This window comes from Aulonocara stuartgranti (genome assembly GCF_965226115.1).
Source record: "Aulonocara stuartgranti genome assembly, chromosome: 9".
In the NCBI taxonomy this organism is placed as follows: domain Eukaryota; kingdom Metazoa; phylum Chordata; class Actinopteri; order Cichliformes; family Cichlidae; genus Aulonocara; species Aulonocara stuartgranti.
Genome location: NC_138960.1, coordinates 8,429,365 through 9,006,080, shown reverse-complemented (window position 1 = coordinate 9,006,080; position 576,716 = coordinate 8,429,365). Strand labels below are relative to the sequence as shown.

At 42.0% G+C, this 576,716-nt stretch overlaps 5 protein-coding genes, 4 long non-coding RNA genes and 1 pseudogene across 14 annotated transcripts; 5 read left to right on the top strand and 5 right to left on the bottom strand.

Annotated features, from left to right (window-relative positions):
* The first annotated feature begins 63,610 nt into the window (after positions 1–63,610).
* Positions 63,611–64,989, top strand: LOC309714776. 2 transcript variants are annotated; one of them, XR_014279020.1, is made up of 3 exons: positions 63,611–63,644; positions 63,981–64,139; positions 64,463–64,954. It is a non-coding gene; the product is annotated as an uncharacterized lncRNA (long non-coding RNA). The 2 variants fall into 2 exon arrangements; XR_014279019.1 differs by lacking the exon at positions 63,611–63,644 and adding an exon at positions 64,969–64,989 and having other exon boundaries at positions 63,651–64,139; positions 64,463–64,558.
* A 27,325-nt stretch (positions 64,990–92,314) lies between these two features.
* LOC309714867 lies at positions 92,315–93,096 on the bottom strand. The gene is made up of 2 exons (XR_014279064.1): positions 93,044–93,096; positions 92,315–92,568 (listed from the first exon to the last, which is right to left on the bottom strand). It is a non-coding gene; the product is annotated as an uncharacterized lncRNA (long non-coding RNA).
* A 454-nt stretch (positions 93,097–93,550) lies between these two features.
* LOC309714337 lies at positions 93,551–103,325 on the bottom strand. The gene is made up of 3 exons (XR_014278905.1): positions 103,271–103,325; positions 102,873–102,951; positions 93,551–93,668 (listed from the first exon to the last, which is right to left on the bottom strand). It is a non-coding gene; the product is annotated as an uncharacterized lncRNA (long non-coding RNA).
* A 393-nt stretch (positions 103,326–103,718) lies between these two features.
* On the top strand, positions 103,719–106,647 carry fzd8a (frizzled class receptor 8a). The gene has a single exon (XM_082546674.1). The coding sequence runs from the start codon at positions 104,272–104,274 to the stop codon at positions 106,015–106,017; it is 1,746 nt and encodes a 581-aa protein (XP_082402800.1). The 5' UTR covers positions 103,719–104,271; the 3' UTR covers positions 106,018–106,647.
* Positions 106,648–116,423: 9,776 nt separating this feature from the next.
* Positions 116,424–117,916, bottom strand: gjd4 (gap junction protein delta 4; the record flags this gene model as incomplete). The annotated part of the gene is made up of 2 exons (XM_082547561.1): positions 117,760–117,916; positions 116,424–117,616 (listed from the first exon to the last, which is right to left on the bottom strand). Exons 1-2 carry the CDS (start codon positions 117,821–117,823, stop codon positions 116,424–116,426), a joined length of 1,257 nt encoding a protein of 418 aa, XP_082403687.1. The 5' UTR covers positions 117,824–117,916.
* A 3,772-nt stretch (positions 117,917–121,688) lies between these two features.
* On the bottom strand, positions 121,689–167,591 carry ccny (cyclin Y). 2 transcript variants are annotated; one of them, XM_082546005.1, is made up of 11 exons: positions 166,886–167,591; positions 138,132–138,206; positions 137,119–137,139; positions 135,652–135,686; positions 134,816–134,916; positions 134,679–134,714; positions 134,094–134,151; positions 133,619–133,738; positions 130,383–130,549; positions 126,257–126,419; positions 121,689–125,389 (listed from the first exon to the last, which is right to left on the bottom strand). In XM_082546005.1, the coding sequence occupies exons 1-11, from the start codon at positions 167,037–167,039 to the stop codon at positions 125,273–125,275; spliced, it is 1,047 nt and encodes a 348-aa protein (XP_082402131.1). In that variant the 5' UTR covers positions 167,040–167,591; the 3' UTR covers positions 121,689–125,272. The 2 variants fall into 2 exon arrangements, with proteins under 2 accessions (XP_082402131.1, XP_082402132.1); XM_082546006.1 differs by lacking the exon at positions 137,119–137,139.
* A 1,959-nt stretch (positions 167,592–169,550) lies between these two features.
* LOC309713679 (cAMP-responsive element modulator-like) lies at positions 169,551–178,216 on the bottom strand. The gene is made up of 6 exons (XM_082545481.1): positions 177,731–178,216; positions 176,133–176,249; positions 175,806–175,979; positions 175,511–175,600; positions 171,314–171,458; positions 169,551–170,562 (listed from the first exon to the last, which is right to left on the bottom strand). Exons 2-6 carry the CDS (start codon positions 176,200–176,202, stop codon positions 170,418–170,420), a joined length of 624 nt encoding a protein of 207 aa, XP_082401607.1. The 5' UTR covers positions 176,203–176,249; positions 177,731–178,216; the 3' UTR covers positions 169,551–170,417.
* An 88-nt stretch (positions 178,217–178,304) lies between these two features.
* On the top strand, positions 178,305–192,619 carry cul2 (cullin 2). Its single transcript, XM_082545985.1, has 21 exons — positions 178,305–178,532; positions 179,494–179,632; positions 179,987–180,089; positions 180,174–180,268; positions 182,707–182,812; positions 183,041–183,123; positions 184,805–184,901; positions 185,156–185,266; positions 186,129–186,291; positions 186,440–186,564; positions 188,081–188,188; positions 188,299–188,358; positions 188,454–188,582; positions 188,754–188,840; positions 188,950–189,102; positions 189,193–189,270; positions 189,359–189,425; positions 191,049–191,251; positions 191,356–191,457; positions 191,573–191,689; positions 191,921–192,619. Exons 2-21 carry the CDS (start codon positions 179,514–179,516, stop codon positions 192,050–192,052), a joined length of 2,238 nt encoding a protein of 745 aa, XP_082402111.1. The 5' UTR covers positions 178,305–178,532; positions 179,494–179,513; the 3' UTR covers positions 192,053–192,619.
* Positions 192,620–199,899: 7,280 nt separating this feature from the next.
* On the top strand, positions 199,900–560,611 carry LOC309713985 (partitioning defective 3 homolog; annotated as a pseudogene). The gene is made up of 24 exons (XR_014280682.1): positions 199,900–200,525; positions 237,075–237,176; positions 310,074–310,248; positions 335,905–336,089; positions 339,694–339,832; positions 360,795–360,901; positions 361,545–361,628; positions 366,251–366,376; positions 368,780–369,010; positions 369,596–369,783; positions 374,432–374,571; positions 375,034–375,162; positions 387,922–388,107; positions 388,704–388,874; positions 402,228–402,375; positions 414,709–414,895; positions 427,868–428,016; positions 437,348–437,581; positions 441,690–441,897; positions 464,058–464,186; positions 474,779–475,084; positions 528,919–529,039; positions 540,115–540,242; positions 556,886–560,611. The product of XR_014280682.1 is annotated as a partitioning defective 3 homolog (transcript).
* On the top strand, positions 544,660–548,163 carry LOC309713986. Of its 3 annotated transcripts, XR_014278771.1 has the most exons (4): positions 544,660–544,696; positions 544,818–545,433; positions 546,216–546,368; positions 546,735–546,794. It is a non-coding gene; the product is annotated as an uncharacterized lncRNA (long non-coding RNA). The 3 variants fall into 3 exon arrangements; XR_014278770.1 differs by lacking the exon at positions 546,735–546,794 and adding an exon at positions 547,412–548,163 and having other exon boundaries at positions 544,665–545,433; XR_014278772.1 differs by having other exon boundaries at positions 544,665–545,433.
* Positions 560,612–576,716: the final 16,105 nt, after the last annotated feature.

Here is a 576,716-nt window from a genome sequence, read left to right as displayed (position 1 = left end):
CGCGCACATTTAGTTTACTTATGTATTCATACTACTTCATTTCTTTGCTTTCTGACTAACCTTTGTTTTTTTTATTTCTTACCTGCCATCATCCCTGGGAGTTGCTGGACAAAAGATGGTAGCCAGGGTTTGAAACCATTAAATATGAAGAAAGATAATTGGACCACACCACCACTTCCTGCTGAAGGGGGGAATGTGTGTTTTCTTTACTTTAAAAACAAAGTATTTGTATTTAATTAAATATTTGAGTTTAGGGTTTAATGGGGTTTTGATTTTCTTCTTTAGTGTTTAGTTTATTAACAAACTAGATTGTACTGCATCGTTTGTGATTTATGATTGTGTTTTGTTTGTTACCCCTGATGTGTCACAATGGTCTGATCAGCCATTATATATACCCTTGTATGTCATTTCATGTTTAGGTCAATTATGTATGTTTGGGCAGTCATTTGGTTTGTTAAGGTTGCAGTCTTTGCCTGAGTTCAGTTTTGTTTCTTTGACCTCTTTTATGAGCTCAACATTTATTAGTCTTGTAAATATAATTTTTGGGGGTTAAATAAATGGAAACTATATTTTTCTAATAATTCCTGGGCTCCTCCTGTTTTTCAACTCGGTCCATCACACAGAATAACAGTTCCTATCTACTTGTTTTTATTTTCTGACTGCTAATCAGAATTTGCATGATTGCTGCAAAATTGTTTTGCGTGTGACCTTCCGTTGGTGCTTCGAGCAAGACTAAAAACATGTGTTCCTGCCTTGACCTTGGCTCATTATCGTTTTCATACAACAGCTCTGATGGCGATCAGCATTTCAGTTATATCTTTGTGAATATTTAATTTTGCATGATGGTCAAAACAACCCACTTTATCTCCCTTTAGAAAGAGTTAAGTTTCAAAATCAGCTCAGAGAAACTCGGTTGTTTCTCATTATTCCCCATGATGATAAAACTTTATGCTACTCTGTGTCTGTGTGTGTGCGTGTGTGTGTGTGTGTGTGTGTGTGTGTGTGTGTGTGTGTGTGTGTGTGTGTGTGTGTGGGTGGGTGGGCGGAGATACCAGATACTGCTTAAATTGATTCTTCTGCCAATTGATGCTGAAATGAAGATGGGGATAATCTCTGTCTCACAACTGAGCTTTTTCTCTCTCTTTTTTTTTGATGGTGTGTGACTGTCACTCATTGATTGGAATACAGAGTACTATTATGTGTGAACTGATGCTACATGTGAGTTCAAAGAGTGATGAATTTGCAGAAGCAGGGGGTTTATCTGGCATGCGTTGAAGTATTGTTGGGCCGATAACGGCATCAGAAACCCCCGCTGTCATCCCACCTCTGAGGGATCTCGAATCCTGCAGCTGAAAATCAGCGCGACGATGTCAGATGTAGCCTTAAAGAAGTTTTGCTGATGTTATAAAAAAAAAAACAAGGCCTTGGGGGGAAAATTCACAACAATAATCACATTAGAATATGAGTGTTATATGTCAGCAAAGTATCTGGAGATTGCTGCTGTTTTTCTCTGCACGTATTTATTTGTTTTCTTCTTTCTCTCACCGAAAATCATCACCTTGACTATTTCCACTGTCTTCTTCAGATCAGCCTTTATACAGTCACAGAATAAATTTGGATTAATTGCTGCCCCGGTGCCAGCCAGCTACTCCTTTTCTGCTCAGCGACTGCTGGGATGGGAGCGGAGAAATCATCTGCCACCTCTTCCCTTGCACCATATATCCCTTGTCATTGCACCGCAGAAGTCTTGCCCGCTAAAACAGAGGTAATTAAATCTCCCCGCTCTCATTAAAAATACAGCTGTCTACCAGCGAGCACCACGGCTCCACTAAGCGAATGTAAATTTTCATTTCATGGTGCTGAGAGAGGAAGGCAACCACTGTGCCCCTGCCAGCGCTGTGCGGAATAACTACTCCCTTCAAATAACTGTCCTTTTGTTTCCTACAGAATTACATAGGGAAATGGCCCGTGTGTTATATAATTTGTGGATTAGGTGCAGTCATGGGTCTCTCGGTGAACAGTGAGGCTATTCAGGTATCTTTTTTCACACACAAAAAAAAGAAAAGAAAAAGGGAAAAAGGTATATGTTAGGATTCAGAGATGTTAACTGATTTTTAATTGGCTTTTCCTATTAAAAAAGCTCAGATGCTCTTCCAAGATTAACACTGGGAAACTTCTGTGAGGTTAAACACTAGTTGACATGCCGTGCACATTTCCTCTCCATTAAGTAGAAGAATGGTTTTGCTGATTTTTAAAGATTTGGCTAAATTAAATAATGTACGCCCTGCGGAAGTATGATGCGCTTAGTGAGGGAGGAAGTCACGCACTTGGATTGACTGAACTTTAATGATGAACACTCTTTACAAGGCTCTGCACAGCTGTTGTAGCTAGAATACTAAGCACATGGATCTTAGAGGCACGGACTCGAAGCCACAGACTCAAAGTATATTTGCTATAGTGCACACTGTGATGACCCTTCTTTTGTCACTTCTCATTTTTGCCCTTGTCTTGTTAGTTCTTTTCTCTTCCCTCGAATTACATGGACTGAATTTTATATCTCAGAACATACAGTACATCAACAGTAAGGATTTCAATGGAAAGCAGAGCTGGGACAGAGGGTAGGGGTAAGAGACAAGTCCACCTGGGGATTACACAGTCCCGAATGAATGCTGAGTCCCGGTTTTTAATTTATGCTTTTGGTACATTATCACTGTAAATATTAAAAGTTATGATAATAAATACAAATACTGATAATATTTTTAAAATTAGAAGGTAATGTGGTCAGACTGTGGTTCCCATGTGAGTCAAAAACAAGTCCAAAATATGCTTTACAAATAAAAATACAGAAAGTGCAACTGTGAAATTATTACTGATACAACATTTAAAAAGACCTGATAATATCTCATGAGCTTTTTGGTGGAAATAAAAGAAGACAACAGTGACTAAAGTGGAAAGCAGGAAAAAGAATCTGAATTTAGTGAAAGGGAAAAAGTGAAGATGGTGTCATTTCACTGAAGAATATGCGGATCCAGATGAAGAGTGAATAAAGTGTTCTCGCATTTTGCCAGACAACTTTTCCAAGTTCAGCTGTTTCTTGACTCCACCGGATAACCATCCCCATGCCAACATGGATGATACAAAGCACTCAAATATCCGCAGCATGTTGCCATAGAGTCAAAAGAGAGGAGGGCGGCTACAAATGCAGCAGCCCACGTTTGAGTCCACCCCAAGGCCCATTGCAGTGTGTCTTCCCCCAATCTCTCTCCTTGCTTTCCGGTCTAATTTTCACTTTGTGTCATTTCATAACGTTGAAAAATCTCAAAAATCAATTTGAAAAATAAGAGGGGAAAAACAGGTCACTCAACCGGAGCCAGGGCAGCACTGAGGAGCAGAGACCCAGACATCTTTCAGGAAACAACTTAAAGTCAAGGTGCAAATATGTGCTGTGACTGTGGCTGAGATGGAAGAAGTGTCCCTAGAGACAGTGCCAAGCCAGTGTGGCAGCACAGCATGTTCCTCAACAACAGCAAAGCTTCTCCACACATCACTGTGAGATGCCAGAGGTGAGGATTGAGAGGGAGAGAGAGCCAGCCAATGCAGCACTCTAGTAAGCCTGAGAAAAACAATAAGTTACAGGGTAGCATGTAGCTGAATTCCTATACGTAAGGGTTTGCCACAGATAACACAACCCAGTGGCAAAATGGACTGAGCAGAAAAACAGGAGCAAGGGAAATGCACCACTTCTATACTTGACATTATTAAATACAGTACTGTGTATAAGTCTTGAGTCATTCATTATTTCTTTGTATTTTGCTAGAAAAAATAGGAAGTAGGTGCAGTGATTTATTAAAACATGGAAACATATATAGAAATACAATAAAAACAGTTTGTTCTAAAGAGCTTGAAAGTCAATATTTGGTGTGGCCGCTGTTATCCTTCAACACAGGCTAAACGCTCTTGGGCAGCTTTTTATCTTTTTCTTTAAGGAGTCTTCAGGAATAGTTTATCAGGCCTCTTGAAGCATATTCAAAGCTTTTTTTTGGATGCTGGTTGCTTTTTTGGCGTTCTCTGATCCCACACTGCTTCAAAAATGTTGTGGTGCAGTCTGTGGGGAGCCCAATCCATGACTGGTTGTGTTCTGTCGTGCATTTTTCTACACAACTTTACTCACTTCCTATGTAATCATGTTCTCGACAGCCACCTCTCCAATGACAGCATCTCTGATGAGGCTTGATAGATTAACTGAAGGTCCAGATGTATCTGTATCTTGTATCAGGTCTTTGCTGCATTTTTATTTCTTAGGGACAAGATGTTCAGCTGCTGCAGACATCTTTTTCAGGTCTTCCACTTCTTCCAGATTCTTCCAAAAGAGCACACTGCCCACTATGCTGAGCTTATTCACTTCAATTCAATTTCATTTTCACAGCTATATAGGTAACAAAAACAGTTACCTCAAGGCACCTTGTATTGTAAGGTAAAGACCCTAGGAAAATAGCGAGAAAACCCCAACAATCTGATGACCCCCTTTTGAGGAAACACTTGGTGACAGTGGGAAGGAAAAACTCCCTTTAAGAGGACGTAACCTCCAACAGCTTCTGTCTTACTGAGGGGCAGCAATGAGCTGGAGGTGGTTGGATATGAATAGAAGTGGAAGAAAGATATTGCAACAGGACATGTTCTTGCAACATGCTGCTAGTAACAATGTATCTAAAGCTAAAGATGCTTCTTTGTTGTTATCATGTGTAGACCCAACACTGGTTCATCTTTGAGTTAGGCTCCTTTTATGCTTGAATGATTCATAGAAGATGGTCAATTACAAGGACTGGACTGAAACTAACTGAAAATGTAGACAGTGTCCAAAAAACGTAAGAAGAACCTCCAGAAAGCCTGGAAGAGTATTGCAATAACATTTTTTTTAATTACAAAAAAAATGGTTCTTTGGAAGCAAAATATAAAGAAATGAGAAGTGAATCAAGACTTTTGAACAGTACTGTACAAGACTGTCCTATCCTATTTGCTTTGATAATATTACACGTACAAGCTGAATCTAACTGCATAACAGCTATTTATATACACTGATTCATTGCAACCGGAGGCTATTCATATTACATGAAACAGATTTTTTTTTATTTGGGTGTGAATCTTTCTGCATCTACATCTGTCAGATTTGACTCGTGCTAAGAGTTAGAATAAATTCATAAATATTATAGCAAAAATTGCTTGACTTTATGTACAATCCATTCAACTGCCAGGAACTAGCTAGGCCAACAAATGACTACTGAAAACAAACTGATTCAGCCCAATGGCTCAGACTACCATGTTCCTATTTGCAAACGCACAGTGTGGTGATTTTGTTGGTCATTACAATGCAACAGGTGACTGGAAACCTCACACAAAAAGGCTAGTCATGCATCATGCACTGAGAAACAGACCACAGTTTGTTGTGATCTGATTCACATCATGCATAGGATCTGATTCTCAAAGCTGAAGAAAGAAACCTTAGTTTTCCTCAAATAAAACTTCTGTATACTAAAATCTATTCAAAATAGCCTCACATTGATTATCATGCATCTAGTGAGGAATAAATAAATTGGTCCCTTCTAAAAACAAGCTTTTTAGCGTTTTCCTGACAGCGATCTTTTGTCGTTCTCTGGCTAATATCTTTTGTCTCCCATGCAATGGTGGAGAAAGTTATCAGCTACTGCAAACCCTTCCAATGTGTTTTCAGGCGGAATGCAAAGAGAATGTGAGGCAGTGCGATTCTATACAAAGTCAATGGAAAGACATGATTAGACATGAATTTGCTTGAGGCAAATCCCACAGCGTTAGCTATCTACTTAATAAATTTACAGAGATTAGAGGGGAAAGGAGCCAGAATGAAGAGAAATAGCAGCAAACAGCTGTTTCTGGATAGTTCTAAGTCACACACACACACCTATACCCACAACACAAATGATACATGTCTTGCTAGCTTGGTTATGAATAAGCTGTGTGAATGATGCAACCTGAATGTTCATTTTAGGTACGTGTCACTGCAATGTGGACAACTGTGAAAGGTCCGTTTGACTGTAAACAAAATTTAATTGTAGATTGTTTGTTATCCTAATGCTAATGCAATAGCTAATATTTTTATGAGTCTCTTGTTCACAATGTATTAGCTCATTCATTTATTCACTTATCTGTTTAGTGGGGTGCTATTTTTTACAAGAGTTTATTTTGTTGACTTTTGTCCTGTTTTCTTCCCTTCGCAGTCACGGTAGACGGTTGCCCCTGCCTGAAACTGGTTCTGTCAGAGGTGTCGTCCCATTAAAAGGGAGATTTTCCTTCCCATTGTTGCCAAGTGCTTGCTCTTGTGGGGTTGTTTAATGGTTGGAGTTTTCTTTGTATTATTTTAGGGTCTTTACGTTATAATATAAAAAGCCTCAAGAAGACTGCTGTTGTGATTTGGAGCTATATCATTAAAATTGAATTGAATTGTTTTACTTTACTTTTTGACTTTCTATTTGCACTCTGTTTAGTTTGGTCTGGGCAACTAAATTACTTGATCAAGTACAGTGTAGAGTTTTTTTGATAGGGTTCTCAATCGTCCCTATTTTTCACACATATTTAACACCCCTAAAAATAACTATAGAAATTGCAGTAACAATAATGCTTTTTAGTATTGGTTTATGACATTGCCTTATAATGTTTTATTCTGCTAACTCGTCCTTTCAAGACACTATGAAACAAGTTTCAATGTCTCTGTGAAAGTTCTCAGTCATCTAGGTCATGGTAATCTAAGGAGCTTGGAAAGAAGAGCGACTGGACTTCTTTAAGTTTCTTTAAGACATTTCACCTCTCATCTGAGAAGCATCTTCAGCTCTAAAACCAAATCGTGGTGAGTCCCAGGTATTTAAGCCCTAGGACTTTAACTTACTTTAACTTACTTTTAAAGGTTCTGGTCAGCGTGACTGAGCCTTTGCCTTGGATTTGATAACTAAAGGATCTACCCTGAAACTGGTGTATTAAACCCAGTTTCAGGGTAGATCCTGTGTATCCAGAAGAAGACTGTATACATGACATGAATGGGGGGTAAGTTCCCCTAAACGTTTTAAAGAAGATATCACCCCTGATTCTGTAGAGGAAAACAGCACCATTTGGGTTGAAACACTAGCTCACCACATGTTCAAACATTTTTCTAGCTGGAGCTTCTTCTCCACTTTCCACCTCACCAAGGATGTTTCTTGCAACACTGAAGAAACCAACAGAGAACACTTGGCTTCAGTCTTATCCAGTCACTTTCCCACACCGGGGTAGCATTTTATTCGTCTTTAGCATTTGTTATTCTAGACAGCCCATTTTTAATTAGATACTGTCATTGTGTCTGAGAAGGATTTGATAAGAAAATGCATTTTCATTGTAAATAAATACTGAAATGTAACTTGAAAGGGGATGTATTTACTCAAGATATGGGAAAAAATTTAGACTGCATGAAAAATTGTGAGTGCGGCACTTAAAGACATACACAACATGCAGTGAATGACAGTTATGCATGTTATGCAAGAGCACAGCCAGGACCTTTTCCCACGAGTGTGGCGGTTTATAAGGAAAAACAATTATTATTGCATCTCTCTATGGTCAAATAAGGAGATTTCATTGCCTATCGCAGGCATTGAGTCAGAAACTGAGATGCTGAGAGTTGCTGAGCTCTTGCGGTAAATTTTGAAATTTCATTTCACTTTCATGGCAGGGGAATGGGGTCTGAAGATGTACCTACCCCTTCTGTCAATCATCCAAGCAAAAACACCAGAGCAGATCTATAATTCAACTACAGGAAGGCTCATAAAATTCATAGGGGCAGATGTTTTCTTCTTTTTTTCTTCTCCCCCCCCCCTTTATTTATTTATTTATTTTGGTATCTTACCTCCTCAGTGTTGGACCATGTTGCATTTACTCTTTAATTTCACAGCCAAGGACTGCCTTGACACCCCATCTCTACACTTTCTTGAACCAAAGAGCGGCATAGATTGTAGCAATAATACATTTTAATTATCTTACTGGTTAATCAAGGAGGTGTGTGTGTTTTGTGGATGGGTGGGTGGGGGGTTAAGGACACATGGTGGAAAACTGCTCATTTGTTCATTCAGCTGTCCTCAATTTGTCCTGTCCTCGCTCTGTTTCCACTCATTTGAAAGGTTGAGAAGGCGTTCCAAAAACATCAAGTCCCTCAACAGATTTCCCCATTTAAACCTGTCAGCAGACTCAGTGTTGATGGTGGTGCCCTAGTGTTGAACACAAAGACTCTTCATCTTTAAAGAACACTGTAAGCAAAGTCAAATGTAAAGAAGGAGGATCAGCATAAGACAATATGTAAATTTGCAAAAGCAGACGCTTTCTCAGGTGATTCACACCACAGAGCGTCAGCATTTCTGAGGTGCAAAGCACAACAGGAAATGAGCCGGAACATTATGTAAGCATTTCTAGGTGTCAGCATTTGGATGACTCTCAACGAAAGTGGGGAACATTAACTTGAGGCTAACCTTTCTCATTTCTTTTTCCTAAAACTGTTTTTTTGTTGCCTTCAAAGTAGAGAGCATGAAGAGGTTTTTTTTTTCCCTGTTGAGTCTTCTTGTATGGCTTTCATCAGGGTAATGCTGGCTAGGTGAGACAACACCATGGCCACACACTTCGTTTTCCAAACAGTGGGTATCTTTTTCTCCCTCTTCTCTCTCCCTCTCTCTGTCCCGCTGAGCATAGAACATGGAAAGCTCCCAGCTAAATTACAGGAAAATGCCTCCAACTACCTACCACAGACGGGCTATTTTTAAGGTTTAAAAACCAATATTCTAATGTCATTGCATTCAACCATAACAGGAAAAACAGCCACCAGAGCAAGGCCTGTGGAAAAGGTTGGAAACCTTCAGGCTGTTAAAGGAAGATGACTAAAATTGAACACACATTCACTATGTCAGTATTAGTTTAAAACCGACTCTTTCTTAGCCCACTTACTCCACATGGGATCTGTGATATGGTGGTTGTGTATGACTATTCTGCTGTGCATAGGACGTGTAACTCTCAAATATCCAGTAGTATAAGCTATTTAATGCTGAAAAGGGTCATTCTGAATAATGAGAACTTTTATTTTAGCTACTTTAAATAGCTAATGCAAAGCGCTGTACTATTATCCAGGTTGGATTATTATGTTTACTTAAAGTTAAAGTGTGTAAAATTTCACAGATATAAGTTGATGAAGCAGTGAATCTCACCTCTGATGACGGCGATAATGAGGCGAGTTGTGGAGGATGTCCTGAGTATTTCTGTTGGTTAGCGTTGGTGTTAGCCAGCGCTAACTGCTGTTAGCAAAAATTTATTTGAAGCGGATCTAACACAGTTGGTCTCTGACACTTAGCAAATAATTCTCATACGATGTGAGAAAGTAATCAAACTGTTTATCAGAGGATGAATGTGGTTTTGATGACACTCATGCCTAACATTAGCTGGAACAGGGTTAGCAAAAAGCTGTTGCTGTTGTTGCTCGTTCACTGCTGTCTGTAGGGTCGTATGTTAAATCTGCTGGGAGTAAGTTATTGGGATGACAATGGAAATAACGCGCAGGTACAACTTAAAATTTGCCTTCACAGCATGCAAATGACTCTGATGTACTATGTATGTGGACAGTCTCTAGCTACATACATAAAACAAGATTAGGAGGAAGGGCAATGTACTTCAAAGTTTATGAGAACACGTCAACATTGTTGGATGTTACACTAATGATGTATATTGTAATATTTATCAGTACAATATTCTTAATTCTATTAAATTAATTCAAACAGCTGACTGTACCTTTAAGTGAAGCGCTTATATTTCGTCTTCTTTTGCCACTTTTATGCCTTCTCTTATGCACCGCAGGGATGTGCAGTTTTCTACACTGTATTTATTTCTGAGCCTATATTTAGATTTCCTTTGCCCCCCCTGTCTGGTTCTTGGTCGCCCCTCATGCCACCTCATCGAAAACAGCTAGAAGCTAGCCATGTCAACCCAGCTGAGATGCTGCCTTTTCTAACCAAAATTCTTCAGTAATCAAAGTGAGTTCTGTGCTGAACAAGCGAAGAGTCCCATGCAGGTACATACAAGCTTAATCATTAAGCATTTGATCACATCGCACAGCAGCTTTGTCAGATGTGGGTCTCTTTTGAACTCTTATTTTTTGGGTTGGTGGGTGAGTGGCTGGCTGTAGCACATAGAGATCTGAAACTTTGGCTTAATGTTTTGCATAGTTTGTGGTGATCTTGCATAGTTTGTGGTTGATCTATACATGGCATGCACAATTGCCTTTCAATTACCATTGCGAGGGCATGATGATATCTAGACCGGAGACACCCCGCTGAGGCGCCTGCGACTCGTCCGGGCATCAAAGTTTGATGACAGAGCATTTTGATTAATCAGCAGAGACACGTGGGGATACTCCCAGACAGTAAAGAGTAACCAGGGAGGCATCTTGAAAGGCAAGTGGTTTCACTTCAATGCCTCCAACTTCTGTCTAAAGAGAAGGGACAATCAGCACTTTATCTCATATTTAAACCCAGCTTCCGCTTGTAGAGGAAAGAAAGCAGGTGCCAGGTGTTCAGAAAGCCCGAGCGATACAGACATGACGCTGCAGAGTTGACCCTGCTGAACTCTGTCTTTATGAAAAGCCAAGGAAAGCTTCCTTTATGATCACCGCACACGGGGGAGAGGCGACGGGGGTGAGTGCTTTGAAGGCCCTCTCAGTCTGCTGCTGTCGGAAGCTTGCAGGTATGTTTTAATAATAATTTCCTAATTCAAACAACAGACCATATTGCGAGGTTGTCGCAACAATTTGTTTAGCTGAGGTATGCACTAAACTTTCTTTGTTTGCTCAGCTCCATAAGGCTGTTCCAGAAACACCACGCAGCTTCAGAAAGTTGCGTTTACTTTCAGGGGGATATATTTTAACTCCACCACGACTCCAGGCAGCATATCACTCTTCAAGGTGGACCTTTTCAACATGTGGGGGCTTAGTTTGGTTTTCTCCCCCCTCTTTTTTTTTCATCCCTGTGCAGTTTCAAAGAAAAACAGCCCCAGCATTTGAACAAGCAAAAACAAGTGGCTATACTTTGGAAAACCACGTAATCTCAGAACGTATTTTTCCAAACAAAGCCCAGTCCAATACCAGCCCGCTGCGGCTTCTCAATGGTTTCTGCATCATCCACCTCAATCCCTACAATAACACTGGGAGCCTTGGGGCTATTTTCAGATTTCCCAGATTTCCTTGCAGGGATACAACACTTAGTGGTTGAGTCCTTCTCACTCAGCTGTGTTTGTTTGTGCAGGTAACATCTGCACCAGTGCTGCTGTGTGATAGCCGAAATTAGACATGGAGCACAGAGTAAATTTGTAGTTTTTACCCACTGCAAGATTGTGGTTTATAGGGGGAAGATAAACCAGTGTTCAGTTTCATCATGTCTTAAGTTTTTTGTGCAGAACCCAACCGAGTGGCTCCACCAATCAAGCCACAGTGTAATTCAGACTCTGGCTGGTTACACACTGGATGTTACTTAGACATCTGGTGATTTTTCCTAATTGAAATCTACAGGAATTATAATCATAATTTAACAGCACACGATAATTTAGACAAGTCCGAATAGAGCTGCAGTTAAAGGGAAATTCAACCAGTTTAAACGTCAAAGTCAATTTACCAGTCTCAGAGTGCACGGCTCCCTGTATAATCTGTGGTGTGTCATCTTCTGTGGCTTTAATTAAACCAAACAATTTCATGGACGCCACCAGGGACTAACTACGGGGAACTCCATCATGAATGACATACATTCAAGCGACTTTCATCTGTTTGCATTTACAAGTTGGTCACAAATACGATACAAGGTAGAGGATCTTGTTGAAAATACATGGATTTAGCAAGAAAAAAAATTAAGCCCACAGGCTACATCTGGCCTGAGGGGAAGTTGGTTAGCAATTTATTATATAGTGCTATGTGCTATAACACTGATACACTATTACACACGTGTATGTATCACAGGGAGAACAGCAGGATTACCTCTATCACATACACATACACATCCATACACATCCTGGTGCAGCCACAACAACCTGGTGCTGAATGCCCAGAAGACAGTGGAGATCATTGTGGACTTCAGGAAGAACACAGCCCCACTCCCCCCCATCATCCTGACTGACACCCCCATCACCTCTGTGGACTCATTCCGCTTCCTGGGTACCACCATCACCCAGGACCTGAAGTGGGAGCCCACCATCACCTCCGTCATCAAGAAAGCCCAGCAGAGGATGTACTTCCTGAGGCAGCTGAAGAAATTCAACCTGCCAACACGGACGATGATGCAGTTCTACACTGCAATCATCGAGTCCATCCTCACCTCCTCCATCACAGTGTGGTACGCTGGAGCCACTATCAGGGACAAACAGAGACTGCAGCGTGTTGTGCGCTCTGCTGAGAAGGTGATTGGCTGCAGACTCCCATCTCTGCAGGACCTGCACACCTCCAGGACATTGCGGCGTGCAGCTCGGATCTCAGCTGACCCTTCTCACCCTGGACACAGTCTGTTTGACCTGCTCCCCTCAGGCAGGAGGCTCCGGTCCATTCGCACCAGAACCTCTCGCCATAAGAACAGCTTCTTCCCCTCTGCTGTTGGACACATGAACAATAACCATATGACTGTTCCCGCCACTAACACATGACCCTACGCTGTGTTCACTGCATCATTCCGTGTTTAGCACTGATCACCACCTGCACTCATGTATATATCTTTCTACGCAGCACTCTTAATTCTTATTCTCATGTATATATCTCATGTATATATCTCATGTATATCTCATGCACATATCTTTCTACGTAGCACTTTTAATTCTTATTCTTACTTTTATTTTTTAATTTTATTTTTTCATGTCTATTTAAGCGCAATTTATGACACTATGTTTGCACTGAAGCACCGCAGCAATTTCCTAATGTTGTAAACCTGCTCAACATTTGGCAATAAACCCCCTTTCTGATTCTGATTCTGATTCTGATTAATTCATTTTGCCCAGACAGGTAGAAAGTGGTCGGCATATTGGTAGATAGATATTTTTTTCCCTCTGTTTCACAACTTTTCACTTTATGCATTTTAAGCATTTATATTGTAATGTATTTGTAAAGTTAAAGAACCAAATAATGCAGAACAGTCACATGATACAATATTACTGTCATGGTCCCTGTGCCCCGCTGGTCAATCCTCTATTGGGCAATATGTTTGTGGTTTGTTTGCTCTCTCGCCCTCTCTCTCTCACTCTCTCTCTCTCTCGCCACGGCGATGCTCACTGCGGGCTCCCGCTGCTGGCCCACACACCTGCTCATCACCACACCGGCTGCTGATCCCAGCTGATTACTGCACTACTTAGATGGCGAGTCTGCACTAGTCTTCGCTGGATCGTTGAGCTATCAGTGTCAGTTAGATTTGTGTTTCGGCTAACCTTCACCTTGAGAATTTCTTATTATTATCCTGCTAACCCGACGTTTTGTGTGTAGATCGTTTTTGGAACCCGATGCGGAGAGGAGTGATTGAAGGGGGAACGTTTTGTACAGAAAGTGTGGAACACCCTTCTCCCAACCCTGTTTCCCACGGACCCTGGCGACCTGGACCCGTTTCCCCTGCACGTTGTATATAGCCACTTGGTGTATGTGTTCACTGTAAATAAACGCACTGTCCTTCGCCTAAAGGAAAACCCTGGCCTGCGCCTGAGTCTCTTTCGGAACCCCTAACAATTACACTTGTTAGTAGTGTTGACAGGCTTAATTATAGCCAGCCTGCATCATTATAAGGCTCAGTACGTTTGGTGACAGATTCCTGACTCTTTCCCCTTTGCTGAGTGTAAAGTAACTGACAAGCTATTTAATTTCCTCACTCATATAAACTATTTCAAAAACATACTGTAACGCATTAATTTGCATATGTTTGTGTCTTTAAAAATATTCAAATCTCTGTGAGATATTAGTTCCTTACCCAAAGATCTTTAGCGTGATTGCTTTTATGATCAATCTGCCACTGATCTAAGGACAGAAGCAGCAATCTGTGGAAACTGTGGATTCGTCCTCAGTTGAGAATGAAAGCTCTTACACTGTCAGAAACATTTAGTATACATCGCTACAGAAACCACTGTTTAACTGCTCTGTATGAAGATTTAGACGCATAACAGACTGATTAATAATCAGTCATAAATCAGTCAGAGGATGATTCCAGATGTAGATGAAACCACTTTAAGATTGTAAAACTGAACCGAATTTAGACTGAGAACGAGTTTCTAAGCTGCTGATAGATGTAACCTGTTTTTCAGCATTTCGTGTCACAATATTTACATATGTAAAAATTTCATATGACTAAAATCACCATTACTGGATCAGACTATGATTGTATAATCAGCAGTCCATAAATCAACTTTATCTTATCTAAAAGGCCCAATTTTTCATTGACCTTTTGTCCTAATAAGGTAAATATTTGTATTTATTTTATGTAATATTCACAGGATTGCAGCTTTATCACCCATCTGGACAAATTCAAGTCAGGTAAATGATGCTTAAACCCCTTTGAGCGTGAACATGGCAACAGTGGGAATAAAAAGCTCCATTTTAACAGGAAGAAACTTCTGACAAAACCAGTTTCAGAGAGGCTGTGGTTAGGGGTGACAAGACAGGACAAAAATATATAATGGAATAAAATTTACTAGTGTTAATTTGTTGAGATGTTCTGCACTTTTCAACATCAGTGTCAAGGATTCATATTTCTGACTCCGCTAGAGTAATATGGAGGCTGTTAGCTTTGTTTACCTTTTTCCCGGGTTCATACTGGTTTGTTTGATTGTTACTGACTGTTTGTGCAGACTCTTGCACATGAATTATACTTTTGCGCCAGATCTACTTTGTAACTTACGCCATATCCAGAACCCTATTTTAACCCTACGCCACAACCTGCTACATAACCTGACGTGCACCTTTGGAGAAACGTAACTAAACGTCGGAGTTGAGTTGAGTTTCCTGGTATTTTGACATTAATTGTTTTTGTTAAGTTCATTTAGTTATTAGCTTTTAGGTTGCTCAGTTTTAGGTCTTTGTTTATTAGATCCCTTTGTGTCAACACCCACTGTGTTTAACCTCCTAAGACCCGAACTCTTCCACAGCATGCATTTTTAATTTCTCTTAGATATTTGGGCATACTGGGGCCCAATGAATGTAAAAACAAAGAATTACCAGATTTTTTTTTTTTACCTGATTTGTCTTTTTATGAAAAATCAGCGCCACATATGAGGATATTCATTTAAAATTTTTATAGAACAGTAGCAGTATGATGTCCTCGTAAATGGATATCAGGCCCTGGTAGATCACAATTGAGTATTTTGGTCTAAATAACCCAAAATGTGATGTCCACATATGTGGACGGCAGGTCCTAGGAGGTTAAGTCTCTTTTATTGGCTCACGTGTCTAACCTGTCTTGTTTCATGTTTGTGTGTTTCACGTTAAGCTCATGTCATGCTTCCAGTTTTATTTTGAAAGTCTTGTTTCTATGTTCGATGTGTTTCCACTTCCCCTGATCACCTCCTGTGTGTATTTAGTCTGTGTGTGTCATTCAGTCTTTGTCAGATTGTCTGTGTATTTACCCTCCACGTCACGCCAGGATTAAACTTTTTAAGATTCTGCTCAGGTTATGTTCGTGTTCATATTTTCGGTCCACGTTGACGATTCACAGTTTCTTGCATACTCCTGTGCAGAATCGTTTTCATGTCACAGTTACATAGACTGTCATAGATTCTTCCAGTTTAGGCTTTTGTTTAGTTTTTCCCCGTTCACTTTACCTTGCTTTGGTTACCCCTGTAACCAGCCACGAATAAAGGCTCGCTTTCTGTTAACCCAATTTGCCTTCCACGTCCATTGTTGTCTGCTTTTGAGTCCATCATTGACGCAACAAACAGTCAGCTCCCGCTGGCTGTGACAAAAAGACGTTTTTGGTTACTACATAAGTTAGGATATAAATTTCTTGCAGAAGTCTAATTCAAGGTTTACCTCAGGGTGAATAGACAATACTCAAACTTAAACTCAATCTGCCGATCAGCTGTTCAAAAGCTAAAAACACAGAGATTTCCAACTCAGAGTCCGTAAACTTAGTGTGAAAGTTTCACGTCTGAATTTCTACCTTGAGCCTATTTTCTGAAACAAACCACAGCTGCCATCCTGTACTTCAAGCCCCCACTGGCAGCAACTTCAGCCAAAGCCATAAAGGATGTGTTGTGGTTTTATTATGCCAGCATCAAGTCAGGGAGAACAGTAGAACATAGTCAAGAGCAGTAAACATATTTATTCCACATCTGTGTCTTTGCCATCATTTCTATATTCTTGAGGTGGGTCAGATAGAATAACGGCCTTCTGCCTTCCTCCTCTCCCCGTGCTGCAGGGGGGAGGGAGGTGCTTTATTGCACTATTGCAACTCGGGACAAAACTTGAAATGGAATCTTGTAGCTCTGTCAAGGCTCCATCACCCAGGTGTGCCAACAAAAGCTCCAGCAGATCCAACCAGTGACCCTTGGGAAAGGTCATGTAAGACTCCAATCTAAATTCCTGTCTGACAAAACCCTTAAAAAGCTGCCTGAATAGGCTGTCCATCCACAATACAGCACCCTCAAAAGACTATTCACCGGGCTTCAGTTGAGACATTTTGAATGTCTCATTCTTTGGAAAAGGTGGAGCTAATGTTGGTTAAAGTTTCAAAATTAACTGCGGCCCCAAACTACCATAGGTAACTAACTGGCTTTGCTAACTGGCTTTGCATGGCACTACCGTCAAGGCCTGCCAGAGAAAGCCCAGAGGAAGGGTATTATTCCGGGCTACGCTCTGGCTCAGAGGTGCCCACAGCCTGTCCCTCACAATTATTCAAAGTGTGACAGCGTGGTAGGGTTTGGTATCAGTGAAATGCAGACTCCCTTCTCGTTGGCCTTGTCCCTCTCGCATCCTCCGAGCCTCTCTCTCCCACCCTCTCTGTTGCCTTTAGCAGTTTCACCACATGCAGAATGGAAGAGCTAGCCAGAAGGTGTTTCAAGGGCTTGAGCCCTTTCAGCCTTTGACAACCATGGCTGTGCAAATGCAGAGCTGTGACCTTGGCAACAGCTCTTATCCCGCTCCATTTCAAGTCACAGGAGGAGGGGATGCTGTTCCTGATCTGTGTTGGCGCTTACACTCCGTGTGTCTCGCTGGCACTTTTAATTCCTCAAATGAAAGCTTAAAATGATGAGATAAGAAGATAACAGCATCCCATAAGACATCATTATTGTTTGAGTGAAATGAGAGAAAAAGAGGGGTGAGAATGATTGAGGGCTAAGTGAGTTCTGACAGTAGAATGCAGTGTGTCATGCATTTCTGCAGGTCAGGACTCTCAGATCCTCTGCAGAGGTATATTACTCTTAAAATGGACTTGTACCACTGATCAATAGAGTATGTGCTCATAGATCTTTGGAATGAATGGTGGTGTGCATGTTGAGTAACATGGAGCTGCTTTCTTAGCAGCTAGGTCTGAATAAAAGGGAGCAAAACAGAGCTGACAGTGTCTCTCTTTTACCGCAGAATTGAGTTGCACTGGCATAAGCAGACAAGGCTCTCCCTCTCACCCTCCCTTACTCTATTGACTCTATGGATAATCTTGACTCCCCAGAAAAATCCTTAAGCAGCTGGCCACAAACCTTGCGCTTGAGTGCACATGCATACAATATCTCCCTCAAGCCCTGGGGCTGTTTTTCCCCCTCTCTCTTTCTGCCTTCCTCTTTTCCTTCTTCCCCAGTTTTCCATTGAGATCTTGAGCCAACATGCCTGGAAAAAAAGGCAGGGTTTGTTGGTTGGTTCTGGGAGTGAGTGCCAAGATCAACATCGCTCTTATCCTCAGGGAAACCTGCAGCAAATTGGACTGGAGCTGGGTTTCACTTTCTTGGGCCTGTATGAGGCTGCGGGCTTCCACTGCCGAGCCCAGCAGTGAAACCAGAGATGCTCGTGTCCATTTTTGTTTGAAAAAATACCAGCAAGCCACAAGTAAAGCAGTGTAGCGGATTGTACATAGTTCAAATAGATTGATTTCCTGTGTAAACAGGTAGGCCATCAGAGAGTTAGTTTTGATTTGTGGCCATGCTCGGGCTCTATTAGTGGTTTCCTTCAATTTGGCCCGCAGGTATGGCAGCCAAATAGCAACCAAGTCTACATCTGTGAACACTAAAATTGCAGTCTTAAGTATGGACTCCTAACTATGGCACTGGCAAGCAATGGATTCATCTGGATGAGAAAGACACACAAATTATGAATCATGAATGAAAAGACAGAGCAGGGTGGTGTACACTGTCAGTTTCTATTTGATTTGCTACCAGATATTGTGAAAAATCAGAGGAGGTGGCGGGCAATCTTAGCTTCAGCACATCCTTTGTATTATTACACCTCCTCACATCAAACCCAACTGGACAGCTGCAGGTGACACCTTGTTTGAAGAGTTTGACGTTTGATCGAGGATGTGTTTGATGCAGGAGGAATAAAAAGTAACACCTTCGCTTTTCAAACTTGGGTGCTGCTGTTTGAAGTGTGAGGGCAGCACAGGGAAGTCCAGGTATGTTCTGATCAATTGCTATTGACTTTTCGGGAGGGGAAACGTGCGATTCAACAGCATGTTGAGGCTAAACCGGAAAGTAAAACTTTACCTGGAAACAGCCTAAAAAAACAGCCTAAAAAAACAATGGGACTAAAAAAGTATTTTCACGAATCAAAACGAGGTGTATTGATATAAATTGATGCCACATACTTTTGGTAATATTTGCTTGCTGTTTTGTGAAATTATAACATAAACATATACTCCAAAAGTAAAAAGGTTTTGAACATTTTAACATTTAAATATCCACATTATCGTTTAATGATGTGGACTTTTTCCAACTACATTTCACTGTCTGTTAAATACGTCAAATGAAAAGCTACGCTACTATTTTTGCATATTATACACCTTTTTACCACTTTGTCACAGAAAAACGACTTTAAATAAAAACTATTTGGTTCATTTCTCCAGAGAGCATAGACAGAAGCAGTCTTTTTTGCCACCAGCTGTTATTTTCTTACTAAAATGCCACACTTATTGTTACTTTAGTAAACCGGCTGCTTTTTTTGCCATCTTATTTAAGAAATTTTAATGTTTGGATACATTTTAAAACACTGAAAGATTAAGTTATAAATGTATTTTACTCTACTTGCTGTTATGCTACATTTTTAACAAGTCACTTATTGAGATTTTGCAGTCACATGACATGTCAGCTTCTCTGCCATTTGCTGGGGAAAAACTCTTTGCGATTGTGCTGGTTTGTAGCAGGTTGCCGTGGTCTCGCAACTGGTGGCTGTATCATGTCCAATAAGGTGGACGGTTACCCATCATTTGTGCATGATGTCACAGTTGAATAGTTTTATAGCCTAGTTAATAGTCATGAGAACATATTCATAAACTGAGAGGTAAAGATTACCCTCAGACTTTGCCTCAGCCATGGTCTACTAAAGAGGGCAAACAGAGTCTGACCATGTGAAAGCTAAAAATTCATTTTTACTACACTCAAGTATCATTTGGGATATAAAGAAAAGCTAAAAATAAATACAACTTTGGAATGGCCATCTGTTTTAGCACTGAGGGCATGATTGGAATTTTGTTTGACATAAAGATTACCAGTTACTTTTTGTCATATTCAAAGAGCGTGAAGAATGCTAAATTTTAAAAAAGCATTTTTTCAATTAAACGCATTTTACTTTAAGGAACACGTGTTGGAAAAGACAAAGATCATCTTAAAATCATCATCATCACATATTAATTCCTCAAGAGTGTCAGCAGTGGTTCCATTGTCTAGACTGATCACAGACTGTGTGTTTGCCCTCTGATAGTTGTTTTTCTATCAATAACAGTCTAAATAAGTAAATAATTTATTCATATATATATCTATATATATATATATATATATATATATATATATATATAGATAGATAGATAGATAGATAGATAGATAGATAGATAGATAGATATTACGTGCTTTTCAAAGACAAACAGTCTGTACACAGAAAGAGTAAACAAAATAGGAACATTATGTGCCATAAAAGTCACTTAAAAAAAATCAATGCAATAAAATAAACAGGTAGTTTTAGAATAAACAATTAAATAAAATTTAGCCTATTTAAATAAAAACGTTTTGCCTGCTAGTTGTAATGATAAACTGATCCACAGCCTCGGTGCCTCTTTCCCCCTTGAATCTGGGCCATTTAGTGTTCTGTACAAGAATTTCAAAAAGAATCCTAAAATCTATTGGGAGCCAATGCCAAGAGTATAAAATAGGAGTCATGTGATTTAGTAATCTAGGAGTAGTACTTTCACGTCAGTCAGATTACTTATGTAAGTTTTGCAGTAGCTCACAGGTGATTTGGTGGCAGAAAGTTGTACAAATGAAACAAATGTATTTTAAAAAGACTTTATCGCTATTGTTATCATGGGAATGCTAGTTTCCCCTGGTGAAATGTGACCTGGATGAAGGAGGACTTTTGGTCGGTTTCCACTTAGAGTAGATGAACCTAGAGATGTTTTCTACCTGATTTATTTCTGTTTATATTGTTTTCACTCTTTCCCTACAGTGCTGCGTTTAGGATATCGAGTTCTTTGCATACATTTAAATGTAACAGACATCATCTATAGATTACTGTCGCTGCTCTTCTATGGAAGATGCAGTATTCAGAAACAAATGTTCCCACATCCTGAATCTGCTCTCGCTTCTTCTCTCCCAGTGCTTCAAAGAGCAGGTATCCACAACCCCCCGGGGCCCAGTGATTGAGTGCTCTGAAGGAAGGACTGAGCGCCAAAGTCTTATAAAGAATGCAACAAAAGTATACATATTATTAAGGATAACATGCTAATGCTACCGGTGTGTCGACACAAATATGATCCAAAAGTAAGTTCTTATTTAAAAATTGCACAGATAATTACGCGCAAATTGAGGTGCGGGGTGGGCAGTCCTGTGCTCAACTCATTAACTCATGGGCAGATTAAAATCTGAGAATTTGATTTGACAAAAGCCTGGATTTTTCTCTTTGACCAAGAGATGTCATGTCACGAGTGTTATGGCAGGAGAGAGAAATCAGCCCTCCTCCGTTTTAATGGTTTTCATCTCTGTGGATTAGGTGTGACCACTTCAAAAATTCTCGAAATCTTAGCGTAGAAAACTTGTGCAATTTGCCCTCCACTGGGAGGCTTCCAGAAGTCAGAGCACCAAGCGATTAGCATGGCCTCAACATTAAGAGGAGGGGAAAACTCGGATACAAACATATTCATAAACCTCTCTCCCTGCAGGCCTCGGGCCACCCTGCTGCTGCTGCTGCGCAATCCGCTCTTTGCATGGCTGTAAAAATCGGTTTCCTCTGCCTCTGTGCCATCTCAGCAACTGTCTCTCTACATAATCAACTCCTATCAAAATGCCTCTCCAGCTAGACGGGCCCCCACAGCGCCACAGGCCAAACTCTCAACTGGAGGCTTGGTGTCACGCCACAAACAAAACAACCACCATTTCAGGCAAAGTAAAAGACTTTTTTTTTAAATACTTACCTTTTACCAAAAGGAAAAAGACTCCTTGAAATAATAATTTCAAAAAGTTTGTTTGCTGAGGTATCATTAACCCCTTATTTTTGTAGTGGAGTAGGGGTGCAGCTGCACAAAATGAATTTGTCATCAGCTTTAAAGCTTTTTTGGCAGGCTATCCCAGAGCCAGCCAAGGTCCTTGAAGTAGGAAAGGCTTTCCCGCTGCTTGGCTCCTCAGCATCCCAGCAGGTCTGAGGATTAAATTTACGCCTGCTGTCAAAGTGTCTGACAGGCCTTAAAGGGAGAGCACTGCTTCTTCAGCTCCCCGAGATATTATTCCCATAGGACAGGGAGATGAGGCCTTTTTACTGGCAACGGTGGAGCAAGTGGTGTCCCGGGGAGCTGGTATAATGTGACTCCAGGCTTAGAAGAATGCACGCCACTCTTCACTGTGTCTCTTTCTATCTGCCTTTTCTTTCACCCCCGAGTCATATCGCACAAGCATCGCCACCCTCACGCGTCTTCGCTTTGGTTTTATGTATTTAAATCAGGCTGTATGCATTACCTGCAAGTCAGTCTTCTTCTACTACTTTTTTTTTCGGTGAAAGTCATTTAAAACAGTCCACAACTTCTCTCACTTACACTCTGGTTTAAATTCAAGCTTCACCTCGGATGTGCAGTTTTAATCTCAGGTTTCTTATTCACAGCACAATGTTTTGACTCAGCACATCGTACAACTGCTTCATAAGGAGAAAAAAGGAGTCATGTGATTTACATCATCATCTTTAAGGACATACAAGAAAATCAAAGTTGCCTGCACTTCAAGTCTCTGACGTCAACGAGGAGAGTGTCTGAAGCTGACGATAGAAATAGCAGTTTTGTGAGGAAGTGTAAACTATAAATCGTAAAACATCTGTTCTTCTTCTTTTTTTCAGTTTTTCAAGAAAGGTAAGAAAAATCCATCATGAAGTTGTTGTTTTTTTTGCCTTTTACGGTAGGCTCGTTGTGTTTTAAAAATTTAATTTAAAAATGTATCAATTTTATAGAAAGCAGGAAAGCTATCATGGGTGTGGTAGTGATACCCACACACGTGATATTTCATCAACCAAGTCATGTCATGTGAAAGGTCTGGAGGAGAGGTTGAAATATTTGCAGTTCTAGATAAACAAGTTTAGCATAAAGCACCTGCTTTGGCTCATGCTAGGTTTTAATCAAAGCTCTGTTAGCTTGCTTTGTTGTTGCTAGGAAGATTGCACCAGCAAAGATACAAGCATGCAGATACAGGCACCAGAATTCACTGCAAAGCCTTAAAGGAAAGCATATATGTGAACTAATACAGTGTTTTTAATAGAAAGAAAGTGTGTACTTTATTGGTCCCCGTGGGGAAAATCCCTCTCTGCATTTAACCCATTCACTCAGTGAAGCAGTGGGCAGCCATTGGGCGCCCGGGGAGCAGTGTGTAGGGACGGTACCTTGCTCAGGGGTACCTCAGGGTAGCTGTTCAGGGGAATCGAACCCCCGACCTTCCGATCATGGGGCCACCACTCTACCTACTGAGCTATCCCTGCCCATAATAATGTTAGTCTCCAAGACTTTGTACTATTTCTGTCACCAGTAGGCTGCTGATAGTGTAGAACAGAACCAGTATATCCTACTTAAACACAACGTGATAATTCGTCTTTAAATATGTGCTGTTTTTCCAGCAAAAGATTATTTTTAATTTTATTTACATAACTAAAGATCCAAATCCATGTTCTCCTTTCTTAGGTCAGTCTCTCACCTTAGGGTCCTTTGCAGTTTTTCTAAAATCTACTTTCTTAAGAGCAGCCTCCTGTTGCTTTGCAGAGCCACTCCAATTATGTATAAATTCAAGGATTATCATGAAGTGCTTCGAGATCACTGCCTACCGCTCCTTCGACTGGCCCTGCAAACAAATCTTGGGAGAGTGTTTGTGGGAGGGTTAATGAATTTAGATCAGTGTTTGCTGCAAACACAGCCTCACCATCCGTCGCGGTGGCCTTGAAGTCGTCAGACTCGAGGTCAGATCTGGGTCGTCTCCGAGACAATGCAGCTGATTGGGATGGCAAACACCACAGACTGTGAGTCTCAAAGTCAGACGCTGGCTAAAAGCTAAACTACAATCCACGATATTAAAGCTGCGAGGCACTGGTGAAACCTAGAAATACACATGTAGACGTGACGGTGTGTTGAAACTTTATTACAACTAAAGGGAGAATTGATTCCTGCTAAAGTATGAAAAGAGACAACGTTGGGCTTTTAAAATTCAACAGAATTAGATGTGGTGATGTAAATTTTAACATCATCATCTTCACCCTGGGTAGTCATTTAGTTAATTATTGTCAGCTTACAGGATACATCACTATATAAAAACAGCCTGCAGTGATCTGTGCTGACATAAAAGCTACATGACGATGGTTGTGACAAATTTAAATCCCATTGTTATTCCCAAACAGGCGCCTCATACGAGATTTCATGGTTCCATTTTAATTTATTCAGTCCCTGGAGGAAAAGCCCATCTGACTCTCAAAAATGTGAGTTTGTAGTATTCACGGTATGCATTAATAAATCATACAAAGTTGAGCTGTTGCTAAGAAGCAAAGAGACTTTCTGGCGGACACCCAGGTGACTGAAAGACCAATCTAACGTAATGTAACAGTTTGGTTTTTTTCTTTCTTTTCTTTTTTCTTTTCTGGAGTGACATAAAAATGAAAAACATCTACTCTATATGGCCTATTCTGGAGGTTTGTATTAATATGATAAACATTTTATTTTGCAAAGTCAGTGTCATTGGATTTGAATAATTCCTTTACTAGTTACCAGTCAAAATTTCATATTGGAAGTTATACCTGGCTTAGAGAGCAGTCTGCTACACTGCAAAAACTCAAAATCTTACCAAGTATATTTGTCTAATTTCTAGTCAGAAATATCTCATCACACTTAAAATAAGACACAATCAGCTACAGAGTAACATTTCAGTGAGATATATGAACTTGTTTTTAGACAGTGCATCTTGGATCTTGATCATTTTCACTTGTTCCATTGGCAGATTTTTCACTTGATACATGTTTTTGCTTGAAATAGTCAAAGGGAAAGTTCTCCAGAGATTGCAGCAGTTTGCAAGTGTTAGCTTCAGACAAGTTAGCTTCATCCATGCAAATACACCCAACTCCTCACTAAGTGGTTGTGAATCTGTATAGATTGTGATGCAACCAATGCAATCACAAGGTGCAGCAATTTCATCTAAGGACTAGGGATGGGCAGAGGTGGGACCAAGTCATTGTTTTGCAAGTCTCAAGTAAGTCTCAAGTCTTTATCCTCAAGTCTCAAGTCAAGTCTCAAGTAATGTCAGGCAAGTCAGAGTCGAGTCTCAAGTCACTGGTGTAAAAGTCCAAGTAAAGTCACAAGTCTGAAACTTTGAATTTCAAGTCCTTTCGAGTCTTTAAAAAAAAACAACGAAAAAAAGCATGTTGCAGTTATATGCTAAATGTAAATATTAGACCATGTAATTTTTAAATCTGTGTTTTTCTCAACACATGACAAAATAGTGAACTTAGAAAATATACACAAATTGTGAAATTGCACCTCTTTAAAATGCAGCTCAATTAAACCTAGCTCCAAGAATAATTTTCACCGACAGTTCTGAGATAAGCTGCATGTTATTCTTGGATGCGGTTGTAGGACTGGCTTTAAAATCGCATGACAAAAATATCATACATAAATAAATGATTTTTTTTTTTTAAATATCATTTAAAAAAAAAAAACTGCATCACCAACGTAGCCTGGAAAACATTTGCTAGTTAGATGAAGTCAGCTATCTCATCGTAGCATATTTATATGCATATTTATAATTATAGCTTCTTGGAGTGAGTGCACACACTCGTGAAGTTTAGTAACTTCCGGTCACTGCAACAAGCCCAGGTACAGTTTACCGATGGATGGGTGCAGGACCTTGAAATGCACCGTGTAGAACGAAAGACCATCGTACGTATCATAAGTTTACCAGTCTCACAAATCGTCGTCATAAATACACATTCCTTAACCGTTTATTAATAGGACCTTTGAGCTCAATGGTAATTAATTAGCAGTGGAAATTATTTCTGGTAGCATCACAGAAATGTAGCAGTGACAACAATACTGTATGCTGTAATCGTACTGGGCAATTAGTGATACAAAACAACTGTTTTATCCTGTGAATAAAAGTATATGTTTTTGTCAATGTACCATAATAACAGAAGCGAAACGCAATATTGTGTCAGGACAATTCACTATTTATGCACAACAAACAAAGGAGCGACAATTTCTGTTCAGCGCCAGACTTGCTTGTAACCTATATCACCAATTATGTTATGAAAATGATGTATTAACTACTAAAAAACACTGACCTTCGTGTAAATGCTTGGAGCAGACTAACCTGTGAGCTGGAGTGTTCTGGGACGTTATATTTGGTCTTTGAATGGCTGCAATCCAGGCCATCCGTCGCCTCTTTTTACTTCGGAAACATGGTTTGAACAATTTCTCTTCAACGACGTAATCCGATAACAACCGATCTCTTTACCCGTCGGCTTTCCGTGGCTGTCATGCGACCGGCTATTGCAGTTAATAATACAACGGCTTCTTGACATTTTTGTGTTTCTTTTTATCACTGTATAACTGATTTTAATTGAAAGCCTGCGTGCGCTAGTACCGCTTGCCACGAGTTCCCAGAATCCTTTGCGGTTCTACCCGTGAATGACGTCACATTTTCAATCTCTATATAATATGCATGTTAAATTTTATATTTGGGGTGAAATATCAAGTCTTTTCAAGTAAACCGGTTCAAGTCCAATTCAAGTCCCAAGTCATTGGTGTAAAAGTCCAAGTCAAGTCACAAGTCTTAGAACATTTTTTCAAGTCAAGTCTAAAGTCATAAAATTAATGACTCGAGTCTGACTCGAGTCCAAGTCATGTGACTCGAGTCCACACCTCTGGGGATGGGTACCGGTATCCAGTGTCATAATGGCACCGGTTCTGACATAAACGGTAGTAACCAGACCGAAAAGCAGCGCACATTTCGGTGCTTTATTTCGGTGCTTTTTTTTCCTGAAATGTCATACACTTTGGATTCCAGGCAATCATTTTACCTTTGCAAGCGTAGTAGGCGGGCCCAGGTACGTACGTTCTTTTAGAGCAGAGCTACAGATTAAAAATGCCCAAGGCAAAGCGGTCAAAAGTCTGGCTGTACTTCACAGCAAAAGATGCAAACTCAGCAGCCTGCAACAAGTGCTTTAAGGTGATACTGTGCAAAGGAGGTAACACCTCGAATCTGATGAAACACCTGGCGACGAATAGCATTTTGTTAAAAGCCGAGAAATGCACCGTATTTGATAGCTTGCTGCGAGACCTCACATCGAGCACGTCTACTGCGGGTGCCTGTTATCGGACCCGGAGTTAGCAACATCCCCCAAAAACCCGAAGAGCAGAGTCCTGGCCCCTAGCCCTGCCAGTGTAGCAGAAATGATGACGGATGATGATGGCAGCAGCAGCCGTTCTTCTCTGGGTCAGTAGCTTAATGTTGTCCGTGTGTAATTTACGTTGAGTAGGCTAACCACATTATTACATTAATGCACGTAAGGTGAACTAGCAAACATCATCATAGCTACATGCGGCTGTCTTCTTGTTTGATGGCAGATACCCCCTTCCCCCTGGCCAAAAGTTAGTGTTTTTTTCCCCAATTGTTTAAGCACTGCTTCCAGCCAAGAGTGATGCCATAAATCCCCTATAGCTGCAGAAAAGGCTAACATTGTTATCTTTTTACAAAAAAACAGCTGAACATGAGAGGTTTTTGGACCAATTTTGTGTTCTCCATTCTTTAAGCACCAGTTTGAGCACCGTTTAAGCACCGGCACCGTTTCAAAAGTACCAGTTTGGCACCGGTATCGGATAAAACCTAAACGATATCCATCCCTACTAAGGACAGCAAGAAACCTCTCACAAGCACTCACCAACTGGTTGAAGAACAAATATTTTTCCTTAGTGACTGATTGCCAGGTAGTTGCCATCCAATTTCTAGGGTTGTTGGGGCCTTAAGCAACTAATGTAGGTATGTTAGACCTTTATGTAGCGCATACTGTAACATTGGAATAAAAGTTGTTTTTATGGCTGTAGCACTGACTGGGATGAAAGTGAGAATGCATTTTTACACATGCACATCCATTTGAGGGTGTTGATGCAGGATGTAACGATGATAGTGACTGACTTCCTTATACACTGAGCAGAGCCAGCTATTTGCAACACATTGCAGCACATAAATCATCTGAAGGGTTACACCAGGGTCGTCAACCTCTGAACTATTTTTACCCCCAAATAAATCTGTAAAGAGATGCAACACTTAATTTACCTTCATACAGAAAGAGACAAAGAGTCTTTATTTTCTATTAACATTACTATTAGGCCTAAATAATAAAAAAAAAACATGACTCCTTGGTAGGGGTGTCAGGGTGATAGACCTATTAATAATTCTTTTTTGCATTTGATGCATAGGCTAAACATTTTTACAGCTGATGAATGTAAAGAGTCGCTGGTAGCGATGATAAAAATAACTTCTATGCATTTATGTATATTCTTTATTCATATTCATCTTGATGTTTTTTGTCATTGCCAAAGGGAGCCACTGGAGATGCCGGTTTATGACCCCTGGGTTAAACTTCTCCCTGTCAGCTTGTGTTTCACAGCTGAGAATCCGGACAATGATGTTAGACACTGTTCTGGCAGAGAGGAAGGACTTTAAAACACGCTGGCCCATAAAGACAACCAAATGCGATAAATCAGAACTACATGCAGTCTGTTTTGGGACCAAAACTTCATTATTTCCTTCCGCTCTTGGATACCTCTGTGTGGCTGTTAGAGACTTACTTGTCATGCACAGGGCTGTCCATGTTCAGAGCAGATTCACTTCACATTTACACATGGATAAATAGCATTTTCTGTGGAAGAAGCCAGCTCTTATTGGGGAAGCAGGGATGGCAATTTGTGCCCATCATGCAACACTAATTTATAATGACACCCCTGGAAATGCTGCTTCTAGTTTCATTTGCAATGCTAACTTGCCTCCAGACCATGCTAACATGGCTCAACAGTCCAATTCGGAGGGGGCTAATTGCACTGAGGTGGCCGGTAGCAACATGAGAGCCTATAATTGGAGGACACGCTCAGTGTGTGTGAAGAACCATTTGCATATCACTTCCACTGTCTCTGTGAGGTGATGGAACATTATTAGCTGGAACACTTGCAGTGTCCTCAGTCAACACTTTCTGCATGTATTTATCTCTGCCTTACATTTCCTGTGCCTGTTTGCTTGGCTAGATCGCGCTGTTAAACCTGATGATTCTGCCTCTAAACTCAAGATCGTATTCATTTTTTTAAAATTATTAACTTTAGATTAACAAAAGCAAAGAAACAGAAAAGGAGGTGAAAATCCAAAAATGCAATAAAATAAAAGGCATGACAGAAGAAGGTGTAAAAAAAACAACCCTCAAGACTAAGAAATATGGAATATGCAAAGTAAAGTATCAATAAAGTATATTTTATTGTTAAAATAAGAGAGGTTCTTGTTTTTCAGCCTTATAACACTATAATAGCGTAATATCTGAAACTGCATTGCTACTGAGTGCTGTGTGTAAAGTGCAGCGATGTGCTGTCTATGTGTGAGTACGTGTGTCAGAGGCAGGCAACACACCATTTGGGTTTATTGTTTGTAAGCCTAATTGCCTGGTGCAAAAAAGCTGTTCCAGAGCCTCCAGGTCCCAGCTTTGAGGCTGCGATGCCGATTGCCAGACGGCAGCATCTGACACATTCCACAGTTGCGGTGTCTAGGGTCTCCTTGGTAATCTTACCGACACACCGTCCAGTGTGTTGCGCTCATACAGTAGTGTTAATCTGTGGTTTCTGGGTTTTGTGGGCACAATGTCCTCTTCACAGTGTCCACATGAATCCTGTCACTGCTTCCGTGCATTCATCAATGTCACGATTTCACGGATATTGGAACATCTCCCAGCCTAGGACGGCCCTGTAACACAACCTCAAATTGATCCTTCCAGCAGTGGAAGAAGAAAGTGGAGAAACAGCCTCCTTTAGAGTTGAGAAACTCTAAATTATCAGGGAAAATTGCACTCTTGGCACTGAGAGAAACAGATTTAGAGTATTATTATAATAATACTTAATTCATGCAAAATAATTCATGCAAAATAATTCATGCAAAACTCCCCTGCATCTTTATTCTATATAGAATAAAGATGCAGGGGAGTTTTGCATGAAATTTTGCACCATGACCTATAATGAAGGAATTCTTCCTCATAGTTGTCAGAAAAACAACTCTTAAGTTGAGCAACTACTCTCTAAAATTTTCCCAGAACCATTCTTCTTTATAATGTCTGTTGTGTCTCATACACAGAGGGGGCAGAATTTTCTTTTCTGAAAAACAGCCAAATTCATGCAAATATTAATAGTGGAAAGCAATTTTGTGGATAACAAAATTAGCAGTTGGAAAAGCACACGTCTGTGTCTGAGTGCATGCATGTTGCACTTAAGGGAGCAAAAGGAGCAGCCTCATTACTTGGCTTTTAAAAAGTAGGAGACTAACTTTCCCCACTCCGTTTGAGCAGTCGCCTTTTTAGACCTTATGAGGCTTGTTAGTGGAGACAATGCACCTAGGAGCAGCAGAGCTGTCCAAGCCTCCTCCCCACAGAACAATGAGCCTGTTGTGCTTTCCTCAGGAGTGAGGAGAAGTCCTGGGAGACTGCAGAGGCAGCTGTGGTGGGATCCTGGGACAAGGGCGAGGACTCGAGAAGGAGGAGCGCAGCTCAGGGTTTGTTTTTTTTGTGTTTTTTTTTTCTGGGGAGGGTTGGGAGGTTATGGAGTGTAGAGGGCCTGTGTGTTGTGGGAACCCCAGATCTCCCTCGTTCAATCCCACCTCCCCCCTCCAATCTTTTCTGACTCCAGAAAAGGCCAAAGCAACAGAACTGCCATTTGCAATGCAGATCATGTCCATGAGGAAGGAAAAAAGAAGTCGGGAATCAATGGTCCTGTATCAATCTGCTGACTGCTAATGTCCTCCACATTCTGATTCTTGACCCCTTCCCTGCCGTTCCCCAGGCAAACCGCCATTGTCCCTCTCGGGCCCCACCTTTTCTCACTCCTCTCCACACTGGTGCTCAGGCAAAGATGCCACATTAGGCGAGGAAAATCCACAACTCAAGGTTTCTTTGATGCGATACGCCGTTAAGTGTCATTTAGAAATGCGTTTAGCAGGTTCGGGGCCCCAACATAATGGGGCGAAAGAAGAAAAGAGTGGAGGAGGGGGTCGGGGAAAGGGTGGAAAAGTGGGTGAACCAGTCAGTATTTGTTGAACACAACATTTAACCCTTGCGGTCATTGTGACAATATCCCAATTTGTGTCACAAATCTGGTTGAAGTGATATGGTAAATCAGCAAAAGAAAAGGAGAGTGTCAGGTGACAGCGCTCAGCGACAAAGAGGAGGACGTCTGATCCACGCCCGTGCACTCATCACACCTGAGCGGTGCTTGATGGGAAAACTGCCTCGTTATTTTTACATGAAGCTGAACCAACAGCTTCATCAGTGGTGTAAATAAAAATTTAAAAAACACCAATTAACAAATCTCAACAACCTCTATCTCTCATCAACACTCATCAAAGCACTGCAGTCCTCTTATGCTTAGCATGGTATTTCACTTGATTACAGCAGATTCAGATTTTAAATTGCAACCGTTTCTTTTTTGACTGCAATAAATTATATGCAACTAAATTTTATTTATATAGCACCAAGGTGCTGATATTGTAAAGGTTAACCCCCTCCAAAGATAAGGAGAAAACCCCCAAGATCAGACGACCCTCTATGAGCAAGCACTTGGTGACTGTGTGAAGGAAAACTCCCTTTTAAAAGGAAGAAACCTTCAGCAGAACCAGGCTCAGGGAGGAATGGCCATCTCTCGCCTCCGACTGAGGGTGAGGGGACGGAGACAGGACAAACGATTAAATGCGATGATTAAATGCAATTCCATCTTGGTAGATGTGACAAAATGACGCTTTGACTCATGCAGAAAAAATATGAACTTACTATTCAATAAGCCCTGCTTATTCCCTAATGCAACCAGATGCTAACAAGCAAACTCGACATACAGCAGAGCATCACTCTCAGCTGTTCCAGAGAAATGAATAAAATTAGCCGACCTGCAATCTTTATGGTAAACTTCCCAGCTGTTTCTAGCCATTAGTGATTTGGTTTGAAGCAGAAAACAGCTTCCAAGCTCTTGACCTTAAAGTAGGGGGAGAAGGGGTGTGTGTGACTAGTGAGGGAGTAAATTGGCTGAGATATGATTCAGGAGCCAAGAGTTCAGCACGTACAGGGCAGTTGGCCTCAGACTATTCATTATGCCGTGAGATTGAGATGGAGGGTCGTCCTATGGCACCTTGGCTCTCATTTGGAGGAGCACAGCTGAGGAAAAAAAGAAAAGAAAAAAGGAACACATGTGGATGCTCTGACCCTTCAACCCGCTCAGGGACTTAAAATCATAATATCGCCTCAAGGTAATGAGAGAACCTGGACCATTTTGTTGTTGTGCTGTGCTTTTGTGTCAACTGCACATGTGGATGACATTTTATTTACTGGGAAAGGTTGCATGGCACAGTTTGAAGTGCACACGCTCATTTGTATTCCCACTCTGTTCAGTTTGGGGGGGGGGGGGGTTAACAGCACAAAGTTGCTTGTGTGTGTGTGTGTGTGTGTTGTAAGGGCATGCTCTACTCATAAGAAGTACTTTTCCCATCTACTTTTACACACCCTCTCCAGTCCATAGTGCATATGCATGACTTCCAAAACAGGTTACTCCTGCATAAAAATGCTATACAGTGGATTATCTACCACTGAATGGTATGATTTGAAAGCCAATCTGTCAGTTCTCCCTGTCTATGAAAAGCCTGTTCAGTCCTGTTGCCTGCTGTTTATTTATGAGCAGCTCTAGGCCCAGCGCTTTTAATCATTCATGAAACTTCGACGGGCCGCAAAAGAAGTCAACACCACGCTGGATCCTTATCCCAACCGATAGCAGGGGGAAAAAATATCCAATTTTCTCGGAGACTGTAACGTGAAAATAAAATGAAAAATATGGGAGGATTTCGAAGGAAATCTATAAGCAACAGCCATGGATTCATGCTGAGCCATTACTGTTTGTGCCTTGTTTTGTTTGGCTTCATTATTTCACTCATAAAATAATATATATCCTATATATCCAATGTGGGATCATTCGACCTTCAAGTATTACTCAATTCAGCATGACTTGGTGTTTTGGGTTTTTTTTCCCCCTTCGACATAACACAATTCATAACTAACAGAGACGGTGCCATTCACAAACTTTATTCTAATTTTAGTGAAACTAAACTCCAACACGGAGAAGCTCAAATTGAAATGACCAATAAAAAATAAATACCAGAGGACAGAAGCAGTCAGATACTAAGGTGTCAACAAGACCTTAATTCACAGGAAATAATTTGATTTCAATTGTATTAGCTTTTGGCAAATAGAGGCTTGTAGGAGGGAAGAAGGGGCAGTGTTAAGAATTGTGTGTGTGTGTGTGTGTGTGTGTGTGTGTGTGTGTGTGTGTGTGTGTGTGTGTGTGTGTGTGTGTGTGTATCTGCAGTGGGGTCAGCTAAGCTCTCCTGGGTCAGTTTGATCTGTGTGAAGATCATAAACCGAGTCAATTAGCCTCAATTAAACCACCTAATAAATCAGCTTCTTTAGCAACGGCTCAAGTCAGCGTTTGGACTGGAATCGTGTCAACATCTTTCCTTTCTCTCACTTACAACTGAGGTGCTTTTTTCCTGTTTTTTATGGGTTTGTTTCATTTCTGTTCCTTGTGGCTAAAAACAGCTAAACCAAAGTAAAATAAGTCACAATTCTGTTGAGAAAAGTGATCTTATTTAGAGCCAAGAGTCTAAATTTATGCTAAATAATGTACTAAACTGGGAGCTGGAAAGCAAAAGGCTAACATGTTCACAGTTTAAAATGTAAACATACTGAGCTTTTGCTTAGCCTGTTAGCATATTTACACTTGCTAATTGGATAAATGCAAAGGCCAGTAGGAATCTGATTAGTTTTACTGGTTTGGGTACAGAAACTAAAATTAAAACAGATAAATGCTCTTAATTATTTTTATTTTTCTGATATTTTCACACTTCTTTTCTTTTACATCATTATTACGCGTTATTAGAAGTTCCAAATCAACAGCCGTAAAGTGTTGAGCTTCATGACGGTCCATCCATTGAGTGGAGGCTTGACCCGCACACACACAGACAGACATAGCCGCACTTTCAACAACACCACTAATCTTACTAAAATACTGTGAGCACAGCTGGGATGACGGGATCCCAGAGTAGCTTCCTGTAACTAGCTGAAGGTGGCTAAGATGTATCCGTAGTCTTATGGTGGAAGACTCAGTTCTGCAAATTCAGGCACATTCTTTATTGTAACCATCTGCTTATTTGATATTGAGAAACTATTAAGACAGAGTCGGGGCTTTGTAGTGAGAAGCATCTTGGTCTTATTTTCTCTGGAAGGATTATGATAACCAAGGGAAATAAAAGCTTAAAGGAAAATTTAAAGTACTGCCATCACCTGTACAAACAGAAGGAAAGTAATGAATACCCACAAAAAAAAACCAGTCAAACCGATTAATAGCTTTTTGAGTTTTATAATAATGTGTTTTTCCCTCCTTCATTACATTAATTGTTGTGCATGCCTGTTAGCAAATACGCATTGCCAGAAACACAGGTGTGCTTCTTCGTTCTCGTTTGGTCCCCCCCCCGTGTTCCCCGCTGCCTTGCTTCACCTCGTGCCTTCTGTGCTTGCTTTGTCCGTCTGTCTGATTCATTATGCAAACCTAGGCCCGGGGCACACCTGTGTACGATGATTATATCACTGAACGGCTGCGGCCACGCTGACATTGTTCCTGCCACGGTGCGGCTACGTTACCATAAAAGTTTTTAATTACTTAATGCCCCTGGTGTGATGACTAATATAACTATCTGTCTTTTTATCTTCTTCACATGGCACAGGAAACATGAGTGACACTCCAAAGTTCTAGGCGAGGCAGCCCACAGTATGTCTGCTAGGAAGTCAACCGGAGCGCTGCAGCAGTCAGTCTCCGGAGCTGCTCTGACCTGCACACCAAAATTTAATTTCATATTATTTATATAGAACCAAACCACATCAACAGTCGGCTCGAGGTGCTTTATACTGTAAGATAAGTAAGTAAGTAGTAAGTAAAATTTATTTATATAGCACATTTCACAGATAAAAATCACAAAGTGCTTTACAGTAAGATCAGACATACAAGTAAAAATTAATTTAATTAATTAAAAGCCCGTTTGTATAAAAATGTCTTCAGCTGCTTTTTAAAGGAGTCAGTAGAGTCTAGACAGCGTAAAGACAACGGCAGAGAGTTCCACAGCCTCGGTGCCAGTGCCTGAAAAGCCCGATCCCCACGTGTTTTAAACCTAGTACGTGGGACCACCAGTAGCCTCTGACCTGAAGACCTAAGTGCTCGGGATGAAGCATGAGGTTTCAACAGGTCAGAGATATACTGGGGAGCTTCACCGTGCAGAGCTCTAAAAGTTACAACTAAAATTTTAAAATGAACCCTAAAATTTACAGGCAACCAATGAAGAGAAGCCAGAACTGGAGTAATGTGTGACCTCTTGTTTGTACCAGTTAAAAGTCTTGCCGCTGCATTCTGTAAAGACTGAAGGCGATCCAGAGCTGATTTGTTAAGACACGTAAAAAGACCGTTACAATAATCCAAACGAGAAGAGATAAAAGCATGAATAATCATCTCAAGTTCTGCCTTTGACACCAGTAGTCTGAGTTTAGAAATGTTTCTTAGATGATAAAAACAGTTCCGGACAAGTTGTTTAGAGTGTTTCTCAAGAGACATCGAACTGTCAAATATAACACCTAAGTTTCTGAGACTCGACTGAAATGAAGGGTCTAAAAAACTGATATGCTGCCTAATTTCTGAGAGCATGTGATCAGGTGCAATAATCAAAGTTTCTGTTTTATCTGCATTTAACTGAAGGAAATTGTTATTTAACCATTGTTTGATTTCTGACAGACAATTATTTAAACAAGACAATTTATACAACTCAGAAGCTTTGAAAGAACAGTACAACTGAATGTCATCAGCATAGAGATGATAAGAAATATTATTGTAACGTCTGATAATGTGGCCTAGAGGGAGGATATACAGCAAAAAGAGAATAGGACCTAAAACAGATCCTTGAGGTACCCCAGAAGACAGAACTGATGTTTCCGACAGCACATGATTTATACAGACAGTAAAGGATCTCTCAGATAGATACGACATAAACCATTTTAAAACAACGCCAGTAATCCCAAACAAGTCCTTCAGCCTATTTATCATGATGCTGTGATCAACAGTATCAAAAGCAGAGCTGAGATCCAACATAACCAGAACAGTGTACTCTCCAGAGTCTGCTGCCATCAGAATGTCACTAGACACTTTAAGCAAAGCGGTTTCAGTGGAGTGCAATTTGCGGAAACCAGACTGGAAAATGTCCAGAACATTGTTCTTTTCCAAAAAGTTGTTAAGTTGTTCTGCAACTGTTTTTTCCAAGATCTTTGACACCAATGGTAGTTTTGATATTGGCCTGTAACTGCTTGGAAGAGATGGGTCCAAATTTGGTTTCTTTAATATTGGTTCAACAATAGCTTGTTTAAAATAGCTGGGAACTGAGCCAGTATAAAGAGAAGTATTAATTATTTCCAGAATACAGGGGCCAATAGAATCAAACACACTAAAGAAAAATGATGGAGGAAGTACATCAAGGTGGCTTGAAGTCAGTTTCATTCGACCAAGCAGAGCACTGATGTCCTGTAAGGTAACAGGAGTAAAGGAAGACCAGGTATCAGAGGTAAGCAACGTGTCAGTGTGATACTGAGAGGATGATGGAGAAATATTAGACCTGACAGCAGCGACCTTATTAACAAAATAGTTTAAAAAGTCATTACAATCAGATTTAGTATAGACTGGTACATGAGGAATATCAGGAGAGACAATGTTTTTAATTGTATCAAACAATACTCTGGGATTTTTCTTTTTTGAAGCTATTAGATTAGCAAAATATTCCGTTCTGGCATTTTTTATCATGTCGTTAAGTGAGAAAATTGATTCCTTGAGATGTACCCTATAGACCTCAAGCTTGGAAGCCTTCCATAAACGTTCTAATTTGCGACAATATCTCCTAAAATTTCGAATACTTTCATTTATCCAAGGACAGGAATTTGAAGAATGGACAACATTTCGTTTCAGAGGTGCCACCGTATCTAAAATAGATTTACATTGATTGTTAAAAGACAAAATAAGTGAATCCATATCATTTTGAGTCATGCGAGGGACAAACATGGCAGAAAACCTTCTAGCAGCATCCTGGTTTATAATCCGCCTTTGGATCATCAATTTAGGAGGTGAAGGATCCACGTAAAATGACAAATTAAAGAATATACAACTATGGTCACTCACATGGACATCTTCCACATATACATCATGTATATTTAAACCCAGGGAGAAAACAAGATCAAGAGTGTGGCCCTTCGTATGTGTGGGGCCAGAAACATGCTGCTTAAAGTTAAAAGACTCAGTGATAGTGATGAGCTCAGCAGCAGTGTTACAGGAAGCGTCATCAATATGAAGGTTTAAGTCTCCCAATATTACAACCTTCTCCAGTTTAATGATCGATGTCAGAAGGTCGTTAAATTCAGTTAGAAAGACCCCAGCAGGTCCAGGAGGTCGATAGATTAAAATACAATAAAAGGTTTTCAGAGAACCGACCTTCATCATCTGTGACTCAAATGAAGAGAAAAAGTCAGAAGTCACCAGTTTGCATATGAGTCTGTCCTGGTAAACAGCAGCAAGTCCTCCACCACGTCCTAAAAGACGCGGAGTTCCAATGACAGAACAGCCAGACGGGCAGATTTCATTCAAGTGGACATAATCCTTATTTTGCTGCCACGTCTCAGTCAGACACATAAAATCTAGAGACTCTTTGATAAAAAGATCATTTAAAATAAATGATTTGTTCGTTATAGAGCGAACGTTAAGCAGGGCGAACCGAATTGATGACGGTTTATCTGTGGAATCTACAGCCGACTGCAGCGGTACTTGAATTAAACACCTGTGCAAACCTGTGGACCTGCCGGGCAGGGCAGCGACTCCAGAGTTGGGAAAAACCTTGATCGATGAGCAGACGTAGCTGTCACCAGCAAAACGGGAAATGGATGACGGACACAGAGTGAGCAAACTGCTTTCGAGCCATGGGGCTCGGGTCCCAGGCGGCGGCGTAACATCCCCAGCAAACGACAGGAGAGGAACTGGTCGCAGACACCGAGAGTCACCCCACAGCAAAGCAGCTAGCCTCCGGTACCTTCTCCGTTTCACCTGGACGCCGGCCCTCGTTCCGACTGGTTAGGGGTGAGGTTCAGGACAAATAACACACTGAGGAAGCGAGCCAAAGACTAATAACAACTAATGATTAAATGCGAAGTGGTGTTTAAACAAAGGGAATGAAAAGGGATGACTGAAAAAGAAACACTCAGTGAATCATAGGAAGGCACCTCGTACTGAGGCACCTGATCCAGAAACTTCTATTTATCTAAAACTAAAGCTTTAAGTCTGATTTTAAGGGTACAGAGGGTGTCTGTCTCCTGAATGCAAACTGAGCCATGGGGTCTACTGTCAAATATCCTAGAAACCACAAATAAGCCTGCAGTTGAAGATTTAAGTGCTCAATGAATGAGTACTGCTTACCCTACCACACAGGTAGGCTAAGCAGTGTGCCTTGTGCTTTCTTGTGTCTTCTCATCCTGTGACCTGAAAATCTCTTCCCCTCCATCAACATGGAGATCTCAGTTTCCATCCACTAGTCATTATATATCAGGTCAATGAATTCTAAATGGTAATCAGTGATAGATGACGATTAGCCAGTGTGTTTTTCTTGCACGCAGTTAAAGCCTGCTCAAATATGATTGGTCAGCAGCACTTGGACTATAAGCTGTCTACAAATTCAAGACTCTGTCATACAGATTACCAGTTCTTAATTGCACCTATGAGAGGAATGAGGAGAGAGGAAGCACAGGTGTATCCTACAACATCTTTTATCAAGTGGCATGACATGTTTATTTGGCTGGCCTGCTTCCTGGTATGCTGTGTATAGGCCCCGCTTTCCTGATCTCACTGTCACAGCATGTGCGGGGATGTGTACAAGCATGTGTGCATGCGCACGCGAGTCCCTGCTTGTGTGCAATGTAATCTTGAGCAAATTTTTCAGCCTCGTTTCCGGCACTTGATGACAAGGTATGACAAATGTTGAGGCACAGCTGCACACAGAAGTGCTGCACCTCTGGTTGGAAATATTTCTGCTGCAACTCTGCCAGCATCCAGGGATTAGACCTAAAGAAAGCTGCATTGCATTGTGGAGATGGAACATCTGTGTTTCTGAAGGGCAATACACAAGACACCCACTGGTCTTGGAGATCAAGTCCAGTACTAGCCATTTCAAAAGGTTAGCCAATTTGCCTTAAACCAAATGGAGCTGATAGCATCATGCTGCAGAGTCACTTTGTATTCACCAAAATCCACCAACTGAAAAGACACAAAAAAGCATTCATGCACTGATGTTATAATTCCTGCAAATGTAAGGTTGCTAAGTAATTTTACTTAATAAAATTGAATGTAGTAAAATGCACTGTTACTAATAGCCTTTGATAATGCAACAGCTGATTGCATTATATGAGAGTTTGTTAAAATTTTCCTAGTAGGTTTTTTGTTTTAAACCTTTTTGTATCTGTGAATTCCATATTACAGTTATGTGGATACCACTCATTTTCTACATTTTGTGCAAACTGTGTGCACCATAAAGCCTAGCCTTGTTTGGAGAAGCTCTGGGGTTTGCAGCAAAAACTTTATTTAAACCACTGGAGACATAACAGCTTCCCAAACCTTCCTCTTCACTCTCCAGACTTTTGTATGGCTTTAGATTTCTATAGACATTTATATGAGTGAAAAAATGTAAGCTACAGACTATTTTTCCACTTATTTTGGCAGCAAAATAATGGATGGTGGTCCTGAGAAGTCAAATGCACTGGAATTTGAGGGGAAAAAACATTCAACAAAAGATGGAAGTGTTTTTGGGGAGGCACTTAAAAGAAGCAGAGGATTCATGGGTGTTGTGAGGGAGAAAAACATGCAGGTAATGTGTGATTTAACTGCAGGATTCATGCAATACGGTAAATGCATGTTTGCTATTAGCCATTTACCACTAACTTATCACTTCTGCTGCTGGTCTGTCACATTATTGTCTCCCCCAAAAACACTCCATTGCATTTTGTGAGTTGTTTAAATTTATGTTGTGTTTTATTTAACTTACATGCTTTTGCAGTGTTTTTCTATATGCTGGTGTTTTCTGAAGTTGCAGTGCGTTTGACCTCTCTGGGCCACCGAACAAATTAGCCCAAATGTACAAATGTTCTTTATCAGGCACACATATAATGAACGATTTGATCAGTTTGCTCACAGGACCAACTTACTACGTGTTAATGTTAATTTAGCACTGAATTAGTGTGAGTGATGTAGTCAGTTAGTTCAGTACATCTTTGCCAATGTAGAGTTTACAATGAATTAAAAAGTGAAGTTTACACTTCCACACATGAAATCAGTATCAAATGTTTTCAGCATTTTGAATCCAATTAAATATTTTGGGTTTTTTTATCACATTATTCCACATTATTGTTTTATAGTTGTCAAGCAGTGACGGAAAAATATGCAACAATGAATCCCTGTACATTAAAAGCTTTGGGAGACATTGATGCACATGTATGAAGTCAACACAAAAGCTGGATGAAATATAACATTTAGAAAAGTGTACATTTGCATTTCAAGAGGTATCAAAATGAGCGTGTACGACAGCATCCAAACATCAGTGAAAACGCCTTGATCTTCCTGAGACAACAAGCACCCAACAGGAGAAAAGATGGATTGGGGACTCAGAGGGTCACCACTGTTTGTGTGTTTGCTTTTGGTGTTTGCAGAAAAGGCCTCTTTTTCTTTTTTTTGTTTGTTTTTTTTACGATGCCATCTGCACCACAGCAAGAAAGGCCCGCATTGTCTGTACATGCAAGCCCCTTGTGAATGATCACTGTGTTGAGGCGTTAATGACAATACCATTTGAACTTCCCACACTGCTTTTCTTTCATGGTTTAAAGTTCTAGTCCGTGCGCCAAGGAAAACAAGAACGTAATGGACATTTTCTGGCTGAGCAATTATGTGAAACGAGACTGCCCTCGGATTTTGTTTGTGATGGTTTGTGGCGGAGCAAAACTCTGGCTGGGCCAACGAAAGTGCAAAAGTTCAGCGGACTGAACTGGACCTCAGTACACTGATATTTACATGACGTGTTTTTAGAGAGTCGTTTAATGGCACGACCTCCCATTAGTCACAACTAAAGAATTCACAAGACATTTTTTTTTAGCTCACAGATATCTTATAAGTAAACTAAAAGAGAGCTCTCTATCTAATATTTACGATAGACATCATTTGTCCTTTGAGTTAGCGTCAGGAATCCATATCCTATCTTTCAATATCTTTAGGATTTGGTATAATCCATATAGCACTTTTTGGCAGATGAACAATCAAAGACTGTTCAACCCTGTAATGGATCATTATTCTCACAGAGATTGATTTACAGTAGAGGATGTCAAGCAAATCCCCTGTGCACAAGAACCAACCGGATCCAATGTCATCTATGGACAGCTTTATGTTACGCTGCACTGCAGAAATTAGACACTAAACAACAAGGACAGCAAGAGGGGAAAAAGTCAAGAGAAAAAACTTTCATTCTGAGGTCAAGCACAGCTCATCAGCAGCTGACATCTCAACATATCTATCTCCAAGTCTGCAGCTGCATGCTCTCTGCCTGCCTGCAAACTCCAAATGTGCTTGCTCTGCATCCAGCCTCTCACACAGTAACTGTCATTCCCACTGGTTAATCACATCAATTTGTGTTGCCTTGGCTGTAGAGTAGTAGTTGTTGTTGTTGTTTTTACTGTTTCGGAGCATGCCCAGAGGAGCTGTTCTCTCGAGCAGCTACGTACAGGGGTCCTTTCTTTTCTGCAGGCTTGATTCAGGCAGCTCATTAGCTGCCTCTCTCCTCATCCCTAAACAGCTTGGTTTGCATATTGAAGCAAATGGAAAGTGAAGGTGTTCTAGGCTAGAAATGGATGATGGGATTCCAACATACCTTCTGATTGGCATTTTTCTGCCAGGGCCTCCTGTAAATAGGGAAAATAACCCCACATCACCACCAAGCCCTCTGCCAAGAAATATGTGTCTGTCTACAGTGTTTAAGCCCAGGATACGACTAAAACACACTTGCCATATTCTCTTCTGCTCTTTCTGTTGCAATTGTTGTAACATTTTTTTTACGCTACATTCACACACAGCTTCTGCTTTTTATAACGGGATTTTGGAATAATTGACTGGTTATCAAACGCCTCTTTAAGACATGAAAGGCACAGAATCCATCCATTGCTGGCTTGATGGACTGATCCTTATATATCGCTTTTCTACACTCCCAAAGCACTCTATACAACATGACACATTAACACAAGCACTTTCTTCTAAGCTTTTAGTGCTTCCAAACTAATATTCATACTCTGATGAATACATCGGAGTATCTTGCCAAAGGATACTTGGCATGCCCACTGGAGGAGCCAGGGACCAAATCACTAACCTTCCAATCAGTAGATGACCTCCTCTACCTCCTGAGCTACAGCCACCCTGAGATTAAAACATAAATGTTGTTGGATCTGACTTTGCATACTAACATGTTTAACTATATGTCATCAGATTAAAGGAAAGGCAGGCGTGTCTGAAATCAGGTGAAGTTTTAGAAAACACAGAAGAAAGGAAAATGTTGTGTATTGTGTAAACTGGACCTATGACAAATTAGATTAGCATAGCTAACAGATGAACAGCAGGGTAGATTAAGCTAACACTGATATAAAGGCTCTATGCTCCCTCCTTTAAGACAACAAACCTGATACCAACAGTCTTTTGTCTTCACTCCAGAGAAGTAAAATATTGCACCAAGGATGGGAAGGATTGGCTTAAAATCCACTGCAGACCTTTAATTTTTTCCATAAGTCACAGCAACATTTTTCATCCATCAAATGTTCCTCTACTGAAACCACAAATTGACTTTTTTCAAATAAAGTTTGTTTTAATATTCTCTCTACATGAGTTTCTAACTGATATATTAAAGTATTTTCAACACTGCTATAAAATGAGATCGACATAATCTTTGCCATTAATCTATTCAAACAAGTATATTGCACAAGAGAGGTTATCATGCAACAGCACTAGATGTATTCATGATGCCATCATTCTAATGTGCCACCATGTCAAACAGTCTTCATGAATCTTAGACTGAATAATGCTATTAACATAGAATCAGCGTAAATGAATGAATGCAGTGACAAATAAGCACAACATTGTGACATGTTAATGTTTTAATGAGCAGCAAGTTTGAGAACTTGATATGAAACAGTCTATAAATAATACTGTACTGCCCAGAACAAGAAAGCACCATGAAACTCTTTTCCATAGTCCAAGCACTGAAGATGAAGCCATGAGGAAAATTTATTTAATTCTGTTTTATTTGGTTTTGTTTATACATCCCTAAGTCACAACAGCTGCCATCCCTTTATATTGTAAGGTAAAGACCCAACAAATATATAGAGAAAACCGCAACAATCAGATGACCCACTACGAGCAGGCACTGGGAAGGAAAAACTCCCTTTTAACAGGAAGAAACTTCCAGCAGAGCCAGGCTCAGGAAGGAGCAGTTCGCAGTGAGGGGAGGAAGACAGGACAAAAGATCCACTATCGAGGAGAACGAGAGATTAATGCTAACTAAAGATTAAATGCAGAGGAGGTGTACAAACACAAAGAGAGTGAAAAGGGGTGAATGAAAAAGAAAGACATAACTAGCATAAATAAGGGAGGATTCGGGGTCACATGATCCAGCTGTAACTATCAACTTTATCAAAAATAGTAAAAGTAAAGAGGGTGTCCATGTCCTGATAACAGGATACTGTTCATTAATCTGTTGCAATGAATGTGTTACCCATGTCTGAACGACACAAAGCAAAATAAATTATTGACTTTAAATATGTCAAAAAATCTTCCTATAACGAAATTTCAAAAGCGCTTCAATTTCTATGTCAAGATACGATTTGCCTTCAGTCAACGGACTCACCAGTTTTCTTCGGAACATGTGCTATTTGACCTTCAAAAATATGCTTTTTTTTTCTTTTGCAAATTTCTAGGACTCAAGCTCGTCTCCAGGACCAGAGAAGCTCAGTGCTGTTGGAGAGGGAGTTGTTGAGTAGCAGTAAATTCGCATGAGGCTCCATCAGAGTCAGAGAGCAAGCTTGGTATGGCTTTCCGACAGACGTAATGAGCTCGGAGGATCTCCTGGGCTGCGACCGGCCTTTGGTTGGCAAAAGTAGAGGCAATGGAATTCCGGGTCTGGAAAAAAAGTCATACCTCCACATTACATGGGAATGTATGGATCCTTTACAGTTCTGAGAGACTTTCCAAAAGTAAACAAGGCCACTGTGGCTGCTTTGTCCAATTTTCCGAGCAGCTTTCGAAGGCCTGTATAAATTAAACTGCATTTTAAAGGGTTTTTTCTTTCAACCTACCCAGGTAACATGAGAACCCTCTACTTGTGTCAGCATGAGTAATTATCTGGCTCGAGATGACACGGATGCAGTTTTGTTACCACGTCCTCCTCTTTTTAACACATCTACAACTAATATTGAATTTAGCTGAACACATATTCCTATGTAATCTTTACTAAATGGACATAAAGAAATCAGGCACTAAGTGAAGGAAACAAACATTTTTTTAAAGATAATCTTGCAAGAAGGACGTCAAAGATGTGTCGCCACAAGACCCCAGGCGACACCAGAAACGTCTTTTAATCTGCGCTGGGGACATGTAAACAGTCATTAAGACGGTGGGAACCCTATTCATGCCTTTCAGCTGCTTGATAGATGTGGGACGCCTTGCCAATGTCTACACAAGCGGCGCACCAATGTAAAGCCGTCAACACTTTCAAGGAAGAAAAAAAAACGAATTAAAAAAACCAAACTGGGAGCTCATGTGAATAACTTTGTGCGCACCTTTGCGACTGAGATGCATACACACAACAACACACACATCTATTCAGGTTGTGTGCAAAGCGAAGGGATCCACTCACGCTCGCGATAATGCAGTTTTTCTTCTCTGGAGTTTCTATGGCAGATGTGCTAGCGCTGTAAAAGCGGAAGGGATGCATTGGGGGCTTGTTAATTAGCAGAGTGTTTTGAAAGGCCTCGCGTCCCGCCTTGGCTGGCAGGTTGGCAGCACCTGATTAGTGGGGAATAGCGAAGAGCTGAGACGACGCTCTAGTTCCCCAAAATAAAGAGGAAAAAATTCTCTTCCCCTCGCTCCCTTCGTCTCTCTCTATCTCACAGACACACACACACACTCACTCGGGGGGGCCCATATGCTGGCCTCATTTTTTCCTCATCTTCACCTGACAAATTGCATTCACGATGTAAAAAAGAAGCACCGACCCTGGAGAGGGAATACATGTGTCTAAAGCTTCTCTTTGAACTGGAGATGGCGAGGAGATCATTAGACATACAACATTGTTTTCTGACATGAAACATGTTCCATTTAAAGGGCTGCAAATGACTTCATGCAACGACGACAGAACCAGATATGAAGTTTGCAGAGTTTCAGAAGTTGTCGGTCTGCCTGAATTGACGTGTCATTTGGTCTTTGCGACCTTTACTCCTGCACTTCTTACGCACGCGTTAGTCCTGAGTGGCTGCCTTTTTATGCCTCTGAAACAGACGCGTGCGTATCAGCAGACAGACGAATTGAAGGTTCTGTGCTCGTGATGCTCATAGAAGTGGGTGAACCCTACAATCGCCCAATGACAGCATTTCAGCGAAAGGCAGAAATTACAGCTTTGGGAAGATTCACGTCTCTGTGGACCCATTCAGCGAGAGAGAGATGTTATGGGTAACTGTAGGTTGCAGAAGCTATGCACACACACACACACACACACCCCTTCCAAAAATCACAAAAACATATCATACAGTCCTGTGTGGCAAAACATGCTGAATCCCAAATTTCCATCTGGAGGTGATTTTGAGGGGAAAAAAGGCAAATTATATTCAAGTTATGTATAAGTCTAAACTAAGCTATAAAAGCAGACACACCTACTGTCAGGTTCAACATGGTGGGATCAACTACTAGTACTATTCTAAATTATACTCCTTTTGATAGATATTTGTTTCTATTGTGTCACAATCAGAATACTTTTTAATCCCAGAAGAAATTATGTGGCTACAGTTGCTCCAAGACCGTAAGAACAGTAACTAACTAAACTAAATTAAATAATACAATGTATTACAAAGTTACAAAATATAACAAAGTAGCTCTAATAAATACAAATAGCTCTAAATATTAATATCCCAGTGTATCCTGTCTTTAAGTCTGACATCATTAGTCGTTTCCAGGTCCAAACTCCGCTTCAGGTCCCAAAGTCAAAAGAACTTTGTGGCATCACTGAGAGTTACAAACTGTCTAAATTCTTTCATCTGTAATAAAATGATCAGTGTTGCTGCTCTACCAGGTGTAACAATTAAGTCTAACATCCAGGCATCCATGAAAACCGAATTGATGAAATTTAACAGACTTAGAAGTTAGAAGTTGCCTCTTCTGGTTCATTCATGATTCCATCTTTTCTGGAAAAGCACGACTGCAGAAGCTTTTTTGGAGTACGTGCTGTGGCTGGTCTCAGTATTTGTTAGCTTGATGTGGAAAACTAACAAATATGGCCAAGTTGGAACGATTCCTGTATAGCGGAGGCTCTTCTAAGAAACCGCTGAAACTTTACAATCATTTTATTTTATCATATAGTGTGTGGATGTGGCAGTGGACCCAAAATGCAGACCAGGGCAGGCGGGTGGAAATGAAAACTCAAAATCTACTTATAATGAAAATCCCAGGTACAGTCCAAAAGTAACAAAGTCCAACAGGTGACAAAATCAAAGTATGGGGAAACTGTATGAGCAGAAACATAAACCAAGAAGAAACATGTCAGGAAGAGTTACCTACTGCACTGACAGAAACAGGAAGGAGGTCATAACAGCTGCAGGAAACACAGGTGCAGACAACTTGGGGAACAGGACTGGAGAAAAAAAGTGAATACTAAACACATGAGACAAAAGATTAATAAAATAAAACAGGAAGTAACATAACGGGAACACCTACTATCCCTCAAGATTAACAGGTGAGTAAAACCAAGGAAACTATAGACAATAAGACAACATGCCAAAGTTCAAGACACCGTGCAAAGGAAATACAACTCAATAAGGTCCAAGACACAGGACCACCACATTTGGAGGGATTCAACAGAATGCAGAACAGTTACCTATTAGGAGGTTACCCATACAGACGAATAGCACTGCAGTCTCGTGGTGACTGGTGCCTGGAATTCACAGGGTCCTGGGACAGTTATGTGTGGACTTTGCATGTTGTCCCTGCAGTCCAATGACATGCATGCGGTTAGGTTAATTGGCCAGTCTAAATTGGCCGTGTGAACGAGAATGGTCATATGTCTGTCTGTGTTAGTTCTGCAATAGACTGGCGACCTTCCAGGGCATACCTCTTCTTTCTCTCAATGACAGCTGGTAATGGGCTCCAGCCCCCACGTGACCCTGTAGTGGATAAGCAGAAGAAAATAGATGGATGCATGGACCTATACAGGCAGCAACACAACAAAAAGAAGAGATTTGGTGTTTCTTGGTTGGGCTTAACATCCTGGACATGAAGCTTAATCTGTAAGAAGGGCCACCATGCATCCAGCCAGATGGGGACACCAGATCCAGGGTGGTACAGGTTACCAGGACCTCCCTTTCGCTGGTCCCGGGTTCAGCTAATGGACATCTGTCACAGTCCCATGACACTAGAGCCAGCCACTGTCAGAGCCATAATGAAATATGTATGAAACAAGAATGTTTAGCAGTGGGCCTGCCGCTGCTAATCAATGATTCGATCCACCGGCGCCCAATGTGGAATACATTTATTATACATTATCTTTTCATGCAGTCAATTTTATGCATTCCGATTCCACCTCCAGCCGCACTGCATTGAAATGAGGCAAAGATGAAATTGTGTTTAAAATTTAAAGTGGTTCCTTTGCCCCAAGCTACATGCCCTCCTCACTGTCGTGCACACAAGACTGTTGAAAAAGTGAGACATTTTCTTCCTCCTCTCGCCGAGCATCTGCCCTAACAATTGCACAGCCAGTGCGTTCCTCAAACGGCAGCAAACATTTCTTTGTGACACAAAGTGGTGTCAATTAAACTCCTCTTTCTAATTATGCTACAAAACAGGGAAAAAAATACGTGTCCTGTGTGGCAGGCCAGAGCTAAGTGACCTGAACAGGAGTTAGCAGTGGCAGCCAAGGGCAAAGCTGGCTAATGTAAACCAAATCCTGTACCTGGGGAGCACAGCCTATTCAGGCTAATCCACTAGCCTGGAGGCTGCTGCTTTAATAGGGGCACTGTGGACCTAGTCATTGTCCTCTCTGCTCAAGGAGTCCAATGCAACATGTTAGCCCCACGAGCTGCACAGCCCCTCCACCCACTGCTGCCTGAATGTTTATCTGAGGCACATAGGAGGAGGAAGCTGGAGGAGAAACAAAGTGAGACTGTGTATTTGCCCATATATGTGTGTGTGTGTGTGTCTGTGTGTTACTTTGGTGTTGCACAGCTGATGATATGCTATTTTTAAAGGCAACAACTCTCAGCCCACAAAAAGAAACAAAGTGCATTTCCCATGTAAGCTTGTAAAACAGCCTGAGATGCTTTGACTCGAGGTTAGCGTAGACAACAACGCATAAAAGAGGGGTGGGGGAAGAAATATAAATAGACCGAAGGGAACGAGGATCTGCTGGATTGTAGTGGATGTGTTATCAGATGCGCCCTTCTCCGTAGGCCTGTCATTTGGCACCAGCCACCGAGGGAGCAATAGCAGCTGTCAGCAGCAGCCCTTTACATATCTATCCTCCCAATACATCTCATTGGATTTGATTCATTTTACCTGAGGCATTTTTGTCAATCCTCCTCTCAGATTCTTCCTGTGTGTGTGTGTGTGTGTGTGTGTGTGTGTGTGTGTGTGTGTGTGTGTGTGTGTGTGTGTGTGTGAGTGTGAGAGAGAGCCACGTGCACATAGCTGCATTCTGTTTGTAAGTTTTTCTCCGCTAACGTGTGCACGCGTGTGCGAGACTGTGCAGAGCAAAGGAGTATTTACACACATGTTTACCTCTGCTGCCATGGGAGCCCGGAGTACGCCAGGGGCTGCCGGGGTTACACAGCAGGGGAGGAAGCCTGTGAAGGGCTGCCTCGGTAAACCCACTGATTATCTGTACCATTAATTCACAACTCCTTGACCTTGCTGCTTAATCTATATTCCAGTACCAGTCTCAAGTGGCACAGTGGAGGCGGCCAGGCTCATACATCCTGATCCGGAGCTCTCTCAGGACACAGAACCAATGCATGTGTGTGTGTGTTTTCTTTTTTCTATTCTTTTTTTTTTAAAGCAAACAGCAATCTTCAAAGCTGAAAAAGAAAGCAAACAAGTCAAGCACAAAAACTGCAGTTCCTCCAATGGTCATTTGAGGCCAGCGCCACAAGTTATATATTTCCCATAGACTTCCATCCATTCCTTCCATTAACATTTTAACAGCCTGCAAAGAGTGTTCTTGTTTATAGAGCTAATTAGCATCATTGTGGCACTAAGGCACATCGCTTAGCCCGTGTCGCATGGCAGCACACGTCAAAAATGATGTCACATCCACTGGCACACTTTTTGTAGCCAGGTGAGTTGCACCGCTGCTGCCACAGTACAGAAGCTCAAAGTCACACATTATACATGGGGATGATGCTGCAACAGTTTGAAAAAACATGAGAGTTTGTGGGGGAGAAAAAACACTCTGCAATGTCTTTGTTATATGAATGATGTGGCGCTGTGGCCTGACTGGTGACACCTATTGTTCAGGACAATACTGCAGCGGCTGTCTGTGCATAAAAAGAAATGTCTGCGTGATGATGTAAATACTGGCGCATTAAACAGTTTGGATTTTGTTAAAGTGTAAAAGCAGCTGTCTGCGGAGGCTTCACTAATTCGCTAATTTGCATCAACGACTTGGACTTCGCTACCATTTTCTTAATTTAAAGAATATTTATAGGAATTATCTGATGAAAAATACAGCTTACTGTGTGATATTGCTGGTCAAAGAAGCATGTATTCCAGCTTTGGTGAAGGAAAAATTAATATTTCATGGTCCTGTTAGCAGGTAGGTGTATCTGTGCTTGAGTGATGAGTATCCCATGAGCCCATATGCAGTGCTGCCAACTCCTCAGTAAGGAAAATCGCTATTGGCTGTCCTAAAAGTCGCTTAGAATTCACTAAATGGCGTCATCGCCTAATTTGCATAATTGGTCATGCTTATGTAATTATGTAATTGTAAAGAGCAATACGTGCTTTCACGTCAAAAAGTCATCATAAGTCTCCAATAACACCAGAAAAAGTTGCCAGATTTGTCGCTAGTTGCGTTTTAGAATAAAGTCGCTAAGGGGGTCTAAAAACTCGCTAACACTGCCCATAAGTCTACCTTCTCATCTAAATGTCTTAACCTCAGTTTTTCCCCAATCATGAGTCCAGAACTCTAACCCCAATGGGTGACATCACCAGCGGCTATCTCCATCTTTTATTTACAGTCTGTCATTTAGCAGCTGGAACGGTTGTCTTTGGACACCAGAAGCAGTAGCTGACACAGAAGAACATCCAGTGGCATTTATGCACCAGATGTGGCATTTGAATTTTGCACTGTTTAATTTGGAAATAACATTTCTTGTAGAAGCGAGTGAAAAAGAGTATTTTTACCCCTTAATGCTTTGGGGTTGTCGTGGGGGGTTTTAATCACTCTAAATGTAAATTAAGATTTGCTAAAATGTAAGCAACTTTTTTTCCAGCGCCTTTGTAAGATTAAAAAAAAAAACTCCCCAGGATCTGCACACCCGTCTGCAGCCATGGCTGGAATATGGAGGTCAGTTTCATAATTAACCCCTTACACAATGTAAGGGAAGGCATGGGTTGAGGGGGGACATCAGCTGCTAATGTACATTACTTCAGGAGCGATATTTTCCTTACAACTTTACTCCTGACTCTGGGGGAAACGATTAAAACTGCATCTGAATTCCACGCCCTATACTTTACTTTGTCATGGCACAGCGACGCTGTACTTCAAACTAAGTTGTGTGTGTATCCAACTACAAGCGACTCATGTCCCAACATTTTGAAGCTGTTCTTGCCGCTCATCATCATCAGAGCGACATCACTCTTTGATAGCTCCATTAACCTCGGGGGGAAAAGGTTAACTGCTAGTATTGTGCTTTATTACTTCCCATCTACTTTGATCCATCGCCACCTTTTCACCTTTCGGCTGACAGGAAAACCCTTTTTTGGCTGTAAGTCATAATTTGAGCGAGGTTGTAGCAACGTCATTGTCAGTCCAGCATCTCTCCCCCCCCCCTCCCTACCCTACTTCTCGCAGCGTCGTGCCCTGCCGAGGTGGACGACAAGCTCTTGGTGGGTGATGAAAATGCATTCTCCTGGTTTAATTGAAAGTAGAGCTGTCATGTTCCACGCAGACAGCCACATGTAATTATTCCAGTCTGCCAGGATTCAGTTTGCCTGTCAGCTACCTGCCTGGGCTGCCTGCTGCTGCTGCTAGAGGGTGTATGGAGACAGAAAGCGAGGGAGGGGTGGTAGATAGAGGAGGAGAGAAATGAAGAAGTGTATGTGTGTGTGTGTGCGCATGCATTCGGCCTGGCTGGGGAGTTTCACTGGAGGGGTGCATAAAAAGCAGTGATCTTCCAATTTGTCTCTGCTGCTCGTCCTTTCTCCCCCCTCCTCCGCCCCAGCCCCCATCTTTAACTCTCTCTTTCTACCTACTTTTCTCTTGTGCCGGCACCCTCCAGTCAATCTCTCCGTTTCTGTCTCCATATTTCCTTCTTCACAAAAAAGAAAAAAGAAACGGGAGTAAAGAGAGAGGAAGAGTGAGCGACAGTAAATGTAGGCCCTCCACAGATAGCCCAGGCCGCTAAACATAGCCCGCTTGGTTCGACATCGACTTCAATTTCGAGAACCTCAGAGTATTTTGTTCCTCCATGTGGCAATTAGGATGTCAAATCAAACTTGGGAAGGCAAACAGCAGAGCAAGCCTCCTCGCTGCTATTTCCAGACACCACATCTCTGTCTCAAGCACACGCACACACACACAGATACAAGCTGCTTTTCCTCACACAGCTACCCATATCTCTTAAGGATTACACAAACTCTGTAGCTGCTCAGAGAGCGCTTCCTTGTCCCTGACATGGACACTGAAACACACACACACACACACACACACACTGACAGTGTTATGGAAATGATCACATCCCCTAACAATGTTCCTGACCCGGCGGTCAGAGAAGCCATAAATCGGGGTGTTTTAGCGGAGGCCTGACCTTTGACCCCTCCAACACCGGGCCTGTCCTTACTGTCAGTCAGGCCTTTATCCTCCTCTGACCTTTAGACATTACCCAGACAACAACGGGGCCAAGCCAGAGCCCTCACCCAAACTCGTACAGCTTTTTTCCCCTGCGTCTCACACCATGACATCAGTGCGTGCTCCCTACTCCAGGACAAGTCACGTCCAGCTTTAGTAATGCTTCGGATGTTTTAGTCTGAAGCATTCAAAGCCAACAAATACTTGTAAATGAGGCCTAAATGATTCTGCTTTGTAATCTAATTTTTTATTGATCAAACAGAGAATTTTTCATGCCATCATTTTCAGAGTAAGTATAAGTAAAAATATGTAGCGTTGACACTTAAAGTGCTTTTAAGGTTAAATTGTGTTCTCTCTTCCTAGTTCGTCATGGCTTTTTTCCTAAAATGGTGAACAATGTGACTGCAGATCATTCCCCATCTAGCACGGACCTCCCTAAATTCCACAGTGTTCCAGATATTCCATGACCAGTGTATGCAGGATGTAAATATTTCATTCCTGCATGGATTTTGTATTCAACTCAATGCAGACTACGATGAGGCCTCTCTGGTTTACGGGGGTTTTCAAAGGGTCGACCACATGAAGGCACTGCCTGCTTTGCTCCACTGTTTCCTTTCCTCTTCATTTTCTCTTTTAACCATCAAGCACTGTAAATTATAATTGCTCTGATCCCATTCAAATGCATTTAATGACAGACCAATGGGGTAAATGATAGCTTTTGAAAACACTTTGTGAATCACTAGCCTAAAACCTCAGTCTATGTGTTTGTGATTGCAGGAAAGTGTTGCTCTGTGCCAACCTGGGTCAGCATTTCTAAGAAGGCTTTAAATGAAACGCGGACCCCGCTGTTCATCTGCACGGGAGGCTATCCGAAGGCCCGAGACACTCAGGAATTTGGGGCTTTGTGGGGCAGGGGCTGCTGGGAGGGGGGTACTAGGGACTCGATCTGGGTCACTGCTTTTGAGCCCCCCAAACCTCATTCAACATATAACATGTCATACGCATCAAAAGAAGGCAAACAAACTCCAGTTCAGCAAGTAATTTATTCTAACTCTGACCAGGGCAAATATTGTTTTTAGAAAGTGAAATATCATTAGTCATTTAGCCATTTCTGTGTGAGTTTGCATGTTCTCCACGTGTCTGTGTGGGTTCTCTCTGGGTACTCCTGCTTCCTCCCACAGTCCACAGACACGCAGTTACTGTTAGTTAGCTTAACTGGTGCGTCTAAATTGTTCAAAGGCGTAAATGTGACTGTCTCTCTGTGTTAGCCCTGAGAAATCACGGCAACCTGTCTAGGGTGTACCCGCCTCTTGACCTATCAGAGCTGGGATCGCGTATACCTGAATTGAAAGATAACGGACGGACGGAAATATTCTTAGTGTTATTTGTAATTTTTTTTATAATAGAATGATCAATCAAACATTTTCTCAGATTTTCTTTAAATGTTGAAATTGAAAGTTTAACTCAGGGTCAGCGTTTTTGTCTCATTAAGTGGAATAGGGAGAGGTGGATGTTTCATCAGTCAGGTGTCCCAACATATCGACAGAACAAACTTCCTGCACATTGATCTCCACATGTCCCCGCTACTTTGCCACTCAAACTTCCTCAGTGGCATGCCTTGAAATCTGGATCAGTGAAGGTTTGAAATATTCTGCTGTGTTTCATGCCACACAAACTATTCACTTTAAATGAAACAACCGGAGTGATAATAAGGGCTGAGTGATAATAGGCATGTATCTTTAATAACCTTCAAAAAATATTCATTGTAGGTTGCTAACACTCAATAAAAAAGGACCAACTGTTTCACAATAAATCTGAAAACAAGTTAAAGCTAAAGGGGATGGTGGGGTCAACCCACATCCTTCCAGCAAACATCCACCCACCCCACAGCAAAGTGACAGGCACTGCTGGGCTCAGCCTTCATTTAAACCAGAATGTACCATCCGCCAACAGGGGTGAAATAAAATAAGGTGCATATCCAAGCTTAGCATTTGCTGCGATCAAGCAGTGATTTCTTTATTTAATATTTAGTAATAGTATCTAAAGCCTTTTTTTATTTTTAAATGATTTGATGTGGAAACAAATACTTTAATTCTACTTTCATTTAAGATGTTGGACTTGAAGTTGCAGCTCGGCCTCTTCTCTCTGTGTCTCTGGTGGAGTGGAGTGTTTTCTACTGATTACAGGGCGGTTGCTGTCGGAGGACATTACCCACCTCCCAGCAGCCTCCTCCCAATGTGATGACAAGCTCTGAAGAAATCCTTCACACAGCTGGAAGCTCAGGGGCCCCAGACTTCAGAGGCGTGCGCCCGGCCCCCTTGACACGAACCACACCGATGTGTACAGTATTGTCTCTTTACTTCTCTCCCTCCCATTCCCTCCCTCTTCCCCTCCTTTCTCGCTCTGCCTCTGTTTTTTTCCCCCGCTGCACTTTGACACGCCCTCTCTCGCTCTGTCAGAGTCTTTAGCAGTTCATTTGAAGTCTGGTTTCACAGCGGGCAAACACAGTTAATTAAGGGAGTTGAAAATATGGCAGATATTTTCTTTGTGCACTTCAACGGGAGTTGTTTTTTTTTTTTCCTTTTAATACATGCATGAGAGATGCAAACATTTATTGGTACCTTTATGCCTCATTACTTCTAGGGCTGATTAAATGGGCGTATTAGCAGTTTTTGGCCATGCTACAAGCTTGTTTTGAGGCACGTCAGTGGCTCGGTCAAGAGCGAAATAGCCCATCTAGGGATGTCCAATGCAAGTGAAGCTTGTGCTATAAGTGCTGTCACTGTGGTAGTGAAATAAAAACATTTTAAAAACACAACAAAATAAAAACCAAAAATGATTTTTTTTTATTTATATTAAATCCCTTCCTTGTAATTTCAGTTTCTCCAGGTAAGTTTTCTGTGTGATTTTGTCCACTCCAGGTTAACATGTGCCATAACTGGTGTAACATTCCAGACAGTTGTAGCTCCACTGCCACCTTATTTTCCATTTTAATGAAATGGGAACATTAGTCAGGCTCTGAATCGTTTATTCTCAGGCCAGCTTGGGGTGCCGAAACTGAGCGCCTACGAATGGAACAAAAGTCACTTCTTTCCTGCGAATAAGTTGCAAATCTGGGCCAGCCACTGCTGAGACCCACCGTGGCCCTTGGGCTCACTTAAGGAAGGGCTGTAAAAACCCTGACTGATTTACATCAGTGCTGCCCGGGCTTCCGCAGAGCAGCGCCGCCTCCCCTGTTCCACTGTTCCACTGTGGGTGCTTCAGAGACCCACAGAGGGCTGGGCTCAGAGAGTGCAAGAGGTGTAGAGTGGGGGAGAAGAGAGAGAGAGAACGAGAGGGGCGAGGACCGAATAGGAGAGCAGGAAAAAGAAAGAAGGAGAGAAAAGAGAGCGAAAGAGTGAACGGGTGAGGGGTGGGCGAGGGAGAGGTCACAGGTCACAGGGGCAGAGCAGGGCACTCCCAATCAGCACTGTGTAAACAGGCCTCCTCCTGGAGTGGACAGGTTGGGGGGGGGGGGCTGGGGTAAGTCCTCCACGGGCCACTGAGGCTGTCAGCAGAGCAGATAACTGATGGCAGGAATGTGGCATTTGTTCTTAAAAAGAGAGAGAGAGGGAGGAAGAAAAGGAGGGGAGGAGGAGGAGTTCAACTAGTGGCAGAAAGTGGGGGCCGCCAATTAACATCTACTTGATGCATTCATACAGCCGGGCCTCTGGCTCCTTAAGCCCTGCAGCTGCATTTGTGCTGGCAGGCAGCTCCCTGCTTCCCCGGCCTCGAACGCTCACACGGAGATCTCCTTAACGACACAACAGTCTCGGGTCCACCAGGCTTACATTGTCAGACTGTTCAGTCATTACTCCGTAGGCTGCTGGTCAGGGGCTGAAATATGTGAAGAAGTTTATTTGCTTCGGAATCGGTGGGCCAGTTTTCCTCGTAAACAAAGAGCCAATTGGCAGCGTACTCGAGCTCCCAGATAAAACCTCTACCCGCCTAATCTTTTAATCTCTTATTACACTATATCACCACAGATTCTGTCAACTTCCTGAACACCACCTCGTGCCTGTCTCATCTCGATGTCCTCCATTTACATAAAGATTGCGGTTAGGAAGACTGACACCAATTTAGGAGTTAAGCTGCACCGACGGGATTAATGTGATCCTCAAGTCCTGTCTGCAGCCTCTGCGTGTGTCCTGTCTGCCTGCAGACAGGCATTCATCTTCCTCTGATCCCAAAACAGTTATTAGCCTGTCCTCCCATCGGGAGAATACGGAATCGAGGTCGGAGTCTGCTGACCTGGTGACTGTGCTCAAAAGAGAGACACGGTTCTCCCTGCGTGCCTTCGCTCAGCAAATGGAGCCATGATCCCCGTCATTGACCCTCCCTCTACCACCACCCGTCGTGGTGGCCTTTGAGGCCAAGTGAGGTGTAAACAAATCCAATATACACTGCATTGTATGGCACCCCAAGGGTCCCGGTGAAGTTACTCTAGAGGTACAAATCACTTCGGGTCACGGTTTGCTTGCTTTTTCTTGCTCTATTTCCCAGAGGGTTGCAGTTCCCCACACAGGGAACGCTACCCAGCCACCCACCGCTACCATCATACAGGTTTATTTACATTTCCAAGTCCGAGATTGATTGAATGGGCCCCTTTTTGGAAGTGTACCTCCACGGGCCTGCTTAGTGTTCAAGCTGGAGACCACCGTGCAGAGAGGGGAAAGGTCCATACAGTCGGCTTCCTATATCACCATGTCATCCAACTCTACAGACAGTGAGGATTTCTGTCCTTAAGCTACCATATATCAGCGTTATCGGTTTGACTCGCATCTTATTGATGTTTCTCTGGGCCTGCTGACCTTGCTTGAAATTTAAAATGAGAATTCCCCCAAGTTTTATGTAAATGCTGTTTTCGACCTGTGGCAGCAAAACTTTGTTCTTGCACAACAACTCGGTCTGAGAAAAATGCAGCTCATGGAGAGCTGGATGCTTTTCCACCGTGAGTCATTTATTTAGAAAAAGGACAGGTTGAACTGGGAAGGCACCATTAACAGTGATTGGTGCTATTTACTTAACAAACAAAGAAAATCTGATGAAAAAAGATGTGAAGGCTGTCTTTGGGAATGTCATCTCCATCTTACCCCTAACCAGCTCCTTTCTTGCTAATGATTATTTAATGTTAGCCACATAACTCCTTGTTTTGCATTCCTATCATGTAATTTTTGTAAATTGGCCCAGATTCCTGGCACTTTTTCTTCATTGCTTCACTTCAGTCAAGGACATGCAGCTGAGCACAGTGTTGTGTAAATAGGGGTGTACAAACAGCACTGCGGGTCAGCAGGGCAGAGGACAACTATCCGTTTCCTGGAGAACATCCTCTCCTAAACGTAGCGGACAGTTATCAGGTCACTGTGGGTTCAGCCTCAGGGCGGGGGCTGCTGCCGGTCTGCATACTACTTCTACATTATTAGAGAAGTGCAAAGGAATGTGCGACAATCCGGTGCGTGGGAAAAGCACACTATTACTGACCAGTAAGCACAGAGCTTTCTGGTGGTATCTGGTTACTGACACAGGTTTTTGCATGTTATCGAGCCTCTAATGTTTTGTGCAGAGGTAGGCGGACTGATTGAAATATCAAAGTATCAATACCAACGCTGGTATTGGAACCATACTAGAACAATATGATCAATGCTTTGATCCTATTTACTTCTATGCTCTCCCAAAAAAACATTTCAAAATACATGACAAGATGAAAAGTGGGTTTTATTTTGTTAATTCATTATTGTAGAAAATAAAATAATTTTAATGATCTTGTTCAGACTTTATTCATTTCCTTTGGAAGTTGAAAGTAGTGGTATCGGTAATACTGGTCCTGTATTTACATGGTACCAAAACAAGATTTGCAGCATAAGATTTTGCATAAGCCTACAAATTAAACATATAAATTGTAGGCTCAAGCAACCAACATTAATCATGGTGAGGCTTACACCTATAAAAGGAATGACAGAGGCAGTTTCAGCATCCCTGGATGCCAACAAAAGCTCCTTTGTGCCCACTTATGTCACTGCGAGGTGCTGCGAGGGCGTTTTGGAGGAGTCCTCACTTGCATTAAGGACCTGTCGGAGGTTGCACAGTTCAGTGGAGCAGCAGCGAGTCTATTTGTCTGCGTGAGAGCTACGAGCACCTGCCTGCGTCTGAACACATGAATAAGAGATTGCATTACGGGCCAGTGAATCAATTCACATAATATGATGTAGTGCAGTCAAAAGATGGCAGTTGCTCCAGATGCATATCACTTAAGTTCACTTTTTGGCTAATTGGATGCGACATGCCTGCGAGGCTGTGCAACCAAACTAATGTGAGCAGCAATGCAGCCTGACTTGTCAATTGGGGCTGACGCTGTCGAGTCAAGTCACAGCCAGCAAATATTCTCCTTCAACTACAAGTTGCATCTTTTGTTTTACTTTGTTTTACCCAGCTGAACACATGCATGTGGATGTTAACAGACTTTTTAACTAGGTGTTATTTATATTTTTAAAATGTCACTGAAGCTTCTGCATTAGGTTTCTAGTAAAGCTGTGCATTTGTACTACCCTTTGCTGTGTAAGTTGCATGTTTTAGGCTAACAATTTCATCTATCATCAGGTCATTTTTAGCTGTTAAATTATGTATTGTAAACATTTAACATTTAGTGATTAAAGTATTCTTTAAAATCAATGCACTGATACTGTTGCAGGCTCTGTCCAATGAGTGATTTGTTTGTTTTTTACTCTTCTCTACATTCTTCAATGCAAGGTCTCTTTTCCTAGCTTCCACACATGTTTAATTTGTCCCAGTATTCACCATTATAGTTTTCTGGGGAAAGCTCTTGATAGCTATCAGCTAAAAAAAAAAAAAAAGTAATATTCTCTTCTTGTTTTGGTGCTATAGGCTAGACACAGCTTCCAGACCTGAAAATTAAAGCCAACATTTTAATTACCACCAGGGGGCAGTACCTGTGGTTGCAAATAGACTTGACAGACAGCAGTTTAGAAGTTTATGAGAAAATAATGTTGTTAGATCTGACCAATGTAAATAGTTTCCTGAAAGTTTATGGGCTCAGGGTGTCATTTCAGCAAGGTTGGATATTCCGGGATATGCTTACTAGCTAACAACTTGAGACTGACAAGTCGTTAGCCAATTAATGCGTTCCAGATCAAGTTGGAAATCGGATTTTCTGAATTCCCAGTCAGAATTTTTTTTATTTTAAACTAAGAAAATCGGAGCAGCCACACAAACCCCGAGTTAACAATCAAAGATGGCAGCAGCAGTTGACCTTTTAATCTACTCTGCCACTGTTGTGTATTTGAGACTCACTAAATTAGCCAATGCAGAGAACTGAACAGGCTCTATCCACGAATGTGCTGCAGCTGTGTTTCTGAGTGCAAAAAAACTAGTATGGTGCTGTGTTGTTAGTACTGCATGAATTGTTTTACGTTACCAACAAGCCAAACAAATCCTGTTTTTCAAGCTTTTCCAACTTTACTAATGAAACGCTCTAACTGTAACGTCACTCCCGAATTACCGTCATCCGACTTCCAAGGTAAATGGATTGCACCACATGCACACATCTGGCTTCAAAGCACAAATATAGCAACAACATTTATACTCTCAGGCTTCAGAACAGGACTCCATAAAACAGTGGGTAATGCCACAGGACTATGCATACAGCTTTTATGCTATGTGCTTAAAGGCAACACCAATGGTTAACACCAATAGGTTCATTCTACAGCATTCTGTACTTACTTTGTAAAGCAAAAGACTTGCTCATTCCCTTTTTAAAGAGTTTAATCATTTATCCTCATATATCTTGCACGTTAGCTAGCATTTTTGAACTCCATGTTGCGGCCCATTGCACGTTTGGATATATTTACATTAAATACATTTTTGGCTACCTACCCCAAAAATGCCAACCCTGGCTGGGAATCATTTACATTCAGTGTCTCTCAGTGATAACTTGATACCAAAATATAAACCTTGTCTTTTTTATCTGAGACTGAATACATTCTTTACTCTCTGGCTCATCATCTTTTTTGGCCTAACCACCGAATATGCGAGGCAGAGGAGATTTAATTAAGCTAGTCTTGGGAGAATAATAAGCTCTACACAATTAAGCAATGTTCTGTAACTGCTTTTCCCACATCTAGCTGGGCTACTGCAGGATAGGTGGGTCTGAGCAGCACATCCTGAGGCTAGCTAGCTAGTGCAATTACAGTGCTGTCTCACAGTATTAGGTAATTTTAAATATAAAGAGTTTGGCCTGGTTTCTCTTTGCCCCAGTTAAAATTCCCTTTCTGCTCTGCCTAATTAGACAAAAACAGCTCCATCCTGTACTGTAAGTCTTAACAACCTAACATCACCAAGGTTTCGCTGATGTTTTAAACAGATGGACACAGAGCATGTACAATTGGATGAAACCGTTCTGTCTGTTTAACGCAGATAAAGACGACAGTGCAACACCTGCGCCTTTATTACTGATCAAAGTTGCACATTTTAAAGAGTAGCGACCGCATCCAGCATTGCCAAAAGGGACCTGAGCGATTCAACAGATGCGGCTTCGTTCGTTATCTGTGGAGGAATGTCAAGATTCAGATGTGTGAAACGCCATTCACCGAACACCGTCAGACGCTCCTGCACACTCGGCAAACCAATTAAACCAAACTGACAGGACACACAGATGCTCTACGTGGGATTATTTTACACGTGTTTAGATTATTCCAAATGCACGAGTGTTGGGATTTTGTCTGGAAGCCACACTGTAAAAACGATAACTAGCAATTGTTGATTTCACTAAAGTTTTTAAATTAAACTGACTTAGAAATAAAACTTTCCATTTACAACCTAAAAAAGCTTGTCTACCCAACAAATTTCTTTCATTGTTGTCCTAACTAAGATTTTCTAGACAGCATAACAAAGATTATCAACTTTTGAGCAGAGTTTCTGAGTCAAGTTGGGAACCAGTGGGAAACCCCGTAGATGACTGGCACATGTGGTCTGAACAAGTTTGAACTAAACCAAACGGACTTTCAACTGAGCCTGAGCAGACCTGAGCTGTGTGATAGTGGTTTACCATGTGTTCTAGACTAAAAACCTCCTAAGAAAATTTGAACCATCGTGGCTAGATTTGGATGTAAAATTCAATTTTTCGACCATTGAGGATTTTCACTTCTGCAGTTTTGGACAGGTGCTGGAGCTGCCGACCATTTACCCTAGCAGGTAAGCTAACTACATGTGTTATTAAGATTTTCTACAAGCGCCTAGGCTGCATCCTCCTGAGGACCCGGGAGGATGGAACTAGTAAAACACTGAAAAAGGCCAACTATAGCATTTTTAAGTTATCTAAGTGACTTAATTGACCCCCCCCCCTCCCTTGGCTAGCTATCGAGCTGGTGGGTAACAGACGTCTCCGAAAGCGTCGGAGCACTTTTGCAAGTATATGTTGTCTTAATAAACTGAACAGATATTAGCAATTTACACAGCTACATTAACGCCTGAAAATATCTTAAAAGTTTATTTTGTGACCCAGAAAGAGTAATATTAAAACTAATTCCACAGATAGAATTTGCACATGCGCAATAAGGATCGGGGAGTCCGATCCGTAACTTTTTTCTCTCGTTTTTTTTTCTACATTATATTGAAATGTTTCAATATTGCAAACATTTTAAGAGATGCTTATTATAAGGAGGACGTATTTCTCGGACGCATTTAGAGGAGTCCACTATGAATTTGGGCAGCCTTCGTCGCGCCGCTGTGTCGTAATCGGGCTACAAGCAGCCTCTGAAGGTTTTAGCTCAGAGAAAGACTTCAGTAGATTCATTGCTGGACATCTCTATAATGACTTTACTGTGAAATGGGAAAATGTTGTATTTTGTTTCTTTCGAAGGCAAAAAAAAGAAGATGTTTACTTTATAATAAACTTATTAGTTATCTTAGCTAAATTTTATTTTCACAAATGCAAATACAGTAACAAAAAACCTAATTTTAAACATTACTATAATGATGTTTTATGTTACATAAAATTGATTAGTGGATCACTTAACAAAAAGGCTATGAAAACTATTACCATTTGTAGTAATTACAAATTATTTGAATGTATGTAATTCTTTGTATTACACCCCCTGGCATATGTTAATTTTGTTCTGATTGTATACATGTTCTGTATACTGTTTCTTAATAAAGTTTAATATTTTAAAAAAAAAAAGGTTTTAGCTCAGAGTAGTGGCCAGCGCAAAAAGTAATGTTTAATGTTAAACACTCTGAAATTCAGACAGACATCACTAAATGACGGTATCTCACACTGGCTTTTTACAGCACTTCTGCCATGGTAAAACTTATTAGCTTATTACCCGTTTTGTAACCAGTTTCAATGTTATCTTTGCATGAAAACGTTATGTTAACCTTGACAACAAACTGGGCCAAGCACGCGTTGTCATGGAGACTCTTTCATGGGTCGGTGTAGGATATGTGCGCCAATTATATGACAGTGATATAAGTAACTTGCATATTGTCTAATATTTGTCTAATATTGTTTTTTCACTTTTTCAATAGTCACCGTTTATCCGGTGCAGCACTGTTACTTTAAAGTAATGTTTAAAGCTGACTTGACAGTTTGTCAGCTGGTGTAAGATTGCCTAATGTACTGTAAGTTAATGTCACACGCAAATTAAAGTTGTACTTCATGCTCTATATTATAAGATTGCTACATTTTCAGAGCTTTTTACATAATGGGGAAGGAGACAATATTAAAGGAATGATTGTGTGTTGTTGATGTATACTGTGTTACAGATAGTATTAATTTTTCTATAGTTATTGCATTTTTTTATCATAGTAACAAAAAAATGTTTGAATTCAAGCTTGCATTTATGTTACATGTCATGTATGTTATCAATCATATACTTGATATAGTAGACAAGTGGTCATATGTAAGTTAATATGATTCCTTACATATTTTTTTCATGATGTCTCTGGTTTTGGCTTGTTGATGTATTCAGCTCCTGCATCTATGGATTCCTTCTGTGTGTTAGATATGGATGTTTTATCCCATTGCAAAAGTGCTTTTGGCAAAATTGACTATGTCTCTTGTGTTTCAGGGGTGGAGTTCATGCAATGCCGATTTTGCAAATTCACAAGCTCCAGTCAAGAAACTCTTTTGAAACATTTCCGCCTTCATCACGGACAAGGTGCACATTGGCCATGCATTCACACAGACTTTGTATGTGTATTTAAAACACCTGGAGCATTACGATCACACCTCTCAAGGTCACACTCAATAGTAAAAATCCACAAAAATTCCACATTTCAGTGTGAACATAATATATATTTGCATATTGATACTGTTTTTTGTGGAGGGTGTTTCTATTCCTGTGCAAAATGTGTATTCATGAGAGATTTTTGAAGTAGGTTTTGCGGTTGATAACACAGTCAGGCATATAACATGGTGCAGACTGTACAAGGCAGCTACCCAGAAATTTTCTGTGCTGAATAAATGGCAATATTTTGGTTATTGTCTTGTTTAGATATCTGAAGAATTTCATCGGATCACAAGCAAAGACCTCCTGGGGACGTTCAATGCATCCCTGGACAAATTTGTGCCTGGCCTGCTGAAACTATACCGGTCTAAGAAGGGAGCTCTTGGTGAGGAGATGGAAGACATCTTGGATAAACTTGATGAACAGGTAAGTGCTCCTTTACCTGACATTTTTAGAAGAGAGTATACCTTTGTCATAACAGAAAAAAATGTTGGCTTCAGCCAAAACACATCAATGGAAATGAATGTCATCAGTCATTACTTTGTTTTTATTTGGCGGTATTTTATTTAATTTGTAAAAAGAAAGTAAAATTGTTAAAATGGTGTTTTGTTTTTTTAAGTTTTACATGTTGCTGGGCCTGATCTGTATTTTATTTTCATTACTATAAGAGTTCTGATTTTGCATTGTGTGTAGGTACACCACGTTACTATACTAATTTAAATGTCTGTTTTCCACTGAATACTCTTTAGACATCTGACATTGTGTCCCACCAAAAGACAGCAGCACTGAGAGGCCTGCCCATTTTCCTCGGAGAGGATGCAACACAGGTTTTCCTGAAGTGCTTAGTAAGTACAAAAAAGTAATGCAAGAAAAACTAGTTGCTATGAGATGTTTTTAAAAGATGATTTAATCCAAAATGGAAATGTACACTTCCTCAGTGCAGTCCAGATAATTTTATGGTGAGGATTGCAGTTGTCATAACTCTCGCTGCTTTTTTTTCTGCTGAGGAGCACCTGGGCATTGTTAGCGGGTGTTCAACAGCAGAAAATATTTTTGTACAAAACTCATCACAAGGTTGGTTGGTGAAAGATATTGTGCCGTTAATTAAAGGAAAATAAGCTTTTTCTTTTTAAAACCTCCATGAGTCAAATGAGCATCATGGTATAGAGGTTAAAGTTAAGATCTTTAGAAATGTATTTTGTCTTTAATTTTTCTTAGCTTTCAATAATTCATATTTTACTTTTCTTCTCTTCAGGACACTGACATTTTGGAACCCGTGTTGAACGGTGCATCAGTTGCCATCCTCACCATCCTGCAAGATGACGATGCCGATACGTCTGTGCGAGAACATGCTGTTGTGTTGGAAGGGGACATCGTGCTACATAACATTCCAGACCTCTCTACTGCCTTGGCATACCTCTTTGGCCTTCTGTATGCCCTCAACATTGATTATCCACAGCAGATGAGTTTACCTTTGAAGCAATTCAGGGCATCTTTTTTGAACTCGGTGGCTCTCGATGCTCACAGCGCATAAGGTCTCTAAAAACAAAGCTTTTGCTGTGACTGTTAACGGGGAAGCCAGACATGAGTTTAACTTGTTCTTAAACATGTTCAAGTGCATTGTAGAGTCATGTAAAAAAACAAAACAAAACCCAGTAGTTCAACCTCTATATAATCGTTCATTTTACCTGATAGTTCACTGTTCATTGATGGTAACATTTCTAATAACTTTTGACTTCTGTAGTTCATCATAGTGAGCCCATGTAAAATGTCAATGTCTGGGTACAAAGGCAATTGTTTGTTGCACTACCCTATTTAGTGTGCAATAGTTAAGTTAAGCTTTTACAGGACAGTCAGGGTGTGAACGTGAATGACTAAGCTGCTGGACACTTTTCTTTTTTTCTGGACTCTGGAATTTTAATGTCTCTGCTGGGGTGCTCAAAGCACCCTAAAGAAACTGGCAACACGTTTTTTTCTGTTTGTTTGCTTTTTTACAGAAATTCACCCCACTGCCCATGACCTTCTGAAATATACTGAAAGCACTGTTGAAAAAAATAAATACGTTTTTACATAACATTCAGTTGTGCTTTGTTTTATTCTATATCTGTTTGAGTGTTTTTTCAAGTACGATAACAGCATACATTTTTCTTTATTAATATTGGTAAATTTTCAACTCACTGGAGTAAGAATTGTATGATTATTCAACAAGAATATCTGTGTTTGGTGAATTTAGGAATACATGGCCTTGGAGGGAATGATTGTATGTTAATTCAACAGGAATATCTTTGTTTGGTGAAGGCAGAAATACATGGCATTGAAACCAGAATTTCTTTGTTAGACTTACAGGATTATCCTAATTAGGTGAACAAGTAGATCCAAGTTGGCAGAACATGAAAATATTAGTTAAGTCAACTACAGTTGGCAGAAGTTGAGAAAACTCAAAAATCTCTTGCATCATGTTGCCTTGAAATTTTAAGTTTTCTCAACTTTTTCTTTTTTACAGTGCACTGATATTAACTATGGTGAGAGAAGAATGCATTTGTCAAAGCTTAGCTGTGGTTTGGAACAGAGAAAGAATATCTGACTTGAATCTACAGGCTAGTAGTTTTCCTTTTAACAGCGGCACAGCTACGTTTTCACTCATCTTAGCATGATGATATTGAAATAACCTTAAAGCACCATACGAATCAGTTAAATGTCAGACATTTATCAGAGCAGCCATATTTGGTTCAATGATAACTCAGTCAAATGCTTCTATTGGGAGCATGCATTTTTAAAAGTGTGCCAGTGCTCATTGGTTTTTTATACCGTTTACAGACCCACTGGGGTGCAAATGAACTTTCCAAATGAAACTTGCTTTCTGGGTTTTTGGTTGTGAATATAGTGTGTTACATATTAAGAATGCCGTTGGATCTCCTTGCTGACAGGGCCTAAAGAGATTATTTTTCCAAGAGCGCAACCTCAGGGTGAGATGTTTATTGAAAATTCAATGAAAAAGGACCCGCGCTTATGGAGTCAAAACAGCCTCCAACACATTATGAATTAAGCAGATACTGATATGAATCTACTGTTGCACTCAGGAGGGGTTTTGCGCACATATATATATATTTTCACTAAAGAACGGTCTGCTTTCCTTACAGGGGGGGAAATAAAAATTGTGAAATGGCTAAAAAGCTCTACTCAGACAAGGCTAGTCAAACAAAGATGTATTACTCCATGACCCTTTGCAAATATTTATGACGTGATAAAAAGAATTCAACAGCAATATTTCAATGCCAGTCAACTTTTTTTTGTTTTTTTTCCAGAGTCCCACAAGACTAATCCCTGTGCATCCACTCACAAAGTAACATCAGCGTCTACCTCACAGATGCTGGATTTCAGCTGCGGTCAGCTGTGTTTTCCACCACGTTTCTATCTGCAGCAACTAATAAGAGTATTTCAGCCTTCTACCTGCAACTGATGGCTGAGATGCACTCCTCAATAATGCATTAGACAGGCAGGCTAGCACCCCTGGGTCCCTTCTCTCTCTCTCTCTCTCTCTCCCTCCCTCCTCCTGCATGTACAGTACAGCCAAATACAGTGATGATGTTGCCTCTGCAGCCTGACTCAAAGGTGAGTAAGGCCTATTGATCTGTGGACAGAAAACACCACTTCTCATCTTCTCTGAGCCCAGCTGCAAAATGGATTGGGGAGGACTGTAGAGGTGGTGAATGTAATACACACACACACACACACACACACACACACACAATGTGTGTGCAGAGGGGTGGGGGAGGGTAAGGGGTGCTCGATGAAGACAGAAAGGGAGAAACAAACTGGAAAAGTAAGAAAGGCGCCAGCGCTTTGGTACTTTCTCAGCTTTCGGTGACATCACTGTGCATTTTCCCCTCTAGGAAGGAGCTTGGGTGGTGGGGGGGAGTGGTGTGGCAGCGGGAGAGTTGAGGCCAGGAGAAAAGTGGCAGCTACTTTTAGTGGTCAACTTTAACCTCATGGGCATTTTGAAAAACTGAAAAACTTCACGACAATATGAACTACAGCGCATCCACGAATCTCAGAGCACCACCGTCAACCTGCGAGTCTGCAGAGAAAAGTGTTTTTCTGTCCTCCAATAACCCAAGGTGTGCCTGAGAGCTCAGCTCGGTGCACTTTTACACAAATACACGCTTGCAAAGGAAACACCTCGCCCAGTTCTACCCAGCTGGAGATGCAAATCTCACCAATTGCTACCCTTCGGCGGTGAATGCCTTATAATAAAGGCACGCTGTAGATTTTAAACTACAGCCTTTACCGTGTCACAGCTATTGGTAAAACGTCAGAGCTGTAAACTACATTTCCAATTGGTTGATCTGCCTGTCAGCCTGGCCTGAGAAGTAAAATTTACTCTACTTGTGCAAGATTGCCTGATAAACAGTCATTCCGCTGAAGTTAACCAGAGCAGAGCCAAGATAAAGAGCATTGTCTTCCCTATTTGTCTCTGTCCACTAGTGGCTCCCTAAGTGGACTCTCCATTGATAATTACACAATGCTTCCCTTCCCGCACAACAAAAGCTTCCTCAAGCAGATGGCAAATTAGTGCCAATTGTTCAAAAACAATGCAGAGGGCTGATGACAGACGCTCAGGGTGCGCGGCGGAGACAGCAGCGGGCCGTTGTTTGGACAGAAGTTTTTTCCATTCAGAGTTCCCCGGTGCTGCGATCCCATACCAAGCAAAAGGGGAGACTGGGAATCATTATTTAGTACTCCGGGGGCCCATCCGTTTAACACACATCCGCCAAGTTCAGTCTGCCCCGGTAGACACATGGACTTGTTATTTCTCTCTCAGCATGTTAGTGGAAAACAGATGAGGTGCTGCTGATGCACTCGCTCAGGCACAGCTTTGACAGCAAGCTCTTCATTTTTTATTTTTCAAACATATAATCTGTCCGCGCTCGGGGTCGTTAAAGTAGCACCAACTTCAGAGCGCCACTTTATTAGGCTGACAGCTGAAGGTATTAGCTAGCTCTTCGCTCTATCGCAGCTTTTCACCAGTTTGAGCGCGTATGCGTGTGAAGCTGTTCTCCAAGTTCGGGCATTTCTTCCCGGCTGTCCTCGCTTCATCTACACAACGTGAAGTACTTACAGCATTTCACAGGAATGAAACAATATGTGTTGTTTCTGGCCAGTTGCAGAGGTTTACTCGGTGTTAATGACTTCAGCAACGGAGCTAGTGACACACTCTGCTGACACACTGGACAATTCCAGCATTTGTATGAGCCGAGGACAAGTTGGCAGAGGCAGATTTCTGTGATAAATTGCAGCACTTGCTCTGTAGCGTCTGGCTTTGAGAAAATAAAAATAAAAAATAAAAAAAATCAGCCAGTTATTAATGTCCCGTAGAAATTTCCAGGGTCGTTTTTTTCCCCCATCTTGTAGATGAAAATATAAAAATGTATGTGTTTTGGTTGGTCACTTATTACAACGGCACACAGAGAGAGATGAGGTAGTGGTGTTGGGGGGGTTCTATTTAAAGGAACGAGAGAAAAAACTGGAGCTCTGCTGAAAACCACGAAATGAAGAGGCCACAGCTTCTGTTCAAACAAGCATAACAAACCGAGACTTATTTTAGCCCCTGCTGGTGAGCGGTCCAGAGGGCACACACTTCTGAGCGGACAACTGCGGTGTTCAGCAAAACCCACAATCAATTACCATTAGATAATAAATCAAAAATACTAGACAATGCCAAGAATAACAGCTATAAAATAGAAAAAACCCACCCCATTAAAACATCACTCACTCTAAGACTATGCAATTATTACTTTTTTATTTTATATGGCATGTTTTTCAGGCACTGGAACCAAAAGGAGGTTGAGGCAATATAGTAGAAACAGCCCATTAGAGAGATGTTCAGTCATGGAGCTTTATAAATTATGGGGTGTGCCCTACCCAGTGTCCTATTAGCATCTGAGTCACCCTCTTCTACAAGTAGTAATGTAAATGCACTGCTGCTTTTTAGCAGGAGAAAGTAGTCTTGTTTTTGTTTCTTGTCTTATGCGAGGTTACCGAGTCATCAGGACTAGGTCTACATTTATGCTAGCAACTCTGTGAGCACAGACTCACAGCATTCCTGCAGTGAAAGGACTTTAACAATCTCACTCTGAGAGAGTCAGAAGGAGTTTCTACCCACAGGCAATCAAACTGTTGAATAACCAGTCCTAACTGGTTATTATCTGTTGTTCTCCTCCACTGCACTTTATCGCTGCAATGTCTCCTTTTCGGCTATGCTGCAAGTACATTTACAAAGTCTTTATTTTTGTTCGTGTATGTTTTTTTATTTTTAAGATCACTTAAAGTAGAGCTTAAAGTTTCTGTGGGATGATTGCTTGCATTAATAACACAGCTATAGTTTTTTAATTATATCGATTTTATACTGTTGTGCTGTGTGTGTGCGCGTTTGTGGGAAATAATTATTTGATCCTTTGCTCACTTAAAAAACATCTAAATGATTCAGAGAAGGCTTGGGACAAAGTGTGGTGAAACCAAAATCGAGCTCTTGGGCATCAACTTGACCCACCGTGGTTAGAGCTGTAAACATTATGTTTTGCACGGGACAATTTCACCACATAAAGGGGCCGATGGATGGGGTAGTTTACCGTAAAATCCTGGACAACAGCCTCTTTCCCTCAGCCAGAACACTGAAGATGGGTCGTATATGGGTGTTGCAGTATTGCATTGACTCAAAACACACTGCCAACACATTAAGGTCATGGAGTGACCTCACTAGTCTCATGCAGAAGTTGAGTTTCTGGCAGCCAAGACACCTAAAGCAGCGGTCCCCAACCTTTTTTGTGCCACGGACAGGTTTATGTCCAACAATATATAGGTGTCACGTATAAATACAACAAAATAAAATCAGTACCGGTACTAAAAAAAGAAGATTTATTCATAACACACGGGAAAAGACCCAGGGAAACAGAGTTAACAATACAAACGATTCAAAAAATAACGATAAAAACTGATAAAAACCCCGAAAACCATAAATTTCCCACTTGAGCCTCAACTCTCACGGCCCGGTGCCGGTCCGTGGCCCGAGGGCTGGGGACCGCTGACTTAAATATTTAGATTTAGGCCAGCTTCAATTCAGTTCAATTACAATTCATTTTTATAGCATCAAATGACAACTGCAGTCGTCTCAAGATGCTTTATATTGTAAGGTGATAGGAAAAGAGAAAACCTCAACAATCAGATGACCCCCTGTCAGCAAGCACTTGGAGAAAGGGGGAAGGAAAAACTCCTTGTCAACAGGAAGAAACCTCAGACAAAAGCAGGCTTTCAGAATTCAAACTGGGATCTGTTTCTGTGGAAGAGCCTGAAACCTGAAGCCTCTGCCTCCCATTCTACTTTCAAATATCCTAGGAGCCACAAGTAACCCTGCAGTCTGAGAGTGAAGAAATCTGTTGAGCTTCATAGTAGTAAAGAAAAACATTAAGTTGCGTCTGTCAATGACTAAACTCAGTTACTCTGAGCCTTAAAAATGCAACGATGCAAAATTTTCAAAGGCCAAATCAACTCCCTCTTCCCTCCATCTCTTCTTTTTAAAACATTGATTTACAGCCATTGACTTCATATAAAATTTGATGAATAGGCAGGTTGTGGCCACAGAGAGATTGAGTGTTTCCCGTCTCCATCGACGGTGGGAAAAAAAAAGCTAACCTCCCGGGGAACAGAAGGAGTGACATGTTCGTGCATGTCAACTTAAAAGCAGGTATGAGAAGCCCCTCAGCACATCCTGGCTCTCCAGTTCCTGCTGTTTGTTCCCCTGGAGTAAGAAAGAAACTGAGCTGAAACCACAGGATGCTGGAGGAAAACAGCTCACCTTGTTTTGGAGACTTTTGCAATTGCTGGGGGAACCTATGAAGTTATCTTGTCTTCTTCCCAATCCTCTGTTTCCTGTGTTTCACTGACTTTACCTTTCTCGGAGCTTACTGTATTTCCTCGTGATTACACTTGTTGAGAAAAGGGAGCGTGTCCATGTGAGACTCCCACCCTAACTGCGGCCTCTTCTTCTCTTTCTCTCACTTTGCCGCAGATCATCATTTGGAAAGGTACCCCACAATTAAGTCATTTTTCAGGAATTTGGCTCCCCAGTGGTGAAACACTATACGGAGCCGGTCTGATTGGGCCGCTCAAAGCCATAGCTGGAGTGTATTAACTCTCCTCTTTCTCCAAAAGTGTCATTTGTCATGTTCTTGGCAGAAAAATAGAGCTCTAGAGGAGACAAGTGAAGGTGTCCTCAATACAAAACAGCTATCATCGTCATCGGGGGCAGCAGCGGTGTGAAGAAATCTCACCTGTTCCATTAAACTGCAATAATCCCCCCACTCGAAGCAAGCAGCGGCGATTGGTTTACCAATAGCATCAGCCCGCACTCATCATTCTGCCTGACATTTGTAATGATAGCCGAGTTAATGCTAAAGCCTCCCCGCCTCATATCCCTCGCTCTCTTTACGCACAGATTAATTTCAGCTTCGAGCTTGACAGACAGACACATCATCAAAACCTGCCCTGCAATACGGGGTTACTGAGCCAAAGCTGGCATCAGGAATGTGTATGCACCTGCATGTGTGTTTACATGTATGTGCGCTTCTCACTGCCCGCCTTCTGCACGCTGCCTGCCAAAGCCACTTCCTTAAACATGCCAGACTTAATCCTGACATTGCTGAAGGGGAAACAGTGCAAGCAAGCTGCCGAGTGAGTAGACGGAAAGATGATAAATAGTCCAGGTTATGTGCCCAGGTGTGGCTGTTTACGCCACACACCTGTACCAAAGCTGTATTTAGAAATAAGCTCAATTATCCTCTGCAATCTCTGTGTCTGCAACCATTTTTGGCACACATACAGCAGTATTTTTGAGAACACAAAGCCACAGTAGCAGAGGGTAGTGGCTGTGGGTTTGAGGTGTTCTTAGCTTCTTTTTTTCCTTTTTTTGGCAGCATTTTGCTTTAAGAGAAGAAAAAAGCCCACAAATGTCAACACGTCCTCTTTGGAAACCTACACCCTGCTCTGTTTCCTCAGCCACGTTGGTAACAACTTCAGGGCCAGGCTCGGCCATATATGCATCACAGCTGTTTATGCCATTGCAAAGCACAATGAGTCTTTACAATACTTTGCAATTACGGTGAACGTGTGACTAAAACAGGTCATGCATGAACACTAATTGCAACATATTGTGAAGACTCGTGAAGCTTTATGCTTTTTCTCCACTTTCCTGTTTTCTTTGGGGGCACATGACCTAAGAAATCAGAGTAAATGGATTGTCCTAATCTCAAACTATGGTTAGCTACAGTAGATTAACATAACATCTTATGTGAAGTATGACTAGGTCTTTTTAAATTGTGAAAATCAGGTCCCAAAGTCAAACAAACACTGAGAGTTAAAAACTGCCTAAATTCTTTAATCTTTAATAAAATGATCAGCGTTGCTGCTTTACCAGGAGTAACAATTAAGTTTAACATCCAGGCATCCATGACAACAGAATTTATTAAATATAATGGAGTTAGAAGTTAGCAGGAAGTTAGCTCGCTAGTTTCCACCTAAACATGATATAGCAGAGACCTTCCCAAAATGTGGGGCCCGCCCTTTGCGGGGGGGGAAACCCCCCCAAAAAAACAACGCTTGGACACTGCTAGCACGGGGCGCCCACAGAAACGCGAAGCAGGAGATGAAGCATCACTGAATATGTTTCCAAACCAACTTTATTCTAAGCTAAAGACTAGAAAATATGGTGAAGCAAATCTGCTCTTTGGTTTCACCTGCACAAGTGCCAAGGTAGGACTCCCCTGCAGAATTGGGTTTCCCTTCATCAGGAGCAGCGCTGGGCTCTTCAAATCACAGACAAACAGTATCCCACATTCTTAAGTTTTAGTTCACAAACACTTGTTTTAATGACTAACTACTCCTGACATTTTGGAGATGTTAGCTCTTTATACAGTAAAGTTACAGTGGGATACAAATAATATCAGGCTGATCCTGCCATGCTTTATTCCCCCGGTTCAAATCACGGACAAACAGTGTCCCACAGCTGTTTATTATTATTATATTATTACACAGGAAAAAAACAACTACATGTAAAATTATTACACCGTGATGCCTCTGCCTTTCTAAATAGAGGGACAGTAACTGCGTGTGTGTATGTAAGCGTGTAAAACCTGCAGATAGTCAGATTAACAGTATTTCTGCAATTCATCTCATGTAAACAATAACGTGGAGCACAGCGTTACGTGAAAAAAGGCACATCCCTTTGACGTTGCGTGACGAACTCTGTATTTCTCGTCCACACGTAAACGCAAAGAAGGAGTTTTAAAAAATCTCAGTTTTCGGTGATTCGAAACGCCGTTTGCATGTGGACGAAACAGCTGCGTTTTCATAAATACCCGTGTAGGTGCGGACGTAGCGTAAAAGAGTCAGTAGTTTATTTTATTACTACCTGTAATTTATTGCAGATTACTTGCATTTGCTTAATTGTTTACTAAATGTTTGAGGTGTGAAAGAAATCGCAATGGAGCAAAATATGGGTGTGTGTGGTTGGAGGATGTGTTTGTGTGTGTGCGCTGACGGATTTCTGAAAAAATTAAAACGTACAGCTCTGCTACCACTTCCAACATAAATGAGGACAGAAAACTAAACAGCAGTGACGTTTGTAGGGTTACTGAAGGTGGGCTAGCTGGAATATAATGATGTGCTACGTGACCGCTAGCGACACAGCCATGTTAGTATAACATAAACACAGTGAAGCTGGAGGATGAACGCTAACTATTTTCCACTCAATAAAAGTTCACATGAAGGTTCCTGATGGTTAGGGACAAATACAGTCGCATGGCAGGATTCTGTAAACGGACCAAACTTCAGTCAGGAGAACAACTGAGATAATCCATCCACAATACGAGGTTAGTCATTAATATACTGCAACAACATGGGAATAGAGCAGCTGCGAGAGGATTCAACATTAATGAATCGATGGTACGGAAGTGGAGGAAGCAAGAAGAATGAGTTGAGTAAAGTTTGACTTATCTGTTTTGTTTCGCTTAGTGTGCCGTATAATCCGGTGCGCCTTATGGTCCAAAAAATACGGTAATACTTTCATCCTCCAGGAACTGGCTGCATGCTCTCGCCACTTGATGCTGGGTGTGGAACCCAAGGATTTCATCCTGATACTTAATGGCAGTCAGGGTCCTGTTGCCTTTCAGTGTGTCCCTGTATGGACATGCCTCCCCAGACCATCACTGACCCGCCACCAAACCCGTCATGCTGAACGATGTTACAGGCAGCTTAACATCCTCCACAGCTTCTTCAGACCCTTTCACGTCTATCACATGTGCTCAGGGTGAACTTACTGCCATCTGTGAAAATCACAGGGCACCAGTGGTGGAGCTGCTAATTCTGGTGTTCTATCTACGGGCAGACACTCCAGTGTCAATCGAGCTCCACGGTGCCGGGCAGTGAGCACAGGGCCCACTAGAAAACACCCGGTACTCAGGCCACACTCATGAAGGCTGTTTCTGTGTTTGGACTGACACATTCACACCAGTGTCCTGTTGGAGGTCATTTTGTAACTCTGGCAGAGATCATCCTGTTCCTCCTTGTACAACGGAGCAGATACCGGTCCTGCTGATGGGTTAAGAAATTTTTCTGTAGCCCTGTCCAGCTCTCCTAGAGTAACAGTCTCCTGGAATCTGCTACATGTTTTTAGAGACTGTGCTGGGAGACAGAGCAAACCATCCTGGAGGAGCTGGACTACCTGTGCAACCTCTGTAGGATCCTGGTATCGACTCATGCTGCCAGTCGTGACACTGACCCTAGACAAATGTAAAACTAGTGCAAAAAACAGTTAAAAAAAGATGAGGAGGTGGTCTGCACCTGTGAAACCATTCCCGTTTTCCTGAAGGAATCAGTTGGAACTGATTTTGAAAAAAACCCTCTGACACTGACAGAGTTTTAATTGACCTGGTCATCTCTGTATCAGAGTCTGACCTTTCTCTTTCCCTACCTTTAATCCATCTGTCCATGTCACCTGCCCACTGGGACCAATCACAGAGAGGATTGATGTGCAATGTGGATTTTAGAAAACTGACAAAACAGACCTGCCACCTCTTGCAAAAAAGTATACATGATGAAGATAGATATAACAAACTGAGCGTACCACAATGACAGTTGTGTTGAACGCATGTTTACAGTTGGCACTGGATTTACTGGTAGCATTTAGCATAGATTAGTGTTTATTCAATGGTAGCACTGGCACCTCCAGCATTATTTTACATGTAACAACAGGCATCTCTGTTTCCTGGCAGCATCAGCATCAGTTCAAAGGTAGCATTACAATTTTATTAGCAGTTGACAGTTTTTGTCCTCAGTTAGCATATCTGTGGTACTCATTTCTCCACCTTTTCCTACATTATAGACTCTTGCTGTTTTAAAACTGTTTTTATGTTGCTACTGTTCATTTTTCATGTGCTTCTGCTTCGTGCATTAAAATAAGTTTGTCCAATATATGAACATTAGCATGAACTTAAGAAGGGTTTATGTCAAAGAACGTTCTCTAAAAACTCTAATGGATATACCCACCATCGTCTCCGGTATCTCCAAAACCGCTATGAGCCTGCAAACCTGTGCCTTGGATAGTTATTGAGCACATGGAACGCGAACATAATCCACTGGTTTTGTCTATCATTGCCTTGCTTTCAATATGTGCACAGTAAACATATATCACTCTTCCTAGCAGTGGCACAAAGAGCCACTGAGAGAAGAGGGAAGTGGAAGAGGAAGAGATAGAAGATACTGTCCTTAAAATACAGAAGTCAGGCCTCTCCATTCCATCTGTCACCGACTCCAACCTGCCGTCTCCTCAGCCTCAGATTGTCTTGGCAGCCTTTTCCTTCCTCTGTTCATGTGAGTGAGGATTTTTTGTTTTTTTGTTGGTTTTTTTTGGGCTGACATGCATTAGCTGAATTTAAACTAAGGAGCACATAAAGTAATTCAGAGTATACTGGGTTGTTTTTGTAGTGAGAGGCGGTACACAGGAAACTCTGAGGTGCTGTTTTACAAAGAGGGGGAAAATACAAAGCGACGCGAGACATGCAGGTTGAGCTTCTGGCATCAGTTTTACATGTTTACATGCAGGATTGTGCTCATTTACAATGATTACGCCTGAATGTCAACATCAACATGAGCCCATCATAAATCAAGGGTTTTCAAATTGTTAGGTGTGCCTCTCCCGCAGTGAGACGAGAGCGAAGCAAAGATGCTGCTTAAGGAGAAAGGGACAGATGTATGGAGGATCAAAGGTGGGAAATTATATGCCAATAAATAAATAATCCTTTAAATACAACTAATATAGGTAGTAACGTTTGATAAAAGGTAAAAAAGGATATTTATTTTTCACGTTATTTATTTACTACTTTATTACATATATGTCCTAACATTTCTATTTACTTCATAAATTGTAATTTTTGTCGTAATAAAAATAGGGGAATGGAATGAAATACATTGAAAAATAAATATCAGTTAATTAAAAACCATCTAAAAGAAATATAAAACTTACAAAATATGTCATAAATATATAAAATATAAAACAGTATAGTTTTTGTTCTCCTGCTTGACGAAGTGGAGGAAAGCCTTCCGCCTCTTCTTGCCATGCAGCTGTAGTCCAACATTAACAAAACCTAGCATATATCACCCTGCCGTGTAATTCAATCTTTCCCAGAGGTTCAAAAAGCAAACCGTATTCCTCCAACCGAGGCTTGAAGTAGCATCTGTCAATAAAGTAGAAATGAAGGGCTTGATTATACAGGTGGTTGGCCGGGAGCCATCTCCCCCAAGACAGGAGAGGAGGAAGAGTGAAAGAAAAGAGGACGAAATGTAAGAATTTGGTTGTTTTACTTCGGCCCGGGCCCTTCCTCGCCCGTCCCATGCAACAGCTGCAAATGCACCAGTCAAAACAAATCTGGGATGCCAAGGGCTGTTTTGCTTTCTGCACACACGCCTCAGACTCACCTGTACACACAAACACAAACCTGCGCTGCGCTTCTTCGCTGATTTCGTCGCTCCTGTGCGCCGGCTCGGTGAGTTCTCGCTCAATAAGCCTCTCTCTGCGTTCTTTTACGTCAAAAATAAAAATCGCTGTCTTCCCTGTGTATGAAAGTCACTTTGGGCTAACAGCACACTGTACGCCTCCTCAGTCAATAAGTTTTTGAACAAAATGGCAACAAGACATGACGCGTAAAGAAGAGCTCGCTGGGAAAAATGTGTAAAAATTCAGAAATATACACAAAGAGCTTAAGAAGGAGACGAGACAGGTATGGCTTTGTGCTGAAACGCCTCTTTTTGTCTTCTCGTGGGTGTGACTAGAGGACAGGCCAAAAGAGAAGGGCTGTGCATAAGCGCATATATGTGTGTGTGTGTGTGTGTGTGTGTGTGTGTGTGTGTGTGTGTGTGTGTGTGTGTGTGTGTGTGTGTGTGTGTGAAATATCCACAGCTCCTCGCCCAGTAGAGCCAACTGTTCAAGCTGCATGAAGAGCTCCAATATTGCACCTAGCCAAATAAACCAGACGATTGAAAAACAACACGCAGGCCCAGCTCCACTCACAGTATACACCTAAACTTTTCCAGTGCTGCTCAACCCTTTTCAACCCGTCCACCGCCTCCCAACCAAAGCCCCTTTCCTCCCTCCTCCTATCCGACTCCTTTCTTCTTTTTTCACATGCTTTTACAGTGAGGTACGCTGAAAGCTCTCTTTGTTGCCACGGTCTGTGGCGTTTGAATGGTACCAAACAAGTGCCCAAGTGCACCGAGCCCCCAAGACGGCCACTGAAAAGAATTCTTCTCCTGACTTCTCTCTGGCCGAGCGACAATGAGTGGGACCACTCCTTTCTAGTCAAGCCCGCACTAATGGCTAAGACAATATTTGCAGGAATGAGGGGGATTTAATTTGCATTCAGGCTGTCTCCATTCCTTTTCAGAGGACTTGGGCCTGCTCAGTTCAACTGTGCCGCGGCCTCTGAAAGTACGCATTCTGCCGATTTCGCTTTGATTTTTTTTTCTTACCTCCCTCCACCACCGCTAAAACCCCCCAACTCTGTCTTTTTTTTTCAAGGGAAGGGGTAGGGGGGTCTTTCAAACACCATTTGCTGTCTTGTGCTTGGATTCCCTAATTCAGAACTAGGGGGAGAAAAAAGTGGGATAAGGGGAGCTAGGGAAAGAACAGGTGTTGTCAGAAAAGGAGAGAACAGTGAGGTTTCAAGGATGTTTACTGGGATATTGTGGCTAACGTGTTTTTTTTCTTGCATATCATACTCATCCTCGCTTTGTGCTCAATCACGCTAATTGCATTGGTTTTCAGATTATCCTCAGGTGCAATACAAATACATCAGAGCGCTCGCGATCTTGAAGGGTCCACATGAAAGTGCAACTCGAAATGTGTAGATAGAACAGCCTCCAGGATTAGCTATAAAAGCTTTTTATCTTAAACTGATATTCCAAAAGCTATTGTTACAGGTTCAAAATTAGCTCCGGGCTACGAAAATAATTCCTCGGCCGGCACCCGATTAAATAAAGTAATTAGCAGAGTCGTTTTTAAAAAGGAGGGTGCTTTAGATTACAAAAGAAAAATACAACAGGCAAAAAACAGTCCCTAATGCTGACTGACAGCAGAGAGAGTGGTGAGATGTCGTATAACACCAAACTGTGTTTTTTCCTTTAGGCTTTTTTGAAGTCCTTTAAAGCAGGTTCCACACTCATACACACACAAATTAAGCAGCTCACACAGCGCTAATTATCACGGCTATGTGTTGTTTTTTTTTGTTGGCTTTTTTTTCCCCATTTGATGCTGGAAATGAAAATGTTCCTGAGGATTGTTACCATAGAAATCGCCTCGCTAAATGCCTGTCGCATCAATTGCCGCCGTATAACTGACTTTTTTGTTTTTCTTGGCTGACGAGAGGCTCGGTGCAATGCAGTAACAAAAGGAGCGAGGCGTCAATTTGAGTATTAAAATGAGAGAACCTGGAAAGCAGCCATGAGCCGTCCATCTACAGGCAGACACTCAGTTCGTTTGCATACTTATAGATGACAGTGAAATCTATATTTGGGATGTTTTGCTCTGAAGCAGTGATCTGCTGTGTATTTACTCTGCTTACTGAGAGCAGGAGCAACACATGAGCTGGCATCTGAGCCAGGAATATTCTCACACAGTCACCTGAAAAATCATCACTTCCTGTGTAATTTGAGCTTAAATGAATACAATGCAGATTTGAGACATATATTATTATATATTTGCTTTTTCCAGCGATAGATAAGAAGATATACACCACATCTGACAGCCTCAAAAGTGATTACTTAGGCTTCAGTCACACGGGCCTAGAGACCAGTCGATGACCTCCTAACAACCTACAGTCGCTAGCAAGAAATTTGAGTGATTGGCAGCAGTTGCTTCAGGTCACCAGGTGAAATCAGTTGCAAAAACAGGTACTACACGAACTGTCTTTGTGATTCCTTTGGTGTGAAGCAGACATTCTTTTCTATTAATATTTTTAAACTTTTTCAAGATGAAAAAGAACATCGCAAACATTCACCTTCAAAATAAAAGCCGATGGCAACCTGCTAGCTGCTAAAGCAATTGCAAGGAGGTTTTTGATTTAGCACCGTGAAGCTCTCACTGACCAGTTTCACGTTAGCAGCCAGCTGGTCTCTAGTACCTCATCGGGACCTGACCTTAACATACAAATAAAGCTGATGTGGTTCTTTTGTGTCCAAATATATTTGAAGTTTCAACGTTACATACTAAACTGTATTTTTACTCAATTTGCATTGTTTTGTTTCTTGTTGGTCTTGTTTTTTCTGTCTTTTCCTGCTCTGATTTATGCCTCTAAGGTGTACTTTAGTCAACCTTTGATGTTTTAAAATGTACTTATGAATAAATTGGCTTGACTAGACAATACCTATATCAACAGTAACTTTGGCAGGAAAGCAACTAAGTTTAAAATGTCTACTTTTTCTTGTACTCTGACCTTTTTGGAGCAGCTGAATGTAGAGAGACAGATGTAGCCATTATGACCCACGATCACTCACACAGGACCCGGTGAGTAACGGCCCTTTGCATAAAATCCAGTCAATGCATAATTACTCAGGATGAATTTGAGTCATTTAGTTTTTCAAACCAAGCTTGATGTTTCTGATGTTTCAGCTCAGAATAAACAAATCTGAACAATCAGATTATTGCATATGGCAACAATTGCACTCATAGCTCAAATCAGGCACTTGTCCTGAATATGCAATGACATGAAAATCATAAAATAAATACAGTTTTACCTCAGACACACAGCTGAACACTAATCCGTCTCTGTGAAATGATTTCCTTACCTCCTCACGTGTGGTTCCAACTCTGCTAACAAGAGTTCAAAGTGCCCCACTGACATCCTGAAACATGTACAAGAGCGGCTGTGATACAGCTTCCACTCCTAGATCACACCATGAAATTCTCCCTGCTGCTGCCTTCTCGTGAGAACTGGATGATCTGTGTTTCTTTCTCGTTTGTCCGTATGTATGTAGGTTACACGGCAAGTTGGGATCCGTAAAATTCACAAATTTGTGTTGTTTTTATGCAGGGCGTCCAGTCATAAGTGGCCTACAAAACACTAGAATTTCCCTGTAGCAGAGACATCTTTTACAGGGTTTTAGCATTCAGAGACTTGTATTAAAAATGCAATTAACAGCAGTTCAATAAGGGGAGATCATTAGAAGAACTGAACATGATTTATTGATGTACAGAATTCAATATGAGGTATTTGGCGGTTAGACTCCGATGGCCATTCACAGCAGAACGTAATCCCAGCGGTGACAGGGATTAGGCAGGACCCCCCCGGAGTCTAGACGCTGGTGGTGGAGATGGAGGCGTGAGTGATGATGGGGAGGAGGTAGGTTGCACAAAGGCGTCTGCAAGGAAGAATGAGAGATGATCAGTGAGATTTGAAGGCTGATTGGCCTGAAGAAGGCCAGCAGAAAGATGATTGGGCTTGACCAGTGATGTCACAGTCAGTTTGACATCTTTGGGAAATGGAAGTGATGTAACGCCGATTAGGCACCGGTACCTTGGAAGCAGACAGATGTGTGGCTACACATCTGTATTGTTAGTATCCACTTGCAGAGATCAAACATCAGGAGGTAGACTGGGTCTTCCTCTAATCTGATGTCTGTATGTCAAAGTGGGGGAAATACTAACCCCATGTGTATCATTGTTTTCAGTGATACATGTGGGTAGGATAGGAAAAGCATATATAGTATAAAAAGTCCTAAATAAGTATGTCTTCAAGAGTAATGGGCTATTATTCAATAAGCCTCAAGAACTTAACAAATGCAGTCCATTTACAAAATGTTACAAAATCTTCAGCCATTAAACATTTAAACCCAGCTCTGCAGCTGTTTTCTACAATTTTGTTTTGAAGCACACACAGACACACACGTGCGTGCTTTATCTCACACAGCGCATGCTACGCTGACTGTAATTTGTCCTCTGAGGTTGTAACACTGACATAATACCCATCTTTAAAGCGACAGCACAGCGCTGTTGTTTTAAAGACATCTTTCAGCAGGAAAAATAGATGTAGCCTGTGTCGAGAGGTTTGTGGCTCTGGGAACACAAGATGGTAAACAGACGTTTGACAGAGCTGTTCACGCACACAAACACACACACTGCAATAAAGCGGTCTGTGTTCGCGTATTCTCTTTGAGATGTGTTTGGCGGGGATCAACGTGGGGAGCTTCGGCACCGCTTTGCTTGAAATGTGTGTTTTTAGTCATAAATATTCAGCTGACAAAATGAATAATAATAATAGTGGCAGGCACACAAAACAGGATTCTGGGATTCTGTGTGACTCAGAGGGTGACCCTTTCAAAATAAAGCCTGATGCTTTTTAATAATTGAGGAGCGCTCACCGGTAGTGAAAGGAATAAAATCACTTCTTTTGTTTCGGCCTGTTTAATTCTACGTTTTAGTGTCATTTAGCTTCGCCGATGTCACTTCAGACTCACTTGCTCCGTGTAATTTTTCGTGGAGGAGGGGTGGAGAGGGTCGGGATGGAGGGAACAGAGAGGCACATAACAACCACCAAACTCCAGTCGATAAAAGGAAACTTTCCACCAGAATCCACCTCTTTTCCAACCTTTTCCATACACTGGTCTGCAAGGTCAGCAGAGAAGGGAAACAGAGGGTGCATCTGCTGTCAAATCAAATCTGGTTGTCAAAATGTTGTGTCCCCCCCCCCCCCCCCCCCCCCCCCCCCCACACACACACACACACACACACGCGCACCTTCACTGCTCAATTTCACAAGAAAAATAAATAAATAAAAAAATTATGTACAACTTGCAACAAAAACAAGGAGATGTTGAGCATGAGCCAGAGAGTGGAGTTGGTGGAGAGGAAGGGAAGAGCTGAACGAAAGTAGCGGGGGCGGTGGAAGGGGGGGTGACAGGGGGCTGACTGCAAGCAAGTTTTGAAGCGTGCATTTGGTTTGTGTGAGGGCAAGAGGGGGGAGTGGGGAAGCACACTCATATTGAATGAGCACCCGTGCCAGGTCTCAGATTGAGGGGGACCAGCTCTAACCACCCTTTTTTGCCCGCGGTCATATTGACTCCAGCCAGGCTGTTGGGTGTGATATGACCGCAGGCTATGTGTGGGCCCTGGCTGCCAAGCTGGTTTCTCCGTGTACTGGGGAAGGTGGGAGGGGGTGGGTGAGAGAAACCCTGCGAGTGTGTTTAGTTTTCCACAGGGCAAATACCCGCGCTCCCATCTACCAAATTAACGAGATGAAGTCCCGACGATAACGATTCTGACAGCTTGTCTGTCTGCTGTGTGCCTTTGCCGGAGCGAGGCGGAGGCGCTCCTCTCTATATGGCGTGGAATTCCAATGAGCCCAGTCGGCGGACTGTTTGCATTGGTAATTGCATTCCCAGAAGCAATTTTAATGAATCTAAATAGCTAAAATCTCTATTCCTGTTCCACAAATCATGACAAGCTGAAATACTAGCTGGGCACTGCTCCATTATACTCAAGCATCATAGAAGGAGAAGTTTAAAAAACGTAATAATAACTTTACCCAAAACACTGAAAAGTAAAAACAGTCGTCAGAATAGATTAGAAAAAGAAAGTCTTCACATTCCTTTTCCTTCCTATATTATTATGGAGAGCTTGTCACAGGTAAAGCCTTGCTCATGAATGACAGGTGTCCACCCTCTATGTTGTAAAATTCTGCAAGATCTCATTGCAACATGATTCATGGTTCTGCTCCAGGAATGTGCTCAACTGCTTTGCTGCTTCCTGTCAGCTAAAATTCGGAGATGAATTATGGTGACAGATCTTTAAAAAGCAAAGGCCCTGCGCCTGCTGTTCTCATCTCACACAACCGTGTTTTGTTTTGGGGGGGGGGTTCTCTTTTAAAAGAGAACGTGATTTATTTTTAAGGGCTTTTACTGTACGGGAAATACTCACATACACACTTTATCCAGGTTTCAGTGAGCAAATGTTAACTGGATGTTTAGAAATGCAAATGGTGCTTTAGGTATTTCAAAGGAAGTCTGTGATTGCTTGCATCATGTTCCAAAGCGAGCAAGTGGCCAATCAGATAGGGACCAACTGCCCCCCCAGAAAATGAAGGAAGTATTAGTAATATAATTCCCTGGGTACCAGAGGCTGGCCTCATGCCTGCAGACAAACAGCTTTTATCTGTTTTTGTCCCTTCTACTGTACATATGAATCAGTTTAGGAGCCCCCTGTGTCCTCACGATCGATGACGAGTCAACGTGTCACCTCTGCTGGGGCAAAACGGACCACTTAGATATTTTTGACAATAGTTTCTTCAAATTATTTATTCTTTTTTTTCTTTGAATTTGCTTCCACTTGAAATAATATTCAATCGGCTTAGCCTGTAAGTTAATTCTTGGTGACAGTAGTTGCAAAAATAATCTTATCTCAGGGCCTATTTAGTAGCTATTCTGCTTTTGATCTTATCTCCTCCCTCGACAAACAGATTATATCTAGCTGCCATGAAATTTGGAAAATTTCAATTTTTTCGAGCAGATTAAAAGTTCTCATCATGGTTGGATTAATATTAAATGGCGGAACAAATATTTAAAGAGGACCAATTCCATTTTTCTATTCTTGGACTCTACTAAAGTAGCTCTCCGTTATTCACAGTTCAAACGGATCTTGTTTTATTCTAAGTCCTCAGACGAGCTGTTTTAGCGCCCCTCATTTATCGAAGCCAGCAGTTTTCTGATTGGCTGCTCCTTTCAAACAGACAGAGCATTTGCTGACCTCATCATTTTAATTTGGACACATTTAAATGTGCACATCCAGCACTGTAAGCACTTTACATCCACCCTAAATTAAATTATTGCTCATTATATAAAATGTAAGCTCTTTAACCAAAATGTTTTTGATGCTAAAAAATTATTATTGTCATTTTCTATTAGTATTAAAAAAATAGTGAAACACATCATTATGTTTTGATTAAGATGCCAAATTACAGAACTATTACTTGCACTCCTGAACAGGCTTTGGTTGGATTTTATGCTTGATTAAGTCCACTAAAATTTGGGTATGAAAATGTGAGTTTGTTTTTTCATTTTAGTTTTAAGCAACAAAATATTTTGACACATTTCCAAAGTATTTGTGTTTCCTTGTTTTTATAACAGGTGATCTAATAAATTTGTCATGAACTGTACATGACAGAAAAATAAGGCAACGCTTAACAGGTTTCCCTTTCAGTATGTGTAACGGTCATAAACAAACACACAAACGGTAAAAATAGCTGTAGATCTGAATGCTGTCTAATTCAACAGCAGTAAGTCATATGTGATGTTTATGTCTTTGGCATGGAACTGTGACAGACAGGACTCGATGTCATTTAGCTGCATTCACTTTAAAGGCTTTTTTTATACTACGGTTGTGTTAGACATACAGTGCAGGAAATGAGACGCTAGGGAAACACTGAAGTGTATTTTTTCTTTTTTCTGTCTTTCTTTCTTTTTGAAAAACAGCCCCAGAGCATAACTGTTACACCTTCTGTGTCTGATTGTGTGGATGTTGTTCTCTGGGTCATACTCAGCGTTTCTTTTCTTCCAAACATACCGGGTCGGGTTGATGCCAAAGAGTTTGATTTTGATTTCCTCTGATCACGGCACTTTCTCCCAAACCTTCTCTGAATCATTTCAGTGTTCACTGGCAAACCTAAGACGGGCCTGTACATGTGCCTCCTTGAGCAGGGGGACCTTGCGGGCGCTGCAGGATTTCAGGCCATTACACTGTAGTGTGTTGTTATTAATGGTGTTCTTGCTGACTGTGGTCCCAACTGGCCTTCAGATCATTAACAAGCTCCACCTGTAGCTCTCTGTAGTTTTGGGCTGAGCCACCACCTTTCTCACAATCATCCTGACTGCATGAGACAAGATCTTGCACATAGCTCCAGAGTGAGAGTGATCGATGGGCATTTTATTGTTCTTCCATTTCTGAATGAACAACACCAGCAGTTGTCACCTTCTCACCAAACGTCTTACTGATGGTCTTGCAGCTCAGTCCAACCTGTGCACATCTACAGTCTTCTCCCTGACGTCCATTGACAGCTCTTTGCTCCCGTCCATGGTGGTGGAGAGGCTGAAATGGAAGAAAGCGATTCTGTGCATAGATGTGCTTTAGACAAATAATGAGCTGAAATCAGGAGGATCTCTAATTGATATATTGATTGTAATCTGTGCGCCACATGGACACACAGCTAACTCTGGCTTAATTGTGAGGGATCGAATCCTTATTTCAGTCAGTGACATGCAAATCATGCTTTTATGTACGGTAATATGTGGGGTTTTCCTGGCTTCTTGGTTGATATTCTGTGTCTCTCCATTAAAATGAAACCACCATAAAAATAATTTCTTTGTAAGTGAGCAAACTTAGAACGTCAGCAGGGGATCACTGTAATTATGCTGTATTTTAACAGTTGTGGCTTGTTTGGTTAGTCTTGTTTTTAATGGTGAACACATTAAGGAAGACTAAAGTTTCCAATGATGAGGTCAGAGTAGCAACAAGGTAGTTAGCGACAGCAGTACCCCTGATATACACTAGACATCTCAGGCAAACGGACCCTGTGAGCACATAAGTCCTACTACTAAATTTGTGTATATGAGACACACATATACACAAACGACACACACACCAACAGAGAATCTGAACTTGGAATCATGTAAAGCCACTCTAGTAGATTCACCCAGAGCAACAATAAAATACTAAAAGCAAAGCACACATCATTAAGATTCAGGAAGTGTGTTTATGGTAGTGGTGTTGGTGAAGTTGTTATGGTAATAGGCCAGCCTTTATAATTAACAGAATAGTGACTTTATGTTGTGCGTTTTTTGTGATGTTTTTTGTGCTATTTTAAGCCATGTGATTAACAATATTATAAATCATGTTTTTACATTTTGTAGTCTTGTAATGTGTTGACCGAGAGGTTACCAGTGTGTGAGAGTAAGTGGAGTCTTTGCTCAGGGTGGGCTAAGCCCCGAGATAACGCCTCAATAACCCTGACATTGTTAGCAGTTTTCTAAGAAGGCTTCTTTTGTAAGAATTACCCTCTCACGCAGCCCCTTCCACACCGTCAAACCACCATGAATACATCTCCATTGTTGCACCGTGTAATGCAACAATCTCATTATTACTTGATTGCAGGAGTTTGTCTCACTAACTAAATCTTGGCGAGGAGGCTGCGATGTTCACGCAGGGAGGAGAAAGACATCCAGGGGCGTGAGGATGCAGCGGTGGCCGGAGTCAGCGCAGGTTACCTCTGAAGGCTGTTCTATCAGCCTCCAATTAGATCTAATTGGATTGCCAGTCACCCCTTAAATTAGCTTGCCTAATAAGGTTTCCTGCTGTCGGATAACTGTGTGCAAAATAATGAATAAACGCTGCATTTGAGGTGTGGCGCTCTGTTGTTTCACACTCGGAAAAGCTCAACAGAAATACCAATTAAGAGGAAGCCCGGGCATCAGAGTCAACAGGGGAGGAAAAAGAAGAAGGAGGAGGAAAGAAAGGGAGGGAGGGAGGGAGGGAGGAAGCAAGAAGACAAAGTTACGACTAAAGGTAAAGGAATGTTACATTTGTTTTCCGGAGACTGAATATTTAACAGTGTGGTTAAAAAGTAACACAATACCCAGGCACTGGCATTCCTATTAATTTTTAACCAGCTGAGCAGAGAATTTAGAGGTGTGCTCTCTGTAATCCCCTTTGCATGTAGAATCAGGATCCGACATGAAAGAAAGGAATTTAGAAACTAATCATTCATACAAGTAGAAATCAACCAACATGCAACATGCATGTGTGTGTGTGTGTGTGTGTGTGGGTGGGGGGGGGGGGGGTGCGTGCGTGCGTGCGTGCGTGTGTGTGTAACCCCAAGAGGCCAAAGAACGAGATGTTATCCTGCTGACCTCCAGTCCTCTCCAGTTGGACAGTTTGTTTTCACGTTTCGTTACGCGTACGAGTAAAATGTCGCAATAAGCTACAAAGGGACCAGCCTGCCATCGAAAAAGCAACGAAGCTTCACCTTTTTTTTCTCATTTCAAAAATTCAATCTATGTTTAATTTTGTTGGACTTTTTCAGGGCACTTCTGCAGCCATTGTGCGAAAGTTTCTCACAATTCTATGCAGCAATAATTCAGAGAAAGAGGAAAAAATAGTCATGCATTTAACAACTATTGTGCACGGACACAGAGGCTTAATGTACGAGCTGCAGAAGCCCCCCCGGAGCCTGCCAGGACGTGCCATGCAAGCACAGCCTTTTCAATCAAATCAAATCTCCACGCGCCATAGCTGGAAACTTTGGCCTTCACCATGGAGGGAAAATGTCTTATCCTGATAATTACATTGGGATATAGAGATTGCATTGCCACAGGGTATGAAATACTCCCATTGCTAAAGCTTCTTAGCGCTGCTGCACTAGACTGGATGAGCCTAGCAATGCAGCTACGGTCCGACCGTGTTTGATCCTTGTAAAATGGGAGAAAATCAAGCACAGGCATGAAGTGCTGAAGTCCTACAAGATTTCATTGCTAAGGAGCAGGGATGAACGTGTGTACATAGTAGTGCATTAGTGGGAGCAGCTTTGATTTTATTAAAAGAAAAGTGTAAAAACCACTCAAACTAAGGGGGAGGGGGTCCAATTGTTTTTTGCTAGAAAAATTAGAAATATGTTCAGGAATTAATTGGAAAATGTGTAAACATACATTGCAATACAGTATATAAGGTAGAAAGAGAGTTTTAGTTTGAAAATCAACATTTTAGTATGATCACCTTCATTCCTCAACACAACCTGAACTCTCGTACTTTGCCTCTCGTTTTGAGTTCTTCTCGTCAGATACCAGTGCTGATTTAGTCTCGTCTGAGTTGCAAAAACTAATGTTTTAACTATGATAATACTGGAGTAGCTACCAGCACCTTAACAGCAAGCTTTGGCAAGATTTAGCTTTGTAATGGTGTTACTGGCAGGGCGCAAAGTGACCAATGCAGTGGTATAAAGGGCCTTTAAACCTCTTCTTTGGATGTTTGTTGCCCATTGTCCTGTTCTCTGTTAAGACGATCTCACATTACATTGGTAAAGTATTGGTCCAGGCTCCGGGAGGCCAGTCCATTACTGATAGTGTTTCACTGTATTTTTTTCTATCAGGGAATGTTTTTACTGAACAGTGTGTTTACAATGATCATCATGGTGAAAATCAAGCCATTTCCTATCACACACTATCGATGGTATTGCTTGGTGGGTCCCGAACACCACTGCCTGCAATGGAGCTCCAAACCATGACAGCGCTTCCACAGTGTTTTACATTTCTGTCGTACCTCTTCTTTATATATTGAAGGTTTATTTGATCAAAAAGAAATCCACTCAGACCATTTTCAGAACAAGATTTCAGATACTGTTCATCTGCTGTAGATAGGTTTTTTCAGTCCTGTCACTTTGGTTTTCTGTCCTCTGCTTGTCCAGTTTCCTCAGATTTTGTAAGGACACACTGCACACCGTGCCAATATGTAAAGGTTTCAGCTAAATATCCCTTTAGGAGTCATCTTGTTGGTGTAAAAATACTATTTATATGCCAAGCTGTGTTATTTAAAGAAACTTAAATTAAAGCACACAGGATTTTAAATGATTAAATTCTGCATGGGGTCTTTTCTAACATAAAAATATCTGAATAGACTGGTGTAGGAGGGGTTGTGGCTCCCACTGTGAGACAACAACTTTTCACACGTTTTTAAGAATCAAGAATATTTTCCACAGACACCCTTACATGTAGCACACACCAGGATATAAGCTGCATTCACTCTAATGGACATATGGTTTAAGTAAGGGTGCAGTGGAAGCTGCAGGGAGGACCTGCTAGCTGCAAATTCACCGGAACTGGTTTTGTTTTGTTGTATTTATCTGCGACACCTTAGAGGCTGGTCCATGAAAATACTTTCGGACATAAACCAGTCCGTGGCGCAAAAAAGGTTGGGAACCGCTCCATTAAAACAAGCTTTGGATTGTTTTCTGTGGAGGGGCTAAATTCTTCATGTAGCCACTTTGTACTGGGCAGTGACATTAGCAAGTCCTCCTAATCACTTGTTTGCACAAGCATTCAAAGAGGGAGGGGTGACAAGGTGAGGGTGTGACTCTTTCCGTCTTAAATCTTAAAATCAGCTTACTTTGATCTTATTTGTTTTTGTTCTCCTACATTCACTCCCACTAGACAGTGTAATTTCAATTTCACAGTGTATAAATAGCATCTGATTTTAGTATTAAAAACTGGGAACTTAATTCCCACTTTTTTGTTTTTATGTGTTTTTTGTGGTTTTGATCACCTGTACGTCTATCCGTGTAATGTAGCCATACATACTCATTCAGATGAGGCTGTAATATTCAATTTAAAAAAATAAAAACACTTTTCAACATGCTCTAGTTTGCTCCAGACAAAGTGATTAAGGGGTCTCCTTTCCTCATGCTGTCCACTTTCAAGGCCACCAAACCTTTTTCGCTGCCAATTATTGCTTTTGCAGGGGAAAAAAATATTATTCACTGTTTGACACAGCTGGAAAACTTAAAGTGAGACCTCACGACTTGCGGTCTGGTTTTTCATTAGGACACAGTGTAAAGGCAGCGCCTGTCTGCCACCCAGGGAAGTGTTCATGTGGGATGAGGCTGCCTAATGAGGCGTGGAGGCCACAGGTTATGGGAACCGGGGCTGCGATCACACCCTGGAACTACAGACAAACAGGAAGACAAATACAACAGGTGAGATCTGATAGTCGCTGCATGCTTCGTGTGAAAGGCCAGGAGAGAAAAAGCTGCAGAGGCATAGAAACCTGACCAAGTTTGACCCTGATGTCACTTCCTCCCTGCTTAAAAGTTCAAATTACCCTTACTTCCTATGTAAACCTTAAGTAGCCTCTGCTCTAGAATGATCAGACCCAAACCATTACAGCCTACTGTGTATCTTTTGGTTTCCTGAGAGTGGGGCTTACCCTTCCTGCCATGCCTCGCTTTCCCAAAATAAACACCCAAGAAGGAGGGAAAGAAAATATCGCAGCTTAGAAGGCGGCTAATATCGCCATTCACTTAAGCAAAAACCACATCTTCTGTCAGTTTACTCTCCGTCTGCCGCTCTGCCTGCTCCAGATCCCTGCCTCGGTGTGTCAGATTAGTCGAGAGTTGTTCATGAATATACAGCTGGTTACCCTCATTTCATAACATTAGTCCCCGTTTGGCTTAGAGCCATTACAGTAGGGGTAAATAGAGCAAATACAGACAGGCCTTGCAGATGCTAATGTACTTAGCGTTAGCGGTAAACAAAATGAGATTACCGAGGAAGGGAAGGCAAACTGTGAATTTGATTTACCCAGGCTTAGCGTAAACAGCTTGTCAAACTCCTGCTCTGCTGCTATGAAAAGGCGGCAGAATGTGTATTTGACTAACAAGCACAGTAAGTGTTTCTTGCTATTCATGAAATTACGAAGGCAATTGTCACTGTAATTGGAAGCGAGTGCCAAAGGAGAGCTAGTAGGCGCATCGCCCCCAAAATATTGTTTACTTTTTTTTTTCTTTCTTTAACTGGTTGTGTTTTGAGTGATGGGGGATTACAGCGAAGAGGGACCAAACTGGTTGGTTAATATAAACGTGATTTACTCAACGCTAAGGGAGCAAGAGCGCCACACGGGAATGTACAGCTGCGAGAGATCACCTAACGTTAGCGCGTCCGTGTGCCTCCCCGACATTAACATAATCCACATAATCCAGAGGTGGCGGCGGCACAGGCCCCCTCGATAACGAGGCACCGCTCCTTATGGGAATAAAACTCAGCTAAATGAGATGGAAACACACTTTGCGCTCTTATTATGTGATAAATGGGATTTTCACGTGTTATATCTTTTTCTACAAAAAATATTTTTAATTGTATTTTTTTTTTTTTTTAGTTCTGATGATTACAGCAGTCATATAATTTCTCCCCTTTTGCTGGGGGGGAAAGTTTTCAGTCTCTCCTGACAAAAAAAAAGGCAGGCTAATTGCATGTCAATAATTCAATGCTTAATTTTAATGACCAGGATAGTTCATTTATTCTCCGTCTAGCCCGCCTGACGATGTGATTAATAGGGATGAAAGATAAAGCTCGCAGAGGGGGGAGAGAGGAGAAGGAGAAAGGCGAGCAGGGAGATAATGTTGGGGATCTGCTATTCTCTTCCTTCCTCGACCCTTCCCGGATGGCAGGAAGGTCTTGCAGACTCCTGAGTCGACAGTTTGGGGGAACGCTGCTGGGCCACATACTGAAGAGGAAGAGGAGAGCAGTGAGAGCGGTCAAATTGACATATTCTCAATAAAAAAAATTTGAGCCCTTTATGTGGATCCTACGGAGCAGTTGGCCCAATGAAATTTTGAGGAAATATCGACAAGTTTTGTTTTGTTACATCCAGCAAATCCACTGTTGATCCCAAATAATCCAAAGCAGGATGCAAGTTTTTCTTATGCTCAAAAGTAGTATACTTTTTTTATGAACTGACCAGCAAAGGTTTAGAAGTGGAAGAACCCCACTGAGGATTCTTCCCCACCCGCACTGGAGGGAGATGAAGGCATCACAGACCACTCCTCACAATGAAAACACTTCCTCCAGGCCTAATGGCCTCTGAGCCACAGCTTTTGTCCCCTGATTAGCCAACCTATTCAGGGCTCAGCCCCCTAATTGCGTAGCCTGTTTAGCTACCCAGTATTACAGTAAGAATTAATGAGACACAATTACCGCACCCAGGAAATCTCCCGTCCCAGCGACCACTCCGATTTGCAGAGGAACCTCGCTGAATAAAACCTCCTTGAGCTGAGAATTCAACCTACTGTCAAAAAAGAGGGAAAAAAAAAGAAAAATGTGGAGCACAAGGATTTTTCACCCTCGCAGGAGAAGAGATACATGTATTTATTCGAAGCTATCTCATAATTAGGCCCTAGAGTGAATGAGTGAGTGAGGGAGAGCAGGGGAGGAGATGGGAGAAGGAGAGCAGAGAGGGTGTGGGGGTGGGAGAGAAAGCAGCGTTCAATAGCAAAAAGGCCCACAGATACAAAAGGCAGAAGAATGACAGGCACAAGAGTGAAACCTGCTCAGAGAAACGAGGAGGAGGAAGAGGAGGAGGAGGGAGATGGAAAAGATGGACGAGAGGGTGAGGGGGTGGGGGGAGTCAAACGCAGATTCAAACCTACAGTTTAGCTGCAGATAGCGTTTCATCACTGTGGCTTTGTGGGAAGAAGCCCGGGGTGAGCAGCTCAGTCAAGGCTAATGGTCCATGGTGACACTTTAAAGAACCTTTGAGATGGGATGGGACAGTGGGCTCCCTTTCAGTCGGGAGCCGAATATTATTGCTCAGAGCCAGCACACGATCTGTGGGCACAAACAAACAGACAACTTTCTGCAGTCATCTCCTTTTTTTTTTGGGAAGTTTGGGTTAAGGTTAGTGAAAATAATCAGCATACAGTAGAATCAGCATTTGCAGTGTCCTCAGTGGATGGTTTATGCCATCCATGTTTCTACTACCTGAGCTCGAGAGAATTTGACTTTCTTTGCATAAGGAGAACACGGATGAAGCGTGACTCCAAGCAGGCAGCAGTATGAAATAAAAACAAAACTTTTTGAGGTTAGAGTAAATATGAGAAATGTATGTTAAGCTAACGATAGCTACAAAGTGTTCAAACTTCAAACCAGTTGCTTTAGTTTTGTAAAAGGAATAGTTTAACATGCTGGGAAATTCTTTAGTTGCTCAAGATTGATAAATGAAGTCAACAACGAAGTGCCAAAAAAATCCATCATGTGTATTTTGACTTAAGCTAAGTTATCGTCCCTTTCAACAGAACTAGCATACACGACTAGCATATGCGACTAGCATACATGCATATCACCAAAACCTGACATTTGTGTCTATTAGGATGGAAAGAAACCAGAACAAATTCAGGGCGAGCACACTAAGTGAAGACACAAAGGCTTCTTTTTTCCATGATTGCTTTGTAACCCAAGAGCTTTTCTTGTTGTAAGACAGCATTGCTAAGTGTCTCCGCTTTTAGAGTCATCTGCTGTATCAGTGTAACTATCAGCTGTGTCTGCTGTAGCCATGAGTCCTCGAACATGAGCGGGCTAGTCAGGTAGATAAGGGTTGAAATATTCCTGCTGCAATGAACATGTACATCAGAGCCACTAATCAGCTTTCTGTCTAGAGCACTTTGCTGAAGAACTAATCAAACACAAAGCGTATTGATTCGGTGAAACGGTGCTGTTAGGGAGTGAGCGAATGTAAGGAGGGCTTTCCAAGTCCTCTTATGTGGTTTGTAAGTTCTGAATTTGCCCAAGATTAGCTTCCATGAAGAGGATTAGTACTTTTCTATGGAATATTTTCAGCACCAGCATAGTAATTTCAGGAATGTTCAGTGGGGCTTTCACAGTATTGTGTTTACTCACCTGTCAGTCTGTTTTACCCTTTCAACACACACACACACACACACACAAACACACTTAAAACAACCCTTCCTAAGTGCTCACTGAGGCTGAGAGTTCATCCACTCTAATACCCACCTTGGTAGAAAATCTGTAACTTTTAAGAGATTTTTGGAAACACTGCTCGTGCATTTTTATATATTAACACTGAACAGACAGTGCTGTGTCATTGCTTTAGGAAACAATGACACAGACACCGCCTCCGCTGGGTTATTCATATGCGTGTTTTAGACAATGAGAAGAAATTACATACATTGTCATTTAGTTGGGACTTGCTAGCTAAATGTAGTCAGAGTTGCATGCTCTAAAATGACAACACATCAGGTTGGATGTGCTCTCAGTGTTATCTGGACTGGGAGCCTGGCTGTCTCAGGCCAGCTCAGAGTAGATTACCTGAATGGCCTTTGTCTCCCCGTGACCCCCCCTCCCCTTAGAGCAGGTCGCAGCCTGAAGCCATTTCAGCCTGGCCCTCCTCAGGTTACCCCTCTCTCAGATGATAGAGGGGGAAAAAGAGAAAGGAGAAGAGCCACGGAGAAGTGTAAAGAGAGAGGTCAGAGGCTCAGGTGAGCTTAGCGTGTAGGCTGTCAATCAGACATCACACGGTATATCTCGAGGGAGGTTCTCCCTTCCACTCCGCTGCTCTCCCCTCTCCTCAACCTTTGGTGCTCGCTTCACCTTCGTGTCTCTCACGATACGTTCGAATGATTCAGATTCATCCAGAGTTTTGCTTGTTAACATTTCTATTGGGGTTGGCAGATGTTACAGCTGTTATTGTCTAGCCAGGTGGGCTACGCGGTCCAGAAGTATGCTGAGTATGACTCAAGTCGTATATCAGACATTCTCCACGTGTTTGCAGTCTGTGACAATTAACTTTGGCGATATCTGCATGTCAAATATACCACAATAACTGACAGTGTAGTATCTTTCCAAATGTGTTTAAAAAAATCACCACTAATTAGTTTGAATAGCTAGCAGGTTACACAAAATAAGCCACACTGTAATATGCACTAAAAGCCTGGTAAGAATGTGGTCTCAGCCCTCATGTTTATCCTGCCTGATAGCGTAATTAGTTAAACACCCCAGTAAGCACACTCACGTCGTCTGAAGATGCCAATCTCAATGGTGTCACAGGCTGATAAATACGTCCTCAGCCAGCACAAGGTGAGATAACATCAACCGACTGGAGTCGAAGCAATTATTACGCTGCGCCTTACCTGTCTGATGCAATCTGTGCAAATAAAACAAAAGTGCCCTTAACCAGGAACTCGATTCACTCCAGTAACCTAATTTCAGCAACACCATCATTTCAGTTGATCCAATTACTCGTTGCTGGAGCGGCGGCCCTCGTAATGTTAGAGGTGAAAGAGAGTGTCAGGAGGGCGCTTTAATCTGTTGCTGCTGTTGCATGTTGCACAGTGGAGATGAGCGCGACCCTTAGAGCAGTGTGGATGCTCTTCCCTGGATGAAATGTAGTCAGTCAGCGTTCCTGCTGGTGTACTTTACACCCACTGTGAAACAAAGCCAGTGACTGTGACTGTTTGAGCACAAAACTGTTTTCATTATTAATTCATATTAATTATTTAGCCAGAAATTATATGCCTGTCAGTGCTTATATCATGGGGGTGGGTAAAGCTTGTCGGGATGAGGGGGCGATCCTCTCCACAGAGAGATGGAGAGGCGGGGAGCTTGTAGCAGATAAGGTCATCAGTGTCCTACTGTCTGGCCTTGGGGAGTCTGAGTTTTCTCTCACCGACACACATTTGCACAAACACCACCCACCCGAGAGTCGGTCGTGCCCCCAGCTTGTCGCGGATGTTTGTCAGAGAGCTTCAAATAGTAATATTCGTTCTGCCAGGAGCTGTCTCCCAAATAAAATCTGTCTCGCAGTATCCAATGTAAGCCCAGCACAAAGGTTAGATTACTACTGTAAATAAAGCCCACGTCTACATAAATAAACACGTCTTAATCAGACTGCTAATGAGCAGGATGGGATGCCCAGGATAGCTCGCTAAGGGGCACCGTTCGGCCTCTGATGTGCACAGCGAGAGAGATCAGGGGGGTTTGATCGGAGCTCGCCAGGACCGAGTCGCAAAACTCTGCAAGGTCATTTGTGTTTTACACATCTGCTACCTCACTGCTTCTCCGTCTCTCACCTTCTGGATACGGTTTCCCGCTTCCCTACCTTGTCGTTTTTCTGCCTCTCACTCTCTCCCTCCTTCTGTCTGGCGGTCATCCTTGCCCTCGCCATCTGTTTCTTGGTATGCCACACATGGAGACGGAGGGAGGTGGGGACGTGGTGCTACAGAGACGAAAAGTGAGGAAGGAAAATGCCGTGCGAGCATCCACGGATATTTGAAGAGCCTTTGGAGCTATGCTCTGGGACTGCTTTCACAGAAAACTGCATATTGAAGTCTAAGCTGGAAATATTAAATTATTCCAAACTAACATGTAAGTATGACAGTTTGCTCATACCAGCCACTTCAGCTGATAGCTATCTAGGCAAAAGCTTATCTGCACACGCTAAAGAGATAAATATATAATATATAAATATGCTAAGTTGTGTGTGGGCATGCCATTACCAGCAAATAAAGATTTACTTTATTTCTAAGTTTAAAGATTATTACTTTTGTCCAGGCTGGATGTTCTCTGATGGATTTTCAAGAACCCATGCACACTTTCTGCCCTAATGGGACACCAGCAGCTCTTCAGGAGGTAACAAGGAACACAAATCAGTCCTGTGCATTTTACTTTCAACTGTGCACATGTTAAAAATCCTTCAATTGATCCAAAATGCTGCAATAAGAGTACTGACAGGGACTAGAAAGAGAGAGCATATTTCTCCCACATTGGCCTCTCCTTGCTGGCTCCCAGAATCTAATCTAAAATCCTTCTTTTCACATACAAGGGCCCATCTTATCTGAAAGATCTCATAGTACCATGTCACCTTAACAAAGCACTTCACTCTCAGACTGCAGGCTTATTTGTGGATGCTAGGGTATTATAAAGTAGAATGGGAGGCAGAGCCTTCAGCTTTCGGGCCCGTCTTCTGTGGAACCAGCTCCCAATTTGGATTCAAACTCTACTTTTAAAATTAGGCTTAAAATTGTCCTTTTTGATAAAGCTTTTAGTTAGGGCTGGATCAGGTAACCCTGAATCCTCCCTTAGTTTTGCTGCAATAGGCTTAGCCTGCTGGGTACTTCCCATAATGCACAGATGAGTCACGTGTTTCTTCTTCATTCAGCTCTTTTCTCTCCTTGTGTGTTTATACCCCACTACTGAATTGAATCATTACTAATTATTAAACACTGGCTCTCTTCCACAGCATGTGTTTTTTTCCTGTCTCCCTCCCCTCACCCCAAACCGGTCACAGCACATGGCTGCCTGGTTCTGCTGCAGGTTTCTTCCTGTTAAAAAGGAGTTTTTCCTTCCCACTGTTGCCAAATGCTTGCTCATAGGGGGACATCTGATTGTTGGGGTATTCTCTGTATTACTGTAGGGTCTTTACATTACAAAGCAAATACCTTGAGGTTTCTGCTGTTGTGATTTAGTGCTATACAAATAAAACTGAATTGAATTTGCTAAATTCACCTCCGATATTTGAAGTACGGCATCGTGCGCTTGTGCAAGAATCAGGCAAAATTAGCTCTGTTCAGTAATGTCAGGCTTCTGTGCCTGGTGATAGAGCTCAACATGACATCCTGAGATTGTCCACAGACAATGCTTTATTAGCTTATAGCAGCTGACATGAAGACGCACTCAAACTTTGAGCTGAGGTTAAAGGGCCGCAGGTAGAGGTATACCAGGACGTACTCAAAGACTGCATGAATATTAATGAGACAAGTTAACTAGCAGGAAGCGCTTCGTCTTCCCTCCCCGTAGAATTGAAGGCAGACACACTGTGACCCCTGCGACCCCCCCTGCAGCGCGGTCAGAATCGGCCCCGAAGCAACCGGGCCGCTGGTCTGCTGCGTGTTACTACTAGAACAACAACAGCGACAGGACACAGACCACAGAAAAATTTAATTATCACCTCCAGGAACCACATACAAGTGTTCCACCCCGCGTGCTGGAACCAGATGGCAAGTCTACCTGCTTAAGTGTCACCCATGTGTCGTCCCCGGCGCGCAGGCCTCATCTCTGGTTACACCCAGGGTTTAAAAAAAACATCCCCTCCCACTATTATATAGGCTTGTGTGTGTGTGTGTGTGTGTGTGTGTGTGTGTGTGTGTGTGTGTGTGTGTGTGTGTGTGTGTGTTGCCAGAGTAGGCGAATTCTCTGTGGGCTCACTTACCTTTCTGGATGGAAAGAGCAAGTCACAGGCTGTTTTACAAGAGGGGAGATAAATCTAACAGGAGTGTCAAGTATCAGGTGTGACAGCAGCCAGCAGCAGACCTCTGCTGGCTGGCCAGACTCTCGTTGCATGGGATGGCTTAGAACAGCAAACAATAACTAACACACACTCACTTGGCTGAGGGACAGAAGCCTAACAAGTTCTTTGGCTGGAGGGGAATGGTACAGAGCCATCTCACAGAGACAACGCTGGACTTTTAATTAGCTGAGGAAGGGGAGAAATCTGTTTTACCTCCGAATTTTACAGTTTTACCGATCTACGCAACAAGATTTACAACCTTGTACTCAATTTCACTTTCTGGGTCAAAGAATAGCAACTGTGTTGGATCAGACTATAGTTTAGGATGGTTACAGATGCCCCAAGCACATAACCATTTACCCATCACTGACATTTATACTACAGCAGGTTTGTGTACCATTTTTAAATATTATAGAAGGTGCAATAAATTCAACTGTTATTAGGTACTAAACTACTTTCCACTTTTTTAAAATCATAGAGATATTTTAGCCAAATAGTATTTACTAATTTTAATCTTCCGAGATGAGAAAAATCCCTTAGGTTGCTGTGTGTGATTATAATGTCACTGTCCTGTGAGAGATATGTCACACATCAAAGACATCAAAGACTTTCTCGTGAAGGATGGAGGTAGGGGAATGCTAATGCAAGTTTTAAGATGTGGTTTGCTTTGGACATCAACCAAATGTGGTTAGGCTAAAAATAAACGCTAATGTTTTCTAATAGGCCATCGTGTCTGCAGATGTAAATGTTAATGTCTTTAATCATTTCAAAAAAAAAAAGAGGGGGGGTTTATTTGTCCAGTCTGCTGTTTTACATGTTAAAAATGTTACTACACAATCTGGCAACCCAAAAAGCTGTAGTTATGTATTATAAATCATTTATAATGCAGTGTGTGTGCATGTGTGTGTGTGTGTGTGTGCGTGTGTGTGTGTGTGTGTGTGTGTGTGTGTGTGTGTGTGTGTGTGTGTGTGTGTGTGTGTGTGTGTCATCATTCTGTCTGTAAACACAACAGCTCAAAAGGTTTTGTATAAATTCTGATAAAACATTTTTTTTTAGGGGTGTAGAGGGGGATCCATTCAAATTTGACTCACATTCAAAAAGGTCTTGAAGTCTGCAAGTGTGCTGTGTGTTGTCAACATATAGAAAGTACTGTATAAAGATTTAAATATATCTCATTTGACCTCTATAATAACATGGGTTTCTACATAACAAAAGCCTGCACTTGTTTTTACTGCAGTACAAACCTGAAGTATGCTGCACAAGCTGTCAGACTGTACAATCAAAACTGCTCCCAGCAAACATAGAGGTTTACATCAGCGCTGTAACTTGCACTATTTTATCAACCGATTCACACTATAACCAGGGTTTGCCTCTTAACTTCATTTAATATTATTTAATTTAATAACGGTACACTACTCTGTTTTTGGTAACCATTGATTATTCTATTCCAATATAAACTGAGCTGCCTTGGTGGAGATTTCCTCTCTCTGAATGCTTCTTGTTAGGAAATGAGTTTTGTTTATGGGGTTAAAAGCTTTAAACGTGCATATATACAGCAGGATCTCTTTCCACTCTACCAAAAGCTTTCACTGGAACTATTTGTCCCTGCAGAGTGCGACTCCTGCCTTTAAAGTGCAGACATCCTTTGGCTCTTTTGCGTCGTTGCCTCTTGTCTTTCACCAAAATCACATCGCAGGCTGTCGGGGCGTATAAATATAATTGAACTATAGCAGGAAATGAAGTTTCAAAGTTTCCTTGTGGTGTCTTGTTAATACAAGTTGTGATTCTCTCACTTATTTGATAGTTTTCACCCTTCAGGGGCCATAGGGAAGGATTTACAGGGGCCTTCTGTCCTCCCAGCAGTAGGTTGATTAGAGGGGCCGGCTGTGTTTGTTAAGATAATGGGCCCTAGGTGAGTTAATTCACAGGGTACACGTTGCACACTCTGTCACCTCAGGAGTGCCCCGGTGGAAACTGGGGGGGGGGGGGTTCAGTGGCAGGGGCTAGGAGCATGGTGTCCAGCTCTCTCCAAAATCCCCTCACTCAGCCTCGCTCCGTCTCCTCCAGCTCCACCTGAAAGTGATTACCAGGCCAGCCATGAGCAAACAAGCCCCATATGGAGGGGCTAGAGTGGGGCCGGAGCTGGAGCCTGGGGAGCCCTCCTCCACCTCTTTGGAAAGAAGAGGCCTGAGCAAACACAGCTAATGAAGTCTTAACAAGCAGCCCGGGGTTAGCGCGAGCCCGCTAAATGCCACCGAGGCTCTTGGAATTGTGTCCAGCAGATTGGCTAAATCTGCTCGAAGCTTTCCTTTACAAGATAAAGTTGCATTAGCATATCTCCGTCTCACCATCTCTGAGGTAAGTCCAGGATTTGGCAAGCAGTCGCACTCGATGGGCTCCCTTTCTTCAGCGGCAGCACTTGACACTGACGGACAGAGCGAGGCTTTAAACTGCACGCATTAACTCTGGATCTTGACATGATTGTGGATTTTATTCATTGGTCACAGAGTGTTTTTTCAAGGCTTCGGTGTGGCGGCGGGGAGATTTTCTCACAGCATGCATTGCAAACAGGACACAAGTGCACTTCCTTCAGAGTAAATCATTATCTCTGTCCACAACGCCCTCTCTCACCCTCATCTATCCTCCCTCTGCTCCCTCCATCATTCTCCCACACTGTGACCAGCACCTTACCCTCACTCCCTTTTTTTTATTACGTGCCCATTTTCTTTTTTTCTTTCTCCAAAGTTTATTATTGGGAAAATATCACACCGTCCATCGTGTGCACAAACGTACACTTGCATACCTCTGCAGAGCTGCCAGCTCAACTCTTGTTTCCTAATCAAAAGCAAACAGCCATTAACAGAGCTCCTTCCTTGTTATCTCACACCGGCGACTCACTTAATCAGTCTGTGTTCTCCTGATGCTCAGCTCACCCAGGCTTGTGTTATCCTTTCAGTGAGTCGAGTCCATGTGTGTGCGTGTATATTTTTTTAAAAGTTGCCTCAAATGATAAAGACCTGGCTCCACTCCAAACACAATAAACTCCAACACCATGACCACCACACACCAGTCCCAGCACACACACACAATGCTGCATTATACTGGGATGGGAAACTGGGAAGATGATGCTTTAAGAAAAAAAAAAGAGTGAGACCACACATTCACTTTTTAACACTCAAACTCTTGCTGGAAGTGTGTGTGTGACAAAAATGCCAACTCAAAAGCACATCTCCCTTGTTTGTGAGATGGAGATCAAGTTTCGAGCAGATGTGCCGATCACATGTCTAGCCTTGCCTGCCTCTTTGGGGGTTTTTTCTTTTTTAACAGAAGCTGTGCGGTTTTCCATCTTCTAGACAGTCGGTTAGAATGATGCCACGGTTAAATTAAACTGCACATCAGCGGAAGTCACAGGAATGTAAAAAACAGCTTCCTAAATGTTACAGAGGTCTTCGCCTTGTGGTGCATTTGAGAGTAAAGTCATCAGATGGGGGATTCCAACATTTATCTCCTGCAAGAACATCCGGAACCTGCCCTAGCTAGCTTTAAATCCAACATATCTAACATTTAATCTTGATGCTGTCATGTTAAATGTCGATTTTTGTTCATATTTTGCAAATATATTTGGTATTTATTTGGACACAATTTCAGCGCTCGCAGGAGGTTGTGCTCTGACATGAAGGAGCTTCTTCCATTCATGCACTGATGTGTGAGGGAGCATTAAGTTTGCCTACCTTGTATACAGTTGAGCACTCTCCTCTGTGCAGTGCATTTGATTTGATGTGGAGCAAGTCTTTAGAGAAGTAACAGAAACTGTGTGCGGAGAGAGAGAAAAAAGAAAAAAAAGATTCACTACAATGAGATTAGCGTCACATTACTACAGAGACACCCCCCCCCCCCCCCCCTTCTCCAGACAGGCTCGACAATCATGTTAACACTGATATGAGGGCTCTGCCACTGTCTCAGCGTGCTCATGCCGCCCGGTCTTTGCCTCGCGCAATTACGCCTCCCGCGGAGCTCTGTGCGAGCCGTTAAACGAAACATTAGCACCTCATTTAAAAAATAAAACAGCTTTTCACAAGGACAGACAGCTCCCTGGGTAGTCTTATCATGCGCAAATTAGCCAATTTACCGAACCGGCCCCTCTCTGGCAGACACAATCATCTGCAGCCAGAGGCATCCTCCCCGCGCCTGGTGTGCGTGTTAACTGTTGTTGTGACGCTATCAAAGCTGGTGTGTTGAAGGAAAGTTACACGACAGTGAACGCTGGAGTGATTTTTGAAATGTGTGTTAACGCTCTTGTTTTGTGCTTGTTGTGGAATTCTTTTGACTTTACTGCGTAGACAGAGTTTGTTTGGAGAGCACTAGCAGCTCTGGGAAGTTCATAAAAATGATAAATACAGGACACAAGGTGCACAACTGTGTCACGCAGGTGGCTTCATTCATTTTTAAAATATGTCTGTTTGGTCTCAGTGTCCGAGGATCCACGGCTCTCGGTAACTTCGAGTATCACTGTCCTGAACCCGGAGTCACAAAACAACTGGCGACACTTCTCTGATTATGAGCTATATAAGACTTTAGGTAAGGAAGCTTGAGTGATAGCTGGGAAGCCCCGCCCCTGTCTCTCTGTGATAGGAGCAGGGGCTCCGGGGGTGTGTTCAGCCGGGCTCTTGTATATATCGGCACCGCTTCGCCCACAAGCTGATGTTTTGTATGGGAACCAGGAGAGAGGTGGGACAAGCCGACTGAATGTGGTCGCTGTGTTTTGGAGAAAGAAAGGAGGCCCACGTTCCCCCCGCGTGCAACGATCGGACATTACTTGGGGTTTTTCTTTTCTTTTTTCCTCTTTGGATACTGACAGCAGCTTCCAGAAGAAGAAGCTGGATTCTCCTCTCAGCCATCTTGAGCTCCGCTCTCCGCCCTGTAGGCTCCTTTCTCTCCTCCTCCTGCTCCTCCTCAGCCTAAAGTAAACAAGGCTTGCACATTGCTCGCAACTCCGTGCAAGATCCCGAGAGAAGCGAGATGGGATCGCCGCGCAGCATCTAACCGGGCTGGAGGCGAAAGCAGACGCCTGAGAGGATTTATCGCCGTTTGCGCCAGAGCAGAAAGAGAAGGACGCGACGCGCCGGAGAGATGGACCTGTTTGGGATTTATCTGCTCCTCTCGCTCGTTCTCTTTCCGCGATCCAGCTGCACCACAGCCAAGGAAATCACCTGCCAGGAGATAGCCGTGCCTCTGTGCAAGGGAATCGGCTACAACTACACGTACATGCCCAACCAGTTTAACCACGACACGCAGGACGAGGCGGGACTGGAGGTGCACCAGTTCTGGCCTCTGGTTGAGATCCAGTGCTCGCCGGACCTGAAGTTCTTCCTCTGCAGCATGTACACGCCGATCTGCCTGGAGGACTACAAAAAACCTCTCCCCCCGTGCCGGAGCGTGTGTGAGAGAGCTCGGGCCGGCTGTGCGCCTCTCATGAGGCAGTATGGATTTCCCTGGCCGGACAGGATGAGGTGCGACCTGCTGCCGGTGCAGGGCAACCCAGACACGCTGTGCATGGACTACAACAGAACCGATTCAACTACAGCGTCCCCGGTACTCTCCAAACCCACCAACCACCCAGGTAAGGGTTACAATCCGCCGAAAAATAAGCCCGGCAGACCCGGCACGCCGGGGAAATACAAGCCGCCCGCCGCTCCGTGCGAGCCGGGATGCACATGTTTGGAGCCCATGGTGCCGGTGAACACGGAACGCCACCCGCTGTACAACCGGGTCAAGACGGGGCAGATCACCAACTGCGCCATGCCGTGCCACAATCCCTATTTTACGCACGACGAAAGAGCGTTCACCGCTTTTTGGATCGGACTTTGGTCAGTGCTGTGCTTTGTGTCCACCTTCGCCACCGTGGCTACTTTCCTCATCGACATGGAGCGCTTCAAGTACCCAGAGAGACCCATCATCTTCCTCTCGGCGTGTTACATGTTCGTGTCGGTCGGCTACATCGTCAGGCTAATCGCCGGGCACGAAAAAGTGGCGTGCAACCGGGAGTTCGACGTGGAGCACATCCACTACGAGACGACCGGCCCCGCGCTCTGCACCGTGGTCTTCCTCCTTATTTACTTTTTCGGCATGGCCAGCTCCATTTGGTGGGTCATCCTCTCCCTGACCTGGTTCCTGGCGGCGGGGATGAAGTGGGGCAACGAGGCGATCGCCAGCTACTCTCAGTACTTCCACCTGGCCGCTTGGCTTATCCCCAGCATGAAGTCCATCGCGGTCCTGGCGCTGAGCTCCGTGGATGGAGACTCGGTGGCTGGCATCTGTTACGTGGGGAACCAGAACCTGGACAACCTGCGGGGCTTCGTCCTCGCGCCTTTGGTGATTTATTTATTCATAGGGACGATGTTCCTGCTGGCTGGATTTGTGTCGCTGTTCAGGATCCGCAGCGTCATCAAGCAGGGCGGCACCAAAACTGACAAACTCGAGAAGCTGATGATCAGAATAGGCATCTTCACGGTGCTCTACACGGTGCCCGCCACTATCATAGTGGCCTGTTACTTTTATGAGCAGCACAACAGACAGAGCTGGGAGGTCACGCACAACTGCTTTAACTGTTTATTAGAGCGGGACCGCAGGACTCCGGACTATGCTGTTTTTATGCTGAAATACTTTATGTGCCTTCTAGTGGGCATCACGTCCGGGGTGTGGATCTGGTCTGGGAAAACTTTGGACTCTTGGAGAACTTTTTGCACCAGGTGCTGCTGGGGCAGCAAAGGCACCAGCGGCTCCATGTACAGCGACGTGAGCACCGGACTGACGTGGAGGTCGGGCACAGCCAGCTCTGTGTCTTGCCCCAAGCAGATGCCACTGTCCCAGGTTTGAATTGGAGTGGGTGGGTGGGTGGGTTCACTAAAAGCAGCTTATGGGAACTGCTAATTGTTTTGGGAGATAACCCATCACTCCAGGTGTCGAGCAATTTGCATCGTAATGAACTGAGAATTGGTTGAAACAATGTACCTGGCATTCACACAGGTTAAGCCCCACACACGCCCCCTTTCCTGTTTATATGTATTAGAGGTACAGAATGAGGCTTTTTACACAATGTGGCCATTACCTGCTGGGGGCAGAGGTTTTAGTTTCTAACCAGCTTCACACAAAGAGCATTTTTGGGGGGATTTTTATTGCTATTTTCTCTACACAGTGCTAGATAACGTTGTATAATCTCCAATCTCGTCAAAGATGGTTTAAATTAAGCCTTAACAGTGCCCAATAGTTTTGTTGTTGTTTTTTTTAAATGGGTCGTTGATTTTGTAATTAAAAATGTATTTATATAAAAGTTCTGTAAAAACAACAACGGAGAGAAAGCGTGTACATATGTGTATAAAAGAAAAGTTTATAAGATATTGTAAATTTGTATAAAGTGTAGATGTTTCTTTTGTGAAGAAAGCAAATATGACCTTTATTTTGACAATAAAACCATTTGACAAATCTCAATATCTGTGCAGTGCTTTTGAGGATTTCTGTGTGCCAGTCTGGGCAGCCTCATATCTTTTTTTATTTTATTTTTTTTGTTTTTCGTGGTTCCTTATGGTCACCATGTTGATGATGGCAGCTTTTGAGAGTCCCGGGTAAAAAGGAAGCCCTTTTAACCATCAGAGACCGGTAATTAGAGGCAGGGGTTGAGTTGGAGCATCTCCATAATTGTTAAAAGTCCTCTTCACATGCCTGCCGAAGCCTGCTTTCTTAATTTGGTAAAAGAGGGAGTGGGTGAATGGGGGGGTATAAATGCAGGGAACGGACCCTTTTCATCTGGAGAAACTTTGATCTTTCTTTCTTTTTTTTAACAGCCTAGAATAAAGGTGGTGTGTATTACGAGTGTCTGTCTGATGTGCCAAGGTTCCCCCTAAACGTCCCCATTTGGATGCTTTGATGGACGGCCTACAATTGAAAGAGCATTTTGGGACCCCCTTGCTTTTTTGGGAGGGGTTGTCAGAGCTGAAACCTGCCAGAGCCCCTGCGTCTTGTGTTTGGCTTTTTTTTTTTTTTTTTTTTTTGCAGAGGTTTCAATTGAAGCATCTTCTCCCTCAGCTCAAGCTGTGTCAGTGAGTGCAGGGGCCTTGACATGAATGATATTGAAATCTCAATGAAAGCCCCACAGGTGGTCTGTTCACATGATCTCACATCTTAAAGCCCCTTAATCGAGGCTTTTTTTTCTTCTTCTTCTTCTTCTTTTTTTGCTACAAATGTATCTATCTGGTTTGGTCCCAATTAACCCAGTGCGCTGGCATAAGATGATACACTGTAACCCAGCATAGACATGCCTTTGATTTGCTGGTCAATGGTGACAGTAGGCTTTGTAGTGACTGCTTTGTTCCTGCTTTATTCCTCTACACTCACACTGTAAATGCAGCATGGACATGCATCTGCTGGCAGTGTAAGTCAGCTTTATAAATCCTGCATCACTGCCAGCCTAATGATCCCTGCTCTCAGCGAAGAACAAGATAATAAAGTTTGAAGTTGAAAGTAACTTTTTTCAAGATGGGCAGTGGTCTCTTTACATTGTGGTCATTTTCTACAAAACTGGCATAGCTCTGAGTAGTGTTAATGTTTGTGTGGAGGCATTAACTGTCACATTTGGTGGTATAGTTAAGTTTGAAAAAGTTTATTTCACATGTAAACACAGCGTCCCTCCATCTCACATTTCAGTTTAATGCTCCAAATCGTTTGTTGTTTTATTTTCATGAATAATCACGGTTGCTTTCAGTCTTTCAGTCTGGTTCTCTGGTGTTTATCTTATCCAAACAGTGTTGAGCTGCAGCTCTCTCAGCCTGCCAGCATCACAGCAATGGACCGGATCTGCAGCCCCATCTAGTGGTTAAAACAGCACGGCGCAGTTCTACATACAGCATCTGTATTTGTGGTGTCATCGTTTGCTACTCATTTTGGAATAAAGATGAGATGTTTCAACAATTAGTGCTCACAGTCAGATGAAAGAGGTTCATCTTCATCACCAGTGACACATTTGAACATAGATCTGGGTTCCATAAATATCATTATTTCTCAGTTAAATTAATAGCTTATTCCATTTCACAGCTTTTCATGTCATTATGTCATCCAGTTTCACATGTTGATCTGTTTTGTCTGGCTAACATCTTCATTTTTACTTGTAGTTCATCATTTTCAACGGTTCCAGTTATTCAAACATTATCTTGCTATTTCAGCTGTTAGCCGGTAATGTTACTTAACAGTTTGACTGCTAGGATAGCCATACTTTTAGCATTATTTACAACCATTTAATGTAAAGTTTTTATTCTTAATTTTAGCAAATTATGGTATTTCAGCTGTCGATACATCATGTTTAGCTAACAGTTGAATTTGTCCCCACTGTAAGCTAATCATGTCAACTGTTAGCCACATTTAGCGAGTTATAACTTCTTCTTTTACTATCTTTTTGCGACTTTTTTCGCTAGTGGTCTATTTTTCATTTACTTTAATTAGCTTAGGGTTAGGGTCTGCTAAGTCTTTTTGATATTTGATAACTAATAGTTGTGTTAATCTTTCCACATACCCCTGATAGCTGGTTGTGAGTCACTGCTTAAATGTTTTCAGAGCTAATCAACATTATTAATCCGAGAACCAGACAAGGCTTATCCTAATACTCATGTAAATTACGCACTGCCAAATTATTATCTATTTATAGGGGAGACCGGGGATAGTTGTAACATTTTTGACATTTCTGTCTGTAAATTGAAGCTCTTTTAAGGTAGTGGATTCAAAATGTAATGCAAAGTATTTACATGTCTCTGCTATTAAATAGTGCAGCTATTTTCTCTGCAGCACAATTACCCATTGCATGGTGTGGTCTCAAACACAAAGAGTGAAATGTTACAATTAACCCCATAGTCTGGGTTAGTTGTAACATATCCTGGGGTGAAATGTAACACAATGAAATAAGGGTACTAACAAAACATTAACATGTAATCTTTGTTTATTCAACACATGAATGCACTTAGAGCCATTTATGTAGCTGTGTGTGTGTGTGTGTGTGTGTGTGTGTGTGTGTGTGTGTGTGTGTGACAGAATGCAGAAATCTAGCTTTTGAACATATTCCAACCCCCCAAAAAAGACAAATTATGGAATTTTCTGCAACTGAATATTTCATTAATTTTGGTTGGTCTTCCTTGAGTTTGGCCTCATTGGCTCAGTGGGCATTATAACCTACAACTCTTGCACCAATTTTGAACATAACAATGAAGCTGGAAAAATGTAGTTGTTCACCAGCATCGCAATTCCATTACTTTTTATCATGGCTTACCTTGGTGTGGTTTGCAAAGTGCTTCAGAAAGATGAGGAAATCTGTTTCTTGCACCCATCCTGATTTATTTCCACTACCAGTACTTCCTACTGGTCCATCTCTGACACAGTGGTCTGCATAATGTATGTGTGGGAACACAAACAGTGGAGGAATTGTGTTGCCAATGGCATTAACCGCATATACAAATGCGACCAGTGAACCTCTCTCTGCTGATGTCGTTGCCCCAACTTGTTTAATATAAGTTAAAGTAAAAGTGTGGTAAGTTGCAACATCTGCATTATTGTTACAACTAACCCAGACTGTTGCTGTTACAACTGACCCAGACTCCTATAGCCATGAACTAGCTAACATTACAGCCAACGGCTAAAACATTAGCACTAAAGACCTACACAGAATATATCCCCATAGACATACAAATAACATCATTTAAGTTTGATGAGTTTAACTGAAAAGCAAATAATGCTATTAGAAATTGAAATAAAGTAGAAAAACTTACTTTTTGCCATACAAATTACTTTTTTTCATGTTAAATTGTCTGTGTGTGACAAAATGTGCTGATTTTTCACATGTGATAGCAGAACTGAACTGGGCATGCACAAGATGAGTCACATCATTTGAAACTTAGCCCTGATTGAAGAAATTGGAAGTGTTACAACTGACCCACGTTACAACTATCCCCGGTCTCCCCTACATAGTTTTTGCAAGCCACTGCATTTTAACTGTTTATTCATCATAAGTTATAACTTTGCAGCTTTAACTGGACTTTTACCAAACAATCTAAGAATTTGGCTTCATTCAGAATGTTAGCTTATCCATTTCAACGGTTAATAATTTCAAACTTCAGCAATTTTAACTACTAGCCATACATTTTGCAAACTGGTCACAATTTGTTATTCATAATTTTAGCAAACTATAGTATTTCAGCAGTTGATACATCATGTTTAGCTAAGTTTAATTTGTCCAGCTTAGGATTTCAAACATATTTTGCAAGTTATGACGATTTAATTATTTTCATGTTTCAATTTTTTTCCACAAGTGGCGTACTTACTTTACTTTACTTTTAATGAACCTTTCTCTTGAGTTTTCATCAGGACCACATAGTTTTAACTTTAATAACTGTAATAGCTGTGCATATTTTTCCACATACACCTCAGCTTCTGTAGTCCTAATCACTCACTAGCACTTACCTGAAACGTCTAATATACAAGTTAATGTTAGACCATTTTTATTTATACCTCTCCTCTCAAACCTGGTACCATACACCATTAAACAACATCCCCACATATTTGCCTTCACAATCCAGCCATCCAGGTGCTTAAGGAAGCAGGTTTTGGCTTGGCTGTTATATACACATTGTTATTATCATGTTGTAGCCTGTTTCCTGCACAGAATGTCTTTTAGGTGCATTCATCGTATGGTAAGGTATGGAGGAGGATACAGTGCAGGTCGTGTCTGAGTTAAATGTGTATTTTCAGCTGTTCGAGGCTACCTATTTGTTCTTTTCGGGGCTCTTTATTCTCAGTGCATCCCTGAGCTCCACTGGAGCAGAATGGTAGCAAACTTAAATCTGATAAGAATCAAATCCCTCAAACGGTGAGGAAATCCAATCATTCACTCTCGCTCCCCCTGATTGAATTGTCTTGTTTCCTGATCACTCTCTGCAGCCAGGAGGAACATTCTGACTTGCTGCTTATCAAATATTAATGGCAGCATTTGATGAAAGGCAGACAGAGGAGAGCGGAGGGGTGCTGGGCAGGTCATGCTTTTTAATACCATCGATCCTGCCGGTACACTTGGGTAAAGATTTTATGTTTAATCTCAGCGCAGTGAGAGGACACGCCGCAGCTGTGGACAGCATCTTGTGATCTGTATTGGCTGTTTTCGACAGACAAATCAGCCCAGTATTATCTATTGTTAGATTTACATTAAAAATGTCTTTTCTTAAGCACTAACACATGTGATCCCACTTGGATTTTGTAAATATAAGCCCAGCAACTATTGTTTTTCCTTAAAAAAAATCCTGGTTATATTTGCCAGTGAATGTTGAACAATAGCAATTAAACTCCAGAGTTTCCTTGGGTGTATCCTTCTATGCATAAAGAATAACAGTGACCTCAGGTTTCTGGGACCCGTTAAGATTAATGTTAAAGCTGCTGACCTTCCACCCTGTCCTTCTCTCTCAAACACACTGCAGGAGCAGAACTCTGTGTTCCCCTCAGCGCTTCACATCTTTCATCCCAAGGACCGACGGTTTTTCCAGATACATTCTGGGTACGGGCACAGCAGGGGCGAACCTTCAGCCCAGCCAAAGGCACTCAGCACCAGTGATAACTGTAACAAAGATTTAGGGGACACAGTATCTGTCAGTATATATGCTGTGATCAGCAGAAATTCTAGTCATTATGTTCCATATGCTTCAATTTTGTTACTTTTTAATGTAATACCCATCTGTGTACACTTGAGGGAGCCATCAGCTAGGAGTACTCTTTTGTCCTCTTTTGTAAGTACATTTAAATAGTTTGTAAGTAATCTTAAATACTGCATAAACTTCATGTATTGTACAGGAAATAAATAAATACATTGTATGTATATTTAATCAGTGCATAAGTCATTTGAAGTGGTGCCTAAATTCTGCTATTCTGCTGTACTTTTCAAGGCACAGGCCATATTATCTTACTGCCAGGTGACTTTACAGAAAATGTGAAACTCTGTGCACTCTTTTCGAAAGTTGTGTTGAACAGTGATTGTTAAAGTTAGACTTGGCCGCATCATTTATGATGTAAGATGAGGAAATATTGCTCATGTTCACTGCAAAACTACCACAAAACTGCACACTACTTGAAATTACTTCACAGTATTTAAATTTACTTAAAGTATAAATATTTCTTATTACGCATTATTACACTTTATTATTCAAGTGTGCCCATCTTTAAGTATTTGTAGGTAAATTAATTATATTGTAATTTCAAATGAAATATGTTAAAATTCCATTTAATTACAGTTTAATTATGCTCTTGATCAGTGGCTGTATTATAAAGTGTTACCTTAATTTATCCCAAAAAACATGAATAAGTTGCCTCTTAAATTTTTAGCAATAAATTGAACATGTAGCATCCTTTGCTACAAATGTAGCAAAGGATGTAGCAAAAAAACAAATGCTACAAATTGAACAAACTGTTATTTAATTAATTTTTTTTTTTTTTGTCCAAAGGTTCAATAAACGCTCCAGCTTTAAACAAATAGTTGGGTTTTATGCGTCATCATGGTAGGGGAAATGAGAGAACATACACATTTGTTTTTCATCAATTTTTTTTCCAGTTTCTGTTTACTACAGTGCATGTAAGCCATGCTCTTTTCTGTCTTGATCCCTCTTTTCCAACAGCTGAATGTGCGTCAGACAGTTAGCGGGACAGTGAAGCTGCTTTTACTTTGTGTTTGTGTCTCACAGGGAACAGGAGAGCAGTGAGTAAGGTGTTGGGTGTAGTCTCAGCGCACAAGGTGAAGATGAGCTGACCTCCCAAAAACAGGAGCCATCATTGTCTCGCTGGAGACAGAGGGGCATATTGTTCTGATTGTGTAAAATCTCACGGCTGCCTGGGGACTGGTCTCTTTGTGCTCTGTACTCACAACAGGCGTAAGGCTTTTGTAAGTCAGAGATGCTTTATAATAACAAATATTTGGAAGTGCTACAGTGGACACGCCCAATCAAATGTTCTTAAAGACCTAAACGAAGAACAGTGGGAGGTTTCCAAGCTAAGTTTTTCTCAAGTTCAGAGTTCAGATTTCCAGTGGAAAAGGAAAAGGGTCCATTTGCAGTCCTAAAGTTTTCTTTTAAACTCCAAATAACCACATTGACGAAATGATTAATAGAGTCATCATGAATACCAAATGAAACCCATCGAAGGCTTCACTGTGAAACAAAACCCACAGACTCACGGCTGTACCTGCGGCAGATTTAACACCAGCATATTTGACTCACTGCTGTGGAACAGAACATTTCATAATAAACAGTCTGCTAGCAGCGCCTACTGTAAGGAGGAGCTGCAGTACATGCACCCACAGATAGCATGCCATTGCACTTTCCCAGTGTTTCCATTGTGCACTTTATTTCTCCCAGAATCCTCTGCAGGGACTGCTTCCCCCAACCTAAAATTCCTCATCAGACAGTCTTTCCAGCCAGCACCAGTATCTGCCACTTTACATGGCTAAAGGCTTATTATTTACACGCTGGTGAAATGTTTGAAATCAAGAAATCTTTTTAGGTGATTCCTTTGATTAGCTTTTTATTTTTCGAGACAACAGCAGTAGCAAACGAAAAGAAGAAAAAGCCACTTTCACATTTCAATGTTTCATTGCAGCAGATGTTACTAAATGCTCACAGTAGCACAAAAAGGCACAAAAGGGGACATCATGATAATACACACGTTTCACAGCAAGTCTAATGGTCCAGTGTGGTGTACGGTATTTTCAGGTAGGGAGTAGTTTTAGTAGCTATTAGTTTTTTGTCTTTCAAAATAAATATATCTGTAAAACAAGCTATTTTGGGATAATCAGTGAAAACAGAAGTAATTAATTTTTTCCTTTTCTTTCAGTACAATAACGTGGTTTTATAACTGAAAATGAACAGCATGCCTACAGCTCTGGGAATTCGGGGGAAAAACATGCACATTTCACGTTTCCAGAGAGCAGCTGATTCAGTTGAAGGCAGCACTTTACATTCGGCGTCACTGGAGGGCAGCAAGACTTCAGAGTACAGTGCTGGTGCAGACAATACAGCACAGCGGGAAGGAGGAACAATACAGTGCTGAGAAAAGTTTGCTTTCAGCGTCATCACCATTTTAATAGAAAATCAGAACTGCTAATGAACGAGTGCATAAAAATCTAAGAAAAGCTTAAAGCACAAACATGAATTCTCACTTGAAAAAAAAAATCCACACTGACTGGATATTAATTCATTTGATATTATAAAGGTTAAAAAAAAAAGGCAGTAATTGCAATCAATTTTTATGTTACCGTGCATCCGGAAAGTGTTCACAGAGCTTCACTTCTTCCACATTTTGTCATGTCACCTAAAAAGTCTACACACAATTCCCCATAATGACAAAGTAAAAGAAACGTTTGCTTGAAATTCTTAAATATTTATTAAAACTAAAAGACAAAAACATGACATGTATATAAGGATTGGCAGCCTTTGCTCGATACTTTGTTGAAGTATCTTTGGAAGCAATCACAGCTCCCTTAGGTTGGAGCGGTGCACAGCTGTTCTCATAACTCTCCAGAGATGAGAGTTTGGGCTCTGGCTGGGCAGAGTGGTCCCGAAGCCACTCCTGTGTTGTCTTGGCTGTGTGCTTGCAGTTGCTGTCCTGTTTGAAGATTAACCTTCGCCCCAGTCTGAGGTCCAGAGCGCTCAGGAGCAGGTTATCGTCAAGGCAGCATTCATCTTTACCTGATTAGTCTCCCAGTTCCTGCTGTCAAAAAACATCCTCACAGCATGTGGGGGTGGCATTGATCGACTGATGTCCAGCTCTTGGTTCAGTCTTTGTTTCATCGCACCATCCTTCAGGTGCCTTTTGGCAAACTGCAGGCAGGCTGTCATGTGCCACACAAGCCTGACTGGTGGAGTGCCGCAGAAATGCTTGTCCAGAGCAATGCTCGAGTGACCATCTGGTTTTTGGACACCTCCCTGACTAAGGCCCTTTTATCCCAATCGCTCAGATGTTGGAACAAATACGGAAAAAGTGAAGCACTGTGAATACTTTCCAGACACACTATGTAAACACAACATTGTAATGTGAATTATTTGAACTGTAGGATTCAGAATGCATCATTTTACATTAAGAGTTAAGAATCCCTTTGATGTTGGTCTGATGAACCCTCCCCTCCCCGTGGTCGCAGTCAGGGTGCGGTACTCTGTAGCTAGGTGAGATATGAGGCTCGGAGCTCTTGTTGTCATCATCAAAAAAACCACAAGAGGACGAAGATCAAGAGCTATCCATTTCCACAAAGGCTGGCCCCTCAGCGACAGCGACACATAATCAAGAGCAACGCAGCTGATTTACTGTAGGAGACTCTTGACCTCCACGTGAATTCACCTGGGGAGTTGAAAAAAAAAGGGTCACATTTCATGTTATCATAATTTCTGTGATTGATATGTGTCGGAGCAGTTTGCTAGTTTCTGGCACACGTTAACCTGAGCTTTGATCAAAGGGAAACCAAAGCTGAGCGCAGATAACCTGAAGGGCAGCACACAGTCCTCCTTTGCAGGGCTCCGCTGTGCTCTATTTCTAGTGTCAGCCCATGTTAAGGTTTATATTCCTTCTAAGCTCTGCGAGGCCCTGAAATAGAATGACAAGCTGTCTCCATAAATACAGAGCCCCTATGGGAGAACATAATTGCTTTGTGATCTTATATCGGCCTTCACGGTGTCCTTCACTGCTGTGGAGGAATCCTTTTCTGTCGTCTACGTGTGGTAACAGCGACTTAGTGAGATTACTGCCTTTCATTTAGGCCCGACTCTCTTGTTCAAAAAGGTCGCCCAGAGGCTGCTCGTGTCTGCTTTGACCCCGGGGACCCTGACACAGTAAATAAAGTCAGTCAGGTGGGGTGGGGCCTGCCTTTGTTTATAAAAGGGGTAAAAGCATCATGGGGAGAAAGAAAAAAACAAACAACAGGTGGGCTGCCCTCTTTTAGATTGTTTCAGGGATTGGATTTGCTCAAAGACAGTTAGGGCTTGAGTTCACTGTCATTCCTGACTTGCTAAATTCAGAGATTTGCTGAATTCTTGTCAGTTTGCAACACCGGACCAGTGCTGCAAAGGAGATGCGGCTTGATGGTATGATTAAAAAAATCATGGCAAATAAGAGTCTAAGGTGTCCGGTGAATGTAATGCCATTATAGATTCTTCTCAGGGTGACAGGGCAGTCACGTGGTAAAATATCAACCCAAGCAGTTGTTGCTTCTAACAGTATTAAAGTCAGACCCACTCGGATCTTTTCTCCTGCCCATCGTCGCCCGTCTGCAGCTCTGCGCTGCAGCCAACCTCAACAAGTGTATACTGGCCCACCTTTCTGGTACATATTGCTGTTGCTGTGGAAATATCTCCCACTGGGGCACATGGCCCCACAGAGGGAAAACCAAGGTCACGTCTGGGTGGGGGTGGAGGTTTGAGTCGGCCCCGTTTGCTAACACGAATAGATCTGGGCGTCCCCATGGGCTCCAAGGGACAGAGAGCCACCTCGCTGCCGGCCCTTTCTGGAGCCTCCTCCTGGGAGACCGAGTCGGCATTGTTACCGTTGGTGGTGCAGCCCATCGGGCCGAGAGAACGAGGAAGAGAGTAGCGCTCCATGGAGGGAGGTTCTTGAGCTAAATCACGTTTCCCTACTCCACAAGACCCCTTGCTGCCTCTCCTCTTCAGGAAACCCCCCTTTTGCCCGTCTTGTGCTTCCTGCTCTTGGTCGTTGCCCCTGGACGCTCCTCCCGCTGAAAGGAAGCATTGCTCCTCTTCTAGTATTTTCTCAACCATCATCTTCCTCTTGCTCTTCTGTCTCACCAAGCGCTTGACGGTGCAGATAAAATCCAGCACATTCAGGAAAAAGGACAGAGCGGCCACGCCGAGCATAAAGTTGAGCATCACAGTCTTCTCAGTGGGCCTGGAGATGTAGCAGTCCACCTGAGTAGTGCACGGAGCATGCTGGCAAAGAAACCTCCTGGGGATGTAGAAACCAAACAGATAGTAGTGAGCTGCTCCAAAGCCTGCTTCCAGCAGAGTCCTGAACATCAGATGGAGGATGTAGGCTCCACTGAAGGACCGGGCCCACCCTCGCTGCTCTACCGCGAGAGGCAACTTGTTGGACGGCTCCTGTCGGATTCTGAACAGCTGAAAGGCTTTGGTTTGTTTCTGGGAGTTCAGCTCCACCGTGAGGGCGTTGGACACCTTATGGACCACGTAGATGACAAAGAGGATGTAAGGGATGCACACGGTGACAAGCTGCACCAGCCAGAAGCGGAAGAGTGAAACAGGAGAAAACAGATCGTAGCACACGTTGGCGCAGCCAGGCTGGATGGTGTTGCACACAAATCTCTCCTGCTCATCCTGGTAGAGAGGATAACCGGCGAAGAGGAGGATCAGGACACGGAGGAAGATCATCACGACGAGCCACACCTTTCCTGTGGGGAAGAAAAGGAAAACAAATTAATGTGATTATTCAATCAGCCTAAAAAAAACTGAGATTACCCCTCATGATCTTTAGTTTAACTGCAATATCTAAAGCCATAAATAACAATTTAAAACAAAACTAGAGGCAACTCACCCATTAAACTGATGCTGTGATTGACAGAGATAAAAAGCACCTCTGAGGCACTTGATCCCGCCATGTCTGTTATGCTCAAGGGCCTCCAAAATCGTCAGGTCCTCCAGTTTCGGACCAAAGGCTAAAATCATTAAGCCAGCACTCCACTTCCTATCCACTTCTTGTCTCTCCTCTAGCCTTTCCACAAAGGATCACGTAGGCTCCCAGGTGGGCAGCATGACACTCCAATTCTCTCACCCAGTCCCTGCGGGTAAAACTGTATCAGATTCATCTGAATCACCCAAGCTTCTGAAAGGCTGAGTGAAGTTAGCACACCACCTTACCTCTTCCTCCGTCCCCTGCAGACAACCGTCTGTCCTCAGACAACAGAAGACAGGCGTGAGCCCCATTGTCGATCTATTCTTAACCCACTCGCAAAAGCTCACCGCTGTCCTGGCATTGCAAAGATATTTTGGTGCTGTTGGTTGTCTTTACAGGAGAGGAACAAGCCTCCCGGCTTACTCATGCTAAACTACTGTATTAGGTTCTTCACCACAATGGTAGGCATGCTCGAACAGGCCGCTCCATAAAAATATAAGAAGCTACTGAGGCATTTTACAATGACAAATAAAGATAACGTGCAGATATGCAGACAGTGGATTTGCTCTCGTGAAACATAAGGAGGTTGTAAACTGCATTTTCCCACAGCTGATAGCAGTTTATGGCTGTTAAGGATTTACTGGAAGCTCGCATAATACGGCTAGGAAATACAGCCATGTTTAATCATTTGTCTTAAAGACAGCACAGGTGTATGTATGCTATATATGTATATACACACATATATATGTATATAGACCATGAGAGAGAGAGACTGACTCTCTCCTGTACAGAGCACAGATTCCCCATGACGTTAGTTTGCTGAGGGCACACATGGGTAAAGACAGTTGGCTTGGCTCATAATTACTACAGATCAGTGATCATTAGCACGTCCACGCTTGCCCACACACACAAAAAATCCCACTCAGAAGTCTGTTATGACTGATTTTATTTTGCCCGTGATGACCTTTTCAAGACAGCATAAGAAATTTGTGCAGCTGCTCCGGTTGAGTTCAAAGCAACAGCTAACGGCACAGTTTTAGCAGTAAAAGAGCCTCAACTGCTACCCTCTCTCTCCCTCCCAGAGGAGTGGCGTGGACCACAATCTGTATTTGATTTAAAGTAGAATGTGGCATCCACTCTGATTGGTTTCTATAAAAGGGGTAACCCAGGGGTAGGCAACTCCAGGCCTCGAGTGCCGGCATCCTCACTCACGTGATATCTAAAACCTGCAGGACACCGGCACTCGAGGCCTGGAGTTGCCTACCCCTGCTTTAGAAGAAAGAATGACAGGCAAAACATTTTTAAAGTCATTTCATAGTTTGATTTAAAACAAACAAACAAAAAAAAGCTAACGCTTTTCACATCAAACTCTCAAACTCACTACATTAAAATATGAGGCCATAATGGCATAATATCCCCAGGAAAGCTTTCCATCCTCCCCATTAGACTGTGGCTTTGGTAGATGCATTTTCCATTCAAGCCAACAATCGTTTTCGTTTCAAACTTGGCTGCTCCTCACTTATCTAATTACTTGGAAAAGTTCCCACCTAAATAATTACCTGAACATCCACCTGATCCACAGCCGTCTCCCATCTCCTAGGAAATGATGCATGAGACGTTTGTGTTTGCTTCCAATGAACACGAGTGACAAACTTTCCAAAAGATTATAAAAAGGCTTGGGATATAGCATTGAATATGAACATACAGGGTGAGAAATTTCTAATTTGATAAAACACGTAATGCTTGTCCTGTGGGATCAGTGTCTTCATCTTAAAGCTGTTTTTATATTGACAAAAGATCAAATGTCACTGTGAAACGTTTAACCCTTGTATGGTGTTCGGGTCTGTGAGACCCGTGTTCAGTTTTTTTCAAAAGAAAAATTAAACAATTAATTATTTTTTCACGTGTAAATGTGTTGTGTCTTTCCACTCACTCCACTTGATTATAACTGATTTATTTATAACATTTTATATAAAAGAAAAACGAGAAGCACATTAATTCATAAATGTGATCTAACAAAGGTAAAGGGAAAAAATTAACCATGTTTGCTGTTCATATGTCTCGTAATTGGGATGAAGTAAACATCTGTTGAGTAATTTAACATAAAATTGTTTGATAGTGTTAATTTGGAAAGCCAAAACTCTAGCGGGTCCACCAGACCCATGAACACTGGCTGAGTAACAAAAATACGAACACCACACAAGGGTTAAGTAGCGATGAACCCTACTGAGAATTCTTTCAGCACCTTTAATGATATTGTCTAATGATGTCACTCCTCATTGCAGATCAGAGCAAATTTTACATCTCCATTCCGGACAAAGTTTAGCTTTTCTGACTCTTCATTCAAAGTATTTGACCAAACTTTAATCCAAATGATCTGAAATGTTTGAGCAGTTTGCAAAAAGGCAGCAGAGACACCAGGAAGAACACTGCAAGCTCCAGAAACACCCCTGCTAGGTTTGAGGTGGATCAGATGAACAGGAGTCGAGATAGCAGAGGAAAAGGCAAACAGATGGACGTACAGAGATTTCTCTAATTATTAGCAAGATCTAACTGGCTTGGGGAACATTAAAACTATTGGTAACACTGTAACAGGACTAATCTATCCTGTTGTACCAAATTTTACAGTTGCTTCAGTTCATCAACGTTTTCCGGCATTAATTTATCCCCCGCTCTCTTGTGTGTGATTCCTGTTTCAGTCAGGCTGACGACTTTGAATCTTTTCTTTTTCAGCTATTCTGTCTCGATTTAGTGCTGTGCATGGGATCGTTGTCCTGTTCCAGGAGCCAATTTGGGCCAAGCTTTACCTGTCAGATAAATGGCTCACATTTGACTCTAGAATACTTTGGTACACAGAGGAGTTTGTGGTCGACTCAATGAAGTACCCAGGTCCAAAATCATCACATCACCATGGTGTTTGACCGTTATTAGGCATTTGTCTTGATATGCCATGCTTAGTTTTCACCAAAAGTTGAGCTCTCTATTAGGAGAAAAACATCTCCAGTTCGAGGTTTGTTCAGATGTAACTTTGCAACTCAAACCTGTGTTGCCACGGTCTTTTCAGGGAGACGTTTTCTCCTTCCATACAAAATGTACTTTTTCTTTCTCTAGTTGTACAAGTGCACTAGAGTTCAACATGTTTCTCTGTGCATCACATGGTCTGGCCTTGGGGTGATTTTGTTGGAACGCCTCTCATGGGAAGGTTGAGGCATTGTGTAGATGTTTCAGACCAGCAAACTGCCAAAACTTCTGCTTGTGTACTTGAGTTTTTCACAGACTCCTGTTTTTTATAGAACTTTCTCAACTTGTAAAGTGATGTTGTTCCTATTCACTTATTACTTCAGCTTGATGGTGTTCACAACAGCGGTTCGAACAGTGCTTTTAATAAAAGCTAACAGCACTTCTTCATTGAAATGACCTGGATAGTTACCAGAGCAGCAATTAAAACACAAATCTTTTGACTTTTGTTGCCATGATGCCAGGTCTCTCTTGGAAATGAGATTTTTAATCTCAATGAGATTTTTACCTGGATAAATAAAGGACTAATAAAATAATAAAATAAAAACAAATCGAGGCCAGTATGAAGGACTGAATGTGTCCCTCAGTGACTGAATGGCAGAATGTAATCTTTGTATTAGCACTTGCTGTAAGCCATTTAAATGGTACACTGTGTGAGCGCAACACACATCACTTGTACATTATAGTACATATCAAAATATTGTCTTATTGTGAAAAACACTTGAGTTAACAAGGTGAAAGAGAAGGAGGTCTAAGATCTTGGAGTGTGTTTCTTTCACTGATTATTAAATCGATTATGATGAAGCGAGACAAAGAAAAAACACACCATGAACTGCAAGGTTGGAAATTTTAATTCTTGCAAAGTTTTTTTCCTAAAATGGGAGCAGGTTTGTTTTTTTTGTTTTTAAATCATAGTTGAAAACATACAGAGAAAAGTTTGGCAACTCAGAACAGGAACAAATGAGTGACTCAATGAAGAGGAAATAATACACTGACATTTACAACAGAATACAGTACAAGTTGTTGAAATTATCCATCAACAAGAAGAACAAAAGTGTCACAGCTGCAGCAGTTTACTGCCATCATGATCAAAGCTGTATTTGTCAAATTTGAAAAATGTCATATTGGAGAGGAAGAAAAAACATTAGAGAAAAAAGTAAAACTCTATGCAGAGGTAGAGCTCAGTGCACAAGGCTATGACACACACACACACACGCACACAAACACACAAAACCGGTCTTTGCTATCAGAGGGAGGGGGTACGTTCTCCACATCAGGATTCACCACTGTCAGCCACGCGGCTTCTTTCTGCGTGCAGAGAAAACCACACTGGGCGGTATGTACACACACATACAATAAATAGGATATACAATCTTTCAATATCTCACAACAGCTACTCCAGCATCGTAACTTCCCCCAAAGATGCATTTTGCACTTTTTATTTACCAATCATTCAAAGCGCCACATGCACACACAAAAAAAGCACTTCTCTAAGATCAGACACCACATCAGAGCTTCCTTCATTTTTTCCTCCATGACTTTGGTACAGTTCTGCCGCTCTGCACGCCTGCAGGCCAGACTGATTTTCTGGTAGCTTAGAAAAGCAAAGTAACATAAATCACACTCCTGGAGGCTACCGATGAAATGCACAAGAACAAACAGATGTCACATTTGAAATCAGAACGCGTTTTCCCCCGATCTTTTTATTTCATTAAAAAGAAATAAAAGTAAGTCCTTAGATTTTTTTTAGATTACATCAAGGTTGTGTCTATTCACCGATTTAGATTTAGAGTCTGGTTGATTGTAAGGCCGGTCACATGAAGTTCATTTTTATCCTATCCTCATACACCCAGAACAGCAACTGAACTCAAATCTGTAGACTGGCCTTTTTTCTGTTTTTAAAGGAAAAAACTCAAGGGAGGAGGAGGAGGAATCAGGAAGGGAGCCGTTTATGAAAATACTGTTTATGACAGTTTTACTAATGTTTCTGTGAGGCTGGCAAAATGCTGCAAAAGGTTATCAGATGACTGTTGATGTAAGCGAATAATATTGTATAAAAAAGACATTTTGAACGCCAGTGCTTAACACCACCAATCAGTCGTAAAAGAAAAACGTGCTTCCATTTATTCGTTAGATGGACAGCGTGCCCAATCAGGACCCAAAATAAACTTTTTAACTCACCAGCTACGAGTGAGAAGTGGAAAAGTCGTCAAGAGGGAATTTTCTCACAGAATCGCCAATTAGTTGGTGTAGACATGAAAAGTGTTACAACTTGGAGTTGAGTATTTGGACTGACACCAACTTCCTTTTCCCCATACACTTCTGTGCAACTGGACTCCTTTTTGCTACCAGACGAAATGCCCCCTGCTGGCTATGAGATAAAATGCAGGTTTAAGGCACAAAGTCCATCTTTTAAATACAGTCTGAATAAATCTTTTTTTGTGGGTTTAACTTTTTTAAATCTTTAAGTCCAATTTAAAAAAAACAAATTCATGTGGAAATTGATACAAATTAAATTTGAGCCAAAGACAACAGGAGGGTTAGTGATGCGTGTTAACAGAATAAGTCTGCCAAATATGAATTCTCAGTTCAGACATTATTATTATTTAACGACATACTGAGTGATATTTTTGACTCACCTGATGACCTTTTACAACATCTTGCCAATTTTACAGCATCAGAGGAAACAAACATCCTTATTTTATCAAAAACACATGAGTAGGGTAACGTTTCACAGAGAAGACTTACAAACACAAAAAAATCATAATAATAATAATGATAAAATGAAATTGAATTGTCATGTGTTATCTCCATACCACACACATTATGTCACATTAAAAAAAATGGCATTTTCAGCATTGTGAAATTGTTGACAAGAGACCAAAAAATCTTAAGTGGTGTTTCCTATTTAAATCGTAAAACTTGACTCTCTTCTTTGCTTGATTTGTCATAGAAACACATATTTAGACATATTTGCCCCTCCCCATTTACAGTATAAACTGACCCATATAAATATTCTAACCTTATTCTTTTTGTATTTTTTTTAACATTATGACCTCAGTTTACAGATTTTTGCACACGACGGTGCTGTATTTACACTGTACAAAGACAATTTAGCAAAATGTATACAATCTATCATTTTGTAAGCAGTGTTTCAATCATCGCTCGAAGCTTTTTCATTCGTTTCAGTCTGTGACGACCCTGAAGGTTCATGCTTTTAGTTGGCATTTTAATGTCAATGTTTTCGCTTGTGCTGTTACTTTGTAAGTTGGAAGAACCGTACAAAACGCTAGAGGAAAAAAAAATACTTCAGACTTATTTGTTCTTTTTTTTTCTCCAGCAGAGAGGGGAGAAGTGTTTAACTAGCTTATTACAGGCACCACAGGTCAGGGCAATGGCAGTGAATAAAGTACAACAGAAGCTCCACAGTATGTCTCGTTTCTGTCTTCCAGTAAATCTCCTCCCATGTGTGCGTGCTTTGTTATATTTAATCACAACAACAAAGCGATGCATGAATATTGCTTTATCTGAATGGTTGCTGGGTGGCCGTACTGTCAGAGATACTATTCTGCAACTGGATGCCTACAAGGTGAATAAGTGCCCTTGAGCTAAAAACGGACTTGTCTCGTTGAATGTCAGTTATCCTGATGAAAACTTCAGTCAAATGGTCCCCATCTGAGACAATGCTCAGCGGATTCTGTTTGTCAAGGAGGGCTGAGGATATGTAGTCCACGTATCAACTGTACTGCTAAGCTAACTGTGAAATGTCTTTCTTTTGTATGCGCTTGTCTCTGCAAACAGAGGGAGCTGCTGTGTGGGAATGGAAAAGAACAAAAACACCCAACAAAACACGAACTAACTGAGAAATTGAAGTAAAGTCTGAAATGTGTCTATAAGCTGTCAAATGATCATCTCATGCTTCAGCTAACGTACTGACTGAACCAGAAGATTAAAATCAAAGGAATGTACACGGCGTCCCCTCCAGCAGCTGTACAAGCACTTGAGCATTGGAGGGAATTATGAAGCGCCGCTGCCGCTGTTACGTCCTGTATTCTGCTTTTTAAGCGTGTTCCTATTTTCATTTCTGGACTTCACACAAGTCTCTCCACTTCTGTATTTCCACCTGGCTGCTTATCTTCTGAAGTTAGGTGGTCTTCATTCCAACAGCGTTCAGTTTGGTTCAGCTTAGCTCCGTTTGGTTCGGTGCAGGCAGGAAACAGGACTTCTTTTATGTACAACAACCAGTCTGGATGCAATAACATTTGTAATAGTGCCAGATTGTTGAAGGGGCGTGTGTATGTGTGAGGAGATTCCAGACTGACACTGATCCACACGACTGCTGCCCACCTGGTCTGCCTGCATACTAGGCAGAAATACAGTACAGGTCTATGATGCATTCCTCTGCAGACAGCCAGTGTTAGGAAATGATGGCCGGACACCACCGCACCACTGTTAGGTTGTCTGCGCTCACCGAGCGCTTCTTGGCTAGTTTCCTCAAGTCTTTGTACTTGTCATCACACAGCCGTGAGATGGCCTGCAAGTCAAACAAAAGAGCAAGTGAGATGGAGCCGGGGGTGCCTTCCTATGTTTTAGTTGGAGTGACTACAGAACATCTTTGCCTGTGTGTGTGTACCAAACACATAGTGTGTTATGTGTAAGTAGTGGTTACGACACCACAAGTCTGAGATGGGCTCACACACCAAACGCGCTTAGAAACATTTCATTTAAACTGTGCTTTGTGCAGTTCAGGTGAGAAAGTGACAATAATGACCTCTCGATCACACCAGAGTTTCTCTCTTATTGTCCTGCTCAACTCAGGTGGGAATGGGAATTTTTTCAAAATCACAAAGACACGTGGGTTCACTTTTAGCAGTCTTTTAAGTAAACTGCTTTTTCTTTTGGGGGTTATTTTTGGACATTAAATAACTAGATTAATGTTGAGGAATGGTCTCATCTCCAAATAAATTAATCAACCAATTCCACTCGTCACATGGAGACGTCTCACCTTCAGCCAGCTTGATGTTTAAAACTCTAAAACTAAATGGAATGCAGCCGTTATTAACACTGGTATACCTGCTGTAAAAAGTTTGTTTTGCTCCAACAGATCAAGCAATGGCATCAATGAATGAAACACTAACAGCAGTAAGGCTGCAGGACAGGAAGGAAGAGAGCGAAGCTACCTGCACAGCAGCACGTCCCTGCATCCTGTCCTTCACCCGGCAGGAGATCAACATTTATGTTTTTGTAATGATCAGAAGCTCGTCAAAATACCAACTACCCAAATTACCTTGGTTTTTCTATTCCAGGCTGAAATAAATTGATATTTTTCCTCTTTTTTTTCTTGTTTTACCTGAGCTCCAAAAACATAAACCTATCTCTAGTACTTCAGCGCGCTTCTCACCTCTAGTTTTTGCGCCTTGTCCCTGCTGAGAGGCTCCAGGGGGAAGCTGAGGTTATTGGCCTCAGCAAGCGAGCGCAGGTCAAAGTAATACTTGGCGTAGACGCTGGACGGCACGTTGATGTTGAACTGCAGCAATTCCAGGAACTGACGCTCCAGCTCATTCCTTTTTCCATAAAAAAGAAAGAGAAAACGTGTGAGTTAGTTAATTAGTCTTATGCTATTTAAATAAAGGTTAGTTTGATTGGTAAAGCCAACATCTCACAGAGTGGCGTAGGCTGCACTGAGCCTACGCCACCAAACATAAGCCTCTTCTTTATGATAAAAGGGAATGCTATCTAAGCAAGGAACACTGAGCGTTATGTGTAAGAAAGAATTAATCCCACATGAAAGTGCTATTGTCATGCAGTGCCTGTGCTCAGCAGCTCTGTGATCCTCGGTGCAGCGTGATGACAGACGCTTTCATCTGTTACTCTTCAGTTGTGACCAAATCCTTCTGCACTGTAACCACTAGCCATCTCTTCTTCCTACCCTTTGTTGCTCACACACATATTTTCACAGCCACGCAGCAACAGACGGGCTAAATTTAGGCTCTGCTGTAGCCAAACTCTGCCTAATAGTGCTGCTTTTTCCTCATCTTTCCTCATTCAGCCTGTTTTCATCTGTTTCTTTTTGTGTTGCTCTGCTCCTCAGTGTTCTCCCAAGACGTTTCTACTGTTCAGTCAGTGGGTGGAACGTGAAATTTAGCAGGCTAGGTTCCAGAACATGGCTTTGAACGGACTCAAATTGACCTTCTGAGGAAATCTCTGGTCAAATCAAGAGCCACAGTCCGGTAAATTGCCATATGGGAGCACAGCAGATGTGCATACTGTGCTGCACTCACTGGAGAGAATCCTGAACAGGTGGATTACGCTCATTGCCCTGTGAATCTGAGCTCAAGGACAAGAATAGACATCCACTGATGCAGAAAAGTGTGAAAGCAGGAGGGGTGAGAGGTGGCGTCTACAGCACCGAGTCCCTCCTCAGAATAATCCACACAAGTGGATTTGAGGTTGACGTGGTAAATAAGACTGAGTTTTCTGACCTCATGCTTCAGAGGCATCTTCCCCGTTTTGCTCCAAATGCACCACAATCTAAGATTAAGCATTAAAATGAAGCTGACATTTTTGTCCTGCAAACCCAGAAAACTGTGAATCTCTCACTGTCAACTAGTTAGAAACTAACAAACCATAATGTTTTTAAGGCTTAATGACGTGATACCATTACAGGGAGTGCAGAATTATTAGGCAAGTTGTATTTTTGAGGAATAATTTTATTATTGAACAACAACCATGTTCTCAATGAACCCAAAAAACTCATTAATATCAAAGCTGAATGTTTTTGGAAGTAGTTTTTAGTTTGTTTTTAGTTTTAGCTATTTTAGGGGGATATCTGTGTGTGCAGGTGACTATTACTGTGCATAATTATTAGGCAACTTAACAAAAAACAAATATATACCCATTTCAATTATTTATTTTTACCAGTGAAACCAATAGAACATCTCCACATTCACAAATATACATTTCTGACATTCAAAAACAAAACAAAAACAAATCAGCGACCAATATAGCCACCTTTCTTTGCAAGGACACTCAAAAGCCTGCCATCCATGGATTCTGTCAGTGTTTTGATCTGTTCACCATCAACATTGCGTGCAGCAGCAACCACAGCCTCCCAGACACTGTTCAGAGAGGTGTACTGTTTTCCCTCCTTGTAAATCTCACATTTGATGATGGACCACAGGTTTTCAATGGGGTTCAGATCAGGTGAACAAGGTGGCCATGTCATTAGTTTTTCTTCTTTTATACCCTTTCTTGCCAGCCACGCTGTGGAGTACTTGGACGCGTGTGATGGAGCATTGTCCTGCATGAAAATCATGTTTTTCTTGAAGGATGCAGACTGCTTGAAGAAGGTGTCTTCCAGAAACTGGCAGTAGGACTGGGAGTTGAGCTTGACTCCATCCTCAACCCGAAAAGGCCCCACAAGCTCATCTTTGATGATACCAGCCCAAACCAGTACTGCACCTCCACCTTGCTGGCGTCTGAGTCGGACTGGAGCTCTCTGCCCTTTACCAATCCAGCCACGGGCCCATCCATCTGGCCCATCAAGACTCACTCTCATTTCATCGGTCCATAAAACCTTAGAAAAACCAGTCTTGAGATATTTCTTGGCCCAGTCTTGACGTTTCAGCTTGTGTGTCTTGTTCAGTGGTGGTCGTCTTTCAGCCTTTCTTACCTTGGCCATGTCTCTGAGTATTGCACACCTTGTGCTTTTGGGCACTCCAGTGATGTTGCAGCTCTGAAATATGGCCAAACTGGTGGCAAGTGGCATCTTGGCAGCTGCACGCTTGACTTTTCTCAGTTCATGGGCAGTTATTTTGGGCCTTGGTTTTTCCACACGCTTCTTGCGACCCTGTTGACTATTTTGAATGAAACGCTTGATTGTTCGATGATCACGCTTCAGAAGCTTTGCAATTTTGAGACTGCTGCATCCCTCTGCAAGATATCTCACTATTTTTGACTTTTCTGAGCCTGTCAAGTCCTTCTTTTGACCCATTTTGCCAAAGGAAAGGACGTTGCCTAATAATTATGCACACCTGATATAGGGTGTTGATGTCATTAGACCACACCCCTTCTCATTACAGAGATGCACGTCACCTAATATGCTTAATTGGTAGTAGGCTTTCGAGCCTATACAGCTTGGAGTAAGACAACATGCATGAAGAGGATGATGTGGACAAAATACTCATTTGCCTAATAATTCTGCACTCCCTGTATTACCATTTTATGGGGAAAGAGACAAGAGGAACTAATGTAATCTGAAGTCCCTCAGACACTCTAAGCTCAAGAACAAAATAAAATAATAATAATAATAATGTATACTTCATCGTCACAAGAAATTCTTCTCTGCATTTAACCCATTCACTCAGTGAAGCAGTGGGCAGCCACCAATCTAGCGCCTGGGGAGCAGTGTGTGGGGACGGTATCTTGCTCAGGGGTACCTCAGGGTAGCCGTTAAGTGGATTCCAACCCCTGACCTTCCAATCATGGGGCGACCACTCTACCTACTGAGCTATCCCTGCTCAGATCAAAGGCATTAGACGAAATGGTCAGAGACTCTCCCGTCAAAGACTCTTAGCAGCTCTTGAAAACAGGCTGACCACACAAAGCCCGACTATTCTCAGGACAGAAAGACAAGTGCTGCTGTATCTGCCATCACCCCACTCAGCAACCATGAGTCAAAGAGGAAGCATTTATTTACATGGCTGACACTCTGCCAGGGTCATGGCTGTGTGGCATTTTAGGAGCCAGCAAACAGCTGATGGCACCAACCTTTGAGAATTGTGGCTCTGAGGAAGAAAGATGGGGGGGGGGGAGTGCTGCGATAATAAATTTTTAGCTGCTACTTTAGTAAATTCTTGACAAATTCTGGATGATTTTTTCTGCTGATTGCTGCATTGATTAATCAGTAAAACAATCTGCAGCATTATCGGTGATAAAAATAACTGGTAGTCCTCGTTTCAGGGCCATTGTGCTCCAAAGATGTGACCTAAACCTAAACATGCGCCTGACGTACAGACTCCTGCTGGAAATGTTTCACACTGAACATTCGGAGGAATATGCTACAGTATGTTCTGAAATGCTAATGTTATTGAAATCATCATATGGTATAGTCAGTCATGTGATTCTGCACCTCCCACACAAGGACACTGGTTTCTCTTTGAGAGAAGCTGTTGTCATGGAAATAGTCCAGACATTTCCCAGTCATAAGATCACAGAGAAGAACAGCGTCCGGGGAAAACAAAAAGGACTAAATAGCTTTGATTTCAGCTGCTGCCATCAGTTAATAATGTTTTATTTCTCTTAGTAACAAATCAAGTGTTTTAGCTGATTTATTCCATGCAAATGGTTAAACAATAAACTGTTTCTATGTTCTTAAACAACCATGTAATGAAAATAAAATGCCAGGCTTTAGCTTCTATCGCCAATTCAGCTGTTTTAGTGCAGAAATAACAGCAGACGTCTTCTGCAACTGACCTGAGTCTATAGGGATATAGCTCTACGCTGCTGATGTCAATAAACTGACTCACATGTCCTCCACAGTGATATCCTTGAGAATTTGGCAGTAGTCGACGTTCCAAACCGCCTGGTCGTCCCAGACTTTGGAAGCCAGGAGGATGGCTCCCAACACGATCCGCTTCCAATTGGCCGGGCAAATGTCGATCTCTGCGTAGGTCAGGAGCCTCTCCAAATACACCTTAGACAAAGGGATTTGTCACAAGTAAGCATCTTGAAATAAAACAGTTATTTTAGCACAAAAACAAAACTGAAAAACTCTCAATTTTGCCTTTTGTTTAACAGCTGGCATCGACTAGCATTAACAGCATCAAGTCAGTTTCACACGACTAAAACATCCTACACGCAGGGTCAAAAGAGTCAGATTGCTAAACTGCTATCGCTCTGTGTTTTCCTTCACCCACGGTGTAACGCTAACATAAGGTACAAAACATAAGCAAGTAAACACCACGTTAATAATCATATCGAGCCTTTGTGTCCTCGGGGTTTCCTGTGTTTAATTACCCTCTGTTCTCCCTGCCTCTGTTTATCTGAAGGGTTAGTTTGCTGCTTTACAGTTTTGCAGTCTCCTGCCTACTCCACCTCCATGATGTCAGAGGCTGATGAAATCCAGCTTCCCCGGAGCTCCCTCGTGAAATATTCATGCCAATCGAACCCCTGCACCGTCTCCTTCTCTCTCCTTCGAAATAATTCCCACAGTCTACACGGCAGAAAGCGCACAGAACACACAGACACCTGATCCTCACAAGCCAAAGCATTTGTGCAGATGTTAAATCTTCTGATCCACTCATCATCATTTTGTTACAGTACAAGAGAGAAGGTCTTCTGTTAGATTCATGGACTGAACTGTGAAAGCTCGAACAGTTAGTGCACAAAGCCCACATTCAGCTCCCTTTTAAAAATGATGTAAAGTGAAAGATTTAAAAGTACACAAGCTTAGATTTGTCACTTCTTACTTACTTTCTTTGCATTTTAATAGCCATACCATTTTCAGGATGTATACCCTGAGGTCCATCGTAATAAATATTTCAGTTTTCAGACTAACAAGGATGGCAGGTTGTGAAATGGAAATTAATAAGTTCTTTTATGCCACTTTGCAGCCCAGTTTGTCACAGCTCAGGTGGTTAATTAGACAAGTCGTGCTCAGTGGGGCGTCCTTCCTGAAGACAATACCAGCCTGTTTCTGCTGTGGCCCAAAACTGGCAGCAGGTGACAAACATCGAGAAATGAAAGAAGACTACATCCTGGCATAGCTGCTTCAATTTCAGGAGGCTTATCTGATAATAAAACACAGTAACTTCATCTACTACAATAAGTTTGTCTGGTTTTTCTGTCCCTCAACAGGAAATCTGATTCGTCTTCCCAGAGGATGACATGCTCACTCTCTGGGTCTCTTTCTTTTCCATCCTCTCTCTCCTCACCTGTGATGTAATAACTTGGGGAAAGCAAGACGCCCAGCTTTCATCTCAACTCCCCTGTCTAAATTTAGCTGTGTCAGCTAAGCTACACCAATAACCACCAGCCAACAGCCCCATTCAATTACTGACAGCATGGCAGAGTTTACACTGGAGAGCTGCAGGAGGCACGCCGTGTGCCAGGCTCTGTATGCAACTATCGCTCTCGTCCACCTGAACATGGACAAAGACGTAGACGCAGCACGTCACAGTGACTGCTTTCCAGTTACTCTCTGGAAAAGCAGAAACACCCACACAGTTAACACATTTGTCCATCTGTCAGGAAGCAGAGAAACCTAATACCAGGCCCCTGGGCTAGCCACATTAACAATGCACTTTGCTGGCCTCTAGAGACCCACGTGTTAGCCAGAGTGACAAAGTGTAGAAAGAAATGTTTCTGGGCAGATGAGCGGAGCAGGGAGATGGCACTAACTGTGCCATCAAATCAAACATAAGGATAAACTATTGAACTGCTTAAGGCTTTAGTACAGAGAGAGAAAAAGAGATGATGTGATATGATATGTGAGGACAGAGAAGAAACGAAAAGCACAGGTGAGCACACAGGATGTCATAAGTCACGGGGAGAGAGCCCACTGTATGCCAAAGCACCAATTATATTCTAATTATACACTTGCTACAGGCGCAGGCAGACCTCATACTGAAGTAATTCTGAGTGGAGACTAAACGGATTAAACCGCCACAAATCTGTTACTGAACTTTCAGCTCTGTCTCGTGGCTTCGTTTGTGCAACATTCTCCAGAAGGACAAACAGGCTGTTTCATATCACACAAAGAAGAAGAGTAAAAAATAAAGAGAGCCAACAATCTAAGGACAGCAGAAAACAAGACAAGCAGAAGCAATACTCCCTCCTAGTGTCAGCACTGAATTACTAGGACTCACAGTCCTAATTCTCCTAATTCCTATCTGTCTCCCACGCTCTCGCGCTCCTTGATGATGTTAACTCTGTGTGGAGTCATGCTTCGAGTTGCTGAAGGGTCTCTTAATTAGGTTGTAACCGCGAGCTCTGGACACCCTTGTCTTCCTCCAATACAAACAGGAACTTCTAATCACTTGAAAGTATATTTTTTTCCTTCCTTGCTGTTGTTTTTTTCTTTAAAGAAAACAAAAAGTTTGCATTTCATTTTGTTTATAACTGCATCAATGCAGAAATAATCACATTCACAGAGTGTGGCTGTACTCAGTGGTGGGAAGGCTTTTATAATCCACTTCCACTCAGGGCCAGCTGGATTGGAAAAGCTCTTAATGTGATCGTCCCTCCAAGCAAACATGTAAATGGAGTCAAAAAGCCCTTTTCCATTAGTACCTGCTCAGGTTGGCTCGGCACAGCTCAATGCAACTTTTAGCGTTTTCCCGTAGTACCTGATACCAGGTGCTCTTTTATTACCTACTCGGCCACAGTTCCAAGCGATCCAAAAATGTGACATGCATGCCACCAACTGGCTACTCAGTCTCCTTTACAAAATCAAAACCGCCATTCTTGAAACCTGGCAACAAGGGAAATGACTGCACAAAAACAACACCACGGTCCCCGAGTCTGACCGAGCAGCAGGTGTAACATCGCCCCGACGTCCTCCTTTATTGTGGCGTTTGTGTCACATCCAAATGATGTCACGGGACGTTCTGTCGCGTTGCTGTAATGACCCAACCCACATTAGGTGCTTGTAATGGAAAACGAGTCGAAGCGAGTCGTGCGTCCAGCCGATCTGAGTAAGTGCGAATAGAAAAGGGCTAAAAGTGTGCAGGGACTGCGTTTCACGGCTGAACTGTTTACTCACCAAAGTGACGATGGCACACTCGGCAGTGAGCTGCGCGGCACTGAACAGCGTCCTGACGAAGCGGTAGATCTGCTTCTGCTCAGGGTCGTGTTTGTCATAATCAGCAGGAACCTCGGACTTCTGCGACAAACACCAGAAAAGATAAGAATGAAATGAAATCAGATCGTTTCCCAAAGTGGAATCACAAACTGCTGCTCGATACATCAGCTTATGAATGCAGAGGTTTAGTGGTGTTGGACATGGGGCGTAAAACAAAGGGGTTATGTAAAATCTGAGACTGAAATTGTTGAGCAAATATTCATTTTAAAACACGTCTGAATGATCCAGATGGCTCCTGAGATTACACATCTCGCCACTGTGTGATCCATGTGTGCTTATGCGCCGTTTATCAGCTCATGCAATTAGTCTTCCTGATGAATCCTGACAGCTCTATAGTTTGTGTGTAATGGAAATTCATCTTCGGCTGCGGCCTTACTGAGAGTGGGTGAAGCTTCTCATCGAAAATATCTAACAACATTCTTCCGTCGATGTCTCTGGAATTAAAAAGAGGAAAAGAAATCAAAAATAGATGCATCATTTCATTGATAAGTCATTTATATGAATGAATCTGCACTTCAACCAGCTGCCCTATATGGGATTCTTACCACTTTCAGTTTATAGAAACACGTTTTATCCTAAAGCTTCCGTGTTTTTTTAAAAATATGAGATCTGTCAAGTCATGTCAATCCAACAAATTCTATTAACAACACAAAAATGTGTTCCAGGCTGCATCTTTGCGAGCAGAAATGTGAGTCACTTAAGCTGCTACATAAAACAGCCTGTTCTTCTCTGCTTTGTGGTTTATTTAAAAATGTCTCCATGCAAGCGTTATTTAGTGTCTCCACAGCCTTTAGTAAGAACACATCCCTTTGCAAAAGGATGTCAAGCTTAGCTGGATATCAAAGTATCTAAAGAGTAAAGAATTTAATCTAATCTTTCTGGGTCAGAATGAAGCAGGATGTTGCAGGGCTTTTGTATTTTGTGGAATTTTGATGCAAAAGAAATAAAAGGTTAATCTTACCTGTTCTTTATATGATAATATATTGCAAGGGCTACGCTGCAAGCACAAAAAGGTAAATAAAAATGAGTGTAAGAGGACAATAAGGGAAAAATCTTTCAATATTAGATAAAGCTGTGAATCGCTCAGATGGGGGTTACCATTTGATGGTGTATTTCAGGTTGGGTTGACTGACAGTGCTGTCATCGAGGAATATGGTGGAACAGGAGCTGTATTTCCGTCTCACTGGGCCTGGATAATGCTGGAGTTCAAACACGTCCGTACCAAAAAACAGAGACACACACGTCAATCTCTATTTCTGTCATACTTGGACGCGCCAAAGGCCTGGTATGAGGATGGAAAGTAGGGCACCTGTGAGCCCACAAGCTAATCTGTGGGTCTGTCAGCGTCTCACTTTGTTGCATGCAGGAATGGTATTTATGGTGGAGTGCATCTTTAGAGAAACATCAAAAACTTGATGAATAGCAAGTTCATCACCTTGAGTAATGGCCTTTCTATTCATCGTCCATTCATTTCATTCAAAATTATTTTTAACTGGTGCACACTAAACAGGTTTATGACTTAAACAAGACGATGTTTTCTCATTTGGCCCTGCAGGAACTGATTAATGCAAATTTTGTTCAAACAAAAAAGCACATTTGCACATTTAGCTAGTCCTGTCTTTCAGGTCTCAGGGAGTGTGGACAAAGATGACCTGCACCATAACACCACGCTTCTTCTACATTTGTACTACATCTAAAGCTTTTTAAACACTAAGACTATAATTGGAGTCTGGAGTGTGGGATAAAAAAAAAAAAAAACGGGAGGAACAATGGAAACGGGTTTGGGTTACTTTGAGGGTCATTCGGAGGACTTTACCTTGTTCTCCGAAATGTGTGTTAACTTGCAAAAAATACAAGACATTAAAATTACTAACTGCACAGCAATCATAACAGCAAACGTATTACACACAGTGGCTAATGATTCAGTTACTTACGTGGTTGATGTAAAGGCTCTTCCGTTTTTCTCGAACTGAAAAAAAAGACGAGAGAGCGCTTCAAGAATCTTTGTGTGAGTGTAGTACACAACCCTCACAGACAGGGAGCAGCATATAACCAGGCTTCAGAGCTGCCCTATTAATATAGACTTTCCCCCTGTGTATAATTATTATAAACCACATACAACAAAGCAAAGCAGCTTCAGCAAAAAACAGTTTTTACATTAAAAAACTGAGAAATTTCAAAGCCTGTGAGTATTTTCTCCCCTGCGATTGCACTGGCAAATGTGTGTTAATATGTGGGAATGAGTGTGACCTTATCAATTAATCCGTTCATCATTTAGACATACATGTCTTAATTCATGCTCAGTCATCCAGGTAAGGAAATCTTCAGACACTGAAGAATTCACTTGGATGAGTGATGAAACGTTTCTCCCACACTACGTCCACATGAACAGAATTAACTTCCTGTGATTGGACGTACATGAGTCCAAATTAAATCAGGCATAGTGACTGGTTTATTCAAGTGCAGCCAATCATCTGAGCTCATCTCTTTTCTTTTTCTTTCTGTTCATACAAATCTGGTATTTTGCTACCTTACTTCTGTTTAACGGATGTGATGATTTGTTGGTTCTATAAAGCAGAGCTTTATCGCAGTTACGGCACACGCAACAGTGCAGCAGCGCTGCGTGCGTGTCTGTGTGCATCAGTATATGTGCTCACTGTTGTAACAGAGCACGCAAAGGGAAAAGGGCTGCTAGCAAAGCAAACTGGAGCAGATGGAGAGCGCAGAGCACACAGAGACACCTTGTACGTCTCATCCCATACTGTCTGTGTCTTACCTCTCTGGCACAAAGGTGCACACACTCACACTGCAAAGCACGCTGAGCTTTTTCCACTGAGCAAATGTATGTGTGTGTGTGTGTGTGTGTGTGTGTGTGTGTGTGTGTGTGTGTGTGTGTGTGTGTGTGTGTGTGTGTATTTAGCAAAGAACAGCAGTCTTTGACACCATCAAACAGCTGCACAGCTTAGTCAAAAAAAACAGTAACAAAAAAACCACAAACTTAACCACAGTGATTTCTGAATAGTCATGAAACATGTGACACAAATCACAGCTTTATACTCGAGGCTGATTTCTAACTTTATCAACCATTTACATATGAAAATTGAAATATCCAGTAATTAGAGGTGTGTCATTTTAGTAACTAAATTGCAATTTCTTTGGCCAAGGCTGTGCAGTCCTGTTCCTACATCTCATGGACGGACATGTGCAATGGAAGAAATGCACGCACGCACACAGACGATATCAGCAGCTAAGCAGCAGAGACAAGTCACCTGCTAACAGAGTACGAGGATACGATGCAGTTTGAGACCACACAGAGGGACTGTTCCCTTAAAGGGTCCAGCCCGAACACACAGTAAGCATAGTGTTACCTGCCTACCAAGCACAGACGTATACATGCTTACCTCTTTTGTTGGGCACAGCAACTGAAAAACAAATGTCCAAGTTGTCTCCATGTTTATGACACAGATACTCACAACAGGCATTATTATTAAGTGCGTCAGTAATTCATTTATAGCTGCTGGGAGTGATGAACACAGCAGCTCTCACATATGTTAGGACCACAATGCTGTGTATTGATATTTAATAACAGTATGAGAACAAAGGCCAGCTGACTTTCACATAAGAGCCTGACGATGCTAATACAACACTATCAGCACCTAACACCGGATCTATATAACAGCCTTCAGGCGACAGACTGCTCAGCTGAATCAAAAGCTTATCATCAAAGCAAAGAGATTATGTCTAAACTGGGAAATAATCTAAAAAGCTTCACATTTCAGTTGATAATAAGACATTCCTGTCATTCTAGAGGCACCCGACTGCTACAAGATCAATCTTTGTGCCTGCTAAGGAAGATCAAAACACCCCAGTGCGTCTTCAAAAATCTGACATGAAAGCAGACGGAACAGGGCTCCATCTAGAGCTTTTATGTTGGATAAAAGCTTGCTGGTCAGTGGTACTTGTGCTGATATCTGAAGTTCCACCTTCAATAAAAACAGCTTGCTATCTCAAAAAGTGGGCATATGCTACAGTCACCTCTTTGCTTGGTTGTCCATGATCCACCTGCAGTGGCTTTGCACCTACCACTGCACAGCTCACTGACTTTGCACAGAAACTCCAAGCATGTCCACAAGCTGCTTCCTCATTTTCAAACAAACCGGAAGACATTATCCTTTACCCACAAATGTAACCCTGCATTATGCTATCCTGGCTTCATCCAAGTAGATCAGGTGTACACCTAATGGTGCGTCACTGATTACGAAAACACATTTATTAAATTTAGCTCTTCTTCATTGTAGATTAATAACAATCATGACACTCCAAATACTCTTTTCCCTCATTTAAAAGTCAGTGAAGAAATTTCAGAGAGATCTGAGATTATTAAAATGTGACAAAAGAAGAGAGCACAACTCACCATCAGTTTGTGACTTGCTGAGGAAAATGGTGCTGGCGCGGGGATGATCTGAGGGATTGTACTCCATGGGAAGATCTAAATACAGAGGAAGGAAAACATAAGCCTCAAAGAAAAGCAGCATTTAAACTGATTCAAATGATTTAATCCCAAATGCAGCTGAAAAATAAATGCTGTCAGGAAAAACAAATTGTTTAAGCTGTTAGAGAACTTGTGATGTTCTTTTGATAAAACTATATTCAATATCATATAATCATCAGGATGACGGGTACAACTTAAACACGCTGCCGGATACAACCTTTAATTTTGAGGTTATAAATGTGGGACTGGCTTCACGAGTTAACCACCTCTCGTCTAATGGTCTGAGCTAAATGAAAAACATATCTGTCAGCTGACAGTTTGCTGCACCAGCACTGTGTAAACGGTGGTTTGTAAATCAATGCACTAAGCAAACACAGCAGAAGGCTATAGATTTGTACTGAATCATCTTCTGTGCGCGCACACACACACACACACACACACACACACACACCACCTAGAACCCAAAGATCTGAGAGGAGCTGGCAAGAAAAACTGCAATAAATGACGAGCACAATATCATTCAGCACTGTACAGCTGATAAAAATCAGCTGCTGAAACCTGCTTTGTACAACATTCATCCTTTGGGTATGACACTAAGTGCTTTGTACACTTATCCATCAGAGGGTGTCTGAATGTTTCAATGAGGCTTTTTTATACAAGGATCAAAAGAAACAGTCCTAACTCTGAAATATGCTTACTTGTTACATTTGTTTTAATGGAAAGTAGCCCAGGTATTTATTTCTGGCAACCCATTACAAATAATGTGTTTTAATAGAGGACATGATGGAAAATAATCTCAGGCTACTGGGAAATGTAAAAAAAAAAAAAAAACCAAACCCAAAAGACACCGATAAACAGATGAGTAAAGTTGGCATTTAGAATACAACCTGATTTCATTTCTAATTTTTTATGTATTTGTACTTGATTTGCTTTTATGTGTTGCTGTAAATATACTGCCTTCCCTTGCCAGATGTGTCTGTTTAAATCCAGTAGCAGCTACAGAGCCTAGCATATGGCTGTTATGCACAGCTACTGAATGAATATATCAGTATCAATTTAGTGTCCTAGTTCCTTGTCCCAATTACATCCCATAGTCCCAGACATGCTGAAACGTGACATTTTACTGCTGAATTATAAACAGGAAATGTAGAATTCGGAGCCTGCAGACATAATAGTTTCTGTGGTTAGTGCAACAGAGAGCCACTGTTGTTTGAACAGCAGACTTTTATTTGATCTAAGGTTGATTTAATGGTGGAATTTTCTGGTGACCTGTAATATCCGGCACTAGCTTAGATGAAACCATTTGTTGACATGACTTCAGAATCTTTATTGTGCTCTGGTCTAGGTTAAACATTTACTCTCAAATGTTACAATAGCCTGAGGAAAAATTAATGATAATGTCACACTAACATTACATCGACACTGCCACGCATTAAACTCTGAACCAGAAAAGAAACAAAACTAAAATTCAATGCAAACTAGCAGCGTGGGGTGGTTAGCCAACGAGCGGCTTCCTGGCCTCCTGGATGATGTCAGTGCAACAGGAAGGGTCACAAAGAACCAACACCCAGACAGACAAACGCAGAGAAAGAGAAACTGATGTCAAGAGACAGGCAAAGAGTGAGAAGCTGATAATGAGAGAGGAAAGGGCAACGAGGGCAAGAGAGCAGAAAAATGAAGGGATGAAGATGACAGATTTGAAACATGATTGACAGAGAGAGAGAGAAACAGTAGTAGAGAAAATATAACGAGTGAAGGTGATGACAGGGGAAGCATTAGTGGAAAGAAAGTGAAAGGTGAGGGAGAAGAGTTTTGCTTGCAACCAGGGGTCTGTTCTTCGTACCTCGCTTACTACATCCAAGATCAAATCATCGCGCCAACTTTGAGCTTGCTATTCCGGTTCTCCGAACACACCTGTTGTTGACGATTAGTATAGCTGGATGAAGTAATGTGAGATCACTGGGTGGCTTAACAGGGGCTACGCATCGATAGTAGAAACACTGATCGGCAACCCTTTGATTGGTCGGCGAAAATGTCGAAGGAGCGCGCTCAGTATTTTTCGGCAGCAGAGCAAGAACTCTTGATTGAGGATTTCAGGAGTTTCAGAGTTTAATTAAAACGCAAGGGAACACTGCAAAGGCTGCAAAAGCAAGGAGAGAGGGCTGGCAGAAAGTTGCTGACAAATCAAACTCGTAAGTAATTTAATAATTACTTAATTTATAATGGATTGGATTTATATAGCGCTTTTCAAGGCACCCAAAGCGCTTTACAATGCCACTATTCATTCACTCTCACATTCACACACTGGTGGAGGCAGCTACGGTTGTAGCCACAGCTGCCCTGGGGCAGACTGACAGAAGCCAGGCTGCCATATCGCACCATCGGCCCCTCTGGCCAACACCAGTAGGCGGTAGGGTAAATTTATTATATTACACTATATTATATTATATTATATTATATTATATCCTCTTTCACATTAGAGCCACAACAGGACCCACTAGAACATGGGAACAAGTAAAAGTGAAATATAATAATATTCTACAGAATGGTAATATTTATCACTTATATTGCTTTTAGTCTCTTGGAAAGAGACCCTGAAATAATCTGTTTGTTTATAACAGCAACCAAGAAAAGGGCAGAGCAAAAAAAGACAGGTGGTGGTCCTGCACCCCCTCGTCAACAAGTTGGTTAAGTAAATAATATCCTCACGGGAAAATCGATATCTCTCTATGAGCACACTGTCGCGCTGAGCTAAAGGATCCTGTCTGTCCCGCAATATACGCTGGATTCTGAGGACTCTCCTTATCAATCTTGCACCTTCCGCAATGGGTGGCTCGCGTATACGGACAGGACACGGCTGCGACAGACTTCCCAAATCCACCTTCGCTTTTATAGCCGTGGTCTCTCATCTTGATTACACGAAGTAATTTACTATTACTACTCTAAAATATGAATTACATCTGAAATAATCAAATACATGAAATAGAATGATTAATAGTACATTTCCCTTTTTTTTGGGAAATGACCTGTATGTATCTGTATGAAATCAATAAAAGAATCAAGTACTGCATTATCTTTAGTTATATTGATAATATTTATGGACAAACAGTGGTAAAATATCGCTGTTGCTTTTGTATAAATGAAGTGGACATACCTGCGTGGCCGCGATCTAATCCTGTTTACATAAAGTAAACCTGCTCCCGAGCAGGTTTACGCTTACGGATCTGTTGCTATGACAGCAAGTCCCGGATGAGCTTCGGAGAACCGAACAATCCAAGATCACGCGAAATCGTCAACAATCAAATCCAGCTAACCTACTTAGCCAGGTACGAAGAACGGACCCCAGATCTCGCTGAGTCTTGTTGGTGTAAAGCTTTGGTTTAGTGTGCCATTAAAAACACCATGCAGTGATAAGTACAGCTGAGATCACAGAGGCTCTCTGCACAGCAGCTTACACATGCAAGCCGCTGCTATTGTCTACAAACTCCTTTGAACTTTGTGTTGGAGAGCCACTTAAAGAGCCTCAAAGGACACACACACACACACTTATATATACACACATTCATACATATATGTGTATATACACACACACACACACACACACCACCATGATGTAGGAGGTAGTGACAAGCGATGCTGAATAAAAGATGGGTGTGTGGGAAGAAGCAGCACTGGAGGAGAACTTAAGGTAGGTTAATGATGATGCACAGTGTCTGAACGTTAGTGATGGAGAAAGTAAGCATGGAAATCACAGCTTAATGACACAGTATGATCGTGACAAAATGCCCAAATGCTCTAAATCTCTGTAGATTTAGATTTAATTTGTGGCGAGGGTCATACACCATTTCTTTTATAAATTATTACATAATGCAATTTATAAATATCTCCCCTGGAAACATTTTATTTGCCATCTACTTTGTGAAGGATAGCCATGCAATATATTCAGCTGCCTCATACTGCAGATAAACTCAAAGCAGCACTATCAAGTACTCCAGTGAGCATGCCCTGGAAGGGAAAACATACAGGAAGGCATAGAGCTTGCTGGTCAGCAGTGGTTGAACATTCAAACTAAGAGTGCAACACAAACTGGAAACAGAGACCATTCACCTTTAAAACAAAAGGTGTGACTATTACATGGTGTTGGTTTTAGATGTAAGGCACAAGGTTTACCCAATGAAACCCATCACTATTATTTCCTTTGGTGAACGACAGATGATAGGGGGTCACGAACCTGTCTTTAGGCCTGTGCAGCCGACAGTTGTTTGCTATTCTGCAGGTGCCTATGTAGATCGGAGATTTATTAACCTGTGATGCATCATTTGTACTCATTGATAATTGCATACCTGCTAGGCATGCAACAATTACTTGTACTTTGTACTTGCACTTTTTATATTTCTGCTGTATAGAACTTTGGTCAGGCATGTGTTGTTTAATAAGTGCTATATAAATAAATTATGGCCTCAAATTTAAAAAAAAGTTTAGTTGGAATCCACCCACTTTGTGTTGCCAGCACTTATTTAAGTTGTCTCTGTTTTAATAATGTGTCAGTTCAAGCCTTTCCTCTCTAATTAGCTGTTGTGATTCAGGGTATATGACATTTTCTGTTGTTTCTGTTTTTGTTTGTATTTTGCAGCTGTTTCCTTTGCCCTCATTCACTTGCTAAGCCTCATTACCAGGAGTCACGAAGGAGGAAATCTCATAGGTCCAGTTAGTGTATGAACATTTGGCACCATTTTTTTAAGGATGGATCACAGTGGAAGCAATATAATATCACACACTTTGATCATCTAAAACACCTCAGTTACTGAAGTTATGCGTGCTGCAGTAAGAGGTGTTGTTTTTGTTTTTTAAAAAAAGAAGGAAAAAAAAATCAGAGCCAGGGTGTGTCCCCCTCAATGTGTGGTCATTGACCCCTGGCGTGAGTCCACCCTATTTAAGTTCTCTCCCCCCATTTCTCCAACCTGGGGGAGACAAAAGCAACCCGGCTTCCTGCGTTTCAGGAAGTTGAGAGGAAATGAAGCAAGGGGGTGGCGGTTACTCATTGTTAGCAATGCAGCTGAACAAAGAATGGTGAGAAGGTCAGCGTGTGGATTTAAGCCATGCATGTATGAAGCTATACCCTTACATTGTACAGAATACTGATGGAACACAACTAACATGGAAAGATGAACACAAGAAGAAAAAGGGCACCAACAAAGTCGCGCCTACTGCCCCTCCCATTTCCCATTTGATAACTGAATACACTTCTACAAGTTAAAGTGTGGTCATATTAGTATATGACTGGCTGATTTTATGCTACATACCTACTGGATATAGTATTGACTCTGAGAAATAAAGTTTCCATAGTCTAGCACGTATAGTAAATTAAAGCTGTCTTATTATATTGTCTATCATATATTAATACCTGTATGAATTTTTATAAAAGCATCATATAATGATATCAATGATATCATGCACAACAATCAAAACTGTCTAAACATGCTGACAGTGAGAGCCACATGTCGGCCACCAAAGACAATTTAACAAGAGAGCTATTTCAATAACTTCTATAAAAGCACAAATCTTTGCAAAATATACAAGAAAACTGTTCTGCTAAAGTCAGAAACAACAAACTTGTTCACTTGAGGCAAAAAACCCAGCTTTGAGTATAACCAAGGTATTACCATACGTGAGGTGGAGATGGATGGTGGAGAAACAAATGACTCAACCAAGCATCACTGGAGGACTCGCTAGTTGTACTCGACATGACAGGAAGAACAAATGATGGATAATTTGGAATTACTGATTTGGTTACATGGTGGAAAATCAGAAGCCTGACCCAAGAAAGAGCAGAGTTCCAAGATAAGTTACTTTAGTTATTACTTAGGGAAAACACTGCATAGGCTACTTTTGTGATTACAGTTGACTTATGCTGTCTAATTGGTATTCATAGTTTTCAATCGTGTGACCATTCACTGCCACTCAGCAAAACTACTAGTCTGTCAAAGCGGCTAGTAGTGGAGAGTCTTTAGTACTTCAGGAAAAAGAGGGATTTTTTTGTTTGCTTGGTTTTCCTCCCTGTCTTGAGCAAAGACTACTTTAATCATCATTTAATCTTGATGCGTAAATAACGCTGCTGTGGGAGGTGAAGAACAAGAAATTGTTCATTGTTAAAGCAAAAGTAAGTGTTACCAGTCTAGCTTAAACAAACTACCAAACGTAAATGTTATATTTTGTTTACTTGGGAGGGGGTTAATTTAAAGACCATAACACATGCGCTTTCTTTTAATAATAAAATAAATACTCACTAATTCAAGGCTGTGCTAATAAACTGATCAGGAAGGCTAGCTCTGTGGTCGGCATGAAGCTGGACACTCTGGTGACAGTGGCAGAGAAAAGGACATTAAAGAAACTGCTGGACATTATGAACAATGCTGGGCATCCTCTGCACACGGCCATAAACAATCAGAAGAGTCTGTTCAGTGACAGGTTGCTTCTCCCCAAGACAAGAACTAACAGACTTAAAAACTCCTTTGTCCCACACGCCATCAGACTGTTTAACTCCTCTCTGGAGGGGAGAGGGAGGGGAAACAGGAGGACAAAGGAGGGGGGAACAACTAAGCTGTAGTGCCTCTTCACCTCACTGTACAATACCTTGTGCAATACTTTTTGTAAATAGTCAACAGTGCAATAGACTCAATACTTGAAATGTGCAATTCACTTGTATTTTTATTTTTTATTCCTATTTATTCTATTTATCCCCTTTGTATATTTTATTTATACTTGTCTCTGTATTTATATGTGTGTGTGTGTGTGTGTGATATATATATATATATATATATATATATATATATATATATAACAATTCTGTAACTGTAACTTCGGTCGTTGCTGTGCTTTTTGGAAGTCGAATTTCCCAGAGGAACCCACCCGAGGGATTAATAAAGTTCTATCTTACCTTATCTTATCTTCCTCTTAATTCGGAACCAAATTTATTGTTTTGCAGGATATTCAGAATGTTTTTATGCCGTGAGCAAGATGATCTGTATATACTGTGCACTAGTACACTATTCTCACTACATGCTCCCCAGAGTGGTCACGAGGAAGGCTCCATCCCCTTTGCTGGTTTTTGGTTGCCCAGCTCCAGATGGTGCAGCGTGGTACAGACCAGAGAAGACACAGTGTCAAAAAGAATCCAAATGATGAACTGAATGATGATGACTGCAGCATAAATAACAGTTTGTGAATTGAAGGAAACCACTTGACTCCTACTTTGTGGGGTGGCTGTAGCTCAGGAGGTAGAGCAGGTCACCCACTGATCGGAAGCAGTGGCGTGTCTAGAAAATTTTTGTTGGGGGGGCCAGGTAGGGGCACAGATTTGGAGAAGGGTGGCAGATGTAATTGGCAGATAATGTTAAAAACAATTCTATTAACCATAATTCAATAACCCTGTAAACCTAATAACCGAATGCGCTTTTAACTCTTATTAGAATGAGATTTTAACCACTACGGTGCAAAGTTTTTAGATACTGCGTTGCTAAAGGACAAGAGATACAATCAGTGTTTTGTCAGTGTTTACTCAGCATTCAAGGACAGCAATATTTGCATAGTATTTTTACTGACATATAGTACACATATGTTTTGGGCAAAAACATTTTTTAATATTAAAATATGAACATTTGTAACAAACAATTGACAAATTAGCCAATGCAAAACTTTATCTGCCTGTTAAAAAAAGAAGATAATCTTCTCACAAACTGGTGTTTGATTGTGAAACAGGAAAAAAGTGGGGAAACAACTGAAAAGACTAACATTTGAATAAAACCTAAAGGCAAGTAAATACTTTCTATGCTGCCTTATGGTAAACTTTGGTAATATTGATAAAGAACCACACTGGCTGATGATGAAATCCAGTCAGCTGGCATGGTGACACTGCCAGTATTAACCTGCAGGGCTGGACTGGGACAGAAAATCGGGCATTTTGACTAGAGACCGGCCCCCCAGGTATTAAAGCCATAAAGCCTTTGACTGAAAACAAATGCTGTTGTGACAGTGATGTACACTGTCTTGTTGGTATATGTATGATTTCTATACATTTTACGTCAGATAAAAACTTTGGTTGTAAGATTTAGATAATTATTTAATAAAAGCTAGATATTTAAATTGAGAATAAGAAAGAAAAGTATTTCTTTGTGCCCCACCTTTCCCTGTTAATGCCCTACCTGCCCCCTGGCAACACTTTGCTAGACCTGCCCCTGCACAGTTACCAGCTGTCAGCTGCTTAGAAAAGGATGCTGGTGTTATTTGTCTCTCAGAAACAGTTCATAACTTCCCTTCAACTCATTCATGTCACCTAAAAGGTAAACCTGTTTCTCCATCACCTGTTCAGCTCTGATGATTCAGTAAGGACATCTCCTGGTTTCATCTTCATGTTTCCCTCTCACCACATATCCAAACCGACATCATGACCAGCAGCTTTTACTGCTGTGGCTCCAGCAAACATCAGCTGATACTAGAAATTAATATTAAATACATTCTAACAACAGCTGATCAAGTTTAAACGTGCTGCTGTTGTTTAGCGCGACATCTGCTGGTTTCCTCTTTCTGGCACAAAGTGGGCGATAAATAAACAAGAGAGACGATCAGCTGATCATTGATCAGTTTCATGATTGAAGTAGCAACAGGAGAGGGAGGGGGGAGAATGAGAGAAGAAGAAGCAGCTGTGCAGCGTAAACACAGAATAAATCCAGCTTTGTGTCTTTTTCCATTCTAGCTAAAGTTCGGGACAAACTGCGTCTCTTCTCAGCTCGATACGAAACGTGTAATATTTTCTCTGATTGAGGGACCATTCCATTTTTTTAAGGAGCCGTTGGCAACTCTACTAACTAACCTTATGAATAAAATAAAGTTCACTATCAGTAACATCATAGCACCCACCCACCTAAAAACTCCGTCAAGCTGGCTAGAACGCAGTACGAGTTATTGCAACTGAGGGTAAAAAGTCAGCACAACGAAAATAAACTCCACCTAAACTTGGTTTATATCTGACCCAGATAGACTGCAGGTCATAACTTCTTACCTGAAGTTCAGTTCACCTGACACTCGGACTGGCGGCTGCCTCGGGGCTCTCCTCCTGCCTCCCCTTCCCTCATCCACCTGCTGGCCTCTGTGGAAGCCCCGCCATAGCCACCACCAAACAACTGAGTCATTTTTACACATCGACCTGCATCTGGCCAATCCACCACCTCTCATTGTTCATGCCATTACAAAAAAAAATAAAAAATAAGTCACCGGGCACATGCCCGGTATGCCCGATGGCCAGTCCAGCTATGTTAACCTGCAACCAAATCTGCAGCTCCATACAGCAATGTTACGACTTAGATTATATCTTATAACTCATAACTCTTATGTTAGCTGCCCTCAGTAGCATACTGTCTGAAATATTCGAGGGCTGCAATAATTCTTTAAGTGTTATTTTTTCCTTGGGATTCTAATTTCACCGAAGTTTACTAAACTCAACAAACTTAATATTACTTACCGGGACATTTATTTCAACGATCATTAAAAATGACTGAGCCGATTATTAGCCCCTCCCTCGTGCTTTACTCTCGTGCTGCTCCGTGTGGCAAATCGAGCGCACCTCTCTGCATTTCGAACACGTGTCACAACAATTAAGAGCAGCGCCACGGACCGGTTTATGCCCGACAATATTTTCATGGACCGGCCTTTAAGGTGTCGCGGATAAATACAACAAAATAAAACTAGTACCGGTACCGAAAAAAAGAAAATTTATTCATAACACACCTGAAAATACCAAGGAAAACCGAGTAAACGATAAAAACGATAACAAAATAACGCTGAAAACCGATAAAAACCCTGAAAACTATACATTTCACGAGAGCCTCAACTCTCGCGGCCCGGTACCAAATGACTCACGGACCAGTACCGGTCCGAGGCCCGGGGGTTGGGGACCGCTGATTAAGAGGACCCGAGGGAAGTTCGGAAAGCTAAGCAGAAGTTATTTGGAGAGGAGAGTGACTGCCGTTGGTTGAAAAGAGAGGTAAAAAAACTTCAGTGGTGTGGAAACATTATGGGTTCGCGGAGTCAGACGTGGATCAAGTAGACACAGTGTGTAAACTTTGCTACGGTGTCGTAGCTGCACCACAGAGCAACACTGCAAAGTTCACTAAACATAGATGTTTACATTTTTCATTTATTTTTTATATTGCAAACATTTGCACTGTTATCAGTATTTGCACACTATTTTATATTATTTTTTGACAATCTTTAAAGTCATTATTCAATACATTGTTATTGTTAAATAAATATAGTCAAATAATCGAGATCTCAATTTCAGTGAAAATAATTGTGATTATCATTTTTGCCATAATCGAGCAGCCCTACTAGAAAGCACTCAGTATAGAGGTAGTGCTTGTGAGAATGGGTGTGACTGGGTGAATGTGGCGTGTTGTATACAGCACTTTGAGTACTCCGGGAGAGTAGAAAAGCGCTAGATAAGAATCAGTCCATTTACTCCTGTTTAACCTTAATTTACGTCAATTTACGTAACCTTAATTTTAAGCGATGTTTGCAAAGGCATCCGCGAGCTACCATGCCTGACTTTGCCCTGATAACAGAGAGATGGAGAAATCCACGAGGAGGACAGACTTACTCACACATTCACTGGACGCAGTTAGTGAATAAAGGCTTTGACGGCACATCTTAACAACACTCCTATTTTGATAAGAAAACACTGCAGACTGCAGAGAAGACATGGACTGTACGTTGTCATGAGCTCCGTTGTGGTTTTAATCTGCACCTTTGAGAAAGCATGTTATCTGTTTTGTAACATTTGGAACCCTATCAGCCTATGATATGGCAATTGTGTACTTTTAGCTCTACACTACAGGAGATAAGCTGAACAGGTCAGAGTTACAGCTGCTTTATTTTCTTTTTCTTTTCCTTTCTTTTTAAGGGAACTATCTAACTAGTGTTATCCCATCTTGACACAGTTCAGTGTCTATCATGGTTACCATCAGGAATTCCTCCAAACAAACTACAATTTACTATTTAAACACTTGACACACACTGAAAATTGTTTGGTTTAATATGCAGTTACATTTCTGGGCATCAAATTGGCCAACTCTAATATTAAAAAATTGAGGTTAAAGGTCATGAGGGTGACTAAATGGCTGAAAATCCAAGTGAATGAATAACTAATGATGAACCCATATTTTTAATTTTACCACACACACACACGCACACACACACACGCACACACACACACGCACACAAACCCTCAGCAGTGCCATCGCAGCTCTTTCTAACAGCTTAAATCACCCCTCAGCCTGTATCATCGATCCCCGACAGCTACCAACCTCTGTGCAGTGATGCAGACTCATCAAAGTAAAAAGAGCTGAGCTTTTATCAAAGAAAAGCCAACAGGGACAAGAAGATGAAGCAGGAAGAGTTGGGAAAATTGCACCAGAACACACCAGAAAACAGCTCTCATTTGCATGATTACAGAAAGAAAATCAATTAAAAAAAGGCTTGTAAACACGCGTCTACTCCAAGATGAGACATGTGTATACAATGTTACAAGCATTTAAAAGCGGTCAGCAGTAAGTCAAAGCTGCAGTGGCCTGATGATAAATGTAGGAAGTGTTGCCCAGCCACATGAGTGAATTACTTTGTGGAAAACAAATGCTAAGAAACAGGCTTCTTATTTCTCTTGCATGACTGTGTGAGAGTGTTAGAGAACAGTGTGTCAAGCCAGTCAAGAAGCAGTGAAAAGTATTGCTAAGCAGAATAAAAATAAACTGAGAGAAGAGAAGTGCCAAGAAAGTTGTTAAAATGATGAATTTGATGAGTTTTCACATTTAATGAGTTTAGTGCATATCTCCATTGGATTAAGAGCCCATAGCTAAACAGCAAACTGCTTTGTCAAACATAGACACAGATGTACTCTGAGCTACATGCTAATGCTATCATGCAGATGCAGTTTTACCAAGCTCGTCGTCCGAGTTGAGCTTGTTAGCATGCTGGAAGATGCAGATTAGAACTCAACGCAGGGGCAGATGAGGCTGATAGGATTGTCATTAGTTTAATAGGAACTTGTGTATGAAGCATTGGTTAAAATGATATGTAATGTACCATTGGGTTCATAGTGAATAGATTAGCAAAATGTTACAGGCTGTGGAGGAGCGGTCAAGAATGTCACCAAATACCATCACAGTCAATATTGACAATTGTCAACAAGAAATCGAAGTTAAAGCAACAATAACCGCCATGTCACAAGGACTTTATACTGAGGAGCTGGCAGGTTAAAGATCATTTAACAGCATTTAATGTTGGGGTTGTTCTCACATACGGCTCAGGCAGGTAATGCCTAATTCATGGCACTGGATTTCTAAATATGGCTATGAATACAGTGCCAGCTATACAAAAAAAAAAAAAAAACATACCTCAAGTCTGTCTACAGATCTACATCCTGCCTTGTGGCGTTAATACATCCTGGACTGACTAACAGGAGTTAAAAGACCTTGTAAGGAATTACAAAGAAACAGAGCCTTGGAGCTCCAAGTTTGAAGACTCCATTAAGGCTGAAAGTGTACCGACATACAGATGTAGAGCGCTGCCGTTGAAGAATGGTTGTAATTAGTAAAAGCTTAAATGAAACAACCCAGGGAAGGAACAAAGAAATTGAAAAAGTGTTCCTAAAAAAAGACAACAGCACTGCAAACTCTGCAGCAAAAGTCCCAGTTTCTTTGAAAATCGCTCAATAGACGCTAGAAAGCATTTTAAATATACCAAGGACTGCAGAGACAGACAGATGGAGATTGAAACAAATATCGCAGAGGCAAAGAGCGGGTGGCTACACTCCAAATTGTTATCGACATTGCATTTAGGACGGCAAGTGACTCATATTTTCCCAGACACTCAAATCTAACAATCACATTTAATGCAATGGCAAAGCAACATCAGCTGTTTTCTGCCTATGTGTTAATTAAGAACAGGAATAAAAGCTGGAGAATCTTTGATTACATCAACATTCTGTTAAAACACTGCTGCCTACGTGATGAATAAAAGCCGTTTTTGAGCAACCCAAGCTGCTAAAGCTGCTAAAATTGCATGAAATGCTGCCAGGTGTGACTCAAACTCACATGCTCTGCCCTTTAGTTAAAAATCTAATCACAGAGATGCAATCCCCATGTCGATCACTTTCCTGCGTTGTTGTTCAATAATCAGAGAAATGTAGTTATTTAATGGCATGCTGTCATATTACACATCTAATACAGAATTTACAACCACAAGCTTCACATTTTCTAAGATGACCTGGCATTTTTCCACCCAACCTCAAAGACTGTGTGGAAAGTGGGAGATTTATTTTTATTTTTCAATGTGTTTGTTCTGTGTGTATGTAAAAGGAATAACAAGTGAGATATACAAGCACATGAGGGATATTAGGGGCTGAAGGGAACAATGGGCAGGGAGGGGACTCATTTACTCTGCACCCAGCTGAGCACTATAAACCCACCCTCCCTCTTTCTTTCCCCTCCCAACCTTTGCATCCTCTGCTCGCTGTAACTAGGCAACACTAGCTTGAAACGATTCGGATGGTAGAGGCAGGCCCATCAAAGGCAAAGACAGACAGGCGGGCTTGCTGCCTTTTTCTTCCCTTCCTGTCTTTCTCTTTGCCTTTACCACCTGCTTATACTGTACTAATTGCTGCAGACCATTACACTGCTTGCTGATGCGGTAATACAGTGCAACACAGGATGAAATCCGCAGTATGAGATCCACAGCATCGTCTTTAAGTGCAATGCAAAACTTCATATGCCTGCTGCATCCACAGAAAAACAGCAATTGGATCTCATCTCAGAAGTTCAGTTTAACTAGGTGTTTTGGGGAAGTCAGGCACTGGTCTGAAGACAGTGTCTGGGTTGAAAGCAGCAGTTGATAAAACAGTAGGAAAGAAAATCAAGCGCACAGGGCTGACAGCAAAGAACTGACAAATAAGGAAATAGAAACAATAGTTGAGGATTAAAATAATCTTTATAAGCACACATAAACGCACACACACAGATCAGAGGTGTGGCTGTACTGAAGCACCATCTCTGCTGACACATAGGACAGATATGGCCAATTAGTGGTAACAGGATTGAAGCAGTCTAAATAAACAGCAGTCTGGGGGGACATAATGCAGATTTGAAAAAGCAATCCAAGCTAAAGTTTCTCTCTCGGTATAGACAAACTAGGAAAAACTATCTGAATGGACAATCCGGTAAATATGATACTGCACTGTAATGCTAGTGGGGTTCTAAGTATATATGTCAATTTAAGAACAAGGAATTAAAACAGTGGAAGGAAACTACTGAGCAGCTAGTACTTATCTTGTTCTTTTATTCTAAAAGCACAATGACGCTGATTTGAGATGTAACAATAGTGTGGATATGCTTTTGGCCTGTGTTTGCTGGACCTGTGAAAGCTGCTCAAGTGTGATGCATTAGCCCTGCCGCTCTATGCTCCTCAACTAATCCAAGCCACTCTCTCCCTCTCTCTGTGAGCTTTATCTAGTGTCAAGCTGTGGAAGGAGCCGGGGATGACAGGAAAGCCATCTGTGCCAAGCTCCATCACACTCTGCCCGTGCTGACATTTCCACAACGCGCATGCACGCTGGAACATGTTGGAATCAAAATCCACACATACCCACGTACGACATTTGTACACAAGCATGCAACCAAAACAAACACAGCAGAGTAACTATGGCTTTCCAGTGATGCACAAAGTTAGTGGTAAACACTCGCATGTGTAGCGTGACAGGGAACCATGAACTGAAGAAGCAGTTTAGAAAATGGGCGATGAAATAAATGATAGGCAAAAATGAAAATGAGCCGACGTCAAATTAGCTGAACCACCCCACTGCAATGACCCATAACTCGCATCTGAGTGGTATATTGTCGACTGTGGTGCCTGTCAGGTGTTGGCGACATGTTGGCAGCCAAGCTCGGTTTCCAAAAGCCAATCAGCAGCATGTAATTACCTCCACACCTGCTCACACCGTAACCAACAACTCCACTGGTCCCATCTGATGATGTGATGGCTGCGAGCGCAGCTTATCTGGGCAAATCAGCCCCGATGCCACGAGGGTCACCACAATCAACAACAGCTTCATTCACTACTCTACCCTCAGAATGATCCCACGTCACGTTTCCTTCATAGGGCAGCATCATCTGACTGCAATTACTCTTACTGTCAAGTCCCATGAACACCTACTTTTCATTCTCAAGAAGGTGTCTGAAAATAATATGCTACACTGACGACACTGATGTGAAAGTATGAGCTAGACAGATGATGCAAGAGAAAAATCTGCTGATAATGACAGCTCTTCCTGTTTCTCAATTTGAGTCTTGCCTCTGTGAATAATTTAGCAAATGTGTTTTCACTCGCAACTTCTAGTTTGTTCAAGTTCTCACTTTATTTAAAAAGACGGGTATTTATTTTGAGATTAATTTAAAATATGTAATACTGTACTAACCTGCAGAGGAGGTCGACCAATTTAACTTGTGAAATGAACCAAGGGAGTCGCTTTTCTTTTAATGCCTCATAAAGAACATCTAACAGCAGCAGCAGGTGTTGAAGTCAGGCAAAGTCAATTTATTTATACAGCACATTTATACACAACACAGCTGGAAGGCTGATCTAATGTGTTATGAACAAACATCTGAATTTGTGTATTTCCTCCTGCTTGGATTCCATTTCAGTCATGCGGCTGGTTAAAACTGGAAAAAAAAAAAACAGGCTGATTTTCTTTCTAAAAATGTTTAACCACGGGTGTCAAACATAAGGCCTGGGGGCCACAATCGGCCTAACAAAGATAGAAAATCTGAGGAAGTGCATAGATTTTTTAGGTTTTACAGTTTCTTTTACAGGTAACCTTAAAATCAAAGCGAGCTATATGTGGCCCACGATGTAAAACGACTTTGACACACCTGTGTTAAACCATGTACATATGCCCGTTATCACTTTTTGTGCTACAGAAGCACTTTGGGGGGTTAAGTGCCTTGCTCAAGGACATTTAAAACAAATAAAGAGGAAGATTAAAAAAGGCTTGAGGTTAATTTTAGGTCTTTTTTATTATAGAATATAAAGAATGATGTAAAGATTCTTGCTGTTGATGCGCTCTTTCTTTAAATCAACACAAACAGACACTGTTTTGTGTTCACAGCTTTTCTAATAATTCAAGTGGCCTGTTGACAGCTATCCCCAAAAGATCTCTTAAGCCGCCGAAACACCACATCTAATGTCGCTGCGTGGTAAAAGCAGCAGTTACACCAAGCAAGCAGACACACAGCATTATTCAAGCTGATTCCTGATTCTAACATTCAAAATAACTGGTAGGGATCTACAGAGACACCGGCCACAGGCAGTTCATCTTGTTTGGTCATCCTGCTTGCAAGAGCCACACACTCTTGACAAGCTGGACGTGTAGAATACACTCCAGAATACAGAATGAGGACCTGGATCACAAAGGTTACCGGCATTCCCACGCCTCACTACCCAGCCCTCTTCCAAAAGCCCCTGCTTAACATTTTGACAGCAAAGACGGAAAAAGACAGAAAAAAAAAACCAGCATTTAGGCCAAAATTGCAGCTTAATTGTTGAGTTTATTTTTCTCTCAATCAACACCAAGTTGGTCAGATCAAAATATTCAGGCCCAGTGGAGCATCAGGGCTGCCTTCGAGCAGACCTATTTAAAACTCTGCGCGCACATGGTTGAACCATGAGTGCTATTTTAACAGGTCTTCTGCCCACTGGCCTTTATAAATGATGATTTCACATACACATCTGGCATTTCCTTTGTCACTTTTTTTTTTTCTTTCCATTAGATATAAATGATTTCACTAACCTCAGGCTCAAACAAACTACGGATAATTTTTACATTTACAAAATGTTGCTGTAAATTTAAAGAAATTCCTTACTTTTTGTTATAAAAAGCGCACTTGTGAAATTAAGCAAAGCACTTTTTTTCTTTTTCCAATATCTGGTAAAGAAGGAAAGTCCAGAGAAAACCAGAGTTAAGTAATATGACCTTTGAATCTAACAGTATTTAACCGACTAAACAAATACCTCAAATTATTTCATGTACAGCAGCACCGAAAGTCCAGCGAGATCCATGAAGAGACACGTTCTCGTATTTTAATGAGTGCTCCTTATCAGAGATCCAGAATCTTGCTCCCTTCCCTTCATCAGAAGTGGCAGAAAGCCATTACAATGTGAATCTCTCTGGGGACTGCAGTGACTAGTTCATTTGTGGACAGTAAATGTGTCTTCCCACTAGAAAGCCAAATCAAGCCAACCGGGACACCAGAATGAGATTGTCACAGACAATTGGATTTTCATTAACAATCTGTGAATCAGTTAATTTGTTTCTAAAATAGAAATTAAGTCCCTCTGAAATGATTTGTTAGTCCTTTAGGGAAATCACTGGCTTGTGCCCGCAAAAACAAGAAGTTGTCAAGCAAATGAAGAGTTTCTTGCAGGCTGTAATTGTCAGTGTCTTAAAGCAGACATGATTCAAACCATCCCCACCAACAACAGCCACTCAACAGCTGATGCAGCTTCTTTGCTTCATCAAAAGCACATTTCACGTCTGGCTCCTATCTAAAAAGCTGAGGCTGTCCTGTTAGTGCAGCAGTGTGCCTAAACACAAGTAACTAACAACAATACAGAATTCCTCCCGAGATATGGTCCAAAAACAGACACTACAACACCGATGAACACGGCCTTTAACATGCCGGTTCCCAAGTACAAAGCTGTGTGAAGTCTGACTGTGACAATTTGCACCAATGTGAGAAAACCCCAGGTAACAGAGAGATGAAATCACAGCTAGCGAGTGTTTGTTCTGTGTGCTGCCTAATGCACAGTCTGCCCAAACAGCACCATCACCTAAACAAAACAGCGAGAATGACCAAATGTAGCTGCGTGCTGCATGTTGCATTTGACTAAACCAGTTTCCTTTTGTAACTGTGCTGACTGGTGATTAGGGAAAGAGAAATCAATACTGACATTAAACAACTGGCAGAAAACGACTTTAAGAGGTAGCAAAATATTATTTACACTGCCAATTACTGACCCACTGTGGCATATATTTCATGAAAAAGGTCCTATGAAAACTTAATTTCAGAAATGAAAATGGATAATTGCTAAAACTGGATTCTAACAGTTGTGATTATTCTAAATTAAAACAGAGTGCTATAATACAGTGTGGGATCAGTTCGTTCCAGAGATTTCTGTTGGGCCTAATTACTTAAAATGTTGAATTGTACAATGAGAATGTGATTAAACGTTAGAGCTACTCATCAGAGAAGATGAGAATTACACAATATTGATGCTTGCTGTAAGGAATCAGTTCGGTAAGGAGTGGGTAATATTGATCAAGACAACATCGTTTAACACATTTTCAAGTTTCACTAGCTTTGGTCTCACTGTACATTTCAAAACAAGCCTAACTAATACCTAACTCTCCATCTAGTTGAACTCTTTTAGACACAGGCTAAGGTGCTTGGAAAGAAAGCGACTGGACTTTAAGTTTCATGAAGATGTTTCACCTCATCTGAGAGTTCCAGGTATTTAAACCACAGAGGGTCACTGATCACACCTCCTCACATGAGTCAACCTGTGAAAAGGAGTGGGTCATTATCACCAGAGACTTCCAAGTGAAACCATTATAACACCTTGCCTCACCATATCATGTGACCTATTAAGGTCACCTGTAGATGTGAGTGGAGGTTGAGGCGCCTGGGAAGGGATCTCAAAACTGCATTTTAGGGGGCAGACAGTTGGTGTCGTAACCACGCCCTCTGTTCAAAGATGGTGACAGGACGTGGTGTTTAAAAGTAAGGAAAATGCAAACCTGTCAAGTTAAAGGGAAGTTAGTAAGTCATTGTGGTGCTGGCATGAATGTTGCACTTCTTAAGTCAGTTTGTGTGTTTTTTCTGAGCTATATGTGAAGATCAAGACGATTTTGAACACTTAACTATTTAAAGGCTTCCTGTTTGGGAGTTGTTGTGTGGCTAACATGGAGCCAAAGATGACTATAAAGTCTCTTGACTTCCTAATGGAGGAAATTTCTACTATCAGGTTGCAGGAGAAAAGCATGCTTGATATTGTGGAGGTGGTAAAGCTCCTCTGCATCCAAAATGCAGAGTAAGGTTGCAGACCTGGAACAATACTCCAGCAGGAAAGAGGTAATGTAAAGTACTTAAATGACAAACTGTAAAATATTCATTAAACTAAACTGATCGCTGGAGGAAGCTAAAGTACTTCCTCCAGCAGGCCATCAAAAATATGGTGGATCTGCAGTTTATATCAGTAAGGAAGCTAAATAAATATTAACTGATAAATATTAACTTACGGTGAAGGGGTCAGATTAAATCAGCACTCCTTTTCGATACGTAACTGAATCAGAACAGATGACGTGACACTGAAATATATTTTGCTTTATTTTGTGCAGCATTTTTTCCTTTTCTTTGCCAAATGAACTTCTGTATATTCATAAACAAACAAGTCCAGTCGCTTTCTTTCCAAGCTCCTTAGACTACCGTGACCTGGATGACTAAGACCTCACACAGACATATAATTTAGACACATGGAAAATCAAAGGTTCAACTTGAACACTGATTTTCCAGCTACCACGATGGAAATGGACCGACAGACTAATCCACATTCAAAGTAGCTGTAAAACCCTCACACCTGTGACCGCATTACATCCGACCGCTCTGCATCGGACAACAATGCCCCTTAGCCGTTTCAAACTCATGCTCAACCACAGCCTCTTTCACACTCTTATGCATCCTACTCCTAAAATCAGTGCTGAACCTGCTTTCTCCACTTAAACTTTTGTTAATGTCCTACATTTACTAAAGTGCATTTTAACAACCCACCCAGTTTGCACGAGAAACCACTTTCAATATGGGTGGAGAGGGTAACAGTGACAGCCCTGATGCTACAGAATTTAAATTTGCTTAACAAAACAAGACAAAGTGAAAGTCACATACAGCCTATCGGCCATTGTCTGTTCTTCTTTTAGTTAACTAAAAGACTGCGTAGTTATTTTGTTAGTTCTTTCATCAGGTAATTTTGTTTTTTCTGTTTAATAACAAAGGAGTGGGAGAGATGTCAAAAGGCTGCTACACCATCCACCATTATGTCCTCTTTAGCTGAATGGTCAGACAGCTCAATGTGCTTTGTGAGTTATAAAAAAGAAAAAGACACAATGTTTTTCTTTAATTAAGAAGAAGATTAACATACTTTCAGGGACTGCAAATCTGGCATTTTTTTTAGTTTTTAAGCCAAAATACAAAATTTTGTAGCTTCCTACAGCAAAGGATTCAGAGGTTGTTTTATAATCAGGGTTCATACATATTTTTCAGGGTCACATTCAAGCACTTTTTACATAGAAAAATGCACCACAGACAAATACTGGAAAAGGACATTGTACACTATACGCATATTGCACCAACTCAGAAAACACATTTCTCTTAAAAATTAAGATTTGCAAATGTGAACAAATCAGCCTGTTAGAGATATTCATCTCCAAGGCCAAATTAATAAGTCTTCGCATGAGGTATGGATGCTTCTTTCCTATGCGACAAAAAAATAGGAGACAGATTTTTTTTTTTTTAACTAGTTAAGCACCCACGCACCCAAAAATGGGGGCAAAAGGGAGGAGATCACGTTTAATCGGTTATAACACGAAGTCAGAAATGTAAGTGCCGACATGAGTAGTGTCCACAGAAACCTCTGAATCGCAGCTAAAATCTCATATAAACCATTTCTACAGACACCAAACAAAGCAAAGACACCAAAAAGTTTAAAGAGCAAATGCATCACCATGAATTTGTGGACAGATAATATCCATATTTTGATTTATGATTTTCTGGAGTTAAATGTGAACCGAAGCATATTTTCAAAGGTGTTATATACTGTAAAATACTTTTAAACATTAGGTGAGGGTTATAAAAAGATCTAATTTTTTTTATGTTTGAGTCACAGCAACTTTGACATAGTAACATCTGCAGTAATATGTATACATCTGATGACATCTCACAAGTGTTAGCTTTATTTGATACCAAAACTGTTTACACAGAGTTTTTAATTGCAGAGAAAATTTATTTTGGTCATTTCATTTTTGAACAGAAAGCTCAGAAAACCCCTGGAGGTCTAACAGGTTGAAGTTAATTCCCAATAAAAACCAACTGTGAGATGTTTGACTACATTGCTGTCTGTATTATTGTCATAGTCATAAATGATCACCTTTAAAGTGTTTGTGCTAATAACACCATGTACAGTAAGACAGGCATGGAAAACAGCACTGACTGGAGAGGCTTTGAACAGATGACACACTCAGTTTAATTCAATATACAAGACTTTAAGAATGCACAAGCATCTACCTAAAATCTATTTATTTAGTCTATCATCTGTGATATTTTTAGGTACAATTATAATGTACCTTAAATAAACAGGCAACCTTAAAGTATGAAATATTAAAACACTTAAATTTGTATGTTGTCTCAGTGGCTGATAGTGCCACACAGGCCTCAATGTGAGTTGAAGCCATTTATAATTTATAAAAATAAACAGATTTTGAATGAAAGCACAAAAAAGTGGCTATTCTTTGTGCCCATATGGATCAGTCCCTCTTATTACCATTATTTCCTTAAGCCATAAGTTGGTTAGTTAAGTGTCAGATTAACGTTTAAAGCTTTTACTTGAGTGAAGTAACTCACATTACTGCTACTGCTAAGTAATGTTAGCTAAATTCACAGCATATTCAATAAATCCCCATGCCATAACTAAGTGCTATAATAAGGCTGCCATACTCCATCACACGCATTTCAATCATTTCTAAAGCAAGTTTAGTGCACTCATCCCCTGTTTTTTTTAGACTTTGCGACTTGTGTTATTTCTCTACCTGATAAGAAAACTATTCGGTCAGATAGTTATTTGTGGTGAATGAAATACAATTTCAAGCACTTTTAAGCACCACATCTGAAATTTAAGCACTTTTCAAACCTTGAAAAGACAATATTACAATTCAAGCATTTTCAAGGTTTTCAAGCACCTGTACGAACCCTCTATAATGTAAGACTGTCCCAATTGTCTTTGAATCAAATCAATTAATATTTTCTGGTCAGATATTTGTTTTGATCATTATAATGCAAAACTCTTAGTTTCCTTATATGTTGCTTCCAAGGTGCCAGACATTCTCGTGATGTTGAGCAATAGTTCTCCAGACTTTACAGCTACTCTAAAGACTCTAAAACCCTTTCAAATTCTTTCTTTGGACATGAGCTGCTTTTTTCGCTGATTTTCAGTGCATTCTTGTACCTTTTCTGTTTGTTAAGTCAATTAAAACTGACCTGTGAATCATTCAATCATCCAACAGCTATCTAGGTCAAGGGACGAGGCAGTGTTACAAAAAAGACAAATTCTGTCTTTTTTCTTTAGGCACTCTGTTTTTAGCAGCCTGTCAAATAAACACATCACTTCTTCCCTATTTCTCAGTTGAATGCATGAAAAATGCCAAAGATAACACAATAGGTGATTCCCATAGAGACGAAAATGTGGCCCATCTCAGCATGATGTGCAGTGTGTCCTTAAAAAAATTTAAGGATACTGCACAGCAGAGGACAAAAGAAGAAGTGGCAGCTACGTGGCTGCGTTGTCACAAACTTGGGTGTCCACACCAACCACGTGCCCATCCAGCGGGGTGATGACATTACCTCTCAGCCTATTATGGCTAAGAGGTATAAATCTACAGCTAGAGCTGGGCGATAGAACGATAACGATATGTATCGCGATATAACTTTTTCTCGATAGAAAAATTCAACTATCGCGATAGACCTCGCCGCTCTTGTCCTCTTAAAAAAAAAAAAAAAAAGAACAGCCAATCCAATCCAGAGCTGAACCAATCACAGCCGCAGCGTCACGTCACGTGACTTGTTACGTACAGCACAAGTGCCAAGCCGCACATGTGTATTTGTTTGGGAAGCAGCCAGCCACCGTACCACCCGGGTAATGGAGGAAATGAGTGTGCCGACTAGAAAAATCAACCGAGCGTGACCGAAGAGAAAACAGATGATGGTTCCAACACCGGAGAGATTGTCGAACGGAAGAGCCATAGAAGTTTCGTAGTGTGAAGGTATTTCGGCTATTTCAAGTCTGACAAAAAACAGAGTAGCGTGCACTGTAAATTGTGCCGAAAGCAAGTCTGGAAATACAATAAACTGGTGCATGCGCTACGTCCACACGTACCCCGGTATTTTTGAAAACGCAGATTTTTCTATGCGTTTGCACCTTTCGTCCACACGTAAACGGCGTTTTTGGTCACTGAAAACGAAGATTTTTGAAAACTCCGTTTTTGCATTTACGTGTGGACGAGAAAAACAGAGAAAACGCAGCGTCAAAGGTGTGCGCATTTTTTGACATCACACTGTGCGCCACGTTATTGTTTCAGTGAAATGAATTTCTACAATACTGTTAATTCTACTCTCTGCAGTGTTTAAATGCTTACATATACACACAGTTACTGTCCGTCCACACATACGACTCGGGTCTGCTTCTATGCCCCAGCTTTGTTTACTTTTTCCCACCGAGGCTTCTAGACTTCTGATTGGCCAACATTTCTGCACGGTTAGGAATCTAGCGCCACCTGCTGCTTTGGCATGTTCATAGCAGCGTTTTCCTTCATTTCTGCCTTTATGTGTGGACGGGATTATTTTTTAAAACGAAAACTGAAAATCTCCGTTTTCAAAAATACCCGTGTACGTGTGGACGTAGCCTCAGTCTCTGACTGGAAGCGCTAATTCGTCATTTGGCTTTTGTCAGACTAAAGTAACTGTTAAAACTGTTTGAAAAGCTAAGCTATACAACAAGGAGAGATTGAGAATTTCCTTTTAGTTCTCAGTTTATTTGATATTGACAAAAGTTAGTCAGTTTTGTCTGTTCTTCTGTAAAACAAGCTAAGATTTATTTTTAGAATTAATATTTTGTTTCTAAGTGGAATTGACAATTTAGTTTGTTTCGTTTGTTCTATTTTGAAACTTAAACGCTTTAGCGGCAGCCTTTTGTGTAGTTTGCAATATTTGCCTTTATTTATCTGAAAAAGTCTCATGTTCCTTAAGTACATCTACCCTGTTGAACTTATTATGGGAAATAAATATTTAAAAACAAGCTGCTGATTATTTCACATTTTACTTGTGAGCAACGGCACATTTAAATCTTACAAATATAGTTATTTGGCTTATATCGTGATAGATATCGTTATCGCCTGAAATGAAAAAAACATATCGTGATATGAAAAAATCTTATATCGCCCAGCTCTATCTACAGCACATGAACAGCATCTAAAGTCACATCCTCGAGAAACATGAAAACATCCAGCAAAGCTCTGCGACAGGTTGGCTCAAGATTTGATTTGCAACATCTTAAAGCTTTGACGTGCAGTTTTTAATTATGTCAATTTTCAAATATGAATTTCTGCAATTCTGCACTTGGCATGGTTCACATGGGTATGGGTAAAATCCCTACTTAAAGTAAATCTAACATCTATATACTTACAAAAGACATTTAACAAATCAGGTTTTTAGGAATATTTTCACCTCACACACACTCAAAATAAAATAGTATCATACACCATAGATGTAGGTCAACTTGTCTGGAAATCATAGTTAGGAGACTCCCCGGGCTCATCAACCAGGCATGAATAATCCATGTCCAGATTTCAATTAGCCTGCAAGCAAGACTCATCAGTGTGTGTGTGTGTGTGTGTGTGTGTGTGTGTGTGTGTGTGTGTGTGTGTGTGCATGCTCCAGAAATAACTAATTTTAACACTGATGAGATGGACAAATGCTGGGCCTGAAGCCATTGCTCATTTACAGATGTCTGTGGTAAGTAAAATCCAAACAGGGTGAGGGATCCATCTGTTTAATCACCTTTCACATTTCTTTGAATTCTAAGAGAGAGCAAGAGGTTTAGTTTTACCGTTACTTGGTGCTGCTGAGCTGCGGTTCAACATTACAAAGGTCTCTGATCAAATTAGGCTAAAAATAGATCTGCTGTTGATTTGGAGATCCCGCTCACTATTCTGTGCAGCAATGAAAGTAAAGAAGCACATAGAGGTCTAATCATTATCTCTGTTCAAATCATGTCCTCTGTTTCCCTCTCATTTTCTTCTACAGGGAGTGTTAAGAATAACTTTTAAAAAATCTAGCTCTCAGCCAGTAACAGACTTTCCATTCAGAAGAGAGGAGAAACTCATGCGTTCACCTTCTTAATTCAAAATAAATAAATAATCAGAAATATTACCTGTGGAAATGTGTGTGATGACAGACAAACTCAAGGTATTTAAAAAATATATATTTATGGTGTTTAGTCATGCTAATAAACCCTTTATACACACACACCAATGCTGCATTGAAAAAGCCACCTTTTACAGATTTTTAGAAACACATCTTTACATAACTAGTCGTGAATTTTTTATATCAAATGCATTTAAAATAGAAACCATCTCGACTGTGTAATCTGCTCAGTAACCACACAGGCCACCAGTCTAACAACACCGGAGAGAAAGCACAAGTATTTTAACAGCAATATCCTCTCATTTGGAACCAGCTGCTTAATTACATATTACGAACTTGACCCTGACAAATCTCTGCATGGGCATTGCTATACATAATCTGCAAAACAGCCATAACAGGGCAGACTGAACATAGACAGTCTATACAGTATGATTACAAAAACCCAGCAACAGAGCCTTTCATACTTCTAAGTAAGATGTGCACTGAGGTGGTTTGTTTGCACACACAAACACACAAGAGTGTGGTCATGTGTTGTCACCACTGTCAGCAGTTTTTTTTTTAAATAAATCACGAGCTCTGTGTAGCCAGGGTAACGTAAATAATAATACACAATACAAAGGGGCAGAGATGCACTTTGTACAGCTAAAGTCATATTATATCGAATGTATATATGTACCCGTTTCCCTGGACAAAGCTGTGATCCTGTGCAGGATACACAGATGAGTCTTGTGCCTATGGAATGCTATTATAGTTCCAGTGAGAGGGTGAAGGGGTCACTACCTAATCACTAGTGTAAATAGCCTGGGACAAACACAAATAACCAGCATGGAGTCTGCCCTTGTGTCCTGCTTTCTATCTATTGTAAACGGCACAATGCTGAGCTTTGTTTCTGGATTTGTTGGTTTGTTGGTTACTTTGAGCTCTTGTCCAGTGACTCTGTGAAATAAAACAGTTTACTTAACTTAATAATCTATCTACTGAAGGTCTAAACAACCAAAAGCATTTATTTATCCAGGTAAAGGTTTATGGTAGCATTATATGTTTAAATGCTAGATTTGTCATACTCACTGTACTTCTTATACTTGTACTCCTGTTAGAATGCCGCGGTCACTGACTGATGAAATCAAACTGCAGGTACAAGCTGCCAAACATGTGTTTCCCTTGAAAGCTGTCTGGGCGCGTGGATAAATCTGCTCTTTATTAGGACTGACCTCACACAACTTCTTGTGAAAGTGTTATAACCATAATGAGAGGTGTGACTGCTTGATAACAGCAATTATCACTACTACTACTGATCTGACTTTACATATATCACGCATCTACTAGATTTGAATAATAAACGTGTCTGTTTAAAAGTGGACTGCACTGAGTTTACCTCAAAACCCAGTAAACACATGGAAAATAAACAAGCTGGAGCAGGACTGAGGCACAGGGCTGTGTAATCAGGAGCCGGGCTGTGACTAAAGGGTGTTTTTAACCGTGAAGCCCATCTCACAACTGGCGCTCCTCATCAGACACAGCCTCTATCACGGGAGATCTGTGGGTCCAGATGAGGCAACGGGAGGCCCAGGCAGGCCCCTCCTTGCAATGCCTTTGAATCCCCAAGAGGACCTGAAAGAACTAGGTAGAAAGGATTTCTGTGCTACTTTGCTTAGCCTGTTGGTATCCAAACCCACATCTGAAATATCAATATCAGTGGTTAGCAACTAAGAAATCCTTTGCAGCGTAAACATCCAAATACTTATTAAAAGCCACGCAGGCCAACACTCACATGACCCACTCCACGACTGATCCATTATTTAGAAAGCTGCTGAAGAAACAGTTCAGAGCTTGTATTCAAAGCACATCATGTGAGCCCCTCTTTCAGACATGCATCGGTCGGCTTCATGTTCAAATGTGCACCCTTGTCACTTGTCTTGTCTGTAACACTCATGACATCAACCATAACAGGTCAGACCTTGTAAAGTTTGTGTTGCTTTACACGTTAACAGACAGGCAGGGGTACGACTGCACGTCCCTAATTACAGTGCGAGTTGTGCAGCTCACAAAAAAATGCAACCACTTTGGAGAAAGTCATAAATAGCACTGAAAGAGAAACAAAAATGAACACATTTCGGTCTTTCCACCATGTTTTATTAAGAAAACTCGTATTGCGCAATGTCATGTTCGTAGGAAATATTAGGTACACAATGGTACACATCTCCTGCCTGGAAAAAGGCATTAGACTGAGAGCAGTACACTGTAGCTTTGGCGGTGGTGGTGGTTGGAGGGGACCAAAAAAAACAAAAAAACACTGCCACAGTTGAGAAACTGTGATAAGTCCGCTTCAGCAACCAGCATTGGGGCTGGTTCCTGCTAATGTTTCACAGTTACTGCACATCTCTTCAAGCATTACTGGTAATTTCCTTACTGCTATGGCATGCTGGTATGACTTCCTTTCCCCCCATTCACTCCCTCTCCCTCGTATTTCCTTAGAGTTTCTGCAGGGTTTCTTTGATTTTCAAGGATACACAAACAGGGACACTTAAGGCCTGGCTCGAATCGGATGAAGTCACTGACCCTAAATAAATTTGTTTCAGTCAGACTGAAATACTACTGATACTCAAATGCTACATGTCTCCAACGTCTGTGTTAATGTTTAGAGGCCAAAAGCAGTGTCACTTGACTTTTATCTGTGTGTGTGCGTGAGAGTGTGAATGTGCTGGTGTAAATGAAAGTTTAAACTGGTTACACATCTCCTACTTAAAAGGGAAGTGAGTGGACACCCTGTCCAGCACCATCACCTCCCACCAGAACAGCGACCCGCACTCAAACTGCCCTGCCTTATGCATTCTTTCACACGCAGACGCTTAACAAAAATCGTACAAGACAAAGGTCCACCCTGAAGACATCGGACTCATTCAACCTGCCCACTGTTGTTTTTCTATGGCAGTGTCATAGGAATGAAAGGTATCAGTGAAATTGTTCTTTTTTTTATCTTTTTATCTTTTTTTGAGGAAAACTATCCTCATGTTGCAGCCATCCAAGCTTGGAAACATGAAATATGGCAGATTTACAAGCTAGGAGTCCAAAGAAGATGAAGCCCACAGTTACCGCAGTTATTGGTATTATGGGAGGGTGGGTCCTTCGCACAGACATTGCAAGGTCGCATTACCTGTTTAATCGCCTATTTCTGCAGAAGCGTGAGCATATTGGAGTAATAAATCACAATATATGAAATACTAAACGATTTGCAACACTATTATAAAATAATATCAATAATATCTTGAGGAAAAAAACTTGTAGTTTCTTATTTTTATTTAAATGCCATAAAGAAGCCAGTCTGCATCTTACCATCTATATTTTCTCTGTCGCTGATGTGCTGGAGGTTGCAACCCGTGTCTTCGCGACTCAGCTCCGGCTCGGGCCGGTAGGGCTCCAGCCTGGAGTGGTTGCTTCTCCGGTGTTTGGGGCTCGACGACACGCAGCAGGAGGTTGTATTGCCCATGTTTGCGAAAGCAGCTTTCGGTTGTATTCCTCAAGCCCAACTCCACCCGGCAGGCTTTCTCCCTGCTGTTGCTGCTAGCCTTACTACAAGAGGAAAAAACGGGGCGGTAACGCGGAGACGGGACCCCGGTGCAAACGAGCTTTGCCCTGGTACAATTTGCGTTACACGCCCTTCTCTCGCGTCCACGGCACGCTTAGTTAAACAAATGGAGCCATTGGGAGCTACTAGAAAAAACAGAAAAAGAGAAAAAACGCCAAGGTTGGCTAATGAAAAAGAAAACCAGCTAAATGTCCACTTCCAAACCTCCAGGTGAGGGGAGGTGGTGCCCCTGGATAGCAGGCTTCGGTATCGCTGTCGACTCCCTCGCCCTGTAATTCCTCTCCGAGCGTGCGTTTACTCTCTGAGACACATTTTCCGAGCACTGTTACTTTATAACGATACGGATATAAGAACATGGCACTTGAGCTGGTCGGAGAGGAAGATGTTTTTGCTCTCAGCGCTACATGGTTGCCAGAGTACTGTAGACTGCTGCTGCTGCTACATCCGCTGCCGTGTTGCTTTCAGGTACTACAAGTACAGTCAGATTTTCGACAACCAAAGTTGCTTAAGCAGTTTCGAATTAGGGGCCGTTAATGGCCAGAAAAGAAAGCATTTGTGATTATAAATAAATTGAGGGATAAAAGTAACTCCCGAGGTAGAAGTGCGCTTTGATTTTTATTTAAAGTTCCTTTAAAAAAATGTAGCTCAACATATAAATTGCAAAGACTATTACTCTTATTAAAAATTCCACGCTCCCTGCCGCTCATAAACATATCTTTAAAAAAAAAAAACCACTGCGCTGTGGCTGTGATGGAAAAGGTTCCGGTTCAAGTGGGTAGTTACAACCGTGTAATAAATGCTCAATTATAATACCGTCTACAGGATACAACCAAGGAAACTAAGGAATGTAATACAACGTAATGACGCTACGTTTCGTTACCCCATTTTTTAACCGATATTTTTATGCAGTTGTTGGTGTATCTGTAAACTTAAAATAGAAAGCCGTTCATTTTGCTTGAAAAGGTGAATGAACTGTGCTGTTTCCCTGGTTATGACTTGTTATGGGCACAAACACAGACGCCTGTCCACACCCGTGTTTGTGTACAGTAAATTACTTGATCTTGACTAATGACTGGCAAACCCATACGGGGCTTTCCTTTGCATGTGAAAAAATCTTTGATTTTTGTAGTATTAACTGGATTTTTTTCTGGTTGGGGTTTGGGAATGCAAACAAAGTGAAGCCCTGAAGAATAATAGCCAGTTCAATCAGGACGTTTCTTCAAATGTACGACAATGTGTATTTGTAAACCGAGGCTGGAAAAATGAGAAAAAAAATCCTGTTTGCAGGATTGTATAGACTGAGATGACCAGGCATGATGCTGTAGTGCAGCCTGCTGGTACTGTACCTGCACTGCATTTTATGACAAGCTTATCTAAATTTTTAAAAACATGTATTTTGTAATTTGATCTTTTTTTCCATTTCTTTTCCCCCCTACCAGTTACCAAGATTACAGACTGTGCTGTGCTTTTTATTCTATGAATGCAGTGTGGAAGCATTCATGGCAGGATTTTGGATGATTAGTCACTTCAATAAAGCCCATGGTATGTTTTAATTAGGATGTAAGATGTACCTGCACAAAGCATTTGATCTGATAGCATAGGTCAGGTATGCAAATGCAGCATTTAAACTCAAAACAGCTGTATTATACTGTTCCCAAATAGTGGATTCTTTTCTCTCTGACGATGGAAGTGTTTAGAGACTGGACAGGAATAAGGTTTCACAATAGGCCCAGGTGCAAGGCTGGTCTCAGTGATACTGGATTCTTTCCTTTGTTGCTTTGTTACTAGGTCTCTGAGGCAAATTACACATAGGAGTGACACAAGCACTGCACAATCAAGATCCCTCATTGCTATCCACGAGTCCCTTTTTTCTCCTTCCATCCTGTGAGCTGGTTAAATATCAAGCACAGATTCTTAATATTTTCCTTTTTAGAGCAACAATTTCTCAATTTGCTAAGCATGAGAATAGCGCTACTAAAGAGAGCAGGAAAATATTTCCTTTCCGTTGGCACATCTGTGTTCCACTGGTTGTGGTTTAAGAAAATGTGCTTAAGAGCACTCTCTAATCTTCCATTCGTCCATTAAAAGTGCAGCTCTTCCACAAAATGTCTGTCACCTGCAAAAATGAAACAAAAGAGAGGAAATGACTGTGCTTTACTAGTGACAGTCTCAGTATCAAGGTGAGCCATCACCATCAGTGAAGAACGGAACGTCATGTTCCAAGCAGAAACCCAAGGCTGAGACTCAGAGTGGCAGCGTCTGCTTTAATGGAACTTTAGCTTATAAGGTCCGTGAGGCCTTTCGTCTTATCTCTCTAAGCCCAAACTAATAGCAAATGAACTCCCGTTGACTAGTTTTAAGTCATATGCACGTCTTTAACATTTACTGCATGTGAGAAGAAAGACACAGAGAGGCTGAACGAGAATTTTATTGAAGTGAAAACATTCCAAAAGGCCTTCACATGGGTTCTGACGATTCTTAACGTGCTGCAGAGGAGAAATGATACACCAAGAATCCAGCAGCTAATATGTCATTAAAAACAAATGAGCAACTGTCTCACGACTAGAGTGTTAAATTTAATCACAGATACAGATGCAAAGGGAACAAAAAAAGGAAACGACAAGTTAATGCAAATGTATCAAAAACAGATATTTTTTCTAAACATACACTCAACTCTGCTGCAATATCCCAAAAATATAGAACAATGTGCAGCAAAACCTGCCCGAATAAATAATAATGCCACTGGTTAGAGGCATCGGACCTTCTAAAATCAAACAAAATTTAAAAAACCCCCACAAACTTTGTGAAGCCCTGAAGATCACATGAACCCTGATATTTGAAAATTTGGCTTCTGGCAGCATTTTTCTCCCTGAACAGTCCTCCAAACAAAGCCATCACAAAGACTACCAATTAATGGAGTATTTGAACAGACCCACATCATAATATTGTAAAGCAATGCGGTTAAGGTAACGCAAAGCCATTGCTGACACGTTCAGGTTTAACCTCCGCTGTTGGACATTCTGATCCACATAGGGCCTACTTCCTCTAGAAGCCTGGCTCACAAATACTCACTGATATCTCCTGAAACAAGCTGCATATTTCAGCTGCTGCTGGTGCATGGATAATTCAGAGCCTGAAACACCGACATCATTGTGTAAACACATTTAATTAGCAACTACAAAGGGTGTGTGTTCGTTGGAGTGCGTGTATATGTACACAGAGTCCTCAAGATAGGCCACAGAAACAAACCGACACAGTCCACACAATCCCGATTCCCCATCACTCCACTTTGTGACGATAGATGTCTTTTAAGGCTCTAAGCTCTTCTATCAGAGTCTTATTTTGATTTTCCAGCACGGCCACGCGATTCTCAAGGCACCTGACATATTCCTTCTTCTTCCGCCGACACTCACGGGCAGCTTCCCTGGAAGCAGTGGACAACAGAGGACTCATTAAAGCTGTTAATCTGAGAACAACACATACAAAAAGCCTACCACGAAAGGTTAAGATGATTATCTTTTTGAAGGCGTTACCATTCAAAAACCTCCAGGCTAGGTCTTTTACATCACAGCCAACCAAAGGAGGATCTTACAAAGTAAACAACGATTCACTGATAAATAGCCGATCATAGTAAAATCACAGTGTAGGGAAGAAATGCAGGAAAAAAGACAACCAAGAAAAGCTGGCATTGGAAACAGCTGTTTACAGCAAGCACATAGTCAACGCACAATGTAGAGTACTCTGTTTGCTCACCGGCAAATCACTATTATCCACATAAACGCGTATACGTATATATGCGCACAAAATTTGACATTTTAACCTCCATGTGAGACAACTCACTCCACACACCAAACACAGGACGCAGAGAAGGTAACGTGAGGACAAATAAGAATTAGAAGATAAAGAGTGTGGATGAAGGGGAATTATGTGGTGAACTAATGACGTGCTATAAAACTTATTATTACATGGACATGTCATGTATTATCATGCAGATGATTGTATATTATACAACAGACACAGCAGGAATGAGAGAAGATATATTCCCCAAGGATATACTTTGAATCTATCCAGCTGACACTGGATTATTTAAATTGTTGTTGTTACTGTGTTGGCACGAATGCCTTATTATCTGGGTTATATTGTCCAAGAGAATGAATGTAAGCACTCCTCTATACCTGTTCTTCATCAAGCGCAGCTCCCTCTTCTGTAAGGCATCCTCTATAAGTTTCTGGGAGCTGTGAGCACTGGGCCCTGCGACACCCTGAGGGAGGCTGGAGGTGGGGTTACGCAGCTGGCAGCCAGTCAGGTCACCAGGGGTACCTAGGGAGACGCAAAACAACACATCAGACTCAGAGCTTTGGTCATACGTTTTAGGCTAATAGTTTACATCCTTAATAGACAGAATGTTTATTAATGAAACTGTATTTTGCAGTTTTTCATGTAAAATAAAAGTTCAGTATGACACTTGATTGAGTAGCTTTGCAGAACCACTTTTAGCAGCAAGAACTTTAAGTAATCATTGCCTGACTTTATCTGCCTGTTACATCATTTGATTAGCAGCAGCTTACTGCTACTTACCCTCTTAATTCCTATGGACACAGTAAGGCAACACAGTAAGGCTGTACTCATGAAAGATGACATTTACTGATGGCAGGAATCAGCTGTTATGTAATGTAAATTTTTCGCTTGCTTAAATTATTAAATCAAAAGCCGGAAGACTTTTGTTGCAGTTGGTTGAGTAGCTACAGTTGCTATCAGAGCTACTGGAGTTAGAGATCCAGTAACAAGCAACATCTTTAACTCTTTTCCCCATAAAGACAGCATTTCACGACCTGTACCCTTAGTGATGACTTTTGACACCTCAGTATATGTCAATAAAGACCAGCAGGCATTCAAAGGGGTAAAGAGTTAAAACTGGTAGTGTGGAACAGCCTCTTTCAAACCCAAAATCATAATCTAATTTTCACATTTTTATTCAACATCAACATGCTATCTATTTATTTTAGATCGACAAAAATAAAGCACAGCGTGAATAATCCTGGAACGCGTTGTAACTGCAAGTTCCCATTAAACAGAATTCAGATTTTAAATGGTTTTATCACACGCTCACCCAGTATGTTGCTTAACGCTATAATAAGAAACAGAAATAATTAGAGCATGAGTGACTCGGTTGTATGTATTCTGACAAAATCTTATCGAATCAAGCCAGCGTGTGATGCTGCGAGAGAAACAGACACTGAGAGACGGTGCCATTCCTGTCCACTTCTCCTTCTGTTCATTGTTTGGTCAGCACCAGTAGGACTCATTAATTCTCTGACATGTTGGAACTGCGAAAAGAGCCGTATGTAATCACAGTGTGGCCAGCAGCTGACGTCAGTGTGCATCTTATTCATTGGGTGCATGTGCATGTCGCTGCTGGGGGGCTTGTTCCAGGAAGAGCAGTGACGTCAGCTGGTGCTGCTATGTGCTCTGAGTGGGCAGAGCGCTGAAGCATTTCACAAAGAGAGAGAGAGGCAGAGAAACAGAGAGACACAGGCAGATCCTGTGAAAATGTTTCCTCCGGAGCAATCTTGATGCAGCTGACCGTGGAAAACGAGGATAATCTCTATTTCTTTCAGATCATCCGGTACTTTTCTCAGAGGACCCTACTTGTGACGTTATTTTGAGGAAGTTACTGATCTTAACTGAGCTGGTTTGGGGAAAAACTGACTGAAAACATATAAAGAAGAAAAAAGCAAGCATCACAATAATCTTTTTTTTTTCAGTCTAAAAGCTTCTAACTTATTTTAACTGTGAATTTTCCCACTCACCATAAACTCACGAATCTCACTAACTCTTAAAGAGACAGTCCAACAAAACAACAATCTGAAAACGCACTCTCACAAAGATCCGGTAATAAAAGAGACATACCTGTTTCTGTCTCATCCCCAGTCACAGCCATACTGTATACGCTCCCAGCTTTTCCAAGAGAAACTGCCCCTTTCAGAGTCTTCTCTCTCACTGAAACATTACCACGGCCAACAGTGGAGCTGTGTGTGTGCAATTTACAATTAGAGGCATTGACATCACCATGACATCACTGGCCTCCTGATGTCAACAGTATGGTTTGCTCTCTCCCGACACAGCGCTATGAGTCAGGGGCTCTGCTGTTTGTCTTTGGAGAGGAATTTTTTATCAGCTAGACTGAAGCGCCTCTTCAGCTCCGAAGCAAACAGCCAGCTGAAAGCACAAAGTATGACTGCAATACTGAAAACCTGCTTTCTCAAAGCAGAACAAAAAGTCACCAGTGTGTGATAGGAACTCTTATTTTATGTCAAATCTTCACATTTGTACTTTTATTCAAATTAGATCTATACAGTAAATAGACAGGCTACTGATATCGATAAAGTTATCGATTGAACAAATATAAATAGCTCTCCTCCTTCTGCCACAGCACCTTCCATACCCCAAGCTAAAGGAGTTGGCTCCCCCTGCAGGCATCACAGAGGTATGATCTAAGTAATTGGAATGATGTAAAAGCTTGATGACGTCTGTACGTGTGCATTTCTCCCAAATTTCTGTTACTTTCTCAGTCATTTGAGTTGGCGGGGAGTTACTGGTGGAGGAAGCACTTAGATCCTTGACTTAAGTTGAATTTGCAACCTCACTGTAAAAACACACAGTGAGAGAAGTGAAAGCTAAAGTGTTAAGTATTCAAATGGACTTTTACACTGTCCAACTTTGGATCATTATGTGATTAACACACAGAGAGATGTACATAAACATGCTTCGGCTCGAGGTGGAGTTTGTTCTTTCTTTTTATGCTCTTTTGGAAATGCATCATATTTCAAGATCATCGCAAATTTTGCAGGGTGGTAAGTCATCAGTAGCGCGGAGAATAAAGAGTGAATAGAGAATCGGAGAAACAGGCTGAAAATTTGAATACTGTATAAGTTGGTATGGAGGCCAAATATAGACTATGAATAATGAAACCTATCTGCTGGACTTTGAATCTCATCTATCTTTCAGATGATTTAAGATAAAAACGTAAATATAAAGACACTGATCTATCTGATTTTCTCTTATTGGTGTTGTTCCTGCATCATCATAATAATGCTGGTCCAGTATCAACATGGAAACTGACCAATCACATTGCTGTGTGATAGCTTTGGAATGCGGTGGAAAATGGAAAAAAAGCTTTTGCTTATATAAAACTCTCTTCTGAAACAAATGGTAAGGATTTCAAGTGTTTTCTTTATTGAACATAATAATAGTGCATTATCAAATTCAGTTTTCTGCTAGTCAAATTTGGTCAATTGTGTTGGTTTGCTTGTGATAGTTTTTATAGCATTAGCTAACTTCTTGGCTTATGCTAACTGAATACTCAGACAACCTGATTGGTCAGTTGATGGACTGGCGAGGTGTCTGCAGTAGTGCGGATGCTCTACCTGTGGTGAAAAGAGAGCTAAGCATGAAAGCAAAGCTGTCAATATACAGGTTGGTCTACATTCCAACCCTTGCCTATGGTGACGAGTTGTGGCTAGTGATCAAAAGAATGAGATCACAGATACAAGCAGTGGAAATTTCCTCAGGAGAGTGGCCGGGCTCAGCCTTAGCAATAGCAGCTCGGTCATTTTTGAGGAACTCAGAGTAGAGCTGCTACTCGTCCACACTGAAATAAGGCAGTTATGGTGGTTCAACATCTTACTGAGATGCTTCTTAGCCACAATCTACGTGAGGTTTTCCAGCCATCATAGTGGGACGAGTCATGGGGGCAGAGCCACAACATGCTGGGGAGATTACATTCCTCAGCTGGCTTAGGAAAGCCTTGATCTCCCCAGAAGAGCTGGAGGAGGTAGCTTGGGAGAAGGATGTCTGACTGTTGCTCTTCCTACCTGGACCTGGATAAGTGTCAGAAAGTGCATAGATGGATGGAAGATATAAAACTGAGTGAAAAAGGTAGCTTTCCTCACTCTGAAAAGTGTAGACAATGCCGGTTACAAAGGCTGGTTACAGAAAAGGTGATGGGACAACTTCCTTTGGCTTCCCCAGTAAACACTTTCCTGATGAGTTTATGCTCCCAATCCCTAGTGAGCATAGAGTATGCAAATCTACCAACAGAAAGGATACAATATTATCAGATAGTCAATTCTGATGTGTCTCATAGATGGTAACTACATACAAGGGCCTTATATTGAGTATAACAAACAGTGTGTGGTTTTCCTGGAGCTTAATATTGTCCTCTGGCATTTATACAGTTCGTGTAGGAAATGCCTGTTTTTGCTTCTACAGTTCTTAGTCACCCAGTGTAGCAACTCAGCAGCAGCACAAGGGCAATCAGCTGCTACCTAGAAGTGATAGCATATCATTGAGAGCATCTCTGCTGTACTCACAGGTTTCTGGTGGAGGACTTGGTGTGCATGTGCTGGCCTTGGCAATTGATGCCAGCATCTGTGAACGGATTTGGAAGTTGACCGGAGTGCCTGTTAAAAAATAAAAGCTGAGGTTTAATGCATCACTGCTTTGTTTATCAGTTGCAGCACGAACATTCCCCCTCTTTAATATCTGTTTCTTGTTATAACAGAGATGTAAAAAAACTGCAGGAATCCAGAGGAAGCAGCACCATCCTGTCACTACTTTTGCTTTTGACACAAAAACACTCACATGAATCTGGAAATAAGGGGTTACCTGGTAAGGAATACGCAGTATAGGGGTGCAGTGCCCAATTCTGGATCCCTCCACAGCACTGAAGAGAAGTGCTTAATGGATACTGGAGTGCTTGTGTCCTAGTCATAGCCATCGATGGCAGGTTCTCTACCTTATTAGGCATTATCGTGGCAGGAACTCTTTGAAAAAGCCCATCTGGGATAGTAAAAAAGCCCATTACATATTAGCAGTTTGAGATGTCACAGGTTCAAATTATCTGCTCTAATTGTACTGAACTCATGTGATGGTAATGTTGTTTAGCTGGAGTGTGATAGTGATTTGTAAACTGTGTGATCGCGGCATGCTTACTGTTCTGTTTGCAGCGCTTTTGCTGGTCAACAGGCAGCTGATATTTCTCATCTGTCTTCATTTGATTCATTCTGAGAGGCACTGGTTCAATCGTAAATCACCTGTTTGTGCTAGTTCCTGGGGTAAACAGAAGAAGGTAACGTTACTCACATTAAGAAAATGAAATGAGAGTTGCATCTATGAGGAAACCATTGCCACATTGGCACCTCTTAGATGTACTTAGATTCTAGAGATATTGCACTTTAGTAAAATATGACGTGACGGTTTAGTCAAGCCCCCAGAAGAGATGACTCAACCAGTTCCTGGAGTTTATGAACCACTTCTCTATTTAGCCTCAGTGTTCAGCTTTGCATTATGCAAATCGGGGGTTTGAAGTATAGCGTGTGGTTTGCAGTAAGATATCCAGTACTGTGAAAATCAAGTCTTGAGCCACACCTCATTTCTTTGTATTTTTCTTGGAAAACAGGGAATGGCTGCAGTGATTTACTGAAACGTGTCTAAACATGCATGGAAATACAGTATATAAGCAAAATTAAAAAAGAAAAAAGTTATTTTCACGAACAGGCTTCTTAAAGGATATTCAAAGCTTGTCTTTTTATTTTTCTCTCTTTTTGTTCCCTTCCCTGTCAAGATGCTTCTTCCATAATGTCCAGGTCCAGCCTTTGGGGAGGCCAATCCATGACTGTTAGTGTTGCATTGTGTTTTTCAATCCAGGTATGCTTTTAATGTCACAGTCCAGTTATTATGTAATTTGGCAAACCTTTCTTATCTTAAGAATGGCTTTTTGACAGTCACCCTTCCACTTCTTCTTCTGTTTGCTATTTTGCAGTATCATTTTTTTAAAGACTGCAAGCACCATGCTGAGCTATGCTAAGCAATGCTAAATTTTCAGCTAATAGCTCTTTAGCTCTTTTCCAAAAATGCTATTTTATTCCTGTCAAGCTGTGTTATATCTGTATTTTGGATTTTGTTTTTTTCTCATAAATGGGACCAATTTACATGTTATTATACATGTTATAAATTACTGGAGTGCAAATAAAAAAGTGTCTAAATATCTAGTTTCAAATTGTTTTTTTTTTTTTGTTGCTGTTTTCACCTCTTCATCATTCATAGGTTAAAAAAATCCTCTGAAAATTATCAGGTTAATTATCAGACTAAATTGAAAATGAATTCAAAAAGCAACCAAAGAAACACTTTGAAAGACCCTTATTGGAAGTAAAATATAAAGAAAAGAGGGATACCTAAAGACTTTTGCACTGCCCTGTAAGTAACATGTGCCAGATTTTGGTTAACAAAAATGGAACAAAAAGTGGACGACAGACACTGGCTCAGTTGAGATTTTGTTTCATATCAATAACCTTTTGCTGCGATCAGCTGCCACATATTTGGTAACCAATGTAAAAAGATGTTAAATGGTCATGTAAAAAACAATATCATGTTGGTCAAGCGTCCTGGCAACTAACTGATGTTTTAGCACATGTAAAGCATTTAGCTAGAACTAGAACTTGTTAGTAAACAAATATATTGTGCCGACATTGTACGGCCTGTATGTACACAATGCTGTATTTGTGTGAATGAGTCTTAAAAGAAACTCTTACCTTAGTAGATGATGATGATTAACTGACGGAGTTATTTTATTTATTTATTTATTTATTTTTGGCGTGTGTGTGTATCGGTGAGCCCGTTAGGCAGTGTGTTTTTTCTCTTGCCCATTCTGATTGGTTGATTGGCTCAGTACGAACTGAAATTGTTATTATTCGAATACTGAGCTGTTAGTATCGTAAACCTATCAAGTGCAAGAGAACGCCATTTTCAAACAGTTTACAAGTTTTATTTGATTAATTTTCTTCCACAATTATCAGGTTTGTGTCGGCTTTTACTGTGAGAATTGATTGATTGATCATACTTTATTCATCTCGAGGGAAATTGGAGCTTGGCTCTTGAGCTGCCTGGTAAAGGTGCTGCATATTTGTGAGACCTAAGGTAAACAAACAAACAAACAAACAAACAAAAAAACACGTTTTCTAATACCAAAACATTTCCGATGATAACCCAGAGAATATGAAGAATATGACATTTTTGATGGTCAATCCCTAAGCAGTCGCCGTAGTTTGGGCGATACCATTTTAAATGGGTGTTCTCGTGATGTTGATTTAAGGGGTTTATTTTTATTACAAACAGATTTGGAATAAATTATTTAAAGTATTAAACTATTATTCAATACAAGTAACCACAGGGAATGGTAACAGTATATTTTATGACTATCACCCATCTTGATAATACATCGGCATCTAACAAAATGGTATAATCCAAGAGGTAGGGAAGACCTGTAAGTGAGACAAATCAAGCCTGTGACAGCGGAGAAATCGGAGTTTTATAACAAGTAATTACTGTACAGAGGTAAGTACTATCCAGGAGTCCTCGCTCGACCTTAGTGAACTGTTTTGTTTAACAGCAGCACCGTGTTCTGCCGAGCTGTCAGTGTAAATGTGGGAAAATTGTGAAGAAGATGACAGTTTTGCTAGCGATAGCTGAGCTACTGTTAGCTTGCTGCTAGCCGACTGCTAGCTGATTCACCAAAACTGTGCGGACTTGAGCAGGAAGAAGTTAGCTTGCTAGAAGCTAGTTAGCCTTTTAGCTCGCCATCCTATTTTGGGATTGGCATTCCGCTAGCTAGTAACCTTAACTTAGCTACGTTAAGCGCGACTACGAGAGGAATGTTTATTAATAATGCTTCGTTTTGTATGTCGGACATCTGTAAATGTGAAGTGGCTGATGATGTAGTAGTGTTTTCTGTGACGTGAAATTAAGTGATATGAATGACAAGAAATAACACTGGGCCCAGTTTCACCTTCTGGTCATGTAATCTGTGATGGTACCGGCGCACACCCTAGAAGCTGGTACTAATATTGCTAGGTAACGTGCTTAAGGATGTCTGCTACGTGATGCTGACACCAGTGCGTACCAAGTTTGACCGCTAATAATGACACAGTGAACTTGTCTATTCTGTTGATTTCATCTGTTGCTGCCAAACTGATCTGAACAGGCTGATGGTGTTGCACTCATTTTTGTTTGTCTACATATAAATTTTGCCCTAAGAGTAATGCTGTTTTCGTATTTGTATTATGGTTCATGTGAAAGTAAAAATAAACAGTCGAGAGAATACACCTTGCCATGATTTCTTTTATGTTGCCATTGCTACTGAGGCTGAGTTGACTGTTACTGTCATATATAAAGCAAAGTACACAGTTGCATCATTAATGAAGAAACGAAAGCCAGGAACTAAGCCTCTTATTTCTTCCTTTTTAAAATCTCTTTGTACACTCCTCTTTTCATGTGCTTTTTTCTGTCGTTCTCTTAGGCTAAAAGAGAAACTGTACAATGTCCTTAAAGCCACGGATGGTAAATTTTGACGAGACATGGAACAAGTTACTGACAACAATCAAGGCTGTGGTGATGCTCGACTATGTGGAAAGAGCCACTTGGAATGATAGGTTCTCGTATCCTTTATCAAATCAAATCAATTTTATTGTCACATCACATGTGCAGGTACACTGATACAGTACATGTGAGTGAAATTCTTGTGTGCGAGCTTCACAAGCAACAGAGTTGTGCAAAATATAAGAATGGCTAAATCTGAGACTAATGTGAGACTTTACCAGCTCGCTTCATGTTTAACCAATTTAGCCTGCAACATGAGATTTTTTTAAAAAGTTTCAGCACTGGGTTTGAGTGTAAATACAGATTTGCCAAAGCATTGTTGTCATTGTAAAATACATTTGTGTTTATTCATTTTTAATAGCAAATGTGTGTATATTTACATCCCTCACATTCTTCCTGAACATTGTCACCAGTGACATCTATGCCCTGTGTGTTGCATACCCAGAGCCTTTAGGTGAAAAGTTATACACAGAGACCAAAATCTTTCTTGAGAACCATGTTCGTCAGTTGTACAAGGTAAGCAAAAGTTCTTCTGTGCTTTTTCTTTGCTTATCACATCGCATTTCCTCTAAAGCTGCCACGCTTATGTGTGTATTTCAGAAAGTTCTGGAATCAGAGGAGAAGGTTTTAGTGATGTACCACAGATACTGGGATGAGTACAGTAAAGGAGCCGACTACATGGACTGCTTGTACAGGTAACATTTCTGCTTTTTTGTGTGTCTGTAATTTCAGTGTTTCAATTTGATATCAGTGAGTCACAGAGTTGATTTACACAATTTACTCCAGCCTTTTTTTCTTTTTATCTATAAACAAAATGTTTGTATAGCCTCTGTTGTTTGAGGTTGCCTGATTCAAACCATAAGCATGTCTGTAGTCGGTGTTTCACATTCACTTTTAACTGAAGGCATGAGTTCACCCAGGCTTCTGTGTTTGTCAAGTCCACTTGTTTGTTTAGCGTTCCTTAATGCAAAGTGTACTAATTCTGTTCCTTTACAAGGCTCAGTATTCCTGCCTTTAGTTTGTCCCTTAAAATATTACTTTGAATGTCGTTGTGTGAGGTGCCAAGAGGCTTTCGGTGTGTCTTTATTCACTCTAAATCAATATTCCCTTGTAGAGCTCTTAGATCTATTTTTATGCGTGCTACCCACCAGACTCCCTGTGCATACATATGCTTTTGTAATTTATGTCGGTCCAAGCAAGAGAGAAGAAAGTAAGGCGCTTGGCTTTAGTAGTGAATTTCTTCAGTTGTTAGCATCGAAGAGAGATGCGTATTATTCTTAACACATCAATTTGTGAAATACATGTGTAGTTGCGTTCAGTTTGGACTGAATCAGAACAGACTTTGTTAACTTGTAAGTTTAGCTTGCTGGATTGAGCAGGCGACTGATGAGCTGTAAGACTGCTGCAGAGTTCTGGGTTCAAATCCACCTCAGGCCATTTGCTGTGCGTCTTCTTATCCTCTCTCTCTTTCTCAGCTTTCCTGGCAATTCTGAACTATCCTGTTATAATCAAAGGAACAAAAAATGCCCCAAAATATATATAAAAAAAGAACAACAACAGCAATAATGACTATTTTATTTCTACAGTTCTGCTCTCCAGCAGTTACTGGTACTCAACACTAGCTGGTATATTGGCAGGTTGACTTACAGTCAGAGTGAATGAGAGAAAACAGGCTGAATGTCACAGGCAGGCTGCACAGCTGTGAAATATAATATAATAGCTGTGCGCTATTTAAGGTGGACTAAATTAGCCATCATGGATTAGAGCTTGAAAGCAGTTGTCAGTTTGTCTGGAAGTTGTCCTGCTGTGCTAACTCAGTTTTTGCTTTGTTTGTCAAATACTAAGGATTCATTCATTTGTACGCAACTCAGGCTACAATCCTCCTTCCTCCCATTCAGCTTCCTGACTGACTTGTGGCTTCACTAGTGCTGAAATGTTAATTAAAGTTCAGCACTTCAAGTGCTTGTGGCCAGCTAGTCAAATCATTTTGAGTAATGAAAGAGTGTTGTAGCTGCTTGTCCAGCTTATCGATTTACATCAAAATTAATAAGAAATGAACATTATGGTGAGTAATTTCCCTGAAGCAGCGTATACATATGAATCCTCCCTAATAGCAAATGCATTCAGAATTTGATTATCTGTCATATAAATTAGTTGTACTACAAACTGAGACGTCCTTGTAGCAGTGTTTGGTACTACTTGGTAAATAAATAAAACTTTTCCACTGATGTAAGTGTTAACTCTGGACTATTACTGACTCATTTACTGTTATCTTGTTCTTCTCATAGACATTACAGAACACAAGGGCAAACTCATTTTTGCTCAGTACTCAAATGTATCTGTTATAAACTGCTACCAGTAAGAGTAGATGATACAGTTGGGTATTGAAAATGTGAATAGGCACATTAAAAAGACCAACGCTTTGTTAATATTTTAACATTCCCCCAAAACAATTTTGAACAAATTGTGGAAAAATTCAAAAACTTTTGACTACACAAAGTACTATTGCTGCTTTGATTGTAGTTTAATTACTTAATCTACAGTTTTTCAGTTCTTTTCTTTGTTTTTTTTTTGTGTTTTTCAGTCAGAGCAAATTGGCTGAACAAGTAAATGAAGCTCAGCTTCAGTTTCTGCAATGTAAAGGGCAGTGGACACTGCCAGAGGATCTGGATTTCTTAAACTTCATCACTGTGAATGTTGGTTAACAGATCCAAAGATAAACAAATCTTTCTGAGCATATCCTGTTATGTGAGACCACCAAGCATTATTAATGTGTTTGACTAGTGTTGATAACCTTTTTAAAATCATTTTCTTGTCATTATTTTCGTAAATAATAAATAATGAAAGTGCAACTAGACTAAAAAAAGCTTTTACAAAATATAATGGGAGCATTGATTACTGTCTGGATATTGTGTTTCACTCATTAATTTTGAGATAAATAACCACAGAGTGAGCAACCAAGAGGTTAACCAAACGATACCAGTAACACACAGCGTCTATGAGTGAATGAAAACAGGATGCATTTGTCAGCAGCATTTTAGTGTTTCTTCAGAAAACATGAGGCCTGTGTTTATTCCTCCTTCCAATCTTTGCGATGCTTTAAACATCTTGAATATCTCCCCACATTGTTCAGGTACCTCAACACTCAGTTCATCAAGAAGAACAAACTAACAGAAGCTGACCTGCAGTATGGCTACGGGGGAGTGGACATGAATGAGCCGCTTATGGAGATCGGAGAGGTACTAAGCATTGGCATAAAAACCTTTGCTGCACATCTATTTTTCAATGGGCGCTGGGATTATATTAGATGGAGATAAGGGGAGTGCTTATAATGGACAGATTGGCAGGATTCAGTATCAGTGTTCTGTTGCATAGGCCTACATTTCTCCTTTCACTACCCTTCTAGATGTAGGATTTGTCTGTGCTGAAGCAGAACTAATATGCTGTCTTTTTGTTTTTCTTTGCAGTTGGCATTAGATATGTGGAGGAAGCTAATGATCGAGCCTCTTCAGGCTGTCCTCATCCGGATGTTGCTAAATGAAATCAAAAAGTATGTTTATTCTAATTTCTTTTCTAAAAATTTCTTTTCTTTTCTTTTTTTGCCAAAAACAGTCTGTTGTAAATATTTTTGCTGTCATCTATTCCATCATTTGGCCTTGAGTTCAGTTACTGTAGTGGCTGTCTTCCAGTCCCTATATAGAGTAACTGTCTTTTGGGGAAGTTTGTAAAATGTGTCAGCACAATATGCCTGAGAAGATTTAAGTGCGAATCTTTAATGACAGTCTTTTATTGAAGCATTGTAAGGCATACATGTTTACTGACTTATAAAACCAATAAGAACTGGGTGCACTAGTTTGATTTTATTTAGGATTTTCTCCAAAATATACCTGCAGGCTGAAATACACAAACCTGCACTAATATTAGGTAAATGTCCCTCAGCAAGTTGCACCTCAGCCAGATGCTTTTGGTAGCTGTCAGCAACATTACCAAGCTTCTGACGTGATTCTGGCTGGATTCTGATCACTCTCTTTGGCAGAATTCAGAGAGTTCATTTCAGTTTGTTTGTTTCCTGGCACAGTCCCGGCTTTTTATTTCATATCAGTTCAATTATATTCCTCTGGTGCCTCAGTGCCCTTTATGTTGTAAGGTAAAGATCTACAATAATACAGTGAAAACCCTCAACAGTGGGAAATGGAGAAACTCTCTTTTAACTGGAAGAAACTTAAGACAGAACCAAGCTCAGGGAGGGGCAGCCATCTGCCATGACTAGTTGGGGGTAAAGGGAGGGAGATGGGACAAAAGACAGGCAGAGTGGTGCATAAACACATGGAAAATGAAAAGATTTGAGTGAAGAAGAAATGCAGTGCATCATGGGAAGCCTCAAGCATCTAAGGGAGGGTTCAGGGTCACCTTATCCAGCCCTAACTGTAAGCATTATCAAAACAGAAAGTTTTAAGTTTAATTTTAAAAGCAAAGGGAGTGTCTGTCTCCCGAATTCAAACTGGGAGCTGGTTCCACAGAAGAGGGAAGACTCTGCCTCTCATTCTACTTTTAAATACCCGAGGAACCAAAAATAAGCCAGCAGTCTGAGAAAGAAAGAAGGAAAAACGACACGTTCTAGTCAGTTGTACTCAATCGCTAACTAGAAAGCACGGCACCATTAAATGAAAGATTTAAGTGAATGTGTGGATATTTTCCACCATGTGTGAATTAGAGAAAATCCCAAATTAATCCAAACTTGTGCAACTCTTAGTTTTGAAAGTCATTAAAGATGTACAGTCATTCCATCCTGGAAAATGAACTCTTCGAAGAAATCATTAAAAGCCCCAAATTGCCATGACATTCATGCTCATGGTGAGTGTAGGTAAACTTCTGGCCACAGCTGCATGAGTCAGTTGCTTTCACATAGTTTTGTTAGTGTTGTAATACTTGTTCCGTGTTTCATAAGTCTTTCCCCTTAAAAATACCCTCCATGTTTTAACGATTAAACAGATGACTAAAACTAACATGGACACTAAACATTTCAATAATAATATAAACTAAACTGAAATGAGCAACTCTACCTCACTAAGAAAAGAAAAAAACTCAAGTACTGGATTGGCATCCTTAGTCTGGATCCATGATCTTTATGAACTATTTACCATATGCTAAGGGAAAAAAATGAGATCTGCTAATTTTAGCTCAAGGCAATTTAGTTAAACATTTCAAAAAACCTTCTCCTTCTCTGACAGTGATCGTTGTGGTGAGAATCCCAACCAGAAAGTAATCCATGGGGTCATCAACTCCTTTGTTCATGTTGAACAGTACAAGAAGAAGTTTCCACTAAAGGTGAGGCAACAAATAACAGCTCAGCCATCCAATTCCTACAGTTTTGTTTTGGGATTTTTTTGTTTGTTTGTTTTTGTGGGGGGTTTTTAGGATTCATATTTTCTGCGCCATACGAACAATGTAGCCAACTTTCACAGCCATGAATACCACTAGTTTTGTGTTTCATGGAGTACGAAGCAGCCTTTTACATAGACCAGTGTATACATATTAAACGATAACTCCTGTGCATGCCACGTTCTCTTCCTATGCTGCAGTTTTATCAGGAAATCTTTGAAGGGCCATTTCTGACCAAAACAGGAGAGTATTACAAACAGGAAGCCTCCAATCTACTGCAGGAATCCAACTGTTCACAGTATATGGAGAAGGTAAGCTAAGATGGACAACAGATAGTAAAAGTATGTGAACGCTGGATGTGTTCCAGGATGAACATGAGCGAACAAGCTCCTGTAGTTGAGCATCGCTTTAAACGTCTTGATATTGTTGAGCTTTCTTGTGTTTAAGAAGTCAAAATGAAGCTCAGTTGGTTTGGTTTTAGTCACTCTTGGATTTCTAATGACTATCACTGCATCTTTCTGTGAATGATTGCGTGTATGTGTGTGCACCACCATCCACAGGTTATTCATATCAACTCATCAGTTCCTGTCAGTGTGGTGACATAAGAGTTTTAATGTGAATATTAGCTATATCATTAAATCGCTAAAGCTGATAACAGGATTTCCTGGGCCATGTCTGCTACCATGACACCATTTCTCTGTCACTTAGTCACTGCAGTAATCACATTTATGCTGTACGTTTGTCCCTTGAGCCTGTAAACAGGGTCATCATCAAGGTCAAGCATTCCCATTTGATAGATCAATATATGATATGACTGCGAAAGAGCAGCAGCAGACTCTATAGTACTATAGTGTTCTTGTGCTTCCTTATCTGACCCAGTTTACAACTATGTGTAGGAAAAAGTATTGTTTGTCCTTCTTTGTTATCGGCTACGTGTTTCCTGAAAGAGCTTTATAACGTCTTTTAAGGAGTGTTTCAGATTAAGATGTTTGTTTTGCCATTAAGTGTATAGGTGTATATTTATTTTTTCCTGTAAAATATAACGGTGTACAGGTATAAAACCCATCTCCTTTTTTAAAGTGCTGATAATCATGGACCTACAAATGATTTCTTCTGTATTTGATTTGAAACCAAGCTACCTGCCCTTTTGATCACATCTTTCTTTTGTGGCAGGTGTTAGCACGGTTGAAAGATGAAGAAGTGAGATGTCGGAAGTACCTGCACCCCAGCTCCTACGCCAAAGTCATCCATGAATGCCAGCAGAGGATGGTGGCAGATCATCTGCAGTTCCTACACGGGGAGTGCCAGAACATCATTCGGCAGGAGAAGAAAGATGGTTCGTCCGCTTGTGGTTTTTTTTGTTTGTTTTGTTTTATGGCTCGAAGACAGTGTTTATCACCAAATTAATTATATACACTCTCACAAAGTACGCACTTCTAATGTGAAAATCTGTGTAATGTGAAACGTTGTGTCATTTTGTCCAGACATGGCCAACATGTACACCCTGTTACGGGCCGTGTCTAATGGGTTGCCGCATATGATCCAGGAGTTGCAAGTCCATATCCACAATGAGGGTATCCGAGGAACCAGTAACCTCTCTCAGGAAAATGTTAGTATTACACCTGTCTACATTCGTATGCCTGTCTCTACTTGTACATACAACACACCTAAGCAATTGCCAATGACAGCAAAGAGGGAGTTGATTGACATGTAAAAAAAAAAAATTGGAAAGTGCATCAGAGGAAAACTAGTCTGGAATACCTGGTAGTGGTCAACCATCTCTTCCTCTGTGGATGTACCTTTAGATGTTTCTTTAGGAATTAGGAATTACCTTAACCAATGGCAAATTACCAGATCACCAAGGACTGTTGCATTATTTATGAGGTAAAGAATCAAGTATATAAACAAAACTAAAACCCTCAAACTGAAAACTACACATGCTGAGGTTGAAGCGTGTTATGCAAATGAAAGCTGAAGCGCTGTAATTAGCTAAGACATTCCAATGAGAAACTGCATGCTTAAAAATGCTTTGGTTTAAAGTACAGTAAGCTCGTCGCCTTAAAGTTCAGTTAAATTGTATATCTGACTTGTTAGTAACCAGATTGTCACTAATATGTACGATGGCATAAGTGTTTTACAATACTAGGATTTCAATCTCCATACCAGTACCAGTTTGAACATTCTGTAAAAGTGAGCTTTGAATAAAGTGTGATCTTTGTTATGATAAAACAACGAAGAATTTTAAAGCTGGCTACAAAAACATAAGAAACACATTTTAATAAATTATTGTGAAAGTAGAAAAGTTCAAGTTTGTCATCTTGTCAGTATCTGACTGTAAGTTCTCTGTTCACACTGCTCCACCTCAGTCCACAGCTCTTTACATCCTCAGCTCTGCTCTTTAGCACTGAAACCATCCGATTTGGCTGCCCTGCTCCGGTTTCTCTCTTTATTTGCTCGGATTAGTTCTCCACACTCTGGGCTCTCTGCTCAGTTCAGCTACAGTTGCCCCGCTGCTCTGCACAGCCAGCAACCCGCCTGGTTCTTAATGTGTCTGTAATCCTTTCTGTCACAGCTCAATATTCAATCTTTGACCCCTTCAACCTGCAATGATTATTTATCTTGTATCTAACTGTGGTCTATTTGTTTCTACGTTAATGATAACAAGTGGCTAACGTGACTGTCAAGTAATTAGTAATAGTTAAATGGCTAATTTTAACATGTGAGCTGGCCAAGTTAACATTTGTGCTAACTATTTAACTAACTGTTAACTAATTCAGTGTTGTCGAAACAGGAGCTTTACAGACCTCTGGAACTGTCGATCAGTGTTTTTTGAATTTTAACTACTTTAGCTGTTAGTGAGCGGAGGATCTGTGCCTGACTGTAGCAGTGCTGTGTGAAGTTGTGCTGGAAGAGGCTAAGATGGCACTGTTGGTATCAATATTATTGCAAATGATGATAATTTGATAAGTTGACATACATGATCCCACTTTTTCCCTCAAATAATTTAATTACGTTTACATTTTTAGCTGTCCATTGTTTTTAGCATTTTTTGTTTGTTTTTTCTCTATCGTTAAAAATGTCTGTTACTTATACTGCTTTGTCTTTCTCCTGCTACCCCTCCCTAGATGCCAACCCTGTTTGTGGAGTCAGTGCTAGAAGTTCACAGTAAATTTGTTCAGCTCATTAACACAGTTCTAAATGGAGATCAGCACTTCATGAGTGCCCTCGATAAGGTATCAAACTCCTCACGGTCTTATTGAATGTACAAGTGTGTGTTTATTTTCATTTCTCTCACAATTCAAGTCATTTGACAGCCAGTGTTTATTTGATGTCTCTTTCTCAGGCTTTGACGTCTGTGGTTAACTTCAGGGAGCCCAAGTCCATCTGCAAAGCCCCTGAACTCGTGAGTACGCACACAGACACACACACACAGAGCATCACGCAGTGCTGTACCCCATGCCTTGACCAGGTCATGTCCCTCCTTGTGTTTCTGTCCAGCTGGCGAAATACTGTGACAATCTACTGAAAAAGTCTGCTAAAGGAATGACAGAAAATGAAGTGGAGGACAAGCTGACCAGCTTCATCACAGTGTTCAAGTACATAGATGACAAGGACATTTTTCAAAAGGTAACAAGAAGGCGTATTAGAAAAGGAGAAAAAAACTGTTGTCACATTTTGACATAACAACTCAGCCCTGAAGTTTGATTTTGAGCTGAAAATAGTGGTGTTCATTTTAATATCTTCAGTTGTCCCAAAATATACATTGTTTGTCTCTCTTTTTTTTTTCCTTTTCTACAGTTTTACGCTAGAATGCTAGCAAAGCGGTTAATACATGGTTTATCGTTGTCAATGGATTCAGAAGAAGCCATGATCAACAAACTTAAGGTAAATCCACAGCTGGACTTGTGATGTATGAGACACCTAAGGTTCTCTGTTTTGCTTCTCATTTACCTTCTTTACTGCACCTCTGCTCATACTACTTCTTACCCTGCAGCAAGCTTGTGGCTATGAGTTCACCAGCAAACTCCACAGAATGTACACAGACATGAGCGTGAGTGCTGACCTCAACAACAAGTTCAACAATTTCATCAAGACACAGGAGACAGTGGTGGACCTGGGAATCAGCTTCCAGATCTATGTATTACAGGTCAGTAAACACAAATGCTTCACAATGAAACTTTAGCCTGTGTCCCACATTTTAATCTGTAATGTTGTGGTGTATGCTCTCGCTTGGCAGGCTGGAGCCTGGCCTCTCACACACGTCCCCTCCTCCACATTTGCCATCCCTCAAGAACTAGAGAAGAGCGTGCAGATGGTGAGGAGCGCTGCATAATACTCAAAGAGTGATGCTGATCAAAGGAGCACATTGTTGGACTAACCTTGTTTTCACCTTCCCTTTTCAGTTTGAGTTGTTCTATAATCAGCACTTCAGTGGGAGAAAGTTGACCTGGCTGCACTATCTCTGCACAGGTAACACAAATACACAAGAATTATGCAAGATGCGAGTATAACAAGGCACCATTTTCAGCACAAACAGGAAGCGTAACAGAAACGGGAGTACTGTTATGAAGGACCAAACTATATGTTTTTGTATGTCAGAGATTTGTTTCCCTGGAAGTGGGACATGCATGTGTGAAAATGATGCATACATCATTAGGATCGTGCACGGAATCTGTAACTTTACTTTCTTTTTCAATCCATTAAAGTGATTCCGTCAAACATGAGTCACTGTTACATGAAAACATCCCTTTAACCTTTGCAGAACAAGCCACAGTTGTCACATAGCAGTGATTTGATTGTACATTAGGTGACAAATAATCCTTGAAGCCAGAGTTTAGTGAATTGGCTCCTATATTTTGACAGGTAATATAAAGTAAAGTTACGTCCTGTGTACGCTCATCAGGCACAACATTATGCTCACCTGCCTAATATTGTGTCACCTTAGTCCCCTTTTTGATGCAAAAACAGCTCTAACCTATCGAGACATAGACTCTACTAGATCCCTGAAGGTGTGCTGTGGTATCTGCACCAAGATGTTAGCAACAGATCCTTTAAGTCCTGTAAGTTGTGAGGTGGGGCCTCATTGAATCTGACTTGTTTGTCCAGCACATCCCGCGAATGCTCGATTGGATTGAGATCTGGGCCAAGCCAACATCTCAAACTCGTTGTTGTGCTCCACAAACCATTCTTGAACTGATAATTTGAGCGACAGTAGCTCATCTATTGGATCGGACCACACAACCAGCCTTGGCTCACCACTTGCATCAATGAGCCTTGGCCACCCTTGATTCTGTCTCTGGTTCACTATTGTTTATTCCTTGGACCACTTGTAAAACATCAACCCTGAGGACAAAATGTTCACTTGTTTCCTAATATACCCCACCCACTAGCAGGTGCTATGATGAAGAGAAAATCAGTGTTACTCACCTCACCTATTAGTGCTCATAATGTTATGCCTGATTGCTGTATAGTCACAGGAACACACCCATACAGACATCAGTAAACAGATTTATCAGTTATTCAACAAGAGTTCACTTCAGACAGGTTCCATATGCTCTCAGACCATGACCCATTCTGGGTCAAGATGATGGATAATCATTTTAAAGTTATCACTCTCCACTTGAGAGACGTTTGTGGTATGTAATAATCTCTGAAGAACATATTAAACCTTACACATCAAATTTTACACATCAAACTTTAGCTCTTCTTAGCATTTTGAGATTAAAGTTGAATCCCATAAGTCTGGTTCTGCACTCACTGTAAGGTCGACGGACCTGTGTTTGTGCTGAGGACGTGTTTCGGTTTTGTCCAGTGTGCAGTTAAAAAGCCCGTTTAACACATGTAGACTTTATTTTCATCATTTGTGGTACCATGAGATCAGTTTGAGCAGACTAAGATGGGACCTGCAAATGGGTGTCTCATGCCAGAAGTTGCATGATTATGGTTTGGCGAAATCTTCGAAACAAACTTCTAGTGAGATAAGCAGTTGAGGATGCAGGACAAGCATGCACGGAGGTGAATGAAGGTAGTAACAAGCAGCGAGCTGGACTCATGCTAACTGACAAATGCAAATGTAATTTGTTTCCTGCACAGGTGAAGTAAAGATGAACTATCTATCCAAGCCCTACGTTGCCATGGTGACCACCTACCAGATGGCTGTGCTGCTGGCCTTCAACAACAGCCAAACAGTGACCTATAAGGAGCTGCAGGATGGCACGCAGATGAATGAGAAGGAGCTACAGAAAACAATAAAGTCCCTGCTGGACGTCAAAATGCTCAACCACGACTCACAAAAGGTGTCAGCTTTCATGTGGGATCACGTGGATCCCAAAGCTCAGCTAATATTCCATTAAGCACCAAAGAGTGTTTTAAATTCAGAATCCTTTCCCTCTTCTCACAGGAGGAGATTGAAACCGAGTCGACGTTTTCACTAAATATGAGTTTCACTAGTAAAAGGACTAAGTTCAAGATCACAACGTCAATGCAGAAAGACACACCACAGGTCAGGCAAATAGATTTTGATCTGTCTCTGTGCTTTGTTATAAGATAACTGAGCAGTGTATATACATGTGTGTTTGACATTTAAAAACGTGCCCCCTGAATTGTCTCATGTTTAGGAGATGGAGCAGACGAGGAGCGCTGTCGACGAGGACCGCAAAATGTATTTACAAGCTGCTATAGTGAGAATCATGAAAGCCCGCAAGGTGCTCCGGCACAATGCCCTCATCCAGGAGGTGAGCAGAAGCTTTTGTCTCAAATAGGTTGATAGAAAGAAACGTACGTGCCAACAAGTCTTTGAGGTCAATGTCAGAGGGATTTACTTGGATTGAATGAATTGATGCTCGCAATGAAGGGCTGTTGGAAGCCCGAGGAGTAAATTTAGCATGTGCATAAGTGTTTTTAAATGGTTACCTGTTATGAGATCATCTATATTTCTGCTTACATATGAAACTTCATGTGTCCAGGTCATTAATCAGTCCAAAGCCAGGTTCAACCCCAGTATCAGCATGATCAAGAAGTGCATCGAGGTGCTCATCGACAAGCAGTACATCGAGCGAAGCCAGACCTCGGCAGATGAGTACAGCTACGTTGCATAAGCAGAAGAGTCGAGCCACAGAAACACCCGCCCCTGTGACTGACTGACTGACTGATAACAGGTTTAAAACACGAAACGGATTCCTTCATTCATTTGGTTTTGGACTGTCTGCTCCGATCCCCGTGCAGCAAAATAAAGCGAAACCGGTGCCTCCATCTTTGAAAAGAAGAAAAGTCATCGTGTCACGTCATCATCACTCATAAGGCTCTCCTCCCGAACCCTGCCCACTTTCTGATTTTTAAGCTGTTTACAACATCACCAGTGCCACGCACGTGTGCGTCAAAGAGAATGCCTGTAGCTGTTTGAGAGCGGAGAGCTGATAAACTACAACAGAAAATAAAGGAAAAAAGAAAAAATTGGAGACACTTTTAAAAGAAAATGCTTTCTTTTCTCACATTTGCCGTTGTTGTGTGTTTATTTTTTTTCTTTGTTAAATGTATTAAAGTTAGGAAAACATTGTAATAAAATGTTATACTGATTATTGTATCTACTTTCAAATATAAAGACAAACATGATCCTGCTGCTTGTCAAATAAATGAATAAAAAAACACAGATGGGTTTATGTAAAGGTTTGTGTAGTGTTTCCATTTCAGTGAGGGGGATAGATATAATCATTACAGGTAATGTTTTCTTGTTGTAGTTGTGTACACACTGTAAACACACTATTCGGATCAGCTGCCAGAAATATGCAGATCATCAATATATCACAAAAACACTGGAAAGGAAGCCTGCCATGTTTCTTATCTGTGTGTCAAGCAGCTGCGAGTAGTGATTTGACATTAATATGATGAACTGATAAGGGTTGAAAGGTGGCAATCAGATGAAAAGTGAGGATAGGATCACGAGGATAGGAGCTGGAAACAGAGCTTTCCCATATGAGACAGGTGGCTTGTACAGACAGGAACAGACCTTTTCTGTGTTTATAATCGCAAAAGAGATTCTTAATCTCAAGAGTTTCACTTCCTAACTAAATAAAGGGAAAAAGAAAAGAACACAAGCAAGTTATCACTTGCAGTATTAACAATAGCCCAGAAAACCACGTGTTGGCATGTAAAATGCTGGGAACCTGAAATAGATTCTTTTCATTAATCGCACCTGTGGAATTGATTGATTGATTGATTGAAACTTTATTTTGAACATGTTGAAAAAGTACAACAAAATAGAATTAAAAGAGACAAATGAACAAAGCAAAACAAAAGGAAAACGAGCAACCACAACTCCAAATAACGTTCATGTTCAAAAAGGAGCAGGAAGAAGCATAAGCTTATTTAATCCCACCCCTTTTCCACTATCTAGTATCAATAGACTACAGAAATACCTCCTTGCAATTACATTATATGTTATGTGTAATTTTTTTTATTTTTTTTTATATATATACATATATGTTTCTATCTATCCATACATACGTATATACACATACGCACATATACACATTTACAATAACCCCATTAACACCTCAAGGATACACAACCTACAAATATATATATATACCCATACCAAGATACCCGTGCACCCGCACACACATGAAAATATTAGACAAGAACACCCTATCAAATCTCTACCTTTTCCCTGTACCCTGTAAAAACCATATCCTTAAACCGCTTTTTAAACTGCGCCATGCTTGGACATTGCTTCATATCTTTACTTAGTCTGTTCCACAGCTTCACTCCACACACAGAGATGCAAAAACTTTTTAATGTTGTACGGATACGAGGATGTTTTAAATTTAATTCCCCCCTCAAATTGTATCCCCGTTCCCTTTTAGAAAATTTTTTTAGAATATTGTCAGGAAGCAGGTTATTTATTGCTTTATATATAATTTGTGCTGTGAGAAAATGAACCAGATCTGTGAATTTTAGAATTTTTGATTTTAAGAATGATCGAAATCGTTTAAATGTAACTCGCGCATGCGCGTTCATCACGCCCATATTTTTTTAACGACTACCGCACGCGAGGTGCGGTCGCTGTGGTAACAGCTGTCCATGGTGCTGACGCAGGCTTTAATGACAGAAATTGGAATTTGTCAGTAAAGCAGCAGCGGTGTCCGTAGAGGCGCCTGTAATGCGCCTGTTATTCAGCTGCCCCGCGTGTTCTGCGTGTGAGTGAAGCGTTCACACAAGTCAGGTGTTTGCGCCTATATTTCATAATATTTTAAATAAAAATGCTAGTATGATCCACACGAACATATAGGACTTTGTAGTTGGCTTTTCATAGTGGTGACAGTGTAGAAGACCTCGTGGCGCAACGGTAGCGCGTCTGACTCCAGATCAGAAGGTTGCGTGTTCAAATCACGTCGGGGTCATAGCTTTTTCAAAATCGTGACTCTCACACGTCATGAATAAATGCTAAGAAAATTCAACTACAACAGCAGCAAGGAAAGTCAAAGGGAAATCGATGTTTGCCTTGTCGGCGTTACATGTCTAACAATAACTTCATCTCGGGGCTCTCTACCCTCTGAGGTTGGTCTGCATAAGAGCAAGCAAGGCAAACAGTTTACAACAAACAGAGGTGAACATGTAAATGGGCACACGGCGTTTATAAACAGGTCAAAGTGCTTTTCAGGTAAAAACAGTCAAGAACAACAAATACGGAGTTTTTTTTAACAATAGCGGCATTTTTGTTAGCTCTTGATGTGAAGAAGCAGTCTGTTGAAGACTGGTTTAGCAGCTAGTCTACTGTACAGGGCTACTCTGCAGGAGGGTTCAATCTGGCACAACACCCTGCACTTAAAAAAGATGAAGAACTGGGTCAAAACAGTTCTTATGAGGGACATATTCAGATTTAATGAATATGACAAGTCACCCAGCCCCAGTCGTTAACTTTGTTACCATAAACTGTGTTTATCTCAGAGCAGGTCCTTCGGTGCCGAAGCATTGTCTCCCTTGACACTGTTATTCATGAGAGAGCGCTAAATCTTTGAAGAAAAAATGGTGTGTTTTACCTACAAAACAAAGCAAAAAAAACATTCCCACTCGCTACCTCCATCTTTTTGTTTGACTTGTAGGTCTTGTTTAAATGTTCCATTCAGGCCCTTTTGAATGATCAGCGCAACATGTGCAAATAAACACATTTGATTTCAGAGATCAAGTTACAATGTGCTCTGACAGGCTCTGGAAAATCCCATAAACAAAAATAAAAAATCCGCAAGTGTAACACAGCGAAAGGCAGCATTTATAATCCATGAAATCACACTTAGCACGCTAACACCATTCTCAGTGTTCGTAGGCCCACCCCACAAACACAGCAATTAAAGGCTCGAGGCTTAATCCAAACAAGGCTTGACGGGGAAAGATGTAATATTTCTAAGAGCCTGCAGATGGGGCTATTTCAGCTTTCAGAAACACGCAGAGCTGCAGGTTAAAGAATGCATTTCACTGTGAATCTGAAAGGCAAATTTTGTAAGAAAAAAACATGCAAAAATGTTATTTATATGTGTTGCATTTTACAAAGGACAAGAGGGCCGTGCATGGTTAGTCTGAGGTTAATTTGTTTAAATGTTTTGCTGCATTAGTCATAGATGGGGTTTCAGTGTAGCCCTGAGCTATTAATGAACTAAAGGAAAGTGTAATTAGCCCCACTACTGGAGAAATAACACATGCCTCGGCATGCAACACACTCTGAACATTAACAGGACTTGTATTAGGTGATGTTAGACAACACTGAGTGTGATATAAATATCAAAACAGCAGTTAGTTTTTAATTAGAATTGCATCAACATGCAAGTGAGGCAAAAGGCCAATGTCTAATAACTTTAAAACTGTATAGAGGAAAATTTAACTGCATAGTTTCATTGAGTAGATGCCCATATAACCCAAAAGTTCCTGAGGGGATTTGAACAACACTATTCTTCAGGCTTTACACTGCACTTTAAGTACAGACATTCTTTACTTAAGTAGAAGTACAGATACTTGGGTAAAAATACATAAATACACACACCCACACCTAAGCAGAAACATATTACAGTCAGGGGTTAAAGTGGGATTTGGCAGGCAGGGGAACCCTAAGATCTGTTGTAGTGGCTCAGCGTGAGAAAAAGAATCACAGCAGATTTTCTTTGTGTACAGGCTGTGATCAGCTGACCTGTGCTGCTACTCTGAGGTTTACTGCTGTTTATGGGTTTACACAACTGAATTCAACAAGATGTAAGTGGACCATTCACAAGCTAACTTCATTGATTTCGATCCGCTACACTGACAGTATACTGTTTATGCTCCCTTTGTACTAGACTGTATACAGTTAGTAAAAGGGTGGAATTGAATGATGCAACCTTTCAGCACCTTAGTTTGTTTTGAAGAATGTTTCACAATTTGAAAAACTTCCCATCATATAACTTACATGTAAGTTTAGCTTTCCAGTTGATGTCACTGAGCATCCTTACCTTTAAATATAACCTCTCTTTTTCTTCTCCTGTCTTGTCTTTCGTACGTCTTTTACTTTTTCTTCATCTCTGAGTGAACTTCTTTCCAAAACAGCAGCTGGACCTTTAGCTAGCAGACACACTGTGCAACAGACTTGCCACTGTAGTTTGCGTGGTTGCTGATGTTTGTTAAGCTGATAGAAATGTTTCATTTAAAATGACCTGCCACTTAAAAAAACGTTACTCCCGTTATACTCGCTCCTCTTCTGCAGCAGTAGCTTGATGGTGAAATACTGCGACTGCAACTTACGGATATCTGCAACAAAAATGCCATTCTGGAAAATTCTGGCCCACTTTAAACCTTGAACATTGCGTTATTTACTATATGTCTTGCCTCTGTGAGCCCTTTGAGTTTGATAAGCCCTGCTGATGGTTACACCAATAGGATTGATGCATGCTCAATTGTCCAAGCTTTCCCCTAACTTATAAACAGTAAATTTGCATAATGACTGAAACTAGCACCACTGATGAAAATGGGATGTGAGTTCGGTTTCTTGATCATTGATATGCAAATTGTCATGACCATTTATCAACAACCACTGATCAATGGCCATGAGTACGTTATCAAACCAGCTTTGACAAATGTCTAGCTGGGATAACCACATTTACTCACAGCCTTCTTCTTGATATGATGTTCCTCTGCTTCCCTGGCCACTGTACCTGTGGGGAGGGTGTTCACTCTGTGTTGTAGCACCTGACGACACCCCGTTTGTGCTCCAGTGGATGATGAGAGTCAGACCTTAAATACAGATCCGGATGCGATGGTTTACGATACACAGCGACTTTTAAATGCTGATGGAAATCTCACCCTCTAACAAGGCTAACCTGCCACTTTTCATATCCTCCCTGGTGAACTTGATGTGCTTGTCCACAGTCTTATATGTATCATGGTTTCCTTCATTTAGGCTCCTATTGTCTGGGAAATAAAAAAGATCCCTTGCTTTAAACCTTAAGTAAGGAGCCTGTTTTGAAAATGTAAGGAGTAGAAAGTAAAGATGTTTGTGTTAAACTGTAGGGTGTAAAAGTAAAAAGTTGCCTTCTCTGTTCTCACATCGAACATTTAAAATGAATGTTCATGTGAGATCCAGGGATGAGTGATTTCCCCCTCTGAGCTTTTACTCCACTCTACAAGTTTAGCAATAACAGCGATGTTATTAATAGAGAATACATGTCATATTAGAATGTTTTGGTGAGTGTGGAGGAAGGATGTAGTAAATTCCACATGCATGAGCGAGCCTGTTTGATGTCATCTTGTGGTGGTGAGCGAATATGTCAGGACTCAGGTATGACCTCTGCTCCTGTGACCATGTCAGAGCACGCCTTGTGCCTGCTTTTATTTACGATGTCCCCTTTGTAGAAGGCAAGTCTGAAAATGTGTGAGTGAAGAATGTGGATTATCCTAGGTTCAGCAACCAATGGAAGTGTGTGGTGGTGGTGGTTTGTGTATTTGGGATAAATGGACTCAGGATTCATCAGACTGTAGATTTTGAGTATGACTAGACTTCACTGTCTTCCAAACGTTTGCTGCACCACAGAGCATTGAAGCAGCAGCATGAATCATGTTAATCACACTATTTTTAGTGCTAGAAACATATTTATGAACCCTCCGTACATATGCTTGTGTTACATTTCTTTCTGAATTGTTGTATATAATCATGTTTTCAGTTAGGCAGCTGGGAACAGCTGCTTCTGTGTGATGATTATCAGCAAGGAATATGAAACCCAGGGACAGCGCTGGGTTTTCCTGAGTGTCCTGCCCCCCTTCCCCCTGCATTCCTGATGTGCAGTGGACAAACTGCAAACCAGCCTCTGAACTTATCTTACTATGGCAGTTGAGGTAAGCAAATGAGCTTGATTAATGGGGGGAAGAACTGACATGCTCACTGATGTTCCCTGCAGCAATCTCTCATGCAGACAGTCACAGTGGATTTTATGGGCACAACTTGATCTTCTTTCATATGTAAAGAAATGCAGTTGATATTAAGCCGTATTGATTAAACAACAACAATGTGGGGCTGCAGGCACAATTACTTTGCGATTTTGTATCCATGCTGTTAAGTGAGTTCCAATTTTTGTTGCTAGCTTGCCAGCACCACTGAACTCACAAATCTGAGTCTTATCAATGCACACTTGAATAAAGAACTCAGTTTGCTTCATCAAACTGGTCCCAGTTTTATGTACTTGAATTTTTTTTTGTACACCACTCTACACCACTAGATGGAGTATTTGTAGCATTTGTTAAAACGGAGCCCAGCTTGTCCAAGTATGTTCGCTTTAAGTTTTTTTTGCATCTGTTTTGCAGTGTGTATGAACTTCACTGGAAGCTGAAGCTGTTATTGCTTCTGTTCTGGTGTCAGACAAGTTTCCATTGCTCCAAAAAGTCAGAATAGAAACAGTTAATGGATTGGTATTGCATGGATAGTGCATGTCAACATGTCTAACCCTGGATTGATGAATATAAAAAAAAAAAATGCATGCAGCAGTGGCGTTAGACATGTGTGGTGAGACATCAAAGGACAAACACTATTATAGTAACATATCAAAGCAGGTTTCAAACCCTGAAGTTCACTTTAGATCTTGCACCAATCACAGAATCATACAGTGTTAGGACAAAGGAGGTGGGGGGCAGATGCATCTCGTGCAGCCGTGTTCATCGTGTGCACTCATTTGGACCACATTGGACCAACAAGAGTAGGAGCTGCAGGGATAGAGAGGATCTCTGCAGAAAGGTTGCAGCTATTATCAGTGAATTGGGTCATACTTTCTATCCAGCCTTGGGCTGATTTTTCTCATCCTGCACTGCAGGTCAATAATTTATTACATTAATATATTCTTTGCAATCAGCATAGTCAAATACAAATGAGACTTTGTTCTATGCAACTCTGTCTGATAGCATTCTGCCTTTCATTTTGCATTATTTATTAAAAATGAAATTCAGCATCCATCACCACATTCATCAGATCGAAGCGCGGTGATGCACGAGCACTGCTTACTCCAATATGCCTGCCCTCCAAGCTTGAGCCCACAGGAGGCCATTGGCTTGCGGTGACTCCCACACTCGTGGATCTCAGTTCGATATTACCCACAGGAATGGCCTGTAGGATAGTCAGAACATCTGTACTTAAATATTTCTAGCATGAAAAGTGAATCCAAAATAAACCTTGGCTCATGCCTTAAACAACACAAACTTGCCTGGAAAACTACCCAAGGCCTCCAGACCCCCGCCGCCCCCCTTCATAGTTTGTATGGAGCCCACAGGTCATTTTTTTACCCTGTTACCCTCTAGTGACTTAATCCAGCCCTGCCCCCCATCGTTTCAAAGACCACAGCATTATAACTACTAATCACATGGGGGGAGGGGGGTTACCCCTTTAAGTTATATTTTAGTTATACTGATTACTCGCCACTGTGATCATAGGTCAGAAAAAATACGGGTTTTGTTGGATAAAATGTTCCATTACCCTATCAGTCCTCACCACTCTCTGCTGATAACCACCTGCCAGCGCAAGTTTTTATTTAGTTTTTCAAATTTATGTATTATATGATAAAAACGCAGGGAAATGTAAAGTGAACTGAGATGGATCAGCCCGCGCTGGGAACATTCTTCGTGCCTGCTCTGACATGTGGGCGCACACGCAGTGTCGGTTGTCAGCTGTCCAGTTGTGCGCTCTCGCTGGGGAGGCTTTTTCTGCTGGGAACTTTCTGTAAGTGAGTCAACACCGCACAGGGAGGACGCCACCCAGCCCTGCCGCTGGATCTTATGCTGGGCTTCTCTCTTCTCCTTCGAGGACGCAGGGCACAAAGACGAATCCGCTTGGGTCGACAGGCTGGGGGTTTCGGTGTTTTCTGCTCCCACGCAGCGCCGGGGATGGTTATTGTCGCTTTGACGCGGCTTTTTCCTCTTTGGAATTAACGCGGCGGAGGAAAAAAAAGGAAAATGAAAGTGACGGTGTGCTTCGGGAGGACCCGGGTGGTCGTTCCGTGTGGAGATGGGAATGTAAAAGTCCAGAGTCTTATCGAACAAGCGGCCATGAGGTACAAAAAGGCGATCGCAAAGGTAAGTCCCCGGCAACACACACCTCAGCCCCGGGGTGATTTCTGTAAACGCTCCGCGGAGCAGCGTGCCGAGTCCACACTGAAGCCTCAACATGGCGCTTTTTTCGGGAAAGAGGGAGAGAGACAGCCGAGAACCCCAGGGGCCCCCGACGCATGGGGTATGGGAGTCCAGGGGTGCGCAAACGAGGGGGGGAGGGGGGCTTTTCATTGTTATCATAGGTGTGTCGCTTGTGTGTATCTGCTTTTTAGTCTCCACCAAAAAGTTGGGACACTGAAAGTGTTCAGGTTTGTGCAGTAGAGGCAGAAAAGTGTGCAAAAGTGCATGGAGTTCAAACCGGATCAGCCAGCAGTGAAGGAGGGTAACTGTCAAATGCATGTGTGCAGCCTGGTGTAAGAACACACACACACACACACACACACACACACACACACACACACACACACACACACACACACACACTCTTATATCACAATTAGGCTGCTTCACTGTAATGTAAGAGTCTAGACAATATAGGATCATCCTTAATCTACTATAATGTCTTCATAATACAACATAAAGAGCAGAGCTTGTTGGCTTTATGAGAGCTCGTCCAACTACATGTTTAAAGAAAAGCCTTCATGTGTTGAATGATGGAACACATGGCCGTGTGAAGCCCCTGTGCCAAACAGGAATGAGCACACTGATTGCTTTTCCCTTTTGTGGGTTTTTGTGGGCCGAGCTTTAAAGCCCATTAAATGACTAATGAATGAATTAGAGTTTGGTACTGTTGCCATGGCTAGCAGTGACAGCACTTTCTCCTCTTTGCCAGTGGGTGCTATTACAATTGGAGTCACGTTAACACTGGAGCAGGATGGAATACCTTGGCAAAACCATGCTGTTTTTTTCCCCTTCTTCCAGTGTTCCTGTTTTCTGTTCTTGGAGAGAAGACATTACAGCCAAGATTTAGCCAGGCTTACAGTGGTGGCATGGATAGAACAATCAGCACAATCCCAGACACGCAGTGCTTCGTTTACAGCCTCTCCGATCACCTTCTTGGTGACAGATAAAACACTTTCAACCTCGCTGCTAGAATTTAGCAGCAGATTCTTCCTGCTGTAGGCAAACGTGGATGATATGGGTCAACATTTACTCACATGAAGATCACTTCCTTCTTAGACACACATCAGCAATCGTACGTACATACCCACACACACATGCGTTCACTCCTCTGTTTACCAGTGCTTGATGGTTTTCCATGGTTCAGCAGAATGGAGGCGACTGCTCCATTGATCCATGCAGCTGTGCTGTAAACGTAGAAGTGTGCATTCCCTGTGGAGATCACTTGGCTTCGGCTCAACAAAAACTACTGTGCCATGCGCCAGAAGACCTTTGGACTACAGGAAGGCATAATGACACATAGAGCAGCTGAAAGCAATGCATGAATGCCCAACCCTTGAACCATAAGTTTGTTTGGCTTGTTTGTTTTTAGTAGCTACCCTTAAGGTTTCTTGGCATGCCGACATTATAATGTCATTTTTATCCGAGTCATAAAATCTTAGTTTATTATGCATAAAATACATTTTTGACAAATTGAGCTTTTTGATAATTTGATTGAGCTTTAACAGGGAGAGCCGAGAACCTGATGTTTCAGACGCCAAATGCCTGCTCTCACGGAAACATATCGACAAAGTTTGGCAGGTGTTTAATCTGATGGCTCATAAAAGGGATCTAAAGCAGGGTAGAGGTTCCTCAGACAACTTCACCTACTTCCAGGACACATGGAGGAGAGGAGGAAGCCTGAAAAGGTCAAAAACCCAGCAACACTTGGGCCTATAAATGACGCCTAGTAACAGTTTGAGGTGTTCACTGTCATAAACTCTTCCATGCTTTCACATACTCAAAGAAGATCCAAAAGTTTTGGCATTCCGGTGTGATTTCTTAATGGTGTGCTATAGATTCATATTCGACTCTTACGCTGGGGTCCACTTGGTTCTGATTGATCAGATGGCGAGCGTGAGGCTCTGCTTGGCTGCAGATTTATTGGTTTACAGCACAGTCTCGTCATGGAGGCTCTACAATGCACCAGTTATGCATGTGCCCTTCAGGCGGACTTGACTTGAAAGAACTCTAACATGAATGACTTCGTGTCCACAGCTGTCTGTGTCTGCAGCAGAGTAGAATCTCAACCACAGGTCACTTTCACTGCTGCGACTTATTCATTTGGTTCTCACCCTTGGAAACAATTATGCACTTTTTGCCATTTAATCTTGTTGTTCACAGTGGATCAGTCAGTTATGGCAGCTGCCATCCGATGAGCCTATATTTTAAAGTTGCTCTGACTCCACTTACCTTCTGCCTGACCGTAATGTCCTTATTTAACTCTTTTATACGTGAACCATTTTCAATTCTAATGGCTTTTTTTGCAAGCAGTGCTTAACTTGCCCTGGTAATGCTGTGCTCTTTTCATCTTTGCTCTTACATTTATGTGTTTGAGGTTCGCCATTAGCTGTATTAAAGTCGCCAAGCTCAGTCAGGCAGTCAGTCAGACAACATCACATGCTGTACTGGCATACCTGATCTTCTCCAGAGACTCTTGAAGGCTTTGTCACAGGCTCAGTGGGACCTGAAAGAGCAGACTCCCACTCAAGCACCATTAACTTTAGAGTCAGTCTGGTCTACATTATGCACAGCCTTGAAGGGTTCATGCTAAATGGTATTTTGGGCTTCTTCTTCCGCTTTTCTCTTTTCAAGCTGTTATTTTTAGTACTAGTAATATTGGTGTATTCACCAAATTTTTAGTCAGCTAAGCAGGAGCAATATGAGGGTTTTATTTTGCGGCCTATCCAGTGGAACACAAAACCCTGCATGGATGTGACGGAGAGGTCTGGCGCTCAATGCTTCCCCTTGTACTCTGGTTTCACCCGTATCTGCTGCAGCATCGTACATTTAAATAAATGACTACTGGATCCACAGGTTGTGGCTCTAAATCTTTGAAGAACTGAATTATTTAATCCTACTTGTCTGTAATGCCTGCCCTAAATGTGTTGTAGAGCCTCATAAGCTCATAATGACTCTTTATTTTTCCCCAAATTACGCAAATGCAGACTTGAGGCATGTTGCAGCATAGCCAAATTGTTTAAATACACCAAAGAAGAAGATGAAGAAGAAGAAGTAGGAATGTCCTTACAGGCAAAACAACATTGCAGATTTTCATATTATGCTTTTAGCTTTAATATACATTATATCTGCAGCATAAGATGGTATCATCATATAATAACACTGTGTATTAATCTACTGTAGAAACCCTGGAACTCATACTTGCACTCAAATCAGTGATCTTGCATTGTTCAGAGAATTGTTGTGAGCTGCTGACTGTCTTGATTACCATGTGGATGCAAAATAACAGTCCTTCCCATGCCGTGATAGGGAAGAAATATTCAGGTTCTCGTGCTGACTCTGTTCTCCCCATGCTTTGAGCTGCTCTAAAATACAGGCTTTGTGAGAACAACACTAGAATTTGGCAAGGTTAAATCATCTGTTTTCAACAAAGTTCTGAAAGCTCAGCCAGAAGAAAACGGTGGTGAAAGGTCACACATTCTGCTTGACATTTTGCTTACACAGGCTTTTACGTGAGCAGCTGTCATAGGGGGAGAGGCGGGCACGCCCTAGACAGGTCGGCAGTCTATCGCGGGGCTCCTGGCTTTATAGTTGACAGTGAGAGCAGTCATCGTAGTTGTAAGAAGACACATTTGTTTATCAGAGTCTGTCAAGCAAATGTTAAAGCTACATCTTGTTTGCTACATCAGATTCACCTGGCTCTTCTGGGAATTGTTTGCTGTTAGTAAAAGTTCTGCATAGCTTTATAATCCTCATCTGCTCTCAGGTAAGGGGCTAATATTACCCTGCGCTGGGGCAGCTGTGCAGGAAGAAGCCACAGCGGGAAAGTGGGAAGTGTCTTTGAAAGGGTTGTCAGTGCCTGTTAGCTCACTTCATTCAGTGATTACGTAATAGAGAGAAGCTGCAGTCTGTGAATAGGATTATGGAAGTTAGTTGAAACTTGCTGGGGGGGGGCTTCATCTCGTGAGTTGAGTGGAGAAGGCCGGCCAGGATGATGGGATGCAATGTGATGGCTTGTAACTGAGTACAAGAAGTTCTATGGTTCAACTGTGGTCAGGAGGCAGCGCTTGAATTCTACCACAGCAGGGAACAGAGTAGCACACTAAAAAAAGTGTGGCCTCACTAACCTTTCATCCTCTTTTTTTTGTTTTCTCTTCTGGCTTTTCTTGAGTTTCCTTTTTGTTTTTCATCTTTTCTTAGATCCCAGTTTCTCTTTTGTCTCTTTTTCTCTCTCAAGCTGGTCAACACAGTGTCATTTTCCAGCTGACTGAGGACTGTCCCTGCTTCCATACTCAGTCTTGACAGCCACTATTAGCTACTAGTCTTTGAGTAAAACAGTCACAATCCAAATGTTGGTTTGCTCAGTTGTCCAGAAAGTGCAGGAAGGGCGATCGTGGCTCAAGAGTTGGCAGTTCGCCTTGTAATCAGAAGGTTGCCGGTTCAAGCCCCGACTCGGACAGTCTCGGTCGTTGTGTCCTTGGGCAAGACACTTCCCCTACCGCCTACTGGTGATGGTCAGAGGAGCCGATGGTGCAATATGGCAGCTTCGCCTCTGTCCTAGGGCAGCTGTGGCTACAACTGTAGCTTGCCTTGTGAATGTGAGAGTGAATGAATAGTGGAATTTTAAAGCGCTTTGAGGGTCTCGAAAAGCACTATATAAATGCAATCCATTATTGTTATTTAAACCAACTGTTAACTGTATATTTCTGTACATTTAAGTATTATTATTAATATTGCCGCATTCATTCACCTTGTTTATAGGTAATTTCATTGTTTAATCACATTAAAATGTTCCTAATTTAATGTTTAAAAGCACTTGAAAAGGGCAAAATCCCATGTAAAATTAGGGCAACAAACTGTATTGTCATTACTGAAAATATTTTTATGAGAAAGTTATTTTCTGGTATTTTCTGGTATTGTTTTGGCGCCCCAGCTGCTGGAATATTACTGTTTTTTTTAGGATTGTTTTTTTTTTTTTACAGTGTAACACAGCCAACATAGCACAACACAAACGTTCCCTGTGCCATGCAAAGACCAGCACTGTATTCTACACATTTATGCAGCTTTGGATATGGTTAGATTTTAAGCAGAATTTGAGACTAGTGATTCAATGACTGTCTGGCAAGTTTCCCTGCTTGTGTGGACGGCATCAAGGACAATGACACCACACTCTGGGACGTTTTATCTAACCCAAACAATGCCTCTGTTCAGGGTCAAGATAAGCAGACATTAGGGCTTTCCTGCTGAGGAGAACGCCTCTCAGGTGTACACACAGGTGCTGATATGTTATGCACATGGTAAGGGGGTGGAGTGCATGCATGCAAAGCCAAAAGAGAGCAAAACATTTGTAACCGGGAAAGCTGAATTTAAAGCCATTAGCTTATGTGTTTCAGACAAAGCTGAGTGGAATTCCTGGCAATAACTGCGTAACGCAGCAATGAAAGCGGGCTATGTTTTCAAGCCACGCCAAGCCATTGGATGACTTCTTTTCCAGCTTCATATATCCTGTGTTAGCTCATTCAATGTGAAGGTCAGCTTCTGTTGTAGTTTTACAGGTTTTTTTGCTATGTTTTGCTATGTTTATTCGTTGTCCTTGGAGCTAAACAACATGAATTCTTTTTGGTTTATTGGGAGTTTTTCTCACCTCTGTTCAGATTTACATCAGTGTGACTGAGCCAAAATATTAAACACCAACTAGCTTTCCTTCCCGTAGCCGGAGCTAAAAATAAAATTGCCCAACAGGAGGAAAATGACATGCACAGTGGCCCGAGTGTTGTTTCTGGGCTGCCACGAGGAGTCAGCTTAACCAGAAAAAAACAAATAAGTTGACACCGCGGCCAGAATCCAGGCATCGGAGTTGAACCAGTCGCTGCCGTGTGAGCAGCACAGATGCACATATGGGCCTATGTACCACTCTCAGCTAGGCAGCCAATGAATTCATCTTTATCTCTACTGATAACATTAATGCAAACTGGCAAGAAAAATGGATGATCAAAAGGAAAAGGAAAAAAGAGCAAAGAGAAGAAAAACGAGAAGACTCTTGCCCACAGGGTCAGACATCAGTGAAAAACACGCTAAATCGCACACTTTCCTCTTTTTGTTTTGTGTGTCACTCCTGCAGAGGCTTGTCTAAATCAATACCTTTTTTGCACAGTGAAAGTATTAATATGAGATCTCAAACAGAGATATAATCTGATACAAAAACAAAGATTAACCCAGTTTATTCTGTTAATTGAAAAGCTGGCTTCAGCTCCATCATGAAGGTGACACACTGTGCACATTAAAAACAACTGACCGGTAACTGATGGTTTAGTGAGCTTAATAAAATCATGCATGTGACTGTGAAATTGTGCATATTGGGCACTTTCATTTTAATAAAAATGTTCTGTTTTTGTTTAAGTAGGATTTGAATATAACATTTGTACATGTTACTTGAGTTATTTAACACTGTCTTGTACGGTGGCCTGAGTATTCAAATGCACTGCATCTTAAAAAATTGCTAGCAAACAGAAGAATGCTTTAAAAGCACAGAAAAAACAATTGAAGTTGAATATAACACAATGGGACTACAACCCCCCCAACACATCTGAAGAAGGAACCCAAACCCAGAAAGCATCTAAATGTTGATCTAAATACTTGGCTGTAGGTCAGCAGGTGGGGCAGGTCGTCTGGAAGGTTGGTGGTGCGATCCCTGGTTGCTCCCATGATTGTCACATAGAATGTTTTTAGGTGAAAAACAAAATGCTTGTCTGAGTGAGTGAATGAGGCATGTTGTATAAAGTCCTTTAAGTGCTCAAGTAGAGTAGAGAAGCGCTATAGAAGAACAACCAACAACTTACACAATATGAAATCAATTCTTACTCTCGCACGGTGCCACTGTTCCATCCGGTAGAGCAGACGGCGTGTGCACAATAGCCTAAAACTTGAGCCCAGTCTGCTCTCACTGTTAGGTATGGCCCTGCTAGCTTATGATGGTGGGGAGTTACTGTTTGTTATCTTAGCCTGCTAGTTTAGATAATCCAGTTAAACATTAGCCTGAACTGTTAGAAGCAGGAAACTAGAACCATCCCACTGCATGACTCAAAAGAAAACCCTGGACCCTTCGACCCCTACAGTGAGGACATCTGGTGGTTCTGGACCTCTGAGGTTTTCATATATTTCTGTGTCTATTCAAAGAGAACCTGTGCTACAACATATTTAGCTGTCCTGGCACAGATTATGTGGTCAACTGACAGAATAGTGTAAGTCGGTGATGTTTAACAGCTGCTCTAAGTAATGGATTAAAAACTCACATTTTGTCATGGGTGTTGTTTTATCTCTCTCACTAGGGGTCTTGCACACATTAAAGAGGATGCATCTTAAAACTCTGACCCCGACGTGATTTGAACACGCAACCTTCTGATCTGGAGTCAGACGCGCTACCGTTGCGCCACGAGGTCCTGAATGCACTCTGACCAACCAACATTCATGATCCTGCTCTCTCGGTCTCTCTCCCTCTCTCTGCCCTTCCATAAATGGAGCATTTTATCCAGTACTTAATGATGCCCTGACAATAGCTTACGCGTGATTAGATGCCATAATTTGATCTTTGCGATCTTTAATCAGTCGTTCTATTGCATCACATGTTTTCTGTCTCGCTCCTGCGTGTCCTGCCGCTCCTCTCTTCGTCTAGTTCCATATTCACCTGACACACTTCCATTTGTTATCGCAGATTAGTCACCAGAAGATAATAGGGCTGCTCTTTGAAAGCTTACCATTAAGCTCCTTTCATGTTGTAATTCTGCTGATCTAACTGGTAGCTAAACGGCGATGTTGGGGAGTCAAAGGAATGAGCTTCGTGGCAGACGGCTGAAACACAGTAGAACATGTGGAATTAGTAGCGGTCTTTTGTTAACCAGAACCCTCCTGTAGCTTGTGGTTTTAGCAAAGCCATCCTCTGACGTCCTCTTTCATTAACCAAGTTATTTCCTTTACCCTTTACTTCATGTTTTTTTTCTTTGTCTTCTCTTCTCTTTTCTTTTTTTTTTGTTCAGTACGTGAAAATATTCTGTCTTTTACTCTGTTTTGTCAGGCAAGTCAATGCAGGAATGTTGGTAGAGTTCAACAAAATCAAATCAAGCTTTTCCAGAAACGTCAAAACACCATCACGCAGTTCTGATGTCGTGCAGGGGCCCGGTATATAACAGAAAAGATTAACACATCATTCAGCTGCCGTTCTGGTCGGAGGATGGACTGCTTAACCTCTGTTTGGGCTATTTTTAAATGGAAAACTTGAGCAAGGTGACAAGCTGTTGAATTAAATGTATTTTAGGCAGAAAGGCCAGATATTATGTTTGCCAGTCCTGCTCAGATGGAAAAATCCTTTCAGCTTTCACAGAGTAGTCTTAAAGGCTGCTTTGACAGCTTCCCATTGTTTACTCTTTGCACGTCTTGACACGGAGGTTCCTTCTTTCCCCCCTTCTAAAACACACGCATGACGTTTCCATATAGGCTGCCGTGCCTCCGCTTCAGAGTCAAGAGATGCTCCTAAATCAAGCTCTCGCAGCTTTTAAAGATTCCACTTATAGTTATACAATCATTTCTTAGAGGCAGAGCTGCTCTGAAGGCAGAAATAATCTCTTTGGTTCACTTAAACTTCAGTGGGAGCAGCCAAGGAAACAGCTCTGTAGACGGGCACAATGGAACAGTTTGAAAAATGTGAATATAAAACGGATTTTGGAGGTCAGTTTGGGTAAAGACGTCTGCTTAGAGGAAAGAAGAAACAAACGGAGCAACCAGGCTGTTAAAATGTTTCCAGTCGACTCTAGTTTCAGATGTTCAGGGCAGTGATTGGTTGTTGATGTGATTTACTTGACTGAATGAGTGGCTCACCCTGCCCTGGCTGGTGGGATGAACCGAACGTAAAGCTGACCGCAGGGTCAAGTAAGTCAAGTGGTCTCAATTAGCAGCTCATTAACAGCTTTGGTGCGGAGAACCATGCTTATCCATAAAAACATTCAAAGCGTACTTTTAAGGGCAGAAAGTAAATCTGTGGATTTATTACATTCACAGTTTTGGGATTTTGGTATTTCCTTTTGTTTTGGGTACAGTAGCCATCTGAAGAATGTCTATCTTGTTTTTCTAATCAAACGTCTCCGTGAGATGACAATTCCTGCCTCAAGCTGGATTCAGCTAAGAGCAAGTTGTTGCAAAGGCCAAATATGCAGTTTGTGGTGTTTCGACATGCAGACCATGCCCGCCCTTCTTGGGTGTGATCCACTGTTTTGTCAACAACTTATGGCCATGATTGCAGTTACAGAGCTGTGTTGGAGCACACAGTCGAGAAATTAACCTCTGAAAGTGTGACAGCTGATAAATGTTTTGAGAAGTTAGATTTTTTACAAACGTACAACCTGAAAAACACCATATTCTTATTATAATGTAACATGTAGTGTGTAGAGCTATGAAATTGAGGGATTTATTACTTTTTTCTGGCTTTACTCTCAATCCTTAAAAAAAAAAGTCATTCAAGTTTAGAAGCCTTATTAAATTTAAAACCTGACTCATATTTAAATTGCACAAGAATACTCTGGTGAAGCACATTTTAAAAAGCACTTATACTGATTTATCATTGAATTATCGTAGTATAACATGCTAGCAATTGTAATATGCTAGCAAACAATGTTTATTTTGTTTGTAGAAGATGAGCAAGAACATGAATGTCCCACTACACATGGCAATTTTAAGGATTTTATTAACATTTTTGCTTGCTAATTTACCTTTGGAATGAACTAATACTTGAATTTATAGAACGTTTCTGTTCTTACTGTCAAGTCAGTTTTCTGCAAGCTGTATGTAACCCTACGTTCAGTAGAGTGCTGTTTTCTAGATACAAAACTTTGTCTACTGGAGATCGCCAAATTAGAGTCACTAGTTAACCTAACATCCATGTCTTTGGACTGGAGGAGGAAGCCATGCTACCAGCCAGGCGGTACAAAAAACATGGACCTAGCTACTGTGGTGTCATCCAAATCCTGCTTTGAAGCTTCAAAATTGATTATTTCACCATCATTAGCTTGGTTTCACAAAACCAGATGAGGCCGGTCTGACTTGGAAACTACTTGCCCATTGGCTTCTGACTTGTTATTAAGTTAGTGAATCTGCATTCCACAGATAATCTTGCATGTTGAAATATAGTGTGACCAGTATTTACCAAAGAGACTTAATTATTTATTCATTATGGCCTGAAATAAGCTACTGAGGCCACAAACTAATCAGGAAGGCCTTTACAGAGGTCAAGTCCAGAAACCCATTTTCCTGTAGACTTCTACAGGACTGGAAGAGTTCATGCAATCACAGCTACAGCCACATGGAGACCTTCAGGTAAAACACAGGCTTAATTCATTTCCACATCGGCTTTATTTTTCTAACCTGGAAGCTACATCCTTGTGTTTTACTGTCTATAGAAGCAATGCAGGCACATGGACAATATGCAGACTCAACACATATAAACAAAAACACTGTTCAAACGAACATGTTGCTCGTCCCTCATTCACAAAGGTTACCTGATAATATCTCTTTTCAAGTTGCCTTCATATCGTTTGTCTCTGAGTTTTTAACGACAGGTGTTTCCTTGTTTGACATAAGTGGTTATTATGTACAATCTTTCCCTTCCTCGAGGGAAAGGACCAAAGGCAAGGGGGTCTTTCAATATTATCAGCATTTTTTTTTTTATTATTAGCTGTTTGCCAATCTCTTTATATTGGCTAATGTCGATAAATGAAAGTTAAGGAAATAAAGAATAGATGGGAGAAACACCCTTTAACATGTTACGAAAGTTAATGTCCAAACAGCTTGGTGTACAAAAAGTTTCCCTTTCAAAAACAAATATAAAGTGTAAAGTGGGCAGCCTGAGTGATACTGTACATACTTGCCACATTTTTGGTTATACAAGGAGACACTCTTGAAAAGTCGGCTGTTCAATCTTTTTTTTCCCCACTAGCCAAAATTTCCCATTTAAAAACACAGATGAACCTTTCTAACCAAGTTAGCTAATAGCCATGTTAGCTGTTCACTTCAATGCCCTCGGTTGGTTGTAGTTTTACAACTTCTAAAACCAAAAACAAATGGGTACTGTCATGTTGACTGCATATATGTTCTGACCTTGAAACTATGGCCTTGTTTTTATAGAACCTATAGAACCAATGCAGGCGCATGGAGAACATGCGCCATGCGAACAAAAAAATCCATCTCAGGTTCCAAGCAAACAATCCATCAACATAATTTGTTCTTTATTAACTGTTTGTTACTCTGGATATACAAAGTGGTAGTTTTTCAATAGAAAGATCTTGAAAAATGTACAAATCATGAAGAGTACCAGGTGGGTTCCCTATGTAAACATGTTCGTATTTAATAACACGAAGCCCTGGGGATGATTGCAGAGTTTAAGACTCTCTGGCAGAATGACAGCCTTTATACACACTTTGTGTGAAAACACAGAATCAAAACTTAATTGCTAATTGATTTATATAGTTTCAATTTTTTTTAAAGCTTACACTGACTTGACTCAGCTGTGTTAGATTTTGAAAGTGATTCATATACAGCATCAAAGTTATCATGTGGCTTTGTCTGTCATTGGCTTTTAATCCCACTAAGGCACTCTGGGTCTTTCAACCCTCAAGCACTCCACAAAGTCTTCTCTTTTAGTGGATAACACAAATAAACATGGTCATGTAACGTTAGCAGCTGCACTAAGCTTTAATCAATACCGGGAGCACTCAGAGTTTTGATGATTGAGTGTTGGCTCAATGCAAACATTAAATACCTTTAGTTGGTACTTATAATGGATCTATTCCTGGTTTATAGGTTTTAAAACTTTTAGCATATTCTTAACAACTGAATCCGTCTGTGTTGCTGAAACTGAAGAGAAATCCTCACGGTTTGTGCTCCTATACCGTACTATTGCATGATCTGAGAGTGAAATAATACAATCCAATAGTACATCCTTGTATTTTAACTGGCTGGGCCTTGGTAACGCAGTGACTGTGTGGTATTATTTGGTCTTAATGCTACATTTATGTTGTACTATTCTACAAATTAGCATAATGACTGAAGCAACATCATTTATATAACTGGGTTGGGTTTGGGACTTTTAAGTATTCATCATTCATCCAGTATTCAGCATCCAAAGCTTAACTTTTCATGCTATTGACATCATCGGCCCCTAACCTGATTACTGTAGTGATACCTAAAAAGCTCTTTCAAACTACACCTTTACTAATCAACCATAACCAGAATGTGAACTTGAACTCTTTCCCAGTGATCTGGAATTAAATTCATTTGCTCAGTGTTATTACTTTTTTGGTGTCCAACGGTGCAGACACTTCCATTTCTTTTGCCAAATAAGTGAATAATCTTTTCTTCATTCAATATCAATCTTTATTTTCCATTAAACTGGATCATTCCAAAACACTTGCAAATGATTGCATATAATGGTGATGGTAATAGGATAAGGAATTACACAACACATATCATTCACCTGTGAATGCCTATGTGAAATTTTGTTTTGCACTACTCCTCATATAAATTCTGGGAGAAATACATCACGTGTCACTGCTTATACATTAAAACGACTGGCTTTTTATCTGTTTGTGTCAATTTTTCCAAGCTTCTACCCTCCAAGATTCCCTCTCAAACATCCAGGCAGAGCTGTGAAATGAAATCGGCATGCTCAGGGCTACGGGAGAAAAATAAATCCTAGATGTTAGAAGGGATTAGATGCTGGCGGGACTGTGAAATATTGCATGCATTTGCAGTGACTTATTTTGAATCAAGAATTGCCTCATGAAATGGGCGATAGGAAAAGTTGGCTGCTCTGCTAAAGTGGGTTTCTCTCTTTGTGAAGTTAATGAATGCAACGGAAAAAGGTTTTGGCAGGTTGGTGTGCTGGTGCTTAGAGTCTTATAATAAAATCAGCACTTCTCTTGTTGGGAATTCACTCTTGTCTGTTATGCAGGGATTCAAGAGGTTCTGTTGGGGAAATATAGTAGTTGGGAGTTTAGAGTGGCTTAACTCTGATGAAGACTTCAAAATAAATTATGACTCTGAACAGAGTCCCAAAAAGAAGCCTCTCTGGTGTGTTCCCATTCTGGAACATCTAAAGTGTATATACGAGGAATGTTGAGTGAATCCTCTGCTGACCCTCTGCTTCTAATAAGCTGTTTTATTACAATACCACAGAGCACGTATGACCTTGTATGCCATACAGTGTGTGACCTTGTGCCTTCAATATTCGTCTCCTTTGGAGAAGGTGAACTTGCCCTTAATTGTGCGGCTGCGCCCCAAGGCGACCAAGTTCTTCATGAGAAAAACGATTCAGAGATGAGTCAGTTTTTTTATCACGTTGAATACGATGTGTTGGTTTTAATTGATAGAGAGAAGCAATAACTTGGTTGCTGGTTGTCAGACATCAAATGAAAGCCAGATTATAGTTTTATATAGGCACTATGTTTTGCTGGCACAAACAAAGACTGCAGCATGCTTTGACAGATCATAGATACAAGAGATTTTGAGTGGTTTGATTGATGTTGTTGGCTGTTACTTTTATACTCATCTATTTCGGCAGGATTGAAGCCAGAGGGGCTACAAAAACGAATACCTCTGGGTTTTCTTTTATCCCCCAGGTAAATTCCTGCATGCAATCCAATTAACTGGATTCCTTTTATCATATTAAAAAAAATTATGATTGCTGGTAGTGCTTTCACGCTCCGTGTACTGTAAATAGTCAGACAGAAACAAAGGTGTAGTTTACAAGATCATCCCAAAGCAAAAAGCTGCACTGTCATGAGTAGCCTGGTTATGGTTATGCACATTTTCAGCTCAGACACTGTGCTTCTGCAGATGAGTTGTAAATTCAGCTCGTCTGCTTTTGATGGCTGGCATGGGGTCTTTGCTCGGAGAACGTTGCTGATGAATATGTAAAGTTGCGGATTTATCTGTGCGGAGTAATTTCCTGCCCAGACATTTTTTCTGGTTACAGAACATGTTGTGGGATGATTAGTCTTGGACCATGAAATGGGGTCATTCGGTACAGGCTGAGGAAGTGCGGCTGAAAGACATGGGAACTATTTAAGAGTGAAGTCAGGGTCAGTCTTACTGTTTTCATGTGTTTGTCTTGACCTTTCGTTTGCTCACTGAACAGTGACCGATTTTCCCAGTGAAGGATGTTTCTGTAGGACGCTGACTCATCTCAACAATGAGTAGGAAAGACACTAAAGATCCTGATTGTGTTGTCGTACACTGATAACAGATGAGTTTCGGCTTGTCAGGCTAGGAGCATGCTAAGTTCCCACTGACAGGCCAACGGACTCACACCCTGTGATTAGGGATCAGTAATCATCTGAGGGAAGGAGACGGCCTACAAATAGCATCCGCTGTCTGCAAACAGATCCTCACATTCTCCAAAACGCTACAGTTTAAGAGGAATCGAGTGGGAGGACGGCTACTGCAGAGAGTTGTAGGAGTGCTGCTTCTGAATTCTAAAAACGTCTATGAGGTCAATAAGGTTTTGAATTTGTCTCTATTAAAATGGTGATGTAGTTGTGCTGTGGTAACATTTTTTCACTTTAATCAACATTCATGACTTAAATATGCAATCAAAAACTGTCAAGTATGCTTTTAGTTTCCATTTATTGATTTCTTTCGTCTCTTTCCTGGAGATCTCGTTGGCGTTTTCCCCTCCTCGTTGCTATTAAAGGCAGCGACTGTACACAACCCCAGGAGGAGGCTGAGTGGCAGTAGGTGTTGGGTATCTTAGATCACGTTACACCTGAGAGTTTGCTAAGTGGTGTATAACTGACAGAACAAGGCCTCTGGCTTGTTTGTGTTTCTAACACATTTGTGTGCTACTGAATTTGAATGCTGTTTTATAGTAAGGCTATAACCTCAGTGAAACTTTCTTACAAATTAATGTTTGTTTTTACTCCGGCATGTGTTGATGACATCCTAGAGAGAGTCGAGTGTGCGTATGTGTGTTGTTGTGTATATATTGTGAGGTTTAAGTGAATGATCTGGTTTAGCCAGTTTCTCACTGTCAACCAAACAGATTTCCCAGCAACCCACCGCTTTGTAAATGAGGATCTCTCATCTGCAGTTTTCCCAAGAAAAATTCCAACCTGCATATTCTGGTTGATACTTGTCTATTTTTTGTTTTTTGGGTGGTTTTGTTTTTGTTTGGCTAAAACTAAGAAAAATCTATGTGAGCTAAAAAGCTTTGCCTATATGTTGATGTTTATAACAGTGATGGACTTTTTTATACTACATCAGTCCTGTGCTATTGCTAGCTTATTTTAAGATTTTAAATTTGAAGTCCTTATCAGAAATCACTCAGAGAGAAAAGGGAAGATGTGGAATCAATAAAAAAATACTTTGCTGTACCTGGATCTCACCATGTGGAACAGTGTTATCTGCGCTGATTGTTCCATCTTTTTAGCCCTGCGCCCTTCACCTTTACTGCCACCAATCAGAGATGCACATGTGCTCTAAAGTCAGGCCAGAACAATGCAATTTCACCCCCACCAGTGGCTCTTCTCTAACACCAAGCCTTCAACTGTGGTGGTCCTAAGCAAGATTGATGGCGTTGTCCTCCATCACTCTGGACATTAATGAGCGCAGCTTCAGTGAAAGCACTGGGTGGAGGAGGAGGAGGAGCAAAGGAGTTGCAGTCAATCACAGACAGAGATGCAGCGCCACTTGCATCACCTTTCACATCGCAGACTGTGCCAACTATGATGTGGTTCAAAGTTGGCTGGTTGGCTGGTATGGCTGGCGTCCATCCTTACACTTGTGCTGCTTTTGCTTTCGGTTGGACTGAAGTCAGCTTGTGTTATGACATGGCATCAGAGAGACAATACGACGGAACGAGAAAAATATGAACTGACAGTTGAATAAAATGAAGGGAAACTAGCTACAGGAAAAAAAAATCATGGCCTATTTGGAAAAATTGGTGATCTTCGCGTGTGAAGTTTTGAGTTGGTTTGGGGTCATCTTTAGCTAAATGACACCCCGTTGTCATGGAAACACCAAGAGAATGAGATGTCTTTTGAGGTTAATTTGAGGTACAGTCTTGTTTCAAGCATCGGCAAGTCTTCGGATTACCTCGAGTTGATGGGCGCACTGCATTTGTGTCTACGCGTGTGAACATTTCTACATTCCCCAATGTAATTGTGTCCTCAAGTCTTTCATCGATAAACACGTAGCTCATTAGATTTAACCTTGAAGGCAAAGCCCGGAGTGCTTTCTCTCAGCATCTCCTTTGTTCCCTCTCAACTGCTTCTCCTCCCTTTCCATCCTCTTGTCTTCTTTCCTTACCACCACCACCTTTCTCTTTTCCTTTGTCCTCCTTTTACACTCTTCCTATTCCCTTTCCTTGTGTGTGCTGCCTTCTCCACGCTTTGCCTTTTTGTAGCCTCTGCTTTTTGTTTTGTTCTTGTTTGGGTTTTTTCTCTCTCTCATTTCTTTCTCATGTCTTTCATTTTTGTCGCGGTTCACGGTCAAAAAGTTTGTCTTTCAAGAGGTGGCTACTTGCACAACATCCAAGTAATCATGATGAATTACACGATGCAGTTAACGCTCCAATTCATGCTCATTATCTGATTTTAAGTTGAGAACACATCAGACATTTGAAGAGATAAAAGCAAAACAGATAATGGTGGATCGTGCTGAGACATGATAATAAAGTGGTGCAAGAACAGGGTTTGAAGAGTGCATATTTAGTCTATTAGAAGACTGAAGAAATTAGACGAGAGAGACAGACTAGGTAGTAAAAAGGAAGGAGGAGCAGTGGCGTGATAGTTGAGACATGACACACTCTCTATTGTCCAGAGCTTCATTTCTTTCTGCTTATTTATTATTTATATAATGTACTTATTATTGTCCAGCTTCTGCTCCTGTGGCACCACGATCGAACCCATGCGAGCGAGCCATTTCTGCACTGTACTGATTCCCATGCTCCCTCGTTATGCTTTGCTCTCCACAGGCACTTCATTGGTTGTGGTTGCGTGTCCTAAAAGTTAAGCATAATGTAGTTACGCTTATGTCTGGAAGATGTCTGTTGCCAGGAGAATGGTAACATGGGAAAATCAGAAAATTATAAGGTAGAGAAAAAAGGGTGGCACATTATGTTTTTAAGGTTAGGGATTTCCCTCTATTACTTCTTCTTCTTCTTCTTCTTCTTCCTTTTTAAACACTTTGTTACACAGAGTTTGGGCAGAGGAAAGATTTATATCATTTCTTTGTGTTGACAGCTATTGGCTTTTGAGTAGGAAGCCAGGACCTTTGCTGACAACATATGCATGCATACTTGCTCCTACACAAAAATGTGTTTTGTGGATGTTGGACGTTTGTTGGATGTCGTGAATCTGAAGGGCAGCCTTCAGACTGCATTCTAGTGCTGAGGTACAATTACCCTGACTGCTAACAAAACAGGAAACTTAACTTAGTATTGACAACACAATAACTAGTTTTACACAACAGCACTAGGGGAGTGCTGATAGTTTCTGTGAGCCAAGTGTCTCCGTGAGCCTTTGGCTTTAAATGCTGCTCACGCTGCCAAGCTTTGAAGACAGTGAACAGAAAAACGGTTGAGCAGCCATGTTTGTTTCCTCTTAGCCTTGTTACATCAAAATACAGAAGTGGACTGCGTTCATCCGGTGTCACATGTTCACACGCCGAAAGAAAGTGAAACCGGATCGGATTTGGTATTCGTGACATGTTGGCTGTGTTGCAGATTTGTCAGGATTAGAACTTAATCGCCTCCACCAAGCAGGTTATGTTTTTGGTAGCGTCTGGGTGCGTGTAATACAGTCTGTCAACACAAACAGCTCAAAAGGTTGAGATGAATTCTGATAAAAGTTGTCGAGTGGGATCATGTTAACAATTAAAATTCGTCTTAGGCCCACCAAGGTCTTCAAGGTCAACTTATTGGTTTATTGGTTAAAAACTGACAAAAAGCCTTAGAAACTATGATGCTGTGCTGTGTATTGTCAACATATAGAAAGTACAGTATAAAGATTTAAAGTTTGTCACATTTGACCTCTGACCTCTCCTTCAGGGTCTATAGATAATAATGCTATATAGAGCTCTTTAAAATATGTTTCTCACTGTCACTTTGTATTGACAGCATATAAGGAATAATAATCCGGATGTCACGTTATTTTGAACCTCTGACCTCTTCTTCAAGGCCAAATAAGATCACTTTCATCAAATGTCTTCTGACTTTAAAACAGTGATTAAAATGTTCTGCCTTTGTTTGTATTGGCAACATGGATTTCATAATGTTTTTGTTATGCACATTACAGGAACAGGAATATATGGAAAATACAACAATATCTCTTTAAACGTAAATACGTTCTGTATAAGCTTATCTCTTTCTGTATAAAGCAGTGAAGACTGTATGGTAGGCATCATCAAAGTGACATAGATGCAAAAGTGCATGTGCCAAGTAAGCTTTTGTCTGGATGCAAATAATGAAAGATGAAAAAACACTGCTTAATGTTTACAACAGAAAGAGAAGCATTCATTATCACACCACAATGGCCAACACTGTAGCAGACGAGTGTTTCGTGGTTTTTATTCTTTAAAAAGTGAAAACAGTAAGTATTGTATCACATCAATGGACGTGCTGATAGTGTTCGGTATTAGTCAGGCAAGTCCATCGTCTTTTAAATGTATTGGATAAAAGAGAGGAGCTTAGTCATGTTAAAACCCTGGTGTGGAGCTTTGATCTCTGCAGATGCTTCTTTGCACTACCTCACCACAGTATGATCATCCCGCCTTTGAAGCTACCGCTGCAAACACATCACCGCACATTTTTCAGAACCTCTTACCTCTGTCAGTTTGACTTTGGATTGAACATCGCATCAGCTAGTTGGTGCAATTTTCTCTGCAGGGGAAGTTTAAGTGGGGTTTCACACTGTATGGGTGTGTTTGTTTTCATAAAAACTCCAAGCCATTGCTCCTAGCCAAAGAGGCAAAACTCATGATTAATGAAAGAGCCACAGCTTTCAGTCTGAAACTACAGCAGAAGCATGAAGCTCCCATGTTTCAACATAACACCCTGCACATCGGATATGTAACCCATTTTATTTCAAGGTTCTTGCAGTCTACTTAACCTCTTTTCCACCTCTCGTGTGCTTTTCTGTCCATCTGAACTATTGAACGCTTCCTCTGTCCTTGATCCGTTTCCTTTCTGCCTTCTCACTTTCTCTCCTATGTCTGACTGATGTTACCTCTTTTCAGCCTCGAGTGCCTTTCCTTTGTGTTGCCTGCTTCCTGTGCCCTATCAGTGAGAGTCCCCTAACTGCAAAGTACAAATCTTCCATCACTTACTGGAGTTTGAATCTTTGAAAATCCTGAAATTCTGGATAATTTCCCCGTTTGTCTGTGATGCTTTGGCTTGATTTCATTCATTTAGAAAAATGATTTCAAAATATGTCCAGTTCAAGACATCATGACTGTCCTAATAATGTACTGCTCTGTAGACTTTACATAATGTGTTCTGCCCGTATGAAAAGAAATGAGGCTCAGGTAAAAGCAATATCTCAGTCACAGTCGATGGTTTTTGTCATTTATATTAACTGATATGAGTTAATGTCCACGGGCTCTATCTCTGTGCTTGTTTTCACCTCAGACAATCTATAAGCTTCTTTCTTTCTTCATTGCTCGCCTGCATTACCTCCTACTATAAATCGGTTTCTTTTAAAAGTTTCCGGCATGTTTTTTTTTTTCTTATAGTCTTTCTTAAACTTACACTACTTACTTTCAGGCTTATAACTATGACAAACACACAAAACTTCCACCTTTCTTTGTTTGTTTTGGTCCAATCAGTCACTTTTTATGGACCACAAATGCACACTATTAAAGAGCTTTGTTTGACAACTGGCAGGACATTAATAGAATGTGCAAGAATACTTGAAGCCCTGCTCCTTACAACTCCATAAACACATCTGGATTTTCTTTTTCCTTTTTCTCTTTAGGCAGCTCTTTGGTTCTTTGTTAACTTCTTTTGGATTTTGGTGTTTTGCTATACTGTGTACTCTCTATAGCTCAGACTGTCAGATGTTAAGGTTTGTGTACTTTGGGTGTTTGCCACAGTGATCCTTTAGAAAGTGCTTTTCATGAGCTTTCTCTGTCTTTGCCCTTTTTCCTGTGTCTGAAGCTACTGTGTTACTGTTGAATAAATGCATTTTATTGTGTTAAAATACTGCAGCTTGGGCTTTGTTTATATTAACAGGATTTTTCATGCTCAGAAAGGGGCTTTTAGGGGGGGACTATACGTGTAAGCACAATGATCTGTCTTTACTGTGTGCATGTCTCTGCAGTTTCCTGTTATTTCTGACAATTCGATTAAAAAATAAATAAAAAAGCAGTTTGTGTTTGAATGAATGAAACTTCAGCAAAAAAAAAGCTGGTTAAGATGTTTGTATTAAAATCTTGGGGATTTTCCACACCGTCTTTGGTAGATGCTTCATTCAAAATAATAAAGCGCTATACAAATACAAACCATTTACCATTTACCATAATATATTTTCAATGGCACTGATAGAAGATGCTGAATAAATAGTCTTTTTAGTTTAGGGGAAAACATGTCCCAAAATATCTTAGAGCCAGAGCTGTCTGTTGGTGAGCTTTTATTTTCTGAGATGATATTGGCCGACCTCAGATATATTCAAATATTGGTTTATTTTAATTTTTATGAACATGAAGCAGAAAATTATGCTTGAGGAAATGTACTTCTTACTTCTAGGCTGGACTGTTGCAAGTCATTATTATCAGTTTGTTCTAAAAACTTCCTGAAAAGCCTTCGTTTGATCTGAAATGCTCCAGTTAGGATACTGAGAGGAACTACAAGCAGCGAGCATATTTCTCCCATACTGACTTCTCTTCATTGGCTCCCTGTGGATTTAAAATCCCCCTCCGCACATACAAGTTCTTGAATAATCAGGATCCATCTTTTAAACACCTCATAGTACCATATCACCCCAACCAGAGCACATCCTTCTAAGGTTGCTTGTGGTTCCTAGGGTATTTTTAAAAGTGGAATGGGAGGCAGAGCCTTCAGCTTTTGGGCCCCTCTACTGTGGAACAGCTCCCAGTCTGGATTTGAGACAGACACTCTCTCTACTTTTAACCATTAGGGTTAAAACTTTACCTTTTGAGTTTTTCCTTTCCACTGTCACTCACTGCTTGCTCATAGGGGGTTGTTGGGGTTTTGTGTCTATTATTGCAGGGTCTTTACCTAATTTAGCTAATTTTGTGCCCAGCATTTGCAGTACAGATGTGGCTTGTGTGGTGCACTGTTTCAATATGTAAGACTAAAGAGCTGCCTCTCCCTCCTGCTGGCCTTCACATGCCAGGGATTTTAATGTTTGCTCTACATATGTTGTTCTTGAACCGACTGAGATTTTGACATATTTTCTTCTCTAAAAATCATATGAAAATGCAGATTACAGTCATATTCTGCATTCAGAAACTTGATACACGTATACAATGACTATTCCCCCGTATGGGCTGCCTGCACCCTGTTAAACGCCTGTTTCCATAACTGCTGTAGGTAGCTGTGAGCCGCAGTTTGACACTATGAGTTCTGAACTCTTAAATACTACGCAATAAGTGGCATATAATGATGTTTGTTCTACATTTAGATACAAGGCACCTCCTTCTTTAGCCACATAGACACAAATCTTTGAAAACACTACTCTCTGTGCTCCACATCTGCCGGCTGTGAAAGAGCTGTGTGTGCCGTGACATCGCCGCTGCGGGTTGTCTGTTCTCGGTGATTCACCCTGTGCTCTGTGTTTCTCTTGGCGCATATAGACGTCCCATCTGGTGAGCAAAACCTCTGGTCTTAGAACATAATAAACAAAAGTGTGCCAAAATTATGCTGACTGCTGTTTCTATAAGTAGACGAAGAGTGTTCAACGAATTGTACTGAAACAGCAGACCTCGATTTGCAGGGAATGCCCTGACTCGTGTACCTTCAGAGGGATTTTTTTGGCCAGTATTAGACATTGTTTTAGTAGAAACTTGCCAGCTTTAGTCTTTACTTTGCTAGTTGAAAATGAAATTGCTTTATTTCAATTAACTTTCATGTATAAATGCATCTTTTTCTGTTGATGTCTGAACCTCGATGCATAGTCAATAATTAGTATTTCACATCTGCACCAAATGTGACTGGAACTGCTCTCAATCCAAGACTGAGCAGATGGCCTGCATGACACATCTCCCCCATGGCTCTGGTCCCCTACTGGGACCTGGAAGTGCACCATATTTCACGTTGGTACCAGGGCCCACAGTGACGTGCCCACCCAGCGCCCATATTACAGGGTCCACATGTGGCCCATAGTGCATTATCCCCACCAGCTGATATGAAATGTGGACCAGAAAATTGTTGTTTTGCAGTATATAGATAAGATGCAGTTTAACTTTAATCTTACTGATGTTTTGATTCGGTCATCTTCTCAGTGGGAAAAGACCCAGGGAAACCGTGTTAACAATAAAAACAATAAAAACAATAACACTAAAAACCAAAAAAAACCCCTGAAAACCATAAATTTCACACCTGTGCCTAAACTCGCGGCCTGGTACCAAACGACTCACGCACCGCTACCGGTCTGTGGCCCCGGGGGTTGGGGACTGCTGCTCAATGGGACCCAAAAGGCCAAATTTGTTATGGGCTCTTCATTGGCTAGCCTACATGAGCTCCACATGGGTTTTCTATGGGCAACCCACAGTGGGTTACCCACAAAACTGCTAGGTCCAATGTGCATTGGAATAGCTCACTGTGAAAACTCAAATAGGGGCCCCAAAGAATAAACCTGCTGTGGGCCCTGTGTGGGTACATGCACTTGGGGATCACATGGGGTAAGTGTGGGTTTGCCCTGACCACAAAGCCTGACATTTCATCCACAACTACCCACTGTGGACCCACATGGGCATGTTTGCTGGGTAGTGGCATTACCATTCACTTTAAAAGAGCGGGTGGTAATGCTACATCCCTACTTTAGGTTTAAAACCAGCAGGCATTATTTAACCATATTCTGTATAACAGTTTATATGCAATCAAATGTTTTAAAAGTCAAAAGATAAAATGTTCATGTTAGTGTTATGATAGATGTTAGACAGATTTTGTCTCTTGCCAAGCCATGGAGGTTTTCTGCCATGTCACACGTGTGTAAGGTACGTCCACGTGCGTTGCTAATAAGCCCTCTCTCAGATGGGCTGAAACTTGCTAGCTGCCCTATCAAGCTACCTGCCTGGCACTGCAGACAGACCGCTAATAAACATGCCAGTAAAAATGTGACGTGCTGATGCGAGCCAACATGTTAGCTTTAAGCACACACTCGTGTATTGTCTTTCTCACCGAATAAAAGGTTGGTGTTTATGACAGCTGAGCTTTTCTTATTTATCAAATATTACATTCAAATTGCTTCCTGTTCACTAATGAAGCCCTAACCTTCCTAAGCTGCTTTTTTACAGTCATAGGACTGGTTTAAAAAAGTCCCCCAAATGAATCGAGATGTTGTGTCATTAAACCACCGTCCTGCTTCTCAAACACTGCCACAGCCCGTCTGAAAATGGACTTTTATTATTGATGATAATTGGGTACAATTATTAAGCTGCACAATTGGATCCTCACATTATGCCTTTTTTTATTTGTTGGTGAAACCTTCACAGTGGCAGTTTCAGCTCATGCTGAGCCATGAGGCAGCATGTCTGATCTGCACAGACACACACACAAACACACACACACACACCCCGACCTGCTTTTTTATGCAGACCAGATGCTCAGCTTTCCACGTTGCACTTAAAAGGGGTGATGGGATGCAGTTGTAGTCTTGGAGAAACAAGGCTTAGGGATCACAAACCCCCTACTCAAGCAAATCACACAGTGAGGGAAACTGCAGAGGTTTATCCAAACAGACTAATCAGAAAGAGCAGGTGTCATTTGACTAAATAATGGCCAGGCTTTTGACTTAAAGGTGCAGTAGGATATTTTTTTCTGGTTCCTTTCTTCTCCACAACTACAATATGAGACTCTAGAGAACTGATGGTAGTAGTACATGTGCATGCATATACATGGAGGCTTTCTGTGTCACTAGGCTGCAGAGTTTGCCTCAATACTGGACAGTCTGTAATCAGCTCAATCCCTTGCTAACCTCTTGATATTAGTGCTGACAATCTTTCAGTGCAGGGCAGAAAAACTGTGTAGTCAAAGATATCAATAATGCTGTTTATGCTTTTCAGCAGATCCGGCCAAAGAACTCATGTTGAAGAGAATATTTTAAAATGAAATTTGTTCAGTTTAAATGAAAGTTGCTTAGGCAACTAGGCGTTACACTTCTAAATGCACTTCTACTCTGTGTGTAACCTGCTATGTAGTTTCATTTAAGCTTAATGTGGTCTTTTTTTTAGTGTAAAGTTGTGTTTAGAAAATTGTCAGACATGTGTAACTACTGAGCATCATCTTCTTCTCTCTTTTTTTTTGTTCTCCTGATGTTTGACTTTAACCAATGCACAACTTTAAGTGTTACTTAAACAGGCATTCAAACAAAAGCTCACCCCTCCTGTTTGTTTGTGTCTCTGTGGGTAGCCAACCCTCTCTTTCTTGCTGCATCTGGGTGGAGTGCAATAAATACTTTAGGAAACAATGTTACATAAAAGAAACTTTTATGAACATTTTGGAATTATCATGTCTGGAACTCCCTAAAATGTATACGTGAATATCCCTTAAACCTTAATTACACATGACAGTACTTCAAGTCATTTTGTTCATTTTGAGTTCTCTGAGTCATGCTGGATACGGTGGTTTGAATAATACTTTGCAGCAGGACTCCAGACTGTTCAGGTCTCCTTGCACGTGGACATTGGGTTATCATATTTCTCTCTGCGTTGTACTCTGGAAGCCGACATCAATAATGCACAGACCTTGTAGGTGACTTTGTCTCAGAGGAATACCAGAGTAAGACTTCCATCAGAGCGCTAGTTATTTATCCGACTGGAGTCTGCTTCCGCACAGACAGGCTGTAGGTAGCAACAGTTTTAACGCTGCGATTTTCCTCTTAGAGGCAATTGTTATGCCCTGTTCGGTCTATTTTAGTAAACCAAAACAAACCTGGTGAACTAAACTGGAAAATCAACCCCCACAGGAAAGGATTTGTCTCACCCCCCCCAAGTATAATGACAGCCAGCCAAATTAACCAGCGAGTCGATTCGAGTTGAAGAATGCTTTCGTAAACACCCAGTATTTAGCCCTGTGTGATTTAACAGTGTCAGCTCCACAGGGAAATTCTGACTGGACAACATGGACTGCAGAGCTGCCAGAAATATCTGTTAGTTTGCATATGAGGATGATTACACACCCTAATAGAAGTGACAGGAATCCACATTTATTCACTCTATCAGTAATCTTAGTATGTTTGGTGTTGATGAACCTTATGTAAGGATTGTGTTAGCTTTTCATTTGAGCACGTTCTTCAAGAGCTGCGTCCTTTGAGGCGTGTTTCAGCACCAACACACCCACTTCTCAGCCTTCATGACAGACAAGGACATGTTAATGATAAAAAGGCATTCCAGGCTATAGAATAAAGCGAAATGCACAGAAACAAAGATACTAAGCACCTCTGGAAACACCTTTTATTTCCATGCACTACATGTGACTAAGTCATGACAGTATCCCATTGCTGTTTTGTATCTTTTATTCTGCATTTGCTTTACTTTATCGTGACAGAAACAGTTAAAGTTCAGGGAAAGATAAGGAGGTGTGTGTGTGTGTGTGTGTGTGTGTGTGTGTGTGTGTGTGTGTGTGTGTGTGTGTGTGTGTGTGTGTGTGTGTGTGTGTGTGCAAGAGAAGCAGAAAGTGTGACAGTAATGTTTGTTAGTCACTGGGGAAAGCATGCTAACTATAAATCACAGCAGTTATTGTGCTACAGAGCCCAAACTGTAAGAGTTGAGAGGTTGAACCATTAGGCTCATTTAGTGATTCAAAGGGAGGTCTGTACCCCAGAGGTCAGAGGTCACTGCCTAATGCTCATAGACTATAAGCCCTTCGGTCAGAGAGTGAAAGGGTGGGGAATGTGTCGTCATCTTTTAATGAATTCCTGAGATTTTGGTGAGAAATATGTTTTTACACGATGCTCATCCCTTTAAAAAACAAAAACAAAGTGCTGTTAACTCCATTGTTCATAAATGACTTGCAGCGTGACAGAGTCAGGTTAATGTGTCTGAAATGTGTAACCACTTCCTATGATGTAATAGCCAAGGGGCCGTTGTGGCTAAAATAAGCCTGAATACAGCTAAAGATGTGTTTATCTCAAAATTTACCCCACTGAGTGCTTACGGTAACCTTCCCAGATAAACCAACCAAATGGAAACTCGACCTGCCTTCCTTCCTTTACTCGTACAAGGACTGCAGTTTTGCTTCATGCTTACAGTTTTCTTTTCACTGAAGTGTTCATCTGCCTCAGGGTCATATTTGGCCTGCATATTTTATGATTATTATTCTCTTCTTTAGATTACTGCTAGGTCAAAAACAACCATAAAACATATTACACACAAATTCCAAAGGTTTAGTAAGATTTAGGGATTTTTTTTTAAGCTATAGGCTCTTTCCTTTGGACTAGTCCTATGCCAAGCACAAATTAATGGCTCAGCATGGCAGACAAACAGATTTGCATGAGCACACTTCATTAGCTGAAGTCTTATTAGTCAAATGTTGTATCCCTGCTCAATTTGTGAAGAATCAGAATTTGACATGTGGTCTGTTTTGTTGAAGGAGTCATGCAGGCGCTATTTTTAAATGAAAGTTTCCTCCTCCACAAACAGACATGACTGGCTATGACACAACTTAGATACACGTCGACATCAGAAGACAGCGTGGTGGACAAGCAGTGAGCTACTAATATTAGGAACAAAGCATCACAATGTAAAGTTTTGTATTTATAAGGCTAACTAATCATGTGATTACACATCTACAGGGGGAAATAATTATTTGATTCCCTGCAGAATTTATAAGTTTGCTTACTTATAAAAAACTTACAGTTTTTCCTGCTAAGGGTAAAGAATGACTTCACTGCACCGAGGGACCAATGGATGGGGCTGTATACTGTAAAACCTTGAATGAGAACCTCCTCCTCTCCTTCCATCAGCCAAAACACCGAAGACACGAAACATACTGCCAAGGCAACAAAGGATTGGCTGAAAAAGAAGCACATTAAGGTCACTGAGTAGCCTTGTCAGTCTCCAGACCTTCTGAAGCTAACCTAAAGGATTTCGAGAAGAGTCAGCCAGAATCCCTCCTGAGATGTGCACAAACCTGGTGTTCATTTCTTTGGAAATGAGCTAACTTTACAAATTCAGCATTTGTAAAATTTCCCTTACTGTATCTGTTTGGAGAATCATGATTCATAGAGCAGATCTCTTATGGCCAGCCCTTCTGCACAGCTTCGTCAAAGCATTCACTACAACTGTAATTGAATCATGGACTTAATATAAAGACAAAGATCAGAGTGAATAATGTTGCTGCAGAGCGATTTGTGTTTGAACGGCACCTGCAGAACTGTGATAAGATAATGAACGCACTGTTGTTCTTTTCTGTGACTCCTCTTTTTGGCAGCTGCTTGCATACTTTCATCACATCTCACTCACTTTCTCAGTTTACACAGCAGATGCCATCTTTAGCAGATAAGACACACGGTCACATTTCATTTGTCCCGTAAACTCTGGCTGTTTGTGGTTTGTGAAAATGCAACATCATACTTATGCTGCCTGTGAGGGATCTTCCCCAAATACTCCACATTCCCCAATGGAAAGTAATTAAAGTGTTGTTTGCATTTTTGGAGTTGTGGCATACAGAGCTATCCTACTTTCTAAGCTTATTTTGTGTGGCTAACGTGAACTGATGGTGGCTGACTTCAAAAACCTCTTACCACAATGTGATTTGAGCACTCAACCTTCTGGGCTGGAGTCAGATGTGCTATTGTTGCGCTACAAGGTCCTACTGCTGGCCAGGATATTTGAGAAGCCCATTTAGACGGTGACATTTCCCCCTGTGGGAATAGGAACACTTTCAGGAGCTAATGTAGCACTCATAAAACACACACAGGCACATGCTCCTTCTTTCCCACCCTCCCTCACCACGAGCTTCCTCCAGGGCACCAGTCTTTGTGTGGTCTTTGACAGGAACGGGCAATTCACTTCAGCACAAAGACACAGATAGAGGGGTGAAGAAAGCTATTGTCTGGACTTATGTCACAAGTGTGTGGGGGTGTGTGTGCTTGTGACACAGACAACAAACAGCCTCTGTGTTTTCTGTCTCTCACCTTTTTAGGCTGAATCTCAGAAGGAGATATCTGATCGGTGTAGGGTGGCAGCATGTCACTCATTGTGTGGGTGAATAAAGATCAAAAGTGGTTAATCAGGGCACTGGGACAGGCGCTCAATGCAATATTCATGTGTTGACATCTGATTAAAGCACAAAAATTAAGCAAATTTGTGTTTGGTTGATTATTTCTTTGCTTTAACAATTTGAAAGTCTGTTTATTTCCCCTTAAATTTGGCTACGTTAGTTGAGCAGCAAAGTTGAGTGTGTGGGTTGCCAAACTGCTTTTTCTGCTTTTTGATTTGTTTTGAGCTTCTGATACCCCAGGTGCTGATAATCAGGTGCCAGATTGGGCCATGATTATTACTGATGCTCAATTCTGCCCATGAGAATGCACAGAGAACGCTTTGCTGATTGGTGCACTAATAGGGTAACAGCTTTTGATGGAGGCAGTGTGGTGGTGTGTGGCGGTATTTCCTTCATGGGAAAAAGCAAGGCTTGTCATCACTGGAGGTGATTTCAATGCAGAAAGTTATCCTGATGAGATTCCGCAATCAGTGGCAATCCCATATTTCCGCAATCTAGGAGTGAACGCTATCCTCCTAGATGACACGGCTTACACCCACAGAGCAAGGTTCATCAATGAATTTGGGAGTGGAGAAGATGGAGTTGCCTGTCTTGACCTCAACCTCAGTGAACACTTGTGGGATCAGCTTGAGCGTGCCGTTCGTGCCTGAGTGACCAACACAACCACACTGGCTTACTCGAGCAAATGCTGGTTACAGAATGGGGTGCCATCCCCCATGACCAAGCTGGTGACCAGCATCAGGAGTGATCAGACTTCCGTTTTGGCTAGAGACAAACTTAAAACAGGAATATTTGGTGTATCATGGTAGCTTAAGGCATTCAAAACAGGAAAATAAATCAGCCTCGCCTGGATTTTACCATTTTGACAAATTCAGATGGTTTTTGAAAGATGAGGATTACAATATAACCAACAATTACAAAATAAGTATAATGGGCCTATAAATCTTGGTCAGTAATGAGTTTTATTGCCAAGAAGCCTTGTTACAAGAAATCGATCAAAATACATTTTCTTACTATTTGTAAGTTGTTGTTTTTTTTTACCTAAGTATAAAAAAAAGTCTTTTAAACCTTGGAGTCTCCTCCTCGACAAAACAGGGATCATGTTTAAATCCTGTTGTTCTTATGAAAGTTGATTAGCAGGTCGGGCCTATTTTTTTTCGTTATTCTTACTTTGCTACATTGTATCATTAAAGTGAAACTGAAAACCCTGTGCTTTCCCCAAATGTTGGTTTTGGCAGTGCTGCCTAAAGAAAGTTCATGGTTCTCCTCATTCTGTAGTGTAACTTCCTTTTCACGGGTTCTTGACTCTAGTGACAGTAATTTAGAGACTTACTGAGGAAACATTTAAACATTAGGCGATAGTATTACTGTAATACAATAATGCCAGCAATGCCTGGTGTTAAAGTTCCCAAGTGTTTACAGTATGTTGAAATACCTGTCAGGTGTCATATTTATGAGTTTCATCTGGCATCTTGTGGTTTCAGTGTGACCTGTTGATCCCACAGACTATCAAAGTATGTGCATCATAATCCTAGTTCTATTATAAAATGATGAAGGACAGTGAAGGGCTTCAGGTTCGTTTGTTCATGACTTACGTGTACCCTTGAAGCCTTTTGTCTTCAACCTCAGACTGTGCAACACTGGAAAAAAGACGTCACACTTCCCAAGACAGTGATGTAACATGCAACCATTCAACACATGATACACAGGTTTCTACAAGTTAATAATAATCTTACCTGTTTGCATTTTTCACTGTGCTTTTTGTTGACATACATGCCTCAGATTTCACAAGGAGAACAGAGGTTGGACACAGTGGCAAAAGTGAAGTTACTGCGACTGGGCAATGAACTTGCAATCTAGTCTGCTATCAGTTTGTGATTGAATGAGGTCAAGTTGGTAATTGCATCCAATCTGTTGGAGATAATATGGTGATTAACTGTGATAAATTGGTGGAAATAACAAACATGCTGCTGTCTGTTGCAAATCTTTTACCGCCTACATACACAGATTAAAGCGAGATTCACATTGACTGCTTAGATTCAGAATCCACCCAGAACCTCATGGATGTGAAACAGGAATTCAGAAAGTCATCCACAAAAACACTGCAGGATGGTGATTTAACTGATGACGTAGGTGCTCACCAGCCTTGTACTGATATGCAAACATAACTCGAATACAACCAGTTGAGTCAGATCACCTATTGCAAAGAGATTTGTTGCAGAAAAACTTTGCTAATTGGTGCAGACTGACTTGGGTTGATTGCAACACGTTGGTACTCTTGGCAGCCCGTCTGTGTTTCTGAATTGGGTGGCAAACCTTTGCCAATCTATCTGAGAGTGATTACAGTCAGTCTAACCTGGACCATCATTGTTTGGAAAGAGTTTGTTTCTCACCAGATGAACTGTGCAATCACCCTGTGACTGAAAGTTATAGAAAGCTTACCGCCTTACAGTCCGTAAATGTTTGGGAACCGGGAAGACCAGTTGCCTTTTGGAAGAGAAAAGTTGTCCCATTCTGATTGTATAGAAAATTTAGCTGCTTAACAGGCCTGTTTTTAAATGGGATATACATAATAAAACTGCTTTGCTCAAGTACATAGTGGATTACTAGTGGTTTGCTTACAGAAGGTCCATGATGGCATACCAGTTTACTGCATACCAGTTTACTGCATACCAGTCTTTACACTTTAAGTAACTGTTTGTTTTTCCATTAGAGGTAAAAAGAGAACACAGAAAATCTTAAGTATAAGTGATGGCGTTTAAGGGAAGGCTCACGAAAAGCTCAGTGGCATGACAGATCGTTGACACTGTCAGACATCATTAAAGGAAAAATAACAGGGTGTTTAAATCCAAATACGTCAGTACCACGCTCAAGTTGCTAATGCGGTGCTGTATATTCTCAGCTGTGGCGCAGGGCTGCAGAAGGAAAGAAGAGAAGTAATACTAAGAAGTAGGTTAAACAGGGGATTTCACCATTTAGTTGTGGGTTGTGTTTTTTTTCGTGAGCTGAACGGTTAACATGACCAGCCGTGTCTTCTTAAGAGCTCTCACTGCTTACATGTAGGTAAGCAGTGAGGCCATCTCATGGAGTTTAGCTGAGATCGAAGTATTTACACCAAACCCTTTTTAAAACACAGATTTAAGAGATGTGGCTCTGATGAACCAAAGAACAGTGATGCAAGGCTGGAGTGTATCTGTAAGTAAAATCTGAATTGCTTGTCTGACTTTTCCTCATCACTTCAGAGTATTTCTGGAATTAAGTTGTGCGGCTGAGCTTCTCTCAGAATTATGTTTCTTCCCCATAATCTTATCTGAGCAACAAGTCTGGAACAGTACAAGCAGCATGACAACATTTCAACATTTTTTCTTTATTGCTCTGTAATGCTGGCAGCTGGCAGCCAACCCCCGACGCATGTGGCAAGGACTCCAGACCATCACAGACTACAGGACCACCAAACCCTCCCCCGCATCCTCTGATGTCTCCTTCCTCAACGAGCTCAACAACTTTTATGCTCGTTTTGAGCGAGGGAACCCCACAACCACAACCAAAGCAGACATGACGCCAGACCACCAACCTATGACTCTCTCCCCCACCGATGTAGGAGCGGTGCTGAGCAGGATCAATGTCCACAAGGCTGCAGGCCCTGATGGCATCCCCGGGCGTGTTCTCAGAGCGTGTTCTGGGGAGCTTGCAGGAGTGCTCACAGACATATTCAATCTGTCCTTGGCCCACGCTGTGGTACCGGCCTGCTTCAAATCCACCTCCATCGTCCCGATACCCAAAAACTCCAACCCATCTTGCCTCAATGATTACCGCCCAGTAGCACTCACCCCCATCATCACTAAGTGCTTAGAGCGACTGGTCCTAGCACACTTCAAATCCTGTCTCCCCCCCACCCTGGACCCCCACCAATTCGCATACCGCCGGAACAGGAGCACAGAGGATGCAGTCTCCATCGCAATGCACTCTGTCCTCTCACACCTGGACAACAACAACACCTACGCCAGAATGCTGTTTATAGACTTCAGTTCAGCATTCAATACAATCCACCCCTCACAACTCATCAGGAAACTGACAGACCTGGGTATCAGTTCCCTCATCTGCAAATGGTTACTGGACTTCCTGACCAACCGCCCCCAACATGTCCGGCTGGATAACCGCTGCTCATCTACCATCACAATGAACACCGGTGTACCACAAGGCTGTGTGATGAGCCCTTTCCTCTACTCCCTCTTCACCCACGACTGCAGACCTGCTGATGGTTCCAACACCATCATTAAGTTTGCAGATGACACCACGGTGATTGGCCTCATCAGTGACAACGATGAGGCCGCCTACAGGGAGGAGGTGGATCGTCTGGCTGAGTGGTGCGACAGAAACAACCTGCTGCTTAACACCGAGAAGACCAAGGAGCTCATCGTGGACTACAGGAGGAATGCTGACCCACATCCACCCATCCACATTAAGGGGACGGCTGTGGAGCGTGTGAGCAGCTTCAAGTTCCTGGGAGTCCACATCTCCGAGGATCTCACCTGGACGACCAACTGCTCCAAGCTGGTCAAGAAGGCTCACCAGCGCCTCTTCTTCTTGAGGACTCTGAGGAAGAACCACCTGTCCTCAGACATCCTGGTGAACTTCTATCGCTGCACCATCGAGAGCATCCTGACCAACTGTATAACAGTCTGGTACGGGAACTGCTCTGCCTCGGACTGGAAGGCGTTGCAGAGGGTCGTGAAAACTGCCCAGCGCATCGCCGGAGCACCACTTCCTGCCATAAAAGACATCTACAGGAAGCGGTGTCTGAAAAGGGCTGGGAAAATCATCAAAGACCCCAGTCACCCATCACATGGACTCTTCACCCTCCTGCCCTCTGGGAGGCGCCACAGGAGCCTCCGGACTAAGACCACCAGGTACCGGAACAGCTTCTTCCCCACAGCTGTCAGACTCCTGAACTCTGCCTCCTGACATCTGACCCACGTTAAACTCATGCACTGAACATACACACCCCCACAATGGACAACTGTACCCTCAAACACAATAATAACATGGACTGAACCACCACTCACAACCACTAGCACTTTATATAGCCTCTGTAGAAACTATCTACACCCTCACTTATCTTAACTGCACTACTGTATAGCTCTGTGTAAATAATCATTCTGTACATTCGATAATCTTTAATCCTACAACTGTTTACAACTTGCATAGTTCCCATTTCTGTATAGCTGTATATCCCAGATTCTGTAAAGTTATTTATTTCATTTCATATTCTGTATAGTTTTTCATATTTATATCCTGTTCATATCCTGTACATAGCTTGTACTCACTACAGCCTGTACATACTTATAGTTATAGAATATTCACAACATACTTCATACCGTGTACATTATAACATACCATAATAGACCCATTTCTGTAATATACTCACATATCTATATTATTGCTAATATATATTGTAATATATCTATATCACTAAAGCACTTCTGGATGGATGCAAACTGCATTTCGTTGCCCTGTACCTGTGCATGTGCAATGACAATAAAGTTGAATTCTATTCTATTCTATTCAGTTTGTGTTTTGTAATTGCTTTTATTGTTATACTGTTACATAAGGATTAATTTTAAACACAGTCCATATATACATTTATATTTGCTTTCTGTAATGGCTAACTGATTTTACTGTGTTGGACATTAATAAAATAGCAACTATCTTCTGAAGCCTTCACGTATTTTTGTCTTGTCATTTGGAAGCAACTCGATGAACTCGCCATCTTTTCCCTTTTAATAACCTCAAAAGGAAGGAAAAATACCACACAGTCATTCCCCTCACGATTTGGACCATTTTCCCTGGTGTACCGCACTGGAGCTCAGTACAACAAGGATGTGCATGAAGGCATTTAACCACAGTCCTTAAGACAGCTCAGTTTGGAGGGAATGCATAAGTGGGGAAGCGGAGAGAAGGAAATGGTGAGAACAAAATCCAGACAAAAGAGTTAGAAGATTCTTTCATAACGCAGCGAAGGAGGAAGGACGATCACTGGGCTCTGTGGTTTCTCCTTACCCTCCTGACTGAATGAGCTATCATGCTCTAGTACTTGTAGGCTATGAACTGGGCAAAGCCAAAATGTGGGAGGATGACACAGATCAAAGAAGACAAATAAAGCTTTTGATTTCAAAGTAAGCTAAACCAGTACAGATAAACATGAAATCTTCCATCAGGTTGTTTGTACACAAACCCGCAGTCATGTCATGTGAAGCTGTTTTACATAGCTTGTTTCCATGTCAGCCTACACAGTGCTGTACAGACAAAATGAGGTAACTACATTTGCCAAGCTTTAAATTGCCAAAAACCATAGGAATGCATAATAATTGTTAAAACTGCTGAATCAAGGTCAAAATCAAGTAGTGCAGTAACTGAGTTCTTCTTGAGACATCTGCCTAGCTAGCTAAAGCTTGGCAGTTAAAGCTAAAACTAACATAAATCTAAGGTGCCTGCCCAACACGTGGCACCGAAACGGCTTCAGTGCACCCTGGCGTTGATTCTCCACGCGTCTGGAAGTCTCTCAGAGCAAATGCACGTTTCGCCATTCTTCCAAAAGATTTTCCCTCATTTCGTGTTTTGATGATTGTAGTTTTAGAGGATGGTGGAGCTGCCAAACACCAAATCTTCTGTATTTCTATCAATGCTCTGTGCACAGATGTTGTATTTCATTAAATTGTGGAGCATAATGAAACAGCAGTTTTTTACTAGTTGAAAAGAAAGCTGAAAGAACAAGTGTTCCTTTTCTTTTAGGTATTAGTTTTACTTTGGACTGAAAAAAACTTAAAATAGAAACATTATAAATATACAATTTTTCATCCAGCTTGAAATTTAGTCCCTGTTCTCGACTTAACTGCTTCTATAATTCTTCTGATGCAGTGAATAGTGCAGGAGAAGTGGTCTGCATTTGAAAAAGGCATAATAATATTAATAGTTAGGAATAATCTGAGTTTAGTATTGCTTTTCTCTGAATGGGGGCCACGGTTGTCCCTGCCGTGGTCTGCTTGCGGCTCTCATGCTGGAGGGCCTCTGGAGGACTGGGCCCTGAGTCTCCTCCATGCCTGCTTCAGGTCCTGGGGTGCGGGGTTGTGGCTCCACACACCCACTGTTAGACACTACTGGAGAGACCTTAGGAACACCTGTGTACCCACAGGCACACTTTCTTGTGCTACTGCTGGATGTAAAAATATCTTGTAATATTGGTTACTTTTTTAACTCTTTCTTTCTTTCCTTCCATCCTTCCTTCCTTCCTTCCTTCCTTCCTTCCTTCTTTCCTTCCTTCCTTCCCGGTGTTGTCCGTTAGGTTGTATAACCCAAAATAAAAATGCTAATGAATGCTATCTGACTGTCAAGTGCACAGTTATAGTGAATGCTGTAATGCTCCACTTTTGGGGCTTTCAGACAACAATTCTGACTCATACTCTCGGACAGGACAAAGTGAAGAAAAGGAAAAACAACAAAAAACAAACCAAAAAAGCAAGCAGGATTATATTGCTGTTTTATCGGGTTCTTTGTTTACATACTGATATCCTGCAAAAATATTTTAAAATATGCAAACAAGGGCAATGTTTTTTTTTTAAATTCATTGACTGGAAAGAGGGTGGATGATCCTTGTCAATCACATGCATTCCCTTTTCTACATCGACATGAAAAATTATGTGAGCCATATGCTTAGTTTGCAGGCCATCCAGCAGGGGATTATAATTTTTCATAACCGCTATCATGATGTCAATCCATAACTATGTCAGAGCTCCTGTGTGCCAGCTGACTGGATCATGATATGAACCACATGGCGATCAGATCAGCTGATTGCTACAGTCACAAGCTCCTAATTCATTTGGTTTGGGAATCCTATTATAATATATATGGCTTTACGTACATAATGCTACAAATCCTGATTGTATATGGTACAAATCGAGGTGATCTCTTTACACAGATTATACTTTAACTCCTTTTTTTTTCTCCTCTCCTAGGACCCCAGCTACTGGGTTCAGGTGAACAGGTTGGAACATGGCGATGGTGGTATTTTGGACCAGGATGATATGCTGTGCGATGTGGTGGATGACAAAGATAGGGTGAGTCGAAGTCGGTGTTAGATTGCGAGAAAGAATATGTTTGCATAGCTGATTGCACATTGTATTTGTTTATTTGCCACACTGTCCTGTTATTCTATCTCTTCTCATTTTCATTCAGCCTTTCCTTGTAGGCAGAAAAAAGTATTATCTGAACTCTAAAATGTTTGTGCATAAAGCCTTGGCTGTACCACAAAGGTTTCACTGACATGTGCTTATGATTACACCTGACTGTTTTTGCTGTCACCGTTGCTTAAACCTTGCAGAGCAGTAAACTGCTCACCGTGTTCTCTGCTTAATCAGTTCAGCCTGTTGGAAGTACTCTGCAGATTTCATATTTGCAGACTGTTTTACATTCAAGGCTCCACTTTGTGTGCAAGGAGGCACTGTATTTCTGTGTTTACTGATATTCAGTGCATCCAGGAAGCATTCACTTCTTCCACATTTTGTTCTGTTACAGCCTTATTCCAAAATGGGTTACATTATTTTTCACCTCAGAATACTGCACACAATACCCCATACTGACAAAGTGAAAAAAAAATTGCATGGAATTCTTGCAAAGTTATTTAAAAACCAAAACAGGAAACATGTAACATGCACAGAAGTATTAACAGCCTTTTCCATAACACTCACATTTGAGCTCAGGTGCATCCTGTGTGCACTGATCACCTATCAGATGTTTCTACAGCTTGTTCAGAGGCCACCTTTGGTAAATTCAGTTGATTGGCAGTGTTAGCTATGGAACCTAATGTATAAAGTCTCATAGTTAAGAGTGCATGTGAGAGCACAAACCAAGCCATGAAGTCCAAGGAATTGTCTATAGGCCACCAGAAGGACTCCAGGCCAGAGTAGAGAAACTACAGCCTCTGGCCTGATTAAACAAATTGAACTTTTTTTTTGGATGAATGCGAAACGTAATGTCTAGAAAGGGAACCTGCTTGATGCCATCTCTACAGTGAAGCATAGTGGTGGCAGCGTCATGCTGTGGGGATGCTATGCAGCGGCAGGATCTGGAAGACTCGTCAGTGTCAAGGGAGAGATCAATGCTGCCTTGATGATAATCTGCTCCAGAGTGCTCTAGACCTCAGACTGAAGGTTTATCTTGCAACAAGACAATGACCCAAACCACACAGCCAAGATAACGAAGGAGTGGCTTTGGGACCACTCTGTATGTTGAACCCTGTTGAACATCTCTGGAGAGATTTGAGAATGGTTGGCTATGCACTGAAACTCGGGAGGGTCTGCAAAGAAGAATGGAAGAAACTACCCAAAAACAGGTGTGCCAAGCTTGTAGCATCATGTTCAAAGGTGCTTCAACAAAGTATTGAGCAAAGGCTGTAAATGCTTATGTACTTCTTATTTTACTGTGTTTCAGTTTTAATATATTTACTAGAATTTCAAGCACAGTGAAACAAGTGAAGCCCTGTGAATTCTTACCGGATGCACTGGGAGATTGTGTGGGCAAAATCTATGAGGCTTTATGACATCACACTACCCACCCCTCCCCACCCACTAGACAAGTGTAAACGATTATCCACAGCCCCACTGCCTCCTTCCCATGGGAACAGTGCTGGCTACACCTGAGTCACTAGCTCTTTGGCTTTAATGTGTGCCATAAAAATCACCACTTTTCAGGTCATTTCAATTATTAAATGAAATCATATTGCAAGCAGGTGCAGATGGTTAGTAATTTAAAATCATTTAAAATATATTCCAATTCATCGCAAGGGCATTAGCCAACTACTGTTAGTCACTGCAGTTTATCCTGGTGTTGGCATCATGTGGATGATTGTTCACATCCGGTGTTCACACCTTTTCAGAGATGTCTTCCACTAAAGCTAACAGGGCCACCACACATTAAAAAGGCTATGAATCATCCAGGTTTCAATTGAACATGTAATCTTTAATTCCTATCTGCTCTGTTTTCTTGCTCTGTCTGATGCCCTGGAGCCAGCGTTATCACTGAAATCTGATACTATATCTTTCTCAGCAACACTGTGTTTTGTCCCCCTGTTTTATGGTAAACGGATCGCTTCCCACAGCAGATACTGTGATGTTGAGCAAGTCTGCAAAGCTAGGTGACATAGTTGTTTCTTTCTCTTTGACGTGCGCATTCTTTTTGATCTCGTGTGGACATTTGTGCGAGGATGAGACATGGTGTGTTTCAGGCAGCTATACACCTCTATACACCTGACAATGACTATGTGGTGGGCGCCATGGTTACACATCAGGTGGGATCATTGGGGAGAGCAGCTGTTTTGCACCTGCTGCCTGAAACACTGGTTTCTAATTTTTTATTTATTTTTTTTATTCTTCTCTTATTTTACAACATCGGTGGTATTTGGCTGGAAAAATGCAAAGAAAGAAGAAACAAATGTGGCAGTTCTGTATACATTTTTGACCTTTCAAGAGCCTCAGTTTGTTCTGATGCTGTGATTCCTGCTCCCCCTGGTGGTCATACGGCATAAGTACCTTCTCATTGACGGCAGAATAGAGAATTTAGGGAAAAAATGAAATTTGCTGACATAACATTTTTAGCTGCCTTGCTGATAATTTTTTTTAAATATTTTCATGTAACTGTCAGTAGTTAGTTCTAACAGGTTAGCCTGCTCTACACCTGTGGTAGACAGTCGGCCTAAAAAGTAAACAGTGACTCTCTGGTCACAAGACCAACATGCTGTAGTAATACTGTGTTGATAGTTACCAAATGACAGAGTGCAGTGTCAGAAAGTCAGCTGGCAGTCGACTGGAACAGCCAACTTCAAACTGGTGGAACAGCTCTGTTTGAATGACTTTATCTCGGTGCGTGGGTGTTTGCTCCTTTGTGTGTCTGTGTGTGTGGTTGCAGCTGTAGAGGTAAATCCAGTCTGTCCAGTTCTTTCCCTAATCTACTAACCCTCCTTCTTTTACTGTCTAACCTCCTAACAAGCCCATTTTAACCTGGTAATGACAACACATTCTTGTATGTGTGAATACTTCCAGGGCAGGAAAACGCTTGTGCTGTACAAACGTTAGGTTTTCTCCTGATATATGTGAACCACAAAGCTTTGTGCTATGTTGTTTGAATGAATGTGTATGTGGAGATGGCATAGTCCTTTTGCAGCCGAGATTTGTAGTCAGACGTGCTGGCGATGTTATAAGCTTCAGCAGAAATTTTCCAGCTCCGCGTTTCTTTCCGTTTACTCTCTGACATGTCACATTGGTGCAGTTCAAACAGGACTATTAGTCAGGAATTTAGGAGATATCACAAATAACCTGCGCCCTTGATAAACATGGTCCTGTCCATTTCAGTCTGTGCATATTCTGGTTAATAGCCCACGTAGCGTGTCTACAGTGCTGTATCATTGCAGATGAACTGCAAAGTCAAAGTTCAGTGTTTAAAACTGAGTTTAAATGACATAATTTAACTGTAAAAGATGTAGCCTGTAATATTGAACACTATAAACCAACCACACCTGTAGACAATACGTCCACACAAACCTCTTGATTGGTTACCGCTGTTTGTTTTTCTCTCAAGAGGACTGATGCTGCTAGTTTTCTCCATGTTTGCTGTTTATAATTTGCTGATGTTCGTAACGATTTCTGTGACATGTAAATGCAAAAGCTGAATTTTAAAGACGTTATCTTGACACGGGAAATAAAAATAGATTGTCAGAAATAAAATACATGATTTGGAAATGCACTGCTGACAAAGGTGGATTGCCTAAAGCTATGTAGGGAGGGCGGTGCTGTAGCTCACTGCTCACCTATGTGCCCAAGGCTGCTGCAGGGTTTTCCTGTGTGTTATTCGCCTTTCCTACCAAAACATCTTAAAATAAATGTTGGGAAAGCAACCTGTAGAATATTCACCCATGATGGTGATGTCCACCCATTTCTTGAGTAACATGTTTTGGAACATTTCTGATCAGAAAAAGCACGATGATGTCTCTTTACGTAGAGTGGACAATATTAAAATGTCACAACAGCAGAGATTATGTTCCTGCTTATCTTAAATAAATCCAAGCCTTTCCCTGCTAATCAGAACGGATACAGGTATTAAGTGCATTTGGAAAGCTATGAAAGAGTTATTCATGGAGTTGGTGTGAGGGTTGATCTGTTTGATGAAGTAGGGAGTCAGATCTTTGAGCAGTGGAAGGATATGAAGGGCTGACACAGTTTGTCTTTTGAATGTGTTGGATGTTTAGACTTCTAAGCTTTACTTCTTCATCATGTTTGGTGCCTTTTTTCCTTGGTTTTCTCATTAAGGCTCATTTTTTGGTGCTTTTTAAGGAAAAAAATCGATTAGACAGGTTGTATCATAGATATTATTCTGTTGTCTTCATCTGCAAAAAATAGAACTGCGTATGTGCATGCATCTACGCGACAGGAATTTCAATGTGAATGTGTGACTAAAGCATGAATGATCTCACTCCTTTCAAGTTTCGGTGGCTCTACTGTTAGGAGCACGTCATGTCCTCCCAACAGTGCTCTCTCTGTGTGTGTGTGTGTGTGTGTGTCTGTGAGTGAGTGATATCTGGCTCAGGTTCAGCAGTCAGATTATCATGCTGTGATTCATGTGCAGTCATAGAGCTGCATGCTGCAGCCTGCCCGTGTCCGCTCCATAGATCTTCATACTGATCAACAGCTTCCATTTCACATGCATGAGGTGTACGAGTGTATTTGTACAGCTGGGGTGTTTTTGGTTTTGTGTTGCACACATGACCCTGTTGCTGATCACGGTTTGTTTCAAGTGTGAAGCTGAACTTCATGTCTTCAATTCTTCCTTTAAAAATCATTCTGATACAATGATAGTGACGAGTTGGGGTTATATTTAGATTTTAGATGTTATTAAGATTACTCTTTGACTGAAATTTAGGCTGAAGTCAGTAGTCAGATCAGTAATCTCCTAACAATATCACTTGTATTTTTGTCTATTACTAATAATCTCTGCTATTGTACTATTATCTAGTATATTGCAGTAAAGCTAACACATTAGTGGCTCATTTAAAATTGATAGCAGCTTCCACACTGGCTTTTTGGTGCACACTGCCACCACCTGACCGAAGTGTATTATGAGCAGTAGGTTAGCAGCTACAAACCTAATTTTGATATTTCCACTGAAACAAATTACGATCAGAAGACTGTGTCTTGAAATCACATTCAAACTGTTCATTTGCAGGTGCAAAAATGCATTTGTCTGTCTGCGCATTTATTGGCTCCCTGTGTGATTAGGGCTTTTTTGCCTTCCCCAGAAAGGGAAAAAAATATAATAAAAACTAGCAAAATGAATAGCAAAATAATAAGAATAATAAAGATCATTTTTGCCAAGTAAGTTGCTATTCTTAGCAAAAATAAGTAAAGTATCAACTTTTCTGATACCATGATGGTATGGGATCTCTGTAACACCCAATAAAAACCTATTAATGTTTTCAGATGATTGAAATATAATGGAAAAATAGCATCTATTCAGAACAACAAAAAAAATTAGGTTACCCCTTTAGTATTAGTATTTATTTATCTAGTATTTATTCACAGCTTGTTTGTTATTTTATGGATTGTTAGCAAATGCTAGCTAAACTGTTGCTAGCTAAAATGTTATTGCCATAACTCATCTTATTAATTTATCTCATTAGCAGGTTTACCCTCGTTAGGATACTGAAGGATAAAACAAAAAGTGCAAATATGTTCAAATCAAAGTTTCTCATTTAGATTTTATCTGAATATGAAACACGTGAATGAAATGTGTAAATAGGGCCTTAGTTGTGCTGTTTATGTGCACTCACAGACCACTTCATTTGGTACACTGTTTGACTGCTCATAAGTTAAAATATCTAATGAGCCAATTATTTGGCAGCCATAGCATTTGGAGATTTAGACATGGTCAAGTTAAACTGCTGAAGTTCAGCACTAGCATCACAATGGGGAAGAAAGGTGATTTTAAGTGACTTTGTAGTGTGGTTGTTGGTGCCAGTTGAGTGGGAGTATTTTAGAAACTGCTAATCTACTGGGATTTTCCCACACAGCCATCTGTTTGACTTGCAGAGAAAGGTCTGGAGAAAAGAAAATATGCAGTTAGCAACAGCTCTCTGGATGAAAATGTCTTGTTTATATCAGAGATCAAAGGAGAATTGGCAGATTGCTTTGAGGTGACAGGAAAGCAACAGTAACTGGAATAACCATTTGTTACAACCAATGTATGCAGAAGAGCATGACCAAGCAACATGTCTACAACATGATGGGCTACAAGACCACATTATATCTTCTTGTGTCAGCCACGAACAATTTACACTGGAGAATAGAAGATTACAAAAACGATAGCTTGTCTTGAGTCTTGATTTGTGCTGTGACATTCAGATGGTAGGATCAGAACTTGGCTCAGCCGACATGAAACCATTGATTCTTCCTACCTTATCAATGGTTCATGCTGGTGGTGATGTGTGGTGCAGATTTTCTTGCCACACATTTGGGGTTGAGCATTGTGTAAACACAGCCTACCTGAGTAATGTTGCTAACAACGTCCATCCCATATGACCACTCTGTACCAACCTCTGATAGCTGCTCCTGCCATGTCACAACGCTCAAATCAAACTGGTTTCTTCACTGAATTAGGCTCTTGGCAATAAGTACTAAGATACAAACACAAGAAAAGTCAGTTGTAAAGAGGAGTGGGTAAACTCTGATGTAGCTCTGCCTTAGGGTAAACTGTGAAAAATTAATTCTGGTAGCCATCGAATTGCTGCTTCACAGCTAGAAATGACTGCGATGTAGGCACTTTATGCATACACCAGATGCCAGTGCGGCAATTAGAAAGGCTTCTGGTTGGAAGATGGCCTTAAGTAAGAAATTCACAATATGTGCCTGATGAAATGAGTTCATAAAAGCAGGAAATGTCTGTGATATGGCCAATTAAATGAAATTAGATTCAAGTTAAATGCTCATTACAGGGAAATGAGTCTACTACATTAGCGATTACAATGTATGGTCTGTCAAAATTGTTGTGGCACTAGACAAACGTATTGTCTGATTACCGACTACAGAGTTCTTTGAGCTAAATGGTGAATCAAATGAATTGCAGATCAGGGAACATGCAAAACATGGGCCTGTATGTGCAATGGTTATGCTGAGAGGCAAATCCAGTTTAATAGTTCACATCTCATGAGAGATATGAAGCTGCAACTGTGGCAGGAAAGAAAGATGCTTACCTGGGATACTCAAGTACAGTATGAGCTCTCTCATGTCTGTTCCTACATTCCTCTTTATTACCTTTCAGCGCTTCAGTTCTCCAGCATTATACCTTTAGACTCGATAAATGAAGATAATTCAAACGACGTTGTTCCCCTTGTCGCTTAAAGGCTGGCACTTCCTTGTGAACAGCGGTTAGACAAAGTGAGCCTGTCCCTGGGCTTAATGAGTGCAGGGGTGAAGGGTGATTCCTTAAGCCATTAACAGGAAAAAGTCATTATAGCTGAGGTACCTGAATCAGCAGTGTGGTGTTTTGTGTTTTACAGCAGGTGCATGCAGACGCAGAGCTGCAGGTATTGCAGTGACACTTGTGAACCACAAAGAGGCGCTCAAGCCTAGGTTACGGTGGTTCCCCCTATTGTCTGTATCCTGCCTGCTGCACAGAATGACGTTTTTTGTTTTGTTTGTTCCTAGGAATGGGTGCCGGCCTCAGAGTGACAGGCACATGGCATTTCCTAAAAGAAAAAGAGATGTAGCCTGACTGTCCAGACTTGACTGCTTTCTTCTTTTGTTGCTTATGTGTCCTGTTTATAATGAGCATCATATCCATGGTCTCTGTGGTTGAGCCCCTTGGACAATTGGCATTTTCTTGGCCCCTGAAGTTGGCATTGCCATGGCAACGCCAGTCGAGTGCCAAGTGGGCACCTGTGCTGGGTCGAGATCAAGCCGTGAGTGAAATTAGCCAAGGCTAAAGCAGGGTCCCAGCAGCTTCCCCTGGTACCAGGGCGCTGCCAGGGGAAATCAAAGACTAATTACTCTGTTTGTCTGTGTGTGTGTGTGTGTGTGTGCGCACGAGTGTGTGAACAAGGCCTGTTTGTTGGCATACGTTGAAGACTGTATGGTTGGACTGTCTCTGAGATTCCAGACTTGCACTAAGCTGCATTTATTCTTCTCTTTTTCTGGACATCTTGAGTTTAGCTGATGTTATGGTTAATTTGACTTGTGCAGTACTTCATGAAAGATTTAAGAATCCACTGAGACCAATTTGATTTTTGCAACGGAGCATGATAAAGTTTCCTCTGTCTTTGCTTTAAAAGTAGAGGTTAAATGTCCAAACGTGCCATGGCTTTGGCTCAGTTTGTAGAGCAGGTCGTCTCCCAATTTGTAACTTGGTTTGGTGGTTCGATCCCCAGCTACTCCATGTCAAAGTGTCCTCAGGTCCAAGATGCTGAAACTGAAGTTGCCCCATCCTTGGAGTGTGTGCATGTGAATGTTAGAGGTAGCTGGGTGATGGAGGCTTGTAGTAAAACTTGCTTTGAGTGCTCAGTAACAGAAAAATACAGCTATGTAAGTACAAGTCCGTCTTTTACTGTGATAATGTAATGACTCCACAGAAACCAAACTCATGCAATGATCAATCTGAGATGTAGTCACAATGTGTGCTGTATTTATGAGTTTCCTGTGGCTACACTAAGGTTTGTGATCTGCGCTGAAACCTGACTCATTTCTGACGTAGTTATGTGTCATCAATGAGTTGGAGCCCAGATGCTGCCCTCTTGTGGCTTGACAGACTATCATCTTTCTTTACAGTTTCTCTGGTTCTCTGTGAACCACCAGGACCTGTTTCTGCTTTGGAAAAACAGAAACAGATAAGCTGATACATAACTCCACAGTGATGTCAAGATTGAGGCAACTAGTAGTTATATACTTTTGTTTTATCTATGTTACTGCTGCTAATGAAACTAGCATCACAGATACGTCTCCTGGCTACAGTAAAGTCCAAATGTCTTCTTAACTATAAAGACCATAAAGGAGCATTCAATACCAAGTGAGACATCGTGCTCACACAAGAACTCACACCCAGAAATAGTCACACATACCCACACACATACATCTCCACAGACACACGCCCTGCCGCAGTCAGCTGTAATTAGCCTGTAAGGACCCAAATCAGCTCTGCGTCTTAAAAGGCTCAGCGCGCTGGCGGATTTTTATCCTCACCTCCGTTGCTCCGCTCGGAGGCTTGTGGGCGGCAGCAAGCAGTTTTTCATTTCATTTTCCTCTGGGGCTTTGGATTTATTGTCTGCTCGTGCTTGTTTATTTGCTTCCTAGTTTTTTAAACTTCACTTACTCGGGAAAGATTTGTCGAGCACCGTTGTAATTTTTCAGAAACGCCCTCCCTCTCAGTTATGCGGTCGTATTCCCTCGCTGTGATGAGATGCCCATTGCAGCCGCAGTCTTTGTGCTTATCGCGTGCAAAAAGACATCCAAAGTGAGGAAACTCTCCGTGTGCGCTGTTACACTCAGGTACATACATTAGTTACAGAAACCAGCAGGTTTACTCGTCTCTTCGGTAGCAAGAAGACTGTTTACTACATGAGGCCTTTCATGTTTTCATTGCTCATTTTGCACTGATTAAAGGGCTACGCCGTGTCCTTATTTTCTGACAAGCTCCTCTAGACGAATGATCACAAGAAACTTGAGCTTTTGGGGGGTTGTTTTTGGAAGGGCAGCTTTTGTCTGGCTGATTGTTATTTGTTCAGCGTGGCATAGGAGACAATCCAGAGCAGTTCTTTGTTTGCAGAGTAATGGAAGAAGCGTTGTTCTTATGTTTTTATAATACTGCAAGTGCCATCACTGCTGTGTATTTTGGCATCTTGTGAGCCCATGTGGGCTAAGTATCTAAAACGTGCAGATTGTTTTCTGTAAAGTAATGCTTTAAGCGGGAAATTGGTCTCACATCTGTGCAAAATCACAGTATTGCCCGGCCCAGGTTGTCCTATAAAGTGCAATGCATTTTGAATTGGTAATGCATATAATAAAATAGAGTTTTTCCTTTATGGGTTGGATTCTCCAAGTTTTGGGAATTGATTTGCAGTGACCCCTCTCTCTGAGGGGCCAAAAATGAGCCAAAATCATTGAATCCCCTACAGGATTCCATGGTTCAGGTTTTTCCTTTAATTTGTCATCAGTGTTTTTAGTAGCTTTCTAAGTTGTAGACAGAATGTCATTCCAAGGTTGCGTCTGCTGTACCGAGTCCAGTGTGTGCCAGATGAGATGAAGTCTCTCTGTCTGACGAACCATTTTCATGTATTGATGTGGAACAAAGGTCATGTTGTGGTTATGAAGCTGAGATAAGGTAATACAAGTGCATGAAAGCCCAGCGAATCTGCTGAAGCTGCTATTTTAGACGTGCTGAGCCACCAGTATGGATGGCGTTAGTCCATTCTTGTTGACAAAAACACAGCTTCAGCTGAACGGCGTATGCAGCGTGACATACACAGCCCTGTGCCTGGGGTAAGAATGTTATTGCTCCATATTGCAAAGCAGCAGGCAACTCCTCCATCTTCCACAGTGGGTTTCTTTAAAACTGGTAAAAGTGGGTCATGTCACCGAGTCTGTTTCTCAGCTCAGAGGAAATCCAGCTAGTCATGTAGGTGTCTTTGATTTCTCCTGCGTGACAGCTCCCCTACAGGAAGAGACTTTTGCCGATGCGCCAAATCGCTTCTGACGTTGCGTCTGGAAGCCCGAATACTGTCTGGAAATGCCAGGCCGTTTAACCAAAGCTCTGGATAGGCTGTGCCAAAGCAACCTCTGCTCTCGAACACGCCTGTGTAGAAAATGATCCTGAACATACACACATACACGCGCACACTCTCATCCTTGAGCTGTGTATGGTCGTGTGTCACGCAGGAGGATGTTGGTTCTGGTTGACAGCTGTCAGGGCTGCTTTGCTTTCAGTGTCTGGACACTTTGCCAAACAAGCCTATTATCTGCAGCGGCAAAGTCTTGTGGAGGGGCCCGGCATTGCCCCAGGGGGCTGATTTGGGTCAGGCGCCATGAGACAGGCCCTAAACAGAGGTGACAGATACAGACACCCCCCCTACTGGGATCCTGCAGGCCTCTCAAAACCCCCTGGAGAGATGTTCCTAGGAGCACTAACATAACAAAGGAGTCGATTTTCTCTGTTATGTGGCGAGCGCTGCGCCCGCAAGGCCCACTGGCATGAGCCAGTGTGAGGTATTGGTTTGGTTTCTTTGCTTTTTATCTTTATTGCCTCATTATGTGGCTGTTGTGAGTTCGGTACCATTTCAGAGAAAAGCATCTTCTCCCCACGCGAGCCATTTCCACCTCACCTCATGGGGGCAATGGTGCATTCTTCGTGGGGCTCTATAGGCTATGATTGCCAGCTTGAAAACGACTTACACAAAGTCAGAACGAGTTCAACAGAAACCACAATCTTAAACAGAAAAGTTTAATCTACCATCAATTGCTTATTTTGAATATAGACCTATTTCCCTCTCACCCCGCTGCTTCTCAAGTCCTTGTTAAACCAAGCGCGTGTCTCCTCTGCATGACAAGTAAGCCTCTGTAGCTTTTGTCTCAAGAGTCTCCAGACCATGAGTGGCTGTTTTCAACACTTGACTACTTCTCTTCAGAACCATATATAATTACCCTCACAGATCCAAAGTCACTCCAAGGTTGTGTCTGAAAATTGGCTTTCAAATAGACTCGGGAAGGCAAAGCGCTGTTTCTTAATTCTTAATTTATTACAGGGTATATGACATATACCAAGCTACTTGGGATTTTGAGCGCTGTGTGGATTTAAATATTATAGTAATTAGTATAAATGTGCGTGTGGCCTGGAGGCTAATGGAAGACGGAAGTGTTGGTAAAGCACATGTGCAAACACAGCAGCTTTTACCCCGAACCACCGGATACAGAAACTTGTATGAGCATGGTTGACGTATCTGAATAAGTAAAGAAAATATGGACAAAGTATAAAGAAGGAGAGATAAAAAATAATGAACAAATGGGACGAGAGACGAGAAAAGCATCCAGAGGAAAAGATGCTAAAAAGTGTGGAGCTGGCATCGCCACAAGCTAAGCCGAGTCTGGCGCTGGCGGTTGGCACTGCACCGTGCTGAAGTTGACACTGGCACGGAGACGGAGGGAGGCGATGCCAGGGCCGGGAAGCTAAGCCTGGTTTGGAGAGCTTTAGACAGGCATATTGTAGCAGACAGAAGACTGAATCCCCTCTAACACCATGGTTGTGTGCTCTCATTGCCTTGTCTTCTCGTGAGAAAAGGCTAAAGACCTCTTCAGATTATGTCCCGTTCTGCTAAAATACTGAAGGCTTACAGACATGCTGAAACGCTACGTGCTCGTCGCCTCCACAGCCGCTGGTCAGAGGGATTTGTCTCTTTGCTGTCCCTGTTGTCAGAGAGCTTTTAATATCATTAGTTAATAAAAGTCCATTCAAACAGCAACTGCATTGATTAAATTTGTGATATTAGCCTAATCTTTGATTTCTTTAACAGATGTATTGCCTTAATTTTGTTAAACTTGTATAATGACAATAAAAAATCTTGAATCTTTAAAAAAATTCTACCAATATAAAAGAAAGCTAAAATAAGTTTATGTTCTTTGGTAAAGCATAATGATCGAATTTAGTCAGCAAGAGCTGTGAACAGGAGGACAATAAGTCACCTCAAACTAATCTGGAACGTTCACAATTAGCTCTTTTAAACTACACAGGACCATGTAAGATTCATACATTTGAACATTTTATCATCTGTTTGTCGTCATCTCCTTCTCCTCTACCCATCCTTCTTCCTCCTCACCTAGATCTTCATCTCCTGTAATAAAGTCATGGGTCTAACACAGGAAAACATACACAAAGATTCTTATTTATCCCTGATGTTGTTGCAATTATAAGCAGATCAACCCTACCGTGTCCGAACAGCCGAAAACGAGTCTGCTAAACAACAACAACAACCTTGGATGCACCTCAAGCTTCAATAATGCTAGCTAACAGCGGCAAAAATAGCAGCACTTACTGACTGAAAAGTTCTGGAAATCCTCAAAAACTCAGTGTTGCTGTTATTGACTTATATCAGACTCCTTTCCACAAAGCTCTACTACCTCCTCCACAACACTTAGGCTATGTCCACACAAATACGTGTTCGTTTTCTCTCCGTTTTGGCCTCCCGTCCACACTGAGACGGCGTTTTTGGTCAAGGAAAACGCAGCGTTTTGAAAACGCGCTCCAAAGCAGATACATTTGAAAACGCAGTTTTCACGTCGCAGTGTGGACAGCGAACCTGGAGCCTTTTCGTAAACGATGACACATTTTAGTCATGTGATGCAGTCATGTGACCAATTAAACTAAGATAGCGGAGGGCATTATACAGCAGTTGCTTTGTTTGCTCTCAATTTTGACAGCCCAATTAAAGATTTCAGCTTTTCTTCAAATTCTTTAATTCTCGATCACTTTTACAACTTTGTACTTTTTTGTTACTCGCAGCAATAACTCCACCTCATTGTCAGTCCATTTAAAAAACTCGGTGCTTGTCCTCAACATTTTGCCACGACGTTTCAAAGAGCTGGAAAGCAAATGAGCAGCAGACAGAAATGAGGTAGGTCCAATCATCTTGCATTTCACGCATGCGCAGGACTGGAACGTAAGCGTTTTCGGCCGTTTCGATGTGGACACACAACTCTGTGAAAACGACTGAAAACAACAGAGTGGACCCGGAGCGATTTCAGACGAAAACGCCGTTTTCAAATTTATCCGAGCTAGTGTGGATGTAGACTTAGTTGTGGACATTCCACACGGTGATCTACAGCTCAAAACAGGAGATGACCAGATCATTTGAGGTGATTCGGAGGTAAAAATTAAAAATATATCAAAGTAATTGTTACACATCAATGTTTTATTCTTGATTTATTGCTAAGTGTTGGTATCATTAAAATATGTTCAAATATAGTTTGTACAGAAGTGTTTTTATATCGTTACAGGGAAACGAGTAAATAACCTTCAGTTCTGACATAATTGAATCTGCTTTAAAATTCTGTGTCTCCAGCTTCAATTAACAACTCAAAGGGCTCTGTCTGGGTTTCGGGGGATTGGAGGTGGTTATTGTTTTATTCATGACCATCATCGTCACCATATTTGTGAAAAGGAAGCTGGCAACACTTCTATTTAAAAGTCTTTTCATGTCACCAAAACTTGTTAGACCCGGAGCCAGTTCCCACCTCCCTGGGGCCCCCAAAGCAAGCCCGCGAGCCATGAAAACCATTTGCCACGGGGCTGGCTGTGGCTCACGAGATAAAGCCAGTCATATTGGCTCCTCTAGTCTCCCCTTCTGAGCTGCTTTTTTTAATAAATGCTGTAGCCTAACTAATAGAAGTATTTCATTCTTACTTTTTGTCAGGCACAGCATTGGTAAGCAAAGCCGTGGATGAAGTTGGCAAGTGAGCACGACGCAGACAAAGAAATGCACTGCCCAAACTGGTTAACCAGAGGGACAGACTAGAGACATATGCACTGCTCCTTAACACTGATGTTAGCTTGCAGACCTTAAACTTGGATTAACCTGAAAGCTTTCTCACACGGCAGTCTTTTTTAATTTCCTCTTCTCATGAGCAGCAGGGCAGTTTGCTTCATTCGTCACTGAAGTTGTAAAACATGGGCACTTGTTTTAAAAGGGGGTTCGGGGTCCCTGCATAATTTGAAGGTCCTATGCAACTTGTGTAGTCAATGCAATGGAGTGCTTAGTTGTAAACCCGTGTTGTTACATTTCTGTTCATTTGGCTCAAAATATATCAACAAAAACATGCAGGTGCTGCAGCTAAGTCTTTTATTTCTTTTTTCATAGGTCGATACCTAATTATGGCTTGAATAAAACTCTGAGAGAAAAATATTTTAACTTTAGTAAGGCATGAGTTTCTTTTGAACCCTCTTGCATCTAAGAATGTTTCTATCGTATTGATGCATTTTTGTTTGTTTGTTTAGCTGTATGGATATAACTAAATTTTACTTCAGTAACACTTATTGGCTAAAAATATCAAATATTTGCTGGCTAGATTTACTCATTTTTCTTCAAGCTCTACAAAATGTAATCTAACAATAAAACTATTGAAGAGTTATACGATTGCATACCTATTATGTATGCAATTATACAACTATACACAACTGAATTGATACACAAGCATTGATACAGACTCTGGGAGTTAATGATGTTCGGCTTGGACTGATTGATTGAGGGGTCAATCCAGTCTATGGCCATCTTTTCTACTTGTATCCGTTTATAGTGAAAACAACACATTAAACAACGTTACAAAGCATGTTGGGAACTGGTTATTGTTTTTTCTTGATATCCAACAGGCTGCTGTTGTGTGTGTTCAGTGATCTTTATTTGATGATCTGTCTTATGCTACTTTACTCTGTGTTCTATCATTTTATTTTTCCTGTGTTACATCATCCTTTCTCTGCTCTTCCTTATTCCACCAAGGCCCTTTTATAGGGATTTAGGGAAGTCACAGAGGGGAAAGAAAAAGAAGAAACCCCTGAACTTAAACACCACAGAAACGCTGTGGGTTGACGGAGCAACTTTTGTTCAATAAAACCTTCTGGGGAAAGCGTAGATGGCACATTTCAATATTTCATCTTCTGTGTCTCCTCTACCAAATCAGCCATGAAATGCAGACGGCGAGTGTGCTGTTCCAGTCGGCATAAACGCGGCACACACACCACCTCCCAAGCCTTGTTTAAATGGATGAGACGTCATGAGTGTTAAATAACAGAGGCACACTGCCACAGTCTGATATGGTGGGGTTAATCTGCTGAAACACATATACAGACACAGTGTAGGCTGTATATTACAAACAAGCCAATGCACACCCGATGAGTGCTGTTCACACCCAAACCTATAGCCATGGGAAGGCAAGCATACATCCAGACACACGCGCGCGCGCACACACACACACACACACACACACCAAAAGAGACCACCTGTCAGTGTGAGCTGAACACCACAGGCAGCATCACCTGCTCGCAGGAATAAAACTCTTTGATATTCATATCAACCTCCAGCTCCGTGCACAATCAAATACCTCTTACTTTGCTTTTTCTATCTCTTTCTGTCTCTCTCTGCCCGAAATAATAATCACACAACATAAAAGTGGCGCGCTGAAACGCAGCATCAGGAGAAATGTTTGCGCTAAAGAAAACACAGCAGTTTTTTCTGGAGCTGAGCAAATTGCTAACTGTGGAGGGGGGTGGAGGTGTGTGTGTTCATGGACATGGACCATGTTAAAACTATATTGTCCACACATGCAAACACACACACAGATGTGAGAGGCCATAGAAGGAACACGGTGCCAGGCTACGAGGAGGGCGATAGGCCAGCCACTGTCCTGCCAAATGGCACCCCAGGCAGGCGAGGGCAGTACGCTCTCATGATCCTCATCAACATCACAATTAGAAAGAAAGCAGAACCCAGCTGGTGAAACTGGAATTGCACCGATCGGGTTGACAAAACAGAGAAGAAAACTAAAAAAGAAGTAAAAATGCAGACACACTAGAATGAATGGATATGCTTAAAATGCAAAAGACCATGTTAACACGATTTTAAAGGGAAAAAAAGCTGCGTCTTAGCCTCAGATTAAGGGCTCTGCACGCTGCACGTGTCTCCACTGCAAGGAATTGTAGCAAGACAGTAACAGATTATTGAAAAAGCAACAAAAACACACATCACAACGTGGGGAAAAGTGAAATGATCTCATATGCGTCAGCGATAAAGATGCATCAATCAAAATGTGTCTTGGCGAGCCACTCTTCCCCCTGCTTTGTCCCAGCCTTGTTTAACACAGATATAGTGTAGCTTTCAGAGCGCTACAATATTGTACTTTATTGCACTTTGTGTGTCTCTGCTTTAAATCCTTCTCCTGATATGAAACGCAAGGTAAACGCTTTACTATTCACTTTGCAATTTATTCTGTCTCCCGAGTAGCGTGTGGCTGAATTGTTGCTCTGTATTCCCACTCTGCAGTAAAACTCATTTCCACAGCCACATGACAAAATATTAACATCGTCTTCACAATGAAATGTCACTGTGAGTGCTTTGTCAAACCAAAAAAAAGGGGCTGGTTCTCCTGATGCTCCGTTAAGCGGGGAACTCCCAGTGCAGCTTGCCTGGCCTCAGGTGCCGCACCTCTCGCTGCTAACAGGACTGCTAATTGGAGCGCTGCACCATTAGAGCACACACACATGTACACACATGTACAATAAGGCTAAGCCAAGCCAGACATCCCCCTTCCCTAGAGGATTGGGGAAGCGTGCATCTGTGGAACAAGTGTTTTCACTGTAAAGGTTTTTAAAGTCTGAAATGCAAACAAAGGCCACAGCAAGGACGCTCAACAGGACTAGTTTGGCTTGACAGGAGTGTGAAGGCTTGCGTTTCTTTTCCTCTCAGTCACTCCTCATCCTTTTATTCCACTCCTTTTCTTCCTCGTAAGAAGCATGCAGGTGACACGCTGAATAAAATATTAACATTAGAACTGTTATTGACGGAGCAACCTGGTTTTTGAAGCGAGACGTAAACCCGATCCTGCCAAATACCGGCACCCACGCAGACTTTCCACAGCTATTCTGTTACAGAGTTGTGAGTCGTGCCTAAAAACGTGTGTCCTATTTGCACGCTCCCGCTGTAAAAGTACAGAATATGGTGAATCAAAATATCACGAAGCTGTTTTCTTTTGGTTGTTGTTGAAGGAGATGTGTTAGACTCCTGTTGTTCCATGGGCCATGTTTGAATACAGGCAGGTAACACGTTTGCCGACGATGCTTTCCCCACACATCATGAATTATTAGCATCCCGTCACTGTTGGCAGCACAAGTCATCATTGTTTCACTTATGAATAAAAGTAAAGTGCCAGAACTGTGTCTTCTGTCTACCAGTTGTGCCCACGCACTGTTTGTGGTGTTGAATCTTGGAGGTCTTAAAGAGCCGAAGTGGAAACATTAAACAAAGCACACTTGAATTTTTTTCCTACATGTCTACATTAGAATAAACTTCAATCAGTGATGCACAGGAGGTGAGCTATGAAATGTTGCTCAGTAACGAATTGTTGGCAAAAGAGAGTCCTGAACTTGGCCTCCTGCTTAAAGAGTAGTGAGCTCGGTCATGACACACAAAATGCTGAATTAAAAAAACATTTAAAAAGTCATAAATGCAACTAAAAACCACTTTGTATGATCATATTTTTAAGTGGCGATATTGAATCGATCGCCATCCTGAGATAACGTTAGCTTGACAAAACTACCCCTTAATTCAGAACAAGCTCTCAGTCACACGAGTAAAAATAGGAAAGCAACTTCCTTCCATCTACAAAAACTCGGTGGCTGCCTGGCGATTGTATTGAATGTTTTTTCACTTTGTGGGACTGATTGCAACTTGTGGTGAACGGTTGACCAGAACTTGAGGATGTTGTACAGTTATAAGGCAATTGCACTGGTAGGAGGCAACCTTTCTGCAAACAGTTGCAGTTTGACTCAGACCGACTGGATTGGCTCTTTCAGAGTTTGTCGAGGCTTTGCAAATATAGACATGCTAACATGTTCCCATCAGTCTGAATGGGTTTGTGTCAATAAGCACAACTTGAGAGGCTCGACTCAACAGGCTGCCAGCTGGTTGCATTTTGAGAGGAAATGTAATGGGTAAATGTGAATTTTTCTTCACTGTTTTTAGACAGCAACAGATATGTGATCTTCAGTAATTATTCCATATGATCAAAAACAGATTGCTTGTAATTTTCAAGTTGAACCAATTCAGTTGCAAACTGACTTTGTCTTATGAGAGCACTCGTGGCAGGTTTTAGCGAGCGTGTTGGTGTGCAGAAGTGAAGTGAGAGAACTGTTTGTTCAAATAAGATAAACTTTAACTTTGAGGAGAACATTTGCATGAAAAAATGTAATAAATCTCAAGATATGTGCATTGCTCAATATAATGCAAATTGTTAAAAATCACAATATTGTGAGTGAAGTATTGTGATTATATCGTATCGTGGGGTGTATGGTGATTTCTGATAGTGTCTGCATGTGGACCGGTTTAATGTTTAGTGCACAGGAAAATAAACCACAAGCAGTCTGATCTGTGTGAGCTGCTGAGAATTAATTTCTCTAATGCGAGGCTTGAACTGACTCACTTTTACTTTAGCGGGGTTTCGTACCACCTCACCACTTCACACTTAATATAACTGTCAATTTCTGCACAGTAACAAGCTGGCGTTGGGCAGTTCTTTTTAACATGACTTCTGGTAAATGAGATAAATGATTGAGTTGGAGTTGGTTGGCCGGACCACACTTAGTTCATTTTGCTGTCCGATGATCAATACGGGATTGGAGAGTTTTTCCTGCTTGTTGGAGAATAAGCAATGTGACGATGATTTGAAGAATAAGGGGAAGAGTTTTAACAGGAGCTATCAGAATTGTGTCATTACAAAGACACTCGGAGAACAAATGCATTGAGATGGGAAGATGTACGAGAAAATGCCATTTCACATGTTCAGCTTTGGATGTTCCCTGGCTTATTAGGTATATTTTCAAAAATCATTTCCTGTTTGTGTTTAGTAATTGTTCGTGACATGTTTTTCTGCACATTTTGCCTGATCACATTTGTTCATGTGCGAAAAGTTTATCTTATTCACTTCAACAGGCTTGAATTTAATTCCAGCTGTCATAACAAAGCATCAGTGCACAAATTGCTCTTTTTTCAGCTCTCAGTTACACAGGAAGGACATACAGTGGACTGTACACACGGCTATAGAGTGGGCTGTTTGTGTGTCCTTAAAGGAGTGTCATTGGTAGGCCACACACAGTGTCAGTGAGTGAATCAGGCCTTTTTTACAGTGTAATGGCCTTGAAACAAGAAAGCCAGACAGACTTACTGACATGGAACAATACAGAGTGTCACATGAGTCCCTTCCTTGTGTAAAGACCGACATTTACTCTAATGCATGTGTACAGGACAGTGCTTCTGGCATAACAGAGCAATAATATCACAAAACCATCAGATGTGTGTGTGCTCGTGCCTGCGTGTGCGCTGATGGATGAGTGTCTTCAGAGATAAATGGGTCCCTATTATTTGTGCCTTTTATAGGAAAACTCCCCGCTGACTTCCGAATGGAAGTAGCATGCAGTCTTACTTCACATGCATGCGCGCGTGCACGCATGTGTGTGTGTGTGTGTGCGCGCGCACACACACACACACACACACACACACACACACAGACACACAATCCTATAACGAGCTACAATTGTGGGGCCTAAGGCTGTGGCACATCTGTTGTAGGAGAAGACATAAGGCTTTCATGCAGGGACTCTCAAGATTCTCCATACAACACCACCACAATGTGCACACACTCACATGTTATACACACCCAGGCATACTTGTGTGATGAATGAGCTTTTTAAAAAAATAAATACAAAGGAAGAAGGATTGTTGAGTGGTGAAGTGATGGGTCTTATGGCAATTTTAACTAAGAATCCCTTAAAGCCATGGCTGCACACAAAGACACTGAGACTTATTCTCCCAAATTGGCCCACTGACCTTCAGATACCCTCCATAATGAAGCCATACAGTTTTTACTATTCTTGACTTCAAGTGGTAAGACTAAAGGCAGGATAGAGACAGAGGAGGTTTGGATGAATTTTACTGTCGAACCTTTGAATAAAAGCACATCAAAAATAGGGAAAAAACACAAAGTGGAAGTGTTTTCAGGGAACAATAATGTGACAGACCAGCTATGGACGTGACAAGCTAACAGTAAGTGGCTGATAGCATATCTGTATCTGCGGCATTGCATGAATCGCACAATTAAAACACACAGTACCTGCATCTTTTGCATCCTGTGCTCATTTTAAGAGTGTCTCTCCTTTGCATGTTTTGGTTTCTGTCACTTGTGCAGCTGTTCCGTCACATTATTGCGTCCCCTAAAACACTTCTGCTGTGTGTTGTGTGATTTAGTTATTTTTTCTATTCAACTTCCATTGTGTATTGTTGGAGTTCCTTAGTGTTTTGTGTAACATTTCTCTATTTGCTGAAGTTACAGTGCATTTGACCTCTCAGGGCCACCGTAGCTTTTAGACATACCTATGATAAGCTGTATGTAAGCTTCTCAACCATTTACTGAGTCATTCTGACATTATCTTTGCCAAGTTTCTGTCTCACCAAACTTTCTGTGACACATACCCTTACTCGTACGATCGAATCATATTAAAAACTCTGACACAGTTAATATAAGTAAGTGTCATATTTGTCTCGGAGAACATATTTTCTTGGCATGAGCGGTGCATTTGCGAGCTGCCTTTATGCTCCCTCATGAGCTCTCATTACTTTGAAGGGACACCGGGGAATTCTTGAGCTATACCAAATATCTCCTTATTCCTCGCTGACTCTTTCAACTGTGGTAGGATCATGTCAGTGATTGCATGCATAAGAAGTATCTTCAGCTCTCCAGGGTATCAGAGTGATCCACTGGCTGAAATGAGAACTACTGTTGCATTCATGATTTGAGTAGCTCCCCTTTGATTGCACCTTTTTCCAGCTGCAGCAGGGGGCACTGTGATGTCACTGTTGGAGCTTGTAGAGGGTTATTACCGAACAGGGTCAGATTCCGCTGCAAGCTGGAACCCTCATACTATACACCGCCAAGTCACTCAGCATTAACTTTAAAAATCCTGCACTTTTAAAAGGGGCTTCTTCTGATTATATAATGGGTTGTATCCATTTGGCTGTGGAAATATTTAGATCGCATGCAGCGTCTTTCATCGGTTTTTCCATCACTGTTCCAAGTGCCTGTTAGCTCAGGCTGTTATCCTAAAAGGGAGTTAAATTAGGATTCAGTCAAGGACACTAGGAATATCACATTACGCTGGTGTTGAAGCACGCCTGCCTATTCAGACACACGTTGAAGACACGAGGTATTCAACAGTCTGCATCTGTAGATGTCCACAGATTCCTTTTGGAGCTGACCTCTTATCAAAGTAGTAGTAGCGCTCTACCCCTTGTCAGAAAGTTTGTCCTACAAATATACATACGACTGAAGTTGCAAAGTTAAGAACGTCTGCAATCCTACAAACTTGACTAAGCTTGTCTGGGATGCCGAGAGCAAACTCTGCACACACTGTTACTAAAGCCACGGAGTTACATGTGTAGTCCTCACGAATAGCTTAACAGGCATGAAGTAGAACCCGGACACGCTTCCTCTCTCCTGCCATCACGTTGATGTGGAAAGAGAGGGAAGACTGTCTCTCTCCTGAGGCAGATGGGGAAGGAGAACCCCATTTATTATCCTCTGTCCTCCTCCTCAAACTCAGACGGTTGCCATACACCATCCGTGAAATGGCTCCAAACGGTTTGCCTTGGTCTATTGGCAGTGCTGCTGTTATGCTTTACATTAGGCCCGGCCTCTAGGGCTCATAGAAGTTATAAAGAATGTGAGTCATCCTGCTTTCTAGCACTCACTCTGTGAAGTATCTAACAGCAGGAGGACACATGCACTCAAGCTTGATTTTAGCTGTAGTGTGTGTGCACATATGTCGCTTTTCATCCAGAAAAATCTATTCTATGGTCTAGGAAGCATATGTATGTTTGTGTGTGTTCATATATTGGTTGAACTGTCATATTTCTATCTTAAAAAGATAGCCAGGATCCTGGCTGATCAGAAAGGCCTCTGCAGACTACTTTTCTTCTAATGTGTAAATCTTGTTCATTGACTTTTAGAAGACATGGATGGGAGCACAAATCACTTTTATCGGTCGCACGGATGCTTTGCACATCAGTTCTTCAACTCATCCCTTCTACTGTAAGACCGGTTTCTCCCTCACTCCGCCAGGAAATCTCTACACAGCGTACTTTAGAAACTTTCCCCACAACTACAGTACTTTAAAGCCCTAAGCCTTCCGTCTCTCCACTCCCACCATACACATCTTTGAAGCATTGCTCATTGGCAGTACTACACAGCTCCGAGAGCTTACGCAATGAAAGCCTAATGGGCCGGCGCTGGTTAACGTTCAGGCTTATGCTCCTGTTGATGAACTCGAGCAGCCATCACCGCTGTCTCTCATGCCAGCTAAAACCTGCATCGTGCTTACGAGGTTTAGAGATGAGGAGAGCACGTTGTCCATAGATAAAGGGCGCGAGAGTGAGAGAAGTTGGACTTGGGAGAAACCTGTTAGTAGCTCTTTAAATTTATGCTAGAAACTCTGGAATAATGAACTTTGGAGGGAAAAGGCGCATGGACATACACAGCAGATTTCAGAGGCAACGGATTTACCCTGTAAGGCACCTTCACGGTGTCAGTCAGGGTTACGTGTAGTCATTTAACCTCAACAGAAGCTGAGTCATGCACCTTAGCATCTTAATGCCACTCAGGGTGACTGAGACTGAGTGGCATCTAGATGTAAAACATTTGTAGAACATCTCTGTGCTGACATGAAAGCAATATTTTTTTTTTTTAAAGCTGTCCCGATTAAGGGCAGTCATATAAATCCAACTTGACTCAAAGTACAGCTCTAGTCATGCTGTACGGACATCTACTTTAGTCTGATGCCAAGTGTGACATCTGTTCAGCCATAAAGATGACTTAATCTATATCGGCGATGGGGACATGTTTTGTGACTTATCTGGGACCGTTAAACCCAATGGGGCTTAAAATTATCCTGGTGATGTAATGGTTGTAGTCTATGTAGTAACCCATTGACTCATGTGTGTGTAGCCATACTTCAATGTGAGCATCCGTATGTGCTGAAATCAGTGGTATTGACAGTTGGTTTCCAGTAGGAAACCAGGGATGCTGAATTGGACTTTATAGCATATACTAGTCAAATAAGAGCATCCAAGGAAGGCCGTGTACTCATGGTAGTCCCTCTTTAAGTCCAGATGACAGGAAGGCCTTCATCACCAATCAGCCCACTGTCATCTTTTAAACAGCTGCTTTTAGTACTTCACATGATAAAGATGCTCAGTTCTCTAGATGACTCTTTTGTCCAAAATAAGAAGTTTTTTCTTTTGTCACCCAACGAAAGAAGCCAGGACCTACATATTCTTGAAGAGAAGCAGCGGTATTTTGCCCATGGCGGCTGGGTTTTTATTGCCCTCTGTGTGAAAGGCTTATTGGAGGGCTCTTTTGTATGAGGGTGAATTTTACAGCGGACTGCGTGTATCGGCGTAATCGTAAAACTAAGTAGAGGAGACCTGTCTTTTATGGTGTCAGCGGTGGCCTGGTTTACCCCTGAAATAGGATTGCTGCATGTGACTGGTACGCGCAGAAACCAGTTAAAGCTCTGTGGTGTGAGGTAATAGAGCAAGCCTCCTCTGGAAGTGACTATTCGGTGAGCCTGTTGAATAAAACATGGAGCTGCGGGGTTTGTTTTTGTCTCGCTGCAATGTGGTGTTTGAATGGCCTGTTAATTGTACATCACCACAACCATAAAGACCATTGCGCTCACCCGTGTGTCAGAACACAAGCCAGACTTTAGTTTGTGAATATTTGTTACTGACAGCATACAGGAAGGAGACTGGAGGTGAGTGGTAATGACTTCCTAAATACTTTGGAGTTTTATGCATGCAGTCCATGCATAAGCATACATGCAAGAGGATGGAGGGGATGACCGCACAGGGGCGTCAAAAAAAAAAAAAAATTCAGGAGATGTTGTGACTGATGAAATCATATCATCAGGTCGTTGGTGAGCTACTTCATCAGACAGATATAGTCTGAACAGGCTAAACGGAATGCAGTCATTATCACCAGTATGATTTACTGGTGATGTTCCTGCTGACAAGTCAAAATGTCAGCGGTGTGCTGAATAAACTAGCTTTTACAGTAAATGTGCTCATCATGCCCCAGTGTCTTTCTTACCGTGCTGATGATAATGTGCAACGAGAGCACAATATCTAATGAAAAATCTTTGCAGATTTTTTAATGCGGGGAGAAAAAAAAAGCTTCTTGCCCTTTAAGAATGTTTGTTAGGAAGCATTGACTGTTTGTATTAAGCTCTAGTTAAGAGATACTGGCCTCAAATGTGCACTCTGATGTTACTCAGCCTTGGAAGATCACACCCGATGGTCTTCTCACTAGCCGTGGATTGCTGTCGGCTTATGAGGAACTTTCAGCTTAATGACTGTGTCTGAATTCGGATCAGAAGGTTGTGTGTTCAGTGGATTTTGGGATTTAGTCTTTTTCGTGTTATGACCATCCTTTTTTCAGTTTTGTTGTGCAATGGCTAACATAGAGTGTCTTTTTTGGGGGGTTTCCATGACAAAATAGAAATATGGTGGCACAGACAAGTATACCTCCAGGACTCTTATTTGGCAGACTTTAATTCTCAGCTGCTCTGCAGTTCAGCTCTGCATCAATGGGAAAGTATGCAAGACATGTGAAGAGAAAGTCCTGTGGGTAACTTACAGGTCACAGTCCTCCCTCTTTTTATTCATTCTCTCTTTTGTTTTCATCTGCACACCCACACACTGGAGCCTTTGGTACAAAGTGTCTGTTTCATCTTCCCATAAAATCAGTTTCTTTGTGTCTCTCAGGCAGATTATGTGCAGCAGTGTGTAGATGTCCAGAGGTCGTTGATGAGGTTATGGTCAGTGTATTAGCATGGAGCTGAATGGGGAATACTCCACACCTCATCTCTCTGCCCACACAGCCACTGATAGGAGGCTCATTATGCATCAAATGGTCGTAAATGGCCCGTCTTATCTGGATGAGCAGCTTCCCTCAGGCTCTGTGTAATCTGAGTGTGTGTGCGTGTGTGTTTACAGTAGTAGTATATGTGCTCAATGTATGCACTCTTCTTTGTGTCTTTCATACCTTGATTATTATTATTTTTTTGTTCTTCATGTTGTCATTGTACCTGTGTACCGTGGCCACAGTTTGTTTGCTTGCTTGCCAGCATAATTCATACATTTTTTTGTATTTACGCATGTTTGTGCACGCACAAGCAAACGCTTGTTTACCAGACAGCTTATGTACTTGCAGCCCTGCATATCTAACCTCCCCCCCCCCATCCCCCTTACCCACTCTGCCCTGCATTAGCTCATGCTACACTGATAGAGAGCTGTGATAACACACCCTATCACATCAAACAAGCAGAGAAGGGGGCTTGGAGGGAGAACTCCATCCTTCCTTCTACTCCTCACTCCCTCATCCTTCTTTTCCATCCATCCCCATGTTAAACCAATTAACAGTAATTACCAGGCCACCCCAAGCGCAGCTTCGTTCTGCTGGCTCCGCTGTTTTGTCCTCATCACCGCTCCCAACATGAAGGGAGGCTCCAAGATGTGTCTGGAAGCAGGTCATTACTGTTTATTAGCTAAGGGAGGCTGATTTCCCTTGATGGTCCCTGTAGGAGTGCGTTAAAGTTTGACTGTTTGGTCACACAGCTGAGTTTACACATCAGTTGAGTTTTATTCATATTGGGGTTTTATTCTCACTTAAAGCACAAGTGATTTCACAAGCTGCTGAGAACGCGCTCTCATTTGATACTGGCTGTGGAGTCTTTGCTCTTTTAGGTGGATTTTTGTTTAAAGAGTTTCTTTGGCAATGAAAACCTCATTGTGCCAAATTTGTAGAAACTGGTAGGTGCCAACAAGATGTTTTCTTAAAGGTGCAGTCTGTAATCTTTTTAGGTTCTTTACGTCTTCCAACAAATTGATCCATTCCCATAAACATATAATTAATGTATTAAAAATGCACACGAGTAGGTTTGTGGTTTGTAGAACCTGCCACGTTCCCCCACCATATTTGAATATAGTGGCCGGGAAGGATATCTATGTTCTGATGAATATGTTTGCCACACATGTAGTACACCAAAGGCAGAGAAGAAAACAAGGTTTTCACCTGCTGTGGAGGAATTTTTTAAATGTGTGACCGCACCACCTGCACACTAGTTATACAGCTAGTTATAAGCTAACATTATGCCAATTTTAGGCTCAAGTATCCTTAAAATCACGTTCCCTCCAAAGACCAGTTTGATTACATTATCATATTGTATGCAAGTTATTCATTAGTTTATTCAGAGTCCAACAATGACAAAGAAGCAACACTGGTGAAAACACAGGCTAACAGCAGCTAACACATCTGCGGAAGCTAACAGCAGCCAAAAAGCAGTGCTTACCAACAGTTTACCATATGATCAACGACTCACTTCAGCGTTGGTCGGTCAGTAGTGAGCTTCTCTGACTCACCGACCAATATCAGACACCTTTTCACAAAGTTTCACATCCTCTTTGAGAGTAAAGGAAGGTAAATGCTTCTCATGCAGTTGACTGAGGCTTCCACTCTGTATGGAGACTGCAGGTTCAGTCTAAAGGGAATGTTTTTGATCTCTCTTGGCTGACTAAAACATTGTCATACAGCAGCCACCATAGCTAGGAATATGCACTTATACTGGGAGGGGGTAACCAAACAAATCAGACGACTGGAATCTGAAATTTACTGACATCTAGCAGTGAAAAAACTTTAGACGCTGTAACTTTAAGAAAATGTTGGATTAATGGGATAATAACTGTATGAGGCAATGATATGCCCTTTTCCATCTGTGTGAAGTGACCGACAGCACTAGGCTTTAACATAATGTGTACAATGATATAAAAATGCTGAACTCAGCACAGTGAGGTAATGACAAAACAAGCCAAATGCAGACATATTTGTTGGTGTTGGATTGACTTGCACTGTACAAGTAGTTTTTCATACAGCAGAAAAATGAATGGGAATTATTGGCTTCCTCTAAAGATTGCAAAATGAGCTCTGATATCATAATCTGTGCTGAAACTCTGCAGACTCGAGATTCCTCTGGACAAAACTAGCCTGTTGTGCTGTCTATAGAGCGTGCACGATGGTAAAACTGTAAGTTGAGAGATGTAAATTCTGTAACCGTGTCATGCTCAAAGCTGCGCTTATTATGCAGAGCTGATGAGGTAGAATTTACCTGTCACAAAATTAGGAACAATTTCATGTCATTTCATAGTGACACAAGTGGTTGGTAGTTAATATTCAAATGAGCCGGTCCACGGTGTGCGACACAATCATCCGGTCACAGATCACACATTACCCCAACAATGACACTCAATCAATCATGCTTAGCAATTTGCCTAACCAGTAATCACATATATGCTGATTCCTGAAGTTTACTTGAATACATATGAGTCCCTCCCCTCCTTTTTTTTTCCCATGTGATTAATGGAAGCGGTTTCAGGTTGTGGCGGTGTTGAAATTGGAAGGCGACGAGGTTGCAGCCCTGTCACTTACACCGCTGTCACATCCTGTGATGAACTGGGGTGACTTCTTTTTATTTACTCAAATGATTATGAGCATACATATTCCCACACTACTCGCATAAACACACAGACGTGCCCCCACCCCCCTCCGGCTTCTGAGGGAGCATGATCTCATCATGTGAGAAATCCCCCACTTCCCCCGTGTGGGGTGGGCACCTCTTTCCTGAATTATTTAAGGCCCTTTTATATCGGGCGTCTTGATATTGGTGGATAATGCCCCCTTGCAATTATGTCACCTTCAATAATAGATGAGTTGGGGGTGGCGGGTGGGGGTATGGGGGGGGGGGGGGGGGGGGGTTGTTGGTGCCCATTCACCAATTTGGCGAGGACGGCTGGCATGGTAATACGATCCAGATGATGTTAGAGGGGAAAAGGTGCTTTTCACCTCGGCTTTATAAAGAGAATGGGGACTGTGTGTGTGTGTGTGTGTGTGTGTGTGTGTGTGTGTGTGTGTGTGTGTGTGTGTGTGTGTGTGTGTGTAGAAGTGCAGAGACAAGCATGTCCTGAGAGCCTTGAGCTTTGTAGATGTGTGTGTGCTCAAAAGATGGTAATTACAGCTTTCACCTGTCCATATAAAGAAAGCAGCACACATGCACACACACACACACAGACACATTCACCTGTCTGACCTCATGTCTGTTCATCTGTGTTGTGTGTCTGTGTGTGTGCATTCGATTGTGTAGCTCTAGATGTGTCTAGTTGGTATGCTCTTCTTTGTTTTTTTCCCAGGAAAATCCATCTGTCGACTAGTTGGTCAGCTTTTTCCTTCTACCCTTCTTTCCCCTCCCTCTTTTATGCACTCACACATGCGCACACACATGCACACACACAAACACAGTCAGTCTCAGGTTGAGCTGCAGGTGGCTCAGAGGTCTCATGGCTGCAGGGCTGGAGGGGAGCACTGACCTGTGAAAACCTTCAGCTTTAGACTGCTCACTCAAGTCTAGGGCTAATTCAATAAAGGCCATTGAGACAGAGTCTAGCAACATCTGTGTGCTCTCACGCATCATGGCGGCCTCACTCGGGAGTCACCGGGGCCACGATTTACGCTCAGTTACCGCTTCACTTAAGTTTTGGGCCAGGACAGGCGGACACTTAGTGACCTGCGGTGCCGCTGAGAGACATTTCATTTAGGGGTTAGCTTTAACCGAGCGCTGCAGTATTCCCTCTTTCTTCTGTTCACAATTTGACGTTGTTAGAACTTTAAAAAGGATTTTTACTTTTTTTCATAAACCTGTCAGTTACCTCTCTGATGAAAAATTAAAAGCTGTGAGGGCCATAAGATAAACTGGGACAAGTCAGAGGGCATGCCATTGTCAGCATCATGTCATTCTGGATGCGTTACTCCATTCAATTTTAAGTACTCACCTTCAGGTATGAAGTATTTAGGAATATTATTAAAACCCGACTTGGAGGATATTATGCTTTCAAATGTGGAACCTCTCCTCCTAAAGATAAAAACAAATCTGGATAAATGGGGTAAATTGAATCTTACACTATGGGGTAAAATTAATGTGATTAAAATGATGGTGGTCCCACAGTTCAATTATGTTTCCATGATGTTACCTGTACGGATTCCTTTGCACATATTTGGTCAAATTGAGAAGTTAATCAAAGATTTTTTGTGGAATAACAAGAAGCCGAGAGTGAATATAAAGAAAATGTGGGCCTCTAAAGACATTGGGGGAATGGCCCTCCCAAATGTGAAGTTGTATAATTTAGCTTTTGAATTGTCAAGACTGGCCAAATACTGGACAGGATCGGGCTCTGAGCTGAGCTGGATGAAGATCGAACAGGAACTAGCGAGCCCCTTCACACCTTTGGATGTTCTCTCGCAGGGCGCGGCAACTAATGGACAAGACTCTCATGATAACCCAGTGCTCAGGTATTCCAAAGCTGTCTGGGTGGAGGTGCACAAGTTGTGTGGAGCATCTCATCTAAGACAACCTTATGCCTCGCTATGGAACAATATTGCTGTAAGGATTGGGCGGAAAACTGTGTTCTGGAAGGAATGGCTTGTCAAAGGCATACGCAGGATAAGTGATCTTTACTCAGGGGGAGTGTTTATGTCATTTGCTGAAATAACCCGAAAATACAGTTTGACAAGAGAAAATAATTTTTGGAAATATTTACAAATAAGGGATTGTGTTACCAAAGGAAAATTTGCTCAAAGCTCGAATATGGTTGTGGAGTTTTTAGAATTGTCCAGTACAGCACATAGGGCGGCGGTTTTCTACAAACTGTTTAACAATCCAAAAAAAGAGATATGTGAAAACTTGAGGGTTATATGGCAGAGGGATCTGGGTTGTGCAATTTCTAAAGAAGACTGGCGCAGAATTTTGTCATTCTCTGATAAATATATAAGAGAGGCCAGGGGTAAATTTACTCAGTATAAATTAATACACAGATGGTACTTCACTCCATCCAAACTTTATAGAATGGGAATTAGTCCCAGTAATGTATGCTGGAAATGTAGATCAGATCCAGGGACATTTATGCATGCTATTTGGGAATGTGGGAAAGTTTATCCCTTTTGGCAAAAAGTATTGGACAAAATAGGAAGGTGGATTGGTTTGATGATACCCCTGTCACCAAGACTGTGCTTATTAGGGGATCGGTCAGTATTACCTGGGGTTTCAAAATATGACTTTGTGGTTATAAAGGTGGGGGTGATCGCAGCGGCTCGAGTTATTCTCAGTGTATGGAAGGAACCGTCTCCTCCAGAATATAATAGGTGGAAAGAAACTATGCTGAAAATGGTGTCGTATGAAAAGCTCTTGGCTAGGATTAATGATGATAGGGAGGGTTTTGACGAATCGTGGGGACGTGTTTTTGGCTGAGATGGTTGGAACTTATTTGGTCAGGGCAATTATCTTTAGTCATGTTGTACGCTTGCTGCACTGTTTGTTTGTGTAGGCAGTCAGTAAGGGAATGACTTAAAGATTTGAGTTAACTGATTTGAGTTTTTTTTTAATTTTTTAAATTTTTTTTTATTATTATTATTATTATATTTTTTATATATATATTTTTTTCTGTTGTTGTTTGTTGTTTGTTTTGTTTGTTTTTGTGTTGTGAAATGTTAAAAACAAATAAAGACTTCAATTATAAAAAAAAAAGCTGTGAGGGCCCAGTGTGATGTCTTCAAAGTGTTTGTTCTCCCCAACGGTTCAGAACACAAGCCTCCTCGATTTCAAATCAAATAAAACAGAGAAACGCGGCGAGTGAAATGATTCATCTGTCATAAAAAATCAATGGTACTTCTTAAAATATCTATTTGAGGGGGGGATAATGGGGAAATATTAAAATTAAAATGATTGTGACCCTTAAAATCAAATTCAAATTCAAATTTTATTTGTCACGTACACAGTCATACACAGTACGATATGTAGTGAAATGCTTGGCTCATAAACATTCAGTTTTTACACAGAGCTCCACAGGAAGTGTACCCAAAGCATGGCGTTGCTCATCATCTTGCTTCCTGTATTAATTCTGTCATCTTTCTGAAGGCAGAAGAGATGGTGGGATGTCTTTGTCTGGGGATAGCTAAGATGTGTGCGGGGTGGGTGGGTGGGTTGGAGTGGAGAAAAAGAGGATGTGTGTATGTGTGTAGGAGGTGAAAAGGGTCGGGAGGAGGTATCAAGTTACCCCCCTCCCCCTTTGCCCCTTATGCTGGCTCCGGGTTTTATCAGTCCTCGGCACCTCCAAATTAAATTTGTTCTGAGATGGGGAGACTAGCGGGGGGCGGGTGGATGTTAGATGGAGGGAGGCCAGCCTGCTTTGCTTCATCAGAGCAGCAGGGGCCCCTGAAGAGCCGAGCTGGCTGCTGATGATGACAAGCCAGATGCAATCAGGGACTGGGCCAGGTTTTGAGCAGGCCTGTGTAAGGAAGAGGGGTGGGGGCGATAGAAGCATATCACAGAGATAAACACAGTGTAGCAGCCGCGAGGCCCTCAGGCCGAGCGCACACTTCCTGTCTGCTGTCTTAGAATTGATTCATCTCTCCTGTGCAAGCTGACCCATCAACGCAAGCATGTAGCAGTGTAGTTTCCTGACTCAGTGTGAACTGCAGCAGCTGTCAAAGGAGTGGATGGGCAGATGATGAAAGCCAAAGTATTCTCGCAGCGAACGCACAGTGAATGCTCTCAAGTCACAACTGACAGGCCTCCCTCAGCAGCCTTAGAGCTCCAAAACTGCAAGGTTTAAAGTCGTGGAAGCACGGAAGTAAAAGTATAAAACTAGGTGTGATTTACCAACAATAAACTGTGATGTGAATATGTGTTTATTTTTCTCATGAATTAATGTTTGCTTGTAATGTTGTTTTTTGAGATGAAACAAACAGTTTTAAGACATTAGCTGGAGATCTGCAAAGCTGCGATTTTTAGTCTTGGAAAAAAAAGTCGACTGTGGAGTTAAATCAAAGAGGGAAGGAAAGATGAGATAGATCTACAAATTTTGCCTGAAAAACAAACTCTAAAAAATGTCTTGTGACTGACGTGAATTTATTAAAGTATCATTTATACGTATTGCAGTTATTTTCTTTTTCTTTAGAGAGGGAACTGCACTCCTACAGCGTCTGTTGACTGTTTCAAAGCTTTAGAAACACTAACCCATTACAAGGTAATCACATGTTTTTAAATCAGATCAAGTAAAGTAGTAAAACTTTCCTTTTTGATAAAGTTCATAGGTAGAGCTGAACCATTTGACCTGGAACCCTCCCTTAGTTACACTACAGAGTGTTTCTTCTTCACTCACCTCTTCTCACTCTCTCTGTATTTTATCATTTAATCATCAGTTATTATTAATCTCTGGCTCCCCTCCATATTTTTTGTCCCGTCTTCCTGTCCTCACGTCACAGCAGATACTTACCCCTCCATGAACCTGGTTCTGCTGGAGGTTTCTTCCTGTTAAAATGGTGTTTTTCCTTCCCACTGTCAGCAAAGTACTTGCTCGTAGGGGTTTGCCTGATTGCTGCTGATTTCTCTCTATTATTTTGGGTCTTTAGCTTAGAATATAAAACACCTCGATGCTATATATAGTAAAACTGAAAATTGTGTGAAGCTTAAGTACTTTCTTCAGGCTTATGAAGCAGCACGTTTATGCGCCTGTTCTCATCCGGTGGGAGGTGCTTTTTGAATTCTTAATGCATTCCTCAAGTGTTTAAAAATCATCATAAAAGGACAGACATCAGCCTACTGCTGACTTGCATCGCCACTCAGCTCAGTGTTGTCTGAGTCTGATAAACATGGTAATGCTCTTTTAGACCAGCGTGTTTGTATATCAGCCGAGGATTATTCACCATACATGCAGAGCAACATTACCTAAAACATCTACTTTTTAAAGAGGCTTCACAAGCTTCAGCGGGCTGCTGAGGAGATCTATTGTTTGTGGTCTTTTGGTAGCCGCTCGTCAGACAGTCGCTGTGCGGTTACCGTCAGCTTTGCTTGGCATTTTCTTTTGTTAGCTTTTTTTGTTTACTCGGACATCTTATTGAAAAGGTCGATTCCCCACTGGGCCCGCTGTGAAAAAATAACTCTCGCCGTTTGAACTGCGCATCTGACAGCTACAAGTGCCGTGGCTCCAATTCCTATTGTTGTACATAGTGTAAAAGCAGACAAGATGCTTTTGTGGGGTGTGAATCCTTCAGCATAAAGGTTACTCTTAATTGAGAAAGCATCTATGAGCCCTCTGACAGCTTCAAAGCAGTCTTCTGTTGAGATAAGAGGCTCTGGAAGCTGTTTTGAGATACGCACTCAGTTGGTAGAAAGGGGTATAATTAGCTGCTGTTATGCAAACACACAGGCGCACAGTACCAAACAACAAAAAAAAAAAGGGTTTAAACTGCACACACAACAATGCAGACAGACGCTAACAAAGTGAAACACGTGCACACGTGTGAGGCCTGGCCTGGATGGCTGATAGACCCATTGATTCTCTCTCTCTCACTCTTTTTCACGCACACACACACACACGCACACACACGCTGTCTATCTATGATGTGACAATGATTCTTTTCAGACCTCTTAATCGGCCTGACATTGACTAATTGAATTCATTAGCTGGCCGGCCACTGGCCGTTCATTGTGCTCCCAGTTATTTACAGGACATTTAAAAAGCAACAATACAGAGGAAATGTCAGGTTATAGCTGGAATGACATTATGTGAAAGCACAGAGTCTGCATCTACGTCTGTGTGTGTGTATGTGTTCAAATTAAAGTGCTACATTTTAAATACAGACATGTAGTGCTTAATAACCATGAATGATTTAGTGTGCAGCCTAAAAGGAGTGGAGGAAAGCCCCCATTTACCCCAGTCGACTGTGTTTTATGAGCAGAAGATGAAAAAGAAAATGAATCATAACCTACTTAGTGTTTAGCGTGTGTGTGTTTAAGTGGGTGTGCATGTCAGGTAGGGTTAACTAGCCTATGGGAGGAGAATAACTCTGGGGAGGATTTTTATTCCAAACCAAATACAATCCTACATCAAGTATGGTTTCAAAAGCAGTCCCCGAGGCCTACTTAAAAAAAATATCAACGCCCAGTATTCCAGCTTGAGGGAGTTCTGGGAATGGCTTTCCCTTCTACGTTCTGTAATTCCACAGACAGACTATTTGGACATGTCATGAAATATGCTTTTCTTCTCTCTGTTGTTAGTTTGCTGTGATTTATTCAATTTATTTTTAGCAGTGTAACATTTTGAACGGGGCGTTTGGGCCTGGCTGTGTAAAACTGCAACACGTATTCATTGTTTTATAATCTCACAACTTTAGTTGTACATACAGACCAACATTAGATTTAGCCAAAAGCGTGCAAGTCAATCAAGGGGCAATGTTGCAGAAGTTTAATTACTTAGGTTTAATTACAGTGCTTTGATATTTTTATTCATTCGAATCCTGATGGGTTTATTGCTGAGCACACTTGCCCATCTGTGTATTCTGCCTGCCTCTGTCTCTCACTCCTCATAAACGCACAGTGTTCGGCAACGAGACCTGACCGTGTCACAGCCGTGTGCTCAATTTAGACTTCCCAGCGGTGGCGCTCTGTTCGGGGCTCGTCACGCTTCTTTGACAGGGCAGTGGTAAATGGGGCCCAGGTGTGTGAATGAGCTCTATCCACACTCTAGTAATGGTTTTTACTGCCAGTTACACACACACACCCACACCCACACAGAGTCCTGTGCAGCAAGCTGAAACCTTAGAAGACAGATAGAAAATGAACCTTCTGTTGAGCTAATTTCTTCGTATTTCCTTACATGTGTTTTAACCAGATTTACTTTGAGCAGACCACAGGAAGTGCTTTTGTGGGTCAGAGGGTCAAATGGTTAACACGCTTGATACGATCACTGCGGGATCGGGTTGGAGAGGGTCTTGTCTGGGATCTGGGTGCTGAGGAAATGTAAGACTAACAGAGGAAAACGAGGGCTGAGAAAGAAAAGGACTCTCCTGTTTCCATTAGTTCTAGATATCCGTTTGTTTAGTATCCAATTTTTCCATTTGGAAAAGAATTATTTTATTGTAAGTGAAAGGGATGAACATAAGTCGAGGATAACAAGGCATGTCCAAAGGCGCATACATGTAGTCAGGCCTAATTAATTTGCAGGAATGTGAATGGAGCTCAGGGCTGTGAAGGCGGCCTCTGAAGGGTTCAGCAGAAGACACGTGCATACAAAAGCTTTTAGAGGTAAAGGTGTTGTAACTGAATAACCCGTCGATGTGTAGGACATTTGCCTAAAGCAGTAATTTAGATGATGGACTCGGACAGTTGTAGCCATCTGTTATTAGGATTACAGGACAGTAGACACTTCAGTGCCTGGTAGGTACGACTGTGAAAATGATTATCACACAAAAGAGCCTTGTGCCACAGACAGAAAACAGCAGAGATGGTCAGAAAAAAAAAGGCAGACATCTGTTCTTTCATAGGAAATAATTTCAGTGAGCCGTGATGCTGTTGTGGTATTATACTCTGGATGGATAGATGTTAAATTTACGGGTGGATTTCAACTTCCCAACGTAAGGCTTCTCATATGTCTTCAGTGGAAACATTTTTTCCTCAGTGGGTTTTAATATTTTCTTAACTTTGATGTCTCAGTCTGAGTTTCAGTTGTTTGGTAAGAATTTTATTTGTGGTGGGCTGTCATTGAAAACTATTTTTTACAAAAGAAGTCGGCGCTGTGAAAAGAGCCGGCCTTGACGTGATTTGAAAACGTAGCCTTCTTATCCGGAGGGGGACACACTCGCATTACGTCACAAGGACTTCACAACAAGGTCTCCTTGTTGTGAATTTTAACTGAAAACCGCTCAGCATTGTTTGGATGACAAAAAAACAGAGGTTGCGGGTCTACATGGGAATGTCAGAGGGCCGGTTAAGCTTTTCATGCAATTAAAAAAAAAGTCTTAATATGTGCTTTATCAGCTGAAAACGTTATTTGTGGTGAAACTCAATATTTTTAAAGAAACACCAGCCGAAACATTGGAACTTTCAGTTATATTTTTTTTGCAAATGGATAAAAAAAGTCATAAAATTATATAATCAAGTGAAATAAATGTTATTGCCCTTGAAGGAAATATGTCTTGGGCACAGTGCTAGAGTCCATGATGAACACAGAAAGAAATATTGTAAAAACACTTTATGTAAAACCATAAATTGAAAATAAGCCCTTCTCTTCACCATAGCTAAAAAAATTCTGTTTTCACAGTGTAGCCCTAAACTTTACTAGGTATCAGGTGTGGTGGTTAACACATTCGCTTGGCAAACTAAAGGTCGCTGGGTTGATTCCAGCTGGAGACACAAATCACCTTTGGGGTTGCATCAGAAAGGGCAAAACAAACCCCTGCCAAATGAAACATGCAGCGTTACCTGCTGTGGTGACGCTTTACGGCAAGAGAGAAGTGAAAGTGAGAATGCAAATGACTTCGCGGCATTGAACAGTCTTAAATGTGTCAGCTACCTGGGACAAAGTCTGTGTGATGTCTGATTTTACCAGTATAGCACAGTTAACAGTCAGTTGCCTGACTGCCAGGTGTTGTCCTCTTTCTGCATGTTTAGTTAAGAACTGGTGTGAAAGGTGTGAACTCAATGTGCTGTAAGGTCAAAAACTCGACAGTAATACAGAGAAAGACCCAACAATCAGACGGCCTCTTGTGAGCAAGCACTTGGCAACAGTGGGAAGGAAAAATTCCCTTTTCAACAGGAAGAAACCTCCATCAGGACCAGGCTCAGGGAGGTGCATCCATCTGCCACGACTGGTAGGGGTGAGGGGAGGGAGACAGGGCACTGTGGAAGAGAGACAGAGTTGATTAATACCTGTATAAACACGTAGAAAGTGAAGAGATGCGAGTGAAGATGAAATGCTCAGTGCATCATGGGAAGTCCCCAGCAGCCTAGGGCTATTGCAGCGTAACTAACTCCAAAGAAACACCCCACTTAACCGCACAAACCCTAATTTCACCAGGCCATTCATCTTCTAAACTAATGATGAGAAAATGGATTGAGTGCATGAAGGAAAACGAGTCGGGAGAATTGTCTTGCTGTGAGGCAACAAGGCTAACCACTACCCCCGAGTGCTGCCCAAGTCCTGATCAAGCTGCAATAAGTCAAAGAAATCAGAATATAATGTTTCCGTCACATACAAACAAGTGCATAGCATTTTGTTTTAATATAGCCTATTTTTCAAAAAATATTTGGCAAGAGCCTCACTACTTTATGGTGCTTGGGTTTGAGTTGTTTTTGTTTTCATGCCTTCCTTTTCCTTTCCTCAGTCAGTCTCCTTCCTTCCAGTCAGACCCCCGTTTTCCATCATCCTCTAAAATTTGTTGTTCTGGGCAAGAAACTGTGAACTCTGCTTTCCCTCCTCTCTCCTTCCCCTCTCTCGTCTCATTTGTGTTTTCTTTCCATCGTTTCTCTTTTCATCTTGCATAAGTCCTACAGTGGTTTTCTCATCATCATGCTGTAGGACAGAAGAACATGTCTGTGGTCTGCTAGTCCATAAACCCTTACATTTGCAGGGCCAACTACCATTTTTGGCTGCTTCTGGATACTTGTTTTTTTTTTTTTTTTGCACACGTGCACAGGACATTATGATGTGTTAGATACATTCACCAGCTGCTGAACTATTACATCCTGCTGCTGTGTGTACAAAGAGGTTAAATGAGGCCTTTGAGATTTGAGCCATGGCTATTGATGGTTATTTGATTGCCACAATAAGCTCCCGATATTGCTTGAAGGCAGAAGATGAATTGGTATTTATAAAATGAGGAATGATACAGTTTCACTTAGATGCAGGCACACAGAAGCATTCCTCGTAAACACCGTGGCCTTTCACTATGTCCTAATGCAAAATACCACATCACAGGTGAACGGTCCATTCCAGCTGTAACCTTTCCGTCTCTAACAAATAGCTGGTAGCTGGAGGAGAGCTCATATAAATACCAATTAGATGACCCAGTTGTCTTACTGCCAGCTTCGCGATGGCACCCTGGCTAAGAAAATCGAGTCCTGAGTGGCATTCATCAGCATCCATTGTCATTCTTTCTTCCGACTCTCTCAGTAGAGGTAATTGACTGGAGAATAATGCCAGACGATCAGTCCACCTATGGAGAGATGAGCTCTAGATTGATTAGCTCTATGGCAGCGCGGTGAGCCGCGGAGTAACTGAGATATTGTTATTCTCCGGTATGAAACGGCTCTAATGGAGCTGGACAAGGACTGATGATCAGAGGGGATGGAATGGAATAAGAAAAGCGCTTGAAATATTACAGCGACTCGTTTATTTAAGAGGCGCACTCTGCACAATGGAAAGGTTGAACTTCTTAGTGTTGCTCATCATATTTAGGGAGCAGGAAAGCAATAACTGGGGTTATTAGACTGACAGTCTGCCTGGGTGCATTCTTATTGCTGATGGCAGTTTGGTGAGACTATGAAGTAAATGTTAAAGCTGCACCAGACAGTTTTGCAGACACTGACCTGGCAGCTGGGAAAACAGTTTAAAACAGTTTGCTAAACTTTGTTATTCAAGTTCTGTGTGTGATTTAAAGAGCAATGAGTTTTCCTTCTTTAGACAGTAATACCCCATACCTGTTTAGACTGCCTGTCCTGTCTTCTCTGTAATATTGTAGCATCTTTACCTTACAATGTATGCAGCTGTTTTTGTGATGTGGTGCTATATAAATAAAACTGAACTGAACTGAAATCTCCAGAAAAATCTGGAGAAGCACCAAAGTCGTGCTCACTTTACTGACTGGATGAGCAGCGTTTGCAGTGCGTGACCACCCGCCCCACCTTGCCCTCTCATTTTTCAATCGGTGACACTGGCAACACCTGGGCTCAGTGTGCTCTATATAAGACCTCAGACCTCAGGTGTGGGGTGCTCTCCTATCTGAGACGCCATTCTTGCATTAGTGTCTGTGTCAAACAATATTATTTACACTTTTTCTTTTTTTCGCTCATGCACTCACCTACACCACTGATTCTACTGACTACACATGACATGGCTGCTTTTTTCTCATTTTAAATAAACAATTCCTCTTAATTGGGATTTTGTGTGTACATCTGTTTTGTCACGCCACATGTGGCCTGGTTTGTGACAACTGTTCAAAGCAGACTATGTGTACCGCATGTAAATGAAAGCTGCTGGGTATGATTGCTGTAACCAAGGGCTCAGTTTGTCCTCGTCATATGCATTGTACTTTTAAACTGCGTTGATTATACACAGATTCCTAATAGGTGCTTCATTTTTCCATCCCTAAATTTGGCTGTCATACATATTGCAGTGTGGATCCGTATGCATGCAAATGGATTGTGAGAGTCTTTTTGTCTTGTAATGTTTCACACGGCAGACATACGCTCTCAAACTGCAGGATGACACTTATTCTTGCTGCCTGTGAACAGATTTGGAGTATTGCTGGGTTGGTTTTGGACTTGTGTGCGTCCACACGAGCAAGCAGCCAAGAAGAACTAAAGAAATGTAGCTAGAGCGCTCACGCTGTATTTCAGAAATAACTCTGAAATGCATTATTTTGTTCATATGTATTACAGGGAGACGGGGACAGAGGCAAAATTCAAAGTGAGAATGCAAGTTGTTGGGTTTTTTTTTTGTGTGGTTTGATGAAAGTGACAGTGACACTGGGCTAGTCAAACACACACAGTCGCTGCCACACGCAGCCTGACCAATAATAGAGGTCAATGAAATCTGCTCATAGGGAGCAAGCGACCCGATTGTCGACGCGGTAACTGAGCCGAAACAGTCTCATTCTGCTGCTGTCATACACAGAAAATGGGCTGACTACAGTCACAGTTAGGCCTCGCGAGGTGGCTGCCACTTCTCTGCTCCAGCTGTGGCGCCTTTGACATCATGGATGAGAATTTATGCCTCTCCGCCGCGATGCCCGAAAGTATGTGACATGCAATTTCACCTGGAATGAACGCAAACTGTGTTTTTATAGAGTTGTACTTTTCCCGAGCACCCTTAAAGTCAAACCCGCGTTAGGCAGGAAAGGGGGAGGAGCCCAGATTGCGGACCTGCGTCCACCTCATCGACGGAGGATGATATTTTTCGTCGTCTTCCTTTGTTTCCACCCTGTAATCAGATTGTCCTGTAATGAGGCTGCAGGGGGAAGAGGAGAACAATTATGTGTTCAAAATGAGCTCAGCTCCTCTGCGGAAAGCGCCCCCCCCCTTTACGTGGCTGTGGGAGATGCTGCTTGGAAATAGCTCAGATTGCTCCCCACAGGGTTTTAACACAGCTCTCTGCTGATTGCTCGGTGTGATTGCAGACTGAATCCGGACATGCACGTGACTTTGTGTCATCTTGTCAAGCAATGCTCAAAAAAATAAAAAAGCAACGGCCTGCCGAACTCAGAAACCACCTTTGTTTGGAAAGCACTGTCAGCCTTATAGATCCGGGCTTCAAGCAGGTCATCCGTCTCTCCTACTCGCATCATAATAAATATCAAACCCATTATCCTGAATGATACAGTGTGCCAGAGCACCTCATTCATCCCCTTTTCACAGGGGTCTCTCATGTCATTGACTGTGGTGTTTTGAAGATGAGCTACCGTAGCCTTGTCAAATGTCATCATCCAGCTCATCGCCCAGTCAGAAGAGCCATGTTTTGTCCTTCAGTACGCGTCTAAAAGGATTTGAAAGTGGTAAATGTGAACAGTTTTGCAAATCAGATTGACAGCAGCACTGTACTTAGTGCCTCACTTATAACGTGCCATATGTCTTTCTATCGAACCGTTACTGTATGTTTACATGTGATGATGTGATGATGGGCCCACTTTATCACCTAACTGTATTTGAGATCATTGGAGAATGAATGAAGGGGAAATAAAAGTTAAACTTCATTTTACTGACTGAATTAAAAAGGCAGCCTGGTACAATGCTTCATGGTTGCTCCCCCCACCCCCAAAATCTCCTCCTGCTCCTTCTCTGCCATCTAGCTGTGTGTCTTGAGGGGTTTGGAGAGCCGGGGAAAACCCTCTTTTCTGGAACCTTATCTATCGTGCAGCTTGCCGTCATGCAGAAACACCCCACAAATGCCCCGAGACACGAAGAAATTAGCATAATTTCCAATTTTCTATGCATATTTTTTTCAACTTTTCATCTTCTACTTCTACTCTATTTCCAATTTCAATCCATCTGTCTCTTTTTTTTAGTTTTCTACACCTATCTATCTTTTAATACTGTACGTTACTTGGCATGTTTAGCTAAACCCTTCATTAGACATGTGGGCTGCTTGGTTTTCTCTGCTGAACTCGAAGTCTCCCCCTCCATCAGCATCTCTCCTGCTTTTCCTCTGGTCTTGGTCCCTGTTTCTCTGGGTCTCATCTGTATTCGTAGTTCCATCACATTGCGGTTTTTACTCTTCTCCTTTCCTCTCCACTTCTCCTGTCTCCTCTTCTCTCTCTTGTCTCCTCTCTTCACCCCTCCCAGTAAGAGATGCTGGGTTGCCTGGATACTTATTTTCTCCTCTCCAGGAGTAGGGTGGGCTGAAGGGGGGGGGGGGGGGCGATGGAGAGGGGGATGGATGGAGACTGGAAGCGAAGGAGGAGGCCAGCAACAATCACCACAGGGGCACTGAAGGGAGACGGCTGTAGGAGAAATGGGGAGAAAAAGGAAACGGAGCAGGATGGTGGCTGTCACTCCATTTTTTTTTCGTTTGTGTTTGGTTTGTTTTAGTGCCGCCATATTTAACCCAGGAAAGAAAGGAAATGGATGTTTTCTCTCAAAACTGTATATTTAGTAGTAAATAGATAATATCATCTCTGTGTTTGTTCGAATTATTGATTCCTTTCTCTCATTATTAAGGGAATAGAACTTTATCCACAGGTGAATCTACAGTCACCACACACACACACACACACACCTGTCTCGCTGCAGATCTTTGCATTGTGGCCCTGCCTCACCCGCCACCCCTCCACCCTTCATTTCTTCCTCCATAATAACCCATGCCAGCCTCTGTTTCCAAGACAACCACTCCATCAGCCTCTCATGGCTTTGCTGCCAATAGTATTGCTGATGATTTGTGTGTGTTTGTGTGTGTGTGCCTGATAAGTACTGCAGTACTGTATGTGAGCTATTGAAGATCAAGAGTCAGTCAAGATTGAAAATTGATTTCTGATGTACTGTTTCGAGGTTTGCTCTATACGCAGGTGCATCCAGGGATGTATAAACTCATTAAAACTTTCTAGGCAGATATACAGCTTAGCACTTTGCAGTGACTTAACTTGTAGCAGAGCTGGCTAAATGACATTTTTTCTTGTTATCTGATAGTAGTGGTGTATTTGGTGGGGTCGGGGAGTGTAGTCACTGTTTTGTTTACCACAAGCTCAACGAGTGAATCCTGTTTCACATGAGCTGGATTTTTTTCTTGTTTTTTGTTTGTTTTGTTTTTTGGCTAGTTGTATTGTATGCACTACACACTCAAACCTCGTATTAACCTTTCTTTGTCTCTGTCTGTTTCTCCTGTGCCGTGCCGCTGCTGCCACCTGCCATGCCTGTGTGTTTCTGATCCACCAGGTAAGTTATTTCATGCTCCTCGGTCTCACAAACTGCTCTCATCACCATGTTCAAACCAGCTGGCCACGAATGACCCCCCCTCCCACACGCACACGCACACGCACGCACGCACGCACACACACACACACACACACACACTGCACTCACCTTGATCAGTTTCATCCCCCATTTTCTTCTCCATCTTCTCCTTCTCTCCTCGCTGATTCTCACCCTACTGATAGCGTTTTGTACCTTTTCTCCTGGTGGGTGTCTTTTATTATTATGGGGTGTTTGTTCATCCCCCCCCCCCCCCTCCCCACACACACACACACACACACACACACACCTCCTTTTCACAATGAAGAGCCCTGTGTGGTGTTAGACGGTGGGTTTGATGAATGGGATGTTGGTGCTAGATCCAGATGAAGGCAGGGCTTGTCTAATAGCATTCCACAAAGACAGAGATCCCAGTAGGGTGATCGGAAAAGTAGCCTTCCAAAGTAAGGTGGGCTCAGTGAAGAAAGAGGGAGAGAGAGATGTGATGTGCAATAAATGTAAATGTAAAGTAGATGTGACTTAGTAGCAGTTTAATAATACAGTGATTAAAAATGACTGATCTTTAGAGTAGGCAGAAGCAGACTGATGCAGTGTGGTACTGTGTGAAGCAACAAAGCACATACAGAAACATCTCCGGATGTATTTTGTTAATATCTGAACTGTCATTCTGGGAAAAATCACAGATGCTGCTAATATTAAGTTGTCTTTATCGCAATTAAGTGTTTTATATAAAGACTGGTACCAACATACCACATGGATGTGTTTATTTCCCCATGATTAATGTTATTTTTACACCTGCACGTTTCCCCACCTGTTCAGATCAGCCTTTCCATGGTTTGTTGATTATAATCACAGCAGTTTAGTGTTACCGCTTATCAACTGCTTTGCTGAATGACAGTTCAACTTGTAAAGTATAAAGTATAGTATAGGAAATACTTTTACAATATTTGTTAACTTGTGCACCTCAGAAAGGCTCTTTTCTTTGTTTTTTTTAGTATCTATTACAGCTTTTATATGTTTTTGTGATTAAATACACAAAGATTCTTCTCAGTTGAATAATTTTCCTCTTCGAAATATTTTAGAATTATAGTCAAGCTTGTAATTTGGCTTGTGTTTAGCCTAATCTTAATAAACTCACTAAATGGTGGAGAAACCATAGATACTCAAAACAGATATTCGTGTATTTAATACGATTTTCAAAACTAAGTAAGCTATGCTTCTGTTGTGTAAAGACTGTGATGATTTTAAAGCACTGAAACCAGACTGTGACCACGTAGTAATAAAATTATTAATATGGGAAACAATCATGGGATACATGGACATTTTAGCTACATGAACAGACATATTATTCCATATGTCTTTGAAGCTAAAGAGTCAATTTGACTGCAATTTATCAAAGAAAGTTATCATTTACTCATTTTCAAACAACAATATAAGTTAAAATATTCTCTTAAATAGCTGCCTCGGTTGCTGCTGCTGTATTTGCAAACTACAACTCTGGAGTATTATTAGTTAGAATTACATTATAAGGTTTTGCACATAATATCTCACATAACACGGTTATATAGGCTAAGATGCATGATGACAGGGACTTTCTGTTCACTTACCACCCACAGTGGAAAAAGCCTAGTTTATGACTTCTTAATTACCTGAAGAAGATGACAATGAAGCTAAAAGCTTCATCGTCATCATCACCTTCGACAGGTTTAACTTCTTGTTGTTTTTGGAAAGCCATGCTAACGTTAGCTGCTGGTCCTTCAGTGAATTTGGTGTTTAGTCTGTCAGTCAATTAACATCTAAATACGTGTCTTTTTCTAGTGAATATAGTGCACTTATTATTAATTAATTGTTAATTAATTATTTCACATGAGGAAAAAATGAGAAAAAATATTTAAGAAGAAGGTTAAAGGAGGCTAAACTAGTGTAGAAATTCTTATCTTACTTTCAGCCCAGATCAACATCTCGTTTTACAGTGGTGTTCCTTTTGTAATCTCTGTGCTGTAATTATATGAAGAACAGGATAAAACCAGTAAATAGAAAGAAGCAAAATTATTGTCGTGTGTTGAAAATATCATCAGCACATCAGGTACGTGCCATCAGGTTAGAACAGAGTGAGTTCAGTAAACAATGAGATTCTTTCTTCTTCTTTTTTTGTAACACACTTTATGAAAGCATCAGTGTCTTTGTTTCATCTTGGTTTATGTCGCAGTCCCTGTTTTCATCTTTCTATTATGCAGCTGTTTCGCCCTTGCTTATTCCCTTTCCTCGGCTTGTCAGCTGCTATATAACAAACACTGTTTTAATGCTCGGCATCTATTTAACTTTTTATAACCCTTTTTATCACATGTGCAAGTTTACTTTTTGCAGACTGTCCCAGAATTGTAGTTCACAAGAGGCCAAGAGGCTCTCAAAAACATTCCAGAAATGTCCAAAAAAGGCCTCGAAATGAACTGTTGGTTTATTTTGGGGGCTTTAAAAAGTACCTGCTGTGAGCAGTTCCTTACGAGGAAAGTCTCTTCCTACCATTTAGCCCCAATCATTGCCACTTTCTCTAAATGGATTAATGCACTTTATACTACCAAGATCATCTTTAAAAGCACCACTAGTTAATAACAATGTGAGCATGCCATTTGTAACACCGCGTAAGTCATAAAGGAGAGGAAGAATTCAAACTAGTTCTTTTGAAATAATGAAAAGGCAGCCGAGGCACACGGCTATCCTACCCTGGTTAGGATTTCTGGGGCCCCACCATGGAGCCGGACCTGAAGGGTGCTTGCTGGAGAGCACCTAGTGGCTGGGTACAATCCAAAAGCACTATGTAAGCCTGCCCTCCTGTGGACCCATCACTCACAGGAGGGGCTGTAGGTGCTCTGTGAATCGGGTAGCGGTCAGGTCAGTGGCCTTGGCAGTCCTATCCTTGCCTGATAATCTAGCTTTAGGTACGTGGAATGTGACCTCTCTGATGGGGAAGGAGCCTGACCTAGAGCAAAGGTGTCAACTGATCATCACCTGGTGGGGAGTTGGATCAGGTAAAGAATGCTAGACAGACCCGGAGTTCCCAAATATCTAATAATGGTGCGCCGGGAATGTCTTGGTTGGGGCCCTGGTCCATGCAATCTTCCACTCTCATTTCCTGCAGAAATTGGACAGCATGTTCCACGTACCATGGACCATGTTCCACACCTACATTGTTGAAACGGCTTTGCAGAGCTGTGGTGGTAACCCCCGACCCAGATGGTGTCGTCCTATTGAGTCGTATTGAGCTTGGTTGGCTTCTTAGATCAGGCAAACAGATGGCAGACCAAGTGGGTGTGGCTTTGGGAAAAACTTGGGTGTGTAAGGAGTTTGTGATACCATGGAGCAAGACGTTCAGTTGGCCCTTAGAATCTATAATTATTGGTTCATATGGACTGGTGTCAGCAGGTGTGCTGGCAGCTGCAATCTCAAGTGCTACTTGCCTCACATGCCTTTGTGGCATCCATACTGTCATGTGATAGTTAGCAATCTTTTTTATTACAAATTTTATTATTTCAATTAATTAATTTTTATCCTGATCATGTTCAACACTACCAGTTGTTGGAAAGTGAGATCCAGTAACAATACATCTGTATTAAATTTAGGTAGTTCGAATCAACTAGTTTAAGGTTACACTGCTTGTGTTCACCTTTTTCGCTAGTACACACATATAGCCTCTTTGTGCACCTCTCATCCTCCAACTCATTTTCCTCTAATTGATGGATGCTACTCATCCAGCCTCTCTGGCAGCTTTTAAGAAGCTTTTAATAGGAGCTCAGAGGGCAACCAGTGCCATCTTTCTTCCCCTTTCTCCTCCTTCAAACTAGCAGCCTTCAATGGGTCTCTTGAAGACTGTTCTATGTGTGTCTATTTGAGAGAAGAAGAGCGAGAGATGACCAACTGTGAAGTGTGCTAATAGGCTCGCCCGGCCTGGTGTCGTCGTTTTATTCGGTCCCCGCTTCCATCTCCTTCTTGCCGCCCTCGTACCCAATGGGGGTTCGAAAAGCCTCCTTAAAGAAAAATAACACTCGGACAACATTAGCTGCAAAAAGAGAGAAACAACTTTGGATCAAAGTTTTTCTTCCTATTTGTTCTTTTGTTATTAATTTCAGTTTGTTTTTGCCTAGTCGACTCATATGTGAAAGCGTATCCCTGTCTGTAGCTATTATATGAACTGCTTCTTAGTACTGCTTGGTTTGAAGTAATTTTACCAGTGTGGAAAACTACTTTTTTATCACTACTTAGGTAGCACACTACAAAGGAAACAAGGTCAAAGCACAGCACAAAGGAAGAACAGGAGTGATGGAAGCTTCTTTTTTTTTTTATACCAACACTGTTAGCTGCGCTTTGTCTGTCACCACCAGTTAATTGTGTAGAGTGTGGGATGCGCTTTGTTTGGAGAAGCCAGAGCCCTTCACTGAGCTGATCAAAAGAGGCAGAACCAATAGAGATGAAGAGCTTCAGGTGGGGAGGAAAGACGAGGGGGTATCTCTGTCTCGCTCTTTCTGGCAGTCATGACTTAATGATCAGACGTTATAGTTTTCCATTCAGCTGTGCTCCTTTCATTATCTTTATTGGCACAATGGCCAATCAGAAACCACATTACCAAGGCAATTCATTCACAACTAAAAATCTATGTAACCACATTTCCAGTTAACACTCTTTATGCTGAAATAATAGACTGTTTGGCTTTGACTCACATTCTTAAATCCCAATATATGGACAAATATCTACCAATTAATTTAAAAAAAGAAAGGTGCAGCACTCCTCCCAACATCTTTGTCTTTATTATCCTCTCTCTGTCTTTATCTACTATTCCCATGCCCCCTCTCTGACACTACCAGCCCCCACCACCACTCAATATTACAGCACTAATACTGCCACTTCATGTGCAAATATTTGAGTCTGCCGTCAAATCCCTAATCACACCGATCAATCTCCCAGATATTACCCTACAACTGAAGGCCTTTGGACAACTGCATTGATTTTTTGCCATTTTCCTCGACGCTTTCCTTCCCCACGGATATATCAAATCAAAGCTTTTTTAAAATATTTTGTAAATATTCTCTTCATCCAAGCTCGGCGTGACAAGGAAGGCTTGTCTCATAAAGCTGTCGAAATTGGATTTCTATCACAAAACAATAACTAGCAGCGTTTTCTGTTCGCTTCAAAGCGTTTTATGGATTCCTGCTTTCCCTCGATGTTGCTTTGGCCTTTTCACATGCAAATGGCATTAAAACACCAAGAATTCAGAGCACCTTCTAATTGTGCCCTTAAAGTGCACCAAAATAACAAGGTCCGAAATGTTTAAGGGTGGAAAACAAGAAAATCTCTGTAGCCTGCATATTATCTGGCTAATTAGGCAGAGCCAGACATTCGGAATGCATAGCTAATGAGCGCCTTCTCCATCTCTGCTGGGATCACCCAGCACGTCTAATGGTCACATAAATTCTCATTTATAGGTCATAATCTGTCACTTACGTACATGGGTTCCCCCAATTAGAGATATGGGCCCTTCATACTGATGCCTCTCAAGGGGATTCACAGGTCTGGTACACTGGCACTCACAGAGGCCCATTAGTGACAAACTCTGACCTGGCGTCCCAGCTGACCCCAGAGGACTGTGGAGAACCTGGCTCCTAAATGGCGCTGCTACTGGGGAATGGTTCCAGGTGCTTGTCGTGAGTATCCTGTGTGTCTCCGTTGCTATGTCTGTCGGCTGAAATGTCAAGGGACTGGCGGGAAACCTCCACTGAGTGTTTGACAGTAGACAAGGGGCCGAGAATAGCAGGAGCTTGGTTCAGCTATGTGTCTTGTGCAGCCATTTGCCATTCTTCTGTTGCCATTTTGCCGGACAATTACTATTCTATTATCAGCTGCCAAAATATTTATTTGAAGCATGTGGACCGCATTCGAATTGTAAATGGATCATGAACCTGGACTGCTTTCTGTTTCACTCTAATTAGAAGAAAAGAATGTGAATTGCCAATGAAAGAGGACATTTTACTCCATCTCAGTGGAATAACCTAAAGGCCAAACACTCACTTTCCTCTGACCCCTGCAGCGCTGTGTGAGTTTGGCCCTGTATGGAGAAATTTCAGGGATCCAGTTAAATGGTGCCATCCCAGAAAGGGGAATGAATTTCAATTAACTACTCAAAAAAAACCCACACTCTGTTAGGGAGAAAAAACCCGGGTTAAACCGAAGCTGCACAATGGCATCGCCCTTATTTGTATGCATGTTTTTGTCTTTAACACATTAGTTTTATTTATAGGAATAACTTAATATTTAAAATTAAGATAATGATGATGGTCGGAAAACCTCCATGCTAGTTAGGCTATGAATAGCTAAATTGGTGTGTTGTAGCATGCTTGTAGTGTGCGCTATTGAAGACAGCATTAAGGTGTTCTATGCATTGCATTTGATCATTAGTTATCAGTCTTTCTCTTCCACAGTTTGTAATGTGTCCTGTCTCCCTCCCCTCATTCCCAACCGGGCGCAGGTTTCTTCCTGTTGAAAGGGAGTTTTTCTTTCCCACTGTCACCAAGTGCTTGCTCATAGGGGGTATTATTGTAGGGTCTTTGCTTTTTGCAGTATACAGAGCCTTGAGTGAACCGTTGTTGTGATTTGGCGCTATATAAATAAAATTGAATTGTTTTGTGTCATATACAACAAAACCTGCACCCCGTAACTCTATATTTCATATTAGTTATATTTACAGTCACATTTGAAGTTGCCACAATTTTCTGCACAGTGTGCAATGAAATGTGAGGGGAGAAAGAAGCAGCATGTACAGTGAGTGCCAGTGTCAGATAAGTCAGGTTACTTTTAAAGAAAAAGAAGGTCAAACTAAGTTGTGAAAGTTGAACTCCCCACACTGTGACCTCCAGATGAACCTGACTGTGTAGCCTCTGTTGAACCAATTCAAAGTTAGCAGGGGGTACATCGCTGTAGTTGGTTTCCCTTTCTATTAATCTCTCTTCTTAGAAAACAATCTCAAAGAGTCCAAGCACTGTTTTATTGAAAGGGAATGCAAAAAGGGCATCACACTACTGTCATCTCTGTCAAATGGTCAGTGCATGTAGTTTACTCTGACAAGGAAGCGTGTCTGCACCACAGAAAAATAGAAAAAAAAGGTTAAAAAAAAGTAGGCCAGGCAGCTAGTTCATAACCCCTGCTTGTTATTAATGTAGACGGCAAGTTCTATTGTGCTCTAATCGCGTATTTAAAGTGAAAAAGCAACATTTTCACAGAGTGGCTCTTTAATTTTTTTTTTAAATCTTTGCTTGCAGGAGAATGCAATGTGAGTGCAACAGTCCAAGCTTTGTTGTCGGTCAGCCAGCTGTGTTGCAACCCAAGACCTCAAAGTCAATCCAGAAAGCCAGTCGGGCCAAAGTCAATATGTGGGTGTTTAGTAAATTGCTTCATGTAAAGAGCTCTCTAGAGATGCTCTTCAGGGTTTCTTTTACCACAAGAAGAGAGGAGACGCTGGTGTTTTGGTTCCCCTCTAAATCTGTGGGAAAATCTCAGAGTAGATTATTCAATACCTCCCTAAGATGCAAGGCATGTACACTGTAGCTACTTATTGGAAAGCCAAAGCTTTGAAGGCCAAGGGTCTATGTGACTAGTGCTGTCAATTTTATGAGCCTAAAAGGGCACAGTATAAAGATGGATAACACAATTGGCTCTAACAGCTTGAAAATAAAAGTGGAATAGGCAATATGAGAAGCTAGAGTTAGGGCTTTGGTTTGCAAACAGGGTAAGTAACAGCTTGCATAAATTCAATTCTTTACTGGTCCCGTGTCATTCATTGACAGATCAAACCTGGCAGTTGAATTACCTCACCTCTCTGCCACAGTTTGTTTATTCACTGAACTGAAATGGTCACCGGGGCTTTTGACGTGGCCCCGACTTTGCAATATCAGCTAAAGAATGAATGTCAACCAGAATATCATATCAGTCTTCACTGTTTAGTGGTTAGCACTGAGTAATGCATGTTAAGTAATGAGCTGCCCAAATGGGTCATTGGACAGTCAGTCAATCAATTAGTTGATCAATAGCCCTCATTAGCCCATCATATAGTTAAGCTGTATATTTGGGCCTCTGTTTGGAATGAATAATTTAAAGCCTGCAAAGAGAAGTGGGAATATTCGCCCATTTCAGTGTTGCCACAGCGTTGCTGTTAGATGAAATACAGACATGTATGTAGGATTAAGGGCAGAAGTACTAACATATCAAACATATCAAACATACACAACATTCAACAAACAAAATTCATTTCAATTCAGTTCAGTTTTTGTATATAATGCCAAATCACCACAGCGGTTTGCCTCAATGTGCTTTTTATTGTAAGAACTTACAATAATACAGAGAAAACCTCGTCACTTCCTGTGAGCAAGCACTTGGTGACAGTGGGGAGGAAAAACTCCTTTTTAACAGGAAGAAACCTCCGGCAGAACTGTAGGTTAAGGACAAACCATAACTTCTAAGTTTATTGCTACATCTGTTATTGTTACCACTTTGTCACTTTGTTTCTGTTTATCAACATGTTACTAGGGTGTCGCACAGTCTTTGAAAAGGAGAGTTCACTTGTAAGAGATGGTGTGACCAGCAGTTAGATTTTAAAAGTTTTGTGGCCTGTAGCACCTGTGCAAGTGCATGTAAAAATATATATAGTTGTTGCCACCTTTTCATGAGGCTAAACTGTGAACACTTGTAACCTATACATTTCTAGCATGTTTAATATAGTTGAAATTGTTTTTTGTTGGGTTTTTTTTCCAACATAAACTTTGATCTTGTCGTAACTCTTCCCAGTTAGCTGCACTGAAACCTATCAAACGTTACCCAAAAACAAAATACGAGGAATGGTCTAATATGAAACTCAACCCTTGGTCTCCTCAAAAGTTGGGTTGGGTTCTAACTTGGACTTTTTCACAGTTTGAAGAGTCCACTCCTGCATTAACTGGGGGCTGTTTTAAACATGGCACAAAAAACAGCCTACAGGATTGTTAAGTTGGAGAACTGGCAGATGGGATGATTGTAAACCCCTTTGTTTGGTGTTTGATATAATTAAAACATCTTTGATGGGTTACAAAGCTGCACTTAGGGGAATTGCACCAAAATTGCAGTCTCACATGCATCTTTTTTGTGATCGTTCTCGCCAAACTGTTTCTGGGTGTGGAAAATCCCACCCATTAAGGCAACATTACCTTACAGATTGGAATATATTTGAGGTAAAAAAAAAAAAACTTCCGAGACGCACAGGATTTCACCTCGACTTCAAAGTCGAAGTGGAAGTCAACGCAGCGGAGTCGTGCTGCGTTGACTTCTATATTTCCAAGGCGGCTTTTCAGATCTTGGTCGGCGGTCGCATTATAGACCAGTAGTGGTTGCTGTTTGTTTTTGTCCTAATGAGTACTGTGACATGTGCCTAACAAAACCTCGCCGAAGGGGGCATTGCTCGGAATCCGAGCCATGTTGAAACCACTGGCGCCAGCCCCACATAGCGATAATCTGGATGAGGCGGAGCCTTCGGAGATCACAGTGCAGTGCTGCTTTCGCCATCCTTTCCCATGGGAGTCTTAAAGACAACTTCAAAACAGCATGGATGACCATTATGCCTCAATTTCTTTTTTCTTTTTTTTTTTCTTTTTGGTTACTGTAATATTAATTCCTTCATCTCAAGGTTTAGGACGAAGACTTTCCGAGGCTTGAAAACGTAGACGAAATTATTATTCGCCTTATCCTTGATTTTCACTCGCAATTACCAACAATGACTTCTACCTCCCAATTATTGGGGTAACCAACAGTAGTCTCAATTCCCTCCTCAGCGTCTTAAATCCCCTTCCTGCCTTAAATGTCCATGTTTCCTTCTTCTAATTGCATCCAGACATTTGGAATCAGAGCTGAATGGTTGTCTAGGTGTTAATTGGTTTGAAGGACTGCTAACAGGAGACAGACATGAGAAAGGTGAATTAGGACGGTACATGTGGTGCATAAATAACGAGGTGTGGCCTGGGTGTTGTCACGGCTTGTTTAGAGGTGTTCTGGCTTATGTTGTCCCCAAGGTGGCCCTAGAGAAAAGTGTAGCATGCAAACACACATTTTCTTGTTCTTTTTCTGTACCTTTTTAAAATTATTCACTTGGGTTATTAAAAACGGATTTTAACTACTACCTGAACTAAGCTCATAAGCCTTTGTTGAAGGCTGGTGCAGATATAAAGCTTTACTGTTTGTCAGATTTTCCAAGGACAGTTAAAATTAAACACACACAGCTCATTCTTAATGAAGGGAAACTGGTTGACAGTAACCCTCATCCACATGTGCAGAATTTATTCCTCAAGTCTTTTATAAAACTTACTTAACACCTACTGGTGGAAACATTATCACACAATTGATAAGAACATCACATTTTGCTACATAAGTGTCAAATTGCTGTGACTTTATGGAGATGTCATTTGAAGGTGCTGTTTTAGAAAATGTTTGAGCAGAAGTATATGTTGAATCTTCTAAATAACAAATCTTGGAGTATTTACTCTGCAACTGAGGTCAAAATAAAAGATTTTAGAGTCAAAACAGAAGTGAAGCGTAGTAGAGGATCAGCCCAATTCATTGCATCCTCAGTGACTCCTCAAGCAAAGGAACTAAGGAAGGTCAAGGAACTAAGAGCTTGAAATACCTGCACAGGAAAAACAACAACATGAAAGCTTATTTGGTTAGCAGCTTACTTCTATTTCCCCCCCCCTAAAAGCCTTATTCTATGTGGCTATAGCAAAGTATGGACAGGTTTACATGTACTTCTTGTAGCGGGTGTCATGGGGGTGTCACAGGCTGCTGTTTCCCTGCTGAGAAACCTGCTGATACTCTGACTTGAAATCTGCAGCTTACACATCTTCTGAAGGAGTGGCTTAGGCTGTGGAGGGTTTTTTGTTGCATCTCAAGACACTGCTGCCATACCAGCTGCCAAGGCCTGTTTTCTCTGCAGATCAGCTGTCCACCTGCTAGAAGAACTTACATTTTAGCTCCTGCTGCTGTATGCTTCACTTTACTAAGGAGGCTTGGAGCAGGGCTGTGTGTGTGTGTGTGGGGGGGTGGTGTTACAGCTGTGGGCAGCAGAGGGGGAGATGGATCTCCAGCTGGTGTTGGCATGGTGGTGGAACTGAGCAGGCCAGAAACATTTACCTTAGGAGTATGGAGTATGAGTCAACAGTTTTCTTTTTGCCTGAAGCTTTTTCTGTCTTTATTTTTTTCTTCCTTGAGCTACTTTTGCACCAAGCCAGAATTCATGGGAGGTTATTTGCATGAAATTGGAATCAGCTATAAGAGGAGATTGGAAATGTTACAGTTCGAGTGTGGCATCATACACTCTGATGAAGTAACATTATGACCACTGATGGGTGAAGTGAGGAACACTGATTATCTCTTCATCATGGCACCTGTTAGTGGGTGGGATACATTACGGAGCAAGTGAACCCTTTGTCCTCAGAGTTGATGTGTTGGAAGCAGGAAAATGGACAAGTTTAAGGATTTGAGCTAGTTTGACAAGGACTACATTGTTAGAGGACTTGGTGAGAAGATCTCCAAAACTGCAGCTCTTGTGGGGTTTTCTGCAGTTGTCATCATCTATCAAAAGTGGCCCAAAGAAGGGACAGGTTCTTGACTTGGCTTCCAAATTCCCAGATCTCAATCCAGTCAAGCATCTGTGGGATGTATTGGATAAACAAGTCCAGTTGATGGAGGCACTCCTCACAACGGAAGGATCTGTTGCTAACATCTTGGTGCAGATACCACAGCACAGCTTCGGGGATCTAGTGGAGTCCATGCCTCGAGTGGTCAGGTCTGTTTTGGCTGCAAAAGGGGGGCCGACAAAATATTAGGCAGGTAGTCATAATGTTATGCCTGATCAGCGTATAATAACTACTATTATAATGGAGACAATGGAGAGGTAATATTTCTGGTCTTCCGCTGATTGAACCTGCATCCTTTCTTTTTAATTAAATGAATTTCTCAAATCCACCAATAAGAGAAGAATCACAAAACTTTTTCTCAAAGTTTAAAGTACAAAATAACACACACACATACACAAACATAGACTCTCAAATGGCTATAATCACTTTCTCACACCTCTAGCTGTGGTCCTTTACACCGTGTCAGGCACTGGCTGCCTGGCAATGTCAGTCTAATAGCATTTCAAATGAACTGTAAGGCTTCAGTGGAGAAGCTCATTTATCGCTCGGTATTCATACTATGAAGTTTGCAAAGACTTGCAGGTAAAAAAAACTGATGTACATCAGTTACAAAGAGAGATTTCAAGATGATGGAGTCAGTAGTAGAGTGCAGAGGAAGTGGTTAGAGACACGTTTTTACCAAGAACAAGAGAATAAACAGAAAAACAAAGGTAAAGATAATGATAGGCAGTAAAAGTGAACAAGAGGCAATATTTAAATGAAGAAAGCATGAATGTCATAGAGTTCTGACAGACTTTGAGTGCTGATGCACAATTTATGGACAGGAAAGAGGTGGGGAGCCTTTCCTCTCCACCCCTGAGAGCCAGTGTCTGACAGTGTGATCCACCGGCTCATTTACATTCATGTGCGGGCCCGCAACGAGTTCTGCCATCTTGTGAAGTGCAGATCTCGATTTTACCTCTCAATCTACCTCTCCTTATCTCCCTCTTCATCCCGTGGCTGAACATCTCTTTGGTGTTTTCTAAAACCCTCTGAGTGCTAGGGGGGCCTGAACTTGGAGAACTCAGCTCCTCTGTTATGCAGTTCTGCCAAAGTAAAGTGTTGTGTACTTGTATGAATTCTGCTTGTGGGCTGCAACACTCACAACTTTTTGCTAAGTCTCAAACTCCAAGTCCAAATGTTGACAGGTGGTATCTACAGTGACCTTTACTGTTGACCTTTACCTGTTGATATTCAGATGATTTGTGTAATTTCTTGTTGTTATGTTTTTTCTAAACTATACTGTTGACTAAGAAGTGCAGCAAAGCAGCATCATTTGTCATGACAGACTTCTACTGCCAATTACTACATCAGATATGAGCGCAGCTCAAAAGACGGCTCTACCTGACACATACAAACACAGAAACATCGACACAACACATAACGCAGACGGGAAACTCACTCTGCTCAGGCAGACGTGTAGTCATCTGTGTGTCGAGCACACTGCTTTGAGTTTGCAGTTTAAAAAAAAGAGGAGACAGCAGTAAACAGGCACTGTGGCCGGCCCTACGGCTCGAACTTGTCAACAACACTGCCAATTAAGGGTTGATTAGGAGGTGGAGCTGAATTGCCAACAGCTAAATACACACTGCCAAGACCCCAATCTCACCCCCTGCACCCTTTACCCACCCTCAGCACACCCACAGATTGCCATGGAGCTTGTGTCAATTGCCGCAACATTCCAGTGCAGCGAGATCAGTTTTTCTTTTTTTAATCAGCACATTCAAGCAGTTTTGACTGATTTTACTTAATGTTAAAAGACACATCATCGCTTCTTGTTGCAGTAGCTGTAATCATTCAAGTAAAAGATTGTTTGTGTGGGGATTGTTCTCATTTTGTAAAAGTAAGTGATACATGCATCCTAAAACCACTCCGAAGTAGATCAACATTTGTGATCAACCGTTTCATTGACCTGGCAGAATAAAACATGCTCTGACAATGCACTTGATCAGAGAAATGTAGGATTCAAAGCAAACTCTTGAGCAGACCCACTCATAATGTGTCAATTATATATTTCTAGAATTCAAAAACAAAAAAGTCCGGTTCAACATTAGTACAGGGGTGTCTTTTAAGAGATGCTTGGAACAAGAGATAATTTCTGCAAATGGGATTATACCGTCATGATAGCACCAAGGCTTTTTGACACATCTACATCATCTGCATGAATTTTTAAAATAATTTTCAAAGGTTCAATAAACACCCCAGTTTCCCAAACATTTATTGCATAGTTCAGGCTTAACCAAGAGAAGGAGTACACCAGATTCAAGTGAGAAGTGATCGACTGCAGCGCACTGTCACCTCCACTCAATCCTCTAAGCCCCTCATCCACCTCAGCCTCCTTCAATTAGCGTATGCTCCGTCAGGCTCCGGGCCTCAGATTTGGCCCCCCTCCGGTTTTCAACCTTCCAAAAGCGCTCAGCCCAGATCAGAGCTGTGCTTAGCCCAGCACAGCTTCTCAAGGTTGGGGCAAGGAGAAACTGCAGAAAGGAACTCTTGCCATCTGTTTTATTTGGAACCTGACCCATGTCCGACCATGCAGCCAGGTACAGAAGAAGACAGACCTACATTTGACAAGGTTTGCAGTGGCTGTGAAGGAGACATTTTTCCTTCTTCTATTAATGTGATAACACATTCCTGCATTGTCAGCACATGACTGGTTTTCCCAGCTGATTGTGCTGGTGTGTGTGTGTGTGTGTGTGTGTGGGGGGGGGAGAAAAACTTGGGCACTGATGACAGATTGAGAAAGTGACTCTTAACACCCTGAGACCCTCAACACCAGTATTAATACCATAATCTCAAACGGCCTGTTATCCCTTCCATATCTGACAGCCACATACGTAAATATAGCCAAAATAAATATTGTTCCTTCTTTAGTAGGAGGCCCAGTCATGGGAACCCTCTGACCTCTAAGCAGTGTCACCCTCTTCCCAAGGTCATCAAGCTGAACTAATCACTCCCCTGGCTTCTCGCAAACTAACTATTCCATGAGCTGTGGCATCTTCATTTATCACATCCTTGATAAGGGGAATCTTTAATTACACCCCTCCTCTCCTCGCGTGGATCTCTTTTCCCTCTTCCCCCTAACAGACTCCCGTCCATCCATCCATTCTTAAAGATCCCTCCAAGGGAAGGGGCTATAGCATGTCACCGTCCCAGCGCTCGGGGACTCAGTAAGTCGATCCAACAGGAAATCAATATTGGGGCCTAATGCTGAATAATTGAGGTTACGGGAGTTCAGCAGCACTCCCCAGACATGCACCCCCACACCCCGTCGCGTAACCTCCCATTATGCACAGGGAGGGGCGCACCATGCCCTCTCGTCCCTTCTCTTACACAGAGTGTTCATTTGTTTGACTTACTGACCGTTTTAACACTAAAGTGCTCTCAGAGATCACTAGTAGCGCTCCGGCTATGGGCCGATTGTTCCTTAGCGAGAAGGTTTAGTGGGGCTTGAAACACTGAGTAACTCCGACCAATGACCAGATTTATGTCCCATCTTGGGGGGAGTGAGGTATATAACTTACCTGATTTCCAGCTGTTAAACCTTGTCATCAACTTTTAAGTCACAGCATATTTCATAACAGCATTTGCCTTCCATTGCCAGTGTGTGCTGAAAAAGTGAGCAGAGGAAAGAGAGCATAATAACTTGTAAGGTTCGGAGTGTGGCATTCACTAGAGGGCACAAGCTGCCTTGCAAAGACTCGAACCTGCAGTTGGGAAGAACAGAGGGGATGAGCTTAGATCCAGAAGTCTGCTCAAAAAGGTTATTAGGAGACAAAACATTGTGAATTGGGGGGACCTGCGGAAAAGTTTCACCTTTGTGATGACGGGCTACAAAATGAAATGGTTTTACTCTTTCATATGTTTGACTCGAGGGTTTGTCTTGAAGCTTGAGCGAATAGATTTGGCGAGACAGCTGGATTGTCAGTTCGGGTTGCATGGTGCATGGGTTTTTTCCAAGCAAACATTGATGCAGTGAGTTGATTTTATTCTTAGCTGTCAGGGTTTTTATGTGGCAGTGTTTATGAAACGGCCAAAAGCTGTCTTTTGAGAGGAAGCAGATTAGACACACATACATCTTTGGCAGTGCATCTGGTAGGCTGCTTTTCTACATGTATTTTCTTTCTCTTCAATCTTCCAGTCCTCTCATCGTCTCTGCCTTCAAGATTTCTCTTTCAGACTTCTAAATAAAATTGACTGCATCGTGCCATAATATACAGGCTTGCTTTTTCCACAACCTTCCGTGAAGGTGCAGAGCTCTGTAAAGGCGATGCGCTTGGCCAGAGCCACGGAAACAGCAGGGAGAGGTAGAAGCAGCAGAAAAACAATCTCAAAATCTCAGCAGCCTGTGTCCTTGTTATTCAGTCTGAAGTTTTTGCACTGAGTTTTCTCGCTGGTCTTGAAATCTTCAGATAGCACCCTCTTACATTCTGCATTTCCTGTAGAGGGATTCTACCTTTGCAGAACTCTCGATTATTAATGCACAGCTATTCGCACAAACAAGTACAATATTAATAAATGCGTAAATGCTTCAGAATTGCATTATGTTAAGGCCATTTTTGGTGAGATAGACACACGTGGTAACCAGCCTTGTAAGCTTCACACACACACATGCAAACACACTCGCGGTGGTGTTTTGTCAGATGCAGTGGTACACAAAAAGAAAACTTGTATGTTCGCTGGTGGGCACAGAGCCATTCCTTTGTTGTCTTCCTGTTTGTCTCGGTGTGTTATTGAGAGCGTGTCTCTTCTCACATTGTGTATTTAGCCCCTCCACCACCAAACAGACACACACATGCACGGACAAGCATCCTCTCTCCCTGCTTCATCTCCCTACTCTTTGCTTCCTCTCCCCTCCAGGCTAAGGCCACTCAGGCCTGCAGATGGCAGATAATGACAGTGCTGTCCCCACTGGCTAGTTGTGTGTCTAAGTGTATGTGTGTGCGGGTGTGTGCTCAATGTCTGTTCAGTTCATTGCCAATAGTGGGTTGTAAAGCTGCACTTGGATACCTCCTTGCTGGCTGCCTGGGCGATTGGGTCACTGGTTGGCTTACTGACTGGCGGGCTCACAGTTCACTGCTATATTTGTTGCTGATTTACTAGATAACACATCGACTGTTTGGTTTACCTACTTAGAGAATAGTTGGGTTTTGTTGGCTTACTAAACTGCTGAGTGGCTGATGTATTTATGGGCTGAGCTGCCATACTGACTGACAAGCTGACTAGCATAGTGTCAGGACACTGGCAGATTCTCAGCTAGGTAGGGATATCTTAACTATTGTGAAGGAGATGGTAAGTGTGTGTGTGGTATAAGGTCCTGCGGTGTTCCAGTGTCTCTTCTTGTCTGCCAGTCCTGGCTTGTATTTGTTGTTTTGATAAGGAAATAAATATGAGTCTCCACTAGGGACTGTCTGGACTCCTTTGCTGTGCTTCGTAAACTGAGCATGTGGCTAGCCTCACATTTTAGAGACACCTATTATATTACAAGTGTTTTGCTGTTGGTTAGAAGGTGATAGCTGAGGTTTTCTGAAGTTAAAACCTTCATCATATCTTAGAGTTTAGCCTGTACTTTGGGTCACGCTTGGAAAAAACTGAGGTACTACATTTTCATAATGGACAGCACAACTTGTTAGATCTTCCTGGGCTGGTGAACACATGCCAGTTAGTTACACTTGAGTTGTAAGTAACAGTCTATTTTAACGTAGCACCCTGGATATATAAGATTTAATGAGAACGTTTCAGTTTTGCTTTTCTACAAATAATGCAGTTTTACACAGTTTGTTGCACATTTAAACTTCAAAGTATCAAATTGATATCCAGTTAGCAATTTTATTGGCCCGTTACTAATTTAAACACATGATTTGTGATGACGGATTGAATGTTTGCGTTTTGTGCTTTTCTCTCTGTGTTCCTCTTTTATATCTTCCCTTTCACTGGTCAACTGGCCCTCCCTCAGCATGGTTCTCTTCCTGTTGAAGGGGAGTTTTTCCTACCCAACGTCACCAGGCATTTTCTGATTCTTGGGCTTTTGTCTCCGGTGGGTCAGTTTCTTGCAGTATAAAGTGCCTTGAGGTGACCGTTGTGATTTGGTGCTTTAGAAATTAAATTTACGTTATGTATTTATTTCGTGTTTTGCTAACCAATGTCTTGCCTTTTTCCTTAAATGTCATTATTATTAAATGTGAGTTGAATGAACAGCTTAAAGAAACAGAGCACATGAAATTATTTTTTGTGTATATAATGTATTCCACGTAATTTTTGCTCTCAGCAGTTAAGCACATTGAGGCATTTGGTTTGAAGTCTACTTTATGTAGGTTCAAAGTGCTTACCTTTGCATGCAAAATAGTCTGTGCACACGTACAGCCTCTGTTGTTGGTCCATGGCCTCAGGGTATTAGGCAACTCACCTGAGGCCATCCCTGGTGACTGGGTGAAGACCACCCGAGAGCGATGCAAAAACCCCAATTTAAAAACTGTATATAAATCTCAGTCTTCGTGTCATATTGAATGCTGGCTCACATAGCCGCTATACATATGTATGTTCAGATGACGACAGGATTGTTAACGTTCTCTATGAAAATTCAGTTTTTTAAGGATTTCTCAATGAGATGATTGTGTTGTATTGTATCTTTATTTGTTTCAGACATATAAAACAAAAAACAATATATACACACTACATATATTTTCATTTACAGATACGAATATATATGTAGATATACACACACACACACGTATGTGTTCAGATAAACAAAAAATATATAATGAAATAAAACAAAATCGTCTGACATAATGTAACAATGTTTGGTCTGAAAAGGAGTAGGAAGAAGTATGAACATACTTATTAATTCCTACCCCTGCTCAACATCTTATTGATCCCACCTAATTCACCTAATTCCCATCATCACATACTTCACACGATACACGAGGAGAACCTATATAAACTTGGCTACCGTGACTGATATAATTTGGATATAATTTGATATTTTTATACATACAATGGGTGATCATCTTTATCGGTATCATATTCTTCCAAAATCAGTTTTCGAAGTTTTTTCGAAAATTCCTGAGCATTGCTGTAGATCTATAGTAAAACTATTCCACAGTTTTACCCCATAAATAGTGACACAGCAAATGAACAGCAAATAATTTTTTATACAGCTTTTCCAAACATCCTAGTTTTTATTTTGGATGCTTATTTTACTTTGCACACAGAAACAACCCCCCCCCCCCGATGATAATAGTCACTTGTGTGTTCTGTTTGCCTGATAACAGCCTGCAGTCATTTGTTGTAGTTTTCAGGAAGTCTCACACATGTCTCCTGAGCAAGCCCAGCCTATTCTTCTTTGGTGAATCTCTCAAGCTCCTCAGGTGTACCAGGACTTGGTCTTCAGTTCATCCCACAGATTTTCAATGGGATTTAATCAGGGTTTTGTGCAGGCTACAAGTGAAGAACATTCACTTTGGTTTTCTGAAGGCACCTCTTCACTAAGAACATTTTGAGTTGTTGCCATTTTAGAAGACAGAGGAACTACCAAGACTCATTTTTTTCTTAATGATTCCTTTCACCATGATGAAATTCCTCACCACTGTGTTTCACTGTGGGGACCATCTTCTTTCGGTTGTACACTTCTCCCCTCTCTCCCCAAACTTAAGTAGCATCTTTGTTTACAAAGAGCTCTAGTTTCATCTCATATAATCAACGGAAACACTTCCCATATGCAGAATCTTTCTATAGGTCATCCTTAGTATACTTCAGTCTTCCTTGAAGCTGTCTCTTCTGCAGAAGTGGAGGTTTTCTTGGTCTGCAGCCTCGCAGTCCATTCCCGTGCAGGGTTCTAGTCATTGTCTTCTTTGAGACTATAATTCCTGACTTGGCTAACTCATTCGCCCGCGTCTTGGAAGTTGTTCTGGTGTCTTTAGACACATCTCTCACTAGTTTTCTTTCCAGAGTCTTTGAAATCTTTTGCTTCCTACTTCTGCCAGACTTGCTCTGTACTGCGTGACTCTTTTTGAATTTCCTAATGATAGTTCTCATTCCAGTTCTTGACACTTGGAAACGCTTTGATAACTTTGTATCGCCTCCTTTGTGAGCATCAGCAATTCTTTTTCTCAAGTCTAAACTGATTTCTTTAGTTTTCGGCATGATGCTTTTTCCGGTGACAGTTCAAACCCTGATTGAAGTTATTATACTGTGTGTAAACAGAAAGTTAACCTTCTGATTTAGCTTGATTTTGCAAGCTTTGAGCATTACAAAGTTATAGCACTGTGCAATAAGAAGGTCGGTTGTACAGTGGGCTAATAATGTTGACCCTGGTAATGTTTGATTTTTCTTAAATTATTATGTTATTGTGCACAAATAGAAATATTGTATGCTTCCAAAAGTCAACTAGTATGTTTGGAAATGTGTGTCAGAAGCACCCTGTCCCATCACAACATTTCCTGTGCAGTTACAGCAAAAGCACTGCATCTCTCCAACACATGAGGAACTATTGATGTCGTGCTCTGAGAGCCAGAGATTTTAGATGTTTTCATTAATTTGCTGCGACATATAATACCTTAAGCACTTAGGACAAGCGTATACGATATGACAAACCTAAAGTGAAATATTTCTGATTAATGATTGGTTCTGGCCTCGCTAAAGGTATGACTACCTGATTTCCATCCGCCTTGACAACAGAGGATGTATGGCCTTGTCAAGGATAAGGCCCTCCCTCTCTGTCTGCTCCACTCCACTTTCTACTACTGATTCCTTCCATCTCTTTTCACCAGGGAGGCCTGAAATGTTTGAAGCTTTCCCTTTTTTCTCTTGGTCCTCTCTCTCTCTCTCTGTGCCGAGGTCCCTGGATGTAGAGTTTTTAATTACTCCCTCCTAGCTTTGTGCATAACCAATGAAAGATTGAAGGGCACTTCCCTCTGAAAGGCACTGTTAGACTAAGGGTTTTTCTAATGCTTTGGGAGAAGAATACTAATATATAAACTGAGACTTTTGTGCTTTTGTGTATCTGCAGTTTGTTTGTGCCTTGGCAGGTATGTGTGCTCACATAACTCTATCTCTGTGTGTGTGTGTGTGTGTGTGTGAGTGCACCCCCTAGACAGAGTGTCTGGCTGTTGTTTTGCATGTGAATCAAGGCTGGGGAGGAAAGGCATTATTAGATTGGGAATGTGCACAGAGTGGTGGGGGTGGGCTGGATGAAGACCGTGAGAGCAGCTAGGTTCATTGCATTGATTTGATTTCTTTAAGACCAGTTCGAGGGCGTAACACCTGAAGGTGCCCTCAGCCGCTCTGTTTAGACAGCAAAATGAATACAGTAAGGCAAGAAAATCGATAGAGGATACAATAAACAAATGATTAGACTCCACAAACTATTTTGGGTACAGCGTGTGCTCTCAGTGCAGCCTGCCTGAGTATCTCGTATAAAGGAACAAATGGGAGCCCAAGCAACAGAACAAGAATAGTTTTGCATTTATGATGTTTTGGTAAAATAAAGAAAAAAAAAACGTCTCTAAAAGGCAAAGATTTCCACTTACCTAGACTGGAATAGGATAATTAATATGATAACATTTAAGAGTGTATCTGGCTGGTGGAACGAGATTAGTTCAGCATTATTTCATGTGTCTGCACAGTGTTAATTACTGTCAGGTGATTGATGGCAATTCAACCCATAAGATGCTTATCGTGTTTCTTGCTTTCTTATGGACACCCACCCTAATTGCTTTCATGAATATGTCATCACTTTTCCTTCTGTATTGCTCCCTCCTCGCTGCTTCTCTTTTTTCCACTCCCAGAGATGTGCAGCAAAGACCTTTTTGTGTGTGTGTGTGTGTGTGTGTGTGTGCCCTCAGACAAGTGAAATTTATTTCCCAGACTTGAATGGTGTTGAATTGAAACATGCGACCAGAGGGTTATGAGGTATTAATATACACGGAAGAACGTATCGGGGGTGTCGTAGGAATTTTTCCCTTCAGTCAGCACTGCGTAGGTAGTTCTCACACTCACGGCGGCCCGATATGTGTGAATTCATTTTCCCCAACGCGGAGGAAAACTTCAAAGGCAGGGACGGGAATTTAGCCTTGTGGATTTGAAAAGGGATGAGTCTCTAATCTGGTTAAACTTTGCTTGCTCTGTATATTTTCTCTCTGCCTTTTCGTCCACTTCCACACCCCTCCCACCTAGTGGGGTTTTTCCCCCCTTCAAGTCATGAATACCTGTCGAGCTACTTTCCTTTAAAAAGTGAAAGAAATGATGACTTAATGTTTTTAGCCTGTACGGCGGCGTAAACCAATCTTGGGGCTTACGTCTGCTTGTTTAGGGATTATTTTTCTTTAAGCCTGTCATCTTCCTGCACACTGGCATACAAACTTGCCCTCGCCTTTCGTTCCCACCGCCCTCCTCCTCTGCCCTCACGTGTCACCACTGCGTTAAGCGAGAAAGGATGTTTGTGTTGTGCAGGTCTGCTACTGGAGCAAAATTGACTGTTCTTTTCCCGAAAGCTGATAATCTTGCGTCGTAACATGTAACTTAATGCCTATTGTAGTGAGTCTTGGTGACGCTTTAATGTTTACTGCAACTGAATAATCTTAAGCCTAACATGTATTTGAAGTTCATATTTCTATTCAAATTTCAATTGAGGGTGCAAAACATTAAACTGAAGGCGATTCATCCTTGTGCTGCACCGTCTTTACACGTTACATTCGCTTTGAGGTGTGTGTCATCATTTCAGGTCTTGCTGTAGTCAGCCTCTGGAGAGCTTCTTTCCTTTGTATCAACCCCATGTGGCAGCACCTGAAATATGCATATGTTTCTAAAGCGCTGCAGGGTGCCATTTGAGGGTTATTTGGAGTGCTAGTGATGGCAGGCCAGAGTGCTGGAGACTTATTCCCTGAATATTTGATGGTCTTAATAAGCAGGAAAACTACAGGACTAAGCACTTTGTTGGTTTGCTCTACACATGGTGTGTGTGAGAAATAATGGACGGGGGGAAAAGATTAAATATTGAAAGCTGTGTGAGAACTCTGGCATACGAGGAGGAAGGTTTGTGCAAGTACAATGCTGCCTTCAGTCAATCATTAAAAAGAAGTTACAAGTAAAGGTCACATTATGAAGGGGTCCAGATTAAAAGACGCAAATGCAGAACACAGGAGAAGTGTTAGAAGAAGACAAGCAAACCTCAAAGCAAATGCCCAAGATGGCAAACAAGGTTGGTGAGAAGACTGTAAACAAAACACACTGCTCAAAAAAGTTAACACTTGAAAACACATCAGATCTCAATGGGAAAAAGTCATGTTGGATATCTTCACTATTACGGACTGGGTAATGTTTTAGGAATAAAAGGACGCCATATCATTTGATGGGAATTTTATCAACCTGCAGTGAAATTGGGTCTGAAAATGGGTCCAAGGATTTCATTCTACCTATCTTATAGAGGTTTGCATGTCCTTCCGTGGACATGTATCGCCAGACCATCACTGACCCACCACCAAACCAGTCATGCTGAATGATGTTGCAGGCAGCATAATGTTCTCCACAGCTTCTCCAGATCCTTTCATGTCTGTCACTCAGGGTGAACCTGCTCCCGTCTGTGAAAAGCACAGGGCTCCAGTGGTGGACCTGCTAATTCTGCTATTTTATTGCAAATGCCAATCAGGCTCCATAGTGCCAAACAGTGAGCACTTGGCCCAATAGAGGATATCGGACCCTCAGGACAACCTGATGAAGTGTGTTTCTGTGTTTAGTCACGGACATCTGCCTCCAGCTGGAGGTCATTTTGTAACTCTGGCAGTGCTCATCCTCTTTCTCCACACACAAAATAGGTGTCACCTCATGCTACTAGTAGTGACACTGACTGTAGCCAAATGCAAACCTAGTAGAAAAACAGTCAGAAGACATGAGGAGGGAAAAAATGTCTGTGGCATCCAGTTATAAAACAATTTCTGTTTTGCGGGTTGCGTCATTTTTGGGAGTTTGGCACCAGTGCAGTTTTCAGTGGCTGTAGCTCAGGAGATACTACTAATTGGAAGGTTGACGGTTCGATCCCTCGCCTGCCAACCTGTTGCTTTCTGATGCATCGACTGGAGTATCAATGTGTGCGAATGTTAGCTAGGAAGCATAGAAATAAAAGTTCTTGTGATTGGTCAGGTAGAGTGGAAAAGCGCCAAATAGAAACCAGTTCATTTACCAGTCAGAAAACATTTTAAAATATTTTTCATTTTTAATTAGTAATAACTGTATTTTATAACGATATAATAACTAGGTAGCCCGTTTTCATTTATTTTGGGATAGTTTTGTTTCTGTGTTTAGTTTCTGTGTCAGTGTGTAACCTACAGTAGATTGGCGGTAAGCACCCCCCCAGCCCCACAAGCAGAAACAAAAGTATTATGCTGCTGTGGACACTGGCAGCAGCAGACAGTAAAACGGATTTTAGCCACTAGAAATCAATAGCGTTTTAAGTGTACACTCTTTACAACAAGAAAATGAAGCCATTACCCTCCGCCAGACTCCATTAATAATTTTGCTTAACAAAACATGGGAGTTGTTCATCTAATGCTTCAGCTAATTTGTTTTATTGTGTGTCTTTGGACTTTGAATGGGTTAGCTCAGATCCAAGCCCAAAACCATGACACATGTTCTCTTAGAGGAGTGCATTAAGGCAAATGAGAAAACGAAGACACCGATTCAGCAGCGAAAGATGCGTCATTGGTGTATTAAGATCTGTTTGCATGCCAATACATGATCAAAAAGTGTACACTGTGATGGATGCATGCGGGATTCATGACTAAATGAGCATGTCAAGTGAGGTGAACGGTAGATGGACAGGTGGATGGATAGATGGTTGGCGCGTGGATGAGGGATGGTGCCTCGTAGCTATTACTCAACAAGTTTCGAGTCCTTGGAGTTTCTGGTGGAGTAAGTGGCTTTCACAGTTTCCACCACTACTGTACCCGTAATAACTTTGCGCCCCTGGTGCCCTTGCAATAAAATGATGATAAATGATAGGGAGGGGAGATGAAACCTGGTCTGTTTGTGTGGGTGTGGGGGTGTGTGGTGTTGTGCTATCAGAGGCAGTATATATGACTTACCGCAGACATTGCATAACAACGCGGCATCCATTCATTTATCATTTTGAATAATGCACTGAGCAAAGTGTTAATCTTTCCCTCGTTCATCTCATAACAAATATGCGAAGTTTTCACGGAGCGACATCCACACGCACACATCCAACTGCAGGAGACAAATGTGCCTATTCTTTAAGCTGTAAGCAGTACTTGTTAGATTCACATTGAATTTTACCATTTGGATGTGATGTGAATGGAACGGGGGGGAAGTAAGACAAATGAATAAATAATCTCTCCTCTAAGGGGAGACTTTTTAGCTACAGCAATAAATATTCACAGCAGGTTGCAGGCTGGCACGACTTTGGATGTGCTCTTTAATTGAAGGTGTGGATTGAGCGGATGGGGGGGCTGCCGCCGGTTGACTCGTGTCAGGCGTCCCTTCCACTGGGCTGTAAAAAAGCTGCCGTGGCAGATATGGATTAGCGTCAGAGCATTGCAGTGCAGGTATTACATGTTTTCACTGGCACTGCGAGTGCTGCCCCGTGACTTCTAATAACCTCTGTTGTCTTGTGTCTTCGGAGCACCACTTTGTGAGCGCTTGGGACGGCTGTTTTGTACCAGTGCCACTCCTAATGCCCGGGCTTCATGACAGATCAGAGGTGCTGGGGTGCGTGGGTGGGTAGAAGGATGTATCTGGGAGTTTTGGGAGGGAGGGGGGGTTTGGTTGTCAAAACAGCTCCTCGTTCCCTCCTCAGCCGCTTCCTTTCCATCTCTTCTTCTTCTTCTTCTTCTCCACCTTGCTGCCAAAAGCTGGATAGAGATCAAAGGAGGCCAACATGAAAGGCTTCCCTGAGATTCTGTTTTTTTTTCTTTTCTCGGTGCCCTGTCTCAGTGCTCTCTGTGTTATAGATATGGAAATTCTAAATTCCAAATACATCTTCTACCCAGACTGCAGAGAATGCCCGGCTTCATCCGACTCCTCTCTTTTCTTTCCCTTCTCCTATCCTCTGCCTCGTCTCGCCCCCTTCATCATCATCTCTCGCCATCCCCTGCTCTTGCCTCTCTCCAGCAGCCCTCAGGCATCCAGGTAGATAGCGGTTGATTGGCAGCTGCTGTGACAGTCAGTGGAACCAGCTGAGAGTGGATGAGTGTCAGCCTTGCTCCGGGGGCTTAAGGTAGCGGCAGTGTTGTAGCTCCCTACTGGAGAGAGAGAGAGGCCCATGAAATAAGACTCAGTTCAGTTCTTTTCTTTCCCTCGCTTCTGTCAACTGAAGCAGGTAGGAGCTAAATAGGTTTTTCAAATCGCTCCAGAGTTTATCCTGAGACTGGAAACTGGAACATTTCTTCAACTCACATCCTGTAATGTGCTCGCCTTCTCTCGTTCCTCTCTCCCTACCCTTTTGGTTATCATATAAAAGTCTGTTTTATGATAGGTTTTAGCATCTTGTTTTTCAGGGGCTTTTTAAAATTCTTCTCCAGCCTCCCTCCTTCTTCCCTCCTATCTGTTCTGAATCCTCAGCCTCAGCTGTCACGCCACTTGACAATTAGCCATGCTGTTCCCGTCTGTGCTTCATCGCTAAAAAACTTTTTCCTCTTATTTTTTAAACTTCTGAATGCAACTCCATGGCCGCTGTACGGCAGCCACAGGGGGGAAAGTGTGAGAATAAAAAAAAAAGAAAAGTGAAATCGTCTCAGTTCTAAAGTGGCTGTGACCAATTCCCAGATGGAGGGAAAGCGTTTTTGTGATGGCTTTCAGTGTGTTGCCGCTTGAGCTCTGTCCCGTCAACAGCAAGAATTGCGTCAGCTTTCCCTCTGGCCAAGTGTGTCCCATTCTCCACAGCACAGACAGAGGACACGGTGGCGCTGAAAAGGCCTCGCGCAGCGGGAGGAAGGCGAGGACTCTTTATTGGGTACTCCAAAGACACTTTGTACTGATGATAACCGTGTAAGTCAAACAAAAGCTCAGGTTAGGCCGTTTGCCAGCTCATTTTTCTACCTTTCGATTGTAGTTTTTTTTTGGGTCACAGCTCAAACAGCTGACTACAAGCAATTCTTGACCTTTCTGGAAAAGAAATGAGAGTTGCAGCCTTGCAGGTAAACACAATGCAGAAAGTACAGTTAAAAAAAACCAATCGTCTTATTGTGGTATTATGACCATCGCTGCTAAAGACTTAAATTAAACACAGATAGCTGTGCAAGCTGCATCCGTCTGAGGTCAGATAGTTGAAAAAGCCGTTTTTAAAGGAAGCTGTACTCTACTTATAGAAGAATTAATGGAACATAGTATCAGTGAATAGATCAGCTCAACAACGGACACGGCAAAAAGCAAAAGATGTGTCTGCTAGTTTGGGAATCAGCCAGTTCTTGCATTTTCTTTTTTTCTTCTTCTTGGCTTTATAAGTTGGACGACCTACAGCAGTTTGATGCTTCTGCCCTCAGCTTGTGTACGAAAAAGAACTTTACATGTCTTCTTGGGTAGAAGGGAGGAACGAGCACTTTCAAGAGCCCATAAATATTGAATGCGGGATAAATGCGGACCCATTTGATTATGAAACGGAGAGTGTGTGAATGAGTTTAGTTGTACGTGTCTGATACCAGCAGAGTGCTCTCTAGAGTGTCTGGTGAAAGACTGTGCGTCACTGCAAAGTGGACCTAATTAGGGGGATTTGGGGTGTATTTAAAAATGAATCATACTTCTCCACAACACCAACAACAGTATTCACCACTTCTCTCAAATGGGCAGCTGGCAGGGAGATGGCTTGCTGGATCGCTAAATGCTCCCAGAAACATATGAATGGGAGGCTTGATTGCTTTGTCGCTAATGAGTCATGCAGTCGCGCATACTGTACGCTGGGGCGGTGCAAATGCCGCTGGAGACGGCCCTTCTACTTTTGTTTGTGTTCACAGCTGCCTCTGGTCCTTCGCATAGCTGGCCTGCTCATCATTAACACTTCAAAAAAGGAGCCGGCGGAGCAGAATTTTAAACAATTCATTCAAAGAAGCCCCCCCTAAAAATAGTCTCAGATTGCAGGAATGGCACACTGATCAATATTTATCCTCGTTTTTGCCTATTAACTGTGTTTGCAGTTCAACACAAAGCAAAGCAGCTTTTCTTGCCTGCTTAATAATCACACTTCCCAGTGAGCAAACCTGCACGATATTACCTCCTCAAACTGCCTGATTTGTAATATTGAGGCCTTTTCTCTTTCTCCCCCCCCCCCCCCCCCCTTTCTGATTGCCTCTCTTTTGCACTAAGTAAATTTGTGATAAACCCTTACAACCTCAGAAATGTAATTTCAGCATCGAAATGGAACCCGATTAGAGCGAAATGGGAGAAATCCTTTGGTGATGGAGTGTGTCTCAGGAATGGCATTGGGATGCAAGGAAACAGAGAGAGGGGAAGGGGAAAAAAATACCCTAAACAAAACAGTTTGCTTTAATTGTGTGGTGAATTACAGCAACAGTAAACCACATGGGCATACTCACCGAGAGCCATAAATTCAGACACAAACACATGCACGCTTGAGCATCATCCTCTGCATATGAATGAATTAAATCACAAAGAAGAGCAGGGGCTTCTAAACTTGTTTATATGCAGATTTTCCTGCACTTGAGGTGATGAAAAACAGCAAATACACAGAAAAACGCTTGTGCTATTTTTACCTTCAGACAAATGCGATATGGGATACACAATAGCTGTTTGCTCCCTCCACGTTCACAGCTTTCCATTACACAGACCTGGAGGAAGCACAAGACATAAAAGGGAGTCATCTTATGTCTGTAATATACATGCTATTGTTCCTGTATTGCACGATCTCTATCGCTCTGCCGCTGCCTGATTGCTCTGTCTCGATGGATTGAGAGGTTAATCTCCTTCAGAGAGGTTTATTAACAGGTTGTGCTGGCAATGAAAGCAACTTGGCATTGGTACCTTCACTCCAAGACTACAGCTTGTGCAGCATTTTGGGGATCTTTCATCTCTTTCATCTCTCTCTCCTTGTGCATCCCTCTCAGTCCACGAGTATTAAGTAAAGCTTTGACACATGTGGTGAGTTGGCAATGGCCAGTCTGATTTTTTTTTCCAGCTGATTGTCTTTTTTACTTTAACCTAAATGAGGTCTTTTTCTTGCTCTTTGTTGGCTGTAGTAATCAGTGGTGTGTGTTAGACTCAGATAATTATGGGATGCTATGAGGAGTTCTTCCTATCTGGCCTGGGAAATGTGGCAACGTATCACCTATGTTAGAATGGAGCAGCTGCTCGCTGTGGGAGCCTAACTTGGCAACCCTGAGCACCTCATGCTCCATGACTGCAGATGTTGCAAGATTAAACTGTAGAGAAAGTGAGTGTATGCATATCTGTGAATGGGGACAAAAGTAGTAGATTAGCTGAATAAAAAGCGTGCTCACATGGTGGCAGTTTGGCAGTTTTATTTACTCTTTTAACATTTAGACATCTAGACATCTATTTATCTAGACATTGATATCTAGATAGATAGATAGATATTAGACATCTATCTATCTATCTATCTATCTATCTGGACATGCATCTATCTATCTATCTATCTAAACATCTAGACCTCTATCAATCTATCTAGCCATCTAGACATGATTTTAGACATCCATCTGGACATACATCTATCTCCACATCTATCCATCTATCTCTCTGTCTGTCTACACATCTACCAAGCCATTGGCACCATCTATTTGTTCGTTTTTTTCTTCAAAGCACATGCTAACATACAAATACTTCCTTCTCCTCTCCGTCTAGCTGGTTGCAATATATGAAGAGCAGGATCCTCACAATGGAGGCGACGGTACCAGTGCCAGTTCCACAGGTACACAAAGCCCAGAACCCTTCGCCAGTGAGATGAATTCAGCATCAGCCTTCCAGCCCTACCAGGCCAGTAGTGAGATTGAAGTCACCCCATCTGCTCTGCTATCCAGTGAGTCTAGCATCAACATTTACATCACCACTAATTGTTATTGTCACCTGTCTTTATTCTTGATTCATTCATAACTGTTTAAAAAAATGCACAGTTCTCAGGTCTACTTGACCAGTGAAATGTTCTTGAGCTGTAGACTGGAATATTTGGAAGCGTGAAGTCAATTTTCTGCCTTGAAGCAAAAGGTAGTTGGCATTGTTGAGTGGTACAGTATAAAAAAGAGAAAGTAGCCTTCTGATGCAAAGAAGAGAAAAATTATCATCAGTGTGACTAGTACCTTGAGGCCTGTGCTGTGCTTTTGTAAGAACGAGCAGGAAATGTATGCCACTAGCAGACATTCAAAATGCAAAGCTTTAAAGGTCAGGCACATGAAAGCTGACGTCTGAAAGCTAAAAGTTACTTGGGAAGCCAAGCATAACAAAAGGTAATAATTTCAGACCGTGGTCTGCACTGATGCTTACATTCAGCTCCTTGGGTATCTGCTTATTTTGTGGTGTGAAATTCAGCTACTAAATTATAGCCCCCAAAAGTCTGTGTTGCTTAGGTAATGCTATGCTTTGTTGTTCTGAATCACCTTGGCTGACACAGTGTTGATAAAGGTGACCACAGGTTGTCAAAACACATCCATTCAGTTCTGGATTGGAGTAATGTGAGCAATGTTATTAATTTGTTTGTAACAGGGCTGTGAGATCCTGACTCAAACAGATGTGAAAAAAGTAAACTTTTTCTAACTGACACCAATCTGACCACAGTGTGAATATACTTGACATGCTTCAGGTGTATTATTCAGAGTTGAGTGTCTGTCGAGACTTCGAAAGGTGTCCTGGGAATGTCATTGCCCTAAGTTAGACAGACAGGTAGAAACCGAGACAACGGAAGGAACTGAGACGCAGTGGGTTACTTGGTCACGCATGAGCAAAAGCACACATGCCAGAGCAAGATGGACGTGCACGCACTCACACGTGGCACACACAATCAGGAAATGGCAACGCTCAAGTCGGTGAGTCAGATGTTGCTTGTGTCCACATATTCACATCTTGTGAAGTGGAACCAGTGAGCTTGATGCGGAGCTGTCTTAAACTTCAAAGGACATCTAAGACGTTCAAAGCCAAAGCGCACATATAGGCGCCGGCTGACGCAGTCGTGCACATGAATGAACAGTTGACTTTACTCTTCTGCTCTGACACAAAAGCTCGTTCCAACCTGATAGAATGTGAAGATTTATGGAAATGACGTGAGAATGGTGGCAGTCTGAAAGTGAACCAGAGGCACAGCGTGGAAAAAGCAGGTGCGTGTGATGCTGTCTGACCTGCTGTCAAAAAGCTTCACACAAACCACCACGATTTTACCCTAACTCATTTATAGCTTTAAACACTGTTTGTGTGTTGAAAGAGCGACTTAAAATTAGCACATTCAGATCAAACTGCTCAATTAAGTGTAATTTAAATCATGTGAATCCATGGCAATAAAACTAAAGTGAAACGTATCACTTGTTTACATTTTATTTAATAGAAAAAAAGACTACTGTCCTCATTCATATACATTGATTAGTGTGTAATTACATCTTTAAACAAACTAAAGCATTCCCACAACTTAAAATGAATCCATTAAAAATTAATGAGAGCAGATGTCTGTTTGTGGAAGCCTCACGTTGCACCGCTATCTTAAATACAGCGACTGAGATGGACATCGCTGTTCTGCCTAATCGTGTTTTATGTCTGACTGAGATAGTTAGAGATTATTTTTATTTAATTAACCTTGAGTATCAGTGTAATATATCAATCTTTCAGTGGAAACACTATATGAAAAGAAATGGACAAAATTTCAGGCCACCTGTATGTAATTTTAGGTCATCTAATATCTCAAATAATGATTGAAAACGCAGCGTTCAGGATGATTGAAAATGCATCGAGGCACTTACAGTTGGTAGCCTAGCCATCAAAGTTCCTGCATTTGAAAAAGTATTATCTCCTGAACATTTTTTTAAGAGAAAAATTTTAGAACTTTATTTAAACCCTCTCAGTGTTGCAGAGTGGTTGTAGATTGCTCTGTTTCTTTACAGTAGATACAAACTATAGAATTTGACTGTAACTATACTATAACGTGTAGTCATTATGCAGTGTAATTTTATTGAGTGTTCATGGTGGATGGTGGGGTGTGGACCTTATTTCTGCCCTCCAAAGCCTTGCATGTGAATTACACAGAAGACAGAGTGTTTTCTCAGTGTTGTTCTATATCTGATACGGAGCTCTTACCCTCTTTATCTCATGGAAAAACCTTTTAGATATTATTGTTGAACAGAATCATAAAGTAATGAATTAAACTGTGAAGACCTGTTTGACCTTCTGCTGATTTTTTTCATAGATACTAGCCACACTTTTTCTTATTTGGATGTCACGGTGATGAGTTTGTGAAAGCTTTCTTCGCCTACGCAAACTTTCAGTTCAATTCAATTTTATTTATATAGCGCCAAATCGCAACAACAGTCGCCTCAAGGCGCTTCATATTGTACAGTCGATACAGAGAAAAACCCAACAATCATATGACCCCCTATGAGCAAGCACTTTGACGACAGTGGGAAGGAAAAACTCCCTTTGAACAGGAAGAAACCTCCAGCAGAACCAGGCTCAGGGAGGGGCGGGGCCATCTGCTGCGACTGGTTGGGGTGAGAGAAGGAAGACAGGATAAAAGACATGCTGTGGAAGAGAGACAGAGGTTAATAACAGATATGATTCAATGCAGAGAGGTCTATTAACTCATACTGAGTGAGAAAGGTGACTGGAAAGGAAAAACTCAATGCATCATGGGAATCTCCCGGCAGCCTACGTCTATTGCAGCATAACTAAGGGAGGATTCAGGGTCACCTGGTCCAGCCCTAACTATATGCTTTAGCAAAAAGGAAAGTTTTAAGCCTAATCTTAAAAGTAGAGATAGTGTCTGTCTCCCGAATCCAAACTGGAAGCTGTTTCCACAGAAGAGGGGCCTGAAAACTGAAGGCTCTGCCTTCCATTCTACTTTTAAATACTCTAGGAACAACAAGTAGGCCTGCAGAGCGAGAGCGAAGTGCTCTAATAGGGTGATATGGTACTACAAGGTCATTAAGATATGATGGGGCCTGATTATTTAAGACCTTGTATGTGAGGAGCAGGATTTTGAATTCAATTCTGAATTTAACAGGAAGCCAATGAAGAGAAACTAATACAGGAGAAATCTGCTCTCTCTTTCTAGTCCCTGTCAGGACTCTTGCTGCAGCGTTTTGGATTAACTGAAGGCAAACATGCTCTAAAGCATGTTTTTTTGCATAAATAGCTAATCTTAGATTGTGGTTAAGCAGAAAAACTGATTCCTGCACATAACGTTTCCTGTAATGAGCCTTACTTCTATGAAGAGCAGTGTTTGGAGAACATGACAAGATGATGAAGAAGGATGGTAGAAAAGAGGTCATCAGGTTGGTGAAGCAAATGACATGTATTGTTTGTTGCAGCGGTGAGGGGACGCTTCACCAAGAAACTGCAAACAGGGTTGTATTACACAGCCTATTAGTTCCTGGGAGATTGTATGTAATGCACATCAACTCTTTTTATATGTTGCTGTCTCAAAACTTGTTTTAAGCGTCAGGCTGACTGGCATCGCATGTACATGGTCAGTGAGATAAACAGACAGCTGATGGTCCCTCCAGAGATGCAGATGAGTGAATTACTGGCAGCATTATTGCAAATCAGGCATCAAAGTGTAGCAGCAGCACCCTTGGCAGCTGTGCTCTGAGGCAGAGAATAATGGCTACTTAAAATCATCATCTTTTAGAGCCATATTGATTGTTTTTTTTCCCTCCTCCATCTCCCGCAGTCCCAAAACTCTACCTCTCGCTTCACTTTCCGTTCTCCACCCCTCCTCTTGCCACCGCCTCGGGAGCCCATTTTAGATTTCCATGCTAACATGTGCCATGCAGGTCAAACTGTTAATAATTGGATTGGAGATGAGATGTAAATTACAATAATGAATGTAATTTTCCCGTAATTATACGGATGCCGGAGCTGCCTCTGCCTCTACTTCGCACTAAATTCGAATCTTTCAGAAGTAAGAAACTGTCTGAAACTTTAAATTAACACCGGATCTTAATGGCGCTTGCTTCGAAATTGAATGCTCTGTTCTCTGTTACTCAAAGAATTTCATTCCACAGTTCAGTGATTTGAACCAGGAGCTGACTTTGTGTTGCTGGAAGTTTGTCGGCTTTAGTTTTAAACATATGTTTAAAATTATTTTTGAAAGTTTCATATGAATAAACTCACATTCCTCAGTGATGCTAGTGTTGCTACAAATTGGGAGCTAGTGTTTTAATAGCTCTTTAAGGCCAAAGATAATAAAAGTGAGCTATTTTACTAGCAGATGGGTCTTGGTTTGAAGCCAGTTCATGGAGGATGGAAGAATTGATACCATTTACTGGTCATGAGCTCGCCTGACCTAAATCCAATAGAAAACCTCTGAAACATTTCTGCTCGTCTCACGAGGTTGCAGGTCAAACCATCTCATTAGGAGCATGCCTCGATGTTGCATGCAAGCACGTAGGGGTCATTCAAACTACTCAGTATCATTTTTAGTTGTTGCAGTGATGATATCTGCCACATCAGTATTTCCCTTTGATTTTTGGGTGTCTAAATTCAGCCTTTTGTGGCTTTTTGTGGCATTAATTTGTCCCTAACACATTACCCTGTCCACATCAGTATAGATGTCCACCATGGTGTTTTTCCCCATTGAGAGCAGATGTTTTATGAGCTGTGTATCTACAGCTTTAAGGAACTCAAGGAAAACTTAAATGTGTGACTGAAACATGCATTCCTTTGCATTAATCTGACAGCAACTGAATTTTTACCTGAACAGGCAGTTTTGCTGTTTGGGCTTGAGCAACAAGGACGGATCACTTTCAACACCACATGTGTCTGCATGTTTTGTTTTGGATCATTGCAATTCCAATTTGCAATTAGATTAAGATAATTGTCTATGAAGCTGAAATCTGAACACACACACACACACACACACGGACATCCAGTTTGTGTTTCTTCCTTGACTTGAACTTGACTTTACTGTGTTTTTTATTTTTAGGTTTTTATAGAAAGTCCACAGCACTTGTTTAGGACACACAATCAGGAAATGGGAGAAGCTCAAGTGTTATTGACAGTGGTTAAAAGTACACTGACATTGATGTGGAGTGGCTTTAAAAGGCTAACAAAAAGATCACAGTGATTGCACTGATCCATTACAAAACTGGCATTATTTTTTGTTCAGCTCAAAGTGAAAAATCTATGGATAACTTTTTCTTTTCCATTTCCACTCTGACCACTTTACAACTTTCAACCCCCCTGCCAAGTCAGACTTGCAGTGTAATGACAAATTGTCCATTCCTCGACCGACCCGCTCCTCTGCTGAATCTTTTGAATCTCTGCCCGTCTTGGTCCTCGAGGCTCTGCAGCGACAGGGTTGCCTGGATGCCATTAGAGAAATTGCTCGTGGATGGAGGTGGGGGGTTGACACCTTCAAAGAGGAGTGCTTTCATCTAATCAATTTGGCTTAGTGGCCTGCCATTGAGGAGGCTCCCTGCCACCAGCCAAGGCCATGTAAAAGTCACAGCAGAGAGGGGGACACTCCGTGACACAAAACACTGGATCTCCATCTTAGATTTAAGGCTTAAGAAGTAGCCTGCGCCCTCTGTCACGGGGGCCCTCCCAGTGGGTTTGGGTGAATTCCAAAGGCTGTGATTGCCCATTATAGATAAACTACCAGGTTTAAGTTTGGGACCCTGTGCAGCTCGGTGTGATACGAGGAACAGATACTTATCTCTGTTATCTGCCTTCTTTCTCTCCAACTCTCAGCCACCTTCAATCTCTCACCTCAGTGGTGAGCAGGTGACGCAGTGCGATCTTGGGACTTTGATATCAGAAGAATCGCAGTGTGCGTCAGCTGACTGCTCCTGTCAGGTGGTTAACCCAGCTCACGTCATCTTCGTCTGCTGATTTCAATCCTGCAGAGGAAAATGTTTGAGCTTTAGCTTACATAGAGCAAAAATAGGATCTAAACTATTTTTTAGTAGTGACTGATGACAACTTTTTTAAATATTTTAGTTTCATTGAACGTATTTTGAGATACGGGCAAAAAAAGGGAAAATGTCTTCAAGGACAGTAGTACGACATGCTAGCTCACCTACGCCTCCCAACTCAGGTCATGTTTATTTTCCTTTAACAAAACCCTTTAACTTTTAAATCAGAGTCCCTTGAAAATTATTAAACCTAACCCATTCATACTATATTTGTATGAATGAATGGATTTCTGCTTCTTTGTATGTGCCTTTGTAAATCCCTTTTGTTTTGTTTTTCACTGTAATGGGTTTAAATTGTACTCAACATCACAGAGACATGAAGGATGTGTATATAACAACTAGTTTACACTTCCAAACCAAAAGTCTGTGTTCTGTCGTCTATAGAAGTCATTTGATCCTGCATTTAAAAAAACCCATAATGCCACTGATTTTGCTAAATAAAGTATAGCATGCTACATGATGATGATGATAATAGCAGGACTTTTTAGATCATTTAAGATAGTTTCACTGTATATTCTCCCCAAGGCATATTAGAAATACTTGGAAGCTTTTGGGAGAAGAGTTCATACAGGTTGCAAATACATGGAAAACATCATTTTTCATACTTTCCCGTGGCTGTAATGTTAAATTCATTATTTGAGCTGTGTTGAAGTTGCAGCTCATATGGCATCCATAAGCATGGTTTTCATTGCAAACTCACATTATGCAATCATCTTCTTTGTCATTTCAGTCGAGCTTTGGTGACTCATGATGAGAGGCACCTTCCAACCTCAGACTGCGTGTCATATTACCAGTGCTTCTTCTATAGTCGTTTCTTATTTAGCAGGCATATAACTACTGAATAACAAAGATGGAATTAGACAGGGGAGCAAGATGAAAACTTCTGATCCTGTGGGTGTTGCAGAGAAAGATGTTTTGTGCACAGACTGTTCATATGGAGAAAAAAAATGAGTAGCTAATGATGTATGAGCTGGGCATCTGGGTAATGTAATTAGATGAGGGCTACAAGAAAATGGGCTACAAGGTGTTATAGCAACAAAAGAAAGTGCTTATATCCCTCTCCAGCACTTAGTTCTGTAGCTGGTTTCTGCTCAAAGGAAACTGTGGGGAATAATAAATGTAAGAAACACAGTCAATCCCTCACTGAATTTTATCATTACAGGCAATGAAATTGTTAAGAAACAACCCATAATTTCTCATCCGGAGAGCTCGAATTTTCTGTTTGTTTCTTTTTTTCTCTCTTTTATATATTACTCCTGGAAGAGGTGGTGAAATAGCCTTTTTTAAGGCTCTCTGTTTCTCTCTCATCCTCTGCAGTGCTATAACATGATCCATCATCTTGACATTTGTCATGACAGGCTTATCCTCTCCACTAACACTGAACAAGAACAACATTTATTCAGCTCTGATTCAACAAAACATTAATACAGCCAGAGCTATATTCTTGTTGTCCAGCCCCTGCTTTACAAATGTCTGTTTGAGGAAATCACCAGTGTTACAATCGAGTTATCTGTATTAATTCCCCAAATTCCTGCAAAGGAAAAGCATTTATTGATGGGATGTAAGATGTGGTAATATAATCATTTTTCTAAGTTCATGCTGCCAAGTAGATCTATGAAGACCAGCACTGACAAAAACACTTGATAGCAAGTCTGAGAACCCTAAATAAGAATGACAATTTTTTTTTATTAAGTACAAAAATAAGCAAATATTTTTGGATTTTTTTCCCCGACTTCCGGGGCTTTGCATGCAAATGTATGTTTGTGTCTGCATCACCTATCATAGATCTACTCAACCTTGCTTTGGCGGCGGTCCACTCCAGCTGTGCATAACACCTCTCAGCGTAGATTCCGAGCTGAGTACACACTCAGCGGAGAGGATGTTGGGATAGCAAGCTCATCATTAGCAAGCTGAAAGCACTTTTAAGCCCGTTGGTCCTTAGGAGACTCTGAACTGCCTCTCCCTACCTGCGTTAGTGGAGAGGCTATTAGTTATGTCAACTCTTAATCATACTCACGCTCGCAGTGTGGAGAGGGAGAGCGATGGAGCGCCCAAGGTGGGTCTTTAAACTGCTGAGGAGTGAGCGTTCTGTTTCACAGTCGCTGAGAATATAGTCATAAAAATGCTCATATGTTTCTAATATCATCCAGAGCTTATTATGGCTAATTATTACAACAATTATTGCAACGCTAAATGGGGAAGACAGTGTTTTGGTAATGAAGTGTGAAGTGCTCAGAGTGGTAAAAGTCTCCACTCAGCACTGCTGGGAAGGCGCTACCAGTTCGATTCCTATTATTACTTCTGCTAGGATCCCAGTAAAGCCTTAGCAAGACAGCTGAATCATGTGGAGATGTGTCTGTGTGTGAGTTTGTTGACTGCTTTATTGCTTCCTGAGCTGGGCTGAGAGATGTCCTGCAGGTCACTTGTGTCACACTTAAAGCAACAGAGACACGCAGAGGTCTTCACCGAGCAAGTCATTTACACTTTGTGACATGCAAAAATGGATAAAACAGTAAATGGCCATAACCTCATGACAGACAGCAAGAGGAGGGAGTTTGTTTGTTTGTTTGTGCTGACCTCGGTGTCATCTCAGCACCAGAAGGACATTCAGCAGTCTCGTTTCTGCCTGTTGTAGCTGAAATATGGCATCTTCGTTCAGGCTCAGTATGCAGTTTGTTTTTTTCTGTTTTTTGAACGCGGACATATTTATGGAGTTTTAAGAAAAACCTGTGATTGATTTCACCCAAGACAAAGGCACTGTGTTCGGAACATCTGTTTTTCCCCCTTACTTTTTGACCACTGGGATGGCTTCTGTTGCCAAGTTACAATCCCATTTTTTAAATGATCAAAATAATTCAATAAACCAAACCAGAGGTTTAGGTCTTCAGTAGTTAGCCTCTGTGCCATTAATTAAAACAGATCTCTTCTTTTTGCTTCCAGATTCTTCAGCTCAGTTCTCATTCTTACTTTAAGGAGAATAACCGCGAGCATCTTACTTCAGTTTCCTGGCTCAGCTGTATATGAGAAACAGATTTTTTAACGTCTTTCAGATTCCATTGAAACACAACGAAACATGGAGCTCATTATTACACATCCTCTTCTTATATGTGGTGGTAAACTTGCAGTGTTTCTCTTTATCAGTACAAAAATGTGGAGCCTTTAAATGCGGTGGAGCGATGAGTAGCAAGAAGATCCTGGGTTTGAATCCAGTGTCTGGCCGGGTGTGCGTGGGTTCTCTGTGGGTACTCTGGCTTCCTCCCACGGTTCAAATACATGCAGTTAGTAGGGTTAGGTTAATGGATGATTTTAAATTGCAGATAAGGGTGAATGATTGCCTGTTTCTCATTGTTAGCCCTGCAATAGATTGGCCAGGGTGTACCCCACCTCTCGCCCGATGGCAGCTGGAATAGGCTCCAGCCCCCTGTGACGTGTGAAGAATATAAATGGATGGAACATTTTAACTATATTTTTAGTCCTAATCCAAGAACATCACTGCATGGTAATTATAATGATTATACTTCAGAATAATTAGCATAATTACTTGAGCTTTCATTTCTTTTCATATTCAAAACATTTCAAAGAATTGCTTTAACTACAAATACAAAATGACACACAGGAAAAAAACTGTTTTGTTCGTTAGTCAGTGAGAACCTGTGGGCTTCATTTACATTGTGTCTGTGCTGTATGTTAAAAAAGGGTCACAGATGGCCAAGAGCAATACCTCCTGCTCCTCTGACTCACTAAGTCACTAAAGGGTTATGGGGTGTTTAGCATCCCTTTGTCTCCCGGCTCTTCGTCCCAGCGGACCTCCCCACAGCTCCTCCACCCAGCTCATTAGCCCTTTGCTAAGAGCCTCCCATCCCTTTCTGTTTCATTGTCTTCCGCAGGGAGGTCACCTGTGAAATGTGTCCGCTTCAAATCGCACACCAGGGAAGCATTTACATGCATGTGTAGCCACATGTGGGTGGAAAGAAAACATACATGTTTACACACATCTCATGCAGACAGACATTCATGAACACATGCTAATGTGTGACACGAGATCGTTGATGTGTGCTTCAGCGCGGGACGGAATAATTGTTTTGCAGGTTAACGCCACGACAAGCGAGCAGACGCACACCCACAGATATTAAACTTTGATTCTAACGAGTCACTTTGTGTCAGTTTTTAAGAGCACGTCTGTCACGGACAAATCTTTTTTCAAATACAGAGAATGTATCACTCTTGGAAAATAGGGCAAGTTAATTTCAGCTGATAGCAGCTGAAATGATCTCACCATGAGGCTGTGCTGGATAAATTGAAAGTGCAGAATTTTTTTTCTTCTTTTCTTGCCGCATACCCCGTCTCACAGAAATAGAGGCTAAATAACACACAGTGCAGTAAAACTCACTCCAGCTAGAGTGTGGCACAATAGAAAGATGTTGTGTGAAGTTTTCCGGGTCCTAGCCTGCTTGTGGGACAGGGATCCAGAGTTCAGCCGCTCAATGCTCGCTGTCCTCCCGTTTCCCAGAATACTCCTCTGCCACCTTCCCATCTCCTTGGCTCACGTTCACGACTCTGATCAAAGCAGAACATTTGTGCATACCCGTGGTTTCATTTTGAAGCCATTTAAATATTACGGTCAAGTTCATTTGAGAATGTGCAGCAGCTACCCATGGCGCAGACTCCCTGTGCGGTCCATTCAGCTGTTAAGAAACCACATGCTGATATTTCCAAAAGAATTCATGGTCGGGAATGTTTGCATACAAGAATGCAGCTGCTTCCTCTCTTATGTTATAGACTTGAACTGTGAATTATTAAAGGTACATTGTTTAAAATCTCACAACTAAGTGTCTGTACATTGCAGATTCAGTCAACTGAATTCTGTTTTCTTACTCCGCCCAATTCAAGTACATAATTCTAGCTGCGATGGTCATTCATCTGTAGTGATTGTTACCTGACAGGCTACAGCTGGGCTGTAAAACTTTATGAAATGAGTCTTAAATGAGCTGATGAGTTAGTGAAGATCACTTCTGTCCATTGAGAGGAAATTCTGAGGTGAGTTTTTGAGGATATGCTGAACTTTTGTATTGGTAAGCGGGGCTATTTTTATTAGCTGCTGTTAGCCAGTGTAATTGAAATTTTCTTTGAAGTGGAACATTTTTGGACTCAGATACTTGGTGAATAGACTCTGATGACATTCTCACATCATATGAACCTATTTGGGGGGGCAAGTGGGATTTTTTAGGACACTCAAGCCAACATTAGATGAGTGTTTCCCAACCTTTTGAAGCCATGGTACATATTTCACATTAGAAAAGTCACACGGCACACCACCAACAAAAATCTCACAGGAAGCATATTGATCATTTTTCAACGGCACCAGGTATAGTGGAATTGACTCGGTTTGTCCCCAGTATGCCTTTTTGCTTTCTTTGACCACTACTCTTGCTAGGACCTTCATCTGAGTCAGAACTTTCTCCAGGACCCAGGTCAGATTGAATACTATTTTTTTCTTTTCAAATATTTATCTATTGCTATTATGTGCTGTGTCGTCTCACAGCATGACTATTATGTAATTTCTTCTTCTGTTTTACTAGCAGTTGGGAACCCATTTACTTAGAGCAGTTAGTTGCACTGCCCTCTAGGGGAAGAGAATGTAATTGTTCTGCCCGTTACCCACGGCGATCGCTTGGAGTACTAATCAGGTGGAGCCAGATAATCTTCCACGGCACACCTGATCATTTCACAGTGGTTGGGAAACACTGCATTAGATGACATAATGTTAGCATATAACAAGCTTTTGCTGTTCAGCCAACACACCAGCTGTACGTAGATGGAAGAATCATGTGTTCAATCTGCTGACTTTAAGTAATTGTGACTAATAATAATATTGAATTGATGGCTATACCCATGTATTTTTAATGGATTATGTTTATGATGTATTAATTTGTTTATAATTACAAACTAATCAATGTATGTTCATGAGTACAACATTCTTTTTTTTTCTATTAAATAAACCAAGTAACCTTTAAAGTCTCTTCATTTTTGCATAGGAGACAGCAGATAGTTAAAACGTATAGTTTTTTCAGCTGTGTAGGAAAAATCCTGTCTCCTTTGAAACATCTACACATGTTGAGCATAGGAAAAAAAAATCCTGGAACTCATTTGGTTTCTAGTGTCTTGTTCCAGCAGAGCATATGCAGGTTGACATGAAGGGCTTGAATTTCCTGCCCACTTCCTAAAGCCTGCCGGCCCAAATTGTTTTTGTCGTGTGCTATTTAGTCAAGTAGCGGAGATGAAACCCACAACTAGCTGACTCACAGCATGTCTGTAGTACAACCTTGGGTTAATCTCAGGGGGTGTAGCTCAGGGGCATAGCAGTTGACTGCAGATCAAGAGGTTCCCTAGTTTCAATCTGGGCACCCTCTCTTTTCGGGACAGGGTGGTGACATGAGTCACACTTCAAATGTCAACAGAGTTACAGCTGCCATGTGGTCAAGCTTGTGCCTTCTTCAGCAGTTCAGATAAATAACCTTTTCCTTGTGAGTAATAGAAGCGCCTCCATCTTGTCACCGTTTCAGATGTTTTTAAAAATGAGATACATGAAGGATGAGCGCAATCCCCACAAAACACTCACAGGTGTGGCTAGTTTTACATGTGATTTACAGTAGTTGCAGGCACAGCTGGTTCATTTCAATATCAAGCATAAAATCTAAGACATGCTTTTTTGGCATTAAATGTGAAGGCTATTATTAATATTGCATGTGTAAATGATAGTAAATCAATCTGAACACTCGATTTAAATTCTGTGCAAAAAGATATTTTGTGTCTGGACAAAAGAACTCCCAGAAATATAAATGCAACAGGGTCAGTCTGTGGTTTGCACCTAAGTTTGGGATCTTATTTCAAAAGAACTGATCTGTCCGAAGATTCACGTTTGCTGTAAATGTTACAGACATGAAGCTTGTGCGTTTTGTTTCACTTTACATATTTTCAATCTTTTTTTCATTTGCATTTAGTTTTGGAGAAATGTAATGTTGTTTTGATTCGGTTTTCTATTAACTTAATGAGAAAATGGTAATTAAGGTATCTTCCGTGCCTCTGCTGATTTGTTTTCTTCCCTTATACCCCCGGCCTGCCAGCTTTGTGCAGCTCCTAATAAGGAAACACGAGGAAAAAAAGCTCTGTTTCCAAGTGTTTGATGAGCTGAAAAAGTACTAAGAACACTTAAATTGCACAATGATGAGAGTTCACTTTAGATGTGGCACTGAGATCATAGTGGACCACGGTCCTCTTGTTGGCGGTTCAAGTTCAAAGGACAGAATCTAAATTTGTCAAGAAATGAAAAAAAGTAAGCAAACTTTCATCTTGGCGTGATGGAGTGTGCCCTCTACTTTCTTCAAAAGTTTCTCAAATGGAAATCCGTCTGCCCGGACAACTGTGAAAAAAGACACTCTGGCGAAAAAGTTCACGCTTCTCAGTGCATGATCACGACTTTAAAACTTCAAGTGCTGTTGCGATTGCTCCAATGTTACTTGCATATTTCATCATTCTGAACACCTTACTGAGGGGTCAAAATGTCCCACTGCTGCGAGCACTCTAAACTTTGGACCTATAATGATACCTCTTTCCTGAGATGTAAAGCAATATTATTTTTGCTCCGTATCAAATTTGGGCTAATTCCCTGTGAAATCCATCCCTCGGTTTGTGATGTAACAAGCTGTATAGAGTGACTTAAGCAAAGATTTATTGACATTTCAGCGCAACTCTACCTTAATGTTACAGCCACACTGTTACGTGCGTGCAATTCTTACAAAAACCTCGATATGTTTGTGCGATAATATCTTTATTTGCGTTATCAGTGAAACTAAAGGAAAGCCTGTGTAATGACTATGCCACCCGGTTGCTCAATTACATGTGTTATTTGTACTGAGTGTAAAACAGTATCTACCCAGAAGAATTTATTTTTTCTAAACAACCGCCTGCCTCGAATTTCTATGAAATCCTCATGTGCTTTTATAAACCCGTGTGACTGATCAGAGCGATGCTTTGCTAAAACATAGACTGTGCACATCACAATACCATCTGTTTCCAAGCATCTCATGTTCACTTTTTCTAAAAAAAAAAGTATTAGAAGTTCTTCCTATACTGCAGAGCACTGCTGAGTTTGTAAGAAGCTTTCCTGTTTTTTGTCTTGTTGTGCTCTGCTCTGCATTATGGAGCGAGTTTTGACTTCACTGACTTCATATATGTTGTTATATGTGTGCTTCATTAAGATTAGCACATGTGCTCGGCAGCTCCAATTAGGCAGTCTATCCATTGGACCTCATATTTACTCAGCCCCCATACCTCCTCGTCTCATGTCCCACAGCAGATAACTTTTTTGTATACCCAATAAAAGGAAAGGATCATTAAAGGATCCAGAAATAGTTGGTGAGTCTGGTGGAAGTTTGTCATCTGTTCTGCAGAGAGCAGCTGGAGTGAGGGTGGTTTTTTTTTTTGGTTTTGTTTTTGTTCAGAGCAGAGGAAGAAGATATTCTCACTGCTGAAATGTTTGCGATATGGATTTTGTGTACGTGCTGTCTGGAAACTGCGGTGGAATGAGCTCCATGCTTTAAAGGCTGTCTGACCTGCCAGAAACTGAAATTCATTCACTCACTCATCAGCCTCCAATTTTGGCTCACACAGTGGCTGTGACAATTAAATTTGTGACAATTTAAGCTTGCTTAGAGATATGAAAGGAAAATCCTTTGTGCCATTAAAATGACACTGAAGAGACACAGTTGCTCACTGTGGAAATAAGGTGTAGAGTCTGATGTGCTATCAGTAATGGTCTTGTCTCTGCTGTTGAAAAATGTCCCAGAAGTTAGCTAATATTCATGATGAGATGCTCCGTGATTCTGCACACAGCACTGAGATGCAATAACAATGTTCCCATTGAAGCCAGCATAAGCATGCTATTCTCACCAGTAGGGATGGGTATCGTTTAGGTTTTATCCGATACCAGTACCAAACCGGTACTTTTGAAACGGTGCCGGTGCTTAAACGGTGCTCGAACCGGTGCTTTAAGAATGAAGAACACAAACTTTGTCCAAAAACCTCTCATGTTTAGCTGTTTTTTTGTAAAAAGATAACAATGTTAGCCTTTTCTGCAGCTATAGGGGATTTATGGTATCACTCTTGGCTGGAAGCAGTGCTTAAACAATGGAAAAAACAAACTTTGTCCAAAAACCTCTCATGTTTAGCTGTTTTCTACTTTTTCTTTGGTCATTTTAGCCTTTTTGGCCAGGGTGAAGGGAGTATCTGCCATCAAACACAAAGACAGCCGCATGTAACTATGACGGTGTTTGCTAGTTCACCTTACGTGCATTAATTTAATAACGTGGTTAGCCTACTCAGCGTAAATTACACACGAACAACATTAAGCTACTCACGCAGAGAAGAATGGCTGCTGCTGCCATCATCATCCGTCATCATTTCTGCTACACTGGCAGGGCTAGGGGCCAGGACTCTCCTCTTCGGGTTTTTGGGGGATGTTGCTAACTCCGGGACCGATAACAGGCACCACACCCGCAGTAGATGTGCTCGGTGTGAGGTCTCGCAGCAAGCTATCAAATACGGTGCATTTCTCGGCTTTTAAAAAAACGCTATGCGTCGCCAGGTGTTTCATCAGATTCGAGGTGTTACCTCCTTTGCACAGTATCACCTTAAAGCACTTGTTGCAGGCTGCTGAGTTTGCATCTTTTGCTGTGAAGTACAGCCAGACTTTTGACCGCTTTGCCTTGGGCATTTTTAATCTGCAGCAAAATAGTAAAGTATTACACATTAATGGTTACTTTTCTTAAAAGTAATGTAGTACATTGCTTAATTATTTGCTGAAGAAAGTGACTCGTGGCACTACTTGTTACTTTACTTTTTCCTTACTCTGTAAATAGTCCTAAAATGCAATGTAACATAATTACCAGTTAACCTTAATCGTAATCCTATAGTTCCACTCACCAACATAAATCTGTATCCAAATGAAGACATGCTTGCAATGTTTCTTTTAGTTTTTACAATATCAACACAAAACCGACAACGCGACATGGTCCAGTGTACCCATAGGTTTATCATCATTCTGGGTTCTTGGCTAGCTCTCTGTTAGCATGTTGTCTGTCTAGATGTTTTCAGATGTTGAGTTAGCAGCATAGCTTTGTTTCTGTCCTGAACACAGTTTGCATTTCATTATCCAAGCTTGTCCTTTCATGCAATAAAAGGACAAGCGTGCGCTTCTTAAAATCCTTAGACTGTTTTCCTTCTCTTGCACACTATTTGCTAATTCGCTAACTGCAGCGCTAAAGTGAAGGAAGGGATTTTTTTTCTCTTTACAGCTGCTCTTTACAGCTGTTGTTTTATAGATGACAATAAACAGAGTACCATAACAACTTTGTTTGGAATTAGCAAAGAGTGCATGTTTGCAAATGTTTAAGATCAGCCTAATATATTACTGCTATTACTTGCGCTTACAGGGAGAAAATGTTAGATTAGAAATCTTGCTGGTATGTGTTTGTGATATGAAGACAGACACATTAAAGCTCAAAGCCAGCCAAGTTTTCTTTGCAGCTACTCGTGGTGAATGCACTGTGCTAGCCAAAAGCCTCTTGAAGTGCACGCATCCTACATCGAGGAGCAGATTAATAAGACTGTTTAGCTGTGTAGCTTTTTAAAGCAAGCTAATCAGGTAATCTCCAACACTGAATTGACATCTCATAGGCAAGAAGCGGCTTTGATTAGCAAGAAGTCTTTGTTTATTTCAGCAGCAGCTGCTTCTTTAATATTTCCTGTCAAAGTCCAAATTCGTTTGACCGACCATTCTGAATCCTAGAATCTCACGCAGGGTTGATAGCTTTGGTCATTTTGCTACTCCTGGCTCGTGACATTTTCAGAGCAGTGTTTTTAATCATGAGTGACTTAGCCACATATCAGCCTGAGTGAGATTTATGGCCCCTTCTCTTCAGGAGCCTGTTCTTGTGGACCAGCCATAATAGAGAAACACACAAAATGGTGTTTACACGGAAGGTGCTGCCGTGGTCCTGTTTCTGGGCTGTCTGAGGGCTGTTTGCTTTGTTGATTAGCAGCTCCCCAGAGGCCCAGAGGCCTCAGTGTGGAGGGGTCTCTGTGAGTCTAGTCTACACTGGGATAGAGACGAATCCCCGATCCCACTTTTTTTTTTTCATGGCTTTTGCACTTTTTTTATTTTGGGAAAACAAATCCGACCTTATGAAATTAATAATCTTGTTTTCAGATTTAGTTTCGTCATAAAAATCTGTAGCGAAGCTGGCAAACTATCTCTTGTTTGGCATCAAGCTCGAGCTTGATCACCTGACCCTGAATAAAATCAACACGGCGTCATCATAAACACGACCTGTGTCATTTTGCGCATGCTTACCCTTCTGGAAAACAGGCATATGCAGTTGTTTTGTTGCAGTCGAGGGGTCCCATGTGTGAGTGGAGTCGACCTAAATGAGTCAGGTTTGATTTGGGGAGTGAACTCCACCCCTCCCCTCGTCTCTGAGATCTTCATTGTCTAGGGAAACGCCACTCTCTCTCTCTTTCTCTCTAACACACACACACACACACACACACACACACACACACACACACACACACACACACACACACACACACACACAGAGTCTTTGGTGTTATTGTTGTTGAAGTGTCTAGGTGTCTGCTACTGGAGGCCTCATCTCTGAGGGCTCGAGGAAGGCTGGCATCCTCTTCTCATTCTCTCTAGTAAATTGTCTGTATTGTCTTTCTGTCAGGAGAGAAGAATCAGTCTCACTCTCTCTCTATTTCTTGTTCAGAATGGAAAAACTGGATGGTTGACTCTGCAGCCCTGTAGGGAATACGGCTCTCCCCTGCCTCAGTATTCGTGCTCAGGCAGGGTGATTAGACATCGTGCCAAACTCTAAAACTAATATGATTGACATATGAAGTTTTTCACTGAGCGCAAGAGGCATTCTGAACTTTCTGGGTACGTGATAACATCCTTATTAAACAGCAAAGTAATCGACTTGATCAAATCATGGCCTGCGCTCAGTGCCAGCGCAGATAAAAAAGATGGAAATGATCACTGTAGAGTAATCGGGCACACGCTTGAACTCTTATCTTAAGATAACATGAATACACAGAAATGGCACGGCTAGAACAGTGGAATATTTTTCCTGTAAAAGCAACTCAGTCAAGTGAAATGGTATTTTAGGCTAGTTGGAAGAATGTGCCATTCAAAGAGCTTTAGAAGTAGAAAAAGAAGGACGGTGTTATAATGCTCTGCAAAGATGACCTTTTGTGCCTTAAACATTAGGTAGATGTTGAATGGTAGTAAGCTCACATTTGACCTCTGACCTTTAAGGTCAATAAGCTGATCAACTTTGAAGGTCTAACTGGTAATAATGCTTTATAGAGCTGTATAAAAGATTGCCACTGTTTGTACTGCATAAGCATATAGGGAATGTTATATGGGGATTCTAAATATCACATTATAGTCTGCATCCAACTGTCATATTTGATCTTTATCCTTCAAGTGCGTGTCCTCTACCAGAGGCCTCGGAGTTTGAGGGTCCTGTGCAGTTAGCTTAGCTGTTCCTAGGACTGCGCTCTTCTGGACAGAGATCTCAGATGTTGTTCCTGGGATCTGCTGGAGCCACTCGCCTAGCTTGGGAGTCACTGCACCTAGTGCTCTGATTACCACTGGGATCACTGTTACCTTCACCCTACACATCTCGAGTTCTTCTGTGAGCCCTTCATACTTCTCAAGCTTCTCCTGTTCCTTCTTCCTGATTTTGCTGTCACTATGGACGTCTTCCGCTGCTTGTCCACCATTACTATGTCTGACTCGTTAGCCGTCACCATTTTGTCCGTCTGGAAGTCCCACAGGATGTTAGCTTGGTCATTCTTGACCACCCTTGGGGGCGTCTCCCATTTTGACCTCGGGACCTTCCAGGCCACACTCGGCACAGATATTTCTGTATTCTATGCCAGCCACTTAGTTATGGCGCTCCATGTATACCCTGCCTGCTAGCATCTTGCACCCTGCTGTTATGTGCTGGATTGTCTCGGAGCATAAACATACTTGTGCTTAAAACTGTGTAGACTTAAAACGCAGTGTGCAGTCAACAGAGCAATTAGCATTAAAGCCAAAAAAGGGGGTTTGTTTTCATAAATGCCATTTAGCATCTAAGTATTTTTCCGCCCATCCATCTAGTGGATTACATCTTCTGCTCTTTGTAAAGGTCAGCAGTTGATGTTTATTCAGAGTTTGTCTCGTCTCACTCTCTGGCGTTACATCAGATTAGTTTGCCAAACATTTCACAGACGCGCACTTGAGTGGTACTCTCGACCTTGTCTGGCCTTGGGTCGTCCAGCGTCCTATTTAAGTCTAATGTATACTTCATCCCCTCTGCCACAGTCGTGGTTCCCACCACTCAGAACTGTCTTTCTCCTCACCCCCCAAAAAAAGAAACCTTTTGTCCGTCTGCACATGATTCAGGTCAGGGTGTTTTCAGTGGAAATCTCCCCTCACTGCACACAGGGGACATCAATATGAAGTTGGTGGTTGCAGAGAGAGGGTGAAAATGGCTCAGTGCTATAATTTATTCAGACATTGAACTGGCCCAGGCTTGAAGTATTCAAAGTAGCCTACGAAAAAAAAAGCTTTTAGACATTTCATGAAGCCATGGTCGCTTGACATTTATATTTAAATCAGCCTGAAGTAAAAGCAAAGAGTCAAGAGTACAGCACAGCTACAGGTCCACGGGAGAAAATACCAAATTCACCCTGCACATAGTCTTCATCCCCGGTTTGCCAGAAGTGTCTGCATGCTTACAGTGGGCACACATTTCGATTTAAATAATAGTAAGGGCCTGACTTCATTTATTCTGTAACCTCTAGCCCACATCTTACTGTAAAGGAAAATGGCAACCTCCGATACAGCATCGCATTTCATCTTCTGTAATGTGTGCTACGCTGCAGAGTTTATGATGTCATTTAAAAATACTTTTTTTAAGTGCACCTGCTTTTCCTAAAACCACCTCAAATATTCAGGTTAAAGGATGAATCTGCTTCAAAGCAAATTGCTGTCACACTGGTCAACACTTGAAAACTTGTGAGTTTCAGCTCTGAACACTTGCAGTTTTGAGCCTTGTGACCGTTCCCTGCAGTGGCACAGCAACAGGAGAACACACTTCAGCTTGATGCTTTCAGGTGGCAATGAAATCACTAATATTAGATTAAATAGTCTAGACTCTCAGCACTTCCAAATATTGACTCTTTAGGGCTTTGGTGTTTAAAGGAGGAATATACTGTAACTTACTCGTCTTATGTTGGTATAAACAGTATAAAAGTAATTTATTTAGAAGAATTTGATTCTGTTTTTTAACCCATGTTGGGTAAATGGTGATTATGAGTAACAGAACAATACAGAAACAGCCTATCCTCCTCACCGTGTCCTTTCTGTAACCTTATCAGTATGCTGAAGCTCTAGCTCCATTACCTTGAATTGGCAGCCAGTCAGGAGGGAAGGGCTTCTTCCAGCTTCCCAGGTATTGTGAGGACTCTTTACTTCATGCCATTTTGGTGATTGCAAACTTCCACAGCTAATACATTAGAGCTGACCCCCATTTCTTTTGCAACTAAGCTGGAAGTACATTTTTTTGCTGTGTTATTACAGAAGAAAAAGTACTGCTACTGGTTTATGTTGTTTATGTCCAGCATGACTGGTGACTAAGTAGAAAAGTGTGTAGCGATGTAGTGAACTGAGCTGATGAGTTTAGGGACGTTTTAAAGAGGTCATCTCTTACAAAAACATAGAAACGGTCATTCTATGGTTTGTAAGTCAAAACTCAAGGACAAAGGGGAAGACAGGACAACGCACACACCCACACACAGAGGGGTTGATGGGTGACTGGGCACAGGTGGGAGGGAAACAGGTAAAGCTAATATTGCCAATGTTGATAAAGCAGGTAGTCATGAAAGGAAGGAAATGAATGACAACCAGGAAGTAAAAACAAGACAAAGAAAGAGCTTTACTGACAAAGTAAAATAGGGCGTTAAAAAAAAGAGACATGAAAACGAACACTAAACTTGATGACAGAGACGTGGGGTCAAAGATAACAGAAGAAACTAAAAGCACAATGAAACAGCAATGACAAAACAGATACATACAGATACACACCGGGTGTGTCGAACACGGCTCACTGGATGGCTTTGAAAAATGAGGAGGAGGAGGGCGTGGATTTTGAACTTTTAAATGTATTTACAACTTGTCCTACTGACAAAGATCATAGCTATTCATACCACTCTGATGTAATATCAATAAATGACATAAATATTTGTTTTCATTATCTGCAGAAGAAATTGCTGTTTATTTCTTACAGTTTTAGCTCAAAGGCTCGTGCTGACAGATTTCTTTCATGAACTACAGCAGCTTGATGCATGCTCAATCAGTGGGCTTTGATCAGTGGTTGTTGGTCAATGGTCATGACAATTTGCATATTAATGATCAGTGAACTCCCAGCACATTGTTCCTTCAGTGGTGCTAGTGTCAGTCACTATGGAAACCTGCAGTCAGCTGAGACTGAAGAAGTCACTTGGATGAGTGACGAAACGTTTCTCCCGCTGAAAACGCTACGTCGAGATGAACAGAATCAACTTTTGGGGAACTACAGCAGCATTTCTTCATCCTGTAACAAAACTGACATGTACTGTTAAAACACTCCTGATCTACAGACTGGCTCCTCCAGTCTGTGTGCCAAACATCTTTGGGCAAGAGATTAACCCCAAGTTGCTCTCAGATGCCTCCCTCGGAGTATGAATGAGCATGAATGTTAGATAGACAGCACTTATCTCAGAAAAGCATAGAAAAGTGAGAATGGGTGTAAATGGGTGAATGAGGGAAGTTGTATTAAGCACTTTGAGTGCTCAGGTGAAGTAGAAAACCACTATATAAGAACCAGTCTATGAATTACACTTCTTTTCTAATATTAGGATATAAAATGATGTAAAGAAAGTTAGAAATCCCTGCTTTATACTAACCTGTGGCCATTATACAGTTATATTATTTATTATTTCTACAATGAACATTCTCAAATGTACTACTAACCTCAAGACTATTTTGCTGTTTTCCATTAGAGTTAGTATTTCTATCCACATAATTTATATAAATGAATATATTTCTCCTCCAAACAAGGTGAAAGGTAAATAAAGGATGATACGGCATGAGATAATTGCCCCTGGAGAGCCCTACGTCTCTATGGTAAACTGTGGTGTGTGTACATCACTATGACCCTGTGCCCTGACCATAATCCCTCACTGCAGGGGCTGGATTAGGGCCTCGTTTTATTAGCCAGGCTCACCATCCCCCCTCCCGAGTGGTTTTGTTCCCGCTTCAGTGTGGATCGATTGCTGGCTCGGTCTGAAGTGGCAGTGCTAGTTATTAAACGTGGGATAACCAAACCCTTCGGACTGCTGGGATAATCCCATCACAAATTAAGTAGAGGGAAATTGGTCAGGGAGAGCCGGGACTGGAGAGAATCTTCATATTGTGACCTTCGTAACACAAACGAGCACAAACTCCTTTATTTGTTAGAAGCTGATCCGTAAGGATTTCGACCCACGGTGGATCAACACTTTAGCAAGCTGTCGCTAAACTGAAACTAAAGTTTTGACAATCGACTGAAACTGTAAAAGAGCCAGAGTATTATTACTTAGTGTGTAAGAATCGATCCAAAAGAGAGCCATGTGTTGTGATTTTTATACCCTTAATGCTTGAATGTTGAAGTTGTCATGGTTTCTAAGGGCCTGCAAACATCCATCTATCAACTGAGCCTTGGCTTTTAATCCATACCAAGTGTCTTGTGCAAGCCCCAACTACACACAAATCTATGAAAACATAGAAAAGGTTCCCTTTAAAAGAAATACAAATATTTAATATGAATACTTTGAGAATTTTAATATGCTTTCTAACCCATTCCTGTGCCCTTTCTCTGTCTTTCTTTCTTTTTTATAGTTCTGTTGTGTGCAGCTTGCGTGCTATCTCAAAGTCATCGTGTGGAATACTACTGGATGTTAATTACCCCTGCTGTCTGAAGTGAATATCATTAGAGCTTGAACTGGACATGAACCAGCCATTACTGAAAGGGGCAAAAGTTTATTAAATGCCATTAGTAGGTCTTCAACCTAATTTAAAAGCGAACACACAATGACTGGCTGGCTGCTAGATGTGATTTCCAGGCTGCTCTGACGTAGCCTCGGGCAGTGGGCAAAAAAAAATGAAACACATTTGAAACAAAGGAATAATAGTACAAGCTGCCGGTGAGGGATTTAATCCCTCTTATTTGGGGTGGAGGTTTTTGTTATGGTTTAGCAGTGAGTGAGAAAGTAGGTTTTATAAGTTACCTGTTTCTGCAGAAGAACTCGAGTTGCACCGATGATTTCCTCATGAGAAATGGCGCTTTATAAAGTTGAGTTACTCACCCAAAAAAAAAAAAAAAAAAAGCAGTTTGAAAACCCTGTCATCATCTCTACTTTCTTGCTGCTGAGAAAGTTCCTGGAAGTTTCCAGATGTCATCATAAATTTATTTGCATACGAAGCCTTTCTACCGGAGTTACCGCACTCAGAGACAAAGGAGGAGGGAGAGAACTTTTGTAATGAAATCTCACCGAAAACTTGGCAACAATAAGAGTTTTTTGTAACACAAAAATGTAATTTTTTTGCAGCACTTTACGTTTACATTACCCTGAATTGACAATACACTGCTGTAATGTCACTAAGTCCTGACTATGGATTGGGAATCTGTGTCTATGTCATAATTATTCATTTCACCAAGTGTGGGAAAAACAAGACCAATCTTTGGATCGAGGACCTTATTGGGCGACAGCTAAAGATGTAATGTGTGTTTTTGTCTTCTAGGTCAGTGGTTACTAACAGCGATGACAAATAAATTATGAGGTGCTAAGAGATCTAATATTGACGTAATCCCCAGAACACTAAAAAGGACAAGCTTGTCTTTTTAGCACCTAATGGCAGCACTCAGACTAAGCAGACACTCGACTAAGCTCCACTTCTTAGACCACATCATCTCTAGAAAAGACTTAGAGAGAGAACAACAGTTCGGGGCCTCTGAGCCCTGATTATAATATTGAGACCACGGATTTATCAGGTAGGGGAGGATTAAATGAAAGCAGTTGGCGCCAAGTAAACACTAAGTAGAGGGGATGCTTTATCAGGATATTAGCACAAGTTCAAGTAAGTGAGATAGTACAAAGGATGTGAGTGAATGAAGATGAACTGGGATGCCTTGATAAGAGGTGTTTAGTTAGTGTACTAGGTGCAGAAACACATGCTTATTTCACTGTTATTTGCAGGATTCAGTCACTATTTCTGCCTCGACACAGGTGGTCACAAGAAACACTTACAGTTGTTCTTGAATCTCCTTAGTCTTGTCACGGTGTTAAATAACAGACGAGTTGGCGCACAGCGTAATCCATGATTAGAATGCGTCGCTCCCACCACTAAGACGTGTCTCGGTTGTATCAGATGGAAGCTTAACACTGGCATATGCTCAGTGCAATGATCTGTCTATGGATGACAGGTGGTTACCCAACTATTTGCATAATTATGGGTGTAACACACAGGCTGCTAGGACGTCATAAACAAATCCATATGGCCTTTTGGGAAAATCCAGATGATTTACACCACAGCTAACGGATATACTCACCGTCTTGACTTTGTAGCAGACATCGGTGGGATTTCTCACTGAATGTTTTAACCGGAGTGTGAAATATGGAGCAACTTCATCCCCTCTACTTGTTTTGGCAGCTCTAATCAAATGTGGGAACTTTATACCAAGTTTTCATGACAGATCGGTTAATGTGGCAGCTGAAACATGGGCCAGTGTTTCCTGTGTAGTTTTCTGTTAGACGTTTGATGGAAAGAATAAATGTTGGCTCTGAGACTCAATTTCAGTCCCCTGGAAACTTCCTAGAATCAACTTGAGTTGGGTAGCACAGTGTGTAAGAATGACCTTTATCGCAATAGTCAGATCATGATATATGAGCAAGTTTCCTGCAATTATTATTGTACTTGTTATTTTTAGAGTGGTTCGACCAAGCAAGGGGTTAGATAATCACATCTAATTTTTTTCTCACATGTACTTTTATATAATATATATATTTTTATCGCTGTCTGGGTAATTTCCCCAGCCAAAACTGTGTGTATAATATATCTACAGTAATGTATTTCAGCACAGATGGAATCAAGCCAAGCTAAACTTTCCATCGTGGAGTTGCGCAGTGTTGTTTTGGGCTTAACAGACCTTTCATAAAAACACGAGTACTTGTAATCACCACTTCCCATGTCTCAGCTGACATTTCATGGAGTGCTGTTAAGGAGGTATAGCAGGGGATGTAGCAGCACCTCCCAAAAATGGGCAACTTTTTGACGACCAAGGTGAAAAGCGAGCCGCTTAATAAATCGATAAAGCGGCAAGTGGTTTGATTTTGCTATAATTCCTTTTCTTTGTCTTTTGTAATCCCCTCCACAGACATGTCTCTCAATGTCCGTCGCAGTAGTGATCCCGCACTGGCTGGCTTTCCTCCAGGCGAGGCCCCGGTTGCTCCAGAAGAACCGTCCAGAAAAAATCCAACTCGCTGGTCCACAACCCCTGGTTTCCAGAAGCCCAACCATAAACGAAACCCCAGCAATGAAACAGGGAGCCTCGAACAAAAGGTAACTACACCTCCTGTGGTAATGTAGCCAATAAACTGTGCACGAATGCCTCAATGATACCTGGTATGATGCACCATTAAGTTGTTAAGATCATTTATTGGAATCTAAATGGTGTCAAAATGCAATAGATCAATAAAGTCTATTTTTTAAACTACTGTGAACTATTACATACTTATTCCAGCAGCACCTTGCCCAGAAGATAGGGCTGCTGATGTACGGGTGCTGCATCAATTATAATGCCCGAGATATGTGCTCTGAAATCTTCCCAACCTCCAGTCTCTGTTTTCAACTTACTCCTTTCTTCCCTCATTTTCATTCCTTGTCTCCTCTGCGCCCCAAATCAAAGAAATAAGTGTTAGATATGAAAGTTGTGCTGCCCTGCTTGCAGATATCCAGCAGTAGCATAGATAGTGTTTATCTGAAACTAGTTCCATCTGATAACACCCCTTCTTGTCATCCAAAAGGATTAGCGGAGATTCTTAAACACATTCCCTTTATTACAAATTCACCTTCTTGGTGCTTTTAAGCCTCTGATTATTAGTCAGAAAAAAATAAAATGAAATAAAACACACCTCAGGTACTCCGGTGCATCCTCCCTGCTGCTTCTGAAAGTAAAAGAAAGCCAATTAACTTCTCACAATGGCTGCCGTGCTGACAGCCCTTTACTTCTCACTGAGGGAGAGGTATGTTCCCATCAAACGGGGATGTTACAAATGGGGAAATTATTGAATGTTCGAAATGTGAAACATCAGCTCTGCGTATGATTAGCGTGTCTGGGAGAAGGGGCTGATAGAGACACTTTAGTTGTCACGGCCCACAGAATGTAAAAGCAAGAGTGTGGGCTGAAATCAGAGCTCTCATTTTGTTAGTGGGAATTCTGTTCTGAACTACTGAACTGAGCAACTATGTATGTTTGTGTGCTTGTACTGAATATAAAAATGGGAAAGCAGAGGATCAGGAGTGTTGAAATATGACTTTGAATTTCATTGACTGTATATGGATTGCATGTCTTTAGCCCTTCTGTTACGTCCTACCATGCATAGAGGATTCCACATCCACAACGATGTTTGTAAGTTGTGGATCGTGGATAAATATTATTATGTTGACGTAATAAGAGGATTCCAGATTATGTACACCGCCACACACTAAACAGACGGATACGGTAGTTTAAACTAGAAGTTTCTATTAGTTTACTTTAGTCATACATAAAGCAATGGTTTAACCCTTTATAGGGCTCTCATTAAAACACGTAGACATTAAAAATTTCAACCCTGGCGTGTTATTGGGGGATATTTCAGGACTTTTTCACATGTGTGATTTTTTTAAAAAAAGTTATTTTACAGTGCAAATCAAGATTCCTTTCCTGTTTATGGTATACGTATTTACCAAAAAACAAACAAACCTGTATATAAGACCTGTAGGATAAACACAAATATGTTTATAAAGCCATGTTTTTTATGAACATTGTTTTTTTTATTCACACTGGCAATTTTCGTAAATATAACACACATATCAAATAATTACTGAATAAATTTTAGTAATAAGTAATAAGATGTACTGTAAAAATAATCACCAGTTATATACCATTAACTGCTATACTAGAAAACTGCAATAAGGTCATGAAACAAACCAAACTACACACTCAGTTTTGATGTTATGACCACAAGTACGGTATGAGTGTAATGTAGGGGTAAAAAAAATTAAAAGCTTGAAATGCAACAGGCTGTGACTGACTGGTCAGATACAATAATATCACTATCTGTCACATAACCTGATCTTTTGTGATTGGCTGGGAGAAATTCCTCATAGTTAGTCGTGGGGAGGACAATTGTTTTGTCCACTGAAGTCACCAAATATGGCTTCTTGTCCAATAAAAGGTTAAGACGATTCCTGTAAAAAACCTTCCTGGCAAAGCAACATTTTACATGGTGAGTTCAAAGTTATTATGACCAAGCCACTATAAATCAATAATTCCCTTAATAATGTTCAGCTGCCCAACTTGTAATGTTGTGTCCCATTTAGTTCTTGACTCCCATCTGCAGCAGTTCAGATGTTATCTGAATGTAGTGCATTTTAAGACACCATCCTGCCACAGACGCTTGAAATGGCATGGTGTGAAAAGTGACGAGCTAACAGCAGGATGCTGTCATTTTTATTCAGCTGACAGAACCAGACTTTTTTCAACTACAAAGGGAGTCTTAGTCCTTGTAACCCTTAATCTATTTCTTGCACCAACTGCCATATATTCATTTCAAGTCTGTTTTTATGAAATTAACAGCATATGTTGTAAGAATGTGTTAGTCAGCATGTGTAGTATTTGTTCTTGGCACCATATTTTTGAAAAGGAACATCCTTCAGCATTGCCAAAAGCAACTTACTCATAACAAAGTCTCTTCACTGTCTAGGATCGTTTCCTTTTACAGACTAAAGCCAGCCACGTGTTCAATTCCCCAACTAGTCTGAAAACGGCTCAGTCAGACTCAGTTTTTCTGCTAAATCTCAACAATAAAAGTCAGTGAGAGTACTCAGTCATCGGCTAGCACTGTAAACTCATCACATCTGCCAATGACTTTACAATACTTGGTATTTAGGGTTATCTGCACTTAGCAAAATCACCCATAGGGATTAGACAGTCAGTTTGAGCCTCTCTGGTATCTGGCTTTCTCTACATTTTATGATCTGATGTGTCGTAAAACTCTGTGGAGGGGGGTCCTTTGTCGTGCCGTGTCTGAGGCTGCGATGGGTATCAGGGCTGTCTCTATACACAGGCCAGTTGTGCAGCTCAGTTTTATAATTCTGTTATGCCTTCATCAGGCCCCTTGCATGTCACATTCAACTGTAGCCAAACACTGCTGGCTCTCCCTCCCATTCTTTTAAGCTCCTTTGTTTTTGCGTTGTTTTGATATATTTGCTATTTTGTGATTTGTTAAGCAACTATGTGTTCTCTTTCAATTGTGATGTCTCATTAAAAATCCCCAAAATGTTTTTTTTTTTCGCTCTTACTCTTTATATGCTGTTTTTGTGACTAATCAGACCATATATGGTTGCTTTTCTACTTGTTTGTCTTGGTGAATCACTTGGCTTTGATTTTAATTATTGATTTGCTTTCTCTTCTATTCAAAAAAAACTTCACTCTTGACCTTCAGCTGCTGAGATTCCTAAGCCAAGGCTAGCAAGTGTGGAATATTATCTTTTGTGCCTGGGTGTGTTTTTTTGCTTGTGGCCAGTGTAATATTTTATGCTCAAGTATGCTGATGTATGACATTACCTTGGCAGGAGCTTTGTGAAGTTGTTTTGGGTTTTTTTGTAATGATAAATCCTAGTTGGAGCTGTCTTGTTATTAAAAAGGTCCTCAAGCAGCTCAGGTGTGGCTGTAATGAAATATCAGGAGCAAGGGTTGAGTGAGAGTTAACTGAACCACAAAGATGGTACAGTCTTCAAAAATCAGGTTCGTCCTGGATTTTAGATAATTATGTACCAAATTTCTTTCTTCTTCTTTTTTTTTAAAGAGTATTTATACGAGTGCATTAAAGACTTCTTCTGATAGCAGGACCACAGTGGTGTACAATTTTTAATGTCTCTGCCTTTTCCTCTTTCTTTGCAGGGCAGGAAGGAGCCCATGCCTACCGTAGTCTTCCTCGTGATGCGAGTGGCTGGTCCACTCAGTTCCAAGAGAGATGACTCGATCTTCCCTTAGTGCCAACCATCCAATGGTAGATCGATGGCTCGATCGACAAGAACAGGTTTGTTGGTGGACAATTAAGGAAATTGGAGACTCTATGGTTTATTTGTGGTTTGCAGATAAACATCTTTATTGCTTGACCAGTTCATAGCAGCTTGTTATTTTTCACCACAGCCACCACTGGTTGGTCTAAAATAAAACAAAACAAGTTGGTTCACTTGGTGATGTGTTGATACAAAACTGACCTGGCTTGGTACAGAGGATCTGCAGATTCAGATATTTGGTGTATGTGCTTAGCAATCAGTGGTGTTGAGCTAAAATTTCAATATCTCTACTTGAATATTGCTTAGAGGCAATGACTTGGAAGGGTTTTTGAACTTTGGATAGTGGGCTTTCTTGCTGTAAATTGATCAATGGATACAAAATGTGTTGGTCTAGAAATTAAGCGGGCATACACTTGTTCTATATAGTACAAGCCTTCGGGTTTTTCAAAATGGAACTTGTTAAGGTTCAGTTACACTTCAGTAAAAATAAGACAGTGACCTCCTTGCAACTCAGAAAAAAACTGCGTTTGCCCTGTGATTGCAATAAATTTTTTCATATAAATATACCTATTGGGAGGCAACTGGTCTCCAAGGAGCCACGGTCCAGCTCAGTCTGACTGCAATCACCCTCGTTGTCATGGTCCTGGGTCGTTGACCCAGCGTTTTGTGTTTATTCTGATTTGTATTAGTTTAGGGTTGAACCTGAAGTTGATGTATATTCAGCCCTACCTGTGTCTGTCCTTGGTGCTCTGTTCATGTCCCCGTGTTGTGTTGCAAATCAGTCTGTTTCCTGCTTTACTTTGAAGGCTCGTGTTCTAGATTTCCTGTTTTGTTCTGAAAGTCTGTTTCTGTTGTCATTGTGTTCAGCTTGTCTCCTCCGGTCATCATGTGTATTCAGATCAGCTGTTCTTCCCTCCTGTGTGCGATTACCCGATTACCTTGTGTGTGTATATTTAGTGGGTGTCGGTCTGTGTTCGTTGTCGGCTCGTCTGCATTCATCCGTCTACCTCTGCGTTCTATGGTGTTCCTGTCTCTGCGTCTCTCTGCCCCGCACCCCTTTTGTATGGTCTCAGGTTTGTCACTTAGTTTCTCCCAGTTTAGGTTTCCGTTTGTAAAGTACTCATACCTCGTTGCCTGTTTTTGTCACCACCACCTTTGTAAATAAAACATCACTCGTATCATCAGTTTGCTGCATCTTGGGTCCTCCTTTTCCTCCACACCGCACGGCTCCCTCCGCCAGCCGTGACACTCGTACAAATTGTCAAAGTGTCAGGGCTCTGTGTGCAGGCGGATGAAGAGGAGGATCCAAATGCGAGACTCGGACACTGAATACAACTCAAAACCTCAGCTTTATTGCTGGCATGAAGACAAAACATGAAGTGAACACTGAATGCTGAGAACAGAAACACACAGGCATAATCTGATGGTACGACACGACACTGAGCACAGGAAAACACAGGGCTAATATACACAGGGTGGTAATCAGGGAATGGGCAACAGGAGGGAGACACAGCTGGGAGAAATTGGACTAACGAGACAGGGAAGCAGTAGAACTGAACACACTCACATGAGACACAGACCTTCACAATAAAACAGGAAACAAGAAACCACTAAACAAAGACGCAGACAGAATATAAACACATGCAACTCAAACAATACATGAAACACCAAATCCTTAAACACGGATAAACAGAAACATGGAACTCTAATAATAATAATCATCATAGCATCAGAGAAACAAAGCAATCATTCAAAAATAAACCAAAACATAAGAACTCAAAATGCTGGGTCAAACCTGACCCAGAACCGTGACACAAACATTTACAAATAAATGCCATCTTACGTATAGACCCAAACAGGTTGGCAATGTATTGCAATCAAACTCTGAGTGAGTCTGTGCTGATGACCACAACTTCCCTGCGACGCATCCATTTGCAATAGAGGACTTGACTCAATCGGTTGCTAGCTATTCTGACTATATTTCTATTTAGAAGCAAGTGTGTGTCAGAAAAGATTCTGAATTTCTGCTTTAGATCTGTGAGTTTTGTGGAACTAGACTGCAATATATCTCCAACAGAGAGCAACAAATTTGTAATTTTCACGGATTTATCACAACTAATGACTGTATTATCACCAACAGATTGCATGAAATTGCCCCGATTTAGTCACAAACTGATAGCAGACAAACTCATTTTCACTTATGTTTTATCTCTGTCTTGACTCACCAGAGTCATACCATCTTTCTTTTAGTTCTTGCGTATGAACAAAATTCTACTGTAGAAACGTATACAGATAGAAATGGAAACTCCTCACCAGTTTCTTTGAGGCTGCACTTGTTTGAAGTGCTGGCTCTGGCTGCTGGCCTGGGGTCAGCATACGCCCAGCTTTAACGTCACTGGGTTGTTGGCTAGCTTTCGGCTAACTGCCCATCATGTAGATAACTGACAAACCTTTGTAATGCCAGTAACAAAGTAGCTGTGACATAATTACTGAATTTTGTATCGTAATGTGTTACATTACTGTGTTACAGAAAAGTGTAATGTGATTACAGTAATGTGGGGATTTGTTTTGTGGAGAGGAGAAGTTGAGGCTGTGTATCTCTGTAAAAAAGTAGCGGTACTCTAGTTTTCATGTCCACATTGAAATCCCGTTGCTCTAATTATACAGCAGATTATACACTAGTTATATATCCTATTAAGTAGGAGTATTATTTAATAACACTATTTTGCTGATGCATGATTTGGCATCAACTACACAGCGTTTCTTGATCATAGTTTACTCCTGTGTTTTCACAGTATGCATGATTCGTTATCTCTGACCACAGTGTAATGTCAGTCACAGCTGCGACTGATAACAGAGTTATTACAGTGACAGCGACTGCTCACTGCCCAATCCAATTTAGAACCAGGTCAATGACTGACATCAGACTTCTGTCCAATACTTTTTCATGAAGTAACAGTGTACAATGTTAGTCCTTGCAGGCTTGTCTCCTCGCCTCACACCCTCTTCGCTCTGTCGGCACTTTGTGATTGACTCACCCTGTGACTGGTCCCTCAACTCCTCAGTCTGTCAGAGGCGAAAAAATATTCTCCCTTTAAAAGTTATTAAAAGTGACAGAGGCTCTCTGCAGGGAGGGTGGAAATGACCTTGGGAAGTGTCGAACACGCTGAGCTTGATGTGAAGAGGATTTCTCCCAGTTTGTCTGCCGGTCTGTACCTCAACTACCTGCTTTGATTCATGCAGATGGTGTTTAATCGGCCCATTAAAGAATAAAAAAAGAGCCGAGAAAGGGTGAGGAAAAAAGAGTGAGATGCTCGAATGACTATAAAGTCTTCCTTCTTTCTCTGTAGTCTCATTATGGTTGTGTTTGGAATTCTTTCTCTTACTAAACATTATGAGCACCTATTGAAAGCAGTGATGCTACAATCAGTTGAAAACATACTGTTTACCAAGAGGGCACGTATACATGCAAACAGCTCAAGAACAGGATTTTGTTCAAAATATGAAGCCTCCTAAATCCAAGATAAAGCTTTCAAGTTAATAGTTATCAACCAAGTATAGTGTAAATATAAAAAAAGAGATTATTATTTAAGAACATGAGCTATACTGGTGGAGTCGTGTAAATATTTCATGATTAACGGCAGGAGCGCCACGACACCCTCACCGTGGCTAATCCTCGGTGCCACCTGAGTGTTTATAATCTGACAGCCGTGCAACTAAGTTGAGTCACAAAGCGCAAATCCTCTCATTAGGGGTGACACAGTATAAGTTTCAAAGTCGCACCTTGTAGCCCAGTTGTTCCTTCCCTGCACTCGCTGTATCACAGTCTCGATCGCTGCCTTCCCTCCCACACGTGACGGTTCAATATTTTGTCTTCTTTGTGCGACGGGCGAGCAAAACAGCAGCATTGGATCGCGAGATAAAAATACACAGCGTGGGTTAATTAAAAAGAACTGTGATCAGTGCTAAAGCGTCGGCAGCGATAATGAGTGTACACACGCACATAAAAACACACAAACACGTACAGATATGCCAAGGTTTTTTGGTAAAAACACACCAATTAGCTGTTGTTTATCGTGGATTATTTATCTGCTGTGTTTTTATCGTTCTACTTTATGAGTTAAGATAAAAGTAAAACAAAGAAACCGAAGAGCGGGCGTCATCCTCATTTCTTTCTTTTGACTGGAACAAAATACACACACGCAACTACTTTGTGTATTTATATGCGCATAGGTGTTCTAGCAGCGTCATTTCTTAACTTCATACAATAGCTTCAATTTGAAGTACTTATCTTTTAGTTGCGTGGTCGATGTGTGTGAAGCAGCTTGGCATGCTCTGGATAGTGAGTTCGCTTCACCATTCATATTTAAGCAAGCCTTCCCAGCTCATGCTATAAATTAAAAATGTAAAGTCAGGCTGAATAAAATAACACATTGACTCCTGTGCTTAAAATGCCAAGGAGGTGCACGGGGGAGTTAACTGGACAATCTGTGACTCTGGTATTCTCAAGCTGGATGAGTTTGAAGTTTAGCTGCAGGGGATCAACTATGGATTCAGGGTTGAATTCTCTTGAGATTTTATTTTACATCACTTCTCCCAGGTGCTTTGGTAAAATGTTTTGATTTGTGCTCGTTTTGGTGCTTTCGTGCGCTTCTTTTGTGCAGACTTTCAGCCTACGTACTAAGACAAGGACGGCTGGCCCATAGTTACATCAGGCAATTGTCCTATGTTTATCTAACAAGTCAATAAATTCACGTCAGTATCAAACGGTTCAATCTAAGACATCAGTAGCGTCTACCCCTAAATCTCTCACCACCCACACACACACACTCTGCCAAATGCGGCGTGGAGAAAAGCACGCTTTATCAGCCCATATACACCAAGGCCTTATGAGTTATTCTTCATATAAACAGCTGACATTAATGCTGGCCTATTATCCCACTGATGAATGTTAATGGGCTTTCCTGCTTAGCATTGCACACGCACACGCTCCCCCACATACACATTTTGATCTGGTTGAGTGGTTCTCCACTGTATTATTTTGCAGCCTTGATGATGGACCAGGGGCCATTATCATGAGCTGTAGCAGAGGCAGGACTGACATCAGCTGTCGATCACTGAAGGATTTAACCCAATCAAGGCTAACATGAAGAGAAGCAGATGTGTTTGAGCTATATTGGCAAAGCTCACAATTTGGGATTTCAGAGATAGTATTAGACAGAAACATTCTAATGTATAAATGCTAACTGTAGGGTTATTTAATCTACACATAAAAACACAAACAGCAAAACAATAAGCCTAATACACAGATCAGGCACAACATAATGACCACCTGCATAATTTTGTGTTGGTTTCCCTTTTGCCGCTAAAACCCTTTTGCTGCCTCTGTCAGTGCGCCCCAGAGCAGCTGTGGCTACAATGTAGCTTGCCATCACCAGTGTGTGAATGTGTGTGTGAATGGGTGGATGACTGAATGTAGTGTAAAGCACTTTGGTGTCCATAGGGACTAAGTAAAGCGTTATACAAATACAGGCCATTTACCATTTACCATAAAACAGCCCTGACCCATCGAGGCACGGACTCCACTAGATCCCTAAAGGTGTGCTGGGGTATCTGCACCAAGATGTTAGCAACAGTCCTGCAAGTTGAGAGGTGGGGCCTCCATGGATTGGACTTGTTTGTCCTGCAGAACCCACACATTCGTAATTGGACTGAGATTTGGGGAACTTGGAGGCCAAGTCAAAAGGGTGCATTATCCTGCTGAAAGAGGCCGCAGCCATCAAGCAGTACCGTTTCCATGAAAGGGTGTACATTGTCTGCACAAATGCTAGATAGCTGGCATGTGTCAAAGTAGCATCCACGTGGATGGCAGGACCCAAGGTTTCCCAGCACAACATTGCCCAAAGCATAACCCTGGCTTCGTCCATTCCGTCAGTTGCTTTCTTCCCATAGTGCATCCTGGTGCCAGGTGTTCCCCAGGTAAGGGATTCAGACATACCTGGCCATCCAACTGATGTAAAAGAAAACATGATCCATCAGACCAGGCCACCTTCTTGCATTGTGCTGTCTTCCAGTTCTGATTCTCATATGTGCATTGCTGGCAATTTCTTCAGTGTACAGGGGTCAGCATAGACACCCTGACTGGTCTGCAGCTATGCAGCTCCATACACACCTAACTGAGATGCTCTGTAATTCTGACACCTTTCCATAAGAACCAACATTAAACATTTCTCTAATCTGAGCTACATTAGCTGTACAGTCTGTTGGATCGGACCACACAGACCAGCCTTCGGTCCCCACATGCATCACTGAGCTTTGGCCAACCATGACCTCTGGCTCACCGTTGTTCCATCCTTAAACAACTTTTAAGAGATACCGACTACTGCAGACTGGGAACACCCCACAAGAGCTGATGTTTTGGAGATACCCTGACCCAACTCTCTAGCCATCACAATGTGATTCATAATCCGTTTGCACAAATCCTCACAGTTGCCCATTTTACCTGCTACTAACATCAACATTGATGACAAAATGTTCACTTGCTCCCTAATATATCCCACCCAGTAACAGGTGCCATGATAAAGAGATAATCAGTGTTATTCACTTCACCTGTCATCGATCATAATGTTATGCCTGTTCAGTGTTATTTGAAAAGCATATTTTGATTTATTTGTTTGTGTACAGGCTCTAAAAATACTGTAAAGTCCATAACATATTGAAGTCAGACAGACAGACTCGGAGAAAGGCAACACAAAACCCCTAAAACATTACATAACAGCTTCCAAAGCATGTTTGGGTGAAAACAGTTCTGATCACACATCTTTGATCAAGCCTCCAACAGTCGGGCTCCCTCTCTTTCTCTCTGTGTTGTCTAAATGAGGCACCTTGTTTGGCAAGTTTTAAAAGAAACGCAAAGTGGCGAGGCGGCCAGCTAAATCCTCAAGCCAACACGTTGAAAGGAGATGAGTCTGTTTAACTTCAAGGTGGAAGAAGAGAGCAAGCAGCAGCGCAAATCCTGCCTTTTTTCCCTTTAATGTTGTCACATCAAAGATCTCTCTCTGAACAAACACAGATTGGCATTTGCGACCGACCGACTCTATTGTTGTTTTTGCTCTTCTTTTCCCACTCTGTCACTAGTAGTTGTTGGCCGCTGAAAATAAGGCTCAGTGAATGCTCGTATTTGAACGAGTCTCCTGAGTAGCTTAAAAGAGATTGTCAGAGGTCTGCTTTCTGTTTTAGATTTAAAGTGTTTGAGTTGATCTCTGTTAGAGTCAAGTGCTTTACAAAGCTGCGGTAGGATTATTGTTGTTGCCCCACTCCGCATGATGCCATGATGGCAGTTAATGCGCCATTGTAAGAGACAAAACTGATATTTCCCTCTAAATACTAATTATTTGTTTAGCTTGTTGATTTTTTTCATTATACTGGAACGATACACCTTTATATAAGATCCATAATGAATCACTGATTTATTTAATCAAAGGATATTTCATTTCTTCCATTACAAATACAATAAACACAGCAGTGAAGGTTCTGAAGTGGCAGGTCTAAAATTCAGGAAAAACTCTTGGACACGTCAGTATGGAAGTTAGCATTTAATTTTTAGGGACTGCTGTTGGTGAGTGAACTTGGTAAGTTCTCCTGACTAGCTTCTTGGTAAAGCCCACTCAGTCTGCAGCCCCCTAGGCAAGCCACAGGCAATGTTAGAGCAGCTGAGCATGGAAAGAAAACACAGCAATAACCCCCAAACCCAGCCTGCCTAACACAGTCTTGCTGCCTGTGCCACCGTCTACCTCCACTTCTATCTGGTGGCTGTAACGTGCATTCGTGCTGTGTTCATTATGTTCAGTTAATACTGCAATGATGTTTGAGATGCAGCAGGGCATGTTTTCAATGTAAAACTCTGAACAAATAAAAAAAATAAGCCACATTCCAGAACAGTGCAGGAATCCTGGAAGAGTGTGCTCCTGGATTTGCCTCTTGAAAGACCAAGGAAGATGTAGACGGAATGAACCATGGTTTGTGTGAAGTCCGTAGACATGCACTTTGGTGTATGCACACATGCAACATGAACTCAGGATGTTTTGAACTAGTTGCTGACCGGTGGGTCTGACCAGTAGGTGCAGCTGTTTGTTCAGCTTTGGCTCCTAGCTCATTGAATCCTCAGGAAAAAAGACATTTTTGTGGCTTCCTACTTCTTCCTGCGCTCGTTCTCTATAATGTTTTGTTTAATTTTTGTCCTGTATGATTTTTTTAATAAGTCATTTTGGCTGTTAGTGTAATTATGTCACCTAAATGAAATAATTATTTTAAGAAAAGACTTCATTCTGCCACTGATTACTTAAAATTCACATTATTTACATGGCGGGCTAATTTTTCTTCTCTCCTTTGGGAGTCCTGTGTAAATGGCAGCTCACCAGAGATGCTTCAGTCCAACTGAGGACCTGAGTGAGAACAATGCAGAGCCTCACAAATGCCTCGCCACTCTTAATTAGCCATTGCCGCTGAACCACTGTTAGAACGTCGGGTTTGTGACTTCTGCTTTGCACTGACTGGGGCTTTTTGTTAGATGTATTTGTCCTGTACACTTCTTTACGAAGTCCTTCTGTCGGTTTAATCTCTTGCTTATTGTTTTTAAATAATAATAATAAATATTCTGTATTCTGTCATCAAGTCAGTGTACATGTCAGCTCACCTTCAGACCGGAGTACGGGAGCAGGTGAAATGCCGTCAGTAGTGTTATTTAGTTCATTGGCTCCACAGCAGGGGAAATAGCTGACTAATTATGAAAATAATGCTACCTAACATCTCATTAAAAAAATCACAATGAGTCTCAATGTTGGTTTATTTACACGTGTGTGTGCACAACACTTAACTACAGGTAACCAGCTTTTTGTCCTGAAGCTATGTTACTTTCTTTGTGCTGTTTCTATATGCAGCGAAAAAAAGAGTTTATTCATCTTGTTCTTCATTATTATTTATTATTTAACTTTTTAAATATTTGTGCAATCGTCTTCTCTTATTTTGTTTGAACAGGATACAAGACTGGGCGTTGTTTTGGACGCTGGACGTTGCCAGCGCTCTTCTCTGTCAGCTGTACTGTAAATGTTTAACCTGTCTCACCGCGACACGTGTGTGAAGACGTGTGCTACTGGACAGCTGAGATTAGAGTTTCACTCATTCAAGCTTGAAATGCATAAAATTCATGCGCATATTTCTTGTGTTGAAAATTTTTTGTAATCACTTATTCCTAATGTGACCATTCCACACCATTCTTCACTTGCTGCCAACTTCATTTTTGTCAAAGTGCATTTTTTTAGGATTAGATATTTTTTGTGCACAGGCCTCTCTGAGCTACTCTGATCTTATTCTCATGCACAACCTTCAATGGGGATGCCTGGTTTTATTCAGTGGATCATTATTCAGGGACAGGCGAGAAGTCTGTTTACCTTAGTCACTATTCCATCCCTCTACCCTCCTCTTCTCTGGGTCCCTCTCATTTCTGTCCACTGTACCTCAGCTGCATCAAGGTGGCTATCCCTCTCTGCACTACTGGCTGTGAACGTGTTAATTCTTGATTAGAGTTCATGCATTCACTTTCTACAATTTGCTCCGTGGAGTGAGAAATCACTTTCTCAATGAGAATAATTGAACACGGGCAGGGGGGTGCCAGCTCATTACCCACAAATCACAGGGAGCAGGGGCACCTTAACTGAAGACAATAATGACTTTGGGAATAAAACGAGGGCCGCCAGCGTGGAGCCAATCCACCGTGGGCAGCAGAGAACAAAGCTAGGCGAGGAAGATGTACACTGTTTCTTAAGGGGAAGTCATTTTTTTGCTGATCTGCCTACGGTACATATTCAGTAGAGTCCGAATTTATTTTTTCCCAGGGGGGTATGAGTTTAAGGCTTTGGAGCAAAGTGTCGTGTTGGAGAAGCAAAGCCCATATTTTGGCAAGGTGGCATTACACCAATGCTGACTGTGGCCCGGGCAAAAGATTGCAAGATAGAAATAATAAAGATGTGGAACAGCTTAAGTAAAATGAAAAGCTTTTTGTAGTCCTTGACACTGGGGCTCAAGGTGAACTTTGGTGACTGACATCACCCATTTTCCCACAGTGCAAAGTCACTTACTTCACTTTATTTGATTTCTCTCTCCTTCCTCAACCTTTCCCTCCTTCACACCATCTTTTTTTATATGCCACACATTTCCACTCTGCACAGAGTGCCAAATGTATCCACTCTGGCACAATGAGGTCCATTGTCACAATAGGCTTTTCTCACTGTTTTATAGGTCCCATTAGGGGGACAGAGGCTTTTAAGTTGCTGAAGGAATGCAATAACGCCCAGCCAACAGTAAACATCCACATCTCGGGTCCACAGAGGAACACGAGATGGAGCTTCTTCCCCATCTTACCCTAAGTGACTTGTTTTATTTGCATCAGGCTGAGAACAAAGTAGTCACACTTGGATAAAAATGGAGAGAAATGGGAAGGTTTCATTTTAGGACTCAGGAGATGGACACACTGAAAGCCTCTAAAACAAGAGTGTGAAGAGGGAGGAGGCAGTCTGGGGGCATTTCTGTTTCTTAGATAGAGATGTAGGTATTACTGTGCTGTTGATTGTGCATATTTTTATCCAGCATTACATGAACGTTCATTAGAGAACCTAAACTTGATGATGGACATCATGGGTTGCTTACTGCTTATGATGCGTTACCTAGTAAAACTTTGATGGCGACCTATGAACTATGTCGAACTTGATTGAGATTGTGCTGTTGGATGGATTTTCAGCCAACAATCCAACATTGTTATATTGTCAGAGATGGTAAGGTAGGTAAAAGAGTCCTGTGATGAAAAGAGTGAAACTTATGGGAACTGAGACGACCAAATAACAGGTGAACGCAATGAAGAACCAGTGAGAAATGGAAAACGGGAACAGGCTAATGGAAAGAGAAGACAACCAGGAAATTGTGCGAAACAGTGATGGCATCATAGCAGCCACAACATCAGTGAAACATGCAAAACTGCTGGCAATATTCTATGACTTTCTTAAGGTTGGATGCCTAGGATTGAATTTGAAATAGCCCGCATACCATAAATAGTGTCAGTGTAACAAGAATACCTCTGTAATGGGATACGGTTTTCCCTGCAGAGCAGTTTTCCTCTTTATGTTTTTGATATACAGGCCATGGGAGCTGTTGTGAAGAATAGCACCCCTGCCGAGCTCCATCACAGATTCTCTGATATTCCCACATGAATTCGTGATTTCAACTAGAAGCATGCCGATGCTGTTTTCCATTTAGAAAACGGTAGAGTGGAGAAATGTGTGTCGTGTTTCTCGCCGGGGTCTCCCTGTGTCGGTTGATTTGGAAGGTGAGAGTCCTGCTGAAGTCGCTCTGTGATTGGCTGCCGCAGATATCTTCATACAATATGTAAGAATGATGGTGGCCACCCTCTGTGCCGCTCAGTTCGTGTGTTGCAGATGCGTATCTACACGTGTACAATGTTTACATGCAGCAAATTAACTATCCAGGCTATGATCGGTCTTGTTTGTTGAGACACTGATGATTTCCCCGTGCTCTTATCTCATCAGCGATTGCAATCACTTGTTGTGTTTAGGAAGTTAATTATCATCCAGTCTAACTAGAACACTCCTTTGATAAATCGATACCTTGTCTAATCTTGTGCTCATTGCATTCAGAGAATAAATACACACACAAAAATTGGCATTTTTGTAGCATTCGGCACTCCGTACAGGTTATTTTCTTTGTTTTTCTTCCCTTTCCTTCATCTTTCCTCTTGCTTTGTGTATTTCTTCTTCTTCCTTCTTCTCCACCCATATCCAACCAAGCCCCCCCCCCCCCCCCCCCACCAGATTACTGTGGCTGTGCTGAAGTCTTTTGGGACCTCTCTTCATTACTGGCCCTCCACAGGCCCCTCATCTCCACACGGCCCCTCTTCATTTAGCCCTGGCTGAGAGCAAGGACTAAACCAAATGGCTTTCTGTCTCCCTCTTATCCAAGAATTTCAGCTTCCAATTAAAACTAAATGGAAAGCTCCCCCCTCCACCACTGCCTCCGCCTCACCCTGCGCTGTTCCCATGACGCTACAGATGAGGCCCCACTCCACCTGCTCAAATACGGCAGCAAACAATGGCTGATCTGTAGAATGGACCGTTCATCCCCTGTAATAATTCGCTGCTGTGTGTACCAAAGCTTTGCTGTCTACTAAATTATTCATTGTTCAACAGCTTTCATCCTTATTTCCTACTTCATATTTGGTATATTTAAGATTTGAGGTCACTCTAGGTTATATAAATAGTGTGGACAATGGATATGAGTCTCTCACTCTCTATCTCTCGATATAGAGATATATAGATGTATATTATTTCTTCAGTGATAAAACATTGGTGCCACTGTAACTGCTGGATTAATTGGTTGTGATGGCAGTTTAGCGGAGCAGCAAGTGTAATTTATTGGCAGCTACTGTGCAACTCAATAACTAACTGTAGTTCTGACTTAACACCAACTAAGTGTAATTTAAAAACAAAACAAAAAAATTACAGTCCAAACTATGGGTGCTCCCATTGAAATTCAAGCAGCTGATATTATTTCAATGAGGGCAACATTCACTCACTGACCTTCACAGTTTGAGAGATGGATTAAATGTTCTGAGCAGCGGAAAGCAGACTGTCCTCCCACTTAATAAGCTCAAAACGATGATTAATCTGTGAAAAGCACCACAGTTCCCCTTTTAATGCATGTATAAAGGCCCGGGATCCAGCTGGGACCGTCCGCTCAGCAGGGCTGCGCACTCAGCCCCGAGGATTATCTGTTCAGAATCACCTCCTTTCACCTAAGCCAGGTGTCTAGCAAGTCATCATATACTTTTTGAACCGTTGTTTTTAATGCATTGGAAATCCCAGATATGCTTTAACCACATCTTTGAAGTTTGGTGTAAAATGTTGTGCATTCCAACTCTTTGAAATCCTCATTCTGTATACAAAAACTTTTTTTTTTTTTTGCCGAGCTTAAGAGTAAGAAGCGCTCTGGACAATAACCGATGACGATAACTTAATTTGCAGTAATTCCTACCCGGTTTGAACCTCCGGCTCTCCGGCACAGGACAGATCTACTCCCGTTGCAGCTGTTATTGATGAGGCTTGGAAAAAGTCTTGGGCCTCTCCGTCCGCTTTGGGCCTTGGTTATTGACCTGGTGATTGATTTAGGTCCTCATAATTAGCAGGCCTAATTTAATTAAAGTGCAATTTAACGATACAGTAGGCAAAGGCAGTCTGTGTCATTGATAGATCAGCTCAGGCCTAATATCAAACAGGGCCTGGCAAAATAATGTATTCCACCCAGCAGGGTTCCCAGTGACAGAAGAAGGCGTAAGCGAAGAGACAAAGAGGGAGAATAAGAAGAGTAAAAAGATAGACAGGCCTTTGTTTTTCAAATGTCAGCCTACAAACTGCACTGCCTCACCTCTTCCCCTCCGCATCTCGCCGCTCCATTCTGATATGGACAAATGCACACTCACATCTCTGATCTAATTTGCTAAACAGCATTAGGAAACTGTCTGTCCCTTTCATTTGCTTCGAGTAAATTGACATCAGAGCCCTTTTATGAGCTAGAAGCCATGTCTTTCTAAAGCAAAACCAAAAGAGACAGATTTTGTTAATTAAAAAGAAGTGTAGGCTTTTCGGAAGTTATATTAAACTTGGCCAGCTGGGGATAAAACGTACTGCCCATTTAATTGCTAAGAAAATATATAATGAGGAAAATTTAAATTCATATTCTAATTTTCAGCGCTTGTTATATCCCTTGTTTAAAGGTACGGTAAGTACAAAATAATGTTGTACTCATAAATGTAGGTTGATTAGAGTGTAATTATGTCCTCTGACAAAGTGATAGATACTCATAAACTCATAAATCAATTAAAAATGGATAGGAGCAGGTTTGTGGAAGCCACCATCGTTTTGAACATTGATGGCCATCGCCAATGACTAGAGACTGTCCACATATATAGTATGCATTATCACTTTCAGTGAAAAAAGTCTTTCAGACTATATTTGACCATTTGCACATGTATGTTTTCATCATTTCTCTCTGATCTCTCTCTCTGTTTTCTCTCTCTCCTCTCACCTCATTTCCACCGAAACCTCTTCCTCCTCATCCTCAGCTTCTTCTCCTAAACTGAAGTCAGGGCTCTAACACACAGACATGTGCATAAACATGCTAATTTATTCTTGATATTGTTGAAATTACTCATTGTCACCGCATTAGACATGCGACCCTCCTTTTTCCACACTGCTGACAAGAGCAGGGTTGACAACAATAGCTGGTTGTGAGCTAACATTATGCCAGCTAATTTTAGGTTTGTGGCGTAATAATCAAACTTTCACTGTGATAAGCAGTTTAATTACAGTCATATGAAAGTATATTCGTTAAGTGTCCGAGTTCAACAATGTTAGAGCCACTACAATGAGAGTGTCACTAATGCCAGCTAACGGAAGCTAATGCCAGCTAACGGAAGCTAATGCCAGTTAACAGAGGCTAACGGGCAAAAACAGCAGCACTTACTGACAGAAAAGTTTAGGCTCTCCTCATTAGTCAGCAGTGAGCTTCTTTGACCATCTTGTGTTGAACTCCTTTCACAAAGTTTTATAGTATCCCCCCAGAGTAAATAACAGAGGACTGGCAGATAAATTGCGAATGAACAATGGCCAGAGTCTGTCGTACAGTGGTCATCATAGCTATGATTATGCACTTGAATTTAGAGGGGTAAGAAAACAATCTGCAAATTACTGACACCTAGTGGTGAGTTTTATACTTTGTACCTTTAAGGAAAACTATTTTGAAAGCATAAACAAGCATGTCTTACATATTATGCAATATTTTGTGCTTTTTTTAAGGTAAGGTGAAAAAAACACTAAACAATTAGATTTTATTTTTGTCTTGACATCTAAAAGATTTTTTTTTTACTAATCTATACAGTAAAGTACTAAAATACACTGATAATGAGGTCTTATTGGTTTTGAAGATACTAAAAAAAATTTATTCATAAACTGAGAAACTATGTTTTTATTTCCTCCTGTGTTTTTCATTGCATGAATAATGACAGTGTGGGGCAGGTTCCCTAGCCCACTCCCCACTGTATTTTCCTAGCACAACAACAACGCAACTCTCCGTCGTCATTATCAAAAGGAATAGTACATCTAATCTGGAATGCGAGTCCTCTGCTTTGAACAAGGCTGTGCTCATGGGTGCAGGGCGTGAAATATGAAAGAAAACACATGTCCTCATCAGAGGACGGGCGCCGCCTTGGCTTCTACCCTTGGCACACAAACACAGGACTGAAGATTCATAACCTTCCTCTATATTTCTTCTTTAACAGTCACATAAAAAGCGAGAGATGGCAGACATGAGGATCACACTGCTTTGATTTTCTTCCAGATCTGAACTTTCCAGTCCTGCAGGGAAGCTAATAGTTTTCTAAACAAAGGAAACAGTCAGAGAAATAAAAAAGAATCAACACAGTGGTGTGGGTTTAAATTCTTTTTATACTTTATTTCTGAACACTTAAATCACTATTAGCTTCCATCATCTTTCTTAAGGTCACAATCATAGAAATAATCTAAGAAAATATGCAGAAATCTTTCCTCTCTGCTGACAGACATTAAGTGCTATTTGCGGACCTTGTGGGTAAGATGATTGGGAGGGGGGGTCATTATGACCCTTTCATCATCCCCCTAACCAGTTTAACTCCTCACCCAGCCTTTTATAATGCTCCTGTATCCTCAACATAAATATAAATAAGTGTCTCACAACCTCAGTCAGTGTGATGAATTGGTTGTTTTAATGGTGACGGCGCCTGATGGACCGATGAGGAATAAATGGTTAAGGATGGAGGGAGGACTAGGGCTGGATCATAATGTCCAAAGGATTAAGAAAGCAGAACATTTTTTGCTAATAAAGGATTTTTTAATGTTTTTTTTATTTATGTGGACAGTAAATCCTCACACAGCAGCGACCAGGTCGTCCTACATGCTAGTAGCTGCTACACGCTATTACTCTGTTTATAAACGTACAACCGTTGCGATCATCTCATGTTCAGATTGAGGTGAGCAATCACTGTATCCAGCACCATAAAGTTTCTTTTTAAGTGCTGGTTGAAAACAGCAAGATTCTTCGAGTTATTACGGAAAAGTATTGGTAATTGCTTCTCAAGGTCATAGAACCTTTAATAGCACTATTAGGAGTTATTAACAGCAGCCTGTCTTTCTATGTCAGTGCCATTGTGCGATGCAGCGGTACTGTGAAGTCCTATTTGGTCTTGTGTGCTGTACAGTGTTTAGCTGAACTGCATTAACTGGAGGTAATGAGGGTACAATTATGGCTCCTTAACCTTTTTGCGAGGAAAAGGAAAAGCCTCCGCCCTTGCTGCCCCCACCATACATCGACTCGCTGAGAGCCAGGTCTTTTCACATGTTGCCATGGTATGTTACCTTTGGCTAGTTTAATGTTTCCATAAGGGGCATATGTCACCTTGCGCAATTACCGTTTCATATTTTTAGCTGGTCAAAATCAGGAGGGAGGATCAGCCTTTGTAAATATTTCAACAGGCCTTTATTTTTCTTTTTTCTAAACACTCCAGCTAAATTGCTTGTTTCCTTTTCTCTTAATACACTGAACACAACACATTCTTCATTTGGAAACTGCTTTTATATCCTGTTCCCTGGCACCATTGTTCTCCTGAGCACAGACGGCTCATTGTAAGGGGGTGTGTGTGACAATGTCTGGGAAGGGGGGGGGCTTGTTCCACACATGAAGCTGTCACATGTGTGGCAGCTTCATGCTTCAAAGGTCACACCATTTGCTGTGACCTTTGAACCTGTCCTTGTTAAACCCTCGATGCCAGAGATGGACTCAGGAGGGAGCCCCCCCCCCCCACCCTTTTCTGTAACAGCTACATCTTGTACTTCCCCATGGCTAACAGCATGACACACACACACACTTACAGTAGGTCTGCTTTAGCACACCAGTTGATGGAGGATGACAGCTCCTCAACATGCCGCCTTTTGCCCTAACCCTCAAGAAGTAATGTGTGTGAGTGTGCATGTTTGTGTGTTTGCGTGTGGGTAGACTTCCCCCTCCTGATCAAACAGCTGCTACCTCCATCCTTCCCAGTCTGCTTTCCCTTCGGACCTCCAACCACTGTCCAAGCAGCACGTCTATTTGATGGTAACAAGGCTTTGCACTTTGGATGCGTGTCCCTTCCACCTCGCTGTCTTCTTCTTTCTCCTCCTCTTATACGATTTTCAATAATCTAATGCTGCAGCTGTCCGATGGCCAAGCCTGTAACCTTAGTTTTTCTCCCTTTATTGTCAGAGGCTGGCAGACTTTTTTGGCCACACATCAGGGCTCTTAGCCATCCCTATTACATGTGAGGAAGGGAGAGAAATGGGGGGAGGAGGGAGAAAAAAAGGAGAGAGGGCAAGCTAGAGAGTTGAAAAGCCTTGTTGCATCCCCACTCTACTGGTTACCAAGGGATCAACAGGGTGCTAAAAGCACTCGGGGGGGGGGGGGGGGAATGGATGTTTTTCAGAGAAAAGGAAAAAGGAGAGAGAAAAAGAATAGAGATGGAGAATGGTGGGGTCAGGAAGCTGCGGATGTATATTTAGGTTGTGTCTCTCCTCTGCTGTCACTCAGTGCTCATCTTTACAGCTGACACAAGGACAGACAGTGAACGAGCTGGCAGCGAATATAAAGAGAAATGGCTTCTGCATCTGCCTCCGGTCACTAGGAAACTGGCCCCTGTGATGCCGGCTTAACCACACGCTCCGTTGGAAAGTGTGGAGCTATACTTGAGCACTTGACTGCATAAAAGTCACTTTTAACAAGCCATTATTTGTGATGTTCAGTCTCAGAAATCAGTCTTTCTAAAACTTTGATTTTGTCTGGGAAGATAATGAAGAGGCTTTGCTGTTGTTGGCTAAAAAAACTGACTTAACTTTGAAACATGTGGTATCTTCAAATGCACGGGAAACACTTTTTATCACTTAAAAACACTAGTGCCGGCTGTTGCTGTGGTTTGTGGTTATTTGGTGCTGATGAATGCAACATCTAGTGTGCAGGATGGTCAGAGCTGTGTGGGGATTTACTATACATGTGTATAGGAAACTCATTACGACCAGGTTATACCACAAACATGCCCTCTTTGATTACTAACCAATGTGACACGCCCACAGCATGGTGGCACACTGGTTAGCACCGCAAGAAGGTCTTTGGTTCACATCCACCGTCTTGTCAAGGCCTTTCTTTGTGGAGTTAGGATGTCCACAGTCCAAAGACATGCAGTTAGTGGGGTTAGAATAGAATTAGAATAGAATTCAACTTTATTGTCATTGCACATGCACAGGTACAGGGCAACGAAATGCAGTTTGCATCCATCCAGAAGTGCTTTAGTGATATAGATATATTACAATATATATTAGCAATAATATAGATATGTGAGTAGGTTAGTTAGGTTAGTTGGTGATTCTGACAGGCCCATAGGTGTGGATGTGGTTGTCTTTCTCTCTGTGTTAGCCCTGTGTCAGGCTGGGTATACCCTGCCTCTTGCCCTATGGTAGCTGGGATAGACTCCAGCCCCCCTGTGACCCTGCGAAGGATAAGCAGAAGAGGATGGATGGACAAAATTCAAATAGTTTTGGAAAGAAGAGAAGACGAGCTTTACGGAGATATTCTGTATTATCACAGTAGAGGAAAAGTTACTGCTGTTTCAACACAGATTAACCATGTGTGCTTCATATTACTGTAAGAAGTCCAAGCAGCCTGTATGATACTTGGGTGATAAAGGGTTAACCTCTTTCTTTGTCTTACCTTTTTCGCTCCTACATCCCTCACTTAGGGCTTTGCTCAATCTTGTGATTCTTGTACATTTTTTTTTTATCACGAGTTCCTTTTTTAGTGTCAATTTCACAGCTTCACAGCTGAATAGACATATCACCTTGCTCTGGCACTGCTCTCATATCTACCTGTGCCATTTTATGGTAATTTTGACTTGTCACATTCGCACACCGCACTTGATTGCACTGCGATTTTTGGCCAGGTGGAAGTGAAGAAGCCCTTTGCCTTTCTCCCCTGAAGGGAACGATCACAGATGCAGTGTCGTCTTTCTCTTTCTTTGTTCACTCCCTAATTCAAAAGATCTCTCTAGTCTTTCCTTTACATAGTCTTACGTAGTCTCACCATAAGGGTTTGCAACTTATAAGATCAAACGAACAGGCAGGGGATTGTTGCTAACAGCTTTTTTAAATGCAAATTAATTACGTGTTAGCGATGATACACTTGCGACTTCGGTTAACAACGCAAACTTGTTGAGCACTGTCACCTTTCACAGTCATCTGCTCACCGAGTGTGAAAACTGTCTTTTTCTGAAAGGCCACACGTTTCTTTGCCTCTCCATCAGTCTTGCCTTGTAGCAGAGATCTAAACCTGTATTTATTCTTGTCCAATTTCAGCCGCCCGCTCTACCCCATGGCCTCCCATCTTTATTTATAGTTTGCCACAGGTGGTCAGGTCCTTTGTGCAGAGTATACGTCAAAGAGAAAAAAAAATCTAGCCGTCCACCTGGGGAAGGACGGGTGGGGGGTGGGCTTGAGTTCATAAAAAAGCTTTATGAATAAAAGGCCCCGTGAGACACCCGGCACCTCGGCTGACGTGTAATTAAAGGCGTGGAGGGTGGTGGTGGTGGGGGGTGATTTATTCATTTTCATAGAAAAGGGGGAAATAGACAGGTAGGGTGCGACAAGGTCTTTAAAGGTGGGCTGCTGATGAAATTTTCATGCCCCTATCCCACCTTAACCCTCCCCCAGAGTCTAACAAATAAATAGGCGACGGGGCCTCTGTATAGCAGAGTGAGTGCCACCAAAGATATCCCTGCCCCTGAAAAGGGTTGAATCAATTTCCATAAAGAAACCAAGAATGCGGAAGACCTATTTGGATGTGCTTGACATTTTAGTAAAAAAGAGAGAAAGAGGAAGGTGAAGGGTGAGGGTGGGGAAAAAGCAGTGGCTAACAAAGCATTTCGGCAGATCCTCCCAAGGAGCCGATGCGCTGTCTTGATGCTGACAAGCTCACGCACGCGCACATGCACGAGGACCAGCCATTAATAACAGGACTGAAAAAGAAAGTCCCGTTATTTAAAACAACCAAACAAAAGACTTCACTGTGCTCAACACTTGATGACGAGCCCTCCAACTAATCTTGGGTTGACAATTACATGAAAATCAACACTGTGTTATTAGATATGTCTCCCTCCTGTTCTACATGCGGGATGTAATCACTGTGTGTAAGTGGCCCGCTGAATTTGTACCATCCACATAAAGAGAGCCAAATGAAGATTTTATCCTCCATTAAGGAGAGCATGAAGCTGCTGCCTCTTTCCCAGAGCTTAGTTAAGTCCTCGGATGTCTGCTTTCCCGTTAAAGGCACTGCCTCTCCTGCTCCGCTGCCTAACAGCACTGAAGGAAGATGAGCAAATGAAACGAGGAGAGTGAAAGACGCAGATGGAGCTCAGACAGGAGCATCCCTGTTTCTTTAGCTCTAAACCTTGATCCCATCACCTCACGGGCCCACCTCATCGGTCAGGCAAACCGATGGAGTCGCTGCATTTAATCACGGCACCACTGAACATTTTTTTGGCTAGAGAGGGATGGTTTCTGCAGCAGCATCAGGGGCACGGTCCCTCCTGTGCTCAAGAGTCTTTGATTTAAAACAGGCCGATACATTTTTTTTTCTTCAGGTAATTAAATTAAAAGCTGGAGAAGAGAGATATAAGCAAGAGAGGGCGAGATGCAAGCACAGCGAAAGCAATAATGACAGAATTTGAGGGGTTTTTCTTTTTTGCTGTTGAAGCACTCATCCAATTCATCCTGTCTTTTTTTTCTTTGTCTCTCTTTCTATTAGGAGGAGGATGAGGAAGAGGAGCAAAGGAGACACGAGAGGAGAATCGAGCGGACGGAGCCAGTAGGAAGGGCCGATTCCTCACTGGAACATTCACCAGTGTTTCATATAGAGTGAGTGGCGTACCGCTAACACCACAACCCCACCCATACGCCATGTTAAGAGTGAAATTGTACAATTACAGTTAATCACGATTATTGTAATGGCTGCATACCAATTTCTTGTTTCGCCGCCCACTTTACGACCATGTGCCAGTAACAACCCAAACATCGAGACCAAGGCCTCAGTCTGTAAACATCGTCACGCGTATCTGGGTCGTGTTGATTTGTCTTCACGTCCTTATCGGAACAAATGAGCCTTCCTCCCTTCCCTTCCCTCCCCCGCCCCCGTTCTCTTATATGTTTTCAATTAATTAGTTCTTTTAGCGCAACAGCAGTCTGATCTTAATCACTTAATTGGAGCCTCCATTTGGATCCTTAATCGACCCTGAGGTCCACCAGTTGCGCTTTGTAACGGATGACTTAGCACAGGCAACTCAGCGAGGCCTCCCACCAATAAGGACCCCACTCCCTCACGCCCCCACTCCTGCGCATCCCACTGACCTCATGTCGTGTTTGACTGTGCCGTCTGTTTACATTCTGCATTTCTACATGTTGTTTTCACTTCTGTTATTTTTTAATTATCATTATTATTCATACACTTCTCTCCTACTCCCTTCTCCTCTTCTTTCTGGCTTCATCCATCACCATCCCGCAGAAGCATGCTCAAGCCCGTCGAGGTGTCCAATGAAGGTGGGCCCCTGGGGATCCACGTAGTGCCTTTCAGTTCACATGATATCAGGTAAAAAAACAAAACAGACACAAGCTGAAATTCAGTGCATCTCAGTTTCACCATCCAGTGTTGCTTTCTTTTTGCTCTCACTCATTATTTCACTCATTTTTCTTACTCTCTCTGTCCTTTGTTCTGTCTTACATATCTCTTTTTATGTGTTGCTCAAGGCTGTTCTTCTTCTTCTTTTTTTTTTAACTGCCTCTGATTCTTGCAGTCATCTTTTTTTATTATTGTGAGCCTCGCTGTTGAAACGCCACACCCAAACTCAGCACCGCTCACATCCCACAGCTTTGAAGCTCCCAGTGGTGAGGCGAATGGATGAAAGTAGTTTTTGCTCTCGACTGCACAGTTTTCTCCAGGTCTTGCAAATACTTTTTCTAACTGGGTTGTCGGTCATCGTTGTGCACGTGTTGTCTTGAAACTTGCTTTGGACTACTTCCTCTCGCCTTTTTTTTTCTGTCTTTTTAACTGATAGGAGTGTCGATGACAAGGGAACGAGAGGCGTCTGAGTTTCAAAAAAAAGAAAGGAAAAAAGGGGGGACAGAGGAAGCGGTTAGATGTAATCAAACTAAAAGCTTGTGTATAACACAGATCCCTCCTGCATGCCAGAAGGAACTGGCTCGCCACCAAGGTGAATGTGACTACTCAGCACTGGAGAAGGAAAGTCAGGGATGAGGTGGAAAGACGGAATGAGGAGATCAAACGGAATGACATTTGAAGGGGGAGAGGAGGAGAAAGGGGAGTGGTGTCATTGAAGGTGGCTCAGACACTAATCTCATTGCTGTTTATAAGCAAGTGTCAGGAAACTATATTTAGCTCTGACCTCGCACTAACTCCATCTTGACACCTTGAGTCAGAGCTGCAAAATAGTGATTCAGGATGAGGTGAGCCTAACGGAGGGAACGATTTCTAAAGGAACTTAAGCAGTTCAGCTCTCATTAGATGCACTGCTGTCCTTAAGCTCCCCTGTATTGCCCCTAAATCAGACAGCATCTTGGAGGAAACAACATTAACGCTGCGCCGGCAGTAAATTTCTTCCCCATCAGCTAAGGTCGGCACTAATAGCTATCACAGCCTTCAATTAACTTCAGCCATGATAAAACTTATTGTCTGGTCAGTGGGATGATGCTAATGGCCTGTCCGAGCTTTTTCTGCGCGTCGTGCACTGGGACAGGAGGCATTAGGCTCAGCGGGCTGTCATTAGTGTCTAGACCAGGGCCAGAGGGGTCAGACTGCCAGCAAAACCAGACAGCAAACAAGGAACTGCAGGCACTCCAGCATCAGGCTGCCCCCGTATTCTGCTCCACTGCACTGACATCAAGTCAGATCCAAGCAGGAGGGGGAGACAACTGTAGGAGAGAGCTTAGATACTCTGCCACTCTAGCAGGAAGAATCTTTCCCTGCCACACACACACACTGAAATGCACAGATACTTACCTGAAAATGAGCTCACACTAATGCAGTTTGTGAGCAGTTCGGACCGACCTTGAGAAGTGTGTTCCCTCTCAGACTCCTTTTACAAGCAAAAACAGTTCTCAGTGCATCGTCACTTACCTACCTTGAGAGCAGCGTGCACACACAAATATCCCATACATCTACGCACGCACGCACGCCCCCTTCCAGATGCGTTCCTAGTTTAATGAACTTCTCATTCCATGACCGTCTTCAATTGTAAACAAACTGCGGACATAATTGCCATGCATAAATGGATCCTGATTGGATTATTATTTGATTAAAGGCAGTAGATGAGAGCAGGTGGCCTCCTCCAAATCAGCACTGCTACCCAGCCACAAGATGGAGTAAAGCCATATGGTGCGGTAAGATGCTGATTCCTTTTTTCGAGGAGAAGCGAGACTTAAAGAGTCTTTCTTCCCCCCCCCCCCAGAGGCTGCAGAGAATCCACAAACTACAAATCCCTTTTTGCTTACATCTGCCACCTAATGAATTGCAGCCTTTGAGAGTGACTTTTAGATTTTTTTTTAGTTCTTTACAAGTAACTGACAAGTATCTCTAAAAAAAACAGAAGCGAACCTCCATCAGTTTGAGAGGATGGGATTATAGCCAACACAATAATAGTGCTTTTCACGAAATCATCATCTTCTTTAAATCTCTAAACGATGCCGCTTTATCCCCAGTCCGCTCTGCCGCGGCTTGAATACTGATCAGGGATCAACCAAAAACTCCTTTATCTACTGTACCGTCTCCAGTCTGCTAGCAAATCAGAAGTCATTAGCGTGTGTCCGTGATGTAATCTCCGTGCGCAATACTTTGTTTTCAAGCTGCCAACACTTATGGAGATAAAGCACAATCATGTCTGCTTCCACGCCGGCCGCAATTACTCTCTGCTCAACACATTTAACCTGACCTGGCAACTCAGACACCAAGAAAGAGGGAAGGGCCTTTTGTGATCTTTAATTTCAACTTAATGCCGACCCATTTACCCCCGCTGAGTGGCTGAGATGAGTCTTCGGCGCGAGCGTGAATGTCCACATTATGCAGCCAATTAAAGCAATGTTCTGAGAGTGGCCCTGTTTGGCTGAAATGCTAAAGAGCTGCGCGAGCCTGCCCTTGACGTCTGCAGTAAACAGGGTCACAACAGTTTTGAATGTGCTGCTGTTTATGCGTCCAGGAAAAGAGACAGGAAGGGAGAATTATGAGAAGCATGACACTTATGTCCTTGACACCAATAAGGTGTAGCTTAGGGTCTAATTTATACCCCTGTCTGGTACATCTTTGTTTAGCTTGTTGATGGTTTTTGCTCCGGTAGATTTCAGAATTTCTTCAAAATAAGCCTCCAAACTTTTTTGTCAGTTTATGCAAGGACACCACACATTTAAAGTCAGTTTACCTGCTATCTCAGAGGCATCTTGCAGCTTGTAGCCAGAGTTTGTAGCTCTGCTGTGTGAGCATCCATCAGATATCTTTGCATGTGGTTATCCTCGAGGCCTAACTAAAGCCCTCAAGGAGCTCACTGATGTAGTTATTTAGAGGGGGAAGAAGGGCGGAGGGATATTTGAAGGTAAAGGTTGGCGTTTTTTTTAAGGATTACTGAGATGGCACAGCCGTGGAACTTCTTGGGTTTTTTTTCTTTCTCAAACACCGCAGCCGGCTCTAGTCTTAAGCTCCAATGAAGGCGACTGTAGCACTTCCCTGGAAGCCATAAGATGATCTCTTAGCTGTTGGTCTGGATTATTTCAACCCACCCTGTCATTCTTTCAGACCTGCCCACAGGAAGAAAAAGAGGAAAGGAGGACAGAAGGACAGACGGAGGCTTAAAATGAGTGCAGGGAAATTCAGGACTCTATCCAAGCCTAGTCTGCAAAGTTAACTTTTGTTGACTGAGTGCATTACAATGGGCTAAACTCATTTTGTAATCTTATTTACTTCCCCAACTCTGTTGGAGACTTGAATATTTTAGGCACTCTGTTGATGCAAAAGTTATAAATCTTCAGGCCATAAAATGGCAACCAATGTCAATGCTGCACTACAAAAAGCTTCACTTCATACAGATGAGGACAGACTCGTTAGCCCCTCCTCTATGAAAATCTCTTTTCTCAAGTGCTTCAAAACAGAGCAAGAGATTTTCGCACAGCTTTTCTAAAACATCCTAGTTTTAGGATAATGGAAGTTTGATGGATAACAGCCTGCAGTCATTTGTTGTAGTCTTTAGGAAGTCTCACACATGTCTCCCAAGCAATCCTAGCCCATTCTTCTTTGGAAAAATTGGCCAGATTTGATGGTCTTCTGGCATGTACATAGGTCTTCAGTTCACCCCACAGATTTTCAATGGGATTCAAGTCAGGGTTTAATGCAGGCGAGTCATCAGCAGTCACTTGGGTCTTCTGGAGGTAGCTCTTCAGCAGGAGTGAGGCATTATTTGGGATGTTGTCATGTTGGAAGATAAAGGGGTGGCTGTAGCTCAAGAGGTAGAGCAGGTCACCGACTGATCGGGTTGGTGGTTCGATCCCCGGCTCCTCCAGTTTGCATGCCAAGTATCCTTGGGCAAGATACTAACCCCAAGTTGCTCTCCGATGCATCCATCGGAGTGTGAACGTGTGTGAATGTTGTTAGAAAAGCATTCAGTTTTGGGTCAGTGCTTGTGAGAATGGGTGTGATTGGCATGTTGTATAGAGCGCTTTGAGTACTCGGGGAGAGTAGAAAAGCGCTATATAAGAATCAGTCCATTTACCATTTTAATGCTGACTGCTTGAGGTTTTCTTTCAAGGTCTTCACGTCCTTCTCTTTTCATGACTTTGTTCATCGTGACAAGATTCACAGTTCCAGACACACTGAAGCATCTCCACAGCATAATACTCCCACCACCAAGCTTCACTGTGTGGATGATGTTCTTTGGGTTCTACACCTTTCATTTCTTTTTCTAAACATAGCAATAACATTTGTTTTTAGCATGATGCTTTCTCAAGTGATACCTCAAACCCTAAATGTGTCTTTGTCTGTACCTTCTTCTACACTCTCTTCTTGTCTCCGCTCCATCCATTCTGATTAGGTTTCTTGATTACGTTTCTTTCTCTACCTTTTCATTAACTTTTAAAAGTACACGTGCAATTTCATTGTGACAGTAGTTGCCTAAGTCTTGTGTTATGACTTACCTGTTGCATGAACCTTTGCAGGACACAGGGCTTGCTAGTGAAGCGTTTGGAGCCCGGAGGCAAAGCAGAGCAGGAGCGTCTCTTCCAGGAGAACGACTGCATCGTCAGAATTAATCAGGGAGACATTCGCAACCTGCGCTTTGAACAGTAAGCTTTCCATAGTGACGCTTGGAACATTTTTTTTGCATGCAGTATTATTCTGAACACAGCTATTTTTGTCAGCTGACATTTTCTCCTTCTGGTAACCTCTCTTCTTGTCACTGGATGCCATGCTGATTTTAATTTACTTTCCTTTTCCTCCGATAGTAGGGAAGCACTGTCTGCCGAGTGATGCAGTTCACACCGAAAGCACTGTGTTGGACATTAAGCGCAGCGACAGTAAATAGCGTTGCTGTTGATAAGCGGAATCCAAACTGCGGGGAGACGTGACACCCACACAGCCGCACAATAAAACAGAAATATGACCGACTTGTTGGCCTTCCTGTAATAGGTCTCAGTGACCTGCAGTCCTTCACAGCTGTGCTGCTTTCTGATCCCAAACTATCCACACTCTTCTCTCCATTCATTTCTGCCAACGCGTCATAACCTTTGTCTCTTTAAACACTCGTAAATATAAGCGTGAATGTGTGGCATCTCACGCAGCACGGACACGGACACATATATGCGGTGATACTGACATACAAAGGCATTTCTGCACTTGTGTATGTGTGTGCGTGCACCAGTATTAAATGGATTTCTTCTCCTCGAGGCTGAAAAATCGAGGCACTGTATAAAGTGGTCTGTTCAGCTCTCCACAGAAAGAAATAGCCCAGATTTTTGCTACCAAAGGCCCAGACAACAGTCGCACCGGGCCTGCACATCTAAAAACAGTGGGCTTTGAACCACAATGCTGCAAAAATGACAGAAAGTTTAGCCTTCAAAAGTGAAGTCAGTAGCTATGAATTATCTCTGAACAACTGTATCACTGTAGGAATGTTTCTTAAGAAAGGTGTGATAGCAAAAGCTCCCCAGCATCTTGTTAAATGGAAGCAGTTGGAGACACTGTGCTAATCTGTTTATCACCCTGCATACAAACCCACTAAGGTTTCAGAATCCTTTAAAACGAACCTATTGTCATTAGTAAACATCGCAGTTTCTTTCACAGCTTTTTTTTCTTTTCTGCTGTGAAAGAAGCTTACCCACCAAATCCACAAGGGAGTGATGTTTTGTAGCCTCTCCTTCCAAACACACCCTCCTCACCGGCATCTGCACGCTTATGATGTTTGTGATGTTTTTGTTTTTTTTGGGGGGGGGGGGGTGCGTTTGCATAAAAATGAGGCAAAGGAACAAAACTTTAACCCCACCCCCACCCATCGTTGATTGTGTGCCACAGAGAGTGACAATTTAAAGTGATAGTCTAATCTTCTTGGATTGTTTTGCATGGGTAAATATTTTGAAGCGCTTAATCTAACTGAATGTAATGATGCATTGATGGGGGTAATTTATTATTCAATCAGGCTCGCGCAGAGGCTGATTGCTGGAGTGATGGCAGCGCGTATGCGCACGGGAACATTTGCGTACAAAGCACGCATGCACGCACACAAACTTCGCCCCAGCCTGTCATCACCCTGCAGTGCGCATATGCGAGTGATTCTCGCAAATTACCATAAGAATGAAAACAGGAGAGAGCAAATCTCGCAGAAGTAGCTCGGTGCGCGTTCGCCTCTGCGACGCGGCTTGCGTGGAGTGCTGTCTGTTTGCGGCGGAAGCGGCTTAGCGGCTGTCATTGGGACAGAATCAGCATGGTATTGCTGGTAATGGGGAGGGGGCTGGAAAAAGAACATGGGATTGCTGGAATCCAGACATCCACTGTGCCTCTGGCCCCCTTATGCTGCAGTGTGCCTCACTCCTGGCCAGCCTATCTATATGCTAAGTGCTGCTGGCAAACCAGACTAAACAATTCTTGTGTCTGGGAATGATGGCGAGCTCTTGTCTCGGCATATTTGGCCTCCCCCAAACTCATACGAGACTCGGTGTGTTTGTGTGTTCCCGCCCCATTTTGTGTTTAAGGAATGAATTCTGTGTGTGTGTCTGCTTACTTGGGAACTCATCGTCTGTAAAGCTTCCCTGGTGCATGATTCATCACCTCTGTTCTGATTGTTGAGTCAACTCATAACCATTTATCTCCAACCATGAACAGACTCACACAAACACACAAATGACCGCATAGTATAGAGATTTAACCTATATCACACGCAGTAATATTTTATGACTGATGCACCACTTACTGTCCTTATCTCTTACCCGTCTTGATGCTTGTAATTATAGATAATGTAATTTCTGCCCCATAATGCATTGCAGGAAGTAGTCCTGCGATTAGCCGCGCAGGTCTCAACTCTCTGTATCTCCTTTCAACATACAGTGCATCATGGCTTTCCTTATCCTTCTGTATCTGCCAAGCTTTGGTGCTACATCATTGTACATGTATCTCTTATCATGTTTAAAGCTAATTCATTTCTGTCTGTGTGATCTTACCGCTCTCTCCCTCGCTCTATGTTGTTTCACCTTCAGAGCACAGAACATTTTCAAGCAGGCGATGCGTTCCCAGGTTATCCTTTTCCACGTGGTCCCTGCAGCCATGAAGAAGCAATATGAGCTGCTGTCAGCACAGAAGGAGCTGAGCAGCCCACCTCAGCTGAACAGGGTTCGTTTCAGCCAGGAGTCTCAACAGCCAGCAGACAGGTCCAGTCTGACCGGGCCGCTGACGCCCAGATCAGGACAACCACCGGGCCTCAATCACAAGTGGGTTTCACCTCCCTTTTCTTTTATTGAATGGTTACTAAATAGTTTATTTTTTCTACCCAAGATACCTTCACACTGTTCTCATACATGAAACAAAGAAAAATCAATAAATCAAAGAAAAAAAGAAAAATTAAAAAGCTGCCACAGATTTGATGTGTGTGAAAGGGAGTGCTGTTGTAATTGCAGCAGTCAGAGACTTTCACTGGAAAGCCGTCAGAGTTTAAAAGCTACGCAAAAAAAAAAGACAAGCGAGCAGCCTAATTGTAATTTGTACCTTAGACCTCTGAGTCTGCATCGGTGATCATCTTGTCAAAAGCCTGTTTTATCTGCCTGTGGTTTCTGTTAATTGTTGTAAAAACTCTGGCCTAGTTCCAGAAAGACAAAGATGTGGGTTTGTGTTTGTGGTCATAATGTCAGTTATACAGAACGATCAATCCTCCGTCTGTGCCAGTGAAAAGGTTCTTGCTACAAATACAGTTATTATTTAATGGTGAAAAGTCATTACTGTGCGTTATACATTACATTACAGGAGCCTGACGATGAATCTATATTTCATGTAACGACTCTGAACCCTTGTCTCTGTAGCCACCATGGCTCACTGGCAGAGAGCACCCCAGACTCGAGTAGACGCTTTGCCACTCCACCCCACATTTTGATCTCCAGGACCCCGTCAGCCCCTTCGCCCTCCCTGCAGCGCAGGATAAGCACAAACGCCCCCAGAACCATCGACCTAAAGAACAAAGGTCGCAGGTTCAACGTCCAACTGAAGAAAGGTGAGAGTAGCAAAACGAGGTCAGTGCTGTAGGAGTGAAAACCAGCAGAATCATGTTTGCAATTTATGTGTGCTGACATCATATGGTGACATGAGCCCGCCATGTTTGATCTGCTTTTTAGACATTTTTGTGTTATTAAGTGAGATATGTGTGATAATCGTATGTTTCAAAGCAAGTAGTGGGAAAATTCTTGGGGAAGGCTTAACAGTGGGTTGACCTTGCTTCTAACCATGGGAAAATTTTAAAAAGTGGCTTTTTTTTAGTTCAGAATTGCTTCTGCCAAAATTTCTGTCAGCCTGTCCACTGGCAGATTACATCGGCCTCCGCTCTTTATCAGCAGAAAGCCGGGGAAGAGCCCTGTATATCTGATAAAACTCCAGCATCAAAGAGTATATTCTTCACAAGACAGGCTTCTGCATTTAAACATTTAAATGCACTGAAAGTTTGCAGTTAGACACGAAAGATGCTGATCCTAAAGCAGCTCATGTGACGGCGTTAAAGTGTTTCATTAATTTGACCAATAATCTCTTTGTTTGCTTCTATGTCTATCAACCCCGTTACTAAGTGCGATAAAGGCGATATCTTGTCAACTTCTAGCATTTAAAAACTCCAGAGTAAACAAAAGGTCAAAGAGCTCTTAATGCAACCGAAATCCTTCTGGAAATAAAAAAAATCTCCTCTTGCCTTTGCGCTTTGTTTAACCGAGAAGGCCGAAAGCAAACACAGATCAGCCCCGTCTTGAAAACAGGTTGTGGTTTCATCTGTTCATGCTACAGTACATCACCGCGGTCTTGTGGTTAAGCTTCGGCAATCCATCTGCTTCCAGCTGAGCTGGGTTTATTTGTGGACTTGGACAGACCTTTGATACCGGAGCAGTTGTATTTCTTTGTGGTGGCTTCGCTGCCAAGCCGTGTCATTTCCACCAGTTAGCCATCTTCATGTGAATTAGCGAACAGTAGGAAGCAGAGTGAAGTAGTTCTAAGGCGATGTCCTGACTCCGTCGATTTCTTTTTTGCTCCTTTTTTTTTTCGGTTGCCGGAGCAGATGTTTACTTGAAAGCTGGCACCGAGGCCTTAGCGATGAGCTTCAGGGAAGGGTGCGGGAAAAAGTGAGGGCTGCGGCACGGGGTAAACGTGACCCACTCTGGGGACATGCAGTCACAAGCTGCTCTAACATGTTTGGCAAAGTTTCCCAGCGCTGCCGGCAGAGTTCTTTGACACTGTGGAGCTGAAGTGTAACTTATATTTATGTGTTTATAACGTGATAAAGTTTCCCCACACGACTCTAATTTCCGGAAAGATGTTGGTAGAACTCGAGCACCAGGCTGACGCCTTCAGTTTAGCTTATATCCACCAGCTGCATGGCTTCATGGTCACTATGAAATATTTCAGTATTGCCCAAGTAACAGAAATGGTTTCAAAGCCTGTGATTTCAGTGAGAGTTTACCGGCACATAACTTCGAAGCCGTTTGTGAACTCCAGATGGAGATGTCCAAATGTTGTTAAACTGGGAATTTAACGGAGCATTAGGAAAAGGCTGAGTTGAGGGAAACGCGCCTCTGAAATCCATTTTGACGGTTCCGTTTGATTGCCATCACACTAATGCACTTCTAGAAGGGCTTCGGCGGTTTTGTTGTCTGCTCGTTGTAATTGTTGTGATTCAGCCTAAGTGGCTCAGAGTTCCAAGTGGCAGGAGCAGATCCTGAATGGCAAATTAACAAGAGTGCCTTAATCAAATACTGCTGTTGAAAAGGACATACGCACCCCATTAAGTCATTCTAATGTGCCTCAGCCTCTCTTCATGTTTGCTGCTTAATTGGCTTATTGGAGCCAGGATTTCAGCTAATCCAGAAAGGGACACAATTACTTTTACCCCGGCCTGGTCTGGTACCTAAAATAAATACATCAGTGGTTAATTAGCACAGGAATATTTAGAGATTGTATTCTCCTAATTGGCTGATTGTAGACTTTGAACAGCGGGATCTTATAATGGGCCTGAGTTGGGTTTGGGATGCGTGTTGGGCGGCAGTTTGTGAAAAGGGTCAGAGGGGAAGGGGAATCCCAACTGCCATGGCGAGGATTTGAAAAAAGGCAGGATATAATCAAAAGCTGTGATACATCTGTGTTAAATGCCATCTGCATTTGTTTACCCCTCTTATTTTCAGTCGTTTGAGGACAGACTAGCATCTGCACTAAGTGGAGAACCTCCCACGGCAACTGTGGGATCTGGTATTTAAAAGTTTGGCAGTCAAACTGCGCATTTAATATTCAACATAAACGATGACAGCTATTTTTGTCTGCTCACTTCTCGCTCAGCAGTGATGGACAGATCATAGAACGTCGTTATCCTCAGCAGCTCAACTTTCTGGCTTCAAAGTGATCTCTTCATCACCTTTCTGCAAGTTTATTTGTGCGTGGAAGCCAGGAGAAAGTTGCCAGCCGCGCTCCTCAATCTTAATGCCCCTTGTTCATCAGCGGCATCACTGTCAGGGAGACGACAGACTGCTAAATAGACATACAGGGAAAAGTAGGTCATGATGAACCATCAGAGGTGCTGACAGCTCTGTGAAATGAGCAGCTACTTTGACACGAATGCTAATCACTGCTGTTAGCGTCAGAAAAGCCTCGGCTAAAACCGCAGAACACGACTTTCCAACTTGGAAATGCCTACAGCTAGGTTATGCATGGTGGAATCTTAACCGCTGCTCTGAAAGACGTTCTTAATGACTCATCTAGTTTAATCTGACACGCAGCATTTGCACGGTTTATCACATGTAGCTGACATTTGAACTACGTCATGCTTTTATCTGAAAAATACAGCTCTGGTCAGCAGAAAAGGTTAGAGCGGAGAGATCTTCTTATTTACCTGTTATTGTATTTGCCTGATTCCTCTTAGACTATCAATTCATATTCGTTTGAGCAACCTTAAAGGTCAACCCTTAAACTTAAAGCAAATGGTTTTGCAAAGCTGATGCCCGAAGTGTTTTTATCACATGTGGTTGTTGAATTTCACTGCACTTGGAAGAGACAGAGGATTTTCCTTTAAATATACAAAGCTAAGAAACAAATTTGAGTGCACACACAGTGCTCACTGCTTTCTCCATTAGGCTAACCTCAGGCTCCCTATATATCATCCAAGACTGCTTTGACCCAGACATGATTTTTACACAGCCTTTGTGGCCTGCCTTTGCACCAAAACTCTGGAGGGGGTTTTTTGGGTTTAAAATCTGGCACACGGTGCAGTGTGGGAACATTCAGAAATAAGCACTTTAACTATTTAGGTGTCCTGCACTTTAGTTTAAGAGGATATTGAACAGAGTTTTAATGCATTTCCCAATCCATAATCATTCATTTGTCTCTGCTTATTCTTAACTGGTCTTTAATCTGACCGCGACTTCCACGATTGGCTTTAAAGTCCGTTCACATTCATTTAAAACACTCAATTTTGGTTCATAGCACTGATACTATGTTTAGAGTTCAAGACACACCCAATCATGGAAATATGAAAAAATGGCAGCATGGAAGCAGGAATGTCTGTATTACCTCGTGGAGGTTCAGGACATGGTGGAAGGCCATCATTTGATTCCTGCTTAGTGGATTAAAAGTTACTTTTTTTAATAATGGGGGGAAAAGTTGTATGCCCTTAGCAGTATTTATACACAGAATACACTTTTTATGTTTCTGTACTTTTAAAATGAAACCCAGAAATAGAAAATGTCGCTGTCATAAATAAATTGCTCCTTAGTGACATTTAAACCCCCAACCCCCGGGCCACGCACCGGTACCGGTCCATGAGTTGTTTGGTACCAGGGTGCAGTTGAGGCTCGGGTGTGAAATTTATGGTTTTCAGGGTTTTTGTTGTTATTTTTTTAATCGTTTTTATCGTTAACTTGGTTTCCCTGAATCTTTTCCCGTGTGTTATGAATAAATCCCATTTTTGGTACCTGTACTGGTTTTATTTTGTTGTATCTATCCGCAACACCTTAAAGGCCGGTTCGTGAAAAATCGGTCCGTGGCGCTAAAAAGGTTGGAGACCACTGGTCTTGACCATTTTACTGAAATTTGATCGTAGCAATTCAAGATGGTACTCAGTAGTTTGTGTGGCCCCCGTGTTCTTACATATATGCCTGACAATGCTGACGTGACCAAAAATTCTGGCAATGGCACACATTGATGTGCCATCCTGGAGAAGTTAGACTACCTGTGCAACCTCCACAGGGTCCAGCTATCACGTCATGCTGCCAGTAGTGACACTGACTCTAGCGAAATGCAAAACTAATGAGGAGGGAAACATGTGAGTGGCCTCCACCTGCAAACCATTCTTGTTTTGGGGGCTGTCTCATTGCCCCGCCTCTGCTACTTAACTGATCAAATCAATATCCCTCAAGTTTAACTGACTTGGTGCTTTGCTCGGATTAGAAAGGGTTCCTTTAAATTTTATTGAGCAGTCTGTTTTAAGGATAATAGAAAATGACAACAGACAAACAGTTTTTCAGTTTACTGCCGATCATGAGCACACTGCTGGCAAGCTTACCAAATGACAACATCACAGCATGGCATGTTTGCACCAGGAAAGAAAAGAACAAGTGATGAGCTGTGCTTTGTAAAATGTCACAATACCTTTCTAAGTGTCTTCAATTGTTAACTAGGTCCAGAGGGTCTCGGATTCAGCATCACATCCAGAGATGTCCCGATTGGCGGCAGTGCTCCAATTTACGTTAAAAACATCCTTCCTCAAGGCGCCGCCATCCAAGACGGTCGACTTAAAGCTGGAGACCGGCTGCTGGAGGTGAGGCAGGACATCAAACATCCTCTAACCATGACACAGTGTTCAGCGAGTGTGTTCTGTGAGATTGCGTGTTATTTCAGAGACAAATTACTCGTTTCCTGATGTGACTTTGTTCCTAAATTCAGTCTTACTGAGCCTTTGTTGGAGCGAGTCGAATAAGCTGCGTTCCCTTTGTTTTGAATTTCTAAGAAAATGTGGTTAGATGGAACAATATTTTGATTATACTTCAGTCAGACTGACATGGAAATCAGCGAGTGCTCCCTTTAGGGGGAAATAACCCATATTTAATTCCAGTTCCAACTGGCTCACAGGGTAATCTGCATAAAGGTTATGTGGAGGCCATAGTCCCCCCTCTTAAGAGTGAGTTTAGTTTCGCCTCCGACTGTGTATCTGTTGTACATTTATTTTTGTAAGTCTTCTTTTACGCTTCGTGACTCCGTGTATGTGTATATGTACGTGCAGGTTAGTGGGGTGGACCTAAATGGTAAAAGCCAGGAAGAGGTGGTAGCCCTGCTCCGAGCTACACCCATGGGTGGAACCGTGAACCTGTTGGTGATTCGCCCAGAGGACTCCCTGCTGCCCCGAGAAGTGGTCAGTGCCCAGCCAGCACCTCATAAGAGTTTTCTAGATTTCAGCTGTTTGGTAAATGTTGATATTTATAGAGAGTTTAAGAGGACTTGCACAGGAAAAGCTGTGATTTTCTCAGCCTATTTGCAATTATAGTTTTATAGCTGTAATAAAAAATAAGAATTTGACGCATGAATGGGAGGACAAGAAACTAGTTGAGACAGTGTAGGATTTCTCTTACTTGTTGCCATTATTACTTCTCAGTGGATATTAGCCAAACTCCCATTGTCAGTTTGATAAAGCATATCCTACTTGATTCAATGAAGTCTCTCAAGGAATCTGGTAAATGTCACTAAATGTCTAACATCCTGTACAGAGTATGGATTTGTCATGGTGCCTGCACTAATATTCCCTTAACTGCTCCTCCAATCCATCAGCTTCTCCATCTTTCTGTCATTTTTTAAAATTATGTTGTCTGCACTGATTTTAATTTAACATTTGTTTATTGTGTCACTCTGTCAGTGCTCTCATTATTAATGCTAGTGGATGGCTGCTGTCCACTTAAGGATTTCTTCTCTCTAAAATATGAGCCTCTGAGCTCTGAGTTGACTCCGAGTCGCCGGTTTAGGACAAATATTCGACTTTCCATGTACAGATCCCTCCTTTAATTGTGGCTTATGCTTTTTTTTTTCCTCTCCTCACACAGATGGTCATTTTAGCACATACAGACATGCAGACACACAGACCCATTATATGCACACACAGGCACTCTGAAATGATGTGCCTAAGTGTGTCTAAGTGCACACAAATACAGCTTTGGACATATTCAAACACACACCCTCCCAGTGAGCCACACAGTCTACATACAGGGTGACTTTGGCTGTCGCGCAACAGATGGCGAGGCTACTGCCCCCGTCCAGCCTGCGCTCTGTGTCTGTGACAGCAGGCTTAGTCGTCACAGCACCTTGGCAGGCCAGGGGCTGCTGATGCCAGCCTCACTCCTTACCACAGCACTCAGCCCGGCACCCTGGCTGTTAACCCCGCAATAGGAGCTGTTCAACCTGTGGAATAATGGCCCTTTGAAGCAGTAGCCTGCTCTTTTAATATGCTATTTCTCCATCCACGCACCAGCTATACTTTCATTTTTTTTTAGGAAGTTGGCACAAGAGCACGTGTTAAAGTTCTCTTGGTATTAAGGAAGTCCCCAAAAAGTCATGTACCGCCTTAAAATGCCTCACACATGTTTATAAAATATGCTGCACTTTTGATGCTGCCTCATGGCTCAGGTACGGTGGCCCTGAGAGGTCAAACTAAATAACTCAATAATGTGACAATGACAAGATGCTTAAAGAACTGGAGGATTGATCGATGTTGTGAGGGACAAAAAGATGTGGTTTCCTCCATTTTTTGAAAAAACTTTTTTCGTGATTGACGTAATACTGTAGATACATGTTTGCTGTTAGCCGCTTACTGTTAGCTCATCACTGTTGTTCCCTCACTCTCCTCTTGTTTTCTCAGGGTTCCTTTTTTGTGAGCTTTTGCAGAATTTTTTCTCTTTCTGTTGTGTTTTGTTTGTTTTTCTAGTTGCTGGTGTTTTTTTAAAGTTGCAGTGCGTTTCACCTCTCTGGATCACCTAGGAGCCACTGCTAGCATCAAACCTGTAACCTTGATGTCATTCAACTGGACTCTTTAAAAACACACACACACACACACACACACACACACACACACACACACACACACACACACACACACACACACACACACACAAAATAAACTAAATACTTAAAACTAACTGGAGGTAGACGCCAAACTGATCCACGCAGCCTTGACAGCAGCTGAGTGACGCTGTGAGGGCTTTTTAAAAAATGCACGCCTGCCCGTGGCTCGTGTTGTGGAATGAGAGGTTGACGGCTACGCACTCTCAGCTCCTCAGGCGTGATGTGATTAGAAAAAAAAATCCATCGTGCGAAACCTGTCTAATAATCTCCTTTTTCTTTTTTGTTTTTGATTTCTCCATCTCTTGACCAACACGCTGTGCGCGACTGCTGGTTAATATTTCATCACTTTCCATAGCAGATTAACTCTCTCGCTTACTTTTCCTTTTTTTTTTAAATTCTCTCTCTCTCTCACACACACACACAGTTTCACATTTCCCAGCAGTGCTTTCACAAATCTCAATAATCCCTACAAGTATGTTCATAAAAATCAGATAAGGAGGCCAAGGCTCTGCCGGTGACAGTTATTGCAAATAAAGCATGGTAGAAAATTGTGGCTGGTAATTGCCTTCTCTGTCACACACTGTGGATAGGTGGGTGATGGGTGCATGCATATATTTCTGCTACACACTCCACTGGTAGGGCACACATAACGGCGCACCTATAGACGAGTGTTTGTGGGCTGTCATTCCTGTCTTTCTTTGAATGATTTTTTTTAAATTTCAGCATGAGTGACACACACACACACACACACACACACACACACACACAGCCATATAAATCAAAACGAAACAAAACAACAAAAAAAACCCAGACCTTTTTGTCTAGTTGATATTTGCCTGCTGACGTTTAATGTCAGCATTGGAAATCCCTTCGTGCCTCCTTTTGTTTAGATGTTTGCTCGTGTGCTACCCGTGCTGCTTGCACCCCCAGAGGAATTAATTTACTCTCCCAGCATGTTCGCATTGCATCTTTAATTACCACGGTCAGGGTGTGTTTTGACATGCTTTCAGTAGCAGTAGCGGGAGCTCTCAATAGCTTTCAATAAATATGTAATTGCAGGAAGGAGAAAAGGTTAAATGGTAATAGAGGAAAAATGGGGCAATGCGGCTACGACTGCTGCTTATTTCCACCCATCTCCTCCTGCCCCTCCTCCTCTCCAGGGATGTCAATAACTATATTCAGACAGAGACAATATATTTTATCAAAGAAGGTGCTTGAACCTTGACTAAACTCTGGGCTCATTGATAACAAGTTTGTTTGTAGACACCAAGTTCTTCTCTACAAAGCCTCCTTCATCCTTGAGCATGTCTTAGAGGATAGTGGATCTGTTCGCATTTTGTTTTGTTGTCATGTTTTTTTACCTCTTTGCTTTTGAACCTCGTGGCCTTTAAGTGTAGAGGAAAGAAATGCTGAAACAGAGAGAAAAGTTCACCACAAACTCCAGACGCAGTAGCAGGCTCTGATCAGTGACTAGGTGCAGGTAGAAGAAAAAAAAGCCTTGACAGCTCTGGGAGTTTGAGTCAGTGATTTCAAGGCAAGAGATTAAAGGCTGGAAGTCAGATGAATTAGTGCCCCCTATGCGGCTGGAGGTAGAAAGGCTTTATGAATTATTTGTGAGCGCTTGTGTCTTCACAACTTTTTCTGATTGTTTCGTATTAGAGGTGAAAGGAAGTGGAGAAAGTTTGTGTCTTCGATAAAGAAACTAAGAAATGGAGTAAGAGAATGAGATGCGAAGAAGAGTTTAAAGGTTAAGAGGTCGATTGCACATTTTAAAAAACCTAAAGCGGCAGTGTTAAATGCATTTTGAAGACACATCTACACTACACGCAGCCCACACATAGCACAGTAGATGTTATTTATTGTAGCCATTTATCTCCCGGCGTGCGGCCCCGTTTGTGCTTATAGCTGCGAGCAGTGCTTTGCCTTCATAGTGGATATTGTAATCCTGGCTTCTGCTTTGTATTTATTCATTTATTTTGTCCTATAACAACGAGCTAAATGTCATGCTTCGTTGTGCAACAAGCAACGGCAGCAGTCTAAAAACGAGGCACTGCCTAAAGACGTCCGTCCACGCCCTGTCACCTGTGGCGGAGCTCGTTCATGTGTCGCCTGTGTGTCGTTTCGAGCAAACACGGCAAAGTAAAAGCAGAGGAGTATAATCTGCAACATTTTATTATTAAATAAGGAGTTGGGAGGACCTTTAGCATGGGCCGTCTGTGTTTAGTGACAAATCACTGGTTTGAAACCAGCCTGCCTCTAGTTAAGTGAATTAGCCTGTTGCTATTGCTGCCGGAAAGTGATCCATGCACTAAATATATGTTAACTCTTTCCTGCATAAAGACATTTGACAACCTTTTTTGTGCCCTTGATGACGAGTATATCAATAAAAACACGAAGACCAATAGAGTAGTTCCTGGGCTTTTCCAAGAGTTTCCGAACTCACCGACTTCTGATGCAAACCTGCTCATTTTGTCCTATAAGCCTGAAATATATGACAGAAACCTCTCAGTTCAGAAAAGAGCTTCAAAGGTAACTCTTAGTACGCTTTCAAGGGGTAAAGTGTTAAACAATGCCACAAACTTCTGAGTCACACACAGTGCGTTCAAGCACCATAATAATGGTGCTCGTTCCGGCTCTTACATCGTTGCGTGACCCTTCAACAGCAGCACATTTTTCCTTCCAAGATAGCAGCGCGGACTGCGGAGAACAAATGGGCTTGTGTAGCCTCTGTTGTAACACTGTCGACCACATAAGAGCAATTAAACAGTGCATTAAAAACCCCTCTTTATGATCATATCGCACTTGTCACTGATCCATTAGTGGCTATATCTGCCAAGCAATGAGAATCTTAATTGCACGATTAATTCTGGCCTCAGATTGATGTGACAGCCGAATTTATGGCTCATGTGAATACTGAGGACGCGCAGACAAATGTGTGACACTGCTGCTTACATTTATAGCAGACTAATGGCCCACCCCGGCGGCCTGGTTTCATATTCTGCCTGCTATGTTTTTGACCACTGTGCTGTAATCGAGGCAGACAGAACTACTCCATTTAAACATTGTGTTATATTAAACACAGGTCTCTGAAAACGATCGCATACATGAAGTGACAAAAGCACGGTTGCATTAAAATAGATGGATACGAGGTTCCGAATTGTTGTTTTTCTCTAAAAATCAAGCGGTCATCATCAATACTCGTTCACAGTTGGCTTTTGTTGCAGTGCCTGCAGTACAGTAAGGTTACCACTCATGATTTACCTGTGTTAAAGTTGGAAGGCAAGAACAGACGTATGAAGCTGTATTGATTTCCCTGCTGCAGAGATCCATTTACCGAGTCGGTAGAGGGAGAAATGAATTGATATCAGGCAAACAAAACACAACCCCCTGTCTTTGGAGGCAACTAAATTATACACAGATCTGCTCTGTCAGAGCCAAGCTCAATCCCTCCTCATTTATTTATACACTCCTCAACACAGAACGAACCTTTGTCATTTTTAACAGGTTACACGGGATGTTAAAGTGCGAGAACAGAACAGGAATCCTTCTGTCTTTGGCCACGGATGCATCTAAAATGTAATGGCGAATCAGCTGCTTGCATTTGGCAGAGATGGTCAGGATGAAATTGTTTTGATATTGTATGAAAAATGTTTCAACCGTCATCTCTGGCTCATGTCTTTCAGCACTTTAACAGAGCAGCTTTTAGATAAACCATTTGGCACATTCCACTGAAGCAGTGATAAACAGCTATGTGCTTATCTTAAGCTATGTGCTACCCACAGCCATGCCAAAACATGACAAACATCTTTGGAGCTAATATAATTAGATGTCTCTTAAAGTAATGTGTGTGTGTTTGTTTTTTTTAAATTTCGAGTGACTGTAAGGGTGAAGTAATTCACTGAAACTTTTGATAATAAAGTGCCAGAGACAGAATCGTTCTTGCGCGTCTCTTCAGCAGCTTATTTATATCACAGTGGGTGACAGAGCAAGAGCTATTTTACCTAAGTGAAACTTGGCGAAGGACTCGAGATCATTAATCATTTCTTAGTGGACTTTGTAATTTAAGGTGTTGCAACCTTTTTTGCCGGTATTCACAATTTTGTAATGAATTCCCGGTCTCCCTTTATGATATGACTTCAAAACAGTCCCAGCTGCTAGAAGGTAAATGGACGTAATCCTGCAGATTGCTCTAATAATACCAATGTGTGGATCTCGGGTGAAGTCCGATTACAGGAACTGCTCAAAAGACCTTTGGATGGAGCATTTGGAATGCCACGGTTTGGGAGTGTGCAGTCAGAGTTCTTCAGAACAGTTTGGCAGCATCAGTTGCATCTCGGAGGTTGCTTTGGCTTTCACTTTCTGCATAAAAATGTCTCTGACATGACAGACCACAGTGATTTTGGTGGATAAGGCCTCCAGCGTGTGTACCATGGCACTACAAACCTCATCAGGACACTTTCTCCGACTTTTCCCTCACTCTCTGATGTTTATCACATCACACTTTCCTCCTCTTCCTTCTTATTCTTCTTCTCTTCTTCCCTTGTGTTTCTCTCATTAATCACCAACACCATCTCCCAGCGTAGTCCTTTGCCGTATTAATTTGCCTCCTATAGAAACGCTTTCCGATCAAAGTGCACAGTTTTGGAAGCATGCGCTGTCATAAATAAGGCTAATAATGCCAAGCATGGTTGAAGACAATGCCAGCCCGGTTAACAGTCTCTGAGTCGAGTCTCGTCGAAGCCACCTGTTTTCGTTTAACACTTTTGAGCAGCTGTTCCCATAATTATGCTTGCTGTCAGTGCAGAGAAGAGGGAGGGTGCACCACAGCATTGTGCTACGCCGATAAACAAGGTAGTTAAAGGCCACTTATGGCGACACAGTTACTCTCCCGAAGGGGATTCAGCGTCTGTTTCCAGAACGCATAATGAACTGAAGTGTGTGTGTGTGCAGTTGGACATAGCGAAGCGCTTTTTATCCACCATTAGCTTAAAATGAGAGACATCTGCTTCGTGATGTGCGTCTGCGCTTTGGTTCAACCGAAACGCCTTTGCAAACATTCCCGGCTGCCAGCTACACTTAGAAAGTAGCCTTTTATTTTTAATGTTCCATCTGATGAGATGAAATCGCTTCCCGAATCGCCTGCAGAAACACCTCCCGTCAAGTCAGGCCCTGCATGTGAGTCTGTTTTTTCTCCCCCCTGTCTTTGGGTTGCTCACAGTGAGAGTCAGTCAGCACCCCTCACTGAGAGCCACTTGCCGTAATGCATTTGCCATGATGTAGATAGATCTGGCCTCAGATGCCCTCATGGAAACAGACTTTGTTAAGTCTGTTAATGAGCTTTCTCATTAGAAAACTCCCTAAAGGGGAATAGTCCCAGTGCGTCAGCTCTGGGTCAAAATGTGCTGGATCGCTGAGTGAAGAACATATAACATCAGTTCGCAGACACTTACAACCTGTCACTGCCGGCTGTGCAGCTTCGTGCCTTTTGGTGTTGTGTAATAGCTCGCCTCTCCGCCCCTCGCCCAGCCTCCTCATTGTACCTGAATTTGTTTCCTCGACTTTGAGATATTTAATATTCAGCCTCTTTGTCTGTAAATGTTGCAAGGAGAAACAGCGCCAGAAGAAATTTGTGTTACAATACTTATCACTCGTGCACCACTTTTGCAATTACACCCATGGCTGATTTCTTTTAGCCCTTTTAAATTCATTTCCATTGACCTTTATGTCACCAAATTGGGCCAAGTGTGGAAAGAAGTTTCCAGGAGTGTTAATTGTTTTAGGCAGTGATGTGCAGAGAATCAGAGTTATGTGTGAACAGAAGTGATTGTAATTCATTTGCTCTCTGCCTTTTGCATCTCTCTCTGGTTTCTCTGCCACGCACTTGCACGCAACCGACAAATGCTCCTTGTTAGCATGTGACAAGTTAAGCAAGGTAGAAACAAAACAAAAAGGCCTAATAGGCAGGCTGGAGCTCCTTTGCTAGCAAATGCTTTCCTTTCTGTGCCCACTTTTATTCACCTATTTGTGAACTTGGTGAAAAGCTGCCTCTAAAGCACTTCCCTGCTGGTAATGAACTGCTGCTAGCTCATCAAAGTGTTAATTAATAAAGGATTTAATGGTATAATAGGCTGTCGCTCCATGGCTGAGTCAGAGGGGACCTTACAAAAAAACAAAAAAATCTGCATGGGCTCCTTTTGTGATGAATTGGTCAAGTGGCTGGTCACTTGAGCTGTTGAGCTAAGGGGATAATGATAACAATTTTATTACAGCCACTCCTCTTTGCATATTTTCTGCTAGGCTTGCATGATTACAGCCAAAATGATTATCACTGGAATTAATTGGTTCCGTACTGAGGTCACAATTATTTTTCCCGCGTATTCTCTGATTTTTAGTGATGAAAACATTTCAAGTGCACTTTCATATGAACACGACACTGCAAATCTTTGCATCAAAATAAAATTGGTAGTGCTTATTCACTTAAATGTAGTCCATCTCTTAGAAGGGAAAAGAAAGTATTGTAGCAAAACCCAACAAAAAACTAAATCAACTTTGCACTACTTTCACTTTTACCTTGTGCTAATTAATCTTTATAAATGAATCTTTGCAGACTAATAATATAAAGTCTCTCACTCTATTCATTCTCCCTGCATGATGGATGTTAATAAAATTCATAGCAGAGTACCTGACAGCTCTGAGATCCATCTCTGCTTCCCCTGTTGTGTTTTGCATACAGTGCAGTTACTGCCAGTTTAGTAAAATATAATATTTGTTCAGTAAGCTGAACATTTTCCTGGAATATTTGCTAAACGGTTTTAAGTGGTCAAATGGAATGTGATTGGTTGGTGATTTCAGTGAGCACCTGTTGCATAGATTCATTGCAGAAGCTAAATCAGCTGTTACTGGTTCAGACTAATCCAGGAAACGTCAAGCTGTGTAGTGCAGGAAACAGCTGTGATTGGCACATATAGGTTCTGAATTGGGGAGCACTCGAGTTACTTTTGCTTTGAGGTGTAAAGGTAGATAAACAGCCAAGTGACAGTCTATACTCACGCACTTGAATTGGAAGCAGTAAAAAACACCCAGTAAATTCAGTCTGGAACATAGTGATATCTAGTGGTGAGATTTTCCACGCTGCACCTTTAAATACTGGAGCATGCGTTTTCATTTGATTATGCTCGTTTAATTGTGGAAGCCAAAAATCGAGTTAGAGATAAAAATCTGATTAATTGCGCTGTCCTATTTTCTGCCTATTTAGAAACTGAAGAGATGAGAGCAACACAGTAAGAGCCGCCTCTGCACCTAAGAGACTATATCCATCTCTAGGCAACTGATCAAACGCATGTGAAAGGCAAAGATTAATGCATGACATATGACAGATTCATCACTTTTATGTATGTAACATTGTTCTGATTAAATGCGCTGGCACATATACTATACACTCCAGGCTGTGCTAAATTGCATCACATGTATACAGTTAACAGTAAATCTTCAAGTTCAGTCATTTAAGCCCAATCAGTGGTCCAACCACACCGGACTCCTGGGATAGCCACGGTGTGTCTGTAGTTGCTAAAATATCAGTAATATCTTAAATGAACCTTTATTTGACACATGTACTGTATATTAAGCAAGTGAAACTGTTTCCACATATTCCTGCATGTTAGGAGGCTGGGGTCAGAGGATTGGGGTCAGCCATGGAACAACAACAACAACCTTTATTTGGAGCAGATATGCTGGAATGGACAGGATTAAGGGCTCAGCTTGACTGTGCCACAATTCCCCATCTTTTGCTCAGTAACCCAGAATCTTGACTGTTGAGGCGCAACTTCCCCACAGAGTTAAGAGTACACTGTAGCACATTTGTTTGGGTTTTACTTTTCAAATTGAACAAATATGAAGGTGATCTTATTGCTCAAAGAACAGAAAACTAACAGGAAACAACAGTAACCCCAAAAAGGTGGTGTTGGTTGTGGCATGCTCAAGGCCATACATCTTTACACTGGAGAATAGTTTGTTGCCGGTGATTTATTTTCTTTTTGTTGTTCAGAAGAGAGCATAATTTTTTACCTTTTATAGAGGAAAAAAAAACAACGATGGGAGAAAACAGATGTGTTATGCATATAACTTTTTTCCTGGTGCTTTTTTAAGTTTAGTTAAGCACGTAACCTTTTCCCTGTCTTTACATCATTTCACTGATTGTCAGTACCTTTGTGCTCTCTGTCCCAGGTGCATCCACGGGGCTGTGCTTGGAACAATGAACTGACTTTCTTTTTTTCTCTTGTTCGGAGATAGCTGAATCCAGCTCTGCCTGAGTTGAATCGGTGCAACAAGGCCTGTCAAGCAGCCTGACAAACTCATTCTTAGCTAGCGGCGCTTGTTCCTGTCTGATGAAAATGTTACACTGCTCTCTCATTCTCTGCCTCGGCCCTCTATTCCCGGAACACAGCTCTGAGTGGGTGGTTATTCTGTCATCATTTTGGAAGACGGGCGTGCACACACACACACACGCGCACGCACTCACGTACAAAGACTCAGAGACTGTCCATCCAAATTTTTTCAACCAGTATATTGCCATCGTCAGTCGCTGGGCTTAAAAGCCTCAGAGAGGATATAACTCAAAGCCACAAGATGTTTTATCAATTTATTTTGATAAAACATTGTGATTAGAGTAAAAGTTAAACCACGGCAGTGACGCACAAGACCACACATTCACAAATGTTCTTTTCAGAGTGTATTCAGAATGGGGGCAGGGATAGCTCAGTAGGTAGAGTGGTGGCCCCATGATTGGAAGGTTGGGGGTTCAAATCCACTGAACGGTTACCCTGAGGTACCCCTGAGCAAGGTACCGTCCCTCCACACTGCTCCCCGGGTCCAGTGGCTGCCCACTGCTTCACTGAGTGAATGGGTTACATGCAGAGAAGAATTTCCCCACGGGGATCAATAAAGTATACATTATTATTACTGTTGTATGTCTGTGCCGTATTTTGCAAACCAACTGATCTCAGCTCACACACTGAGGTAAAGCAACTCCACTACAGCAGCTGTCAAAGTTTATAGAAATTCCAAAATGATGTCGTTGCAAGCTCTATACAAGAATGGTTGTTTAAACAGCGTCGATGGCTTATATTTACCCCTGCCCTGGATAACAAATTGTTTTTCAACGGCACACTTTTTCTTTTCCTTTCCCCTATCCGCTTCATTCAGCAGTCTGAGGGAAAGCAAAAGGTCATTTCCTGGCAGCAACCGGTGATTTCTGTAATAGAACCTGCATTTGAAAACCAGGTGTTGAAACGTGGCGCGATTAAATGGATTCCAGTGGTCTGAATTTACCAAGGGTCCAGTCAGAGACAAAGCCCAGTTGGTGAATTGTACAGACAGGTGTACTGCCGTTTTAAAAGTTGGAAAAGAGAGAGAAAAAACAAAAGCTCAGAGAAAGAAAAGGAGGCAGATAGGAGGGCCGTCTGGAGAATAGGGGCCCCGTCAGATTGTGTTGAAAAGAGCTTTCACCTGAACGCACCGCTGCATCCTAATAACTCTTCAGCCGCTGGAAAAAAAACACCTTGTGCTCTACCTTTCCCCTCTTTCCTCTGTTTCACTCTTTTATCCGAGCAGCTGTGAAGGGCACCTGGCTGCTATCCATCTGGCTGTTTGTGTGCACGGTTGATGTGAGTCTATGCAAAGAGAGGTCTTGCGGTTGGTCTTCGGGGTTGATTGCTCTAGTCTTGTTAATGTAGATTTGGGTGCTGTGGCAATAACAGCCCATGCACAGTTGAATCTGAGCAATGGCAGTATCACAGTGTGCTCTCGAGTTTCTCGTGGAACAGTTTCATCATGCTTGATTCTTGCTAACGCTTAATCTGCTGTGTTTACAGTAATGTGAGGAGAAGGTGAACTGCTGTTAATGTAACCAGGTGACAAGAGTCTAACACTTGCGAGCGACTATGGACCGAAACCTCAGGCGTCAGCATGCGAGGTTAGCTACAGGATGCTGGCTACAGCTATAGAATAAGTGGCAGGGCCTGAGCAACTAAATGGACATTATTTTAGCCTGTCCTTAAATCTTTATCAGATTTTCCACAAGTTAAAAGCGAGAATCTTTCAGCTTCTTGATGCCTTTGTTTTCTCCACGCAATTAGCTTTCCATCCCCCCATTTGTTTCCCTGAAAGTGAAAAATAAAATACACTAATGCTATCCCTTTCATTATTATTTATTTCTTTTACAGATGCTCTTTGTTAGACATCAATGATGCCAGAAAGCTGTCAGAAAATCGACCAGAGTGGCTGGTTGAAGGTTGATGGACTATTTTCCGGGTGAATTGATTTTGCTGGCTGATAGAAACTTATCGCTACCCTCTCACACCTTTCCTGCAGTTGAAATGAACCATTTCTCATTAACCATGCATGAAGAGTATTGCAGTACTGGACCTGCAATAAAACTCTTGCTTCTGTAATTTTGAAAAAAGAAGAAAAAAAGGGCCCAGGAGGATCAGGTCCTTAACGTGTGACAAATTATCTTTCAAAGAGATGTTGTTCAAAGGAAGCCGCTGTTGTTTGAGCATCAAATTGCTACCTGGCGCTTTCAAAGTTCTCTGCTGTCCCCTACACGGAGCTCATGGCGGTGGAAAGGCATTGGCAGCACTCATCTAGACAGTACAGCCAATTGACGATGACGGCACTGAGATATGTGACATGCTTACCATCCATTCACTTTCTTCTGCTCCGCTCATCTTACCCCCTTTATCTTGTCTAGTCCCTGCTTTCCATTTTCCTGTCATTCATGAACCTGGTTCTTTTTTTTCTTTTGCTATTCCCTTTTATCCTTTTTAAAAAAAAAAAAAACCTATTTGGATAGCTGATAGTGACACTGCAGTGAGTCGCAACAACAGTTTACCAACTTTAGAAAATAAGTTGAGTCATCACAACCCAAAGAGATTTATTGCTTACTGTGCCAGTGACAGAGCCACGACAAATATTCAGGTTTTTTTTAACTCTTTCCTGCTGAATGCTGACAGAAGTCAAAGAAATCTCACCCTCTGTCTTCAATCTTTTCTTTTTTTAACATTAGCAAGAGAAAGATGACATCGTGTTAACCCCTGACGGTACACAAGAGTTCATGACCTTTGAGATCCCTCTGAATGACTCGGGTTCAGCAGGCTTGGGGGTCAGCGTCAAAGGAAACCGGTCCAAGGAGAACCACGAAGACTTGGGCATCTTCGTCAAATCCATTATTAATGGAGGTGCTGCTAGCAAGGCAAGTAACGACTCCCTCACTCGGGCATTTCCTTGATGGATTTCATTCATGGGTTTTCATGGGTTGCAACATACAGGTGTGTGCAAAGACAGTGTGACCTTCAAGTTGTAGCAGAAGGTGCGAGTGGCATAAAATTCTTTTCTCGGGGGAGAAATACTTGGCAATATTTTGTTATATGTTTGAAAAATGAGAAATTAATTAGTGTTTATTAGCACTAGTGCCATGCAGTGGTTTTACTTTTTCCCTGTCTCCCTCCCTGAGCCTGGTTTTTGCTGGAGGTTTCTTCCTGTTAAAAGGGAGTTTTTCCTTTCCACCGTCGCCAGGTGCTTGCTCATATAAAAGTCATATAATTCTTGGGGTTTTCCCTGTATTTGTATTGTACTGTATTTTGTTGTAAATAAAACTGAATTGGAATTTGCATTATTTACAAATCAAAATATGACAAAATGAATTCTGAAAAAATCTTCTTACACATGTATTTTTGGGGGGATATGTGAAAAGGGTACATGCTAACCATGGAAACGCCGCCTCAGGAGCAGCTTCTGTTTTACTTTATGAACCACATTGCACTTTCTTATGATGGTTCTTGTCTGCAGGATGGCCGTCTGCATGTTAACGACCAGCTTATTGCAGTCAATGGGGAGTCGCTGCTTGAGAAGACAAATCAGGAGGCCATGGAAACACTGCGCAAATCAATGTCTGTAGAGGGTAACAAGCGAGGGATGATCCAGCTCATCGTGGCCCGGCGGGTAGCCATGAGCAGTGAGGTAACCCAGCAGTCAGGGAAGAGTCACGCTGATGTGACTAATTGGCACCACAAGGAGTCCGATTTAATTGGTCTCCCTTTGTTATGTTTTTTTAAATCAGGTATCATTATTAGTGCTCTAATCATGACCTACCATAACATTAAGATGGACTGTATAACACGATGTAATTTTTTCTACAATCATATCCCTGTTTTGAGTCGGTAAGGTGGAATAAGACACTGGAATGAAGATGAGGGATAGCTACATATCAACTTGGCTGATAGATGATATTGATTTTCCTCTACCTTTCCAGTGCTGCTAATCTAAGCCCCGTAGATTTTGGGAAATTTGAGATAGCTAGAGAAGGACCTTTATGACGCGACCACACCACCATGCAAATCTTCAAACATTCCCATTTCCTGTGTGAGATATAGTGATAGCGTCTCCCATTTTCCCCATTCTCTGCGTGATTTTTTTCTTTGCTCACGGTGGGCCTTGATATGATATCTAAGAAGTACTTCACCGAGTTGTGATTGACAGCTCTGCAGAATAACACTGTAGGATTGGGAGATAAAGGAATATGGATATTTGTCACGAAGCAACAGTCAAGAATATTAAAGTGCTGGGATTTCACCTTCGTGAAACGTCCATTGTGATGCAAAACTTAACCTGGCCTACCTTTTTTTTTTTTTTTTTTCATCAACAAAACTGTCATTCACATAGTGTGGTGAAAGGGGGGAAATGCAATGCGTGGTGTGACTGTATCCCAGCGTAGTGGAATGATGTGTGAATGCATTCGCAGCCTCGTGCACGCTCACTCGCCCTGCAGCCAGAGGTTGTAGATCAGGTTTGATTAGTGTTGCTGTGACTCTAATTGGAGCCTCTGTCCTGTGGCTGTGTGTCAGTTTGGAGTCTCACGCTGAGGCTCCCCTCCCCTTCCCCTGTCCTTCACCCTCTCTGGTAACCCCTCATCCGCTAAGCATTCTCTAGCAGCCCCTCCTACCTCGTGCAGTTGTTTTCCTTTCGTTTCCATGTTCAGTTTTCGCCTCCCTTGCTCCCGCCTGTGGTTCTCCATAGTCTTAACAGGTGGAAATTTTTAGACATTTCAGGGAAAACTGCAGCTGAATTTATCTGAATGACGCCGCATTTGTTTTACTGCAGCGTTACAGTTCATGCCACTGTCCAATATACACAACCTGCTCTTTGCCTGGCTTTATTTCTCCTCACCACCACACCCCCCATTTGCCGCCCCTCCTTCTCCCCGCTCTTTCTCCACCCTGCCTTCTGACCGAGACAGAGAGAGGACACATGTCCCTCCTGGGAAACCTCAGCCCCAAGGTTCAGTGAGTTCTATCGCTTCGGTCCAGTCACTCTCCTGTCGTCTTTAATCTCTCACCAGCAGGCAGACAGGTAGATAGACTGACAGTAAGCAGACAGCTGGGCTACTGTCATTAGAAATGGCTATATATGTGTGTGTGTGTGTGTGTGTGTATGTGTGTGTTTACACTTTTTATTATTAAACTAGCACTCTGTAGGCAGAAAGATGAAAAATGCTATTTGTACATTAATCTATTTAGAGAGAAGTTACGTTTGTATATCACTCGGTATTTATTTCAAACATCAGTTGCTATGAGACAACACGGTGACAGCATTGCAAAGAAGCAAAGAGTGTCTGAAAACTAAACCAGAAGGAGATATAATGGTACATTTTAGATTCCATCTATCAAAGTCCCATTACTGGCAACCATACGCTGCAGTGTTTTCTGGGAGCTTCATGGTTTGAATAGATGCCTTAAAGCCACTGGAGGGTTATTTTAATGTACTCTGAGTGGAGAAAAGATAAGCTTGTAAAGTGTACGAATTTCAACCTCAAGTGAGAGAAGCGCAAGTTAAATGTTGACTCAGGCTCCCAGCTGCAGCCTGTTCCCCCCCCCCCTATGTTCAGCCGTATCGGCCCAGCAGATATGCGGGGAGCCCGCGCCAGTTTGCCACTGTCACCCAGCCCGAATGGGAGTGAGCACTGGAGGCCACCGTTGAAATGAATCAGATCCATCACTGTCTGCAGGGGAGAGGAGCTGAACAGCGCAGCCTAATGCATCAGAGTGGTGGTTGAGGCAGCGGGGGGCTTCAGTGGGTGCACTATATCCAGGCCACCCCAGTCTGTGAAAATTGCATTGATTTCATCACCACCTTGCTTTGTCCACTGGCCTGAAGTGAGGGAAGTTTTTGGTAAAACACAGCAGTGGCTTAAGCTTGTTTGGATTGCTGCTTGGGGGGCCAAAAAAACTACACCAGACACATTTTCCTTCATGTAATGTAGCCAAAAATCTTTTAACTGATGAGGACCCAAACATGAAGCACCTTAATGGAAATATGAAACACAGTGTGGCAGTTGCAGATCTAAAACATGCACACAATTAAATTGCCCAAGGTCTTCCTGAAATCCTTTTTTTCTTGTGGCAGGGCTCGGAGCTTGTTCCATGTAGAAAAAGATTCTTTCAAAGACAAAGACGAGTGTTTCAGCAGGCGGGTTCATGCTGCTGATGGCCCATGATTAATCCCATGTCTGAGGAGAACCTGGTCTATTCTTACCGCCATTAAAGCAGCAGCGATGAGTAGCCTGTGCCTTGGGTTAAATTAGATCCCCCCCCAACCTTGGAATAGAGGAAAAAAAACCTTCAGCGTGATTAAGGTCATATTTATGTCTAACAAAGCAGGGGGCTGCTCTGTGTGGGTGCTATTTTTAATGTAGCACAAACCCGGAAGGTCTCCATTTGCCTGATTCAAAATATGACAAGTGTCGACACTTTACTGCAACCATCCAAGTTTTAAAGCACCAATCTCAATTTGCCCGGGAACACTCAGTCAGCCAGGTCACAGAACAGCAGTGACTCAACAAAGCAGGGAGTCGGACGTAAAAAGGTCGACGTTAGAAGAGTTGATGAAAGTTTTCAGAATGGCGTGTCTTGGAAGTGAATCCTAATGCCAGCAGATAATGAATTTAACAAGCGACCAGACAGAAGAGACAGGTTGGAAGAAAGTGTGTTATTTATAATATAGTCACTGCAGTACACACACAAACACATGCGCCTCCAAACACACAGACACGCAGACACTATGCACCGCCACTCTGAACCAGAACAATTAATCCTTCTGTTCTGGCTTCACAGATAGCCTCTGTTTGAAAAACCACCATTCTGCCCCAGATAGTCAAGCAGTAAGATTGGTCACAGCCAATATGTTTGAAACATTGTAATTGCATCTCTGCTTCAGACTGTTTAATTTCTCTTTCTATATCTGAGTTCTGTTAATATATCGTCACATGTGTTTAAGCAATTAAATTTTCGAAAAGTCATTTCAGTTCCATTATTTTTATTCAGCCACTCTTGCCGAGTGTTCTCTGTCTTTAAGCGCGCAGACTGATGCCCGAGTGGCAAACCTCAGTCTCGTGCGCTAATTTCTTTTCCCGCGATCACTGTTTGCTCTCTTTCTTTGACTGAGCGATTTCAACTTTCTGTCAGTCTGATTCAAACCCTGTCCCGTTGTCTCATTACGACCCGCCATCGCCACGTTTGTCTGACGCACAATCAAGCGTGCGCTTTTTAAATTAGTTGTTCACCATAGAAAAGTTAATGATATCACAATTATAGACTAGATAGGAGAAACCTGCAATTACAGTTTTCTATTTGCATGGAGGTTATTTCCCTGACGAAAATGAGGAAAGCTGAGCGTTGTTCAGCACGAATGTAGAAATTTGGAGTAGACTTAGTTGAGAAGTGTGCCTCATACATAGAACAAATGGAAATAGAAATAAATGGAGTATGAAAAGTCCCATATGTAGCTATCACACAGCTAACATACAGACCTACCATAGTTGGTTTGTGTGTGATATTGAATGTCATGTTAAGTTCCTCAGTTTATCAGTGGGGCGATCGTGGCTCAAGAGTTGGGCGTTCGCCTTGTAATCGGAAGGTTGCCGGTTCGAGCCCCGGCTCGGACAGTCTCGGTCGTTGTGTCCTTGGGCAAGACACTTCACCCGTTGCCTACTGGTGGTGGTCAGAGGGCCCGGTGGCGCCAGTGTCCGGCAGCCTCGCCTCTGTCAGTGTGCCCCAGGGTGGCTGTGGCTACAATGTAGCTGCCATCACCAGTGTGTGACTGGGTGGATGACTGGATATGTAAAGTGCTTTGGGGTCCTTAGGGACTAGTAAAGCGCTACATAAATACAGGCCATTTACCATCAGCTGCCCTCCTCTTGAAAGAAACTGATTAATATGGGAGCAGGCAAAAAAGACCTCTGTTTGTTATTAAACGCAGTCAGAATTCCTTTACATAAAAAGGTTTATTAGAAAAGTCCAATCTTAACTAATGTGTGGAGACTTCATGTAATGCCAGTGAATCAATCAGGCCCCATCTTATCTTAAAGACCTCATAGTACCATATCACCGCAGTAGAGCTCTTATCCCTCAGACTGCTGGTTTACTTGGGGTTGCTATGATATTAAAAGTAGAATGGGAGGCAGAGCCTTCAGCTTTCAGGCTCCTCTTCTGTGGAACCAGCTCCCATATTGGATTCAGGAGACAGACATCCTCTCTGCTTGTAAGATTAGACTTAAAACTTTTATTTTTAATAAAGCTTAGAGTTAGGGCTGGATCAGGAATCCTCCCTTAGTTACGCTGCAAAAGATCTAAGGTGCTGGGGACTTCCCATGATGCAATGAATGCTTCTTCTTCACTTAAGTCTTGACAGTACACTCTGTGTTTATAGGCCACTCTGCATTTAATCATTAGTTATTGTTAACCTCTGGCTCTCTTCCATAGTGTGTCTTCTGTCCTTTCTCCCTGACTGAGCCTGGTTCTGCCAGAGGCTTCTTCCTGTTAAAAGGGGTTTTTTCCTTCCCACTGTCCCCAAGGTGGTTGCTCATAGGTTCTTGTCTGATGGTTGGGGTTTTCTATGTATATGTTGTTTTTTTACTTTACAAAATAAAGTGCCTTGAGGTGACTGTTGTTGTAGTTTAGTGCTATATAATGTCCAACATGCACAAACTCAAATATTGTGTTTAAGAAAGTTAACTTAGAGGTAAATGTCTGTTTCTGTGTGTTCCAACAGCCTTTGCACATCATGATATTTCTAAGATATTTATCACACAGGTGTCTAAAAGCTGACAGGCTGATGATAAGCATGCATGCGGTTTGGTTTAGTTTCACTGATTTGTAATTCATCACATGACATATTATGCCTCTCTGTGCATTTGTGATGTTATTTATGACTGAGATCTCCTGCAGACATGGGCTTTTTTTTTTTTTTTGACAGACTGGCAGTCGCGTTGTTTTGTTTTTTTCCACCAATCCTTCGTGACAGGTTTATGACAATTTGCTGGTAAAGCGCTGCATTAAACAAAAACATTCTTCTACAAGATACTTCACCACAAAATCATTTGTGCCTTTGTTTTCTATGTTTGTCGGGTAAGACTTTGCTCATTCTTTGCATCTGCAGGCTGAGTTGAAAATCAGAATGTGCTATTTTTACATTGTGGAGCTCGATCACAGAATTCAGGAGACATAATAAAAATATTTCTAGCTGTCTTTAGTGCCTTTCTGTCAACACTGCATAGATATAAATATAAAGGTTTATGTAAAGCATTCCCTATATTTTGACCTCTTCATACACTTTACAGTCTTGCACCTCTGGTTGCGTATATACCGTGTGGGACAATTGCTGCAGTGTCTGGCCGAGTGCATTTAGGTTCCTGAGAAATGCTTTTCTGGTTTCCCGTGTTCCCCGTTTCTTGAGCCATTAACATTTCACCTCGTATACAGCAACATTCTGTTTTTTGCTGTTCCTCGACAAATGAACCATGAGTAATCCCAACATTTACTACACTGACATCCTGACATGCATGACAGCTAATCAACATCAGCGCTTAAATGGAAGAAATGTGGCAGGCTTTATAGCAGAATGATGCGTAATGATGAAAGGGCAATGGGAGTAGTGTGGGGAGGGGTGGGAGGGTGGGTGGGGGTTTTCCACCAGACGTGATTAATACAAAACTGGCAACCACCATATTAAACGTGCTATATTAAACAGAGCAGGCATGTGTTTTTTTTTCCAGATATTCTATTATGTTTAGAAATGTAATAAAATGGAAATGGCATGGGTGAAATGGGAACGTTGTTGTAGAAACGGAGCTGAGGCGTGACTAAAACACTAAAATTTGGCTTCGTCAGTCCAAACAACATTCTCCCGGGTGCACTGTGACTTGTCAACATTCATTTAGACAAACTTCTCTTGGGTTTTTTCTTTATGTTTCTTTTTTACATCATGAGTGCTCATCATGAGTTGTCCTCTGTTGGCATACTTGCATATTATGCAACCATTGCATACTAATCTTGGATGTCAGATTGTGTTTGTGCTCTATTGATCAGCACTTCTGTTCAAATAGGGCCCAGGTTTAGCCTTGCAGCTACACCTACAGAGGTCGCTTAGATTCTTTGACCTCTAACATGCTAATAATGTTGGTAGTTTAAGGGCACGTTATTAGGCTGCTTGTATTCTTGTAAGAGATCTTTTATTATTTGCACGAATTTGGATCTTTTCACAACTTCTTTTATTCAGTTGTATCCAAAGAAGGGAAGCACGCATGGCAAATACACAAAAGAGGCAGTATATTCAGCCATTGTCTGTTTTACGCACATTGGTTTGAATCCAATTAATGCAATTTTCTCATGAAAGGGTTCTGCTGAGCAACAGCAAGAATGACCTCACCTCTTCATAAATTGGTTTGTTTGCTATGACTCTTGTCTTTATTTGGAGAATGTGGCCAGAGACAGTAATGGGCTAGCTAAAAACACTGTTTTATTATTGATAAGAGATAGAAGACGGCACAGAAGTGAGATGAATGTGGCGCAGACTTTACTTCATGCTTTCACCTTAACATTGTTGCGTCATAAGGACTCATAGCCATAGTAACTCAATTAAATCTGTGAAGAGACTACATATAACAGCTGATTCTGTAAGTGAAAGAGCACCAAAACAATGTCCTCAGCATGCCAATAGGCCTGTTTGTAATCCATTCCAATAGTATTGCTGTTAGTCACTAAGAGACGGTTTATGCAAAGAGACAAGGGGGAAGGAAGTGGCTGGTCCTAACAAAAGACGCTCAGTCGGATGAGAGAAGGGCTGATCGATAGAGCCTTGAGAGAGCTATCAATCAGAGCCCCAGCCTAGTAAATTATGGTTTTATTAGTATTGAGCTGACCACTGCTGGGAGAGACCTTAAGACAATGAGATTCTGGCCCCGCAAAAGAGGCAGGAAAGGGAGGGAAATTTGTGTTGACCAACCCTCTGGCCACTCGTATGGACTGATTGAATTCAAGTTAGATAGTGACATGTAGGAACTAGAGCTCACCTGTTGTCATAGCAAATGGGAGTGATTCATGGGAAGGGATAAAGTGAGGGCACAGAGCAGTGCACTCTGGGAGATGGAGTTTGCAATGACACAGTGACTAAATTGAGAAAAGCGGATCACAGAGCAGCAGAAATGCAATTCCAGCGCTGCCGGGCCCTCATTCCCGGCCTGCTCTCTACGGACTAACTCATTTAGGAGCGGCAGGGGAAACTCAATAGGACCAATTGAGAGAATAATATATTGAATCTAGCGGTTGAGTGGGCTGCTTGGGCATGGCTGAGGACTGTGGAGGTGAAGTGTGTGCTTAGTTTCTGAAAACTCAAGTATTGTTGAGCAACATATGTAACTGTATGCAAATACAAATACACAGATGTACGCCTTTCACTTCACAGCATAGTGCTCGGGTATGAGTTATGTATGAGATTCTTGAACTGTTATTGAACTTGACAAATGTGAATAGAACCTCATCCTATACAGACCGGTTGTGACCCGCAATTATAAATCCTGTTGAATAAAAGAAAAGTCAATGGAAGCCTATTTGCTTGGTATGAGTAATCATGTGGTTTTCAGCGTAGAGCTACAAAAAAGTTATTAATGTGTGTGAGGAGAATGTTAAGTGTAAATACAGTATGTAAAAGCTTTGATCATTTTAAAAAACAACGAATGTTTTGTCATTTCTGTTGGAGTGCTAGTGAGCTAGATATCTTTAGTTTCATCTAACCCTACCTTTTTCTTGTGACAGATGAGTTGACAGCACCTGCCTAATATTCCCCTTTTGCTGTCGAAACAGCCCTGGCCCATCGAGGCATGGACTGGTTTCTTCACCAAGATGTTAGCAGCAGATGATTTAAGTTGTGGGGTGGGCCCTCCGTAGACTAGTTTGTCATGGAGAATTGGCGAATTTATAGGCCAGGTCAACACCTTAAACTCGTTGTCAAATGCTTTTTGTTTTGTGACAACGTACAATATCCTGCTGAAAGAGGCCACAGCCGTTAGGGAATATTGTTTGCATGAAAAGGTGTACACAGTCTGCATAGGTAAGTGGTACGTGTCAAAGTAACATCCAAATAAATAGTAGGACCTAAGGTTTCCCAGAAGAATATTGCCCAAAACATCACAGAACATCACATTGCCTCCACTGGCTTTCCAAGTAAGCATCACACACACCTGAGTTTGCACGTGATATAAAAGAAAGCACGATTGCTCTATTGTTCCATGATCCAGATCTTGTGACCTTTGTTGGCACTTTCAGCGGTCGACAGGGCCCAGCATGGGCACCCATACGGAACAAATTGCAATGCATTGTGTATTCTGACACCTTTCAATCAGAAAAATTGTGTTCAGGCTAATTGTTAAATTTAAGTCTCTGAACACTTGTTGCCTGTACTTTAAGTAGTATAAACACAATGCTAAAAACCTCCATGTACCAACCTGCAATTTATATTTTCATCACCAGAAACACTGACAGCTTATTATGACACAATTTTATTTATTTTATTGCTAATTTGCTGGTTCACTGAAGGACCATTCTGACACGTCCTAACACGGTAAACATTAATGTAAACAATCCAGTTAATTAACGCTGTTTTATTTATTGTTTCCTAACCATTCCAGTGAGCCATCACAGCACCAGGGCCTTGGCCTCTGCAGATCTAATTAATGTTAATAATTACACCTGTGTTTACCCTCCAATGACTGCATGACAAAACAGCTAATGTGAAAAGGGCCTATTTGTTTTTCAAGTACAAAACTACTTTGTTTTACTATGAAACTTTTGCTGTAACTGCTTTCATACAGCATTAAAAGTGGACAGCACTCGCAGGCACTGCACAACTTCCATACATGCTTGAAATATATGTAACAGAAAACCACGACATGTATTCTCCTGTATTCTTGCTGCATCCAGTGTGAGAGGAAAGAGCTTTAAAGTCTCACAGTATTTGAGTGCAGCCTGTAGATAGATGGTTCGCTAGGCAACAAGACAAGACCTTTATTATGTTGCAGTTGGAGACAGAGCAGTGGCTTAACAGTTAAACCTGAGCACATACCTCACTGCTGTGCTGGTTTTCTATCTGTGTCATACTTTGGTGAAATTGAAGTTTTGCTAAGAAGTCCTAAAAGACTTGCGAGTCCACTTTGGGAGGCACAGGCATTAGGTTAAGGCTCTAGGTGGATGTGAGAAGCTAATGAAAGTGGGGTATATCTAGCCAGCAGAGAGGTGAGTTGTGCCGGGGGCAGGATGCAGCAGCTTAAGAATTGTAATTACAGCATTATGGTGGAGGTTGACTGGATTAGGGCCCCGGCAACAGGCTGAGACCAGGATAGAAGGCCAGGAAATGGCCATGGACTAGACATTATTAGCCTTGGTTGACAGCTTAAGACCATGCCTGTCAACACACTGCTTCTTCTCCCTTACTGAGTACTCAAGGTCAGGGAGATGCTGATGTGCAGGCAAAAAAAACAACATTTGTGCACAAGTCTGCACTTCCCACAGATGTATTTAGAACACACAGACACACACACACACGCAGATATGCAAGTGCACTGCACATTAAAGCATTGCCTTGAACACACAAACGCACATGCATGTTTAGCGAGTCCAGCGGGAGGGGAGCAGCTCCCGATCTCAGTGTAAGTCGCAGAGCTCTGCCCTCTCCCTCTGTCAACACGATAATCCACTCTGAAAATGACTAGATTAAAACACATTAAAAACGTGATAATATGATGAGACCCGGTGGTAAGAAAGGGCTAAACATCACTGAAAGACTTAAAGGAGCAAGCACACCTTTAGAAAAAACAAACCCCCCCAAAAATTAAAATAAAGAAATCGGCGTCTTCGCCAAGTTGCCCAATTGATGTTAGAATAAATGGGCTTGCTGTTATATCACAAAGCAGTTTTCTTTCTCCATTTCATTATCAGAATGTTTCCAGAATTGCCCATCACAACAGGATATCTTGACAACTGAATATTAGTTGGTGGCAAACTGTGCATGAACGTGTCACAGGTTTTCGTAGAAACCTGCACCGCTAAATATTCACAAGTGTGTTAGCAGAGGCAGCCGGGGCTAAAGCATTAGCATGCACAGAAGCGGATTTAATTAATACTGAATACACAAAGATTAAATTGCTGCAATTTTGACTTTGTGTTATGTTTATTCCAATGTCTGTTTGCCATAGAAGCCAGTAAATACATTTCACATAAACCTGTCCGACTCTTAGAGATAGAGGGGACTTGGTATTCCTTCTGAGATCTATTCCACTCAGTGCCTTCTGTACATAGTTTTCATATCACTTTGGTCCTTAGCTGCTCTCTCTGTTCCAATCTTTCCACATATTTCCACCTACCTCTTACCCAAAACCTTCCATCTTAATTCTGTCAAGCTCATGACAAGTCTCTGGCTGATCTGAGACAGATTAAAAAGTGCAGAGTGCAGGCTGAATAAAGGAGAGAAAAGCGAGTTAAATAAATCTTCATTTCAACAATTTGAACCTTATTGAGTCTGAATCATCTAGGGACGTGCTTTTTATTAAAAGGCGGGCAGTGGCCGCGGCTCTGATTGTAATTGCGTTGACCCAGCCCCCCCACCCCTGTTTCACGCGCACTCGTGCACGCTTCACTCCGACATCTTCTCTTATCAACACGCTGTCCCGATAAAGTCTTGTGCTTTCAACCTCATTAAACCTCTCATTTATATTAAACAGCCGATAAGTCCTTCTACCCCGGTATGCATCTCCCAGGACGCACAGCTCCCGCAAGGATGTGATTTTTACTGCACCCACAATTCACCAGGGCCGCAGCTCCCACACCCAATAATTCTCCCTTTTTTTTTTTTTTTGTAAAACCTGTCATTTGTTCACAAAAGCCTCAGCAGCACATCCTCTTCTTTTCTCTCCCCCTCGTCTCCATCCTGCTCCTCTGTCTCCCTGCTGCTCTTGTTGTTACATTTTTACTCCCCTTTTTCTTGGCCGGGAGCCAGCAGAGTGTTGTGAGATATCAATATTAGCTGGGGCCTCTTGGTTTAAAGCGTGCTTTAGAGTATAGAGTTGAGCCACGCTGGACTGTCTAGCTGCAAGGGAGCTATCTGTAATAGGTCCTGTACAGAGAGTTCTTTTCCAGTGGATTCCCCTGGCTGCCCACAAGCTGCTATAAAGAACTGTGAGAAATTAGGTTAATACCCAGGTTTTATTTTCTTCTATCTGCTTTTTATTTTTCCCTATCTACTCCCAAACTCTTGGTTTGGTTGTTTCTATCCAAAATACCACGTTTGACAGGCTGTTGGCTCTTGAATACTCAATAATATCTGTGTACACTGGTCCCAGACGAGCCACTAACCATGTTCAGCTGTCAAGACTGACATACACTGACTGTGAGTGGGCTCAATAACCACCAGTGCAGCACATTGACCATGTGGCAAATGTCACTGGTCCATTTACTAGGGCTCATTGTTAGAGAGAGCTATCTATTGGTCTATGGGAAATCCATTGAGCTTTATCCAGCTCTGACTACTGCACGACCCGTTTCACACTGCTGAAGCAGAAAATACCGAGATGTAACCTGAGATTGATACTGAAGCACCGGTTCTATGTTTTTGGTGTATTGGTGGCACAGCACTGGGATCCATTCTACTGACCCATTTTTATGTGAACACCATGTGTGTATCACCTTGTAATCCTATATTCACAAACTGAAATAGAAGGAATAATACTTACACTTTACATTCTTCTATAGTTAAAAAAATGACCTACAGCTTTATTGAAATGTATTGTTTAAAGTTGTTCCTTTCTGACTGTTTTTATGTAATGAAATATCTTTCTATGATAAATGTGAGCGGAGATCTTAGCATTAATATCAAGTAAAAAATTTTAGTGCTTATCAGAGTTTGCTAATGACAAAATACCTGCAGAAGTATTACATAGCTACATAGCACTTTGTGTTTCCTGCTAATCCTAGTTAGCTAGTTAGCGAACACTGATATGCTAAAACCAATGTTGCTTTTCTTAAAAGTTATTCAGTAGAGTATTTATTTACTTGATGGAAAAAGTACTTTGTTAAATCACTTGTTACTTGTACTTTGGTGTTACTCTGTAAAACGACTTGAAACATGTTGTCATGTAACATAAACCATATGCTATAGTTCCACATGCAAACACAAAATTCTGGATTCTGGGCTAGCTTAGCGTTAGCATGCTGTCTGTGCAGATGATTGCAAAGTGCTGAAGTTGTGTTAGCTGATTGTAGCATAAGTGCGCAGGAGGATTTTTTTTTTTCTTTCTATTAGTGGTGTACAGATAACCGAAGAACCTTTGTAACTCAAGTAATGACATAATTGTAACTACTATGATGATAATTACTCCCCATATGGAAAAGATATATATAAATCTTATAAAGTTTTTATCTGTCTTGTATGAAACTTGTATGAAAAGCATACAAGAGTGAAAACACATATAAGATCCCTTGAAAAATTATATAATGAAACTTGTATGTTTTGTATACTTACTAAAACAATATATGAAAGTAATGAGAAAGTGGCCACTTTCATGAGTAAATCATATATGTCTTTACTATTTCTTTTCCATATGGGTCAGTTTAGTACAGTAACATGTTACATTACAGTTAAGTGTTACTTTGAATGTGTTACACCCAAAACTGGTTAAAACTAAGATGGTGATTGGTAGCTCCTTGTTTATCACATCTTAGCATTGCAGCATTTGATTGTTCACGCTTGTTAGCATGTTGTCCTGTATTTGATGAGAAAAAGCAACAACAACAAAAAAAAATACTAATTTGACTCCGTTTCCTTTTTCAGTTTACGAATACTGTAAATACAATACATGATCCAAAAAAGTCACAGATTTGGAATGTATTTGAAACCTAAATCTGCACGTTACTATATAGTTTAGATTAGGCAGTGTGATTGTTTGTCTGTCTGATGAGTTGTAAGCAAGTCTTTTCTCCCCGGTCCATGTAGGAAGTCCCTGGCAGCCCTTCATTTTTGGAGCATCCTCTTAACTCTATTCTGGAGAGCCATGAACGACGGATCTCCAACTCTCTCTATGAAACCACAGAGGGCCCAGACAGCGTCTCCACTCCACGAGCTAATACGATCGGACGCATTGGTGAGTGTAACATGTCAACACGTTTATTTCATTTTCCCTTTCTTCACCTTTATGTCTCTTTCACCTTCTGCTAGATAGAAATTACTCCACAAATTGGATTTATTTTTTGGCCAAGCTCTCCTGATATACCCTGATGGGAACTCGGGTTGAGTTGTTAACCTCATGTACACTGAATGTATTTTCTGACATGCCCAGATCAATTTTAACATTAGCCAAAGCACCTCTGAAATGCATCGCCTTCACACCCTCACCCCCCACATCACATTCCAAGGTGTGCTGTTTCACTCTTTAAACCTCCCAGGGATTAATGTCAGACTCAATCCTCCCCACCTTCACTTCGCTCCTGACTGGTTTCACTTGGGTCAATTTCCATTCTGCCCAGATGACATCACCAGGCTGAGATCTCGGCTCTTCAGATGTATTAGAATTGGCAATTCAATCCTCGAGTAATCACTGCTGTCATCTCAGTATCAGCAGACCTTTCTCATATGCGTGTGTGCAGAAGCTGAAGGTGACTGCATCAGTGTGGGGAGGGCGTTATTCTGGGAAATGATGAAGTTTAGGAAAATGTATCTACAGCATTTTTCATCCTTCATTCCTTTTTACACCTCTTTTTCACTCTCACCTTCCTTAACTCACTTTTCCCTCACATTATCTTCTTTATCCATATTATGCTTCTTGCCCTTTTGTCTCCTCCTTGCCCAATCAACTGTCTCCTCATGATCTCTTTGTCTTTAGTCTTTCTCCTTTGTCACCTATCACCCCGTCACCCTTCTGTACACTCTGCAAAGTGAATTTGTAATCTATCACTGATCTACTCTTTCTTCCTTTCTGCCCTTCTCTCAGTCATTCTCCTGTTTCTTTTCTATAACCTCCCCACCATCCCCACCCCAAGAGTGGTGCCACACTGCCACTGATCATAGAAGATCAGAGACTGTGTCAGAAGCATCTGATGGTTAATTAAGCTTTCAGATCAATAGGGCTTGCCCCTGACACTCTCGCTCCCTCTGTCTCCTCTTCTTTCTTTTTTTCCACTCTTTCATCATGCTTTTCTCCTCCAGCCCCAATCAGATGTTTTCAAATTGGTTGGGTTTTTCTCTTACTTTGACTTATTTATTCCACTGGCTTTTCCAGTGCAGGTTTTTCAGAACACTGCTCTGATCATGAGAAGCAAAACTGTGGGGGCACTGATGGAAATGTTTTTTTTTTTTTTGGGCGATTGAAACCTCAAGGGTGTGTAGCTCTCATCTCATTCTGAAGAGTGGGAGTCAAATGAGCCAAGTGGAAAAGTTTTCGAGGTGGGGGCGGAGTAGGTGCTAAAGCAGTAAGTTATCACAGCTAAAGCTCAGCTGAGTCTCAGATCTTTGACTCGGCTTGTCTCGCTGCAAGAATATGCCATTTCCTTTTCTTCTGTGTCTTCGGGCTGCCTCTGAGTCACGTCCTCGTTAACCCATGTCTACTTTCTCTGACATGTCTTCATCTTTTAAACTGACAAAATTCTGTTATTTAAGTCTACTGCGCAGTAACATTTATTCCTATTTATTTTTGCAACACAACACAGCTGCTGTGAAAAGACATGTAGCTCTGAAGAAGTGCTACAATAAATATGGTACTCCATCATAGAGTTCAATTCAAATCAATTTAATTTTATTTATACAGCGCCAAATCACAACAACAGTCGCCTCAAGGCGCTTTATATTGTAAGGTAGAGCCTACAATAATACATACAGAAAAAAACCCAACAATCATATGACCCCCTATGAGCAAGCACTTTGGTAACAGGAAAAACTCCCTTTTAACAGGAAGAAACCTCTGGTAGAACCAGACTCAGGGAGGGGCGGGGCCATCTGCTACGACTGGATGGGGTGAGATAAGGAAAACAGGATAAAAGACATGCTGTGGAAGAGAGACAGAGATAATAACAAGTGTGATTGAACGCAGAGAGGTCTATTAACACACATGAAAAGGAAAAACTCAATGCATCATGGGAATCCCCCAGCAGTCTACACCTATTGCAGCATAACTAAGGGAGGATTCAGGGTCATCTGGTCCAGCCCTAACTATATGCTTTAGCAAAAAGGAAAGTTTTAAGCCTAATCTTAAAAGTAGAGATAGTGTCTGTCTCCCGAATCCAAACTGGAAGCTGGTTCCACAGAAGAGGGGCCTGAAAACTGAAGGCTCTGCCTCCCATTCTACTTTTAAATACTCTAGGAACAACAAGTAGGCCTGCAGAGCGAGAGTGAAGTGCTCTAATAGAGTGATATGGTACTACAAGGTCATTAAGATAAGATGGGGCCTGATTATTTAAGACCTTGTATGTGAGGAGCAGGATTTTGAATTCAATTCTGAATTTAACAGGAAGCCAATGAAGAGAAACTAATACAGGAGAAATCTGCTCTCTCTTTCTAGTCCCTGTCAGGACTCTTGCTGCAGCATTTTGGATTAACTGAAGGCTTTTCAGCGAGTTTTTTGGACATCCTGATAATAATGAATCACAGTCACACATTGTCCTTGAACGACACCCCATATTGTATGTTGCACCATATTGGATACTTAAAACCTACAGCATACACCATATGGACAAAAGTATTAGGCCACGCCTCTTTGAATTCAGCTGTTTTCTGTTCCATTGCTACAGCTTTATAAAATCAGATATTCCCCAATCACCCTGTAACTGCCACAAATTTGCAGACCTGGTAATGTTAGAGAGCGGGGTCACTGAGTGCTCAAGTTCATAGTGCATAAAAGTTGCCAGTTACAAACCTCCTCTGGCCTTATCATCAGCACAAAAGTGTGCTAGGAGCTTCGAGGTATGTGTTTCCATGGTAGAGCAGCTTCTGTAGGTGTAATGTGCTTTTGTCCATATAATGCATCTTCTTAGATTATTTATTTTATTAATATTAATAATAATAAAAAAATACAATACAAGTGGAAAATATCTGTCCAGCCAAAATCCTTTCATACGCAAGCTGAAAATGTTTGTTTTTTTTTCTGAGCATTTCTTCTTGGACAAGTCTCCTGTCTTTACACTTGGGAAATCCCAATTCCCTCTTGATTTTGAAACTTGTTGTTATGTTGAAGACATGTTGATAGATGATGCATTTATCTTCTTCTTTTTTTTCATTTGCCCCGACAGCCCCATGAATATTATTTTAGAGTTGTGAGTGGGCGTCGTAATTGGAAACTGTTCCTGATTGCTCACTCTGTCGCTGAGGAACTGAGTGCAGTGGTTCATGTTTAAACGTCTGTCAGTCTGTGACCACTTTTGTCAAAACACTAACGTCAGAACTGTGAACTATAGTGTTGAGTGCTCATGTAAGCATGTAGAAATGACTGCTCTGTACTGATGACTTAGAAGATCAACTTGTTAACAGTCATCACAGCTGATGGTTCCCAGTGCAAAACCGTGTCTAGTTTTCTCCCTTGTACATGCTGATTTCGTGGGGGGTTAACGCCTGAAGTGTAGTGAGGTAGTCAGATCCTGGATGGCAAAAAACAGGATAAGACTGACGTCACACTCTAATCACAATCCATAATAATGGGTGAGCATCTGTAAGAATACAAAAAGCCAGGGTAGAGATTTCATGTCATTTTAATTCTGTAAAAAGAAGTGATGCTTCACTGTCCTCTCTGATTTGTCCATAAATAAGTGCCGATGGCTTACTGTTATCCACGGCCCTTCATGACCTTGGACATGATTTAATGTCAGCAGTGTCGTTATTTACTTTGGAGGCAAATAGCATAAATATTCCTGACATAATCTTACACACGTAAATTCATCTGCCATGCAGACAACAGCTACCTACTTTAATTTAAATGAAGGCAACGCATAGTGTTGTGAAAACACGTGTGAAGCTGTCACAGTGAAGTGCATTCATCGGTGTTGATGGTAAATGTCTGCGGGTTAGACAGAGAATAGCTGTTTTTGCTCCATCTTCTTCTGCTTGTTATTTCATATGGGGCTCAGACATATTGCCTGGTGCGTGAGATGTGACAGTTGTGGTTAGGGGACAGATATCGAGATTGGCTCAGCAAGGTCAGCAAGCATACAGCCGCCAGGGCTTGACTGACAACTTGATTTTGAGTGCATCTAACCTGCTAAATTTCTGAATCATGAAGGCCAGAGGTGTGGAGTTTGGGATATGGTGCGGCGCACTTAGTGCATTACCTACAAACTAAAAAGAACTACACGCTCGCGCAGAACCTCTGCAGCTGCTTCTACCCACTGATGTGAGCTGTGCATTCCCCTTTGGAGCAAACGGTGATTACAGACAAAACTCTGAGGCATTCCATCTCTTAAAAGACAAACAAAGGAACTCTCTAACCAAATCAAGCACTCTCCTCTGATGCTCCACTGCATTACGCTGCCTGCGCCTCTATAAATGAATCGAGACACAGAGGTAAATGGGATGGAATGGTTTTGCTGCTCAAGAATTAAGATCTGACTGTGATTGCGAGTTATTGCAGATGGCAGCAAGTCAATTCAGTGAAAATGTAAACTCCATATTTCTGCCAAGCCATGATTGTTGTTGTCGTGCTCTCTGTGTACTGTTAAAAAAAAGAGCAAATAGCTGCAATGCTCCTCAGATGCCTTATCTCACCTTACCTTAAGTATTGATCAGAAACCTGGCTCTCTAGTCTACACCCAATATTCACAGGCTGCCTTTCTTCTGAAACACGAGGAAAAGGCCTTGAGTCTCTGGGGTAATTGGTGCAATTGAATGAAATTATAGGAATCATAATCATGGCAACAGCAGAGACATGCTCACACAGGAGACAGGTGCTATTAAGCTAGTATAGTGCCATTACATTGATCATGTGGACACTTTTGCTGTGATCTTGCCTGTAGTATTTTGGGCTGTCATTCAGGACTGTCTGCTTGGTGTGCAATTCAGCTGATCAATAGTTTCAGGTAGTCCCATTCTTGGATTGTTTCAGTAAGCCATGCAGCTCTGTGATGCTGTCAGCGTTAGCTTCACACGTGCATGAACACATCATGGCCAAAAAGCTGTATCTGCAGTCAGCAGGTGGTGAACATAAAGCACTCTGCTTGACTCCATGCTCAAAGTAGATGAGTTCTTCACTCTACTTTTTGCTTTTTTTTCATGCTATCCTTCCATCCATGCCCGTGTTTTGCCCTCTAAAGGTGAAGGGATAGAGATCTACCAAGTAAAGTAGCCGTCTCATTTACACAAAAAAGTAGGAAAGAAAGAAGGAAAGAGGAAATATGCAAGAAGGAAATATGGAGCCAAGTAAAATCTCCTGCATGTGCATACTGTGACAGCGACAGTCAGGGTTTTGCCACAAAGGTCGTTAGCATCACACCCAGCTTTTGCCTTTCCGTTCTGTCTAATTGAAAAGTGCCACCGGGTGTGGGATCCACACGCTGGGGTGAAAATTAAGGCTCGTGCACAAATGCTTTCTGTGCATGTGGCTTTTTGACCCAAACTGAGTGCATGCCTAGCAGCGAGGGACAGGTAGTGGAGTTAGACTGGAGGTGGGAACCAGGCGAGCAGAGTCCTGCTGTTGTCACACAGGAAAGAAGGTGTTTGCAGGATGTAATGTGTGCGATGCAGGCAAGGGTGTAAAATCCTGCAGGCACATTGACCCAAATTAAAAAAACAAACAAAAAAAGGTACTTGTAGAAGTTTATTTTACCCTTTAGTGATTAAAAATCCTATAAAAAAGTCATCCTTTCTTTATGCTCACCTGTCAGAAGAATAGCGAGCTCTTTTTAAAATCAGTGTGTGTATATAGTGTTACCCTGAAATTTGACCCTTTTCTCTGCTTTGCTGTGCTTATTCTTTTGAAGTGGCGTGAGCGTAAGTTTAGCAGCAATCTTTTTAATGTATTCTGTAAAAAATAAAATAAATAAATAAAAGGCAGCAGTATTTGCAAGATGCACTTTCAAGATGTTTTTCCAAAGAAAGTTTTGCGTGACATATCACCTTTAAGTTATGAAAAAACATGAGCGTGGTAATTGGCGACAATTATGGGGGTGAAGGAAGTTTTACTTTTAGAAACACTTGTGCATATCAGCAGTGTTGTATTTAAAGTATAATTTGTGTGATATTGTGGGAAAGGGAGACTCTAATCATAAAAAGTACCACACAGTAACTCTAATTTGTGTATAAAGTACAAACTAATGTTATAAACCAACCCGTTACAATGAATCAAGTGAAAGTACTTTTTTTTTCTTTAACATACTGTTTCTGGATATTGAGCCATGTTTCCCTACAAGGAAGAGATTGTCATAAAGCCAATCTACTAAATGCGCTGATCAATAGCATTAATGAAGGAATCCCTTGTGGAACACTGCTGAAAAACGGCACCGATGTCCCTTGGTGTACATAAAGGCTTTCGGCTTCTGCTGGTATGTACTTAGGGTGATTACCCGCTGCTATCCGTGTATGGGTCTGATAGCTGTGACAGCATGGATCAACTAATGACCTCTCCTCCATCCACATCAATAGGCCAAAGTTTCACAGAAGGAGGAAAAGGAGGAGGGAGAACATAGAGGAAAAGAAAGTGTGAGAGTGCGTGATGGGACAGAGATGGAGGAAATCGAGCAGGAGAGGGAAGATGGAGTGAGGCTATTAGTGTGACCTTTCACCTCACAGCTCAATGTTTCAACAGGTAATGCTTGGTCAGAGGGCAGAAAGAAGAGAAGAGCGATACTCTGATCTATTTGGATGGATGCAGCCAGGTGGCCTCTGGAGCCAGAGAGCTCATCCGTCTTCGTCCGCACGCTCTGTTAGAGGGAGCAAGAACATCTTTGCTTCAGTATTGTGGCATCGGTATCAACTCATAGGAATTTCAGAAACATGTGCAGAGAGATTGGCGTGGCTTTAGCAATGTAAAAGTGAATATGCAAACTGTTTAATTACCTTTCACCTTGGAGGTTATGTTTTTGGTAGCGTGTGCATGCATCTCAACTTTCTGTCTGTAAACAAGATAGCTCGGCAGGGGTGTAGAGTGGGGTCATGTTTAATAATGCTTTAAATTTTGGCTTACGTCCACCAAGGCCTGCAAGGTCAGCTTAATTATTTATTGGTCAAAAATTGACAAAAATCCTTAAAACTATGATTTTTGCAAGTGTGGTGTATATTGTAAACATGCAGAAGGTAGTGTATAAAGACTTAAAAAGTGATAATAATGTTATATAGAGCTGTTTACTGCTAATGTTTGTTTTGACAACATACAGGGAATGATACATCAGGATTTTAAATGTCACATTACTTCGGACCTCTGACATTTTCTTCAAGGTTAAATAAGGTCAAACTTTCATAAAATGTATTTTATCTTTAAAACTTGGTTAAAATTCTGCTGACTTAGTTTGTATTACTAACATTTAGTAAATGATACTGGATACTGACCACATCTGACATCTGACCTCTGACCTAACCTTTACGTTTCTCTGCCTTTCTTTCCGGTTGACCCCAAAATGTGTTATATCTTCATAAAAAGAATGAGAATGAGCTGCCTAGTTCATTAGAAATCTACAGTCATAATAATAAACAATGAACTCAAGTTATTCATATCCAATTATTTCCAAATCAGTGGCTATTATCCATGACCCACTCCTACATAATGTTGCATAATAAAAGTAAACATCTGTCATGCTGCCCTTTTCTGATTTTACATTTAAAATTGAATTTATACAAAATACAACACCGTTCCCTTAAAAACTACCAGAATGTGAGCTGCCTTGGCTGAGGCAACACTGAAAAGTCATTTTCTAACATTACAATTAACAGCCAGGGTGATCATGTTGGACTTCAATAGGTGTCAGCGATCCTGTTAATCCTTCACAATGCACTATTATTACTAGATGGCAAACCACACCAAACAAGCTGATTTATTTTTAGCAGAACAGAAGATGTAATGAGAGGGTTCCCAGGGTGTTGTCTTCTGTGAGCCTGCTTCTGTCAGTGTGACTCACATGAGGCTATCTTTAATCACAGTGTGAGAAAGGTCATGATGACATCATCAGATTGCCACAGGTCTCTTTCCTTAACCCCAAAGATGGTAAGCATCTATGTAACAATTACCTAATAGCCCCTTTTGTAAAACATTAGCCTGCTGTGAACAATTACTCATTATCAGAGTAAAAATAGTCCCTTCACGACTCAGCATATGTATTTCTCAGATAAGTGAGTTGAAGTCCAGATAACTGCATGAAAAATTCCATAGTTTCTGTCGTTTTTTTTTCTTTTTTACGTCATCACCTCAGGGTGCTTTATAATGTAAGGTAGAGACCATACAATAATGCAGAGAAAACCCCAACAATCAAACAACCGCCTGTGAGCAAGCACTTGGCGACAGTAGGAGGGAAAAACTCCTTTTTATCAGGAAGAAATGTCCAGTAGAACAAAATTTCAGAAGAGGGGCAGCCTTATGCTGCGACTGGTTGGGTGTGATGGGAGTAAAACGACGCTCAACAATTACAAGAGAAGGCCTTAAGAATATTCTTGCTCATTATTTCATCAGCACTTTGCATTAAGAATCACTTCTCCATAACAAACAGAAGTGACTTTCAAAATGCCTCCATCACTAGTTATTCCGAGTTCCAACACACATGACTGTTCACCGTGTCGATCTGGCTGGCTCGTCAGCTACTGTGAGGAGCTGATAAAAGACAATGGTGTTAAAGCAGTGAGTGAGCTGCTCCATCTGAGCCTCGCTGTTCCAAGTTGCTGAAAAGCGTCTGCCTCTATTCCCACTCCGCCCTTTGCTCAGCCAAGTTTTATGAACCACAGTGTGATTTAACTCGTATCAACATATTGTTCCCTGTGAGCCATTTTCTCTTTGTCTTCTCCAGCCAACCTTAGTCTCGTCTGTTTCATTGTCCCGGTTAGTCATGTTCAGAGTCAAGTATCATGAGTAGGCGGGCTGTGATTTCCCTCTATGCTGATTATGCTGACAGCTGCAGAAAAGCATTCGCTGCAGTTTCTAATTATATTTTCACCTTTGAAAGCATCGGCACGGCCCCGGTTTTTCCTGCGCACTCTTCATACAGTGCTGTAGTGCATGTGCACATAGGCACGGAAGTGGTAACTGTAACGACTTTTCTTCTGCAGTGGTGGTCACTTGTGTCAAGGGGTCCTGACTGGAAATATTTCATGAAGCTGGGAGAAAAGCCTGCAGACTTTCTAATTAAAGCAGTGTCCTCTAGCAAAGTGGACCGTGACACAAGTGTATGTAAGGTGATTATAGATGGTGTGTCGTCTTAAAGAGAGCATATTGTAAGTTTGAGCAAATGTTCTGTCCGTGTGTGGTGTAAGTGAACATGCACTAAAAGTTTTAAAGTTTTATTTTGGGTGGGTTTTTTTTGTTTTTTTTTAGAAAGACATAGTTAATACTCTGTGTCTGTTCAGGGTTGCTGCTGCAGTCAAAGTCTCTGTTGCTGATGCAACCGAGAAGCAATTCCATCTACTTACTAAGGGAATGTAAATGCAGGTATAAGAAAAGCCCCCGTGGAAACACAACCGCAGGGCATCTTTTACTGACACTGTCGCACTTTTGCTAAACTGACTGTAAAGCATGACATTTGAAATTTTGAAGGGAAAATGACTAAGTAGTGCTGTCATGACAGAAAAGGCTCAGAAAATAAGGTCAGATATATCCTTAGAATTCTACACGTATATTACTTATACAGATTTACAGAAGCAAAACCATATCTATTTATTCTCACTTTAATAGACTGTGCAGATTTTACTTACCTTCATTTCCCTTGATCCTAGACATTATTGAAAGAAACTATCATAATAACTTGAGAAATTACTTCAACCACTTTTATTAATAATCAAAATTCAACTATAAAATAACTGAATTTTCTTGGTCTGTCTACTGTGAGAATGATACATTTAGCTTAGCCTAATTGACTTCCTGGACTTATCACTGCCATTACTCCAATACTCCTGATTTACAGTACAGGGGGAATTCAATCACCTGCGGTTCTCTGTCAAGCTGTCTGAGTGAGAAATGGCCTTCATTTCACCTGTACAGTGTTGGTAGCCATCTTACCTGCTTTAGATTAGCAATCTAAAGACAAAAGGACTAGGCTCTCAGTAGAACCGGTTAACAGATGCAAAAGTATGGTCATGTGAAAAAGAAGGTTTCACATGACTTTGCAGTCATGGGTGTAGTTAGTAAAAAACTAAGTACCTCTATAAAAGCAGCCTTTGTAAGGAGCATTCAGTTTGCTGGTATGGTGCACTCAGATGTGTGTTAACACAATGCCACAATCTTCCCAGGAGTGTACATCCATGTAAATCCCCCCCAAGGTTTGACTGTGACTCTGCAGGTCTCAGTTAGAATGTTAAATATTAAAGTTTAAGTTGGTAGATTAGAAAATGACTGAACAAGTATGGCTTGTTTGGAAGTGTTCCCCCTTATCTTTTAAGAACAGCAGCACGGCTGTTCAATTGCATCTGAATGAATCAAATAGTGGAGTTGTTTGTTATGTAGTGTTACAACACAGCACAGCGCAAACACTTCATACCACCTCTGAAGGACAGTGATGGAGGGGGTCATGATTTGGGATTGTCTTGGAGCTACAGGACCTGGCCGTCTTGCTGTCTTCAAGTTGACCGTGAGGTCCTCTGAGACAAATGTTGGGCCAGCTGTTGGCTAAAGTTTGGCTGAAAATAGTTCATGCAACAGAACAAACACAGCAGCAAATCTACATCAGAATAGCTAAAGACGAATCAAAGTTGCAACAGGCCAGAGTCCTGACCTGAAACTGACTGAAATGCTGTGGCCAGACCTTAAAAGAGCCCATTTAAGACTTCCCACAAACCCCAATGAAATGAAACAACACTTTTTTAAAGAGCACTCCATGATTCCTCCGCAACGACACAAGACACTGAAAGCTGTACAGAAAACAATTACTCCAAGTTAAAGCTGTTAAAGCTGCAGTTACCAAACCTGACAGTTTCTTTTAATGACCACTTGAGCCTTGCTACACAAGCAAGTCAATCCCCATAGACTTTCAAAGTAAAATGTCAGCCTTCACAGCAATATGGTGGTACTACAAAAACTCTTTGGCCTCCATAGATAATTTCCCAGTTATAAGAACTGTACGGCGGAAAAGCTTTTTGGTGTTGTTTTGTGCTTCACTGGTTTGGATTGGACAAATCTCCTCTGTCACACGTCAACATGGCAAATCACCTAAAAAACGCACCTTTCCACATTGACTTTCATTGGCGCTGTGAGTGCTGGATAAGCGCGCCTTTATTTCTGTCCTCTCCCACGCAGCTCTGTTTTGATTCTTTGTTTTTTTTTCTTCCCTTTTTTTTAATCTCCAAGTACCGAAACTAAACTATACCGCTCGCTGCTGCATTGATTGGTGCTGAGATTTACTTCCACAATGTGCATTTATCATTCGTCGGGCCCCAGTGAAATTAAATGACTCTCAGATTCACGTTGGGATCCTGCCAGAGTAAATATTGTTGTCTGCTGCTAGTGATTACACACAATTGTTCCTAAGCTATTAAATTTGCAAAATACCTCTGTGATAATGGAAACAAAAGCAACGACCACAGGAAGTCCAGAATCTCTGAAAGACTTTGTCTAATGGCAAGCAGGTGTGTGGCTGAATTCACGTCTCATCACTTGTCTCGCGTTCGGATCGGCCACGAAGAAGTCGTGCGCAGATCGGCTTTCAGAATGAAGCTTCCGCCTCTTCATTGTAATGCCACTTCTCATGCTGTTGAACAACCCTTCTGTTGCCCTTGGCGCTGAGTGCCAGCACATTCCCCATTGACTTTGACTCCTGAGGAGCAGCAAAAGAGCGATTCAAAGAAGTCCTCAGCGGGGAGGGTCAGGCGGGACAGAATACAGATCAGGGAGAGGCCTTTTTCTGCTTGTATTTGTCCTTGGAGGACAGTGAAGGAGAATAGCTAAAACTACCCGGGTCCAGAACTTTTGCCTGTGACATTAAGAGACTGGATAGACATTAGAGCACTTTGTGTTTGTCTTATGAGTCCTCATGGCCACTTAGACTTTCCATGAATGAACTGTGCTATCATTTAGAAGATGTTTGTTATTTCCTTTCAGTACTGCTACTCCAGATAAGAGCAGAAATCCACTAGTTTTGCAAAATAACGTCCTCAGCATTATCTGTTTGCAGTGTCATGCTGTTAATTAGGAACGCAAGATAAAATTATATTTACACAAATATGTCTGCACATGGGGTGTGTGCGTTTAAAAAAAAAAGTTTAATAAATGGGTCTTGACACAGTTTTGTATTTTATAATTGAAATGAAGCTCAAATATACGCGGTCACACTCCATTTGCTAATCAGTCTCTCCTTGTCCTGGTTTTTCTCAGGTCGCTCCCAGCTCTCTCCGACTGTGAACATGCCACAGGACGACATAGTAATGATCGAAGACGACAGGCCACCCCTGCTCCCTTCCCACCTGTCTGACCAGTCGTCGTCCAGCTCCCATGATGACATGGGTTTTGTGGGAGAAAACCCAGTTCCCTGGATTCATGAGCTGCCCGGACAGAATGAATGGTAAGCTGCAGGTTGTTCTCACTTTGTGGGAGAGTCGGCTGAATTATTTATGGCTTGATGGACTTCAGACGGCCCCCTTTGTGGGAGAGAGTAGGACAGAGTTTATATGATGTGTAGGCTGGCTAGTTTGTTAGCACAGCCAAAGTCTCCACCGCTGAGGTGGGAGATTATGTTTACCCAGAACTGGTCCAGGAAAGAAGAGCATCACAGTTTTTGGATTGAAGATTTTGCAGAATGTCATACCAGTTAATTATGATTATTTATTTATTTTTTGACCGAATGTGCATGCATTTTCAGCAACTATTTCCCACATTTATTAGATAGTGTAATGGTTTTTCCTTGGTAGAAATTGGTAAACGGGACAGTCTTACTGCCGTAACGAACCAGGAAATAAAGTTTTCATATCGTACACCAAGTTCACTGTAGGACAGTAATGACATTCTGCTTTAGGGCTCTGCTTGGAATCCTAAAATATGAGTCTGGGTATAGGTGTGTGTGTGTCTGTGTGTGTGTGTGTCTGTGTGTGTGTCTGTGTGTGTGTCTGTGTGAGAGAGAGACTGTAATGGAATCAGCAGCAGTAGTCACACAGCAACACTCTTGGGGACCCATATTCTTCTTCCAGCACTCCAACCCTCACCACCTGTGGGATTTTGGCACCCCACTCAGTCTGCAGCCCGACTGGTGCCACCCTCCTGACATATTTCGGCATGTAAATGAGACTTGGATTCTTCAACATTTTCAGAACAACAAGCTCTTAAAGAGTTTAGCTAGATAAGAAGAGGAACCAGTAGACACAAAGGAAAGAAAAGGGGTGAGGGTGTAGAAAAAGGAAAGGCATTTCAACCCTTATATCTGCTTTAAAATAGCCAGTAGTTACTCTAAAATTTCCTGACATTTCCTGAATTGATTGCATTGTTCAGTTACCGGAAATGTATTTCCAAGACATCCAATCATCTTGTAATTCTTGTCGGAATGACAGAGACAAAAGAAATCAGCACCTGCATTTCCACTCACCACTCATTGTTTCTAATTCTTGCATTCTTTCTTTGTTGTTGCTGGTGGTTTTTTTTTTTTTTTTGTGATGATTGGCTGTTTGAGGCCACATGGATGGATGCAGCAAGTGGCTTGAAGATGATGTTTTTGGCTGCCACAGATAGAGATGCTCTGTCTGTTTCTCTCCTTTTTATTATTATTATTTTTATATCGTTTTCCCTGGAGACTCTCTACCCTCTCACTCTTCTTTTTCTCTCTCTCTGTCTCATTCATTATAAATGACTGGATTTGCTCAGCATGCCTGTTGTGCACGTGATGTCAGAGGTTTGTCATAGTGGATTAGGTCCACAGCGCATGGCTGAAATGCACTCAGGTTTCCTCACACGCTCCCCGTCTATAAACTCACACAAATGCACAACCGCACGCACATATGCACACGCACATGCATGATGTAAGCCCATAAGGCAGGAGTGCACTATATAGCACTGCCTAGGGTTATTCTGAATAATTCATGTCTCTCTCTCACACACACACAAACACACATCATGCACACATTTTTTTAATGCAAATGCTTACAGCTGCTTAAACGCATCAAGTGTGTATCATCATTCTGACTGACTTACACCCTTTCTCATTTCCCTTTTCAAGTGCCCCCAATATCCCACCAAACACACACGCACACACTTATACACAGAGTTAACAGGCGTATTGAGCCAGCAGGGGATGTGGGTCAGCCAGACTCCAATGTACCGGAACTGTTACTTTTTAATTAAGCTCTGCACCAGTGCTGCCAGGGGTCTATATGCACTGAATATGTATTGTACAGAACTGTGAAAGTCTCACCTTTGGCTTCCAGTATTATTCAGCCTTCCATCGTCTTGGGAGATGCCTTGCCAAGGCCATACACCTACAGTGAATGCACAAAGTGCAAAAAAGGCTGGTTGGCTGATAAAATCATTGTAATTCATGACCTTTCTGTTATTGGTCTTCACTTTTTTCACTTACTGGAATTGAACAAATTCACATTTGGTGTTTTCTGCTATTTAATTCCCTTTATTCATTTGTTGTTGTTGTTTTTAATCACTTTCACTCTATGTGACTCTGTTCACACACACTAATACATACCAGCTGCTTTGTGACATTCATTCAAGCTTAGTTTGTCTATCAGTCGTTTCTGTTGCTGATTTCAGCCTCTAGGATTTTATAAAAGTACATTCTCAGCTTTCAGTTCAATTCCATTCAGCTCAGTTCAATTCAGTTGTATACATGTTGTCTACATAGCACCCCGACAATCAGACGGCCCCCTTATAAACAAGCATTTGGCGACCATGGGAAGGCAGAACTCCGGCGTAACCAGAGGCAGGGCTGTGGCCATGTGGTCATTAAGGAAGATACCCCATCTCATATATATTGTGATGAAATATTAGAACAACCTGTTATTTATTTTATTCTTAAAATCACTTGGTACTATTTCCCCATGGTGCATGTTTTGAGTAGGTGTGCTTGTCTTTGTTCATATTTTACCGAGTGAAAACGTAAGCCTGTGTTTCCCTCCCTTCATACTTAGTGCTCCCTCAGCGTTTCATCACTTTTACAGGCCTGAAATGAACATAAAATGAGTTGTAAATATTACAACTCTGCGTTTGTAGATCTTAAAATGGTAATGCACAAAGAGCCAAGCTTTTATGTGTTGTTGCTATATTACAGACCGTTTTATTGCTATGGTTGTTACTACTGGCAGTGACGTGTTGCGCTTAGTCAAACTAGATTGGGACTTGAAGTCAGTCACTAGATAAAGTCTGCCCTAAAGTCTAGATAATCTACTGTAAAAGTTCCTTAGAGATGCACTTGACTGAAGCTGCAGCCAGCTGTAGAAATCGGTGTTTGCATTGCTTAAGTCCAAGATGTCAGTGAGCAGGGTTAAAGAGTGTGTGAGCATGATTCAAAGAGTTGATGGAAGCCAGCACGTCTGTCAGGTTCCACTGGGTAAACAAGTGGTTGTAAATTATTACTTTGAATATCTGTGGTCCTGACCTGAAGCAATAACTCCCTAAGCTGTGCCTCCTCCTTCCTTCATTGGTTTGAATCCAAAGCCAAACAGGAAAGGCCATGTCCAAATGATTTACAGCACAACAGATACAAAGAGAGGTTTGATATTACAGCTTTGCACAATAATTTGGATCAGTGCAAAGATGAAAGGTTTTTTTTTCTTCCAAACATGGAACAGTGTCAGAGAAATTTAAAAAAAGAAAGTGTATTTTAACGTCAGGCTCTTTTAAAGATGCAAATGAATGTTTCTAGTTTCCACCTGGTTTTCATCCCACAAGTTGACAAAGTGCAGTTGCAGGGTGTGTCTGTAAAAAACGGTCCACTTCTAGTTGTTTTTAAGGGCGCCTTTATACTCCAAATAATGAGCTTGTTGTTGTATAATCTCAAGAACTCTGAAATAAGACATCCAAATTTGCAAAAAATCACATTTTAAGATGTTTACTTTCAGTCAGTTTCAAAACTAACTGCTTTCTAAAGTGTCCCTGAAAGGTCAAAGGTCACTGCAGCAAAGCCCCAGCAAATAGAAGAAATGCTGCAAAAGCTCACAAAAAAAACCCAAAGGTGAAAAACCTTCCAGAGAGACAATAATGTGACGGAACAGCTAACAGTAGGGGACAAGCTAACAGCTAAACGGCTAATAGCAACATGTATCTACAGTATTACATGACCCATGTGATTAAAACACACATTGCCTGCATCTTTTTCTCCCTCACAGCACAGAAGAATCCTCTGCTTCTTTTAAGTCTTAGTGCAATCCTTCGCATGTTTTGGTTTCTATCTCTTCGGAAGCTGTTCCCTAAAAACACTTCCATTGTGGGGTTTTTTTGCAAGATTTTTTTTTTTACTTCCTTTGTGTTTCATTCAGTTTCTGTTGTGTTTTATGTGCTTTTGCAGTGTTTTTCTTTGTTGCTGGTGTTTTCTTATGTTGCATTGTATTTGACCTCTTAGGGCCACCGTAGCTTAGAGACAATCACAAAGTTTTACTTTTACCTTTGATTCTGTCTGCTCAGCACGATGGGTTACATCTGTGTAAATCTGTATGAATACTGCTCCTTCACAGTAATCCTTCCCTTCGGTCCTTCGTGAAATCCTCACTGAGGATGCATTCAGCTGCGTCCTTCAGAAGCAAAAGTACCAGTTCTTAAAAGTACTCACATGTTCATATTGCAGTGTAGCATGGGAAGAAATCAAAATAAAAGACTGTGCTTGGGAGAAGACAAGTGCTCAAATCATCTTCTTGAAGATGAGTCTCTGTGAGAGAATGCAAATTTCTCTCCTCCTAACAATAAAAGCTTCCTGTTTCCACAGTGATTTGGTTTTTAGTTATTTAGCTCCTCATTAACCCACCTCTATTTCTCACACTAAATGTAACTGACTCTAATAATAAATCAAAGTTTAATAAAGTATTCATGACAAGTATTCAACTTGTCAAGAAATGAAATGTAACAGGTGGCAAAAGTAATGCTTGTAACAGCTTATCAACACCTTTGCCTTTAATTACAAGATATTATAGTATATACTGCATTTTATGTTTAAAATTTAACTTTTCCCCATAAAGGCCGTTGTGTGTTAAATGCCCAACTTTGAAAGATAACCATTTTTACACGGTAGTGCAGTGTTTTGGTCTCTGTGGCTAGTTCCACTTGGATACCCTGTAACTGTTCTGCTACTTTAAACTGTTGAACTGTAACCCTTGACAGTGTTTACAGTTTAAGAGCTGTTATAATATTATAATTGCCTGGGAAAAATATGACCAACTGTTTGTCATAGTTTGTCCAAGAAGTTCATTCAGCAGTTTTTACCACTCAACCTCAAAGGCTTGGGGTGTTGTCATCACCCCGGCGGGTGGGTGGCTAGGTGGGCGATGTGGACACCAAAATTCATGAATATGATAACTTGAGAACCTAAGTGATGTATGATTTTCAAAGTGACACCACAATTGCATCTCCTTGCATCTTTTTTATTTGAATACCGGTGATATTAGACATTATAAGGTCAGAGGTCAGATTTTCTGAACATCTTGCGAACACGTTAACTCAAGAAGGTCACCAGTACAAGTCACGTAGGATTTTCAAATTTATAGGTGTACTTACTAAGAGCTACTAAGTGGTGGCACTGGCAGCCAACAGTTTTTGGCAATTGAAATCTTAGCATTTAAATTTGTGTGTTACTAATAATCTGATATCTCAGTCTCTTCATTGCCCCCGTTAAACCTTCTTATCTAAATAACATAATTTTGTCTCATTTCTGTGCCCAGATGCCAGTAAAGATTCAAAATAAAGCTACTGGAGTTCAAAAACTAATGACTGATGTTACAGTGCCTACGTCCATTTTCTATATACAACTTGGAATTAAATATTAAACCCTGGGTTTCATGGAACACCAAGTTGCGGGGTTACCTGCCAATACAAGTTATTTTAAAATAATATAAGTATCACAGATGAAGACTTATTCAAAATTACCCATCATTTTCTCACTTGGACCGTTAGGGGCACTGTCACAACACTAATCTACACAAGACTACCGTGTCTGCCCTCGTCCTGCTTTGGACCTCAGCCTGGGTAAGGCTGACAGAGTGGAAGATGGGTGTCAATTCTCATTAAGCGGAGAGAGAAGAGAAACGGACAGCAAGAGCGACGGAGAGGAAGCATGAGAGCGAGAGAGAGACAACTAGACTGTGTCCTTCTCTGTCTTTGTGAGATGTCACAGGTGGAAACATCATTTCCCAGGCAGCTCCGAAACACTCTGTCAAGCAGCAAGGATGGAGAAGGACTCCAGACAAGCGTACCCACACATCCATTTTTCACACCCGCAAATACACACAGCCGTGCCGGTGCTCTCAGTCTCACGAGTGTTTAGATACACATTGGCTGGTAAACAATTTCGCAAATTAACATATAAAGTGGAAACGGTTCGCGCGGACACGAACAAACAAACTTTGCAGGCGGACTGCCTACTTCGGTTGACTCCCTAATAGTCTCTGTCATCAGCAGTGTAACTAAGGATCACAAGTGCTCTGTTAAGCACATGTTTTTCCCATCAAACTATCAGCATAACTACATATAAATGCAAACAGCCCTGCAGCACAGGCGTGGATGCATTCACACACAATTTCACTAATCTCAAATTTCCATTTAAGTTGGTAGTGACTTAAAGGCCAGACGGCTCACACACTCACACAGCTTCACAGCATATTTGGACCTTTTTTTTCTTTAAATGCTATCATTCCCTTCTAGATTTATGAATACGGTGAATATGTCTCATTTCTGTGCGCTCCCTTCACCGACTTCCTGCATCGCACACTCTGTGTCACTGTGACAGGAGTTAAGCTAACCTAGCCTGCGCACGCACCAAAATATATCTTTGCCCGGTCCTTGTCAGTCGTCGTCGTGTACGAGCAGACCGGAGCAGTCCATCTAGCCAAACTCAATTAAAAGCTTCGTAAACCAGGCAGGGAAAGAATGAGAGGGTCGGCACAGGAGGGAGCAGACGGACAAAGAGGTCTTAATTGATCTTGTTCTCTCTCTCTCTGCCTCTCTCAGCAACTTCATCACAATTAAAAGGGAATTACGGCAAATCGCAGGTGCAGCTGCTCCGCTGTGTGGCACTGATCGAACCGCGCTGTCTTACAGTTTTTATATCCGCGTTTAAAGTCTGATGATTTATGTGTGCAATTAAGCGAGTGAAGCAAAAGCAGCTATATGAGACATCCCTTGTTAAAATCCACTTGCGTTTAAGAAATAAACAAAATAAAAGTAATCTCGTATTTCACCTTTCTTTTCTACTAGCCAGTATTTGGACTGTCTGGTGTCCACTGGTGCACATGCTAGGAAAACAAACCTCTGCACCAACTTCTCATGCAGGACTTCATACAGTGATTGAAGGCAGCTCCAAGCTCCCCGACTCAGCTATGCATCCAAGCAGTCAACTGAATCGCCCTCCTCAAACCTCAGAATAACCATTTCAGAAGCACCTTGCTGGGCATTGCTCTCCACCTCTTGCCCCCTCTCCAAGGCGCTGAAACTAATACAAAGAACCCCACTCGGTCAGACTTAGCTGCACTAAGAAGTAGTAGAGACTTAACTCTTTGGGGTCAGTTTGAAACACAAGTGAAAAAGGTTTGAGTAAAAGAAAGAGAGGAAGTTTGAAAAGAAACAGTGTCACCAGGGTAATTGTGAGCGCAGAGGGCTTTTAACACACGCCGCTTAGCAACGAGGCCAATGTGCAGTTTGACACGTTCAACTTCCTGCGAGGAAGTAAGGAGTGATGTAAAATGTAAGTTAAAGCTGTGGATTTGCCTGTGAGCAATCCTCAGCGCTGTTTAATTTTAGATGATGGGAGCACTTTGAATGGGAGGAAAGCAGTAAGTAATGTTCTTACTATAGTGATCATAGCATGTGTATGCATATAATTCTGTATGTACCCTATTTCCCCCATTAACGGATGGACCAAATGAAATGAACATCGACAGGCAAAAAAAACATTCATTATGGATCCCATTATAATTTTTTTGAATTCTGTGACTGGAATTTTGTTTGAGTCACTGCTAAATACAAAATAAAGAATCTGAAAAACCACTAATGTATCATGTAACATCTGTCTAAATACAGTCCAGAGACGTGGACTGGCTCGATGGTCTGAAGAAGGAAGTGTGCCATTCTTTAGACGACCGAATTCATCTTCTAATTGGCCACGCTGTATTTTTCACTTTCAAATCCTGTTTAATATTGAATATCTAAGGTAGCTTTTCCAGTGGGAATGCTGTATGGGTCTCAGCTTCACAGGCTCAACCAGTCAGAGCTGACTAAACTAGAGTTTTGAGCTTAAGAAGCATCTTAAACAAGGACATAGTTTTTGAAAGCCACATCTCATTGATGACCACTCTGTAATTCATACATGTACAGATGAGGACTGATTAGCCTCCCTATGAAAGCCTTATTCTTAAAACCATTTCCAAACTGCTCTTAACCAAAACAAGGAGTCTGAAACACAGCTTTGGTTCTTCACCAGGTGCGCCGTATGTCTTAGATCGTTATCGGTTGGAAGACAAAACGATGACCTAGACCCAGTTTTACTGCCGACTACTTTGATTTCTTTCAAAATCTTCACATATCCATCTTTCATCATAATCCTTCTACCTTGATGAGATTCCCAGTTCCAGTCACACTGAAGCGTTCCCCCAGCATAATCCTCCCACCGCCATGTTTCGCTATGGGGACGATGTCAGGCCAGTTTTTCTGGGTTGATAATAATATTGACACTTGCCATTTTTGCTAATAATTTTGTCCCCATCTTTATACTTTCATTAGCAGCTGTAAACCTTTGTGTTAGTTTACAGTGAAAAAAACAAAACATGTTCTGGCGAGAATGACGCGTGAGGTTTTAGATGCTTTAATTGGCTCTGAATAGAGTATATATAAAAAGATGTGAAGTCTACACGTGCCTTCAGCCCAAGATAGTTTAAACCTGTGATGAAGATTCAAACTCAGGAACTGCTTGGCTGCTGGTCATCGCCACCTCTTTAAATAGTTATGGCTTCTGAGACCTGAGGTGCAGGTTCCAACAGCAGGTACCCTTAGCTTAAAAAGCAGTTCAGAGCAGCACAGTTGCCGCTTCTCTTCAGGTTACCCTAGACCAGGGGTGGGCAAACTTTTTGATTCGTGGGCCACATTGAGTTCTAACATTTGACAAAGGGGCCGGAACAGGAGTAGATAGATGGCATGCTTTGAAAACATCACCTCATTGGGGGAAAAATACACATCTTGAGATATGGAGAAAACATGTGCTTTAATTTCCAATGAAAATGAAGAAAAGCATTACAATAAAATCTCTGACTTCGAAATGAGCCTTTAAACACTGAAAATCAAATAAATGAATATTTTATTTTAAAGCACTGAAAGTTCTGTTATCCTTCAGGATATCACATCACTCTCCTCCTAACTCTTTTTTTTTTTCTTCCAAAAACGGTAGGAGATGCAGCTGTACTTGTCCTGTTCCTTTTATTCAATTTGTTTACCCGGTGCCAAAAGTCAACAACGACCAGTGCAAGAACGAAACAGTTGCAGCAAGTCAGTCTGTGAAGCGTTATATTTGATCTGCGCGCACTGTTCATTTTAACAACGTGCGTATCACGGAGACACACATTTTAATGGGAGCAGTGTTGTTGGTCTCCTTTTTTAGCCAGCGCATCAAAGTCTGGAGTTAGTTTTGTTGTGGCGATTCTCAGGATTGATCTGAGGTGTAGGTCTGTTAACTTGGATCTGTGGCTGGCTTTGTTGATGTTCATGACGCTGAATGTCTGTTCACACACGAAGGTAGAGCCGAACAAAGCCAACATCATCTGCGCTTTTCGTCTTAGATTTGGAAACGCGGCATCATTGAGTGAAGCATAGAAGTCATTTAGTTTCAGAGAGCTGAATTTCTCTTTTAAGGCAGGGTCGGACTGAAGGTCGATGAGTTCGAGCTGAAGCTCCTCTGGAGCTGTTTCGGGGTCTTGTGACAGAGGAAAGGCCACCAATTGAAGTGACTTGTCAATTTTATCGAAATCCAAAAACCGACGGCAGAATTCTCCGTGCAGTGCATCCAGTGACTCACTGTATTTCTTTACTTTTGCTCCGGCCTCTTTCAGCGTGGCTAGTGTAGGAAAATGAGTGAATGACTTGTTCAAAATCTGCCTGGAGAATAAAGCCAGCTTGGATTTGAAGGCTTTCACGTTTGTGTACATGTCATGCACAAACTGCTCCTTCCCCTGCAGTTTCACATTGAGCTCATTCAAGTGTGAAAATACGTCCGTAGCAAACGCGAAGTCACACATCCAGCTCTTGTTGCTCAGCTCAGGAAATTCCTCAGTCTTCCCCTGCCGCTCCAAAAACATGCCAATCTCCTCTTTGAGCTCCCACACTCGTTGAAACACTTTGCCCAAACTCAACCAGCGGACATGGGAGTGATAAAGCAGGTCCTGGTGATCCGCATCAGTTTCCTCCAGGAACGCAATGAACTGACGGTGCTGAAGTCCCCGTGCGCGTATGAAGTTGACGAGTTTCACCACAGGATTCACAACATGATTCAGCTGTAACACCGATTTACATAGAGATTCCTGGTGGATGATGCAGTGGAGGAAAATGACATCCTGGTCAGGGTTTTCATTTTTCACTTTATTCTGGATTCTCCTCAGCAGGCCAACGTTTTTTCCCGTTAAATTTGGAGATCCATCTGTGGTGACGTTAACAAGCTTACTCCAGGGAAGCTTCATATTTTCGATGGCTGCAGACACCCGTTCAAACAAGTCCTCTCCTCGTGTTTGTCCTTTCAGAGACTCCATTGTCAAAAACTCCTCCGTTATTTCAAAGGTTTCGTTGATTCCTCGGATAAAAATGAGGAGCTGAGCAGTGTCTTTGACATCGTTGCTTTCATCCAGTGCTACAGAATAAAAAGTGAATGACTTCGCCTTTTTGTTTAATATGCTGGTGATATCTTCATCTATTAGTTCTACACGGCGAGTCACTGTCCGCCGTGATAAACTGATTTTCTCAAATTTGTCTTTGGTCTCTGGGCACAAAATACCTGCTGTCTCTACCATACATTCTTTTAAAAACTCGCCCTCTGACAGTGGTTTGCTGGCCTTTGCTATTTTGAATGAAAGCATAAAACTGGCCTTGGTACTTGACTCTTGAATGGCAGTTTGACGGTGAAAAAAACTTTGCTGAGCCTTCAAATTAGCTGCCAACTTCTCAGCAGCAGCTTCCCGTTCTTTTGTTGAGAGCTTGCTAGCATAATTAGCGTGCTTTGTGGCAAAGTGACGGCTAATATTATACTCTTTAAAAACCGCCACAGTTTCTTGGCATATCAAGCAAACAGCAGATGATCGGTGTTCAGTGAAAAAATATTTAGTTGTCCACTCCTTTTTGAACACTCGACATTCTCTGTCCACTTTCCTTTTCTTGGGTCCGCTCATCTTCATAGATGGTAGGTCACAGGGTAAAGTGCAAACGTGGAGTAATAAGCCTACGCTTCACCTCAAAAAAGGCAATATATCTAGAGTGCGCCATCTAGTGAGGAAACATCAGAATTGCAGGGGAAATAAAACATTAACAAGGTTAATTTATTACATTTTTTTCAAGTTTGGCGGGCCGGATCAAAACGTTTAACGGGCCGCACGTGGCCCCCGGGCCGTAGTTCGCCCATGCCTGCCCTAGACCCACATGCTAGGCATTTAGTCACTGCTCCGTATGTGCCAAAGTAAATCAGAGATGGTGCTAAAATGGGCAGCAGCTTAAACCAACAGCTTTGGCCTCCAGCTAAGTGAATTTACACCACCCGCTCAGCTGCTCCCTCTTAACTTCGCTCTTTCTTCGCGCAGATTTCTCACTATTTTTGCTCCAAAAAAGCTGCGTGCCCTTTTTGTCCCAGCTGCTAGTTTCTTTAATTGCTCTCACAAATCTTAGTGTGGTCGTCAGTTCTCTGTACCTGAGTGACGGCCCCTGTGTGATTCCCACCTGCTGGTTTCTCACTTTCACCTATGTTGCCTCCATTTGCAACTCAGCTCCATAACCCAATACCAGTGAGAGTAAATGAAATCTAAATTCAGGCTGAAAATGCATCCTTTCCCATCTGCACAGCCTCAGTCACGCTCCGACACATGACATTTGCAGAGACAGAAAAATACAGGCCATGCTCGCCCTTTTTTTTTTCTTCTTTTTTTTGCGGGGCTCAGAATGATGAGAGGAGGAAAAAGCGAGGGATGATGTATAAATGAATAATACATCTGTGCTGTCATTCTTCTGTTCCTGCTCCACCTCCCTCTCTTCCTGTGTCATCTGGAGATGGTCCTGCGAGACAGTCTGATCTTAGTTGGGATTGTCAGGTATGGTTGACGGTAAAGCAACACATTGACGCCAGCCCCCTCTGCGACACATTGAAGCAGCTCTCTTGTTAAGTGGGGTTGACGACCTAAATAAGAATTGTTTACATGGAAACGAGTGCAGGCACGCCTGCAGTTAGCTGATATTCCAAATACCGAGGACTGCTTGAAGTAGCATCTGCTCCAAGAGGATACGTTTACAAATATCTACTTCCTCACTACTCCTGAAGTTACATAGTTGCAGTTACGGCTTTCGATTTTGCATAAAAGCTCCACAAATCCAAAGAAATGTGATTATTTGATGAAAATTCTGCTGTTATTTAAACGTTCGTGTACGAGCACCATGTGAACAAAAGAAATGGCTGCATGTAGCATTTATTAGATTTCACTGATGCTGCATCCCTACCTTCCATCTGCCCTGAAATTGCAAAGCGCTTCTCACCTAATTGTAAATGCACGTCCCTGCATGCAAATGCCAGTGTCCGCCTCTCTCGACCTCCTTTCCCTGCTCCCATCCGATTTTCAATTAAGATCCAGACAAAGATAGAGGATCTCAAACGGAGTGTGCTGCAGTGGGATGGGCCTTGCTTCTGCTCCAGACGTCCTGGAGGAGGGCGTTATTTGAGTGGCCGTGACCCCAGAGAACCCTCACCTTACCTGGGGTATTATACGCATCTAGGCCAAGGCCCTGCCTCCCACTTGTGGTGTGTCCTGAACCCACTAAGCATACGTGTAGGTGTCCTTGATGAGGAAAGGCTTTGAAATGAAAGGTGTGTGTGTGTGTGTGTGTGTGCATATTGAATGTCGATGGTCATTATCTGATAGCAAAGGGGTATTTTAGGCTGAGGTCTGGGGTTGTGTGAATATTAATAGGACGATTTTATTTCTCAGTCTTATCATCAGGATGTCTCTTGGCCATGTAAGTGCAACTTAATGAACTGTGTAGATGACTGAAAAAATATGTCTTCAATAGAATTATCTCCAGATGAAAAGAGTGACTCTACACTTGCCAGTATCTAATACTTCTACCTCTTTTTGTCCCTCTGTCTTTTTTTCCTATCAAACTGTAGTTCGCTCAGTCCGGACGCAGACCCTGGCACTTCATTCCAGAGGGAGGGGTATGGTCGCCAGAGTATGTCGGAAAAGCGCACGAAGCAGTACGAGAATCCTGCACATCTGGAGATCATCAAGTCTCGCAAGTCCAAGAGCATGGATTTAGGCAAGTGCTAAGCCTGAACCATCACACAAACACACATCTACAGGGAAAAGTTTGACAACTTGGGGAATGGACTACACTTACTGTATTTCCTGCCTTCTTGTCTTAGCAGTTTCCCTTTTTGCACATCTTCTCTCTCTTACACACACACCAGGGCCACCAGAGCTGACTTGGATCATGTTTCAAATTTATTGTCTTGCCCATGGACTCTTTGGCAAAAGGACAGGAGAAAGCAGGACTGCTGTGTTCATGTACAAAGGGCCGATTTGTCCATCACCAGAAACCTGTATTTTCCTGAGCCTGTGGCGGTTACCTGTCAGTGTCCTGCTAAATGACAAAATATTATTTTCCTTTCTTTTGCATGATTTAGTCCAACAGCATGCATGTCAGTATATGCTAGAAAATACTGGTAGCTTAATAGTTAGTGTGCAGATATGATCATATGTTCAATCTTGTCTCTGCAACAAGTTAATGGATTTTTTTCTAAGCTTAATTTCAGGCAGATTACTGATATTACACAAAAGTAAATTCACCTCATGTACTACTTTTTTCTTTTGAGCAAGAAGTGTTTTTCTGGTTTGGCATCCTAAGCTTGGCCGTACAAAGAAAACAATCCTCTACCTTGTGATGACTGCGTGTCTCCTTTCAATTTTTTTCCCACTCAGCACGGCTAATCTGGAGGTTTGTTTGCAGTAAACAAACCTCCAGATTGTTCATTGTCACTCAGTGCTCCTTTCACCTGCTGGACACCTCAAACGCATCTTGAACTTGTGACTCCTCAAACACTTGCTGCTCACTTTATCCTGCTTACCTCAGTAAATGCACTTTCAAAAACAGTAATACACACACAGTCACTTCAGTCCTGTCCAGCCACCACCTCTCCTCTTTTGGCCTCCATTTCCCATGGCCCTTTGTCCAGTGGACCATGGATAAAAACACAAGCGCAAGTGCACAATGCTTAGTGATGGGAGAGCCAGTCAGATGCAGGCCTACACAAACACGCACTGGGCAAGCACACTCTCAAACAGACAAACTGTATCCAGGGAAGACGATGGTGTGAACTCCAAGCTTCTCCCGCTGAGACTGAAGCAGACGCTGCCTTCTCTCGGATCACTGACTAATCACAACAGATAACAGCCAACTCTTTTCCACATGGAGCCCAGAGACCTGTAGAAATCTTTGACTCGCCCACAGACTGGTGCAGGTCTGGGCCACTGCACCGAGCTCTGTGGGGTCTAGATCCTTTGTAATACCTTCTGTCCACCATTGAAACTTTTCTACAAACACAAAGTTCGGGAGAAGAAAACCTTCAGCCATCGGATGGGTTTTGTTCAGCAGTTAGGTGGCCTGAAATGATTTCCATTAAGTTCTCAGTGTTTAAAATATAATTGGATATTACTGAGGACAGGAAGCGAGTAGAACGGAAGGGATGCTAAGATAAGGCTTTGATGGTGTTCTCATCATTGCAAATGCACATGTTATCAATGAGTTTAATCAAAAAAGCTTCTTAATTGTTTCAAAGAGGAGTCTTTGCGTGTTTGTTTGTGCATTGGATTAGCTGCAAACTACAGCTTTTCTTTCTTTCTTTTTTTTTAAACAAAGATCCTGATTAATGTACTCATAAGACAGCGCCTCACACATTCGAGATAACCAGTGTAATTGATCTTTTACAAATCTCTGTTACTGCTGCATTATTTCTTTATCAAGATCCCTCTGTGTCTGTGCGCGGGCGTGCCTGTGGTTTTTATTACATGAAATTCAAAAAAACTACCCCCCCCCCTCCCAAAAAAAAAAAAAAAAATCACCCCCTTCCCCTTTCACTGGGCCCAATTGAGTTTGTGAAATATCCAGCTGACAGAAGTCCTTGCCAATACAAAATCATAATCCATCGATGAGAATATCACAGTGTTCAGATGGTTCAGGGAAATAACAAACTTATTCCAGTCATAATAACTCTTGTAGCTGACGTGGTTTCCCCACAAGAAAAATTCAGTCCTCTTTCAGTCAATAGATGAAACACAAGCGCTAGACTTAACGTTTGAAATGAAATACACATGGTTTGTGATTTGGCACGTGCCCAGTCACCGCACTTCCATTTATCTCAGAGGAAGACGCTGCTATGCTATCATGCTTATTCTTTTTCTGAAATAATTACATGAAAGCTGCCCAATGCAAAAGCGACCTCGGGGTATTGTGCGAGTAGATCTGAAAATGAAGTGAGCCAAAGAAAGTAGTGCCAGCGCTCTCCCTTAAGCCGTGCCTTCGCCACACAGCTGGACATTAGAACTTAGCTCAGCTAGCAGGTGTAAGAATACCGCTCTGCTTTCCCAATAGCGCACTAATAAAGCCGCTCTCTGCTTTCAAATTACTCAGAGGAATAAAAAAAGTAGTTAACACGCTCAAGAACGCTATTCCCTACTGACTTACATTTTATTCCGTCACTAGGTATTTTTCCCTCCTTTTAATCATGTTCCAGCTGCTCCTAAATCTCATCAGCAGATGGATTTCATGACTTTGAAACCCATCATTGTTGAAATATGCTAAACGGGTCGGACACCCTGCAGTTCAATCCCATTTAAATGGGGAATAAAATTGAGTGAGAGAAGAAAAGGGAAGAAAGCGACGTGAGGTGTCGGCGCTGGCAGTGAGACGTTAGCACATGCCGGACACTTTACCTCGTGATGGACGGCTCCTTCATGAAGTGTAAGACCTGCTCCTCTTGCTTTGTGTCTGCGCTTCACTTTCTTATTTCTTTGTGTGCGTTTCATGACGTTGTGCAGACTGCACTAATGTTTGTTTGGTCCTTTTAAGAGTAGCACAGTGCGACAAGAACTTGAGCAGAAATAAGCTCTGAGCCCTGCCGCCGCTAATGAGGTCAACCGATATGATGTTCGGTTCCATCCACGGGTCAGTAATAGAGATCGGAAGAGCAGTCCCACTCTTATTCCATAACTAGCTCATAGCCAGCCATTATTGGATTTGTGATCTCAGCCCCCTTCAGATGCATATAACCGAGGGTGCTGTTTGAGCTAATTTCAGCGTGATCAAAAGGGTTTTTTTCTGGTGCTGAAAGGGAGTTGAATGGCAGTGAATAGAGGCTTGGTAACTAATTTGGGAACCTGTGCCATTGTGCTCGTTCTGCAGTGCAAATGACTGAAGAAAACACTCATTACTCCATGTGAAGGGCTGCATGGAGCCTGGCAATGCAGTAGCATTTGCAATAGAAAGATGTTCATTTGCAGGTTGGCCTCTTCAGCTTCTGCAATTGATCCATCACAGCCAGGTTGGTTTGAATGAGGCTGAATAAAACAGAGTGCAGTCACTCCATTAAACTGACATAGGATGAAATGACTGAATCTTGACCACTAATTAACATAGTTGTTGTTTTTAGGGAGTATTTGAACAAAACAAGAATCTAATGTGTGCCTAAACTGGGTATTTCAGTGTATTTCAAATTAAATTAAATTCAGTAATTCAGTTTTATTTTTATGCATTAGCACAAATCACAACAATAATTACTTCAATGTTTATAGTTAGGGCTGGATCAGGTGAGCCTGATCCAGCCCTAACTATAAACTTTATCAGAAAGGAAACACTTTAAATCTTTAAAGGAGAGAAAGTGTCTGTCTGTCTCCTGAATCCTAATTTGGAGCTTTCATAGAGGAGCCTGAAAGCTGAAGGTCTCTGCCTCCCATTCTACTTTTAAATACCAGAGGAACCACAAGTAAACTAGCAGTCTGAGGTCAAAGCGCTCTCGATAAGCCACATCTCATAGACTACCAAACACATGAGTGGAGACTTTCCTTGTAGAAAGCTGGCAGCCGATCCAGTCGCAGATAGGCCAGTGGTAGTAAATGACAACCTGGTAGATGTTTTTATGCTTACTGTAATTGTGAATATATGTTCCAGCCAAGTCTACCACTAATCCAGTGAATTTCCAGTCTTGCCAGTAGAGTTGTCAGCTTCTTTAAATGTAGGAAAAGTACTCTACACTGAACGATGATAAACAAACCCCCCAAAAAATTTACTGGATTTCTTTGAAGCCTGAAAAGTGCACATCAAAATATCCAGCATCCTTAATTGAGATGTTAACCAAGTCCGGCTCATAATGATTTCCTGTGACATATGCTGAGCGTGTGGAGGACGTCCTCTGTCGGGCTAATGGTCCACAACTGGCAGAGACATAATAGCGCAGCTGACCCAGCGACGCCTCACTTCCACTGGGATACCTGGACGTGGCCTTCCTCTGACCATCTTGGAGGTTATTTTTAACATAATTACCCTTTTACCACCCTCCTTAAAGCCCCGACACTCTGAATAAATTATGTGTAATGGAGCCCCTGTCTGTACACAGATCTTTACATGCAAGGGTCCGTGGTGAATAATGGCTGCAAAGCATAGTTTTTAGCTGCTCTAATTATACCATGGGCTTCTGTCCCTGTAATAACCACCACTGATTTATTCATGAAGTTTGCCACACTGCCCCTTTAACGTTTAATGGCAATGGATCTTCTCCAATTAACTGTCCTTGCCCTTAATCTGGCTAAAGTACGCAGCATGCAGGCCAGGTTTGTTTGCAACCAGGTGCACTTTCACCCCATTTAGTCTGATTGTCTTTCTCTTTGTGTATTTCATTTTGATGATTTTCATTTCTCCTCCAGACGTGCAGAGAGTGGCAAACTCGTGTCTGTATGCAGTTGGGGAAATATGTATTTTCATTCCTCTGAATAAGAAGGAGATGAGGAGCAGAGCACCGAGGTTTCTGTTGTGTGATAGGAATCACATAATAGATTGGCACACAGAGAGCTGTCCGTCAAACCCTCCCAGGAGAGAGCCGGGGCTGCTTCTGATGAAAACAAAGGCAGGTTTGAGGCAGTTGGGTCGGTGGGCAAAAACCGTCTCTTTGCCTCGCTCTCCCGTTCTCTTTGTCTCCGCGCTTTTCTCAGTTAACCGCCGCGCCGACGAGAAACAATGGCGAGCAGGACTGCGGCGCGGAATACCAAGCAGGAGGATAATTCCCTGTTTCCGAGTACAGCAGATGTCATTTTTGTTCCCTTGAACTGTTGCATCCCGTGCAGGTCTAACTTGCAATCGCATTGTGTCAGCCATGCACCCTGGCATCTGTGTGTCCGTCGTTGGCAGGCTTTAATGCTTAAGCCTCAAAAAAAGAAAAAAAATCCAACTTTACATGGCATTTGTACTGGATTGATTGAGTTTTATCCTCAAAGGATGAAACATTCCATCATTTTTCTGTCATGCTGTTTCTGTGCCTATGCTTTCTTATAATGAATTTTTTACTTCAGGCCGTCCTCTCTTGTCCTTTGCAGGATGAAATTGCTTCTTCAAACGAATTAGATGATTTTTTTTTTTTTACTTGCATTCAGTTGGTCTTGTAAGTCTGTTTATGCTTTCCTGGCACTGATATTTGTCATGCTAATAAAATGGACCCACCTCCACTGAGAAACTAAAAAGTAAAATGAATCTTTGGCTGCTGCTACCAGAGAACTTTTGACCTCCTAGACATTTGTAGCGCGCAGTAAAGTTTCATTTTACTGTCCTATGCAGCATAAAAGACAGGCATATGAGATCTCCTCACTAAGTAGGATGCAAAATTATATGATTGATGCTTGAGTGAGTGTAGGCTCTCATGGGACTGAGCACTTTCATTAAATTTGGCAAGGAGAGAGGAGAAATGGTATGGTCACTGGTTTGGAAGCCACCATTGGCAAACAGATGAGCTTTTAGCCTGTGTGTCTTGTCTGACTTTAGATCTATAGCTGCTACGGATGAGGGGGAAGCACTCATACTCTCACTAAGGGTTCATTGGTAGCAAATGCAGCAGAAACAGGGATGACTCTTAGACCAAAAAGATACTACATGTAACATAACTTACTCCTTTTAAAACAAGTCCCATGCAACTAGTACGCTATACTAACAAAAGTATTCACTTGTCTGCCTTCGCATGGATATGAACTTCAGTGACCTCCCATTATTAATCCATAGGGTTTAATGTAATGTTGACCCACCCTTTACAGCTATAACAGCCTCAAGTCTTCTGGGAACAACCTCCAAAAGGTTTTGGAGTGTTTATAGGAATTTTTGACCACTCTTCCAGAAGAGCATTTTTGAGGTCTGTAATAATGTTGGATTCAAAGGCCTGGCTCAGAGTCTCCGCTCAAATGCTTCTCAAAGGTGTTCTATCTTGTTGAGATCAGGAGTCTGTGCAGCCCAGTCAAGTTCTTCCACACCAGGCTCGCTCATCCATGTCTTTATGGAACTTTCTTTGTGCACTGGTGCACAGTCATGCTGGAGCATGAAGGGGCCATCCCCAAACTGTTCCCCCAAAATTGTGACCATGAAATTGTCCAAAATGTCTTGGTATGCTGAAGCATTAATAGTTCCTTTCACCTTTAAACAGCCGAGCCCAACTCCTGAAACAACCCCACACTTAACTTCACACTGTTCTCATGGCAACCTCCAAACCCAGACTCATCCATCGGATTGCCAGGCAGAGAAGCGTGATTCTTCACTGCAGAGAATACGTCTCCACTCTTCCCCACTGGACTCCTGGAGTCCAGTGGGGAAGAGTGCATCCAACACTTTGCATTGCACTTGGTGATATAAGGCTTGGATGCAGCTGCATGGCCATGGAAACCCATTCCATGAAGCTCTCTACACACTGTTGTCTGTCTTGAGCAAAGCTGAGTTGTTGTCATTCCCAGTTGCTTCCACTTTATGATATGATACCACTAACAGACCATTTAGTAGTGAGGAAATTTCACAACTGGACTTGCTGCACAAGTCGCATCCTATCACAGTACCGTACTGGAATTCACTGAACACCCGAGAGCGACTTATTCTTTCCTGAATGTTTGTAGAAGCAGTCTGCATGCGTAGGTGCTTGTTTTTATATACCTGTGCCAGTGGAAGTGACAATGATTCAATGATTTGGATGGGTGAGTGAATTCTTTTGGCAATATCTTCTTTAGTTGTGTAGCTTAAATGGTATGTACTAGTAAAAGTAGTTGATAGTCATTGTAGGTTTGTAATATGATTGGTACAATGATTGTAAGTAGCTGCAGGGTGTGCATTTTTGCACTGCAGGGAAAGTGTTCCCTTTTTCCTGAGCTCTTATTTGTTCTTCTGCAACTTTTGTGCATTAACACACTCATCCTGTCTGGAGGTTGCATGGGGGGAAGTGTTAGAGGGATTTATTTTCTTTGCCTAAAGATCCACTGGGATCACCCAGCAGCAGTGGGATATGCCTCATTTAGGCCACTTTAAACACGTCGAAAATCCTTGATTGTATAGACGTGCGAGTTGGTGAATTTTGTTTCTGTGCTTGTTAGGGAGTCCCTGCGTGGGACCCACACATGCAAATAAACTCAGGGTGTTCTGTTCAGTGGGGCTGACGACAGAACAACATGTGCTGTTGAAAACCAACAGGAAGAGCTGCAGAAGACATTTATTTACACCACCTGAAGCCACAGAGGAAACACTATTTGTGACATGTGTGGTCCAGGGGGAGTCATAAAGACACAATGCCACTCTGTCCCCGAGTCCACAGACATTTGCTACACCCTCAGAGAGCCTTTGGGGCTAATAAAATAATTGAATTAACAGCTTAATCCTTATTACTGATTGCTTCCTCTGCATAGCCTCACAACAAGGCTTCACTGGCACATAGTCAGAAATCCATCTTGTTAAGTTTGACAGCGTCTTACTGTATTCTGAATCAAAGCACAACAAAGGGGACGGGAAAAGTCAACCGGGTTGCTTGTTTAACAACTAGTGGGTGAGGTAAGAGCTCCAGGGACCTGATGGACGCTCCCCAGCAAAATGAAATACCAATACCTGAGTCGCGCTCCACTTACATACCCTAAACAAACCCCCGGCAAGCATTGGAAAAATAATTACAGATGTGTGGGCCTGGCTCAAATATCAGAGAGGGTGGCTGTTTAACATTTGCTCTGCTTACCACGCAGTATCAATCAGCTCCACGCCCTTTTAAGGAGATATTTTGCCTTAGGTTTGATACCATTTACATTAGCATCTCTGATAATTTTGAAACTCTAGCTAATGTCCCAGCGTTTGTATCATGTGTTGCAGTAAAAACTGCATTTCTTGCTGTATAGTTTGTAAATAATATATAGGGAATGATATATGGGGATTCTAAATATTACATTATAGTTTGCATTCAAATATTATGTTACATTTGACCTCTGACCTCACTTTTACGTCTCACATCTGCCAAAGAGAGTATCGTGGAGATACGTGCCTGGTTATTTAGAAACATACTGTTATTCATGTCAAGTTATTTACAAATCAACACCTATTATACATGACCTCCTGCTACATAATGTTTGTCTGATCAAACCAAACATCCATCATACTGCTCTTATCTGATTTTGTTGATGATGTCACAGTTAGACATTAACAGTATAGTTAAAGGTATTTAAGTGCTTGGGCAGCTACTGCCCATACCTACAGTGACAGTCTTTCCATTGTCACCAGTTGGGCTTTTGTGAACTGCGCTATAAACTTCTTAAAATAAAATTTCAAGAGAAGAAGAGTAAATGAATGTATAGAAAATCCAGTACTATCCTTTTAAAAGAGAGTGAGCTCCCTTGGCGGAGGTCTGCGCTCTCTGAGTGTCTCTTGTTAAACGTATGTACCCTTTATGATATTACTCTCCGTCACTGCACAGAAAGCCTTAGAAATGAAGCCAAGTACTACAGTTGTGCGATGTTGTTTGTGCTTCTGAACACTGCAATACGACCTGCACTGAAGATTAATGGATGTAAAATCTGTTCAGCCTACATGTCCTCGTCTTTTTCCCCTCACCTTGTTTTATCTAATCTCTCTTGGAGAAATTGAGTTAAAAAAGAAAATTAAGTGAGAACCGCTGATGGAAATTTTTTTCTTTTTTTTCAGAGATACAGTTCATCTCAGCAATTTGTGAATATGCTGTATTAGAAATTTCTTATATTTTAACATTATAATCACTCCGCTGCTGTGCTACATTTGTGTCTTTGATAGCGGGCCCATTTATATGCATTATGTTTCAGCCTCTTAATTTAACTGTGCAGACACAAAGACAAAGGTTGAATTATAATTCCCAACAGGAAAATGTCTCGCTGGAGATGTAATACTCTGTTCTCATTTCACACACTTCATTGGCCGGGCAATGGCATCATTTGTTTTTCATGTTAATTGCTAGACTCGCACCTTCTCGTAACTCACCATAATGACAGCTTTTAGCTTTTTTTTTTCTTTTTCAGAGGAGTTCTAATCATATGCCAGGTCTAAGTGACTTTATTTAATCTTTCCATAGGTTCTGCAGAACAGCAGGTCGGGCCTTCCCTGGGCCTGAAAAAATCCAGCTCCTTGGAAAGCCTCCAGACGGCTGTTGCTGGGACAGTGCAGAATGGCGAGATCAATGTTCGCAGGTCGCGCTCGAGGATCGTCAGGAGCCGAGGCTGCAATGAGAGTTTCCGCGCTGCGATTGACAAATCGTACGAGAAGCCTGCTGTTACTGCGCCAGAAGAGGAGAACAGCGTGGACACATGTGAGTGTTTGAAACGCCGTTTAGGTAGAGTTTCAGTGTTGATGCAGAATACTGTGCCCAAGTTTGTGGTGCTAAAATAATGAACAATATAAGATATCAGTAGGTTATTACAAAGCAGTTCAGAATCACACATAAATGTAGGCCAGTTTAGTGATACTTTCACCGATCCACTGCACAAAGCACATCAGCAATAGGTGTCTAGGTTATGGACTTATGATTATTCACATAGTGTGGAATTGCTTTGGACTGTTCCAACATGTTAATGTTGGTTCTGATAGAAAGGTGTCAGGATAGACAGTGCATCACAGTTTATTGCGTATGGGGCTGCATAGGTGCAGACCAGTGAGGGTGCCCATGCTGATACCTGTCTGCCAACGAAAGTGCCAACAACAGGGACATATGCATATCAGAATATATCAGATCTGGACCACGTAGAAATAGAAGAGCGTGCCCTGGTCTGATGAGTCAAATTTTCTTTTACATCAGATAGCCGTGTGTGTGTGCATCGCTTATCATGCACTGTGCGAAGACTGCAAGTCGGCGGAAACAGTATGATTCTTTGGGCAATGTTCTGCTGGGAAACCTTGGGTCCTGCCATCTATGTTACTTTGACACGTACCACCTACCTAAACATTGTTGCAGGCCATGTAACCCTTTCATGGAAATACAGTTTGGAAATACAGGATAATGCACTCTGCCTCAAAGCATAAAAGATTCAGGAATGGTTTGAGGAGCGCAACAATGAGTTTGAGGTGTTGACTTGGCCTCCAAATTCTCCAGATCTCAATCCAATCAAGCATCTGTGGGATGTGCTGGACAAACAAGTCCAAACCATGGAGGCCCCACCTCACAACTCACAGCTAACATCTTGGTGCAGATACCACAGCACACCTTTAGGGGTCTAGTGGAGTCTATGCCTCGATGGGTCATGGCTGTATTAACAGCAAAAGGGGGACCAACAACAATATTAGGCAGGTGGTCATAATGTTATATGCAGGGGTGCACATAAGTGGTCCGCAGGTGCGCATTCGCTGTCAAAATTAAAGACGCCCACCAGATAAGAAGTTGCAACGCACGTTCATGTACATATAAAGGCAGTGTTTTTGTCCTCTAGAGTGGGATTTTCACGGCATATTCTGCACCACATCTCTGTGCGTTCATCATTTGTTTGAAGCCAGCTCACTTCCTGCAACCACTTTTCTGAGAATACGCGCTTCTTTTGCGGTTCGGACTACGCCTGACATTTCTTTGGAGGTGGAGGAACACCAAAGTCATTGCTTAAAGGAGCTTTCTTCTTCGAAATCTTCAAGAGTTCTAAACAAATGTCTGTCCTCCTCCAGAAAATCTTATGCACGCAAACGTTGTAACTTCTTATCTGGTGCACGTCTTTTATTTTGACAGCGAATGCGCACCTGTGGACCACTTATGTGCACCCCTGGTTATATGTATGTGTTTGCTCCTCTTGGTTTTGGCACATATACGACAGAACTTTGTCCGGTATTCCTTCCATCTGTTTGTTTACTTGTGTACCTGACAGGGCCTAAAAACCACAATTACTTTAATTCATTTAAAATATGAAGAGAGAAAAAGAAGAACTAGAAAGACACCCTACCTTCTCTTTCAAGGCATGTATCCTTCACTACTTAGTGTTTGATAACAAAAAGACATGCAGCGCATACGGAGAGACAGCCGTCTTACGTTTTCCGACAGGTAATAACACCACAACACCACAAGAGTAATCACTCGATATAAATTTCCATTCACCATTAAAGGATTCCATTAAACGAGCTGGGGGGACATTTGAAAAAAGAAGGAATTATTTGCCTGAAATGCTTTGTTCTCATAAGCTCTGTCGGCAAGCCACTAAATACAGTCTTATCTCGGCAAAGAAAAATGGGGAAAGCAACCGATTTCCCCTGCCGCTGTATATTGCATTCTCCCCATGATATTCAAATAACTCTGTTTTTCAATTTAGATAAAAGCAGCCAGTCTGTGCTCGTCACCGAGGTTAATAGTCAAAGTTGACAGATAAGCCTCTGCCTTCCCCTGCTCCCAGACTTTTATTTACATAAAATAAGAATGTGGCATCACCTAAAGAAAATGTGTCCCCACAAGATATCCCGCTGGGCAAAAATGCACTTTCCCTTGTGCTACTTTGTGTTGCGTGGTTCGAGCAAAGAAAAAAAAAAGAAAACGGAAAAAAAAATCGTCTGTTCTGTGCAAAAATCCCTTCTTTCATTTTTTTTTTCCCAGAATAAGACTGGCAATTTTACTTACGTCTGTCATAACCTTTGCTGACAGACCGGCTTAGACGTCCTTGATTATTAAAGCAAGAAAGTTCACTTGTAGACTTTCATGAAGGTGACGAAATGTTTCTTGCTCGTCTGTCTCTGTGAAATGATCTTTCGCTGTCCCGACGCTTTCATCAGAACCTCTGACGTCAGCCTTTTGCTTCTGAGCTCCATTAAATTGCTGCAGACGGCCTCACCTTTTGATAACCGGTATTAAAGGCTTTTGTGTATTTTTCGCTTCTTTCTCTCAACTTTGTAATATTTAAAATTGATTGCCTTTTTTTCTTTTTAAATCAGCCTTCACTTTCCCTTTAAATGAGTCTTCCTGCTAAGTCAATAAGACAAATTAACCTTGGTGCAAAAGCATGCAGATATATCTACATTCACACATGGATGCATTTGCACACATGCGTAAGCACTCATGGCTGTAACTGCTCTCTGGGAGGCTCTGGATTACATTGTTTTGGGTGTTATCTGCAGCTTGGCATCACTAAGCAGTAGCAGCATTAGCACCACTGCTAATCTCTGTCATTTAAATAGCCAGATACAGCTCACAGCTGCTATTCACTCTTAAGTGGATGATAAGCGGGCCACCAGATTGAGCGATAGAATCGGCGCCCATCCAGAGCCCGCGACCGAATTTGGGGAGGTGGGGAGGGGAGGGAGGGGCTCCGTGCAGAGATGAGTTGTAAGAGTGTGCAGGTTTAATCTGCCCCGCTTCGTTCTCTTGTTTCGGCTATACACAGTGGCTCGCGCTCAGATTCCATTTCAGTAATTTCCTCCGAGATGACAGCTGAAAGAAATAGCTGATAGCTCCTCAGATCACAAGAGAAAACAAACCCCACTGTTCATCCTTGAAATGTGAATCCAGCCGCTCCTCCTTCTCCTCAGTCTGCCTCATCCCGTATTCCAAAAATCCATCACGCACCCCCCCTCCACCCCCTTCCCCTTCTCTCCCTGCGATAAGCGCTTTTCGCTCCTCCATCAAAGGAAGAAGTTGGACAACGACGTGCAAGACTGTAATAAGTTGTAATCTGAAGGACATCTACCTCATGTCTCCGCGCCAGAGATGGAGCGCTGACAGGAGCGACGCCGACCGCGGAGCACACCGTATTTGCAATTAAGATCCCCGGGAGCCTTTTTCGAGATGATTTAAATGTATAATTACTGACAGATTAATTACATTTTTGCACATCGGCTCTGATTAGGTGTGATGGAAACTTTGAGTTTAATCAACCTTGCATCACCTAAGGAGTGTGGTTTCAGTTTGATGTCTGGGCTGAAATGAGTTCAAATGTAATTAAGAAGCAGATTCATGAGACATCGCAGCGCGCTCTGTTTTCACAAGTGTTTTTTTTTTTTTTTTTTGTGGGGGTTGGCAAAATGAAGTTCTCTTGTGATCTTTGAGAAATGTACACAGACGAAATAACTTGAGGCTTTCAGCTAAAGTAAAAATGTGTTCAGCCCCAACACTAGTCCCAACTAGTCTACAATGTAAATATATTCTGCTCTAATGAGGCAAATGTATTCAGTGTGTTTTATTCAAAGCTGTTATACCTTGTGGGACACAGTTTTAGTTTTTTTATAGTTCCTCTGATGTTACTAAGAGGAAAAAAACCCAAAGTGATGCTTTTTCACAATAAAAGAAAAAGCAGTGTTGTTGAGTACTCATTTCAATTATGACACCGGTGATCTGTGGGGAATCAAGTCAAAGTTTAATAACTTTTTCTTTTTCTTTGTCTTTCTCTTTCTGTGTTTGCATGAATGTTTCCGGCATTTAACTCCCACTCCTTGTTGCTTTTATCTTTTCACTCCAGTGGATGATGACACAAGCTCCCGATCGGGTCAAGAGTCCATGTCCACCAGCGGTGACCTGACTTCGGGCCCCTGGCTGAATGGCAGAGACGACAGACAGAAAGATCAGGAGAAGTCTGGGGTGAAGGAGAAGAAGAAGCCAGAAAGGGAGAAAGAAAAAGACAAGGACAAGAATAAATCCAAGAAAGGCGTGCTGAAGGGCTTGTTCAGGTAGGAACCAGACGGAGCTCAGCTCAAACCCCTAAACAGCTCCACCGTCCACTGCCACGAGCATTAATCACTATCTGCTTTATTTAATTCCACTCACCACATCCGCCACTGGATCATACGGAATTTGAATGCATTCTGTGGATGTTGCCGGCGCTAATCAGGGACCCCTCTCCTTGAACCCTGCAAGGGGAGGAGAGTTATCGACCTCAAGGGCCTCTGGCACTTTTGAGCCAGATTATTTTTAATAAGGGCGCCATGTTTTATTCATAATCCCGTGCACGTGTGCCTACTATCCAAACACACTCATCATTTGTGAACCAGAGGAAAATGTTCTGTGCTCATGCCGGAGCTAACGGGGGGGGGGGGGGGGGGGGGGGTTGGCTTTGAGAATAAAAGACGATAAAATCGACTGCAGGTCGAACTTAGAGGCTGGGAGATGTTGTGGGCTGTGAGGTTCCTCTCCCAGTCTGGGAAATAGTTTCCCTGGCAGAGTTCTTCATCCTGAGAAGACAGTCACTTTGAACTGTGGACAATGCAGTTGGACAGTGTGAGGAGAAACACGCAAAGGGAAGTTGATGGAAAATAAACATCCCGTGGTGGTTTCTACCGAGCACGTCTGTCTGCCACAAGCAAAATTAGGAGTCACGTTAATTATTTCAACTCCACGCACATTTAAATATGGCATAAATTAACGGCGGAGGCGGTGCGGGCCGTTATCGTGCCGTGAGTCGTTTTCATGTGGATTGCTTTAATGGGATTAGTTAGCATATCACGGCGCACGCCTCAGTAATGAACAATAAAGATGACAAGTGTGCTTTGAGGTGATGATTGAGGAATGTAGGAAGCTGTCTTATCTCCCATTATTTTTACTTTTCTGATTTATTTACTTACCCGCCTCTTATTGCGTAATGTAGTGTGAAAAGCTCGTGCGTCCCAGTGTCGTGGACGCGTAAGTCTTCGTGGGAGGACAGAGAAAAAAGCGAACTGCAATCCAAATTGACAGGTGAAATTTTTAGCCACGGGTTTGACACCATGACATGCAATCAGCACCGTTGGCAAACCGTTATGAGTGGCTGTGTGCTTGGCTTGATAGGTGTCTTCTGGGTGATTTTTTATTTTTTTTTGAAGTGCATGTTGGCCCTTGGCATGCCCTCCTTGGCCTCATCATCGTTCTTCATTATCTTTGAGTGCCACAGCCACTTAAGAGTTGGCACGCGACAGGCCTCGCTGACACTCCCCCCATGCTCTGTGCATTTAACGCCAGCCCCCGTGCCTCCTGAATATTAAAACCGCGACTCCATGACTCCGAAACCTCGTCGTCTATTTGCTACTTCTCTACCTCGAACTGCATTTTCTATTTAAAGCTCTCAGACCTGCACATCAACAATGTCCTCTTCTATCCCCTCCCTGTTCTTCCTCGTTCGAAAACATCATCGTTTCAGAAAGTTAGAAATGGCAAAGAGTTGAGGTGAGAATGAACGAGTCCCACTGGATACAACAGCAAACTCTTTCTATAAAGAACAGTCTGGAGTGATGTGAAATGCCTAGCAGTCAAAAGGGAGGAGAGGGAAAGAAAGCGAAAAAGATCTAACTATTGTGTGTCTCACTTTTAGCAGTTCCAAAAGTTTTCCCTGATTTCAGAGTGAAAAGTTTAACTTTGCATGACAAAAAGGTTTGGCTGACAGTTACTCGAACACCCGGGCTTGCGTGCCACAGAATTTATATTAGCGAGCTTCACGTGCGAGTGTCTCGCCATTAAATCGCTGCATCGTGGAGACATCCTCGTTGGGTTAATCCTTTGTGCTGCTTGTCTCGGCGGGTTTCATCTGCATAAAATGGATTGCCAGGCAGCCACTTTTTCCTGCATTTCTCACAGATGCATGTTATAGCACTCCCTCTAAGGAGATTTCAAGGAGTTTGCAGTGCGATGCAATTTGAGCTCATTTGCATGCAGGACTTTGGACGGCCTGATGAACGTGTAGCGCACGTCCACTTAATGGACAGCCTGATTGGAAGTGCATTAACATTGGAGCCAGGGGGAAGGAAGATGGCCTAATATAGGGTGGGAGAGGAGGGGGAAGAGTGGGAGATAAATACAGCGAGTGCAAGAATGGCTGAACGTGTGCAAGAGGGTGATGGAAAGAAAATTGACTGCCTAAAGCTCAAAGCAGGAAAAAAACCCCACTGCAGTGCACAGCCTTGGCTTCCAAGCCCTTCATACTGTACAGACTGTAGGCTGGGAGGCTTCCTGGTATACAGTCCTGTAACATCCAGTAATGGATAGCCCATAATCTCATGAATGGATAGCAGTACGCATCTATGCATGCTTCCACAGAACAAAAAACAAGCCCCAGGCAGTTTGACATCGCTGTTATTTCTTGAATGTCTGCTGGACGCATGCATAGCCTGTCCACTGATGCATCATATAGGGAAGAGCACAGGGGAACGCATCATCCACCCCCCAAAACCATTGTATGTGATTATTCATGTCCTTTCTAGTGGATAACATGTGATCATTACTTTCCACTCCTATCAGTTTTGTTTAGATGTTGGAAGCGTTGCCCACGGCTCTGTTAGCATGCTAGCAGACAATGATGTCTGGGCCAGCCTGGGAGATTCCCCTCGATGTACCTAATGAGGTGCTGTTTATCTGCCGTGTGACTGACTGACCGCCTCCATCAAAGCCCCATCTCCATTACTGTGGTGGAAAGGAGGAAAAAAAATTGTTTTTTTTACATTGTATATGTATATATATTAATTTAGACAGTAGGCATTATTAGTGTGGGTGTGCCTGTGAAAATGTATTTCTGTGTATTCAACCCTCTCTTATTGCAATTCAGTTAACAGTTTTTTGTTGTTTTGAAATGCAACAGACTATTTAAAAACGTAGGCTAGCATTATCACTGGGGTGAGGGTTGCAAAAAAAAAAAAAAAAAAAAGCTGGGATGGGAAATGGGGAGCAGAGAAAGGTGGGGGTGGGGTGGGTTAGGGTGGAACGAGAGAAGGAGCGTGTGCACTGGAGTGAACTGGGGCACCAAAGAAGAGTGGGAAAGACGGATGAAAAGGAAACGGGAGAGGCAGAATGAGGGAAGAAGGGAGCACTTCAGAGCGACAGTCACGGCATCATACTACTGTCCGCCTGGGGGGGGGGAGACCGGGGATCTTTGGCGATGCGTGCCTGCGCTCGTGCACGTGCGCACGCGTGCATGCTCAAGCTTCTTCAAGGTGCATGTAAGATTTGCACGTTTGCATGTGTGTAATGTGCGTTTGCCTTGTGCACGTTAGATGAAAAGACTCTGTTAATGGGATGTGGCACCCTTCCTCCCCAGAGCTCCCTCAGCCATGCACACTTACTCCTTTTTTTTTCTTTCTTTTCCCTCCACCCATCCTCCCCACTGATCCACCAATCTGATCAGCGGCATGTGTCTCGCTAAGCCATCCCACACTGGAGCTCAGTATGACAGCCATGCACCCTCCACCCCTTTCCATTCTCACCCCAGGGAGCTCATCTGCCTGCTCCGCCCCATAAATGCAATCCCACTCGAGGCTACACAGACAGAGATGAGGGAGAACCGGGAGCTGGAAAGGAGGGTTGCTTTCCATCCCTCAATCTTTATTATTCTTAGGTAGCACGGGAGCGCACTCTCGGCACGTGGGGGCGGTGCCCGTGTGTTTGCATTTGTGAATATGCCGAGAATATGGATGCCATGCTGTATGACCATGATTGCCTTCTGTGAGGCATGAGAGTGGGTAGTCTGTGTTGCCATGCAGTTTTGTGTCTTTATGCCGTGTGATCCTTTCAGCTCATGTGGGTGTGAACGGCTGATGGCGGGTGAGCCAGTTTGATCATTAGTACGCTGACATGATATACACATGAACTTTTTTTTTTCTTCTTTTTTCTTTTTTTTTTACACACACACACACATGCACACACAGAGCTAATGGAGCAACACAGACAAGAACACACACTTTCTCAAGCTAACACACCCCTCAGCACCTTCATTTTCCCCACACAGACACACACACATGCTCGCATATGCTTGTAGTATTATGCCACAGTTGATTTGGAGACAGCAATTAGCCGCCTCCACATGTGGGCCTTGACATCTGCTGAATGTAATCTGAGAGAAAATGATAATTGTTCTTCCTTTGCTCTGCCTAACTCATCATAATGTCGATGCTGAGCCGCTAAAGGGAAGGATGGGGTGCAGCGTTAAGCACGAGAACGGCGACATCTGAAGCCACGTGACAAATATTAACGCGGGAAAAACTAATTGTGTTAAAAGCAACTTATCTTGGATTGTGAATAGTGATGAGTGGCCAGTGTTTTGTCTTTTTGGGGGGTTTTTCTTTCCGGATATTACCTCGGAGTGGAAGGGAAGGATAGGGAAGGAACTACAAATTTCTCCTGTCATGGATAAATATTTCAGAGGGGACTTAATGCTGAACTTGTCAGCTTTGCCAAGTGCAAAGTCATGCCTCAATATCACCTTCAAATGGTTGCTCGGCTAAAAGAAATATCATGTCACTGAGGGCGCTACAGAGAGAGCAGGTCGGCCTTTTCAACTTCTCAGGGGGAGAACACCTTTTTACAAAACTCCCTCCCTTCACAAGTCAGTACGTGATGCCCTAACTTTAAAGGTGTGTATATATATTTATATATAGATAGATAGATAGATAGATAGATAGATAGATTGATATAATATGTACTCTGAGTGTGACATCCCATTACTCTCCTGCCAGTCATGTTACCAAAGAGGCCCAGCAGGAGACCAAACAGCTACCAACAGTCTCCCACTGAACATTAGCACCACTGTCACAGAATGCACTGACACGAGAAGGAAAGGGTGAAAAAACAAAACTCTTGTGCCTGACAGTTCAAAACCCTTGTGTTGTCCTCGAGATTCCCATACACTTGTTTCCCATACACCTAGGGGTCATTTTTGACTCGAGGACAACACAAGGGTTACGGGTGAACGTTGCTTTGCATCTTGTATCAAACCCTGAATGCCTCTGTTTTTTTCTGGAGGGTTGAAACATTTAGAAATGTGGGGGATGGGAATAAGGATGGAGGGAGGAGTGGTGAACTTTAATAACCGGCGGGGGTGGGAGTGGTGGGGGGGACAGCGGTTGTCCGGTTGCACTTCCTCTGCTATTGGCCACTCGATGCAAATGTGATTGGGCAGCGCTAGACCTCCATCAGACAGCCCTGAAGTAATTAGGTTTAGAATGATCATGCAGTGCTGCAAGATAGACCTTGAAGAATGGGGAGTAGTGGTGAGGCTAGTCTGTGTGTGTGTGTGTGTGTGTGTGTGTGTGTGTGGGAGGTGGTGTTGCATGATGGAGTTAATTGAATCTGAAATCTTGTCGGCCTGAAATGAGATCCACCGATGTCTCTCACACTGTGTCTCCTGCAGAGGGCTGCAAACATGACTGAATTCATAAAGTGTGTTATTAAAGAGCTCAAATTAAGTGTAGCAGCGCACCCCTCCATATTCTACCAGGCCTATGACTACTAATGATCCAACCCCAGCGGAATCTCAACCAGATGCATCAATGGACATGCGAGACTCTTCTTCTCTTCTCTTCTCTTCTCTTCTCTTCTCTTCTCTTCTCTTCTCTTCTCTTCTCTTCTCTTCTCTTCTCTTCTCTTCTCTTCTCCTGTCCTCTTCCCTTCTCTCCCCTCCTCTCCTACCTACCGCTCAGCTCTCTGATGTTCTCAAAGAACCCGCTTCATGTTTCTTAACTTCCTCCCTCTCTCTCTCTCTGCCTCTCACACTTGATTTTCTTGTTTTTCACACTTTGAGACACTTTGATGTTATTTTTTTCTCCTCCTTTGATCAATCAGAGAAAGGCTGTTCAATGCAACTGGAATCTCAGAGGACAGGCAGATTTAAAAATAATGAGAAAGCGTTAAGAACATGAATGTGGATCTGAGAAAGGCACAATCCCATTTTGTGTTTTTCTAAATAGTACAAATGAATCGCTAATGTCTCCTTTAATAAACCATATTAATATATGTCTCTGGTCTATAGGAGAAGGGAAAAAGATAACGCATACGTTGAATTAGAAATGCAAGGCATGCTTGATATTATGGAGACAGAGGTCTCCCCCCCCCGTGTCCTATGCAAATTAAGTGGGCTGCCTGCTACAGTTGCATTCATTGCTAGTCTCCTCACCCATCCACCAGGCTTAGCATGTAATGAAACTGAGGCCTTCGGCTGAAATGACCTTTCCCATTCACTGAGTTTCCACCTGCTGATTTGCGCTCACACCTTAACATATGAGTGAGAAGATGGGTAGTGGGGACAGGTCGATCACAGTGAAGACAACGGAGAAAAAAATAGAAGAGCTGGGAAAATAGCTTTTGAATTACAAAGGTAAAATCAATCGATGCTGGATTACACTTCTGATTTCCATCAAAGGCAGCCAGGTAAAGCCAGGAACCATATTCCTCTTGTTCTGGCAGCGTCTCTACATGCGTTCAGCATGTCGAGTGAAATTGTCTGTTATTTTTTTCTCTTTTTCTCTGATCATTTTTTAAAAAAATTCTTCACTAAGCGTGTCAGGGAGATGCAGATTCCTTTCATAGCTGGATTGATTGATTTCATTCCTCCCTGTGTTTTTCATGAAGGAATCTTAATTGGACTCTCACTGCCATACAAACATATTTGAGCGCCCCATCAACCCGCCACACACACAACAACCATTGCTTTGTGAGTGGGGGAGGTGGAGAGTGCAAAGCTATGAATGTGAGTTGGAGAGAGAGAGGGAGGATGTGGAGAGTATGTGATGATGGATGAAACGATCCACAGCAGCAGATAAAGGCCAGGTAATATTTTCACCTGCAGATCCACATCGTGTCAGGTTCAAGGCCCTTCAGAGCTAATTGAGTACAAGCAACGTTATATCTGTGGCTGAATAAGACGTTTTTCCAAAGTCTAAAGTTCGGCTACATCTACATTTTCCCAGGCAAGCGTGAGCGAGAGGACACATGGTCTCATGCCTTTATTTTTTAGGGCTGTGTCCACTTAATACTACACTATATAACTGAATAACACTTATTATTAATAAAAAGCATAGCATTATTGAGGCACTGCAAATTATTTAATCCCAACAATGTCATTTCTAAAGCTTTTAATTGGTCATACTTGTTGCCAGTGATGTAATTAACCATTATAAGTCCAGAGTGCACAGCCAGTCAGGAATGGGGCAGCAATAAACAGATGTAATGTGAGAGGCAGCGGAGGAGACCTGCATAGAGTCCTGTGTAATTCCATGCAACCGCAGACCATATGAAACATAGAAAAAACAAAGAGTCTGAGAGTGCATTTGTCATACTGTTTACTCATGAAAGCTGCGTGCTCTGAACAATGTGCACTCGCCTTTTCTTGATGTACTGTGTAAGGAATGTTCAGTAGCATTTTATAAACTGGTTGTAAGCACAGGTAAAACGTCTGGTTTTGCCCGACTACACTGAAGTTTTGTGAATGTAGTTTGAAAACTGGATTAGAGTTTTGGCAAACTTTGACAACTTAAAACACATACAGTACGTGGGCAGTAGAGGCATATCTGATCCTATTAAGCATGTCTAATTTGTTTGTTTTCATAACGATTTCTCACTTAAAAAATGCTACATGCAGCTTTTTTGTAAGGGTCACGGTTCTGTCCTTCGCAGTGTTTTTACCATCAGCCTCATTCAGCTGTAGAAGAGGAGTGTCCAGGGTTAATTATCTAACCTTGCTCGTGATGTGCAGTCACTATCCCTGAGATTCCTCAGGATTCCTCGCTTGCTTATCCTCACTTTATTTACCATTACTGTCACTCCCTCACTCTTTTTTTTCAAAAAAAAATTCTGTGTATCCTCACACATCCCTCCCTTCTTCCCTCCTCCTTCAACCTGCCCTGGAGATTCATTGTGGCATTGACAGAAAGACCTCTCCCGTCTCCCTCTGAATGCTGGGAGCGATGTATATCACGGATCAGCGGTTTTTGCTGTCTCCTTCCCCCAACTGGCTGAAAATGCAGCGCTTGAGCCGCCGTGCATCCATGCATGCATTTCAAAGTCTAACGTTTACAAGGCAGACAACCTGTCTCACTTCTCTCCTTTGCCCGTCCTTCAGGCGAGGGTCTCGCAAATCAGACATTTGAGCGTCACCGAATACATCTGTCTGCAGACTCATCGGCATGTAAATGAGTTGGCAAACAATTGCGAGAAGCGGGGATAATCAAAGCAGGGAAGACAAAAGGCCTGATGAATACAATTAATTTGAGATAATCTTCTATCATGACAATAATCATAAGCTGTTTTTCCCCCCGTCACCTACACGTTCTAATCGGTGTAAGTCATAGGAGGTGAAAGCAGCTGTAACTCCAGTCGCCAAACCAACAATCAGCAGAAATCTCCAGTTCTCATTAGTTTGTGCACATCTCCGGTAGTTTGCAGCGCTATTCCAAAAAATTCAGTCTTGACATCTGCGGTTGAAGTTTCCGTCATTAAAAGAGCTGAGCAGACTTTGGGTGTTGTGTTTGCCTAATGTCGAGGGTTTGTGTTGGAGGCATGCAGCAGAAGCCTGGCTGAGGACGCAGACAGTGGCAGTGATCAAAATGGCCCATTAGGAATGCAGCAGGCTGTACTGTATCTAGGTCACAGCCTGAGCCACCTACTGTAGCTCCTCTGCTGATAAAACCCTCTCCTCCATCACTGTATCCCTGGGTGAGGGTGTATGGACAGCATACTGCGGTCAGGCACAGCATTATGAGCACTGTGAGGGGAAGCAAATAGCACAGATTATCTGTTCATCAGGGCACCTGTTAGTGGGTAGGATATTTTAGGGAGCAAGTGAACATTTTTTTCCTCAAAGCCACCTGAGCTACAGGGGTGGCTGTAGCTACAGGTGGTAGAGCACGTCAGCTACTAACCGGAAGGTTGGTGGTTCGATCCCAGGCTCCTCCAGTCTGCATGCCAAATATCCTTGGGCAATATACTAACCCCATCGGAGTGTGAATGTGTATGAATGTTAGTTAGTAAGCACTTAACAACTTAGAAAAAAACGTGCTCGTGTGAATGGGTGTGATTGTGTGAATGAATTAGTTGTATAAAGTGCTTTGAGTGCTCAGAGTAGAAAAGTGCTATATAAGAACCATTTGCCATTTACACTGTGATGGCTAGAGGTTTGGGTCAGGGTGCACGTGTGTCGCTTACCTGGGGAGCACCTGGCCTCAGGATGCACTATGGGAAGAAAGCAAGCCGATGGAGGCAGTGTGCTGTTTTGGTTAAGGTCCTGCTGGGAAAACCTGGGTCCTACCATCCATGTAGATGTTACTTTGCCACATACCAACCTGCTTCAAAGCAAAAATGGTTCAGGAATGGTTTGAGGAGCACAACAAAGAGTTTGAGGTGTTGGCTCTGCCTCCAAATTCCCCAGATCTCAATCTAATCACGCATCTGTCCGACATGCCGGACAAACAAGTCTGATCAAAGGAGGCCCCACCTCACAGCTCACAGAACCACTTACATACCACAGCACACCCTCAGGGGTCAGGTGGGCTACACATTGAAAATCAAATGTGATTGTATGTGAACTTTTTGTCTCTCATCTACAATTTATGGCTCTTAGTAATTATATGTTTCTTTTTTTGTGCACCACAAGAGAAAGAAACTCTGCAAGATGAGCAATGAAAATAATAAATCAAACAGAACATCATCACAGGGAAATATGATCAGAAGCTACACACAACTACACGCATTCAAAGCCTCAATTCAATACCTGAACTTCCCTCCAAGCTGCTCAAGTGCCTCTGTGTAAATTGTCCTTCAGAAACTCCCTCCTCGCTGCGCTCATACACTTTAACAAATGGATGTATGAATGTGTTTAGACTGTTTATTTGTGTTGTAATGAGAGGCTTTAATCAGGGGTGTCATGGGTTTGAATTGTTCCTCCGAGTGTGCACGGAAACTCCCCTCCCCTCCAAACATACACGCACGCACAACTCAGTGATTTATGCGAAACATTAAAGGCAATCATGTTGGGCTGGGCCTTGTCCTTTGTATTGCACAGGCTGCTTGAAATATGGAAAAGCCAAGCTGTTCCCTGATATACAGGCACACGCATAAACATAAAGACCATAAACACACACACATGCACGGGTGTTTGTGTGTATCCTGTTCTTCTTAAATATGAATAATTAGTGCAGAATAAATGAATAGATTGTGGGTTTTGTTTTCTTTTTTTCTTTCTTGTAAATATACAAAACACACAGGGAAACTTTTTGATTGTAAATAGATATGCAGACTCTCCCACACAGACATGCACGTGTGTTTAGTTCAACAGTTGCTTTAAATCTCATAGTTGGTAGTTTGGAGGCAGAGAAACAAGCCTCAGCCATTCACTGAGATGTACAGCCTCAATAAAAACATGTATAAAAAATATGTAAATAAAAACCGAACGCAACAATCCCAAAAAATCTCATAAACCCAGATTTTCTTCACAATAAAACACAAAAAACATCAAGTGTTGTAAATGGAAACATTTTACTGTTCCGTGAAGAATATTAGCTCATTTTGGATTTGATGATGGCAACATTGGGTCAATAAGAGGCTAAAAAAAGTAAGTGCTGCTAAAAGGGAACAGCTGGAGGAACATTTTACGACTAATTAGGTTCATTGGCAGCACATCGCTAACATGACTGGGTATACAAAGAGCATCTTAGAGAGGCAGAGGTTCACCAATCTGCAAAAGAACTGCATCTACAAATTATGGAGAAGTTTCAGAATGATAATTTACCGTGCAAGACTTTTAATGTGTAATCTACAACATAGAATATCATAGATCATAATATCAAAAGGGTCAGAGAATGGTCTTTGGATAGTCAATCTTTTGGCTTCAATGTATTAAAAACGATTCTGTGATGGAAATCGCTGCACAGGATTCAGATCACTGTACCATCCACAAATGCAGATCCAAGCTCTTTCAAGTGGAAACGGCTGTGCGATCAGATGGATTTAAATTTGAAATTCTTATTGGGAAACATGAACGCCTCATCTCCCGGACTAAATAGACGAGGGAGCATCGTATCCGTGTGTTTTCTATGGTCTCTGCGACCAAAAAGAACATTTCTCAGTTAAAATCAGATTCTCACATGCTGGAATTTGAAAATCTAAAAGAAAAACTGAGTTAAGGATGTTGGATAAAGTCTGTAAAACAATAGTGAAGAGAGGGGGAAAAAACAGGAAGCTTGACTGACAGAGAACAGGAAATACTGTCTGAGATGGCAGGAAAAAGGGTGCATTTTAAGGCCAAAACCAATTTTCTACAGGTTGGTATGGCACCAATTTCAATGCACCTGTCAGGGAATTCATTTCCATTCAATAAGCTCTTTATGGTAAATGTGTCGAGACAGTGATATTGGTTGAGAAATAGAACGTTTAAGCAAAATGATCCCAGATTGCGTATGGTTGTAAAATATTTTTCTTTGTCATTATTTTAGTGTGGGGAGAAAAAAACAGCTAAAAATACACAAAGCATTACTGAAACTGATCTATCCTCGACGTGACAGCTGTCTTTGCTGTTCAGCTGAAAGACCTAAGAGGTGTAAAACTTTCTGGAGAAAATATTATTTTTCCTGTGGCATTGTCCCCCTACTGGGGTGTGGTGCACTGATGTCATGAATAAATGCATGTCATGCCTCCACGGTGCAGAACCCATCACTGTCTCGCCTGGGATGAACCATTCTGACTCCCATCCTCCCTCCTCCTACGCCCCCGCTCCTGCTTTTTTCACACCATCACTGGAAGAATTAGGCCCGACTTCCCTCCAGAGCTGCAGCCAATCAACAACAGCTGTCCACAGCTTCTCTGAAGGAAATTGATTGGTTTAGTGTACACATGGGCTTATCCAATGAGGTGAAAGCTGTGACCTGTGGGAAGCAGTCTCTATAAAAGGCAAGAGGATGTGCAGAAGTATTAAAGGCTGTGTTATTCTGAAGGTGCATGCTATACCACCACCAAACCCAAGACACTATGAACTCAAAGATCTGACACACGGAGGGTTGCAGTCTTGCTCCTTAAGATATTAAGGAAAATGCTTTCCTGAGGAATTCCACATTCTACACATTCTAGTTCAAGAGGTCTGTTTGAGCAGGGAATGAACTGACTGACATTACAGGTTGCAGATAATGAGTTCCACGGGGAGGGAGATAATCAGCCAGTGGCTGTTGGAGGCATCATCCCATACCACTGTGGGGTTGGTGTCCCAGGAAACCAGCGGTGGCAGCGTTACTCTGAGGCCACTCTACGATAACGAATGCGCCTTTAATGCCCGTTAACGATCGCTGGGTCACAGCGTGATTCCCAGGGAAGAGAAAAAAGTTCCTACTTTGTTTTTTCTATCTTATTGTTTTTATGAGACAGCTATGTGTCTCACCTCAGGTGGAGAGTGTTTACTCACCAAAGCTGCAACAACACTTATCCAGCGAAGACAAATGTATAAAAGTCTGGCCCTCCTAACAAGGCACTATTAAAATTACATGCCACTGTCAGTATCTTGCGCCGGGTGCCGTGTTTAGAAATCGTGTACTGCTCCTTATTGCTTGCATTGGAGAGGAATAACTGAAGTTAGAGAGAGCATACTATATCTCTGCTTGTGTGTATATGTGTGTGTGTACTTGTCTTAACTTTGTTCTCCTTACTCTCTCCCCCCCCCCAGGTCAATATGACGATAATCACAAGTCGTGATTTTTCTCTGAGAGAAAAGAGTATTTTAATGGTGCTTTATAGATTATCACCATGAAATGCAGGGGTGGAGGCATAAAAATTTATTTTCTTCCTGACTGCCACAAATACAGTCGGAGGCGATGGGGGGGGGGGGCTCAGACACCACATCAGATGTCTGCCGGGGACTTCGCCCTGGGAGATTTGGATTAACTTTCAGGTTGGCTGAGCAGAAACCATAATGATTCTCTCTGTCTGCCCTTGAAATTATCTTCTCATCACTTACTCAAATTGATAGATGCAGTCATTTTTATTTTTCCCCCCTCCTTTCTCGCTCACCTAGTTCCATTTGCAGGTTTGAATAATGCCAGAAGATGTAACACCTCATATGATGAGCGCATCATCTGCAGGGTAAGCCGTGTGGTCCGTCATACCCTCGGGTTCACTTTTAAAAATCCCACAAATTTTCAAAGGAGGAATAGACAGCCATTTTTTCCCCTGTCTTTTCTTCCTAAGTCAGCAACAAACTGCGAAATTCCCCACAGAAGATGTCAAAACAGATTAGCTCCCTTCTAATCCACTCCCCAGATTAAATGATTGTAACAATCAAACTGGCTTCAAGGCTTTGCATAATTTACTCTTTCCCCCCTCATATCTTTTGAAATTCTGTCTTTGACTTTTTACTCCTCTGTTGCATCGCAGCCTTGAAGAATTATCACCCTGTAAATCGATGAAGATGATGTATGAGGCATCCACAGCCAGTGGTATAAACCCTTCTGCTTTCTGTGATGTATGATGATGTATCACGCTGAATGGAGTACCTATTTACTGACTCCTTTTCTAATGGAAGCAGACAAATCCAGGGAAGGCTGCTACTCAGTAATACGCCTAATGTGTGACAGCATTTTGAAAACATTTTATTTGATCAGTTGCTGTCTGCAGATGTCAAAGTCAGGACACGTGGATTGAATGCTTCAATTTTGCTTTCTACGTTTAATCAAATCTGCGGCCATTATAACATTAATAAAGCAGATTTTACTGATGCATGTCAGATTACGCATCATCCAAATGAGCTTTGATAGCCAATCAGTCATTATCAGGACTAAAAAGTGATAAATAGCCCAGAGTAGCTCAGGCTTTGAATGAATGAGTTGTGAATATTTTCTGAATTTGTCTAGATTCTGTTTGCATGCGACTACAGTGCTGATCGCATCTACGGAACGTCTCTGCACACATGATAGTTGTGCAATCTGCGTCTCATCTCGCCGTCTTCCTCTGTGTGTATTTGTGTATGCATCACTCTTACCTGCTGCTCGCCACAGTGAGGTAGGTGGCTGACAGTGGATCATTAAACACTGCTTCGGTCTGGTGGACTGATACTGGGTAGAAAAAAAACACATCATCGCTTTATGATGATGTAAGTTGCAACATTTCTGTGGCGGGGGCGTGGCCCCGGGCGCAGCTGCCGGGGAGGAGTGGAGCAGAAGGCTCAACAGGGCGGCGCTGCGAGGCCGGTAAGAACAGCTGATGGTGTTTATGTACTGATGATGGTCTCCCTCCGCTGTGTTTATAGTGAGACGGGGAGGAGCGGCGAGAGGAGATCAGCTGGGCTCGTGAGCTGTCAGGCTGTGCGACTGAGTCAGCTGTCAAACAAACAAACCAATAAATGTGGAAATTGGCAGTACATACCTGCGTGTGCGTGTATTTGTGCCTGGTGTATTCCACAAGTAGTGCCTAAACCCAGGAGAGTGCCGGTGGGGAAATGTCCGACCCACAGGCCGCGCCACCCGCCCAGCCCCTGCAATACTTGGCGCAGATGCTGGCGGAGATGGCGGCGATGAGCCGGGATCAGGCGGCCGACCAGCGTGCCCACCTGGCCGCGCTGCGGGAGCAAACGGACCGACAGACACTAGTTCTGGAGCTGCTGGTCGGGGCCGCTGCCACGCCGAAGCCCTCGCCACTGTTGGTGACGGTGCCCCGGATGGGGGACGGGGACGACCCACAGATGGAGACCTTCCGTGCCACGGCGGAGGCTTGCCAATGGCCGCGGGAGGAGTGGGCTCCGCGGCTGCTCCCCCTGCTGTCTGGGGAGGCACAAACAGCGGCCCTGAGTCTGCCTCCGGCGTCAAGGAGCAGCTTCCCGGATGTGAGCCGGGCGGTGGTGGACAGGCTGGGGCTCACCGCCGAAGACCATCGCCGGCGGTTCCGGGCCTGTCGGCTGGCTACAACGGACCGACCATTCGCCTGGGCCCGACAGCTGCGCGACGCGGCGGTGCGCTGGCTGCAGCCGGGAACATCGGTGGGCGAGACGAAGCTGGTGGACAAGGTGGTGCTGGAGCAGTTCACGGAAGGATTACCAGCGGAGATGGCGAGATGGGTCCGGTGCCACCGGCCCGCAAGCTTGGAGGTAGCGGTGACGCTGGCGGAGGACCACCTTGCCGCTGGAGCAGGGGAATCCGGGGACGCCGGACGGAGGCTGGCCAAACAGGCCCCAGTGCCGGCCCCGAGGCGCCGTGTGCCGGCACCAGGGGACGCCGGCCCTGGAAGTGTCCCCCATGGGTGATTTCCCACTGGAGCAGTCTCGTGACGGCACCCTACGCTCAGCCTTTGACCAAGTGATGGCTATTGATGGTCACGTGGTGCGCCCTGAGGCCGCGCAGACCTACCCGCGTTTCGTCTTATTAAAGGACCGATTATATCGAGTGAGTCGTGACACTCAGACTGAGGAAACACACACCCAGTTGTTGGTGCCGCAGGGCTGCCGGGAAACGCTTTTCCAGGCGGCCCACTATAACCCCATGGCAGGGCATGTGGGCTACGAGAAAACTCTGGAGCGAATAACGGCCCGATTTTATTGGCCTGGCATCCGAGCGGATGTGCGCCGCTGGTGCGCGTCCTGCCCGGACTGCCAACTTGTTAACCAGCCGGCCATACCGAGAGCGCCTCTGCGCCCTCTCCCCCTCATTGAGGTCCCGTTTGAGCGCATCGGCATGGACCTCATCGGGCCGTTTCACCGGAGTGCACGCGGTTACCGCTTTGTGTTAGTCCTGGTGGATTACGCAACGCGGTACCCGGAAGCAGTTCCGCTGCGCACCATCTCGGCTAAAAGTGTGGCGCAGGCACTGTTTCAGGTCATCTCCCGAGTCGGAATCCCGAAAGAGATACTGACTGACCAGGGCACGTCCTTTATGTCTCGTACACTGCGGGAACTGTACGAATTACTGGGCATTAAATCTATTCGGACCAGCGTCTACCACCCTCAGACTGACGGGCTGGTGGAGCGGCTGAATAAGACCTTAAAATCCATGATTCGGAAGTTCATTAACGAGGATGAACACAATTGGGATCACTGGCTAGACCCTCTGTTATTCGCAGTGCGGGAGGTGCCCCAGGCCTCCACGGGATTTTCTCCCTTTGAACTGCTGCTCGGCAGGAGGCCACGTGGGGTGCTCGACCTGATTAAAGAAAGCTGGGAGGACGGTCCGAGCCCCGCCAAAAATGAGATTCAGTACGTGTTGGACCTGAGAGCAAAACTCCACACTTTGGGGAGGTTGTCACGGGAATTGGCGGAAATGCTGAGGATGGGAGTAATAGATGAGTCGCACAGCGCCTGGTGTAGCCCCATCGTTCTGGTGGCGAAGAAGGATGGGTCTATACGGTTCTGTGTCGACTATCGCAGGGTGAATGAAGTGTCACGCTTTGATGCCTACCCCATGCCTCGGGTCGACGAGCTCCTGGACCGGTTAGGCACGGCCCGCTTTTTCACGACGCTGGACTTAACCAAGGGCTATTGGCAGATTCCCTTGTCTGCCGAGGCCAGGGAGAAAACGGCCTTCTCCACTCCGTACGGTTTGTACCAGTTCGTGACACTCCCGTTCGGCCTGTTCGGGGCCCCGGCCACTTTCCAGCGTCTCATGGACCGGGTACTGCGTCCGCACGCGGCGTATGCTGCCGCCTACCTGGATGACGTGATCATCCACAGCGACACCTGGGCGGAGCATGTGCTGCGGGTGGCCGCGGTCCTGGAGTCCCTGAGGGGGGCGGGGCTCACGGCCAATCCGAAGAAGTGCGCGGTTGGACGGAGGGAGGTGCAGTATCTGGGGTACCACCTGGGGGGCGGGCAGGTGCGGCCACAGGTGGAGAAGACGGCGGCTATCGCATCCTGCCCGCGCCCCAGGACGAAAAAGGAGGTGAGACGGTTCTTGGGGTTGGCGGGTTACTATCGTCGCTTTGTGCCGGGGTTTGCGCAGCTAACCAGCCCCCTGACCGATCTCACTCGAAAGGGTGCCCCGGATCTGGTCCAGTGGACGGGGCCGTGCCAGGCGGCGTTTGTGCGAGTGAAAAACGCTCTCTGTGGGGAGCCGCTGCTTCACGCTCCTAACTTTTCCCTCCCGTTTGTTCTGCAGACTGACGCCTCGGACAGAGGGCTGGGAGCCGTTTTGTCTCAGCAGGTGAGGGGAGCTGACCGCCCTGTCCTGTACATCAGCCGGAAGCTAGCGGAGCGCAAGCGCCGGTACAGCACCGTGGAGAAGGAGTGCCTGGCCATCCGGTGGGCGGTTGGCTCCCTGCGCTATTACCTCCTGGGACGCTCATTCACCCTCTGTTCGGACCACGCCCCGCTGCAGTGGCTCCACCGCATGAAAGATGCCAACGCCCGGATCACCCGATGGTATCTGGCATTGCAGCCCTTTAAGTTCAAGGTGATCCATAGGCCGGGGGCACAGATGGCGGTGGCCGATTTCCTCTCTCGCTCGCGAGGGGGGGAGTTGGCTCGGCCGGACGGCTCCCCGGCCTCGAACGGGCGGTGGGGGTGTGTGGCGGGGGCGTGGCCCCGGGCGCAGCTGCCGGGGAGGAGTGGAGCAGAAGGCTCAACAGGGCGGCGCTGCGAGGCCGGTAAGAACAGCTGATGGTGTTTATGTACTGATGATGGTCTCCCTCCGCTGTGTTTATAGTGAGATGGGGAGGAGCGGCGAGGGGAGATCAGCTGGGCTCGTGAGCTGTCAGGCTGTGCGACTGAGTCAGCTGTCAAACAAACAAACCAATAAATGTGGAAATTGGCAGTACATACCTGCGTGTGCGTGTATTTGTGCCTGGTGTATTCCACAATTTCCTTTTTAGAATCATAGTTTTTAAGTTCTAGGCCTTTTTGTCAATTTTCAACCAATAAATCATTAAGTCGACCTTGAAGGTCTTGGTGTATGTGAGAAAAATTTTAATGGATTGTTAACATGACTCCACTCTACACCCCTACAAGGTTTTATCAGAATACATGTGCCAGTGCTGCCAAAAACAACCTCCTCGGCAGAGGTAATAAAATGAAGGTTGGAGTTGATGTTGAAGGATACGCTGGCATCATACCCCTACAAATATTACAGTTCTCTTTGATCAATAGTTGTTCTCTTCTGTGCACTGCAGCATAGTGATGTTAGGCTCATGACAGCATAGCCTTTTCCTAATCTGCACTGTTCAGGCAACACAGAGAACTGATCCAGAATCCGTAAAGGAATCAGAAGTTGGATCTGTAAGCATCAAGTATCAAGAATTCCTATCCTCCAGTTCAAAAGTTTCTGCTCTTAAAATCTTATGGCAGTTTCCAGATTCCGAATACACCGTAGTGCAGTCCAGTCTTTAGGAAGCTGGCCAGAGCTTTAGGGTAAAATCAGTTCTATGTATGCTACAGTTACACCATCGTCATTCTACTCCCGACTTGCAGCTGCCAGTCAATATCTTATTATCAAGCCTCATTGGCCTCGCTGTCAATATGACTGCTCTGCTGCCTGTGCCGATTAATGCCAAGGTGCCAATACCAGTTTGAGAGTTTTACGGAGAAATTCTCGAGTTTCCCCGTGCCAGCTGATGCTGATTAACTCCAAATCGTTACTGTTTTTTGTTAGATTCCTTTCAGGTCTCAAATGTGACACTTATCTTTCAGAGACAGGTATGAAAGTCAATATGTTTTGCCATTACACAGTACACACAACTGCTGATGCCAAGGAGCTTCATATTTTCCTTTGGGGAAAATAGCTAGTGTTAAATATAATACTGGCATTAGTGTAGTCCTCTGCTCTCCTGTGGTTCCCACTGGAGGGACCCAGACTGTTCATATAAAGAACAGAGCCACGCTGTAAGCCAGCAAGTGTCCCAGTAGCCTTCTAATAGCTCAGGCAGTGCAGAACCTTTACTTCACCTGTGCTTCACCTCTGCATCCTTCCTCCTCTGGCCACCAGCGATGGGAAAATAATTTCTCATGTGGGAGTTGCTGCGTGTTCAGAGTCCTGCTTGGCTTAATCTGCACTATGTCATACTGTAAGACTCTGCTCACTGTACAGATGTCGATCCAGATGAAGGGAAAAAAAGTTGAGGGCCAAGGTTTGTCTCCCTTAAGGTTACTTTATGTTTTTAGTGGATGACTGGAAGAGATTGAGCAAAAACAAAAGGAGCGAGAGATAAACAGTTCGCTCTTCATAAACGCTACAAGTTGACTTAAACTAGTTCACTTTCATAGGTCACATTTTAGAATTAAAAGAGGTATTTTTTTATATACACTATGGGTAATAGTATTTTACTACAGCTTAAGTAGTGCACAGGTATATTTGTCAATGTTCATACTGGGAATAACAACGTAACAATTGCACTCTACACATGAGTTACTGATCTGAACAGATCCAACTACAAAGATAAAATGGAGAAAAAAGGATTCAGTCAGTAGCTCTCTTGTGAATAATTTTGGATATTTCACTGCTGTTGTCTGAGTCATTGATGGCAGCATTCAGCATTTTAAAACTACAGCTCATGTGACCGTAGTGTGAGCACAGTCTATTACTGGATTCTGAAAAGTAGCTAAAAAGTGAAGCATGCTCTTCTTTACCAGAAGTGAACAAACAAATCATTGAAGACGACTAAGCTGCTTCTTACTCCCCAGGAAAGCTCAGCCGAGCACAGTTTTCCACACAAGTATCACCTTACTGTGCCACTTTAAATTATACGTGAGCAGCAGGAAAAAAAAATCACCAGCATATTACTGACGCAAATGTCTACATCACTCTTAACTTTAGCCAAGTCAGAATGGAGTGTAGTAAGCACCATTACCTGGTGCATAGGCTGAAGCTCAGGAAAAGTTTGAGCTCTGGGCGTCCAACCAACCAATCAGCCAGCTTGATGAGACACGAGGTTAACTTTGGTTGGCACACAGCTCCACCACAGTGTTGAGAAGCCCACTAATCATGCAAATAACTGCACTTTACTGATGCTGCAGAAAATTTGTCGATGTGATCTCAAACAGATGTGGACACACCTGCAGCGTGACTTGTTCTCTCCAGCTGCGCACCCCGTTATCCACTTATAAACTAATAAAGATTGATGGTGGATCGGGGATCGACCTCTAAAACTTTGTAGCCCCAATGGAAAGTTTGGGCACTCCTGCACACAAATCACCTTCTTTTAGTTGCAGACAAATACATTTGGGTCACTGTTCACAGACAACACAAGCTTTTTTCCAGTGATCGTGCTTTTTAGCATATTTATGTGTTGAAAACAGAAAGGTCAACTTCTTTCAGGAAGTTAATGAAAGTCCTTGAAGGGAAGCCAGGGAAGCTGTCACCTGCCCTGATGATAGATAGCAGGTTCATTATTATTATCATTCCCAGCTCTAGCACAGAGTTTTATGCCTTCACTAGAGCCATTTGTTGATTAATTAATCAGGTAATGTATGCTATCTGTGCTACAAAAGAGCCCACATATCACTCCCTTTGCCTCTGGGCTCTTTACGAAGCCACAAACTCGGGTCTCCTGTAGCACATTCGAAAGATTGCAATTCCAAAACAGGTGCTACCAAAAGAGAAGCCATTTGCACAAAGGTCCAGGCTGCTTTTAATGTAAAGTAGAATAATAAACATCCTTGAGGGAACCAGTCTCCCATTTCATGAATATATTTCCTTTCACTGGCCCTAAGTGAACCACGTCTGATGTAATCTTTTTTCAGCTTTTAGAGAAAGTTCTCAAACTGTCAAATAAAGAACAGCCATGGAAAAAAAAAAGTATAATAAACTTGGCACCATACCATCCCCAGCATCGTGGGGCTTGGAGCGCACAGAGCTTGATGTCTTCTCTGTCTGAAGTTAGAGGGGAGTGGTCAAAAAAACAAAAGCCCAGAGGGGACATCAGAAGCGATGTTGGTGTTTGTAATGCAAGAACGCAGAGTTTTGTTCCAATGGATCAATAAATTCCAGTCCTGTTTTTGTTAAATTTCTTCTCACGTCACACTTTTAAACTCCACTGAGCTTTGTGAAAGATGATTGACTGATGATTGGATTCATTTGTTTTATAGCTATTGTAAAAGTCTATACTGAGAAAACTATGACAAAAAAAAACTGGCCAAATCACCAGCACAGCAACATGATGTCATGCCAGAGCAGACAGTGTGCCATGCATAGAGCTGCTGTGTGGTGTACAGATGTGCACTCCCTTGGTACCTTTCATCCTTCCATTGTGTACATGTTTTTCACTTCCTCCACGGCTTGCTGCACCACGGAGCAGGATATGACATCGTGCTCCCATAAAAACTGCATTTGCTGTTCCAGTCTCATCGTGAAGTTGCTCTTTTATCGTGTAATCCTGCGCAGTGATGAAGTCAGACGATGGAATCAGATATCAAAGCCATTTGAGACTGTGTGGTCCTGTAGATGTCCCCGTACTCCCCCGTCAGCTGTAAGCCTGCGATCTGTATCCTCTCCTCATCATTTTCTCACGCTCTGTCTTCAGACGCTCTCCACTCATTTGACTTGCCAAGTGCATAGCATATCTGACGAGAATCATGCTCTCAGCTTGTCCCTCACCTTGCCTCATATATGTCCAGACCAGTGTCTCACTCCTGTCATTAAATTGTAAAAGTTTGCATTGGCCAGAGTGTTAGAGATATCAGCCAGCTTTCCAGTTGTCCTGGTTGCACAGCTTTCAAACATCTAAACCACAGGTGTCAAACAGAAGGCTCTAAATATGTAGTTGAAGTTCTTTACACTGAGTGAAAGGGGAGCTTTCACTGGTCTGGCACACTTTTGATCACAGTGGGCCATATGTGTAATGTAATCAACTACAGAGGAAGAAAGTGGAAGCAGAGTTACTTTTTATACCATAGCTGAATCTTTTCTGCTGCTGTGTTGTGTGGACAGTTGGTAAATGGTAAATGGCCTGCATTTGTATAGTGCTTTTCTAGTCCATAGGACCCCAAAGCGCTTTACACTACATTCAGTCTCATCCACCCATTCACACACACATTCACACACTGGCGATAGCTTGCTATCGCCAGTGTGTCGTCTTATCATTTGATATGTCTTGATGCACTCTGATTACATTCACATTATTCTTATTCTTCCAATAATGGATGGCTTCCCAAGGACGCTCCCTTTGAGCTGCTTCCCAAATATAAATCCAAACCTTTTCTCTTTTCCAGGTTTGGAAAGAACCGGAAGGACGAGCGGCTGGACGACAAGATGGAGAGGAGGAGCTCCACTAAGTCCAAAGCAGAGGACATGCAGGCATCAGAAGAGGAGACCCAGCAGATGAGACTGGAACAAGAGAGGTGAGTACTCAAAGAGAGCTTCAGCACTGTAATGATTTCAGTCTAAACTGAACAAAGTGGGGAAGAAACACCCCCCCCCTCCCCCCCCCCCCCCCTCCCCACTGTGATTACTGGAAAATTAGCAAACTACCTAATTAACAAAATGGCAGAGGCACAGTTGGGAAATTCTGGGAAAGCACTCTGATGTCAATTTGTGAAATGCCCTCCTTTCTTTTATATCAGTACATTAAATAGATCATTTATAGATTGTTGTTGCCTGTGCCATTCGGAGGCGCTGACCTCCTAATGGTGCTCTTAGGCCCCTGTGGATTTAGCATGATTGAATAGTGCTCATTGTAATAGCGAAATCGATGTAGCGCACCATTTGTCTTCCCCTGCAGCACGCCCAGGTTGTTAATCGCTCAAGAATACACTGTTCCTTTTCATCCTCCTCTTTTGGCCCTCTGTCCTCTTGTCCTCTGGCACCGTGGACGCCGGGATGTCCAAACGAACCGAGGCGAGGCGTCGGTTTTGCTTGCGTGCGCCTCATCCCTCACAGACGAGCCCCGTTTCATTCTCTTCTGGGGCTAGACCAGGGGTGGGCAAACTTTTTGATTCGTGGGCCACATTGAGTTCTAACATTTGACAAAGGGGCCGGAACCGGAGCAGATAGATGGCATGCTTTGAAAACATCACCTCATTGGGGGAAAAATACACATCTTGGGATATGGAGAAAACATGTGCTTTAATTTCCAATGAAAATGAAGAAAAGCATTACAATAAAATCTCTGACTTCGAAATGAGTCTTTAAAGACTGAAAATCAAATAAATGAACATTTTATTTTAAAGCACTGAAAGTTCTGTTATCCTTCAGGATATCACATCACTCTCCTCCTGACTCTTTTTTTTTTTTTTTCCCCCAAAAACGGTAGGAGATGCAGATGTACTTGTCCTGTTCCTTTTATTCAATTTGTTTACCCGGTGCCAAAAGTCAACAACGACCAGTGCAAGAACGAAACAGTTGCAGCAAGTCAGTCTGTGAAGCGTTATATTTGATCTGCGCTCACTGTTCATTTTAACAACGTGCGTATCACGGAGACACACATTTTAATGGGAGCAGTGTTGTTGGTCTCCTTTTTTAGCCAGCGCATCAAAGTCTGGAGTTAGTTTTGTTGTGGCGATTCTCAGGATTGATCTGAGGTGTAGGTCTGTTAACTTGGATCTGTGGCTGGCTTTGTTGATGTTCATGACGCTGAATGTAAAGCCAACATCATCTGCGCTTTTCGCCTTAGATTTGGAAACGCGGCATCATTGAGTGAAGCATAGAAGTCATTTAGTTTCAGAGAGCTGAACTTCTCTTTTAAGGCAGGGTCGGACTGAAGGTCGATGAGTTCGAGCTGAAGCTCCTCTGGAGCTGTTTCGGGGTCTTGTAACAGAGGAAAGGCCAGTGACTTGTCAATTTTATCGAAATCCAAAAACCGACGGCAGAATTCTCCGTGCAGTGCATCCAGTGACTCACTGTATTTCTTTACTTTTGCTCCGGCCTCTTTCAGCATGGCTAGTGTAGGAAAATGAGTGAATGACTTGTTCAAAATCTGCCTGGAGAATAAAGCCAGCTTGGATTTGAAGGCTTTCACGTTTGTGTGCATGTCATGCACAAACTGCTCCTTCCCCTGCAGTTTCACGTTGAGCTCATTCAAGTGTGAAAATACGTCCGTAGCAAACGCGAAGTCACACATCCAGCTCTTGTTGCTCAGCTCAGGAAATTCCTCAGTCTTCCCCTGCTGCTCCAAAAACCACGCCAATCTCCTCTTTGAGCTCCCACATTCGTTGAAACACTTTGCCCAAACTCAACCAGCGGACACGGGAGTGATAAAGCAGGTCCTGGTGATCCGCATCAGTTTCCTCCAGGAATGCAATGAACTGACGGTGCTGAAGTCCCCCTGCGCGTATGAAGTTGACAAGTTTCACCACAGGATTCACAACATGATTCAGCTGTAACACCGATTTACATAGAGATTCCTGGTGGAGGATGCAGTGGAGGAAAATGACATCCTGGTCAGGGTTTTCATCTTTCACTTTATTCTGGATTCTCCTCAGCAGGCCAACGTTTTTTCCCGTTAAATTCGGAGATCCATCTGTGGTGACGTTAACAAGCTTACTCCAGGGAAGCTTCATATTTTCGATGGCTGCAGACACCCGTTCAAACAAGTCCTCTCCCCGTGTTTGTCCTTTCAGAGACTCCATTGTCAAAAACTCCTCCGTTATTTCAAAGGTTTCGTTGATTCCTCGGATAAAAATAAGGAGCTGAGTAGTGTCTTTGACATCGTTGCTTTCATCCAGTGCTAAAGAATAAAAAGTGAATGACTTTTTGTTTAATATGCTGGTGATATCTTCATCTATTAGTTTGGCAAGTCACTGTCCACCGTGATAAACTGATTTTCTCAAATTTGTCTTTGGTCTCCGGGCACAAAATACCTCCTGTCTCTACCATACATTCTTTTAAAAACTCGCCCTCTGACAGTGGTTTGCTGGCCTTTGCTATTTTGAATGAAAGCATAAAACTGGCCTTGGTACTTGACTCTTGAATGGCAGTTTGACGGTGAAAAAAACTTTGCTGAGCCTTCAAATTAGCTGCCAACTTCTCAGCAGCAGCTTCCCGTTCTTTTGTTGAGAGCTTGCTAGCATAATTAGCGTGCTTTGTGGCAAAGTGACGGCTAATATTATACTCTTTAAAAACCGCCACAGTTTCTTGGCATATCAAGCAAACAGCAGATGATCGGTGTTCAGTGAAAAAATATTTAGCTGTCCACTCCTTTTTGAACACTCGACATTCTCTGTCCACTTTCATTTTCTTGGGTCCGCTCATCTTCATAGAGGGGCGGTAGGTCACAGGGTAAAGTGCAAACGTGGAGTAATAGGCCTACGCTTCACCTCAAAAAAGGCAATATATCTAGAGTGCGCCATCTAGTGAGGAAACATCAGAATTGCAGGGAAATAAAACATTAACAAGGTTAATTTATTAATTTTTTTTCAAGTTTGGCGGGCCGGATCAAAATGTTTAACGGGCCGCATGTGGCCCCCGGGCCGTAGTTTGCCCATGCCTGGGCTAGACAGTATTGGTGAAGAAAAAGACAGCTTGCTGCCTCCATTGTTCCCCGCCAGCCAAATGAACTCAATAATCAAACTGCCGTTGGTAATGGCAGCTAATTGAATAGAAACAATAGGACTTGATAGCGCTCGCTGTTGCAGCGAAGGAAGAGAAGGACGGATGGCTGTCGAAAACACAAACAACTGCAAGCACACACACATGCACACACACACACACACACACACACAAACACATACAAATGTCACAAAGGGCCCTCTTCTCAGCTGAAAGGAACATCTGGAGGCCTTGCTCAAAAAGCTGTAATGCATTTCTTGCTGGTATTCACCTATAAGTTGCAACGAAGGTCCTCTCTCCATTGAGGGTATGACCCCCCTCTGGCTGGTGGCCCAACACATTTCCATCAGCGTGCCCTGGAGACTGGTGGCTCTGGTGGTCCATCCAGATCTTTCTTCTTTGAGCAGCTCCCAGAGAGCTGTCATGCTAAGCAGCAGAATCGACACAGACACAGTGGGCACGAGATATGTGGAGCACATGCACTCCCGCACCTCCATCCAAACGCGTCCACGTTATTTAAATCTCGTCTTTCACAGCTGACGTTCTTTCTCCGCCGCTTTGTCTCGCCGTACATCCTCATTCCCCATCTTGTTTGTGTCCGTTCTGCATGTGTGCGCTCCCAGCCCTGCTTCCTCTGCAGGAGAGCAGCCTAATTCTTTCCTTTTGTACCTGTTCCCAAATCCCATCACTCAGCCAGACCAGGATTGTCCCTCAGTTAATGGAAAGGGGATCCTGAGGGAAATTGTGGTGGGCAATAATAAACCAACCTGCCACGGAGCCAAGTCGATATTCAAAGCACCGGGGTTCAGCAGGGTGACGGCTCAGAAATCCATTACTTCTTGTATTTTCTGGTAGCGCTACTGTATTACACTCCTGAGGTGCTACATTTGATTGTCGTAGCTCTAACGTGTACAGCTCGTGCTGTGATTGATTGCTCTGCTGACACAGAGACGCGGCGTTCCAGAGGGCTTTTATGAAATTATGGATCAGAACTCACCGGGCTTCCCAAGCTGGCAATCGTCAACCGGCACAGCACGTCACCGCGACCCGGGATGGGCCGCGGCCAGACTCCCAGCTCAGCTGACATTCGCTGTCATTAATTGGAGCAGACAGTTGTGACAGGGGCTTTTAGTGATTCAAAATAGGAGTCATTGAAGAGGTGAAACAGATTAATTCATAAAGCCTGTCCCCTTTTTACCCTGCAGTAAGGTAGCCATGGTCATATATTTAAAACTCTGACCTTGATGTGATTCATGCAGTGTATTCTTGGCCCGTGCTTCCTCGCTGATACAATCCATTTATTTTGCATAAAGCCGTTCTCCTCCATTGATATCTTGTCAGCCACTTATAGACTGAAAATGATGGAGAAGAGAGTACATAAAATTTAGACTCCATTACATCCACAGTGCGCCGGACCCACTTGATGAAGAGCAGGATTTGTTTTGCAAAAAAAAATCTGGCAGATTGGATACAGCTCGTGTGATTGGCTGCTTCATGTCCCATCATTATAACCTGTGGTCCGGCTGATATAAATCCATGTTCAGCTCAGCAGAGGCGGCCATTATTCTTTTTTGCTTTGTTTTTTTGAGCCACTGGACAGCGTCTAAGACAGCTCTATCTGATTGGCTCCTATGGAGAGGACCGTGAAAATACCCAGCACTCTGATTGGATCCCGGGCGTCTGTGGTTCTCATTCATGGAGACAGCTGTGGGGGAGCGAGGCGTGACAGAGAAAGAAGCATGGTTGTGGTGGTGCTGATGGAGCTTCTATCAGTCTCTGTGTTATCGCTGCGCGTGTTCGCCCCGAAACTATGTTTCCTTGGCCAAAGTGTGGGAAGTGCACAAAGCCAACCTGACAATGGTCTTCCTTCATTTTTCTCTTGGACTCAACTCCATTGTCGTCTGTCTTTCTCTGCAGCTGCTGATTATGATGTCCATTCTCTCTTATCTGCTTGGCTCCGCATGGCTTCTAATCAGCAGCCAGCACTCCAGCGCCACTCTCCTTGTTCCCGCTCCCCACAACACAGCAGAAACTATCTCTCTTTTTTCTTTCCTCTTCTTTTTTTTCTTTCCTGGACAATGACCTGCTTCCTGTTGTTTGTTGTTACACTTCCTGCTGAGTCTCACCAAACAAAAACCTGACCCGCGCTTCTGAAATAGTCAGCACAATTCACTTCTGACAGCAAACGGCAAATCCAAGTCTTTTATTTAACAAATGAAACGTCTTTTTATAATTTTGCTCAGCTTAAAGATACTTTGTCCCACTGAATGAAGATCCTAGACTTTAAAGTTCTTCTTTTCCTTCCCAGTGATCACAGTACCAGTGATATTGTTCCATTTTGTCGAACCACCTAATTATTTCAGTATCCTATTCGAGTCTCATTTGCATAGCGAGTTCAAAGGAAGCTCCAACCGGGTTGATTGGGATGGGTGATTACTTTTGTAATTATATTGATACCTACAGCAAGTTAATCCGATTATTAGCGCTGCGAATCAGGACCGCGGAACTCGAACAATTATCTCTGTGATTGCGCTACTATGTCGCGGGCCAAGTGTCAACAGAAAAGCTGCGCTATCAGAGCTTTGCGCTTCTGCGCAGGCAGCTGCGAGCAGAGTCACTTACCGCGCTTTGATTAGATTCAGATGTATGCTGCACTCCGTCTGCACTTTCAGAATAATAGAACACGTTTTTGATGAGGGAGTATTGAAAAAAAAATCTATTCAAGGCGGCTGGATGCGAAAGTAAGATGGCAAATACATTCTGTTTCATCCGCCGTGGTAACAATGCATATTGAAGAGGCATGGTTTCGAAACTTCCAAGCGTGCTGACTTCAAAATGAATGTAGGAGAGTAAAGACGCCCCCCACCACCAGCACCGCCGCCGCCGCCTCTTCCCATCTCCTCCTTGTGTCCTTTGGGGTAGATTAAAGATTGACAAACATATGGAGAAGGAGTCTGCTCGCTTTGTTGGTCCAAACAACAGCAAGTGCAGGATTAACAATGAGATTCACTCAGCTCGGAAGAGAAAGGACTCGAGCTGACATGTTGCCACCAGTTCACACCAGGACTCTCCTCCAGCGACACGAAGAGTTCAAGTAATTGCTTCACGCGGCCCTCTTTTCTCGCTGTTCAGCTAATAGTAACGGCGTCATTACAAATCCAGCTTTAGTTGGCGCGAGCATGCGGTTTGACAAGGAGAATAACAGAGAGAAAGCTGAAATGTTAAAGGGAGAGCGGCGTCATCTGGCTGACACATAATTTTGCTGAAGACACGGTCAGTCAGTGGATTAGGGGCTGAACTTTAACTGCCCTGAAAGCCTCCCCGCATTAGACTGTCTAGACTGTCTGTTCACCAGCAGGAAATGCCTTTCCACTCCACCGTTATGAAGTAAGCAGGCATCGCATTTAATTTAAGAGGTACAAAAATACAGAGGCACTCCTGGGATGGGCAAATTGTCGCTTCTTCTTTAGTTTCAACAGTATGCTTGGAATAAAAATCCAGCCGGAGAAGTAGAGCTTGAATCGTGTCCTTGGCGTGCCAACTATAAAAATGTAGTATGTGGAAAGAGGAGACGAGAGGAGATGGCCTGGTAATTGGGGCTGTAATAATGTGATAGTAATAATGTGTTTAGTGTGGGCAGCACTTTCCTCAGTGTTAACATGCCGGGCCATTAATTGGCTAATGGAGTATATACGGTGCAGTGCAGGGGTGGCCTCTGAGGAGAAGGCAGGGGGAATGAGAGGACCTGGAAGTGGAGCAGCAGTCACAGGTTGCCCACAAAGAATGCAGTTAGCAGGTGTGTGAGGTTTCGGGGCTAATGAGCATATTAGAGAGCAGAAAAACGGCTTCTAAATTCCAACACAGTTTCCTGTGGTTGTGGTTATATCAAGACTTGTTCAGCTTTCGACTTGCACCACGATGGCTCCCTGATCTTTATGTGACCTTTATGTGACCTTTATTGCAGTTATTTTTTGAATTGCTCAGCTATACTCTGAGCAAATAGTCTCTATGTCATGAGTTACAAAAAGCCAGTTTTTGTACTTCTGCAGTCGGCAGACGTTTACCGCAACTAAGCGTAGATTAGCGCAATTTCATGAACACAGCAGCTCAGAGTTGTTCACACTTGTTCAGGTTTGACACCAACAATAGATGGAAGCAATCTGAGAAACACAGGAGAGAAGAGAACAATCTAGAAGAGTATTTATAGATGCCATTTGAGCAGCTGCAGTATTGTACACCACGTTCTTGTACATGGAATGATAATTCACGAGAAGAGTTTACAGATAACAACTACAGCACAGGAGTTGTGTTCTTCGTTCTTGTTTCTACTCCATATTTTGGAGTTTTTGTAGAAATGAAACTTTTTCACGTACTGTGTGACGAATGCTCATTTTTATACTAATGGGTCGAATTATTTGAGACTTGTTCGGTTTTGAGTACCAATGGAAGTCCTCTGATGCGTCTGTGATGGTTTTGCCTGGAAAGTTAAAGGTTTTTGCGACTGTAGATTGAGAATTGTGTTTTCAGCCATTTTGCATGAAATATAAATAAACACAGGTGTTCCTCATTGCAGGAGGTTCTGTTTTGTTTAGTACAGAGCCTCAATTAGTGTGATTAGTAACAGCTGTGTATTTCTAATATATCATGTCAAAATGGCTCCGCTGTAATAGCGTTGGGGAAAATATTGTATTTTGCATGGTGATATTTTATCGATACAAGGATATCGATAAAATATCACCATGCATCTATTGATACAGACGCAATATATGGATACTTTACTAAATACATTAAAATAATAATATCCGGGAATGTTACAAACAAAAGGGCTCATCTCATCCACCACCACCCGAGAAAATGTTCGCTGACAAACATCCAAATCAGAAAATCCTAAAAGAGGACATGCTCTTCCACACATACACACATGCATACATACATCCCGACATATATACAAGCACCGGCTGTCAGCTGATTGTTTTTAGTGATATTCCTATAGAACTGGAAATGTGCTTGACAATCTCATTTTGTAGCAAAAAAATAAAACTGAAGTGAGATAATTTTCTTTTATTAGATCAAACACATACTGACAAAGTTTAATCTCGAGGACATAATTTGCTGTTGGGGAAAAAAGCAATAAATCACAATATATGTTAGCACAATACTCAGCATATCACAAAATGTCGCTGTAATGTCACATCGTGGGTGAAGTATTGTGATAATATTATGTTGTGGGATGTCTCTATGGTAAAAGAGGTTTGCGTAAGACATTTCACTCGAAGCTTCAAATTTCAAACACACGCATGCGCGCGCACACACACACACACACACACACACACACACACACACACACACACACACACACACACGCCTGTCAGTGTCTCGTTCCGGTTCATTCTCCTGGTTTTGCAAATATTTCCCAACATTTTTTGATGTTATTCCATCAAGTAGTTGTTGAAGTATTTGAGTGTTTTTGCAGTGCTGGATGACACTGCAGCAGCAGAAACTGGAGACACATCAGTGTGTTTAAAGTTCATAATTCAAAATGTATATTAACGCACATTTTACATCTGCTACATTTCCAGTAGTCACGTTTCAAATCTCAGCTTGGCACAGAGAAAAGCCGCTGCCACCTGGCCACAGATGAAAACTCAACACCGCGTCACAACCCAGCCTTTTTCTGTCTGACATCCAAAAGATAAGTCTTGCTTTGACAGCAGAGCAACAGGTTTGGATTGCTGATATGTTTTCTCCTAAAACACGCAAACAAATCTTTTCTACAACCAGACGAGCCGTGGCTTTGCTCATGAAAAATTAAGCATTAGATATGCTGAAATGAAAGCCTTTTTTTTTTTTTGAACACATTTTTATTACATAAAAGCAACAAAGTTACAACACAGAATGCAGATGTAATAAAGCCAGTGGCGGAAGCAGCATGACTCATAATTTTGCAGTTTTTTGCTTGTTAAGATCGTCTTATTGAAATGCACCTATTAGCCTTATCCATGCCGGACTCCTGAGGCCTGGAGGAGAAGTCTCTCTCTTTTAGCTTGATGTCGCCAGTCTAGCCCCGGCCATTATCTCATCCCAAATGTCAATATTGCCGTTTTCATGAATCTGATTAGTCCATAAAATGCCAGAGGGTCTTGAGATCCCAGTGGACTTCCGTGAACCTGTGGTAACATCATTGTCTGGTCCTTCCTGGCAGAGATCTGACATCACTTTAGCCAGATGGCAGGTGAAAAGGCTTCTGGGATTTAGTGTCTTTTTTTTCTTTCCCCCCCTTGTTGGACTTTCTGACAACTACACACAGCTAAGCCGATCATTTCCATTGTTTACCTCGTACAGAGCCATGCAAAAATACACCAAACTAGCTTCGGGGCTTTATAGATGACTGCACATCATGCAACATTGCATCAGGACTCCATCAAAATCTCATTCTGCAGATAATGCTGAGAAAATGGGATTTTGGACAGCTAAAAATAAACAAGGCGGTCTACGGGTTGGAAGAGGGAATTGGGTTAATTCAGCACTGAAAAATGGTGATTGTTTGAAATGTGATTACTGTTATTAAAATACACACACATGAGATGGAGACTTCTGTGGGGGGTGTGGGGGTTCTAGTTCCTTTCAAAACCTGCCAATCATCTGCGAGGAGCCGCAGTTGGGGATCAGAGGTCGGTTATGACCTGAGGTAAGAGGGAGATGTAGCACGGGTGGGAGGTAGCGTGCTTGTGTCCGTGCGTGTGTGGATGAGCGAGTTACCCTGCAGCACATACAACATCTGGAACCAGTGAGCAGTGCAGAGACTGCTGCCAGGGTCACCACAGTGGGAGGTGCCCCCCCTCCTTCCTCCTCCTCCTGCTGTCCTCACCCCTTTTCCTCTCTTCGCCTCACTGTACATCCCTCTTCTCCCACAAAGCAAGCTCTCCTCCCTCCCGTGCAGCACCCTGACTGAGCCTTGTTAGTTGCAGACAGACGGGCATTCACATGGAACCCCTCTCTGACACAGGAAAGCCCCGTGAAAGGGGCTGCTCTGTGGAAGTGATCCTGCGGAGAGCAGCCGCATGGAGGGGAAGGAAGGGGCAGGAAGGACGTAGATGAGGCCTAACTGTTTCCCTCCTACCTTATTTTGTTAGAGGGCCGAGAGAAGAAAGCCACGTTAGAGGTTTACCTCTGAGAATCTCCTCCTTATATATGATCAATATGTGAAAGTTTGCTGTAAGCTGCGTTGCTTTATCTCATTACTTCCTTATTATATATGTATGATACATTTCAGCTTCAGAAGCAGAATTAATTATTATTTGCATATCTCGAAATAACCTTTTTAGATAACTCAAAACTACTAAATCCTTAAAATATTATACCATTAATCTGGCTTTTTTTTGTTGTGTTTGTGCACACTAATTCAGAACTCCTGCCTGACATTTCCCCTTCATTGTGTTCCTGACAGAATACAGGCCAAGACGCGGGAACTCCGTGAGAAGCAGGCAAAAGAGAGAGAGTACGCAGAGATCCAAGATGTCGTCAGCCGCACCTTCAGCTCAGACGAGGACCACACTTACGCCGGCATTGGATCGCTGTGCTCATCAATAGACAGCAGCACCATAGACCCCTACAGCCACCCCTACCATCTCCCCCAGAGTCCTCTGAACCCGCATCCTCCTTCCCTGAACCTTCAAGACAACGGTCCTCCCCTGGAGGCGCTGTACGCCCAGGTCAACAAGCCTCGCAATGGACGCCCCGCAGCTCCAGACAGGTAAAGGATGCCCCAAAAAGCAGTGCTTTTTTAAACTCTATACCTTTCTTGTTCATTCAAACGACACTAACTAGCATTGCGCCTTTGCATCAGTGTAGTTGCTTTACACCTCATCTATAATTTATACACAGTAATGTGATTGTATTTGTTCGCTTCTACTTGTCGTGGGTGACTCGTACTTTGCAGAAAAACAATGGATTTCACACGAGGTTTCACTGCACGCTCCGTCCCACAAGACATTCCTCCCGTGCAAGCACCTAGGTGAAAGAATAACAGCAGATTATCAGTAATTCTCCATGTGTTACAATTCCACATCAAGCAGTTGCACTTTTTTTTCTTTCCATTACTCTTGGATCACAGGTAATACTCCATGACTTCTCACATCCCTTTCCAGACAGGCACATTATACCGGCTTTCTAGACAAAGGAGGGAAGTCTGCTTTAATATAAATATTTGATGTGAAGACAATGCCATGTTTGATATTACTCTTTTAATAGGTGCCAAAAATCCAGTGTGAAGCCAGTGTTGCCCTCCCATTGTGTGTGTGTGTTTTAATTTGTTGCTGTGATTCAAAAGTAGAGTGCTTTCCTTTCTTTCTTTTCTGTTTATTTTTTAAATTTAAAGAAGAGAAGGCCTTGTGGGACAAAGCACGCAGTAAACCCCCCTGTGAAATTCATTGTAAATAAAAGTGGTTAAATATAGTTTGCCAGCTCAAAAAAATGCTCGTTTTTCAGCTCAGTTGTACTGTGTTTTTAGCAATCGAGAATTCTCACCAGTCAGTGTGGTCACATTAGGAGCCTGCTATTCTCATGGTCTCCCATAACCTTAGGGCGCTGGATAATTCCCACATCCTGTGATTGACAGCTGTCACTTGGGGGCACGTGACCTTTCACTTCTAGGCACGTATGTGTTAACAGGGGACGTATGTGTTAACTGGGGATCCAACGTAATCACAAATCACTATGGCATATCATGGAAATGTAACTAGACGTAGCCTTAACACATCCTGCAACTACTGTGAGTATGTTACATTCCTCCTGTGTGTTTCAGGCTACTTTTGCACTGCGTTTTTTTGAATGGATCAATGGGATCAATTATTAGAGAGAATTGTCGTAGCTCACAAGTGGATAGTTTCAGAATAGATGTGAAGGAATGTACACAGAAGTAAAAAAAACTGCAACAAAGGGTGGCATCTCGGGAGGGGAAAAAACCCAGAAATCCCAGCATTTTATTTGATCCTCTGGTGGCTAGCACTGCATATAAAACACTGGGACACGACCACAAGGTAGTTAACAAGAAAGCACAAAGCACAAGCATCGTTGCTCGCCTAGGTTACGTCATAGGCTCAACCAAGAGTTGCAGCTAAATCAGCTTTTAGTGTTGGAGGAGGCTGAACCAACTCCCTGTGTGTGTCTATGTGTTTAAGGAGGAAGATCCTCTGTCAGTAGAGATGATGAAGTTGTCTGTTTCCTGTGATCGCTGAATTAATCCATTTACCAAAACATCCATAGGTATGGATAAAAGCCACTGATTCATATTTTTAAAGTCAAGGTCATGTCTGCACGTTTCTACAGGTAGTGTTTTTGTAGTCATAGCAACTGCAAACTTCTTATGGAGGAACTGATGGTGAATAAAGAATGTTTGATTGGTTTTCAGCAGCTGTGTGTAGTCAGATCACAACATGCTGGTCAGTGATGCACTCCAGACGCTCTGTGCAGGGATACAGTGTGAAAGCCTTAGTGTGAGACAACCATGTGAACGACTTAACTGCCAGAAAAGGACATTTAACCATCAATCTGCTTATTGATCATCTCGGAGAAAGCAACAGTTTCCCTGTATGATGGGTCTGATTGTCAACTCTTCTGTCTTTTCTTCTTCCTTTCTCTTGTTATAGCTGTGTTTCGGACACATCTTTACATGTTTCTCTCAGCATCTAATGCCTACAGTGGTGCATGTTAATCATAAATCCAAGCTTACAGTAAGTTTGGGGTCTGAGCCTTGAGTACTGATAGCACAGTATGGATTTTCTTCTATGTAGGGATGGGATTAGGCGTCGCAAATGTTGTGAATTGATTGGAAATGTGCACTCCATGTTCAACAGCGCGTTTGTGTTTTGCACCTCTTGCTGCTTTGCATATCTTGTGTATTCCAGCCAAAGCTTGAATGCATGTAATATTTGCCTTTCTGCCTTTGAGAATAATAATATTCTCTGGTTCTTATTTCGCTCAGAGGCTTTCTATTTGCAATTTGAAAGAAAAAAAAGAGCTAGCAACACATCTGCATTTCAAGACTCCTGTCACTTGTCTATCATAACAAACATAAACAGTAATTTGCATTTCTAAATTAAACTTAATGGAACTTTCATTGTCAAGAATAGGGCGCAGACACAACAGAATTTACAATCATTTCTGACTAATCCATGTATCGAGGCAGCGAGATTGGAGTGAGAACTTTTGATTTACCTTGCAGTTATATGACTTACACTTTCTTTCTTCACTTTTTAATCCTGACACTTGCTTCTTATTTTGGAGCATCGGCAGCGATGACATGAAGTTCGTGTATGAGGTGAAGAAAAAAAAAAGGAAAGAAAAGTTGAATATTGTTCATTGAGCTCGGCTCATTCGCGGATGTCAGTTTTCAGTATGAAAGAGAAGAATGAGCAGCATTTAACCCTGACCTGGATACTGTTACTTCCTTCTGAGGAGGCCCAGGAGAAACACTGTGATCAAAGCGACAGATTAAGGATCCTGTTTTACTCGGTTGTTTGAGTGATACTCTGACAGAGTTGAGGTCTGCGGTTAGAACTGCTATATAAAAAAACGTGTCATTGCCTTTTAACCTGATCAATTTCTACCACATGACCCTGTGCACTTCATAACAAAAAGCATCTGTAGTGTGCAACAGTATACACTGTCTAAAAAGTAAACACATTTATTGCATGTCATGCCAAAAATGCATGTTGCATAAGAACATTTTAAAACAAGCAGTTTATTTGTGACCAGCAAATAAATACCGGCAAGTAAATAATATTATATGTGATTAATACGATGTCAGAACTCCTGATTTTCATATGATCACTAGAAGCAAGGCACGGTTGCATAAATCTTGTCAGGAACCAAGAAAAGAGAATTAGGTTAATATTAGCTAAGACCATATGTGCCAATCAAAATAAAGCCTACAAAACAAAACATATTAAATACTCAACAGAGACAGAGAACTTGTATATGAACCTGCCTTAGCCGATTAGTTTTCTTTCTTCCTTCACTCATTTGCGTAGCTTTGAAACAATCCTCATGCGTCCAGCAGTCGAAGTTCCCACTTGTCTGTTTAACATCATCTCAGAACTTTCGTTAATCAAATTCAGTTCCATTCAGTTTTATTCATATAGCACACAATCAAAACAACAGGCCTCAAGGCTCTTGCAATGTAAAGACCCTACAGTAATACAGAGAAAACCCCAACAATCTGAGAGCACATGCCCAAGAGCAAGCACTCGGTGACAAAGGGAATGAAGAACTCCCTATTAACAGGAAGAAACCTTCAGCATAACCAGGTTCAGGGAGGGGTGGCTATCCACTGCAATCTGTTGGAGGTGAGCGGAGGGAGACGAGAAAAAGTGGTGTATAAATACACAAAGATTCAAAAGAGGTGAATGGAGAAGAAACACTCATTACAGCAAAATACGTTTAATTAGATGGAAAATCTTTCTTTAGCTTCAGTAAACTAAGCAGAGCTGCTTAGTGGCCCTTTGGTTTGGTTTTGGGCGGTGGTCCTTTTCAGAGGAGGTGGGGTCCAGCTGCTTGCAGATCAGATCCTGTTTTCTGTAGATTTTGGTTTTGCATCTGTGACTCACTTTTACTTCTTGTTTTTACATACAAGTGCTTTCATTTAATGCCTTAATTCACCCGTGACTCTGGGCAGCTAACAAAGCTGCATACTTGTTTATCTACTACAATTCATAAGACGAGGCCACAGCTGGAAAAATAGCCTGGGTATGCTCCCCTCTCTCTAATAGACCTTTGGTAATGGAGCTCTAATAGGAAGGTCACTGTGACTGTAAAGCTGGAATGAGTCAGACCTGAGCCTATAAAACCCTTAGAGATACGAGGACCCCTGGTCGGTGTGGGCGTCCAGAGATCCCGCCCGTGCTGTCGTATCAAGTTTTACTGTTCCTCCGTGAGATCACCGTACAACAAGAGCTCATTTGACAATTTATTACTTACCTCCATGTTATTAGAACTGGCAGCTCCAGTGCTGTTTTGACAATGCTGTCAGACTCAGTAAAACTGAAGGGCACCAATAGACAGCTGGGATTTAATTATGTTCAGTTTTGTTAACGCCTTATATAAAGTAAAGGTAAATATCATTTGTCACACTGCACACAGAGTAAATTGCACTTGCTCTGTTACGGAGCTTACATGAGAGTGAGGCAGACGTAAACACCCGAACAGCGTTTCCTTTTAAGTTTGTTTCGTTTCACCTTATTAAAAAAAAAAAAGGTAAGACCTAGCAAAATCGAGTGACCTCATTTCTTGACAGGCGGTTGACAAGTCAACCCTTCCATCTGCCAAAAATGGTTTGGGTGACTGGGACTGGATGCCGCGTTTCAGAACGACAACCTGACAGGTGCCAGGCTCCACGGGGTTTTTGGGAAGCGGGCGTGAAACAAAGCATCACCTTTGAGAGTGCAATTTGATTGACTGCTGCTCCGATTACCCAGTTGACTTTCTAAAGCCTCTTAGAGCACGGGCAAGACAGAGTCAGGGAGACACAGAAGAAGAGGCGGTGGCGGTGGCAGCGACGGCGGGTGGAGAAACGATACGGAGCTCACGGCGCTCAGCTGTGCAAAGCCCTTGAAGTCCTCTGCAACTCAGCAGCTCTGCAGAGTTTGGCAAGCAAGCAGCGAAGAGAGGAAAACAACCCAAAGAAACACTCAGCGCCGTGTTTTTCTCCTCGCTCTCGCCGCACTGAAACTCAGTCAAATCCTCCACTTTGCATGGTCGTGAAATTGAATTATGAGGCTGCTAATGCATTTTCTGCTGCTGATAAAAAGGTCAGGCTTTTCATCTCAAAGGAATATTTTCTGAGCATCCCCCCATCATCGCCTCGTGATTCTGCTCAAAGATGTTGACTTTTAAGGTGGGAAACGTTGAGACCCCCCCCCCCCCCCCCCGCCAAGTTGGTTCATAACCACAGGGCAGTGGAGCTGTTATCCTCCCAATCGTTCCTTATTACCCCTGTCATTGTCTTCAGATGAGGAACCACAACAGTCACATTCCAACACAGATGCACAATCTTCAGTTGTGTTACGTGCTGTAATGTCTGAATGGACCGCTGGATGACTCTATTACAGTAATGCAGATGAAGAGTAAGTTCTCATTGAACGGCAAAGCCCCCCCACCCCACAATGATCGCTGAATCAGTCTGAAGTAATCACTTTTTTATTGTTTGCTCTCTTATTTTGGCGACTGTAATTAACTCTACAATCTGCAATCAGTCTCTGTGATTTTTATAGTCTATATTTTCATTTGGACGCAATCAAAGCGAGATTAACAACACTTTCTGACTGCAACATCTGTAGCTTTGATTAAATCCTACCTCTCAATAATTCATTGGTAAACAAATGAATCTTTTACGACCCTTGTAACAGCGTTAAGGCTTTAATAACGGCTCGTGAGCCGCTAATAACATTTTCTTCATGTCCCCGAGGGAGTCGGATTGATATGTCTAGCATCAAGGAACAGTTTTGCTTTAATGAGACACATACATTAGCTGTAACGAATTACGCTTTACTGACTTGCTGTTAAAGCAGTTAGTCACATAACTGTGTTTGGTTTCTTTTTGTCAGTCCAGTTTGAGTCCCAGAGCCTTGGAAGCATTTAGTCTCTGAGAAAAAATCCTTGTGAGTTTTCCATTCTTTTCCCTGAGTGTCTGTGTGTAGCTTTGATATTAGTGCCTCAGTAATTGTAAGGCGTATTCCCTGTTCCTTAATCTGGAATGTTAGGTATTGTTAAGAGCACTGAGGATGAAATGGATGAGTCCTCGGGTGAATCCTCAAGGCGCTCAGCTAGCTGTACCCACAGGACAATCTGTGCACACAGCTTTTTAGACGTTTCAGTCCCTGTATGGCTTTGGAAAAGCCCCACGTAATATCTGTAGATAGGTTACAAATGAGGGGACAGCTCCAACACAAAGACACACATTTGCGCACAGACTTTTGCCCTTTTCTCCCAGCCCGCTCTGTGCAGCGGCGATAGTGCAGGAGGCCTAATGCACCAAATGCACATCAGCCTTATCGCAGGGGTTTCCACACAGATAGCAATGAGTATCTCCCAGGCAAGGCAAGTGAATTATTTTCCTGGTCTGCTTTCATTCTTTTTTTTTTCTTCTTCTTCTTTTTTTTCTCTCTTTTGTTTTTAACCTACCACTTTGGAAAGGGCCCTGTGGGATGGATGTGATGAGATGGAGCGCACAGAAAGGCAATTTATCCTCCGTTTGTACCATTACATTCATTTAAGAAAGCAAACAGCCTGAAAGCATATCGAGAGAGAGAGAAAGAAGGAAGACGCGAGCGTGAGAGAGATATAGACCCACCTCACTTCAGCTCTACATCAAGTGGATCAAGCTGATTAAGGTTGCGCATGCAGTGTTTTATCAACGTCCTTTGAAGCCTGGAAGACATGCGTACAGTACCTAATGAATTTTCACAAGAAGATGAAAGGAAAAGAGGGGAGTGTGAGGCATACAGGGCAGACATACCCCAGCAGAGAATATGGAAAGGAAACACTTGGGGGGGGGGGGCTTGTATATGGCCGGAGGATGCTGAAGCCTTGTTTGTTGATCAGTTCTAGAGGACCTTCCATTTCTGGCAATCACCAGCTCTAAATAGAGATTTAATCCACTGCTCCAAACTCCCTTGAAGACATCTAATTCCCGACACTGCAACCGACTGTACGGCACAGAGGAGATATTCACAAACTAACAAACTAGACGGGCATTTGTCAGGCCTGGCAAGTTTCCCTCTACAGTTTGGTATGAAGGTGATGATTTGTTTTGAAAATGTCACAGCGACTAATTGGGAGAAAGCTCTGAGAGAACACGCTGTTAGCAAACGTGGAATATATTTCTCCTGGAATTCAATCACTTAGAAATCCATGTTGATTAAATAACACGCGTCGCTGTGTGTGCCTGTTATGGAGATCTCCGTGAGAAATTCTGCTTTTCATGTGATAGATAACACAATTTTGCAAACTGATTGTGGGTCCTCTCCACTAACATGCACTCCAGAGCACTCCAGAAATAGATCAGGTGAGGAATGTGACGGAGAGGCAGGTGACTGCCGAGCGGGTTTGCACTGTGGACCGTGTCAGCAAGCAGGTGGCTCCCATGCCTCTTCATCCTCCTTCAGCCTTATTTCGATCTCTGCCTGTCACTACAAGAATAGCATTCAAATAGATGCACACAGAAGTGACCCCAGTGTCAGCCACGGCAAGACATTGAAGTTGTTCCAGGTTGCTTAAGGCTTGAACTCTTACTGTAAATATAACTCGTGAAAGAAAGGGAAGCAAAACTGCCAGGTTGTGGAAACGAGTAGTTAATAGCTTTCTTTTACTGCTGTGTATTCATCAAAATCCATTCGAATAACAGCTGCAACTTAAATACTGACTAATAAGTGTGGTGTGTATTGTTAACATGTTGGTAATCTACAAGATTAAATCCATAGTACCAACACTGTGTCCTCTGTAAAATCTTTATATCAAAGCTTACCTTTACCTTGTCGTCTCTTTGTAATGTGTGACATTATAAAGAGACCACTACATGAACATGAGAAAAAACATACGTTTAGTTGTCTCCTACATCAAAAGCCAGACTGTGACCTACATGCTGTTTTCCAAGTGATTCCGGTGTTGCAGCTGTGCCAAGAAGTCAGTCCGTTCTAATCAAAAGCCGGTCAGTGTGTACAGGGGCACGTAATTAAATTTACCTTACAACATCTGAGCCACTGAGCAAGTGCTCTCAGCACAGAGCAGCATAAGTTCCCTCTATTTTAAGAGCAGTATCCATATTCCTTTATCATACTACGGCATTGTCATTCCAATCCCCATGCCTTGAACAAGCTTCCAGTGGCAAATCGGATCTCAGCAAAACCCTTTGTAATTACAGGGAGCTGAATGGGTGAGTACGTCCCAAATCCACAAGACCAGCCAGCGACACATTCCATCTGTCTTAAGCCTTCTTCCAATATTTGAGATTGACTCATGAGGAGGTACTGAAATAGTGCGCAGGACCATTCTTCTTCTTCTTTTTAATGTCTGTATGAACATTCGGTTAAGTTCTGTGAAAGTTTTGGACAGAATTTGTGATCACAGTGTGGGCCTTCACATTCAGTCTTTATAACTAATTGTGAATGGTGCATCATTTTAATTAAGAGTGTTTGTGTGTTTAAGTAATAATATGAAAATGTTGGACAGACAACTTAAGTGTAGTTTTATTTACTTATGAAATCAATTATTTGCTTTGTTTTGATAACACTTGTTGGGTAGCTTACACCATCTTTTCTAACGTAGGTATCAGGTTTTCGTATGTGTTAGCAGAGTGTATATCCTGTGGTTATCGAGTGAACATGGGACTCATTTCCTGACTGTTACTCTGTGGTCCCATATGTGCAGAATTTAAAAAAAATAAATTTACTAGGGAAAGCCTGGAGGCTTCCCTGTATATGTTACAGGGCACTGATAGGGCCCAGACTGGACTTTAGGGCCCCTTTAGCAAAAAGGGACAAATGCTTCATTACCTGAGCTGGACATGTTTGAGCTCACTGTGGGACCCGATAAAGCCCTGTGGAGGCCACCACACATTTCTAATGCCATCAGCGTGCCTGTAAAAATGCTCTTAGTCCCATTCAACAGAGTAATGGCAGCACACAGCTTTGTCGGACCACGGTAATGGGCTCATGATGTCATTGCGGATCATCGCAGACCTAAAGGTCTTAGAGCCTGGCTTGTTTTCAAAGAAAAGCGGGCTGTTTCAAGGGAATCGCATTAGCATCCCTCCGTTTCCACTGTACCAACTGTGGTGGGGTGGGGTTTGTTTGTGCCAAAAGAGATTACTTGGGAAGTTAATAAGCAAAGGCATTTTAACCTAGTCAGACTTATTGAATTGGTTCACTGATTGGACCAAATGCCATGTCGGTCCTAAGCAATAAGCTCTGTTATTCCTCTCCATTGTCCTCTTGTCTGGAACAGTAAAAGTAAGAGTAAAAATACAAGGAGACTTTGATTTCACTCATTAAGTACCACTTACATCTAGCTTTTTAGGAAACAAACAAATATTTTTGCTTTAAAATTTCAATTTTGTCACAATGGGCATTTTCGCTCTCCCGTCTCTGTCTTAGAGTTTGATATCGTGGTGTTATTGTTGGCCATTACCACTTAGAAACATGTGCAACTGTGGCCTCTCATCGCTCCACTATCTTTTAGCTTTACAGCTTTTATGGCTGATGGTCTGTAAGCGTCCCAGTGAGATGTCATCCTAGAAACACTTGTCTTCTCTGCCATGGTTAAACATAAAGAATAATCCCCATCCTGCAGTTATACGGCTATCATTAAAGGCTCACCGCCAGGCCGACCTGCAGTTAGTTTCACCACGGATAATGGCCGTGTTTTAGTGGTAGTCAGGGACGTCAATTAAAATCCACAGCTTTTCTTTATGACCTTTTGTAGGAAGTTGTGATTTATCTCTTGCATCTCAGCGAAGGTTGACTACCTAACTACTTTATAGTTTTCTGTAATGTTTCTATATAATGTTACTCTCATAATCATTGCTATAAACAGATGTCTGTGTATTAATATTTAGATTTATTATTTCTGTCTGCTCTGTACCAGGACTTTCCTTTTTCATTTGTAGATTGCTTGTAGTGTGAGAAGTCCAAACCAATAATGCTTGAGCAGACAAACAATCCTTGATTCTAGTGGAAGGGCAAGCTGACACATCACATGTAGAAAGGAGGGACTTGTTTTGAAAGGAACTAATTTCCTGGTCAATAAAATACCTTGAGTTGCTGTATAAAACTTTAAAATTAGTGACAATTTCTTGGATTGAGACAGAAAAACTTTGTTTGCTGGAAATGTAGTGTGTAAGTGATTTATAAAAAACAAACATTATTCAGCCTCTACACTATGGGTGTCAAACATAAGGCACAGGGGCCAGAATTGGCCCGCCACTGGTTGGCTTTGGCAAATGTGAAGGAAGGCACAAATTTTAACCTTGTTTCTGTATTTTCAGTCCTACGGTATGAGTAAGTAATAGATAGACAATAAAATTAGAGAACGTTGCTATATTTTCACTGTCTACTATAGAAATGTATATATTGGACTGTCTGCTCAATGAGCTAACAGAACTTTTTCTGTCATTTTACACATTTATTTCTTGTAGTTTAAGACCAAAGCAGCATTTCTTCATGTTGAAAATACTGAAAAACTGAGACGTGTTGCTGAAATTTCAGTTGTTTCCTTTATGTTAAAATATCTCCGGTATTAGACGTGCAGTTAAACTTCTTTACACCAACAAAAAGATCCTCTGATCCGGCCCACTTTGGATCAAAGCTAGTTGTTTGCGGCCCACAGTGTAAAATGCGTTTGCATACAGGGTTTTAAAAGTCTTTATGGCAATAATTTCACAGTTTTGCTATTTTGAGGGAAATTTTACATTCATGCGATGAATAAAAAACAGTTCCTAAATTATGCTATTCAGAGGTGCACAAACAGGCCAGATAAACAATTTAAAAAACCTGCATCTGTTGTAGGATCACATTTACACTATGGTTATGTTATTTGTCTCACTGTGTATCTACATAATCACATTATATCTCAGCTGACATCTGTTTCACAGCAGAATCGTGTTAACCTGTCATCTGAACCATGGAATCATCCTGGCATCCACTGAGATCATAAACTGTGAGACAAAGAGGTTAGACGTGTGTCATCGGTCATGGTCGAGTATTTCTAGCTCTTTTACATTACTATCAGGAGACAGATTCAGGTTAGGAGTTTTTTCATCTCTTTTGCAAGTTTTCTTTGTAAAGAATAAAAAAAACTTTCTACATGACATTTTCAGAACGAATAAGAATCTATAGTGTTGCTATTATCAGCAATACCTTTGAATGTTATCTGTAATTTTCATTTTGTAGAGGACTCGGTGCATTTCCACAAGGAGATGGAGCAACATAAATTGATAGCGAAATGTCCAACCCTGAAGCTCAAGTGGTTTATTTAAGTGATTTAAAGCAAGCGAATGTCTCTTGTCTCTTGAAAATAACATTTCGTACATGGAGCAAGACAAAGATGTTCTAAATATGATGGTGATTTTTTTTTTTTTAAGTGTGGCGAAAGGGAAAAAGGCAGAAAATTTGAATTGAACAAATTTTCCTTCCCCTTCATTTCACCTGCGCTCCATCATTGCAGAATCCTTTCTGCTTCGTTAATGTTCCTTTTTTCCAACCTTCATTCATTCTTATTCTTTTTCTCCCACTTTCCTGATGTACGCTTCCACTCCCTACACTACAGTCGGGGGGGACTGTAGTGTAGGGAGGGGCCCTCCCCACACACACACTACGTCTGTCTTTATCTGTCTTTCGCCCCCATTTTAAACCAATGCCAGGGATAGCGCACAAGCCCCAGCTATCAAGCTGTAATGAGCATGTTCACTAAAGCACTGATTCATCAGAACAAAGAGAGGCAGAGAGAGCGAAGGAGGAGGATGGATGACAAGGGGGAGAGAGAGACTCTGGAGTGTATCCTTGAATGGCTTTGGACTGTAAACCCCTACTGCTTCCTCCTCCTCCTCTGGCTCTATTTTTCCTAATAGCCTCTTGGGCTATTTCTGGGCCCCTTTTTAAATGGGAGGTGGGTGGGAGTGAATACAGTAAAGCAAGGGTGTAGGGGAGCATTTGTGCAAGTGTGTGTGTGTGGGGAGGGGGTGCTTGGCCCTGCTGAGGCACTGAATAAGCACTCTGACTCGCAGCAGGATCAGTGGTAGCGGTGGTTGGGTTGTGTGTGTGTTTGTGTGTGTAGGGGCTCTCTGTTTCCACTGGAGACGAGAGAAGAGACGTATATGCACGCTCGCACGCACACTCACTCACACACAAACCCCGCAATGTGGAACCTCCAAAGCTGATTAGTCAAACTTGTGATTTCCAATTTCAAACCCGCGACACAAATCCCGCACTTAATATTCATGCAGAAAGTGGTTAGGGCTCCTTGCCGTCCCACGCTGCCGTTGGGCTGTGGGTTAGGTGGCAGCTGGGTGGGTGGGTGAGTGTGTGTGTGTGGAGGGGTGGGGGGCGGTGTTTGAGTAAATAGAGAGAGGGAGTTGCCTTTTAATCAGCTTAGTTAAAAGGAAGGAGATGATGAAAAAAGAGGATGACAGGAGAAGAGAAAGTAATGGTTTTTTGTGGCTTGATTAGGTAGGTGGGCCATTGGTGAAAGCAAGCAGCCCACACACACACAGACAGGGTGGACCATGTTATCAGGGGGTGCAGAGTGACAGAATGAAACCCCTGTCTAAACAACCACCCATGTCTCGTTTTGTTTATTGTTTATTGTTTTTTAATCTTTTTGACCAATGCAGACAGCCGGCACAATTTCATCTTTATTGGGGCGCTTTACAGCACGTCTTTCTCATCTTTTCCTGTGCGTGCGTGTGTGTACGTGCAGTTTCTTTGTCAGGGTACACATTCAAACATTAACACGATTACAGCCGACGTCTGACAGATGCCATTTCTATTTTAGCGAGGATGATTTCAGTGGTGCAACTGTTTGTTCGACTCCCCTGCCTGTGTCTTTTAACCTTGTAATCAGAATGGCGTGCTGCGTCATCGTTGCTCCCAAAACACAGGCATTGGTGGCTAGAAAGAAGGCGAAGTGTAGAAAGAAAGAGTGAGAGTGGTTAAATTGTGAGCACGGGATGCTGAAGTGGAAAGTAACTAATAATCCCTTATGATTTGATTTCTGCTGTTTCTTGAAATCGAATTTTAACCTTTGTTGGAGAAAGAGTAACTGGTTACATCACCGGGTGGTGGAAAAAAGCAAAGACAAAGAGAGGTAGAAGACAAAATTCAAAGGCAGATACAGTGGGGCAAAAAAGTATTTAGTCAGCCACCGATTGTGCAAGTTCCCCCACCTAAAATGATGACAGAGGTCAGTAATTTGCACCAGAGGTACACTTCAACTGTGAGAGACAGAATGTGAAAAAAAAATCCATGAATCCACATGGTAGGATTTGTAAAGAATTTATTCGTAAATCAGGGTGGAAAATAAGTATTTGGTCAATAACAAAAATACAACTCAATACTTTGTAACATAACCTTTGTTGGCAATAACAGAGGTCAAACGTTTACTATAGGTCTTTACCAGGTTTGCACACACAGTAGCTGGTATTTTGGCCCATTCCTCCATGCAGATCTTCTCGAGAGCAGTGATGTTTTGGGGCTGTCGCCGAGCAACACGGACTTTCAACTCCCGCCACAGATTTTCTATGGGGTTGAGGTCTGGAGACTGGCTAGGCCACTCCAGGACTTTCAAATGCTTCTTACGGAGCCACTCCTTTGTTGCCCGGGCGGTGTGTTTTGGATCATTGTCATGTTGGAAGACCCAGCCTCGTTTCATCTTCAAAGTTCTCACCGATGGAAGGAGGTTTTGGCTCAAAATCTCACGATACATGGCCCCATTCATTCTGTCCTTAACACGGATCAGTCGTCCTGTCCCCTTGGCAGAAAAACAGCCCCATAGCATGATGTTTCCACCCCCATGCTTCACAGTAGGTATGGTGTTCTTGGGATGCAACTCAGTATTCGTCTTCCTCCAAACACGACGAGTTGAGTTTATACCAAAAAGTTCTACTTTGGTTTCATCTGACCACATGACATTCTCCCAATCCTCTGCTGTATCATCCATGTGCTCTCTGGCAAACTTCAGACGGGCCTGGACATGCACTGGCTTCAGCAGCGGAACACGTCTGGCACTGCGGGATTTGATTCCCTGCCGTTGTAGTGTGTTACTGATGGTGACCTTTGTTACTTTGGTCCCAGCTCTCTGCAGGTCATTCACCAGGTCCCCCCGTGTGGTTCTGGGATCTTTGCTCACCGTTCTCATGATCATTTTGACCCCACGGGATGAGATCTTGCGTGGAGCCCCAGATCGAGGGAGATTATCAGTGGTCTTGTATGTCTTCCATTTTCTGATGATTGCTCCCACAGTTGATTTTTTCACACCAAGCTGCTTGCCTATTGTAGATTCACTCTTCCCAGTCTGGTGCAGGTCTACAATACTTTTCCTGGTGTCCTTCCAAAGCTCTTTGGTCTTGGCCATGGCGGAGTTTGGAGTCTGACTGTTTGAGGCTGTGGACAGGTGTCTTTTATACAGATGATGAGTTCAAACAGGTGCCATTCATACAGGTAATGAGTGGGGGACAGAAAAGCTTCTTACAGAAGACGTTACAGGTCTGTGAGAGCCAGAGATTTTCCTTGTTTGAGGTGACCAAATACTTATTTTCCACCCTAATTTACGAATAAATTCTTTACAAATCCTACCATGTGGATTCATGTTTTTTTTTTTTCACATTCTGTCTCTCACAGTTGAAGTGTACCTCTGGTGCAAATTACTGACCTCTGTCATCATTTTAAGTGGGGGAACTTGCACAATCGGTGGCTGACTAAATACTTTTTTGCCCCACTGTAGATCACCAGTGAGTCCCAGCTCCTGGAGAGAGAAAAAGATTGTGGTATAGAAGAGCGTTTTGACCTCCCACGCCTCGCCGTCGAGGCCGCAGTTGTAGATTTCCATCCCATCATTTATCCGCCCATCGTGGAGAGGTGCAAGCTGTATCCAGTCCCCACCACACTCCATAACTCAACCGCTTTTCTCCAGAGAGGTGTTCGCTAAACACCGCCTCCCTCCACGTCTCCTCCTCCCCAGCTCTCATCTCACCCATCGGTCTATCTTTAAGACAACCGTTAGAGACATAAAAGGCAAGCAGTCCGCAACCCTCTGCTGTAACTCTCCACATATCTGCGAGCCTCCTCCTCCTCCTCGTCTTCCGCGCTGGCCTTGGGGAGAAGAATGCAGCCGACGAGGATGCTCCTCGGGGAGGCTTTAGGAAAAATGGCAGCGATAGAGTCTACAGGGGCTATAATTCACCAGGCAGGCTCCATGATGCTGTGACACGGTTATTAGCCATATAAATTGGAGCTGTCAGTGTGTCATTATTGCTCACATTCATGTGAGACCATCCCTCTTTTTTTGTTTACTTATTTGTTTTTAACCAGCTTTGGCCTCAGATGCTGAGAATACTTCCTTTTTTTTTCTTTTTTGTATCATGGCAGTGCGATTGATGCCTCTGGCCAAAATACTTTCCTTTTGTTGTTAGTTTGCTTTGTTTCCCCCACTATCGGAATGAGAATAAAACACACACACATTGGCACAGTTACAGGACATAGATGTTAATTAGGTGGCTGTGCGCCTGCAGTGTGTTGACAGCAAGTAAACACAATGGCAAAGCCTTCATGTGTCAACGTTGTTTTCTGGAGGTTTACTGGAACAGCGTTTCCAGCGTTACATCACTGGCTGATAAACAGATAATTAGCATTTGTGTTATTAGTTTTTATAGATAAGCATCTTATTATACCTGTTAACACGCCTGAGGAGCGAAGGTTAATGAATTTGCCTTTGTTAGATTCCAAATGACATTTTTAAAACATTCAAAACATATATTTTTAATAGAATTGTTTCTTTTTTTCCCCCAATATCTTTACTGAGAAGAGAGAAAACGCCACACTTGCTTGTTTATTTGGCTTGCTGGTGATTCTTAAACAACACAAAAAGGACTAACAGAAACAGAGGAAATGATGTAATAACAGATAAGACTTTTTTAAAGGGGCTCTCAATTGAATTTTAATTGGCTGATGAGTCAGGAAGAATACAGTTTGACTCTTCCTATATTTGCCACATTACGGGTTTAGGACATTTACCTGACAGAGATACAGGTGCAAAATTACAAGAGTAGAAACATTTGTCCTCATTTACAAATGCCCGTGTGGAAATTTAAATAGTAGTGTCGAGGGGGAAGACAGTAAAAGGGGCATCTTTCCATAGTGTTTTCCACGTGCTTCCATGTTTCACACCTACTAGCTGAAGAAGATGACAACACTCCATGAGCATTTTGCAGCACAAATGAACCAGCTGCTCGATGAGAGGCTAACTTAAGGCTGGACAGTCCTGATCCCCAAGGATTCCCAGAATCCCATCCAACTGCCGTCTAATAACCTGGCCACAAGTGACCATGTGGTTAGTGCCTCAGGCAGCAGAAACTCTTGAAGCGAAGATGGCCATAGGGATAGCAACATCAGAAAGAAGGGCCATATGAAACTTCAAGCACCGAGGACTCAGAGAAGAGCTTGAGAAGATGTGAATGTAACAGTGGTCCCAGTTGTAACCGGAGAACTCAGTGCGGTGACCCCAAAGTTATGGGAGTGGCTCCAGGAAAACCCAGGAACAAGATCTGAGATCTCTGTCCAGAAGAGCGCAGTCCTAGAACACAGCAAAGACAGCACAGGTCCTTCAGGCTCCCACGGCTCTGGTCGAGGACCCGAGCTTGAAGGATAAAGACCTCTGGGGCGACAAAGGAATTTATTTATCTAAGAGAAAGAGAGAAACATATCTAAATTGATACGTAAGTGGCACACAGGCTAAAATTAAGGGGATATTGAATATCGATTCCCCTAAGAGTTTTTTTTTTTTGTTTTTTTTTAAAAAAGCTTTTTGAGTCAAAGTTGATAAAGACTAGCAGGCTATGAGAAAAAGAAGAGAGCTGGTGGAGGATAGGGAACAGCTGATCTTTCAGCCCCAGATAAACAAAAAGAGAAAGAGAAAAATCCAGATTCTACTAAGTCTGCTAGCTGATCTCAAAAATAATGGCAACATTGCATCTACGCTACATCATACAACATGTATGTTGTTGTATCTTGTACATTACCTTTACATTCTTGTTTGTTCATACATTTTGCTAAACAGTCATTGTCATGCAAATCTGTAAATAAGCATTCATAAAACAGTGACACTGTTGATTCTGTTCTCTTATACAACAAACATGTAGCTACCTTGAATATGTGCAATTTGCACACAGATTAACACACTGTAGGTAAATGAGGGCCATTCTTCCTGATTTAACAAAAGTAACACAGCACTTAATTGCTCCCATTTACACACGGAGCACAGTTCTCACTTCAGTAAAATATCAGCTCAGATACTGCGCCTTAAACAATTAATGCTAATGTTTCCTTCACTTGTGTGAAAATGTTTGCTTGATGATGACGGGTTTTGTATTGTGACTCTTCTGGATAATTGTAACAATGCTGACGACATTGCAGTGCAGTTATAATTCTGTCACTTTTGATTCCTATCAACAGGAATTTTGGTTAGGACTTCAGAATCAAGGCTGAGAGTCTGTCTTTAGAATTACCAATTATCCAAAGTCAGTCAATAAACAAGTTGGATGTGCAGGTGTCTGAGCTGTCAGCAGTTCTTTCTTCTGTTGCAGTGCCAGTCTTTGTACCAGACAGGATTATTATTTTTAGCTCAGAATCTTTCTTGTTCTATTCAGTGTCCTGTGTCGTGACAGTATCTAAGCACTACACATCAGGTACACGTCCCCCCCCTCTGGGTTTGGGAGTCTGTTTTATGAGCTGGGAAGCAGTGAGGTCAGGGTCTCTCTGGATTGTGAGATAAATAGACTGTTAGTCAGTGTTTACACCTGGGTCGGAGTGATATATCTCCTCCTGTTTAAGACGGACATAAAAATCTCATTCCCCTATCTTTGTCTGGCAGTCAAACGCCACAGCCCAACAGACCACAGACATGATGAGAGTTATGGGTTGCAGGTCTGATCGGTACAGTGTGCACAAGAAGAGAGACGATTTATTGGCAGGCTAACTTAAGGCTGTAACTTAAACTGACTGCATAAAATAAACTTGGTTCATATGCATCGTGTTTCAACAAGACGAGTAAAGCTGAAGTTCTTAGAGCACACTGTAACATAATGAAGCCAAATCCATTGAGTCGATACCTAAAGGCTTTGCTAATAACACATATCTGAAAAAAATCATTAGTCACAGGTTTGTCGTCCAAAGACCAGAATATAAAGGTAAAACAATATACTATACCCAAATAGATATTCTAGAATTCTAATTTATTTATTTGTTTATTTTTAAAATCACCTTATGTCATGTCCCAAAAAAAAATAACTGAAAAACAATTAAATCCCATAATCTATTTTTTCCTGGTCGAAAACAGCAAAGTTTTGTAACTTTTTTATTAGCTCTTAAGGGGGAATAGGAAGCCCATTCCACCTTAACTTCATTAAATGATAGCTCTTCCATAAATTGTGGGGGGGGAAAGTCAGCTGCATCTTCAAATACTGCTGTTTTGTCAGATGCTGATGGCATCGCTGGGATATGCAAAGGTGCCCTTTAGCACTGGCGCTTTGGTGCATCGCACAAAGGAAGCATAGCAAGAGCGATGAAGTCCATATTTAGAAGATGGAGGGGGTGGTGGCAGGACAAACCAGAAGTTGTTTGCTGTTAAGGTGTGCTTTAAACTTTGTTTTGCTTCATTTTCGGTCGCTTCCTTTTTAATTTTGCTTCCACTTGCCTGCTTGGTTAGCTTTAAGCACTAAAATAAATGGTTAGGTTTAGGAAGAGAAAGTATGATTCTTTACAGCATTAACCCTGCACAGTGAAAAATGTACCTATTCCTTTCAAATGTCACGCTGAGCAGCCCATTACAAGCATCCATGTGTATATATCTGTGAGACACTGAACCAGCTCTGTGTCCTGGGAATGAGAACGTGCTGGGGAGTCATGTCTATATGTAAACTGAAGAGTTTTTGATACAATATAACAAACAAATGATCGAGAACAAGGGGGATGTGCAGAGCTGTAATAACTGCAAAAGCACAAAGCTGATGAACCGTGCCACGAAGCTTTATGGGAAAGAGTTCTTTAAGATAGAAGAAGTTGGCTTCTTGCTGAGAAAGAACACTACAGATGGGAGGAGAGTGTTCATGGAGAAGTATAGAGAAGGTTGGAAGTTGGAGTTGCACTGCGTCGTTGTGGATCTAGAGAAAACATATGGCAGAGTGCCAGAAGAGGAGCCGTTGTACCGCATGAGGGAGTCAGCAGTAACAGAGAAGTTTGTCAGGGTGGAACAGGACACGTGAAGTGTGCATTAGGTGTGGCAGGTGATGGGTTCAAGGTGGATTTAGAATTACTTTGGGCATTGGCTGTGAACCGCTTGTTCTTTGCGATGGTGATGGACAGGCTAACAGAAGAGGTCAGGTAGGAGTCTCCATAGACTATGATGCAGGTGGAAGAGAATCTGGAGAGGTGGAGTTATGCCCTGGAGAGAAGAGGAATGAAAGTCAGTCAAAGCAAGACTGAATATGTGTGTGAATAAGAAGGAGATAGGTGTAACAGTGAGTAGAGATAGTGGAGGTGGACAGATTTAAATATCTGTGGTCAACCATCCAAAGTAATGGGCATGAGAAGTGAAGAAAAGAGTGGAGACAGGGTGGAGTGGGGGGATATGAGTGTCAAGGGGGATTTGTGATAGACGACATGCAGAGGGCTGGTATATAGAGGAGGCTGCTATGGATAGGGAGACAGAGATAACCTGCAAAGATGACCCCTAAAGGGAGCAGCTGGAAGAAGAATTACTAAATTATATCATTCGCTTGACTTCAAGGGTGTGAAATTCTGTGACTGACCTTAATCTAAAGTTCAAAAAAACAAAAACAAATTATGAGTAAAAAGTGTTTCAAAGTACTGAATAGATGGAACACAGATTAAAATTTAAATAAGCAAAAAAAAATCATTTTTGCTTATTCATTTCTTAATAACCTTCACCCGTCCTTCTGGGAACACAACCCCTAGAAATTTCTGAGCACACAAACGCACTCGAGCATTTTCAGAGGACGGCTATCAACAAGCAGGCAGAGCATATTTAATGTCCAATAATGTAGTGAGACAGCTCAACACATGAACAGCAACACAAGTGTGCACACATGAACACACGCACATATGCCTCAGTGCCCGCACCAATATCGAATTATCCTGTCTGGTAAACACTTTCTTTCCAGACCACTTTGTCGTTTGAACCTAAAATTCTAATTTGGTTCTGCATTAAATTACCCACAATTACCTTTTCAGGGCTGCTTTAGTACTTTTTTCCTCTTCGTCGCTGTCAGCCCCTTGCCACATCATCCACTCTCTCTCTTTCACTCCACCTCGCTGTCTCTTTCCTTCTCCGTAAGGCGGACTCCTCCTTCACATGCGAACACGCGCACATGCCGGGCAGCTTAGGCGCCCTGAGGAGTAGCTGTCAATCACCTGTCAGGCTCCCAGGTCAATTTGCCTGACTGCCAAATGTGTCGTATCAGTGTGCTCCCCGGTGTCAAGAGCCCTCATTATGGGCCAAAGGCTAAACCAAGGAAGTGAATGAGGCTTTCCTCTTCATTATTTTCAGTCCCTCGTGACCTCCTAACCTTCTTGCACTCTCTACAACTAAAAACTTCAACCCCCCAGTCCCCAACCCCACCCACCCATACCTGGCTGTAACAATACTCAAACAACCCATACTGTTATAACCATGTTTACTTGTTGCAGTCCTTTTTCTTAGTGGCATGCTTCTAGCACCTTTCTTTCTTTGCTTGTTTTATTCCCTGTCTTAGAACATTCAGTTTCCCCTCAGAAGATCCCTGAAGGGCTAGGCACAAGAAAAATGTTTCACAAGTGGCCTTGGAGATGTGTTTTCCCATAATGCACTCCAAATGGTGCCCACTGCTTCCTCCCTTTAATTGTCAGATTAAAAAAAAGAGACTGGCTTGATGCTTTTTAGATATCAAAAGCTCAGCCAACAAGCAACTGGGCATTCTTTCTTCCAACGGATGCCAATTGGGAAACTTTATCTTTATGCTCACTTGGGGTGAGGATAGTCATGAGAAAGATGGTAGATCAGCCAAAGACTACACAGAAGGAGCTTGCTAATGATCTAAAGGCACCTGGGACCACAGTCACCATGTATACCATTGGTAACACAGAAACCTTACAATGCCTGCACGTGTGCCTGCTAAAGAAGGCACACGTACAGATCCGCCTTAAGCTTGCCAGTGAATATCTAAATGATTCAGTGAAGACTTGGAAGAAAGTGTTTTGATCAGCTGAAACCAAAATTGAGCTCTTTGACATCAAGTCAAGAGAAATGCTGAGTAAGACCCACATAACACCATCTCCGTAAGCGAGCAAACTTGACAAAGTAATAATATATTAAATTGTAAGATAAAGTGTCTCATCTTTTGAACGGGTTTGTTTTTGAGGGGATCAATCTGATCAGTAGAACCACCCCGAAGCGTGTGGAGTGTCTCATCGTTGGCAAGCTACCGTGACAGTGGAGTCGCATTGGCAGCGAAATTATTTCACTCCTGGTTATTAATTCACGAATCAATTAACTGTCATTGCAGCATCTGTCTGATGAATCGCATGTAATTAGCCCGTAGGTGTAACAGAGCCATCTTCTGTTATCTGTCTCCCCGCCTGCTTGCTGGTCAGGCTGGCTGATGTGAGCAGAGATGGGCTTTCCTGTGCATTAGCCTAACACAATTAAACTAATTATTGATTTTTGTTTCACCTCCACGCTATTCACGGCCCAGATAGCACTGTGTAAAATGGAAAAGGCCCTGATTTCTGGATAGATTAGATGAGTAACCAGAATGAGCGAATGAGTAAAAGCGTTTACTGAAGGACGTCGGTAACTTTAGAGTACTGTTTAGTTTCAGTTCTGAGCTCCACACGACTATAAGGGCAGCAGTTTCCTATTATATGGGACATACATACAGAGCAGTAAACAAGGTTATCTGGAGACCTTGATGGCTTCACCTCACTAACACAAAGGCTTCTGTGTTTGTTTACCAGTCGATCTTATCAGAAAGTCAATGAATCACAAACAGCATCTGTGCATGTATTAAATATCATCCTTGGTGCAGGTCTACTCGCAAAATATACATAACCTGTAGCAAACACAGATTTTTTTCCTGCTTAATACAGAAAAAGCACTGACTTGCTTCACATTTACGTACCAGACAAGCAAGCCAGCTTTCTAACGCTAATTGCACAAAGACAGCTAATTGTAACACAAAGCGATAATAATGTATGTTCTAACTTATCTGAGCTATCAAAAGTGTTTATAAATATAATATATTGATCTTAACCTTAATGATCTCCTGTGTATAGCTATTTTATGACATTAGAAAATGTCAGAAATAAGCATACAAGTCATGATGTTATTTCCTTGCATGAAAAGTAGGCTTATTTGGCCACACTACGGCTGAGCATGCCACTGTTGGCACCGTTGCAAGCAGTGGGGTTAGATTGACTGTGTACCATTTGGCCTGCCGTGTGTGAGAATGTCAAGTGGCTTAACCAAAGTCTCATTCATCTTTGCCCCCTCCTCAGTTCATGCCAGCATCGAGCTAAACAGCGCTGCATGTAAAGTCTGCCCCTCGTGGATAAGCCTCATTCAGTCTGGCATGTGGTGCTTGACCACGATGGGAGGAGAACAAAACAGGAAGTGTGGCAGGAGAGACTCGGAAAAGTAGGGAGCATTCTTAAACCGGTTAGGAGGTAGGATAATCCTTCCTCCCCTACCAGGTGCTGAGAGAGGAGATAACTTGGGAGACAATAGCAACAACTAGGTCTCTCCATATGGTCCTAAGTGTGAGTGCGTGTGAAAGCTGCTAAGCAGCAGAGAGGTGGGCAGGCTGAGTGACTGGCTCAGTGGGTGTAGGGGGAGAGGGACTGGCATAGAGAAGGATAACAAGAGTGAATGGGAGGGAGTGAGAGGTCTTTGTTTTTCCAGGCTCAAACAGAGATTAGTGGCTTGCTGATGTTTTCTGTCAGTAGCCACACTGTGACGGCTGCTTTGAGGGGCCACAGCTCAATGAAAGTGAACGTGATGAGATGGCCCCCTCAGCTTAAAGCCTTGATGACTGATCTGTTTCTGAGAGCTACTGGATTGACCCTTTGGGCTGCTGAAAACACTTAGATAGTGCACACACAGTGCTTCACTGATAAGGATACAATTAGTCAATTGTAGTTTTACAGGGACATAAAGGGACAAATTCCTTAATGTGAATACATTTTGCTTTTTATTTTCACTTACTGGGATATGAACACATCTTCACTAGCCTAACCACCTTTACATCAATGATTTTAAACACCAGTTTACAAACCTGCTTCTGCATCACTATCTTGCTAGTTAGCTTGCTAACATGCTAGCTAGAGGCATAAGTTATTACAATGTGCTACTCAAATTATTTAAACCACAACTTAGACCCCTCACACCCAACTGGTTGCAAGAGATGGCTGCCCCTCCCTGAGCCTGGTTTCTTCCTGGTAAAAGGGAGTTTTTCCTTCCCACTTTTACTGAAGGCTTGCTCATAGGGGGATTTTCTCTATTGTTGTAGGGTCTTTACCTTGCAATATAGTTCTTTGAGGTGACTGCTGTTGTGATTTAATGCTATATAAATAAAAGTGAGTTGAGCATAGTGTGGTATATTGTAGTACAGGATCATTGTCCTGTTAGGTGACATTAATTCAGCCAAGCTTTACAAATGGCCAAACATTTGACTCTAGAATACTTTGATATACAGAGGAGTTCATAGTCAACTTAATGGCTGCAAGGTCACCAGGTCCCCCGGCTGCAAAGCAGTTCATTACCTCTCAGTTTCCTTCAGTTTTAAACCAGCATACACACATTTCACTTGGTGGTTAGTAAAATATTAAAGCGCTTAGAAAAAAATTTACACTGCTGTAGGTACTGCTTTGCTTGTTATGTTAAAATAACTAACTGTTCGAGAAAAAGAGCCAAAATGACCCCCTCTGTCACCCCAGGTCCCTTTGTATAGCCCCAGCCAGAAAAAAAAGGAAAGCTGGCTTATTGTGTCTTTGTAGGGTCCTGTCACATTTGATTGATTATAAAACCCTGATAAAAGTGCAGTACAGCAAGTTTCCCCAGTTACCTCACCGCCCACTCAGAGGCATTCTCATATCTGGCAGCCCCCATCGTGAATTCTGCGTTTCATGCTTCCACTGTTTGAAAAACTTTACGTCTGCAGAACTCTGTGCTCTACCTTTTATAAAAGCAAAAGTCTGCCAGACTGAGACCAAAGAGAATGAGGCCTCTTTGTTTCTTTTTGATTTTTATATTCATACCTGTATTGCCATCAGTAGTGTCAGATTACAGGCAAAATCACTTTTAGCTTTGACCTACATTTTTATATATTGCTTTTTTCTTTTCTCTCTTTGCCTTACCTGAAAATTCATCAGTCAGTTGACGGTCGACAACTTTTGCAGTAGGAAAGTTTTTTGCATAGATATGTATATATATTACACATGAAAAAAAAAATATGTGTGTGTGTGGGTGTATTATTTTTTATTCATTCAACATCTCTGTGACTCTGTGTGCTCAAAAGCAGGACATGCATGGGCATTTGAAAAGAAAATTGCAGGTGTTGTTTACCACACACTTTCCTCAGTCTGAGAGGGAGAGAGGGAGGTGATACGCTGATAAAATGCCATGCCGAGCGAGATAGGACATGACACAAAGTTGGCTGCCCCTTGACAGCCTTTCCACTTTTCACCCTCGCGCTGTGTGAATGTGTTTTTGTTTTTTCTTTTGGAGATATGCTCCATTCTCCACTGAGACTTTTTTTGCAACAGCAGAACCTGAATCAAGACCAAGTGATAAGATCAGGAATGTAAGACTCCCTGATAGTGCTCCCGCTTCTCACGTAACGTCTTCTCTTTTCCATACATCAACAAATGATGTTCCAGCGTTATCTCCTAATGGGCGAGGTTACTGTGTGCACGATGCACTTTATGTAGTCAGACGAACAGAATCCGCAGTGTTTCACAACTGACTGCTACACAAAGATTAGCTGTCTTAGCCATGCTTTGGTAAATTCTCTTTATTATATTTGTTTAATTGCAAACCACAAAAGCTGCCTCTGTGCTCGAGACCTTACTAAACATCTGACTGTGCCCGACATGTGAAACATCAGCGTATGCCATCCTGTTTTTTTTACTCTTTTTCTAATCAAGGGTAGCTTTGTTAGGCCAACTCAAAGAAGGAAGACCATCAAATGCCAAGGTCTGGTTTTGGTGGTTATATATTTCCTCGGGCCTGTCCTCAGCACACAGTGAAGATAATCTCACAATGACCACCTTGTCTGGACATTGTGGGAAGAGGCGGGATTTAAAAAAAAAAAGTGTAGCCAGCGGTTTGAGCTCCAGATGCCCCGAGGTGTGTACCGGGCTTGTTTTTACAAAAAGCCACAAATAGGAGCTAAAAAACCCTGCAGAGCAAACTAGTTTATGAGATGCTGGTGCTTTATAAAACTAGATGCAGCTGATGTTCATGTTCGGCACAGAAATGTTTCGTAATGAGACGTGTTTACTTGTAGAAAAGAGGAGGAAAAAACACTGACGCAAACGGGTGAAAGGAGCTACGAAACCCTTAGCAACTGCCTCGTGCTGATGGGGCTGGTTTCAAAGCCAAAGCGCTTTTTTATTATTGTTTCCAGTTTAATTGTCAGCGAATTCACATTCATTCAGCATCTGATTCTTCCCCGCCGTATATTGCATCGCTGACAGTTTGAATGGTTTTGCTTTCATTACAGAGCGCATTATCTCTTCCCTTCATGGAAGACGCTGCCGTTTTATTGTAAATGGTTGTAGCTTTTCTTTTAAGACCTTCAGCCTATTTTTTTTTAACCACAGTCTCCTTGTTAACATTCCAAGGAAATGCCCTTCATAAATATTGATGTGCATTAAAACGCATCGTCACCTTTTGGAGAACACTCAACACACAAGTATCTAAATCCAGACTGGCTGCCTATGCTGCAGATAGCAAGATGTTCCCTCTCTGCTCCTATAAAGGGAAAAAAGTATCTTTTCCAGCTCCCAGTTCCTCTAGCCTAGCGCTCCTTCTTGCTTTTTTTTTAATCTTAGGTGACAAGTGAGGGCTTTTGCAGACAGGAGAAGAAGCAGGCAGCGTGGTGCACCCAGAAAAGTGGCTTTGATAGTTGAAATTAATGAGGCTGGATATGTTTGGCTCCGCTCATTATGCCTACACATAGACCCCCAAACCCTCGGGGGCCCTGGAGTTCTGTTTTTCGTCTTTGTGCCATGATCTCTCTGTCTCCTGATTTAGCACATCCTCTACTCTTTTTTTCCTCTTTCTTCCCTTCGTTGCTTTTTCTGTCTCCATCCCCCCCTCACACCGCCCCTCTTTTCCACCCACATCTCACCTCCATCTCTCAAACTCTGTCTACTTGTGTGGTATGTGGAAGAAAGAGATAATATAATCAGCTGTGCATGGTGAGAACAATAAGTGTGTCGTGTCTGTGCTGACAAGAAGCAGACGCCTCTTCAAAGCCACCTTAACATTCCACTTCAGCCCTAACTGCATGCGGCTGGAGGAAGGCAAAGGGGTTGGGCGGCTGAAAAGGTTTCCTCTCTCTCAGTGCCGAAGGAAGCTGCCAGGACCTGTAAATGTTCGTGTTATTCAGCTCCGTTGTCATGGACGTGTGTGCATGCATTTCCCATGAATTAGGGTTTGTTAATAAAAGTAAAAAGTACTTCTGTCTGAGTTGCAATCCAGAATGAGACCCTAACAAAGACGGACAGTCTCACAATATAAGTGTTTTTGTTTCAGGGATTGTGCATGTGTGTGTGTGCGTGTGTGTGCGTGTGTGTGTTAAGGGGTTGATGGGCTTGAGGTTGGTCCTGAGATAAGGGGAACATCTGTTAGTCTGTCTTTATCTCTGGCAGAGCTCCTGGCACATCGTAGTAAGAAGCCCCATCTAATCAGTGCAGACAGAGTCGGGAGGGGCGGTGGGGGGTTAGCATGTCTGCCAGCTCTGGGGTCTGCCTCAGCCCTGGCACCAGGATGCACACAGAGACACGCAAACCCACACTCATCTGCGAAGAGATCTTTTTTTCTTTTCCGTCTTCACACTTTGTCATTTTAGCATCACCCTACCATCGCACACAGCTCGCATCAGTCATTCTATCGGCCAACATTTTCAAAATTTTGGATTGAATGAATTTTGCCCAACGAAACCAGTTTCAGCTTTTTATTCGTTGGTGCTTTATAATTTTGTTTTGTTTTGTTTTTCCATCGAACTGCAGCAGTCCTCACCGCATCAGCTGCAGCCAACTTCCAGAAGCCAAACACAATACCTGTTCGACATGGACTGTCTGATATTGACTGCTTGGTGAACTCGCCGTGCATCAAGATCGATTTAGGTCTTCTTCCATGTTTTCCCCCAACCTGGAGAATTTTCTTTGTTGCAGTTATTGTGTGCGTGCATGCGTCTGTGCGCGTGTGCTTATGCATGTGTCAGAGTAACCAGCAGTGACACCAGCCTGCAGTGGAGCTGGTCCTGAGGAGCTCTAATAAATTTAGGTGGGCCTTGTCACCAAGCATGTCTGTGCGTCTCTTTGCCGATCATGAAAGCCGACAGGTTTATGCAGCTGTGGTTGGATCCCTGGGGAACGCAGAAGAAGCAAGCACCCCGGGGGCCTTCACACACACACACACACACACACACACACACACACACACACACACACACACACACACACACACACACACACACACACGTCGGGTATTCATAACTTGTGAGGACATCTAATTGACTTAATGCTTTCCCTAACCCTAACCACAACCTAACTTTAACCCTGACACTAAAACCAAAGTTTGAGTCTCCAGTCTCCAGTATTTTGGTCCCTATAAGGACTGTTGGTCCCCACAAATATAGTAAACTTCCAATTTTTGGTCCCCACAAAGACATGGATGCATGCTCATACACACACACTTTTACCTTTTGGCCATAACTCTTGTACATGTACAGGTTTTGGACAAAGGGGCATTAATCACACTCTTCTTGCCATAGCAAAATCCCTTCAAGCTACAGGGCAGCCAGAATACTCTGTAGTAGTTCACTACATCAGAAAGTTAAAACGAAGCAGACTTCCAGCAAAGAACAATCTGCGATCAACTCACTCATGTCAGAAAGAGATTCCAGTTGCTATTTTTTTCCTTATTGTTGTGTCTAATGGGGCCTTTTTGAAGACAAATGCTTTTTAGCAGCACAAACGCACTCTGCAGTAAATACTTCTGTTTTTATATTCACAAGCACTCGGGCTTTAATTTTCATTTTAATAACTGTGAAGAAAAACACAGGCACCGGGAGATACCATCTTTCATTTGCTCTAACTGGGAGTCAAAGATTATTATTTCCCACCTCATCTGTGCAATGAAAATTTATTTCAACTAGAGGAGGGCTGCTCGTATTTATGGGAATTAATTCACATGTGCACGGGTGACTGTGACGGAAACACTAGCTGACATCTGAGTTAAGTATTTCGCATGGACGGATGAGGGGAGATTGCGAATCAGGTACCTTACGACAGGAGAGAAAGTTTCTTGAATTTATGTTTGTTTCTGTTTGCCTTGACTTTTCAATCCAAGTTGCATTTTGTTGTAAGCTTGGGTTTGGCTTCAATCCTTCCTGGAAAAATGACTCCCTTTCATTCTGCATTTGATCCCAGAAAATGACAAAAACCATTTGAACTAGCTGAATGACTCCCACCTGTAGCATACTTCTCTCCTGAGAATCTTACACATGGACATTTCCAAATATGGGCCCCTGATTCACCCCCTCCCTTTATAAAAGTCAAAAGTCACACACCAAACACCCTATAATGACTTAATAAATGCAATTTTCTTCTTCTTCTACTTCTTCTTTTTTTTTAATCCTTACCATGACAACTCTCAGAGGGGGAGACCTTTGACTTGTCACCCACCCCCGAAGCTCTGCTGCCTTTTGTTATGCTGAGTCTTAACATGTGTCACTTTCACTGCTGCACTTTTCCACTGCCTGTTCAAGATAAATACCAATTGGGAGCCCAGCTTGTCAGGAGAAATTATGGCATCACGTCTCATGTTGGAGAAAAGACAGAAATCTTTTTGTTTACACACATGCCATTTAAAGCTGGACTTTAAAAGACAGACCCTCTTTCTCCTGAGCAAACACTCAGGGGTTTAAGAGATTGAGGGAGAACTGAAACCTCTCCAGCGACTCAAGGGGAGGGAAGTGAAGGGAAAGGTTATGGCAGCTCTGGTTTGTATCCATGTGACTGTCTGGGTTGCTCTACATTTAATCAACGCGTCTCTCAGTATGTTCGTGAATTTTTTAGTTCCTGTCTGTAACTGAATGTTTACATTTCTGCACTTGTAATGAATGGTTTGAGGATCTGCTTTTCTCTTCCCTTTATTTGGAAAATTGTTGAAGAATTGTGCGATACAGGTTAGGAGCTGTCAAACGTCAGGATTTCAGTTTGTCGTGCATCAAGCGTGTCCTTTTGCTGTGATTTTAGCCCTCAGATTTAAATGAAATGGGACCACTCTTGGACTCGGGGCTCTCGACTACAATGCTGCACATGCACATTTTTCTGTCCGATAAACAAACGAACCCTTTTACAGACTTGCTTTAAAGTCTCTGACACATCTAGGTTCAGACAAACCCTGTGCCATGGCCTTGCCTTACAGGTCTATTCAAAGCACAGTGATGTAGCATCAAGAGCCAAACCCTGTCACTTTAAAACCTTCCAAGCTCATACCTCTGGAGGTAGGCAGGCATGGAGGAGATAAGGCTAAGCCCACACCTTTCTTTTTTCTCTCTCTCCCTCTCTCTTCCTTTTTCTCGATTGCTCTCTGGGTTTTTTTTCTCCACATTTTCCTTTACAGCAAGCCGAGGCATGGAGGGTGTTGCGATATCCACAGTTCAGATGTTCTATTGTAAGTCCACGTTGTGTCACCTCATAAAGAAAGAGTAGGGTGATCTATCAGTCACAGCACTATGTGATGTGGCTCTAATAACCTTGAAGCAGTTATGGGTCTTATAGAATTGTAGAAGATAGCTGTGACTATTGAACCTGTTCTGAATGGTTTAATGACAGTATCTTATAATACTCCATAAATGTTTTAACATGTTATAAAGATTCAATCACTGTTAGACAGAAATAGACAGAACTATCTCACAGAATGAGAGGGAAAAGAACATGTTTACTTTAAAAATGCAAGCTGTTGTATTCACCTCTACCACGTTGTTTCTACGGAAACCTAGTGCTAGCTAACTGATCGAGGTATTTTTGTCTTCTAAGCGAAGTAATGGCCTCTGGTAGGGACAAGCGGGTGTTATATTGCATCCATCAGCTACATCAGCTACATAGCTGTTGGATGTTAAATTGGTTCCTTAAAACGATTTTTTCCAGGTTTCTTCCTGTTAAAAAGGAGTTTTTCCTTCCTACTGTCGCCAATTGCTCATAAGTGGTTGTCTCATTCTGGCACCAAATAAATCAAGTAGAATTGAAAGTTTGCATTACACATGGAGAGTCCTCTGGTAGTTCTGTTCAGCTGAACCCAGCTGTGATTCTTGCAGCCCGTATGTGTCAGCTCTATGTAGCGCTAAGCATAATAGTGGGAAGGCAACCAAACAGCATGCTCCAACCCCTAAGAGCTTCCCTCCAGCTTACCACCAGAGTGTCAGGCTCCTGACTCGGGGTGAAGTAGCAGGAGGGATGGCCTTTGCACAGGAGCTTCTCCCTGCTGTGGAATACTTAGCAGATTATCATAGGAGCTACATCGACTTTCACCAGGGTAGTTCTCAGCAACATGGAATACTAAGGGAATGGTGGCATTGCCCTGTAAAATATCTGTAACATTTGTGCCCCCTAACATTTTAGGAATTTTTCAAACGTTTGCTAAATGTGCTCACTGTTCCCAGTACACCTGCAGTATGCATGTTCAAAAGGAGATACTCCACATCAGTAAAACTAATTTAGCTCTAATTTTCAAAAAAAAAAAAAGAAAACCATAAGATTTGTCATGTGTTGCAGTTGCACATCCAAGTAAAAGTAATTTCAGTAGATGCAAACTGTTGAATTTGCAGAGACTTCTGCATTTTAGTGCCCAGTAGGGTGCATACATTCTATAACTGATTGCTGCCATTACACTGCAAGCATAAGCATTTCATCATACATCCATTGACCTGACTGGAAGCATATTACACAGCATGTATACAAACTATATTTGATGGAATTATTAGAGGCAGGTGTGTTGTGCTTACTGTCATTACCTCTACCATCCGGCAAGGAGATAAACAAAAACTAGCATTTATGCATCACGCACGTCTGTTTGACATGTTTGTACACATACAATTTGCGCTTCACTGGGTTATATATTGCCACACAAATTGCACAACCCTCGCCTCTGCAACGTCGTCGGGCATCTATACAGTTTTTATCCAGACAATTTCCACTTCCTTGCACACAAGCAACAATGCACATTTGCCAGGGATGCACTAGATAAACACGCATTCACACACCTGACACATCAAGGAGTAGGCGCGCGCTCTTTCACCGTCCGGAGTGGCTTCATAGCCTGTGATTTAATGGTCATTTTGTCGGCCGCAATAGCATCCTTCCCCATCCCCTGGTGCCCACTGGTAAAATAACAGGCTCTGGGCTCATCCACAAAACCCACAGGACTACACTTGAATCATTGCTACAATTTGAGCTATCAAATCATAATGGGAGGATGAGATTGCCTTTCTTTCCTTGGTGCACAAGTGTGTGTATGTGTGCTTGAATGTGTATATGGTGAGTAGCTAAGCAGGTTTGTATTCTCCGGGCCTGTAGCCTTGGGTTAAAGTGTTGTTACAGCTCATATTTGTTCTCCTATTATCTTACTGCGAAGATGCCAGGTCTCCTTTGTTGTTTTACTGTTTTTTTAATTTTTATTTCAAAGCTCCTTGTTTTAATTATTAAAAGTGAGAAACGGCTCAATAGTTAGCTGTTGGTTTTTCTCTGAATGCATCTCTAGGTTAGGTTTTGTCTGTAATTGTGTTGTCTTGTACTACAGCCTTAGATTTTGCTCACACTGGTATGTTCTCAGACTGATACCTGGACATTTTTTGTCTGTCTAGTTGTTGTGCAGTCCATTTGTCTGGTCCGTGTAATGGGAAATGTAAGACACATATCAAACAGGGGTGAGGTCATCTTTTTTGCCTGCAAAGAAGCCTGAGCGGATATTTAAAGTGAATATATTTCTTATGACATCACACGGTGCAGACCATTAACAGTATCCTTTGCATCTGGCTGCTGTGGCTCTGATTCCTGATTTCTCTCTAATTCTTGCCTTGACATTGCAACCTTGATGCCCACTCGCTTTACGTCACCTCATTCTTATGTGTGTTCGTAGTTAGCGCTTAATATTATGGCATCTTCAACGCCTTCCCTTTTAGTTGACATCACACCGTGAGTGACAAGATATCAGTGGCACAGAAAACGCAGACAAAAGAGAAAAGGGTAGAAAGCGATGGATGATTGCCCTCAGCCCAGAGACACTGTTATTACATAGCAGTCTGTGCCACCACAAGAGCAGTGAGGTCAATTTTTCCTCTGTGAATGGAATGTAATTTACCGTCAGCTTTGTAAAGGCAAGTCTTGGTCATGGTGGAGGGAGCTCTCTCTTCTGCTCTGGGCTAATGATCGCCTTTGACAGAGGAATGGCCGCCGTGCTTTTCACCGCAATCCTTATTCCACTCGCATTGATCCCCCCTGCCTATTTTCACACAGTAATGGATGGCATTGTCCCTCCCTCGCCACTGTTAGTACAAATAATTACGAATCAATATGCACTCAAGGCCCCGCATCAGAATATCATTTTAACACATGATTTATTCCCGCTAATGCCGCGCAGTCCTTCCCATGTGTAGGAGTCAATGGTGGGCTGTACTGCGTCCAGATCCCTAACCCCCCTGTGAGATCAATCAAAGCAATCAGCTAAATATTCTCAAACAGAGCTGGTGCATGAAAGAAGAAGTGCTTTTTCTTTCATTCTTTTCACCTATGTGGGTATCCCTGTATGGAATGACAGGTGGATTTAGTTTTGGTGTTTTGTCTTGGTGAACACATAGAAATTGGCTTTTTTAAATTATGTTGAAATATGCCCTTGACTCATGCGAAGCCATCCAAACTTGATATGACTGCACACTTCAATGTTGGCTCTGCAGACCCTCAAACAGCTGCAGTAAGGTCTAATGTTGCTCTCTTAAGCCATCAAACTAACATTCTAAATATGACTTGGCAAGGAAATCATATCAGAATCATCTGTTTGCCCAGGCTTGGTGCTTTAAGGCTAGCACACTAATCTCTTCGCTCTCCAGCCCTGTCAAGACCGGTGAAATGTCATGCAGTGTTTGTGCTCTGATGATGTGTGTGTATGCATTTGTGTGTTAGGGCTTGTCATTTGACATTTTTGGCAGACAGCAGAGCCAGATTGCTTTGAATCGTAGTTCAAGTATTCCACCTAACCGAGCCCTTCAAATTCTAGCTCATCCACTGCCATAACTGTCACACAGAAATGGAAAAGGTCACACAAACCATGCCTCTGCTCTCAGCAGCCTATAGGTCTTGGTATAAATGACCCAAAATGATTCGAATGATTAGTGAGTGGTTTGAGTAGCACCACACACAAATGCTATCTAAAGCCTTTTGATTGATAATTGAGATATTTATATATAAACTCATGCTGGATATCTACACTGAGATAGAGTGGGATATCTGTTAGGAACAAAAGGGTGCCACATCTTTTTCGAATGAAAATGACCAGGTTGTACAGGGCTCAATTCAAAGACACCTTGAAAATCAAAGTGAAAAAAAATGATGTCGCAGGTTTGTCCATTGTGCTGAAATTTCATTGCAGCAACTCAAAGTGGTGATTCGGGCATGCTTCTAATGAGATGACAGAAGGTGTCTTGGGGATCTCACTGTGCAACCTGGTGGCATTAGATGGACAGAAACATAATGGGGGACCAGAGTGTGGCGGCCGGTCAATGTATCAATTCCTTCATCCTCCAGGCTGCATACTCTCGCCCCATGAGGCCAGAGATTGTCATACCCCAGGAGGACATCTGGGCTCACTGCACCAGCGTAGCATCTGACAGTGGGTCCAAAAACTTGGTCCTGGCAGTCAGGGTGCCGTTGCCTAGCCTGCAGAGGTCTGTGCATCCCTCCATGGATATGCCTCCCCAGACCATCACTGACCCACCACCAAACCTACCTCTCTACAGCTCCTCTAGACATGACACGTCTGTCACATGTGCTCAGGGCGAACCTGCTCCCATCTGTGAAAAGCACAAGGCGCCATTGGTGGAGCTGCTAATTCTGGTATTCTATGGCAAAAGCCAATCCGGCTCCACAGTGCCCGGGAGTGAGAACAGGACTCACTAGAGGACATCGGACCCTCAGGCCACCCTCATGAAGTCTGTTTCTGATTGCCGGGTCATTTTGTAGTTCTGGCAGAGCTCATCCTGTTCCTCTCCACATTCCTGCTAAGGACCTTCTGCAGCCCCAACCAGCTCTCCTAGAGTAACTGTCTCCTGGACTCTCCTCCCTGCTTTTGAGATTGTGCTGGGAGACACAGCAAACCTTCCGATTGTTGCCGTTCTAGTGCACCTGTTCTTCATTTCATTGTAACACCAAAGCAGCTGAAACTGATTAGCAACCCCCTCTGCTACTTGACCAGATCAATATTCCAGAAGTTTGACTGACTTGATGCTAAACTCTCAGTTTTATGATTGAAATTAGCTTTTATTTATTTTATTTATTTATTTGATATGAGGGGGTGAGGTGATCTCTGAGCTCTTTGTTATTGCATAAGCGCTCTGTTAATGTAGCTAAAATCTCAGTATAGTTCACATTCACATATCTTTATTATTTTTCTGATAAAAATAGAGGTTAATAACAGCAGCTGTGCCATGAGATTGGCTATATTACCACTTAAAATCAGACTTTTATTCCTGATGTCCACATGCACTGGCTTGAGTCATTGTCAGGATCATACTATGTTGTCCGAATCTGCTATAACTCTACAAACACCACTTCTGTCTCTACTTCATAGCTGTTCAGCCATTGTCTTTGAAGGTTTTTGTGGTGAGATCAAAATGTACTGATGTGCGCTGCCTCTCCGGGGTAGACAATCTGGTAGACACAATCAGGAAGATAGGGTCATACGAGCTCCATCTCAACTATATACGTGCCCTAAAGGCAGATCCTTGGCATACAGATACTGGGCATACACTCAGAGCAGAGTATTCATGTACTGTAGACAGACTGGGGCACTGTCTGTGGAGAATTCTATCAGAGATACAAAGACAAGAATGACTTAATATTCTTGTGTATGAGCAGACAGAAAGTAGGACAGCCAGCTGGCAGGGTCAAGTCAGGTCATGGATGTTCTTCTTGTGTCAAAAACACACCCACTCTCTCTCACACAGACAGAAATTCATCTTTGCACATTTCCTCTTGCAAGACGGAGTGCGACGATGCCTATTTCGGGCAAAAATAACAGTATTTGATTCTTAGCAGTTGAAACGAAAACAAATATGGCAGCAGCAACTCCCGACAAATGGAGGTCGGAATCTTGGGAAGTAATTTTTGTGCCACGGCTTTTAGAATGAACGCGGCCTGTGCAGACCCACGTCTACACGTATATCCACACACCATCGCCGAGTGTTAGCGCGCGTCAGCGCGCCGTCTCGTCAGCAAAGGGAGATGAGTGGTTTTGGGATTCTCTTTGATGGCTCTGCCTCCCCTGCTGAGACACCAAGTCATCTTCTTTTGCTGTCCATTCTTCCCAGATATAGTGATGCAGTGCAATTGCACATGTGGCTATCTTTGAACGCAGGAGACATTTTCAATCTTTTGTGGGGGTTGTAATGGCAAAGGGAAGGTCAGTGTTCCCATCATCTCCTGCACCAATGCTAGTCTGTCTTTCACTGGCACCAACACAAACATGCAGACACACACAGACAGGGAAAAAATGACAGTCCTGGCTAAGCAAGAGAGATGTAAGAAAACCTCAGTGAACACTCACCAAGGGTGGAAGTACACGGATATCAACAGGCCTCGTAGGAAATAGTTAGCAAATACGCTTTTTGTGTGCGTCTCGTTATTCCTCTAAAATTTGAACGCGGTATACTAGTTCAATTTAACTTCTTTTGTTCAGTCTGACCTTGAACCATAGTTATCACAAATCCTCTCCACCTTGCACCGCTTCATTAGAGTGACCTCGTACAGACATGTCATTGATTAAAAGTGGACCCTGTCAGCTTTCCCAGCTGGAAAGGATCACCCGCTTCAACTCCTCATCTGCCAACACAGGACAATCCTGTTCATCGCCGCTTGTTCCTATGCCATTACCCGAGCAACGTTAAGCTAATGAACACTGCCGAGTAGCGGGGAGGCACTTCATTTATCTGCTCCTTTTCTTTTTTCTTTCTCTCTACCTTTTTATTCACTCTATTGGAATAAGTGATGATGCGCCTTCCCAGCGGTGCCTTTGTACCTTGACGAAGGGGGCAGATTTAAATAACTCAAAGCTCCTTCGCTCAGACCTAATCCCCAACTCCACTCTAATCAACCCCACTGTTCCCTTCTTTGTCTCTCCACATTTTCTATGCGATGGAGGAAAGCAAGGCCAGATAGAGGCATTTAAATGTGAGCGGGCTAATCTCTTCAATTCCACCCTCCGCCGCTTTTATTAAGGTGCGCGTTGTTTTCTTTTCATTCAGGTCATTCTGTTTATGTAACAAGTCAAAGTGTTTTTCTCTTTTCTTCATGAAAGGCTGCCGTTTTATGGAATGTGACTTTCCTTTATGCTTCAAACACAAGGCTTCCTCTGCCGGGACAAAGTCGATAAAGACGCGGTATTTTCACCGGTTCTGATCGATACAATAATCTGCCCTCACTTTTCCTGCAATCACAGAGGTTTTCTTCATTATTTATTTATATGTGACCATTAGTAAGTAATACATTCACTCTGTTTATGACGTTTTGGGTTGTTTTTGCAAATATGATTTATATTTTTCCAACATGCATTGAGCACAGATGATGATTCGTCTTCACAAATGAAAAAGATCCTGCTTTGATGATGAAGACTTTTCCGCCTTACTCTCCGTCTTGGAGGAGCTTCCACTTGTGGTGCAAACGCGTCTCTCTGATGGGGCTTTTTCCACATGCAGTAAAGCCATCCATTAACTCTTCCTTGTCTTCCCACTTGAAGTTTTTTGTTGTGTTGTCTCGCCATCCATCTTTCACTGTGTCATGAAACGCTGGAACATCTGTGGGACGTTCCTGTTCAAATCCAGCTGTCCCAAGCTCCACTGCACATCAGGAACTAATTAGAGGAAGGTGGAAAGGTGAAAGTTTCAGCTCTTAACAGCTGGTGCTAACTTTATGAAACCTGTGTCACCATAGCAATTTTGGGATTTCCCTTTGAACAGTGTTTTTTTTTTTTTAATTTAATTTAATTTATGGACATCCCCTTTCTTTCACAGTTTCACCTGGTTCACTCAAATGTTGTGCAACTAAAATGAATTATTATGTAAAGGAGTGGAAAATAAAGCAAAACACATGGAACTTCAGTAACCTTTGAGCCTAACGTCCTCCTCTCTGGTGCTCCAGGTGCAAATGAGCAGTTATGAGCAGATTCTTTGTTTTATTTGTATTCAGACAGCGGTATCTGTTAGCGCTGGTTATTCACAAGTAAACTCTTTGGCATAAAATTGGACACAATGTTTAATTATGTCATTTTAGGTTAAGGTTTCCTGTTGCAAAATTAAAAAGAACTAAGTGATGTGAAACACCGCCTCGGTCCATTTTAAATGCACTTTGGCCCGGGGAAGAACCTGCATTTGTGGATGGCACGCTGAGCTGCGCTCCCTGAAACATTCCTGAGCCCGCGCAGTGATTTCCATGACAGACTCCCGCGCCTGTTTTTAATGCAGTGTTGGCTGAAGGCCTGAAGATCACATGCATCCAGTATCGATTTTTATCCCGGTCCCTTGCGTACAGATTGTGTACAGAGATTTCTCCAGATTCTCTGAACTTTGATGTTATGTACTGTTCTTGACAATTTTTACACCGGGAATCATGATGGTGAAAATGTTTCAGAGTTTGCAGACAGTGACAGTTTTTTTTTTCAGATGAATGAACATTATCTTGATTTTTGAGAAAGTCTTCTTCTCTAAGCTGCTCTTTTAACACCCTGTCATGTCACTGACCTGTTGCCAATGAACCGGACTTGGGGCAAAAAGTTTTTAGTATTACAGCCTTTTGTTGACCTCATCCCAAAGGTTTTTGAGATGTGCTGCTGTCATCAGATGCCATCAAAGTGACCTAGTATTTTTCATGACATAAAAAACTGTCTAAACAACAAGTTTAAACACATTAAGTTCTATTGTGAATAAAATATGAGTTTGTAAATATTGCCAAACATTGCAATGTGTTTTCATTTACATCTTACACAGCAACTTTTTTGGGATTGGGACAACTGTATGAGACAGTTAGAAAAAACAAAACATGGGATTCTGTTCTCCATGTCCATGTTTTGCTAGCAGTGGCTCTTTATTGCATCCACTTCAACAATTTTGAGAGCAAAGCCTGCTTTTGCCCTCCAGTTAGACATTCCTATAATAATGTGATGTCACAAGAAAGCCATGCGAGACTAGGAAGTCGTTTTTTATCATCCAGATCCGTAGTCTGAGCTGTGCTGTGTGCTGCGCAGGTCCTACCGACTAAATTTGTGATTTTGTTCTCAAAAGTGCTCAAATTTGTACTTTTACTGTGTTTTAATAATGTGCTCATAATGAAATCGCAAAAGTGTAAAAATCCCATCGTAAACCATCTGAGCACTTTATTGAAAAATGTGTTTAATCATTGTTTAGTGAGTCATTTAAGACCGAATAATGGAGTAGAATTACCCGATTGAAGATTTTATACCTTTTAAAATATTTAATTATGTCATTTAAATGCAAATTTATTGAGTCATCATTATCAAGTGGGGTTTTTTGTATCCATCTTTAAAATGTGTTATGATGAACTTCTTAAAAAGTACAGTGTAATTCAAGCAGAATTATGTAATGATGGGTTTGAAATGTTTAATGTTTGAACCCACATCGTCTGAATAAATGTGCTTTACGTTTGTGTTCCGACGTGGCATTAAGCACCACACTCTTGTAAGTCAGTAACAAAATATGGACTCATCACAAATGATTAATGAGACATCTATCAGCTCCTTACGCAAACAGACAAGCTAATATACAGTATTTGAGGCAGCGTGAGGCCGACCACTGACGTGTTCTTTTGTGTGAGATCTCCCACCGCAGCATCTCCCCTAGCACTTCATAGGACCCTCCCACCCCCTCTCAATTCACCCTCACTGCACAAAGAGGAGACAGAGTTGGCCTGGGTAATTTGGATAATAATTATTTCTGCATTTAGTGCCAGCTGGGTGCCTGAGAAGGTCAGGGAACAGCATGAGGACAGGCTTATCTCCGTGTTGGTGCTGGCTTCCATATGGCAGCAGACAATAGGAAAATGGCCTTGGCCCTGGACACAGCAGCATGGCACAGGACAGCTCCCACAGACAAAACACAACAACACACTGATGCAGCAGCAGCTATGGCGGCTCTCGGAAGTGCCACGCAAGGCTGGGTGGGCTGAACGTCTCACTGCACTGATGGTAGAGGAAAGAAGAAGGAGAAGAGAGAACAACCACTAAGAAATAATAAAGCTCGAGTAAGAAAAGAACCATTTCAGCTAAGTTAAAATCATGAACTTGTCATCATTAAATCCGTGTTCTATTCAGGGCGCAAACAGTTGTGCCCCTGTCCTGGAAACTGTGAGAAAGGCTTTTTGTAATTTATGAAGAGGACTTTGACCCCCTCTATTGAAACTCAAGCTTCATGCGTTAGTCTGGTAAAGGTTCAGGGTTATAAGAAAAGATGTGAACATTGAGAGGTTAAAAGTTTCCTTTTCTTTCCTCGCCATTCTGCTGCTCTTTATTCAACCGCCCCTTCGACCTTACTGTTCATTGGGTTACCATGGCACCAAAGACCCTGTAGCAACTCAGCCTGAGCTTCATAAATCAGATTTTTACTGTGTAGCACTCCTTTTAATCTCCATCCACTGACGGCTTTATTTGATTCCTCCTCTTTGGAGGGCTTTCAGTGGTCAGTCCATCCTGAAAAGAATGCCTCTGTGTGTGTGTGTGTGTGTGTATTGGTTTGCATGCATGGGTCTGTATGCATGTGCACAGGCATGAGAAAAGGGCTATAGAAAAGCAATGTCCTCCGAGGCTCCTTTGAACAACCCCTCCCGCATGCTTTTCTTTCACTTTGAGTTCCTAAGTATCCCCTTCCCCTGTGTGGTGACTTTAAGATGGAGCCTGAGTGAGAATCGTCATTTTTAATGTTGAGCTGTTAATCCCCTACTGGAGTGCAATTGTAGCTCACTTTTATGTCTCACTGAGGAGGGTGGGGTCTTTCTTTTTTTTCTTTTTTTTAACACTCTGTAAAAGAAGAAAGTGACTTAATTGAATTAAATTGGCAGAAAGATTCATTACTTTTTTATAAAGCAACTTTGTTTCTGGCTCTCTGGTACAGGCCACGGTCTCACCCGTCTCACAAACAAACAGCTAAGGTGAGAGAGGATAGCCTCTGGTATGACAAAGACCAGCTCAGGTGAGCAAGAGAGGAGTGCATGGCAGGCCTATTTCAGCAACTGTCCCATTGATCTCTAAGTAAATCGATGAGATGACATTGTAATAGCAGGGACAGCTGCTGTCCATCTCAGCTATTATAGGCCGTGATCAATGAGGTGACCATGTGAAATCAGATGCTGGTAGCTCTCAGGTAGCTGTGAGTCTGCCTTGGAGTGTAAAATGTGTGTTTTTGTTCTGCGGTGGGTGAGCATTTCTCAGTGTTTCAAAGTAGCATAGATAATAGTTTCAAGGAGCCAGCTAGAGTGTTGTTGTGAATGCTGTTGTGCACAATGTCATTAACATTGTTAATGTTAAATATTCAGATGACTCACTGGAGGTTTACGTGGTTTCAAGTGTCCTTATTTGGAGACCGTGTGGTTTTGTGGGCTTGTCAAAAATGCTTTTTTGTTTGTTTTTAATTAAATCTTTGCAGATGTGAAGTGAGCGTGTTACGGAGATATGAGAGCCAGCGTGACTATGTGTAATGATAATTCTGTTGATGGGCTTGCCGCTCTCTCCCTCCCTCCCTCCCTCTTTCGCCCTGTCTGGGCTGCTGAGGAGCAACGTAAAGGTCTAGAGTTCATTATCAGAGATTTTCCTCTTGAAGGGGCACAGCGACCAAAGAACATGCCGATCTCTCATTACTCTCACCGCCGTCGCATAATCTTTGCCCACTTACATCACAGACGCAGGGACCTGACTTGTCTAGAGTGGGCCTTGCCGTGTGTATCTATTCCCTTTCAACACAGGAAATTAATCCAAAAGTGCCTGTAGAGAAATCACCATTTCAAGCCATTAGCACTTGTCGTGCAAAGCTGCCATTACTGAAATAACCCGGGTGACGGAGAATATTGGACTTACTGGAGCAACAGCCAATTCATGCTACATAAGTTTGGAAATCGCCCATTTGGGGAATATTGTAATGGCCTTGTGCAAATGTGGATTTATGCAGGGAAAGCTACCATAAGCCACCACTAGTGAAAGCACAAGGTTTGAGTTCTTAAACAGCCTGAAGAAAAATAAAATAAGCATAGCAGTCATAGAAGTATGGAAAAACTTCATCAGTCTCTCATAAGACAAATTCATGGTGGGCCACACACACCGATAAGTACATCAACATGCACATACTGAACCTGCAAAAGAGGAATGAAGCAAATCCATGCAGCGGTTTTTATGGTTTCTTTTTATTGGATGTGATTGGATTTTGAAGGATTTTCCAGTTGATTCCTTGACTTTTGACCATTTCACAGCACACATCTTCCAGTGACGTGTGCCTGTCGTTTTATTTAATTGGGCTTTCTATACTCAAAGGTAAAGCCAGTGAATTCCTAGACATGGAGCTGCCAGTTCTTTCTGTTCCTGTAAAATCTTCTAATTTGAGATCTGAAAGTAGAAGACTTTGCCCAGTCCACCTTGTCAATCAATGTTTTTTTTTTTATTCCCTCTCTTGTTCCATTTTTGGCACTACCACCACTCCCTGTTTTGGAGATTGGCGTTCTGTGAACAGCAGCCAATTGGCAGCCACTATTTACTGCCACCAGCTGCTTTTGCTCATTGAAGTTTCTGCCTCCCGTTTACACACCAATATCTCGCTCTCCTTTTTCTCCCCTCTCATTAATCTTTGCAAGATCCCAGAGTTATGGCACAAGTTAAGCTTTGCTATGTTAGCTGGCCTTTGAGGCCTGTTAAAGCTATTTTTGGGAATGCCTTGGTTTTAATCAACCACACAAAGGCACAGATAGCACTTGTTGAGTTAATTCCATTTTTTTTTAAGTCCTAGCGATGGTTGGTGAAGCTGAATTTGGGTGTGGAGATGGCCGATGGGGATGTTGGGTGGTGTTGGTGAAATATGGGCAGGGTCGGGCTTTGTCTCTTTTCTTTTTGAGGATGTTGGATTTTAAAGTTGTCTTTCCCATTTGACCCATTCACGTCCTTCAGAACCTGTCGTGCTGTCAGAACTTTCAAAAGCTGTCTTGTTCTTTTCCCCGTCTTTGTCGGGAGATCACCTTGCCATTGCTTTGTTGGAAAACGGGGAGTGCGTGGGACTATTTAAAAACGATAATGGTCTTTAATGTGCACCGATGATGATTTATCTGTCCCTTCCTGGCCTCCCTTCGCTTATCATGGACTTTAAAACATGAAAAGGAAGTTATTAGGAGGGAGACGGCCAAGGATTTGTCTGTTTTCCTTCCTTTGCAGAGGCAACAGAGCGCCAATCCAATTTGCCAGGCATGTGGAGTTATCCTTAAGCCTGTCAAATGCGCCGACTGGGAAAGCTGTCACTTTTCTTACGGTCATATGGTCACAATCGCCGCTCGAGTTATTTATAGGTCTCATACGTCACACATTCACTACTACAAGCACCCAGATATAATGAGACACCTCAACACACTGAGGGAATCATATGTGAGCCAGTTTATTTAAAGTATTTCATCTTTATCATCCTTCAGCCCTCTAACTGCATTTTACTACAGAGCTTACAGCTGGTTGCAATTCTGCTTTAGCAGAGCTTCTTTTTGTGAGGTGGTTTTGATCTTAAACAACTTATAGAAACTCACTCGGAGACACATGAAAGAGACAAAAAGACGCACAATCAACTAACTGTTGATCTTGATTGTTTTCAGCAGTCGCATCAAAAATATCAAAAATAAGTTGGCAAGGTGCAGCTTTAAACAGGAAATAATGCCAAATAATGAGAAATTAGCTTTTGCTTTGCGTGGAGGAGAAATCTAATTAAGTGTGCTTTAAATCTCCTTCCACCAGTCGAGCTGTTCTCGGCAACCAGCTCTGCACTTACTGCCTCATGTCCGTGACATGACCGCTGACTTTCTGCCTGTGTGTGTGTGTGTGTGATGTCATACCTTGAGGATATGTGTTAACTCAGCAGGTTGAGTATTATCAGAGCCCTCCATTGTTCTCAGCACCATTGAGAGTTCTCCAAACACTGGCCTGTAATTAAAGGGCTCACTCCTGCTTAATGCTTTTTTGTTCCCATGCCCCCTCACCCTCCACCCCCACACTGGGGGTTAAGGATAATGAGCATTTTATGTGGATGTGGATGCACATATGTGTGCATGCTTGTGTGTGTGTGAACAGGCAGATGTAGTGACAGTATCTTAATTTAGTTTTGATTCACTGGTGCATTCATTCACACATCAGCTACCACGTTTGCCATCTGTGGGCGAGCCCATGACCGCTTGGTCTTTTCTGTCAGCACTTGGGCTAAATCCCCCGTGGCTTGTCCTGAACTGCGGGTCTACCATCTCCCGTGTGTTCCCTGACACCCATTCCTTTAACCACCTGAAGGTGACAGTGTTTTGTCATCAGTGTCTCCTGGCTCCCTCTTAAAACGCAGTCTAAATCCCTGCCACCGAAGTGAGCCCTCACCCCTCCTAACCAGGCCTGAATAATTCTTTCGGACACCACTTTCGGAGTTTGGCTGAGTACTTTGCTGTGTCACATTTAAAATGTGGCCACTTATAGAGGGTTTTTTTTGTCCCTGAACACAGCCTTGCCAAAAATAGGGACGCTGTTAGGAGAAGTTTTCTCAACAAGCTGCAGTTTCCTATCATGACTGTTGTATTGGCAGACAGGGACTCGCTCAGTGGAAGAAGTTAAATAGATACATTTCCATTATTGAGGACACAAACTCTGCTTCTGTATAGTTTTTTTTCTGCTGCACTTCTTCTATCTGTCCCTCTCATCACAGCTCTGTATTTCTTTTGTTTCCTTTTCTGACTCAGAAGTGTGTTAGTGTGGGGATTAGAAAGCAAAGATTACTCTGTGAATACACCTGCAGAGAAAAAGAAACGGAAACAGACAAAACTCCCAACACATTTGTGTGAAATGCTAACACTCTCGCCACATGACAGAATGTGATCCTTATTAGCTTTCTGTTGAAAGTCTTGGACAAACATTATCAGATATCTGTGTGCTCACTGAAGTCTAAAGCCCGTCTTAAGTTACACTGGTTGAAATCCCCGTGGCTGAGAAGAAACAACAGGGCGGCAGTGATGTTAGCTTAAAGAAATAACCTGTGAGACCCGCTTCAGGTATGCTCGGTCCCACTCAGCAGGGGAAAAGCTTTCATGCACAGGAATGTTTGCAGTCTTGCGACGATGCCACAACTGCTGTCTTGTAGACTCGTAACAGCTAATTCAAGATTCTCTCTTGCATGGAACACGGACCCTTTAAGACACCTTAAGGTCACCTTTGATTTCCTCATGGTGTGAGCAGGTGCGCGTGTGGAATACTGGGTTGGTCCTTAAAAGAGACATGAAGTCGCTTCCTGTTTATTGCTCTGAGTTGACTTTGCTTTTCCCCAAACCATGTCATTTTGTAATAGGGTTCCAAGATTATTAATTTAAACCAATGGACTTTAAGTGATACAATTAAACTTCACCCGGTGCCCTTTTCCATGGCTTGATTATTGACTGCCAGTGCTTCTTATTAGCATGTCGGTCACAGGAGAAGCGGCGGCCCGCGGTCATGACGATAATTGAGATCGTAATCACAACCAGTGAGTTTGTGTGTGTTTGCGCATACGTGTGTGTGTGTGTGGTGTGGTGGGGGTTAGCTTCGGGGGTCCCAGCTGTCACATGGGCTTTGATTGATGGATGGCTGATGTATGATGATGGATGCACACTCACATTAAGCCGATAGACGGTCGTACCCAGGTTCGTCGCGGCTTCGGTATTTTAAGGCAGTGTTACAGCTTCATTAAGGCAGAGAGCCACTGTGGCCATAGATCATGGCGGTGACAGGCCAACATTATGTCTGGCTGGGTTGATAATGATGCCATGAATATGAGGGTCACAGGTTGAAGGGGCATTAACATATGTAAGGCTCCCGCAGGTTGATGTGAGATAGCAGTAATGGCAGGATTTCTTCACTGCTTTGAGTGTGTTTTTTTTGTTTTTGTTTTTTGGAGTCCTACAAATACCTTTCTAGCGCATTTCAGTTTTGTCAAGTTTTTTCTTCTATTTTTGTCCCTCTGGCAGGTGGCAAAATCATCAGCAAATGTTTGATATTCCAACACCGATTGGCCTTTTTTTTCTTTCATCTTCAGTTCTCTCATTTTCCTTCTTTCTTCTTTTTCTCATCTGCCCGTCTGTCATTATCTGCCAACCTCTTGACCTTCACATTGATCATTACACAATATTGATAGCCTAAATTGAAATTATCCTGCCAGTCTTGTTTTTCTCTTTCTTTCTTTGCTCATCTGTCTGCCTAACCATTGCTAAAGGTTATGACCCCTGACCTCCTCCGGCTTCCCTCTTTCCGAGACTTCGAGACTTAATCCAGTAATGGACGCAGCAGCAAAGGAGTTAGTACAGGACACCAGGGGCTGACAAGGAGGGGGAGGGTAAAAGGGCACATGTGCCTCCCTCCTCCTTTTTTAGTTTGTACTTCTATCCATTCCCAAGAAGCCCCCCTGCAAACCCCTTTCCCTCTCCTCACCACTTAAAGCTGGGAGCAGCTGCGCCAGGAGCACAAAAAAATCTTTAGAATCCATCTTTTTAATTCCGCTTTATTACACCCACTATCAATATTGTTATTGTTTAAAGTGGCCCTGGCTCTGACTGACGGGCATCCCACCGTGCCTCTCTCGTTAATTATGTATAGAGGAAGTAGTGGCGGCACAGGGGGTCGTAGCAGAAAAGACTTAGGTGGTGGTGGGGGGGATGCTGGTTGTGTATGGGATGGCGAGGAAAGCTACACCGGTCTGCTGTGAATTATTTACCACTGGCTCGTGGTTCACCTGCTGAGCGTCAGGCACTGACATTTGCAAAGGGAGCGATTGTCTGCATTCAGCACAGTGTGGCGTCTTGCTGAAGTAAATGAGATTCTTTACAGGTGTAATGCTTCTCGAATTAACCCGGGAGACCTAATAAAAGACAGGATATCGGCTCTGCTTGTTAGTCAGTTAAAAAAAAGGGGATTTTAAAAGTGGGTGTACGTGTAAAGAGAAATGCAACAGTGGTGAAGTAAACCCTCCAAACCAACCAGGTCCCTCTGAAAATGATGCACCAGATGTCAAATGATACACTTCTGAATGCATATGTAATATATGGCTGGTGCACCAGTGCTGCTGCTTGGGCCCATTTGAAATCTAATATTAGCCTTTCATTATAGGTAGCCAGTGAGAGCGTGTCACTTTGGCAACGTGCTAGAATAGCAAACGAGTTAGAGGGGTTCAGCTGCATGTGAATATCTGCTTCTGGAGTGGAATCATCTGCTCCTTCACATGGTGATAGGTTTGCATATATTTGTATTAAAGGACCGTGGCTGTCTTTTAATCCAACTGATTCTTTTCGGCACACGAGCGACTATATTTCAAAGTACGCAGCGATGTTGCTGCTGTCATGTTTACAGAGACCCTGTGGTAAAAATGCGCTTGATTTTAAAGGTGTTTTTGTGGATAGCCCTGTCATTCTTTCATAATAAAGTCCTTAATGATTTCTCTGTAATTTAAAGTGTCTCCAAGCAATTTCACAATAAGTCAACACCAAAGTTTCCCAAGTACAAAATGCAAAACGTTATTGTGTTAAAGTTTTGGCTATTCTCAGGAAGGGATGTGAATCTATCCGAAGTAAAAGCTCACTGAAAACCAATTTAACATCAAAGGAAATTTGAGACATTTTAAAAAAAGGTACACTGAATAGCATTCGATATTTGAAGTGACATTCCCAAATATCTCATTTGATTATTCTTCAATCCCCTCCTCTTTTTAAAACTCACTGAAATCTGTTTTTTTAATTGCCTCCCTCCGCTGTCTGTTTTCATACAGTGGATTGGAAAACTTGGGCCTCTCTAATAAGCTGCCCGTGTGCATTCCAGCATACGATAGCATCTGAAGGATGAGGCAGTTTGAGAATGCAAGTGGGAAAGGCAGAGCTTGGCACTGGGTTTTGGGTTCACACAGCTCTGTGAAGAGCGCAGTTGGACCTGGCCTAGCAGGTCGGCAATCTTTGTAAGAATGTTTCCGGGGAGTATAGCTGTGTCAAAACAGTGGAGAACAAAAGCATCCCCCTCCCCTTTTTTGTTTTTCCTGGTCCACTGTTCCAAAACTTGTTGTTTAAAACTTTCATGAAATAACTTTAATTTTGCAGCTTGTTCAACATCAGATGTTATTTTATACAAAGAACTTCTGACTGACTAAATTTGTCTCAAGATCAACTCGGCTCCTTCTTGTCTAAGTGCTGACGATCGTCTAGTCAGTGCTTCTGCCAAGCTCTGCAGCTCCCACTCAGTTTTAGAGTGGCCCTCCACAGAGAAACCTGCAAAGGTGACTTGTTGCTACAATGCACCAGTCTCCCTGGGAATTTATATTTGAGGTCCCCTAATGCAAAATACAGCAACACATTTCATATTCCATGGCGCCAACCTATACTTAGACAAAATATTATAGCGTCATAGTCGGGATACTGGAAGCCAAAGTCATATAGCTTCTCCACTGGCCTCTTAGTGTCAAGCAAGCTCATATCTCATAAGAGTTGTCTATAAAGATCCGATAGGCTCGTAAAAGCTGACTTAACCTGTTTAGATGGATACTGTAGCCCATGGCCTTCACACCTTATTTAAGGCTAATAAGGCTGACACTTCATTCTTCTTACCCTAAAGAGGAATTTTGTTTATGTGCAACATAAACAGCTGCAACACTGTACATATGTTTCAACTCTATATATATGCTGCTTTGAAAATAAAAGATTTACTGCATGTAGCATGATGCAGCCAAGTCATTTCTTGTGCAGTTACAAGTTTCGATCATGTGATGAGTTTTAAATCATTAGCATGCAACACATCTTTGTCTCATTACACAATGGCACGTTCATGTATGCACATAAGAGTAAGAGTGTATTTATTAGATTGTGCAGTCCTGACCATGCTCCCTCTCTCTCAGAGTGAGCACCCTTCGCTGAATCAATAGATTTGGATTATGGGCCTTAACTTCAAAGTTAATCTCTTTGGAGAATGCAGCCATGCTTTGTTCTTCCTAGAAAACAATTTAAAGAGAAGTTGCCAGAAATGAGGACAAGTAAAGCTTTCAGGGAGCCTATCATCCACACAAATCTTAGCTTAGTTCCTGTACCTTCATAATATACAGCACATCATGCAGAAATAAAGGTTTCTTTGACTAGTTCCATTATAATGTTTAAGCAACCAAAGGTTTAAAAGTTGCTAGTAGAAAGATAGGATAGAAAGCAGAAAGGGGAAATTCATCACTTTGATCTGTTTAGAAATCATGCCAACTGAACAGAGAAGACAGAAAAATGGTAATGACTAGAAGAGTTGATGTCTGTACAATAAAAAAAAAAAATTTAAGGGTGCTTTTAAAGTACACAGGACTACAGGTATTTAAAAGGAACAAAGAAAAAGCCAAAGATCATTGCCTTTTCTTCTTTTCTTTGGAGTCATGCTTTTCGTAGAGGAGAGCCTTCTGCCGCTCCTTTCGTACCGGACAGCCTGTTGGAGGGTTAATCAGAGCTCCGTGCTCCCGAGTCACGCCACTACCACATCCCAGGCAGGGATCCCACACGATGGCCTCCTTAGGACCCCTAAGGACCCTATATGTGGTGCTTTTGAGTCTGAAAGGAACCATGGATACAGATTTATGCGCACACAGTCACAGCACCACATTAGGGTGGGGATTTTAGCTGGCAAGGCGCCACTGTCGGTGCATCAGTCACAAGAGGACATGGGTGAAGTCAGAGCCTGACAAATCCAGGGTATTATCAGGCCTTTGTCCAGCCTGCAGCTGTCACTTACCAGGCTAGTGGGGAGAGGACGAGGGGGACAGAAGGGAATTCATGACCTATCCCTCTAGCCACAGAGGAGCACTGAGGCATTCAGAAGTAAAACATATGGGAAGAAGAAGAAGAAAGAAATGAAGAAGAGATGAGGCGAGAGAAAACTGGAAGAACTTTTTTATGAACATGGAAAAGAAAGTGGAAAGTGATATACGCTTCAAATGCTTCCATTTGATTGCTGGCAAAAATCATAGCAGAAGGGCCGATATATGCTGATTTCCTTCTGAAGACGCTAAAAAAAATGTTTTATCTTTGTCCCTCTCCCCTTCAAAAATGACCAGCAGTAATGCAGATCTAATCTCTTTCTATCATCGTGGTAGGTCCCAAAGGCTGTCCATTTCCCCCCAAATGCCTCATCTTTCTGTCTTTGAAATAAATGAAAGTCCACAGGGCGGTGGAATAAAGATGAGCTAAGCCTTTGACTTGATGCAAGATTGCCAAAGGGCCCAAACTTAAGAAGTCTGCCCCCCCCTCATCTGCTGCACAGAGATACTGCGGCCAGTAAGAAACCAGATAATCTGATAGAATTTCAATCAACAGCGATCAGATAAGAAATAACAGAATGTATGATTTTAAAGTCGCACGGAAGCTCCGGCAGTTCAACCCTTTTCCGCTTTTAGTTGGAAATGAACATTTCTGTAGCAACAGCCTGAACTCCAGTCAAACTTCATCTCTGAAATCTTATTCCGAGGATTATAACACTCTGCTGCTCTCATTCGAATACCCCTGAACTTAGGTATGCTCATATGACCCGTATTACACTCTTGGTGATTGGATTACTCATTTATTGGCCGGTGGCGGTGTTTACGGGGCATGTAGAGACTCAGCGCAGCTTTGATCCACCAACAGAAGCAAATATGAGGGCTGCTGCATAGTTTACATCCTGGGCCTAAGCCTTGTGGTGTGCGAGGCATCTGCTAAATCCTCCCGGATCAAAGGATGACTATTACACAGACAGGCATCCACATACCCCCAAATGCAGCTTTAGAGTGTTCATGACCCCTGTCAACATGTCCATGTGAAAGCACAGGTGTGGATGGGTGTGGGGGTACACACAGACACATGCACACTACCGGTGCCTCAAAGTTTGCTGCTAAAGAGTGGCAAAGCTGTTTCTGTATAGGCTGATGTTTTGTAATGTGATTGGCTCATTGCTAGTTCTTCACAAGTTCGAGGAGCTCTAGGTTCTTTCTGAATTGTTGTTGTGATCCGACTTTGCAGGCCAGGAATTTGTATGTTCACTACTCTTGATAAGTCCTCAGAAAAAAGCTTTTACTCAGTAAATTCAGCATCGGTGTGTCTTTATTGGATACAGGCGTCCGTAATAGTCGAGAGAGGGGGGGAAAAAGACATGTTGGCTCTTTTGTCTCTTCCTCCATCTTTGTGTTGCCGACTGTGTCGCGCGGTGATGTTTGCATGCATCTGGGAGAGACACAGCCAACCCAGGAGGCCAAGTGCTGACATTTCAGCCCGCAAAGTCACAGATGAATTTGGAGCAAATCTCATTATACCGGACAGAATAAAGATGCTGCCTGTGAAAATGCTGTGGCATATGGACACTTTATCTCCCCCCATGTTTTTTAATAACTTTACACACACTATCTCGTTTCCCACTGATGCATATTTTAGCTGCAATCCTGCGCGGCGGTGATGCGGACAGCTCGCTTGCACCCCTGAGGACACTTATGCCACCTGTGACCTTTTCCCTTTTATGCACAAACACACTGCTTACAGCAAACTGATGAGCAGTGCTCATTCGTACCATATTCCGTTGGCCTGGTCTTTCCTTATGGCGCATGTTCTACAGGCCAATTACAGACATTGATGTATTTGGAGGTGCATTTATAAGTGGTGACCTGATGCAGCGGCAACAATCATGCTGACTAATTACCCACCAAGGTGCCTGAGCGATGTGGGGCTCTTAGCAAAGGCAACTGAATCCATCTTCTTTATGCATGCAGACAGGCCTGCTGCTGGCTGTTACACTGACAGGGGACAGTTTCGGCTGGCTGTTTGGGCTTGATTCGTGCTCTCCCCCGATTTTGAGCTCCGTTTATTAACATATGAATATATTTACAGACCCTGAAAGTACTCCCAAGAATCCCATCACGGTGAAAGACAAAAAAAGATAAGGCCCTCCAGATCTAATCTAGATATGGCAAATGCCTCCTTTGAACACCTACGACAAATTTACCCCTTGGTAAATCAAGCCGTCATTCCCGGCCCACACTCGATGCAATTTCCATTTGTTGTAGTGCTTTAAAAAAGTGTATTAAAGAACTGCTAGTTCTTTAAATTGCCGGAGACCTTGTCTTCGCTCATGTTTTCCTACTCCACACCCCACAGCATCGTCTACCACACAGTGGAGCAGATCTTCACTGTCACATTGATACTTTCGTGAGTGAGAGAAGGGCAGAGGGGCTTTTTATGCAGTGAGTGCACATGGACTCTAGTTGTCTTGTTTATAACCTGTGCTTTCTGGATCACCAGTTGGTTCCTCTCGCCCAGTGGTACATGTTCAAGATACTCATGGTAGCACTGACCCTCCATGGAAGGTCGCACAGAAAAAAAATTATGAGCCTTTTATTTGGAGTTTGCTCACTCTTCTCTTTGAGCGGCAATTAAGCTCATTTGGAGTTCACAGATCTATTACAGTGTTGTGAAACCTTTTTTTCTCAACAAGCAGGGATGATGAAGAACATAAACCCACAGTTGCAAATGTGTTTTTTTTTTTAATTTACACTTTTGCTCAAAATATCTATCTGCAAATGTAGTCAAACGATTGCACTGGTAATCACATGGAAGCACACAATTCTGAAGTTGAAGCCTCGATGCTTCTGTAGTTAAAGTAATGAAAACTTGTATGATAACAGGAAGAACATTTAGAGGAGTGCACATGTGCGGTTCTATTGACTAGAATTAAGTAATTTAATTTATTTAAAATTGCATTTGCTATTTAAGCAACCTCAAGTAAATAGAGAGGGAACATTGATTTTGTAATGAACAGTAATAAAGGGACTTCACCATTACTCCACACCCTAAAAGCATAAGCTACCTCACACCCCAGTGAGCCACTTAATTGCCCACATCCACATAAAAAGGCCTAATGTACGCTCCCTGCGCTCCCACACATATAAAGCTATAGGAATCAAATGGAGTATAACTAATACAATTGATTTTGATCGGGAAGTACGAATAACACGATAACTGTGTCTTGCCAAGTGCTACTAAGGGGCACGCTCCGAGAGCCGTGCATCCTTTATGAGCCGCTATTTATTGTGCTTTTAATGAAGCTTGATTGGCAGCATGTCCTAGTGCCCATTATCATCAGAAGGATGTGCTCATTCTAATCTGCAATTATCACCATAATTGTGCTCAGAATCCTCTGGGTCCAAATAAGCAATCACTTCCACTGCTGCTGTGCCACCTGTAAGTGCTGCTCAGGAGGACACCCTGACAGGCTGACAGGTCTTCATATCAAGGGTCCTTTTTTTTTGTCTTTGGCTTTTTGTCTCCCTGCTTTAAGTTTCACTGGAAATTTTGTCTGGGGTTTGTTTCTTTGTTTCTTTTCCTTTTCTCACATGCTCTTGATTAACCTTTCCCTTTTTTCCCACACGGCGCCATCCCCACACTCGTCCTCCTTCCTTTATCTCCCTCTCCTTTCCTCGCCCCATCCATCCCACTCCTCTCGCATCCCCTCCCAGCTCAAATTCCTAACCTTTGGTCACTTTCATCCCCGCGGTATGCATAAATGCAGGCCTATTATCAAGCCGGTTGTCTCATCATAATTATGCATTTTGTCATGTGCTGCCTCTGTAGCTGGTGATAAAAGGAGAGCCTGATTAAGCTGAAGGAAAGCTATTGATTCCTATTGACAGGCTCCTCAAAGGCCTTTAATGAAGGAGATGTAAATGAGGGTTTTCCACAGCGTTTAATGACTGCGTACCATAAAAGGCCAACATTCTTCTGCAGTCTGAAAGAGACATGCATCACTGACAATGGTGCACGAGGGACACTTTCAGTTATAGTGATGTTCACAGGCAATAAAAGGATGAGAGTAAAAACACAAGAGTGTTGGAACACAAATCGCAACTGTTGGATTTAAAAGTCCTCTGCACCATTTATGTGGAGAGGTAAATTGCTGAAACGCAGAATTACCTGTAACAGCATGCTAGCAAAACCAATGTGTACCAAAGCATTAATGAGTCTAAATATCTAATTTCCTTTCTTTTTTTTTCTTTCCTAGCAGTCAGATGGCACCTAGTAACCATGACCGGATACAGAGACTAAGGAATGAGTTCCAGCAGGCCAAGCAGGAGGACGACGTAGAGGACCATCAGCACACCTACAGCTTCAACCAGTCCTGGGTGAGTATCGAGTAGGAGCTGTATTCCAGGAGAGTGTACATACCCAAAAGATTCTTCGGGATCAATCCAGAGTTACTAGCTGAATGGATTCTTAGGCCTACACATATTTTTTTATTGCTTACTAACACTTCTATTCTGTTAACTTGAATGTATTTATATAGCGTCAAATTAAGGCACTTTATATATAAGGTAAACTCCCTTTTAACAAGTAGAAACCTCTGACAGAACCAGGTTCAGGGAGGGGCGGCCATCTGCAGGGACTGATTGGGCGTGAGAGGAGGGAGGCAGGACAAAAGAAACCAGGAGCCAGAGTTTAAAATGAATTTCTAATGATTAAAACCTACAGTGCTTTATAAACACGTGGAAAGCAAAAATGAGGTCTTGAACGCATTGTAGTAATATGAGTGTTTCTGCCACTCACTAATAAATCTTTGTTTTTCAGTCATTTTTACAAACAACCTCATTTTTTCACACTTTTTGTGCCTTAATCACCAGTCTGTATTTATTCTGTATTTAGTGGCGAGTCGAGCAAAATATCGTTATCGATATATCGTTGCTGAGGCAACGTGCATTGAACACGACACATGAATCAAACACAACTGGAGAATGTAGCATCGGGTTCACGTGGGGATGATGAAATGAACATATTATTATATAGGAAAATCCAAAAAAGTGGGTTTAATAATCATTAAAAAAAAAAGACACATAGATGTTAATAATTGCTGAATGTGTAATGATTGGTCCACATGTTAAGGAAAAGATGGTCATTTAATTAAAATAGATTAAAAATATTAAAGTAATTTTTATTAATTCCAAATGATGTGGCATGAAGCAAAGAGCAAAAACAACAATATTACTAGTTTGTTATAACACAGCATGAAACTGTCACTGGTGCTGTCGTGTGATGCCATCAACCTTTTAGACAGCGAAACTGCCAAACTGCAAAAACATTAGTTTTCTCTATTACCTAAAGCTACATTTCGTAGACTAATTCTTAATTTCTGGATCCAACCTTTGACCTAGACATAATTTCTTATCTGCAGTCACTGCATTTGCCTTTTCAGTCTTGGAAATATGACACACTTATGGAAGGAAGGCGATGTTAGGGGACAGAAACTAAAGACACCTACCCGCACTGTTCATTCTAATTTTCATTAGACTTGATTAAAGGGATTTTTAAATTAAAACAAATTTAAATTAAAATTTGAGAATAGTTGCTTTAAGCCGTTCTACTCTCCAACGCTTGATCTGTAACAACAATGGGATTTATTCTTCATAATTGGAAAAATGTAATCAAGTTAATTCCTTTGTTAATTCATTCACACTTGATCTCATATCCATCCCTGCTGTGCATTAAAAGTTCAGGAACTTTAAGTAAGGAATCATATCCTTTTCCAAACTCCCTGTCAGGTCACCGATAATCTAAACTGTTGTCCCGCTTTTTACTTAACTGGTGTTTTAGAGGCGTGTAACTCATTAAAAACCATAACAAAAAAACACAGATAACCAAGTCGCGGGACATGTGGGATGTCAAATACCTCCATGTTATTTATCAATAATAACTTACAGTGACTTCAGTTTTTTGGTTTCTTTTTTTACTCAGTAACTTTTTGACCTCGGAGAAAAGAATGCGGCTAATTGTTGCTCCTAGCAGAGCTATTTAGAAAATGACGGGCCAGAAAGTCAGACCTTGAAAGTTAAAACATTTTGCATGCAATTTTCTAGAGAATTATCAGTGTTGGTTTGTCAGTTAAATTGGTTTGGAGTGGCCAGCATCTTCTACTGTTATTTCCGCTGTCCAATTGAGTTTGGGTAAAACACAGCAGCATGCTTCCCACCGTGTTCCTACACAGATGAAGGCAGGCTGTATTTGCTCTGGATTTTCTTCGGTATTTGTCAAACTGATGTTTGAAAAAAAAAAACACAGAGTGGACGTCTATCTCTGTTTTCTTAATCTCTCTTTTCCCATCCGCCATTAGATGTGAACTGTTTGCTCACCACCAAGAGGTCTCAGTCTTTCTCTCTGAGCCGCTGAGCTCTTAATTGCGTCTGATCGTCGACACTATCGGGCACACCACTGCTCCACTGGTAATAAGATATAGGGCCAGCCCTTGAGTATTGAAGTCTGTTTTATTAGTCCTCTTTCATGTTATTTTAGTCATGTGAACAAGAATTCACAGTGACAGAGCTTATTAGGAAAGGCAGACTTGCACCCGTGTTATGCGCTGACACTGATTAGCAGAACTCGAGGGAAATCCCGTCTTAGCGTCGTCTAGAAGCAGAATTGATATGGCTCTATTTAAAGTGAACAGGGTAAGGATTTTGCTTTGAAAACCAAAGATATTACAGAAAGATGAGACAAGTACAAAAATGTGAAGTGACATACTGACATTGACTATGCTGACAGGAATGGATAGTTAGCATCTTTACTGTATATTTACCTCTGCAAGGAGGTTAGGTTTTGGCATAGTGTGCGTCCATGACATTATTTCTTTCTGTAAACACAATACCTCAAAAAATTTGGATGAATTTTGATCAAATTGGTCGGGTTGTAGAGGTCCATTATGCCAACCTTGAAAGACCAAATCCATCAAAAAAATAGCCAGAAAATTCAGATTTATGGGGGGAACTGAGATGTTTATTAACCCTTATAACAAAATCCACAATTTGTTTGCTATATCAAGTTGTGTATAATATATTTTTATTATATATTTATTACATATTTTTTGTATCGCATTTGATACATTGGACATTTTTGGCAACTTTTTGTTAACAACAATGTTAATTTTAGACAAAAATTTTTTTTTTCTCCATAACATTTTGATACTTATGTATCAAATATGATACAGGGCATTATAGGGTTAACAGTCCGTTAAAACTTTCCTTACATCCCCCAAGATCTTCAAGGTCAACTTAGTGACTTACAGGTAAAAAATTGACAAAAAGCCTTATGACTTAGAAAACTATGTATAGGGAATGATATATGGGAATTCTAGATATAACGTTACTTTGGACTAGAGATGGCACGATACCACTTTTTTATGTCCGATACCGATACCAATATCATAAATTTGGATATCGGCCGATACCGATATGAATCCGATATAGTGTGTTTTTTAATAAATAAAACTGTTTTTTTAATATCTTGCTGCTTTTTGTATAAGTTCAAACTCAAGTTTTAAAAAAATAAAACACTAAAGCTATTCTGTTATACCTGTATGCAAAAAATACACTGCAGCCAAAATATTTCATAGTTCAGCAATACTGATCAATCTAATAAACTTAAACCTAGTCTATCCTCCCTATTCTGGTATATTAAAGAGTAAGCAACCTAACTAATAGGGTTCCAAACTCCCAGCAAAAAAAGTAAAAAAAAATAGGGAACCACCCTCCACCTCATGATGCTTAATTGACGTAATCAACTTTAATTTGATGCAGTGTGAAAAAAAATGCACAGAAATCAATTATTTTTCAAGAATAATTAAAGAGATTCAACATCTTTCTTCAACAGAATTGCAGACTGCACAGATGGTACCTTCTCAAAGGAAAAAGTACTATGGCTTACTAGGGTATATTAGACTTAGTAGTTACTATATACAGTCATGGACTTCTATACATTTTACATCAGGTTAGAACTTTGGGTGTAAGATTCAGATAATTAATTATTAAAAGCTAGACATTTTAAATGAGAATAAGAAAGAAAAGGATGTCTTTGTGCCCCCTTTCCCTGTTAATGCCCTATCAGCCCCCCTGGCTAAACTTTGCTAGATCCGCCCCTGCACACTTACCAGCCGTCAGCTACGTAGAAAAAGATCGTGGTGTAGAAAGTAATATTAAATAAATTCTAACAACAGATTATCAAGCTTAAACGTGCTGCTGTTGTTCAGCCGCTGGTTTCCTCTTTCTGGCGCAAAGTGGGCAATAAACAAACAAGAGAGACGGACTCGCGACAGAAAAGCCGATCAGCTGATCATTAATCAGTTTCACGATTAAAGTAGCAGCAGGAGAGGGAGGGAGAGAGGCAGTCGCTCCATATATCGGTTGTTAAGCTTAACGCTAGAATGCTTTACAAACATTCAGAGATGAACTTACACACTTGCTTTACTTCTCTCTGGGATAACTTTCTCGGTAAATGCCGGTTTGGTAGCGAGGCTACAAATACACACAGCTGCTCTATCACGTGATGCATACTGCTCTGACATGCTACGGTTATGAGCTGAGTTACGCCATGTCGCAAGTTTTGTGAGGTGCTTTTTTCATATTTAATGGATCGGATTACATTTTTTATTTCTCTTCAATATCCGATCCAGTATTTTAGGTCAGTATCAGACCGATACCGATACGTAATATCGGATCGGTCCATTTCTACTTTGGACCTCTGACCTCTTCTTCAAGGTCAAATAAGGTTAAACCTTCGTAAAATCTAAAATTCTACTGTGTTTGTTTATATTGAAAACATTTAGGGAATGATACTTTTGTATGGGGAATTGAAATATTATCCCACATTGGACCTCTGACCTCACTTTTAAATTTCACATCTGCCTTTCTTTGAAGCCAACCCCAAAATGTGTTACATAATATCATACTGTAGTATGACATTATATAATAAGGTGAGGTTATTCATGTCCTGTTATTTACAAATCAGTAGCTATTATCCACTACCTGCTCCTACGTAATGTTACATACAAAATATAAAAGCAAATACTGCTCAGAGGGAACTGCCTCTGCGGAGGAAGATTTGTCACAACTTTCAGAAAGTGAACTTCTGGTGTGGGTTTAAAAACTGTGGGTGGAGGTAGTGATGACAAAAAACATTTATTTATTTATTTTCAGTGTTTTGACCCACACTGAAAAATGTAAAGTCATAGCTGAGTTCTGTTCAAAGCTATCGGAGCTATTTTTTTCTGAACTGAAACTGATATGTCCTTTTTTAACAGCATGTTTCACTCAGTTTCATTGCTGAAGATTGTTCACAATGATGAAAGTGAAACCTTTCTGACCTCTACTTTTATAAATCAAATCGTTCAGGGAATGTAACCATGAAAAGCAAGATGCTCCGGCAGGCAGTTAAATGCCTACCACATCAAAGTCTGCAGAACTGCACTTTGATGCCTGTTTCCCCTGAGCATGCGAGGCTCCTTTGTGATAGCCTCCACGCAAATATACTGTACACAAACAGGAACTGCTAGCATCTCAAAGTGTTACTCAAGAACAGCAGCAGTTCAGATTTCTGCAATCATTTATCCAGATTTAAGGATTTTAGGTTATTTTAGGGTGCAGTTCTGGGTCACAGCACATGATCTTCATCAGTGGTTTCACCACATGTGATGGATAAACAGACCCGTGAGGACTTAAGACCCTGCTCTTCCATGTTGGCTTAATGGTTTAACTTTAAAATTCATTTTTAATTTGGAAAAAGCTGTTTATGAAACATTCTCACGTTAAGGCCTGTTAAGTAGCTGCTCTCAATTTTATAGCCTGATCGTCATTAGCAGATGTATTCTGCATGACTTACATTTGATCTGTAATCCATTCAAACTGTGACTATAATCTACACTACAAAACACAAAATATTCTCTGCTAAAACGAAAGCCAATGTAAATGTTTTGCTTTCGGAACTTTAGAAAAATGTGTAAAATGATAATAATAGGGTTCGGCTAAGATAAGGGTACATGCATCAGTATTAGGTGTGGGGCCTGGTCTCCATGGGTTTAACCTCAGCTTTTCACTCAGGTCTGCCTGCTGCTAACAGCTGTAATGATCAGGTCCATCGCTGAACCTAAGCTCCAACATAATGGAATAATGATCAAGATACAAAAACCTCATCTATCAGTCAATCCACTTAGCCCAGCACACGCAATTAGAGCTGGTATGTTTTTTCTCCTGCCCGCCCTGCTTGTCTATAAGAGGGAATTTCCAGATGTTCATCATAAAGAACTGTTAAGCAATGTTTTTCCTAGAGCCCACCCCCCAGCCTCACATACACACACTCTTTCTCAATAAAAACAATTTGTGCTGTTAGGCTAGAGCACCAGTAAGCATGACCACACAGAGGAGAGCACCACGCTGGTAACTTGGATCACACACATCAACAGCAACTTTTAAAGCCCACATTTATGTGAATTCTTTTGATTTTATTATTACTTTGAATTCTGCTACCAGGGTTCATGTGTGTGCACATATTAGCTCTGCTTATGCAACTACTAGTTTCCTTAAATATTGTACTTTCATGTTGATTAGTGTTGTGTGCCTCACAGTTAACTCTATTACTATGTGATTACTTGAAGAGTAAGCCCTGTTTAACTAGTCACTTGACTTCCTCAGAGCTAAACAGCCAGGGATTGAACCACCAGCCTTCTGATTAATAGATGAGTAACCCAGAAAACAAGCTTCCTGGATATGTCACGCAGGTTTGCGGTCTAACGTTTCACCCGAGTTCTGGCAGTCGTGTTTGTGTGTCCGAGACTCGGCAGTTGGCACACTAACACCCTTGCTATCTCTCTGGCCCTACACAACCCCCCTATTTAGAATTTAAGATAGCCCAGAACAATCTCACACCCAGCGAGGAGTTAACACGTTACAGGAAGGCCATATCATGCTGTGAAAAAATAAGGGAAAGCCTAAAACCAGCATTGCAAACCCGTGCTGAGATGTGTTTCTTTCAACCAGATCTCTGACATTGATTGATTGTCGCCTTTTAGGGCTTCTTAGTCATGCTACTGCATGACTTTGTAGGGATTAGTGCTGTGTAATGTTGTGCAAGTAGTGAAGCAAGGTTTAGTGGCAACATGGTTAAAGTAAATACCATAAGCAATGGGATTTGCCATTGTATTTGAACAATACCAACCTTAAAGTTATGTGGCTTGGTTGTTAATGTGGAATAGATTGATGCGTGATCTGATATTGTCACGTTGGTGTTGTTCCCATATCACAGTAATATAGGTCCAAGATCAACGTCGCACTGACCAAAGATGTTATCTGAGCATTCAGTTAGCATTAGCCAAGAAGCTAGCTAATACTAATACATTAGTAGCATAAATTTAGCTAACAGCAAACCTAAATAGACAATATTTTTTATTATATTCCATGAATTAATAAAGAAAACACTTGAAAGCTGCTACCGGTTACAGAAGAGTTTGATATAAATAAAGGCATGTTTTTCTTTTCTTCCCACATTGCAAAACAACGTGATTGGTCAGTTTCACTTAAAGATACAGAAAAGAAAAATGACTTTTGTGCTGCCTTATGTGCATGCTACAAAGTCTCTAAATGATATAGCGATAGCCACACCAACCTCCTATTCACTGTGGTTCCTTGGACCAGAGGCCGGGAAATGGCAGACCACACTGCTTGATCCAGATGGTTACACCGCCCGGAGCTACACACCCTGGTAACCGCAAATGGACTGAGCTTGCTTATAATAAATTGGCGGAATTGGGTCGGTGCAGTGACTTTAAGAGAGACTGATTATCCAACTGGGCTTTTGTCAGGATGTGGTGTTTCACTACCATTCTCTCACTTTCTTCTTGTTGTATTTGCCCATTAGCAATCTTAATGTCTTCCACATGTCTGTTTGTGTACAGCTCGACTGTTCTCTTAAAACGGTTCCCTATGTGGTGGCCTCCAAGCATACTATCAAGAGAAGCATGGGCGGTAAAGCCATATGTTAGTGCTGGCCCATCATCGCAACCTGCTTTGATATCTCAAAGGTTTGTGACCAGCTCTGAACCAAGAAATATTACACCTCGGCTGTCTTGCTCGACTCCCACCCAGCTGCTTTCCTCGTCCTAGTTTTTTTTTTTTTTTGATAGCTGCAAATAATTTTCATAATTACATCCCGCCGGCTCTCATGTTTTAACAGGTGGAGAATTTTTGTTTCCTCCTGCTTTGTCTGTGACACCACCAAGGAAGCAGGGGAAAGATAAAAACGTGCCATATTGACATCATTTTTCACATTATTGGATAAAAACAAACACGGACATCTCTTTGATTTGATTTCAACAAATGTCATGTTTTATATGGCATTATATTCCAGGTCTAACATGAAATAATCTGATTCCCCTTCCCTGGATAATGGCATTAGGCTGACTGATTTTCTCTCCTGGCTATTTCTCATGCATTTCTCTTGGCATGGCGTCATCCACGTCAACCCTTCGGTTTGAGACTGAAGAGTGTAGCACCGCAGGATTCCTCCTCACTTCCTTTCAAATCACATTAATAACTTTCAGAGTGCGTGACTAATTATTTTCTCACTACCACATTCGACTCCAGTAAAATTATTTTTCTTTTCCACCTCTCAGTTCATCTGATATTGGTTTATGTGCTCTACAGTTTCTGAGCCCGGGAAACATGTTGTTGCAGCGAAACCTGAAACATATGAGTCCAATTCACTTCGCCCACGTGGAATACTATTATGTTTTTAAGACTCGGAGGGCTTGAGAAAAAGACTTGCTGTTGACGCTGAGTGAAATGTAATTGCGCTGTTATTGCAGCTGTCCAAGTGAGGAGAAAAGCAGTCATTTCAGGAACAGAAGACGTTTCCAAGAAGACGTTTTTGCTGACAGCTTTTCATTCCACCAGCGCACCTTTACCCCATCGATTAATTCCAGAATTGTTCTCGTCGGTCAGATATTGCTGTATTATCAGAAGTGTTTGGCTTCACAGAGATACACTCGCAGCGTCTATTGATACCCCCCCAAAGGGCACCTTAATACCCCATATTTAGCATGTTTAGACACTTGCTTGTTACTGTAATGTACATATTTATAATACCCATATATCATTCTCTATATGTCTACATGCTGTCAATACAAATAAAGGCAGTAAGAAGAGCTGATTATACTACTATTAACACTTTGACCTTCAGATACCTCGAACTTGAAATAGAGGTCAAAGGTTATATGTGATATGATATTTTAAACCTTTATACAGTACTTAATATATGTTGATATTATGTTTGATAGTTTCAAGGTTTTGGTGATCTTTTGATCAATAAATCCTTCAGTTCACCTGGAAGACCTTGGTTAATGTAAGCCAAATTTTAATGGATTGTTAACATGACCGCACTCTACACCCTGACCAAGTTTGATCAGAAATCATTTGAGACTTTTTGTGACTGAATTGCAAGCACGCACGCAAATGCTACCAAAAACATAACCTCCTTGATGGAGATAACAATGGGAAGGTATCATTTTGTGGCAAATAGGGCTAATGTTGTAAATTGGGGAATTTTAAACTCAAACCCACAATCGTTTCTTCAGCCTAACCACACAGCGAAAAGTACGTAATACGCAAGTGCAAACAAAATTAATCAGTGAATAGTTTTAATAATGAAAAATCCCAAATGGGAGCCTTGCCGCAGTGTTCTGGCTGACAAATGTCACTACATCTTAGAGGTGGCTGTAGCTCAGGTCATCTGTTGGAAGGTTGGTTCAATTCCTGGCTTCCCCTAGTCTGCATGCCAAATATCCTTGGGCAAGATATTAACCCCAAATTGCTCTCCGATGCATCCATCGGAGTGTGAATGTGTGTGAATGTTACTTAGAAAGCACTTAGAACAATGTGCTTGTGCAAATGGGTGTGAATGGGTGAATGCACAAGTTGTGTAAAGCACTTTGAGTGCTCAGAAGAGTAGAAAAGCGCTATATAAGAACCAGTCCATTTACCATTTACATCCACATCTGGCTGTCTGCATCCACAGACACCCTTTCAACCATTAAATGCAGATTTCACATTAAATGCACATTACTGTAGCTGGTGTGTCAAAAGCATGGACACCAAAAGACACCTTGTACTGTATGTACCTTTGCAACACCACCATCTGATTGAATGGCAGTATTTGACATCCTGTGTTTACTGCAAATCAGAGGACAAAGTGCATTAAACTGTGAGTTTAGCTACGTTCTGCCAGCTCCACAAATCCAAAGACTGTGAAGAAGCTGCTCAGGTTTAGAAATCAAATTTGGGTAAATTGTGAGTTATTAAGTGGTTAATTTATTCACACAAGCCATCCACCACTACCTGCCTTCCACAATAAAGCCTGAGCCTTATGAATGCTGACAAGTGGTCAAGCCACGCCTGCAACACCTCTTCAGCTTGCTTCTGTGTAATTGGCTTGTCTCGTTCTTTCATAAGCCAGCTCGTTAGCAGCATGCTGGTGCTGAGGGAGATGATATCTCCATGTCAACCTCACAGATGATCAGACGGCAAACACACATGCACACTGGTACAGGTTAGCAGTGTGTTGTCATATGCATATGAGCGGAATGAAGCCATAGCTGGAAATGCTCGTCTATAATTTATCTCTTCAGCACACTAGTGGTGGGCTAAACTGATCCAAACTGTAGCTATCAAGACCTGCAGCTCACACAAATAAGCTCCATCGCAAAATGTTTAATGCATACTAAAGAGAAAAGTCATATCAACCATGTGGCCAGTGCAGTTTGTTTGAAAAGTTAAGAGAACAGGATTCTTTGTTTGTTTGTTTTAATCACAGCATTCTTTAAAAGCAGTTCTCCTTTCTTAATGTGTGGTTGATATGGACCACGGTTCATTTAGTACTTTATTATCTGTGTACCAGGCAACACAGATCCCTTAAACAAGCCATTCAAAAGGTACCTAGGGTTAAATGGACTAGCTAAACACACTTAGGGCTCTACTACCTTTAAGACTACAATATAAAATAAATCACTAGCCAAGAATCGCTGAAGCTGCAAACAACCAGCATGTGCCACTTTCCCACGAATAAGAACTCGTGTGAACAATTTAAGTTCAATTCATCTTTTATCAAAACAATAATTTTCTTTTCTCTTATATGGACTGGTTCTTATAATGCGCTTTTCTACTCTATCCTGAGCACTCAAAGTGCTTTACACAACACTTTTTTTCAACTGTTTCTGAGTGCTTCCTAACTAACATCCACACACTGTATGCATGCTATAGTCCGATGGATGCATTGGAGAGCAACATGGGGTTAGTACAACATGCACTGAAAGGCTTAAATGCTTGCCTTTGGTCCTCTCTTTGTTACTGTGTATTCACTGTGTCTGTGCTAACTGTATTTGTGGGTTTAACAGGCCAGCAATGGGACGGAGACATCAAGTGGACGCCATTCTGTAACGGTTGAGACTCAGGTCCAGAAACAGCAGCAAGAGGACAGAGATGATTTCCCACAAGCACAGAGACAGTACAATTCCCTGCCACGGTGAGACATCCTTCCTTCCTTTTCTTTCTTTCTTCAAACTGTCCATGCATCCATGCGGCTGCGTTCACCCCTTTGACTTATCACGTCCTCCCTGCCCTTTCTCAACCCCTTCATTTGACTTTTTTTGATTTCCATCAATTTCTTTTCCTCACATGTTTGCCTTCCCCCCCACCTCCCCCCTCCCTCACTTATCTCTTTGGCTTCCCTCAAAGTCAATCACCACAAAGCCACTTTCAACTAATCTCCAGACATTTGAACGATTCTTAGCAAACTCTTTGAATGAAATCATTTAATGTGATCGCTTAGAATTATTTGACTGATATTCAACTTCATTAAGTCAATGCTGACCTGAAGAAAGCGGTGACTTTGTCCCAAGCCCCCCTCTCCAATAACAGCTCCAATATCACATTATTTTTTCTAAAGGCTATTTTTTCCCCCTACAATCTCTTGCCTCGCACAGTTTGCCATTAGGAGCTACAAGCACTGCTCTTCATCTTCTCCATCTTCTTGTTTCGATTCTTTTTTGCATATTTGTCAAAGAGATGCCAATAAAGCTTACCATATCTTACATCTTGAGCCTTTTTTGTGGGAGGGGGTGGTTTAGTATCAATATTTGCCATTTCTGCCAGCAATCCGTTAAATGTCTTTACTGAAGTTTTTAATCTCATGGCAGTAGGTGCAAATTACAAAGTTAACCACTGCTGCTAGGGGAAAGAAAGTCGCATATGAAGCTTAATATCCTGGAAGAAAAGCTCCCCAAGGCAATAATTCTGTCATTTGACTGACTGACACATTATTGTTGAATATTTTCACACTGAAAACAATCCATTGTGAGGGTTTTTTTGCATTGTGAAATGTATTATATGTTCAAAAATGCTAAGAGCAAAGTCAAGATTTATTTCACTTTTGCAGCTTGCCAATTTAAACAAAGACGGAGCCCTTAATATATGTGTGTGTGTGTGTGTGTGTGTGTGTGTGTGTGTGTGTGTGTGTGCGTGCGTGCGTGCGTGCGTGTGTGCGTGCGTGCGTGGTCTTTTCATTTTCTTTGCCAGTTCTCGTCTATGCTGTAACGCACAAGCACCAATCACTTCTTCATATTCATCCCCTTTTGTGTTATGTTGCCTCAAAACACAGTTGGGTCGATGAAAACGTGTTCGTGTCTGTGGATATGGATTTGTGGTCCACACGGACACATAATCAATTTGGTCTGTATAAGGCAGACTGATCTATGCATTCCCCTCATATGTGTTATCTGCTTGCATCTCATGTGGTGTGACAGTTGAGCTGGGACCTTCTCTCCCAGTGAGTTGCTTCTCTTGGGAAAGTTCATGTCTCCGGCCAAGCAGCCAAGCGAGGATGGCCTTTGATATGCATTCCTTTCATAATCTCATAGTGGCTTCGGGCTAAGAGCCACATGAGCTCAGGCTTGATGCTTGACCCTGGCTGAGGCTTTTCGGGGCTTGGTGTGTCGGCATGGCTTCTCATTAAAGAGCTAGTCTTACATCCCCAGATTAATAATCACAATGCCTTCTAATGTCAGCCACCTCTCTTATTGGAACCTCTTCATCTTTTCCTCTTCCAAAGCAGGAAGTCTGAGCAGTCAGCCATTCAGCAGAAAAGGGAACATTCCCTCACCAAAAAACACCCCAGAAGCTTCCAGAGGAAACCATGGTAGCTGGTTATCTGATGACGGCCAGGCTTAGCTCGCTGTCTGGGATGTGAGGATTGGAAGAACACTAATGAAGGCTTGTTGTTGGAGCAGGATTAGCAGTGACAGGCAACGGAGGTCGAGAGTGACTGGGAGAGGAACGAGTGTTTTAGTAGGAAGGAGAGACCACTGATTAGCCCGAAAGAGATGTACACACACACACAAGCACACGCATGAATGCAGTGAATGTCGAGATAAGGTTCTTAACTGCGGGCTGAGTGAACTGCCAGTAGCTCTTTCATCTAGCCGTGCAACTATCGCATTCCCAGCCAAAAGAATATTGTTCCAAGTTAGAAAGAAAACATTATTCCAGGTTTGTAGACAATTTATTTATACAATATAGAAAATGATTGTTGCATTACACATTAGATGCTTTTGGGTGCATGTGTGCGTGCATGCATGTGTGGAAGCTTTCTCCTACTTCTCATAAACTCTGATTCTTCCCAGCTGTTTTAAAGAAACACACAGCGGCCACAAATGTTCCTGCGAGCCAACTTCCTGGGTTTGTTTGTTATTTTCTGTCATTCTAAATTTACCCCACTCTTTGGCATGATGTATTTTCCCATCCCCTCCCGCTGTACATGTAACTAATCTACTTTGTGATATATTTTGGCAAAGGAGTAGAGGTGATAAGAGAAGTAGATCCCTTGACGCATCAATCACTATTACATTCCTGTGGAGCAACGCAATCTCTCTGCTCTCATCTCTCCGCTTCTGACTTCCCCCTAAAACTTCTGTGCTTTTAAAACCTAAAAGGTCATTCTGGAAACGCAGGTTGCTTCCTCGTGCAACAGGCGTTCCTGTGCTTCTAAACAAGCAACTCCCTCATGAGCGGTGCTGGCTGCTCTGTGAGCCAAGCCAGGGTGTAAGTGTGTGGCGGCTCGCCCAGACGGTGAGGTCCATGTATGGAGCATGTGGTGAGGCTCTCTGCAGTCTGTCCCTACATCTGCCCCTGTACTTGTGCATACTAGCAACCAAATGGCGGAACAAGAGGATGTGTTTGTGTTGCACATGTTCGTAACAGAAATGCATGCACAAAAAAACTCACAAGCTCACAAGAGCCCACATACCCCACGTTTACAGGGCCGTGTGCTTTAGCCCTTCCCCTCCCTTTAGTCATTGTGAACCGCAAGGGCTTTCATTAGAAATGCTGAAATTCTGGGATTCTCATAACAGTTTCACTATGATGATGATAGAAAGAAAATATTTCTAGCAATGGAAAGTTATCAAGAAAGAGGCACTGTGTTTTGTAGCATTTGCTTTAAATCTGTGTGCCCATGATGGCAGCCCTGGCATAGGAACAAACTGTATAGTGTTTCTACTTGCAGTGGAATTCCCTTATTGAAATCCCCACTTCAACACTTATTTTTAAAATGTTTATTATGAAACAGAATGGTATTTCAATAAAAGAAAGAAGAAATAGAAAAAAAAAACACAACAGAAGGTCAAAAAACCCACAAAGGAAGTTGAATAAAATAGAACAGAAGTAGAAAAAAACAACTCTCACAAACACAACTGTAGTGTTTCTGGTGAGACATTAATGCACAAGTGACAAAAACATGTGAAGGATTGCACCGAGACATGTTTAAAAGGATTCATCAGTGCTATCAGAGAAAAAAATATCACATGATTCATGTAATACGTTTACTGTTAGCTTGTCAGTTCTGTAGCTGTTCTATCACGTTAATATCTCACCAAAAACACTTTCGTTGTGTTTTCTGTGTGTGTTTTGGTTTGTTTTTTTGGGGGGGAGTTTGCTGAAGTTTTCCTTTGTATTTTATTTTACTTCCTTTGTAGTTTTTTTTTTTTTATTGCTGTCACCCCTTGAGTCGGCACCCAAGCCGGTGAATGCATTAACCCAAGAAGGAAGTCACCTAGGATCAAATTGATACCATAGCTACATCGACTAAACCTCTCTGACAATTTTGAATTTTGAAAAGGAAAAACACAGCGTTTTGAAAACGCTCCCAAAAATGCATAAATTTCAAAACAGAGCTGCCCCGTCGCAGTGTGGACACTCGAAAATGCAGACTTTCTAATAGCGGAGGGCATTATACAGCAGTTGTTTAGATTGCTCTCAATTTTGACAGCCCTAAAAATGATTAATATCAGTTTGTACATGCTCCAGATAGCTTTTCTTCAAATTCTTTAATTCTCACTCGCTTTTGCGCATGCGCAGGACTGTAACATTTTGGGTTGTTTCAATATGGACGCGCAACTCTGTGAAAACAACTGAAAACGCTAGTATGGACACCGTTTTCTTTTTTTTTTCTTTTTTTTCCTTTAAGCGAAGGACAGTGCGTTTATTTACAGTGAACACATACACCAAGTGGCTATATACAACGTGCAGGGGAAACGGATCCGGGTCGCCAGGGTCCGTGGGAAACAGGGTTGGGAGAAGGGTGTTCCACACTTTCTGTACAAAAACGTTCCCCCTCAATCACTCCTCTCCGCATCGGGTTCCAAAAACGATACTGATAGCTCAACGATCCAGCGAAGACTAGTGCAGACTCGCCATCTAAGTAGTGCAGTAATCAGCTGGGATCAGCGGCCGGTGTGGTGATGAGCAGGTGTGTGGGCCAGCAGCGGGAGCCCGCAGTGAGCATCGCCGTGGCGAGAGAGAGAGAGTGAGAGAGAGAGAGAGCGAGAGAGAGAGAGCAAACAAACCACAAACATATTGCCCAATAGAGGATTGACCAGCGGGGCACACACTGAAAAAAAGGGACTGGCCATCTCTTGGATTTATGTAAGCATCTTGCATGCATTTAACACAATTGCCTCATGTTTTAAAGTTAAATGTAACTATATAGTGTAAAAACTACATGATATGCAGAAAGGGTGTATTAAATTGTTCATATCATGTTCAGGTGAAGTAAGTCAATAAGATAGCAACGTTAAATCTCGTGAAACCACGCGTGATTTCATCTCGCGGGCTTTGGATCGTGGTTTAAAAAAGGCATCCATCTCAGTCAAGTCGAGCAGCCAACTCTACGTTTTTGGTATGTCTTGATTTTTTGAATTCATTTTTACCATATTTCAGCCAAATGTAGTTAAACGTCTAGAGTGTCGCCATGTAACATGCTAAAAAAGAGCCGTTAGCTTATTTGCTGTTTTATCTGTTGTCAAAGAATTGGCGCTTTTTCATTTGAATTTGTCTTTGGCACAAGAGCCGTAATATCACATTAAACCTAATTACGAGGCACTCATAACATAATTTGGTTTTCTGTGTGAATAGATTTGTCAACTGACTCTTCAGTTACATTGTGTATTTACTGCACCGTGGTGTTAGTGAGATTTTGGACATTGAACAGCTTTAGCTAATATCATCAGCGGCATTATGCTAGCTTACATCCCTACCCCTCCTGCCCTCACCTGCTGTCCTTTTGTTTTTGTTTTTGTTTTTTTTGCTGCACATTGAGAGATGACCTCTATTCTGCATTTCACCAGGAGTCAGCTGATGGATTGTGGGTTCAAGGTGTTATGGTAAGAAAGTATATTCTATTTTCGTTTCTGTAACTTAATTATAATAGGTTTTTTATAATTATTAGGTGCATGCATACTCACCCTATTAATACAACTGAGAGATCCAAAATAGAATAGAATAGAATAGAATTCAACTTTATTGTCATTGCACATGCACAGGTACAGGGCAACGAAATGCAGTTTGCATCCATCCAGAAGTGCTTTAGTGATATAGATATATTACAATATATATTAGCAATAATATAGATATGTGAGTATATTACAGAAATGGGTCTATTATGGTATGTTATAATGTACACGGTATGAAGTATGTTGTGAATATTCTATAACTATAAGTATGTACAGGCTGTAGTGAGTACAAGCTATGTACAGGATATGAACAGGATATAAATATGAAAAACTATACAGAATATGAAATAAATAACTTTACAGAATCTGGGATATACAGCTATACAGAAATGGGAACTATGCAAGTTGTAAACAGTTGTAGGATTAAAGATTATCGAATGTACCGAATGATTATTTACACAAAATCTGCCATAGGTTTAACTTATACCTGTATGTATTGCCAGAAAGGTGATTACTGGACTCGCATTAATGCACACTTGAACTGAAATGAGGTTGTAACTTGTGGGTTGTTGGGTTGCAAATCAGAAACAAACATCTTTGGATTTTTTTTAATCCCATAAGATCTGGAAACACAGTTTTTATTCAACAAAACATTACTGATTAACCAAGCACAGTGCCTGCTGTTATTTCAAAATAATTTTATGTCATTTCAGATAAAATGCAGCATTCCAGTGCATCCCAACCATGCCTTTACAGTCAAGGTTTCTGACGGAGCTGAGTTTTTCTCTGACAGTCTGCTGAAAGTGTTTGCAAAGTGATCGGGGGAACAGGGCACAAAGCTAAAGGATGTAGCTGCCATAATGACAGTAAGAACTTTAAAATTCTTTAACTACAAAGTGTATATGTATTGCATTAGGTCAGTAAAAGATTTTTATGCTACATCCATTGAAACAGTCAACTATTACCTGTGAGTAATGATTCCACTAAAAGGATGCCATAATTTTCGTCATGCATTTACTGGCCCACTGAGAAAAAATTATCTTTTTTTAAAAATAAATGTTCTGGAAACTATATATCCATAAAGTTGATGTCAAACAGGAACTTTTGATATTGCTTTGTAGATGCTGGTGTTGCATGTTGACTGGTTTAAAAAGTCAAGAGTTTTTGTCTGGGATCATTTTCTTCTGTGCTACTGAAAAGTTCACAAATCTCTGTTTTCTTTGTTATAATAGTCAAGGATGACATTAATGCTCGGAGTCCCTCATCAAAGTGCTCCGCATCTGTGTGAAAGATAATTGCAACATCTTGGTGCAGGAGTTCATGGTGAGTGTTTTATGAGTAGATTGTGGCTTTGCAACATTTAAAAATGCATTTAGTTATCCACTTGATCCTCATTGGACTGGTTAGGACCAGTAGTCCTCTTTAATAATTTGAAGTTCACATGAGGCCTGGTAGTGAACTCGGCCGCCGGCCCTTGAGGCCCCATCCCCACCCCTGTATTAGGGGTCACATCAGTGTGAAAAAACTTTAAATTTGTCATTCTAATGAACAAAGGAAAATCCCACCAATATTTATATTAGCTTTTGTTTGAAAAAATGACCAACAGCTAACCAAATTGTGGGGCTGAAAGTCTAAATTCTAACATCTTCTGAGTGACATAACCTGGATTTCTGATGGGCCGGTGTCTTTCTAACAAAAACTAATGTAAAGCATTTGAAATTATTATGTTTTTCACCCTCTCTTAGAAACTCTGTTAGACCATGAATGGCAGCATGGCAGGCCACTCTTTGGCTATAGCTATTTACTATGTTGCTTGCATTGGTTTAAATTACTCTAACATTAGAACTGGTAGATTCAAAAGAGATGAGTTTAAAAAGGAATCTTAAAGAAATGTTTTGTGTTTAACCAGGACTTGACTGAGGCCACTGCACAGATTGAGAAAACCACAATGAACATCTGTCTCCAGAGGATGCGGCAGGCAATGACTTTTCTGATGTTGTTCTTCAAGATCTGGATAACGTGACCTTTGCAGTAGCCATGCTGTTTGGACCTTTTTTATTCCTTCAACATGAGTTACCCATCACAACTCTGCTACACTTTTGAGGTGATTCAATGGGTGGTAATGGAGTTGGATGCAACTCAGCTCTCAAGAAAAGCTCACAACTAAGACAAAACTGCTCCTGCAACGAAGCTCACTGTTATGCATGTGAGGTGACCAGCTCTAGGTGAGAGGACATTTAAATCTCACACTTGTTCTGCTGCATTTTTGAAGCTCAATTCCAGGAACGGATCGCAGGGTTCATTTTTATATACTCTGCAACTGCCATGAGGACGAGCCGTTTTTTGTTGTTGTTTGTTTTTCCTTTTGCTCTGTACAAGTTCTGTTTGTCTGTTTGGCAGCATTTTTAAATTTCTCTTTGTATTTTTTCTTTCTTTTACTAGTGAAGAGATGTAGCGTGAACAGTTATACAGTCTAAATATCCCATATGGGTCGTGTGAAATGGTATTTTCAGTTTCATTCAGTTGAAGTAAAGAACGTTGAATATTTCTAAGTGTGCTGTTTTGAACCAAGATGTCACAGTATGATCAGTGCTGTAATTTTTGACAGTCACTGTATCAATGTTATTTTTGCGTCTCTTGAATAAAGGTTTTGACCTGCAAGTGCTAATTTCTTTAGTTATTGGGGTAAAATGGGTAATGTTAATAGGAAGGTGTTTGCCAATTCAGTAACCTAATTTAATGTTAATGGAAACTAACATTACCTCAAATTGTTTAGTCATAATTGTTGTTTAACTGAATCTTGACGTTAGAGGCCTTAAATAGAATGTTTTGATTTGTTCTTTCCCAACATTTTTCAAAAGAAACAGTCCAATTTCTTTGCTGTGATTGATTCCAGAGAACACGGAAGAACTGACATTATTTAACTGTTGATTTATATAGATTCAGTAGAGGAGTAATGTCAGTTTAATTCTTTACCTACTGCAGTGAAATTAGACATTTTGTTTTGAAAGGTTACTGGTGGATGCCAGCAACCATCTTGGAAGAGAACAATACAATCTGTTATAAGGCCTCCATTTGAAAATTGTGTATTTGATACTAGAATATAATAGCAAAATGTAATTTGAAGATAACATGTAGTATTTAAGTGACCAAGTAGTATTGGGTAAAAGTTATTGAATCGTGTTGGGATAACGTGAGGAAATTGTGAAGGATTAAAATATTCCAAGAGCTCAAATTACTTCATCAAAACATGTTTAAGTCACATTTTATCAACACAAATTGCACAAGTTTATTGAACATGAATAAATTGTGTTAATTTAACTCAATTGTTTAAGTTGCTGCCAAAGCAAAACATCTGTGTGCAACAAATGTCCACCATTGAATTAAGTAAATCCAACAACATATTTTTTTCAGTGCAGGGACCATGACAGAATGTGTATTTTTTTTTATTTTACCGCAAGCAAAAAGTACTCCACCACAGATTTTCAAATTCTTATCCTACCTTATACTTTTCTTTGCAAATATTTCATTCATTAAACTGCAGTCATGCTTTGGGACCCTATCTGCGATGTTTAAGGGAGCTCTGAAGAAATGTTATGGTTGCAGCTTTTAGGCTTTTTGCATTTGATACATAGGGGCACAACAGTCCTATGTGAAAAGGTCAGTCCATCACAAACCATCATGTTCCCTGATGTTGTCTCCAAGACTTGAAAATATGCTGCCTGTTATTTATTTATTTATTTTTGTCCTGTGGCATTTTGGGATGATTTAAATATTAAGTACAAAAGTTGTCTAAATGGTGCTTAAAATAACATTTCACCATTTGATTTTTGTTTGATTGCAAGAGGAAAGAACAGACAGAGACTGCACAAGTAAATGCTATTTTAAATAAAGATATTAAAATACATACATACATATATATTTATAAATTCACCTGTTATGTTTATCATCCAAACTTGTTTATATTAAGTGTTTAATTACCCTTTTAAAGTCACACTGACAGCAGCAATCTAACATGATCCTAAACATTTTTCATTTAAAATTAAAATAACAAAATGCCATCAACAATCTTTTTTCTTAAATTGCTCCCTGATTTTTGTTATATGCAACTGTACCCAAGTCAGCATCTGACTACAATAAATGCTTAATTGAAAAGGGAATGCCACTATAATATATACACTCAACAAAAATATAAATGCAACACCTTTGTTACTGCTCCCATTCCCCATGGGATGGACGTAGAGACCTAAAATTCATTCCAGATACACAATATAACCATCCCCCCCAAACAGTGGTCACAAATCAGTCCAAATGTGTGGTAGTGGGCACATCTGCTATATTGAGATAATCCATCCCACCTCACAGGTGTGCCACATCAGGATGCTGATCTGACATCATGAGTAGTGCACAGGTGTACCTCAGACTTCCCACAACAAAAGGCCACCCTGGAATGTGCAGTTTTGTCTCACAGCAAAATGCCACAGATGCCACAAGCAATGAGGGAGCGTGCAATTGGCATGCTGACAGCAGGAATGTCAACCAGATCTGTCGCCCGTGCATTGAATGTTCATTTCTCAACCATAAGCCGTCTCCACAGGCGTTTCAGAGAATATGGCAGCACATCCAACCGGCCTCACAACCGCAGACCTCGTGTAACCACACCAGCCCAGGACCTCCACATCCAGCAGGTTCACCTCCAAGATCGTCTGAGACCAGCCACCCAGACAGCTGCTGGAACAATTGGTTTGCACAACCAAACAATTTCTGCACAAACTGTCAGAAACCGTCTCAGGGACGCTCAACTGCATGCCCGTCGTCCTCATCGGGGTCTTGACCTGACTCCAGCTCGTTGCCGTAACAGACTTGTGTGGGCAAATGCTCACATTCGATGGCGTCTGGCACGTTGGAGAGGTGTGCGCTTCACGGATGAATCATGGTTCACATTGTTCAGGGCAGATGGCAGCTGAGAATATCCCAGTTCTTGCATGGCCAGCATACTCACCGGACATGTCACCCATTGAGCATGTTCGGGATGTGCTTGACCAGCGTATACGACAGCGTGTACCAGTTCCCACGAATATATATATATATATATATATATATATATAAAAACACCCAGCACGCCCCTGCGGGCGGTTTATCCTTCAAGCTCGGGTCCTCTACCAGAGGCCTGGGAGCTTGAGGGTCCTGCGCAGTATCTTAGCTGTTCCCAGGACTGCGCTCTTCTGGACAGAGATCTCCGATGTTGTTCCCGGGATCTGCTGGAGCCACTCGCCTAGCTTGGGAGTCACCGCACCTAGTGCTCCGATTACCACGGGGACCACCATTACCTTCACCCTCCACATCCTCTCGAGCTCTTCTCTGAGCCCTTGGTATTTCACCAGCTTCTCGTGTTCCTTCTTCCTGATATTGCTGTCATTCGGAACCGCTACATCGATCACTACGGCCGTCTTCTTCTGTTTGTCTACCACCACTATGTCCGGTTGGTTAGCCACCACCATTTTGTCCGTCTGTATCTGGAAGTCCCACAGGATCTTAGCTCGGTCATTCTCCACCACCCTTGGGGGCATTTCCCATTTTGACCTCGGGACTTCCAGGTTATACTCGGCACAGATGTTCCTGTACACTATGCCGGCCACTTGGTTATGGCGTTCCATGTATGCCAAGTGGCCGGCATAGTGTACAGGAACATCTGTGTGTATATATATATATATATATATATATATATATATATATATATAAAAACACCCAGCACGCCCCTGCGGGCGGTTTATCCTTCAAGCTCGGGTCCTCTACCAGAGGCCTGGGAGCTTGAGGGTCCTGCGCAGTATCTTAGCTGTTCCCAGGACTGCGCTCTTCTGGACAGAGATCTCCGATGTTGTTCCCGGGATCTGCTGGAGCCACTCGCCTATCTTGGGAGTCACCGCACCTAGTGCTCCGATTACCACGGGGACCACCGTTACCTTCACCCTCCACATCCTCTCGAGCTCTTCTCTGAGCCCTTGGTATTTCTCCAGCTTCTCGTGTTCCTTCTTCCTGATATTGCTGTCATTCGGAACCGCTACATCGATCACTACGGCCGTCTTCTTCTGTTTGTCTACCACCACTATGTCCGGTTGGTTAGCCACCACCATTTTGTCCGTCTGTATCTGGAAGTCCCACAGGATCTTAGCTCGGTCATTCTCCACCACCCTTGGGGGCATCTCCCATTTTGACCTCGGGACTTCCAGGTTATACTCCGCACAGATATTCCTGTACACTATGCCGGCCACTTGGTTATGGCGTTCCATGTATGCCTTGCCTGCTAGCATCTTGCACCCTGCTGTTATGTGCTGGATTGTCTCTGGGGCATCTTTACACAGCCTGCACCTGGGGTCTTGCCTGGTGTGATAGACCCCAGCCTCTATGGATCTTGTGCTCAGAGCTTGTTCTTGTGCTGCCATGATTAGTGCCTCTGTGCTGTCTTTCAGTCCAGCTTTGTCCAGCCACTGGTAGGATTTCTGGATATCAGCCACCTCCTCTATCTGCCGGTGGTACATACCGTGCAGGGGCCTGTCCTTCCATGATGGTTCCTCGTCTCCCTCCTCTTTCTTGGGTTTCTGCTGCCTGAGGTATTCACTGAGCACTCGGTCAGTTGGGGCCATCTTCCCAATGTATTCTTGGATGTTCGTTGTCTCATCCTGGACTGTGGTGCTGACACTCACCAGTCCCCGGCCCCCTTCCTTCCGCTTAGCGTACAGCCTCAGGGTGCTGGACTTGGGGTGAAACCCTCCATGCATGGTAAGGAGCATTCTTGTCTTTATGTCAGTGGCTTCTATCTCCTCCTTTGGCCAGCCTATTACCCCAGCAGGGTACCTGATCACGGGCAGGGCGTACGTGTTGATGGCCCGGATCTTGTTCTTACCATTCAGCTGACTCCTCAGGACTTGCCTGACCCTCTGCAGGTACTTGGTGGTTGCAGCTTTTCTAGCGGCCTCTTCATGGTTCCCATTCGCCTGCGGGATCCCCAAGTACTTGTAACTGTCCTCTATGTCTGCAATGTTGCCTTCTGGTAGTTCAATCCCCTCAGTTCTGACTACCTTCCCTCTCTTTGTTACCATCCGACTACACTTCTCCAGTCCGAACGACATTCCAATGTCATTGCTGTATAGCCTGGTAGTGTGGATCAGTGAATCGATGTCTCGTTCACTCTTGGCATACAGCTTGATGTCATCCATGTACAGGAGGTGGCTGACAACTGCTCCGTTCCGTAGTCGGTATCCGTAGCCAGTCTTGTTAATGATCTCACTGAGGGGGTTCAGGCCTATGCAGAACAGCAGTGGGGACAGAGCATCTCCTTGGTAGATCCCGCACTTGATGGTGACTTGTGCTATGGGCTTGGAGTTGGCCTCTAGTGTTGTACGCCACATCCCCACTGAGTTCCTGATGAAGGCTCTTAGGGTCCCATTGATCTTGTACAATTCTAGGCATTCCAGTATCCAGCTGTGGGGCATTGAGTCATAGGCCTTCTTGTAATTCAATTCAATTCAATTCAATTCAATTTTATTTATATAGCGCCAAATCACAACAAAAGTCGCCTCAAGGCGCTTCATAGATACAGAGAAAAACCCAACAATCATATGACCCCCTATGAGCAAGCACTTTGGCGACAGTGGGAAGGAAAAACTCCCTTTTAACAGGAAGAAACCTCCGGCAGAACCAGGCTCAGGGAGGGGCGGCCATCTGCTGCGACCGGTTGGGGTGAGAGAAGGAAGACAGGATAAAGACATGCTGTGGAAGAGAGACAGAGGTTAATAACAGATATGATTCAATGCAGAGAGGTCTATTAATACATAGTGAGTGAGAAAGGTGACTGGAAAGGAAAAACTCAATGCATCATGGGAATCCCCCGGCAGCCTACATCTATTGCAGCATAACAAAGGGAGGATTCAGGGTCACCTGGTCCAGCCCTAACTATATGCTTTAGAAAAAAGGAAAGTTTTAAGCCTAATCTTAAAAGTAGAGATAGTGTCTGTCTCCCGAATCCAAACTGGAAGCTGGTTCCACAGAAGAGGGGCCTGAAAACTGAAGGCTCTCCCTCCCATTCTACTTTTAAATACTCTAGGAACAACAAGTAGGCCTGCAGAGCGAGAGCGGAGCGCTCTAATAGGGTGATATGGTACTACAAGGTCATTAAGATAAGATGGGGCCTGATTATTTAAGACCTTGTATGTGAGGAGCAGGATTTTGAATTCAATTCTGGATTTAACAGGAAGCCAATGAAGGGAAGCCAAAACAGGAGAAATATGCTCTCTCTTTCTAGTCCCTGTCAGGACTCTTGCTGCAGCATTTTGGATTAGCTGAAGGCTTTTCAGTGAGTTTTTTGGACATCCTGATAATAATGAATTACAGTAGTCCAGCCTGGAAGTAATAAATGCATGAACTAGTTTTTCAGCGTCACTCTGAGACAGGATATTTCTAATTTTAGAGATGTTGCGCAAATGGAAGAAAGCAGTCTTACATATTTGTTTAATATGTGCGTTGAAGGACATGTCCTGGTCAAAAATGACTCCAAGGTTCCTCACCGCGTTACTGGAGGCCAAGGTAATGCCATCCAGAGTAAGAATCTGATTAGATACCATATTTCTAAGATTTTCAGGGCCGAGTACAATAACCTCAGTTTTATCTGAATTAAGAAGCAGAAAGTTAGCGGCCATCCAGGTCTTTATGTCTTTAAGACATTCCTGCAGTTTAACTAATTGGTGTGTGTTATCTGGCTTCATGGACAGATAGAGCTGGGTGTCATCTGCATAGCAGTGAAAATGTATGCTATGTCTTCTAATGATACTGCCTAAGGGAAGCATGTATAATGTAAACAGAATTGGTCCTAGCACTGAACCCTGTGGAACTCCATAATTAACCTCAGTGTGTGAAGAGGACTCTCCATTTACATGCACGAATTGGAGTCTATTAGATAGATATGATACAAACCACTGCAGCGCAGTACTTGTAATACCTACAGCATGTTCTAATCGCTCTAATAGGATATTATGATCAACAGTATCGAACGCTGCACTGAGGTCTAGCAGGACAAGCACAGAGATGAGTCCACTGTCAGAGGCCATAAGAAGATCATTTGTAACCTTCACTAAAGCTGTTTCTGTGCTGTGCTGAGCTCTGAAACCTGACTGAAACTCTTCAAATAAACCATTCCTCTGCAGATGATCTGTTAGCTGTTTGACAACTACTCTTTCAAGGATTTTTGATATGAAAGGAAGGTTGGAGATTGGCCTATAATTAGCTAAGACTGCTGGGTCTAGAGATGGCTTTTTGAGTAAAGGTTTAACTACAGCCAGCTTGAAGGCCTGTGGTACATAGCCGATTATTAGAGATAGGTTGATCATATTTAAGATCGAAGAATTAATTAATGGCAGGACTTCTTTGAGCAGTTTTGTAGGAATGGGGTCTAAAAGACACGTTGATGGTTTGGAGGAAGTAATTATTGAAGTTAACTCAGAAAGATCAATTGGAGAAAAAGAGTCTAACTTAATATCAATGGTACTAAGAGTAGCTGTAGATAATATTACATCTGTGGGATGATTATTGGTAATTTTTTCTCTAATGATAAAAATTTTATTTGTGAAGAAGTTCATGAAGTCATTACTAGTTAACGTTAAAGGGATGGTTGGCTCAAAAGAGCTCTGACTTTTTGTCAGCCTGGCTACAGTGCTGAAGAGAAACCTGGGGTTGTTCTTATTTTCTTCAATCAGTGATGAATAGTAAGATGTTCTGGCTTTGCGGAGGGCTTTCTTATAAAGCAGCAAACTATTTCTCCAGGCTAAATGATGATCCTCTAGATTTGTGACACGCCATTTCCTCTCCAGATTACGAGTCATCTGCTTCCAGATTACGAGTCATCTGCTAATCAATCCAGGCAGTGCACAGGTTGGTCAGTCTGGTCTTGCAGTCTCGGCTGATTGTTCTGTCTACCAGTATATACATATATATATATATATATATATACATATATTTTTATTTTTATTTTATTTATTTTTTTTTGGTGTCCCGTTTGGATTTTTAGCCATCAGAATTGTTGTCTTAAGGCCAAGAAAGATGCCTGGACACCGTTTTCAAATCTATCCGGGCTAGTGTGGACGTAGCCTCAGTTGCACTGCGTTTGAACACTCAGGGCCATCGTACATATTCCACTGCCAATATATCTGCCTATATATATTTACCATGCTTATATTCAAAAGTGCTTTCTTACCAAATGCTGGACTGACTTGGCTGGACATGTGTCACCACTTCCATCAAAACTTTAAATGGGCATATTTTTGAATGGAGTAAAATTCATCAGTTTCATCTAGTTGATTGTGCAATTAAAAACCATGGTTGTTGGGTTTTGTTTTGTTTTTTCAGTTTGTACAAATTGAGAAATGAGTCCCACTTCCCTCAATTGTAAAACCACACAGTTGTGTCTTCTGCCTGTTCCTCACAGCCTCCCTGGAATGCAGGTGTTCTGGCCTAAAAGCATACCGGGCCCCTGTCTCCCTCTGCAGTCTTGTGCCTTGTACTCAAAAGCCTTTTAAGCACACAATGGGTCAGTGAGGTGTGAATGGGATCTCTCTTAGCACCCCTGATGCAAAAGACACTGTCACAGATATTCCATCCCACGTCTGCTCTAATGGATTCTAATAGCCAAAGACCCTGCAGATTTCAATGACAGCTGTCCAGGTGAAAGGGGAGCACGTGTGGTGGGAAGCATGCATGGATGATAGCTCTTTTGTTTAAATTTTGTTTCTAACAAAAGATACGTCCATAAATCTTTGGCCGGCCTGTCAGTGCATGGGCTGACAGGCAAGTCGAAGATGAGTAGAAGCCAGATAACTCTCTGAGGCCTACCATTATTCTGTCTGGTCTGTAAGTGCACCCATCTGCATCCCCAATACCAAGTTAAATGGATGAAAGCCGGCATTTTCTCAGCGAGGTTTTAACATTTATGTTTGTTTACAATGTGGAAATAATAGTCCTGCACGCGTTTCATGCTTCCGATATTTATTTCCTGCCTCTTTCATGTCTCGTTTCTTTTTTCTTTTATGTTACTGGATTCAGTCTAATCACGCAGGAGCCTAAAACAGACCCCTCTGCACCATTGATGTTGCTTTCAGTATTTTAAGTGAATGCCACGTCCTGCTTTTAGCTCTCACACAAATGTGAAAATGATCCCGTTCTCCGCTGAAGTGCAGTTCCTTTTGAATTCCCCTTGAATACTGCTGACCCAGGGGGCTTTTTTTTTAAACAGAATCAAATAAAATCCACCTCTGTTCGCTTTAGATTTAATTGCTGCTTAAGGTGACTGAGAAAACAGTGCAATTGACCCTCCTACCTGTTTCTGTGTGTTTAGGCAACCTCGCAAGAACAACAGTGCGGCGTCCCAGGACTCGTGGGATAAGATGTACGTGCCAGCAGAGGGATTTCAGCCATCCAAGGAAAATCCTCGCTACTCCGGGGGCCAGGGGTCACGTAACGGCTACCTGGGAACACCCAGTATTAACGCCCGCGTCTTCCTCGAGACCCAGGAGTTGCTGAGGCAGGAGGAAAGGCGTCGAGAGCAGGAGGCCAGCAAAACCAGGCCGCCTCCTGCACAGGAAACCCCCAGCGGCATCACCTTTGACCAGAACAGAGACAGCACTCAAGCCACTGGCTCTGCCATAGCTCGGGCCCTCTCAAAACCCAAGGGGCCCTACAGACAGGACGTGCCCCCATCACCGTCCCAAATTGCCAAGCTCAGCAGGCATCAGAGTTCAGTGAAGGGAAGGCTGTTTTATTCCTGAGAGGGTGAAAAGGAAGAATATGGATGTCTTTAAGGAGATGAGGACTGATCCTAACAAGCATTTACAGGGAAAAAAAAACAAAAACAAGATTTGTGGGATTTTTTTAAAATAAAAATATGAAATATAAAGATTTTTATAGGACTGCTGTAAAAAATGTTTATATTTAAAGAAAGATTTTTTTTTTAATTAAGAACCGTGATCCTTTTTAAGCTGTTTTATAGTCCAGCATTGTGATCATTCATACCTTGTATGTTTATCCTTTAAGTGCCTTTAACGTCATTTGATTGTTTGGTGTTTTTGACTCGTGATCTGCTGTTTTGACCCATCTAACACACCCGGAAAAAGCTGCCATCACAACAGAGCACTGTTTGAGGGGATCTCAGCAGCGCTGCACCTAAACAGTCGTAACCTAATGGGCAAGTCTCAGTCCAGACATGCTTTTTCTACCACGCATCTGCTAGACCTCAGTCGATACCACGCTTGTGTGAATGAGGCTTATTTTTGATGTTCATGGCGACTTTAACTGTGTGTGTGTGTGTGTGTGTGTGTGTGTATTTGAGAGAGAGAAGGTGACAGAGTGCTGGCAGGAGCTGACATGTAGTGGGAGAGTGTGGAGGTTAAAAAGCTTGTGTGAACTGTGGAGTCAGAGCTTGGGTTTTGGGCATGAGCACCCATCCCCCTCACTTCAGGGAAATGTCCCTTTTGGTTTCAGATACAGGACTTACTCAAAGTCTGTATCCTCTTTCCAACCCCCTCTTGTATTCAGTATGATAATCCTAAATTCTCTCTTCCCTTCTGCTGGCTGCTTTATCAGTCCCCCCTCCCCCCCTCTCTCACATTGTCGCCATCAATATACAGCACTCTCAGTGGAGGAAAACGGCTTTAGATCTTCTTTATTTCTGCTCCGCTCCACCCACTCAGGGAATCCAGCAGTACAAATGGGGTCAGGTCTGGGTTATTAATTAATGTACGTCATTAAAAATAAATGCACACCTTCGTTTGTGTTTGTTCTCACGTACGGTGAGGAGATAAAAAATGGCAACCTTGGCGGCGTGCCGCTTGGCCCCTGGCCTCGCCTGGAGTGATTTGGCCGTAACCGAAGCCTGCTGGCCTTTAGGTATCTGAGCTGTTCTTCGCTGAATATTTCATCAGGGCAGTTACATGGGAAACTGCATCAGCTCTGCTGTGGGTGGCCTTGGTGTAGTGCTGCATATCCATGGGGCAGATACAATGGAGCTGATTTTGTTTACCTTCATGATTATTTCCATTATTTCCAAACAAGAATTCACTCTTCTGGAGTTGAGGACCTGATTTGCTATGTGAGGCCAATTTTTTTTTCTTAAGGAGAAAAGTGCAGATTACATTTGAGTTACAGTTTAGATTTAGATCAGGTTCGGAAAAATGACTTGGATATATGTTTATATGCACTAAAAAAAACAGGTTATGCTTTCAACTTGAAACTGAGGTGTAAATGTGATCAGGCTGGTGATCAGACTTCTCCTTTGCTACATTACACAACAGTCTTTTGTAACTGTTGTGGTATTACAATATGCTGTTTCATGGTGAATGTGCTCAACAAGCAGATCTCCAGCATTGTCATATGACACATGTAGACCTCTGGTGGTTTCTTTGTGTCAACTTCAGTCACGCTTGGATGGATTTATTTTGAACACCAAGGATGTATCTAACAAGTGAACTCCTTGATTCTCAACTCTGAGATCAGGCACATGTAATAAGAAACCCAGCGAGACATCTGCATGACCAAGAAGTCTGTTAAAAGCTAGCTTGACAAATCAGGTCTCTCTAATTCCATGTTCCAGCCATAGACAAATCAGCCTACCACAGACAGCAGGCCGAAGCTTTGTTGCTTAAAAAAAAATGCATTCGATATAATACACTGACTGGAGTTCTCACAGAATGAATTGCACTTTTCTCTTTTGTCCCCTTTGTGATCATTCAAATGAATTTGCTTCGCTAAACCTCTGTTATTTCCTGAGCCCCGGGTTAAGCGCCGAGTCTGGGATTATACTTCTTTGGGAACACACACACGGACAGCTGCGGCCACCACCGAGGCCTTGTTCTTCCTATAACGCTGCTTTCTGGTCCGTACAGAGTTCTCTCGGAGGACACTGCAGTGCGCTGGCAGCACATACAGCAGATCTCTCCACCCTGCCCTACTTAAGTACGCTGAAAATATAACAGCATAAGACTAGAATTAGGATTAAGATAAAACTCCAGGCTACAGTTTCACAGTCGCTGGTGAGATTATCGATTACGGTCCTCACAAGCAGCAAAAAAAAAAAGTATCCTCACACATGCAAGGATATTGAAAGGAGAGCATGAGTAAGCTTGTTTCGCTACCAATTTTTGCATCGTGCTTGTATGTAGGTGGCCATGTGGTTAAGTGTCTGTGAATGCTGCCAGTAAATAGATTCTCCAATATGTCTCTGAATATGTCTTGGCAGCCATATGAACCACTCTGCTGCCGAGTGGGAGAAGAGCAGAGGAGTAGGAGGGAGAGAAGATGGGAGGCCTGACCTTGCAGATGATTCAGTCAATGGAGTAATCACAACTATTCCTCTGAGTCCGCACTACAAACGAGAGGTTACTGACGAGGCGGCGCTCACTTTTGCTGTCTCTTCTTCTTATTCTCCACATTTATCTCCTCCTTCTGTCTGTCAGTTTGCATCTTTTTTTCTTTTTTTTTTGCCTGGGCAGAATTGTTGGATCTGGTTGTGTAGATGAAAGTGGTGGTTGCTGTTGTTGTTGGTGGTGGTGTGTGTGTGTTTGCATGGGCGTGCATGTGTTTATGTAAAGGAACTTTGACACAGCAGCTGTTTTAACCAACGTGTCCGTGTTTCATGTCTCATGAACTGTAGAGGCGCCCGTGATATCTAATGATTTTATTCCCCATCTCTCCTATGCAAATTAGATGATATCCCATAATGCACATTTATTATTTGTGTTGTGTAATTAATGTTTGTTCTCCATCTCTGTGACATATGGATATTTTTTTCCCCCATAAAGCTATTATTTCGGGAGATTTTTTTAAAGTCCTGGGATAAATGAGAAAGATATTGCCATATTTTCATTGTGTTTTTACAGCCTTCCTTTATTGTGTTTTATTATCCACAACATGGTACTATGGTAGTGAAAAAAAAGAAAAAAAAATATTAATATGTAAGCACTGTGCAATTTTCCTTTATACAACAGTGTGTCATTAAGAAATGTTTCTGCTGTTCTCTGTACATATGATATGAACCATTTTTTCAGCGAATAAATTGAGGGTAGTTTCAGTCCTTGTAACAGTAATTTCCCTTGATTGCTTTGCTTTAACATTCACAAATTGTTCCTCTCCTTGATAACGCCAGCTAAGGGAAGTAATGAATAACTTATTCTTGCTGCTGCCATACCGGATATGTATTCAGGATTCAAGAATTCAAAATGAAACATTGTTGAACTTATGATAATTATCGGTTATGAAAGTAAAATTGGCTGTTCTCTTTCAGAGGTACGCACATGCATTTGAACTAGGAACGTTCACTTTACTCGTCATCTGGTTGCCATATCATTTCTCACTGTTTCAACATGAAGGCAAGAGAGACCTGAGTAAAGGCTGAACTTTCTAAACAGTTGCTCTTATCACTTTTTGACTGCTGAAACAAGTGGAACGTTTATGGTCTAACTGCAGCTATAAACTGGCGCTAGCTGAAAATGTGGTTCCCACATTTGTTAAAGTGGCAACAAATCCAAAGGTACAAAAAAAGCCCCACACTCGCACATTCTCTTTGTTTTTCATCTCTTTACACTCCAGCCTAGAGCCGGCTTTCCTTCTAACAACATCCTGTGATGACGCTGATGGTGATAAAGACAATAGTTAAGTTTATGATGTTGAACTCCGGGGAAAAGGAAGGTTTTAGAAAGTGCAGGTTCTGGCCCTGCATTACAGAACTCCTGCCAAATCTGCCTCATCCTGAGGAAGGGAAAGGCTTTTGATAGAATCCGTCTGCTCAGAGAGGAAACATAGTATAGAGCACATGCACCAGGGGTAGAGACATCCACTACTCCGTATAGCGCCTTGGGGTGCAGCAGTAAAATTAAGGTGAAGAGTGAGTGGAGTAAATTTGTCCAGCCTGTGAGAGGACAGAGGGTGACTTTAACCCTGAATAATACCTCGAGGGGAAATTTAAAAGCACCTCTGAAGTAACTCTTCTCTGAACATCCCTGCTGAGCCACAGTCCGTTGCTTTTTATATTGCCTTTGATTGAGGGTCAATAGAGCAAATGGGGAGGAAAGAGACTGCATTTGGTCATGTTCCAGCTCTGTTTCAGCTTTCACCTTTCCCAAAATTCAAAGAGCTTTAATAGAAATACATATCAATGCTTTTGTAGAGTATCACAAGACAAGTTTTTTTTTCTTTAACATTTTTTTGTGGCCAGTCTAAAACATTTCCTTCACATCTGAGTACAGCTGAGTACAGCTTTAAAAGTCTAGTTTAAGATAATGTAAAGTCTAACTTTGTTGATATTCAGTTTTTTTAGTAGTGATGTGTTTACAGTGCTATCCTAAATCTTGAGCCACATCTCATTTTTTAAATATTTCATGTCCAAGGAGCCTTTTTCTTTAGACATGAGGTTTTTTTCACTCATTTTCAGTCCTGACCTTTTACTTGACCATTTTCAGACTGTTTTGTTTGAGCTGCACACTTTAAAAAATCTGAGGAAACTCAACAAGTGAAGGAGTGGCAGGACTAAAAAGTATCCACAGCAGGTGAACATTATCTGTTCATTCATCATTCTTTTGTTTTTAATTAATTTATTATTTTTAAATATGAGGAAAGATCTGAAACAGGACCTGAGAGATGACTTCATTCAGTTGATCCATCTACTGAACAAATGAGCCTAAGCAGCATCAGAAATGGTCTTAATGGGAGTTGTTAAGAAGTCATTCTTAAGAAAGGGAAACGGGGAGAAAAGGCAAATTACACAAGACCTGGTCTAAAACTCAGTGGCAACAGTCTTATGACATCTTTTGGACTTTTGGTTTAATATGTGCAGAGAAGACCATGAAAGAAGTGCGTGTCTAAAGCCATCTGTAAAACACAATGGAAGCTCTGTCGTGATTTAGAGCTGTATTTCAGCCAGTGCTGTTGGGGATCTTGTCAAAATTGATGGAATTATGAACGCTGAAAAGTACCAACAGATTTTGATTCACCATGAAATACCATCTGGAAAGCATCTGATTGGCAAAAGCTTTGTTTTTAGCATGACAATAATACCAAACACTGCCAATGAAGTAAAAGCATACCCAGATTTTAAAAAAACATGCATTGGAAAACTATTGGTCATGCATTGGCCTCCCCAGAGCCTGGACATGAACATTATTAAAGCAGTGTGCGATCATTTTGAAGAATTTTGAGAATGAAACAAAAGGTAGAAATCTCCAAAGAAGAGCTTTGGATGTTCTTCAAGATGCCTGAAGAAATATTCCTAAAAATCATATACGTGCTCTATTTTTGTCCAACAATCAAATGTTTCTGTGTGTGTGCAAGCACTTGAGGACAGTATGGCAGACAAAAACTTCATCGCTACAACATTCCAGACATAAATCCAGTTGACACATCCATAAAGGTAATCTAAAGCCATCAAAAGACAATCCGTTTCATCCCAGTGTGATACAAAACGCAGCATATAACCTACTTTGCTGTATCAGCTTGCACCCTTAACACTTTGAAGCCTGGGGGAACAGTAAAGCTGTCCTTGGCTCTCGTCTGCCTGATCATTACTCACGCTGAAAAAGCTCGGCTGAGACTTTAATATCACCCCTTTTGCATCTCCCCCATCAGATTACTTCATAATGAAAACCTTCAGCGATTTCCAATGATCAACAGCAGACGCTGTCATTCGGCCAGTTTGATTTCATTACTCCACTTTGTCCTCGTGACCCCTGCAGGCCAGACCAGTAGACCCCTGTGCTGGCAAGTGCGAGCATGTTGATATGAGAAGCAGATGGGGTTTGTGTGAACTGCCAGTAGATAAAAATGCTTGTGTCAAGTGACTGGAAGGGTAGGGGTCTTTTCAGCCTGGTGATAGTGGAGTCAGAGTCACCTGTTTTGGGTTGAAGAACCTGCTTCTCCATTCGAGCCATGATCTGCTGCACTGCTGGGATTTCAAAAGCGGAAGTCCACTCTGTAGCAGGAAAACTCACGGCCATAAATCTCAGCAGATGCACAAGAAAAAGCAGTTGTGGGGGGTTGACACAAATGCACACATGCACACACCTACCAAGAGGTTCTTCCCTAAAGGTTTGGGCAACATCTGGCGATTGCATGTTTCTGATGAGCAGATTGTATCTGTAATGGAGGCAGAGGAGGGAGGAATGCTAACGTTTGTTCGTATGTGTGTGTGTGTGCGGCCGAGACAGAGGAAGACTCAACCTAAGAGCAGGCTTACTGAAAAGATGACCAAATGAAGAACAGAGAAACAGAACAGATATCGTGTTTACCAGAAAAGGCCTTGCCTCCCGCTTGGTGGGAGAAATTATGGTCTCAACCGGAATCCATGCACTTTGTGCTGCCAGATATTATGTGAAACTGGTGGAGAATCTTTGAGGCCTGCAGGCTCAATTTGTAGAATTTTAAAAGCAGCTAACACGGATGCTGTTGAACTCCTAACATAGATCTGAAAGGCTTTAAACAAGATGCGGTTGTCCTTCTGCCAATCTTTCACACATCTTAATAATACTTAAGACCTTCTTTTCTTAATAGACAGTCATCAGACTACTTTAGAGGATTAACTCATGTATTAAGAACAATTATGTCAGAATTACTTCTTATTTTTCAAATTCGATCCACGGTTCTGTGACAGAGAAACCTGTCTTGGCTTGTGTTGAGATAGTTTTAGTTTAATGGGTTATATGAATATGTACAGATAGGTGAATTTAAAATATTAAACTGATGCTACATCATTGCATTATAAACTAGAAATGACACTAATACACCAGAAGAAAAAAGAAAGTTGTTTTTTCTTTCTTTTTTCAAGAAAATTGCTTCAGTACAGGAAATGTTCCTTATACCTCTTATGTAATGTTTTCTGATGTTGATATTAAATGATCACAAATGCAACAACAACTGACTGATCATAAAAAAATTGGCCCGTTATGAGTTTGCTTTTTTTTTAAAAAAAAAAAAAAAAAAAAAATATATATATATATATATATATATATATATATATATATATTAGGGGTGCAACGATATTCGTATCGATATTGAACCGTTCGATACAGTGCTTTCGGTTCGGTACGCATATGTATCGAACAATACAACATTTGTAATTTATTTTATCAATTTTCCTTCCGACGATGCTGTCTGTGTTGAGCACTCAGTGAATCTGCGTTCGACTACTCCGCCTAGGCTGCACTGTCGAGCGCAGATCCACTGAGCGCTCAACACAGACAGCATAGTCAGAAGGAAGAGCGCAGGGCAAGCTAGCAAGACACATGGACCTCCCCCACCCTCATTCAGATCTGGCGTTTGGAATTATTTTGGTTTTCATGTGACGTATGACCCTGAAGGTAAGCGAGTCATGGACTAAAGTAAAACAGTATGTTGGATGTGCCATGCAATGCTCAATTACATGGGTGGGAACTAGTGTGTTAGCCAGTGGCGGCTCCTGAAAAAAATCTCAGGGGGGGCAATTTTTATGATATCGACTAAAATGACCCATTTAATGAGTACATCAAACAACACAATTTTAATTTAAATTTAAAATGAACAACCATATTCTGGCCATTTGTATAGATTTGTAAAAATGAACAACCATATTCTGGCCATTTGTATAGATTTGTAAAAATGAACAACCATATTCTGGCCATTTGTATAGATTTGTAAAAATGAACATGAACAGATTTTTTTTTTTTTATCTACCTCTTCGTTGTGCCTTCTTAAAGCAATCCGATGTCCATCATCTAGCTGCGCCGCTATGCTAGTTTTCCCTAGCACAGCTAGCTTTACACTGTTGTCCATATGAACTCGTGAGCTTTCATGTTTCTTGATTCGTTCGGAGAGGTGCTTTAAGTCGGTTTGTCCAGATTGTGTCCACGTCAAATCACACTTGTCACTTTTGAACAGTATGCACGGGAAACAAAAAAGTGCATTAGCTGTTCCACAGCCTGTCAGCCACGACTTGCGCTGGAACCAACTCCGACAAAAAGTCCTGTTGTATGCTTTTGACTTCTCCTTCGTTGCCTGGGTTAGTTGAATTTCGGGCTTGTCAGGTCCCAACTCTTTAACTTGCAGTTTTTCTGCCATTGTCCTTCTGGCAAAAGGGTAGGTTAGAAGCGATCTAACCGAATTTGGGGGAGGCTGTGCCTCAACCGTTAACAATACCGCTGCCATCGTCTCTCTCTGACCTTATAGCTCACTTAGGCTACTGACTGAGGTAAAATTCTAGAACAGCAAATCTTCGCGCGTTTTCTGCAGGGGCGCAATTTTAAGCGCCCCCAAACCATTTAATTCAGCGACGCTGATAGGTCAAATATTTATTATTTTCCCCTGGCAACCATTTAATGATAGGCTATTTCGCTGCATATCAAGGGCGCTTTGACGAGCGCCCCAGAAGAAGAAAAACACCGTTTGTTGGTTGAACTTTAATGAGTCAGCTGGTGAAAATGTTAAAATACGCCTGGCTGTATATGGGCACACACATAGTAAAACTATCATTGATGAATTTTTTAAAAATATATATTTTTACTCCTCCACATTTGGGGGGGCGGAGCCCGAGCGCCCCCTATGGGCCAGCCGCCACTGGTGTTAGCGCAGTTAGCTCGTTAACGTGTTGGCCGTGTTGTGGCGTTAAGGTCATTTCAACGAGATGAACCTGAAAGCACTAGTGGGAACACAACGAATATGACTGCACATTTACGCCGACATCATCCTAGTGCAAAGACAAAAACAACAAGCATATATATATATATACACAAGCTAAATTTGTTTGTTTTCCGGAACCCACAGCAAAGCCTGTAAATTATGTAGACCTCATCTTGTAAAATACAAAACGTTTAATACATCTCTGTTAATTTGGACAGTTACAGCTAACTCAAAAGAAATAATTAAGTAATTTTTTTCTTAAATTTCTATTGGAGTGTAAGAGAAAACCCAAGCATCACAGAAGGTCTATTTACCTTCTGTGATGTAATGGTGTGAATATTGAATATTGTAATTCCTTATTTTGAATAAATTCAGAGTTATTATATAAATTTTTTATGTTTGTTTGTTGTTTTTTGATTTTCAGACGAGGTTTTAAGTAGTTATTATATTTTTTTGTGTACCCTGTCTTTAATTTTAGTTTTAACACCAGCAACTCTGCAGATTAACAGCCCACCCAAGAGAAAAGATCATTGGCCAGCACATATTCATCAACAAATGGAAGGTCATAGCTTAACCAACACACTATCAATTATCCCTGTGCACTCCATAAAATTAGGTCTCCCTGGGCCAAAACAGGGCCCAACCAGACAACAGTAGTCCCCTGACAGTTCCCCCTTTTTCTTTGCCAATTTAACCTGAGGCCCTTTCCCATCCCATACCACCCACTGAGCGTGACACGCCGCCTGTAAACAGCTACAGCCCTACAGGCGACGGGAGAAGAGGACTTCCCCACAAAAGAGGAGAAACAATCAAAAATAACAAGTCTACACTTGCGTGTGAGTCAGCACCCTGCGAAAGCTTGAGCTTGATGTTTTGCTTGAAGGTTTTTATTTGCGCTGTAGTGGGATCTGAGGTCACCGTGGAACCTGCAGCAAAGTACTCGAAACACTCTTTGGCTTAGCTTACGATCCGACTTGATTACACAGACTAATGTTTTATTTAACTGCGACTCTTCTGAAGCCTCAGAACTGCTCACGTGATAGCTGCCTCACTCCGGTGTGACTTTAGCCTGTAAAACTGCTGCTGCTGTTTGTTCCTGCTTGTATGACACACTGTTGGTTTGCTGCAAAGAGACAGACAGGCTGTCAGGAGCTCCTGGGTAACTGTGGGCTATTCCCTGATGGGCTCCGTGGAAGGTAATGGGCCTGCCATATTTCACTCACTCACTCTCACACACACACTGAACAGAACATTCAGGACCCTTTGCTTTTAAAGCTGGATTGGAAACAGAAGGTGTTCTGTGAGGCTGTTTGATTGGCGACATGTGTTGGGAATGGCACAAGTTTCTTTTTCTAGCATGGGGAGCCTTTGATTCTTCACAAAGTGTCTTTGAGGCATCTGTCCTTCGTGAGGCATCTTCTCATGCAGCAACACCGTTTACCCCAGATTGCTTTATGGAAGCCATGAGAGAGTCAGCGGGAGTTCAACGCCGAGCTAAGCTGGGAAAACAAATGTGAGAATAAATAAAATCGACAAATGTAATTTCATCTTGTTTTCATGCGTGGACAAGGAATTACACGTACTTGACCGGCTTTGAAATGGTAATGCATTGTTTGAAGTGTTCTGGTAAACAAAGCAGCACAACATATGCAAATATGTGGTCGCCGGGTTTGATAATAATCTCTCCTCCCAAATTCGGGTTGTTTCAGTGTTTTCAACATCAAATAAGTGACTTATTCTACGGAGCATCTACTTGTGCAATAGCATTTATAATTAGTGTTTCCATCCCTCCTGCTGCCTTCTGCTTCGCCCCACCTTTAACTGCAGCGGTGATTACAGTTCTGAGAAGCGGCGTGTGCCCTCTGACACCGAACAAAAGGTTTGCTTTCCAGCTGCAAAACATCGAGTGAGCTGTTGTGCATCCCGTACAGCGAACCTATGCTGCGTTGTCATTTTTGACACACGCGCACTTGATCTATGTGTACTCGCTCTGCCTTCACTATCCTGGGTAGTAAAAGACACGACGCTCCGGTATTGCTCAATATTTATGGATTTATGGATTTATACAGAGCATCCCAGGCTGCACGTTCTGCTGGGTGGATGGAGGAGGTGAGGTGGCACCAGCAAAGCGTCTCAGTTGAAAATCTACATGGGAATAAATCCTATAATCTCTCCCCAGTTTGCACACTAGACTGGCTGAGAGCAATTACTCCGACAAAGAAAACATTTTTTCCCCCTTCTTCTTCTTTTTCTTCTTTCTCCTCCTTGCCTTCTATCATCCTCTCGGCCTTGTGTCAAATTAATCCTCTGAACTTTCCTAAAGATCTTCGTCTATTTCCGTTTTTCTTCTAAGAATGCAGGCAGTCTGTCTTTTTTTTCCTTCTTCTCCCCTATCTTTTTCAAATATGGCACCCGGGAGAGGAGATTGCCTTCCAAATGAAACAGCTGTCAAGAATTCCCAATGTCTCAGTGCGCTTTCTCCCCCTTTGTTCTACCTGACCCCCTCCCATCTCCCAACCCCTCTTGCGGAGAGAAAGCGAGACGGAGGTGAACGAAGGCCTTATCTCCTCTCTCCTCTCGGTGGGATCCTCACAGGTGCTGAGTGATGGGAGAACGGGAAGGTGGGGGTCCTCGAGAGGAAGTGGGAGGCGAGGAAAGAAAGAATGGTGGATTAAACAGAGGAAAGCTTCCCTCTTTTTGACAGGCAGCAGAAGGGAGAGGAGAGGTGGGACCACGGATTATTTAATGATGGAGGAAAGGGGGTGGTGGTGGGAGCCTGACACCTGTGGGGGAGTATTTAGGGAGGGGAGCCCTGCAAGAAAGAAGGTGACCATCTGTTGCAGTCACAGGCGATGGAGACGGGAGAGCCTTCAACCCGGTCCAAAAATGTTAATGGGTGCGCCGTGTATGCATATCAAACGCACATCTGCACGAGAAGCAGCATTCGCCTTCTGACTGCACATACATGGCCGGATGTTTGCTGTACGTCACTGATTAGCATCATCACTCAAGGCAGTTTCGGTCTCCCCTCCATGTAATGCCAAAGCTTCATTGTTGTTTCATTATTGTATTATTGATCCTACCTTTAATTGACCCGGTAGCATGAATGCCCCCAAACCAAACAATCCATACTCTAAGTGACTCTAATTTGATTTTTGTTTTGTTTCTGTTTTAAACATTAATCTGAATTTGATTGTGGATGCATCGGAGCGAGGATGATGAATTGTTTGTTTCATAATAGCTGCCATACGACAAGGTTACAGAACTTAACTTTTGAAGAGAACAAGCTAGTCCCGCATGCTGTACAGAGACATGTTGTTAGTTAGGAGTAGGGTTTGTGCAATGGTTTTACATTGACTCCAGAAAAAAAAGATCAAAGCATTAAAAGCATTGCTCATATGGAGATAATTATATAGTAATGATTAAGAGAAGCAGGAGGGGGGACATAAATATATCATACCTGCAATTTTGTATTCTCTAATATGGATAAAAAATAGATGTTTAAGCTCTCAGAGCAGAACTTTGATGGCATCACTGATGGCTGGAGGAAGGCAGTTGTTTGTAATAGTGGAAGAAACCATTTCGTCTCCTAATACTTTTCAGTATTTAGCCAAGGGCACCATCGCTCCATGTTCATGTGAAAAAGCCTGTGCTCTGTGCGAGTGGTGATGGGGGCAAATCATTGGTGTTCGCAGCTCACAAAGGAGACTCCTAATAAAATGGTTTTTTTGTCATACACCAATAAACCACATGATATGAACCACTGCTGTTCATATCACACCAATACATGTTCTGCTGAGAAAATCATAGGTCCTGCCCTTTATGTGTACGCTTCTTAAACAGCATCAGCACAAACGCTGTTGCTGACCTAGCACACACTTGCACAATGCTTGCTGCCACAAAAACAAAGAAGGCCAGGAACAGCTCCATGAACAATGCAAAGAGCCCAAACCTTGCCCTGAAGGACCCATAGGATCCACTGCCAACATCCTGATGGCAGAGATCACAACCTCAGGGTCTACATCTATGACCGGATGAGGGGATTGGTTTGTCAGATGGTTTTATTGTCATAGTTTATGGGTTTGTTTATTACGAGTTGTAGATGTAAACATAATTTCTAGCCTAGCAGGGGTAAATGTTTTCAGACATTGCCGTTTAGAACATATATCCTTCAGATGTGGCCGGCGTGCACTGCCCTGTACATTTCTACAGCGTATGTGGACTCCATCGCAGTGACGACCTGTGCCTGGTTTCTTCTGCACTGACAGTGAGTATCTTTAATGGTGACGGTGTTTTGTTTTTCCTGTCTCTGGGGAGAGATAATTGGGGGGGGGGGGCGCTCCCCCTCTGAGGTGAACGGGCCAGAAGAGGCTCTGTAAACATGGGGGAATGAAGATTAATCACACACTAGAGATGGTGTTCCCACTTTAATAATCAGTATTGATTACTGTCACCTTACATCTGCGCCAACAGCTGCTGCGAGGGGGGCCTGTCGCCCAAGGCTGGTCCACCTCACACTTCCCCTATTAAATCATTGTGTATTCACTGGAGAATAGTAGGATAAGCGTGGAATGCAAACCAATAGATATTCCTTATTGTCCATCAAACAATAATACTGCACAATACTACTTTAGCTTTGTTGCCTCACAGTGCAGACCAACCTTAATTTCAGGGATGTCAGTTTGTTTCACAGGTACAGGTTAAATCTGACTTCCTTCTTTTACATAAATATACTGCATTTGGCATTTTTCAACCACACTTTGTTACCCTCACCTCTGTGAACATGCAAATAGTAAAAGAACTTGAACTATAATTGAGTCGCGATATTAAAACAACCTATTAGATGCTGGTTGAGTCTTGTTTGTGTTCCCATTGGTTACTTCCTGCTTTATTCTGGTTATTGCCTTTCATTGTGCAGCTTTATTATTTGCTTCCTGTCCTTGTTCTCTTCCCACCTTTGTGATTCCTCAGTTGATTTCACCTCTTCCTTGTTATCCTGCTTTTCTTTGGGCATCTTGAGTTCAAAATCTGGGTCAACCTCATGAGTTCTTTGTCCTTGAGTCCACCTCCTTGCAGGGCACAATATCCTGCTAAGGGCCTATGGCGAAGGTGAGGGGGCTGTATATTCTGGAAAAATATTTAAGTACATCTCAAAGACACATCCCCAGAGATGCCTGGACAAAAGGTTTTCCAGCAGATACTGTTGGCTAATTGTTCGCCCAGTTCTTACTGGTCCCTTTAGACCTGAGTAATTGTAAAATCAATGTAACATTATCGAAATGTTGATTATTTACATGTGGCAAACCTGCACCGCCAGCACTAAGTTATCAAGTTTCTACTTGTGAAAAAGTTCAGTGGATTGCTGTTAACCGCGCCAAGTTTCCTTGATCCTTTGAATGTTAGTAGCAAGTGCAGGTGTCATAATCATGGTTGAATTCGGTGTCTTTGCACATCCCACACATGCTTGATTGGATTGAGATATTGGGAATTTGGAGGCCAAGTCAACACCTCAAACTTGTTGTTGTGCTCCTTAAACCATTCATGAACCATTTTTGCTTTGAAACAGGGTGCATTATCCTGCAGTAATAGTAATAGTAATAGGTTGTATGTCTCAAAGTAACATCCACATTGAATGCAGGGCCCAAGGTTTCAAATTCAAATTCAAATTCAAATTCAAATTTTATTTGTCACGTACACAGTCATACACAGTACGATATGCAGTGAAATGCTTAGACAACTGCTCGTGACCTAAAGAAAACAAAAGAAAAAAAAAGGCTATGAATAAGATAGGAAATAAATATGAAAAATTAAAAAGGGTAAATTTAACTAGGAGGGAATAAAATATAAATTAAGGTTAAAAATGAAATAACTGTACAACACAAATTAGAATGAAGGGTACATTTAACTGGGAAAGAATAAGATAAAATATATAAATTAAAGTTGAAAATAAAATAACTGTACAACAAAATACACAATACACAGTATAGAACTATATAAGAATGTATGAAGAAATATAAATAAATAAATAAATATATATATACTAAATAACAGCAGCTGTACAAGTATTAACTGGAAATGAAGAATATAGTGACCAGTGTTGTGCAATCCACATTATGTCTTGTGCAGTGCAAATATGCTTAAAGTGATTTAAGTGATGAAGTGAAAACAATGTCCAGAATGTCCAGTGTGTGTGTAAGAACCATATGTGTGGGTCAGTACTGTGTGGTGGTGTGATTGAGAGACCGTATCGCCTGCGGGAAGAAGCTCCTCCTCAGTCTCTCTGTGTTGGTCTTCAGGGAGCGGAATCACTTTCCTGACCTCAGCAGAGAGAACAGTCTGTTGTTGGGATGGCTGAGGTCCTTCACGATCTTCCTGGCCTTGGTCCAGCACCGCCTGCTGTAGATTGAGTGCAGGTCAGGGAGCTCGGAGCGGATGGTGCGCTCAGCTGACCGCACAACCCTCTGTAGAGCTCGTCTGTCCTGCATGGTGCTGTTCCCGAACCAGGTTAAGATGTTTCCCGTCATGTTTCCCATTGCCCAAAGCATCACATTGCTCTCTGCTCTCTTGATTTCTTCCCATAGTGCATCCAGTTGCCAGTGACGAACATCCACCAGGTAATCCACATGATGTAAAAGAAAACATGATTCATCAGACCAGGACACCTTCTTCCATCTGTGGTCCAATTTTGATGCTAACATGCCCATAGGCAGTGGACAGGGGTGGGGCCATCATGGACATCCTGACTGGTCACAGGTATGCTGCCCCACATGGAACAAACTATTACAAATTTGACCACTTTTGATAGATACTGACCAATGCAGATTGGGAACAGACAACCTTAGGTTTAGAGATGCTCTGACCCAGTTGTCTAGCAACGACATTTTGATCTTTGTCAAAAGAACTCAAGTCCTTATGCTTTACCATTTTTCCTGCTTCTAACTCATGAACTCAGAGGACAGAATGTTCACTCACTCCCAAATATGTCCCACCCACTAACAGGTGCCATGATGAAGAGATAATCAGTGTTATTCACTTTGCCTGTCAGTGCTCATAATCTTACACCTGATCAGTGCATACAGTCCCGACTTTGCCTTTGTTAGAGCTCTATGTAGTTTTTCTTCTAATCTTTTTAATGCTTGTTTTGTTTGGCCCTATTTGGACTTTTTGATATTCTTCTTAGTACTTGTTTCTGCCATTAAAGAATTGTTCTTGTTTATTTTGTCTCTCTCCAGTGTCACTCTGGGTTTGCCACCACAATACACAATTTTTCATTCATTGTCACTGACCAGAATCCTGCGTAGCAGATGAATACTGCGAAAGAGAATTGCCATCCTCTTTCTTTTAATCATTTACATCATGGGTTGTACACCATGAGCTACTGCGCTGAAGTTAGAATGCTGAGGAAGACTACTCAGCACTTCCAGAGGAGATGACTGAACTGTAACACATGCTGCTGTGCTATTGCATCCTGGCACATAGTGTGCTGAAAATTCATCAGGCTTTCAACCACACAAACACAGTTATCATTTACCACCTGCCCTGTTTGCCAGATTTACCTTCCTACAGCTTCATCCACTTCTCTAAAATGACACTCAAATTTAAGGATGACCATTTTGGCACAGAGAGTAATACATAAATAGCAGCCACAACAAAAAGTGATGCATAGGTGTACAGAAAGAAATCGTAAAGGGCTAATGTGCCAGGATGAAATAGTATAGGCATAAACAAGACTGCACTACTAAATTAACCAAATACAGCACTTCAGATTCATCTCCTTAGGAGACAGACTCTTCCTTATCAGTAGCAAAACATATAAACAGTGATGCAAACACTGACTGTAAAGTGTTGCATAAATGTCATAATTCTGTCCCAGATTTCTAATGTGAAAGAAAATAAAAAAGGAGCAAGGAAAAAGCCCCGTTCTTCATAAATACAAGCTTTTATTTCCATCACTGGAATATGGGAGGAACTATTTAACTTTCCTGCAGATGTTAAGGAGGACCGAAGGCCTGACAAAAGGCTATTCATTCCCTCTCTGTGCTTGTTGCTATTAATCCCTCCTACTGCACAAATTTCGGTTTCCTGAATAAATAATACTTTTGTTTCAGGCAGTCACACAGGCAGTAACTGTTTGGTTAACAGTCTCCAGTTTCATACAAGATGTTCCATCAAATCCAAAATGCATGATCTCCTGAAGGTTTTTCCTGGAGCATCTCCCCACTGCCCCCCCAACTAAACCCCACTTCAACTCGCCCCTCCAAACTGCATTTTTCACAGTCACAGAGACAGAGAGTGTTGAAGATTGATAAATAAATAAAAACAACTTCAATAATTCCTGACCTCTGACCCGGAGCTGAGGCATGCTGTTGTAAAGGGGCTTTGCGCAGACATGGGGCTCGTGGGTAATGAGAACGGAACAGCAGTGGGGCTTCTCTGAATGAGAACATGGGGTGCCGTGACCCCAGGACGGCCTTCCTCCATCTCCAGAGCCTGGGGCAGGAAGGCTGGGAGATTGAAAGCCAGTAGGGACCGTTTGATTGGCATCTACACTGTGTTGTTCTGAGCAACTGAGAAAAAGCCTAATTCAGGACTTTTAAACAATGTTACACTGTAGATAAAAACAGACGAGTGACTGGAAATGTGTTTGAGAATGTCGCACCTTGGCAACCGCGCGAGCCGGGTTTTGCGTCCAATTTATTTTACTGGAATAATTACACAGCCATGTTGTCATGTGTACATACGAGCCTGCCCACTTGGCCAAGGTCCATTAAAACTATTGAAACAGATTCCCCTCTCAGATAATTATGTGGCAAAACAACAGATCAATGAAAGCATTTATTCGGAATAGCTTTTAAAGTGGAGTTCATTCATGCATTTCTGTAAACATCAGGGGACAGAGAGCAAGGTGGAAGATGTGATGATTGTTACTTTGTGCGAACCGTAATAATGATGAACTCTCAGTCTATTCCTTCTGCACTTATTGAACAGGGCCGTTATTCAAGTAGACGGGGTGCATTGCAGATGCATGTAAGTCAGAAAAATTTCAAAGTGTCGTCTGAATAGATGTGAATTAAACTTCCGAATGAGAGCACTGATTAATCTATTAAAAGTTAGCTTGAATTATTTTAAGTATTTCTCAAAAGCACAAGGGTGTGAAAGCAATGATAATAATAATAAAAAAAAACACAGGCATCTTGCAGTTTTCCACCGTAATGCTTCAGACTGACTGATTGATGACACTTGAGGGTGAATAGGTTCCTCTGAGAACAACAAAGCACAGAAACTGAGCTTTCACATCCTGTGTTTACCGAATGGCAGAGAATCACGAAGAATGATAGAGATAACTGAAAACTCAATAACATCTGTAATTTTCCTTCTGTTAGTTGTTTTCTTTGCCTCCCAAAAGACAATTTTTTTTGCTCTAAGGTAGTCAATAGTGACTGCCTTTTAGATCCCACTGTTTGATGAATTAGAAGTAAACAAACTGAGCTGCTGCCATGATTACAAGTGCTGCTCCCTTCTTATATTTACTGGGCGAGGGTACAAATAATGATGGGTTATGTTGCCTGACTAAGACTGCTATTATTCATATCGGAAATGTATCTCTGATTTTAGGTCAGCTCTCCTGACAGCGCTGGCTTGTCTGCTTGGTTTTCGAGGTGTGAAATGCTAGATGATTGCCATCAAAGAAGCGATGCGAGAGGAGGGGTTTTGGGGGAGGACATAATTGTGTGTCTTTTCACTCTGCTTATCTCTGTTAATAATCATCCCTGTGTGGATGTATGAAAATGTGCTCCTCAAGTGTCAGGAACATCTATCAGCATGTCTAATGGAGGTCCCGGTCAATAAAAAATGCATCAACTGATTCAGATGTGAGGGGGCAAAACACAAGCCTTAGAATTATTTATGGCGGGAGCGAATCGGCCATTGTAACTCATTTTTTGCATTTTAAATGATTCGTGTCAGCTGTGTGACAGAGAATTGTGACTCCTCAATTCTAATGACCGGTAACTCAGCTAATTGCTCCACATACGAGCGATCACTTCAGTTATGGCAATGTGGAAAAAATTTAGATATGGTTGAAAATATTCCTAGGAGGGTTAGGACCCCAACGGAAAACACTGAGACCGATCTGACATTTCTTCTCTGGGAGTAAGTTAGGTCTACCTCACTTCAGGTAGAATCAAAGTTACAACTTACTGAAAGCATTTTGCATTTGTAGGGATCAGATTCTGCGTAGCAAATGGCAAGGGACTAAGTCACCCCCCTCCCTAATAACAGAAAGGTAGGCAAGGCATTCTTTGTATTCTAGGCAGCTTCTAGAATACTCAACTTAATGCCAATCTTCTTCTTTTGGGTATTTCCCTTAGAGTCACACCGACCCTCATGCCTGGCATCTGCATCTTCAACATCTTTCATCCAGCATATCCGCTATCCCTCCTCCTTATGTGTTCAAACTATCTCAACCCTAACTCTTTAACTTTATCTCCAAGCTGCTCAACCTGAGCTCGTTTCTAATCCCGCCCGTCCTGCTC

What these genes read in the sequence shown, in the direction of transcription:
- fzd8a (XM_082546674.1), top strand. Translation starts at nt 104,272, where the DNA reads ATGGACCTGTTTGGGATTTATCTGCTCCTCTCGCTCGTTCTCTTTCCG.
- ccny (XM_082546005.1), bottom strand. Translation starts at nt 167,039, where the DNA reads ATGGGCAATACAACCTCCTGCTGCGTGTCGTCGAGCCCCAAACACCGG. An exon ending in CAGCAAGTCACAAACTGATG is followed by an intron (nt 137,140 to 138,131) that starts GTGAGTTGTGCT and finishes TTTGTTTTTCAG; the next exon opens with TTGCTGTGCCCAACAAAAGA. An exon ending in AGAGCCTTTACATCAACCAC is followed by an intron (nt 134,917 to 135,651) that starts GTAAGTAACTGA and finishes TTTGAACTCCAG; the next exon opens with CATTATCCAGGCCCAGTGAG.
- LOC309713679 (XM_082545481.1), bottom strand. Translation starts at nt 176,202, where the DNA reads ATGAATCAAATGAAGACAGATGAGAAATATCAGCTGCCTGTTGACCAG. An exon ending in TACTGCGTATTCCTTACCAG is followed by an intron (nt 175,601 to 175,805) that starts GTAACCCCTTAT and finishes ATTTTTTAACAG; the next exon opens with GCACTCCGGTCAACTTCCAA. An exon ending in CTGCGCTTGATGAAGAACAG is followed by an intron (nt 170,563 to 171,313) that starts GTATAGAGGAGT and finishes CACTGCTTCCAG; the next exon opens with GGAAGCTGCCCGTGAGTGTC.
- cul2 (XM_082545985.1), top strand. Translation starts at nt 179,514, where the DNA reads ATGTCCTTAAAGCCACGGATGGTAAATTTTGACGAGACATGGAACAAG. An exon ending in TCGGCAGGAGAAGAAAGATG is followed by an intron (nt 186,292 to 186,439) that starts GTTCGTCCGCTT and finishes CATTTTGTCCAG; the next exon opens with ACATGGCCAACATGTACACC. An exon ending in TCTGCAAAGCCCCTGAACTC is followed by an intron (nt 188,359 to 188,453) that starts GTGAGTACGCAC and finishes GTTTCTGTCCAG; the next exon opens with CTGGCGAAATACTGTGACAA.